Here is a 576,716-nt window from a genome sequence, read left to right on the forward strand (position 1 = left end):
AAAGATTGCAATAATTTGTGGATAAAAGGAAAAGAGAATAAAACCAATGATTACTAGGTGCATTGATAAATAGCCAGATAAGGGGCAGTCCCCTTTGCCATAAGAGTATACATACAAAAGAAATGCATTCAAACCCCACACCCAAAGTTCATTCTTGATCTTTCTCGTGCAGCTTATGGTCTGTGGAGGCATCTTCATGGTGTCTTCTCCTAACAGTTCAGTTTCTGGATTCGGTGAGGTAGCATGTTCTTTAACCTAAAATTACTCTCAAAAGGAATTTACACGTTGTAATTTAAAATGATAACAAATTTTACATTTTTACATAATCCCCCCCCCAAGAGGGTGATTGAAAAACACAGGGATCATTTAGGGATGCATGACTAAGTTATGAGGTATATGAATCAATTGGCAAGAGAAATAAAAAACATTTAAAAAATCCAAATAAAAAAAGATAATTTCTGGATGAAATATAGACTATCAAAGTCTTATGTGTAAAAATTCTAAGTAAAGGAAAAGTAAATATATTACAGGTCCTTGAATCAGGGTTCAATTAAAATGATATAAGTAATTAAGCATTTACCCAGTCAGTAGCCAGGATTACAGAAAGTTGCCACACTGTGAAAGACAGAAAAGGGACTAGATTTGTAAATCTTGAAATTTCTCAGACTTGTAAATGTTAAAAATTGCCACATTGAGGAAACCTCCATTGGAACAAATTCCCTACTGGGAAACATTCCCCATTTTGATGTGAGAACTCCCCAGGATCAGAAATGGGAGGACCTCTACTCCACCTGTACTTAAGACTGCTTTAGGGGAGAAAACTCCTTGCTAAACAATGAAAGTACTTGGACCCATGCTTATAATAAGGCAGGGAGTTCTTTGAGCCATGCCTGTTTTTAGAATTGATACAATGGGATGCTAGGTACCTATAAAGGTCGGGCAAGTTTTCTCTTGATGGGATTAGTCGACTCAGCTGTGTTTTCTCTGGTTCAGACGTACTGAGGGGATTAGTCGACTTAGCAGGAATTCAGATGGGCAGTCCTTTGGAAAACGCCTACAGTGATTGGTAGATTGGTAGGGGAGGTGACATAGGAGAAAATCCCCTATATAAGAAAAAGCAGAATCTATTGAGAAGAAAATCCTTTTGGAGGATCTCTGATGAGGATCGCTTGGGAAGAATCTCTTGAGAGAGGCTCTGGAGAAGGGAAGCTCTTGGAGGACAATCTCTAAGGAGGTCTTGCTGGAGCTCCTCTGAGGGGACTCTGTCCCTCTGGAGGATCTGGAGAGAGGCCCTTTTGAACAGTCTCTGGCTGGAAGGCTCTTTAAGGAGGACTCTGGCTGGAACTCTCTCTGGTGAAATCAGCTGAGATGGAGCTGGCCTGGTGTCACTAGAATCCTTGCTTAGACAGACCTTGTGGTGAGTGTTAAAAGACTGACTGACTGATCTCTCTCTCTCTTAAGACTCAGGTCTAGGCCATGTTGGTTTAAGGCCCTTCATACTTATTTCCTTTTTCTCTCTCTCTCTTTTCTTTAATTCCACATTTGTATTAATTAAAATCTCTATAAAACCCAGTTGACTTGGGTATTTGAATAATTGGGAATATTTCCCTGGTGACCACCTTATATTTGATTTAAAAACCAAGACACTGTAGTGAAACATATTTTCTGCGGTCAAATTTACTCACCCTCTCTTATATCTATCACAACTTATATCTTCCACCATTTTAACTCACTACAGTTTACAACATCACTCTTTTAACTGTTACAGTTTAAGGCCTTCAACCATTTTAAATCTAACAGATTATAGGAGCCAGGTAGGAGCCAAATTTGAGATACTTGTCTCTAAGTATTTTCACAAAGAGTGTGGATAAAAGGAAGGCATACGTCTTAACATATGTTAAGTGTTGGAACCTCGAGTCCACATTAATATTGTAAAAATGGAGATTTGAACCCCAGATGTCAATCCCCAGAAGTTCTTGCTCTAGTTTCCAGGATGCCCTCTAATCTCACTGAGATTTCCACCTGAGCAAGATTAAAAATGTCTATTTAACTGGCTGTAAAAGCCTACTGAACTCTCTTCCTACTTCCACTTCCAAGCAGATGCATCTCTCATGATGTAAGTGAAATTGAATGGGCCTTTCGGCCCTTCTAGGCATGTGCTTTCTTATTTTTGTATTTTATTTAATTCTTAATCTTAAATAAATCTCTAAAATATTTACTACTTCTAGCAGAGAAACTAATTTTTTACTTCCACAGTTTGGCATAACCACTTCAGGAAAACGAAATACCCTCAATCTTCTGATCTTTTAAGTTTGGCCTTTAATAGCTAGTGCCTAGTTTGTTTGTTTTTTAAGCCACATTTATCCAAGTTCCTTTTTTAGAAAATCATCTTGATCAGCTCTGGCCTGCAGCCATCTGCTTTGGACTTTCTTAAGCCCTTCCCTCTGGCCCAGCTCGCTTCTGCCTTTTTCTGCCTACCTGCAATCTGGACCTGTTTAACCCAGATCCTGCTCACCTGGTCACTACCTCTAGCCTTGGAGCAGACCGCTCATCGCCCCAGGCCCAGCCCTGACCTGCCTGCCCTGCTGCCTGCAATCCTGACCCGGATGAACCGCCCAGCCCAGTAATTCTGACTCATTACCCTAGGCCCAGGACTCATTTCTATCAGCTAGTAAAAAACGGGGGTAATTTTCTCTTGGGCTATGATTAGCTTCCACGTAGACTGGGGGCAGGGGATCACAGGAGGGGAGAAAGAAAGGGAAAGAAGAAAGAGACTTTTCCAAACAGGAACTTAAAGCATGGCTACTTTAAAAGGATATCTTTTAACTATATTGATAATTTCATTTACTTCACATGAGTTTCAGGGAAAAAATTCAGCTCTCTGCAACTCTTCAGCTAACTTTGGGGAAGCAGCTGGGTATCTCAATTAATTGAGACTCAGGCCTAAAGACAGGAGGTCCTGGGTTGGAATCTGCCTTAGACACTTGCTGGTAGTATGGCTCTGAGCAGGTCGATTAAACCCCATTGCCTAGCCCATACCAATCTCCTGCCTTCTGACAATAGGCATCTAAATGGATAAAAACCCAAGGAACTTTAAAGAGACTGGAGGTTATATTTTTTTATTTTTTTTTTATATTTTATATATTATATATTATATATATATATAATATATATATATATTATAAAAATATTTTATATTTTTAAGGTATTTCAGACTCCAATGTTTTATAAAAATCTCTGTTTTCTATTGCATTTGGTTATTGTTTTGTTTAAGATTTAACTTTGTGATTTTAGTTCATTACTACATTCAATATTATTCTGTTAATATGAATCATTTTAATGTACTGAGTTTTAACTACTGTTATATTCTGTTGCTTTCCCCCTATAACCATACTGAATGAACAAACATTGAGTAAGCCCATATGAAAAAAAAGCTTTTCTATTTTTGACTTTGTAAATTGTCACATAGAGGATAGATGGACTCCATCAAAAGTGCTATAACACCTTTGGAAAATCTAATGTGCTAAATATCTCAAATTGATTTTAAGGGTTCTTTAGACATGATTTTTAGAATTTGTCTTAACAATCTCTGGTCATTTTTGCCTGCCCCTAACAGGAGGTGTAAGGCCCATTCTAGTAGCTGAAGTGAAATACCATTATAACCCCCAATCTTCCCACATTTCTAAAAATGTGAATGGAAGTTGGGCAGTTAATCCCAGGGCATGTACCCCTAGAAGCCTCCCAAAAGAAAAAAAAAGGGAGCATCTCTCATTTATACTCTTCAGCTCATTTTACTTCCACCAGAATGATATCTAGATTTCTTGATGATGTTCTAACCTCAAAATGAGTTTTACTTTGTTTAAAAATATGTTTATTACCAAGATTGAAAGATTTGCTACATTTGTAAAAGTTGTGACAAATATATGTGACAAAATTTAGCTGTTAAAATTAGTTTCTCTGCTAGAAGTATTATATTTTATGAGGCTTATTAAAGATTAAGAATTTAAGAAAGTACAAGTAACAAAGCATGTGCCTAGGAGGGCTGAAAGGCCCATTCAATTTCACTTGCATCATGAGAGATGCATCTGCTTGGAAGAGGAAATAGGAAGAGAGTTCAGTAGGCTTTTACAGCCAGTTAAATAGACATTTTTAATCCCGCTCAGGTGGAAATCTCAGTGAGATTAGAGGGCATCCTGGGAACTAGAGCAAGGACTTCTGGGGATTGAAGTCCGGGGTTCAAATCTCCATTTTTATATACCTACACTTGATCCTTGTTGGGAAAAAATGTTTTCCCCCAAAGGATCATGAAAACATAATCAATTTAAAGATTACAATAATTTGAGGATAAGAGGGAAAAACAAACAAACAAAACCAATAATTGCTGGACACATTGACAAAAAGCCAGTTAGGGGGCAGTCCTCTTTGGCATGAAAGTATACATACACATAAATGTTCAATCAACCACACTCAAAATTCAATTTTGATCTTCTTGTGCAGCTTCCAAACAGTTCAGTTTCTGGATTCAGAGTGGTATCATCTTTCTTTACCTAAAATTCTTCTTAAAAGGAATTTAAACTTTGCAATTTAAACTAATAATATTTTTACAATATATCCTGTGTGCTCTTTTTGGCACTAATCAGGTTTAGCTTTGTGCTTCTTTGGCCCTGTGCAATGGCTCATTTTGTATTATCTTGTCCTGGAATCAGACAGAATCATTAAGCAAAGTCCCATAATTTTTAAAAATAATTAGTGGCATCATTTTTATAGTCTCAAGCTTTTGGGGCATGCATTGATATTATAGCAAATGTATTTTAAACTTATATTACTGCAAAAGCAAAAAAGTTAAAGAAAATCTTAATACTGGTGACGTGCTTCAAATATAAAAAGGAGAGAAAAAATAAAAAACTGAAATAGTATATTGCACATACAAGAAAAATATAATAATAAAAGAGTTTTTAAATTAAAAAATATAGCTTATAATCATTGACACACTGTGTCAGCTAAGAAAATATAGAATACAAGGCTTTCTCACCAAAAATGAGATCCATTTCCTCTTCATATCTGGCCATGATCCACTGTGAGTACAAGCAAATGAATTTCACAAAGTAACAGTTGTTGGTTTTTTTTTTAAGAACAGTAGTACAAATATGTAGGATATCAAATATCCCCCAAATTCTCAATAGCCCAATTAATTACAATAGCAAACACACCCACTAGCATTTTTTACATGTCTGCTGTATGACCTTTGAAGAAAATGGATACTTGTCACAACTTTTTCAGGTATAGCAATGTTTAGCCTTGGCAAACATATTTTTAAACAAAGTAAAACTTATTTCGGTCTAGAACATCATCAAGAAATCTAGAGATCATTACTAAAATGTGGTAGAGGAGTCTAGGAAAAACCCAAACCCCTGTACCGCTGATGTTGGGTAAAGTGAGCTGAAGAGTTATAAATGAGAGATGCTCTTCTTTTGGAAGTTCTCCAGGGATACCATGCCCTAGGATTAACTTCCCAGCTCCTTCGTATGAGACTGTGATATCCCATCCATTCACATTTTTATAAATGTGGGAGGTGGGGATTATAATTGTATTTCACTTCAGCTACTAAAATGGACCTTATCTCATGTTAGAAACAGGTAAAAATGACCAGAGTTGTTGGGGAAAAATATAAAAATCATGTCTAAAGACCCCTTAAAATCAATTTGAGATATTTAACTCATTAAATTTCCAAAGGTTGTTATACAATTGTAACCAGTCTTTTAATGAAGTCTATCCATCCTTTAGGTGGCAATTTACAAATTCAAAAATAGAGAAGCTGTTTTTATATGGGCTTATGTAACAGTTAAAATTTAGGGGAGATGGGGAGACTGAGGCAGGTAGAAATTAGTTTCTCTCTACAAGAAGTGTTATATTTTTTTAGAGGTTTATTAAAAGTTAAAGATTAAAGAATATACAAGTAAGAAACATGTGCCTAGGCCAGAGGCCTAGACAAAATAACCTCACATCACGCAAGAGACGCGCCTGCTCCAAAAAGGAAGTCCAAAAGAGCCAAGAGCCCCTCCAAAGCCTTTGAATCAGCTTAAAATACCTTCTCGATCTCGGCCCAGGTGAGATTACAAGGCATTCTGTGGAAGAGGAGCAAAGGCTCATGGGGATTGTAGTCCTGTATTCGAGTCTATTTTTTTACATTTATTCAATAATATTTGTTCAGTATAGTTATAGGGGGGAAAGCAACAGAATATAACAGTAGTTAAAACCCAGTACATTAAAACTATTCAGTGTAACAGAATAGTATTGAATGTATTAATGTATGAACTTAAAACCAACAAAATTAAATCTTAAACAAAACAGTCAGTAAAATGGAATAGAATACAGAGATTTTTATAAGACATTGGAGTCTGAAATGCCTTAAAAATATAACCTCCAGTCTCTTTAAAGTTCATTGGGTTTTTTTTTTAATCCACTTAGATCCCTATTGTCAGAAGGCAGAAGATTGGTAAGGGGTAGGCAAAGTGGGTAAAGTGACTTGCTCAGGGTCATACAGCCAGGAAGTGTCTGAGACCAGATTAGAACCCAGGACATAATGTCTCTAGGCCTGGCTCTCAATCCACTGAGCCCCTGAGCTGCCTTCCCATAGTGAGGGTGGGTTTTAGGAATCTCAAATTGGGCCAAAGAGGGAGATGAATTTCTCCCCTGAATCTCAGGTGAAATAAATGAAAGGACCAGTGCACTCAAAAGATACCCTTTGAAATAAGCCATGCTTGTAACTTCCTATTTGGAAAAGTCTTTTCCTTCTCCTCATTTTCTCCCTCTGTGGTCCCTTGCCCCCTGCTACGTGGAGGCTAATTGTAGCCTAAGGAAAGAACACCCCCATTTTTACCAGCTGGTTTTTGATCCTGAAGAAATTGGGGTTGCTACCAGCAGCCTGGGGTGATCTTCAATCTGTCTCGGAGGCCAGAGTTGCTGGGGCCGGGTCTGGAGCCAGGAGGGTCAGGACCAGGAGAGGGTCCAGATTGCAGGAGCACAGAAGCAGGCAGCAGGAGCTGGGCCGGGTGGGGCTGGGACCAGATGAACGGCAAGCAGGCTGGAGCGAGCTGAGTCAAGAGCTTTGCTAAAAAGCCTTGGAGAAACATGGCTTAAAAATCATTATTTAGGCTATCTTTTTTAAAAAAATTTTTTGAGATGTTCTCATCCAATCTAGTGGTTGCCATTAATGTAACAGTTAAATTAGTCTCTAGTAAATAAAAGTATTATATTTTTATGAGGTTTATTAAGATTATTAGCAATCAAGGATACAAAATAATAAAACATGTGCCTAGGGCACATTAGCCCATTCACATCTTACTCACTATATCTTGCCATCTCTGAGTACAGGAGGAGAGTTCTTGGGAGGCAGAGAGCCCATTAAATACTAATTGTGAATCTCACCCAGGTGGAGACTCAGGTGAGATTATAGGGAATTCTGGGAAGTACCAAGGACTTCTGGGGATTGAGGTCTGGGGTTCAAATCTCCATTTTTACATTAGAAACAGTTACCCAATTACAAGGCTGATTGTTTAGTTGATTTCAAAAAGCCTATATTAGTTTTTAGAATATTGACTTAGTCAAGGCAAATGACTATTACCTCTCTCTCATCTGATCTGGGGGGAGATAGGACTATTTCCAAACAGGAAAAGGGGCGTGATATTTGTGCCATATTGAGACATGAGATTCTGATAGTCAGCATCTTATGATAAAGGGAAGTACAAACTTAGGGAGGGGTTAGATATCCCTTTTGAAGCAGTTTTTATGCTTTAGTTAGAAATCCTTGTAAAAATCATGAATTCTACTGATGGTATTAAGATTATAATGGAATTTATACTAATCACTTTAAAATCACAATGCTGATGATCTTAAACCTATCACTATCACTAAAATCTAATAAAATATAATGGGTTAGGGTCTTTTTTCCAACAAAAGGTTGGAAGATTTAATCCTAGAAATACCTACTCTTGGGTCACTGTGAGCCACAACTAGACAGACCCACATGGGCAGACTGAATTTCAGTGAGTTGTAAGCTTAATATAACTCAATAATGTGACATGGTAGCAAAACAAAGTAATTTAAATATTGGGCTACATTAATAGAAATATAGTGTCCAGAAGAGGGAGATATAATCCTATTATCTTCTGCTTTGGTCAGAACACATTTGGATTATTGTGTTCAGTCCCATGTTCCATATTTTAGGAAGAGCATTGATAAACAGGAGCATATCCAAATAAGAGTGACATGGATGACTGATGATAATCAGTTAAAATCAACAAGTTAAATCAATAAATATTTACTACTCTGGTCCAGTACTATACTGGGGTTACAAAGAAAAGGGGGAAAATCAATTAAGACCACAAAAAAATTAGGTTATCTGATTCCTAACTGGATAAAAGATTTGGGACTTTCCAAGTTGGGAGGGGAAGACTGAAGGTGCTGTTTCCTAAATTTAGAAAAAGAGGATTCTCATTCCTCCCAAATATCTGTAAATAACCAAAGAAACTTGAAAACAATAGATTATTTATCACTATGGGGGCCAGTTTTCAGATAAGATATACTGGTTGTTTGAGAAACTCCTATCAATCATAGAATCTAACTGTGTTTCTGGTCAACATTATATGGGTCCTTAGTTAAGGGTCTTTAAATAGTAGGTATGGGTGGTATAGTTTCTTAGCCATGTTAGGGCTAGGTTCAAAAAATACAATAAGATTTTCTTCCAATTCCCACAATTTAACAAACTTTTACAATAAAACAGAATTGGACAAGACCCAAAATTGAATAGAAAAGGGACTGAACTAGCTTTACAATTGAGTCCCAAGATGGAGTCAGTGTGGTTCAATCAATTCTCACACTTAACTGTTTGCTGTCCCAATCCCCTCAATTTTCTCATAGTAGCACAGAATGAACAGCCATGGATAGGTTGAAGCTGAAAGAAATTAACTGGAAATATTTAGCCTGGAGAAGACTTGGAGGAGACATGGTAGCAACTGTCTAAATATTTCAAGATCATGCTGAAAAGTGATTACATTTATCTTGTTTTGTCCCAGAGAGAAGAATTAGAAACAATACATGAATTTAAGAGATACAGAATTCAATTCAATTCAATTAAAAACAAACTTGTTGGTAATTATTAACAAATAATATCCTGTGATGGAATGAGTGGCCTCTGGAAGGGGTAAATTCCTCATCCCTGGAGGATCAATGACTACTTTTAGCAAAAGTTCTGGTTCTGGCATAAGACCAGAAAATATCTCTGAGGTCATAATTGTAGTATTAGAGCTGAAATGGACCTTCCATTCTAGTGATCTCCATGGTTCAGACTACAGTCTGATCCCAAGTAAGCTGTGGTATGACCCCAAGAACTGTGTGATCAGTGAATAAAAGGGTGGGAAGATGGGCTGAATTCTGCCCCCTCCCTCATTTCATAATATGGTGTGCTTGTCTCCAACAAAATTATGGCATTCCTATAATCTATTATGGCTTAATACTGTCCTACCCTACATACCTCCCCTTTTGTCCTTCTGGGGCTCTGCAGACATTGCCCTCTCTGGACATTTATTACTTAAACTGGATACAGGCAGCTAGATGGAATAGTAGATAGAGTGCTAAACCTGTAATCAGGAAGAACTGAGTTGAAATCTGGTCTCAGAAATTTAATAGTTGTGTGACTGGAGAAATCACTTAACCTATTTGACCCAATTTCCTCATCTATAAAATGGAAATAATAATAGCATCTACCTCTCAGGATGGTTGTGAAAGTCAAATGAGAAAAATTTATTAAGTGCTTAGTATAACGTCTGACACAAAGTAGGCATTGCATAAATGTTAGTTGTTATTATTATTATCATTAGGTAAGCACCAGGTACCAAAAGGAAGTGTACAGATGAAATTTGCTCCACTCTCCCTTCCTTTCCCCCAATTCAGTGTCTCCATGCCCTGTTTCCTGATTGCCTTGTACAGCTATATAGGTGCCCTTCAATATCAGGTTCTGCATTCTAGAGACCCTCACTTTTTAATTTTTGAGTGGGAAAGATTGAATAGTACAGAATAAGTAGCCATAAATGAATTGCACTATGTAATATGTAATGAGGATGTCATTACATTATCTTTCTTCTCAGTATGAGAATAATGTTGATACCTCTATCCAATTTAATCAGTATTTGCTAAATTCATTTTGATTTAGTGAGTATCAGTAATTGTATTAGTGAGTTGTGTTTTATCTAGTTCATATTATTAGAATAGAAGTTATGTGGGCTACAATTAATCAACTCATCCTGTGTTAATGATTATGTATTGATGACTATTTTACTTCTATTTAATATACAGAATAGATTTATACTTTATTAGTTAAGTCTAATTCTAAGGACTTGTGTTAACTTGCATTAGATATTTGCTGTATTAACTCTATCCTTCCTTCTATGAGTGAACTATGATTGAAAAACCAGTTACCTTGTCATAAGTCATTGTGTACTATAGCCCTAGAATATGGCTATTAAAGGGGAAAACCCTGCCGTAGGCAAGGTCCAGTCTCACTCTAGACTCCAGGGGGTCCTGACAGATGGCGAACAATCAGTCAAGAAACTAACAAACGGAAGACAACTATAGATTTACGGCCATGGGCATGCTTTGCATCTGATAGCTGCTCCGCCATCCCCAGGCTTAATGTTTATTTTTATACCCATTTTCTTGACACAGATACATTGCCTAACACACATGTCTAAATAGAGATAATTGAAAAAGTGATACATTAACTTTTAACAAATCACTTGATTAACATTCTATAGTCTTGTATTGTGATTACAGATTCTTGACAGAATAAAGGTTTCACGCAAGATAAATGATTTTGTCAAAGGTGGCTTAATTTTCTCATTACCCTGTGAGAAGTTTTGAGCTTACAAAAAATCAAGGAAAATTACTTATTGCTTTTAATAAAAGGAAATAATCAATCAAAAGTTCTTAAAGACAATTCAACAATCATATCATTGAGGGTGAGGGGTACTGGGAACACAATTCAGATTTAATATTAGACTGATCATTTTTCAGGGTTTACTAGGGAGTTTATTAAGGGGAAGAATCAAGTCACTGAGGCATGATGAAGCTGGGTGTACCTGTATGTTTTGAATGGACCTTTATGATTAATTTGTATGTTGGCTTCATGAGAATAAGTTTATGTGAGTGGGAAAGTTCTGGGCTTGCCTTGTAGCTACAATTTTACTGGAAATTATGTACCTAAGTAAAAGTTAACCCATGATAATCTTATAGTATTTTGGGGTTGGATTTGAGGGTCTTATCTTTTGGTTATGTTTGGGGGAATTAGGGTATAGGTATTTTGCTCTTTGCATTATTCCTTCTGAGACTAGGGGGAATAGTAATCATGTCAATCCTTAGGTAAGGGATGTTAATGAGAGAGGTTATGAAGGGGATTGAGTGGGCAATCACATCTTGCCAAGGGTCACTCTGGGCCTCCTTACCTACCACATATGACTTTGTCAAGGCATTGTGGCCTGATGGCTCCCAGCAAAGCCCCAAAAATACTTCTGAAAAGACACTAGTGATTGATGGCCTGTGGAAAGCCTGTTGACAAAGTATAAGTGCTTGATGCTTCCCTTAGTCAGGCATAGGGTTTCCCTTACTTCTGAAACTGACCCACCATGAATTGTAATGTTTCATTCTAGTTTTAGTATTCTCTGAAGATCAATAAAAGCAGCAGAGTCCAAGCAGAAGGATTGACCATACTTGACCATGAGGAAGATCTTGGATCCAACTGTTTAGGGACTTTTGGTTTCCTCAATAAATTAGTATGTGCTTGGAGCTGTCTCAGATGCCTTTTTTTTTGTTTAAACATTATTTTATTTGGTCATTTTCAAACATTATTTATTAGAAACAAAGATCACCTTTTTCCCCTTCCCTCCCTCTCCCCATCCCTCCCATTGGCAATGTGTGATTCCTCTGGGTATCACATGCATCCTCAACCGGAGCCCATTTCCGTGCTAATGGTTACCGTACTAGGGTATTCATTCAGAGTCTCTCCTCGATCATATCTCCTCTACCCCTGTAGTCAAGCTGTTGTCCTTCCTTGGTGTTTTTACTCCCACCCTTTGTCCTCTGCTTGTGGGTAATGTTTTTTTTTTCCTTGATCCCTGCAGGTTGTTCAGGGAAATTGCATTGAGATTAATGGAGAAGTCCATTACTTTCTATTGTACCACAGTGTTCCAGTCTCTGTGTACAATGTTTTCCTGGCTCTACTCCTCTCACTCTGCATCACTTCCTGAAATTCCTCCACTTTATTATTCCTTTTAGCACAATAGTATTCCATCACCAACATATACCATAATTTGTTCAGCCATTCCCCAATTGAAGGGCATCCCCTCATTTTCCAGTTTTTTGTCACCTCAGAGAGTGTAGCTATGAATATTCTTGTACAAGTCTTTTTACTTATTGTCTCTTTGGGGTACAAACCCAGTAGTGCTGATGTACAAACCCAGTATGGCTGGATCAAAGGGCAGACAGTCTTTTATCACCCTTTGGGCATAGTTCCAAATTGCCTTCCAGAATGGTTGGATCAATTCACAACTCCACCAGCAATGAATTAATGTCCTCACTTTGCCACATCCCCTCCAACATTCATTACTTTCCTTCACTGTCATGTTAGCCAATCTGCTAGGTGTGAGTTGATACCTCAGAGTTGTTTTGATTTGCATCTCTCTGATTATCAGAGATTTAGAACACTTTTTCATGTGCTTGTTAATAGTTTTGATTTCTTTAACTGAGAACTGCCTATTCATGTCCCTTGCCCATTTATCAATTGGAGAATGGCTTGATTTTTTTGTACAATTGGTTTAGTTCTTTATAAATTTGAGTAATTAGACCTTTGTCAGAGGTTTTTGTTATGAAGATTGTTTCCCAATTTGTTGCTTCCCTTCTAATTTTGGTTACATTGGTTTTGTTTGTACAAACCCTTTTTAATTCGATGTAATCAAAATTATTTATTTTACATTTTGTGACTCTTTCTATGTCTTACTTGGTTTTAAAGTCTTTCCCTTCCCAAAGGTCTGACATGTATAATATTCTGTGTTCACCTAATTTACTTATAGTTTCCTTCTTTATGTTCAAGTCATTCACCCATTCTGTGTTTATCTTGGTGTAGGGTGTGAGGTGTTGATCCAGAACCTAATCTCTCCCACACTGTCTTCTAGTTTTCCCAGCAGTTTTTATCAAATAGTGGGTTTTGGTCCCCAAAACTGGGATCTTTGAGCTTATCATAGACTGTCTTGCTGAGGTCACTTACCCCAAGTCTATTCCACTTATCTTCCTTTTTGTCTCTTAGCCAGTACCAAATTGTTTTGATGACCACTCACTGCTTTGTAATATAGTTTGAGATCTGGGACTGCAAGGCCACCTTCCTTTGTATTTTTTTTTCATTATTTCCCTGGATATCCTTGATCCTTTGTCCTTCCAAATGAACTTTGTTATGGTTTTTTTTAATTCAGTAAAAAAAATTTGGGAAGTTCAATGGGTATGGCACTAAATAGATAGATAAGTTTGGGTAGGGTGTTCATTTTTATTATATTGGCTCATCGTACCTCAGATGCTTTTTGTTGCAGATTGGATTGATTTTTTTTTTTTGCAGTTTACATGAGACATAATTGTCAAATCTAATGGCCCTTCTGAATCTTCATTCTTGATCTCTGCAACATTTCACATGGTTGATCATTTTTTCCTTGTGGATACTAATTCTTTCTTCTCTAGGGTACTGAAAATAACATGTCATCTGTGTTCTTTTTAATTAATTTTGTATTTACATATTAAAAAAATTTAGAAACAGAATTTTCTAACCTGTTTAAAAGTCTTTCAAATGAAGAATTTTAGTGGGTTTTGAAGCTGTTGAAAATATAAAAATGCAACACCTTCCATTTAATCTTAATTGACTGAGGAGGGATGATGGAAGTTTACTAACTAAATTTCAATAAGGAACTTTGCATAACTGGTAGATAGAATTCAAGAAAAATGAGTATCATAATTTTGTAAGCACAGCCAATAATGCACTTATTCCATTAGGATCCCTTTATCTTTTTGAAAGACATCTTTTTCAACTATGACAGCCATTAAAACCAAATAAACTGAAGTTGGAATTAAACCTTCAAATTTGTTAGCATTAAGCCATGATTCAAAAAAAATTTTTAATCATATTGTTCTCATGAAAATCATTACTGCCATTTAAAAATTAGTGAAAGCAAAAAGGTTTTTTGTACTAGTAATAAAATGTTTTTAAAATATTCTATTTTTTCCCATCCTTTAAATATATTTATTTGTATGTATTTTATAATGTGGCTAATTATCAGCACAGTTGTACTTTTATATATAATTTAAAAATAAATGAAAACATGTTTAATGTCTTTTTATTGATAAAAGCTTAGCATTTGGAGACCATTGCTCTCGAAGTAGGCTTCTTATACAACTCTAAATTTAGGTAATCCCAGTCATCATGTGGATGTAAGATCAGAAGTGATATGAAGTGAAGAATGCTGGATGTGGAATTAAAAGACCAGGTTTCAAATCCTGGCTTTGCTACTCACTGTGTGACCTTGGTGAAGTCTATTCCTCCTCTCTGAGCCTCAGTTTTCACATTTCTGAAATGAATATGTTAGATTAGGTGACCTCTAAGGCTTCTTCCACTCAAAAATCTATGAACCTATAATGACTCTCTGACCCATAACAACTTAAAAAAACTTTCAAAACCCCTTACCTTCCACCTTAGAATCAATGCTAAATATTGGTTCCACAGCAGAAGAGAAGTAAGGGCTAGGAGACTGGGATTAAGTGACTTGCCTAGTATCATACAGGTAGGAAGTGTCTGAGGCCAGATTTGAAGCCAAGATCTCCCATCTCCAGGCTTAATGTTCAATCTACCAAGACACCTAGTAGCCCCTTCCTTAACAACTTCTAAGGAGAACCCTAATCCTAAAGAATATTCATTTTTCCCTCTGAACCATTCTACCTGCTGGGATTCCTTAATGACCAGTTTCTCTATGTGTTTCCCCATAGTAACTCTTCCATGTCAAAAAATGAATGGTTCTGAAATTACTCTGATGTCTACTTAATTAGGGACTTCCAGGAGAGTCCTCTAAGACAGTGATGGTGAACCTTTTAAAGATGGGCTGCTGGGGCCTTCCCCCTTCCCCCTACCAGACAGGGGAGGGAGGAAGCACCACCACTGCCTCCTCCTTTTCCTCCACCACTACCACCCACAAAGGGGGCTCTGGGTGCCCTTTTTGGCATGCATGCCATAGGTTTGCCATCATTGCTCTAAGGTCTCTGATGCGATCAAGGGCTCTTCAGATGATCTTATGGAAGCAACTGCTAGTGACAACCATCAAATCAGAGACCTTGCACATCACACATCTTTGTTTTAAAACCTTAAACTGCTCACTCTCACCCACCAAATGCAGGATAAGAGCCTATGTATGTTATAAAAAGCCCTCCATTATTTAAATCCAATCTACTCTTTAAACCAGTGGAGCATAGGTTAAAAAAAAAATGAAGCTTCCCTGAACCTTGGGACTGGGGAAAAAAAATAGAATTGGAAAGAGTGAAAGCCTGTCATTTATCTGAAATAATACTCTCCCATTAAAGTCCTATTTTAATGTATCATTATAATACAAAGGTTCTTTAAAGCTTTTCTAGTCTGGAAAGATTGGTGGGGATTGACATGGGAACATAGTTAATAATGCTCTTTAAGTTTGTATAGTATCTGAGGGGAAGAATGGTGATTTGGGTTTGAATCCTGGTTGCCATTGGCTGTGTGACCAACCCTGAGAAGTCTTTTTAGCCTTTGTTTTATCTCCTCATCTGTAAAATAAAGCTGTTGGCCTACATGGCCTATAGGGCCCTTCTAGCTCTAGATCTGTGATCCTGTGGGGAATTATCAAGTGAAAAAAAAAAGGATAATCATTATCATTAATAATAATAATAATTAACATTTCTATATAGTTCCTTTATAGTGGTGGCTTTTAAATCTTGTGTGATCTTGACTATGCCTCCTTGGTACTTATTTTTCTTTCTGGCTGTTTGCAGTATACTTTCTTTGATACAAGAGCTATGACTGTGGCTATAATATTCCTGGGAGTTTTCAGTGGGTGATTTCTTTCAGAAGTAACCACTGCCTATTTCCAATATCTATTTTACTTCCTGTTCTAAGATATAGAGTAGTTTTCTTTAAGATTTTTTGAAAACTGTCTAGGCTCTTTTTTTTTTGTTATTCATTGTATTTAGGTAGCTCAATGACTTTCAAATTATTTTTTATTTTCTTTTATTTATAATGTCATGCAAAACAAACTTTCATATTGCTCATTGTTGTAAGAGCAAAGTCATAATAACCAAAACCCCCAAATAAAACCATAAATACACTGATGTAAAAAATGACTGCAACTATTGTTTCTCTGGAGGTGTATAACATTCCCCCTCATGTCTTTTCAGAACTGTCCCAGATCATTGCATCAAATTATTTTTTCTCAATATACTTCCAGGCCAGTTGATTTTTCCCTACAAGATACTTATATATATATTTTTCTATTTTTTTAGTCTTTGACTCTATTTTATTATTTCTTGACGTCTCATGGAATAATTAACTTCCATTTGGCCAATTTTAATTTTCAAAGAGATTCTGCCATAAGGTATTAAACCTCTTTTTCTAAGTGATAATTCTCTTTTCATCTTTTTTTTTTAGCTTTTGCCTCCTTTTTCTATTTCTTGCTTTACTGCTCTCAACTGCTATTTTTTCCCAATTGATTAAAAAAAAACAAAACCCTTACCTTTTGTCTTGGAATCAATACTGTATATTGGTTCCAAGGTAGAAGAGTGGTAAGAGCCAGCCAATGGAGGTTAAGTGTCTTGCCCAGGGTCACACAGTCAGGAAGTGTCTGAGGCCAGATTTGAACCAAGTGATGAAGGCTGGCAGTGGGCAGTTAGGGGCAATAATAGGAATGGGACCCTCATACTCTGAAATATTATTTTTCTCAGCAGTCAGTACTAGTTAAACAAAAACTGAAAATTGGTAGTTTTGGCATTAGTCAAGCTTTGCAGGATCTGTTCTAAGGTTCTAAGGTAGAAGAGTGGTAAGGGCTTGACCCATGATAGTGAACCTATGACATGTGTGTCAGCACTGATACATGTAGCCATTTTAGATGACATGCAGCTGTATGCAGGCTCAGTGTGCTTCGGGGCCCAGGGGTGGAGGGGGACAGCTGCTTCATGAGCTGGCTGTAGAGATGGGGGGGGGTGAGCAGCGCTCTCCTGGAAGGTGGGGTACAAGGGGCTCTTGTGGTGGAAAGGAGAAGGAGCACAAGGGGAGGAAGAGTGCCCATGGAAGGAGCAGGCAGGCTGGTGGGCAGCTGCTGGGTCAGCAGGTTGGGGAGGGATGGGATGGGGCATGACCAGTCTTGGGGGGGTGGGGGAGAACTGGGTGGGGCTCCAGCCCACATAAAATGGAGGAGGACCTGGAAATGATTACCAGACACTTTTAGCACCCTGAAAAATATAGCAATAGCTTTACTCACAATTTTTCCCTCTATGTACTTTTGTGAGATCTTATTCTCAGCCTTAAATAATATCAAAATCAACAACAAAAAAACAGACTGACAGATAAAGTTAGTAGCGTTTGCTTGGGCTTAAAGTATACAAAATACCAACCTTCAATTGAAGATTTAGCCAATGAAATTCAGCAACAAAAAAGGCACTAATAGGCAGGTTAGTTAAAGAATTCTCCCTCCCCCTCACTAAGTTCATAGCATCCCACACAAGTTAAACAATATCAAAACTAATAAAAGAAACTGACTGACAGATGAACAAAGAAGTCACTAAGCAGGTAAGTTAAATATTTAGTTAATTAAATAGTTATATATTACAATTATACATTTTTGTTATTTAATCTATAAATGTCACAAAAGTATGGTTTTTTTCTCAAAGTGACACACTACCTGAGTTATGTTAGATTTTTTGGTGAATTTTGACACACCAAGCTCAAAAGGTTTCCCATCACTGGGCTAAGCAGTAGGGATTAAGTGACTTGCCCAGGATCACACAGCTAGGAAATGTCTGAGGCTAAATTTGACCTCCCATCTCTAGGCCTGACTCTCAATCCACTGAGCTACCTAGCTGCACCTCCTGCAATCTGATGAGTTACCTATTCAGTATCATTAATCACCTGTACTGGATCTATAACCCTCTACACTGAGCATCAGCTTTGTGCTTAATCTATTTTATTAATTACTCATATTGTTCTTTAGTTACTTTAGTTCTGAACTGTTAGACATATTTAATTGCCTATAGCAGTCATCTTCTGGGCTATATCCTCTCCACCCAAATGTTCTCATTTCAGAAGGGTAATGAGACCTCTCCCACATTAACAAATGATGACAAAGTGGACAATGGGGAGAACATCAGACATGTATACTAAAGGCTCTGGAATTCCAGAAGGATTTCCCCAAATTAGTGCATGTTCCTTATTTCCTATGACATAAATATCAAACCCCAAAACACACTTCCAACTGAATTTGGCAATGCCCATTTTCCAAGGTTTTTGAGAAAGGTGAAGATCTCTCTGAAATGGGAGATGACAAGCCCCTAGACCCTAATAAATATGCAAACCCTGATCCACAGGGCTCCAGCTTGCTACTCTAGACTTGAAGGTGCTATTCCTCTTTTGGGGCTGCTACTCTATACCTGGAGAGCTCCAGAGAGGCTCATCCATCAGCACTAGGGCTATCTAGGATACCATCTTAAACCTCTTCTTCTTCATATAAAATTCTTTCATTTTTGGATTGAATGGAATTTGAGTCTCCCATTCTTGGGGTGAGATCATGCTACAAATTTGGGTGTGTTTTCCCCACAACACAAGGACTTTCCATCTCCGGACCTAACTCTCAATCCACTGAATCACCTAGCTGCCCTCTTTTTTTTTTTCTTTGTAAAAAGATTTTTATTCACTAACAGACCTGTGCCCCTCAAGAGGGACTGGGGGGAAGCATTCTGTGGCCAAACTTCCACCAATATATCTTCCAGATCCTGAATTCAAAACACAATTAAGAGAGGCTGAAGACAATTGGGAAAAGAATTTAAAAACTAAGATAAGTCATCTGGAAACAAAAAAAATAGTGTCTTGAAAGTCAAAATCAACCAGCTAGAAAATAAGGCAAAGGAGATGAAAGATGAGGCAAAGAAGATGAAAGATGAGACAAAGGAGATGAGATATGAGGTAAAGAGAATGAAAGATGACCTCTAAAGAAAATCAGACCAGAAGGAGAAGGATGACCAAAAAGCCAGGGATGAAATACAGTCTTTAAGAACCAGAATACAACAACTAGAACTAAGTGACCTCACAAGGCAGCAGGACACTATAAAACAAAACAAAAGGAATGAAAAAATTGAGGAAAATATGAAGCATCTCATTCACAAAACAGAGGATTTAGAAAATCGTTTGAGGAGAGACAATTTAAGAATCATTGGTCTACCAGAAAATCATGACAAAAGAAAAAGCCTGGACATAATACTACAGGAAATTATTCAAGAAAACTGTCCTGATATTCTAGAACAAGAGGGGAAAGTGGAGATTGAAAGAATCCACAGATCTGTGACAAGGAAATCACTTTAAAAGACTGATATATATTAATTTAAGGTCGCCAAGGAATTCAGCTAAGTAATTCCTAAATGAAAACTCAAGTCAGCAGTCAATCTTTTATGGAGTTTAATTACAATAGGAGGAAGAAAGGAATTAGAGATAGAAAGAGAGAAAAAGGGAGAGAAGGGAATAGGGCTTAAATACCCCTTCTGTTTAGGCTGGGCCAAAAGGCCCAAGCCCTTAGATAGCTGGGGCAAAGAAAAGAGATCAGTCCCTATTACTCACGTGACCAAAATGGAGAAACAGTCTCAGAGGCCCCCACTTTCAGCTTCCTTCAGAGCAAGCTTCTCAGAGCACACACCAACCACACCGACCAACTTCTCAACCCCCACCTCGAGTCTTCAGACCCCCCCTATCCTTAAGGAAACCATCCAAGTTCCCTCCGCTCAGTCCTCACATCTACCAATCACCTGTCCATCAATTTCCCTGTGCCAATGGTGGCTCTAGCTTAACCCAGGACCGCCCAGAGGTCTTCTGGCTTTGCACATGTCTGTTGAAGGTCATATTTTCAAATAATTAAATCTTTGATCCTTTGCTACAGCCCTTTCTAAATCCTGTTAACCTGAGTAGGGTAGAGATTGAAATAATTAAATTTTGATCTAGACTGCAGCCCTTACTCAATCCTGTTAGGACTGAATAGGGTGGAGATTGATTCCAAGTATCTCCATTGTATCAATTCTAAAATCAATCATGACTCAAAGAAATTCCTGTTCTATGCTTAAGCATAGGTCAAAGTCCTTTCCATTGTTCAGCAAAGGGTTTCTGTCCTAAAGTAATCTTAAGAAGGGAAGGAGAAGGAACCTCCCATGCCAATGGGATTCACATTCCAATAGTCAAGCCCCACTATCAATAGGAAATTTTTCAAGTATGAAATTTCCCAATGGTGAAATTTCCAACATTTATAAGTCTAAGAAATTTTGAGGTTTACAGATCACCTCTTGCCCTTAATCCCCAACTGACAACACTCAGGAATGTTATAGCCAAATCCAAGAACTATCAGACCAAAGAAAAGATATTACAAGCTGTCAAGAAGAAGTCATTCAGATACCACGGAACCACAGTGAGGATAATGCAGGATCTGGCTACATCCACCCTGAAGGACTGAAAGGCATGGAATACGATATTCCAGAAAGCAAGGGAACTAGGTCTACAACCAAGAATCAACTACCAACAAAACTGACTATATTCTTATAGGGGAAAGTATGGCCATTCAACCATTTGTAAAGAAAAGACCAGACCCAAACAGAAAATTTGATGCCCAAGCAGAGAACTCAAGAGAATCATTAAAAGGTAATTTAAAAAAGGGGGGAGGAGAGAAAAAACAAAACAAAACAACTTTTTTTAAAGAGACTCAATAAGTTAAAATGATATGTATCCTTATAAGAAAAGAGGTCATTGGTAACTTAAAAATTGTTATTTTCAACTGGGCAGCTAGAAAAATTATACTTGGAGGGAACAGTGACAAACTGTATAGGATGAAATGATGAAATAAATAGGTATATAGATATATGTATGCATAAATACATATACATGTATATGTATATATATGTATATATATATAAACAACTAGAGCTAAAAAAGAGGTTAATATGAAAAAGAAATGGGAAAAGAAACAAAAAGGGGTAAATTTATATGTCACAAAGAAGCTCATGGCGGGAGGGGGGAGAACGTCAATACACTAGAAGGGTAAAGATGTTGGAGATAGGAAATACTCAACTCTTACATACATTGAAATTGACCCAAGGAGAGAAGAACAATCCATTGGGGAAGATAATAGATTTGTGCTTTATAGGGGAATAGAAGGGTAACAAAAGGACTGGTGGGGAGGGAAGCAATACAAGGGAGGGAGAAGGTGGGGGGGATTTAAAAAAAACTACAGGGGAAAATAAGGGAGGGAATAAGAAGGGAGGGGGTAGAAAGGGAAGTAAAATAAAGGTGGGTACTAGGGGGATTGACTAAAAACAAACATTGGTATAGAAGGAAATAGTGAAAGAAGAAAAAGCAAGACCAGGAGTAGAAATCAAAATGCTGGGAAATACACAGCTGGTAATCATAACTCTGAATGTGAATGGAATGAACTCACTCATAAAATGCAAGCAAATACCAGAATGTATTAAAATCCAAAACCCTACCATATGCTGTCTACAAGAAACGCACATGAGGAAGGTAGATATACATAGGGTGAAAGTAAGAGGATGGAGCCAAATCCACTGACAAAAAGAAGGCAGGAGTCACAATCGTGATATCTGACAAAGCCAAAGTAAAAATAAATCTAGTGAAAAGAGATAGGGAAGGTAATTACATCCTGATAAAAGGCAGTATAGACAATGAGGAAAAATCAGTACTCAACATGTATGCACCAAATGGTATAGCATCCAAATTTCTCAAGAATGAAATAGATAGAAAAACTATAATAGTGGGAGACCTGAACCTTCCTCTATCTGAACTAGATAAATCAAACCAAAAAATAAATAATAAAGAGGTAAGAGAAGTAAATGAAATTTTAGAAAAATTAGAGTTAGTAGATATGTGGAGAAAAATAAACAGGGACAATCATTGGTGGGGTTTGAGCTTCCCTGTCCTCTGGAGGCTTTTGATTGGATTAAAGTCCAGCAGTCAGTGAGGGAGGGGTGTTGGAACTTGGGCTTCCCTGAGCCCTGAAGACTTTTGATGGGATTAAGTTCAGCTGGGTTGGGCTGGATGTGCCCTGAGGCAAAAACCTCCTGGAAGGCTAGAGCAATATCAGTCATCTTGTCCAGGCTGCCAGCTCTTCGCTCCCTCCGCCAGACTTCCACACAAGAGTACCCTTTCTGTTCCTGAGAATAGTAGGAGAGCCACATGACTAACTTTTGCTTTGGGAAATTGTTCTTTATTCAGTACACAGCTAGTGTCCTGGCTTGTAACCACTCCTTTCCACCCTGGATCCATGACCTGGAATCAAATAGTGGGTGACTGAGAGATATACCACACTTTGAACCAGTTCAATGGATCTCCTGGGATCTTTTTTTTTTTTTTTAATTGTTGATCAGTTTCTGCCATCTTTCATCAGAATTTGGTTTGGTGCATTTTCTAGATCATTGAGCTAGACTGTTCTGTCTCCTCTTACTCTATTATATTGACTATACCCTTTCCATGTTCCCTTATGCTGACTATTAGTTTTGCAAATCTTCTTGAGTCTATACTAATAGTCTCCCTCCTCACCTCTGGAAATCCCAAACTTTTCAAGGTTCAACCTAAATGCTATCTCTTACATAAGAGTCTCAACTCTAAATTGCTAGCCTCTTTCGTTGAAATTAATCTGTATTTGTTTTGTATATATTTGATATTTTTCTGCACACATGTTGTTTCTAGTAGAATATAAGTTCCTTGAAGACAAGTACTATTTTCAGTCCCAGTTCCTACTGCAATTCCTGACTTAACTATAAGTAGGTACTTAAAAAATACTAGTTGGAATGAAAAAATTTTCAAGAAGAGTGATCATTACATGGAGGAAATAAACCTTTCGGGAAGGGATCTTCCAGATTTCAGAATACTGTATCAAAGCCACATTTTTCCTGAACTAGTGATATCTCTGATTTGAACCAAGCCTTGAAATGTTTGGAGGAAATGCACAGGAGCTAGAGAAGAATTGAAAGAACAACATAAGCAAAATAGGTTACTGCTTGTTTAAAAGCGCTTGAAGATTCATATCAATATATTCTTGGTTCTTCCAATTTTGGCAACTGTTTTCTGAATAAGTATGCCATTTTGCATTATTAATTTTAGTTTTAATTTTATGATATAAATCACTTGCATATAAAAATGGAGTTACACTAGGTACATATTAGGAAAAAGGGGAATCTAAAGGGGAAATGAAGCGTTAATTTTTAAAATGAAAAAGTGTTAATTTATGAGAAACATTCTTCTCAAACAAGTATTAAAGGTTTATATTAAAATCTAACCCTTGTTTGTAATAAAATTGTGAATTTTACATTTTATAAATCTGAATAACATTGTAATACATGGAAAATGCCAGTAGAGGGAACTCTAATCCAGATTTTTGGAAATTTTAGCACATTTTCTGATAATTGAGGATCTTCTATGGCCTAGAACTTGGCAATTTTTTCCTCTCCATTAAGTATTACAATCCTGATATAGTTGTCTTGCTTGTGAAATCTAATGCTCCTACAAAAGATATTTTTCTCCCAGAAAAACACCCTGGAATAAAAAAATTTAGTTTCCCAAATTCTTCTCTTCTCCTGGCTTTGTTCCTGACTTTCTGGAATTATCTTCCATTACCCAACAACCTCCCTGTCTTGGCAGATCCCTCTCCCCTTGAGTAAGTTCCTTCTGGAATATCCATTTTGAGGAAGTACTCAGATCAATCAAGCTTACTTAACTCTCATTCCATTCACTGATTTCACTCCTGACTTATTTTCTTCCCTTCCTCCATCCTTTCCCCATACCATTGTTTTGTAAATACCTTTATATATGTTCTTATTTGCCACTATAATGTAAGTTCGAGTGCAGGGACTTTATTTATTTTTGTTTATATTCTTGGCTTTGTATTCTTGGCTTAGCACTCTGCCCAGTATATAGTGAACTTTTAGTAAATGTTTATTGAATTGACTTGACTTGAGTTTGATCACTATAGGAAAAGCTGAATTTGAGACCACACATCTAATTTGTGTTTCCTAAGAGTTACAGAAATCCAGTATAGATTTATAGCTCTCTCTGGACTATTTGTTCATTCCCCATTTGTGAGGGACATTCATTTATAGCAAATACTTGCTTGGAATGAAATAAAATTCAGTTCTTCTTTAAATGGGGCAAAAGCTATTATAAAAGTACATACAGAAAATAAACAAGATTTATAGATATACTTTTCCAGGTAATGGTAAGGTAGAAGAAAGGACAAAAGAAAAAAAAAGGGAAAAATTCACTGAGTCCTAGTATCCAGTAAATTCCTTCCAGGAAGATCACCCCTAAGTCAGGTCAGTAATCTAGGCAAGGCTCCAACTGCTGATGATTGCATTCAATTTGAAGTACTATTGCCCTTCCCTTGCAATCAGCAAGTCACTGGCTGCTTCATTCACAGTACCCTGGGGATCCAAAGTTCCCAAGAGTAATTCTTTTCTCCTCCCTTGCTCCTCAGTCTTTCCTGGCATTTGACTTCCATGATCATTCAGGCCCTCTATGCTGCTGGAAAATCCTACCATTTCCCATTAGACTCTTTGATGAAAAGGAGCTATATTGGGGGAAAAGTTGAAGTCCCTCCACGTCTACCCCTGAATTTTGTCAATAAATGCCATAATGCAATTTTCCATAGATATAAAAACAGGGATTTAGTTTTTATTTTCAGGTTTAATTCCTACCATCATTTACATTGTGCTAACATTTTGAATGTGAAAAATATTAGAATTATAGAATTTAGAGCAGGAAAGGACCTTAAAGATTACTTAGTCCATTATCCTCATTTTTACTAAAGGAGAAATAGAGGCCTAGAGGCAAAATGACTTATTTAGGGTCATATTGCCAGTTGGTGGCAGAATCAGGACTATAAGTTAGGTTTCCTAAATCTCAGACCAAGTTTTTTCTACCATATGTTGCGAATTTTCAGTTGTCCTTAATTTTTATAGTTGTTTAATAATTGTGCTGAATTTTGAATATAGTCAATAATAGAGAACATATACCATTCTAGTTCTTTTTTACACCATTTCTTTTTAAAGGGTGTGGTGAAAATAGAAGAAATTCTTAACTTTTTGGGTAAATTAATACTCTTTGGAACTTAGCTTAAAGAGTCTGAGTTTTAAAAATTAATTTTTGTATTTTACTACATTGGTGTATTATAGCAGAAAAAGTATTGACCTTGTAGTCACAATATCTGGGTTTTCTTCCTGGTTGTATCAGTTAATAGTTTTTTGACCTTGGGCAAGTCACTTCATTTCTTTGGGCTTGTTTATTTTTCTCCAAAAAACAAACGCTGGATTAGTTTATTTCAAATGACCCTTTCAGCTATATCTTTCTATGCAGTATGGTTGTTTTAGTGGAATTGGTTTTAGGAGAACTGTTTTGCCTTGAGATTACATTTGTAAAATCACTTTTCTAAGTCTAACATCACTTTCTAAGACTTCTAAATTAAATAAAATTAATGTTTAAACTATGCAAATTTATTCTTATTAAGTTCTCCTGTGGTGAAAGTGAATCACAATATAGCTCTCCCCTTTTTTCCTCCTAAATTTTTCATATGAGATCTAGTGTTTTCTTAAAAGTGGTATTAATTAAAGCCTAGAGAGTCATCATTTCATGCCAAATTACACTTAGATTGTTACTATATAAATTTAACTTTCCTGATTGTGAAAATGAAAATACTTAACTCTCCCCTGATTATAACAATGAAAATACTTAATTCTCCCCTGATTGTGAAGATAAAATTGTAAGATCTGCATAATTTTTTATTTAATCCCCATAAGAGTAAACAAAGAATAAAGTTAAGTATGAAGATCTGCCCATTTTTAGATCTAATCACCAAAAGTGCAAACATCCCACTTAATCATGAAGTGAGAGATCTGTGACCCACGTGGGTGATAGTAGGTGACAAATCAGAATCAACTGCCTCCTGGGTACTCCTAGAGCAGGACTTCAACTGTGATTGTAGATGTGGAATTAGGGGAAGGCACAGGAAGTGACGGAAGAGAAAATGCCTTTAAAAGGAGCTGTTACCTCCTGTGAGAGAGGAATTCTTCATTCTTTGATTTCTTGACTGGACCTGAGACCTTGTTCCTGACTGTACTGACACGTGGTGAGTGAAAAGCTGACTCTTAACTGCTGGTTTTTCTCTGAAAAGACTGGCCTCAGGAAAGACATCTTCTTGAGAGAGGTTCCCTTTAAACCCAAGGCCTTGGCTTCAAGGGCAAAGGCTCCTCTAGCTAAGAATTAACTCTCCCTGCCTGGGCTGTGAGAAGGGCTGGAGATAAATATCTTACTTTATCCTCTCTCTGATTTCTTGCTTCACTCTTTCTACATTTTGTAAATAAAATCTCTTTGGAATGAATTAAATTCCTGGTGACCACACTCATAAATTGTAAGTTCAACTCTTTTAAAAATTAATCCCCTTTCCCCCTTACAAACTCCAGAGATTGATTATTTTCCTCAAGGTATTTTTTCTGCAGTTAGAATAAACTTTTACCAAGGGAAACAACCTAGTTAGATAATCAAAGCAACAGGGTCTGTATTTTGATCTGAAATTTGATTTTTAGCTGTGAATTTTTCTCTCCCTATATATTTACTGGAAACTATGTTAGAGCACCTGAACATATTAGCCTTGATAAGCATTATTAAACTTTATTTTTAAAAATGATATATAATTTGACAAATATTCAAATCAACCTAACTATCCATACAGGAGACAAAAAGGGTGAAAAATGCCTTTTTTCTACACCATAACAGGCAGTTGAATGGGCAGCCCATTGAGTTAGTTCATCTCACTCTCTCTCTAATAGGTATTGTGTATTGCCATTATGGGTCAATATTGATTATAAGGGCAAGAGAGGTCTGGATTGAAATTCTGAAATGGTCTGGAATTTCTGACAATCTGAAATTGTTTCTTGATATAAAACCTCATATTTTTAAGAACAATATTTTCCTAATGGAGCTATATGTTTGCAAATCATGAAATGATAATAAAATATGTTGCCTATCTTCACAGATTTAGGATGCAAAATGAGACACATATTTTTTGAATACAGTCAATTAGTAAAATGATTTTACTTTACTATGCATATTTGTTACAAGGAATTTGATTGTTTTCTTTAATGCAATGGAGGGTTGTAGGTAGAAGAAATCGATTTTTATAAAGTTAAAAAACACTTAAAATGGCTACTTATAAGTTCTTTCATATGATGGTTAAGAATTCCAACATTTCAATGAACATAATTTTATATTTCATTAATGTATTTTTATATCATAATCATTTTTATAAACTCCTCATATTAACTACCTTTATGAAAAAAATAAAAAAGGCTAAATAAAATTGACCTATATAGCAATTAAAGTAGTATGTGACATTCTACACTTATAACCTAAACATGATTGAACATCTTTAAGAATTAGTCAAGTATAAGTCAACTGTTGCTAAATATCTGAAGTGTTAAATGTCAATATTTTTATAACAAAATTATTTTAAAATATTGATTTTGGGACTCTATAAAATGACCTCTTATTCATGCCTAAATAAAGCATAGAACTTTGCATTCATGAGCAAAGCAACTAAATTTCCAAATAAAAGTTAGATATTCATAAAAGGTATTCCCAGATAAAAAGGGAAAATACTTTTGTACTCTTTGTTTTTCTCCTCCAAAGACCTCAAAATCCTTCATTCATATTCAAGTATTCTCAGAATAAAAACTTCATATGAACCCAGGGTATTATCATTTCTATTTGCAGATACATACTACCAGAAGCAATAGTTAATGATTTGCTTAGAAATGTATAAGACCATGGTGGAACAAAAATGAGAAATGAAGAATTTTTTTTTCTTCTGTCCTGTGGGATATCATTAAGATACTATTCCTTTCATCAGAGAACGTTTGCATAACCCTATAACAGTGATGGGCAACCTTTTGAGCTTGGTGTGTCAAAATTCGCCAAAAAAACAAGCACAACTCGGGTAGTATGTCACTTTGAGAAAAAAAAAAAAACATAATTTCATGATATTTATAGTTTAAATAACAAAAATGTACAATTGTAATATATAACTGTATTTAATAAACCAAAAACAAATTATTTAACTTACCTGCTTAATGACTTCTTTATTCATCTCTCAGTCAGTTTCTTTTATTAGTTTTGATATTGTTTAACTTGTGTGGGGTGCCATGAACTAAGATAAGTAGGGGGAGGGGGAGTTCTTTAACTAACCTGCCTATTAGTGACTTTTTTGTTGCTGAATTTCATTGGCTAAATCTTCAATTGAAGGTTGGTATTTTGTACACTTTAAGCCCAAGCAAGCACTACTAACTTTATCTGTCAATCTGCTTTTTTTGTTGTTGATTTTGATATTATTTAGTGCTGAGAATAAGATCTCACAAAAGTACACAGATGGAAAAATTGTGAGTAAAGCTATTGCTATATTTTTCAGGGTGCTGTGTCTGGTAATCATTTCCAGGTCCTCCATTGTATGTGGGCTGGAGCCCCACCCAGTTCTTCCCTCCCCACCCCCACCCCGGGGGCTGGAGCCCCATATGCCTTATCTGCCAGGAGACCACTGCTCACCCCCCACCCCCGCAGCCAGTGCATAGAGTAGCCCTCTCTCCTGGGCTGGGCATGGCCAGGGCTGCAGGCATGAGGCTCCCTGAGCAGCTCCCTAAGGCACGCTGAGCCCACATGTGGTCCCATGTCATAAAAAATGGCTACGTGTATCAGTGCTGACACACGTGTCATAGGTTCACCATCACAGCCTGTGGGGAGCCAACAGATCCCCATTGGTTGACAAGGTCACAGTTTGGGAGATGGGAACTGTAAGCCACCTCTCCCCCCCCCATTGACCACCTTCTGTGACTTCTCTCTCTCCAACTTTCCTAACTAAAGGACTTGTCATGATTATTATTCTCTCCCCAATACAGGAGAAATAATATGAGAGCAAATACTTATAGGATCAATGCATATATATATCCCATTATAATCCTCCTAAGTTATTACCTCAAAAGATTGCATTTACAGAATTAAAGCCCAAAGATCACTACCCATTCCCCCTCCCCCATACCTTTCCTTCTCCACAGAGCTACATTCACTCCCATTACAAGCCAGGCAAGCCAAGCACATCAATCACCTTCAAGATATACTCCATTGAATTCTGTTTATGGACAGAAACCAGGCAACATTGCCAAGTGCTTTAAAGTAACATTAGAAAAATAGAACTTGTAAATTTCGGAAAACCCCAAATCTGGCCTGTCATTAAACTGCCCTCTAACCTTGTACCTAGCTACGAAATGTTTTGTTATTCATCTCCTAAGTAATTGTGATTGATTGTGAAAGCTGACCAAAAGTAACAATTGATTTTCCTAGGTCAGGGAGAACTAACCTCTAGATCACCCTGTTTATGTCATTCATCTATAGAAACAATGTTTCATTAACTATCTCCTTAGACTACATATCTTGTTGTTAAGTTCCATGGAAATATATGTAGAAAATTAACTGTGTGCCAAAGAAGTATGTAATCACTAGCCTATAATTATAAATGAACCTCTGTGTTATGGCAGAACACTGTGTATCACCTATGCATGTGGGCCTGAGCATAGAGTGTCTCTCACCTTCATTACTTGACTGGATTGTCACATCTAGATGGAGCAAGCTCTCACCCTCAGGGAGACTGCTGGATGGCTCCCAAAGACAGTCCTATAACCTTCCATAGAAATTCGTTCATTCAACATATTGAATAAACTCTTAAGGGACTATGCTAGGTATTGTGGGAAATACAAAGATAGTGTCTGATTCCCAGCAGGTACACATATTAGTCTTAATAAGCATTATTAAACTGTATATTTTTAAAAAATGATATATAAAGCACATTTGCAACTACAGAAGAGATCAACCTAAACTATTCATATAGGAAAAAAATAGGTGAAAAATATCTGTTTTCTACATTTTAAAAGGCAGTTGAATGGGCAACCCATTGAGCAAGTCCATCTATATGAATATCTATAAAGCACCTGTTATGTATCTATATCTATTTATTTTGAATAGGTACTATATATGGACATTGTGGACCAAACTTAATTAAAAGGGCAAGAGAGGTCTGGATTGTATTTGGGAAATGATCTTGTACTTCTGACAATGCAAAACTATTTCCTGTTATAAAACCTCTTGTTTCAAATAATATTCTCCTAATGATGCTATATGGTTGCAAATCATAGGATGATAATAAAACACATTATTGTCAATAAAGAGACTATACACTTTCAGTATGTTGGGAATAAGATGGTTATCAGTTAATCAATACTCATTTACTAAATATCTATTCTATGCCAGGTGCTGTATAAGGTCTTGGGAGTAAAAAACAAAAAAATGAAACAATCTTTTTCCTCAAGGTTTTTACATTTTATTAGGGATATAACATGTATGCACACTTGTGTTTATATATATGAACACATTTGTGTTCCGGATATTCACAAATAAATACAGACACACTGAGAAAATAAATGCAAGGCCATTTCAGAATCAGAGAAAGTATTTCCCTGGAATCCCCCTAGGAGGATGCAGAGAAACCTTATGTAGGAACTGGCACTTGAGTCAAGCTTTGAAGAGGGCTGGGAATTCTAGGAGGCAGGGATGAGGATGGAACGTATTAAAGGTGTGGAGGAAATATAGGAGGTGACATACAAGAGATATAATGCTCTGAGAGAAAGCAAGTAGGTTAGACTATGTAAATGGAAATGTCAGGTCTGATGGTATTTAGCTAGAGGGAGGGGAATAGGATGAAGATCACCAGTCATTCTTCTTTGCCAGTTCTCTATGATTTGCCTGCTCTTGATCATCACTGTTATCAATGGGAATGGAAAGAAGATGAGATTTTCTCACTTTAAATAAAACAAAGTTTAAACTATGATTCTATTATATGCCCCTATCTTTACTCCTCAACTCCCAGTCCCAGCTCCAGGAGAAAAGTTCAAAAGACAAATAATCTAAACTGAAGATTGTTTTTTGTTTTTTTTTAATTGGTTGGCTGGCTCAATATAGTTGCAGTAGTCTCTGGGACTATGATTTTTTTTTTCACATATATGAATAAATATATTTATATGTGATATATATGTAAATATATATATATATATATATATATATATATAATGAAATAGATTGCATGACTTTTTTTCTTGGTTCTACAACTTTGTTCAACTCTCCCTCCATTCCTTCAGAAATCCAATTTGTTGCCTAGTCCTGTTGATTTTGTAACACCTCTCAAATATAGTTTCTTCTCTCCTTTGACACTGCAACTACCATGGTGGTAATCAGTTCACACTTAGACTATTGAAATAACCTGCTAGTTGTTCTCCTTGGTTTAAGTCTCTTTTCACTTCAGTTTGCACTCCTGTCAGCCATCACAATGATCTAGTTCAAGATTAACCACATCACTACAGCAATCCCACTCAAACTCCAGTGGCTCCCCTAATAGCTTCAGGATCAAATATAAAATTATCTTTTTAGCTATCAAAACCATTTAGGACCTAAATTTTCCTATCTTTACAATATTATATTTTATTCTTGATATATTTTCTGATTCAGCGATGCTGATCTCCTTGAAGTTCCTCAAACAATACACTCTATCTCTTGACTGTGAGTTTTACCTGCCTGAACCTCCCCCCCCCCCCAGAATGCTTTCCATCCTACAAGTTTCCCTCCTGGTTTCCCTGGTTGCTTTCAAGACTCAGCCAATGTCTCACTTTCTGTAAGAAGTTTTCCTAAGTTCCCCTTAATTCTTGCCTTTCCTCTGAGATCAGATCCAATTTACTCTCTCTATATATATCTTGTTAAATTAAATATAATTTAAATATAATATAAATCTTGTTAAATTTTCTCTTCCCACTTTCCTTCTATTAGATTATAAACTCCTTGAGAACAGGAACTATCTTTGCATTGTTTTTTAAAAATTTGTATCCCATTTTTAGCACAGTATATTAGGTACCTAAATGCTTGCTGACTGATATAGGGAAGACTTGGTGAAGAACCTGTGTCTATCAGTGCAGACTGGTGATGATCCCATAATTGTAGTCTTATAGAATTTTCTAGGTACATTGAGAGATTAAGTGACTTATTCAGAAGAAGTCAGCCAGTATGTGTCAGACAGGTCTAGAACCCAAGTATTTCTTCTTCCTTTTTAAGAGAAGAGCCCAGACTAGCAACATATTCAGACCTCTCAAGATCCTTTTATGACTATGAAGACTTTCCCAGCAGCCTCCTTGCCCTTGAAGGTTACTTCATACCTGGCTTCTTCACTCTGAAAGTATAATCCATCCCTGAAGTCTCTTCCTCATTTTTCATTTTAAAGAAAGTGTCCAGGACAGCCACATCTTTATTCCTTTCTAGGGTCCTTCTTTGACTCTCCTTAAGCAATTGGGGTTAAGTGACTTGTCCAGGGTCACACAGCTATGAAGTGTCTGAGGTTATACTTGAACCAATGTCTTCTAAACTCCAGGCCAGGCACTCTATCCACTGTGCCACTTAGCTGCCCCTCTTCTTTGACTCTCCTGAATTTCTCTACTATGACTCCTCATGAGTATCTCTAGCATCCCCCTTTTCTTTCAGGTCCCTTTCATATTGTCCATCCTCCATTAGAAAATAAGCTCCTTTAAAAGAATGCTTGCCCTTTGATCCAGTCATATCACTACTGGGTTTGTATCCCAATAAGACAATAAGGAAAAAGAATTGTTCAAAAATATTTATAGCCACACTCTTTGTGGTAGCAGAAAATTGGAAAATGAGGATAGGTCCATCAATTGGGGAATGGCTGAACAAACTGTAGTATCTGATGGTGATGGAATACTACTGTCCTGAGAGGAATAATGAACTGGAGGAATTCCCTGTGAACTGGACTGACCTCCAGGAATTGATGCAGACTGAAAGGAGCAGAACCTGGAGAACATTGTATGCAGAGATGGATATATGGTAGCACATTTGAATGTAATAGATTTTTCCACCAACAGCAATGCAATGATCCAGGACAATTCTGAGGGACTAATGAGAAAGAACAGGATCCACATCCAGAGAAAGAACTCTTATTATTCTTCTGCCCTGGAACCAATGCACAGTCTTCATTCCAAAGTAACACAAGTAATATATAGCAGAGCTTGAGATTTGAACACAGGACTTCTTCCAAATTCAGCATTCTTTCCAGCACATCACATCTTATCACTGGTGACATGTAATATCCTTCATTAGAATGCAGGTTCCTTCGTGAAAAGGCTGTTATTTATTTTTGTCTCCAGGACCTTGTGCATATTAAGAGATAAATTTGAATCTGGTGATAGATGAAAGTCCAGAGAGTTGAGAACTTCAGGGTGACCGATCTGAAGGAAAGCTGTCTGCGGGCGTCCTCCCTGTTCAAGCTCCTAACACCAACTCCTGGGACTATGATTAAAGAAGCGGATCCCTCTTCCTGTGAGGAAAGGGTTGTGTACAGCTGCTGTAATTTAGCATAAGATCAAATAATGGTAGAAGAGGCAAAGTAGCCACATAGCAGTTGAAGACCAGCAAATGCCAGCAGAGAACAGCAGCAGCACCAGAAACAGTGTTCTACTCAGAACAATAAGGTTAGACACCAAGCAGAGAGCAGCATAGCAAAGGAACAAAGCAGCAAAGGATCCAAGCTCAGTTTAAAAAACAACAAAAAACAAACCAACTCTAACCTTATGACATCACCTGGGCAATTTTGTGGGGGAAACAACCAAGGGCCTTGGGAATGTAAAATTTTCCCAGCCATGTGTATTCTCTGGTCATGTATGTTCTCTGTGCTTCTGCATATGTGTTTCCTAGCTACTTGTGTTCCCTAGCTAAATATATTTCCTATATCAGTATTGGCAAAGTATTAGCATGTGTGCCCAGATGGCACTCGGGGAGCTTCTCCATTTCCCCTCTTCCCAACACCTGAGGACAATTTTTGTATGCCCCACCTCTCTGTCCAGCCACCTAAAGCAAGCACTTTCTTCTTCCACTCTCTAAGGTTATTGGGGTGGTGTTGGTGGTTCATAGTGTAGCATTCCAAGCATATTCACATCTATGAAATATAAATGATTGTATGGTTACTGTGTCTTCAGACACAAGGTTATACCCCTGATATTTGTGGGTGGTCTCTTGACCCGGACATGTGGCCATTGCCCAAGACAAACTCATTAACATTTAGCTCTGGGAAATCTCAGGTTGAAATCTACACGCCCAAAGGGTGTCACCTTTACCTTGCCATCCAATCTGAATTATCTATGCTTTGTTAGTGGTCATTGATCCTGGCAATCCCCAATAAAGCCTGGGGTAAAGGCGTGATTCCCTCTCTCTCTTGTTCCAGCAATCTTAAAGCTTCACTACTGTCTTTTTACTAAGGCCTCTCTGGGCCACATGCTTTCTATCTTGGAATCTTTACTTCCACATGTCTGCAAGCTTCTCACATTCTTCTACCTAGGAGAATGTCATAGGGATCACACTTGCCCTATCAATTACTTTGACTTGTCTGTGTCTCTCATTCTTCACTCATATTCTCAGACTCCTCACTCCCAACCCACAAAGGAAAAACCCCTTTTTGTAACCACTACTAGCAGGCTACACATAGCTTGAATTTGCCCTCTGGGCACTCAAACTTGAAAATGTTCACTGTTTCCATATATGAATCTCTTCCTCATTGTTATTGATGTAAAGATGGATTGATGTAAAGAGAAATCTTTCTAGTCATTTGTATTGCTATGCTGTTTGATTAAATGTTTTTTGCTTTGAACAAATATCTCATCTAACTGGTAAAAGAAACACACTGAAAGGGGTTTTTGAGTCATGATTTTGAGTGGATGGAACTACAAAGTGCCTTGAAGATGGAGAAGCTAAAAACAAAGAACTAAGAAGCAAGTGGTCATAGCATGGTTCTATACTGGGTTATATTACTAACTTAAAAAAAAAAATTAGATGCCCTTTCAGAAAATAGGTTGCCTATGGCATAGTGTGGTACAATGTTTGGTTTTATACCTAAGAGAACACCCAGGACTCTGATGTTCATTTATATACCAATCCATATTAAACAATGACAATTTGGGTAAGGGTTTGTGGGAACAATAACTTCACAAAAAGTAGGTGTCGACCTTCTTTGACAAATTTTCTTCAATATGACACTTGTATAGCTTCCCTTTTCCATATTCTGGTGCATCTTCTCTTTCTCCTGATGCTCCATACTACAGTGCCACAACACAGGACAGTTTCTTGTACACTCAGGTGGCTTCTTCCAGCAAATCCTTCTAAGCCTTTTGCAGAGATGGTATTGGAGGGCAGAGTTAAACACTGGAGGTAGGAGTTTAAGGGATTACTTATAACCTGGAAGAAATTTTGATTGGGAATTAAAATTATTCTCATATGGTAAACCAAGATGATATTCTATAAAGCCCTGATGGCAAACCCATGGCATTCAGGCCAAACATGGCACACAGAGACCTCTCTATGGGCATGTGCCCTTTACCTGCCAGAGTTAGTTACTAGAAAGATGGAGAGGCTCCATTCCTCTGTTCCCCACCCCCACCCCCACCCCCACCCCCCAGCAGCCTAATGGAAGCTTTACTCCCTCTCTGGAGCTGACTGATGGGGCTATTCCCCTCCCCCTTTCCACAAGTGCCTCTCCTTCCCCTGAGAGGGGGGCATGGCATGTGATCTCTAAAAGATTTGCCATCATTGCTATAAAGGATAGAGTAAAAATAGGAGTGGGAAGCCCTAATAACAATCTTAGAAATTAAAAAAAAAATTATTGACCAGATTTGTAAAAATAAACACTTGTACTGTCATTTAAAAAATTCTAGACTCATCATATGGCTTCTAAAGCCTTAACACAAATGTGGATCAAGAAATTTTAGTTTTGCTATTTTGTTGCTAGGCTATTTATTAGATTCAGGCCAGCAAAAGCTTCCCAATGAAATAATATATGTGAATTAATGGCACTTTGCATGATTGAACTTTTTTGCATTTGACTTCCTCGTTTTTTGTCACTTAAGTATTTTCTTCTTCTAGTAGAGGGAAGGAAATCGCTATTTGTTGGAAATGTTTGAGATTCCAGATGGCATTCTAGAGAACAGTATATTACTGTAGATTTTTTATAAAAGTTCCTGGCTAATACTACTCTTTTTACTTTTTTCCCACTTTTTGTGTATAGTCTGTATTGCATATCTGGAGCATTTTGGACTACTTATGACATGCTTTCATAATTAACATTTTGACAGTGTACTTTTACCTTTTCCACAGAGCACCAGGAAAGGAGGAATGCACTTGCACAAATCAAGAGAAACTCTAGGAATTAGGTTGGCAACTATTTTAAGAAACTGATGCAGAAGACCAATCTCTTGAATATTACCCATGTGTCCTGAAATGCCCTCTTGCAGCTCATAAAAGGAAAAAAAAAACTTCACCAACAATCTAACAGTAATAGAGCAAGCTGTTATATTGAAGCTGTTAAACTATCTCAATTAGCTCATAATCAGTGAGGTCTATGTACACATTTTTAGATTTGGGTGAGCATCCATAGCAGTGCCAATTCAAGCTGTGAATCTTGTCACATATCAAAGACAGGGAAGAGTCTAAACTGGCATGAGAAAACTATGGAGAAAATGCTTTTCCTACTGGCAATTAATGTATCTTATAATTTTGTAAAGTTTTTAGAGAATCATGCTACATGAACACTGAAGCTGTTAAGACTGATCATACATGTGTAGAGTTTAGTAATTTAAAAACATTTTCAATATTGGGATTTGGGCTTGGGATTGATATCACCTATTTAGGGAGCTCCTTCAAACAAAATAGATCATGATTTTCTTTGTAAATTACAGTCTCAGAGAGTTGACTAGGGGAACTAAAGGGGTAAGGCAACATATCCAGGGTAGCCAGTATTTATTAGAGACAGGACTTGAATCAAAACTTATTAGTTAATAAAAGATTTAATTTTATGTATGTTATTTTGTTGTATAGTATGTATACTATATATATGATAAATAGTTCATGTAAGGTCCTAATTAATGCAAATAATGAATATCCCAATGTGGTAACATTTATTTGAATTTGCATTATTTGAAGCTATGAGTATGTAAAGCATGGTAATTTGTATGTAAATATATGATTACATAACATTTGTAATATGGTTAATGGAAATATGTAGTATGAATATGAATAATGCAATTGAATTACAAGATTCAGAATTCACATTAATCAAGACCTCACATCAGTCTTCTTATGTTTTGGGTTTTCCTTCTAATTTTTTAGGTCTCCAACATTTATAAGCAGCATAAGGGCTGACAATTTTCCATAGTACATTTGTCATTTAAACACTGTTATCATTAGCCATTGCACATTGAACCTAGAATGGTAGAATCTTGGATCCAGACATGTTAGGGAAATGTATGGGACACAAGTCCTGCTTGTAATGAATTTATACTATTGAAGGGGAGAATTCTTCAATTTGGAAAAGCTTTCAATCCTCTTCCTCATTAAACAAGGAAATGCACAAACATGGTAAGTTCTGGAAACAGTGGCTATGGCCATAAATGAAAATATTTTCTGCCCTTGTACTTGTAGAAAGACCTGTGGATTATGTAAAAAAAAAAACTTAAAAAAAGCTATATGCAAAGTCATTGGTCTTTACAGTCAGCAATATTTCTTTAACATGGTGATATATATTTAATATTGTGAAACATGGTGAAAACTGTGCGAAGGCCATATAAGGCTTTTACTACCCTGACATTTGGGTCACTAAACCATTTGTAACCCTCAAGCTACTGCTGTAATTTCTCTCCTAAATTACTTACATTTTTATATATTCCCTAATTATTTCTTTAACCTCACAAGTACAAATTCTTAGGTATTGTCTTGGGAGAATATACAATGCCCTGATCCTACTATCTGCCAGTCCTGAGAATATGAACATCATTTAATAAGGGAATTGTTGGGCAATTTCTCAACTCAGAAATCCTAAAATCCCTGAATTTTGCCTGGAGGTCAATAAATCAAGAGGAAAGGCAAGGAGGTAAAAGAGTTTACCTAGTATTATATCAGCTGATGGGCAGTTGCCAGGCAGAAAGGTTGGCAGGGAACAAAGTGAGATACATATAGTTTTACCAAGCCAGGAAGGCAACATTACAGGTGGCAAAAGGAGCCTATCAGATGAGGCTGCTCATTTTTCTTATTTGGGAGGTTGAATAATGAGAATATGTCAGGTGATTTTTGGGAGAATGTGTTAACCTTAGCATTAGAACATGTTGTTGACTTTGGGGTTTTAGTTGCCAAAATTCATGTCTATTCCTTTGGGGATGTTTTCTCTTTAGTTAAACTCATCAGAATACCATGGTGGGCCAGGAAATCTGACAGTGGAGGGCTCCTTCTAGACAGAACCGGTGGGCTTATGCTGGTGTTGATTTAAATATAGACTCCGGATCTGTCTCTACACAACACTCTAGCTCTGTCTCTTTGACCTTTAAAGTTACTTTTTCTCTGGAAAGATGATTTCCCAAACTCATATTTTACTTCTTTTCTAGAGCAAAGGCAGTGAATTTCTCCTTAAAAGCTAAGTGAAAATTCACTATGCATTTCCTTTCCCAAGTTCTGTCTGTACCTTACCCCCTACATAATAGTATTGTTTCCAAGATCACCATGAGGTGTCTCACTGTTTTCATGCATCTGGCTATAAGGTGCTAGGTCAGGGATTTATATCTAGTGACTTCTAATTTAAAAAAAATTATATAATACATTTCCATCATTTAACTGAGGTTTCAAAAGTTTACATAATTAGCGTGATAACAATCTGACAAAGCAGAAAAGACTTGGATTCACATTTTCACTTTGAAATTTGAGTTTCACAGGTGTGTCATTTAAGCCACTGTAAAAAGTATAAGTTTGCTTGGAGGAAGCAGAGTGCTAAACACATTTATTCCTTTGATCCTGATATCAACCTTGGGGGGCAGGTGCTATTTGTAAAATCTGAATTTTACAATGTTGTTAACTGAAGTAACACAGCTAGTATTTGGGACAGAATTTGAACTTAGGCCAAAGGTGATTCCACTCTACTACTTAGCAGAATAGTTTATATTGTATTTTTTAAGTTTTACAAAGTGCTTTCCTCACTACCCTTTGGGGGTAGGCAGTCGAAACTGTTTACTAATAGCGCACTGCAAAGTTTGAAATTTTTTCAAATAAAAAATTAAAATTTTTTAGTTTTTTTAAAGTGTTTGATTCCAGTAACTAGATGTGGGCAGTGTCATCACAGGGTGTCTGGGCTGTGGGAAAACACTGAGCTCGTCAAATCGGGCAAGTGGGATGAGAGAAAAAGCCGCGGGCATTAGTGGGACCTTTCCGGAATTTGTCGGCCAGGGCTGCCCTACCCTTCATTAGGACGCGCCTCCGTGTGGCCTCGGAGGGAGGGCAGCCCAGACTCACAGCGCTTCGAGGGTTCCGGATGTGTAGATGTGTCCGCCGGGGAGCGGGGGGTGCGTGGAAAGGCCAGCGCGAGGCACCAGGGGAGAGGGTGCGGGGAAGAGGGAAAGAGAGGGAAGAGGGGTTGAGGCAGGAGGGCTGAAGAGAGCAGAGCGCAAGCCGCTGGAGAAGGCGGGGGAAAGAGGGAAGAGGGAAGAGGAAGAGGACGGGCCCCAGCCACAGTCTGGGAATGCTGCCGGCGAGTCCCGTCTGGTCGGGCCCCGGAGCCAGAGTTGGAACGGAGAAGGGAGGAGGTTCGGGGTGGCGCCAGCTAAATGTGCTAGGTCATGTGATGGATCACGTGGCATAGCAGTCAGGGCCCAGCGACGGAGGGAGGCGGAGACTCAGACAGAGACACTGGGAGGGAGGAGGAGGTGGAGGTGGAGGAGGAGGAGGAGGAGGAGGAGGAGGAGGAGGTGGTGGTGGTGGTGGTGGTGGTGGTGGTGGTGAAGGAGGAGGAGGAGGAGGAGGAGGCGGCGGAGGAGGCGGCGGTGGTGGTGCCGCTGGCTGCCGCCGACGCCGACCGAGGAGAAGAGAGGAGACGAGACGAGACGAGACACAGAGTAGCCGCCGGCGCCGCCGCCGCCCCCGGGGGAGGTGAGGCGAGGCGAAGATAGGCGAGGCGGGTGGAAAGGATGCGATGGGGGGCAGCTGTCACGGCCACGGCTGGGATGCTGTTGCTGGGGTGGGGGGAGGTGATGATGGGGAATTCCCACTGTCCTCCCCCCGCAAACTCCCTTCTGCCCCCTAGTCTCTTCCAAACCCCAGGCATCCCTGTATTCCTCTGGGGCTGGCTACTTTCTCGTTCTCGGCTTCATCTCCTCCGCCTGGAGAGCGGGGTGGGGAGGGGGCACCCCGGCCTCAGCCCCAGCTGGGGCGGGGGGGAGCGGAGGGAGGCTTTGCCCGCCCCGCGGGAGGAGGGCCCGGGCTTTGGTCAGCAGACGAGGAGCGGCTACGGCCGCCAGGGGAGGGAGACAGACAGACTGACAGACTGACAGACCCACACACCCAGCGGGAGTCGGAGGTCGGGGGTGCTTGTGGTCTTATGGGGGGGGGCGGGCGCTGGGAGGTAAGCTCCTCCATCGTGGTAGTGGGGGGAGGTGTTAAGCTTTTTTTTTTTTTAATGGGGGGTGGGATACGGGTGTCTGACCCTGGCAGTTTGGGCGGCGGTTGCTACCGTCCTTCCCCCCCCCCCCCTTTTGGCCTTTTGTTTCCACGCTGGAGAAAAGCGGGGCTACTGAGAAATCTGTTTTACCCGGGAGTGTGGAGGAGAGAAGGTGGTGGTGATGATCTGGAGGCGTTTGGCTTGGAGCCATTTTATTTCATTGTGGTGGTAGAAAATCCCTCAAAAACGATTACCCCCTCCCCGCCCTGGAAGACGGGTTTGCACTCTTCCTTTTCCTCCAGTTGAGGAGGGTTTCCCCACTCTTGTTTTAGCCTCCTCCTCTTCTCCAACCTCCCTCATCCCGTCTCGTTTGCCTTTTCCCTCCCTACCCCACCTTCAGCAAGACCCGGGGAGGCCGTCGGGAGCGGGGTGTCTGCAAAGCAGCGCCCAGTCACCTGTCGTGCCAGCTGCATGGAAATCCTGGCACTTCTGTTGTCTGGAGTCTGTGCTGTTTCCTCTGACAAATCACACAGACTCCGCTCATATTATCAGCCCTTTATCCCCTAAAAAAAAAAAAAAGTACTGTGTCTATCCCAAAGTTTGACCCTTTTTGAGGTAATTAGTCCTGGGAATGTCTCACTTCTTCCCGATAGACCTCTCAAACATTGGCTGTAGAGTTTTTTTGTGGTAGGATTTTGAGGGTGTTTTGATATAAACGAGTGGCTATTTCAGTTTTGCTTGCTTGACTTACTAAGGGGAACTGGCTTTCTTATCTTTGGGTTTAAGACCTATTTACTGGGAATGGGGTATTTTCTGGGGAAATGTATTCTCTCTTCCCATATTTATTAGTTTATTTCCTATACGGTTCAAACAAGCCCTTTTATGGAAGGAATGCTTTCTTCTCATCTAGTCAAGATGAAGTTTAAACAAACAGAGATTATTAAAGTACTAAGATCTAAAGGTAGAAACCTGTTTTTAAAGAAAATGTAACATTCTCTGCTGCCTTTCTTTTATGTGCCCATGCCTTTATGGTTGTATTTTATTTATCATGTGTAGGCAAATCTATTTTGTTATGCCATTTCTTGCTCTTAAGGCATCCATCAGTCATCAGGTATTGTGACTTCAAGTTTAAGGGTGTAAGGAATGTAAAATAGCAGAATGATAATAATTTTTAAAAGCCCAACAATAAAAAAACAACAACTTGCAGCTCAGAGAATGACTTTAAATGTTGGCCTTAGAAGCAAATTTCAAAAGTTTGTGTATAATTACATATGCAGAACAGAGTGAGATTTTTCTGCTATATCTAGTCTGATAGTTTACTGTTTTGGAGATGATTATATGAATAAAGCATGAACATCCAAATGAAGTATTCAGCTTCTTAATTTAAATGTTAGTTAATTTGTATAAAAGTTATTAATGAAAGTAAACACTCCTTAAGAATTCTAATAGCTTTGTTTCAGCAAGCATTGTGAAAGTTTCAGTAAATCATATGTTCATTTGTACATCTGAGGGAAATTCTAGAAGCCATCTAGTAATCTCCCTCCATAGAGGATTTGAGAGATTAAATGACTTGTCCATTTTTACCTACTTAGTGAGTAATAACTTCGATTTGACCCAGGTCCTCCTATCAGTTTTAGATTTAATGGTCTTTGTAACACATTGATGAGTTAGAAACAATTTTTTTGTTTCTGCATTGAGCCACAAAGTTGGAAGTACCATTGAAGTTGGATGGCCATTGAAGTTTGTAGCTTTTGTATTGAGATGCTAGTCTTGTGGCTCATTCCTACTTTTTTTGCAAAATGCTGAACAATTTTTAAATTTAAAAATTCAAATTGTCTCAAAAGTCTTAGTTCAGTTTTAAACTTGCAAGCAGCCTTGTTAGGCAGCCTTGATTCTCTTATTTGTTTTTCTAAAGATTCATTCAATAACAAAGACCAAAATGATAATATTATGGAAGATTATGGAAATTAATTTTTCATTTGTAAATCTGAATTTATGCCATTTTTTATTATTACATGCATTGGCATGTTATGATGCTTTGTGAACCATTCAAAGTATCATAAAACTCAGCTGTAATTTGCTTTATGAAGTCTGTAACCTATCCACACACTCTGATCTTATGTGATTCTTGTCTATGTCCTCATAAAAATCCACTAGAGTGTTTACTTGGTGTGCTATAGTACTCAGCCTTTTAACATTGTATAGATACCAGGCTGCTCCTCAATCCACCAATCAACAAGCATTTATTGAGGCATACTACATGCCCCACCATGGGTACAATTAAAATGAATTAAATAACCCTTATTAGTAAGGTACTTATATTCCAATGGGGAAGGCAAGTCTCTCTGTTAGCCCTTGAAATAAACCACCTAATTTAGTTTTATTATAAATTTACTTTGACTGGCCTATCTCATTTTCCCATTGTATATTTCAGGGAGTAATGCTACTTACAAGTCATCATCTATATTTATTATAGCCTGCTTGTGCCTCTTTGCTGCTCTTTTTATTATGAGAAATTTTGATTTTTCAAAAATTGTTGTAGTCTATGGTTTGAGCAGGAGGATCCTTTAGCAGGCACCGATTTAAGTGCCTTTCTTGATGCCAGGCCTTTGGAATACAAAGACAAAAGTGAAAAAGTCCTATCTTGGGAGTAGTTTCCAATCTTATTGGTAGAAGATGCCTCTGTGTGCATGTGTGTATGCAAGATAATTTTAAAGGGCAGGTACTAGCAACTGGGGAAGATCAGGAAAATTTTCATTTAGAAGGTGATATTTGAACTAAGGTTTCAAAGGATTCTAAAAGGCAGAGGTGAAGGGGGAGTGTATTCCAGAACTAGTGCAAAGTTCTAGAGATGGGAGATGAAGGGCTTTGATGAGGAACTGTAAGAAGACCAATTTGGCCTGGTTATAGTGTATTTGAAGCTGAGTAATACATAATAAGCTTGGAAAGGTAGGTTGGGGACAGGTTGTAAAGATTTTTAAATGCTAACAAAGGAACTTATATTTGATTGGTGGAACTACTAGAGTTTGAGTAGCATCATGGGAAGATTATTGGTGTAAAAAAAGATTGTTTTTATTTTTTTGTGGCTTAGGAACTCTGAAAACATCATGAAATTTCTCAAATGCAGTTCAGCCCTCTTTAGTCCTCCTCTTCAATTCTAGACTTAGCTTATTGCCCCATGTGGAGTGGCAGTCCAAGAAAATGGCTAATGAACTAACTCATTGCTCTGTTTGTTTATAAGTGATGGAATTGGGACAATAGACATTGTTCATACATTTAGTTCTTTCTGTTTGTCTAAGCCATAAAACAATGTCATGGGTGGGGAAAAAAAGAGTAAACCAGTTTGGCTGGAGCTTGGTGTTGGTAGAAGGATGACAGAGAGAAGAAATATGGGAGTCAAGGTAGGAAAATTAGAATGATACCAGATTATTGAGAGCTTTGAATGCCAGACATAGGAATTTTTATCTTTAATCAACAAGTAAAAATTGAAAAATTTTGAACTAAGAAGTAATATTACCATATTTGTACATATGGATAATTATTCTGGCAATGGTATGAAGAATAGGAATAGAGGATAGAGATGACTTAGGTGATCTGTTTGGAAGAGGTTATTACAGTAGCTTATGCAGTTCTTGAGGACATTTTTTTGTGGTTATTGTAGTGAGAATGGAGAGAATCTGAAAAGGCACAATTTATAAGATTTGGTAAGTGAATAAGAGATTAGATCATGGAAAGAGTAAAGGATAATCCTGGAGTTTTAAATAGGGGAGATTGGATGACTTACTTTGCTACAGATGGAAACAGTGAAGTCAAAAAGAGGAGCAAATTTTGAGGAAAAGATTGTATTGCTTTTAACATGCTTGAGTGTAATAGGATATATAGGATGTCATCTAAGCAGTTGGAATTGTGGGCTTAAAGCTCAAAAGAGAGGCTAGGGCAAGAGAGGTATGTGCTGAAGCAAATTTGAGCAACCAAGCCTGTTAAATTTTCTCTGGGAGCATTTACACCTCAGAAATCTGCAAACTCTGCAAATCAGATCTTGACTTACTGCTTTGTTAATTGATTAGACCTAACAAAGTGATAGAGAAAAAATTAATGGCATAAACTTGAAAGTGTCATGCATATATTCCCACCCACCCTGTCAACTCCCATCACACTACCATCATACCTCTGTAGTAGAGGGTGGTTGAAATCTTGTGAATGAATCATATTGCTAAAGGAGAAGATGTAGAGAAAAAGGGGAAGTAGGCCTTGGATACACCTTTGCAGGGAAGGTACACATTAATGGATCAGAAGAGAAGGAGTCAATGAAGGAGACAGATAGTAGGATGGTTAGTGAGAGAGGAGAATGAAGAGGACATTGTTTATTAGAATTTAAAAAGGAGGATGTATCTAGTTGGAGGGAGTGGAGGCAATAGTTATAAAAGTTTCAAAAAGGTCAAGAGGGAATGAAGACTTAAAAAAGACTATTGATTTAGTAAATGGGATGTCACTGGGGACCTCTTTTGAAAGAGCAGATTCAGTAGATTCAAGAAGATTCAACAGAAGCCAGATGGCAATAGATTGAGGAATCTCAAGATCTTAGGTATAGACAGGTTATTCAAGAATTTAATATTTTTAGTTGTCATTGAATAGAAACTACCTTTACCCTAGATTGATGAATTGGTGGTGTTAACATGAAGAAGAGATTTATAGTTAAGTGGATTATAAAACAAATTACTTGAAATTGAATTTAGCAAGTGGGACAAGTTGGCACCAAATAGTAGGAATATAATGTGGTATATATAGTGATCCCATACCTATCAAGGGATTTATGTTCCAGAGGACCCTTCCCCCCACGACAGGGGAAAATCTGTGAAGTAGCAGCCTTATATTTATTTCATTATATATATATATGTATATATATATATATATATATATATATATGACAGTTTATAAACCTTTTCCACTATCCAATAAACCTTTTCCACAGTCTTATTAACCTATGGTCACTGAGCCAATCAGAGCCCAGGATACAGAACACAGCCCCGTGGTTGGACACCTTTCATTCCATTAGCCAATAGTGTGCTGTAAAATGCCGTGATACAGCTCCGCAATACAGAATTAGATTTTTTTTTTTTAAACTGTGATATAGTGAAGCCATGATATAATGAAGGATAACTGTAGTGTAAAAAAAAAAATTTGGACTAGGAATGAGAAAACTGGGATTCTTATCCTCCTTCTGATACTTACTACCTGTGTGATTATCATGCAACTTATATGATTATCAAGTCATTAACTTCCAAACTCCTATGTCTCTGAATGAAGGGTAATAGCTGGTTGGCTTACTTCATTGTTTTGGGAAGTTCAAAAGTAGTTGCTTTGTGAAATGCTGTGCACATTTAAGGTATTAATCCTATATTATAAAAAAAGAACAACTTTAAGCCTCCGTTTGTCCAGTAGTCCTTATATTTCCCTTTAGTTTGGGTTGGGCATGCTATAGTTATAAAATCATGGACTCAGAAAACATGAGCTTGAGTCCTGGTTTCTTTTGAACTTTGGCAAATTTACCTTTGAATTTTAAATTCATCATCAGTTAAAGGGTTATAATCATGGTCTATCTGACTTCATTGTTTGTTAGAAAGTTGTTTTGAAAACTTCAAAACATTATTTATGTGCATTGTTATCTATTAATGAATTATTTTTTTAAAAAGAAGACTCCACCTTTACTTTCAAGTTTCATTTATTCATTCATCTAGTTGGAAGACTTCATTCATTCTACTTGTATGTGCTTCTTAAGAACTATTGCTTAATACCTGAAAATTCCTCTTGATATTTATAGGTGAACATTACCGAGTTCAGAATTACTTCATCCTACTAAATATCTCTTAATAATTTATTGACTGTATCATGATTAAAAGTAGATTAAATTTATCCTTGAAGGCTTTACTCTTTTTTTTTTTAAACCCTTACCTTCTGTTTTAGAATCAATATTGTGTATTGGTTCTGAGGCAGATAAGCCATAATGGGGGTTGAGTGACTTGCCCAGGGTCACAGCTAGGAAGTGTCTAAGGTTTGAATCTAGGACCTCCCATCTCTGGGCCAGGCTTTCAATCCACTGAGCCACCTAGCTGTCCTAAGCCTTTACTCTTTTGATGTATAATATTTTGTGTAGTTTTCCTTTCATAGGATCATAGATTTAGAAGAGGCTTTAGAGGCTAGTGAGACCAACTTCCTCATTTTACAGATGGGGAAACTGAGACCCAGCGCAATAAAGAGACTTACCTAGGGTCAACCACATAGCTAATAAAGGTGACAGACTGGATTTTAGTGGCAATTCTCTTAATTCAAGGTCCTGGACTCTTATCTACTACTCCAGTGGTGTAAAATTAAAGAAAAAATCCCTGACAGCAAATTGATTTAGAAAAACCACAAATTAACATTATCTCTGTTGTATTGTTTGTTATTCTTGTTCAGTGGTTTCAGTCCTGTCAGACTCTTCTGGGGTTTTCTTGGCAAAGATACTAAAGTTGTTCGCTCATTTCTTTTCCAGCTCATTTTACAGATGAGGACCTGAGGCAAACCTGGTTAAAAGACTTGTGCAAGGTCATATAGCTTGGAAGTGTCTGAGGCCAGATTTGACTTTAGCTTCAGCTGCCCCCTGTTGTAATTTTATTTATGTTGTAAGCAATTCCTAATTACTGGTTTGGGCAGAACTCAGAAGAGTTTGACATCTTTGTGATACCTCTTGTACAAGGCCTACCCAGGCCCAATTCTTACTGCTTAGCTCCTGAAATAAGCTTCCAAGATCAAAAGAAAACGGGCACTTTCAAGTTAGTATCAAGTAGACAAAATGCTTTGTAATTCTCCAGTCAGGTATCAGACAGATATGCTTTAAAAGGTCTGCAATAATCCTTTTGACACAGTATTATGTTTATAATTTTGTTCACTTTCCATATTCTATTATTTCTTCATCACTAATTATTAAAATTATGTATTTTCCCCCTGGAAAAAACTTCTAGTAGATCTTTGCTATTACTACTAGCTTTGGTAAAACAATAATAATATTGGAATTCAAATGAAACACTTAGAGTTTTTAGTGATGAAACATAATTATAGCTCTAGAAAGTTGATCCACACTGCTATTACTATTGACAGAACTAAGAATTTATAGGTAACATTATTAAGCTATCAATTTTCAGAGAAACACTTCTACTAGCATATAGGGTCAACATTTAATAGATGCTTATTGATTGAATGATCTCCCTTAAAAGTTGAAATACAATGCCAGGTGCCACAGAATGAAGGATACATCCAGTATCAGCAATTGGAATAGCAAGAACTGCATTTGATAAGAAGCTGTGACTTGCCGTTAAACAATTTAGCCAAACTTTTGTCTTACAAGTTGTCACAATAGTTTCTGAGAATTAGAAAGTATTTAAGAAAATGTAAAACCATTCAGCATTTGCCATTACTAAATTTGAAATTACTTACATATCTTTATATATATAAATGCCAGCAAGGGAGGTGTAAGCAACTTTCTGTATTAGAAAGTGTAGTGTAGGAGGGTTATCAGAAAAAAACATTGAATTTCTTTCCAATTTCTAATTCTCACAAATGATTTGAACCACTTTTCTCTTGTCCCCTCCTTGCTTCTTTCATGCTTTTGCTAAAATTTATAATGAAATGAGAAACATAGAAGCGATTGTTCATAAGAATTTTTTCTTTATTTACTTATAAGTGATGAACAAGATAAATTTGGAAATACTTATGAATTAAATATACCACTTACATCAAAGGGAAGAGAAATGTAATTTGTATGTATTGCCCATTAAAATTTTTTTAATACTGAGACCTAAGTAAGATTAAAAGTGATGAAAATGTTGTTTTCAGTTCTTACTCAAATTTGATTCTAAGATGCAGGAGAAAAAATAAAGTAGTCTTGGCGTGCTGCCCAGAATCCACCAATAATAATTTACCAGATCAGTGATTTCCAACCTTTTTAGAGTTTTGATGTCTTTGTTGGATTTCATAGCAGTTCTCTTTCCTCTCTGCCCCTTCCCCAAATGCTTTATGGCTAGCCTGCATGAGTGGGCTCTTATTCTCTCTCATGTTCTATTTTTCTGTCTCTCTTTCTCTTTCTCCCTCTATTCTCTTTCTCATAGCATACATTTGTAAAAAATTCAAGTGAATTAAACCTTTAAAAAGTTATTTAAATATTTTTAATTACATGTTAAAAACAATGTTTAAAATATTTAAAAATTTTTTGATATGCAGTATCTCTCCCTTCTCTTCCTTCCTTATGCCTTGAAAAGGCAAGGAGTTTAATATAGGTTTATATATGTGCAGTCATGTAAAATATATTTCCATATTAGTCACGTTGTGAAAGAACCCCCCCCCCAAAAAAAAAATACCCCAAGAAAAATAAAGGAAAAAAGTGAGCTTTGATCTGCATTCAGATTCCATTAGTTCTTTCTCTGTAGGTAGATAGCATTTTTCATCATAAGTCCTTGGTTGTGTTGCTGAGAATAGCTGTTATTCATAGTCGATCATCATACAGTATTGCTGTGCTTGTGTACAATGTTCTCATTTCACTTTGTAACAGTTCATGTAAGTCCAGGTTTTTCTGAAAGTATCCTGTTCATTTCTCATAGCACAATAGTGTTCTATCACAATCATTTATTTAGCTATTCCCTAATTGATGTGCATTCCCTCAATTTCTAATGCTTTGTAACCACAAAAAGAGGTGCTACAAATATTTTTGTACATATAGGGCCTTCTTTTTTTTTTTCCTTTGGGATACATACCTAGTAATGGTATTGCAGAGTCAAAGGGAATGATTCTGGGTTTTATAGTCCTTTGGACATAGTTCCAAAGTGCTCTCTAGAATGGTTGGATCACAGCTACTAGTAGTGCATTAGCATCCCAATTTTCACACATTCCCTCCAACATTTGTAATTTTTCTTTTCTTTCATATTAATCCTTCTGCTAGTTATGCAAAATTGTTTTATTTTGCATCTTTTTAGTCAATAGTGATTTTGAGCATTTTTTTCTTTCAACTCTAGAGAACTTTGATTTCTTCATCTGAAAACTGCATATTCATATTCTTGATTTACTTATCAACTGGGGAATGACTTGTAGTCTAATAATTTGACTCAGTTATCTATGTAAGAAATGAGGCCTTTACCAATTCCCTCCATCCTATTTCCCCTTTGCTTATCCTTTCCTTTCACCCTGCCCCTTTTCAAAGATATTTTGCTTCTGACCACTGTCCCCCCTCTACCCTCCTTTCTATCAGCTTCCTTTCTCTTAACCACTTTCCTTCCTACTTCTTTCTCTATAGGATAAGATAGATTTCTATATCTCTGTGTGTATGCTATTCCCTCTTTGAGCCAGTAAAGATAAGAAGTTAAGACCTAAGTGTTATCCATCTATTCTCCCTCTTATCTTTCCCTCTACTGTAAAAATTCTTTTGTTCCTCTTTTATGTGAGTTGTTCTATAGCTTTCATTCCTTATTGCAGCCTTCTTTTTTACCCTTTAATTTTATTTTTTTAGATATCCCATCATAGTAAACTCAACCATTCCCTCTGTCTTATATAAAGTTCTTAGGAGTTACAAGTATTATCTTTCCATACAGAAATGTAAACAGTTTGTGCAGTTTTGCTTTTTATGCAGTTTTTTTCAATGGATTTTTTTTTGCCTTTTGAAAAAACAATTGGCTTAGTTCTTTTTTTAAGTTATTTTCTTCAGAAAAATTTTTGTGCCTCTTTTATCAAGCTGACTCTTTTTTCATTATTTTTTTACATCATTCTCATTTCTTTTTTCCAAATTTTCCTCTACTTTTCCTAACTTGATTATTAAGATTCTTTTTAAGCTCTTCTGGGAATTCTTGGGGGTCAGGAGGGTGCTGAGACTAATTTATATGTTTCTTTGAGGCCTTGGAGATAGCAGATTTGACTTTTTTGTCCTTTTTAGAGTTTGTGTTTTGATCTTCCTTGTAACCATAATAACTGTATGTGGTCTGGTTTCTTTCTTTCTCTTTTTTTTGTTTGCCTATTTTCCTAGCCTATTTCTTAACTTGTAACTTTCTGTTAAAGATGGGTTTTGTGTCCAGGGTGAAGGGGGCTACTTTCCCAAGTTTCAGGTTTTTTGTGCTGCTGTTTTCAGGTCTAGTTCTGAGGGTCTGAAAATTTTTAGTTCTTGTAGGGTAGTATGATTTAAAGAGAGATGTGGTCCCTATTCTCCTGGCCTGTGCTGTGCTGTGTGTAATCATAAGCACTCTTTTTACACCCTGGAACTGTGACCAGGGTCCCCACTCCCCTATGGGTGTATACTCTAGTGTGTTCTATTGCTTCTCTTTGCTCTGAGACTGTGAACTAGAACTGCATTTGGGCAATGTAACATTCTTGTAGAGGTGCCAGTAGAGGGTCTCTGGTAATCTTTTTCTGACTAGTTGTCTGACCTCCTGGCTATCTGTGGACTGAGAGCTCCTGTAGCTCCAAAGCTACTGATTCAATCATATCTCAACCCCCTACTCCAGCCCTCCTTCCCCCCCAAGGCCTGCTGCTGGCTTGTACTAGACTTCATTCTACTCCCACCTCAATGAGACAGACCAGTCCTGCTAATCTTCTAAGTTGTTTCATCCCACTCCTTTGTTGGTTCTACTGCTCCAAAATTCCTTTTGAGGTGTTATTTTGAAGTTGTTTGGAAAGGAATATGGATGAACCCAAGTGAGCCCCCTCCTTTTACTCTGCCATCTTGGCTCCAAATTGAAATTTTATGGAGAAATTTTTCTTCATCCAATATAGGTGAAGCAGAATGGAAATCATTATGTTATGACCAGTTTATTATTGTGAATCAGACATGCATCTTGACTCACTTATGTCTCTGAAATATGACAGAGAAATATGAACAAATGTTATAGGTTCCCCATGGACTAAATGCATCATACTATTCCTCATAGAAGATTTTGATGAGAATATTTATGAAGTTCTTGGGAATCAGCTTTTTGAAAACATGAGGTAGTTAAGGTTAAAATAATTGTTTCAATGAAATCCTAAGGCATAAAAGGAGTATTGGGTACAATTTAGGGATGAGAGTAGTATACTCATTCTCTGCATCTTCAGTGTATTGGGGTATTATATGGCTTCTTTCATGCTTTGCCTTTTTTGTATATGATCTCCTTGGCATCAGTATATTGATAGTAATGTTATACAACTAGGTACCTTAGACCAATAATAGTGAATCTTTTAGAACTTTTTAGAGATGCCATGCCATGCCCTACCCACCCATAGACTGTGTGCAGTGCCTCTCCCAGAGATCAAGTTCGTCCCCCTCCCCCCCATTCAGGGGTGGGGGCCAGGCTCCTACCTAGCCCTCTTGTGTTCGAGGTGGGGGGAGCTGCCATCTACTGCCTTGGGGACACAGAGCAAGTAGGCTGGGGGGAAGGTGACTCAGATTGAGTGCTCCACCCCTAGTGTTGGAGGGCTGGGGCCAGGCTCCCAGCCTGTTGGGTTGAGATGCCTCCTGCTGCCCGGGGGCCTGCCCCTGAATCCAGCCTGCCTATTGAGCTTATGTAGGGGTGGGAGGAGGGGGCAGAGAGAGTGCTGCCTCCCCATCCCCCACTGGAGGCTTGTGGGGGAAGGATGGGGAGATCTTTTAGAGGGTGGATCCTGGCCGATAAAGGAGGAGACACCCTCCTCCCTCCCTGCAGCCTGTAGCCTCAGAGGGGAGAGATAAAGGGAGGAGAGTAGCCCTGAGTGCTCTGCTCTGGGGAGGGAGTAAGCGCAGAGGGGCAGGGAGGCCCAGTGGAGATAGGGAAGGGAGCAACTCTGGCTGGGACAGTAGGCCCTCATGCCCACAGAGAGGTCCTTGGGTGCTATCTTTGGCATGTCTGCCCTAGGTTCACTATCATGACCTTAGACTTTTTTGTTTCTATACCAGGAAGTTGGAATTTTTCCTCAAGTATATAAATAGTATTAATTACTTGTGTTTGCATTTGAGGAATGTCCCTAGTAGTCTTCTTATATGATCCAGACTACTTTGTATTATCAGTGAAGAGCAAAGAGAGAATTGACATATGAAATATAGTTGAAATACCCAAACCTCAAATTTTTCTTTAATTTTAATCTTACTGATTTTTTTTTTACTACAACTACTCCTTCATAATAAAGAGAAATAGGTAAGACTCATTGATAACAGCAGCTATGTCTGATAGCAAATGGAATATTTTCCATCAATAGTTCATTACTTTTTTACCAAGTAGAGGAAAATGTTTCATCATTGTTCCTTTTGACTAGTTGTCTCAGGCTCCTGTTTCTGACCTGGGTTTCTTCTCTACTCCTTCTGTTCTACTTAGTAATCACATTAACTCCTGGGGTTGTAATTATTGGCTCTATGCCAATGATTCTTAAATTTACCTATCCTGCACTAACCTCTGTGACCTCCAGTCTCATGTTCAGCTGCTTTTTAGACATTTTAGACTGGATGCCCAGTTGGTATTTTAGGCGCAATATATCCAAAGCTGAACTTGTTTCTTTCTCCCTATATCTTTCCCCCTTCCAAACATCTCTATTATTGTCAAGGGCTCCAAGTCCTCTCAGCCTCTCAAGGCTCAAGTGACCTAGGTATATTGTTCCTTAATTCCTAACTATCTCTTATCCCCATATACAATCTGTTCCTAAGGCTTTATTACCTTTGTAACATCTCTTGAATATCCCCACTTCTGTTCTGAGATTGCTACCACTGTGGTTTAGGCCCTCTTCACCTCACACTTAGATTATTGCGGTAGCTTGTTGGTGGGTCTGACTGCTTCATACTTTGCCTTAATCCAGTACAATCTCCATTCACCCACCGAACTGATTTCCTAAAGCATAGGTGTCAATATTCTACACACAAAAACTTCATTGGATCTCTCTCACCTCCCAGATCAAATACAGGATTCTCTGGCATTCAAATCCCTTCATAATCAATTCTCCTTTCCCCACCCACCTTTCTAGGCTTCTTATAAGTTACTCTCCTATTAGTGACTCTGGCCTCTTTTCTGTTCCTGGAAGAACATACTCTATCTTTTGGTTCTGGCCATTTTCTCTGGATATTTCCCATGCCTGATTTCTTTTAAATTCCAACTCAGACCCCACCTTTTATAAGAAGCCTTTCAATACCTCTTAATTCCAATACCTTCCCTTTTATTTATTTCCTTTTTATTGCTTATATAGATTTTTTGGTATTTATTTGCTTGTTGTCTTCTTTCATTAGATTGTAATAGAAGCTCCTTAAGGTCAAGGATTCTCTTTTGCCAACTTTTGTAATCACCAGCACTTCGTATAGTGCCTGACACATAATAGTTGCTTAATAAATGCTTTTGACTGAGTTTTGGTCAATTTTAGCCTTTAAGTTTAGCCAATTTACTATAAGCATTTAAAAAAAATTATTCTCTAAAGCTGCAGAATTAACTGACTTGTGCCTTAATTTTTTCCCACCAGTTTCATCTTATAGTAGTAGAAATGATAACAAGCAGTGAAATATTTGAATCTAAATAGATAGATAGAAAGATAGTAGTCAAAGTGATTTCACTGAATGGTGGGGATTAAGAATAATTTTACAAATTAAATAATCACTTCCTCAATGGTGAGAGATGACTTGGGCCCAATTTTTGTTTACTCTGTCTAACTGAACTTGGTAGGTAACATAGATTACCTCTTGGAACATGGTACTCTGAGAAGTATGCCATTTTATAGAACATGAAATTTCAGACAATAAAGGTCAGTGAACTTTCAGCTGGGGTGGTTTCCTTTATTAACACCTGTATTTTGTTTGTATTTTACATAAGCGTGGCATAAAAGTTAAGCCCCCCTGCTTCTTGATATTTTAGGAGTTTCCAAACCTCATTTATGGTGATCATATATATGTAAAAACATCTTAAAATAAGATTTTCTGAATCTCTGCTTTACCTTTTGTTTTTAGGTTTCATTTTTCATATTTATCTAGAAAGGAATTGACCTGGGTTGGATTGAATTTTAGAGCACAGGAGGTAAATGTAAGTGATTGAACAAAAAGCAAAGTGGATCCACAAATTGAGATTATGATGGTTATATAATTGCATCAAAAACGTTTCCCCTAGCCTAATTTTGTAGGACTAAACATATGTGAAGGATAGATAATAAAAGAATGCACCATAAGATGAAGTAGTTCCCTTTTTCATATAGGATGAACAGAAAAATAATTTTATTGTATTGACCTCTGACTCCTTGTTACTTCTCTAAGTAGCTGTCCCAAAGCACCTCCCTCGTCACTACCATTTGTCTAAGCAGAGAATTTCACCTTTTACTTCCCAGGAAAGATCAAGGCAATTTGTGAGCTTCTTAAACTCTTTTCTTCTCCTTTTCTAATCTTTTGATATCTTTTTAGAAAAATTTCTTTTAAACTCTTACCTTCCCATCTTGGAATTAATACTGTGTATTGGTTCCAAGGCAGAAGAGTGGTAAGGGCTAGGCAATGGGAGTTAAGTAACTTGCCCAAGGTCACATAGCTGGGAAGTGTCTGAGGCCAGATTTGAACCTAGGATCTGCCATCTCTAGGCCTGGCTCTCAATCCACTGAGCTACCCAGCTTCCCCCTCTAATCCTTTTATATCTTAATGTATCATTCTTTCTCTTCGTCATGTCTCAGAAGAGACACTCTTTCTTGTCTCTGCAAGCCCTTCATACTGTTATCTTCTCTTTCTTCCCCTTCATTTCTCAGCTTCTAGGAAGAATAGTTAATATTTCCTTGTAACTAACTCATTTTTTAACCCATTGTAGTTGGCTTTTGTCTCCATTACTCAATTGCAACCACCCTTCCCATAGTCACTAAATCCAATGATCTTTTCTTAGTTTTCAGCCTGTTAGAATTTTTTCCTGCTTTTGAGATTGTTTGATTTTTTTCTTGATTATTCTATGTCCCATAGCCCTATTCTGGTTTTCCTAGCTCTCTGATGAATATTTTTAATGCTTACTTACTGATTGCTCTTTATATATCAAAAGCTTTGACATTTTCTAAGACCCTCTTCTCCTCTGTTCAATATCTACATTTTCCCTTGGTGATCTTATCCACTTTAATAATTTTATTTATCGCCTATATACATTTGAGTTTCAAATCTATCTATATCTATAGTCTCAAAATCTTAATTCCATTATTAATTGCTTGCTATGAATATTTCTATTTAGATTCCTTGTTGAGACCTTAGTGATGAGACCCAAAGTGAACTCATTATTTCATTAAGTGATTTATCATTATCATCTCAGCAAGGCATCCTGAAGGAGAGTCAGGAGATGGCAAGTGCCAGGCAAATCAAAGGAGATAACCTAGGACTTTGAGCCTAACAACCTTGGGAATAGCAGAAAACTCTAAACAACCTCACCTTTTTTCAGACCAGCCCCCATAACTATTATTGAGAGGAGAAATCATTGTAGAAAGGGGGTCCACTTTTCTTATCACCATCAGTGATAACCGCTGACTAAATGCCATGATACAATCAGGAATATTAACTAATGAGAGTGGCAGCATCTCCCAGAGCCCTGATTTCACTTCTGTATAATTAGAATCTGCTCCCCAGGACTCCAAATCCTAGCATCCCACTTTTGTTCTCATGTTATATGCTTATATTTTGGAGATAAAGTATTGTGTAGCTCCACCCCTCTCTCTTTTCCTGTGAACAAAGCTGGGAAAACTTCTTTACTCAGGCTTTTACTTTTTTCTTTCTTCTACTTCAAGTAATTAATACATCTTATAAAATATAATACTTGGAGTTATTGGATATTAATTTAAATCTTACACTTCTGATCCAGTCTCACAGCTATTATCCAGGGAAGCAATTCCTGTGAAGAAGGGTCCAGCTAGCCTAGCTGAAGGAGGCACATTTTAATAATAAGCAGCATGTGTAGGTTAAGTTGTATACCACCAAGTTGACCACCATTTATTTCTCAGATTCTGATGGAAACAGCTCAGGACACTGTGAACTTTAGATTACTTCATCCTACTTAGTCTAACAAAAATCAGGAATGTCTACACCCATACTTAAGGATTAAATATTTTAGAGGATGGCCTGTGACAGACATGTGCTAGCAAATGACAAATCAGAAACAACTGACAGACCCCCTGGGCTGGCCTAAGTCAAGCCTAAGATATCATTGGGACATGTGAGATGCAGGAAAGTGATGTAAAAACTGTCTATATATTTTGCGTCACTTCCTCTCTCCAGGCTGTTGGATGGCAGATAGGTGGCTGGCAGCAGCTGGCTGAGTGTGTCAGCATCTTGGTGTGGCGGCTGCTATTGTCTGGTTTTTAGTGGTGAGTTTTCCTTGATACCATACTGGTGGAAGCCTAGTAACCTAGTTCCGTGAGGCATCTTCTCTAAGATCTCTTAGAGTTTTAGGTTGATTCTTTCTCTTTTACCTTCCAAACACTATCCACTTAGAAGACTCTAATCTTCTTCAGAAACCTTGTGGCAGAGGATTTTGAACTCCTCCTGGCACAGGCCAGGCAGGAGAAATCCTATACCCTCTCCCTCTCTCTTCTTGATTTCTTCCCTATATATTGATTAAACCACCATATATTTCCAAACTGACTTGGGTATTTTCATTTGGGATATCCCCTGGTGACCAAAAATTAAATTTAGATTAGGTCACGACCCTAAATTATCCTTACAGCACTGAATCCAAGACCTTCAGGAATAGGAATATTTCTAGCCCATGTCTAGCTATTATACAGGAAAGCAGCCTTTATGGAGAGGAGCCTGGCAATTTTCTTCTGTATGTGTTATAGGCACCTACTGAAGATGCAGGAAGGAAAGTTCTTGCCACCATCATATAATTCAGCATCAGAAATTGATTCAGTGGAGATGTTATTAAAAGAAGTGGCATTATTATCTACTTTGCGGCAGTATTCTAAGGACCATAGGAACTTGGCTTCTGACTTGAAACTAAAACCTTCCATATGTGCTGAATATGAGTTCCCCAAGAGCAAGGGGATTATCTTTTCTGTTTCTATACCTAGCACTTATGCTACTTAGTGGGTAAAAAGTGCTTAATAAATGCTCATTCATTCATTCATTCCCTCTTTGTACCTCTAAATTTGCCCTTTCTCTTAACTTCTGTATTATTGTTGGTTATACGTTTGATAAATAGGCTTAAATTCCCTGAGCATCTCCTTTTTTTTTTCTAGGCAACTATTTCTAGTCATGCTATATTGACCTCCATAGTATCTATTCATCTATGCCCTCCTTTCCATTTCTACTACCACTGCCTTAATTCAGGTGCTCCATACTTTTCCTGTGGAAAATATTTTCTAGGCCTTACGTCTTTGTGTAGATGCATGCTTTATACTACTTTCAAAGTAATCGGGCTTAATATGCAGATTTAATGTCACGACTTTGCTCAAATTTATTCAGTGATTCCCAGTTGCCTATGGGATACAATATAAATTACTTATCCTGATAGCCAGTGTGTTGCAGTCTGACTAGTCAGTCACTTCTCATTTCCCAATCCCTTTTTAAGTTCTTCTTCATTTGTGCACATCTTCCCTACTTCTTGAAAAACCTCTTGAAAAACCTACTCTTTCTTTCCATATCAGGTGCTGCATGCCTTTTCTAGAGCCCAATGAGAAGTGATCATTCTCTTCTAATATATTATCTTTCTCTATTTGACTTTTCTTATGTACTTATTACATTCTATCTTATAATTATGTATATGCTGTAACTCTACATAGATTTAAAAACCTTGAGGTGGAGGACTACATAATTTTTTATCTTTATGTCCCCAATATACTCCTTGTTCTTTAGTTGGTTCAGTTTTGTGACATCATTTGGAGTTTTCTTGGCAAAGATACTTGAGCAATTTGCCATTTCTTCCTCCAGTTCATTTTACAGATGAAGAAGCTGAGGCAAATAGAGTTAAATGACTTGCCCAGGATAACTTAGCTATTAAGTATCTGAGGCCAGATTTGAACTCAGGTCTTCCTGACTCTAGACCTAGTATTCTATCCACTGCACCGCCACGATTCCCTAATGTGCTTAATAAGTGCTTATTGAATTGAAAAATATTTTAAGAGCTTAATTTCACTTAAATTCAGTTACATAAACATTAATCATCTACTAGGTAAGCACACTAAGTGCTGGTGATACAAATAAGAAAAAAAGACATTTCTTTCCCTCCAGGAATTTGCAATCTGATTGGGCAAGACAACATGAAAAAGGAAGCTAAAAAGGTATATGGAGGGCACCTGATATGAGAGCATGGTGTTACCCAAAGTTGAAGTCAAGCAGAGTTGCTGATGGAAATTGGAATTAATTGTAGATGGACTTAACTGGAGAATGTACTTAGACATTATGCCATTGGTGTGAGATGTGGAGAAACAAAGTTGCATAACCTAGCATGTAAAAATTAGAAATGAGTTTACTTTTTTTGGAGATGCTAGGTAGACTTTGAAATGGAGGTAGAGCCACTAATAGCAACAGGTCTTATAAAGGCTAATTTAGTCATTGGTCTTTTTTTTTAAACCCTTATCTTCTGTCTTAGAATCAATACTGTATATTGGAGAAGAGTGGTAAGGGCTAGGCAATGGGAGTTAAGTGACTTGTGTAGGGTCCCACAGCTATGACATGTCTGATTCCCCATTTGATACCAGGATGTCCTGGCTCTCAATCCACTGAGCCACCCAGCTGCCTCCTTAAGTCATTGCTCTTATAAACATGACACATACAGATAGCAACTCATACCAAGGCATCATTTTAAAACTTGAAGTACATTATGTATATGCAAAAAATACTATTCTAATCTTCCAAGCTGTCAGTTTCTTTTCCATTATACATGGATTTTCATTCTGTAAGGTGTCTTTCTTGTCAGACCTCTATTGCATTTTCCTTCTTCCCCAGACAAGAGTTGAAAGTTTGTCAGATTGTTGCCACTGTTTTTAATCCAGAGAAAGAGACAGACATACTTATATGGTGATTTTTGCTGTAAAGAATCCTTTTGTGTTCCACAATGACATAGAGCTAATATGTAAACTTAGAAAGTCTCTTCCCTTATCCTTTGTAACTTTGGGTTTAAGGAAGACCAGCACCCAGATCATATTCCTTAGAAGTGTGTTGTATATTTCTTAAAAAAAAATCAATGCTTATTTTTCCATTCATGTGAATTTGAAAGTTTTATCTCTGTTAACTTCCTTGCATAGTTCTTTCCTAACACAAAGTGGAGACCAATGAGGGAAATTAGGTGATAAGGGTAGGAAGGAAAATGAATATAACCAAACTGTTAGTTCAGTTTCTACCTTGATTGATTGTAGTTACAGGGATAGAAGACATATAGTAGATTGGTATAGCATTAATAGTAAGCCACAGGGCTTCTTTGAATTGCTTAGTTATAAGATTCTCAAACCATACTCATTCACCATTTTGGTTTTGACTTATTATTAGTCATAGGTTGCATTTTTTGGGAGTCATCTGTTAATATTGACTCTGAAGTCAGTGTTATTGCCCAAATTTGTGCCTCTGCCCTCTTTTTTGTTACATTTTCATAATTGTCAGGATTTTTTTTTTTACTTCCCAGTTTCCCAAGATAGTATTTTGGGTGTATGCCCTTAGGAGATTTACTGTTAAGCATTAATTCATTTAAGCTTTTAGAAATTGTATGTAACATTCTATATATGAATAGAAGCTTTTAAGCAAGAAGAAAACATTTTTCAAATATTACTTTGCTCTGATTAGTCAAAACAACATTGTTATTATGAAATAGAAGTATAATGAAGGTAATCTATTTCTGCTGTTTTCTAAAATTCAACTATCATCAGAATAGTGTTGATATTTAATTTTATAAAACATGCTTTCATTTTTATCTGTCAGATTTTTTAGTAACATGGATACTTTATATGTTTTTTATTTTTGCAGAGGCAGTTAAGTCTAGTAGGATATTGGACTGGGTATACTAGACTGCCCCACTGCCATTCACTTCATTTATCTGTATCCCTTTCTGAGTGTTGAGGAATGGTAAGTATATTCAAAATCAATAAATATTTATACTAGGTTCCATACTAGGTACTATTTCTTGCACCATAGCAATTGTTTTTGTTAGAATGAATTGTGGAAAGAGATAGAAGGACTGAATTTGAGCATCATTCATATATAGATATTGTACTTTAAAGTGAAATCAGATGATGAAATTCAGCATGCTCCCTTATTCTTTGTAAAGATAGGGGAAAAATTGTTAAGATCAAAGGGAAAATTACTAAGAGCCCAAACAGTAGTAAGGTACTTGGGGATCAAGTTAAATATTTAGAGAAGAGAGCTGTGGCTAGTGCAATAGGAGGGTTTGGACAAAAAAAAAAAGAATGTTGGCCTTGATTTTCTGGCTGTTTTACAAAACCTATTAGAGAGCAGTTTTTGTGAAATGGTTATCTAGGAACCATTTTTACCACTGTAGAGAATGAGAAGACTTTACTGAAACTTTTCTTCCTGGGAGCTATTTGTAAATAAACATAAACTTTTAAATGTGTTGGCAGATGTCCACTGACAGAAATAGTTTGTGGCATTTTTCAGTTTAGGTAAATAAAAGCCCTAGGGTTTTTTTTTTGTTGTTGTTATTCTCAAAAATCTCTTTTCTTTTCACCATCATTGTAATAAACCACTTCATTCACATGGAAATCAATAAACTTCAGGTTTTCTCTTGGTGGTCAAAAGGCAACATTGGTGACTAGAATGTGTTTATCTGAGCTTATTACTTTCAATTTGTAATTTTTCTTTTCTTTTTTTTAAACTCACATCTTCTGTCTTAGAATAACTACTGTGCATTGGTTCCACGAAGAGCAGTAAGGGCTAGGCAATAGGAGTTAAGTGACTTGCCTTGGGTCACACAACTAGAAAGTGTCTGAAGTCAGATTTGGATCCAGGCCCTCTAGTTTCCAGGCTTGGCTATAGACTAGCTGCTCCTAGCCTGCTCTTTCTTAATGTAAATTTAGGCTTAATCATCATCATTATAAACTGAATTACCAAGGCAGAGAGATGTCAGGTAAACAATGATCAGGAAAAGGGACTTTCTAAAGTCCAAAGGAGCTTTTTGTCTATAAACCTGATAAATTGAGTAAGTCACAGTTTCCTTGCTTTCTTCTTCAATCTGCACATAAAGTTTGCTGTGTTCTGATTTAGATATAGTTTTATGTCATATTCTTAGTCTTTGATTATTTAAGAAGAAAATTCAGAGAATGTATGTGTATATGTGTGTAAAACCGTGAATAAATATTTCAGATTTTTAAATAACTTGCTCTTAATGTTTTAATGTCTCTGAAATTAAACTTCCAACATTACTAAGTTCCTTCAGGATGAGTATAATCAGATATTCTCTGATTCATATGAATATATTAGCAAAACTATATCACATCCCAGTGTAATCATGCAGAAAACATGGCATAGAGTAGTGTTGTGATAAAAACTATACTTTCCTCATGATTACATTAGTTAGTGATTTGGTACCTGCCTGTTCTAATTAGTAGAGTTATAATGAAATTCATTTTTACTTTAAGGAATTTAATTATTAATAATTTAAGGAATGAGAACCAGGAGTTGTGTAGAATTCTACATGCAATTGGAAGCTTTTTGAGTAAAAGTGGGAGGTTTTGGTGTTTCAGGTAGCAGCAGGTGAGCCTACTGCTAAAGTTGCCATAATTGGAACAAGACTCTTCTGAGTTGCCATCTGTTCAAGTGCTGTTCAGAAATCAACAGTGTCTTTGGAGTAACATAGAATTATTTTGTTTATGCTGAAATATTTAAGAATTAGTAACAGCAGGACAGAGCTGGTCAGGCATTAGTAGAATGGGGAAATTAGTAGTATGGTGGAAGGGGAAATTACTAATTTTTTACAAATGTCCATTTTAACAGTTTGTCAGACAGAATCAAAACCACACCTTCTCTCTCTTCCTGGACACCCAGATGGTTACCCAGTTAGCTACAATTCTGTATTTGTCAGGCTCAGCAACTGAACATTATTTGTGACTGTTATATATGATATTGTATAGAAGATAGGCAGAATAGTGTAGTGGACTGAATATTGAACTTTATCAAGAAGGATCCATTTTAAAGTCTTGCCTCAGACACTTATTAGCTATGCCACCTTGGGCAAATCATTTAACCTAGATGAACCTCAGCTTCCTTATCTATAAGTGGGAATGATAATAGCATTCACTTCAAAGGATTGTGAAGATCAAATGAGATTATGTAAAACACCATATAAACCTTAAAGTGATAGCTGTTATAATTATTACAAATGCTAACTATTTCATTATATAATAAATATGTAGATACATATAATCATTAGACTGTTAGATTGTTCATACCTTTTTTGATGGGGTTTAGATAGAGTATGAGGTTGCTATCCAAGCTGTTATTCCTATATGTTTACTTTTATGAGAAACATTGTGTAGTTGCATAACATGACTCCTTTTTTTAAAAAAATAAGAGTATTGTGACATATCCATTTTTCTAGACTCATGTTCATGACAACTTGAGTAAATGACAGGAAATATGTAATTTGTCCCATTTGATTTTTTTTTAACCCTTACCTTCTGTCTTAGAATCAATAGTATATATTGGTTCCAAGGCAGAAGAGCACTAAGGGCTAGACAATGGGTGTCAAGTGACTTGTCCAGGGTCACACAGGTAGACCTGAGGCCATATTTGAACCCAGCACCTCCCATCTCTAGACCTGGTTCTCAATCCACTGAGCCACCCAGCTGCCCCCTCCCATTTGATTTTAATTCTTCTTGGTCTCTGTATTTAGAAAGTTTTTCATTCGATAGTTTTTGGAGATTGAGAATTTGGAATAGGGATATCTGTTACAGAAGCTCATTTTTATGGTTCATAGTTTTGTCAGAGTAGTTTGAGGCTACAGTTCTGTCTATAATGATACTCTACTGCCAATACAATTTATTTGCTGGATTCTCAAGGGCATTTTGGGTTTTTTGTTTGTAGTATGGGAATTTGTTGTCTCCTCTTTTATAAAAGGAGAGTGAGTTACTGATGTATAATTCTAGCTAGAATTGTTTATGTCTGTTAAGTACGTAGTATGTTAAATTTTTATTGTTTACAGTTATATATTCCAGTCTCTACCACTTTGATGCTGATCTCCATCAGCCAATAAGTTTAGGCTTTTAAGGATAACCTTTGTGTCATTTCTGACTCTAATAACCTAATCCTCAAAAGCTATTATCAATGCTTACGTTTCCCATAATCAAATCTACCTTACTCAGCTATTTCTTTGTTGGTTGAGTTTATGTGAATGTTTCCATTGGAGGGCTTTTTGATTACACTTTAGCTTTTGAATGGATTTTTTAATACATTAAATAATTTTTATCATGAACTTGTATAATGAAACTGAATTTTCATAAGCATGGAAAACTTTTAAACATGCAAATAGCTTATCTAGCAAACATGTCTAATGTTATATGGAAAGCAGTGTAGTAGGCCCTGGGGATCCAAGGAAAATATGAAAAAAATTTGACCTCATAATGAATTTATTTTCTACTGGAGGATTATAGCTTATAAAATGATAAATATATACATTTTTATTTGAGAAGGAGGATTTGAGCTCTTAAAAATTAAGGATATAAAAGATGTTTTCCATTAGTAAGTGGAACATGAACTATGACTTAACGGAATCTGGGGAGTTAAGAAGTGGAGGTCAGGAAGAGTGTATTCTTGATATGGGGGAAGATTTGTGCAAAGGCATTGAAGCAAATATGGAGAGTTGTGCCTGGGAAATCACAAGTAGAACAGTAGGGCTAGAATATGGAGTTTATGAAGGGCAGTAATGAGCCTGGAGAGGCAGGCTTGAGATGGTTGTGAAAGGCTTCAAACTCTCCAGATAACTTAAATATAAAAAAACAGTTTAATAGCTATTCCCTATCAGCTCCTCTGATTTTGTCATATGAACACAGGTATATATAGAGCTGGGTTCATATATACACATGTGTCCACATTTCCTATGATTGTTGTATGCATTTTCAGCATGGCTTCTGGGTTTAATTTTGAGTAATGCTTTTTATCTGCCTTTCTTCTATTATATTATTAAATGCTTTTGCTAAGATCTATTAATGTTTACTGGTACTCTTTCTTACACACACACATAAGCACAACTCCCTAACCCTATGTGTGTGTATGTCCTTACATGTTTCAGTACCATAGTCATAGTCAATATGCATACTATTCTTTTTAAGTTTTAAGAACAATTTAAGTCATTTTTTGTATCTATATTTCTTTGTATTCTTCATAATTCTCATTCTGGGTGATCTATTTCATTATTTTTATATTCCAGTTTTCTCAGCTATTCCCTGTTTAGCTATTTAGATTTTTCCCAGTAGTATTATTGGTGAAAATAGTCAGAAGTGATTTCCAGTAAGAGAGTTAGTACTTTTAGATTGGAATCAACTTTAATGTTTTTTGTTTTTTTTTTAATATTTTGGGTACCTGAACTATTATAACTCATTTAGGACATTATTTTTCTAGGACTGCAAAAGGGTTGGTCTTTGATACCCCACCAACTAATTGCAGAAAAGAGACTCATAATGAGATATCAAAGTAACTGTAAAAGTGGAGCTATTATTAGAATTTCTATAAAGCACAAACAAGTACTTTGATTCACAAAGGGATGATGTTTTTGGCTAAACAATGATTGGGCATGGCCGTAGGTGACACTTAAAAGACATAGTCCAGTCAGAATCAGTTGAGGCAGGAGCCAGAAGTTGGGGAAGCATTCAGTGTTTCACCTCTTGGCAGGAGAAGGGATTTTCCTTTTCTTCTTTCCTCCATCACTCATGGTCTCAGGAGAACTACTTACCTAGAAACACTCCATTTATCAGTTGTACTGCCAGGTTTGGAGTGTTTGAGGCACAGCTGAGGGAGCAGAGATACACTATACAGATATAGATGCAGAGAATCAGTCACTTGAGAGTGAAAGCAGCTTTTAAGAAAATGACTTCTGGAAAAGAAGAGAGGCAGCTATGGAATGAAGTGGGAACTAATCCTTGATATCTAGAGTTGAGTAGTAGAGAGGACTGTATACAAAAAGACAAATGACATTGAGACCCTTGTAGTTCCAGATTTGTGAGTTGCCTTGGCCTTATGTATTACATCATTGTGTTAACATTGTACACTAACTTTGTGCCTATACTACCCATGTATTTGTGGAAGATATAGGGGAGGAATAGGATTTCTTTTTTGCTGCTGTTTTTTAATATGCTTTCTTAGTAAATTCTTTTGCCAAGATCTAATTATGTCTGCAGGGTAAGCTTTAGTGGGAAGAGTACTGGATGGGGCCTGGAGCCACAGAACATCGTGAAACCTGTTGAGATAACTGCCTTCTAGGGTCCTAACCCTTGAGTATTAGAGCCAAGTTGGGATAGCCACTAGATTGGTTGCTTCAGGATCACCATTTAATCTTAAGAATTGGAAGAAATAGTCCATGCATGAATACTGCACTTGTATAACGTTACTTATGAGAAATTATCTAGTGATTTAATACTTCATGTGTGTTTAACTAATAGAACATCTCATATCATGTTCAGAAGGAGGATGTGTTTAGCAGAGAAGATCTTACAACATTAAGTTTGTTAATTTCTTCTGCCTTATTCTTTCAACAATCAGTACAAGTAGTCAACATAAAAGGAATATGTTGGTTGAAAAGTTTAGACCAGAGGTGTCAAAAGACACTGACCTTGAATGTAACCAGACCTAGATTAAAATGTAATTGGAAAACATTTAACAAAATAAGAAAGAATGCAAGACAATATAGATAATACTAAAATTTAAAACTATGGCAATGTGTAGCTTGTAGAGTGACCCCTGTTTCAATTTGCGTTTGACACCAGTGATTTAGACAATTGATGTGACCTAGGAAAAAAGATTTCTATATTGTAGAAATTGTAGTAGTAATGGTGACATGTAGGAACTTAAGAACCAACAATCTTTAAGATCCGAAGATGTGAATATGAAATCATTGCAAAGATTATAGGATTACTTTTTTCTCCCCATTTGAATTTCTTGTTTAGTAATATACTGTTTCTTCATTGAACTCAGAAATTGTCCCAGTTTTCTAATTAATACAGATATCCCTTAATAACTACCTTTTAAAATTATATGTGTTTTAATGAATATAGATGCAAATGGCATTTGGAAAGACACTTAATGGTTCTGTGACCCATAGGCAAGTCATTTGACTTCTTTGTCCCTCATTTTTTTCATTGATGAACTGAAAATATTAATACTTCCTTCATAGAATTGTTCTTAATAAATAATAATATAGGCAAAATACTTTGTAAATATTAAAGTAATATATACATGTTAGCTACTCCCAACTAAGCAGTAGATTTTTTGAAATGAATTTTGTGTGGGTTAAAATTTTACAAATTAAATAACTGGAAATCTACCAGAAAACATTTGAAGTATTTTCTTTAAAAAGAAATCTTACTGTGAATCTTTTTCATAGTGTTAATAAACCATTTCATCATTTATCTTGTGTAAAGAGTTTTCATATCAAACTTTATTTAAATCAAGGCCTATTATTTTATTTTTTTATGATGGTGGCAGTGATGAGTATACTTCAGGGGATCAGAACTCTATTTTCCAATGCTTCCTATTGACCACCAAGGTTATAAGTTATAACATCATTCAGTTGGTTCTAATACAGTGATAGGGAACCTTTTAGAGATGGAGTGCTAGGCCCCACCCTTGCCCCCCCAAGTACTATGCTCATGCCCCCCCCTTTTGTGCCCCTCTCCCCACTGAGTGCTTTGTCCCACCCTTTGCTACACCCAGGGAGGGAGGAAGCACTCCCACTGGATTGTAGGCATAGGGGCAGGTGATATAGTCAGAACAGGGAGAGGTGGGGTGCAAGCACTGCTCCCCTCTAGTTATGTGAGCCATGATCCCCATAAACCTAGAAACCTCCCCCCTTATGTAAACCCCCTTATTTATAGAAAAATATAATCCTCCATTAAATGACATCATCCTGACACATTCGCCCTTTCAGGAAGTGGGTATCCTCCAAATTAACCTTTTTAGCAAATAGTCTGGGGTTAAAGTCAGGTTTTAATCTGAATGCAGGGCTGATTGCTACCTCAAGCCACTATTATGTTTTTCAGAGCTTCTACCCACCTGTTCTCCCTCAGGCTGGCATCCTTTTGAATGCAAATTGAACTGGTTAGTAAGAAGTTAGGAGACTAAGAATGCAAATTAAGTCCCAAGTTTGCTTGTGAAAGAAACTGGGGAAGGGAGCTATAGAACAGAGAAGAGGCTATTTCCCCATTGGGTTCTTCTGGGTTTGCCTTTTGTATTATCTCTTGATTTATAGTATTTCCATATCATTAAGTGTTAACTTTGTTGTCCTCATATCTCTAGCCTCATCCTGGTTTTGCTTTCTGTTCCTGTGGTTCCTGACACTATCTTCTAACTGGCTTGTTGTGTTGATATTTAGATGCTTGTTGGCAAGTTACAGGTTTCCTTGGACCTTTTGTGATCAGATGATTGCTCCCTTCTTTCCCATTAAAAAAAAAAAATTATTGCTTTTTATTTCATGTAGTGTCCTAAATGATCTTTACTGTAATGTAACTTTAAGCTGGGCTCTTTTATGGCCTATATGTCACCTTTTTAAGTGAAAGGTCTAGGATTCTTTCTTTTTTTTTTTTTAAACCCTTACCTTCCACCTTTGAGTCTATGCTATGTATTGGTTCCAAGGCAGAAGAGTGGTAAGGGTTAGGCAATGGAGGTTAAGTGACTTGCCTAGGGTCACACTGCTAGGAAGTCTCTGAGTCCAGTTTTAAACCTAGGACCTCCTGTCTCTAGGCCTAGCTCTCAATTCACTGGGCTAACTAGTTGCCCCTGCCTAGGATATTTTCAATGACAATTTATGCTCAAAAAAGTAGATTACGGGATATTAGAGAAAAACATGATGGGGAAAAGTGGTTTTTTACTTAATGATTTGGACAGCTAGAGAACTGCACTTTTCTTCACTGTGTTAAAAAGATCTAGAGGAAGGCCCTTCAGTATGTTGGGGAGACCCTTTTGTAACCTCCATTAGAGAATCTGTACAAAAATTGTCCGGGGTGAGATGTAGATGGCTTTGGTGTGTTAAAAACTGTATTGTACCTACATTCATGAAATCACAGATCTTCTTAGAATGAATGATTCTGATTTGTGTGTAATTTTTCTTTTAAAGTTTTACCTTCATAAGCTTGGATCAAAATCACTTTTTTAAATAGAGTGAGTAGTTTACAAAAACTTTATATTTGGAAATGGTGCATGTGTAGAGAAAGGTTGATCAGAATGATTCTCTTATAAATCTATGATTTTGCTCTTTCTTCCAACCTACTTGACTCAATTTTAGGGTTGGGCTCTATCACAATTCTGGAGGGAAAGTCTGAGCTGGTCCTATGTCTGCTTTCTTGGGATAGTAAGTGTTTTTATTCCAGAATCTTGGGGTCTTGCTAGGAAACTGTCAACTTTCAGTGCTCAGAGTGATCTGATTCATGGTAAAGACTGATTGCTTCCCTTCTAGTCTGAGTTCTACAAGTTCCTGACCTGAGTTGGGTCTGAGCAAGAGTATAGATTGCTATTAGACTCTGCTCCTGTCAATCAACAAGAGTGGAAGAATCATAGGCTCCTTATCTGGGATTCCACTACAGGCTGGAATAGCTACTGAGAATAAGACTATTCTTTTTCTGGCTTTTTAAAAAATTTATTTTTAAACTCTTAGCTTCTGTCAGAATTGATACTAAGTATGTATGTGTGTGTATATATATATATATATATATATATCTTTATATATATAGCTATGTAATAGTTTAAATATTTGCCTTTTTAAATTTATCTAGCTTATCTGTATGATTAAGAATGATCCATTTTTGTGAAAGTTTGTGTATATTTTTAAAAAAGGAATATTTTTTGTTGATTAAGTTCTCTTCATATATCTATATATAAGTATCAATTCTTAGGCAGAATTGTAGCAAGGGCTAGGCAATTGGAGTTAAATGACTTACTGGGGGTCATACAGGTAGGAAGTGTCTGAGACCAGATTTGAATTCAGGAAAATGAGTCTTCCTGCCTCTAGGCTGTGATAATTAAAATGTTTGGGAGCAAGGGAAATATATATATCAATTATGACCGCTGAAATATGTTTTCTACTGTTTCTTGGTTTTATATAAATATAAGATGGTCGCCAGGGAATATATTCCCAATTTATGAATATATCCAAGCCAACTGGGTTTTATAGAGAAATTTAATTTATAATACACTGATTAATCAATAGAAAAAGAGAGAAAGTAAGAAAGGAATAAGAATGAATAAATCGGTCAGTTGGTTTTATCACTCACCCAAGATCTCTCTTGGTAAGGCTTCTCATGCCAACCTCAGGCTCCACCTTCAAGAGAGCCTCCTTTCAAGAAATGTTTCCAGAGAATTCTCCTCCTTCAGAGCCAGCCTGCTCTCCTGGTCCTCCCCCAGAGCAACCTCCTCAATCCTCCTTCAGAGCCACCTCACTCCGAGCAAAACCTCCTCCTCCCTCTCCTCAGACCCCGCTATCTTTAAGGAAACCATCTAAGTTCCCTCCCCTCAGTTCTCACATCTACCAATTACTGTCGATGTCTCTCCTGTGCCAATGGTGGCTCTAGTTTAACCCAGGACCGCCCAGAGGTCTGTGGCTTTGTACATGTCTGTTGAAGGTCATATTCTCAAATAATTAAATCTTGATCCTTTCTGCAGCCCTTCCTAAATCCTTTTACTCTGAGTAGGGTGGAGATTGTAGTTTCAAGACCTGGTTCTGTCATTCCAAGTATCTCTATTGTATCAATTCTAAAATCAATCATGACTCAAAGAACTTCCTGTTCTATGCTTAAGCATAGGTCAAAGCCCTTTCCATTGTTTAGCAAAAGGTTTCTGTCCTAAAGTAGTCTTAGGTAGGGAGGAGAAGGATCCTCCCATGCCAAGGGGTTTCACATTCCAATAGAGTTCTTACTATCAATAGGAAATTTTTTTCCAGTATGAGATTTCCCAATGGGGAATTTTCCAACATTCATAAGTCTAAGAAATTTTAAGGTTTACAAGGCCTAGTACCCTATTTATTGTCCCACCTAACTGCTTCTGTAGAGGGCTTTTGAATTCACTCCTTTCTAAGTCTAGAGCCTGCTTATTCAGGAAGCCTACTCCTTTGGTTAGGACCTCTTCTCATTCTGCCTTGGATCTGTGACAGGATGGCAAAGCTGCCAGTTTGTACCTCTCCCCATTGTAGTCCCCTGTTATGGGTCTTGGGATGCCCAGGTATGAGTCTAAGACAGTGATGATGAACCTTTTAGAGACAAAGTGCCCAAATTGCAACCATCATATTTCATGTGAGTCCCCTTCTCCCCCATCTTACCCCAGACAGGGGAGGGAGGGAGTGTTCCCATAGGGCTACTGGGCAGATGGGTTGAATGAGGCAGGCCATAAAATTTTGCATCATGGCATAGAGGTTACTTTTGGACCTAGAAGACTATGCCAGCATATCATAGGGCCCTGGAAGGTACCAGTATGCTGGAATGGTTTTGATTACAGTTTCTGTAACAGGCTTTATTTAATTTCCTAAGGCCATCCTAGCTAAAATAAGGGGAGCCTTATCACTAGTAATATGGGCACTTGTCGATGGATTTTTTGGCTACTGAAACACATGAAGCAAAGCAAAATATGAAGTGGTGCTTTTTTTGGTACAAAGGCATTATTGTCCGTCCAGTCTTCCCAGGATTATAACAATAGTATTCTCTTTAATTGCTCATTCTATCCACTTAGTTGGAATATATTGCCATTTCCCTCTTCACAACATCCTTTACTTGTTTCTCTTTCTCTATTCACAAGACTACTGCCTTAGTTCAGACCTTTATCACTTCCCTATAGGCTCCCTAATAGGCCTCCTGATTGTTCTCCTTGCCTTAAGCTCCTTGCCACTACTGACTATCTTTTCTACACAGTTGCCAAAGTAATTTCCCTAAAAATACATCTAATCTTGTCATTTCTATACTCAGTATTTTTATTCCTGTTGTTCTTAGATAAAATCTAGATTCTTATATTTAGTAGGTTTTTTTAAAACCCTTACCTTCAGTTCCAAGGCAGAAGAGTGATGAGGGTTAGGCATGGGGGGTTCAGTGACAGCTAGGAAGTGTCTGAGGCCAAATTTGAACCACGGACCTCCCATCACTAGGCCTAGCTCTCAATCCACTGAGCTACCTAGGTACACCTTTTTTTTTTTTTTTTAATTTGATCATTTCCAAACATTATTCATTGGAGACAAAGATCATTTTCTTCCCCCTCCCCCCTCACATCTCCCATAGCTGACGTGCGATTCCACTGGGTATCACATGTGTTCTTGATTCGAACTCAGTATTTGCATTAGAGTGTTCATTTAGAGTCTCTCCTCAGACATGTCCCGTCAACCCCTGTAGTCAAGAAGTTGCTTTTCCTCGGTGTTTTTACTCCCACAGTTTGTCCTCTGCTTGTGGATAGTGTTTTTCTCCTAGATCCCTGCAGATTGTTCAGGGACATTGCATTGCCACTAATGGAGAAGTCCATTACATTTGATTGTACCACAGTGTATCAGTCTCTGTGTACAATGTTCTCCTAGTTCTGCTCCTCTCACTCTGCATCACTTCCTGGAGGTTGTTCCAGTCTCCATGGAATTCTTTCCACTTTATTATTCCTTTTAGCACAATAGTATTCCATCACCAACATATACCACAATTTGTTCAGCCATTCCCCAATTGATGGGCATCCCCTCATTTTCCAATTTTTGGCCACCACAAAGAGCACTGCTATGACTATTCTTGTACAAGTCTTTTTCCTTATTATCTCATTGGGGTACAAACCCAGCAGTGCTATGGCTGGATCAAAGGGCAGACAGTCTTTTATCACCCTTTGGGCATAGTTCCAAATTGCCCTCCAGAATGGTTGGATCAATTCACAACTCCACCAGCAATTAATTAATGTCCCTACTTTGCCACATGCCCTCCAGCATTCACTACTTTCCTTTGCTGTCATGTTAGCCAATCTGCTAGGTGTGAGGTGATACCTCAGAGTTGTTTTGATTTGCATCTCTCTGATTATAAGAGATTTAGAACACTTTTTCATGTGCTTATTAATAGTTTTGATTTCTTTATCTGAAAACTGCCTATTCATGTCCCTTGCCCATTTGTCATTTGGAGAATGGCTTGATTTTTTGAACAATTGATTTAGCTCTTTGTAAATTTGAGTAATTAAACTTTTGTCAGAGGGTTTTATGAAGATTGTTTCCCAGTTTGTTTCTTCCATTCTGATTTTAGTTACATTGGTTTTGTTTGTACAAAATCTTTTTAATTTGATGTAGTAAAAATTATTTATTTTACATTTTGTGACTCTTTCTATGTCTTGCTTGGTCTTAAAGTTGTTCCTTTCCCAAAGGTCTGACATGTATACTATTCTGTGTTTGCCTAATTTTCTTATAGTTTCCTTCTTTATGTTCAAGTCATTCAGCCATTTTGAATTTATCTTGGTGTAGGGTATGAGGTGTTGATCTAAACCTAATCTCTCCCACACTGTCTTCCAATTTTCCTAGCAGTTTTTATTGAATAGTGGATTTTTGTCCCTAAAGCTGGGATCTTTGGGATTATCATATACTGTCTTGCTGAGGTCACTTGCCCTAGGTCTGTTCCACTGATCCTCCTTTCTGTCTCCTAGCCAGTACCAAATTGTTTTTATGACTGCTACTTTGTAATATAGTTTGAGATCTGGGACTGCAAGGCCCCCTTCCTTTGTATTTTTTTCCATTATTTCCCTGGATATCCTTGATCTTTTGTTCTTCCAAATGAACTTTGTTATGGTTTTTTCTAAATCAGTAAAGAAATTTTTTGGAAGTTCAATGGGCATGGCACTAAATAGATAAATAAGTTTGGGTAGGATGTTCATTTTTATTATATTGGCTCGTCCTACCCATGAGCAGTTAATGTTTTTCCAATTGCTCAGGTCTAGTTTTAGTTGTGTGGAGAGTATTTTGTAGTTGTGTTCATATAGTTCCTGTGTTTGTCTTGGGAGATAGATTCCTAAGTATTTTATTTTGTCTAAGGTGATTTTGAATGGGATTTCTCTTTCTAGTTCTTGCTGCTGAGCTGTGTTGGAAATATAGAAATGCTGATGACTTATGCGGGTTTATTTTGTATCCTGCAACTTTGCTAAAGTTGTTGATTATTTCAATTAGCTTTTTGGTTGAATCTCTAGGATTCTTTAAGTAGACCATCATGTCATCCGCAAAGAATGATAACTTGGTCTCCTCCTTGCCCATTTTGATGCCTTCAATTCCTTTATCTTTTCTAATTATTACTGCTAGTGTTTCTAGTACAATGTCAAATAATAGAGGTGATAATGGGTATCCTTGTTTCACTCCTGATCTTATTGGGAATGCATCTAGTTTATCCCCATTGCAGATGATATTAGCTGATGGTTTTAGATATATATACTGTTTATTATTTTTAGGAATGACCCTTCTATTCCTATGCTTTCTAGTGTTTTTAATAGGAATGGGTGTTGTATTTTATCAAAGGCTTTTTCTGCATCTATTGAAATAATCATGTGATTTTTGTTGGTTTGCTTGTTGATATGGTCAATTATGTGGATGGTTTTCCTCATATTGAACCATCCCTGCATCCCTGGTATATAAATCCTACTTGATCATGGTGGATGACCCTTCTGATCACTTGCTGGAGTCTTTCTGCTAGTATCCTATTTAAGATTTTTGCATCTATATTTATTAGGGAGATTGGTCTATAATTTTCTTTCTCTGTTTTTGACGTGCCTGGTTTTGGAATCAGTACCATGTTTGTGTCATAAAAGGAGTTTGATAGAACTCCCTCTTTGCTTATTATGTCAAATAGTTTGTATAGTATTGGGATTAACTGTTCTCTGAATGTTTGATAGAATTCACTTGTGAATCCATCTGGCTCTGGGGATTTTTTCTTAGGGAGTTCTTTGATGGCCTGTTGGATTTCATTTTCTGATATGGGATTATTTAAGAATTCTATTTCTTCTTCTGTTAGTTTAGGCAGTTTGTATTTTTGTATATATTCGTCCACATCGCCTAGATTGGTATATTTATTGCCATATAATTGGGCAAAGTAATTTTTAATGATTGCCTTAATTTCCTCCTCATTGGAGGTGATGTCCCTCTGTTTAGCTTTTTAAAGACCTTTTATATTCTGCCCTTCCTCTCTTCCAGTATAGGCATCGCTTCCCTTGCCAAGCTGTCCAATCCATCTAAATTGTTTTTTTCTAATAACTGTGCTTCTTCCATTCATTCTTCTATCTTTGGCCTTATCCCTGACCATTCCCTGTGTCTGAAATGTATTTCTTCCTGTGTGATATAAAAATGATGACTCACTCAAATAAACAAACCTGGAGTCAGAAGGTAGGAATTTAAAAAGGGAATTTATTCCCTTCGTGAAAAGGGACACTTCAGTGATGGACTAAGACATGCCCATTGACTAGGCAGCAAGCTGGCATTATATATACATGGCTTCTCCTACCACACCTTCACTCACAATCTAAAACACCTATGATTGGCCTGTAGATCTTTCAACCCAGTTCAGTTGAGATAAGGGGAGCAACTGAGCTGTTCATTGCCCTTTCTGTCTTTAATCAGGCTCCCTCCTTAATTTGTCCCAGAGTCCTCAATCAACAAAAGGTAACAGATTAGCCTTTTTTGTGAGCTGAATGCTCATCCTGAGAATAACACAGTCATGTCTCACTCATTCCTTACTTCCTTGAGTAAGGGACATTGAGTGTCTCTCCTTTAAGATGTAGCTCAAATAACACATTCTATATGAATGCTTTTCTGATTCCCCAGATGCTAATGTTTTCTCTTCCAAACTGCTTTATAACAGCTTTATGTTAATTTTATATTTACATGTATATACATACACATTACATATATGTATATAGTTTTATATGTATACACACATGAATTTATACATAGGTACACATTTGCACACACACACATAGACACTTGTTTTCTCTGTCTTGTAGTAAACTTCTCTTGATTGTTTCAGTCTTTGAATTTGTGCCTTTAACATGTCCCTAATAGACTGGCTGGCACATAGTAGAAGTAGATGCTTAAAAAATGCTTGTTGTGAGATTATTAAGGCTCTGAGGATCCAAAGATAAAAAATAAAATGGTCCATGTAGGGATTATATATTTTTTTTAATTAAAATTTATTTAAATTATTTTTCCATTGTTACATGATTTATGTTCTCTCCTTCCCCTCTTCCCTCCCTTCTTCCAGAGCTGACAAACAGTTCTACTGAGTTATACATGTATCATTGTTCCAAACCTATTTCCATATTATTCATATTTGCAATAAAGTGATCTTTTAACACCAAAACCCCAATCACATTCCCATTGAACCACGTGATCAATCATGTGTTTTTCTTCTGTGTTTCTACTCCCACAGTTCTTTCTCTGGATGAGGATAGTGTTCTTTCTCATAAGGTCCTCTGGATTGTCCTGGGTCATTGCATTGCTGCTAGTAGAAAAGTCTTATTATATTCTATCGTGTATCAGTCTCTGTGTACAGTGTTCTCCCATGTCTGCTCCTAGTTCCTCTGCTCTGCGTGTATCAGTCTCTGTGTACAGTGTTCTACCATGTCTGCTCCTAGTTCCTCTGCTCTGCATCAGTTCCTGGAGGTCATTCCAGTTCACGTGAAATTCCTCCAGTTCATAATTTCTTTCAGCACAATAGTATTCCATCAGCATCAGATACCATAATTTGTTTAGCCATTCCCCAGTTGATGGGCACCCCCTCATTTTCCAATTTTTTTTGCCACTTCAAAGAGTGTGGCTATGAATCTTTTTGTACAAGTATTTTCCCCTATTATCTCTTTCTGGAACAAACCCAGCAGTGGTATGGTTAGATCAAAGGGCAGGCTTTCTTTTAAAGCCCTTTGAGCATAATTACAAATTACCCTCCAGAATGGTTGAATCAATTCACAACTCTACCAGCAGTGTATTAGTGTTCCAATTTTGCCACATCCCCTTCAACATTTATTAATTTCCTTTGCTGCCATATTGGCCAGTCTGCTAAGTGTGAGGTGGTATCTCAGAGTTAGTTGTTTTTATTTGTGTTTCTCTAATCAAGAGAGATTTAGAACACTTTTTCATGTGATTATTGATAGTTTTGATTTCTTTATTGTGGAAGAGGCATGAAGAAAGAGAGAATTTCATGCTTGCAAAACAAAGGTGGGGACCTGATCTGTCAATCAAGGTGAAGATTCCAAAACAGAATGTTCCCAGGAAAGGCAGTTGGAATCTGGCCAGGGGGGATGAAGTGAGACTTTTTCTCTGGGGGTTACTGACCAAGGGAGAGACTTCTTCTCTGGGGTGTCTGATCAAGAGAGACTGATTTCATATGTCCTAGGTTGAAGGACCTTTGGGGTTGCTTCTGGAATTAATCTGAGAAAAAATTAACTTTTGTTGGTGGTTTTGTGTAATTGGAAGAAGAAGACCTAACAGTTGTCCTCCATCTCTCTGACTGTCCCTAAGTCACAGTTGTGACAAGACTGACATTTCCCAAAACCTTCATAACCCTTCCTTGTAGATTAGGGACAAACCTCATCCCTCTCACCTCAATCCCCATCCTTTTGTTCCCAATAAATCCCTTTAGTTGAGAAAAGAAGAGTAAAGAATATTTCTCTGAAATCTCATAGTTTCCCCTGAGTTATTTAGAAGGTGGCTGATTAAGACTGGGGGAGGGAAAAGGGAGGCAGAAGGGCATGGGTGGAAACTGGGAGGTGATAGGAGTATATTCATTATAACTAGATACCCTCAGGTTTCCCTAGTATCTCTCTAGTCACTGCCAGAGTATCCAGTTATTACAACTAGAAGTAGTTCCCCAGATTATTTATTACATTATCTGAAAACTGAAAACTATTCATCTTAGGGCTTGCATTCTAAAGGGAGAGTCATCATACCTACATATACTTGTTTACAAAATAAATACAAAGTAATTTTTGGGAGGGGGCTCTGGAGCTGAGGAAAATGGGAAGAGCTTCCTGGATTAGACTGTATTCGATTGGAGCTTTGAAGGAACCTAGGGGCTCTTAGAGGCAGAGGTAAAGAGATAATGTGAATTTCAGGCCCGTGGGTCAGCCTGTGAAAAGGTATGGAGATAGGTGATAGAGTGTCATATTCGAAGGAATAGGAAGAAGGCTTGTTTAGTCAGAATGTAGAATGTGTTAAGTCGAATAATATGTAATGATGTTGGAAAGGCCAAATTGTAAAATACTTTAAATGCCAAATAGAGGAACTCATATGTGATCCTAAAGGTAATAGGAAATTGTGATAATACTGTTTAACAATCTGGTTTCTTCATTTGTTCAATTTTGAGTTTTGGAAAAGTAATATATAAGGTACCATCTTACTCTGACATTTTGTTCTTTGTAATTTATTTGAACTTCTTCATATTACAGATTAAAAAAAGCTGACCCCAAGAGAAGCCAAATGATAACTTACTGGTTCTCTCCTTTAGTATTATAGACCCTGATATTTGAAAAACCCTCATTTGTTTTGACCATCAAATGTTAGCAGTTTCCTATTTATCTCTACCCTTTTGTGGCTAAGCTCTTTGAGAAAACTGTCTATATTCATTGCTCTCTCACTCTGCAGCCTGGGTTCTGATTTCTTCTTTCAGCTGAACCTGACCTTTTCAAAATGACCAAAGCTCTCACTCATTTGTCAAATCTTAACGACTTTTTTTCCTTAAGTCTTATCCTTTTTCATTTTTTCACCCTTTGATATTGTCAGTCACTTTCTGGATATTCCTTCCTCTTTAGGTTTTTGTAAGCTGCTTTCTTTTTGTTCTCTCAAGACCCTTCACACAGGCTGATCTTATGCCTGGAATGTTCTATCCTTTCACATTTGTCTTTTAGTGTGCTATTTCCTTCTACCTTATGAAGGAGATATTTTTTGGTCTTACTAGATAATGCTTTCCCCTTCAGATTTATTTTTATTTACTGTGAATGTATCTTGTATGTACCAAGTTTATTTGCATTTTGTAGAATGTGTATTTTTTTAGACAAACCAGTTTTTAGAGTTGTATTTTTCTTTTTCTTTTGTATCTCTAGTGCTTATGATAAACCTTTGCACAGTAAATATTCAGTGCTTAATAAATGATTATTTTTTGATTTTTATAAATTTCCACATAAGTTTTCTGAAGTTATTTGATCCATGTTGTCTCCTCCCTTTTTTCTCCCTACTCCTATAGCTGAGAAGCTACATTAAATATGTAGGTTATCCATATTTAATAAATGTTTATTGATGATTAATCTTTCTTTTAAACTCAAATTGCCTTTTTGAAATTAGAATTTTTATTCCTCCCCCAACTCTTCCCTAATTCTCTTTGAACTGATTTCTATACCCATAAATACATTCTTAGGTTAATACAGGCTTTTCTTTGAACAACAGCCTTTTAATCACTTTTATTGTTTTTTTACTGGATTTTTTAAATTGTCTGATGGGTACATTTGTAAAGTCTTTTGTATTCGGCTTCAGGAATCTTAACCCTTTTTATATCATTTCAACCATCTTTTATTCATTTCCATATGCCCAAAGGCTTTCAAAAATCTAAAAAATACCAATTTTGAAAATATACTTAATAAAAGTATTTAAAAAATCTCAAATATTAATATGAAGTGAACACAGCCATTATTTTTGTAAATTTCAGTCTGTGCTACTCTTATACATTGATTGTACGGACAATTTTAATAGCACACTGCTTTTCCCAAGGAACATTTCTCAGATGTGTGTCTCCTGAATATCTATAGATTTGATATAGACCTTAGTTATTTTTGCTTGGATTTTTTAAACATTTTTCAGAATTATAGACAAAAACAAAATCAATCAAAATCAACAAAAACAATCAGACATAAAGATGAGCTAAGTTAAAACCCTTAGGATTTCACAAATTATAACCAAAAGAATGCTTGATTTATTATTATAAAGCCCTCTCCTATAGACTCATTACTCAATTCAAGTTAGTAGTCATTTATTAGGTACCAACTCTGGGCCAAGCACAAATTTAAAAGAAAAAAATGAAAACAGACTTTACTTTCAAGGAACTGACATTCTCCTAGGGGTAAGAACAAGTGATTTCAGTGGAGGGTGAGGTTAAGCTCTAGTAACTGAGAGGATTAGGAAAAGCTGTGTTTATAAGATGGTAATTAAGCCAAACCTAGAAAGGAAAAAAAGGATTCTTAGAATAACAAGAACATTTTTGGCATGAGAGAATAGCTTTTGCAAAAAAAAAAATGGAATCAGTAGTAGAATGTTGTGTATGGAGGCATAGAAGGCAGTCCAATTTCTTTAGATGAAATGGAGTGTGGATGAAGGGGTGGGTAATGTGAAATTAGTCTGGAAATATATAAGTTGTAGCCAGATTGTGAAGGGTTTAAAATGCCATATAGGCAGTTTGTGGCTTACCTGAGAACAGAACTCTTAACTTAAGGTCTATGAACTTGCTTAAAAATTTTTTTTTGATAGTTGTATTTCATTATAGTTCATTTCCTTTGTGCTCTTTATTTTATATATTTAAAAATATTATTTTGAGAAGGGATCTACAAACTTCATCAAACTATTGAAAGACTTTTAACTCAAAAAATGTTAAGACTCTTGTTTTAGAGGCAGTAGGTAGCATAGAAGCTTCTTTGAGCAGGAGTGACATGTTCAAACCTGTCTTTTAGAAACAGCAATTTGTCAACTATATGCTGTGGTTAGAGAAATAGCCATGGAGTTAGGGAGAATTAGTTTCAAGTCATAACTGTGACATATATTGACCTCGTGACTAGTTAATTTATTCTCTTGTTTGGTGCTGTAGGCAGCTCTAAAAGACTCTAAGTTGCATGTTAGATGCCAACCTTCATTGGTGGAGTAAATTCTTCTCCAGCATCTCCCTTTTCTAAGAAAAACACATGTTTAAGTGCCAGTTCTAGTGATGGATGGTTTGTAGAGGCAAGAGAGAAGACGAAGGTAGACCACTAGTATTAGTCTATGCAAGGGGGCCTGAACTATTGTCGTGACCATATGAGCAAAGAGAAAGGGGATTGATAGGAGAATTTATAAAAGACTTGAAAACTGACGATGTTAATGTTTAAAGAGAAGAGGGAAGAACTAAGGGTGATTCCTAGGTACTTTTCCTCTCTTGTTGATTCTTAATTCTATCTCCAAAGTTAGTTCCTTTCTCTTATCACTCCCTCCATTTTCATGACATCTTTTTTTTAAAAACCCTTACCTTACATATTAGAATCAACATTATATATTTGTTTGAAGGCAGAAGAGTGATAAGGCCAGGAAGTGTCTGAGGCTACATTTGAACCAAGGATTTCCTTTCTCTAGGCATGGTTCTCAATCCACTGAGCCACCCAGCTGTCCCCTTCATAATATCTTTTTAAAGATTCCACAGAACACCCATGGGCTTTTTAATTTGTCAAGGCTCTTCATTGATAACACTCTTCAGTTCATTTCATTATTTAGACTCTAAACACTTTGACATACTAAATTTTTATTATTAATTTATAGCTTTCCCTAAACTCACACATCTTCCTTCCCATAAAATAGTTCTGGAATATTGCATCTTTTATATTACTCCCTTACCCTGCCATTGGAAAAGAATCCTCTTCCCATATTGGAAGTCAGTATGCAACTTCCAACATTCTTCAATTCAAATTCCCAAGACATATACTACTTATCTTTTTGCTAGACATCTGATGAATGTTTCTTATATTCTAAATTTATAAATGCTTATCTACCTGTCTGTGTTCTTTTGTCTTGGCATTAGTGTGGTCACTGACAAAGACATTTAAAACTGTATTTGATAGGAAATTTTTAAGTGCAACTTCTCAATGTTGTTTTATGACTTTGTATTTGAGGAAGTTTTTTTTTATCAAATGATTAGATTTTTCATTTCTGCCTATTGGGAATTTTAAAGAGTGGGTAGGGGTAACTGAATATCTTAAGTGTAAGGGTTAAAAATAAAAGATTGGACTAAATTTATGAGAATTGTGGTTACTGAAATTAATTACTCGTCAGAATGTCTTTTTATGGTAGTTTATAAAATGAGAGAGAGAGTAAAAGTAAAGGAAATGTGAAAGAGGATAGAGTAAGATACCTCACTTAACACACTAAGTATTTTGCTCTGACTGCTGGCTCAACCCAGGCAGGGCTAATTAGTCGTCAGCCAGAGGGGCCAATGATGAATAAAGTAAGGACTTCAGCCATGAAGCCTCTTCCAAGATGGGTACCTCTCTGGAGACTAGTTCCTCCAGAAAGCCAGGAAAGGAGTCAGTCTTTTCACTCACCCACGTGGTAGTACTAAAGGAAGGTCTAAGAGCTGCCTCACCAATGTCAGGGTCTTAGGTACATGAAGCAAATCTTTCACCAGCCTCTAAGTCGAACTCTGAACTTCAAAAAACTCCCCCTCACAGAAAGTTACAACTGCTTTTAAAGATGCTTCTTTGCATCACTTCCTGTGCCTTCTTGCACTTTATGTGGAACAGTCAATGTCTTAGAATTTTCTTAGAACTGCCCAGGGGGCAGTTAGTCATTTTTGATTTGTCACCCACTTTTAGCACATGTGGGTTATAGACCTCCCCTCACTCAAGCATAAAGTGGGGTGTATATGCTTCTGGTGATTAAATCTAAAAGTGGAAAAGAGAGAGTTAATCCCATGTTCACAATCTCCTCCTGTGAGTCCCCTCCTGGAGACTAGTCTCCAAAATGGATCATTTGACATAATCATCTTCTACCCCTAAAAATCCTATAACTATAGGTACATACAAGATTGCACCTTTCAAGGGGAAACTACAACAGTTAGAGATAAGAGGTCAATAGAAGAAAGAGTGAGCAAAAACCAGTGTTTGCTAGGTGCATTGACAAAAAGCCAATTAAGAGGCAGTCCCCTTTGGCATAAGACTTTACATTCAAAATAAATGTGTTCAGTCCCCTTCAGTTCAATCAATTGCATCCCAAAGTTCATTTTGGATTTTCTGATGCAGTGTAGATTTCTGCAGGCATCTTTCTCCAAATAGTTCATTTTCTGGATTTAAGGAGTTGGCAAGCTTCTTTCCCTGAAATTTTTTTTAAACAAAATTTTAAATTGTGGATTTTATAAAATATACAATCCCCTCTGAGGAGAGTGTTGACCAACACCTGGATCAACTCAGGATACATGGTTGAGTTATGGGGTATGTGAGTCAATTATCAAAAGAAAAGCCAAAAAACATAAAAAAGAAAAACAAATAGAACAAAAAATAAAACTTTGGGAGAAAGAAAAAATTTAAAATCAGAATCAAAATATCACAAATCTATATATAAAAATTTCTGAGTAAACAAGAATAAATTCATAATAGGCCCTTGTATTAGGATCCAATTAAAGTAAATTCTGTCCCACAAGTCTGTAGGACAAAATGCAGTAATATTGCACTTACCCATTGGTAGTCAGGACTATAGGAAGTTGCCATGCTATTAGAGAGAAAAAAGGACTAGATTTTCTATGTAAAATGGAAGTGTGTTTCCCTGGTCTGATTTTACCTTCCCTCTTAGGGATAGGGGAGCCAAGATGATAGTCAAACTTTGGTACTTGTCCAAATGTGGCATGGGGAAGACCTGCATCTGACATACGTCAAACAACTGCAACCTCAAACAAGACATTTGTCTTGTTGCAGATTCTCATCAATCCTACTGGGATAGGTTGGTCTTCTTGACCTTGTGATTCTCATCAATCCCATTGTTATTGATTGGTCTCCTTGACCTTGTGCTTCTTGGCACTGTATAATCGCTCTTTTGTTCCCTTCTCCTGGAATCATACACAATCATTAATCACAATCCCATAACATTTATCAATAAATGACATGTTTCCATAGTCTAAAGGTTTTGAGTATGCATTAATATTAGAACAAATATATTGTAAACTTATATTACTGCAAAATAAAAAAAAGATTAATATTGATTATATGTACTTTAGGTATAAGAAATAAGAAAAAGGGAAGACAAAATAAAACTTTTTATTAGTATAAAAAGAAAAGCAATAATAAAATAAAATTTTAGAAATTCATTGTGCAGCTAAAATAGTGTCCACTTATTTATGGACTTTTATCTCTAATGTATGTGACAGGATATAGTCAATCACTTTCAATAGAAGGTACTCTCTTTATGTGTGAGCAATGAATCCAAGAGTCCTTTTCTCTAATTTTTATAGCTGTTGGAGTGGTTAGCAGTATTTGAAATAGACCTTCCTGGGAAGGCTGAACTGCTCTAGTGAGATGGAAATTCTTTATGTATACCTTTGTTCTCTTTCCTTTTTATCCCCAAATTATTGCAAAATTATGTTTACATGATCTATTGGAAAGACTAGTCTCCCAAAGTATCCTAAGGGGAATGGTGTAATTAGAATCTGTTACCCTAAAAAAACTACAATTCCCAGTACCCCACTCTCTTCCTGTCATTATGTGCTGACATACACAGGATATAAATTCTGTGAAGTTTCATCTCTTGCTCACTTGTCTTCCTGTCATAGCTTTGGTGGAGCGGGCTTTTTGAGCAGGTAGAAAATCAGTCATGTGGTTCTATTTTGTTAGATAATAAACTTTATAAAATATGATATTTGAAGTAATAGACATTAATTTAAATCCTACATTTAGATATATAAATTATTTGTGCCCAGAAATGTCTTAGAAAGTTCAATTGGATTTTAAAAGAGTGACACTGAAAAGTTTGTTAAGCAAATTACTTAAAAATAATTCTTTGCAGTAGCTAAAATTTTCGAGATAAACTTGGAGTTTCATAGGAAATAAAAATGAATCTTAATATTTTTGTAGTCTCTATCAGCACCCTTTGTCCTTGAGAGTCAGTATATTAATCATTCATTCTCTTTTTATGCTGAGAACTTTAGAATCTTGGGGCCAATGAAAAGAGATTCAGAGAGTAAAGGGACCAGTAAATAGAATTTGCATCTTAAAGGAAGTCAAGATTAGTACATAATGCTCCAGGAGTGAATCATCTGGAGATCTATCTGTTACATGAATACTGTGGTGCCCAATTCATTGTAAAAACACTTTTTACACACCTACTTTGTACATAATGTTGATCTAGGAACTTATAGCCTACACCCTTACTTTTTTCTTATTTACCTCATCAGTGGAGAGGAATGATTGTGTTCCTTGATTTCCAAGTTAGAAAAGAAATACATTTTCCCATCTGTTAGTAAACATTAATTAAGCAGTTACTATATGCCAGGTACTGTACTAAGTACTGGGGATGCAATGAAAGGTAAAAAATAGTCCCTGTTCTCCAGGAACTCACTCTAATAGAGTAGACAACATGCAAACAACTTTGTACAGACAAATTATGTACCGTAGAAATTAGAAATAACCAGAAGAGGTAAAGCACTAGAATTAGGGCAACCAGAAAAGACTTCCTGTAGAAAGAAGGATTTCAACTGGTAGAAAGACAGTAGTCAGAGATGGGGAGAGTGTAAGAATTGAAATAATATTTCTATCCAGATATACATTTTATAAAGTTTATTAGAAAGGGTAGACGCTTATTCCTCTAAGTAACATGACCACATGGTACCTGGCCTGCAAGTCCCTTCCTCCTTCCCTTTACCTACTTGATCTGTTCCCTACTTCTTCCTTCTTTGTTCTCTTCTGGCTTCTCCCTCCCCTTAAGCCCAAAGCCATGACTTTTATTGATGCAATAAGATGCAACAGGGACACAAATCTGGCGCAACTGTGTTAGTCAGGAATGTTTGATGGACAGGTCAAGCTACTCAGGAGGGGGAGGGAATGAACTTCCTTGACACAAGAGCCAATTGAAAATACTTAAAATTTGAAGATGGAGTGTTTTGTTAGAGAAACAATCAGGCAACCAGTGTCATTCGATCTCAGAATGGGTGGGAGTGGGAGGGTGTAAGAAGATTGGAAAGATGAGAGGGGCCAGATTATGAAGGGCTTTGTACCCTAGTAGAAGATTTTATATTTGATCTTGGAGCTGATATGGAACCATTAGAATTTATTGAGTAGTGGAGTGTTATGACCAGACCTATGTTCAGAAAGATTACTTTGCCGGCTAAGTGGAAGATGAACTGGAGTGGAGAGAAACTTGTGACAGGGAGATTCACCAGTGTGGTGGCTGTGTCAGAAAAGAGAAGGGGACATAGCAGAGAGATGTTTGGAAGGTAAAACCTACAGGTTGACAATAGACCTGATAGGATGGCAATTTGTCAGAGATCTCATTATATCTTATGATTTCAACTGTCGCCTCTATTCACACTACAACCATCAGTCTTCTGGATTATTGCAATAGCCTCTTTTTCATCCTAAATTCAGTCTCACCTCTCTCTAATACAATCAAATTGATTAGTCTTAAAGCATATGTCTGAGTAGATTACTCTGCTGCTCAAGAAGTTTCCAGTAGTTCTTCATTACCTTTACTATAGCAAATTTATCGATTTGTCATTTAGAGCTCTTCATTTTGATTTTAGTTTTAGAGTTAATTTATTTCTTCTCTTGAGCTGTTTCCAGTTGAATTGGACTTCTTTTTTAATCTGCATACATTACATTACATTAAATTACATTATATCTTCTTACCTCTGTCTCTTTGAATAATTAACTTTCTTCAAAGTTCATCTTGTGTTACTAAGAACCATTCCTTTTTTAATTTCCCAAGTTCCTCAGTACCTTCTTCTTTCCCTCAAGGATAAATAGATGCTTTTTGGGTATATATATATTATATTTCCTTACCTGTAAATACATATTTCTATAGAAGGAACTAATTGAGGATCATCTCACTTTAAAATTTTTGTCCTCAGCTCCTAACCCAGTAACCTGGCCCTCATAATTGACCATTATTGAGTTTTTCTTGTTGACTGACTGATAGATAAAGTGCTGTTGGACTTAAGATCAGGAAGACATATTCAAATTTGGTTTTTGACACTGACTAATGGGAAGTCACTTAGACTGAAGTCATTTTGCCTCCTGAAACTTTAGTTTACTCATCTAAAAAATTGGAATGTTAACAATGTTTATAGTATTGACCTAAAAGGATAATTGTGAGGTTCAAATGAACTAATATATTAAAAATGCTTTATAAATGACAGTATTCATTAGATTATTATTCCTTTTAGTGGATGATAGTGATTTTCAAGAATCTGTATACTTTAGTTACAATAATGTAGAATTATTTTATTCCATATTCTTTGTTATTAACTATTTTCATCATTTTTCTTCTTTCCCCCTAAAGAACTATCCCTGTTTTTCTTTTTTTTTAAATTTTACTTATTTGTTTACTTTTTTTAATGTGCAATAATAACTCACATCATCCAAACACATTCATAGGTGTCTACTTTGGGCATTGCAATATATTTCATGTAACTAAAAGCGACTAGGGTGACATATACAGTTCTTCATTTTCAATTATCTACATCAAGTATCCACATGAATTCAACCCTGCTCTGGGAACTGTTTAGCAATCAATACTATAATACAAGAACTAAGCAGCATAGTGATGATCATTCTCACAATAAAGCCAAAGTGGTCCAACAGAAAACTGATATTTTACAGTTAAAGACCTGAATTTCTCATATGTATACCAACTTTTTTTAGAAATCTCAAGTTCCCAAATGTTGAGATTCATTGGAACTATTTAAGATTTACAGAAAGTTTGTTTCAAAAAAGCAGATAATGCTAACACCTAGAAAAACTCTTCCACTGATGTTGGAAACATTCTTGTGAACAAATAGTATTTCAAAATGAAAATTCTTACATCATAATATAGAGTGGCCATTTTTGTATCAAATATCTCTTTTTTTTTTCCCCTGGCCTTGTTTTATTTATTTTTTTTAAATGGGCTTTCCTATCCACAGGGCCATATTATTTCCCTTTTTAAAAAAGTTTTATTTAATTGGTCAATTTGGAACATTATTCCCTGGCTACAAGAATCTTATTCTTTCCCTCCCCTCCTCCCACCCCTTCCCATGACTGATTCCAAATTCCACTGAGTTTTACATGTGTTCCACTGGGTTCTACATGTGTTAAATGGCTCTTTTTATTGCTCCCATGTTCTCTCAATCTCTTCTGCTACTTGAACAGATTACTTAGAGATACAGGCTAAGGCAAGTAGATGAATCAGAAGAAGGGAGAGAAGAAACTTGCTGGTCAGTCCCATAGTAATGTGTTGGTGTTGCAACTGTATAAAATGGAAAAAATAATCAGAATTGAACCCAGGCACCTACGAATGTTTTGGTTGATGGGATGAAGTCTCTTTGGGAGGGGTTTTTCCCTCCCCCTTTCAGCCCTCCTATCAGAAGGAGAAAAGAAAATGAGAGGTATCAAAGCTCATGCAATTTCTGTCATGATGAGTTTCTTGGTTATGAACTTTGTTGGGAGTTAGGGGTGGCGGACAGTAAGTAGGGGCTGACATTGAGTACCGGTGCAGCTGGGGAGAAAAATTAACCATTCTCCCATAGATGGATTCTCTCTTAGTTTCTGTTTTTTTTTTTTTTTTGCTATAAGATAAAGAACTCATTCAGAAATTTATATTCATAAGAGCCTTTTTTTTCCTCCTCTTTCTTTACTCTCTTTGGGGGTATAATCATAGTAGCTGTATCATTGGGTTAGAAGGTCCCAAGACTTGACTATAGTTTCATCAACAGTCTTGCATAATGTCTCTTTTCCCACAGCCTTGTCGACAATAAATTCAGATATTTAAAGAAGGCATCTTTTGGATTGAAGTGGGGGTGTGTTGTACATATTGTTCAGTTATTTCATTGGGATGGTTTCAGGATTTGAGTTACTTTTTAAAGTAGCTCTCTGAGATTTCTAGGTCAAATCACTATTTGGTATGTAATGTAACTAGTCCTATGATTTCATTGATAGAAGGAAGTGTCATTGAGGAAATTACCTTTATCAGCTCAGGGTGACTTCCTCTGAAATACATAGTCTTAGAGATTCGCCTAGAATATCTAAAGGTTAAGTAAATGACTGGTCTAAGGTTATTTAGGTAATGTGTCTGAGATACGATTTGATCCCAGATCTCTCTGATTCAACATCCAACTCCATATACTATATATCATATTGCCTGTCATTTAAGTATGTAGTATCATTAGACCTCAGTCACTGTAAAAGTCAAGCAAACATTTGTGCTAGCAAGATATGCAAATTGCTACTTATTAATAGTGTCAGGTAAAGTTTTATTATATTTGGTGTGAGATTCTCAGGTCATAAAAGGTGTTTCAAAGGGAACCAGGAACTATCTTTTAAGCAGTAATTGGAGCTATTTCGTAACTACCAGGTGGAACTACCTGGAATCTGTGGTTACTTGTGAATTGTCAAAAATGTATTTGAAAGAGATTACACTTTAATTAGTTGTAAGGTTATTGTAGTTATTTTTGGCTAAAAGAAATATGTAGGTCATAATATGTTTATATTTGTGAATATATGATGAATTGTCATCAAGAGAAACATGTCCCAGTATTTGTTGTAATAATTATCTCTTTTACTTATATTTGATATTATTAATTCAGTGCTGTTCCTCCTTGAGTAAAATGCAATGTAGATTTTAATTTAAATTCCTAGCCAGGAAAATTCAATTAAAAAAATTTTTTTTTTCTGCACTCAGAAACTTTTATCTGAAGGCTTCTAGATTAGAAATGGAGTTAGGCCAGAATGTAGTGGTGAGCATCTTTTGTTCTCAATGTAAAATGACATTGAATATGAATGAATGATCAGATAGCTTCTAAAAAATTATGAAAAAGAGTTTGCTACTCTCAATCTGTTTTTGTTTTCTCTTGAGGAGAGACAGTATGGCAGAGTGCATATAGAGCTGGTCTGAGAGTTGGACATGAGTTTAAGTCCTGCTACTGACCCACATTGGTTTTGTGAAACTGAGCAAGTTCCTTAATCTCTCAGTGGTTTAGGTAGTTCTCTAAGACTGAATATATAGAGCAGGTTCTAATCTGTCTTGTTTGGTTTATCTGTAGTTCCCTGTCTCAATGCAATCACAGGACTAGACCAAAAATATATTTTTTTCCTTCTCTGAATGAGCCTACCTCTGGAGCAGCTGCTTTTTGATATTAAAAAATATTTCATAAGTATTTAGTTGTATGTATTTTTCATTTCAAAGAGAAAAGGACTGTGCTAAGTACTTCACAAATATCTCATTTAATGAGGAAAATGAGGTATAAAGAGTAGAAGTGAATTGATCTGCCACACATAATGACTCAGGGCATTTGTGGAAGTTTTGCCATCAGAACTTTTTTTAGTTAGACCAGCTTGTTTACTTTAACTATGTACTAGTATCATTTTTTAGTGTTATAGAACATGATCCTATTGTACCAATTTGTTATTTGCATGAAATGTCAATGTTTTCTATGAAACACACAAGATCAATTCCTAGTTATTGAAATTTAAATTGAAGGGTTGTACAAAATCTCTCTGTCTCTGTCTCTCCCATCCTCCTTCCTTTCTCTCCCATTCCTTCTCCCTCCTTACTCCTTGGAATACGGATTGAAAACTTTATGCTTTAACTATGGTTCTACTTTGTATTATATGTATGATTGGATGATAGCTATTAAATGAGGATTAGCTCATTTTGAGAAATATATTTCTAACTTCTCTTTACATAATTAAAATACCTCTTATCTTCTGTTTTATTATCAGTTCTCAGACAGAAGAGAGGCAAGGACATGTTTTCTGAAATTTTAAGATTCAAATTGTCTCCTTCTTTCTCTTCCCTCCCCTCTCTCAGAGATGGTAAGCTTTTTGAGTTATGTATGTATTATTTTGCAAAATACATTCTATGTTGGTCATTGTTGTAAGAGAATATTCTTATAAAGCCAAACCCCCCAAATAAAAATATAAATAAATTTATGTGAAAAATAGTATGGTTTGATCTGCATCTGACTTCAACAGTTCTTTCTCTGGAGATGGATATCATTTTTTTTTTATCATCAGTCCTTCAGAATTGTCCTGGATCACTGTATTACTGTGAATATTTAATTTTCCTTTTTATAAACCCTTACCTTCCGTCTTGGAGTCAATACTGTGTATTGGCTCCAAGGCAGAAGAGTGGTAAGGGCTAGGCAATGGGGGTCAAGTGACTTACTCAGGGTCACATAGCTGGGAACTGTCTGAGGCCAGATTTGAACCTAGGACTTCCCATCTCCAGGCCTGGCTCTCAATCCACTGAGTTACCCAGCTGCCTTGAATATTTAAGTTTTTAACAGTTGATCATTGTACGATAGTGTTGTTCCCGGGTACAATGTTTTCCTGGTTCTGTTCATTTAAGTCTGTATCAGTTCATGTAGGTCTTTCTAGCTCTTTCTCAAATCATCCTGTTCATCATTCCTTATAGAATAATAGTATTCCATCACATATACCACAATTTGTTCAGCCATTCCCTAGTTAAGGGACATCCCTTTAGTTTCCAATTCTTTGCCTCCACAAAAAAGAGCAACTATAAAGATTCTTGTACAAACAAATTCTTTCCGATTTTTTTTTTTAAATCTCTGGGATACAAACCTAATAGTGGTATTAGTGTATCAAAGGGTATGCATTGTTTTATAGGTTCTTTGGGCATAATTCAGATTTCCTTTCCAGAATGGTTAGATCAATTTACAATTCCACCAACAATGCATTAGTGTCCTAATTTTGCCATATCCTCTGACATTTATCACATTCCTTTACTGTTTTATTGGTCAATCTGATAGGGGTGAGGTTGTACCTCAAAGTTGTTTTAATGTACATTTCTGTAATCAAGAATGATTTAGAACATTTTAAAATATGATTCATAGCCTTGATTTTTTCATCTAAAATATGCATGTTTATATATTTTGATTATTTGTCAATTGGGAAATCACTTGTATTCTTATACATTTGACTTAGTTCCCTATAAATTTGATGAATTAGACTTTTATCAGAGAAATTTGCTATAAAATATTTTTCCAGTTTTTTCATGTTCTAATTTTGGTTACATTGGTTTTGTTTGTACAAAACTTTTATAATATAAAATCAAAATTGTTCATTTTACATCTTATAATGCTTTTCTTCTCATTTCATTATAAATTCTTCTATTCTTCATAGATCTGCCAGATAAACTTTTCTAATGTTCCTCTAATTTATTTATAGTATCATTCTTTGTATCTAAATTATCAATTTTTTGATCATATCTTGGTTTTTGCTATACTGTTTTCCAGCTTTCCCAGCAGTTTTTTTTTTGGTCAAATAGTGACTTCTTATACCCCAAACTGAGGTTTTTGGATTTATCAAACACTAGATTGCTACAATCATATATCCCTGTTTATTATGTATCTATTTATTCTATTTTTTTATAACTTTATTTTATTTGGTCATTTCCGAGCATTATTCATTGGAGACAAAGATCATTTTCTCCCTCTTCCCTCCCCTCCCATCCCATAGTCGACGTGCGATTCCGCTGGGTATCACAAGTGGTCTTGATTCGAACCCATTTCCATGTTGTTGGTATTTGCATGAGAGTGTTCATTTGGAGTCTCTTCTCAGTCATATCCCCTCAACCCCTGTAGTCAAGCAGTTGCTTTTCCTTGGTGTTTTTACTCCCACAGTTTGTCCTCTGCTTGTGGATAGTGTTTTTTCTCCTAGATCCCTGCAGATTGTTCAGGGACATTGCATTGCCACTAATGGAGAAGTCCATTAACATTCGATTGTACCACAGTGTATCAGTCTCTGTGTACAATGTTTTCCTGATTCTGCTCCTTTCGCTCTTCATCACTTCCTGGAGGTTGTTCCAATCCCCATGGAATTCCTCCACTTTATTATTCCTTTTAGCACAATAGTATTCCATCACCAACATATACCACAATTTGTTCAGCCATTCCCCAATTGAAGGGCATCCCCTCATTTTCCAATTTTTGGCCACCAGAAAGAGCGCTGCTATAAATATTCTTGTACAAGTCTTTTTCCTTATTATCTCATTGGGGCACAAACCCAGCAGTGCTATGGCTGGATCGAAGGGCAGACAGTCTTTTATCGCCCTTTGGGCATAGTTCCAAATTGCCCTCCGGAATGGTTGGATCAGTTCACAACCCCACCAGCAGTGAATTAGTGTCCCTACTTTGCCACATCCCCTTCAGCATTCTTTACTTTCCTTTGCTGTCATGTTAGGCAATCTGCTAGGTGTGAGGCGAAACCTCAGAGTTGCTTTGATTTGCATCTCTCTGATTATAAGAGATTTAGAACACTGTTTCATGTGCTTATTAATAGTTTTGATTTCTTTATCTGAAAACTGCCTATTAATGTCCCTTGCCCGTTTATCAATTGGAGAATGGCTTGATTTTTTTGTACAATTGGTTTAGCTCTTTATAAATTTGAGTAATTAAACCTTTGTCAGAGGTTTTTATGAGGATTGTTTCACAATTTGTTGCCTCCCTTCTGATTTTGGTTACATTGGTTTTGTTTGTATAAACACTTTTTAATTTGATGTAATCCAAATGATTTATTTTGCATTTTGTGACTCTTTCTAAGTCTTGCTTGGTTTTAAAATCTTTCCCTTCCCGAAGGTCTGACATGTATACTATTCTGTGTTTGCCTAATTTTCTTATAGTTTCCTTCTTTATGTTCAAGTCATTCAGCCATTTTGAATTTATCTTGGTGTAGGGTATGAGGTGTTGATCTAAACCTATTCTTTCCCACACTGTCTTCCAGTTTTCCCAGCAGTTTTTATGAAATAGTGGATTTTTGTCCCAAAAGCTGGGATCTTTGGGTTTGTCATATACTGTCTTGCTGAGGTCACTTACCCCAGGTCTATTCCACTGATCCTTCTTTCTGTCTCTTAGCCAGTATCAAATTGTTTTGATGACCGCTGCTTTATAATATAGTCTGAGATCTGGGACTGCAAGGCCCTTTTCCTTTGTATTTTTTTTTCATTATTTCCCTGGTTATCCTTGATCCTTTGTTCTTCCAAATGAACTTTGTTATGGTTTTTTCTAAATCAGTGAAGAAGTATTTTGGTAGTTCAATGGGTATGGCAGTAAATAGATAAATAAGTTTGGGTAGGATGTTCATTTTTATTACATTGGCTCGTCCTACCCATGAGCAGTTAATGTTTTTCCAATTGTTCAAGTCTAGTTTTACTTGTGTGGAGAGTGTTTTGTAGTTGTGTTCATATAGTTCCTGTGTTTGTCTCGGGAGATAGATTCCTAAGTATTTTATTTTGTCTAAGGTGATTTTGAATGGGATTTCTCTTTCTAGTTCTTGCTGCTGAGCTGTGTTGGAAATATATAGAAATGCTGATGACTTATGCGGATTTATTTTGTATCCTGCAACTTTGCTAAAGTTGTTGATTATTTCGATTAGCTTTTTGGTTGAATCTCTAGGATTCTTTAAGTAGACCATCATGCCATCCGCAAAGAGCGATAACTTGGTCTCCTCCTTGCCTATTTTAATGCCTTCAATTTCTTTTTCTTCTCTAATTGTTACTGCTAGTGTTTCTAGTACAATGTCAAATAATAGAGGTGATAATGGGTATCCTTGTTTCACTCCTGATCTTATTGGGAATGCATCTAGTTTATCCGCATTGCACATGATATTAGCTGATGGTTTTAGATATATACTGTTTATTATTTTTAGGAATGACCCTTCTATTCCTATGCTTTCTAGTGTTTTTAATAGGAATGGGTGTTGTATTTTATCAAAGGCTTTTTCTGCATCTATTGAAATAATCATGTGATTTTTGTTGGTTTGCTTGTTGATATGGTTAATCGTGTGGATGGTTTTCCTAATATCGAACCATCCCTGCATCCCTGGTATAAATCCTACTTGATCTTGGTGAATGATTCTTCTGATCACTTGCTGGAGTCTTTCTGCTAGTATCCTATTTAAGATTTTTGCATCTATATTCATTAGGGAGATTGGTCTATAATTTTCTTTCTCTGTTTTTGTCCTGCCTGGCTTTGGAATCAGTACCATGTTTGTGTCATAAAAGGAGTTTGGTAGAACTCCCTCTTTGCTTATTATGTCAAATAGTTTGTATAGTATTGGGATTAACTGTTCTTTGAATGTTTGATAGAATTCACTGGTGAATCCATCAGGTCCTGGGGATGTTTTCTTAGGAAGTTCTTTGATGACCTGTTGGATTTCTTTTTCTGATATGGGATTATTTAAGAAATCTATTTCTTCTTCTGATAGTCTAGGCAATTTATAGTTTTATAAATATTCATCCATATCACCTAGGTTGGTATATTTATTCCCATATAGCAGAGTAGTTTTTAATGATTGCCTTAATTTCCTCTTCATTGGAGGTGAGATCCCCTTTTCATCTTTGATACTGTTAATTTGCCTTATTTCTTTTTTTTTAAATTAGATTGACCAGTACTTTGTGTTTTGTCTGTTTTTTCAAAGTACCAGCTTCTAGCCTTGTTTATTAGTTTAATAGGTCTATCACTTTTGATTTTATTAATTTCTCCCTTAATTTTTAGCATCTCTAGTTTGGTTTTCTTCTGGGGGTTTTTAATTTGTTCGCTTTCAAGTTTTTTGATTTTCATTTCCAATTCATTAATCTCTACCCTCCCTAATTTGTTAATGTATGCACTCAAGGATATGAATTTTCCTCTGAGTACTGCTTTGGCTGCATCCCATAAAGTTTGAAAGGATGTCTTGCCATTGTCATTTTCCTCAATGAAATTATTGATTGTTTCTATGATTTCTTCTCTAACCAATTTTGGATTATCATATTATTTGATTTCCAATTAATTTTTTATTTGTCTCTCCATGTACTCTTACTGATCAATATTTTTATTGCCTTATGTGACAAGGAAATCATTTTAAAAGACTGATATATATTAATTTAAGGTCGCCAAGGAATTCAGCTATGTAATTCCTAAATGAAAACTCAAGTCAGCCGTCAACCTTTTATAGAGTTTAATTACAGACAGGAGGAAGAAAGGAATTAGAGAGAGAGAGGGAGAGAGAAAGGGGAGAGAAGGGAATAGGGCTTAAATTCCCCTTCTGTTTAGGCTCAGCCAAAAGGCCCAAGCCCTTAGATAGCTGGGGCAAAGAAAAGAGATCAGTCCCTATTACTCACGTGACCAAAATGGAGAAACAGTCTCAGAGGCCCCCACCTTCAGCTTCCTTCAGAGCAAGCTTCTCAGAGCACCTTTCCAACCACTCAGAGCCAAAACTCTCCAACCACCCCCCAGTCCTCAGACCCCTTTCTCTTTAAGGAAACCATCCAAGTTCCCTCCCCTCAGTTCTCACATCTACCAATCACTGTCCATCGTTTTCCCTGTGCCAATGGTGGCTCTAGCTTAACCCAGGACCACCCAGAGGTCTGTGGCTTTGCACATGTCTGTTGGAGGTCATATTCTCAAACAATTAAATTTTGATCTATGCTGCAGCCCTTCCTAAATCCTGTTAGGACTGAGTGGGGTGGAAATTGTATTTCCAAGATCTGATTCTGTCATTCCAAGTATCTCTATTGTATCAATTCTAAAATCAATCATGACTCAAAGAAATTCCTGTTCTGTGCTTAAGCATAGGTTAAAGCCCTTTCCATTGTTCAGCAAAAGGTTTCTGTCCTAAAGTAATCTTAAGAAGGGAGGAGAAGGAACCTCCCATGCCAATGGGGTTCACATTCCAATACACTATCAGTAAGAAATTTTCCAAGTATGAAATTTCCCAATGGTGAAATTTCCAACATTTATAAGTCTAAGAAATTTTAAGGTTTACACTTATGATCTGAAAAGGTTGCATTTATTATTTCTGCTTTTCTGCATTTGAATGCCATGTTTCTGTGACCTAATGTATGATCTATTTTTGTGAATGTGCCATGTGGTGCTGAGAAGAAGGCGTATTCTTTTTTATCCTATTTATTTTTCTCCATATGTCTATTAACTCTAATTTTTCTAAGATTTCATTCACCTCTTTTACCTCTTTCTTATTTATTTTTTGGTTTGATTTATCTAAATTTGATAGTGGTTGGTTCAAGTCTCCCACTAATATGGTTTTACTGTCTATTTCCTCCTTCAATTCTCCTAGTTTCTCCATTAGAAATTTGGATGCTGTACCATTTGGTGCATACATATTGATTAGTGATAATTCCTCATTGTCTATACTCCCTTTTAACAGAATATATTTACCTTCCCTATCCCTTTTCATCAGGACTAATTTTGCTTTGGCTTTGTTAGATATCATGATTGCAACTCCTGCCTTCTTTCTATCAGTTGATGCTCAAAAGGTCTTACTCCATCCTTTAATTCTAACCTTGTGAGTATCAACCCACCTCATATGTGTTTCTTGAAGACAACATATGGTAGGGTTTTGGGTTCTAATCCAATCTGCTATTTGTCTACGTTTTATGGGTGAGTTCATGCCATTCACGTTCAAAGTTATGATTGTCACTTGTGGATTCACTGGCATTTTGATATCTTCCCCTAATTCTGACCTTTCTTCTCTAGATATAACCTTTTGAACTAGTGATTTACTTTAGGTCAGTCCCTCTAGTCCCCTCCCTTGACATGCTTCTCTTTCTGGCCCCTCCCTTTTTATGTTTCCTTCCCCTCCCCCCTCTCCTTCCCTCCCTTTTTATGCACCCCCCCCCTTAATTTTCCTTTCTCTCCTAACCTGTTGGATAAGATAGAATTCAGGATCCCAATGGATCTAGATGTTCTTCCCTCTCAGAGTTGATTTCACTGAGAGTAAGATTTAAGTAGTACCACTTCGCGCTCTCTTCCTCTCCTTTTCATATGAGAGTTCTTCCCCTCCCCTTCCCATTTGTATCTTTGTGTGGGAAAGATTATTCTATTTAGTTCCCCCCCCTATTTCTTGAAGTAAATTTTAGTATCATCAACGATTCCCCCCCTCCCTTTTTCTTTCTTTGCCCCCCCCTCACCAAATCTTCTTACTGCCCCAATCTTTCCCTTTGCATGATTCTTCTAACTACTCTTATGATGCATACAATTTTTGAGAGTTACACAATACATTTTTCCCACATATTAATATATATAATTTTATATAAATGTAGTCCTTATAGAAGAGAGTTTGACTTAAAGAAAAAGATAAGATTTTTCTCCTTTTCCCTTTCTTTCATATTTACCTTTTCATGTTTCTCTTGCTTTCTGTGATTGGATATCAAATTTTCCACTAAGTTCTGGTCTTTTCTTAGGAAATACTTGGAAATCTTCTATTTTGTTGAATGCCCATACTTTCCCCTGGATGTATATAGTCAGTTTTGATGGGTAGTTCATTCTTGGTTGGAGACCCAGCTCTCTTGCCTTTCTAAATATTGTGTTCCATGATTTGTGGTCTCTTCCTTGTATTCTATTGATTCACTGTCTTATTTCTTATCCCATACCAGACTGTTTTAATGATTAATGATTTATAGTACATTTTGAGGTCTGGTACTGCTAGGTCATCTTCCTTCCCATTTTTTCATTAATTCCCTTGATATTCTTGACTTTTGTTCTTCCAGATGAATTTCATTATTATTTTTTCTAGTTACATAAGATAAATTTTTGGCAGTTTGGTATGGCACAGAATAAATAAATTAATTTAGGTAGAATTGTCATTTTTATTATATTAGCTCAGCCTACCCATGAGCAATTAATATTTTTCCAGTTGTTTAGATTCCAATTTTACTTGTGTGAAAATGATTTTGTAATTGTATTCATACAATTCCTAGGTTTGTCTTGGCAAGTAGATTCTCAAGTATTTTTATTTTCTAGAGTTATTTTATTTTATTTATTTATTTAAAAAACCCTTACCTTCTGTCTTGGAGCCAATACTGTGTATTGGCTCCAAGGCAGAAGAGTGGTAAGGGCTAGGCAATGGGGGTTAAGTGACTTGCCCAGGGTCACACAGCTGGGAAGTGTCTGAGGCCAGATTTGTACCTAGGACCTCCGGTTTCTAGGCCTGGCTCTCAATCCACTGAGCTACCTAGCTGCTCCCATTTTATTTTATTTTTTGACAATTTCTAATGAACTTTTTATTCCCTTTTGGATTAAAAAGGTCTCATAGCTAATTGAGCATGTCACAGAACATAACAACTGTTGTCATACTACATTATTTTATACTCTTAATAAAAGTTTATTTATGTGTTTTGTTTTTTACATCAGCCATGACTGGAAGTATTCCCTTCCCTGCGCTCTCAGCATCCTAAATGGAACCTCATTTCTTCAACAAAATATAGCAAATTTAGCCATATAGCATATACATTTTGCATCAGTCCCCTCACGTCTCTTCAGAGAATAGTTGTTTTGTTATCCACGGTTTATAATGGCTTTGCCAATAATTCAGTTCAGCTTTGTTTCATCAATATTTTCATTTATATTCATATTTTCCTTCGTATTTTTACTTTGTGTTAGTTTATAAATATATTACTAATTTTCCCTGAATTACTTATATTTATTTATTAGGCCACAATGTTTCATTACTTTTATATGCCAGTTATTTTTAGCCATCACCTACTTGATCAATGTCCACTTTGTTTCAGTTCTTTGTTTTCAGTGTGTGATATGAACATTTTGGTACCTATTAGAAATTTCTCTTTGACCTTTTTGTAACATATGTCCACTAATGGGGACATCAGTGAATCATGAAATTTGAAAAGTTTAATAATTTTTCCTTACATTGTAATACAAAATGACACTTGGAATTTGGACTAATTCACAGTTGTATTAAGTGTGCATTTCTTTCTACTATCTAATCAAAATCAACTAAAATATTTTTGTGTGCAGTTAAGTGAAATCAGTGTTTTAAGTTGCATTTCTCTTTTGAGTGAAGGGGCATTCTTTCATACCGTCATTAGTTTGCTATTCTTTTGAAAATAGTTTTGCCACTTATTAGTCAAGGAATGGCACAATTGATCAGATATTAATGTTAACTCTCAATATATCTTGGCTATTAGACTTTGATAAACTTAACTTTCAACATCACATCAGCTTTCTAGTTGGGGTATTATTTACTGTTTACAACTTCTTATTTAATAGGCAATGAAATGATGTGGATTGTTTTATATTGGCTGTCATCATGATCTTACTGTAAGTATTATGACAATTAACCTAGAATGTAAATGAAACACCAGATTTATGGTTTAAAAATTATCCCCCAAGGATATGATTAGGGGGTATAGACTCTAAATTGCTGTGGGGGAGGGCCAGCCTCCCATAGGGGGCGGGGTCTTGGAGGTGGAATGGTGTCAGTGAAATGATGGACGGGGCACAGCTTTTGCATTCATCCCACAGCACAGATTTCACAGGATAAACTGTTCTGCCTTGGCTGAGGCCTGGCTTTATTTTATACACTCATGATTACACATCTACTTGGCACAGTTTCATTCTCAACATACATGTTTCCATGGAACCTAACAATAGACAGGAAGCCTAGGGAGATAGTCAAGGAAACATTGTTGCTAAGTGCAGGATCAGAGGGTAGAATCAACATGACCCAGATATAGGTTAGGGAATTCAGAGCAGAGATTTGCCAGAATTTTTCATGCCTAGACAAGAGGGTCCTATCTAAGTGGGTATATAAGAATCCTTAGGTTTAATTTTGTTAGTGGGCTCTCCTGTTAATATCCTAGGGGGACAGAGTGGGATATCTGTATTAACCCTACAAGCATCTTGCTCTCATCTATTTTTCTTGGGGCTAAGAAAGAATAATAATCCTAGCAATTCCAATAATAAGGGGATGTTAATAATGAAAGTCACTTGGGGGGTTTCAGTGGGTGTTTCCATCCTTCCTGGGAGCTGCTTTGCAGTCCCTGGTTTCCAAGTGAACCATGTCAAACAACGTGGTCTTGATGGCTTCCAGCACTAAATGATCACTCTAATGGAAATATTAATAATATGGAAATAGGTCTTGATCAATGATACAGGTAAACCCAGTTAAATTGCTTGTTGGCTATGGAGGGTGAGGGGAGGGAAAGAAAATGAATTATGTAATCATGGAAAAATATTCTAAGTTAATAAATTAAATAAAATCATCCCCCAAAACATACTGATTCCATTTCCTGATACAAGACTAAGAATGGGAAGGTGGGAGAAATGAGGGTTCCTTCCTCCCCCAATAATGAAGTAAGCACCATTGTATAAAAGGGAAATCACTGACTGGGCTGGTCCTCAAAATGTGGACTCTGCTATTATTTTGTTGTGTTGTGATAATTTGATAATCAATCAAATTCTCTGGACCTTTTGCTCAGATAGTTCAATCCAATCCTAACCATTCAGCAAGAATTTTGTCAACTTCATGATAAGACATTGGGAAAATAAAATTTAAAAAAAAATCTGTAGTTTAAAGGACCTTATTTTGCATAGAGGCAAATTTATAAACATAAAAGTACATTCAAGGTAAATCAAGGCCTCTTATATATAGGAGTTGGTGCTTGAGTTGAACTTTTACAGAAGTTAGAGGATTCCAAGAGTGATGTGTTAGAGTAAATGCATTTCAGGGATGGTGAAAACCTGCCAGACAAGGAGGAACCAGTCAAGAAAGACTTTTGCACTAAAGCAAAAGTGCCAGACTGAAGAGTGTGTGAAATTGATCACCTTGGCCTGGGAGGGGCCCCACGGGATTGGAATCTTGAGGAGGAGAAGACTCTGGCTGGGAGAGGAGTTGCTCTCATTCTTGAGGAGCTGAAGACAAAAGGTGTGAAAAGATTTTCTCCTTTGGGTTACCCAGTTTTTCTGCTGGTGACTGGAAATCTTTCCCCTCAACACTTCTCAATTGAAGGGTTCCAGAGAAGAGAAAACCTGAGGAAGACATTTCGAATCTCTGTCAGACTTTATTTCAGCTCCTGTTGCCCTTAGTCCAAATTGTGGCTAAGGGGCCAAACCCAGGATTAGTCAACCTGATTTTCTCTCTGGGGGCTCAGGCTGTCAAGGCCTGAGTCCTCCCCAAACTCGAGGAGGGAGGTGTATTAGGGGATTATTTTAATTGGGAGATGTTAATTTCAAGATCAGATCTGCCAAACACCTCCCTCCTTCCTCTTTCTTCCCTTCAGCCTCTCTGTCCTACCTTCCTCTTCCTCCCTCCCCCTTATTAGATTCTTCTTGTTGGTAGCACTGAAGTCAGCTCAAAGTGAGTATCTTGGTATATAAAACAAAGCACTCTCTCTTTTTCTAAGTTTAAGTAAGGGAGTTTATTTGGGAGAAGGGAAAAGGTAAAAGAGTTGAAGGGAGAGAAGGTTTGGGGTTTCCCTAATATTAAAACAATTCCTAAGTTGGAGGATGTTGGAATAGAGTTCAGATTTGGGAAAATGGCCAACATATTTGAAGATTCAATCACTAGTATAGTAGGGAGAAACCAGAGAGCAGGACTTTCTGTCCTTCCTCCTTTCTGTCCCAAGGGCAAGAGACCAAGTTTTTTCAGTTTGCCTCTTCCTTTTTAATGGTCCTTTCTGGTCACCATTCCAATTAGAATGTTCTCCTTGATTGACAGGTTCTATAGTCCTGGCTTCTCAAGCTATGTTGCAGACTTTTCCCATTTTCTCTCCTCCACAACATTACATGCCCCCAATTTGTCTTTGTACAGGATGCATCCTGTTTTGACGTTACTTACCTTTTAAATATCTTATCAAATTTCTAACTATTCTTAGCCCTATACTATGTTAAATATTCCTTTACCCTCCCAAAACAATAAATCCTGATCCATTTTGACTATTCTGTCTACCTAACTCTATGCTAAGTTTGGGTATAGAAAAATGGGTTAGGTAAATAGGAATTTTACATTAATAAAGTTTTTTAGGGAGAATCGGTTTACCCCCTTGAACAATCCAGACGCCTTTGATTAATTTAGCACCTAGCTGCTCCTTCCATGACTGTATTTCTTCTCTGTTTTAAGCTTTGGTGAGATTGTGCTTTTCAATCAGAGAGAAATTCAGCACATGGTGGGGGTCTGAAAGTTGCAGCGTTTTTTGAGGTTATGTCTGCTCTGTCATTCCCTAGGGATAGTCTGTCTTTTCCATGAGTGTGTGCCTTGCAATGGATTATGGCCACCTCTTTTGGAAGTTCTACAGCTTTTATAAGATGGTCTATTAATTTGCCATATGCAATTGGTTTCCCAGCTCAAGTTTTATACCCTCTGTTTTTCCATATGTATGCAGACGACTGCAAGGTGAAGAAAGCATAATGTGAGTCCACGTAAATGTTAACCCTTTTTCCTTTAGCTAACTCCAGGGCAAAGAGCAGAGCCTTCAGCTCGGCTCCTTGGGTGCCAACATGATTTGGCAATGATGTATGCCAAAGTGTTTTGTCATTGTCAACTATAGCTGCCCCTGTGACTCTCTGTCCTCCATGAATATATGAGGAACCATCTGTGTATAACTCTATTTCTGGATTGATAAGAGGTGTATCTTTAAGTTGTTCATTGGGTTTTGCATAATTTCTACTATTTGATTACAATCATGCAATTGTTTTCCACCTAGTGGCAAATCTGGAATCAGAGTCGCTGGGTTCACTGGTGCACATCTATGAATTGTGATGTTGTCATTGCCTAACAAAATTATTTCATACTGGGATATTCTCGCATCAGTGAATGAATGCATATTCTGTGATTGTGGCAGTTTTTCTATTTGGTGTGCAGGATATACATTCAATTTACATCCCAGTACTTTTTCATAAGTTTTCTTGACTATAAGAGCTGTTGCCACTATGCTCCTGAGGCAATGCACCATTCCTTGTGTGCCAGAATCAAGGATAGAATTATAAAAAGCTATGGCTCTTAAATTCAGCCCAAAATACTGTGCTAACATTCCAGAAGTGATGCCTTTAGATTCATGGACATATAAGTGGAATTCCTTCTTATAATCTGATATTCTCAAAGCTGGAGCTGATAGGATGACTCCTTTCAACTATGACAAAGAATGCATGTGTCCTTTGTTTAATTTCAATGGTTCTTTAACCTCTTTCTTTGTCAAATCAGTTAAACATTTGGAAATATGGGAATATCCTATTATGTATTGTCTTGAGAAACCAAAAACCCCTAGAAATGCCTTAGGTTCTTTCTTGGTCCTAGGGATGCCTAGCTTCTGTATGTTTGCTGTTCTTTTATTAGAGATTTTCCTGGTGCCCCCTCCAGGACAAATCCCAGATATTTGACTGCTGGGAGAGCCCACTGAATTTTCTCTTTTGAAACTTTATGCCCTCTCTTATGAAGTTCTATCAATAACGTCTTTGAATCTTCCAGACATATTTTTGGGTCAGGTGATGCTAGCAGTAAGTCATCTGCTACATTTGAAAGTTATGGTAGCTAGGTCTCTCTGTAGAAGTTGACAAAATATTGAAGCCGACTCACAACATCCTTGCACTAATCTGGTATAGCACAGCTGAGTTTGTGCCCATTGGAAGGCAAAAATATTTTGAGAGTCAGGGTGCAATGGTATAGTAAAGTATGCATTACTCAAGTCTAACACTGTGTACCATTGTGCTTTGGAAGGTATTTGTGTTATTATATCATTTGGAGAAGGTGTGACAGTGTGGGTTTTTCTTATGAAGTTATTTACTGCCCTAAGATCCATCACAAATCTCCAACATGGTTTTCCATCTTCATTAAGCTTGTTCTTTTTAAAAGTTAGAATTGGACTATTGAATTCAGACACTGTAGGTCTTAAAATGCTTTGTTCTAATAAGCTATTTATGATTGGTGTTATTCCTTCTTTTACTTCTTTACTTAATTTGTACTGTCTTAGGTGGTATTCCATTCCTGACTTCAATTGTGACTGGTTTCACAGACTTAATCCTACCCACGTCATTTTGATGTTTACCAAATATGCCTTGTGGAATATTTTTAGGTATTTCAGATATAGATGTTAAAATTTGGATTTTCTAAGGTTCTTCTAATTGTTCCAGGTGTAACAATGTGTAGTGTTTTAGTCTTTCACATTGCAAAGTCACTTGAATCTTACACAAAAAATTTCATCCTAAAAGGTTATCTGGACATGAGGGAATCAATAGGAAAGTATGATCTATGGTGAGAGGACCCAATTTGACCATTGTGCTTTTGAGTTCAGGGACCTGTTGTATTTGTCCCATAGCTCCAGCTACAGAAACATTCCTACTAGGTTGGTATCCCCTGGACATGTCTTTAGGACAGATTTTGAAGCACCAGTATCTATGAGGCCTTTGTAGTTTTTCTTTCCCACTTTAATCCATACATATGGTTCTGGCTTTTGTGTAGATATGGAATTTATTGTTAGTGAATCACTCTGCACTGCTCTGGTATCTACTGCCATTTGCATGGTTGAACTAGTTAAATCTTCTTGACTTAAATCATTTCCTATGTGATCTTCATCTAAGTTTGATTGTATATCTTCTACTTCATTGGAAAATGAATTTAAATCATAGCTATGGTTAATCTGATATATTCCTTTATCATCTGACCTCCCCCAACCATTTAGAATGTTAGTTTCATGGCTGTCATTTGAATCCTTGACTGTGTTATCAGTTGCTAAGTTTTGCATTCTATTCATCTTTTCAAATTTAACTGCTGATTCTATTTCCATTACTTTGAATATGATTATTATTTTCAAATGTAACTTCAGTTTCATTTTCATTAAATTTTGTAATTTCTAAAATAGTCACTGTAGGATAAAAACTTTCAGCTTCTGGATTCAAACTAGATGTTTTTTTCTAAGGAAGTCTGTGCCCATATAGCTACTTGAAGAGTTAACTTGTTCATGCGGGTTTATAATTTTATCTGAGTGGTTTTAAATCTTTTACAGCTCCATTAACCTCATTTGTAATAGTAACCATGTGCTTCCCTAATACTAAAACAATTTCTAAGTTGGAGGATGGTAGAATAGAGTTCAGATTTGGAAAAATGGCCAACATATTTGAAGATTCAGTCACTGTATTATAGTAGGGAGAAACCAGAGAGTAGGACTTTCTGTCCTTCCTCCTTTCTGTCCCAAGGGCAAGACACCAAGGTTTTTCAGTTTACCTCTTCCTTTTTAATGGTCCTTTCTGGTCACCATTCCAGTTAGAATGTTCTCCTTGATTGACAGGTTCTATAGTCCTGGCTTCTCAAGCTCTGTTGCAGACTTTCCCCATTTTCTCTCCTCCACAACATTACAGAGGGGAAAGGGTTTAGATAGAGACAGGGACCCCCTTTCCCCACTTTCCTTTCCCATTCTTTCCATGCTAGTTATTCCTTTGTATTACCCTGATTGAGTTGTCATTAAAATAGTTATCTTTTCCATAAGTTGAGTGTGAATGAACAGATCAAGGGGAGATCCTTTGGTCTTGAGTAGTGGAGAGGGGACAAGAGGGACAAGAACAAATCTGGGAGAGCAGCCTTAGCTAAGGAGGGAAGGCAGATGGGGGAAAATCTTCAAACCCCCTCTCCCTCTGAGCCAAACTTAAACATCAACTGTGTCCCCTGAACCCTGCTTTGTAAAGGGGGTGTTCTCCTCTCTTCTCCCTCTCTATATTGAAAGTCTTAACCCCTGGGGTTACAACTTTCCTCTCCTCTCGAATACACCATCACCACTGTTTAGGTCTCACAAGGACCATGGCAGCAACCGTAGCCATCACCACTTCTCTTTCTTCCTCTGCACCTCTATAGAGTTATTTTATTTTATTTTATTTTATTTTATTTTATTTTATTTTATTTTATTTTTTGACATTATTTTTTTATTTGGTCTATTTCAAGCATTATTCCTTGGTTAAAAAATCATTTTCTATTCCTCACTCCCCTCCTCCCACCCCTTCCATAGCTGACACGCAATTCCACTGAGTATTGCATATGTCCTTGATTAGAACCCATTTCCATGTTGTTGGTATTTGCACTAGGATGTTCATTTAGAGTCTATATGAACCCAATCATATCCCCTTCGACACATGTATTCTAGCAGTTGTTTTTCTTTGGTGTTTTTACTCCCACAGTTTTTCCTCTGAATGTGGATAGTGTTTTTTCTCCTATATCCCTCCGGGTTTTTCAGGATCAATGCATTACCACTAATGGAAGAGTCCATTACATTCGATTGTACCACAGTGTATCAATCTCTGTGTACAATGTTTTCCTGGTTCTGCTCCTTTCACTCTGCATCACCTCCTGGAGGTTGTTCCAATTCACATGGAATTCCTCCACTTTATTATTTCTTTGAGCACAGTAGTATTCCATCATCAACACATACCACAATTTGTTCAGTCATTCCCCAATTGAAGGGCATCCCCTCACTTTCCATTTTTTTGCTACCACCAAGAGCGCAGCTATGAATATTTTTGTACATGTCTTTTTCCTTATTAACTCTTTGGGGTACAAACTCTGCAGTGCTATGGCTGGGTCAAAAGGCAGACAGTCTTTTAGTGCCCTTTGGGCATAGTGTAGAGTTATTTTAAATAGAATTTCCCTTCCTATCTCTTACTGCTAAACTTTGTTGGTCATATATAGAAATGCTGATGATTTATGTGGTTTCATTTTGTATCCTGTGACTTTGCTAAAGTTATTAATTATTTCAACTAGTTTTTTTAGTTGATTCTCTAGGATTCTCTTCATCTGCAAGGAGTGATAGTTTAATTTCCTCATTGTCTACTTAAATTTCTTTTTTTTCCCTTTGCTAAAGCTAGCACTTCTGGTACAATATTAAATAATTGTAGTGATAATGGGCATCTTTGTTTCAACCTTGATCTCATTGATATTGAGATGATACTTGCAGATGGTTTTAGGTAGATAATACTTATAATTTTAAGGAATGTCTCATTTATTCCTATGAATGGGTGTTGTGTTTTGTTGAAAGCTTTTTTGCTCTATTGAGATGATCATGTGTTTTCTGATATGGTCAATTATGCAGATAGTTTTTCTAATATTAAAACAGCCCTGCATATCTGGTATGAATTCCACCTGATCATAGTCAGTGGTCCTTATGATATATTGTTGCAGTCTCTTTGCTAGCATTTTATAAAAATTTTTTTCATCTATATTCATTAATGAAATTGACCTATGATTTCTTTTCTCTGTTTTTGCACATACTGGCTTAGGTATCAGCATCATGTTTGTGTTATAAAAAGAATTTGGTAGGATTCCTTCTTTACCTATTTTCTGAAATAGTTAATATAATTTTGGGATTAATTGTTCTTTAAATGTTTGATAGAATTCACTTGTGAATCCATTTGGCCCTGGTGATTTTTTCTTGGGAGATCACCAATGGCTTGTTCATTTTCTATGTCTGAGATTGGATTAAGTATATTCTATTGTAGGAATATAGTTAGGGATGGTTTGGTTTTCTAGGGTTAGTTGCAAGAAGGGAATTTTGAGATAAGTCTTGGGAGAGGATTCTGGGTAAGGAAGGACTTATGGGAGCCTAAAACTGAAAATAACTGAACTTCACTTCCTTCTTGGATTTCATGTGAGCTGAAAGAAGGTCTTGTCTCTCTGCCTACATTTCCATTAAGCTGAAGGAGGGGTTTTTGCTTTAAGAGATTCTCCCTGGATTGTCAAGATTTCATGGAGAAATCTTTGGCATGTAGGTAGAGGATTTATTTGGACAAAACCAATTTTCCCTGAGTCCAAGATCATCTGCCAGTGTTCCAGCTGCCAGAATTCCTTTTGGCTAATGTAATACAAAGCTTTCCATCTATAATTTTGGGTTACTTAGTACAGCAGCCAAACCCAGGATTTTTTCCTTTCTTAATTAATTACTGGTGGGAAGATTAGAATAAGTCAGATAGTTGGGAAAGGGTTTTAGAAAGGACAGGTAGCTGTAGGCAGGGCCCAGAGAAGAAACAGAAGGCTCCCTTTAAGCAGGGGAATTAGGAGTTGGGTAGAGGTAGTTTGAAGAGTGGTAGGGTCATCATACCTACCAGTTTCCGTTACTCCTTTTATTAAAATAAACTTTGTTTCCATGAGCCAAGGGTTTGGTGCTTAACTGGCTTTGAGGAGTTCATAGGTGGGTTGTAACATCAAACATCCCTCTAGAACAGTTCCTCATGACACTCTTTCCTCTTTTGTTAATCTAGATTATTTATATTTTAAAAAATATTCATCCTTTTTACGTAGATTATCAGATTTATTGGCATATAATTGGTCAAAAGAGTTCCTAATGATTGCTTGGATGTGAATTCACTTTTTTTCATTTTTGATACTGGTTATTTGATTTTCTTCTTTTCTTTCTTAAATTAATCAGTGCTCTATATTTTGATTTTTTATAAAATGAACTTCAGATCTTTTTTATTAGTTCAATAGTTCTCTTATGTTCAGTTTTATTCTTTAATTTTTAGGATTTCTAATTTAGTCTTTAATTTGGGGTTTTATAATTTGTTCTTTTTCTAGTTTTTTTTGGTTACATTCTCAATTCACTGACCCCCCTTTTACCCACTCTATTGATGTGTTTAGAAATATAAGTTTTCCTATATCTATAACTTTGGCTGTATACGACACATTTTGATATGTTGTCTCCTCATTGCTATTCTTCTAAATGAAATTATTAAATGTTTCTGTAATTTGTTCTTTGACTCTACCCCCTTTTAAGAATGAGATTATTTAGTTTCCAATTAGTTTTTAATTTGTCTTCCCATAGAACACTATTGATTATAATTTTTACTGTGTTAGGACCTGAAAAGAATACTGCAAAAGTTACATGTGAGAAAACCAAGCAGTTTAACAGATAAATCTATAATAAAAAGTTTATAATAATGTAATGACAGCTGTATGTGTGAATATATTTGTTATTCTTTTTTGCATTTGCTTGTGAAGTCTTTATGCTCTAATACATGGCCAGTTTTTGTCTGAGTGCCAGAGATCTATTAAATCTAACTTTTCTAAAAATTTCATTCATTTCTTTCTTGCTTATTTTTTAGTTTGATTTATCTAGATTTAAGAGAAGGAATATGAAATTCCCCACCAGTATGGTTTTATTGTCTATTTCCTCCCCAAACTCATTTAATTTCTCCTTTAAAAATTTGGACACCATACCACTTTGTGCATATATGTTTAGCATCAATATTATTTCATTGTCCATCCTACCTTTTATTAAGATGTAATTTCCTTCCTTTTCTCTTTTAATTAAATCATTTTTTTTCTTTAGCTTTGCCTGAGATCATGATTGCTGCTCTTGCTTTTTTTCACTTTAGTTGAAACACAGTAAATTCTGTTCCAGTTCCATACATTTAATTATGTGTGCTTCCCTGCATCAAATGTGCTTCTTATAAACAGTGTATTGTAGGATTATGGTTTTTAATACATTCTGATATCTGCTTACATTTTATGGGTGAGTTCATTCCATTCACTGTTATGATTACCAACTGTGTATTTCCTTCCATCTTATTTCCTCCTTTTGATTTGTCATCCTTCACAATGTTTTGCTTTTAATCATCACCTGCTACCTCCCCTCCCTTCTGTCATCCTCCCTCCTACTTCTCTATAGGGTAAGGTAGAATTCTATACCAGAATGAATATTGTTGTTATTCTTTCTCTGAGCTAATGAAAGTAAGGTTTAAGCATTGTCTTCACCACCTTTATCCTCTTCATTGTAATATTTTTGTGTGTCTCTTTAGGTGAGATAACTCTCAGTTCTACCTCTCAGTTCAATACTTTTTTTTTACCCTTTGATTTTTGTTTTTTGCATATGATGGCTTCATGATAATTAGCTTATTCCAATACCCTTTGCCTCTGTATGGCCCTCCTAACATTGATAAAACTTTTAAGTGTTATAAATATAATCTTTCCATGTCAGAATATAAGCAGTTTTTATTGAATCCTTTAATTTTTTTTTACTTACCTTTTATGCTTCTTTTGAATCTTTGTATTTGAACCTCAAACTTTGTTTAGAACTGGTCTTTTTATTAGGAATGCTTGCAAGCCTTCTATTTTAATAAGTGGCCATTTTTAACCCTAAAAAATATACTCAGTTTTGGTAGGTGATTATTGGTTGTAAAACTAGTTCTTTTGCTTCCTGGAATATCATATTCCAAATCTTACTATCCTTTAATGTGGAAGTTGCTAAGTCCTGTGTAATTCTGATTGCAGCTCCAGAGTATTTTAATTTCTTCTTTCTGGATGCTTCAAGTATTTTCTCCTTCACCTGAGAGCTGTTGAGTTTGGCTACAAGATTCTTAGGAGTTGTAATTTGGGGATTTATTTTAGGAGGTGATCTGTAGATTCTTTAAATTTCTATTTTACCTTCTTGTTCAAGAATGTGAGGACAATTTTCTTTGATAATTTCTTGTAATATGCTATCTAGGTTTTTTTTTTTAATTATAAATTTCAGGTAGTCCAATAATTCTTAAATTGTTTCTCCTCAATCTATTTTTCAGGTCATTTGTTTTTCCAATGAGATATTTCATTTTTTCCTTCTGTTTTTTTTCCATCCTTTTGATTTCGTTTTATTGTTTCTTGATGTTCCATGATGTAATTAGCTTACCTGATTCTCATTTTTAAGGAATTATTTTATTTCATGAAATTTTTTATCTTTTCCCATTTGGTCAATTTTGCTTTGTATTTCTTTCATTTCTCTAACTAATTTTTCCTCTGTCTTTCTTAGTTGGTCTTTGAAATTCTTTTTGAGCTCTTTCTGAGCCTGAGACCAATTTATGTTTTACTTTGAAGTTTTGCATGTAGCTGCTTTGTTCTTTTTGTCCTTTCTGAGTCTATGCCTTTCTCTTCTTTGTCTCCATTATGCTTTCCTAAGGTTTTTTAAAAAAAAGTTTGCTCATTTCCCCAGACTTTTTCTTGAGTTTTACTTATATTTTCAAGGTTAGCACTGTTATCAGGGTATAGAGGGCATTCTCTTAAATGTTAGTTTTCCCTTGCTGCTACTTTACCCTATTTCTGGGTTTCTGAACATTTCAGTTCTTTCAAGGTGGTATGGTGGTGTCTGGCTGTGAAATCTGGATGCTGTAAACCTCAAAATTTCTCAGACTTATGAATGTTGGAAATTTCCCCATTGGGGAATCTTCTACTTAAAAAAATTCCCTAGCAGATAGTGAGAATTCTACTTGAATGTGAGGGCTCCTTGCCTTGAGACTATCCCTACTCCACCCTACTTAGGACTGCTTTAGGACAGAGAGCTCCTTGAGAACAATGAAAAGTACTTAAACCCATACTTTTCTTAAGCTAAGTACCTATAAAGGTCATATGAATGTGAATTTACAAGGAACAAAGAACTGGAAAACTTACTCAGAGCTTTCCTGGTGTGAATTACTCAAAAATCCACACCTTCTTAGGTGTGGACTAAGAATGGGTGGTCCTTTAGAAACATCTACAGTGATTGGTAGATGTATGGACTTAGGGGAGGTGACAGAGGAGATTTTGCCCCTAAAAATAAGAGCTCAGGGAAGAGCAAAAGAGTCATTCTGAAACATTCAGATTGGAGAGACTCATTCTGAGGATACTGATTCTGAAACATTCAGATGGAGGAGGGAGCTGGTAAAAGCAGCTGAGATGCTGCTGGCCTGGTGTCATTAGAAATCCTTACTTAGACAGATCTTATGGTGAATTATAAAAAACTGACTGATTTCTCTTTTAAGACTAAGTCTAGGTCATATTGGCTTTGAGGCCCTTCATACTTATTCCTTTTTTACTCTCTCTCTCTTTCTTTGATTACTCATTGTATTGTTAATTAAAATCTCTATAAAACCCAATTGACTTGGGTATTTGAATAATTGGGAATATTTCCCTGGTGACCACCTTATATTTGATTTTAAACCCAAGACACTGTAGTGAAACATATTTCTGCGGTCAAACTTACTCACCCTCTCTTATATCTATCACAATTTATATCTTCCACTATTTTAACCACTACAGTTTAAGACCTCAACCATTTTAAATCTCACAATGCTGCCTCTCACTGCTGATTGAATCTCCCTTTGGGACTGCTGATGGATTGTAGAACTCAGAGCACTTTGTGGTTCTTTGTGTTGAGACTCAGGGTCTAGCCTTAGTCTTAGGCAGGGACTTTGGGTCTTACCCTGGGTTTGCACAAGCCTTGCTCAAGGGCTTGAGTCTTCATCTTAGGCTTGTGTAGGGCTTATAGGCCTTGCTTTAGGCTTACATGGAACAGGTTTAGCATGGACTTTGTTATGGTGTTCATGTCCTTACTGCAGGCTTGGGCAAGAGCTCTGAACCTCCCCTTTGGCTTGTACCAGAGAGGTGCCCAATGACTTGGGGTCTCAGTTTGGCCTTGGGCGGGGGCTTACAGCCTCACTCTGGGCCTTCAGCAATGAGGCACAGCACAGACTACCCTGTGCTAGGGCTTTGGGGCCTCAGTGCATGTCTTGTGCTTGGGTCTTGGAACTTTAAGAGGGTTGTTCATGGGGTTGTACTGCTGTTGGTTTTGGCAGGATCTCAGGGTCTTAATGGATTGGTTCCAGGTACAGAATTTGGAACAGTAAATGTGTAGTAGGGGTGTGGGTGGGGTTGCTGTTGGGTTGTTCCAGAACTCCTTGGGGCAGCCTTGCTGTGGACTGTTTTTCCCTCTCACCCCAGTATGAACTGGACCTTTTTTGCCTAGCTTTCAATTTGTTTTTTTTGCAGGAAAGTTACTTTACTCAATCCCCTTATTGATTCTTTTACTCCAATGGTTTTTTTTTTAAGTGTTATTTTAAGGTTGATTCGAAACAATTGAGTGGTTCTAACCTTCCCTGATTCTACTCTGCCATTTTGCCACCCCTGTACATGCTTTTTTTTTCTTCTTCCTTTTCTAAAAACCCTTACCTTCTGTTTTGGAATCAATACTGTGTATTGACAGAAGAGTGGTAAGGACTAGGCAATGGGGGTTAAGTGACTTGCCCAGGGTCACACAGTTAGGAAGTGTCTGAGACCAGATTTGAACCAAGGACCTCCCGTCTCTAGCCTTGGTTCTCAATCCACTGAGGTACCCAGTCTCCCAACCCCCCCCTCACCCCCGTACATACTTTTAAAGAGGATTTTATTTACTGTTTTGATATGTAGATACTTTCAAAATTTTTTTAATCCAAAAAACCAATGTAAATCACCTTAGAAAAATTATTTGCAAACATTCTTTCCTAGAATAGTGATTTAAATTTCTGAATAAACAGTATAGATTTGTATTGTGATCCAATTGCTATTAGATTCTATAGTGGTTTTTGGTACCATTTGGGAACCTGAACCTGTTATTTTATCAATGGCATAATAGGCTAAAAGTTCTTGGAATTCAGTGACCATATGTCATTTGCATTCCTAGTAGTGCTTCACATGTAGATATCCTGTAAATACTTATTAATGAGTGAAAGAATAAATGAATTTTGCAGAAACAGACAATTTGGGAAATTTACAAAGTTTTCCTTTAGACCAAATCATGAGAGTGTATATAAGAGAAAAGCCTATATTTAAGTCTTAGAACCATACATGTCCATTGAAAGTAGACTTCCAGAGATAGGAGCGCTTATTTAGAATTTAAAATCAAGAAAAATATAATTAAGAAATAATTTGCTTCAGATCTGGCCAGTTACTGGCAAATTTTGATGAAGACAGATCTTTTGCTCCTACTATAAAGTGTCCAATCTTTATTCTATTCTTCTTCTTTTAAATTATTTGCCCATTAAAATATTAACTATATAATTTGCTATAAGCCTGGGACTCATTTTGTTATTCTTAATATATAGTTATAGTTTCTCTTTTTCAATATTTTAAGAAATTAACTTTTTGTCTGAATTTTCTTTTTACAGATTTGGGAGGCACCTGGACCTGAAAGATGCAGTTACTAGTATGGATCCTTCAATGACTTAATCCTTCATGGCAACTGACTGGAAAAGCAGATGCAACTTCAAGTGGCAGGCTGAGGAAGTGTGTGTGTCTGTGTTTGTGTGCGCGTATGTATATTTAATACTGTGTACAGCTAGACATATATATACATAAGGACATATACATACGCACACATTTACAGTAACGTATGCACTCACTTTGGCCCCCTCTCAAAAGTCTTACAACTGATGAACATAAATTTAAGAATCAGATGGGGCATCTTGGCAACACTGGGCTCAGGAGTCCAGGGAGAAAAATACATTACTAAAAGTCATCTTTCCATATGGTCTTCACAAGTGAAGGAAGTTTGCAAAAAGAGGAAAAAAAATACTGCACAGATCAAGTCCCAAAAATACCTCTACTTTTAAAAGAATGAGCTAAATGAGAAGGTGACAGGGTTGAGGGAGGGGAATCTGTCTTTTAGTATCATGTGTATGATCATGTGCTGTCCTTGGCACTTTGTTTTTTCAATGAGTTCAATGAATTGAACTCTTTTTATTTTCTGGACTGGCTATTGACCATTACTCTGTGGTTATGACTGGAAGAAAGTAAATTCAGGAGTGATGGAACAAGTTTGGACATTGAACTGATTTGTTTGCTTTTTTTTTCTTTTTGTTGAGAGTATTTGTGAAAATATAATTTATTTCCCCTTTCTCTTCCTACATCTATAGGATAAATATCTTAAAATTGTAATCTAAACCAATAATTAAAAAGCAGAGATGAAGAGAAACCAAACAGTAAGTTTCCTTTTTTCTGGACTACAAGTGTGGCATTTGGAGTATCCTCTTTGAATTTGAGCTGAAAATTCATCAGACAAGCTATGAGACATCATCAGGGCAACAGTGGAAAAAAAGGAAATCTGATTTTTGTGTGTGTGCTTTTGTTTTAAGTAATTATTTTCCTCTCTTGAATCCTAGAAGACTTGCAGATGAGTGGGAGATTACTTATGTGCTTAATTCTGGGACTTGTTTTTACATCGGTATGGAAAAATACGTGATCTTTGTAGCAGAATAGGGGAAAAATAACTGGGGGAGTTCAAAGTGGGGGTGGAAGTGGGGGAAGAATCAAAACTGAAGTGTAGCCCTGTTTAAAAAGAGAGGACTTATGATTCACCCAAGGCAAATGCTTTTTACTGTATTAAAAGCTTTAGAGCATTTCTGATTCTGCTAAATGAAAGAGGGATTTTCTTTTTTGTGCCTCTATGGCAGCAAGAAGTGAGGAAGCAGGCGAGAGAACGTGATAAACAGTTCAGGGTATGTTAAGTTCCAGATTGGAAGCAAAGACCTGCCATGAATGCGGGACTGGCTTTGAATTACAAAAGCCATAGAATCCAGTGGGTTTCCTGGTTCTGAAGGGAAGAGAAAACACCCTTTCTTTCCCAAATTTGGACTGGTGTGCACCCTGCACAAGCTCTGGTCTGTTTTGCACGGTTTGTGTGCCTTTTTTTCCCTTTATGCAATCTTTTTCAGCTTTAGCAGCAGAAATTTGTCTAGTTCAGAAAACATGCCAGAGGGGGGCTCAGAAAAAAAGATGATTATGTATATTCAATTTCTGCGTTTGAACTCCTGAAGAGAAAATCCAACTAGAGGAATTCTTAAAGCCTTAAGTTACTTGAAATCTACACATTTGCAACCCTTTGTCTCTGGAATCGTATTACCCTAAACTGGAATCTCAGGCTGTATAAAGATAAACAAGTTGAGCAAAAAGAAGACGCACCTGTTTCTTGATCACCACTTCTTTATCATGCTGTTTCTCCAAAGGAAAAGTGAACCCTCAGTCTAAGGACTAGAAAATAAAAATGAATCTGAAGTTTTTTTTAAGTGTTACTTTTTCTTAGCAGACTGCCATCATCTTTTATAGAGGAATTTTTCACTATGCATTTGGTGGATATTTATAAAACACTGACCTTATGATGTGTTCCAGGTCAGTATTTATGATTTAAAGGAGCAAAAACAAAAGCAAATCAAACCAACAAAAAAGAAATTGATTTAAATTTTCTGCACTAAACATTAATTTTTTTGTAAAAATATTAATTAAAAAGCATGTATGCAGCAGTGGAACATGGGCCTGTCCTTTGCAGCGATTCAAATATTCTATGCCTCTCCTGGAAGGGTAGAGTTCCTAAGAGTGAGAAAGAGAAGCCAGTGTGCAGGAGGCGGTATTATGAAGAAGGATGGCTGGCTACTGGCAATGGTCGAGGAGTTGTAGGGGTGACATTCACTTCAAGCCACTGTAGGAGGGATAGAAACACTCCTCAGAGAATAAACTTCAACTTAAGAGGCCATAACAGTGAGGTGAGTAAATTGTTTTACTTTTTCATTTTTCAAAACATTTAGAAATTTTACATGTGGTAGAAGTGAGATTCCTTCAATTTTTGAAACTGATTTCTTTGATTCAAAGAATTTTGTGTCTTTACTAAATCTATTGAAGTAGTTTTCCAGCACTAAGGTTTCTCTAGATTAAAAGTGTAAAAATTTTAGGGAGCTTCAGTATTATTATCTATAATAGTCTCATATAATGGGTTTACTCTACCACCATCCTTTTCTATTACTCCCTAAAAATGATTCAGCACTGATTCATTGGAAGTATTAAAACAGTCTAGATCTATCAGGGGTGTTATAGTGGATATTGTTGCTTTGAGTAAATAGTCAGAATACATGACAAGTCTCAATTCTTAAGATTCTTTGATTCTTCACTTTTTGCTCTTTACCTTTTCATCATTGCAGGGACTTTTTGTCTCATAATAAGGTAGAGAATTACTTAACAAAAAATGGCATTTTCCTTGGTTGAAGAACATAATAATTTTCTATAGAGATTGTTTATGTATCTGTTTGTAATTTCTTAGATTTGGATAGAATTAAATAATTTACCATGGAAGACAAAAGTACTGAGTTCATAAAAGTTTAACTATTTAGGTTTGTAAAACTTAAAACAATAAAAATGGTCAATCATGAGTTTGAGAAACCATTATGCAAGTGAGAATCTAGGTGAGTTAGTGGTATCATTGACGAAAGGTTTGTTCCAAATCAAAAATAAATAATAATTAGGTAAATAAGCTCTTTATTTAAAGAAAATTATAGAAAAGTCATCAACTACAAACATTTCCTTTTACAACGAAGGCAATGAGTGGAGATTGTATATGGAATTTTAAATTTATTATATGCAACCTGATCCTTTAAAATAATATATTTTAAATTTAATCTAGTAGTACCAACATTCCTTTGCTTGTCCTTGTACCCCTTTGAATCTCCCTCTGATCTCCTATTATTATTTTCTTTTTTTCCTCAATAATATTTTGTGGTATTTTTCACTGTTACACGTAGAAACAATTTTTAATATTTGTTTTCTGATATTTGGTGATCCAAATTCTTTACCTTTCTGAGAAGGCAAATAAATTGATATAGGTTATACATGTGCGATCATATTTCTGTATTCTTCATGTTGTAAAAGAAAACATACTGCACATACAAGAAAAAACTCATGAAGGAAATAAAGTGAAAAATAGTATGCTACTATCTGTACTTGTATACTTTGTGGCAATGAATAGCATTTTTCATTTATGAGTCTGTTAAGAGTTGTATTGGATTCCTGTTTTGCTAGTAATAGTTAAGTAATTCCCAGTTGATCAGAATACAGTATTGCTGTTACTATGTAAAATGTACTCCTCTATTTCTGCTCACTTCACCTTGTATCAGTTCATATAAGTCTTTCCAGGTTTTTCTGAAATTGTCCTCTGTCATTTCTTATGACACAATAGTATTCCATTACAATCATATAGCAGAATTTGTTCAGCCATTCCCCAATTGATTGATATCCTCTCAATTTCCAATTCTTTGCCACCATAAATAAGCCATAAATTTTTTTGTACAGGTAGGTTTAATATATAGATCCCGTACTGGTATTATAGGATCAAAGGATATGCACAGTTTTGTAGCCCTTTGGGCATAGTTCCAAATTGCTCTTCAGAATGGTAGTGTTAGCTCACAATTCCAACAGTACCATAATAATCTGTATTTTTTTCACATCTCCTCTAGCGTCATTTTCCTTTTTGGTCATGTTAGCCAATCCGATGGATATGAAGTAGTACCTAAAGAATTTTAATTTGCATTTCTCTAATCATAGTGATTTAGAGCACTTTCTCCCTATGATTATTATAACTTTGATTTCTTATTATGAAAATATGTCTTTATATCTTTTGACTATTTGTAAATTGGAGACTAACTTATTTTTATAAAGTTGGTTCAGTTGCTTAAATATTTGAAAAATGTGACCTTTAATAGAGAAACTTGCTATAAATTCTTTTTATCAGTTTCCTGCTTTCATTTTCAATTTAGCTATGTTTAGTTTTCTTTGTGCAAAATCTTTTAATCAAAATCAAAATGATAAATTTTACTTTCTGTGATCCTTTCTATTATTCATTTTTGATTATGAACTTCCTTAATCCATAGAAATAAAACAGGTAATTTTTTTCCATTGTCCCCTAATTTGCCAATGCTATCATCTCTTATGTCTAAATCATGTGCCCATTTTGACTCTATCTTGATATATGGTATGAGACTTTGTTCTATGCCCCTTTTCTGCTAAACTACCGTCCAGTTTTCCAAGGAATTTTTCTAGAATATTCGCTTCTTGGATTTTTGTGTTTATCAAAAGCTAGATTACTGTGGTTGGTTTAGTTCTGTATATTATGGATTAATCTATTTTACTGATCAACTACCCTGTTTCTTTTTTAGTGTGAGTTTTTTTTTTTAATCCTTTCTGTGAGTACTTTATTTCTGTGTGTACTCTTCCAATTTTTTGACTAGTTAAGTATAAGGGTGAAGATAGTGTCACACCTCCCAACCTCTCAACCAAGATTCTCATTATGTGCCATAAGAGCTCTGGGAGCACATATCTTGTTCCCCTATTAGAATATAAATATATTATCCTTTTTCAGTCCCTTTTTTCTCTTGACTCCTATGTTTGTATTTCAAAATTTTTACTTAACTCTGGTTTTTTTCTTCAGTAATGCTTGGAAATTCTCCTTTTCATTAAAGATCCATTTTACCCCCTGTAGTATTATGCTCATATTTTTGTGAATTGAGTTTTTTCTTTGCCTTTTGGAATATTGTATTCCATACTTCCCAAGCATTTCATGTGGTAGTTCTTTTTTTTTTTTAGTTTTTAAAACATTATTTTATTTGGTCATTTTCATACATTATTCATTGGAAACAGAGATCATTTTCTTTTCCTCCCCCCCACTACCCTCCCCGCTACCCCTTCCCTAGCCGACGCGCGATTCCTCTGGGTATCACATGTGTCCTTGCTCTGAACCCATTTCCTTGTTGTTGGTATTTGCATTAGGGTGCTCATTTAGCATCTCTCCTCAATCATGTCCCCTCAACCTCTGTAGTCAAGCAGATGCTTTTCCTTGGTGTTTTTACTCCCTCAGTTTGTCCTCTGCTTTAGGATAGTTTTTTTTTTTCTCATAGATCCCTGCAGATTGTTCAGGGACATTGTAAAGCCATTAATGGAGAAGTCCATTACCTTTGATTGTACCACAGTGTATCAGTCTCTGTGTACAATGTTCTCCTGGTTCTGCTCCTCTGACTCTGCATCACTTCCTGGAGGTAGTTCCAGTCTCCATGGAATTCCTCCACTTTATTATTCTTTTTAGCACAATAGTATTCCATCACCAACATATACCACAATTTATTCAGCCATTCCCCAATTGAAGGGCATCCCCTCACTTTCCATTTTTTTGCCACCACAAAGAGCACAGCTATGAATATTCTTGTACAGGTCTTTTTCCTTATTATCTCTTTGGGGTACAAACCCAGCAGTGTTATGGCTGGATCAAAGGGCAGACAGTCTTTTATCGCCCTTTGGGCATAATTCCAAATTGCCCTCCAGAATGGTTGGATTAATTCACAACTCCACCAGCAATGAATTAATGTCCCTACTTTGCCACATCCCCTCCAGCATTCATTACTTTCTGTTGCTGTCATGTTGGCCCATATGCTAGGTGTGAGAGGTGATACTTCAGAGTTGTTTTGATTTGCATTTCTCTGATTATAAGAGATTTAGAACACTTTTTCATGTGCTTATTAATAGTTTTGATATCTTTAACTGAAAACTGCCTATTCATGTCCCTTGCCCGTTTTTCAATTGGAGAATGCCTTGATTTTTTGTACAACTGGTTTAGCACTTTATAAATTTGAGTAATTAGACCTTTGTCAGAGGTTTTTGTTATGAAGATTATTTCCCAGTTTGTTGCTTCCCTTCTAATTTTAGTTACATTGATTTTGTTTGTACAAAAACTTTTTAATTTGATGTAGTCAAAATTATTTATTTTACATTTTGTGATTCTTTCTATTTCTTGCTTGGTTTTATAATCTTTCTCTTCCCAAATGTCTGACATGTATACTATTCTGTGTTCACCCAATTTACTTAGTTTCTTTCTTTATATTCAAGTCATTTTCAACCTTTATATTTACCCATTCTGAGTTTATCTTGGTGTAGGGTGTGAGGTGTTGATCCAAATCTAATCTTTCCCACTCTGTCTTCCAATTTTCCCAGCATTTTTTTTTTATCAAATAGTGGATTTTTGTCCCAAAAGCTGGGGTCTTTGGGTTTGTCATAGACTGTCTTGTTGAGGTCATTTACCCCAAGTCTATTCCACTGATCCTCCTTTCTGTCTCTTAGCCAGTACCAAATTGTTTTGATGACCACTGCTTTGTAATATAGTTTGAGATCCGGGACTGCAAGGCCACCCTCCTTTGTATTTTTTTTTTCATTATTTCCCTGGATATCCTTGATCCTTTGTTCTTCCAAATGAACTTTGTTACATTTTTTTTCTAAATCAGTAAAAAAGATTTTTGGTAGTTCAATGGTAGTTCAAATAGATAGATAAATTTGGGTAGGATGGTCATTTTTATTATGTTAGCTCATCCCACTCATGAGCAAGCAATGTTTTTTCCAATTGTTTAGATCTAGTTTTAATTGTGTGGAGAGTGTTTTGTAGTTGTGTTCATATAGTTCCTGTGTTTGTCTCGGCAGATAGATTCTTAAGTATTTTATATTGTCTCGGATGACTTTAAATGGAATTTCTCTTTCTAATTCTTGCTGCTGAAATGGGTTGGAGATATATAGAAATGCTGATGACTTATGCAGGTTTATTTTGTATCCTGCAACTTTGCTAAAGTTCTTGATTATTTCGATTAGCTTTTTGGTTGATTCCCTAGGATTCTTTAAGTAAATCATTATATCATCCGCAAAGAGTGACAGCTTGGTCTCCTCATTGCCAATTTTAATACCTTAAATTTCTTTTTCTTCTGTAATTGCTACTGCTAGTGTTTTTAGTACAATATTAAATAATAAAGGTGATAACGGTCATTTGAGTTGTTTGACTCCTGATCTTATTGGGAAGACTTCGAGTTTATCCCCATTGCAGATGATGTTTCCTGATGGTTTTAGATATATACTGTTTATTATTTTTAGGAATGACCCTTCTATTCCTATACTTTCTAGTGTTTTCAATAGGAATGGGTGTTATATTTTGTCAAAGGCTTTTTCTGCATCTATTGAGATAATCATGTGATTTTTGTCGGTTTCCTTGTTTATATGGTCAATTATGTGGATGGTTTTCCTAATATTGAACCATCCTTGCATTCCTGGTATGAATCCGACCTGATCATAGTGGATAACCCTTGTGATGACTTGCTGGAGTCTTTTTGCTAGTATCCTATTTAAGATTTTTGCATCTATATTCATTAGGGAGATTGACTTATAGTTTTCTTTCTGTTTTTGACCTGTCTGGCTTTGGGATCAATACCATGTTTGTGTCATAAAAAGAATTTGGTAGAATTCCTTCTTTGCTTATTCTGACAAATAGTTTGTATAATATTGGGATTAGCTGTTCTTTGAATGTTTGATAGAATTCATTTGTGAATCTGTCTGGACCTGAGGATTTTTTCTTAGGGAGTTTGATGGCTTGTTCAATTTCTTTTTCTGATATGGGGTTGTTTAGGTAATTTATTTTTTCTTCTTTTAGTCTAGGCAATTTATATTTTTGTAAGTATTCTTCCATATCACTTAGATTGCCATATTTGTTGCCATGTAATTGGGCATAGTAGTTTTTAACGATTGTCTTGATTTCCTCTTCATTAGAGGTGAGGTCTCCCTTTTCATCTTGGATACTGTTAATTTGGTTTTTTTCTTTCCTTTCTTTAATTATACTGACAAGTACTTTGTCTATTTTGTTTGTTTTTTCAAAGTACCAGCTTCTAGTCTTATTTATTAAATCAATAGTTCTTTGACTTTCAATTTTATTAATTTCTCCTTTGATTTTCAGGATTTCTAATTTAGTCTTCATCTGAGGATTTTTAATTTGTTCAGTTTCTAGTTTTTTAAATTTGCATGCCCAATTCATTGACCTCTGCCCTTCTTAATTTTTTTATATATGTACTCAAGGATATAAATTTCCCCCTGAGTACTGCTTTGGATGCATCCCATAGGTTTTGAAAGGATGTCTCACCATTGTCATTTTCTTCAATGAAGTTATTAATTGTTTCTATGATTTGTTCTTTAATTAGCCGGTTTTAGAGAATCATATTGTTTAATTTCCAATTAATTTTTTATTTATCTCTCCATGTACCCTTACTAATTATTATTTTTATTGCATTGTGGTCTCAGAAGGTTGCATTTATTATTTCTGCCCTTTTGCAGTTGTTTACAATGATTTTGTGCGCTAATACATGGTCAATTTTTGTGAATGTACCATGTGCTGCTGAAAAGAAGGTGTATTCCTTTTTGTCCCTATTTATTTTTCTCCATATGTCTACTAACTCTAATTTTTCTAAGATTTCATTTATTTCTCTCACCTCTTTCTTATTTATTTTTTGGTTTGATTTATCTAGTTCGGATAGAGGAAGGTTCAGATATCCCACTAATATAGTTTTTCTACCTATTTCATCCTTGAGCTCCTCTAGTTTCTCCTTTAGAAATTTGGATGCTCTGCCATTTAGTGCATACATGTTGAGTACAGATATTTCCTCACTGTCTATACTGCCTTTTATCAGGATGTAATTAGCTTCCCTATCTCTTTTAACTAGATTTATTTTTACTTTGGCTTTTTGTCAAATATCATGATTGCTACTCCTGCCTTCTTTTTATCAGTTGATGCCCAATAGATTTGGCTCTATCTTCTTACTTTCACCCTATGCGTATCTACCTTCCTCATGTGTGTTTCTTGCAGACAGCATATGGTAGGGTTCCACTCTGCTATTCGTTTGCATTTTATGGGTGAGTTCATTCCATTCACATTCAGAGTTATGATTACTAGCTATGTATTTCCCAGGATTTTGATTTCTACTACTGGTCCTGCCTTTTCTTCTTTTGCTATTTCCTTCTACACCGATGTTTGTTTATAGTCAGTCCCCCTAGTCCCCCCCCCCCTTATTTTATTTCCATTTCTACCCTTGTCCCTTCTTATTCCCTCCCTTATTTTCCCTTGTAGTCTTTTTAAAATCCCCTCCCCACCCTCTCCCTCTCTTGTACTGCTTCCCTCCCCACCAGTCCATCTTTTACCCTTCTACCCCCCTATAGGGTGCAAATCTATTCTCTTTCCCAATGGATTGGATTGTTCTTCCCTCTTTGGGTCAGTTTCAAAGCACGTAAGAGTTGAGTATTTCTTATCTCCAACCTCTTTACCCTTCCAGTGTATTGATGTTCTCCCCCCTCCCGCCATGAGCTTCTTTGTGACATATAAATTTACCTCCATTTGTTTCTTTTCCCATTTCTTTTAGTATTAACCTCTTTTTTTAGCTCTGGTTGTATATATATGTATATATATATATATATATATACACATACACATACGTATATGTATTTATGCATGCATATTTCTATATACCTATTTATGTCTTGTCCTTTCATCCTATACAGTTTGTCACTGTTCCCTCTAAGTGTAATTCTTCTAGCTGCCCATGTGATAGCAACAGTTTTTAAGAGTTACCAATGACTTATTTTCTTATGGGGATACATATCATTTTAACTTTTTGAATCTCTTAAAAAATTTTTGTTGTTGTTTTTTTCTCCCCCCCCTCTTTTTTTTAATTACCTTTTGATGATTCTCTTTAGTTCTGTGCTTGGACATCAAATTTTCTGTTCAGGTCTGATCTTTTCTTTACGAATGCTTGGAATTCTTCTATTGTGTTGAATGACCATACTTTCCCCTGTAAGTATATAGTCAGTTTTGATGGGTATTTTATTCTCGGTTGTAGACCTAGTTCCCTTGCTTTACGGAATATCATATTCCATGCCTTTCGGTCCTTCAGTGTGGATGCAGCCAGATCCTGTGTTATTCTCACCGTGTTTCCGTGGTATCTGAATGGCTTCTTCTTGGCAGCTTGTAATATCTTTTCTTTGGTCTGATAGGTTTTGAATTTGGCTATAACATTTCTTGGTGTTGTCAGTTGGGGATTAAATACAGGGGGTGATTTGTGTATTCTTTTGATCTCCACTTTCCCCTTTTCTTCTAGGATATTGGGACAGTTTTTCTGGATAATTTCCTCTAGTATTATGTCCAGGATTTTTCTTTTGTCGTGGTCTTCTGGTAGTCCAATGATTCTTAAATTGTCTCTTCTTGAACCATTATCTAAATCGTCTGTTTTGTGAATGAGATGCTTCACATTTTCCTCAATTTTTTCATTCTTTTTGTTTTGTTTTATAGTGTCCTGCTGCCTTGTGAGCTCACTTAATTCCAGTTGTTGTATTCTGGTTCTTAAAGATTGGGTTTCAGCTCTGGCTTTTTGGTCATCCTTTTCCTTCTGGTCTGATTTTCTTTGAAGATCATCTTTCATCCTATTTACCTCTTCTTCCATCTCCTTTGCCTCATCTTTCGTCTCCTTTGCCTCATTTTCTAGCTGGTTGATTTTGGCTTTCAAGATACTATTTTCTCGTTTTAGTTCAACTGCCTCTGTTTCCAGATGACTTATCTTAATTTTTAAGTTCTTTTCTCAATTTTTTTCAGCGTCTCTTAGTTGTGTTTTGAGTTCTTCCACAGCCTGTGTCCAATTAGCTGGGATTTCTGATTTATCGTTTGCTGATCTCTCCCTTTCTGTTCCATTTGCTGAGTAGAGGCTATCTATTGTAGTTTCTTATTTCTTTTTCTGTTGTTTGCTCAAATTCACCCCTTCTTTACTCCCCGTATTTGTCTGTGCTCTTGTTCCTCTCATTTTTTTTTGTTTTTTTGGGGGACTTCTATCAGTCTCCCCTCTTGGAGCTTTAACAGAAGATCTCTCGGTGTAGTCTCTGGGGGAGGATTGTTGGGGGTTTGAGCTTCCCTGTCCTCTGGAGGGTTTTGATTGGCTTAAAGTCCACCAGTCAATGAGGATGGGTGGGGAGCCTGGGCTTCCCTGAGTTCTGGAGACTTTTGATGGGATTAAGTTCAGCTTATTTGGGCTGGGTGTGCTCTGAGTCCTAAACTTCCTGGAAGGCTGGAGCAAATATGTAGGATCTCCAAAGCTCTGACCAGGCTGCCAGGTCTATGTTACCTCTCTAGCTCCTTCCCCAACGTCTGTGTTGGATGCTCTGAACTTCGCCAGCCTTGCTCTCAAGCTTTGCCCTTCAGATCAGCACCTTTGCTTGCCCAGAAGTTCCTGCTGCTTCTGGAATCTCAGCGCTCTGGGTGGGAGGGGTGATGGGTCCTGGGACCTTCCTTCTGTCTTCCCCTTAAACATGACTGTTTTCGGATTCCAGCTTTTCGGGGGGGTGGGGAGTACCTTTTGAATTAAGTCCAGCAGGAGGGTTCCTTGGTTCTGTCTTATTGTTAAGTTTGGTTTTTAGTCCCCTAGGAGCATTCAGTTTGTGATCGGTAAGGAAGGGTTTTCAGAGCTCTGAATTTCTGCTCCTTCTAGGCCGCCATCTTGACTCCGTCTCTCTCTCTCTTTTTTTTTTTTAAATCCATACCTTCCGTCTTGGAGTCAATAATGTGTATTGGCTCCAAGGTAGAAGAGTGGTAAGGGCTAGGCAATGGGGGTCAAATGACTTGCCCAGGGTCACACAGCTGGGAAGTGTCTGAGGCCAGATTTGAACCTAGGACCTCCCCTCTCTAGGCCTGACTCTAAATCCACTGAGCTACCCAGCTACCCCCTGTGATAGTTCTTAAGTCATATGCAATCCTGATTGTGATTCCTTAGGGCATGGTTTTTGTGTCATTTTAGTATATAAGGAATATTCCAGGTCAGGTACCTGCATATTTCCAGTGCTCCTAAAGTTGTGTGATCTGGGAAAAATCTGTCTTCTATTCTCCTGGTCTGAAATCTGTAAGTTTCTGACCTTGGTTTGGAGTCTGAACAACATGCTGATGGATACATCCATTTTGGAAGCCTCAATAGACTGCAGCTATATTCAGTGACTTTAAGCCACCTAGAAAATTTTGAAGGTTCAGATTGACAGAATTTAAGGCTCCCCTTTGGTCCATGATTCCTGATCTGATTTTTCTACTGTTCTTCCTCTTGACACATGTGCTCTCTTCAAATGTTAGTATATAGGAGACCTTCAACTTGATAGTTTTTTTTAGAGCTGCTATTTGACACCTGTTCCTGTACTCTGCAAAAAATTTGAGTCTTCTGTTCTTCCCTGGGTCCTGAGTACTCATGCCCATGTAGATGGCTTTGATCCTTTTTTAGGTCTTGGTGCCTGCATCCTTGGGCTTGACTGTTCCTGGTGTATAGGATGTATCTTTATACTAACTTAAGTTGGGAAAATGACTTAGTGGTTTGTTTGTTTTTCCTAAGTTTTCAGTCTAATGTGTTTTCTAGATTGTTGTTACTCCTAGATTCTTGTATGATCATATACTTAGAAATAATAGAACTATGAAATTTATTTTCTGACACATATCTAAGTGGACTTTAATTGAACTTTTTATTCAGCTTTTTAACTATAAGGTTTTTGTTTATAAAGATAATGGAAATGTTAGTAAATTTTATAAACAAAACAATCCTTTCATCATCATCATAATAACTTACACATATTGGACTTTAATGTTTATAGAGTACATTACCTATATTAATTTTCTCCTTTGATCCTCACACCAATTTTTTGTAGTTATTGTAGCCATTATTATCTCTATTTTTCAAATAAACTGAGATTCAGGGATGCTAAATGTCTTCAACCATTGTGGAGTAGCTAGTAATGATCATAATTGCAATCTGAACCAAGGTTTTAACATTTTTAAGTAAAACCTTAATCTCTAGATTTCTGTTTCTCTTATTGCAAAGATGAACATTTAAAATAAATTTTTGGTTTGTTTTTATGTTATCTTCCTTCTGAAAATATCTCCTTCAATCTGAGCCATTTCTTGTAACAAAAATGAAAGAAAAAAATTTGAGTTAGGCTAATATAGCATCTTTATTCCATTCACAGTCTAGTCCCTGACATCTGCTAAGAAGAGTGGAAGATTATTGGAACCTGAATATTTTTAATCAGAGAAGTGAAATGGTCAGACTTTTTCTTTAGGAATTTGTCAGCTGTATAGAGGATGACTTTGAAAGAAGAAAATTGAATGAGGAAATCAGTGAGGAGTTTCCCATGGCTTTATGAATGGAAAGAAGTGACTAGATGCTAGAAATGATGTGAAAGTACAACTGGCAAAACTTGGCAATTTATTGGCAATGGGGAATAAAGGGGAAGGAGGAGGTGAGGTGGTTGATACCCACGTTTCAAACTTCGGTGACTAGAATTGCGGTGGAGCACTACCAAAAAAGCAGTCATATTTTTAATGTTTGCATCCCCCCAAACTTATTTCTCTAGTAGTTCATTCTTCAAGAAAAGTTTGTTAAAAAGGAAAATAATATCAACCAAAATATTACAGTATGAATCAAGAAACTAAATAACCACTTCGTCAAATCTATAGATAAACTTTTTCACCTCAGTTCTTTATATTTCTGCAGTAACAGGATTAAAATAGTAGAAAGTAACCTTTTATATGATGATGGTTTAAAAAATTTTTTTTTTGCAAAAATACCATTCTAATGATGAACTTAAGAGAATATATACAAAATGTCTCAAAAATTTTGATGCAATTTTGAACTTTTAAAGCTAAAGATTTTGCAACCCATTATATCTATACATTTATAATGCATATCTATATCTCTATATAAATACATTTTCTTTAATAATGGAAATCCTGTGTGTTGTTTTCTTCATTTTGATTTTAACAATAGAATCGATATTAATACTATGTCCTTCATGTACCAATTTTTGTATCTTGCTTCAGTTATTTTGCCATGTGTTCAAAAACAGAGAAGTATATTTTGAATTATGTTTCATTGATATAAATATTATATTTAAGAAATTACAGTGCTATTGTTGGTGTGTTCAGAAAGGATGAAATGATGAGAATCTAGCTTTCATGAAGAAATTTTTCTGCTTTTAAGGGTACCAAAGCAACTTACTCCTTTTCTCAAGAGTACTTATCTCAGTTAAAAATGTGTCCAGACAGGGGGCAGCTGGGTAGCTCAGGGGATTGAGAGCTAAGCCTAAAGATGGAAGGTCCTAGGTACAAATCTGGCCTCAGACACTTCCCAGCTGTGTCACTCTGGGCAAGTCACTTAACTCCCATTGCCTAGCTCTTACCACTCTTCTGCCTTGGAACGAATACACAGTATTTATTCCAAGATGGAAGGAAATGGTTTTAAAAAAAATGTGCCTAGGGGGCAGCTGGGGTGGCTCAGTGGATTGAGAGTCAGACCTAGAGATGGGAGGTCCTAGGTTCGAATCTGGCCTCAGACACTTCCCAGCTGTGTGACCTTGGGCAAGGCACTTAACCCCCATTGCCTAGCCCTTATCTTCTGCCTTGGAGCCAATACCCAGTATTGACTCCAAGAAGGAAGGTAAGGGTTTAAAAAAAAATGTGTCCAGATAGTTATCAGAGAATAGATGGTGATATGATGACAAGTACCTTTCAATTTTTGCCTATCCTAAAACAAAATGACTTTATTTGACATGTACTGATTTTCTGATTTCTTTTCAATTATTCTTTGAAATATTTACAGTATTTAATGGGTTATCTTTAAGTTAGGCAATCTGTGGTTTGATTCATGTAAATGGCAAATGGTTTAAATAAAATATTGTCCTAATTAATTGTGATTCTGAAGCATGGTTTAAGTATTTTCATACATAATATATTCTGTCTGAGGTTATAGTTGATGAAAGATTCACAGAATAATGTGCTTGTGATCTTTCCTAAAGAAGTAAAATCAATATTCAATGATTATAAAAAATCATCTGGGAGTAAACTGCTCAAGTAACTATTAGTTTATTTGATTTTAACCTAATACTATAATAATATGTAGTGTTGCAGTTTTTACACCCCCTATTCCTTTCTGTCTTTTATCCATCATTCCTTCCTTTCTCAGAAATAATTGGTTATCTTCCAAGTTCTATATTAAAATTATATTTATATTTACATCATTAATGTAGAATTAACATTTAAGGAAATTTAAACTCTGTTATACTGATATCTGTGGTAGACAGTGTAATAAAGAAGATAATCTGTGTTGAATATATTTCTAGTTAAAGAGATAATCTACAGCCATTTGTAATAAAGTGATAATCTGTGGAACTATTTCTTGTTGTAAATGGATACTCTGGCAGACTAGAGAGACATTAGGGGAACCTTCAGGAAACTAATTATAAATGGAGATTCTACTACCAGGGGAAACCTCAAGGTGCCTAGTTGTAAATGGAGATAGATAGAGAGATGCAGAGAGAGAGGGGTGCTCTGGTGTTGCCTATTGATTAACTACTGATGGCTAATAGATCAAACTGTTTCCTACCCTCCACTCTTCCTTCACCTCCCTTAACCACCCTCGTCCTGAAGCCTTTTGGCTTCCTCCCTCCTCCATGAGTGGACTATAAGATTTATGAAGAAAAATTTCTCTTCTTTCCTCAATAAACCCCTTTATTGGGAACAACAGGACGAGGATTGAGGTAAGAGGGATAGGGGTGACCCTAATCTATAAGGAGAATTAGGATGATTATGGAAATTGTTAGTCCTGTCACAACTGTGAGTCAGGGACAGTCAGAGAGATGGACAACTGTTAAATCTTTCTTCTTCCTATTACACAAAACCACCAACAAAAGTTAATTTCTTCTCAGATTAATTCCAGAAGCCCCCAAAGGTCTCTGCCTAGATCAGAAAAAGCCAGTCTCCCTTCGTCAGTAACTCCAGAGAAGAAATCTCTCCCTTGGTCAGTAATCCCAGAGAGAAAATTTTCTCAGTTCATCTCCCCTGGCCAGCTCCAACTGCCTTTCCTGGGAACATTCCGTTTGGAATCTTCACCTTGATTGACCGATCAGGTCCTTTACTTTGGTTTGCATGCTTGTCTTGCTTGAAAATCCTCTCTTTCTTCATGCCTCTTCCACAAAAGATAGAAGTCCTTCATTAGGAGCTAAACTATAGGGTCTTAAAAAGAATAATTGTTGACTTAAGGTTGTAGTTGAATTGTTGGCTGCTTTTTAGCAGGCAGTATACAGTATACAGACAAATATTGAGAAGATGTGCTAGACTTGTTTTTAAGGTAACATTTTGTATTAGTGAAGGTGAAGCAAATAAAGGAGAATTTTATTTAAAGTCTGTAAATCAATAATAATTTAAGCCAAAAAAATCCCTATTAGGTTTCTTTATATATATATATATATATATATATATATATATATATATATATATATATATATATACCCTTACCTTCCATCTTAGAATGGATACTAAGTATCAGTTCAAAGATTGAAGAGTGTTAAAGGCTAGGCAATTGCCTGTTGTGTGTTGCCCAACATCAGCTATTGTTGGGAAATGTCTGAAGTAAGATTTGAATTCAGTACCTCCTGTCTCTAGGACTGGTCTCAGAAAGAATGCTAGAGGTATTCTAGTTGTACTCCCTTGTTAGGATTATAATCACTGAGATGAAATGATTTGCCTAAGACCATCTAGTGAGAGGCCAGAGTTGGAGTTAGAAATAAACTCTTAATATAGGTGATCTGATTAAAATAAATTATAATTTTTACTTTTATATATTTATAATAAAATCTATACTTTTAATTTATAGCATTGAATTACATTAAAAAGCAGCTAATCTAATGTTATACAATTTATTGCTCTGAATAGTGTTAGAATACAGAAAAATAATTATACAAAACATGGTGCCTTCCTTTTCTTAGTTGCCTTCAATTTATTTTATACATACACGTGGATCTAAGCATGAACTAACATTGAAAGTATTATATGCTCATGTACCAAACTTCATGATAGATTACTTAAGCCTTGTAACAAAGCTTATGGTATGTTGACCATTCCTTAAACCTGAAGGCCAAATGTCAATTGAACCTCTAGGTGGGGATACTGAGTCCTAACTTATCTTAGCTTCCTCCTCTTTGATCTTGTGGTTGTGAACTGAGCCAGTATTAAATTCTCTGCCATATCACATATTCATTAACTACTTCCCATCACCCATTCCTTGATTCTCCAATAAAAGATTGGGGACACATGTAGCTCTTTCTCTTTCTACCATTGGAGGAGCAGGCACTCTGGAGCCCATGTTGTTGAACTCTTTGTCTCTGAGTCTTTCTTCCTTTATTTGTGTTCACTCTCTCTCTCAAACCCCTCTACCCATTTTCCCTCAGTCTTTAGCTTCCCTTCTATGGTGTCCATCCATGAATATTAATTTGTGGCTGCTGGCAGTTACATACATATCTTGGTTGTACATAGTTGTTTGTATGTTGTTTCCATCATTAAACTATGAAGGCTTTGAGTGCAGGGACTATTTTTATGCCTTTGTATTCCCAGTACTTTATACGATCCCCTGGCATAGAGTGGGCATCTAATAATCTTTACTTACTGACTGACACTTGCCTTCAAGAAATTTGCAACTTACTCAGGGTGATGAAGTTAATATTAAAAAAGGGGTCATACAAGACACACTATAATTAGTTACTAGATATATGTTATACATTGTAAATGCTATTTAAGTTAAGAGGGCAACGTCTTGGAGGCAGAAGGAATTGAATTGGTTTTTGAGGGAGTGGAAGAATTTGCATAGACCCAGAGAAGGGAGGAACACATTTTTGACTAGAGGGAACAACATGAGCAAATTCATAGAGACAGCAATGAACTTTTAGTATTTATAGAATAATGAAGAACCTGTAATTGAAGCAGAGGGGAGAAGAAATTTTATAAGATAGTGAAAAATTAAGGTGGATATATATCTAGTTAGTGATCAAAATGCATAGTTTTTCGATCATTAGGGCTTTATTAAGAGTCTAACATGGGCCATGCTAGTAACTGGAGATACAAAGACAAAAATAAGACAGTTCCTGTAATAGAAAAGTTTACATTCTATCAGTGTAAACAATATTTACATATATGAAGAAATTAAAAAAATTTTAAAAATCATAATGATTCCAGAGATAGATGATAGTCTGTGGAAAGGCAAAAAGTTGAGAGAAGGAATGTTGGCTGTGAAGAGTAAGAAGTAAGACAATTTGATTGGAGGGGTGAATGTTTTGTAATATGCTAGGAAATGTGGTCAGAAGCCAGATTTTGAAGAACTTTAAATGTTGAATAGAAGAATTTCCTTTTTTTTTCTTAAGAGGTGAGAGAGAACTCCTAAAACTTTCTGATCAAGGGAAGTGATGTGGTCAGACCTGACCTTTTAGGCATTTTACTTTGGTGGTTGTGTGAAAAGATGGCTTGGAGAAGAGAATGGAGCCAGGGAAGCTAAAATGGGACGATCATAGTAAAAGAACAGGGAAGAAGCAGTGGACTAGAAATGTAGACAAGGAACTTGTCAAAAATTTTAGAATGGCAGAAGCAGCAAGAGCTAGTAGCTAATTGAATATAGAGAATAAGTAGTAGTAAAGTGTTAAGAATGACACTGAGATTGTAATCGTGGGTAACTAGAAGAATGATGATGTCCTTGATAGACTAAGGGATAACAGAAGGAGAATGTTTTGGGGGCAAAAGAATGTATTTCGATTTTGGAAATAATGAGTTTGAGTTCCTGTGAGTAAGTATGTAGCTCAAGTAGGAAGTGTTTATGTGGGAGTCATCGGTATATAAGTAATCAACTTGTGGGAAATATTGATCATTAAGAAGATACAAGCTAGTAATAGCTAATATTTTAATATAATTTTAATGTTAATGAAATATTTCACATTTCTGATTCTGTTTGACTAAGAAAGAAGAGAATACATGATAGAGTGTTGGGGGCATTTCCACAATTAGGTGATAAGACTTCGATGATGACTTAATAATAGATGCTGAAGAAAGGCCAAATAGTGAGAAGAGTATTATGGGCTAGGTCTCACACAGACTTTTCTAGTGGTTCACGTTTGTTATTTCAATAAAATGGGACATTTATAGACTACCTGACAGTTAAAAAGGAAGTTTACTTAGCCATAGCATGAAAAGTATGTTCAGACAAGGATACAGTGCTGGTTCAGGTAAACAGTCAGCCTTGTTTCCATATGGAAATATGCATTTATAGAAGGGGTATGTGTTGATTCTAGGCTAAAGTGTTCTGACTTCTCTTATGCTGGCCTTAGAAAGGCATGTCAGCTCAAGCTGCAGTTCTCTGGACTAATAAAATCTAGCTGACAAACTTTCTTGACTATTGGGGAAAAACTAAATTAACCAAGGAGGCAAGGTCTTAACACAGATGTGTACTGAGAAAGAACAATGTTACACATACTATTAGTGAGTATTATATGCTGCAGAGAGGTCAAGAAGGATAAGGAGCAAAAAGGCCATTAACTTGGCTATTAAAGAGATTATAATTATCGAATCCTAGATGTAGGGTTGTAAGGGATGTCAGAAATCATCTATTCCAGGTTTCTCATTTGAAATGGAGACTAGAGAAATTAAATTACTTGCCCAACTCACTTAGATGATTATACATCAAAAGTGAGATTTGAACTCTTGACTCCAGAGTTGGAGGTGGGACAGATTATTAATAATTTGTGATTTCTTCATTTATTAGAGGTTTTCTATTTAGAGACAGCCAAATGGCAGAGTGAATAGAACACTCAGCCTGGGGTCAGTAAGACCTGAGTTCCTGTCCTGCTTTAGAAACTTAATTGCTGTTTGACCCTGGGTCCCTTAACCTCTTATGGTTGTTGTAAGGGTCACATAAGATAATATTTGTAGAAAGCACTTAGCAAAGAGTCTGTCATATGGTAGGCCCAGTAGAAAGGCTTACTACCTTCTCTCTCATTATAATTATCATAGCATATAGTGTAATAGATGATATTTGAGGGTGTATATTGATGGATACTAGATAACTAATGGATCAGGCAGTTATCTTCTTTTTGCCTAACCTCCTCCCTTTTCCTCCCTCTTCAAAAGCCTTTCAGCCTCCCCTACCCCCTTCTTCAGTCTCCTTCAAGTCACTCAGTGTGAGCTGTGAGGTTTCAATGAAATAGTTCTTAATCTTCTTTGTCAAACAAGGGGCTTATTTGGGGAAGACAGGACAAGCGTGGAGGATAAGGTAAGAGGGGTAGAATATCCCTATTCTCTACAGTGAGTGTCACTAGCATGAAACAGAACCAGTCAGAGAGAGATATAAGGACTATGGTCCCTCTCCTTTTCTGTCTTCAAGTCAGCCAGGCCACCTCCAACTTGATTATTCCAAGTCCCAGAGATAAATAACCAGCTTCTTCTTTCACCTCAGCCAGCAAGTCAAAAGCCTTCAGCTTCAGTCCAGCAGTTGGCTCTTGCCTCTGTTTCCCAGTCACATTCCAAGTGGAATGTTTATTTGACTGAGAGATGATCAATTTCAAGCTTCTGTCCTTTGCATGCATGCCTCTACCACAATACTTTACAGTGAGCATTTTTTAAGGTTGTGAGTTCTAAGATATATAAACTTAGTTACATTTCAGATGCAAATACAAAAATGTATTCTAAAACAAGTATTTTGCATTAACTTGCCTTTGTTTCTTTTCATTGGTGCTATAATTGATTGAATCTGGGCAACATTGTTTTTTGGTTAATTTATTGTAGGACAATTTGCTTTAACAAGCCAATTTCCAAACATTAGAGAATTGAGATGTGGTTGACTACCTTTGCTAGAATAATGTAGCCAAACTGGGAGGATGAAGGTTATTGAAAAATAGTTATTTTTGCATTTCTTTTTATAGCACAAACCAGTAGTTTACAGTAAAATAAAAGATCTTTGAAGATAGGAGCTTTTCATTTAGTATACTCATATCCATTATAGCACCTTTTTCATAATAGGCCTTTAAATGCTTGTTGTAATGGAACCATTTCTTGATGATTTGTAGCATACTGTATACATGCCTAATTCCAAAAAAAAAGAATTCTTCTAGTGATAAAAGTTCAACTTTAACAATAAATTTCTAGAGTTTATATACTTTTTAAAAATGTTTACAAAGCACTTTGCAGATATCTCATTTGATACTCAAAGCAATCTGAAGTGGTAAAGAGGGTAGGTCCTGTTATCCCCTTTTACAAATGAAGAAACTGAGGCAGAAAGAGGTTAAATGACTTGTCTAGAGTCACACAGCTAATAAGTATCTTAGGCTAGATTTGAGCTCAGGGCTTGCTGACTTCAGATTTAGTGCCCTAACTACTGAATTGTTTTTGAACCTCACAACTTAGTAATATATGTCTAAAAATGTAGGTTCAAATATTTTTAAAAGGTCCTTGAAAATAAATAGTAATTGATTTTCAAAAATCTTCCCTTAAAATAGAAGCTTATTGTAAAAATAGAATTAATAATAAATTGTAGTTTTATTATCTAGTGCTTTTTCAAACAGTTTTTTTTCTCATTCTGTTAATTAAAATAAAAAGTAAAAGCAACAAAGACTAGTCTTTTTTCAATATTCTTTTTTTGACCTGTTCATAATGTTTCAGGAAAGTTGTCTTTTTTTTCTTCTTCAGATTAAAGCAAAGAATGAAAGATTATAGTATCGTTGTGTGTACTGACTTTAATTATTTATGATTTTCATTCATAATTATTACTTTTACCAATTATATAACTTACATGACTATATAATTATATTCCACTGTCATTCCTGGGATTTCCCTTATTTTGTATCTCTAATGTCTGCCTAGCCTAGTCCCTTATATCTAATAGGAACAGTTGTTCAGAAACCACTGTCCCTGATGGGAAATGGCCATTCTGATTGTTGATTGTCATGAGAATGGAATCTAAGGCATGAAATGGGTGGAAATATAGGGTTAGAATGGTAATTGGTATGTATCTGAATAAAGATGAGAGGGAGAATAAAGGTATTTGAGTATTCTGGAATAGTCTTTTGGCATGCCATGGGTATTGAGTTGTAGAACATTGTTAGTTACCCATATTCAGATAACTACCATATCTATATGCCATTTTAATATAGGTTTCCTGCACAACCTACTTTACACCATTTACTTTTTTTTTTAAGCCCTTACCTTCTGTCTTAGAATTAATACCGTGTATTGGTTCTAAGGAAGAAAAGTGGTAAGGGCATGGTAATGGGGGTAAAGTGAGTTACCCAGGGTCACCCAGCTAGGAAGCATCTGAGTCCATATTTGAACCCAGGACCTCCTGTCTGTGGGCTTGGCTCTCAATCCACTGAGCTAACCAGTTGCCCTCTCACTATTTACTTTTAACTGAGTAAGTTAAATTTTGACAAAAATCTACACAATGTATATGTTGCTTTACATATAGAGCTCTGATTCACTAAGTTGTATCCATAGTGAATTGAGTGGCACACTTCTTATAGCAGAATTGTGTTGAGTAACTGATTAAAATAATTTTAGCAGATTATTAGAGAAGTTGATGTTGGAGAGTGGTGAGAGAACAGAGAAATTGAAAGCCACCCTGCACCAAGCAGCAACAGTTCTATATTTCTAATTGGATCCACCTACTTATTTGGCTCTGAGATTGTAAAACAAACATGCCTAGGACTTTCACTGAGCATCATGCTGCTGTGTGTTCTTATTGTACCTTCTGGCATGCTATATTGGTTTCCTTTCCTCATTGTTGCTGTTTTATGGAATTCTGAAAGAATTTTGTTAAGCTATTTAGATTTTGCCAAGTTGAATGCAGAAGCTATGTTCTACTGGACCAATTTTTTTTTTTCATTAAATGTTTGGGGCTAATTTCAGTACATAGCCCACAGTAAGTATGAATTGAGTCTTCCTTTTCTCAACTTTTGCCCCCGAATGTTTTATCTTCAAATATATATCATTAGTCTCAATTTTTAATGGGAAAAGTGCTTTGAATTCTTAATTCTCTGCCTCGGCTGATTTTTTCTGTTGTTTTTAAATTTTTGAGAAATATAAGAATGTTTAGAATTGGAGGGAGATCATAGTGATTTACTAAAGCATAATTATGAGAGGCAGCTATCAGTGTTTAGAGAGCTGGACTTGAATTAGGAAAACCAGAGTTCAAATTCAGTCTCAGATTCTCACTAGCTATGTAACTGTGGGTAAGTCACTTTTGCCTTAATCTATTGGAGAAGGAGATGTCAAATCATTCTTATATCTTTGCCAAGTAAACCCCAAATAGAATCATGAAGAGTTAGATATGCCTAAATGACTGCACAACAGTAAAATATTATTTATCATGCTACTTTAAAAAAAAGCCCTCAAAACGTAAAAGCATAATGGTATTTGGAGTCAGGAACACCTGAGTTCCAATCCTACATTGTACACTTATTAGGTGTTTAACTCTGGGCAAGTAACTTAATCTTTCTGTGCCCCAGTTTCTTCATCTATATAACAGATATAATGATAGTATCTATCCTACAGGGTTGTAAAGAGATCAAATGAATTAATATGTGAAATGTTTCACAAATGTCAAAATACTATACAAATGCTAGCTATTATTAATTTTGTTAATGAAAATATAAAGTCTAAATAGCATCTGATAATGGGTTTCTGTATTTGATTTTTCTTTGTGAGTTTAGATTTCCTCCCTTTCTTCAGGAAATTTATTGTAAATTTGTGGCTAATTAGGAAAATATATGATGGATATGGACAGTGTTAATTGTTCTAGTCTCAAAGGACTTTGAAGAAAAAAAATTCCACTTTTCTTATACACATATTATAAAATATTTACAAAAACCTAATTATAGAACTTAGTTCCAATGTTGAAACCTGTAGAATAACCATGAAATGTATAATTTCTATCTTCTTTTCCAGTTGTGATGAAATATTTCTCTAAGAGATCAAATTAGTAAATTCCTAATTAGGGAAAAGCATTTATAGTAAATAAAATTTTTTGGAGGAAGGGGGTGTGTGGTATAATTTTACATTTTCCTCCAGTTAGGTTGCCTTAGATAAAGACATGTCTTATAACTGTTATGGAAAGAATTTAAAAGAGTACAGTGAAGAAAAAAAGCAACATAATGCTATTTTATATCTGCTTAGCCCTTTAAAAAAAATCTTTAAAAACTTGATGAATACTAATTAGTCATTATTAGGCTTATCAGTCAGTTTTTCCCATTATATAAAGAAGAGTGGAATTATTTCAAGCTTTCTGTTTTTCCATCTGGTTTCCTATCTTTTATCTCTTTTAACCTTTTCATCTCAAAAATCTTTGTCATCATCTCCACCCCACCTTTCCTCTTTTACCCCAAACTCTGATAATGAGGAATTTTTTTCCCTTTCTGAAGATAACTCTTCTACAAGAACTCTAGATTCCATCTCTTTTTCATAAGCATTTTGTTTTTTTCAGATGTTGCCTTCTTTTTATAAACTTTAATCTCTTACTATCTACTAGGTATTACCTTGCTAACCTTAAACATACTCATCTCCTTCATCTTTTAAAAAACCTTCACTACCCAGGCATAATGGTATGTGTCTGTGATTTCTGCTACCAGGTAGGCAAATGCTGGTGAATGACTTGAGTTCACAAATTTTGTTTTAGAGTGGGCATAGCAGAATGAATGTATCAAATCCAGCATCAGTATGATGAGCCCTCAGGAGCTGCCTATGGATGGATGAACTGTCCCAACTCAGAATAGCAAAAGTCAAAATTCTCCTGCTGATGATAGTGGGATTTGGTACATGGGTTTCACTTCCAGTCTTGATGAGATTCAAAGACTGTCTCAAAACAAACAAAACTCCTCCCTTCATGCTGTTATCTATTCTGTATCTGTTTTCCCTTTTCAGTCATAGAAGAAGCAAAACCTAACTTCATATACTGATCCTGACCCCCTCCCATTGTCTCCAAATGGCAGAAATTTGCTGAGACCTGGAGAGAACTATGGTGTGGCTTTGTGAAGCTCATCCAGAGAATTGAGGAACAGAGAGAATGGGGAGCAGGATACCTGTGAATGTGATAGTATGGCATTTGCCACATGGCGCGTGACTTATAGTAGTCCCTGTGTCTTGGAGGTGAGGGGATCCAAAGGTATGAGTGGGAAACAGCGCACGGATCAGGGACCTGTCTCAGAATGAAAGAAGAAGGGGAAGCACGAATTGACAGGAGAGTTCTCGGCTACTCTCTGTGAGGAAACGGTGAAAACGCAGGTGGCTGAGGCCTGGAGCCGGAGGACCAGGTTCAGTCATGAGGCCATAATTATGGACCCAGATCCTTTCCAATACTGTGTGATCCCAAACTTCATCCAGTGCCAGACTTTCTTGGAGGGACTTCAGAAGGAACTTTTGGATCTGGATTTCCATGAGAAATGCAATGACTTGTACAAATTCAAACAACTGGATGATCTGAAGAATAGAGACGAACTTCATATCTCTGTTTAAAGGAAAGTTCTGTTTGAATATTTTCGGAGATGACTTTCAGACATTGTTTTGATTGACTTGGAATCTACTGTTGATATCTCCTATGCTAAGTATTAGTATACAGATATCCCGTTATTCCATGATGATGAATTGGAAGGAAGAAGAATTGCTTTTATTCTATATCTTGTTCTTCCTTGGGACAAGAGCCTTGGTGGTACCTTGGACTTGTACAGTACAGATGAACATTTCCAGTCGGAACAGACTGTTAAGTCTCTTGTCCCATCTTGGAACACCTTGGTTTTCTTTGAAGTGTCTCAAGTGTCCTAACATCAGGTTTCATAAGTTCTGTTTGAAGGAAAATGTCAGCTATCTATAAGTGGCTGGTTTCGTGGTCCTTCTCAGACAAGGTCCTCAAGCTATTTTGAGCCCCTCCTACCTTGTAGCCCTCACATTTTACGAGATAATGAAATTTTATATGAATGGATTAACCCAATCTATATGGACATTGATTCCCAGGCTCAAATTCAAGAGGATTTTGAAGAGTGCTCTGAAATTCTGTTGAAGGAATTTTTCAAGTATGAAAAATATGAAAAAATATGTGAGGCTTTGGAGAAAGAAGATCTAGAATGGAGCAAACGAGGTCCCCCCAATAAAAGGTTTTATGAAACAGCTAAGGAAGAGAAGCTTCCAGATATCTTAAGGGAATGCATGGAGTTATTTTGCTCTGAGGTCCTGTTCTTGCTGCTGTCCAACTTCACAGGCCTGAAGCTTCATTTCCTGGTCTCTTCAGATGAGGATGATGAGGACCAGACAGACAATGATGAAGAAGAAAGTGAAGAAATTAGCCATGGTCCTTCTAAACAAGAAAACTACCAGGAGGCCAGTGGCCACACAAGCCAACAAAGCAAGATAGAAACAGCTCTAGAATCAGAGAATGAAGAGGCAAAGAATAAATCAGCTGTCCCCACATGCACTGGAGAGCTGAGATATTGGAAGAATGGTCACTACACTTTAGTGCATGACACTAAAAATACTGAATTTGCCTTGGACCTGCTTTTCTACTGTGGCTGTAAAGGATGGAAAACAGAATATGGTGGCTTTACTTCCTACACTGCCAAAGGTGAAGATGAAGAGCTCCTAATAGTGACTCCAGAAGAGAATTCACTGGCATTGGTTTACAGAGATTGAGAAACTCTAAAATTCATCAAGCATATCAACCACCAACACTTAGAGCAAAAGAAAACTGGCCAGAACAGAACAGGTTTTTGGGACTTTTCCTTTGTCTACTATGAATGACTGGATTGTGCTAAAGTGTCTACCTTGGTGATTCTAGGCCTCAGTAGAACTGCTGAAATTGGATGCGGCTGGTACTCAATTTTGTTGTCCCTTCTGGACCACATCGATGTGCATTACTACAGATACTGGTACCCTGTTTTTGCCACAAATCGTATCAGCAAGCACTTGAGCAAACATTTATTAAATACCTAATATACACTATCATGCACTGTATCAGGTTCAGAGACTAGCTCTAGTCTTCAGGGAGCTCATGCATAGGTGAATAAAAGAGGGACAGAGGGATGGAGTGCTTTTCTGCTTTGAGTTGGGTTTCTGGCATGATTTAAATCCCTTTGTGCTGCAGGTAAGACTGGTCAACATTGGGTTAAAGCAGATGGTAGTCCTGGCTTAAGGACATCAATTTCATCATTATTATTATGGTGAAGAGATCCTGAAAATTTTTCATTCTACAATTCTTTTCTTCTTTTCCCCAATCTGGAGTTTAAAAAAGATTTCCTACTCTGGGAATGATTAACACCACATCTTTTATCACGAGCCTCAGCTGGCCTCATTTTAGAGAGATTATGGGATATACCCAGCATATTCATTTTTAGAATTTATCCAAAGGTTTCTGTTTTTAGTGGCTTTTATATAACTGGTATTGTTATAAACGAGCTCTGAATGAAGATTGTGTTTGGCCATAGTTGTTATCCTTAATACTCTTGTATAAGTAAACAAAAGCTCTAGACTCAAATATTCTAATAGTTATTATGCCATAATAAAAAAATTATAGATACTTAAAAAAAAAAGAAAATTATTCAATCCCTTCCTGAGGAGAGTGTTGACCAACACCTGGGTCAACTCAGGATACATGTTTGAGTTATGGGGTATATAAGTCATGTCAAAATAAAATCAAAATCATAAAAAAAGAAGCAAACAAATAGAAAAAAATTAAACTTTGGGAAGAAAAGAAAAATTCCAAATCAGAATCAAAATATCAAAATCTACGTGTATAAAAATTCCTGAGTAAACAAGAATAAATCCATAACAGGTTCTTAAGTCAGGGTTCAAATAAACTAATTTATGCCCCACAAGTCTGTAGTACAAATGCAGTAGTATTGCACTTACTCATTGGCAACCAGGACTACAGGAAGTTGCCATAGTATAAGAAAAAAATGGACTAGATTTTTGTGTAAAAGAGAAGTATGTTTTCCTGGCACTTTTGTGATCCCTTTTGGAATCAGACACAAACATTATTCAAAGTCCCATAATATTTAACAATCAATGGCAGGTTTCCATAATCTAAAGCTTTTGGGTATGCCGTAATATTAGGGCTAATGGATATTGAAAACTTACAATAGTACAAAATCAAAAAACTATTAATACTGGTAACATGCTTCAAGTACAAAAAATGAGAAAAAAAAGAAAATCATACTTTTATTTCACATACAAAGAAAAGCAATAATAAAATTTAAAAAATCAAATATATATAGTTCATAATCAGTGTCATACTGTGTTTGCCCAATGAGAGGTTGAATACAAAGGTTTCTCACCCCCAAATGAGATCTATTTCCTTCTTACCTTAGCTATGATTCACAGTGTGAGTGCAAATGATTTTTACCAAGTAATAACTTTTCAAAACACTAGTATAACAGCTAATTCACATTCAAGAAGTACCAAAATCCTCAAGATCATCACAAGAGCACATTTAATGACAATAGCAAACAAATCTGCAATCATTAAGATTCACATGAGTCTCTATAGCCACTGAAGCTTATGTTTACCTGTCACAAGTTCTCCAGATCTAGCCAATCTTTCAACGTTGGCTGAGATATTTTTAACAAAGTCTATTACTGCCATTATTCCAAAATTTGTCAGAGGAGCCCAGAAAAACCACCAACCTCTGTACTCCTGATGAAAACCTTTTGGGTCCACAATGTCACCAAGAATCTAGATCATTCTAGTGGAAGGGTAGAGTAAGCTGAGGAATTACAAATATAAAAAACCATTCAGAAGCTACTAGGCTTTGTAATAGTTTTTGTAATAGAGGGTAAAATGGGGGTGATAAAAGGAATTTATATCCCCCCCCAGGCTGCCTTCAGCTTTTAACTGCTGGGTTCTATGCAAGGATCTTATTGAAGAGGCTTATGGTAGTAAGTTCTCTTCTCTTTGGGGAGAGAAAGTCACCTCTCTCCCCCTTATTCTCAAGTTTCCCTCTAGTAATATTTGAGTCAGTTCTTGAGTCTTTCTTTAACTAAATGTATTAGAGGGAAACAGAAAAGAGTACAGGGCAGATGGAGGATAAAGATTTAGTGTTCAAGAAGGAAGGAGGGAGAAGGGATCCTTAACTAGCTAATAACCTTCCCCCAAAGTCAAGGCAGATCAGGTTATTTCACCTGACCCCTTGGGGTCAAAATAACGAGGACTCTGGTTCTTGGCTGCACAATAAGTGTCCCGAGCAGATTTAAGGAGGTAGATGGAAAATTTTCTTTGTTGGACAGCTAATTTTTCAAAGTCCTGAACAATTAGCGTGTGTTCTGTTGGGATCTGGGTCAGGAATCACAGAGAGAAGATCACTGGATCAGGGAGCCATTTGGAGCTACCCATCTGGTCTATGATACCAGACAGAAATCTCTGTTCCCCAACTGCTGGATCAGTTCGGCTCTCCTCTCTCTCCAATGTTCTGAGTTCCTTTTTCTGCCCATCCCCCACTGCTGTAGAATTCGGCAGCTTTTTCCTTTTTATTTCTCTCTAAGATATCAAACCTTCTCTTACAGATTCAAGAGAAATGCTCCCTCTCATGGGCCATTCAGGGGTACCATGTCCCCTAGAAAAAACTTTATCAACTCTGGATGAACCTCCCTCCTCTAGTATGAGATTGTAACAGGTGAAAAAGGCATGACATCATATGTCCCATCCATTGCAATGTGGAGGCAAAGGCTACAATAGTAAAAATCACTTCAGACATCTCATCCGTTATATTTTTATAAATGTGGAGGTGGGAAATATAATAGTGCTACAGGACTTCACTTCAGCTACTAAATAGAACCTTTACATCTTGTTACAAACAACTCAAAAGTAGATAAATGATTGGTCAGAGGCAGTGTTGCTACTGGATATCTAAAAATAATTTCTAAAGTCCCCTTCAAATCAATTAAATTTTTTAGGTCATTAAATTTTCTAATGGTTGTATATAGGTTGTAACCTGTTTGATGGAGTTGATCCATCATCATCGATGTGACAATTATCAAAGACAAAAAGGTACACAAGGCCATTTAGGCAACATGTGATCTTGATCAATCTGATGACAAACCAGCATCCATAAGGACCTATGATTTTTGCCATGGAAATGGGTTTGCACAAGTTGTTTATGAACTTTTATAATGGTATTTTTTTCCAGTCCAGTCATACGAGGAGGTACAAATAAAGGTAGTAGGACAGTGCAAATAACAACAGTGTAACAACATATAGCTAATAGCCAAAACACAGTAATTTAAAGTGACATAGAATAACAGAATATATTAACAGAATATAACAAAATAGATTAGATAAATATGTGAACTTAAACAAAATTAAATCTTAAAAGAAATAATCAGTAAATACAATATATGTGACAGGATACAGGCACTGAATTCAATAGTCCTTTTTTTTTTTCCAATTCCAATGGCTGCATTACAGAAAATTCTTCACTATTTGGAGAACAAAACTGAAAGAGTTAAAGATAGAGTCTGAAAAGGCTTACAAATTCACTTCGAGACTCTTTAAGGTTCCTTCCCCTCCTCAGTATCATCATCCATCTAGCTTCCTTTGGTCACACCTCTTGGGTTCCCTATACCCACACTGAGCATAGTGTGGATGAATCCCACATTGGATGTGTTGCAGAGACTGGGCAGGCCAAAATGTCATGGAGTTGTAGGGAGATGAATCTTCCCCCCAGAATCTCAGGATTACTCAAGCTAATTGCCAGGAATAGTAGTAAGAGAAGGTACCCCAAAATTTTGAGCTGTGCGAACTCTATAATGCTCTTCTGGCATGGGAGTTGTTTGAGATAAGCAGGAAACTGTGCAATGCTTGTGATTCTCCTTATTAAATTAGTTGCAAATCTACTTCCTGTTAGGAAGAGTACCCTTCCTTTCCCTCCACCCTAGGGAAAAATGCTAGGGGCCATGTGACACCTCAGTCCCCACTCTATAGTCAGAAACATGGGTTAACCCGCTGGGTTAGTTTTAAATTGACCTGGTAAGTAAATGGGGGTAGGCAGTTCCTAGGCTAGAAAGCCTATCAGTTCCAAGCTACCACAGGCTTGAGACCCATGTGGGCAGGGGACTTAAGAGAGGGTAGAAGCTTTTTCTCAGGTAAAAATCTTTAAGAGGCTGATTGTTGCCTTCAAAAAATACTCAGGCTTCCAAATTACTCAGCTATTTGAAATGTAAGAGGAACACAGGGGTTTATTCTTTACCAGCCACAAGGAAAGTGGCTTGCAAGAACCTCTAGTGCAGCAGCAGCAGCGGCATTGGTGGCAGAAGCTTCAGGCTTCAAGGACCATCCAGGCAATTAGGGAGGGAGGCAGAAGCAGCAGCATTTGGAGTTCCCCAGAAGAGGAGGGCAAGAAGGCCGTGGCAGGAGAAACATGATTTTTTAATTAAGGGTTCCTAACCCCACTTCTGGTCACCATAAATGTAGGATTTAAATTAATACCCAATATTCCAAGTGTTATATTTTATAAAGTTTATTAATAATCCCTTGAAATAGAAGGAATAAAAAGGAAATAGAAGATAAAAACCTAATTATTTAACAAAATTAAGACCTCGTTACTAAGTTCTCGTTGCCTGTTCTACCAAAGCCCCGACAGGAAGACAAGAGAGGAAAAGGCCGGACTACAGCAAATTTATGTTCTCCATATGTCAGGGCATAATGTGAGGAGAATTGGGTTCTTGGATTTGTAGTTTTTTTAGGGTAACATTCTGATTACACACTATATAGGTATAGGTATAGATTTATAAAACAAAAGCCATCCTCCAGTAGATAAGTGGCAAAACAAACAATTTTCATCAGTATTATTAAGTATTAGCAACCATATTAAATAATTTTCCAGAATATAATAATATAAATAAATAATAATAATAATAATAAAGAAATGAAATTCAAAAGAATTCTATTTTCATCTCATACTCAGCAAATTAGCAAAGTTGACAACAGGTTGAACTTTCTATGTAAGAGAGGCTTATGGTTATGATGCTGTACATTGTAGGGTTTTTTTTTTTTTAAACCCTTACCTTCCATCTTGGAGTCAGTACTGAGTATTGACTCCAAGGCAGAAGAGTGGTAATGGCTAGGCAAAGGGGGTCAAATGACTTGCCCAGGGTCACACAGCTGGGAAGTGTCTGAGGCCAGATTTGAACCTAGGACCTCCCCTCTCTACGCCTGACTCTCAATCCACTGAGCTACCCAGCTGCCCCCCATTGTAAGTTTTGATGTGAATTGGTACAACGATTTTGTAAATAATTTGAGGTTATCAGTAAAGTGACCAAACTATTTGTATACTTTCCCTGAGAGATTGTTCCTTTACTGGGCTACTCCAAGAAGGCCATTGATGAGAAGAAAATTACCATATATTCCAAAATTTATAGTAATGGTGATATCAAAGATTTGGAAACAAAGGTAATACCCATTGTGATTTTATTAATATAATGGAATATTACTGTGATGGAAGATATTATGAAAGTGATCAATACAGAGAATCATGAAAAGGTTTTAATGAACTCATGCAGTGAAGTAAGCAGAGCCATAAATACAATATACACAGTGATTACAATAATGTAAACAGGAGAACGACATATACAAAAAATCAAAAGTGAATGTTGCAGAAACATAAGAACTAAGTATGTCTCAAAAAAGGAAGTGAAGTCATTTTCAACTTGCCTCTTTGTGTTGATGGGAGGTACTTAAGTGTTGCACATTACATATATTTTCAGAGTTTTTGATGCTTTGATCAATTGTGTTGATTCTCCCTTCCCTCTTGTTCTTTCACATACTCTCTATTAGGTAAAAATAAATTAGGCACGAATATATTTTACATAGCTTTCTTTTAAAAAAAAGTATATCCTAATTTACACATCTTACTTTCAAAGTTGTCTTTATCTTCTTAATTTCCTATAATTTATTCTGAGTTAAAAAAAATTCAGTAGCCATCTTTTTTTTCCCTTATTTAGGCCACCATTTTCTTAACTCTTTTCTCTTTCTTTCAGATTCTCCCCTTCCCTACCACTTCCTTTTCATTTATTTATTCATTCATTCATTCATTTATTTATTCATTCATTCATTCATTTAGATTTTTTATTTTAAATTTTATTTGGTCAATTTCAAACATTATTCCTTTGTTACAAAAATCATATTCCTCCCTCCCTTCCCCATGCCCTTTCCTTAGCCGATGCGCAATTCCACTGGGTATTATATGTGACCTTGATCAGAACCTATTTCCATGTTGTTGGTGTTTGTACTAGGATGTTCATTTAGGGTATATATCCCCAATCATATCCCCCTTGACCCATGTAATCGAGCAGTTGTTTTTTTTCGGTGTTTTTACTCCAACGGTTTTCCCTCTGAATGTGGATAGTGTTTTTTCTCATAGATTCCTCCAAGTTGTTTGGATCACTGCATTGCCACTAATGGAGAAATCCATTACATTCGATTGTACCACAGTGTATCAGTCACTGTGTACAATGTTCTCCTGGTTCTGCTCCTTTCACTCTGCTTCAATTCCTGGAGGTTGTTCCAGTTCACATGGAATTCCTCCACTTTATTATTCCTTTCAGCATAATAGTATTCCATCACCAACATATACCAAAATTTGTTCAGCCATTCCCCAATCGAAGGGTATCCCCTTGTTTTCCAATTTTCCAATATTTTTGCCACCACAAAGAGTGCAGCTATGAATATTCTTGTACAAGTCTTTTTCCTTATTATCTCTTTGGGGTACAAATCCAGCAGTGCTATGGCTGGATCAAAGGACAGACAGTCTTTTATCACCCTTTGGGCATAATTCCAAATTGCCCTCCAGAATGGTTGGATCAATTCACAACTGCACCAGCAGTGAATTAATGTCCCGACTTTACCACATCCCCTCCAGCATTCATTACTTTCTGTTGCTGTGATGTTAGGCAATCTGCTAGGTGTGAGGTGATACCTCAGAGTTTTTTTGATTTTGTATTTCTGATTATAAGAGATTTAGAGCCCTTTTTCATGTGCTTATTAATACTTTTGATTTCTTTGACTGAAAATTGCCTATTCATGTCCCTTGCCCATTTATCAATTGGAGAATGGCTTGATTTTTTTGTACAATTGAATTAGCTCTTTGTAAACTTCAGTAATTAGACCTTTGTCAGAGGTTTTTGTTCTGAAGATTGTTTCCCAATTTGGTACTTCCCTTTTAATTTTGGTTACATTGGTTTTGTTTTCTCAAAAATGTTTTAATTTGAGATAATCAAAATTATTTCTTTTATATTTCATGGCTTTTTCTTTTTTTTTATTTGATCATTTCCAAACATTATTCATTGGAGACAAAGATAATTTTCTTTTCCTCCCCCCCAACCCCCACTGGGTATCACATGTGTTCTTAATTTGAACCCATTTCCATGTTGTCGGTATTTGCATTAGAGTGTTCATTTAGAGTCTATCCTCTGTCATGTCCCCTCAACCCCTGTAGTCAAGCAGTTGCTTTTCCTTGGTGTTTTTACTCCCACAGTTTGTCCTCTGCTTGTGGATAGTATTTTTCTCCTAGATCCCTGCAGATTTTTCAGGGACATTGCATTGGTACTAATGGAGAAGTCCATTACATTTGATTGTACTACAGTGTATCAGTCTCTGTGTACAATGTTCTCCTGGTTCTGTTCCTCTAGCTCTGCATCACTTCCTGGAGGTTGTTCCAGTCTCCATGGAATTCCTCCACTTTATTATTCCTTTTAGCACAATAGTATTCCATCACCAACATATACCACAATTTGTTCAGCCATTCTCCAACTGAAGGGCATCCTCTCATTTTCCAATTTTTTGCAAAAACAAAGAGCGCTGCTATGAATATTCTTGTACAAGTCTTTTTCCTTATTATCTCTTTGGGGCACAACCCCAGCAGTGCTATGGCTGGATCAAAGGGCAGACAGTCTTTTATTGCTCTTTGGGCATAGTTCCAAATTGCCCTCCAGAATGGTTGGATCAGTTCACAACCCCACCAGCAGTGAATTAGTGTCCCTACTTTGCCACATCCCCTCCAGCATTCTTTACTTTGCTGTCATGTTAGGCAATCTGCTAGGTGTGAGGTGATACCTCAGAGTTGTTTTGATTTGCATCTCTCTGATTATAAGAGATTTAGAACACTTCTTCATGTGCTTATTAATAGTTTTGATTTCTTTGGCTGAGAACTGCCTATTAATGTCACTTGCCCATTTATCAATTGGAGAATGGCTTGATTTTTTGTACAATCGATTTAGCACTTTGTAAATTTGAGTAATTAAACCTTTGTCAGAGGTTTTTATGAATGTTTCCCAATTTGTTGCTTCCCTTCTGATTTTAGTTACATCGGTTTTGTTTGTACAAAAACTTTTTAATTTGATGTAGTCAAAATTATTTTACATTTTGTGATTCTTTCTATGTCTTCCTTGATTTTAAAGTCTTTCCCTTCTCAAAGGTCTGACATGTATACTATTCTGTGTTTGTCTAATTTACTTATAGTTTCCTTCTTTATGTTTAAGTCATTCACCCATTTTGAATTTATCTTGGTGTAGGGTGTGAAGTGTTGATCCAAACCTAATCTCTCCCACACTGTCTTCCAATTTTCCCAGCAGTTTTTATCGAATAGTGGATTTTTGTCCCAAAAGCTGGGATCTTTGGTTTTGTCATATACTGTCTTTCTGAGGTCCCTTGACCCAAGTCTATTCCACTGATCTTCCTTTCTGTCTCTTAGCCAGTACCAAATTGTTTTGATTACTGCTGCTTTGTAATATAGTCTAAGGTCTGGGACTGCAAGACCCCCATCATATGTGTTTTTTTTTCATTATTTCCCTGGATATCCTTGATTTTTGTTCTTCCAAATGAACTTTGTTATGGTTTTTTCTAAATCAGTAAAGGAATTTTTTGGAAGTTCAATGGGTATGGCACTAAATAGATAAATAAGTTTGGGAAGGATGTTCATTTTTATTAGATTGGCTTGTCCTACTCATGAGCAGTTAATGTTTTTCCAATTGTTCAAGTCTAGTTTTAGTTGTGTGGAGAGTGTTTTGTAGTTGTGTTCATATAGTTCCTGTGTTTGTCTCGGGAGATAGATTCCTAGGTATTTTATTTTGTCTAAGGTGATTTTGAATGGGATTTCTCTTTCTAGTTTTTGCTGCTGAGCTGTGTTGGGGAGATATATAGAAATGCTGATGACTTATGCCGGTTTATTTTGTATCCTGCAACTTTGCTAAAGTTGTTGATTATTTCGATTAGCTTTTTGGTTGAATCTCTAGGATTCTTTAAGTAGACCATCATGTCATCCACAATGAGCAATAACTTGGTCTCCTCCTTGCCTATTTTAATGCCTTCAATTCCTTTTTCTTCTCTAATTGTTACTGCTAGTGTTTCTAGTACAATGCCAAATAATCGAGAGGTGATAATGGGTATCCTTGTTTTACTCCTGATATTATTGGGAATGTATCTAATTTATCCCCATTGCAGATGATATTAGCTGATGGCTTTAGATATATACTGTTTATTATTTTTAGGAATGACCCTTCAATTCCTATGCTTTCTAGTGTTTTTAATAGGAATGGGTGTTGTATTTTATCAAAGGCTTTTTCTGCATCTATTGAAATTATCATGTGATTTTTATTGGTTTGCTTGTTGATGTGGTCAATTATGTGGATGGTTTTCCTAATATTGAACCATCCCTGCATCCCTGGTATAAATCCTACTTGATCATGGTGGATGACCCTTCTGATCACTTGCTGGATTCTATTTGTTAGTATCCTATTTAAGATTTTTGCATCTATATTCATTAGGGAGATTGGTCTATAATTTTCTTTCTCTGTTTTTGACGTGCCTTGTTTTGGAATCAGTACCATGTTTGTGTCATCAAAGGAGTTTGGTAGAACTCCCTCTTTGCTTATTATGTCAAATAGTTTGTATAGTATTGGGATTAACTGTTCTTTGAATGTCTGATAGAATTCACTTGTGAATCCATCTGGCCCTGGGGATTTTTTCTTAGGGAGTTCTTTGATGGCCTGTTGGATTTCATTTTCTGATATGGGATTATTTAAGAATTCTATTTCTTCTGTTAACCTAGTTAATTTATATTTTTATTAATATTCATCCATATCACCTAGGTTGGCATATTTATTGCCATATAATTGGACAACATCGTTTTTAATGATTGCCTTAATTTCCTCTTCATTGGAGGTGAGGTCTCCCTTTTCATTTATGATACTGTTGATTTGGTTTTCTTCTTTCTTTTTTTTTATTAGATTGACCAGTACTTTGTATATTTTGGTTTTTTTTTTTCAACATACCCTCTTCTAGTCATATTTGTTAATTCAATAGCTCTTTCACTTTTGATTTTATTAATTTCTCCCTTAATTTTTAAGATCTCTAATTTAGTTTTCGTCTGGGGATTTTTAATTTCTTCATTTTCACGTTTTTTGATGTGCATGTTCACCTTCCACTCCTTTTTAAAAAACCTTTGTCACAAAACATTATAGTCACCTAAAAGAAGCCTTTAAAGTGACCATATCTGAAACAGAATGTCACATTCTGCTCTTTGTTCTGTCACCATTCTGTGATATCTCAGTTCAAGTGAGTAATATGCTTTTCCATAAGACCTCCTTAATCAATAGGGGAGATCCAAATTCAAATGTGGCCTCAGATACTTCCTAGTCATGTTACCCTGGGCAAGTCACTTAACCCCCTTTGCTTAGCCGTTATTGCTCTTCTGCTTTGGAACCAATAAGCCAGAAAGTAAGAGTTAAAAAAATTGTTTTTTGCTCATATATAATTTGTTCCTATTTTTGCTCACATTACCTCATATTAGTGCATACACATCTTTTTTACATTCTCTGAATCCATTCTCTTGTAATTTGTTAGAATGTAATTCCATTACATCCTTACACTATAATTTGCTCACCTACTTTTTAATTGTTTCACAACCACTTTGTTTTGCTACAACAAAAGTGCTGCTATAAATACCTTTGTATATGTGAATCTTTTCCTACTTTAAGCATAAACCAATATGTTATATCACTATGTAAAAAGGTTTGCACAGTTTAGTGACTTTTGGAATATAGATACGAATTGATTTCCAGTTTCATCATTTCATAGTCATATGAATAGTACAGTTATGTACTTGGCTCTTCCATATCCCCTGAAACAATTGTCATTATTTGTTTTTCCTTATCTTTGCTGATCTGATGAGTATTAAGAGAATCTGATTGTTTTTTTAATTTTCATTTTTCTTATAATGAATGATTTGTATATAACTCTTGAGATCTTAGATTTCATTTTTTCAGAAGTTAATTTTCATTTACTTAAAACAATTATTGGGAATGACCTTTTATTATTTATTTTAATCACTTTTTTCTCAGTGTTGAATTATTAAATCGTTATCAAATATACCAACTATAAAGATATTTTTCCAGTTACTTTTTCCTCTTAGCACCCTGTCACTTCTCTAAAATATAGAAAGTGGTGAGAAAAACACTATTGGTTGTACAATTGAAGATCTGCTTTAATTCCACTGTTCTTTTCTTCCCTGATCATCAGTTCTGACCTTGTTCCCCACTCCTTGTACCTAATCTATTCTTCAGGTGGTTCTTGTGAGGGGGAAGTTTGTGTTGCTTTTTATTAAGATTTTCTGGGTCAAATTCTCTTTATCAACTCTTTTTTCCTTCCTTAAAGATTGTTTCCTGTTGAAGTTTATATGTTTTTATGCATGTGTGTATTGTGTGTTTATGATTCATCTGATTCTAAGCTCCCCTATTTTTCTTGTGCTATTGTTTTTTTTTCTTGTGCTATTGTTAATGGAACATTCTTCTTGTGCACTGCAAGTATGAAAAATCATTTTATTCCCTTCTTTTTACTTTCTTTAATTTTTTTACCCTGTTATATTCTTTGAAAAAAACTAATCCTCCCCCAGGTCTTCAATTTGTCTTAACTCACTATGTGCTCATTTGAACAAATTAAGATTCTAAAGATATTTCTTTTCTCATGTTAGGATGCTGACATTTCATCATTATATAGCCCTTTCCAGTTGCTCAAATAAATTTACCTCTATAGGTTTTCCTAGTTTTTTTATATTTGTACTTCAAAGTTTGAGGTGAGTCGGGACTTTGAAGTACCAAGTCACCTCAGGTCTTTTCATCAGTGGTGATCCAAAGCCCTCTGTTTTATTAAAGATTGATTTTTTTCCTCTATAGGATTATACTTAATTTTTTTTGATAAATTATTTTTGTTTATAAGTCTTGCCTTTTAGCTAATTTTATTTGGAAAGCTCTTGTTTATAGAAGATTATTTCAAGTCTTCTGTTCTGAAAGTAGTTCCTTATGTGGAAGCATATTAAAAAACAATATTTTAATTCAACTGAAAATTTGAGGAAATAATATTTCCCTTAGCCCTAAGCGTATTTGAGACTTTTCCCTTTAGCAATGTAGACAGAACAAAAGCTAAGGCCTTTCTTAGGGAAGTAGGTGATAGCCAAACTTCACTTTTATCTTGAAAAAAAATCATTGTTTTTCTAGTGTCTTACTTTTCTGTCTAGTTTGCAGGTCATGGAAAGGGATAAGAGAAATGAGGTTGGGATTAGGAATATCACAGACAGATTTACAGACAGACTCAAGGTCTCTTGCTGATCAGTGAGAAAGTTTAATGATTTCAGCTACATTCTTATAGAAAATGTGATGTAGACTAAGGGATTAGGTAAGCTTTTTACAGGGACAATGGTTAGTAATGAGTTATAATCTTAGATAATAAATCACAGGTAAATATGTAACCATCTAACCAAGTTTCTTACAGAATTCCTACATCAGTAATTTCTTAGATGAATATACAGTTTTTACAAAGTACATCTGTAAGGGGTCAGAAAGGAGGGGTTTTTGGGCCTCATGTGATGCCTAAGCTATGTGTCTGGCAGTTTCTAAGTATAAAATCTAAAATTATATCTGTAATAAAAATTATTTTATGAGGTTTATTAAATATCATTAGAAATAAAAGAATAAAGTGGGTACAAAATAAAAAACATTTGCCCATGGCTGATTAGCCCATTTAAAATCCCTGCACTTAGCTCACCATCATATTTGATGCATCATGGAAGAAGAGAGTGAGTCGGAGCCATTACTGCCAGTTGAAAAACTAATAACATCATCTCACTAACATGGAGACGCAGGAGAGATGATAGGAAATTCTGAGAAATACCAAGGACTTTTGGGGAATGATGTCTACGGTTCAAAATCTCCATTTATACAACGTTATGGTTGTTATTTTAATGGGACCTACTCTCACTACTGGGGGGCTATACTTTTCTAGGTTAAGATTTTGATCAAAGAGAGGAAACCCTTTTCAATCCTTGAGGCCTATGGTCATGGAAGAAAATCATATGATGACTTATTTAATTATTTTAGAATGTTAACTCCAAACTACATTTTAGTGTATTGTCATTTTCTTTGTTCAGAATTCCCATAAATATTACCTCAACTAATCTTGGGATAGTGTTATATGAGTGTACATCTATGGTTTGGATATCTCTGTCTCCCCTACCTTCTCCTTTAGTTTTAAAACTGGGCTTTGTGCCAATGCTAGGTTTGGCTCACTGTTGTACTTAGTCTTAATCTTGGTTACTTTGTTTCCTTCTTTGAATACTGGAGGAAATGAGAGGCTGGTAGGTTTTAAACCATGTTCTTCTTCCTCCTTTGAAATTCAGAACACTGAATATTCATGTTTCTTTTTGGCATATAGGAGACCTTGTCCTGTAGTATTTTCATCTGAAAGCTGTGCCCAGATTGATGGGTTTCAGGTGCAGAATTTTGTATTTTAATATTTACCAAAGTAGACATGTAAGCTAAGTTTAAGAGTGCTTTTTTAAATTGGCATTGACTCCATTATCATTTAACTTTTTAAGACTGGTGTTCATTTATTTCATTCTTTACTTCAGATTTAAGCCTCATAAAGGGAAAAACTTCAGTCTTACTACTTATAACTGCCCTGTGATGTAAGTTAGCAAATTGTTATGCTTGATACACTTAATTCAAATAACAACTGAGAAATCAAAACCTAAACATTTTAAAGTACTACAGAAGACAGGGTTCTGAAACTCTTTAAATTAAGCTTTAAAAACCAGAAAATGCCTAGCTTGTGCAGAGGGTGAAAAATGCAATATTCAGAACTTATAGAAATTCAATTAGACAAAATATTTATTTGGTATTTTTAATGCTCTGCCACTTAAAAGAGATGGTACTTTTTTAAAAAATAAAATGGGTGTTATTTTTATTTACATTTTTTGTAAAGTGAATTTCAGTCTTCTGTTTGAAGTTCCAGGGTGATCCTATTTCTGCACACGTATACAATATATATTTCACTCTGCTGATTTATCTGCTTTAAGCTTGGTTGGGGTTGTACACTTTAAGGATCAGTTCATATGTATGCATTGCCTGTAACAATGATAATAAAAAATTATTTTTCTTAAAAAAAAAAAACAAAAAGCTTCTACCTAGTTTGCTTCCATTGGCATTGGCTTTTTTGGCAGGCCTACTTTTCTGTTGTCCGTAAGCTTTGGCTACCTTCTTGTTACTTGATTGTCATTTGGTCCGGTTCTCTTTTTAGGTTTCTGCTTCAGTAAATGTGTAGGAACCTGCATCTGTTCAAGCAGGCATCTGAACTGGAAGTATGATGACATTTTTTTTTAGACCTGTTCCAGGTTTTTCTGTTCATTCTGTCTTAGCTGCTTTTGTGACTGTCTTTTATACATTTCTTTTTAATATCTAAATCAATGGGTAAATTTCTGATGTATCCATGTCAGTTTCTTCAGACATTTCCTGATTTTTTCCTTCTCGTTTTTATTGCTTTTCTTTTAGTCTTCAGAATTTCATTTTCCATCCCTTCATATCATCTTACTTAGACTTCTGTGAAATCTTTGGAATTTGTTTTCTTCAGATCTAGGGTACATTCAGACTCTGTCTAGTTTGCCTCCTTCCCTTTTCTTTAAAAATTCAGAAATTTAGAGGACAACTGGGTGGCTCAGTGAGTTAAGAATCAGGCCTAGAGATGGAGGTCCTGGGTTCAAATCTGGTTTCAGACCTTCCTAGCTGTGTGACCCTGGGCAAGTCACTTGACCCGTTGCCTAGCTCTTACCACTCTTCTGCCTTGGAGCCAATATGCTCCAAGACAGAAGGTAAGGGTTTAAAAAAATCAGAAATTTAAAGATGATTCATTTCTTCCCATTCCTACCGTAAAGAAAATGAGTCGTTACTTCCCCTCCCCCAAGGTTCCACTGCCATTTGTGTGTGTGTGTGTGTGTGTGTGTGTGTGTGTGTGTGTGTGTGAGAGAGAGAGAGAGAGAGACAGAGAGAGAGACAGAGAGAGAGACACACACACACACACAGAGACCGAGAGATAGAGAGAGAAACACACACAGAAAGAGAGAGAGAGAGAGAGAGGTAGAGAGAGAGAGAGGGAAAAGGGATAAGGGGAGAGAGATGAGTTGAGTTACTGTATTTTATTTCATGAATATACTTTCTTAATATAGATTTAATCCTAATTTCCCTTCTACCTTTTGCCTATCCTGTTTCTTTTGAATTATGTATATCCATCCATACACATTTTCTCATGATGAGCTTCATCTCATCCAGTCTTGGTGATACTTATGAGGTCAGTATTTTCTCCTTTCTTTAGGTATTGTAGTTCATCATGCTCATTGCCTTAACTTATATCTTTGAGTAGAGGCATTTGAAGGCTTGGATTTTACTAGTCTTCCTTCTTGAATTTTTCTTGCAGGGCTGGGATTTGACCCCATGTCCTCTGACTCAGGATCCAGTGCACATTCCACTACAATGTGAGTTTTTAAGGTGGATTTTTTTTCATCTGAGAATATAACATATAAATAGAATCTAACATTAGAACATAATATGAACACTAAATAAAATATTCTAAAGAGAGCATTATATATAGTGACAGAAATATTATTTGAAGAAAGACTTGTGCATGTTTACCTCCAGAGAAATTACTGAAAAACAGAAATAAGTAAGACCTAGTTTTATCTATACATATGTCTTTTTATTAAATGATGCCTTCTCTAATAGGGAGGGGGGAAGAGAGTTAACTGTGTATTTAAAAAAATTATTTAGTCAATTTCAAACATTATTCCTTGGTTACAAGAATCATATCCTTTCTCTCCCTCCCCTCCTTCCACCCTTCCTGTAGCCGATGCATAATTCCACTGGGTATTACATGTGTCCTTGATCAGAACCTATTTTCATGCTGTTGATGTTTGCACTGGGATGTTCATTTAGAGTCTACATTCCCAATCATATCCCCCTTGACCAATGTAATCTAGCAGTTGTTTTTCTTCGGAGTTTCTACTCCCACAGTTTTCCCTCTGACAGTGGATAATGTTCTTTTTCCTAGATCCTTCCGAATTGTTCAGGATCACTGCATTGCTACTAATGGAGAAGTCCATTACATTCGATTGTACCACAGTGTGTTAGTCTCTGTGTATAATGTTCTCCTGGTTCTGCTCCTCTCACTCTGCATCAATTCCTGGCAGTTGTTCCAGTTCACATGGAATTCCTCTTAACAGGGTATTTTAGTGTAACAAATAATTTAATTTAAATTAAAAAAAGAAAAAGTATATAAAAAAGAAAAGTATATATGTAAACATTAATGTAGTAAATACAGAACTACAGAGTTTATTTTTTTTTCCAGAGGAAAGAGGAATTATTTTTTAGAGGAAAGAATTGGAATGAGAGAAGTTTTAAAATTATTATTTTATTGACCAAACATATTTTCATTATGGTCACAAAATTGGATGCCTTCTCTGATTATTATTCTCTGACAGTAACATTTGCTGGCTGGCCTCTTCTACTTTTATGTTAAGTTTGTATTTTTCTAGTTTCACATTTTTTTCCCTGTTATTTCTTCTTTTTTTAATTCATTCCTTCCATTTTGTAAGTTCTGGAAGACTAATACCATTTCTTCTAATTAGTCATTAAAATTTTACATAGCCATACGAATATAAAATTATAGTTGATAAATGCATACTGTTTGAGCCACTGAAACAGTAAACACACACTCATATTTTAAGGCTTTTCAAAATATGTAAAATTGTGAGCCTATATCATAATTTAAGATATGTTGGAGTAGTTTAAAGATGTATATTATTCTTTGTTTTTGTTTGTTCTTTTTGACATTAGAAAAGACTGTGTTTTAGAACATATAAAGGCCAAGATTTGCTCACTATTTCATATTTAATTTGTAAAAATAATTTGTGTAGTTAATAGTTATAAATCTTCTAATCATTTTATTTTATTTTATTTTTTGGTTTCCTTAGTCATTTTCTCTTTCACCTGCCATATGGCAAGGGCATTAGATTGAAAATTTTGTGACCTGGATTCAACAATTTTATTATAAAGCCCAAAAATTTATATATTTTCTACAAACGTTTCTCAGTTGTGTTCAGAGGCTCAGCCTAGGAGTATATCCATTTCTAAAGATGAAGAAAATTGAGGCTGAAGGAAGACAATGACTTGCTCTAAAGTTGTATAGCTAGTCATTGTCAGAGTTAGGTAAATACCCTAGACCTGGTCATAAGATTATAAATCTAAAACTAAATGCTATCCAAGAGGTTATCTAGTTTAGTATTTTTCTTTCCCTATACTTCCTTCTTTCCGTCATTCATATATATATTTGTAAAAATTTTAAAGTATATACTTAGTAACTATCATTACCAACTAAAAATATTTAAAGAAATGCATGATTATGTGCAAGATCACAAACTCAACATTATTTATAATTTATTTAAAGATACATAAATTAGAATTTATTTCAAACCATGTTTAATTTTAATTATAAAATAGAACCTTATATTACTAAAATTTTAAGCTGTTCAGCATCTTTGAGTTTGTTTGTTTTTTTTAAACCCTTACCTTCCATCTTGGAGTCAATACTGTGTATTGGCTCCAAGGCAGAAGAGTGGTAAGGGCTAGGCAAACGGGGTGAAGTGACTTGCCCAGGGTCACACAGCTAGGAAGTGTCTGGGGCCAGATTTGAACCTAGGACCTCCCATCTCTAGGCCTGACTCTCAATCCACTGAGCTACCCAGCTGCCCCCATCATCTTTGAGTTTTTGTTAGTTTATAAGAAGCAAGAAAAAACTTATTAAAAGAACAAACCATTAGTATGAAAGTAAAGATTGTCTTCTGATATTATTGTATATTGTGTTATTAACAAGTTGATACAAAAAAGATCTCATTTTTAAAAAAGAAACTGAAGAATAAAAATGGAAGCTGATTCCTCCAGGCACTAAAAAAGATCCTACTTAAATATAATGAATTATTATCTACAATTTTATTTATTCAGTTTCAATTTTCTGACCTCTTGTTAGGCTATTTTTTGACCATTTTAGATCCTTCAGGTTTACTGATGTTCATAGACTCATGAGCAGTGAATTTACCAGAACCAGAAGAACATTATTCATAGTCACTGCAATACTGTGGAATTATCAAATGTGATAGACTTTGCTACTAAGAGTAATATAAGAAATACAGGTGGAAACCTGTGATTTATTACTTGTTTATTTGGGTATATATTTTGGGGTTTTGAAAGCCCCATTCTAACATAAATCCCAGGGGTTATTACCATTTATTTTGTAAATCAGTCAAAAGCTTTAAAATGATATTATGACTTTATTTTTCCTTTTTTAAAAAAATATATTTTTCCTTAATTTTACTTCCAGGATCAGAGAGTTTTGCTACTGTTAAAACTTGATGAATACTAACATTGTCCTTTTTCATTTTTGATACTGGTAATTTTTTTTTTGTTTTTAAAAAAATCAAATTATCCAGTAGTTTATTTTTTATTATTTATTCATTACAAAATCATTTCCTAGTTTTATTTATTAGTTCAGTAGATTTTTTACTTTAGATTTCTTTATTCTCTCATGATTTTTAGGATTTTCAACTTGGTGCTTAATTAGGCATTTTTAAGTTTTTCTTTTTGTAGTTTTTAAGTTTCATGCCCAATTTGTCTAATCTCCCAACTTTCTCTATTTTTTTAATATAAGTATTTAGACAGATACATTTCCCCCTAAATGCTGTTTTGAGTATATCCTATAAATTTTGGTATGTGGTCTCATTAAAATTTTTTCTTTAATAAAATTATTTATTATTTCTGTGATTTGTTCTTTGACTCACTCATTCTTTAGGATAGATTACTTCCAGAACCAATTTGGAACTTTCTTGGCAGAGATATTACAGTGTTTTGCCATTTACTTTTCTAGATTATTTTTAGTTGAAGAAATTAACAAAGAGAATTAAATGACTTGAATATAATTTTTATTACATTATGTTTTCAAAAGGATGCCTTTATTATTTTTTCCCTGGATTGTGACAATTTTATGCCCATGTCATATATGGTAAATTTTTGTGTAGGTGGCATGTATTGCTGAGAAAAAAAGTATATTTCTTTCTGTTCCCATCAGTTTTCTCTGGAAGTTTATCATATCTAACTTTTCCTAAAATTCTTTTCATTTCCTTAACTTCTTGTTTACCTTTTGGTTTTATATTTAGAGGGGAAAAGTTGAGGTATCCCTCTTGTATAGTTTTGTGCCTATTTCCTCTTAAAACTCATTTAACTTTTCTTTTATACACTATTCCATTTGATGCATATGTGCATAGCATTAATATTCACTGAATAGGGTAGCATTGAACAAAACTATAGTTTTCCTGTTTATCTCATTTAATTAGATCAGTTTTTGCTTTTGCTTTGTTTGAGATCATAATTGCTATGTCTGATTTTTTTTTCTTTAGCCAAAGCATAAAAGCATATAAGCTTGAAATGCTTACCTTACTCTTTGAGTCTCTTTCTGTTCCAAATGTGTCTTGTTAAAAAAATATATTGTTAAATTCTAATTTTTAATCAACTCTGCTGTCTGCTTCTGTTTTATGGGTGAGTTTCCATTCCCACTAAAGCGTATGATTTACTGTGAATTTCTCTCCATTCTACTTTTTCTCTTATTTATCCTTCTCTCTCCTTTCCTTTTGTTTTTTTTTAATATTTTATTTGATCATTTCCAAGCATTATTCATTAAAGACATAGATCATTTTCTTTCCCTCCCCCCAGCCCCCCCATAGCTGATGCGTAAATCCACTGGGCATTACATGTTTTCTTGATTTGAACTCATTGCTATGTTGATAATATTTGCATTAGAGTGTTCATTTAGAGTCTATCCTCTGTCATGTCCCCTCAACTGCTGTATTCAGGCAGTTGCTTTTCCTCCGTGTTTCTACTCCCACAGTTTATCCTCTGCTTATGAATGGTGTTTTTTTCCTCCTAGATCCCTGCAAATTGTTCCGGGACATTACACCACCACTCATGGAGAAGTCCATTACGTTCGATTATACCACAGTGTATTAGTCTCTGTGTACAATGTTCTCCTGGTTCTGCTCCTCTCGCTTTGCATCACTTCCTGGAGGTTGTTCCAGTCTCCATGGAATTCCTCCACTTTATTATTCCTTTTAGCACAATAGTATTCCATCACCAACATATACCACAATTTGCTCAGCCATTCCCCAATTGAAGGGCATCCCCTCGTTTTCCAGTTTTTGGCCACCACAAAGAGCGCAGCTATGAATATTTTTGTACAAGTCTTTCGTCCATTATCTCTTTGGGGTACAGACCCAGCAGTGCTATGGCTGGGTCAAAGGGTAGATATTCTTTTGTCGCCCTTTGGGCATAGTTCCAAATTACCCTCCAGAATGGTTGGATCAGTTCACAACTCCACCAGCAATGAATTAATGTCCCTACTTTGCCACATCCCCTCCAGCATTCATTACTTTCCATAGCTGTCATGTTAGGCAATCTGCTAGGTGTGAGGTGATGCCTCAGAGTTGTTTTGATTTGCATCTCTCTGATTATAAGAGATTTAGAGCACTTCTTCATGTGCTTATTAATAGTTTTGATTTCTTTATCTGAGAACTGCCTATCCATGTCCCTTGCCCATTTATCAATTGGAGAATGGCTTGGATTTTTGTACAATAGATTTAGCTCTTTATAAATTTGAGAAATTAAACCTTTGTCAGAGGTTTCTATGAAGATTTTTTCCCAGTTTGTTGTTTCCCTTATGATTTTAGTTACATTGGTTTTGTTTGTGCAAACGCTTTTTAATTTGATGTAGTCAAAATTATTTATTTTACATTTTGTGATTCTTTCTATGTCTTGCTTGGTTTTAAAGTCTTTCCCCTACCAAAGGTCTGACATATATACTACTCTGTGTTTACCCAATTTACTTATGGTTTCCTTCTTTATGTTTAAGTCACTCACCCATTTTGAATTTATCTTGGTGTAGGGTGTGAAGTGTTGATCCAAACCTAATCTCTCCCACACTGTCTTCCAATTTTCCCAGCAGTTTTTATCAAATAGTGGATTTTTGTCCCAAAAGCTGGGATCTTTGGGTTTATCGTATACTGTCTTGCTGAGGTCGCTTTCCCCCAGTCTGTTCCACTGATGTTCCTTTCTGTTTCTGGGCCAGTACCAAATTGTTTTGATGACTGCTGCTTTGTAATATAGTTTAAGGTCAGGGACTGCAAGGCCCCCATCATATGTGTTTTTTTTTCATTATTTCCCTGGATATCCTTGATCTTTTGTTGTTCCAAATGAATTTTGTTATGTTTTTTTCTAAACCAGTGAAGAAGTATTTTGGTAGTTCAGTGGGTATGGCAGTAAATAGATAAATAAGTTTGGGTAGGATGGTCATTTTTATTATATTGGCTCTTCCTATCCATGAGCAGTTAATGCTTTTCCAATTCCTCAAGTCTAGTTTTAGTTGTGTGGAGAGTGTTTTGTAGTTGTGTTCATATAGTTCCTGTGTTTGTCTCAGGAGATAGATTCCTAGGTATTTTATTTTGTCTAAGATGATTTTGAATGGGATTTCTCTTTCTAGTTTTTGCTGCTGAGCTGTGTTGGAGATATATAGAAAAGCTGATGACTTATGTGGGCTTATTTTGTATCCTGCAACTTTGCTAAAGTTGTTGATTATTTCAATTAGTTTTTTGGTTGAATCTCTAGGATTCTTTAAGTAGACCATCATGTCATCCGCAAAGAGTGATAACTTGGTCTCCTCCTTGCCTATTTTGATGCCTTCAATTTCTTTTTCTTCTCTAATTGCTACTGCTAGTGTTTTTAGTACAATGTCAAATAATAGAGGTGATAATGGGCATCCTTGTTTCACTCCTGATCTTATTGGGAATGCATCTAGTTTATCCCCATTGCAGATGATATTAGCTGATAGTTTTAGATATATACTGTTTATTATTTTTAGGAATGACCCTTCTATTCCTATGCTTTCTAGTGTTTTTAATAGGAATGGGTATTGTATTTTATCAAAGGCTTTTTCTGCATCTATTGAGATAATCATGTGGTTCTTGTTGGTTTGCTTGTTGATGTGGTCAATTATGTGGATGGTTTTCCTAATATTGAACCTGCCCTGCATCCCTGGTATAAATCCTACTTGATCATGGTGGATGACCCTTCTGATCACTTGCTAGAGTCTTTTTGCTAGTATCCTATTTAAGATTTTTGCATCTATATTCATTAGGGATATTGGCCTATAGTATTCTTTCTCTGTTTTTGACCTGCCTGGTTTTGGAATCAGTACCATGTTTGTGTCATCAAAGGAGTTTGGTAGAACTCCCTCTTTGCTTATTATGTCAAATAGTTTGTATAGTATTGGGATTAACTGTTCTCTTGAATGTTTAATAGAATTCACTGGTGAATCCATCAGGCCCTGGGGATTTTTTCTTAGGAAGTTCTTTGATAGCTTGTTGGATTTCATTTTCTGATATGGGATTATTTAAGAATTCTATTTCTTCTTCTGTTAGTCTAGGCAGTTTGTAGTTTTGTATATATTCATCCATATCACCTAAATTGGTGTATTTATTGCCATATAATTGGGCAAAGTAATTTCTAATGATTGCCTTAATTTCCTCTTCATAGGAGGTGATGTCCCCCTTTTCATCTTTGATGCTGTTAATTTGCTTTTCTTCTTTCCTTTTTTTAATTAGATTGACCAGTACTTTGTCTATTTTGTTTGTTTTTTTAAAGTACCAGCTTCTTATCTTATTTATTAAATCAAAATTAAATCAAATAAAATCAAAATTAAATAAAAATTAAATAAAAAATTCTATCACTTTCGATTTTATTAATTTCTCCCTTAATTTTTAGGATTTCTAGTTTGGTTTTCTGCTGGGGGGTTTTAATTTGATTGCTTTCGAGTTTTTTCATTTGCATTTCCAATTGATTGATCTCTGCTCTCCCTAGTTTGTTAATATATGCACTTAGGGATGCTTTGGCTGCATCCTAAATGGTTTGAAAGGATGTCTGGCCATTGTCATTTTCCTCGATGAAATTATTAATTGTTTCTATGATTTCTTCTCTAAACGATTTTGGAGTATCATATTGTTTAATTTCAAATTAGTTTTTGATTTGGTTTTCCATGTACCATTACTGATCATTATTTTTATTGCCTTGTGATCTGAGAAGGCTGCATTCATTATTTCTGCTTTTCTGCATTTGTGTGCTATGTTTCTGTGACCTAATGTATGGTCAATTTTTGTGAATGTGCCATGTGGTGCTGAGAAGAAGGTGTATTCCTTTTTATCCCTATTTATTTTTCTCCATATGTCTATTAATTCTATTTTTTCTAAGATTTCATTCACTTCTTTCACCTCTTTCTTATTTATTTTTTGGTTTGATTTATCTAAACTTGATAATGGTTGGTTTAAGTCTCCCACTAATATGGTTTTACTGTCTATTTCTTCCTTCAATTGTCCTAGTTTCTCCATTAGCAATTTGGGTGCTATATTATTTGGTGCATACATGTTGATTAGTGATATTTCCTCATTATCTAAAGTCCCTTTTAACAAAATATAATTACCTTCCCTATCCCTTTTGATCAGGTCTATTTTTGCTTTGGCTTTATCAGATATCATGATTACCACTCCTGCCTTCTTTCTGTCAGTTGAGGCCCAGAAGGTCTTACTCCATCCTTTAATTATGACCTTGTGGATGTCAACCTGCCTCATGTGTGTTTCTTGAAGACAACATATGGTAGGGTTTTGGATTCTAATCCATTCTGCTGTTCGTCTACGTTTTATGGGTGAGTTCATCCCATTCACGTTCAAAGTTATGACTGTCATTTGTGGACTCCCTGGCATTTTGATATCCTTCCCTAATTCTAACCTTTTCTTCTTCAGCTCTACCTTTTAGTCCAGTGATTTACTTTAAATTGGTTCCCCTTGTCCTCTCCCTTGATGTTTCCCTTTTTAGTCCCTCCCTTTTTGTTCCCTCCCCTTCCCCCCCTCTCTTTCCCTCCCTTTTTGTTTTTCCTCTCCCCGTCCCCTCCTTGGTTTTCCTTCTCCCTACCCTTGTTGGGTAAGATAGAATTCAAGATCCCAATGGATCTAGATGTTTTTCCTTCTCAGAGTTGATTTCCCTGAGATTAAGGTTTAAGTAAAAAACCCTGTCTTCCTCTCCTTCTTATAGGAGTTTTCTTCCCCTCCCCTTCCCATGTGAATCTTTGTGTGAGAAAGATTATTCTATTTGGTCTTTCTTTACCCCCTATTTATACATTACATTTTCCTGACATGTTAGTATACATAGATTGATAGAAATGTAGTCCTTATAGATGTAATGGGGAAATTTAAGGCTTCTGGGAGAAGGTTATAATATAGTAATGGTTACAAATGTGGCTACAAGATTTATATAATATTTAACAATGGCCGCCAAGGAATTTACTTATGAAATTCCTAAAATGAAACACTCAAGTCAGAATGAGGTTTATGGAGGTTTAATCAATCACACTGGGAGTAGGGAAAAGGTTAGGGAGAGAAGGAGAGAAGAGAAAAGGGAAAGAGGCTACTCAACCTCTGACCAAGGCAGGGGGAGTTTTAGGCCCAAAGGCCCAGGTGGAAAGAATCAGTCCTTAACTCACGTGACCGATCTGAAGGAAAGCTGTCTGCGGGCGTCCTCCCTCTCCAAGCTCCTAACACCAACTCCCCCTAGCTCCCTCCACAGGAAGTTCTGCGAATCTCAGAGCCTGTTCCCTACCTCACTTCCTGTGTCTCACAAATCCAATGGTTGGCTCTAGCTTGGCTTAGGACAGCCCAGGTGGGCAGTTAGTTATTTCTGATTAGTCATTGACTAGCGCATGCCCGTGTAGGTGGGTGTGCACAATTTTTGGGTGCTAGACCAAAATGGAGACTTTTAAAATTCACAATCCCCCCTGATGATGATTGGGAGACTAGTCTCCCCAATTGATCACTAAACATAAGCATACTGCACCCCAAAAATTTCTAACTATAAGTGTATACAAAAATTTTTTTTACCCACTAAGAGGAAAATTATAATAGTTGTAAATATGGGGAAATAGAGGAGAGAGAAGGACAGCAAACCAATGTTTTGCTGGGCGCATTGACAAAAGCCAATTAGGGGGCAGTCCCCTTTGGCATTAGAGTGTACATTCAAAAAATGTTCTTGATCAGATGGTTTTCTAAAGAGCATCTCGGAGAACCTTGGCTTTAAAAAAAAATTCTCTAGGCTAAAAATTTTTTGAGAAGTTCTCATCCCTTCGTGGTCGCCAACAACTGTAACAGTTAAAATTTAGGGGAGAGGGGAGACTGAGGCAGGTATAAATTAGTTTCTCTCTGCAAGGAATATATATTTTTTAGAGGTTTATTAAAGGTTAAAGATTAAGAATATACAAGTAAGAAACATGTGCCTAGGCCAGAGGCCTAGACAAAATAACCTCACATCATGGAAGAGACGCCTCTGCTCCAAAAACGGAAGTCCAAAAGGCTGAGCCCTTCAAAAGCCTTTGCTTAAATATCTTCTCGATCTCGGCCCACGTGAGATTACAAGGCATTCTGGGGAAGTGGAGCAAAGGCTCATGGGGATTGTAGTCCTGTATTCGAGTCTATTTTTTACATAGAAGAGAGTTTGAGTAAAAGAAGAAGATAACATTTTTCTCCTTTCCCCTTTCCTTAATATTTACCTTTTCATGTATTCCTTGCTCTTTGTTTTTCGGTATCAAACTTTCCACAGAGCTCTGGTCTTTTCTTTGCAAAAACTTGGAAATCTTCTATTTTGTTGAATGCCCATACTTTCCTTTGGAAGTATATAGTCAGTTTTGCTGGGTAGCTGATTCTTGGTTGAAGACCCAACTCTCTTCCCTTTCTGAAGATCATGTTCCATGCCTTACGATCATTCAGAATAGAACTTGCAAGGTCTTGTGTGACCCTGATTGGCATTCTTTTATATCTAAATTGTCTTTTTCTGGCTTCCTGTAGGATTTTTTTTTTTGTTTGAGAGTTTTGGAATTTGGCAATTACATTCCTGGGAGTTGTCTTTTGGGGGTTTAGTGTAGAGGGTGTTCTGTGAGCTCTGTCAGTGGCTGTATTACTCCCTTGTTCTAGAATCTCTGGGTTATTTTCTTTGATTATATCTTGTATCACGATGTCGAGTTTGGTGTTTATTTCTGGCTTTTCTGGAAGTCCAATTATTCTTAAATTATCTCTTCTCCCTCCATTTTCCAGATCTGTCACCTTGTCGGTGAGATATTTTATGTTCTCTTCTAATTTCTTGATATTTTGGCTTTGCTTTATTAATTCTTGCTCTTTTACAGGATCGTTGTCTTCCAGTTGCCTGATTCTGGCCTTTAAAGCCTGGTTTTCCTTTTCAGTTTGGTCACACCGGTTTTGTAGACGCGTGAATTTCTTTTGCATTATTTCCCACTTTTCCTCCCAGAAGGCTTCCATCTTTTTGGTCATTTCTGATTCAAATTCTTCATGGGTTTGTGGAGAGTTTCCATTTCCTTTGGAAGGTTTCAGAGCATTTTCTTGTGTATTGTCTTCTATCTCCTCTGTATTTTGTATTTTGGCTCCATAGAATGTGTCCAAAGTCGCCCCTTTCTTCTTATTTTTCTTGGGATTTAGGGACTTCTGTGCTTCTGTGGAGTTTGCCATCTCTGAATGGGGAGGATTAGCTTTTCTTATCTCTGTCTGGTGTTCAGAGGCTTTAGTCCTGGGCAGATTGCCTGTTCTATGAGCTTTCCATGAGTTGAACTGAGTATGCCTTAAGGCAGTGACTTTCACTGGAACTGGAATGGAAGGATAGGGCCAGGGGTTTACATTCGCCCTGGGCTCTCTCTGTTTCCCTTTTGTTTGGGTGCCCCCTCCACTGGGTCGGGTTGCTTTCCGGAAGTTGCCTTCAGAATAGCTGGCCCTGAGGCTGTCTTGCCGCCCGGAGGGTTACTGTTGTTTCAGACGACCCTGCTCCCTGAGGGGGGAGGGGCCGCGGCTTCCCAGAGCTCCGAGGGCAGTGACTTTCACTGAGACTCTGATGGAAGGATCCGGCCTGTGAGGCTGTCTTGCCAGCCCTGAGGGTTGCTGTTGTTTCAGAAGACCCTGCTCTCTGAGGGTGGAGGGGCCGCGGCTTCCTGGAGCTCTGAGGGCAGTGACTTTCACTGAGACTTGGATAGAAGGCCCTGAGGTTTACTGTTGTTTCAGACGACCCTGCTCTCTGAGTGGGGAGGGGCCGCAGCTTCCCGGAGCCTTGGAGTCTGCGCTCCTACCCCTTAGGTTCGAGTGTTCTCGGGTTCTGGCTTTTGAGGGGGGCAGTTCCTTTTGATCCAGGTCCAGGTCCAGGAGGAGGATTCCCAGAGTCTATGCTGTTGATTGTTTTGAATTTTGGCACCCTAGGAGCCTATAGTTTGAGATCGGTCGGGAAGGGTTTCCGGAGATCTGATCTTTAGCTTTCTCTAAGCCGCCATCTTGACCGGAAGTCCTCTCCTTTCCCTTTGTAAGAAATAAAAATTAAACTTGTAGACTTTATATTAAATTTATAAGTATCAGTAAAGAGAAAGAAAAAGAGAAGTAAGGTTGTCAGCCGAACTACCCATAATCTCCAGTCATGGTTACAAGTCCTAGTTCCTGGACTCTTAGCCCAGCATGGTCCCTCAGTCCTGCCCTGGCCCCTGCTTACCACTTGCCAGATATTACTTTCATACGTAAGTGCTAGGGTACTGCTTGCCAGGAAAAGAGCTTCCAGAAGTCAGAGAATGGCAGAGAGATCTAGTTCCCTCTTGTCCTGTATCTTATAACTTGCCCATGATGTTACACTGACTTGGCTTTTGATTGAACAGTCTGGATAATGTGGTCCAAGCATGTAATCCAACCATGGGGCCAGGTCAGAGGCCATACATAGGGACTTCTGCCCACCCATTCCAAAAGTCAAAAACTGCATTCTGCGTCCTACCTTAATGTGTATATCCCAACCAGGAGTTATCTTTTTATGCTAACTTCACACATCTCCTCCAAAGTATTTTGCTCCTGACCACTGCTTCCCTTAATCTGCCCTCCCTTATATCAAACCTCAACGTCCCACCCCAGTCTGTTTTCCCTCCAGTTTTCCTGTAGAATAAGATGGATGTCTATACCCAACTGAATGTATGCTATTCCTTTTTTGAGGAAATTCCGATGCAAACAAAGTTCAAGCATTGCTTATCCCCCTGCATCTTCACCTTCAATGATAGAACTCTTTCATGTGACATTATTTACACCATTCTGCCTCTCCATTCTACCTTGTCCCTCTTAATTTTTTTACATAATTCCATCAGTCAACTCATCCCCATGCACTTTATCTATGTATATTTTTTAAAACTGTGCTAATAATGATATACTTCTTAGGAGTTACAAGTATCATCTTCCCATGTTGGAATGAAAAGTTTAACTTTATTGAATCCCTTATGATTTTTGTTTTCTGTTTACCTTTTTATGCTTCTCTTTAGTCTTGTATTTGAAAGTTGGATTTTCTATTCATCTCTGGTCTTTTCATCAGGAATTTGAATATTCTCAATTTTATTTCTTGCCCTTTTCCTTGTGGCATTTAAAAGAGTTGGAGCCATAAACTGTAATAATTAAAATGGTTGAGGTCTTAAACTGAAGTGAGTTAAAATAGTTGAAGACATAAATTGTGATAGATATAAAAGTGGGTGTGTAAATTATGACTGCAGAAAATGTTTTCACTACAGTGTCTTGTTTTTAAATCAATATAAGGTGGTCGCCAGGGAAATATTCCCAATTATGAATATACCCAAGTCAACTGGGTTTTATAGAGAATTTAATTAATACAATGAGGAATTAAAGAAAGACAGAGAGAGAGAAAAAGGAATAAAATGAGAAAAGAATAGTCCGGCCCAGGCAGCCCTGGCCAACCCAGGCCTAAACCCTAAAAGAAAGATCAGTCAGTCCTTATATCTTAATCACTCCCCACAAGATCTGTCCAAGCAAGGATTCTAGTGACACCAAGCCAGCATCATCTCAGCTGCTTTCACCAGCTCAATCCTCAATCTGAATGTTTCAGACTGTGTCCCTTGAGCTCCTATCTGAGCTCCTATTTAAAGGGCAATTTCTCTTTTGTCACCTCCCCTAAGTCCTTACATCTACCAATCACAGTAGACGTTTTCCAAAGGACAGCCCATTCTGAATTCACACCTGAGTAGACTAATCCTTTCAGTAATCCACAGCTGAGTAGGTTAGAATCTCTGAGTAAGTTTCTCACCTCTTTGTCCCATGTAAGTTTGCCTGACCTTTATAGGTACTTAGCACCCCTTTGTATTAATTCTAAAAATAGGCATGGCTTAAGTATGGTTGTAAGTATTTTTCATTGTTCAGCAAGGAGTTTTCTCCCCTAAAGCAGTCTTAAGTATGGGTGGAGTAGAGGTCTTCCCATTTCTGATCTAAGTAGAGTTCTCACATTTTAGATCTAAGTAGCTTCACTGTTTAAAATGGGGAATAGTCCCAATAGGGAATTGTCCCAATGAAAAATTCCCCAATGGGGAATTTTTTAACATTCACAAGTCTGAGAAATTTCAAGATTCACATCCTTCACTCCCATTTCTGGGTTGTTTATTCTTGGTTGTAATTCCAACTTCTTTGCCATTTAAGAATATCATATTCAAGACCACTGATTCTTTAAAATAGAAGCAGCTAAATCTTGTGCTATCCTTAGTGTGGTTTCATGATATTTGAATTGTTATTTTCTATCTGCATGAAATATTTTCTCCTTGTCTTTGTGAACTCTGGAATTTCGTTATACTATTCCTTGGAGTTTTTCATTTTGAGATCTCTTTCAAGAGATGATTGGAACATTAAATTTCTATTTTATCTATCAGATATCAGAACATTTTTTGCCAAAACTGATTCATCTAGTTAACACCTTTAATAGTTAACATTGCATGCTAAATAATAGAATTAAAAGGCTAGAGGTCAGCTGGTTGGTTCAGTAGATTGAGATCCAGGTCTAGAAATGGGGAGGTCCTAGGTTCAAATCTGGCCTCAGATACTTCCTACTTATGTGACCCTGGGCAAATCACTTAACCCTCATTGCCCAGCCCTTACCACACTTCTGTCTTGGAACCAATATACAGTATTGATTCTATGACAGAAAGTAAGGATTTTTTAAAAAAGATAATTAAAAGCTAAGGAAATTTGGTTGTATGTTTACATATACTGTAAATTAGTATGAATTGAAGGGGGCTAAGGATATTAAAAGTTTTCCTTGATGATTTCTTGAAATATGATATCCATGGGTTTTTTTGATCATTGTTTTTATAATTCATTTATTTCTCCTACATCTATTTTACTGGTCAATTTTTTACCCAAAGACAAATTTCACATTTTCTTCTATTTTTTTTTCATTATTTTGATTTTGTTTCACTGTTTCTTGATGTCTTATGGAATCATTAACTTCCATGTGCCTAATTGTACTTTTTAAGGGTTTTCTTCATTTTGTTTTTGTATCTTTTCCATTTGGCCAATTTTACCCCACCCCCCAGTCTTTATTTTTCTGTTGTGAATAGTTGATTTTTCTAGTATTTTAAAGGAAAAAAATATCACGATTAACAAAGTATGATTGTCCATATTAGTAAAATAAAATGAATATTATACATGTTTTTACAGAAAATAATCATATAAATGAAAAATGTCACAGACATACCAAAATCCTGTGATTATGATGTCTCCAATTTGATATTTCTAGCTACAAGAATCAGTAATTAGTAATTAAAAATAAATCTTAGTGTTTAGAAATTTCAATACATAGAATTTCTTTGCTTTTATCAGTGGCCTGTGACTCATCTCATTATGGGGAAACAGCATCTCAAAATAGTAGGTTCTCCAAAATCAGTATCACACATTGTCATGATTGTTATTTAAAATTCATGAAGGCTGGCATGTTTTTTCCACCCTCCTTCAATTCATATTATTTTATGGAACATATAAACACAACCAAATTTCCTTAGCCTTTTAATTCTTTTGTTTAGTATTCAGTGTTGTCTATTAAATGTGTTAATAACTAAGTGGATCAGACCTTGAAAATTCTGAAGACTCTCCTGTTTTTGTAACTGGTGCTAAGGAAGTCTAGCACAACTGCATTAAATACTTTATTTCAGAGGTTTTTCTATCTGTCTATATTTTTGTCTATATGTCTGTCTATCTATCTAATCTATCTCCTTTTGGGAAAACCCAGAGGGCATGGGGATTTGAAGGCTAACCATTTTTTGGTTTTATTTAAATTTATTTTCATGATTTAATTTCTTGTCAGGCTTGGGCCTTCTAGAGTTTGTCCTACTTTTGTTGATTTTCATATTTTCTGCGTCTACTGGCAGAACATTGGTTGACAGATGTCTGTCAAGGATTAAAAATAGGTAATATCTAATACTTTACTTTTTTTTTCTTATTTAGTTGTCCAGATGATAACTGGGAACAATATTCTGAGTTCAATTCTGTTAAATGAGGAGTAGTGTTCCATCTTTATCTTTGTACCACTTTTTCACCACAATACTTCATCTGTAGAATATATTTAATAAGTTTATATAAAAGTTGAAGATTACCTCTTGTCAGAGGTCAAATTTAAAATCCGTTTTTTATTTCCCTCATTAAAAAGTAAAGGCTGGTCTTTTATTTCCTTTATTATGAGATAGTATCCTGTTTATCAGAGCAGTTAGATGGCACAGTGGAACTACTAGTCCTGGAATCTGTTAGGCTCATCTTTGCAAGCTTAAATCTGGTCTCAGGCACTTAATGGTTGTGTAGCCCTGTGTTAATCACTTAACCCTGTTTGCTCCAGTTTCCTCATTTGTCAAATGTGCTGGAGAAAGCAATGGTAAACAACTTCAGTATGTCTGCCAAGAAGAATCCCAAATAGGGTCACAAAGAGTCTGATATGAGTGAAAAACAACTGAACAACAACAAAATGTTATTTATCATTCTAATTAAGGACCTTTGTATCATAGTCTTGGGAATCATTTGGTAGTATCTATATACAACTTTGATGCTTGTTTTCCTTAAACACAGAAAAAGGTTCTAATACTACCAGCTCATCATCCTCTTCTCCCCTTCTTCTTGACAGTTATTCCACTCCTTCCTTATCCATATAAGATTGCCATTCCACCCTACTTCCTCATCTATTGTCCTACCATTTTGGCTCATTCCATTGCATTCATCTTGACTTCACATTTTCAATTCATACATTCTCCTTCAAAATTTGAGGCAATGATGCCATAGATGACATTTTGCCATAATAATTTGACCTTTTGAGTGCTTATGATTAATCTTTTATTACCTTTGTATATTTCTGAAAGAATAGATTTTCTATTGAGTTCTGACTTTTTCTCCAGGAATAGTTGGAACTCCTTTAGTTTTTGAATGTCCATTTTTTACCTTTTATATTTATGTTCATCTTTGCTAGATATGTTATTTGTCATTGTAAGCTATAAGGATGATATTAAAATTAAGTCTTGTTACATTAATTTAGTGGTTTGAGGCTTAGTTGGCTGGCCTTTGTTGTTTTTATAGCTTGGAGACGGTTGAGAGCTATATATTTCTGATAAGGATAATAGTGTTAGTTTACTGTAGAATAGGGAAAATTTGGGTTGTCAGATCAAGTAGGATCACTGTAGCCTGTGGAAACAGAAGAAGCAGTTCCTTGCAGAAACCAGAGTTTTGTTTGGGTGGAGTTAGAATCCCTTAGAGTTAGAAGTCCTTTTATATTTTTTAATATCCTTATATTCTCAATAAATAGTTTATTTTTGTATAACAAGTGTCTCCTTAGAATCCTTGCACCTGGCTTTTCTGCCAAAGCTCTTTTTCTCTCTTATCCTAGATTACATACAAAATTCACTTGCCTATGACTTTCTAATGCCATTACTCTCATTGACACTCCTGGAACTATTCTCTTATATCCTTGTGCTAATATTAGTTCTCTTGCGATTTTACATGATGGTCAAATCTTTGACAATCATTTTTAAATATTTAAAAGCAAACATCAAGTAAACTGCTGCAAAGAATGACCTGACATTAAAAGTGAACTATCGAGTATAAACTAGTTAGAATGGAAACACAGTATGAAGAATTACCGAAAGCTAAAGAGACAATGGCAGAAAGTAAAGAACATGAAGCAACTAAATTAGAGGTTGCAACTAAATCAGATAAACCAACTAAATTAGAACTGGAAACTGTAGAATTAGAAAGCATACCAGATCATGTTTACTTTAAGGGATGTATCCATAGCATCCCCAGAGCGTGGTATACTGAATCTCATATGCCACAAAAGGTTTACATAAGCTGATATAGACACTAGATTATCTACTTTTTGCATCACCATCTGAAAAAGTGTGCCAGCATGCTAGTTAACATCTTTTGTGAGATCTCTGCAAGATGGGACACAAAACATCAAAAGCTATTTTGTCTTCCTTGCATAGAGTATTTAGGGTTTTTGCTCTCTTGAGAGGTCCAGAAGCATTTCCCAAAATAGAGTAGGAGACATACAAAAGCTGACTTCCCCTAAGACCAAACAACAACTCAGAGGTTCAGAAGTGGAAGCAAAATTTTGAAGCTAGAAAAGAAAATGTGGTTTGGATAGCTTCTGTGGGAAAACCAATTCTTCTGAAAGCATTTTCCTCTTACATCTGTCAAGGAATAGACACAAAGGGTCTTTTGGGGACACAATAATTGATACTGTCAATAGAACTTGGATCACTCTGGGAATTAGTACTGTGGCAAATAAGATCTGCTCAGCTTGCTCTGTATATGTACAATTCAGTCAAAGCATATTTAGGCAAAAAGCTTTTTTGGTTGTCCACTAGCTTACACACTGTTTGAGCATTTGCAAATAGATTATATCAACATGCCTAAATCAGGAAAATTTAAATTTTATCTAGTGATAGTAAAAACACATCAAGCTTTGCAGCCAAAATCTTTGGTATCCCTCTGAGAGTAAATTTTGACAAAGGGGGCCATTTTACAGATTTAGTTTTAAAACAAGTTTATGATAATATGGGTATCACAACAAAATTTTATGTCCCACATCACCCACAAACTTCTGGTCAGGTGGAGAGACTAAACAGAGAAATCAAAAGTATGTTTGGGAAATTATACACAGAAACTCATTTGAAATGGCCAGAGATTTGCGTCTAGTGCGGTTCTATCTGTGCACTAGACCAGGAGGAGATATGCATATCTCAACATGTGTAATGTTATTTTAGACATTTATCATTGCAGGCAAAAAATTTTAAGACAGGTTATATGTCTATGCTTGGAGGAGATTTTGCACTTGCTGAGTACATCACAGAGTTACAAAACAGGGCTAGAGAATTACATGAAATGGGAATTTTTACTCAAGGTGATCTGTTAGATTATGAGCCCCATATGATAAAACCTAAGGATTTAGTTTACACGAAAAATTTTAATAGAACTAGCGCAACACAACCATCATGGGTAAGGACTTTCCATGTTATTTTAACAACACCTTCAGCTATTCATGTATTAGAGAATTGTGGTTGCATTGCGTGCGTGTGAGATAAACAACCTTAGCAGAAGAGATTACATTAGACAACAAGCTGTAGTCAAAACAGATCTGTATATTTATATAGATGTGTGTATATAGTTAAATTGTTACAAAGTTTTGATTTTATTAATATATAACAAGTTGATTTTGAGTTTTAATGTAGTTAGTTTTGTTTTTCTGTATTAGCGATAGGATAAGGTCTTAGCATAGAAAAAAAATTTTATTTGAATTCTTCATTTAGGATTTGTAAAATGCAGTTTGCATGAGTTTTGCATAACTATTATTTTATATAACCTTTACTCTTTTGTAAAACATAAGTTAAAGGGGTTTTTGTTGCTGTATTTTATTGTTTCAAAAGATTTCATTTTGTATTTCACATTTTGAAATTCTTTAATTGTATATTTTACACTTGCATTTGTGCAAGTATGTTTTCATTGATTATTTGTTTTCATTGAAATTTTTTTTTTTTGATTTATATCCCTAGTGCAGGTTAGCCTAGATAAGATGTAGCAATAATAGGTTAAGATAGTTGTAAGATTAAGACTATTTTTTAAAAATATAATAATAATAATAATAATAATAATAATAATAATAGTAAGTTTAGGTATAACTTTAGAATTACATAGAATAGAGAGTATACAGGAGAGTTTTTTTTTTTTTACTCTCCATATGTTTGAAGGGGGAAAATTATAAGTATGATAGTAGAAAGTAAATCTCGTTATATTAGTTTAGAGATAAGAAGTAGAGAAGCTGGTTTGGGAAAGAGTTGATGTTTCAAACATATCTGAGACAGAGTGTCAATTTCAAATGTTGACAGTGTATGTGGGAGGGTGATGGTTTTTCTGTGGCAGTTAGACTCTGGGAGTTGCAGTTGCTCTCTCTCTGAGTACTAGGAGTAGGTGCCATCTTCTTTTCTCTCACTACTCACTGTAGAAGGAAAGGAATGAAAAACCTGAAGGAGCTAAGTGATTTCCTTTTCCAACTTGGGAAACACTAGTGACTGCCTATTGCTGTTTCATAAATTGTTTTATCTCTTTGGAGACCAAAGAATGACCTAGTCTTTGGTTTGGACTCTGAATCTGCTAAGGTCAGAGTCCTAACTTGGTTCTTGCTGAGGCTCAGCCAGCTGTCATTTGTTATTTTTTATCTTGGAGACAGAGTTAAGAATCATATACTTCTTATAAGGATAATAGTGTTAGTTTACTGTAGAATAGGGTAAATTTGTGTTAATCAGATCAGGAAGTCTGTGGAAACAGGATTAATGGTTCCTTGTGGAACCAGGGAGTTTTATTTGGGTGGAGTTAGAATCCCTTAGAGTTAGAAATCCTTTTATATCCTTATATTCTCAATAAATAGTTTATTTTTGTATAACAAGAGTCTCCTTAATTTCCTTGAGCCTGGCCCTGAGAAAAGTTCACTTATAAGCTTGACTTCACTTATATAAACTGAGGATACTTTGTAACAACAGCAAGCAGAGTATCTAATCAGTTTATATCTATTGATTTATTATTTTTACAAGCCCAGTTCTTTTGTTTTACTAAATGCTGTGTTCCATGTTCTGCATTTTTTAAATATTGTGGCTGCTATTTCTTATTGCTTGTAGTAATTTTCTCTTTACCTGAGAGACATTAGCAGTGAGGTTCCTGTGCATTTTTATCTTTGTGTATGAGGTGGTGATTGATGGTTTCTTTCAAGTTCTACTTTATCCTCTGATTCTACAACTTTTGGTCATTTTTCTTTGATGATATTTTGGAGTTTGAGGTCTATAAACTTTTTTTTTAAAATAAATTTCTGGGAGTCCAATTATTATTATATTGTCTCTTTTTGATATATTGTCAAGATCAATTGTTTTTGTGATGTTTCATATTCTCTTATTTTATTCTTTTGATTTTGCTTTATTATTTATTTTTGTCTTGGGAAGTAATTTCTTGCCCCTTGTCCAATTCTTGTTCTTAATAAATTATTTTCTTATGTTAATTTCTGGATCTTTTTTTTCAATTTGGATGATCTTTCATAATTTTCTTGATTTTCTTGCATTGCTCTTTATTTTCTCTAATTTTTTTTCCTTAGGCTCTATATTCTGGGGTTTTTTTTTTGTCTTTAGAAAACTCTTTCAAAAGTACCTTTTGAACTAATGGTCATTTATTGTTTTTCTTTGCTGTTTTAAAAGTAGGTGGTTATACTTCACTGTCCTCCAAGTTTGATCCTGGGTCTTCTCTTTTGCTGTAATGCCTATCAGTAGGTGGGTTCTTTCTCCTTTGATTGTTCATTATTTATTTAATTTTAAAATTTTAGTGTTCAGGCCAATATATTTAATTATTGGCTGTTTTACTTGTACTCCCAGGGTTCTTATCTTGGTTTCAGATTTTTTTGTGTGTTTATTTTTACTTAGGTTCTATTTAGTTATTCCAGTTTTTATAGTCCAGGGTCTCATGTAACCACAGTTCCCTTGCTGAAGCCCCAGTCTGTGATTGATCTCAGATGTTCCAAACCCAGCCTTACGGCTGTTTTGGCACTCCTAATGCAAATAGTCTGTAGCTACTTCCCACTATGGCAGGAACCAGACACCCTTCTGAGAGTGACTACAGATTATGTTGCCCTAGTCACTCCTTCAGCAACCACACTCACCTGTGAATTCTCCTTCATTATTCCTTTTCTCCTACTGTCATAGGCCGGGAAGGAGCAGGTGTATGGTCCATGTTCCTTAGACCTTCAAAGTCTCGTTTCCTAGAAGTCAGTCATGAACTCCTGCCCTCAGTGCCTGGCACCCTCAGACTCTAACGTGTCCATTTATTCAGTCCCCAGCTGAAGGCCAGCAGAGGCCTCCAGAGCCAAGGCAGCAGAAGATACAGCTGTTACCAGTGCCCTTTGCTTGAGGATTCCAATGGTATCCCTTGGGGATGTAGGCCTTTTGCCTTAGCAAACAAGGTGAGGTTGCTTGTCTTCACCTAGGGTTGTTTTCTTATTTATTGTGTGCTTCCCACCCCTCTTCCTCCATCAGTGGGATTGAGGCCAGGGAAGTAAAAAACCCTTCTCCCTAGTTTTCCTAGGCATTCCAGCTTCACTGAGACTTCTATCAGTTTTTGCCTATTTTAGCTTTAATTCTGTGGAATTATTTTTTAGGTATTAAGGTATTAATTAAGGTATTAAGAGGGCAAGAAAGCTTCATGCCATACTCTATCTTTCCACAAAGAATCTTTTCATTCTTTTAAGATGGTGCTATTTCATGATTTGTTATATAGTATAAATGTTCTTTAAATGATGTTTTTTGGGGGGAGGGTATGTTAGGGTTAAAAAAGGTTGTACTAAATGTATAAAAATGTGGTAGCTGAAAATCTATTACTCAAGTCAGGATGACTTTTTATGGTAGTTTATTTACAAAAGGAGAAAGAGTGAAAGTAAGGAAATGAAAGAGAGTAGATAATTACTCTAGTCTGGTCCAAACCAGGCAGGACTTCACAGGCCCCAGCAAATAGGAGCTCAGAGGTAAATTAAGCAAGTGTTCTAGCCATGAAGCCTCCTCCAAGACGAGGGGCCTCTCCAGCGACTAGTATCTCCAGAAAAGCCAGGAAAAGGAGTCAGCTTTTTGACTCACCCATGTGTTAGTCCTATAGGAAAATCTAAGAGCAGTCTGATGTCACTTGCCAGAGCTCCTTCAAAGCCAAGTTTGAAGGCAAAAGACCCCTTACAGGAAGTTTTTCCTGCTTTTAAAGACCATTCCTTTCGTCACTTCCTGTGTCTTCCTTCCACTTTACAAGGACCAGTTGCAGCTTTAGCTTTGCTTAGAACTGCCTAGGGGGTAGCCAGTGGGTTTTGGTTTGTCACATAATATTAGCACAGGTGGTTCACAGACCTCCTCATACTTAAGGATAAGTGGGGTGTATATGCTTTTGGTGATTAAATCTAAAAGTGGGCAAGGGGAGGTTTAATCCCATCTTCACAGGGGTCAGTGAATAACTTGAGTTAAATATAAACATTGTTTGATTTTTCAAATATAATACAATCTGATTTTCTACTCCTGTTTAATTTTTGGAACAGCTCATTTCCCAGTTCCAAAATTTGTTTAACACACAGATTTGGTGGGCTATCTTTCTAGCTGTTTGTCCTTGTCTTAATAATATGTATTTTTAATCTTTTGTTGTTTTTTTGTGAATGATTAGATAATTCTTTTTGATAGTAATTTCATTGAGGATCTTTTGTACAGTATTTTAGGATTCATTTCAATTAGTAAAATACCTTATCTTAATAAATGTTTTAGAATATCTTTCCCATTGATGGGAATAAATTGCCAAACACAAAGAATTTAACTTATATTGAAAACTTTTGATTTCATGGAACTGATAATGTGAAAACCTTTGCTCCTCTTAGAATAAATGATCAAATGAGATAATACTTGCCAAGTGCCTTATAGCCTTATATGGTATCTGGCCTTAAATAGATGGTTAATAAATGTTTTGTTTTCCCCTCCTGTCCCTCTACCCTTCTTGGTAGACAAAATAAGTTATGAGTACAGAATGTGGTATATGCTTTTTGATGCCTTTCAGTTAGATGCTTTTGCTTAACTTTTTTTCTCTTTTATTTATAAAGAAGATCAGTATGTTGATGTAGGATTGTTGGGAAATAACTACCACGTTAAAAAAAGAAAGTAATTCATGTGAAAAATACTAATAATGTTAGGCTAGGCTTGATAGATGATTTTATAATGTAAAGTAGAACATATGATCACTAGTAGCCTGATCCTTGTGAAATTATGAGATGACTTGGAAAGAAAAATAATAATACTTCATGTATATTTATTTAAATTTTGCTTGCTTTTTTCATTTTAATTAGCATGAAGGTTCTTAAGTTTTAGTCGCTCCAAATATCTGTTTTCACAAACTGAGGAGACTCCATGTTTATAACTGTTATCAGATTTACATTATTATTATTGTATTATTATCAGTACATTATTGATCACTTTTTTTGGTGAAAGCTTTTATTATTATATATACTTTTATGTACTTAAATGGTAGTAGCAATCTGCTTTATATTGTAAAGACCTTTGCTTTACTAGGTTTCTTCCCCATCTAAGTCAGATGAATCATGGATTTAAAAAGAGACCTTATCAGTCACCTAGTCTACTGATTCCCAACTTCTTCCTCCAACCCCTTTCAGTTTAAAAAAAGCATTGTGAACCTTCAGAACAGTCTAATAACTACATAATATTTTTTTAAGTTCTTACAATGACCACAAAGAAAACCTTTGCCCCCTCAGAGTTCTAAATTAAAATTTACATCATAGTTATCAAATAGAAAATTTTATTGCGCCTATAATTATGAAAACTCAATCTCATAAAAATTTTATTCATAAAATAACTTTTATTCAGCACATACTATAAGAATTAAAAATATCTCAAGCTTATTATCTATAAAAATTCTAAATAAATTTCTATTTATATTTCATTGAATGTAAATAAAATTGTTAATGTATAAGTTATAATTTGAAAGATAAATAAGATAATGTAATAAGTATATGCACTTAATTTTGATGTTGAACTTATTATTTCAACATAGGTTTGCAATATTTCATTTAATAACAAACCAAATTTTAAATCTGGTCCTGCATTAAGCTTATTTTTGTATTTTGATTTAAAATGGCAATATATAAAATGTTCACTCAACAGAAATATGGTAGAAAATAGAGAAGAGTTTATTTTTTGGAGTTTTTTTGGAGAGATGAAAATTTATCAATATTTTAGCTACCTTACCAATTAAGAAAAATGAATAGATAATTTTCATGGAATATAGTTACTTTTTTACTGGTTAATAACAGATAATGTATTAAATAATACTTTTATCTTAAAGTGATTTTATATATTTCTTCATTTAAAAATATTCACATGTAAACTAACCTTTGTATGAAAGAATCTTTTCATTTCAATAAATCAAGCATCATTTCATTTCAATTTAGATATGACTTTCTTTTCTTGCATTGGCACTCTGGCTCCCTCTTACAGAAACTACCAAATCCTGACTGGTATTTCCAACCAGTTCATTTGAAAATCTGCATTTTCAGTAGTAACATTGAATATAATGTTCAGTAGTAACATCATGATGGTTTCTAGATTGTTTTTAATGTTAATGCTCAGCAATCATAGTTTCCAAGAGACTGACACTGCAGTCTAAGAATGCAAATGTACATAATATCTTGATTACATGATTACAGTGCTGATGAGTTAGTATATTATAGAGTAGTAGAGGGGAATGAAGGACTACTCTGGTGCGGTATACAAAATGAGAATATGTGTATCTGTATGACTTTCTGTTGGAAATTAGTTTGCCCTTGAATGTGGGCTTGTGCTCAGATGTTGAACTCTTGTGACTGTTTGGGAATGCTTTGATGACTTGATTGAGAAACTGCAACAAGACATTGCACTTAGTGAATAGTTGTCTGAGATTGATAGAGTTATTGCATGAATAGTAAAATTGGTGTTTACATGTTCATGATAGCTTTGATTGTTACAGAAACAAACCTATAATGCTTCAAACATTTATATGCTTAGCAGAGAGGAAAAATATGTTTGGAATATAATTGAGAAACTATACTGCTTCGGGCTCCATTAAAGAATTTTTGGCTTGACACTTTAGCCCAGGGGTCCCCTATGGCCCGTGGGTCACATGTTGCACCCTGAGGCCATTTATCTGGCCCCCATCGCACTTCTGGAAGGAGCACCTCTTTGGTGATCAGTGAGAAGAGCATTGTATGTGGCGGTGCCACAAATCGTGGTGTCGCTCATGTACAATACTACTTCCGGTGACATAATCCTTTGTGTGGCACTTTGTTCTGAGAGTAACTGAACAAGAACACGGTGTCGCACAGAGGATTATGTGGCTACACAATGGAAGGCGTCAGCATGGTGAGTGGTGATCTGAGGGAGGGGATTCCACACTGTGTATACTTCCGCCTTGTATAGTGGTGGTGGTGATTGGCCTGTGCAAGGTATGACAGGCCCAAAACAGCCAGCGCTACAGCCTCTGCTAACCCAGACAGAGGTATTCAGATTTGTTCATAGTTTTTTTATAGTCTGGCCCTCCAATGGTCTGAGGGACAGTGAACTGGCCCCCGTGTAAAAAGTTTGGGGACCCCTGCTTTAGACCATCATCACAATTTCCCAAAGGATTCAAACAATTAAATGGGCACTTATGATCTACCCTAACACCCTAATTTTATAATTAAAAAAATTGGACCAAGGAGATTATGATTTCCCTAGGATTGAATAGATAGTAAATATCCAATAGGATCCAATCCACACCTCCCATTCTAGAATTGATGCCCTTTCCACTCTCTCACATGCTAAATAAATATTCTTTCAATGTGGCTTTCATTCCTTGAAATACACCAGAAGTTTTCCCCAGTTCATACTGTTATTTCTTTCCAATTGTTTTAAGATGTAGTGTTCTAAAGTCATAAAGATTTAGTGTTTTAAAATAGCTTTCCATATTGCATCTCCCATTGCTGTACAATGCCTGACTCCTGACTATACCTTTTTACCATTTTGCTTATGATGGTTCCTTATATTTGTTATTATGTTTTGATTTGTTGTTTTTGGACTAGGTTTTTTTTCATTGTTATAGTCCGCTCCCAGTTAAAAGTCAGGGCACATCCATAGCTCAGCAACTTTTATTCTCATATAAAGTTGCCTGGGCCACAAAGAGATTGTTACAGTTAATAAATGTTGGTGTGAGATTTTTGCAGAGATCAGTTTTATACATCACTGACAAGTATTTATTCACAGGAGAGGTTAGGATATGAAATAAGAGGTAGGAAATAGTATATCTCTTAATCCTTATACTATGTCTAAAATATAAATCCTATACTAAGATCTCTAAAAATGTTATATCTAAGACTTTCTTGCCTGACAAAGCAGGCCTCACTTATCTACTCTAACTAATATTAACTTTACTGTCTTATCTAACTAATCGATGAACATTAAATCAATAACAAATTCCTTAATTGTCAGTTATAAAATGCCTGTCACACAGACACAGAAAAATCCCTCCCTCAGTGTTCTGAGTGGAAAAGCCTCAATAACCAATCTCTCAAATTGATATCTATATCCCAAACTCTCAAAAGTAACTGTCAGGTCTTGACTGAGAGAACATCGAAATTACCAGAAACCCTGTTCCCCAGGAAGACAGAGAAAAGAGTCCAGCTTAACTGAAATCTCTCCTTATAAAAACTGCTCTTAACGAGACAGTGTGATATTAAGAACACTTTTGCTCTTAAAGAGACAGAGTGAAATTAAGTAATTTCTGCTCTTATATAGAAACTCGGCTCTTAATGAGACAGAGTGAAATTAAATAAAACTGTTAATAACAATATCAAGTGACTTTCCCAGCCTGTTTTATGTTTGAGGTTAGGACCTTAAATGCAGGTTTTCCTAATGGCAGTGTTGTTCACTAATCTATGTTACTTCTCTTTTTGTTCTGTCTTAGAATATTCTTTTTAGAGATTGTAAACTTGAAGATTTCCCCTAATAACCAAATCCCACAATCAAATCCTTTAACTAAGAGGTCTTTTATTCTTTTGGGTAGAGGAGGTAGGGAGAGGGAAGGGGTGAGAGGAAAATAGGTCTCCCTAAATTTTCTAAGTAAATAGGTCTCCCTAAATTTTCTAAGTTATCATGTTGATTGAAGATTTCAAGATATATTCAAATTCAGGAAACAAAGTTATCTTTCCCTAAGAGGAGATACTGACAGCAATGCTGACAGGTTTCTTCTGGGCTAAAAACCCCAAAGTCTTTTCAGCACACAGTCTTATAGATAAGACAGATGCTAGAGAGAGAGTTTATCTTCTACCTTCTGGTTCAACAGCTAGAGAAGGAATCCCTTTCAGCCAGCTCAAGCTGCTTAACTGCTTTTTCCCAAGGTTTCATGGAATTTTCTCCACATCTCCGTTGATAGGCGTTTCACCAAGTTCTGAGCTCCTTTTCTTTTTGCAAATGCATTTGTCACTTCTCAAAATCTTCATTTACAGTTCTTATACCATATCAAATGATATTTTGGGGGTGTTCCATTAGAAAAAACAGTGATTCAGGAAAAATATATCCTAAAAATTCAAAAGGCAAAAACTAAAAATTACAGCATTTTAAATCCCAAACAAAATATATTGGCCCATATCTTTCAATGAATTTCCCAAATATGAATATTTATAGCCTTTTGTATAATGAGGAAGAGTTTGAAGAATTACAATGTGTTTTAAAAGATTATTTTCTTGTAAGGAAGAGAAACTCTTGAACTTTGTTTAGTGGGTGAATAGCTACTACTACTTTGGGATTCATGGCCCACATTTTGTTGTGCCCTTTATGCCTAGTAAATGCCTCTTATATTTAAGGGTTAATTTATTGAAAGATGAATCATGTCCATATTCTAACACCTTACCCTATTGTGAAAACATTTTTTAGGTAGTGTTTGCCTATTTTGCCTAAGAAAATTTCCTAAGCTTTTGTTTTGGATATTTCTCTAGCTGCAAAACTAGTTTCAGGTTACTTTTACTAGATTTCTATAAACAATACTCTGCATCATTGTCATCAAAATAGTTGTATTATGCAATGGAACCAAAGTGCCTAAAAATAGATAGTTGTTTGATACCACTTTTTACTCAGGGATATGTCCCACGCCCTGTCAGTTATTTTGGCTGTAAGTGAGTGTATGGCCAGCATCTCAGCTTCTCAGAATGATGTGTGAAAAATGATAAACTCTTGCTTCAATGCTACATTACCTTTCTTCTGTTAATGACAAACTAACAGAGACAAGGATTGGTACTTGCCTAGATCTGACTCAGCATCTTCTAATGAGGAATTTTCATAATAATGTTGATCCTTTTCTTAAATCCTTGTTGACTAAATTTGAGAATTCCTTTATTTCTGCGGCAAACACACACACACACACACACACAGAAAGAAAAATACCTTTACATTTACACCCAAGTTTTTGTGTTGGGTTCAGGGAATCATTTCCTTCTATAGCCAGTTGTTAAATTTCATTAGTCTTTTTGATGTCTGTATCATTATATGAAAAATCTTCAACCTGATCACTATGTGTATAGTGTTAATTTTACAAACTAAAATACTAAATTCTTTATATATACTATTTTATTTGATCTCCATAAAAACCCTGTGAGGTAGGTGCTATTATTATTTACATTTTGCAGGCAAGAAAACTGTGGCTGTTGAACAAATTTCCTTAGTTACTCAGCTAGTTACATTTCTGAGGCAGGATGGACTAAAGATATTCCTGATTTTGTATAAATTTCTATTCATCAGATAAAAAGGGAGCCATCTAGCTGCTTCAGAACTGTAAATCTCATCTTGTAAGCAATTGTTCAAATTCACTAATCTACAGCTAGTTAAATGTTCTGTGGTCCAGACATGTCCAGCAGCAGATTATATGAGTTAGACAGTATAACCAAATATCTGAGTTAGACAGTATTGTGTAATTTGGATCTATTACCCTAAAAACTATGATCCCCAACAAAACTACTATCCCCAGCAAAACTACGATTCCCAGCACCCTACTGTCGTACATGCTAATGTAGATAGAATGTAAATTGGGTGTGGTTCCATGGCTAGCCCTCTTTTTCTTTCCTGTGGTGGCTTTGGTGGAGCAGGCTTTTTTGAGCAGGTAGAAAACTTAAGCATGTAGTTTTATTTTGTCAGATAATAAACTTTATAAAAATAATACTTGAAGTATTGGGTATTAATTAGCTCTTATAGTATATACAACTTAGAAACTTGTCTCATGTAGTCTCAAAAAGTTTTCTTAGTTGGGTTCATTTTTAACTTCACCAACAATGTATTCATATTCCTGTTTTTTGGTAGCCCTTCAGAATGAATTATTTCCATCTTTTTCCATCTTTGCCAGTTTGCTGAGTGTGAGGCAAAATTCAAGATGTTTTAATCCTTTGACTATTTATCTTTTGAGGAATGACTGTCCTATTTATACTAATTGTTCACATATATTTGTAAGGATATATATTTCCCCCTGCATCTTAGAAATTTTGGTATATTGTTTCATCATTATTTTATTTTACTATAGCTATTAATTATTTCTATTGATTTGTCTTTTGTCATTTAGTTTCAATTTGGGTCTGCATCTTTTTTTTTTTGCCCCAGAACCAGTTTTGATTTCTAATTACATTATGGTCTATAAAGGATGTATTAACTATTTCTGTAATCAAAAGCTTTCAAGTTATTTACTCTAGGCTTTCCTTCTAGGCAGTTTTTGCGACACCTTTGTAGTGCTTGCTCTTTGGATTCCCATTTTCCATTGTGCCTCACTCCCAGAACAATGCTAATTTCTGCAGGTTTTAGAGAGGACATGGTTGACGAGGGGCTATATGATAGGACCTCTCCTCAGCCATGTCCTTAATTTTGCAGTTTGCTATTGAACCATACCTTCCTCTGTTTACTTTTTATCCCCTCATTTCTCTCAATAATCTTTTCCTTCTGTCCTTCTCCCACTCTCCCAAGTGCCAATTGCCCTCAGGAGTTCAACTCCACTCCTATTCCCATCCCCATCCCCATCCCCATCCCCAAGGTAGGATAAATAGACTTCAAGCACTAAATCTCCTAGGCCACACTTGGTGCAAGGTTCCCATCACTCTTCATCCATAGGAACATTCCTCAGTGGAACATGTTCCCATTATCAAAGCAAGACTGCCCCCCCCAAACCTACCCCACCTCATGCCTCTTTTCTATTCATCTCCCCTCCTATCTTACTCATCTTTATATTCTGTCTGAGACTACAGAACTTGCCTTATACCCGCTTTGTCCACCCCCATCATTGCTACCCCTTGATTTGACTATGGCATATCAAATATTTCTCTCTATCTACCCTGTTCCTTCCTCCTTGCTTTATATGCCCTTCTATGTTGTAATGCCCTCCAAAAAACATACATTGATTCACTTTGTAGGCAGGATGTTGCCAGGATGCATAATGCTATCTGCCTGCCTCTTCATTGTTAACTTCTATCAGATTTCTACTTTCATTCCTACATACAGGTAGAAAGATGTCTCTTATTGGTGTCTCTTTTATCACTTTGTTAATGTTGTCTTTGGCTGCTGCATTTATGCATCCCTTCTATGTTTCTGTTCTTTAAGGATTTTGAGACACAATCTCTTTGGTTTTGTTTTTTTCCCCCTAAAAATGTTTATATTCTTTCTTTATTATTTTATGACCATCTTTTTTTCAAACATAGTTAAGTTTCATTTTACAGGGATAAGTCCTCAACCCCATTGCTCTTTGGAACATAATATTTTTGTCCCTTTTTTATTTTCCTAGTTTGTGCAAAATTATACGGCATTATTTAAATATCCTTTTCATTTGAAAATTGTTTTTTTTCTGATTGCTTATAAAACTTGTTTCTGAATTGTTAAAATGTTTAATTTAACCACTTACATTTCTTGGAGTTTGCAGCCTTGTTTTTTTTTTTCTGGAATCAATTTGAATTCTTTAAATGAGATTTAATTTTCTAATTTCAGAAGTTTTGAGCAATTCTTTTATTTTACTTATTAATTTGTTAAGTTTTTTTTCTTTTGGTGTTCTGTAGTATTTTTAGGGAAGACCAGGGATCCTTAGATTGTCTCTGTGTGCCTTGTCTTTGATATCAGTATGTTTTCCTTGCAAACTAAGCATATTTTCTTTTAGAATTATTATATTATTATTATTATTATTTTGCTTCTCTTCTTCAAGATTGACCCTTACTTCTTTGTATTTGCATTCCTAACTCTTTATTCTCCCCTGTATTTCTTTGGTAAGGCTTGTCATTACAGATTTCAGATCTTTCTGTTTTTCCCATTATTCTTAATGTGCAGGTCAATAATTCTGCTCTCATACCTCTTGATCCACTCAGAAAGTATGTTGGGGTCCCATGTTCTTTTTAAATTCCCCAGGTTCCTATGTCTTCTCAAATGTTGCATTATTTTTCTTTGTTTTACAATATTTATTCATAGATGGCTGATTTACTCTATTTGGAGGGCCTATTTCCTACTGTTGGTATTGCTTTGTTGATTTAAGTTTGGGATCTTCTTCCTGAAATGTTTGGTAATTTCAGTCCTTTTCTTCCCCTCACTCTCAGCCCCCCCTTTATTTTCTTAATTGCTTCCTTCTTGACTCTCTCTATTATGATTGTCATTTATATTATAAAATGTGGAAACCTACAATTAATGAAAATGGAAAATGATACCTTTAACTACTAGAACTGGAGGAAGTCTTTTTAAACAAAGGAGAGATAGGCACTCTTAAGAGAAACATAATGTCTAACTATATGAAATTAAAATATTTTTATGTTAATAAAACCAATGTATACAAGATAAGAGAAAGCGTTAAGTGAGAAAAATGTTTAAATCAAATATTTGTGTCTAATATTCATGATAGGTATTGGATTACTGTGTAGACAATCCCCCGGTTTAATAAACTTCTGAGGTAGAACTCTGGGTCACATGGCCAACATGGTGAAGAATAAGCAATTGTCTCTGATCCTGACAATTCCGCAAACTTCTCTAAAACAGCACGTATTATAAAAGATAAAGCATGTTTGGGCATAAAATACCCAGAATCCCAAAAAACAAAAACAAAAAGAACCCTTAAATCTATCTCACTCAGAACCCATTCACTACCTTCAATACTATTGACATTAAGAATACTAGGTGGCCAAATGGCAGCAAAGGAAAGTAATAAATGTTGGAAGGGGTGTGGCGAAACTGGGACATTAATAAACTGCTGGTGGAGTTGTGAACTGCTCCAACTATTCTGGAGGGCAATTTGGAATTATGCTATGTAATTAGGATTTACTCTGAGGGATTTTCTTCTGTCTTCCTGTGTTATCCATTGTACTGGCCTACAACCAAGGCCCACTACTGTTATCTTGGCCCTTATATCTAGGGTATCTGATTAACAACAACAATCAGATACTGAGTTTAGATATTAATGGTTTTGAACAATTATAAAGAAGAGGGAGTATGGAGGGCAATTGGAGTGTGGGTGTACACCTGTGTTGTGTGTCTTTGGGTCAGCTAGTATTCTTTTTTTTTTTAATTCATTTATTTGGAATATTTGTCCATGGTTATAGGATTCATTTTTCTCTCCTTCCCCTCCCAGAACTGACAGGCAGTTCCATTTGGTTATACACATATCATTCTTCAAAACCTATTTCCATGTTGTTCATATTTGCAATAGAGTGATATTTTAACACCAAAACCCTAATCATATTTCCATCAAACCACATGATTGATCATGTTTTTCTTCTGTGTTTCTTCTCCCACAGCTCTTTCTCTGGATCTGTATAGCATTCTTTCTCCTAAGTTCCTCTGTCCTGGGTCATTGCATTGCTTCTAGTAGAGAAATCCATTACCTTTGATTGTGCCACGGTATATAAGTCTCTGTGTACAATGTTCTCCTTTTGCTCTGCATCAGTTCCTGGAATTCTTTCTAGTTCACATAGAATTACTCCAATTCATCATTCCTTTCAATACAATAGTATTCCATCACCATCAGATACCACAGTTTGTTCAGCTATTCCCCAATCAATGGACACCCCCTAATTTTCCAATTTTTTTGCCACCATAAAGAGCATGGATATAAATATTTTTGTACAAGTCTTTGTCCTTATTAACTCTTTGGGGTACAAACCCAATAGTAGTATGGCTGGATCAAAGGGTAGGCAGTCTTTTAAAGCCCCTTGGGTATTTTAAGATAAAAATTGATATCCAATAACTCCAAGTATTATATTTTATAAGTTTTATTAATAATCACTTGAAGTAAAAGAAGTAAAAAGACAAAAGTAAAAGCCTGAGTAAAGAAAACTTTCCCAATCACATTTGTGGGAAAAGAGAGTGGTGGAGATATACAAGACTTATATCCTCCCTACTTTAGCGTGTAACGTGAGAAGGAACATGGGAAGCTCAGATTTAGAATCCTGGGGATCAAATCCTAATTACATAGCATAATTCCAAATTGCCCTCCAGAATAGTTGGAGCAGTTCACAACTCCACCAGCAGTTTATTAATGTCCCAGTTTCGCCACACCCCTTCCAACATTTATTACTTTCCTTTGCTGCCATTTGTCCAGCTAGTATTCTTTTTTTATAGATTTTATTTTATTTTTAAATTTTATTTGATCAGTTTTAAACATTATTCCTTGGTTACAAAAACCATATTCTATTAATTTCTCCCCTACCCCCACCTTTCCTGTAACTGACGCATAATTCCACTGGGTGTTGCATGTGCCCTTGATCAGAACCTATTTCCATGATGTTGATGCTTGCACTAGGATGTTCATTTAGGGTCTATATCCCCAACCATATCCCTTCAATCCATGTAATCAAGCAGTTGTTTTTCTTTGGTGTTTTTACTCCCACAGTTTTTCCTTTGAATGTGGAGAGTGTTTTTTCTCATACATCCCTCTGGGTTTTTCATGATCACTGCATTGCCACTAATTGAGAAGTTCATTACATTTGATTGTACTACAGTGTATCAGTCTCTGTGTACAATGTTCTCCTGGTTCTGCTCCTTTCGCTCTGCATCACTTCCTGGAGGTTGTTCCAGTTCCCATGGAATTCTTCCACTTTATTATTCCTTTTAGCACAATAGTATTCCATCACAACATATGCCACAATTTGTTTAGCCATTTTCCAATTGAAGGGCATCCCCTCATTTTTCAATTTTTTGCCACCACAAAGAGTGCAGCTATGAATATTCTTGTACAAATCTTTTTCCTTATTATCTCTTTGAGGTACAAACCCAGCAGTGGTATGGCTGGATCAAAGGGCAGACAGTCTTTTAGCACCCTTTGGACATAGTTCCAAATTGCCCTCCAGAATGGTCAGATCAATTCACAACTCCACCAGCAGTCTCCTCATTGCCAATTTTAATACCTTCAGTTTCTTTTTCTTCTCTAATCACTCCTGCTAGTGTTTCCAGTACAATGTTAAATAATAGAGGTGATAATTGGCATCCTTGTTTCACTCCTGATCTTATTGGGAATGCATCTAGCTTATCCCCATTGCAGATGATGTTGGCTGATGGTTTGATATAGAACCCCCCCCCCCCATGGAAGTCCTATATTAATTATCTGTGGGTAATAACCTGAAGTGGAGAGAGGGGGCTAAGGAAATGGGAGAATAATAATGACTTAAAGGCAAAAGTAGAAACACATGGGGAGTAATGTGAACTCCGAGGAAATAAGAGGAATAAGAGAATAGGTGGGGAGTACCAACCCCTTGATACTCCTGTAGACAAGAGAGTCTGAACATTAATAGGAAGCTTCTGGAGCGACAGCATCAGTATGAAAGCTCAACTCCTTGGTGCCTCCTATAGACAATAGAGTCTAAGACTTAGTAGGAGGCACTGGGGGCGTCCGCGTCGCTAGGAAAGAGATACAGTGAAGCAAGAGAGGTAAGAGGAGAGGAGGGAACAGAGGGAGGGAGGAAGTGAAGGGCAAGAGAGTTAGTTAGAGAGCTAGTCAGAGACAGCTAGTAAAGGGCTAGTAAGAGAGCTTGTAAGAGTAACAGCAAGACTGAGAGAGTCGAGGAGGATCAGAGGCAGAGTGGAAGTGAAGGGGGAGAGAGCTAGTTAGAAAGCTATTCAGAGAGAGCTGTAAGAGAGTGTTTTGCACTAATCCCTAGTATTTATTGAAGGTTTTTAGGAATGTGGATCAACGAATACGTAACATGACATAAGTTTTTGTTGGTTGAATTGACAATGATGAGAGCAAAGAGGTGGAGATTAATCCAACCTGCGCTTTGCAAATGAAAGTACTCTGCACCAAGGACTCTAATCTAACTGCGTTATGCGCATCCAAGGCCCAGCCAATGAATTTGCCCGTCCTTTGCTAGTGCTTTAGCCTATCCCTTTCCATACAAAGAGGTCTGGCCATGTGTCTGGTAATACAATATCAATACATCAATCATACTTCCCAGATGCCAACATGCCTGGTATGCTACATTTTAGATAAATACTGTTTATTATTTTTAGGAAAGACCTTTCTATTCCTATGTTTTCTAGTGTTTTCAATACAAATGAGTGTTGTATTTTGTCAAAGATTTTTTCTGCATCTATTGAGATAATCGTGTGATTTTTGTTGGTTTGCTTTTTGATATAGTTAATTACATGGATGGTTTTCCTGATATTGAACCATCCTTGCATTCGTGGCATAAATCCCACCTGATCATAGTGAATAACCCTCGTGATGACTTGTTGGAGTCTTTTTGATAGTAGCCTATTTAAGATTTTTGCATCTATGTTCATTAAGAAGATTGGTCTATAGTTTTCTTTCTCTGTTTTTGACCTGCCTGGCTTTGGAATAAGTACCATAATGATGTCATAAAAGGAATTTGGTAGAACTCCCTCTTTGCTTATTCTTTCAAATAGTTTATATAGTATTGGGATTAGCTGTTATTTGAATATTTGATAGAATTCACTTGTGAATCCATCAGGCCCTGGGGATTTTTTCTTAGGGAGTTCTTTGATGGCTTGTTCAATTTCTTTTTTCTGATCGGATTATTTAAGAATTCTATTTCTTCTTCTGTTAATCTAGGTAATTTATATTTTTGTAAATATTCATCCATATCACCTAGGTTGGCATATTTATTGCCATATAATTGGACAAAATCGTTTTTAATGATTGCCCTAATTTCCTCTTCATTGGAGGTGAGGTCTCTCTTTTCATCTGTGATACTGTTAATTTGGTTTTCTTCTTTCTTTCTTTCTTTCTTTCTTTCTTTCTTTCTTTCTTTCTTTCTTTCTTTCTTTCTTTCTTTCTTTCTTTCTTTCTTTCTTTCTTTCTTTCTTTGTCTCTCTCTCTCTCTCTCTCTCTCTCTCTCTCTCTCTCTCTCTCTCTCTCCCTCCCTCCCTCCCTCCCTCCCTCCCTCCCTCCCTCCCTCCCTCCCTCCCTCCCTCCCTCCCTCCCTCCCTTCCTTCCTTCCTTCCTTCCTTCCTTCCTTCCTTCCTTCCTTCCTTCCTTCCTTCCTTCCTTCCTTCCTTCCTTCCTTCCTTCCTTCCTTCCTTCCTTCCTTCCTTCCTTCCTTCCTTCCTTCCTTCCTTCCTTCCTTCCTTCCTTTCTTCTTTTTTTTATTAAATTGACCAGTATTTTGTCTATTTTGTTTTTTCAAAATACCAGCTTCTAGTCTTATTTATTAAATCAATAGTTCTTTGACTTGTTCCAACTTCCTAATTTATCTTGGGCTGGAAAATATCTCATTCCAAACTTTTGTTGGCTCTGTAACTATAGAATTCAATTTGAGGCATTATTTTAAAATTGCTTGTAGAGGAATGTTGTGAGAGCTCATCTGTAGTGCTTCCTCTACTCAAATATTTTGCCTCCCAAGAAACTATTTTGATTATTAAATGAGTAGTGTACACTTTTTAATGGCGAAATGATTTGGACCAATAAGTCTGATCTATTTACTGTTTAGAGTAGAGAAAAGAGAAAAAAGCTAGAAATTATTTTTATTATCTTGGTCTTTTCTTTTAGGGCATTTTGTCCCAGAAATGGAATATTTTGTTCTAAGAAATTGTATTCTAAGGTTAGATGTGACCTCTTGCTCTGGTTTCTGGTTTGGGGAAATGGAATAGGTATAAATTAGGAGTATGATTTATTTTAATTAAGTATTGCCAACATGGAGTACAAGTATCCTGTGGGGGGATGGGTGTCTGTCTTGAAAGTAAGAAAAATATATGCTAAGTAATTTAATTTACCTTTTAAAATATTCCAGTAGCACAAGTGTTATTGGAATGAAATTATGGATTAAAGAGACAGTGGTGGGGGCAGCTGGGTAGCTCAGTGGATTGAGAGCCAGGCCTAGAGAAGGGAGGTCCTAGGTTCAAATCTGGTCTCAGATACTCCCCAGCTGTGTGACCCTGGGCAAAGTCACTTGACCCCCGTTGCCTAGCCCTTAACACTCTTCTGCCTTGGAACAAATGCATAGTATTGATACCAAGACAGAAGGTAAGGTTTTAAAAAAAGTGACAATGGTGAAGAAGAATGGGTGTAGTGCGAAATAAAAGGCAGCTTTTTAATAACATGCTTGTAAAAAAATTGAGAGTTAAATCAAATAACTGAAGTTTGGATATTAAAACCCTTTCATATTGAGGTAGAGACAAATATTATTGATAACAGTGAAAAATGTGCTAATTCATCTTTATAATAACCAGAAACTCTGAATTGATCAATATTCATTGGGGGTACATAATTTTTGCTGTACCCTTGGGAAACATTTCATTCTACTAAAAATGCCCATAAGGCATTAATTCCATTTATAACAATGTATTTTAGTGAATCAGGATTCTCAGTGGTATTTATAAATCAAATCAAATAGAAAGAAACAAATTGAAGTCTGTACATGATACACAGTTATCTCTTTCAAAACTATATCCAGAGGGGGCATGTGGGTGGCTCAGTGGATTGAGAACCAGGCCCAGAGATGGGAGGTCCTGGGTTCAAATGTTGTCTCAGACACTTCCTAGCTGTATGACCCTGGGAAGTCACTTAACCTCCATAGCCTAACCCTTACCACTCTTCTTCCTTGGAACCAATACACAGTATTGATTCTAAGACGAAAGGTAAGGGTTTATACAAAAGAAAGAATCCTAGACCTTTCACTTAAAAAGGTCTAAATTAAAAAAAAAAGAATCAACAGTGATCGAGGTTCCAAAAGAGTTAAACAGCTAAGAAGGGTCTGTGGCCAGATTTGAACCCTCTTCCTCTCAACTCTATGTCTGCACTCATCTAATGAGACACCTGACTCCTTCTAGAGCAGGTGTTGTTCTTGACTTAGGATCTGTGTGTTTTGTAATAGTTAAAGGAATTGTAGGGATTGAAGAGGTACAGGGAATAAGGAAGGTTTTGTAAGAGGGAATGGAGGAGTTGAAGTGACAGAATATGTCCCTTCAGAATAAGGAATATGGCTGCTAGTGAGGTAAAAGGAGAGAGATGCCCACTGCTGAGAGGCTATCTTTCAAAAATGGGGTTCCCAGAAATGGGCCAACTGTAATAGCATTAGGGGCTGTTTTCTCGATTGATGTTGAAGATAACCCAGAACAGGTAAGCTTCGACCCTCCTGAGGGACAAGTCTTCCCCCAGACCAAGGTCACCTGGCAGGGGTCTGATAAGGACCGTTCATGGTTGAATGGCTGTCCTTGGGTTAGTCCTCTTATCTGACTGTAGGTTATTTAAATAAAGATGAATTTTAATTACAAGTTTGGATTGGGAAGGTCTCAGGGCAGAGGGAATAAGGATCAAGGTATACTTTTTCCCAGATGGAGTTTGAGTGTCTCTCAGCTTTTGAGCTGAGGCCAGGCCTCGCAGTCTGGTGGAGGGTTTCTTTTATTCCAGACTATGCTAATCTGTGCTAGTTTTCTTAAATTCAGTCTTTAGCAGTAGACAGCAAGAAGAAGAAAAGGTTCTGACTTTCAGAGCTGGTTGGGCCTGTCTCTTCGAACTGATGCCACTAAAGCCTGGCCTTACAATTCAAATCACTCCCCTTAAAATTACTTGGTTTGATGATACAATCATAGGAGTCCAGGTAGAGCACACAGTTGGGAAAGATCCAGGAATAGAGGTACTTCTATCCAGCGACAGGGAGAGAGTGCTCCTTCCAGTCTGAGGGCCAGGAAAGATAGTTCTTCCAGACCAACTGTCACTCTCCAAATCCCCCCCCCCCCCCCCCAGCAATTGTCATTCTTGTCAACATCTTCTCGCTATCATTCCAACTGCTGTTTGTTCCACCTGGGTGGCAGAAAGTCCAAAACTTGCTTCAGTTTTCCTTTCCACAGTTTGATGATATAATTTGTTTTCTCTGCAATCCTTGGTATTTTATTTTATTTATTTAAAAATATTATTTTGAGAAGAAGGTTTTACATATTTCCATTGACTACCATCCCCTTGATGTAGAGTATTACTTCTGGAATGTAAGAAACTTAGTATGTAGGTCAAAGTGCATCTCAAAAGCTGCCGAAGATGAGGAAGTATAGTTAACGTGTATCTTTGTACGGTGCAACATGACTTGATGGATAGGACTGTTGTTGGTCAGTTCAGTTGTATCGTACCCTTTGTCATTTCATGTGATTTTTTTTTTTGGCAAAGATATTTAAATTGTTTCCTTTTTTCTTTTCCAACTTTACTGAGTGTCTGAGGACAGATTTGAACTTAGGAAGATAAATTTTCCTGACTTACATGACTAACACTCTATCCACTTTACCACCTAACTGCTCTAATAGATAGGACTAGAAATCAGAAAACTTAAGTTTTAGTCCTATCTCTTAATTCTTAGTAACTATACAACTAAAGGAAGCCACTTAATCTTTCTACCTAAAGATTCTGTCTGTAAAAATGGAATTTAAAAAAATATATGGAATATCAAGTGGTAAAAGCAAAGCAAGGTATTGCATTTTTATGATAATCAGAAAAGATGCCAAAACAGTGGCAAGAAATTTCAAACAGTCAGAAATGTTTATGCATATGTGTACATATGTATGTATGTATACTCACTTATATTTTGGTTAGGATGTGTGATTTTATTGGTGTGGGGAACTTCTGGTATGGAAACTCCTACAAAGATATAAATTGGCAGCTTTTCACTTAGAATGTTTTAGATCTATTTGGGGGAATTGTGAAGTTAAATGAATTAGTTAAATAACTAATACATATTAAATGCAGGGTGTGAATCTAGCTTTTCCTGACTCCAATACTGACTTCTTATCTTTTATGCCATAATACATCCCTTAAAAGAATTAAAAGAAAATAATGAAAAATGGAAACTATGTGAGAATTGCAAGCTCTTAAAGAAGAAATAAAAATGACAAGGATAGACAGTTTAGTACTTTTGATGGATAGTTTTTCTAAAGAGAACAGACTCTGAAGAGAAAATGGCAGATTGGGAAATGAAATCAGACATAACAAAATTAATTGAATGTAAGTTCCTGGAGAATGAACACTATTTCAATATCTTTGCATCCCTCATAGATAGCATAGTATCTTGCTGTGAATAAATGCTTATTGAATTACATTGAATTGGGCAATATGGCATTGCACAGTACTGAGCTTGGATTAGGTCAATGTTACAATTAGAATTATTACACAAGACTGATATTAGGTAAGACTATCATTTAATTGATTAGGCCAGCATTGTAACCAATGAAATGACAAGATGTTGACCCTCTTGACAATCAGAGACCTTAAAGGTCCTGGGTCAGGTACCTATATACACTTTTGGGAGTGCATTATTCAGTTTGAACATCTTTGAACTTGAACATCTCAAGACATTTCTGATTGGTAAACCTAATTTGGAGGTGATCCATCAAACTCAGCCCCAAACTCAGTCAAATATACAGGAAAAGAATCATTGTAAAGCATTCCTGTTGCCAGACTTTGTAAAAGGAACATATTCCTAAGGACAAAGAAAATGGTTCCTGAAATCCAAGACATTAAGCTAATTAATTCTCTAATTATACGGATTAGGGCCTTTCTATTTCAAGGCCCTGATATTAGAAATATGGCCTTAGATGCTTAATAGCAGTGTGACCTTGGATAAGTCCCTTAATCTCTTTGTTTCCTACTCTGTAAAATGGGGGATAATAATAGCACCTTCCTTATAGGGTTTATTGTGAAGATTGAATAAGATAATAACAGGATCTGGCTATTATTAGCCATATCATTAGCTAGTTATTAATAGCAGTATTAGAAGAACACATGAGAAGATTATGGGAAAATGGTGGAGTAGGGTATGAATGTTTCTAACCCTCCCAGTACCTCCCACAGACAATCAAAAATAATCCTACTCATGCTAAAAGTGTCAGAAACAGGTCGGAGTCAAGAGTGAAGCTGAACAGCCAAGCACAACTAGAGTAAAGTCTCAGTCCAACCACATAGCATAATTCACAATGCAGAATCAGTAAGTCCCAGGCTCTGAGGGCAGGACCAGAGCAAACAATGGGGAATAAATAGCCAGCAAGCCATGCCTTTAGGACCAGAAGTCTCACCTTGCCTATAGAACTCTAGAGCTTGTAATCCTAGTAGAGTTAAAGTCTACAGGCAGAGGACTCTAGGAGTATAGCTGTTGGCTCCGGAGGTTTCCTTTAACCAACAGCTGAAGTTGACATAGCAAACACCACAGAGTCAACAAGTGCCCAACCCTTAGGGTAAAACCTGACACTGACACTGTATCTGTTTGCTGGAGACCTGGGAGCTTACATTCCAGTGATGGATACTAGTGGAGTCAATAGCAGCTTTGCAGTGACTGTGCCAGCTGAAGTTTAGCTTGATGACTAGGGAAAGAATTAAAGGGGCTCAGGAACATGGACCAGACACCTGCTCTGTCTCAGGCGGTGTGGCACCAGGAGAGGAAGAGTGAGAAAGGTGAGGAAGGAACCACTGGTGAATGTGGTTGCTGAGGGATGAGGTGTTACTCTAGGAGAATAGAGCCCCTGGATGCTGCTATAGGGTAGAGGTGCTTGTAGTGGCAGAACTACCACGGTTAGAAATTGGAGGAACTAAAAAGAAATAAAAAAATAAAAAAAATTCTGAAACCTGAGTCATCATCTTCCAGCACCCTAAAAACCCTGGGACGCTAGCATAAAAACAAATAATTAAGCCTTCTGATGTGACTACTACAGTTAAAAAAAGCAAAAAACAAAACAAAAAACGAGTAAGCAGAAGAGAAAGAACCCAGCTATTGATAGTTATTATGGGGACAGAGAGGAGCTATACTCAAATTCAGAGGATAGTGAAGTATAACCACCTACTTTTAAAACAACAAAGAAAAACAATCGTTACAAGCTCAAAAAGAGCTTTTTGGAAGAGCTTAAAAAGACCTCAAAAACTTAATGATAGATGTTGTGGGGAAATTAGGGTTAAAAAATAAGAGCAATGCAAGAAAATTAAAAATAAATTATGAAAGATCTCCCAGATAGATGTATAAAAAGATCCAGAAACTCAGAAGAAAATAATTCATTAAGAACTAGAATCACACAGGTTGAAGCTAATAACTACCTAGGGCAACAAGAAATAATAAAGCAAAATCAAAACAATGAAATAATAAAAGAGAAATTTATGAAACATCACAAAAAGCTATCCTGGAAAATAGATCAAGGAGAGACAACATAAGAATTGTTGGACTCTTAGAAAGTTATGATCTTGAAAATAATTTAGATAACATTCTCTTAGAAATCAAAGAAAAACTGCCCAGAAATTCTCAGAGGGTAAAATAGAAATTTAAAGAATTCACAACCAAGGAGAAAAAAAAGCATATTTAATGAACTAAAGGAATTTCAGCTTGGGGGGGGGGGGACAGAACTCAGTAGAAATTTTAGTCTTTAAGAAACATTAAGAAGGTAAATATGAAAGTTAAATTATAAATTTGACCAAAAATTCAAGTTGTTTAATTCTTACATGGGAAAATGTCATTCATAACTTTTTTTTAAATTTTATAATATTTTATTTGATCGTTTCCAAGCATTATTCATTAAAGATAAAGATCATTTCCCCCCCCCCCCAACCCCTAGTAGCCGACGCGTGATTCCACTGGGTATCACATATGTCTTGATTTGAACCCATTGCCATGTTGTTAGTATTTGCATTAGAGTGTTCATTTAGAGTCTCTCCTCTGTCATGTCCACTCAACCTCACTCGGTGTTTCTACTCCCACAGTTTATCCTCTGCTTATGAATAGTGTTTTTTCTCCTAGATCCCTGCAGCTTGTTCAGGGACATTACACCGCCCCTAATGGAGAAGTCCATTACATTCGATTATACCACAGTGTATTAGTCTCTGTGTACAATGTTCTCCTGGTTCTGCTCCTTTCCCTCTGCATCACTTCGTGGAGGTTGTTCCAGTCTCCATGGAATTCCTCCACTTTATTATTCTTTTTAGCACAATAGTATTCCATCAACAACATATACCACAATTTGCTTATCCATTCCCCAATTGATGGGTATCCCCTCGTTTTCCAATTTTTGGCCAAAAAAAAGAGCGCAGCTATGAATATTTTTGTACACGTCTTTTTGTCCATTATCTCTTTGGGGTACAGACCCAGCAGTGCTATGGCTGGATCAAATGGTAGATATTCTTTTGTCACTCTTTGGGCATAGTTCCAAATTGCCCTCCAGAATGGTTGGATCAGTTCACAACTCCACCAGCAATGAATTAATGTCCCTACTTTGCCACATCCCATCCAGCATTCATTACTTTCCTTTGCTATCATGTTAGGCAATCTGCTAGGTGTGAGGTGATACCTCAGAGTTGTTTTGATTTGCATCTCTCTGATTATCAGAGATTTAGAACACTTCTTCATGTGCTTATTAGTAGTTTTGATTTCTTTGGCTGAGAACTGCCTATTCATGTCCCTTGCTCATTTATCAATTGGAGAATGGCTTGATTTTTTGTACAATTGATTTAGCTCTTTATAAATTTGAGTAATTAAACCTTTGTCAGAAGTTTCTATGAAGATTTTTTCCCAATTTGTTGTTTCCCTTCTGATTTTAGTTACATTGGTTTTGTTTGTACTAAAGCTTTTTAATTTGATGTAGTCAAAATTATTTATTTTACATTTTGTGATTCTTTCTATGTCTTACTTGGTTTTAAAGTCTTTGCCCTCCCAAAGGTCTGACATGTATACTATTCTGTGTTTACCCAATTTACTTATGGTTTCCTTCTTTATGTTTAAGCCATTCACCCATTTTGAATTTATCTTGGTGTAGGGTATGAGGTGTTGATCCAAACCTAATCTCTCCCACACTGTCTTCCAATTTTCCCAGCAGTTTTTATCGAATAGTGGATTTTTGTCCCAAAAGCTGGGATCTTTGGGTTTATCGTATACTGTCTTGCTGAGGTCGCTTTCCCCCAGTCTATTCCACTGATCTTCCTTTTTGTTTCTTGGCCAGTACCAAATTGTTTTGATGACTGCTGCTTTGTAATATAGTCTAAGGTCTGGGACTGCAAGGCCCCCATCATATGTGAATTTTTTCATTATTTCCCTGGATATCCTTGATCTTTTGTTATTCCAGATGAATTTTGTTATGGTTTTTTTCTAAATCAGTAAAGAAATATTTTGGGAGTTCAATGGGTATGGCAGTAAATAGATAAATAAGTTTGGGTAGGATGGTCATTTTTATTATATTGGCTCGTCCTATCCATGAGCAGTTAATGTTTTTCCAATTGTTCAAGTCTAGTTTTAGTTGTGTGGAGAGTGTTTTGTAGTTGTGTTCATATAGTTCCTGTGTTTGTCTCGGGAGATAGATTCCTAGGTATTTTATTTTGCCTAAGGTGATTTTGAATGGGATTTCTCTTTCTAGTTTTTGCTGCTAAGCTGTGTTGGAGATATATAGAAAAGCTGATGACTTATGTGGGCTTATTTTGTATCCTGCAACTTTGCTAAAGTTGTTGATTATTTCAATTAGTTTTTTGGTTGAATCTCTAGGATTCTTTAAGTAGACCATCATGTCATCTGGAAAGAGTGATAACTTGGTCTCCTCCTTGCCTATTTTGATGCCTTCAATTTCTTTTTCTTCTCTAATTGCTACTGCTAGTGTTTCTAGTACAATGTCAAATAATAGAGGTGATAATGGGCATCCTTGTTTCACTCCTGATCTTATTGGGAATGCATCTAGTTTATCCCCATTGCAGATGATATTAGCTGATGGTTTTAGATATATACTGTTTATTATTTTTAGGAACGACCCTTCTATTCCTATGCTTTCTAGTGTTTTTAATAGGAATGGGTGTTGTATTTTATCAAAGGCTTTTTCTGCGTCTATTGAGATAATCATGTGGTTCTTGTTGGTTTGCTTGTTGATGTGGTCAATTATGTGGATGGTTTTCCTAATATTGAACCTGCCCTGCATCCCTGGTATAAATCCTACTTGATCATGGTGGATGACCCTTCTGATCACTTGCTGGAGTCTTTTTGCTAGTATCCTATTTAAGATTTTTGCATCTATATTCATTAGGGATATTGGTCTATAGTATTCTTTCTCTGTTTTTGACCTGCCTGGTTTTGGAATCAGTACCATGTTTGTGTCATCAAAGGAGTTTGGTAGAACTCCCTCTTTGCTTATTATGTCAAATAGTTTGTATAGTATTTGGATTAACTGTTCTCTGAATGTTTGATAGAATTCACTGGTGAATCCATCAGGCCCTGGGGATTTTTTCTTAGGAAGTTCTTTGATAGCTTGTTGGATTTCATTTTCTGATATGGGATTATTTAAGAATTCTATTTCTTCTTCTGTTAGTCTAGGCAGTTTGTATTTTTGTATATATTCATCCATATCACCTAAATTGGTGTATTATTGCCATATAATTGGGCAAACTATTTTTAATGATTGCCTTAACTTCCCCTTCATCGGAGGTGATGTCCCCCTTTTCATCTTTGATGCTGTTAATTTGCTTTTCTTCCTTCCTTTTTAAAATTAGATTGACCAGTACTTTGTCTATTTTGTTTGTTTTTTCAAAGTACCAGCTTCTAGTCTTATTTATTAAATTAATAGTTCTATCACTTTCGATTTTATTAATTTCTCCCTTAATTTTTAGTATTTTAAGTTTGGTTTTCTGCTGGGGGTTTTTAATTTGATCGTTTTTGAGTTTTTTCATTTGCATTTCCAATTGATTGATCTCTGCTCTCCCTAGTTTGTTAATATATGCACTTAGGGATGCTTTGGCTGCATCCCAAAAGGTTTGAAATAATGTCTCGCCATTGTCATTTTCCTCGATGAAATTATTGTTTCTATGATTTCTTCTCTAACTAAACAATTTTGGAGTATCATATTGTTTAATTTCAAATTAGTTTTTGATTTGGTTTTCCATGTACCTTTACTGATCATTATTTTTATTGCCTTGTGATCTGAGAAGGCTGCATTCATTATTTCTGCTTTTCTGCATTTGTGTGCTATGTTTCTGTGACCTAATGTATGGTCAATTTTTGTGAATGTGCCATGTGGTGCTGAGAAGAAGGTGTATTCCTTTTTATCCCTATTTATTTTTCTCCATATGTCTATTAATTCTAATTTTTCTAAGATTTCATTCACTTCTTTCACCTCTTTCTTATTTATTTTTTGGTTTGATTTATCTAAACTTGATAATGGTTGGTTTAAGTCTTCCACTAATATGGTTTTGCTGTCTATTTCTTCCTTCAATTCTCCTAGTTTCTCCATTAGCAATTTGGGTGCTATATTATTTGGTGCATACATGTTGATTAGTGATATTTCCTCATTATCTAAAGTCCCTTTTAACAAAATATAATTACCTTCCATATCCCTTTTGATCAGGTCTATTTTTGCTTTGGCTTTATCAGATATCATGATTACCACTCCTGCCTTCTTTCTGTCAGTTGAGGCCCAGAAGGTCTTACTCCATCCTTTAATTATGACCTTGTGGATGTCAACCCGCCTCATGTGTGTTTCTTGAAGACAACATATGGTAGGGTTTTGGATTCTAATCCATTCTGCTGTTCGTCTACGTTTTATGGGTGAGTTCATCCCATTTACGTTCAAAGTTATGACTGTCATTTGTTGACTCCCTGGCATTTTGATATCCTTCCCTAATTCTAACCTTTTCTTCTTCGGCTCTACCTTTTAGTCCAGTGATTTACTTTAAATTGGTCCCCCTTGTCCTCTCCCTTGATGTTTCCCTTTTTAGTCCCTCCCTTTTTGTTCCCTCCCCTTCCCCCCCTCTCTTTCCCTCCCCTTTTGTTTTCCCTCTCCCCCTCCCTCCCTTGGTTTTCCCTTCTCCCTACCCTTGTTGGGTAAGATAGAATTCAAGATCCCAATGGATCTGGATGTTTTTCCCTCTCAGAGTCGATTTCCCTGAGAATAAGGTTTAAGTAAAAATTCTCTTCGTCTCCTTCTCATAGGAGTTTTCTTCCCCTCCCCTTCCCATGTGAATCTTTGTGTGAGAAAGATTATTCTATTTGGTCTTTCTTTTCCCCCTATTTACACATTACATTTTCCCCACATGTTAGTATACATAGATTGATATAAATGTAGTCCTTATAGAAGAGAGTTTGAGTAAAAGGAGAAGATAACATTTTTCTCCTTTTCCCTTTCCTTCATATTTACCTTTTCAGGTATTCCATGCTCTTTGATTTTCGATATCGAACTTTCCACAGAGCTCTGGTCTTTTCTTTGCAAAAACTTGGAAATCTTCTATTTTGTTGAATGCCCATACTTTCTCTTGGAAGTATATAGTCAGTTTTGCTGGATAGCTGATTCTTGTTTGAAGACCCAACTCTCTTGCCTTTCTGAAGATCATGTTCCATGCCTTACGATCATTCAGAGTAGAACTTGCAAGGTCTTGTGTGACCCTGATTGGCATTCCTTTATATCTAAATTGTCTTTTTCTGGCTTCCTGTAGGATTTTTTCTTTTGTTTGAGAGTTTTGGAATTTGGCAATTACATTCCTGGGAGTTGTCTTTTGGGGGTTTAGTGTAGAGGGTGTTCTGTGAGCTCTGTCAGTGGCTGTATTGCCCCCTTGTTCTAGAATCTCTGGGCAATTTTCTTTGATTATCTCTTGTATTACAATGTCGAGTTTGGTGTTTACTTCTGGCTTTTCTGGAAGTCCAATTATTCTTAAATTATCTCTTCTCCCTCTATTTTCCAAATCTGTCACCTTGTCAGTGAGATATTTTATGTTCTCTTCTAATTTCTTGGCCTTTTGGTTTTGCTTTATTAGTTCTTGTTTTAAGGCCTGGTTTTCCTTTTCAGTTTGGTCATACTGGTTTTGTAGATGCGTGAATTTCTTTTGCATTATTTCCCACTTTTCCTCCCAGAAGGCTTCCATCTTTTTGATCATTTCTGATTCAAATTCTTCATGGGTTTCCATTTCCTTTGGAAGGTTTTGGAGCATTTGCTTGTGTTTCCTCTTCTATCTCCTCTTTGTTTTGTATTTTTGCTCCATAAAATATGTCCAAAGTTGCCTCCTTCTTCTTGTTTCTTTTGGAATTTGGGGGCTTTTGTGCTTCAGTGTAGTTTGCCATCTCTATCTGAGTGGGGAGGATTAGCTTTTCTTATCTCTGTCTGGTGTTCAGATGTTTTAGCCCCAGGCAGATTGTGCTGTCTATGAAGTTGTTGTTCTGTCTTCCTGGGGAAGCCAGGAATTGCTGGTGTGTCCCTGGATTGAATTGAGTGTGCCCTGAGGCAGGGACCTGAGACTGGGATGGAGGGATCCAGCTAGGGGGTTACAAGCTCCCCCGTCTCTCTTTGTTTCCCTGCTGTCTGGGTGCTCCCTCGACTGGATCAGGTTGTTTTCAGGGTGAGGCCTTCAGAATAGCCTGCCCTGGGGTCCTTTTGCCAGCCCTGAGGGTTACCGTTGTTTCCAAAGACCCTGCTCTCTGAGGGGGAGGGGCCGCGGCTTCCCGCAGCTCTGGGCAAGGGCTCCTGAGAAGAACATTAGCTTTCCCTGGGTTGAATTGAGATTCGGATGGAAGGATCCAGCCAGGGGGTTATGATCTCCTCCTTCCCTCTCTCTTTCCCTGCTGTCTGGGTGCCCCCTCGACTGGGTCAGGTTGTTTTCAGGATGTGGCCTTCAGAATAACCAGCTCGTGAGGCCCTTTTGCCAGCCCTGAGGGTTGCTGTTGTTCCAGACGACCCTGCTCTCTGAGGGGGAGGGGCTGCGGCTTCCCGGAGCTCCGATGGCTCCTCCCAGAGGGTTACGAGCTCCCCCGTCTCTCTGTTTCCCCGCTGTCTGGGTGCCCCCTCGACTGGGTTAGGTTGTTTTCAGGATGTGGCCTTCAGAATAGCAGGCCGTGGGGCTCTGAGGTTGCCTCTGCTGCCTCGGACTCAGCACTCTGGGTTGGGGGGTATGGGTCCTAGGACCTTCCTTCTGCCTGCCCTTTAGGTCCGAGTGGTCTCCAGTTGTAGCTTTTGGGGGGTGGGGCGTACCTTTTGATCCAGGTCCAGGTCCAGGAGGAGGACTCCCAGGGTCTATGCTGTTGATAGTTTTGAGTTTCGGTGTCCTAGGAGCATTTGGTTTCAGATCATTAAGGAAGGGTTTCAGGAGATCTGAACTTTAGCTTTCTCTAAGCCGCCATCTTTACCGGTCATTCATAACTCTTAAGAATAACATCATTTACATGTATAATTCAGTGGATTTGCTTGTCAGCTCAGGGTTGGGGGAGGAAAGAGAGGTGGGGAAAAATCATGAATCATTTAATCATGGAAAAATATTTTAAATAAATAAATTTTAAAAAAAGAATGATATTATTACCTCTGGGTACTTTGTGAGATTATATATAATGGAATAAACTAAAGTAATAATAAAATGGAGCAAGAAGAGGTAAAATGAAATATTTATCTTATATAAAAATGGAATGAGTAACTGTTGCAGTGAAAGGGAGGTAAAGGACTGGGAGTACTAGAACTGTTCTCTCATTAGATCTGTAATAAAGAGAGAACAATGCATACAACTAGAAAGACTAAAGTCTTTTTAAAATTTTCTTTATTTTTAAATTTTTATTTAATTGATTAAATAATAAATAATAAAAAATAAATAATAAATAATAAACTTAGAGCATTTTCCTAGGATTACAAAAATCATGTTCTTTCCCTCCACTCCCCTCAACTCCCTCCCATATCCGACAGCCAATTCCACTGGGTTTTATATGTGTCCTAAAGTCTTAACGTACAGAGAAACAGGAGGACTAGGGTATAGGATAAGGGAGCAACTAAGAGTACCCTTATGGGACTAAAAGAAGAAAGGGTAGATTAGCAGAGAGAAATAAGAGGGCTAAGGTATAGGATAAGGGAGGCACTATGAGCTCTCTCATGGACAAAGAGACTAATAGAAGAAGGGGTAGATTAGCAAAGAAAAGAGTTCAGGGAGATAAGAAAATGCAGAGATATGTAGTAGGGAGTACATATGAAGAAGTAGTGGGGCAAGGTGAGGGGATAAGAGAAGAATTTCAAGACAAGGGAGGGATTTTTAGAATCAAACTCATTAAGAAATAGAAGAGCATGATTAGGGGATAAGAGAGGGACTTTTTAAAAGGTAGATAGAATAGGAACTAAAAGTTAAGGGGGAAGGGAAGAAAGAGGGTCTTTTAGAGAGATGGATCAATTTAGAACTAGGAGGGCAAAGGGATAGGATAAGAGAAGGTTTCTAAGAAGGCATAGGAATTGGAGACATAAGAGAAGAAATTGAACGATTGAGAAAGGAAACAGCAGAAAAAGGAAGAGAAGGACAAATGGTAAGGAAAAATAGAATGGAGGGAAATATACAACTAGTCATTATGACTTTGAGTATGAATGAGATGAATTCACTTATACAGCATACATGGATAGCAGAATGTATCAAAAACTTAACCTAACAGTATGTTGTTTATAAGAAACACTTGAAAACGAGATATACAAAATAAAAGTAAAGGAGTTGGAGCAGATATATGCTATACCTTAGCTAATAGAAAGTTATCAGGGGATAGCAATCATGATCTCTGACAAAATTAAATTTAAAATAAATATAATGAAAAGAGATAAAAAGGGAAACCATATAATGTTAAAAGATACCATAGATAAAAAAGCATCATCAGTATTAAACTTATATGTACCAAATGTTATAGCATCCAGATTTTTTAAGGAAAAACTAAATGAGTTATAAATGGAAATAGGTAACAAAATAATCATAGTGGGGAAAGTTAATTTTCCCTTCTCAGAACTAGACCCATGTCACTAAAAAAGAAAAGAAATCAAGGAGATGAATAGAATCTTAGATAAAATAAATATGGTAGATATCTGGAGAGAACTGAATATGAACATGAAAGAGTATACTTTCTGAGTGCTTTGAGGTACATTTACAAAAATTGATCCTATATTGTGGTACAAAAAATTATACTTAAATGTAGAAAACATTTTTTCAGACCATGATATAACAAAAATTGCACATAATAAGGGACTATGGAGACAAAAAGCAAAAACTAATTACAGACTTAACTTAATCTCATTTTTTTTTAAACTCTTACCTTCCATCTTGGAATCAATACTGTGTATTGGTCCCAATGGCTATGCAATAGGGGTCAAGTGACTTGCCCAGGGTCACACAGCTGGGAAGTGTCTGAGGCCAGATTTGAACTCAGAACCTCCCTTCTCTAGGTTTGGCTCTCAATCCACTGAGCTACCCAGTGACCCCCTAAGTAACTTAATCTTAGAGAATAAGTGGGTTAAAGAACCCATAGAAGCAATAAATAATTTCATTAAAGAGACTAATGATGATTAGAGAACATAAAATTTATAAGATATAGGAATAGCATTAATTAGAGGAAAATATATATCTGAATTAATTATTGAAAGAAATGATCAATTGAATAAAAAACTAGGGGAAAAACAAATTTTAAAAAATCTACAAGTAAGCACTAAATTAGAAATCCTAGAAATTAAAGGCAAGATATATAAAACTGAACATAAGAAAAGAATTAATAAATAAATCTAGGAGTTGGTTTTATGAAAACATCAACAAAATAGATAAATCTTTGGTTAATATGCTAAAAAAAGAGAGAAGAAAACCAAATCACTAGCATTATAGATGAGAAGGGTTGAATATACCACCAATAAAGATGAAAAGAAAACAATTATTAGGAGTTATTTTGTTCAACTATGTACAGCAAAGAAATGGAAGAAAAAATTGAAGAACACTTATAAACTGTGTAGACTCACAGAGGAGGAACTGGAATATCTGAATAAACCTCTTTTAGAAAAGGAAATTAAATAGGCCATAAATGAACTTCCTAAGAAAAAAGCATCAGGACCAGACAGATTTATACTACCAAACACTTAAAGATCATCTGATTGCAATATTAAATAAATTGTTTAATAAGTGGTTTAAAAGAAGGGTTCAAAACTAACTAACTAACTAACTAACTAACTAACTAACTAACTAACTAACTATATATATATATATATATATTTATATATATATATATATAATAACAGGTTTATTTAGCTAAAGAGTAAAGTGAAAAAGGGAATTAGGGAATAACAACCCAAACAGAGATTAAAACCCTTATACCTTCCATAATTATTCTAAACTAAATTCTTAAATTAGTAATTAAGGTTAAGGGGATTTGGTAGGAACAAGGATTAGGTCCAAGGAATTTCACAACATAGGAGTCCTCTTTGATTCAAACATAAGTCCCGGTAACAGCTCTGTTGAAATCCACTTGAGATCAGCAGTTACAGCAGGCAGAATATCAAGAAAGCCAAAGAAGAGGGAATCACTATCTCTCTGGGTCCACCCCAGAAATGCCAAACAGAAACCCCCTTGGCTCTCCTGAATGCTAGGGGAAAAAGCAGCAGCCTCACTATTCCAGAGTTCATCAACTGCTCTCAGTAACTGCCACTGTCTTCAATTCCCCAGCTTCTGAGAATTCTGTGTGGAATGTTGGTTTGCAGGATCTCTTGCATCTTGCTTTTGCAAAAAGCTAATCCTTACAAGAGAACTAACAGGTAAAGAAGGAGTTTTACAAAACTATTTATGAAATAAATATTATGCAGTTAACCCAAAACAGGAAAAGTAAAAATAGGGAAATGAAAAATTTAGACCAATTTCATTAATCAATATGGATGCAAAAATCCTACATAAAATATACATTGTGACCAAATAGAATTTATGCCAGGAATGATTTAATATGAGGGAAACTATTAACATAATTGATTATATTAATAATAAAAGTGATTAAAAACACCATAAGATTATATCAATAGATGCAGAAAAAACCTTTGATCAAATGCAACTTGTTCCTTAATAACTGAAAACACTTGCAAGCAGATATTGTAAGATTTAAATTAATATCCAATAACTCCAAGCATTATATTCATGAGATTTATTAACATTCACTTGGAAAAAGAGGGAAATGTAATAGAAGTAAAACCTGAGTAAAATTCTCCTGTCTCTCACCTTATCCCACTTCCACAAATCGCAATCGGGGGAAAAAGAAAGAAGGAGGGGCAGGTTCACACACAAACTTTATCTCCAAAATGTAAGGACATAACGTGAGAACGAAAGGAGGATGCTGGGATTTAGAGTCCTGAGGAGCAGATTCTAATACCTGCATCCCTACTGTGATTCCATTGGGAAATAAGCATGTAGAAATCTCCCAAATTTACATGGAATCAGTACACATAACCAACTTATATCTCTAATGATCTTGAACTAAAGATATATACAAAATTGTACTTTCTAAGGGGAAATTCCAATAATTTGGGGATAAGAGGGAAATAAAAAAGAACAAAATTGATCATTGGTGGGTGTATTGACAAAAAACAATTGTGGGGCAGTCCCCTTTGGCATAAAACTTTACATTCAAATTAAATGCATTCAACTCCCCATAATTCAATGTCACTACATCTCAAAATTCATTCTGGATCTTTTGGTGCAGTGTGTGGTTTCTGCAAGCTTCTTTATGGTGCCTTCTCCAAATAGTTTGCTTTCTTGATTTGGGGAGGTAGCAGATTTCTTATCCTAAAATTACTCTCAAACAAGAAAATTTTTTATAAATCTACAATTCTATGATAATTATAAAATCTCCCCTGAAGTAGATTTTAATGAATGATGTTATATGTGGAATATCCTAGAGATTCAACTAAAGAGTTAATTGAAACTATCAATAAATTTAGCAAAGTAGCAGTATATAAGAGAAACCCATATAAATCATGAGCATTTTTATATGTTTCTAACAAAGGCTTACAAGAAGACAGAGAAAGGAATACTCCATTAAAATAACCACAGCTAGAATAAAATACCAGGGGCTATACCAGCCAAAACAAAACCAAAAACTACACGAACATACTTATTAAATACTTTTTTATACAAATAGATCTAAATAATTGGAGAAATATTAATTGTTCATGGATATAATAAAATAACAATCCTACTTGAACCAATCTACTTATTCAATGCCATCCCAAGTAAATGACCTAAATGTTTTATTATTATTTTTAAACCTTTACCTTCCATCTTGGAATTAATATTGTGTATTTGTTTTAAGGAAGAAGAGTGGTAAGGTTTAGGCAGTGGGATTAAGTGAGTTGCCCAGGGTCACACAGCTAGGAAGTGTCTGAGGCCAGATTTGAACCTAGGACCTCTTAGCTCTCAATCCACTGAGCCACCTCGCTGCCCACTAAAAATTATTTTATTAAGTCTAGTAACAAATTTTATTTGGAAGAACAAAAGATCAATATCAAAAGAATTAATGGCAAAAATTGTAAAGAAAAGAAATCTAGCAGTACCATATTTTTAAGTTGTGTTATAAAACAGTAATTATCAACACTAGTACTGGCTAAGAAATAGAAAGACAGATCAATGAAACAGGACAGACATAACAAACAGCAGTAAAAGAGCATAATAACCTTGTATTTGCCAAAAGCAGGTTTTTAGAATACAAAATCAGAATTTGGTAAAAATTGTTGGGACAACTGGAAAGTAGTTTGGTAGAAACTAGGTGTAGATCAAGATCTTACTTGACAAACTAAGACAAGATCAAAATAGATACATGGTTTAGACATAAAAAAAGATAAGTAAGTTAGAAGAACAAGGAAAATATTACCAACAGATTTATCAATAGTAGAGGAATTTATAAATAAGTGAGATAGCAATATGAGATATAAAATAGATAATTTTGACTATATTATGTTGGAAAGTTTTTGAACAAATAAAACATGCTGGCAAAATTAGATAGTAAGCAAAAATTTTTGCGTAAATGTTTATGGGCAGCTTGTATAGAGATCACATATTGAGATTAAGTAAAGAACTTTGTAAATTTATAAGAATAAGCACCATCCTCCAATTGATAAATGGGTAAAATATATGAAGATAATTTTAGATGAAAAAATCAAAGCCATATATATGTTTATGTAAGAATACTCTAATGCAAATCAAAACAATTCTGAGTTATCACCTCTTATACATCAGATTGGTTATACATCAAAAGGGTAGTATGACAGATGTTGGAGGGGATATGGAAAAATGGGGACACTAATATACTGTTGGTAGAGTTGTGAACTGATTCATCCATTTTGGAGAGCCATTTGAAATTATATTCAGAGATAGTATACATGTCAGACCTTTGGGAGGGGAAAGACTTTAAAACCAAGTAAGACATAGAAAGAATCACAAAATGTAAAATAAATAATTTTGACTACATCAAATTGAAAGGCTTTTGTACAAACAAAACCAATGTAACTAAAATCAGAAGGAAAACAACAAATTGGGAAAAAATCTTCATAAAAACCTCTGACAAAGGTTTAATTACTCAAATTTATAAAGAGCTAAATCAACTGTACAAAAAATCAAGCCATTCCCCAATTGATAAATGGGCAAGGGACATGGATAGGCAGTTTTCAGATGAAATCAAAACTATTAATAAACACATGAAGAAGTGTTCTAAATCTCTTATAATCAGAGAGATGCAAATCAAAACAACTCTGAGGTATCACCTCACACCTAGCAGATTGGCTAACATAACAGCAAAGGAAAGTAATGAATGCTGGAGGGGATGTGGCAAAGTAGGGACATTAATTCATTGCTGGTGGAGTTGTGAACTGATCCAACCATTCTGGAGGGCAATTTGGAACTATGCCCAAAGGACAACAAAAGAATGTCTACCCTTTGATCCAGCCATAGCACTGCTGGGTCTGTACCCCAAAGAGATAATGGACAAAAAGACTTGTATAAAAATATTCATAGCTGCGCTCTTTGTGGTGGCCAAAAACTGGAAAACGAGGGGATGCCCATCAATTGGGGAATGGCTGAACAAATTGTGGTATATGTTGGTGATGGAATACTATTGTGCTAAAAGGAATAATAAAGTGGAGGAATTCCATGGAGACTGGAACAACCTCCAGGAAGTGATGCAGAGTGAGAGGAGCAGAACCAGGAGAACATTGTACACAGAGACAAACACACTGTGGTATAATCAAACGTAATGGACTTCTCCATTAGTGGCGGTGTAATGTCCCTGAACAATCTGCAGGGATCTAGGAGAAAAAACACTATCCATAAGCAGAGGACAAACTGAGGGAGTAGAAACACCGAGGAAAAGCAACTACCTGACTACAGCGGTTGAGGGGACATGACAGAGGAGAGACTCTAAACGAACACTCTAATGCAAATACTAATAACATGGCAATGGGTTCGAATCAAGAACACATGTGATACCCAGTGGAATCACGCGTCGGCTATGGGGGGTGGGAGGGAGGAAAAGAAAATGATCTTTGTCTTTAATGAATAATGCATGGAAATGATCAAATAAAATACTGTAAAATTAAAAAAAAAGAAAGAAAAGAAATTATATTCAGAGAGTTATACATACTCTTACCCCTAGCAATACTAGTGCTAGGTCTGTTTCCCAAAGAGATCAGGGGAAAAGTAATAGAACCATTATGTCCCAAATAGCTTTCTCTGTGTTGGCAAAGAATTGAAAATTGAGAGAGTGCACATTAATTGGAGAGTACAAATTTGGTATATGATTGTGATGAAACACAACTGTACCATAAGAAATGATAAGTAGGCTAATTTTTAGAACTATATGGAATAACAAACAGTGAAATGAGTGAAACCAAGAGAATATTATGTACAGCAACAGATTTAAATCTGGAAATGAGTGAAGAGCTAGGACACTTATGGATAAATTTTATTAATTAAAAGAAAAAATGAATCCTTTCTCCCCAATTGAATTAGTAAGTTATTCTGGATGAAGCAGTCATTGTATCCACGTCATTTGTGTTCTGAATGTGTCCCTAAAAACAAAACAAAAACTAAACAAGCAACATGAATTTGGTATAAGTGGAGCTGCCTTGCCTTGAGGATAGAACATTGAAAATTAATCTAAGGACAAAAGTGTTCCCAAAAAATTCAGTGATGTAATAGGGGTGAGTATCCGTACTTGGTAAATAAAAGAACATAACCCAGAAGTATTGAATAAAGGAAGGAAAGTACAACTTGATAGAATCTGAAGATATACCATGTAATAAAATCTCCAACTGTAACTCTCTAAGAAAAGTATTCATAAGGCTTCCAGACTTACATAACAAATACTTTAGGCAGGGAAGGGAATCTTTCATATCAAAGAAAATTGATTAGAATTGCTCAAGACTAGTCTTTATTTATGAGAAATCAAGAATAAATTGGAATATAACATTTCAAAAGTGATTGTTTTGTAAGCAAACGTAGCATATGCTGCAAATCTGAATCTAATTATATATGAAAAAATATGGAACTCTAAACAAAAGGGTAGAATTTGAATAATTTCATCTTAGTAAAAGTGGCAAGCAGAATATTTAATATATTATTTCATACATAAGAGATACAAGAAAGCTAACTACAGTTAATAAGAAAAAAGCAGCAAAAAATTTTTTCAATGCTTTTATACTTCTTGGATATTATAAAACTACTAGAAAAAACATTAAAAGGACCACTGACATTTCCTGAGATCGAACAAGAAGAAAAGAGGGAATTAAAAGAGAGAGGAAGATGGAATGAAGCAAAATATATATTTGTTGGAATAAAACCTACATTCCCTTAAGTGAATCAATATTTTCTTGTGAGTGAAGAAAATAGAGAAAAGTCACTTGGGTCAAAGGGCATTCATGATTTTTAGATAGTATACTTCATTGCCTCTTGTGTAAACGAATATTTTGGAGAATGTCTCCTTAAAGCAAGGACAACCAAAAACAAGAAAAATAGAAAAACCAATTTGATAGAGAAGGATGATTTGTTAGGTTCACAGTTACACTGATAAAGGTCTGAGTCCAGCCTTTAAGGGAGTATTTCTTGTCTCTAGGCCTGGCTTTCAATTCACTGAACCACTTATCTTCCCTCTCTAATGACTTTTCCCTCAGTCATTATCCTTTGACACGATCAGTTGTTGTCATTTAATAATTTTTCATAGGTTTCTGTCTCTTTGTGATCTCATTTGGGGTTTTCTTGGTAAAGATACTAGAATGGTTTGCCATTTTCTTCTGCAGCTCTTTTAACAGATGAGGAAAGTGGGGCAAATAGGCCCAGGTTCTCAGTTAGTTTATGCTTGAGATCTGATAAATTTGAACTCAGGATGTTATTGAATATTTTTGTACTCCAGATTTGTCCCTCAATTCACTTGTATCACCTAGGTGCCCCCCATTGAATCTTCTCCTTCACATTCTATTCTCTGGGTGTTTAGGATTATCACTCTCTTGATTCTTTCTGTTATCTGTCTACTCGTTTTACATCTCTTTTACTGGATCCTCTTTTAATAGAGTTCAAATATGGCCTCAGACACTTATTAGCTGTGTGACCTTGGCAAACAAGAAATGTCTCTTGGCCCTCTGTTTGGGGCCTTTCTCAGCTCCCATGGAATCCAAATATAGTTTCTATGTAGATGATTTTCACATCCGTTTATCCATTTCTAAGTTCTCTCTGGACCTATGCTCTCAGACTATAAACATGAGATAAACATAGGAAAAGAAAAATTTTAATTAACAAAATTTAAGAAATGATAATGTAAAAAAAATATTTTTTAAAAAGACAAATGAAACTGATGAATTCTTTGCCAACTTAATTGAGTTACCAAAAGAGAAAATGAACATTGTGAATTCACATATTGTAGAAGAAATGAAGAGAACAATGAGAAACAAACCTTGTTTGTGCTGTATTATTGCCAGGACTCTTTTCAGGTTTATTGCATCTTATTCCCTGCATGCCCTCAACATTCCATCTGAATTGACTTAGAGTATTTTGATTTGTGATAATTCTCAGTTCTCTTTATCTAGTCCTAATCTCTCTTTTGACCTCCATTCTCATACCTCCAACTGCCAATTATTGGACATCTCAAACTGGATGTCCATGCATACCTTAAATTCAGCAGGTTGAATTTGGAATTCACATATCTTCTTCTGAATGTTCTCATTACTATTCTCTCTCTATTATCACCCGTCTCCCTACTGTAGTCCCCCCTCCCCCCACCATATTTGATATGTGTCCATTCTTCACATTTTTTGGATCTATATTTTTCTCTCCTCTGACTTTGATACCACTAATTCTCCTCACTTCTCCCCAGGGCTATTAGTTATTTGCTGGTGGATCTCCATGCCTCAGGTCTCTTTTTATTCTTCTTTGCCCCCTCAGCTATCCAACCATGCCATTCTTTAGAAAATCAACTTCAGTGACTCCCTGCTGCTTCTCTCCCCATTAGATTTTGAAATTGGAAGTAGGAACTTTTTTTGCCCTTCTTTTCATCTTCAGGGTTTTGCAATTTTTTGGTACACAATAGGTGCTTAATAATGCATGTTTACTTTGCTTGGCTTGAACTTTTTCATACACAAAATTCAATCTCATATCACCATGCCTTTGTATCTGATTTGTTTCCTGTGTAGAGTTCCTAGCTTTCATCCAGGTTCAGCTCTGATACCATTTCCTTCATGACATTTCAGATTTGTCCCATTTGTTGGTACCCCCCTTCCTTTTTTCTGATTACTGTTGGCTTATTTGGACACATATATATTATATGTGTGAAGATGGGATTAACTCTCCCCTGCCCATATTTAGATTTAGTCACCAGAAGTGTATACACCCCACTTACACTTGAGTGGGGGAGGTCTGTGACCCAATGTGGGAAAGTGGGTGATGAATCAGAAACTACTGATTACCCCCTGGGCAGTCCTAAGCAAAACTAGAGACTATAATTTGTCTGTGTAAAAGTAGAGGAAGGCACAGGGAGTGGTGCAAAGAAGCATCTTTAAAATGAGTTACAACTTCCTGTGAGCGAGTTCCTCGTTCTTTGGAGTTCTGAGTTTGAGTTGGAGGCTGGTGAAGAATCTGCTTATTAGACCTGAGAACTTGGACTTGGTGAGACTGTTCTTAAATCTCTCCCTTTTGAATTACCACTTGGTTGAGTGAAAAAGGCTGATTCCTTCCCTGACTTTTGTGAAGGTACTAGCCTATGGAGGGACCCCTCATCTGGGAGGAGGCCTCTTGGTTAAAACCTTTGTTAGATGACCCTTAGGCCTTCTGGTTGGGGCTTCTGGAGCCCTGCTGGAGTAAAGCCAGGGCTTGAGCAATAGTCTAGTTCATTAAGCTAGATTTCTTACTCTGCCATCTTTCTTATTTCTCTAATTTCACACTTTCCCTCTATTTTATAAATAAATTACTGAAAAATCATTTGGAATTGATTAATTTCCTGGCAACCATACTCTTAAATAAAATAGTCCAACCTCTTACATCTCTACCCTTTACATGTGCAGGAGAATATCATTAGTATAAGAAAAAGGAATTTTCATTTTTGCACACACAATTGGGGCAGGCCTGATCTCAGCTGGGACTTTATTGTTATGGTTAGAACAAAATGAGGCATTTATGTGTAATATGACAGTTAAGCAAAGTAATATAATATTACCATAATATAGAAAGGATATTCAATAAGAATACTTAAGCACTTAGCTTGTGTAGATTTGGTCCTTTTCTTTTCCATAAGGAATCTTATCCTTTGAACAACCGGGCAGGATCCTCCATGTTGGGAGATACACCAAGGTTGAGGGACCTTAATTTTATGTGGGAGGGCTTTTTTAGATTATGAGAAAACAAACCTCTGTGAAAATTTTCAGAGACTACTGGGAAATTTGATTCCTAATTCACTTGGGCTAATTATATCTCAAGCTCATTTTTGTTGCTCCTAAAGGGGGAAAACCTTCCTTTTTACTTAAGCTTATGTGGCAAGGGGATTCCTGATAGATAATAATTTTATGATTATTACATCCCAACTCTAGGAAGGAAGATATTCTACAGGGATTTCCACCATATAAATCTTTTAAGGCTTTTACTAGATAATTTCATGGTTTAGGTGGTATTGAATGTGCTCAGCCAGTTTCCTTTTAGTTTTATGCTAGTATTCTTAAAAACAATCGGGGAATGCTGGACCTCGTTCTTTTTACAGCCTTTTCTACCACCTGCTGACTTTATTTCAGTAATAACTAGCCTTCTGTTCCAATGAGAAAAATCTTCAAACAAAACAGAAGGGTCCATGTATAATGGGGATAAAATACATATCCCGGACATTGCTATACCACCCTATATTTTTGCATCTCCCTTTCCTCAACTTTAGCCATGTTGTGAGCCACTAACCCATCTTTTTCCAGTTACTGACTATGCTAAATCATAGGGGTTGGAGTAATTCAATCTGAGACCCTATTGGTTTGGTTTTGGTGTTAGAATGAAACAGTTGACAAAATGAAGTTTACTAGCCACAGCAGCATAGACAAAATATTCAACAAGGACGTTCTAGTGCTACTTAGCTTGAGTAGAAAAAAGCACAAGTCCCTTCTTTCTATCACCATATGTAATGTGTGGTAGAAAAAAGCAAATGAGTCCCAATCTCCCTTCCTATCTCTACTAGCATCTGGTTAGCAGGGCACGGTGTGATTGTCTTAGACTATTCATTCAATTTTGAAGGGCCTTGACTCTTTGTGGATGGACATTTTTATTACCTTAGGCAATGAAGATACCACCATCCTGGGTTAGCTAGGTGGCACTATGGATAGAATGCCTGACCAGTCATGAAGTTAGGAAGACCTGAATTCAAATGGGGCCTCAGACACTTATTAGCTGTGTTACCTTGGGCAGATCAGTTAACCTCTGTCTCTATTTCTTCATCTTTAAAATGGGGATGATGATAATAACACCTTCCTCCCTAGGTTGTTATGAGGATCAGATAAGATAATAATTGTAAAGCCCTTAGCAGAGTACCTAGAACATACCAAGTATATATAATATTAGCTATTACTATTACTGCTATCTGTCTCACCAGAGGTCACCAGGAAATTATTTCAAGGGATGCTTCTTGGATCATAGACATCTAGACCAGTAAGTTCTAGCTTTTCCCCCTTTAAATGAAAAACAAGTTATCTCACTCTTATCTAACTCATTGGGAATCCACGTAGATAGTGATTCTATTACCCTCATAATAAGTACAGAGCTTATATGTTTTTGAACACAAGGGATGAGATTGTTATGGCTTTTTTTCCTTCTTAATTTTTTTTGTTTAAAAAAGAAACAAACCCTTCTCTTCTGCCTTGGAATCAGTACACACAGTATTGGGTATTGATTCCAAGTAATATGTATTGATTCCAAGGCAGAAGAGTGTTAAAGGCTAGGTGATGGGGGTTAAATGACTTGTCCATGGTCACACAGGAAGGAAGTGTCTGAAGTCAAATTTGAACCCAGAACCTCCAGTCTCTAGGCCTGACTCTCATTCCACCGAGCTACCCATCTATCCCCTGGCTTTCTTTTCCAATTAAGGTCAGTATCTACTCTGGAACTTAAAGTTTTAGAGCATCTCATTGTAGCATTGAGAATTTCCATAAGGAAGAAGAGAGCAAAAGCCGAATTTAAAAAAAAAAGGCAAGCTCAATTAAAGGATTTTTTTTTTAAATTTTTAATATGGAAGGTCATGTTCTTTTGTGAAGATGATTTTGTTAAAGTGTTTAGAATGAGTATGAGGGCAATAAATTTAGTTGGGAATTCAGGTAATCTAGCCAAATAGTGATGAAGGTTCTTGACCAGATTCATAATTGTGGGAATTTAGAGGAAAGGATAAACAATATTTAGCAACATTGGATTTAGGATATGAATGAAAAGGAGCAATGCAAGCTTAGTCACATGACTGGTTGAATGATTTTTCTTAGATAGAATTGGATAATTTTTGTAAATGGGAATAAGTTTGGCAAAGACCTGAAAACTTGTCATCATTTAAAAGCTATCCACATTCAGAGGAAGAACTGTGGGAGTAGAAACACAGAAGAAAAATACATGATTGATCACATGGCTTGATGGGGATATGATTGGGGATATAGACTATAAATGATCATCTTAGTGCATATATCAGTAATACGGAAATAGGTCTCAATGACACATGTAAAACCCAATGGAATTGCTCATTGGCTCTGGGAGGGGGTTTGGGGAAGGGGAGGAAAAGAACATGAGTCTTGCAACCATGGAAAAATATTACAAATTAATTAAATAAAAATTTCCAAAATTTGAAAAAAATAAAAATAAAACCTTTTCACTAGGCATCCAAGCCCTCAATTAACTAAGGTTTGACAGTTCAAACTATCATTTGAAAAGCAAGTCCAGAAGTATAATAAATCTGCTATACAGACTTGTGTTGCTGTCCGCTACCCCTTTGCTATAAGATAGAATTAATAAATATTTCTTGGCGTCTAATTGGCCGTTTCTATATTTAGCAGGCAGGCCTACTGGAAATAACTTCCTCATTTCTACCTTGTAATATCTTTGGAACAAAATGAAATACTACATAACAATGTACTTGACCCTAAAAGGTTTTGTGTGTAGTAAAAAAATATCAAAACTAAATTTAAAAAGCTAAAATAGAACGAGCAATTCATATTTTAAAAAATGAAAGGATAAGTAGGATTTTTGGATCCCCTACTAACAACACTTAATCTGGATGTTTTTTTGTTTCATTTACAATTTTGAACCTGTTTTTTTTCCTCTGAATTTTTTTAGGCTTATTCAGCATTGAGTGTGGAATTCATTTTACATATAAATGAATCGTTTCAAATTGTAGTTAGTGAATTTCTAATTTCACACTTAATGTATCTCAAGTCATTTCAATTGAAGATACTCCTGGCCTTTATTTTCTGTTTTATATAAAGCTGCAGTTATTTCTTCCCTCAGTGCTAGCCACTTGAAGCTTTAATTCCCTGAAAAATTAAGTGTATTCTACTATACCACAATATCTTTCTATGCATGAAAATGAAATTATTTAATTTAGGATGCATTATTCCTACTTAAATCATATTTCTTTTTCTTTCCCTCCTTTTTAAAACTTTTACATTAATATAATTTAATAAAGGGAAACCAAGGTACAGAATTTCTGGGCTTTATTAACAGGAAGTAACCTGTTAAAGTGGGTCAAATGAATAACTCAGGGCAATAACCCAGGGGAACAGGTGCAGCTTCTTTTTTTAGAAGTATATAGAACAAAGAACAGAACTTTTGTGTAGATGAGGAAAAGAAAAACTGGTTACAGAATTGGCAGCATCACAAGGGTGAGGATAAAATGATTGTAAATTGAAAATGAGGGGTGAGCAAAACTCCTCTCCATCCCTCTTGTAACTAAGAAATGTTTGTTTGAGTCTTCCTACAAAGTTAGATATAGTTAACCAGACTTTTAGATAATAAATTGAACCTCCTTGAAGGATAGCTTGGTGATATACATACCAGACTAGACTCCCTGGCATCTACCTTCATCCCTCAAGGATAACAGATCGTCTTGAGGCAAAAATAGGACAATGATTAGCAGGAGAATCAAACTTCTAAATTTAGCTTATAGGCAAACAGACAGATTATTACTTGGGCAATCATACAAAATGGAACCGAAATATAGAATAGGATTAATTACAGAATAGAATCAATTATAAAAATGATGCAGAATCAATTTCTTAATTTTGAACCAGAATAAAGAGCATTTCTATGCACAAAAGTAGAATAGAAAAAAAGGATATAATGTGATGCTATTCATCCCATGTCATACTGCTCATTTTCTACATACTCTATAAAATCTTCAACATTGTCCTGCTTGTCTGTGCTTTTATCTGAATTTCCTTCTGTTCTTTGCTTTTTAAAAGTCTTACAATGGTCCTCTTTTTATTTGTTTCTAACAGTCACATTTGGTAACTTCATTTCCTCTACACTGTTTTCCTTCAATTAAAAATGGAAGGAACAGAGAAAAAAACTTAAAAATTAAGCATTAGCAAAATAAAACAGTGGTCATGTCTACAAATATAAATCTCTTTTCTATATATTGTGACCATTTCCTTTCTCTCAAGAGGGTTGGCTAACATGCTTTACCATGTTAATCTGGAAATGTAATCATCGAATCAATTATACTTAAGTATTTCAAAGCTATTTTTCTTCACTGTCTTGTATTTTTATTAATTCTAGTTCTGCTGACTTAATACTTTTTATCTTATTCAAAATTCTCTGAAATGGTCTCTACTTATTTATTGGATTTTTTCCAATCATATGTACAAACAATTTTTGACAATTGTTATCTCGAACATTTTGTGATTCAGATTCTCTGTCTCCCTCCCCTCTGTCCTGAGGCAGTAAATAGTAGGAAAGAAGTTATACCAGTGCTTTCATGTAATACATATATATTTCCATATACCCCATGTCACAACAATAAAAAATTTATGAAGGAAATAAAGTGAAGCATGTTATGCTTTGAACTGCACTTAGATTCCAATAGTTCCTTCTTTGGCTGTGGATAGTGTTTGTTTTATCATAAATCCATTGGATTGGATTTCCAATTGAAACCTTATTTTGTTGATATTAGTTTAGTCCTTCATGTTCATAGTAAAATATTTCTGTTTCTATGAATACTGTTCACTTGGTTCTGCTTACTCACTTTGTATCAGTTCATAAAAGTATTTATAGTTTTTTTTTTAACTTATCCTGGTCACCATTTCTTATGGTATAGTAGTTTTCTATTGCAACCTTATACAACAGCTTGTTCAGCCATTCCACAATTAATGAACACTCCCTCAGTTTCCAATTCTTTGTCACTACATAAAGTTGTCTAAAATATTTTTGTACAAGCAGGTCTTTTTCCCTTTTCTCTGATCTTTTTAGCATATATACCTAATAGTAGTATTGCTGGGTCAGAGTTTACAGAATTTTATGGCTCTGTGAGCATAGTTCAATAATTTTTTAAAGTGTTCTCATATTCCATTATGGTCATATGCAACAAATTATTCAGCTATTCTTAAATTATCAGAGATATTTAGGAAATCTTTTTACAGTCCCCTTCTCTACCTTCTGCTTTTCTTCTTTCATTCTTCCTGTTTCTTTTCCTTCCTACTATTACCTTCCCTCTTAGACAAACCTTCTCCCTAATCTCACATGTTTTTGTATTGAGTTTGATGCATTTCTGTAACAAACTATGAATATTGTGTGCTCCTGTTTCATTTCTTTCTATTAGAATGTTTATAGTGAATTATCATTCAGATCCTTCCAGTTCCACAAATAAATTTGTCTTTCTAGTTTTCTCATGACTCTTATCTTTATATTTCCAAGTTTTTATTAATCACATGCATTTTAATTAATTTTATTATTATAATTATTACATAATTACTAAAATAAATGAATTTTAATTAAAGTTGATATAAATATACATATACACACATTTATATGCATACACATATATTTAAGTCTTCTGCCATTAAAGATTAAGTTTCCCTCTTTATATGTTGCTTTACAGGCTAAAATAATTTTGATTGCAAGCCTTCTTTTTTTTTAAGTATTTTGGAATATTATGTTCCAAGATCTTTCCTCATTGATGTTAGAAGTTGCCATATTGTGTGTGATCCTAACCATAATTCTTTGACATCTGAAGTACCTCTTTCTAGATATTTGCTTTTTTTTTCCTGTTAATATGAGGGAACTTTGGATTTTGGCTGACATTCTTTAGACTTCTCCTTTTGGTATTTCTTTCAGGAGTTGATCATTACATTCTATGTTGTCTTTGCCTTTTCCTTACAATAGATACAGTAAATGAACATTTCTTTTAAAAAATTTCCCAATTATATTTTTCTATATTTGTATATTATTTTTAACATTTGCTTTCTGATTTTTTGAAATTAATATTTTCACTCTTTTACTGCTCTTTTCCCCAAGAAGTCAGGTAATTGTATTAGGTAATTGATTTAAGGGTTATAGTGATTGAGAGATCAGATTTGTCACCCTCTTCCCTTTTCTTTCCCCTCCCTTTCCTCCTCCCTTCTCCTTCCCTCCCCTTATCCGTTGGTTTCTTCAGTTGGTGACACTGGCAGACAACTCTGACTGGGTTTTCTGATAAATCTAATAGATAACTCTCTCTTTGAATAGTTTAAACAAGTGAGTTTATTTAGGAAAAGGGGAAGGACAGGGAAGTTTGATGGGAGAGAGGGTTTAGGGATTCCCTAATCTTAAAATACTTCTAAATTGAAGAATAGTAGAATAGAGTCTTGAATTGAGGGATATGGCTAACAGGTTGAGGAATTTTAGTCACTTTTGTCCAGTAGGGAGAAATCAGTAAGAGAAGGATCTTCTCAGTCCTTACTCTTTCTTGTCTCAAGAGCAAGAGACTATTTGGCACAGTTTGGCTGTTCCTTTCAACAGTCTTCCCACAGTCATCATTCCATTCCAGAATGCTTTTTAATTGACAGCTTTTTCAAACCTTACTCCTTTGGCTCTGTTGCAGGTTTTCTCCAACTTTCTCATTTACAGTAATATGATATAGGTTGTGTGTGTATGGGTAGATAGATAATATTATATAATACATATTTCCCTGTTCATCATAATTGTCCTCCAAAATTTGGGTTTAAAAACTTTTTTCATTACATCACCTTGATCTGTTTCCAGGTGGGTTGTTTTTTGCTATAAAATATCTTATGTTTTCTTCTGTTTTCAATATTTTAATATTTTTCTACTACTTTTTGTCATTAAAGGGAATGAGAGCCTTTTCTCTGGTCTTTTCCAGTTTTTAATGTGTCACTGGATAATTCTAAATTTGTTACCTATAATGATTAATTCATTATTCTACTCTATAGAAGTATAGCTACAAAATTTTATGTGTGGGCAATTAGTAATGATATCTAAACTGTCTTCTGCCAACACATCCTATATGAGTTTTATTAGTCACTTTATATGTATGAATAGTACTTTAACATCTTTCCCTTCCTGAACATTAATGTTATATTTAATTAGATAAAAAATTTCTTCAAGTTTAAAGTGCCCAGTTACAAATGACTTAATTGAATTAATTGTCCTCATTTAGTTAAGCAGGTTGATCATTTGGCTATACCTCTAAATATTTTCTTTACCCTTTCCTGAAAAATTTAGAGGAATTGTTGCTTTAATGATTTGATGTGTTAACTCCCCTAGAAACAAGTTTATTCATGCAGCTCTTTTATTTAAATGTCTTTAGAATCCTTCCCAAAGTTCACAGAAATTAAAGCAGTGAAATCACATCCTTTCTGTTTCTTTTTTGTACTCTAGCTAATTATCTTCCTCTGGGAGACAGAGACAACAAAAGAATGTGGAGTTCTCTATTGAGCTGTATGAAAGATTCTGCAGTTTTAATTTTTCATCAACAACTGGGTAGTAAAAAAATTCCAAAGCAACAACAAAAGCACTCCCCCCAAAAAAACCCAACACTAAATATTCTCTTAGAAGACAAGATACTTCTTAGAGTTTGCCATTTGGAAGATTCCTTCTATATTAGCACCTAGATTAAGGCATTACCCAGTTATCTGGGGACCACAAGAGGATTAATGACTTCAGAAGTGGGTGTAACTTCAGTAATGATAATTCTGATAATAATCTATTCTTTTGAATAAATGAATGAAACAGCATTTGAAACCTTCCTCCCTCCCTTCCTCCCTTCTTCCCTCCCTTGCTCTCTCCTCACTCTTTCTCTCTCTTCCTCCCTTCCAGCTACAGAACTTCAAGGGAGTTACATTCTTGTAGGAGAGGTCATATGGAAGATTTAAGCTTCAAATCAGAGGAAAGGTCTCTTTTTTAAAGCATAGTTGCAGAACAGATAGTGATGTCTTCTCAATGTCATTTCCATACTATTTTTCTGTTCCATTTCTGCAACCATTTCACATGGTGTTTTAAGAGGGAGGATCATATTTTCCTGGGCTAGGTTAGGAAACCTTAGAGCTAAAATCTTCTTAGAAACTTACCTAGCCTTCTCCCAAGCTTTAAAAAAGGAGCAAATGTAGACCCACATAATTGAAAAAGCTTAAGAACTGAAAAAAAACTAGTTAAGGGATCAGCGTATGTTGCTGATAGTGAACTAAAGAAAAGGGGAGCAGAATCCAGTTAGGACCAAGGCTGTTTCCACAGAAAATATTTCAAATAGGGTCTAAGGCCAGTGAAAAGTAAATTCTCCAATTTGGGAAGAAGCCTGAAACAGTTTTGAGGTCCAGTCCTGGCCCAGGGGTGTACTTATAATCAAAGAGGAAGGAATCAAAATGTGAGCAACAGGAGAATAAAAGGGGAAACAAAACAGACTAAACCCAACAAATATCTCAGGAGGAAGAATATAAGTTAAAAACCCTTTGGGGGTAAATAAAAAGAAACAACAGAAGAAATGTGTATTTTCTTGTAAAGCACATAAGACAATAAAGATAAAGACTGAATTGAAAATATCCAAGAAATGGGAGTATAAGAGCAAGCCTAAAAATTAAGTCACAACATTTGTTATATGTGCCAGCAACTGTGTAGAGTACTGGGGATACAAAGAAAGGCAAAAAACAGAGCCTGATCTCAAGAAGCTCACCCAGTACAAAAAGACAAAAACAGGATGAATTAGAGATTTTTTTCTTTAAACCCTTGCCTTCCATCATAGAATCAATACTATGTATTGGTTCCAAGGTGGAAGAGCAATAAGGGCTAGTTAATGGGGGTTAAGTGACTTACATAGGGTCACACAGCTAAGAAATGTTTGAGGTCAAATTTGAACCCAGGACCTCTTGGTCCTGGCTCTCAATTGACTTAGCCACCTAGCTGCTCCCCAATTGGAGATATTTTTAAAGGGAAGATACTAACTAGTACTAACACTAGGAAGGAATGTAAAAAGTTTTGCATAAAGTAGAAATGGAATCTTTCAGTCTGGAACCTGAAGGAACTGAAGGGGTAGCCAGGGGTCAAAGATTAGTGAGAGAATTCCATGCAAGTTGAGAACCAGTGAAAATACACAGAATTCAGACGTGGAATATTATGTGCTAGGAACAAAGGGTCCATATCTCAGAATCATAGCAGTCAGTAAGATGTAAGAAGACTTCAAAGGTAGGTAGGGGCTACATCAGACAAACTGTAAAAATGAAGCAGAAGAGTTTATATTTGATTCTCAAGCTAATAGGGACAAACGAAATTTTTTAAATAGGGGTTGACATGGGCAAACATGTCAGCTGATTTGAAGGTAGACCAAATTGGAGAAATACTTCAACCAGGGAGACTAGCCAGAAGTATAATAGTAAAAGATGTGAAGTGGAAGGCCTATACAAGAGGAGATTAAACCTAACACCTCACCCTATGGATGGTCCTATAAATGTACTTTATAGGACTATATTACAGAATACGAGAGAGAATAAAGAGGAGAAAAAAGATAGAGTACCAAGAGAAATTTGTGATGAACCAGCTTTCATAAGTAATTTTATGTTTGAGAGTTTATTTAACACAGGGTTATTGAGTTCTTTTATTTCTTAGTATAGCTTTTCTAAACTATTGATCTCTTTTTAAACCAGTAACAAATGGTTTGATACCTATTGTTTTACAAAATGGTTTAAGGTTTGGGAAATGATATCCTTTTATTCTTATGTCTATTTTCATCATTTCCCTTGATATTCTATATCTTTTGTTCATCCAAATGAGTTTTATTATTTTGTCAAATTCTGACAAGTATTTCTTTGTTAGTTTGGTTAGTATATTATTAAAGCTGTAAATTAACTTTGGTTGTTTTGTCAATTTTATTATATTGTCAACACTGAAACATAGGCACTGAATATTCTTTTAGTTATTTAAAATTTTCTTTATTTTTTTTTAAGGAATATTTCTTCTATTGATCTCATCAGCTCCCTTGGACTAAATCATCATCTCTGTGCTGATGATTCTCAAAATGTTTATTTAGCTCTAATCTTTCTGTTAACTTCCAGTCTCTCATTTAATATCCTTTAAACATTTTCAGCCAGACATACATTTCTATGGTTAGTAGTCAGTAAACATTTGTTAAGTGCATACTTTGTGCCAGGTGATGTGTTAAAAATTGGAGATATAGACTTCTGGTCAAGATGGCGGCTTAGAGAAAGCCAAATTCCAGATCACCTGAAACCCTTCCTTGCCGATCTGAAACCGAATGCTCCTAGGGCACCGAAATTCAAAACGATCAACAGCATAGACCCCGGGAGTCCTCCTCCTGGACCTGGATCAAAAGGTACGCCCCCCCCCCCCCAAAAGCCAGAACCAGAGACTACTCGGACCTAAGGGTTAGGCAGAAGGAAGGTCCTAGGACCCATCCCCCCCAACCCAGAGCACAGAGTCCGAGTCCGAGGCAGCAGAGGCAACCTCAGAGCTCCATGGCCTGCTATTCTGAAGGCCTCTTCCTGAAAACAACCTGACCCAGTCGAGGGGGCACTCAGACCACAGGGAAACAGAGAGAGACGGGGGAACTCGTAACCACCTGGGAGGAGCCCTCGGAGCTCTGGGAAGCCGCGGCCCCTCCCCCGCAGAGAGCAGGGTCATCTGGAACAACAGCAACCCTCAGGGCTGGCAAAAGGGCCTCGGGAGCCAGCGATTCTGAAGGCCACATCCTGAAAACAACCTGACCCAGTCGAGGGGGCAGCCAGATAGCAGGGAAAAAGGGGGGGGGCTTGTAACCCCCTGGCTGGATCCTTCCATCAGAGTCTCACGAAAAAAAGTCCCTGCCTCAAGGCATACTAAATTCAACCCAGGGAAAGCTAATCTCATTAGGAGCCCTCTGAGCTCCAGGAAGCCGCGGCCCCTCCCTACGCAGACTGCTGAAGCTGGCTGGCTAAGGCACAGGAACAAGGGCCCAGCCAGGCTTAGAGCGTGGAAGTAAGGCAACGGAGAAGCATCAGGAGGGTGCCTAGGAGAGGAGGGCAGTAACAGGGACACACCAGCAATTCCTGGCTTCCCGGGAAGACAGAACAACAACTGCATAGAAAGCACAATCTGCCTGGGGCTAAAACCTCTGAACACCAGACAGAGATAAGAAAAGCTAATCCTCCCCACTCAGATAGAGATGGCAAACTACACTGCAGCACAAAAGCCCCCAAATTCCAAAAGAAACAAGAAGAAGGGGGCAACTTTGGACATACTTTATGGAGCAAAAATACAAAACACAGAGGAGATAGAAGAGGAAACACAAGCAAATGCTCCGAAACCTTCCAAAGGAAATGGAAACTTTCCACAAACCCATGAAGAATTTGAATCAGAAATGATCAAAAAGATGGAAGCCTTCTGGGAGGAAAAATGGGAAATAATGCAAAAGAAATTCACGCATCTATAAAACCAGTTTGACCAAAGTGAAAAGGAAAACCAGGCTTTAAAGCAAGAACTAATAAAGCAAAGCCAAAAGACCAAGAAATTAGAAGAGAACATAAAATATCTCACTGACAAGGTGACAGATTTAGAAAATAGAGGGAGAAGAGATAATTTAAGAATAATTGGACTTCCAGAAAAGCCAGAAGTAAACACCAAACTCGACATCGTGATACAAGAGATAATCAAAGAAAATTGCCCAGAGATTCTAGAACAAGGGGGCAATACAGCCACTGACAGAGCTCACAGAACACCCTCTACACTAAACCCCCAAAAGACAACTCCCAGGAATGTAATTGCCAAATTCCAAAACTCTCAAACAAAAGAAAAAATCCTACAGGAAGCCAGAAAAAGACAATTTAGATATAAAGGAATGCCAATCAGGGTCACACAAGACCTTGCAAGTTCTACTCTGAATGATCATAAGGCATGGAACATGATCTTCAGAAAGGCAAGAGAGTTGGGTCTTCAAACAAGAATCAGCTATTCAGCAAAACTGACTATGTACTTCCAAGAGAAAGTATGGGCATTCAACAAAATAGAAGATTTCCAAATTTTTGCAAAGAAAAGACCAGAGCTCTGTGGAAAGTTTGATAACGAAAATCAAAGAGCATGGAATACCTGAAAAGGTAAATATGAAGGAAAGGGAAAAGGAGAAAAATGCTATCTTCTTCTTTTACTCAAACTCTCTTCTATAAGGACTACATTTATATCAATCTATGTATACTAACATGTGGGGAAAATGTAATGTGTAAATAGGGGGAAAAGAAAGACCAAATAGAATAATCTTTCTCATACAAAGATTCACATGGGAAGGGGAGGGGAAGAAAACTCCTATGAGAAGGAGAGGAAGAGAATTTTTACTTAAACCTTACTCTCAGGGAAATCGACTCTGAGAGGGAAAAACATCCAGATCCATTGGGATCTTGAATTCTATCTTACCCAACAAGGGTAGGGAGAAGGGAAAACCAAGGGAGGGAGGGGGAGAGGGAAAACAAAAGGGGAGGGAAAGAGAGGAGGGGAAGGGGAGGGAACAAAAAGGGAGGGACTAAAAAGGGAAACATCAAGGGAGAGGACAAGGGGGACCAATTTAAAGTAAATCACTGGACTAAAAGGTAGAGCCGAAGAAGAAAAGGTTAGAATTAGGGAAGGATATCAAAATGCCAGGGAGTCAACAAATGACAGTCATAACTTTGAACGTAAATGGGATGAACTCACCCATAAAACGTAGCCGAACAGCAGAATGGATTAGAATCCAAAACCCTACCATATGTTGTCTCCAAGAAACACACATGAGGCGGGTTGACATCCACAAGGTCATAATTAAAGGATGGAGTAAGACCTTCTGGGCCTCAACTGACAGAAAGAAGGCAGGAGTGGTAATCATGATATCTGATAAAGCCAAAGCAAAAATAGACCTGATCAAAAGGGATATGGAAGGTAATTATATTTTGTTAAAAGGGACTTTAGATAATGAGGAAATATCACTAATCAACATGTATGCACCAAATAATATAGCACCCAAATTGCTAATGGAGAAACTAGGACAATTGAAGGAAGAAATAGACAGTAAAACCATATTAGTGGGAGACAAACCAACCATTATCAAGTTTAGATAAATCAAACCAAAAAATAAATAAGAAAGAGGTGAAAGAAGTGAATGAAATCTTAGAAAAATTAGAATTAATAGACATATGGAGAAAAATAAATAGGGATAAAAAGGAATACACCTTCTTCTCAGCACCACATGGCACATTCACAAAAATTGACCATACATTAGGTCACAGAAACATAGCACACAAATGCAGAAAAGCAGAAATAATGAATGCAGCCTTCTCAGATCACAAGGCAATAAAAATAATGATCAGTAAAGGTACATGGAAAACCAAATCAAAAACTAATTTGAAATTAAACAATATGATACTCCAAAATCGTTTAGAGAAGAAATCATAGAAACAATTAATAATTTTATCGAGGAAAATGACAATGGCGAGACATCCTTTCAAACCTTTTGGGATGCAGCCAAAGAGGTAATCAGAGGCAAATTCATATCCCTGAATGCTTATATTAACAAACTAGGGAGAGCAGAGATCAATCAATTGGAAATGCAAATGAAAAAACTCAAAAGCAATCAAATTAAAACCCCCCAGCAGAAAACCAAACTAGAAATCCTAAAAATTAAGGGAGAAATTAATAAAATCGAAAGTGATAGAACTATTGATTTAATAAATAAGACAAGAAGCTGGTACTTTGAAAAAATAAACAAAATAGAGAAAGTACTGGTCAATCTAATTTTAAAAAGGAAGGAAGAAAAGCAAATTAACAGCATCAAAGATGAAAAGGGGGACAGCACCTCTGATGAAGAGGAAATTAAGGCAATCATTAGAAATTAGTTTGCCCAATTATATGGCAATAATACACCAATTTAGGTGATATGGATGAATATATACAAAAATACAAACTGCCTAGACTAACAGAAGAGGAAATAGAATTCTTAAATAATCCCATATCAGAAAATGAAATCCAACAAGCTATCAAAGAACTTCCTAAGAAAAAATCCCCAGGGCCTGATGGATTCACCAGTGAATTCTATCAAACATTCAGAGAACAGTTAATCCAAATACTATACAAACTATTTGACATAATAAGCAAAGAGGGAGTTCTACCAAACTCCTTTGATGACACAAACATGGTACTGATTCCAAAACCAGGCAGGTCAAAAACAGAGAAAGAAAACTATAGACCAATATCCCTAATGAATATAGATGCAAAAATCTTAAATAGGATACTAGCAAAAAGACTCCAGCAAGTGATCAGAAGGGTCATCCACCATGATCAAGTAGGATTTATACCAGGGATGCAGGGCAGGTTCAATATTAGGAAAACCATCCACATAATTGACCACATCAACAAACAAACCAACAAGAATCACATGATTATCTCAATAGATGCAGAAAAAGCCTTTGATAAAATACAATACCCATTCTTATTAAAAACACTAGAAAGCATAGGAATAGAAGGGTCGTTCCTAAAAATAATAAACAGTATTTATCTAAAACCATCAGCTAATATCATCTGCAATGGGGATAAACTAGATGCATTCCCAATAAGATCAGGAATGAAACAAGGATGCCCATTATCACCTCTACTATTTGACATTGTACTAGAGACACTAGCAGTAGCAATTAGAGAAGAAAAAGAAATTGAAGGCATCAAAATAGGCAAGGAGGAGACCAAGTTATCACTCTTTGCAGATGACTTGATGGTCTACTTAAAGAATCCTAGAGATTCAACCAAAAAGCTAATTGAAATAATCAACAACTTTAGCAAAGTTGCAGGATACAAAATAAGCCCACATAAGTCATCAGCTTTTCTATATATCTCCAACAGAGCTCAGCAGCAAAAACTAGAAAGAGAAATCCCATTCAAAATCACCTTAGGCAAAATAAAATACCTAGGAATCTACCTCCCGAGACAAACACAGGAACTATATGAACACAACTACAAAACACTCTCCACACAACTAAAACTAGACTTGAACAATTGGAAAAACATTAACTGCTTATGGATAGGAAGAGCCAATATAATAAAAATGACCATCCTACCCAAACTTATTTATCTATTTAGTGCCATACCCAGTGAACTCCCAAAATATTTCTTTACTGATTGAGAAAAAACCATAACAAAATTCATCTGGAATAACAAAAGATCAAGGATATCCAGGGAAATAATGAAAAAAAAACACATATGATGGGGGCCTTGCAGTCCCCGACCTTAAACTATATTACAAAGCAGCAGTCATCAAAACAATTTGGTACTGGCCCAGAAACAGAAAGGAAGTTCAGTGGAATAGACTGGGGGAAAGCGACCTCAGCAAGACAGTATACGATAAACCCAAAGATCCCAGCTTTTGGGACAAAAATCCACTATTCGATAAAAACTGCTGGGAAAATTGGAAGACAGTGTGGGAGAGATTAGGTTTGGATCAACACCTCACACCCTACACCAAGATAAATTCAAAATGGGTTAATGACTTAAACATAAAGAAGGAAACCATAAGTAAATTGGGTAAACACAGAATAGTATACATGTCAGACCTTTGGGAGGGCAAAGACTTTAAAACCAAGTAAGACATAGAAAGAATCACAAAATGTAAAATAAATAATTTTGACTACATCAAATTAAAAAGCTTTAGTACAAACAAAACCAATGTAACTAAAATCAGAAGGGAAACAACAAATTGGGAAAAAAATCTTCATAGAAACTTCTGACAAAGGTTTAATTACTCAAATTTATAAAGAGCTAAATCAGTTGTACAAAAAATCAAGCCATTCTCCAATTGATAAATGGGCAAGGGACATGGATAGGCAGTTCTAAGATAAAGAAATCAAAACTATTAATAAGCACATGAAGAAGTGTTCTAAATCTCTTATAATCAGAGAGATGCAAATCAAAACAACTCTGAGGTATCACCTCACACCAAGCAGCCTGGCTAGCATGATTGCAAAGGAAAATAATGAATGCTGGAGGGGATGTGGCAAAGTAGGGACATTAATTCATTGCTGGTGGAGTTGTGAACTGATCCAACCATTCTGGAGGGCAATTTGGAACTAGGCACAAAGGGCGATAAAAGAATGTCTACCCTTTGATGCAGCCATAGCACTGCTGGGTCTGTACCCCAAAGAGATAATGGACAAAAAGACTTTTTTTCATATTCATATATTCATAGCTGCGCTCTTTGTGGTGGCCAAAAATTGGAAAATGAGGGGATGCCCATCAATTGGGGAATGGCTAAGCAAATTGTGGTATATGTTGGTGATGGAATACTATTGTGCTAAAAGGAATAATAAAGTGGAGGAATTCCATGGAGACTGGAACAACCTCCAGGAAGTGATGCAGAGCTAGAGGAACAGAACCAGGAGAACAATGTACACAGAGACTGATACACTATAGTACAATCGAATGTTGTAATGGACTTCTCCATTGGTGGTGGTGTAATGTCCCTGAACAATCTGCAGGGATCTAGGAGAAAAAACACTATCCATAAGCAGAGGACAAACTGAGGGAGTAGAAACACCGAGGAAAAGCAACTGCCTGACTACAGCCATTGAGGGGACATGACAGAAGAGAGACTCTAAATGAAACTCTAATGCAAATATTGACAACATAGAAATGGGTTAGAATCAAGAACACGTGACACCCAGTGGAATCATGCGTCGGCTATGGGGGGTGGGGGGGGAAGAAAAGAAAATGATCCTTGTCTTTAATGAATAATGCTTGGAAATGATCAGATAAAATATTATTTAAAAAAAATAGGAGATATAAATATGAATAAAAAAGACAATCTATTTCTTCAAGGAACTTACAAGCTAATGACAACTTACAATATAAAGACTACATACAAGCTAAAAAGACTCAAGGAACATTGTGAAGAAGTTAAAAAAGTCCAAAGTGAATACAGCCAGGTGAGGAAATGAGATTTCTCTGTTGTGTTTCTTCCTTATATGGAGGTTGAGAGGGTTAATGGCTCTACCCTCTGATCAGGAGATGATCCTGAGTTGAGTAACGAGGCTGATTGGATTTCCTGTGGTTGAGATTGTTGGGGGCTTTGTGGAAAAGTCACAGAAGCATGGTCTTGGAAATAACAATGCTTCTTATCCCAGTGTCCATTGCAGTCATCTCAAGGAGATGAGATGTATCTCCTTCAGGTGGTAAAGCCAAATCCTTTAAAGACTGACCCAGAGAAGAAATTTCTTCTTACCAATGTCCTTGTCCCTGTCAAAGATTCAACATTAGAAACTAATAAAATTTTTGTCAGGGAAAATGATATAAAACAAAATATATGTCTACCTGCTTTGTTTCTGAAACTTTAAGGAGTAATGAAACCTTTCCATGTTGCTTGCTGCTAAAACCTTCCTCATGTAAGTTTCCCCATTTGAATGTGACTCTTAAGAGATCTTATTTTTTGATTTGTATCCCCTGTACTTATCATAGTGTTTTGCAGTATTTTTTGCACATTTAATAAATATGGGCTGGCACCATATCATAGAGAGCCTTCAATGTGAATTTAAGGAGTTAGTGTTTTTTCCTAGAGACAATGTGAAACCACTGACTGCAGGGTAGTTTTAGGTCAGATTTTGCCTTTAGAAATCTGTCTTAGTATTCCTCTGATGAAAGAGTTGGGATGGGGAACAGTTCTTGAATAAGGAGTAATAACTCTAGTTAGGAGTTTATTATAACTGTTTAGGTGGGGTATTTTAATACCCAAATTAGAGTGGGAACTGTGAGTGGTAAAAGGGTAGGGGATAAAAGCTAGAAATGTTCTATGGAAAATAAAAATCATTCAGCAGGTAATTTAGTTGGGTATGGGATATTAGGTCTTTTTAAAGATTCTGGATGATATCAAGTTTGCAAATTTGGGAAAATATTAGCATCCACAATGGAATAATGGTGGTGGTAGTGATATATATGGCGTTTATATAATGTGTTATAATTTACAATATTCTTCATATACACGTACATATAGCATTTAAAATTTCTGATTCTTACATTAATCTTATCTGGCAGGTTCTATTATTTTATCCTCATAGATTATTAATCTGGTAGATACAAAGGTTAAATGATTGGCTCAGGGTGATACAGCTATAAATTATTTGAAACATTATTTGACCTCTGGTCTTCCTGACTCAAGTGCTCTATACATTTTGCCATCTTGGAGGAGGTATAGATTTAATGAGGTCATGGGGTGTGTTTATTTTAGAATTACTGAGTTGAAATACTGGTGAGACTTCCACTTGAAAATTTTGAAAAGGTGGCTAGTAATGCTAGAAATTAAAGGCAATCTGGACATCTGGCTTTTGGAATGATCATTGTAGATACTAAAGCCACAGGAGCTGATGAGATTTCCAAGGGAGAAATAGGAGATGGCCTAGAACAGACCTGTGGGGAATAACAAGTATTGCACTGATACAAAACATTCTGTATTAATGGAAACATAAAAAAGATGTGTTGTGTTAAAAGATGTCCTTCATTTGATAGTCAAAATGCCTAAGGGACCGATTTCTATTTAACAGCTTTTTAAATAGTTCCAATTAAAACAGTTAAAAGTGGTCCCAGGGACATTTTTCCCTCTTTTATCTTCATGTGGTGTGTGTGTGTGTGTGTGTGTGTGTGTGTGTGTGTGTGTGTGTGTGTGTGTGTGTGTACACATATATATTTGATTCTCTCTTAACAGAATTTCAGAGTCTGTGAGAAATTGTCTAAGCCTGCTTTAATTCTATGGTCTAATCACAGAATACAGATGGAGGTAGTATGACTACAGGCTGTATTATTTTGTTTTATATAAAATGTGGAATGTAGGCAGTAGATCACTGTTGGTTTTAATAGATAAAATTTTGAAGCATTAAGATGTTTTTGCTCAGCAGGAGATGACTTTAACTGATAAGATGAATTTTACGTGAAAACTGACCATAAAATTGAGAGTCACTTCCTATTAAGTCCTATGGGGTATATCACTTCACTAGAAAGTTTCTGAGGCCAGATTTGAACTCAAGAAAATGAATTTTCCTGACTTCTAGGCCCCGTGTTCTCTCCAGTTTGCCATATAGATTTCCCCCAAAAAGAACCTATTTTTTTTTCAAGAAATTCTGCTAGCCACTATGCCATTGAAGGACTAATTGGGAATAGAATGGGGAAAGTAGGAAGAAACTGATGCCTACTTATTTCAACCTTCTCTGGGGCAATAATAGTATAAGCCCTTCCTTATTTCCTCTTCAGAAGTACTCCAGAAATAAAATTTATCCTGTTTACTGAATAAGAGATGGTGCCTGGTTAATTTGGTAGGTACACAGTAGATCTCAATCACTGGTAAGTAGTAAAGAAGCAAAAGTCCCAAATGCTCAAAGAATGTAATCAACTCTAGGTTGAAATTTAAAATAGTTACTCCTAGGAGAGATGCTGCAGGTTAGTCTTTAGAGCAATAGTATGGGAAAAAATTAAGGTCAACTTTGACCTTGCCAGAGTTTCTAGGTTTATATTTAAATGAAATCTCCTTTTTGTCATGTAGTATGTTATAGCAAGTAGTTAGATACGAAAATTTGAAAACCTCTTGTCTACCTGTATATCAATTTTCTTTCTATAGAATTATACATATATGGTATTTTTTAATTATTTATTTTTAAGTATTTTATATGATTCATGTTCTCTCCATTCCCTCTTCCCTTCTCCCTAATTGCTAACAAGCAATTGCTAATTGCTAACAAGCAATTCCATTGGATTATACATCATATATGGTATTTTTATAGTTTGGAACTATTCTTTTTATAATTATCTTTTGTTATTTGCTTTTCTTTCTATTCTTTCTTGTCTTTTTCTCTAAGGGACAGCTATTTTCTTCCCCACAAAATATACTTAAAACACAAAAGCATGCTGAGCATGCATTGACTTTTAAACCATAAAACAGTTAACAGTTACGCCTATTATATTGTACTGAAAGGTTGATTTGTTTTAAGACAAAATATGCAATAACTTTGTAAGACTGTTGAACAAATATTTTCATTTTCACCTCTAACCTGACTCGTCTGAATCCCTCAGAAGTTTGATTAGGCTATGCCTCAACTTAGGTTTTCTTAGATCCTTTATCTGCTGTGTCTTCTGTGTAGTGATAAGCTTTCTATCTGAGAAGTTGTTGTTGAGAACCTCTTGTTCTGGGCAACCAGCACCCAAAGCCAGGAGCTGTTGATCTTTTGAACTTTTATGTTTGCCACCAAAGCTAGAAACACTCATTTAAGGATCAATATTCTATTACCAGTGTTCAGGGGAAGAAACGCAAAGCAATAACAAACATCCAGGTAATTGAAATCTACTCTCAGGCCCAATTAGACTAACATTTGCTTGCTCCAATATGTATATGCAGTCACCATTGCTAAGATGGTGGAAGAGAGTGAAAAAGAGAGATCCTTTTCTTCTTTTTGTTGGAAGTCTGATGAAAATCTCAAAGAATTCCAACCTACTAGGGAAGAGTTCTGTTTGTCTTTTAAAAGTCTAAGATTATTGAAAAGAGACCAATATGATCTATTTTAACAGCTCCCAATTTTCATTCTTATTATAATTTTCTTTCTAAAGATTACCATGGCATAAGGAGGACTGAAGAAAAAAAAGAGAGATGGAGGGAATCAGCTAGGTAGCACAGTGGATTGAAAGTCAGGCCTTGAGATGGAAGTTCCTGGGTTCAAATGTAACTTCTGATACTTCCTAACTGTGTGACTCTAAGCAAGTCACTTAACCTTAATTGCCTAAACCTTGTCATTCTTCTGCCTTTGAACTTATACTTAGTATTGATTCTACGATGGAAGATAAAAGTTTTTAAAAAAGGTATTTAAGAGGCTATTTTATGGAAGAGAGGGTTGTTCTAATACTTGTTCTGCTTGATCTAATCAGGCCAAAATATGAACAATGAGTAAAAGTTACAAAGAGAGTTAGACCAATAGGGAAAATTTCCTAATTAGTGTTATCTAAAAATGAAATAAGATAGCTCTGAAGATAGTAGGCTTTTCCTTAATAGAGATATTCATAGGAAGATTGAGTGTTTCCTGGTTCACCATTAATTAGGGATATTATAGGGAAGGAAATTTGTACAGGTATAGGTTGGATGAGATAGTCTCATATTCTTGTATTCTATATATACAAATATTCACTATAGAAAGTATCCTACCCAGCCTGGGCCAACTTCTATAGAATTTTAAGTGATATATTCTTTTTCTGAAACCTTTGAAATTTATTAATAAAAAATGTGGGGTTATTAAGACCTTAATTTTGTGTCCTTTATCATAACCATTCTTGCCAAAATTCTTATTGATTTTTTGGCCAAACTTCTTGATCAAATTAAATCCATAGAGGGCAATGGATTGAGAGCCAGGCCTAGAGATGCTCTGGTTCTTGACTCCTCTGACTTAGAACCAACATATAGTATTGGTTCTAAGACAGAAGGTAAGGAAGGGTTTTAAAATTAAATCCATAAAACCAATTAGTCTCACTTTACCTGTGACATACATAAGATCTGTGTGTGGGTAGATGGGGTATCCTTTATATATTCTGTCTGCTGGAAATCTTACTTCTTCCTCTCATCTCCCAAATTCCTTGTAATTTTTTTTTCTTTTTGGTTCAAGTTTGTAATTTAATCAATGAGGGGAGTTCTCCAAATGTGGAAATAGCTTCTGTAATTTAGGGTCTTAAGAAAGTTGCTTGTAGGACTGAATTTAAGTGATGAGATTGTCTAATTTCCAACGTCACCATTAGAAGAAACTCTTCTCTTCCAAGTTACCAATGAGCACTTATTTGCTTAATGAAAATCCTTTTTTAATCCTCATGCGTCTGGATAATGTCTTTCTATTTTTTATGATACTATTCTTTCATGTTTCTTCTGCCTGTCTGATTGTTCCTTCTCAGTCTCTTTTGCAGGATTTTCTTCTAGGTCATGCCCACTAACTCTTTTCTTATCTCTCTATTCCCTTTTGCTTATTTATAACATCAGCTCCCAGGTATTCAGTTTCTTATCTATACAAACGATTCTCAGATATACTTATCTAGCCCTAATCTCCCTCCTGATATCTACTCTGATATCACCACCTTCCTATTGCGTATCTCATTTCCAATATCTGAGATATCTCAAACTCAAAATAACAACATAAACACTAATACATAAACAAGGTTAGGTTACATTGATTCACTATTTGAATGAGTGAAACATGGTATAATTAGCTATAAATTAGTTAGTTGCTAACAAAAACTAGTTAGATAAAGAACATAGTTTGACAGGAAACTTTTGAATTTAAGGATTTAATCAGATAGGATTAGAGTTAAAATAGATAAATAAGGTAAACTAAATTGCATTACAAAATACATAACATACATTACATAACACAAATGATACATAACATCACATATCAAACAAAATTGTAAATACATATGTAAATATATGTAAATAGTGTATAATAGGATTGTAAAATTAATTGTCTTATAGTGTATGTTGTAAAAATAAATTTGACAAGTTACAAAAATAAAATATTTAGATGGAAAAACAATATAGGTTCAAAACTGTGTTCCAAAACTGTTTAAAATTGTTCAGTTATTTTTGATAGATGTAATGAAAAGTATCTTCAGTGATGAAGTGAAGCTCAAATGTGAACTTCCGTTTAGGGCCAGGCGCAAGGATGCTAAATAGACTCTTATAAATATAAAATACTTATTGAAATATATAAGGATAAATAAAGGATTTCTAATTCTAAGGGATTCTAAATTCACCCAGATAAACTCCCAGGTTCTGCAAGGAACCACTTCTCCTGTGTTTCATAGGCTACACTAATTGTCCCTGATCTGACTAACCCAAATTTATACTATTTAAATAAAAATTAATGCTACTATCCATATACATCTTAACTTAGCCTTCAAATGATAAAATAGCAAAGGCTATCTGTTTGAATCTCAACAAGAATCCGAACCAAAGACCAGATTTTTCTTTGATCTTCTCAGAGTTAAACAATCTACAAAAACCGCAATAGATATTCAGTAGTGTTTCCCAATTTGGGAAAGGAAAACACTAAATTCCTTCAGATCTTTCCCTTAGACAGAGAGAGAGGCAAAGATGTTACCTCCTCCAGCCCTTGAGAGAGAGTCTCTGAGTGTGTCTCTGCCAACTGCCAGAGAACAACTCCCAACTGCCATAGTGTAATTGACATAGAAAAACAGTTATAACTGTCAGTAGTTGAAATTAACATGATCTTTCAGCTCTGCTTCAAACTCCAATTCTTTTCACAAGCCAGACACTTTACTTCATATCTCTAAACTAATAAAACACTTATTTTCTAATATCCTTACAATGTATATGTGTATATGTAACATATGTATAACTATGAAGTGTAGACATATATGTACATAGCATACATGTTTGTATTGTGTGTATGGATTGTATGCATGTATGTAAATTTATGTACATGGGTCACTTATGTTTAAGATAATGTATTGTTACATATATTTCGCATAAGTGAGTTTAATGTTTTGGTTTAATTTCTTTGTAAAACTTATAAAATGTCGTGTTTATTGTAATTTTCAAAAAAAATCTTCCAAGTTTGCTGTTATGCATTACAATAGTAATAGAATGTTCTGTATTAGTTAATGAGAATAGTATTCATGAATTTAATGTTTGTATGAAAGTTGTGTTTATCTCTTGCTTTTGATGTTATTTTCTTGTTATGCTTTTGCATATGTTTAATCTCTGAAATTTGTACTGAACACATTATTTAATTCCATTTTTTCCTTTCCTTGATAAAATCCCTAAAATAGGATAGTATTAGATAGGTTAAGATATTTTGGGTAGATATTTTAGTTTAGGCAATTTGTAAGTAAGTTAGTTAGTGCACAAATGCCAAAATAGTGTTTTCAACAAGATTTAGGCTTTGCGCAAAGGGGGAAAGACTGTAGCAAGGGAAGGCAAAAGTAGCAAGAGAATGATTGACAGGTCTTGAGACATAGAATCTTTCCTGAGTTGGTTGAGTCGGAATTCCAAAGAGCCATTTGAAATTGACCCTCTGGAGCTGAAAGGTGAAGGAGAAAGGTATGTAGCTGAGACATCCTGATAATCCATCTATCAAGCAACTGGCCTTTGAGGATCAACTGGCTGTGTGTGAGGAAATCTCCAATCTTCTGGTGGACAGTTACTGAAGAGCAGACTTCTACTTTGATGAGACCATCTGAGAACTCCTCAACTTAGATTCTTGATATCTGACCAGCCATTGACTGTGTGTGTGTGAAATTCTGGTTTTGCTGGGGAATTTAGTATTGATAGTCTTTAGTTAGTCACAGTAAGTTTAATTATATATAGTGGGTTAAGTAAGATGCTAAACCCCTTTCCCTATTCCATTCCCAAAACCTTTCTGTTACCTGTTGATAAATTCAATTTTATTCATGTGTGATTCTTCCCTTATGTATACCTTTCCTTTCCCCCTTTCCTAAAAATCATAATAACAATAGCTGGGAAGTGTCTGAGGCCAGATTTGAACCTAGTACTAAATTTTATTACTTTGATGAATTACCTAACTACACTTTTCAGACTCAGTTGAGTTTTATCTCGGGTCTCAGGTTGTTGTCAGGTGAAACAAGTAACAAAGTATGTGATGCTTTTAATTCAGGAGTTCAGAACTTGTGTCTGTAAATCATTGGTTTTTTTAATTGATATCTATCTGTATTTCAATAAAATTATTTTTCTCATATAAACCTGTGTATTTTATACATCTAAAAACATTATTCCCCAAAGGGGTCTATAGACTTGACCAGACTACCAAAGGGTCTAAAATACAAGAAAGATTGATAACCCTTGCATTAGTTGAATAGTTTTCAAAACCTCATATTTGTGTAAAGTGGGCAAAGAAAGTCACGAGTACTGACAATTTCCATATTAAAAGAAAGGAGACATATGGGAAAATGATGATAGTTTATTATTGAATTCCAATTAGAGCATATTTATAAAATTAAGGCTGTTGTGCCTATGACTGTATGAATTGGATGCTATATGGCATTCATAGAAGATAGTTCTTGTTCTCCAGGAGACTGAACAAAGCCATGATCTGAACTGAATTAAGTCTCATGAGTTGATGCAGTTACTTAGCATAAAGAGTTGCTCTGTGTTTTTGAGTCAAAATGTGCTCAGGGACATCAGCAAAATCTTATCTAGTGAGTGTACAAAGATGGCAAAAAGTGTAAGTTTCTATTAGGTAGAGTTAAACAAATGAAAATTTGTTCAAAGCAGGGATTGCTTAATAGCACTTCTAAAGTAGCTATCTTTCTGATAAATGTATAGTTGATCTGTTAGAGAAAGAAAATATTGGCTAAGATTATGGGACACATTCTTTCTCTCCTTCAGTCTTCCATTCCTCCCTTTTTGGTAAAAGCAAATGCTTCCATGATGCTTTTAAAAAACCTAACTGACAATAGCAACTCCTTTACTTCTGTAACAAAAAGTGTAGTTCAGCCTTTTATCCATTCTGCCACCTAGCTTCCCCAAAAAGTAAAAGTAAAATTTCATTGGATATTTCTGACCATGATCACTTGTGTGTCTCAACATAGGGTACCAGGTGTAAAAAGTAAATTGGGAGGCCCCTGAAAGATGGATGTAATGGGTGGTCAATTTTTAACATGACTTAACCTAACATGATTCCTTCCCTCAAGACAGAAATCAAAATGGATGTCTCTCACTGCTCTTCTTTGGGGGGAGTTAAAAGGTGAACTAAGAAGCCCTGCAGGATGTAACTGGTGACCAAGAATGCTTTTCTATGACTTAGTCTGGCAGGGTAGCTCTTTCTGGGCCCTCCCCCCTAGCTGGATCAGCTTAGTTTGTGTGTTAAGGGGTTACACAGCAACTGTGCCAGAGAGAAACAACACCTCAAGGAGAGAAGAATGACGTTTTGCTAGGAATTTGGCTTCACCTAGCTTCCTGAGGTGAAGTTTCTCTGACACAGACTTGCTTGGGGGAGAGAGAATGGCAGATGATTGAGACTTGGCTTAATCAAATGTAGGCCCTCTCTCCCCAGAACCCTTCCAACTTGTCCCTTCTTATATCCCAAAAGTTAGATCTGACTGTTTCTCTTGAGTTTCAAGATTTATTTAAATGAGTAACAAGGGTAGGTCAGGGGAAAGGGTGTAGGAGCCCTGACTAATACCCCATGAAGAGTAACAAAGTTCAGGCTTCAGCCTCAGTGGAGGCAACTGTGGAAAATCTTTTCTGATCTAAATATTCCCTGTCAATAGCTAACCCTAGGCTAAATCAATAGATCAGTAGTCTCTTGACTGTTAGCAGATCAGGGAATGGGAACTCTTCCTACCTCTGTTTAGTCTCCCTTATGGGCAAGCCCTTCATTGGTCCCCTTTCATGAATTCCCGACCTTCCCAGGGTCAGTGTTCGTGAACCTTATTACTTACCTTCAATATACTTTTACTCTATTAACTAATTCCCAAAATAAAAAAAAACAACAACTCCTTCTTCTCTATGCTATCTTATTTCTATATAACTATTCCTAGTCTAGGGTATTCCCCAGGAAACATATGGGTTAAGGATTTAGGGTTTACAAAATTATTCATTTAAATTAATTAAAAAAATTTTTAACTTAAAATAAAAGTTTTGGGAATCTACAATGTCCAGAGCTATCTTCTTGCTCTCTAGTTAGATACAGTCTGATATATTTTAAAAAATAATTTGATAGACATAGAGCCTATCTTGAAATACAATAATCTGAAGATAGAGCTTGTATTATGACTCCAAACTCAGCAAAATTTGGCTTATCAAGTCCTTGAGAAAAAGAATTATAGAAATAATGTTGTTTTATTGATCAGTTGCCTGTGGCCATAGAATTAGTTTGAAGCAAACCAGAATTAAAACATAGGTCTTCTAACTTCTTGTCAACTGCTCTTTACACAAAGGCTATGTTCTAGAAGATTTGGGGTTATTACTTAGGGAGAGCTTTTTGGAATGGTGTATAATTGACCTAAACATCTCACAGGATAATTTGGAGGGGAAAAATTGCACTTTGTATGTGTGTTATATTAGCTGCTAAAATTGATGGGACCAGCAAAATCTAAGTCAGATACCAGTGAATTTGTTTTTCTAGTATATTGATCACTGTATTTCAATAGAATTGGTTTCCTTTAAATCTTTTTAATTTTATTTTATGCATTTAAAAATATTCTCAAGCCAGCTGGCTATCTCAGTAGATATCTCAGTCCTAGAGATGGGAGATCCTGGGTTTAAATCTGGCCTCAGACAGTTTCTAGCTGTGTGACCCTCAGCAAGTTATTTAACCCCAATTGCCTACCCCTTACTGCCCTTTTGCCTTGGAACCAATATTTAATATTGATTCTAAGACTGTAGGTAATGGTTAAAAAAGAACCCCCCCCCCAAAAAAAAACATTCTGAGTAAGAGGTCCATTGGCTTCCCCAAACTTCCATTTCCATAAACAGACACAAAAGTTTAAGAATGCCTTATTTAAGGCCCAAATCAGATTCAAATTTTGATCACATTTTATATCCTACTCTATTTTCAATGAGTGTAAGAGAGTATAGTTTTGAAAAATAACAAGAACTTTTCATATCTACAGGTTGTGATTATTCTGATTTCATCTTGGAAAAAGCTAAATGGTTTTTAATATTTTAAATTCCAAATTGTATTGATTCATTTCAGCTGCATATTGATGTTGCTTAAATAGTAATGCTTAGGCATTTTAAACCTTTGTGGGGAAGACATATTTAGTGAAGTTATAGAATGATTTTAAATTCCAGGATAAGACATGTTCTTTAGAGAAAAAAGGAAATCTCCCTTTTGTTCATAGCTGATCACATAATGCTTAGGTTAAAATCTGTAAGAAATTTTACACTGGTTCTGAAACAAAAATTTGAGGGACTTTAGTACCTTTCCTAGGTGCCAAAGTGCACTTTCTTAATTTTTATAGCAATAGGATGTATTTTTGGCATGTTTTTATTCTTTATATAGTTGTAGTTTATTAGTCAGAAAACCTTTAAAATTCTGCCATAGTTCAGTAGATATATTGAAAATCATTCATTCTATTAAAAAGATGCATTATCTGCTCCATAGTTCTCTCTCCCATTTCTCCCACATTTCTTCAAATTAATATTTTATTTTTGTTCATAGGACCTCATTTTATCTTGAATTGTGATTATTAGTATATTTGGCCCCTGTACAAAAATAATATATTTGTCTTTGTTGGTTATTTTATAGGTTGTGCTGGTAAGATGGAATGAACCATTCCAGAAATTGGCCACTTGTGATTCAGATGGAGGAATATTTGTATGGATTCAGTATGAAGGCAGGTGGTCGGTGGAGCTGGTGAATGACCGAGGGGCACAGGTGAATAAAAAAATCTCATTGATAAAAAAAGTTGAAAAAAATATAGTTGAAATATTTTTGAGGACATTTATTCGTATTTTGCTTTCCAATTGTTTGCATATTTATGTCTATAAATGGTAGAAAAATCAGTTTATTTCCAGCTATATTAGTGTCATGAGGAATCTCCAAGTTTTTATAGTTACTTAAAAGTAAAATCATTTATTTGAGTTGTTATTATTTGTTAAATTCCGATTTTCTGAGCACTTTTGGTAGCACAGCACTTTTGGGGTCTCTTTATTTTTATATTTTAATTTTAATTGTTTTTGATTTTTTAATTCATTTTTAATTTTTTAAAATTTGTTGGTTACAGTAAAATTCCCAGTTATCTCCCTCCATCCCGCCTTCCCCTCCCTTCCATACACTAGAGAAGGCAATCATTTGACAAAAAAGTTATTTGTATATATAAAACTATGTATTGCTTTTTTGCATTTATCAGTACTTTCTCTGGAGGTGGACATATACAAATTGAATCCTTTTTAAAGGATATCTTCCTTTTGTGGCATCCTTCATATTAATACTGTGAGCTTTATGCTCTTTTTCTTTCTCTATTCTTTGATCAAAACTTTATAATATGCTTTTCAATAAGCATTATAATACATTTGGATACTTTTGGTGATTTTTCAGTTTTTCTTTTTTAGTTGTATAGTCTGTATTGCTATAACTTGACATATGCATTCCTCAAAATCACTGCTCTATAAAATGCACAATAAAACCACAGGGCTCATGGAGTTGAAGCACAATACTAAAAAACTTCATTAGTGATGCATTAAAAAAAATAAATGAATGAACCTAATAAAAATGGAAGCACAGTTTTATATATGTTGGGTGGTGATTAAGAAATATATAATACTACAATAAATAGTGCTAAGTATCTATTGCCTCAGGCTGCTGCTCAGCCTACATTGGCAAAAAGCAAGTCACTGTGAACAAGTATCTTTTTCCTCAATTCTGAGGGGTAAGAGGGGAATGCGTAAGGTAGGGGATGGGTAGAACAACCCTCCCTGAACCACAATTCCTATTAAACTAGAAGATATACAATAAATATGGTACTTTACCTTGAAAAAGAGTTGTAGCTTGTTGAGTTTATTGTGAAGTGGTCCAGTTTCTTATATTCTCTTGATGTTTCTTAGCAATGAAATCACACATAAACAAACACAAAATTCACACTATACTCTAATCATTTCCTAATATGTAAGTTGTGTTGGAACCTATGTGCAGTTTCAGAACAAGCATTATAGAGAACTGAGTGTATTTCTCTCCACATGTATAGAGGATACTCTATAAGGACACACTGAATGATGCTGCTTGGAGATTCTTCTTATTTACCATGATATATCTTCCTTTAATATGACTGTCATAGTAGTATTCATCTTACATGTGCTAAACCACAGACAGCCCATGGGGCAGTTTCCATTCCTTAGCCAAGAGCATGACATGGAATTTAATATCTTATATTGAAAGTTTTTAGTGAGAAATGTCCTTTTTTATATCAGTATACATTGATTAATTCCTGAAGCCCCTCTTTTCTTTAACTTTTTTTAACCATGTGGGGTTTTCCTTAATGGACTTCCCTGACCAGCAGGGTCCCACAAGGGAAGGGGCTCACCTTTGTGATGGGACCCGAGGAGAGGTAGGAACCGAGAACCAGGGTGGAAATGAAAGACAGGGACAAATCAGTGATTGGATAGGGCAGGCAATCCCTATGATTTTCCTTAAGGCGGAAAATGAGGATAATGGAATACAAGGTGTTTGAGGAGATTAAGATAGAGAATGCAGGCCGAGATGGTTCCAGCCTCGGGGAAGGAGAAGGTCAGGAAGAGAGAGACATAGTCATTGAGGAGCCCAGTGGAGCTCCATGGAAGGGAGAAAGGCCAAGAGGAAGTTCATGGGATTGCCTCTGAATTTATTCATGTCCTGCTTGGGCGGTACTCCCAAGGACGTAGTAACCACATCACAAAGTATAGACAATTAAGATTGGGTGGCAAGGTAGAGGGAACACCTTTTGGGCGTGTAGGACATAACCACGCTTTCCCGGGCAAGTCTCCGAACATGTTAATGGACTTGTGTTGGGCAATAGGTCTCGTGATCAGGTCAAGGTTACCTTCACAAAGCTTATCGGTAAAGCCTCATGCTTGGAGACACAGTAGTAATACAGTCATCTATATTTCATAGATGTGAATATGCTTGGGATGCTACAAACCATTAAAAATTTTATATATATAAAAATACTATAATACATGATTGATTATAATATGTAACAAATCATAGTAAATATGCTTATCCAAGAGAAAGAAATTCTTATATTAGTTATCTCTAAAAATCTTTCTCACTCTTTTTGTTCCCCCTTCCCTCCTCCCTTCCTCATTTAGACTATAAATATGATATAGGTTGTCTTAACTTCCAGTGTAGTGATGTACAAAGTAAATATTCCATAGCCCAAGGGGTTTTTGGCATGTCCTAATTTCATATTTATAATTATAAAGGATCTTCTAAAGGTAGAGAGATATATCAAAATTGTAGGTCTTGTTTGTGACAAAAGTAAACAATATCTTTTATATATTTATTTTACTTAAAACTCTTACCTCTGTCTTAAAATTGATACTCGGTATCAGTTCCAAGACAAAAGAGCTCTATGGGCTAGGTAATTGGAATTAAGTGACTTTCCCAAGGTCACACTATTAGGAAGTATCTGAGCCCAATTTAAACCCAGGAACTCCCATCTCCAGACCTGGCTCTCTTCTCTGAGCTACCTAGCTGCCCCTCCTTACTCCCCTTTTAACAACATACTTTACTCATTATCACCCAACATTCCTTCCTTCATACCTTCCAGTGCTTGTACAAGGTCTGAACATCTCTTTTGTGCCAGGAGTTGATCTTTCTAAATGATTGTAACTCATCTGAGACCTGGGCATCTGCACTTAGCACCTATTATTTTTCAGTTTTCCATTTGTAAAATATCCCCATCCTATTCTTACCCATACCCTCTACCCCAGATTTCTTTGTGGTTACAAATCTTGTGAATTGTGGAGTATGTTAAGATTGAAAAGATAGGAAAAGCCAAGTTGTGATCTTTGAAACACTGTTAAATAGCTTTGATCATTTACTATATGATTGTGCTCAAGACTGAAGAATCATTAAGGAAAACCTATTGTAGTAACATTTTAGTAACTCTTCAACAAGTATTAACTGAGTATTACTGTTACTAATTTTGAATAACTTTTCAAACAAAATTTGACATTAGGCATTTTTAATTGACTGTAGCGTAAAAGACAGATTTGAGCATACTTAAATTTTTAGAAAAATATTTCCCATTCATAGAACTGCTTGTAAACTTTTTTTTTAATGTGTGTCTTAAGGTGAGTGATTTCACATGGAGCCATGATGGAACTCAAGCTCTTATCTCATATCGAGATGGATTTGTGTTGGTTGGTTCTGTTAGTGGACAAAGACATTGGTCATCAGAAATTAATTTGGAAAGTCAAATCACATGTGGCATATGGACTCCAGATGACCAGCAGGTAAATTTTTTTTCAAGATGTGTGTGTATTTATATAAAATTTTAAATATGCATAAAAGACCATTCATGCAACATAAAAACTTGTTTGCTATGTGCAGTGGAATAGAATAGTAAACAGAAAACTTTGTTAAACAGAGATGTAAGTAATTTTACAAAGGGTAAATAAAGACTGATGTAATTTTCTTGTATTTGGCAACCACTTTATGATTTATTAGAAAATTTTTATCAGATCATTCTTTAGCAGTGCAATTCAAATTCTTCTGGAAGTATTTATAGAGTAAGTTGGAAGGATAAGAAATAGCTGAAAAATAGACTAGATGGCAAAAGAGTACTACCACACTGGGACTTGAGATATTTTTGTACCTAGTTAGTTATATAACAAATTGGAAAAAACGCTTAATGAAATAAAAGTCATGAATATCAGCTGGACAGAATTAAATAGCAAAATAAGTTCATGCTAATTTTGAAAGAATAGAGATCTGTTTATCTGAAATGGGAAGATGTTAAATGACTAGGAAAAACAACCAGTGTTATTACACAAAAAGGTGATCAAGAGAACCTCAATAACTACCAATTTATACCTATTTTCTCATCTTTATTAAATCTTTAGGCAAATAACAAACACATATTAAGGATATCTGTTCTTTAAATTTTTTTTTTAATATGAGAATGGAACCAATAGGCTTTCATTTTCCTACAACAGACCAAATCTTTATAGTTGAATATCAGTGCTCATTGCTCAATTGGATCTATGTGAATTGTTCCTTACAATGATGAGGATTACATCACTTGCACTGCTATGCATTCTGTTTGAGTCTGGTTGATATCTTTGCATAATAACTTAATATTAGGTACTCTTCTAACTTTATCCTTTCCTTGCCTTTTTTTTCATGACATCAAAAGGATCCTTTAGATTCTGTCCTACCTTACCCTTTACCTATCTTCTTAGCAGGCATTTCCCTCATGAACTTTTTTAAAACTCATATTTTTCTTTGACTTTCTTCTTCAATTATATGTTACAGCTAGCATATACCTTCTTCTTCCCTCTTTATATTTATTTTAAGTTAATTAGACACTAAAAATGTTTTATAGCCTAGAGGAATACCTGTCAACTCTTGGTATTAAAATAATTTCTTTTGTTTCTGAAGAAAACATGAAATCTTCAAGATTGCAATTTCTTGATTGCCCTTTTGATTTTCAATTCTGAGCCCTATTTATTGTCTAACTGCTTTGTCTGGACCATATTTACATATTTCTGTATCAGCTGTATTGGTTATACATTTTCTTGGGTATTATAATCTGTGCAATAGGCATTCTTTGTTCATTTTGTCTCTCATTCACATAATCACACCAAACTTTGTTGAATGGATAATGAGGCCCTGCAGTGTTCCTAAGCTAGATTCCACTAATAGTATTAGATATAAACTAAAACATTTAGTGGGCCAAATCATTTAGATGGACTTTCTCTCCAACCTATGTACAAGGGAATCTCCACATCTTTTTTTATTATAAAGAAATTTTATTTAACTAATTACATGTAATAAATTTCCACAGGAGTTTTCCAAAATTAGATGATTCAAATTGTCTCCCTTCCTTGCTTCCCTCCCTGTTACCAGAATCTGTGAACAATTTGTTCTGGATTACACATGTATTATCATGCAGAACATTTTTCCATGTTATTCTTTTTTTGTAAAACTAAATAAACTAAAGTGAAAAAATCCCATTCCTTGATCTGTATTTTGACTCCAACAGTTCTTTCTCTGGGGGTGGTTAACATTCTTTGTCATAAATCCCTCAGAACTGTCCTGGTAATTATATTGCTGAGAGTAGTTAAGTCTATCACATTTTATTATTCCACAGTATTTCTGTAACTGTATATAATGTTTTCCTGGTTGTACTTATTTCACTCTGCATCAGTTCATTTAAATCTTTTCAGCTCTTTTTTGAAGTCATCCATTTCATAATGTCTTATAGCAGAATAGTATTATGTCACCATAATATATCACAATTTGTTCAGCCATTCCCCAGTTGATGGACTTCCCTTCAATTTCTAATTCTTTGCCATCAGAAAAAGAGCAGTTAAAAGTATTTTGTACAAAAAGGTTATTCCCCCCTTTGTTGGTATTTGTGATACAGACCTAGTAGTAGTATTAAAATTATTCATTTTATATCTTGTAATGTTCTTTATCTATTGTTTTATTATAAATTCTTCCCTTCTTCAAAGATCCCTAATTTACTTATATTACCCTTTTTGTCTAAATCATTATGCCTAAATAATATATCCATTATGACCTTATCTTGGTATAGGACGTGAGATATTTGTCTATATCTAATTTTTGCCCTACTGTTTTTCAGGTTTCCCAGAAGGTTTTTTTTTTTTTTATTAAATAGTGAGTTCTTAATCCAAAACTTGGGAACTTTGTGTTTATTAAAAACTAGATTCCTAAGGTCATTTCTCCTAATCTATTCTATTGATCTACCAATCTAGTTTTTAGTCAGTACTAGATTGTTTTGATGATTACTGCTTTATAGACCCTCCAACATCCTTCACATTTTTTATTAATCCCCTCGATATTCTTTTTTTTTACATTATTTTGTTTGGTCATTTCTGAGCATTGTTCATTGGAGACAAAGAACATTTTCTCCCCCTCCCACCCACCTATCCCATAGCCGATGCACGATTCCACTGGGTCCTCGATATTCTTAATCTTTTGTTCTTCCTAATAAATTTTTATACTATTTTTTCTAGTTTTATAAAATAGATTTTGGTAGTTTAATTGGTATGGCACTTAATAAGTAGATTAATTTAGGTAGATTTCTCATCTTTATATTAGCTCAGCCTACCCATGAGCAATTAATGTTTTACCAGTTGTTTAGATCTAATTTTATTTGTGTGAAAAGTGTTTTGTAATTGTGTTTATAATTCCTGTGTTTGTCTTGGAAAATAGATTCTTAAATATCTTATATTGTCTAGCGTTATTTTTAATGGAATTTCTCTTTTTAACTCTTGCTGCTGGGCTTTGTTGGAAATATATATATGTACATATATATAATATCATGCTGGTGATTTATGTGGGTTTATTTTGTGTCATAGAACTTTGCTAGTTATTAATTATTTTACCTCGTTTTTTAATTGATTCTCTAGGCTTCTCTAAGAATACCATCATATTATCTGCACAGTAATAGTTTTGTTTTCTTATTGCCTACTTTTAATTCCTTCAATTTTTTTCATTTTTACTATTAAAGTTAACATTTCTAGTACAGTATTAAATAATAGTGGTGATAATAGGCATCTTTGCTTTACTTATCTTATTGGGAAGGCTTCTAACATTCCCATTATAGATCATACTTAATGTTGGTTTTAGATATATATATATATATATATATATATATATATATACTACTTATTATTTTATGGAAAGGCCCATTTATTGCTATGTTTTCTTGTGTTTTTAATAAGAATGGGAGTGTATTTTGTGGAAGGCTTTTTCTGTATCTATTGAGATAATCATGTGATTTCCTTTAGTTGGGTTATTGTTGTGGTCAATTGTGTGGATTGTTTTCCTAATATTAAATCAGCCTTGAATTTCTGGTATAAATCCCACCTGGTCATAGTGAATTATCCTTGTGATACATTGCTGTATTCTCTTTGCTAGTATTTTATTAAGATTTTTGCATCAATATTCATTAAGGCATGGTCTGTAATTTCTCTTCTGTTTTTGCACTTCCTGGTTTCGGTATTGGCACCATATTTGTGTCATAAAAAGAATTTTGTTGGATCCCTTCTTTGCTTATTATTTTGCCAAATAATTTATATAATATTGGGATTAATTGCTCTTTAAATATTTGATAGAATTCACTTGTGAATCCATCTAGTGCTGTAATAATAAGATTTTGTTAGGGGAAAGAAAAAGAAGGAAACATAAAAATCAGGTTCATTTTAGGAAAGGGAAGAGGTTAAATGGTAAGGAAAATTATTACAATTAATCTTAAACCCTAATTTCTATAAACCTATCTTAGCCTAACTTATCTAAGCTAAAAACAGTAAGTTTCCCCAACATAAAATCTTACAAGTGGAGTCCAATCAACGGGCCAGAATCTTCAAATGAAAACTGTGTCCAAAGCAGGTCCAGTGGAGAAGTGAGTCTTTAGTCCTCTGTTCTAACTGAGAGCAGACAGTCCAAACAGGATTCTTCTCTCTTCAACTGGTATCACCAAAAGGCCAGAAACCTGATGTCAAACCTGCAATCTCTAAGGTCCTTCAGGAGAGAAGTGAAGTTTCTGTTGGGACGCTAGAATCTTTACCTAGATCTTGACCATTAGGGTCCCATGTGACTCTCTGTCACATGCTCCTGTCAATCACTTGAAGTTTGCATTGCAAAGGCTTTTTGCAAACATCCTCTTCCTATTACATTCCCCACTTTGGCACAAAATAAAAATCATGTTGGAAACACTATTTTTGTATTTGTGCACAATCTAAAATACTTACCAATTACCTAAACTAAGAAATTTACTCAAAATAACAAACAACCTACATTTAACTATCTTACTCTAACTAATACTAACCTATTCTAGGGAATTTAACAAGGAAAAAGGAAAAGGAAAAGAAATTACATAAAGAATAAGTACAAATGTCAAACAGCAGCAAAAGCAACGCAGCAAATAACATCAAACAAAAGATGAACATAACTTCCATGCAGACATCAAACTCAAAATATTCTTTATCAGTTAATACAGAAAATTGTACTACTTTAGTAGTACATTAATTTAAACTTAGAGAAAAAATAATTTTTAATTACCATAAATACAACATTGCATAAGTTTTACACTGAAAATCAAACCAAACATTTAAGTCACTTATGCAAATACATGTAACAATAAATATAAGTGAGCTATGTACATAATTTACATATATACATATAGTACATACATGCACTATATATACATACATGTACACATGCACACATTTATGTACACTTCATGTTTACACATTTTACATTTACACATACACTATAATACAATTAATTTACAATCCTATTTACATATTCATTTACAATTGTTTGATATGTGATGTCATATGTTGTTTGTGTTGTGTAATGTATGATATAATGCAAGCCAGTATCTAATTTTCTTATCTTATTTTCCTTAATCTTACCTAACTAATCCCTATTTTTAAAATTCTTCTAACTAGATTTCTATACTTAAACTAAATCTTAAGTATCCAAGTACATTTTGTTAGTAACTAACTTATCTATAGCTAATTATAACACTGTTAGTACCCTAATTATACATTGTTTCGCTCATTTAAGTAGTGATTCAATGTAACCTAACCATGTTTATGTTTTGTGTTTGTTTTGTTATGATGTTACTTTTGCTCTGTCACATTGTTTTGCTATTTTAATATCAGTGTTACTGTTATGTGAGTTTTATGTTACTGTTGTATGCAACATACTTAACCCCACTTTAGATCTTTCCTTCTCTTGTCTCCTTGAATAATTATTCTTCTGCAATTCCATAGTAGTAAATATATTTGTATGTGAATAAGTGCTAATTTGTACTATAATACATTATCCCAAAGTATTAATTCATTAGTCCATTTATCCTATAATCTACTTCACTGCAAATTTCTCAGTCTTTTAAGTTTATACATTTTCAGTCGTTATCACTATCTGAATTCTTCTATTCATCTGCATTGTCCTCTTCTATCCTCTTCCTCAGGAATAGTCCTCTCCTTACTGATCTTTTTGATTGCAGATTCAATTTGACCGATGACTCTAACTTTCTGCAATCTCTCCTTCATTTTCTTCTTCTTTGATGATTTATACATTTTCATTATTAATACCATGTGCTAATTTTATATGTGAACAATGATACCATGTATCTCTACCCAAAACTTTTACTGAAGATGGAGAGACTAACACAATAGTGTAAGGACCTAACCAAGTTTCTTGTGTGGCTGATGTTTTAGCAAAATTTTTTACATATACCATATCTCCTAGCATGCAGTTGTGGAGAGAATAATCCAAAGGACCAGTTTGAATTAAATGAATTAATGCTCCCATATCATGTAATTCTTTTAGTTTTCGTTGTAAAGCACTTAAGTAAGAAGCAAGTTGACAATCTCCTCCTAAGAGACATATGTAATAATTAAATTATATCTCTAATAATAACAATATTATATTTTATGAGGCTTATTAAGGAACATTAGAAATCAAAGAATACAGAGGATACAAATAAAAACCACATGCCCATTGCTGGTTAGCCATTTCAGCCATCATACCACCATACTTGCTGCATCATTGCAAAGGAAGAGTGCACGTGGGAGGCATTACTGCCAGTGAAATACCAATAATGTGATCTTGCCAACGTGGATGTGCAGGAGATATAGAGAATTCTGAGAAATACCAAGGAATTCTGGGGAACGAAGTCTAAGGTTCAAAATCTCGATTTATACATTCCCCCTGAGACCTACAGAAGACTAGTCTCTCCAGTGGGTCTTGTAAACATACCAGCTATGAATTTACAATAATTTGAGGATAAGAGGAAAAGAGAACAAAACCAATAATTGCCAGGTGTATTGACAAAAAGCCAGTTAGGAGACAGTCCCCTTTGGCATAAGAGTATACATACAAAACAAATGCATTTAAACCCCACAGTTCAAATCACCACCTCCCAAAGTTCATTTTGGATCTTCTGGTGCAGCTTGTGGTCTATGGAGGCATTTTCATGATGTCTTCTCCAAAAAGATCACTTTCTGGATTCAGAGAGGTACCATATTTCTTAACGTAAAATTACTCTCAAAAGGAATTCAAATTTTGCAATTTAGAATAATAATAATTTTATATACCCTCCCCTGAAGAGGGTGATTGAAAAACACAGGGATCACTTAGGGATGCATGGCTGAGTTATGAAGTATATGAATCAGTTGACGAGAAATTAAAAAAATGTTTTTTTAAATCCAAATAAAAAAATTAATTTCTGGATGAAATATAGACTATCAAAGTCTTATGTGTAAAAATTCTAAGTAAAGGAAAATCTAATCTATAGCAGGTCCTTGAATCAGGGCCCAGTTAAAATGATTTAAGCAATTATGCATTTACCCAATTAGTAGCCAGGACTATAGAAAGTTTGCCACACCATGAAAGGCAGAAAAGGGACTAGATTATAGGAGCAAGGTAGGAGCCAAATTTGAGATACTTGGTAGAATGTGGGACAAGGAAGACCTGCCTTTAACACATGTTAAAGAGCTACAACCTTGAACTCCAAACAAGTTCAAGTCCTCTCATCTTGGCTCAAAATTTTCATCCATCTCATCAGGATTTGTTGATCTCTTTGACCTTGTGCTCAATTGGCACTTTGCAGTTTAGTTTTGTGCTTCTTTGGCACTGTACAATGGCTCTTTTTGTATTCTCTTGTCCTAGAATCAAACAGAATCATTAAGCAAAGTCCCATAATTTTTTTAAACAATCAGTGGCATCATTTTTATAGTCTCAAGCTTTTTGGGTATGCATTGACATTATCGCAAATATATTTTAAACTTATATTACTGCAAAATCAAAAACGTTAAAGAATTTCTCAATACTAGCGACATGTGCTGCAAAAACAATAATAAAATAGTTTTAAAAATCAAAAATATATAGCTTACAGTTATTGACACTCTGTGTCATCTAAAGAAAGGTAGAATACAAATGTTTTTCACTGAAAAAAAATGAAATCCATTTCCTCTTCAAACCTGGCCATGATCCACAGTGAGTTCAAGGAAATGATTTTCACAAAGTAAAAAAAAATTTTATAAAGAACAGTAGTACAGCATGTAATGCACATTTAAAAAGTATCAAAATCCCCAGTGTTATAATAGCCCATTTAATGACAATAGTAAACAAACCCACTATCATATTTTACATGAGTCTGCTATATGACATTTAAAGAAAATGGATACTTGTCACAAGTTTTTCAGGTGTAGCAATGTTTCAACCTTGGTTGAGATTTTTTTTTTTAAATCTATTACTACCATCATTACAAAAATGTGGCAGAGGAGTCTAGAAGAGACCAAACCTCTGACTGTTGATGTTGCATCTAAAAAATGTCACCAAGAATCTAAAGATCATTCTAGTGGAAGGGTATATTAAGCTGAGGAGTTATAAATGAGAGATGTTCCTCTTTTGGGAGCCATCCAGGGGTACCATGCCCTGGGAACAACTTCCCAGCTCCTTTGGTATGAGAATGTAATGTCCCATTGGGAGGTGGGGATTATAATTGTACTTCACTTCAGCTACTAAAAATGGATCTTACCTCCTGTTAGAGGCAGGCAAAATAATCAGAGTTGTTGAAAAAAACTAAAAAATCATATCTAAAGACCCCATTAAATCAATCTGAGATACTTAGTTCATTAAATTTTCCAAAGATTGTTATACAATTGTAACCAGTTTTTGATGAAGTCCATCCATCCTCTGTGACAATTTACAAAGCCAAAATAGAGGAAAAAAGGCTTATTCAATAATATTTTTTCAGTATAATCATAGGGAAAAAGCAACAGAATATAACAGTAGTTAAAACCCAGTACATTAAAATGATTCAGTATAACAGAATAGTATTGAATACATTAATATATGATCTTAAAACCAACAAAATTAAAACTTAAACAAAACAATCAGCAAAATACAAAAAAATACAGAGACTTTTATAAAACATTAGAGTCTGAAAAGTCTTAAAAATTTCATTTCGAGTATCTTTAAAGTTGAGTTTTTTATCCATTGAGATTCCTTTTGTCAGTACTGTGGAATATCCCATAGCAAGGGAGAACATGGGTTTTAGACATCTCAAACTGGGCAAGCCCAAATAGCAAAGAGTTTCAGGGAGATGAATTTCTTTCCTGAATCTCAGGTAAGGTAAGTAAAAGGATCAGTGCACTCATGAAAAAACATCCTAAAGCTGGAAGATGTTTGAAATAGACAATGCACTACTCTTTCAAAGAATATGCCATACTTGTAATCAATTTCCTGTTTGGAGGAGTCTCTTCCTTCTCCTCGTTCCCACCCCTGAGTTCTCACACTATGTGTCGGCTAAATGTTGCATTAGAAAAGAACACCCCAGTTTTTACTAGTAGGTTTGTGATTCTGAAGACAGTGACAGCTTCCAGCAGCCTGGGGTCCTGGGGCTGTGTGATCGATCTGAATGGAAAAGGTCAGGAGGAAGCAGTATCAGCAACACCAGAGTCAGAAGCAAGGAAGGAGGAACGAGGAATGAAGGACTCAAGCAGTTGGGTGAGAGAAACTGTTTATCTTCTTCATCAAGAGTCCCTCAGCTGAAAGTAGCCCAACCAGTAGGGAGAGCAAGCAACCGGGTAAGAAGTAGGAAAAGAAAAATGTAGCAGCCCCAAAGAGAGTTAAGAGTTTTTGAGGGTGGGTAAGGTGGGCAAAAAGCCTTGGCAGGAAAAATGTGACTTTAAAAAAAACTCATTTAGGCTATCGTAAAAAAAAAAAAAGGTTGAGAAGTTCTTGTCCAACTTGTGGTTGCCAAAACTGTAAAAATTAAATTATATCTCTAATAATAAAAATATTGTTTTCACGAGGTTTATTAAGGATCATTAGAAATCAAGGAAAAAGGAAGATACAAATAAAAACCACATACCCATGGCTGGTTCGACATTTCAGCCATCCTCACCTTACCACCATACTTGCTGCATCATTTCAAAGGAAGAGCACATGTGGGGGGTGTTACTGCCAGTTAAATACCAATAACATAATCTTGCCAACATGGAGATGCAGGAGGGATTATAGGGAATTCTGGGAAATACGAAGGACTTCTGGGGAATGAAGTTTAAGGTTCAAAATCTCCATTTATACAGATGTATAGACTGTCTTACAAGTTTTTGCCTCTAGTGGAGCATGTCCAAAGAGTATTTCATAGGATGATATATGTAAATCTGCTCTTGGTCACATACGAAGGTAAAACAAAGCTATGGGAAGAATCTCTGGCTTTTTGAGATGAGTGTCAGCACAGAGCTTCCCCACCAAATTCCTTATTTATGCGCTCCACTTGCCTTGAACTTTGTGCATGATAAGGAACATGGTATTTTGGTATTATTCCTAGATTCTCATAGACTCTTTTCAGGATGTCATGATTAAAATACAATCCCTTAACAGAGTCTATGGTTAGTGGTACTCCAAATCTAGGTATAATATCCTTAATAAACACTTTTACCACAAAGCTAGCTGTATTTGTATTTTATGGAAAAGCTTCAAGCGATTTGGTTAATTTGTCAACAATTACCAAGCAAAACTTGTATCTTCCAGCTTTTGGTATGCTGATGTAATCAATCTGCAGACTCTCATATGGACAATATGCTAAAGGTCTACCACCTAAACTTTTCTGTCTGAAAGCCCCTTGATTGAATTTTTGGCAAATAGAACAGCTTGAGCAGAGCTTATTTGTTATAGTACTTATTCCATTGTCTCTTTATGGTGTCATTTATAGCTTGAGTACCAAAATGACCTTTTGTGTGAATGGCTTGACACAAATAAGCATACCTGTCTTTTGGTAACAGCGGCTTTCCAGTATCTGCTAACCATATACTATGTTCTTTTCTTGCTCCAAACTTCTTCCATTTTTATATTTCTGAGTCTACATAAGCTTTTTCTAGACCATCAGATTCTATAGATGATAAGTTCATTACATACACTGCAGCATTTCTGACTGCAAATTTTATAGTTATACCAGCTCTATGATTTCCTTTAGCAACTGAGTCTCTGCTATAAGTATGACTCTTACAATGGATTATCGCTAGCTGTTTTGGCTTCTGGATAGCATCCCACAACTCAGTTATTATTTCTGCATGAGTAATGGGTTCTTACGATACAGTAATAAAACTTTGTTGTTTCCAGATCTTTCCTGTAGCATTACACACTGAAAAAGTATTACGGGAGTCTGTATACATATTTACACTTTTACCATCAGCCAGAAGACATACTTGCTTTAAAGCAACCAACTCTGCACATTGAGCACTAATGTTACTAGGTAATGATCCATACCACAGTGTCTCAATTCTGTGACAATGCAGCACCATATCGAATTCCATTACACAAATATGAAGAACCATTTGTGAATAAAACCAAATCTGGATTTTTGATAGGAGTGTCTTTTAACCATTCTCAGCATATCCACTAGATCTACTTCTACACATTAATGTAATGCTTTACCATTCTTTGGAAAATCAGGAAGAAGTGTAGCCGGATTTAATATGCTACATCTTTTCAACTCGATGTTTTCACAGCCTAGGAGTATAATCTCATATTTAGATATTCGTTGGTCTGAAATGTCCTCATTGGTGCTTCTATTTGAGGTGAACAAAATACTGTCAATGGACTTCCCAAAATAATCAACTAACTCAACTAACTCAATCAAAAACTCAACTAACATAGCTGCACCAGCTACAATCCTTAAACAAGGAACTGTACCTGCAGCAATTGGATCTAGCTGACTATAGTATCCAATTGGACAATAACTTTGTCCTAAAATCTGTGTCAGTACACCAGATGCAATTCCTTTAGTCTCATTCACAAATAGTTGAAAAGTTTTACAATAGTCAGGGATTCCAATAGCTGGTGCAGATAAAACCACTTCCTTAAACTTACTTAAGGCTTGTAGATGTTTAGGTTTGAGTTTCAGAGTTTCTGGTTCTGTATTCATGGTTAGATCTGTTAAACATTTTATAATTTCACTATACCCAGATATCCATTGCTTACAGAAATCAGTTGTTCCAAGAACATCTCTAAGTTGCTTCTTTGTCTTAGGTGCACTCAGTTTCTGGATATTAGCTATTCTTTTTTGAGTGATACTTCTGGAACCCTCTGACAACACAAAGCCAAGATATTCAACATGAGGCAATACCCACTGAAGTTTTGCCTCAGAAATTTTATGTCCACATTTATATAATTCAATCAAAAGAATCTTGCTATCTCTTAAACACACTTTAGCAGATGGAGATGGTAAGAGGATATCATCAACAAAATGTACTATTTTACTCTCCTTGAATGTTATCGTTTTAAGGTCTTTGTTCAAAATTTGTGAGAATTGATTCAGACTATCACAGTACCCTTGTGGAAGATGAGTCCAGATCCAATGTGTTTTCTCCCAAGTGAAAGCAAAGGTCTTTTGAAAATCCTCATGAATTGGAATTGAGAAAAACACTGAACATAAATCTACCATAGTGAAATATCTTGCTTGAATTGGGATGGTTGAGATTTTAGCAGCTGGGCTTGGTACTATAATAAGTGTCTTTATTACATGATCATTTACAGCTCCCAAATCCTGGATGAATCTGTAGATGATTCTGCCATCTTGATCTAGCTTTTTCTTTTTTATTACAAGTATGGGCGTATTTTATTCTGAGAAGCATGGTATTATGATCCCTTATTGAATTGGGGACTCAGTGATATGTCTCATCCCACCTATAGCTTCTTTACTCAAAGGGTATTGAGGAACACAAGGAACTGGTCCTTCTTTGGTTCTCACTGCTATTGGAGTAGCTGATTTAATAGGCCTACAACTGTGGGAGACTTTGACCATATGTCTTCTGTGATAACGTCAGGAATGGGATAGATCAAATCCAACTTATTCTCTGCACTAACTGAATCTAAGAACAGCAATGGAAAAGCTTTCAGAGATTCTTCTGGGAGTTGTAATGATATATCCGAATCATTGCTTATAATTTACAAAGCAATCCCTTCTGAGAAGGTTCATTGTATATTCTGGCATACAAAAAATGCATGTTCCACAGATAAAGGATTTAAAGTTATTTTAGATTGTAATTTTGCAACTCTCTCTGGTTTTTCAGTAGCTGCAATCACTTCTACAGTACCAACAGCTTTACAATCTTTAGGAAAACTTTGCAAAACTCCCTTATTGCCTCCAATATCCACCAAAAGATCATATATCTGATCCCCAATAGTTATAGAAACATAGGATTCCGTGCTATTTGGAGGTTGGAAGGCTTCAAGAATTGGTGCAAGCACAGTAGTATCAGCACACAGCTCAGTCATTTCCTGCCCATCCAAGTCTACATCTGCTTGAATTACATGACTTTCTCAAGATTTTGTATCTTCAGCTTTTATATTACTCTCATTGGTCCATAAATTCTCCATCTTAGTATCATTGTTCTCATTGATAATTTCATTATTATTATTTAGTTTATATTCTTCATTAGTTTCTCTTATTTAATATTCATTAGGATTTTCTGTTAAATTCATATTACAATGTTCTTTCTCTGTACAATTATTTACACTAATCATATCCTCCTTTGATTCAATTAATTCATTTGTATCACCATCTATTTTATTTTTATTACTCCCAATTTCATTTATCCTCAATTCATTTTCATTTATACCACACTCATTTCTTGATTCATTTTCATATATCCTTAGGGGAAACCTTCATAAGGCACTTGCACCCTTGTTCTGATCACCTTTTACTACTTGGCTGTACTTTGCATAGTATCTAGATTTGGTGCTTTTTGGCCCTAGCAACAGGCATTTTGGCCTTGATTAATATATCTATTTTGATTATTATTATTATTATTATTCCATCTGTTATTATAATTATAATTATTATTTCAATTATTGTATTTTCTGTTAAAACCATTATTCCTATTAATTTGCATTCTGACTTGATTAGAATCTGCAGTCTCTGTACAGATGTCTGACCCAATCACAAAGGAAACAGTGCCTAGGACCTGATCTCCTTTCACTAGGCCTATAGGTATTATTATATTTTGGCTACACAGATCTCAAAGCAGCTCCTGCCTTTACTTCCTTAATTTCACTTTCCTTTTCTTTCAATTCAGCTTCCCTTAATTTTCTTTTCAAATCTTCAACAATGGAATCTATCATCAGCTTTTTCTTTTGGATCATTTGTTAAATAAGTAGCCTTTCTCGTTAATTCCTCCAGATCAAGCTCTTCCCAATCTGGGTAATTTGACTTAAAGAATTGTCTAACCCTTGGAACTGCATTTTTCACAAATATACCCTTGATGTGGGCAATGGTGCCTTCTTCAAGTGCATCCATTCCCAATAGAGTTTCAGCAGCCTCGGTTATCCTTTCCAGGAAAACCGCAGGTGCTTCATATACTTTTTGCTTTATGGCCTCAAACTTGGACCAAGCATTGGATCTCTTTGTATATCTCCCCACAACTTCTAGTATTGTGGACCTTGCTTCAATAAGCATATCATATACTCTCGTCATCTGCAGTATCCAGCTTCAAATTCTCTATGATTGTAACAGAGTATCTGATCTTGTCTCCTCTATAAACTTATTTCTCTCTTTCTTAGTTAGGACCTCTTTCATTAGGAAAACAAAATCATTAAAATCAGGGTCATATAATTCAATTGCCCTATGCATCTCCTTAATAACTTTATTGGGCATGTCACTAAAATTTGGGGTTCTCCTTTTAATGGATTCAAGGTACTCTGGGGAAAAGCTTTTGTGAGTTCTAACCTTATGCACCTCATTCTTTGTAACCACTGGCAAGTCTCTAAAGGGATGTGGATCACTATTCCTGCTGCTTCTTCCTACTCCAACCTATTTAACCTATTCCCATTATTGCTTATATTCCTGTTATCATTTCCACATCCTGGGATTATACTAATGTTATTCATAAGGTGTTACATTGTATCGAGTTGTTTCATGTGAATGACCATAATTGTCAAGTCAGAAACCAAGCAACTAGATCATTTATCCGATTTCCACAAACACACAAAGAAGCACGAGGCTTGTACAAGACACACCCACAGATAACAGTTAGGGGAACATAGGCCATTATATCACATAACTGAATGTCCATTACAGTTTTCATACAATCCATTTGAAATGCAGAATGACAAAAATTAGGGAAAGTTACAAATATAGCATAAGGAAGACACATTATATAATCGCAGAACAAAATTAACATATTGCTTGCCATGCCTGATGACATATTAGAATCCACTGATACAGTAGAATTTTAAACAATATTATTACAGTGTTCTTTATACAGATAATAAATAAGATGTTATAATTTTTCAAATTAAAAAAAATAGTTTTTCTAAGATGGACACATCAAGATGGCTGCCGGGAGTATGAGATGCAGTCAAAATAACCCCCCTAGGAAGCCAAGCCCTCAGAATTCTATTTGGCTTTCCCCCTGAGCTGCTACCAGCTCAGAGGTGGTTTGGAATGTTGACTTAAACTGAACTCCCTTTGGCTATGTTACTATAGTTAATAAATATTATAAGCGTACAATGAACATATAATGAACCTGTTTGGCTCTGCCAAAATTGTAATAATGAGATTTTGTTAGGGGAAAAAACAAGAAGGAAACATAAAAATCAGGTTTATTTTTCAGAAAGGGAATAAAGGAGTAAGGAAAATTATTATAATTAATCTTAAACCCTAATTTCTATAAACCTATTTTAACCTAATTTATCTAAGCTGAAAACATTAAGATTCCCCAACACAAAGTCTCACAAGTGGAGTCCAATCAATGGGCCAGAATCTTCAGATGAAAACTGTCCAAAGCAGGTCCAGAGGAGAAGTGAGTCTTTAGTCCTCTGTTCTAACTGAGAGCAGACAGTCCAAACAGGATTCTTCTCTCTTCAACTGGTATCACCAAAAGCCCAGAAACCTGATGTCAAACCCACAGTCTCTAAGGTCCTTCAGGAGAGAAGTGAGGTTTCTGTTGGGACCCTAGAATCTTTTCCCAGATCTTGACCGTTAGGGTTCCATGTGACTCTCTGTCACATGCTCCTGTCAATCACTTGAAGTTTGCATTGTAAAGTCTTTTTGCAAATGTCCTCTTCCTATTACAGTACCAGAGATTTTTTCTTTGAAAGTTTATTGTTGATTTGTTCAATTTTCTGAGATGGGATTATTTAAGTATTTTATTTCTTCTTTTAATCTGGACAATTCATATTTTTGTAAATATTCATCCTTTTCACTTAGATTGTCAGATTTATTGTCATATAATGGACAAAATATTCTTCATAGAGGGGTGAATTCAACCTTTTTCATTTTTGATACTGGTAATTTGATTTTCTTTGTTCTTTTTAAAAATCAAATTAGTTAATACTTTATTATTTTATTTTTCCACAAAACTCCTAGTTTTATTTATTAGTTCAATAGTTCTCTTTCAATTTTAATTTCTCCTTTGATTTTTGGAATTTCCAATTTAGCCTTTAATTAGGGATTTTTAATTTGTTCTTTTTTTAGTTGCATTTGCTTGCCCAATTCATTGATCTGCTTTTTCTCTATTTCATTGATTTAAACACTTAGGAATATAAAATTTCCCCTAACTATTGCTTTTGCTATAACCCATAAGTTTTGGATATGTTGTATCCTGAGTTTGTCAATAACAAAAAAAAATTGTCATTCTCTTTAATGAACTCAGTGTTTGTTTCTATAATTTATTTTTTGACCCACTGCTTTTGAAGTGTTATATTATTTTATTTCCAATTATTTTTAATTTTTATTTTAATGACCTGTATTGATTATAATTTTTATTGCATTATGATCTGAAAAGGATGCATTTATTATATCTGCTTTTTTGCACTTGGTTGTAGAGTTTTTATGCCCTAGTAGTACTTGCTCAATTTTTGTGTATGTACTATGCTACTGAAAAGTAGGTATAGTCCTAATTTTCTCCAGATATCTATTAAATCTAAATTTTCGAAATTTCATTCACATTACTTCTTTCAAGTTTACTTTTTAATTAGATTTATCTAGTTCTGAAAGGAGAATGTTGGAGTCCCTCATTAATCTCGTTTTGCTGTTTCTTTCCTCCTTCAACTCATTTAGTTTCTCCTTTAAAAATCTTGAGGTTATACCATCTGGTGCTTTTGTAGTGTTTATAGTATGTTTTATCAAAATCTAATTATGTTATTTCTTTTAATTAGATCTATTTTTTTCTTTGTCTGATATCATTATTGCTACTCCTGATATTTTTATGTCAATCGAAGCCCAATAGATTCTGATCCATCCTCTTACCTTTACTTTGTCAATGTGCCTTAACCACTCTGCTATCTACTTCCATTTATAGATGAGTTCATCCTATTTATATCTTGATTACCAGCTGTGTATTCTCTTCCATCTTGTTTTACCCTTTTTTATCCTCTACTATCTCCTTTTACTTTGTCCTCCCACACACGTTTTGCTTTTTATCATCTCCCCCTTTCTTATGTAACTCCCCTCCCTACCACCTACCTTTTTCTCCATAAGGCAAGATAGGATAATATGCCCCAGTGAATCAAATTGTTATTGCCTCTCTCAGCCAATTCCAGTGAAAGTAGGGTTTAAACATTTCATCTCCCACTCCACTCTAATTTTTCCCCCCTATGCTTCTCTAGGTGATATAATTAATCCCATTTTACCTCTCTTTTCCCCTTTCTCTCAACACAATCCTCCTTTTTTATCTCTTGAATTTTGTTAATGTCACACTAAACAACTTACTTCCAAACTGTTTGTCTATGTGTACTACTTCTAACTACTGTGATAATGATGAAAATTTTAAGAGTTATAAATATCATCTTTCCATGTAGGAATATAAACAAGTTCAAACTTATTTGGTCCCTTAAATTTTCTCTTTCTTACTTACCTTTCATACTTCTCTTCATTCTTGTATTTCGATATCAGATTTTATGTTTAGGTTTGGTCTTTCCATCAGGCATGATTGAAAACCTTCTATTTTATTAAATAACCATTTTTCTCCCTAAAAGAATATAGTCAGTTTTGATGGGTTGGCGATTATTGATTGGAAACATTGTTTCTTGACCTTCCTGAATATCATATTCCAAGATTTCTGATCCTTTCATATAGAAGTTGGTATTTCTGACTATGGCTGCATGATATATGAATTGTTTCTTTCTGACTGCTTCAGTATTTTCTCCTTTGAATCTTGAATTGAAATATATTATTCCTGGGAGTTGTCATTTGGGGATTTATTTCAGGAAGTGATTTGTGAATTCTTTCATTTACTATTTTATCTTCTTGTTGTATAGATTAAAATTTAGGGGAGACTGAGGCAGGTAGAAATTAGTTTCTCTCTGCAAGGAGTATTATATTTTTTAGAGGTTTATTGAAGATTACGGATTAAAGAAAGTACAGGATAAGAAACATGTGCCTAGGCCAGAGAAGCCTAGACAAGATAATCTCACCTCATGGAAGAGACTCACCTCTGCTCCAAAACGGAAGTCCAAAAAGAGACCACAAAAGCCATTGCAATTAGGTTAAATCCCTAAATCTCACCCACCTCAGAATTCTGTGAGATTACAAAGCATTTTGGGGAAGTGGAGCAAGGGCTTGTGGGGATTGAAGTCCAGATTTCAAATCTATTTTTACATTGTTCATGAATATCAGGGCAGTATTCTGTGATAATTTCTTGTAATGGCTATTTTTTTTATCATGACTTTTATGTAGTCTAACAATTCCTGGATTCTCTCTCCTGAATCTGTTTTCCAGGACAGTTATTTTTTCAATGAGATATTTAATATTTTCTTATATTTTTTCATTCTTATAATTTTTTTTGTTTCTTGATGTCTCATGAAGTCATTAGCTTCTAGTTATCCTGTTCTAATTAAAAAAAAAAATTTTTTTTTAAATTTAAAACTCTTTCATGACTTTTTGATCCTCCTTTTCCATTTGGTCAATTCTACTATTCTTTATTGGATTTTTGTGGTTTTAAAAGTTATTTTCTTTTTTTCATTACTTTCATTTCTTTTCCCCATTTTTCTTCTGCTTCTTTGTCATTTGATTTTTGAATTCTTTTTTTGAGTTCTTCTAGAACCTGTGAAGAGTTTCCCTTTTTCTTTGAAATTTTGCATGTGCCTTCTTTGTTCTCTGTCCTCTACTGAATCTGTGCTTTGCTCAGTTTTGTTTTCCTAATAATTTTCTCTAGTTAGGTTTTTCTTTTCCTTATTGCTCATTTCCCCAGCTTCCTCCTCTATATTTTCAAGGTAGAAGATGCACTCTCTCAAAGTTAAGTTTTTCCTTGCTACTACCCTCAGCTTTAGTTTTGATTTTTTTGCAACTTTCAGTTCTTCCAAGGTTGTATGATGGCCTTTGCTAATATACTCTCCTCTGGGGACTTCTCATTACTTGCAGCATCCAGAGCACTGTGAGTTATTTTGCCCTGGGGTTTGGGGACTCACTCTAGCCTTTTATAGGGCTTGGGACTTCAGTGTGTAAACATGCAGTACTATGTTGTTGATTTAGGCGGTGTCCTAGGGTCTCAAAGTTGGTTTGTGCCTACATTCAGAATCTAGTGCATTGGAGAGTGGGGTACGCATCTTGTATTCCTCTGTGTGCAGTTTTACTTCAGGTTCTCCTCTTATCCCATGAAATAGATCCTCTCTGTCTACCTTTCCAATTATTTTATGCGGGAGAGTTACTTCACTCCATCCTCTTGTTGTTTCCATGACTGGAGTATTCATTTTGAATTGCTATTTTAAGGTTGGTTTAGGAGAATTTTCTGGATAGTTCCAGATTTTTGTATTGTTACATTTCTGTCTTGCCTCTGCCCCATCTCTACATCTTTTCAATGAATTGTAAAGTTAAAGAAGATTTTTTAAAGTGAGTTAAACTTGTCTAAAAAGAATTACTATAACTAACACCATTTTGTTCTGTATTTGTCATTTTTTCATTTTCTACTTGAATATCTAAAAGTAAAATGTCTCCTTTAGTATCTCTTTTCCTCTTAAGAATTTTACAAAATAAAATTTGAAGGACTTTGATAGTTTAGGAATTTGTTCTCTTTTTTTCTTGTTGTTTTTTTTAAATCCTTACCTTAGAATCAATATTAAATAATTGTTTCAAAGCAGAAGAGTGGTATGGGTAGACAACTTGGGTTAAGTGATAAACCCAGGGTCACATTGCTAAGAAGTGTTCAAGGTCAGACTGTTTGAACCCAGGACCTCCAACCTCCAGGTCTAACTCTGTATCCACTGAGCCTCCTAGCTGCCCATATTGTAAGTTTTTTACAAATGAATTTATTTTCTAAACAAGTCTTCTCTCTTTACTTGTCAACTAAATCAAGCATTTCCTAAGTAAATTTTAGATTTTCATCTCTTACTCTATATTCCTTTATATAACCTTATTCATTCTCCTCATGGCTTCAAACACATGATTTTAAATTTCTTTTTCCCTTTACTAGCCACTCTCTCCTCCCTATCTTCATTCCTTGCTAAACAATTTGAACTCTAAACTATTCTAATTTCTTAAATCCCTAATCCCCTTACATTGACAATTTATACCAGGCAAACCTCAGCCTTTGGTCATTCCCAGCTTTTGTCTCCTTTTCAATAACCTTGTACTGCTAAATGAAAGAAGAGATAATCACACAACCTTTCTGACTAGGTACAAATTCATGTTATGTAATCTTTGAGGGAACCAAGGGGGCCTAGTAATAGTGATAGTTTGGAATCTCGCTCAAAAAAAAGAAAAAAGAGGATAATTACAATATTTTTAAATGCATAGAATAAAAGAAAGTTCAGAACAGATGAAATTTTTTTAAAGATGTTAAATTTATTATATACTTTATAAAAGCAAGCTATACATAATGGCAGTTTGCGTTTTCACATACACTCATCTTTTTCTGTTCTGCTTTTCAAATGAAGATATTCTCCTTTTTTTGCTATTTTTTTGAAAATTTAATTTAGTCAATTTAGAGCATTATTGCTTGTTACAAGAATCATATTCTTACCCTCCTTCCCTTCCATGTAGGCCACACATAATTCCACTGGGTTTTACATGTGTCTTTGATCAGAACCTACTTCCATGATGTTGATGTTAGCACTAGGTTGATCATTTAGAGGCTTCAACCCATGTTATCAAGTAGTTGGGGGTTTTTTTTCGGTGTTTCTGCTTCTACAGTTTTTCCTCTTAATATGGATAGTGTTCTTTCTTGTAAATCCCTTCAAGTTTTTCAGGATCACAGCATTGCCACTAATGTAGAAGTCCATTACATTCGATTGTACCACAGTGTATCAGTCTGTGTATAGTGTCTCCTGGTTCTGCTCCTCTCACTCTGCATCAATTCTTGGAGGTCATTCCAGTTCACATGGATTTCCTCCAGTTCATTATTCCTTTGAGCATAATAGTATTCCATCACCAAAATATACCACAATTTCTTCAGCCATTCCCCAATTGAAGGGCATCCCTTCATTTTCCAATTTTTTTGCCACTACAAAGAGCGCAGCTATGAATATTCTTGTACAAGTCTTTTTTCCTTATTATCTCTTTGGGGTACAAACCCAGCAGTGCTATGCCTGGATCAAAGGGCAGACAGTCTTTTATTGCCCTTTGGGCATCGTTCCAAATTGCCCTCCAGAATGGTTGGATCAATTCAGAACTCTATCAGCAGTGCATTACTGTCCCAATTTTATCACATCCCCTCCATCATTCATTACTTTCCTTTGCCATATTAGCCAAAATGCTAGGTGTGAGGTGATGCCTCTGAGTTGTTTTGATTTGCATCTCTGATTATAAGAGATTTAGAACACATTTTCATGTTGTGGGGAAAAATGACCGCTACCCCCTTATTCTTGATTGGATTTTAGTGATAGTGATAGGTTTAAGATAATCAGTATTGTGATTCTAAAGTGATTAGTATAAATTCCATTATAATCTTAATACAATCACTAAAATTCATAATTTTTACAAGGATTTCTAATGAAAACATAAAAACTGCATCTAACGGGATATCTAACCCTTCCCTAAGTTTGTACTTCCCTTTATCATAAGATGCTAACTATCCAAACCTTATATCCCAATATGGCACAGACATTACGCCCTCTTTCCTGTTTGGAAATAGTCATCTCTTCCCCCAGATTAGATAAGAAAATGGTAACAGTCATTTGACTTGACTTATTCATTAATCTAAAGACTAATATGGGCTTTCCGAAATTAATTAATCAGCTTTGTAATTGGGTAACTGTATCTACCTAAGGTCTATATGATGTTATGTCTCGTGATCTTGTACGAAAGTATTCATTTTGTTATATAAACCAGGTCTCAGCCTCTGGGCATTGTCTCTTGTCGGGGTCCAACAATGTAATACATGCAAGAGAAAGCTTTTATTGGAGGACTTGGCCCTCTTCCAATAAAATCTAACCTTGAGTTGGATAAATTTGGCTTTTTGACTTTGTTTACCTAAATTGTCTGTATGGAGACTGTGGTTTTCTATTTCACAACAGTTGCTGACTCTGGTGATCACTATTGTGCATGAGAAATTGTGAATACAATAAGAAGGGGCTGGATAGCATCTGGAATCACATTGGTAGCTTCTCTGAATCACTGTGGGTTGTCCTGAGTGTTTGGCTTTTAATCAATATGCTTCTAGAAAGGTTGCATATGGTGATCACCCTCCAGCCTGTCTCCCATTTGAAGCTTTACAAATTGATTTTATAAATATGTCCAAAGTTGCTTGATGGAAATATTGCTTGTTTATTATTGATCATTTGACTCATTGGGTAGAAATTCTTCCTGCCTCAAGGGCAGGTGTTGCTTTTGTTACCGAATGTCATGTTTCTCCTTATGAAATGTTACTTGGTCATCTGCCTCTAAAGGCCAAGCCCTTTGTTACTGTATATACTTCTATGCCTTGGGGTGACATGTATGTACTTCTATATACTGTATACATCTATATACTGCATATATATTCTATATACTATATACTGTATATACTTCTATGCTTTGGGGTGACATGGCAATTGCCAAGTATCTTAGGGAATTGCAACACAGGTTAAAGGAATTGCAACAAATTGGAACTATTGTTCAATTAGGCCTTACTGCTTTTGAACTACATCATGTTCAACCTGGTGACTTTGTCTATATAAAATAAAATTTTTTTTCCAGTGGAATGTATAACATACAGTCATATGGCAATTAGCTATTCATTTAAGGCTCAGGCCTATTCTGCTTCCCAATGAAATGGTATAGATCTGTTTGTCAAAGTACATCTTATGTCAGGTTGAGGTAGACTTTGCCTCCATATAGTTTTTTGGAGCCTGACTTTTTCAACATTCTAGTTATTCCTCCAAGATATGGTTCACTAGTCTTACAAGGAGGTATAATAATAATAGTAGTAGTAGTAACAATAATATAATAATAGATAAGAAATTACAAATAGAAACAAAATTGAAAATCCAAATTTCAGCAACAACAGCAATAGCAAACATCTCATTCAAACTGAATTCTACTCTCAATATGCACATGGGGATTTGGTTAAAACCTGCTAAAGTCCTTTCTGTCCTTCATACTCCAGTGTTTAAGGAGTGCAATACATCCTGCACAGTACACTACTTTCAAGAAGTACAGACTATTGTAGATAAAGAACCAACCACTACACATCCTGCCTTGAGGAGAGCCTATAGCATTTGTGATTTAACTATTATGTTGAGCTTACTACTGTTGCCTTTAGTTTTGGGAAATGATCATTTGAAACTCCCTGATTATATTTGTTATCCTAAATGTGAGCATGGAGTATGCTATCCTGGTTTATTTTGCAAGTCCTGAGGAATATTTAATGTTCTATTTGAATTCTAATCTAATATTTTTGGAAATAATATGGACCATAGAAATCCTGGTTTTAAATACCTTGGAATGGGTACATGGTGACCCCTGAGACACTATGGGAATGGAATCAACTGGCCTTGTACCTCCTGATAAAAATGGCTCCTTATGCACCATCTGCTTTGCAAATGTTTCAACATAGATTATCTAATAGTTCTGTAGTTTCAACAATCACATGTCTGTACAGGTGTTGTATATGTAATGGGTTTAGGAAAAGGAAGAATGTACCATAGTGTGCAGCTTGTTATTTGTTCTGTAGAAGAAGTGTCATAGCTGTCAGGAGAGGGACTGTACTGATGAGAACTTGTACAGATGATCAAGGACACCATTTCTTTCAGACTCTCCTTGATTGCCATTATTGTCATTTCTTAAAAAATGCTTTTGCTGGAATCCAGATTAATGCTGGAACCTTAGAACATCAAAGAGGATTTTTTTTTGGTCTTCCCTATATGCAATATTGTTTTCCTTCTTTCTTTGGAACTTTGCAACAGTCCTTTTGTGCTTTTTGTCAATATGGTAATATTGTTTGATTTGTGATATTGTCTGTCACTGTCTCATGGCCCTTTGTCTCTCAAAATATGTAGATATATCATTTAATGTTTATTGTTACTTTTATGAATATTAACAGGTTATATTCCCAAAGGCATCTCCAGTACCTACTGATGTCCCTCCTCTTGTGGCTGATTTTGTGAACTACAAACTTAAACAGAAAGTTTATGATAACCTATTGGATCCAGAAGAGGACTTTGTTGCAGGTGTACTCTTATTAGATCCTCTACATTCAGCCATGCACTCTGCTGGAGATCAATAAGAGTTCTTCTGTAACAACTTAACTCAAAGAAATATTTTAATCATGCCACAGATGAGATTTTTGAACAAGGGACCACCTGGGATTGTATAGTGGGACTTTTTCTATTTCAATGCTGCATTTGGTCCCTGCTGTATTGGTTCTACAAGTTTACAGATTCAGCTAGTTAAGAACTGGATGGTGACTTACATAGAGACTAAGTGAATGAATTGGATCCACCAAAGTGGTGGATAGGGCAGATTTATCAACTAGGAAGAAGGAAGACATCTGAAAGAATTAATGCTGCAAGATCATGTTGACTGTGGGACTACATACTGTTAATGAAACTTATTAATGTATAGTCAGTCTCCTATGTATTAAGATAAGTGTGCCTGTTGACATTATCATGTTAAATGTTGCATCATTTTTAGATTGTAAATGATCCAGCAGATAACTGGTAGCAGTTTTCTTTGGATCAGAGGAGGGATAATGTGGGGAAAAAAGACCCTTACCCCCTTATACTTGATTGGATTTTAGTGATAGTGATAGGTTTAAGATAATCAGTATTGTGATTCTAAAGTAATTAGTAATTCCATTATAATCTTAATACAATCTCTAAAATTCATAATTTTACAAGGATTTCTAATGAAAGGATAAAAACTGCTTCTAATGGGATATCTAACCCTTCCCTAAGTTTGTATTTTCCTTTATCATAAGATGCTGACTATCCGAATCTCATCCCAATGTGGCACAGACATCACGCCCCCTTTTTTGTTTGGAAATAGTTATCTATTCCCCTATATCAGATGAGAGAGTGGTAACAGTCTTTTGACTTGACTTAGTCATCAGTCTAGAGATTAATATGGGCTTTCCAAAATGAACTAACTAATCAGCTTTGTAATTGGGTAACTATTTCTAAATAAGGTCTATATGGTGTTGTATCTTGTGATCTTGTACAGAAGTATTCATTTTGTTATATATACCAGGTCTCAGCCTCTGGATGTTGTCTCTTGCTGGGGTCCAACAATTTAATATATGAAAGAGAACGCTTTTATTGAAGGACTTGGCCCTCTTCCAATAAAATCTAACTTTCTACCTTGACTTGGAGAAATTTGGCTTTTTGACTTTTTATCTAAATTGTCTATATGGAGTCTTTGGGTTTCTATTTCACAACAATGTCCTTATTAATAGTTTTGAATTGTTTATCTGAAAATTGCCAATTCATGTCCTTTGCCCATTTGCCAATTGGAAAATGGCTTGATTTTTTTTGTACAATTGATTTAGCTCTTCATAAATTTGAGTAATTAGACCTTTGTCAGAGTTTTTCATTATAGAGATTTTTTCCCCTAATTTGTTGCTTCCCTTCTAATTTTGGTTGCATTGGTTTTGTTGCCACAAACCTTTTTAATTTAATAGAGTCAAAATTATTTATTTTACATTTTGTGATTTTTTTCTAACTCTTGCTTGGTCTTCTGTTTTCACCTAATTTGCTTATAGTTTTCTTCTTTATATTCAAGTCATTCACCCATTTTGAGTTTATCTTAGTGTAGAGTATGAGATGTTGATCCAAACCTAATCTCTCCCATGCTGTCTTCCAATTTTCCCAGTAGTTTTTATCAAATAGTGGATTTTGGTTCCAAAAGATGGGATCTTTGGGGTTGTCATAGACTATTTCTTGCTGAGGTCACTTACGCCAAGTCTATTCCACTGATCCTCCTTCTGTTTCTCACCCAGTACCATATTGTTTTGATGACCACTGGTTTATTGTATAGTTTGAGACCTGGAACTGCAAGGCCACCTTCCTCCACATTTTTTTCATTATTTCCTTTTATACCCTCAATCTTTTGTTCTTCCAAATGAACTGTTATGGTTTTTTCTAATTCAGTAAAAAAGTTTTTTGGTAGTTCAATGGGTATGGCACTAAGTAAATTGATTTGGGTAGGATTGTTGTTTTTATTATGTTAGGTCATCCTTCCCATGAGCAATTGATGTTTTTTTCAATTGTTTAGATCTAGTTTTAATTGTGTGGAGTGTTTTGTAGTTGTTTTCATATAATTCCTGTGTTTGTCTCGGCAGATAAATTCCTAAATATTTTTATATTGTCTAAGGTGATTTGAAATGGAATTTCTCTTTCTAATTTGTGCTGCTGAGATATGTTGACTGATGACTTCTGTAGGTTTATTTTATATCCAGCAACTTTGGTAAAGTTGGTGATCATTTCTACTAGCTTTTTAGTTGATTCTTTAGGATTCTTTAAATAGACCATCATATCATCTGCAAAGAGTGATGGCTTGGTATCCTCCTTGTGTATTTTAATAACTTCAATTTCTTTTTCTTCTCTAATTACTACTGCTAGTGTTTCTAGTACAATGTTAAATAGTAGACGTGATAATGGGCATGATTGTTTCACTCCTGATTTCATTGGGAAGGCTTCTAATTTATCCCCATTGCAGATGATGTTTGCTGATGGTTTTAGATATATACTGTTCATTATTTTTAGGAAAGGCCCTTCTATTCCTAGTTGTTCTTTGAATGCGTGACAGAATTTATTTATGAATATATCTCATTCTGGGGATTTTTTTTAGGGAGTTCTTTGATGGCTTGTTTAATTTCTTTTTCTGATATGGAGTTGTTTAGGTATTCTATTTCTTCCTCTGTTAATCTAAACAATTTATATTTTTGTAAATAATCATCTATATCATGTAGATTGCCATATTTATTGCCATATAATTGGGTACAATAGTTTTTAATGATTGCCTTAATTTCCTTTTTATTAGAGGTGAGGCCTCCTTTTTCATATTGGATACTGTTAATTTGGTTTTCTTCTTTCCTTTTTTTAATTAGATTGAACAGTACTTTGCCTTTTTTATTTGTTTTTTTCAAAGCACCAGTTTCTAGTCTTATTTATTAAATCAATAGTTCTTTGACTTTCAATTTTATTAATTTCTCCTTTGATTTTTGGGATCTCTAATTTAGTTTTCATCTAAGGATTTTTAATTTGTTCACTTTCTAGTTTAATTTGCAAGCCCAATTCAGTGTCTTCTGCCCTCCCATATTTGTTAATACATGAATTCAAGGATATAAATATCCCCCTGAGTACTACTTTGGCTTCATCCCATAGATTTTGAAAGGATGTCTCATCATTGTCATTTTCTTCAATGAAATTATTAATTGTTTCTATGATTTGTTCTTTAACTGATTTTGGAGAATTCTATTTTTTAATTTCCAATTAATTTTTCATTTGCCTCTCCATATACCCTTACTTATTATTATTTTCATTGCATTGTCATTTGAGATGGTTGCATTCATTATTTCTGGTCTTTTGCTCTTGTTTGTAGTCTTTTTATGCCCTAGTACATGGTCAATCTTTGTGAATGTACAATGTACTCCTGAAAAGAAGGTGTATTCCTTTTTGTTCCTATTTATTTTTATCCACATATCTAGTAACTCTAATTTTTTAAAGATTTCATTCACTTCTCTTACCTCTTTCTCATTTATTTTTTAGTTTGCTTCATCTAGTTCTGATAGAGGAAGGTTCAGACCTCCCACTAGTATATTTTTTCTATCTATTGGACCATTGAGCTCCACTAGTTTCTACTTTAGAAATTGGATGCTATGCCATTTGGTGCATACATGTTGAGTACAGATATTTCCTCGTTGTCTATACTTCCTTTTATCAGGATGTAATTGCCTTCCCTATCTCTTTTCACTAGATTTATTTTTACTTTGGCTTTGTCAGATAACTTGATTGCAACTCTTGCCTTTTTTTCATCAGTTGAGGCCCAATAAATTTGACCAATAGACTCTACCCAGAGTCCAGTGCCAAAACCTTCACTGGGCCTACACCCTGAGGACTCTGGGAGGGTCACCACACTAGCTCATCCTCCAAGGAACAATGGAACTTATGGAACTTTTATACCTTTTCGGACGTTTAGGATAGGGAATTGATTGATTGGCATTGCCATGTTTACAATGAAATGAGAATCTCAAACTATACTGACAGGACACCAACAGGCTCTTGTCTCTAGGCCTGGCTCTCAATCTACTGAGCCATGTAGCTGCCTCCCATTTCTAGACATTTATAACTAAAAAATTAAACAAGAAAGAAATTAAGGATGTTCTTAGGGGGGGAAAGGTTTAATTTTAAAAGGGTTTGACTTTGTTACAGTTAAAAGTGGTTGCCATAAACTGTTACAGACAAAAGAGTGGTTGCCATAAACTGTGACCGTGAAAATGTGGGTTCAAGACTGTGAATTGCCAAAAGCATAAAGATAATTTTTAGTGTCTTGATTTAAATCAACATTAAGTGGTCATCATGAGAAAAAATCCCAAATATGAATTACCCAAATCAACTGGGTTTTATGGAGATTTTAATTAATACAAATGAAGGAATTAAAAAGAGAGAGAGAGACAGAGTAAGACGAAATAATAGGAAGGCTAGGGTAGGCCTTTCTTTTAAGAGAGAAAACTAAGTCAGTCTTTAATCACTCACCACAAGATTGTCCCAAGCAAAACTCTAGTGCTCAGAGAGACCCTCCAGTTTAGCTCCTGAGCTCAACTGATCCGAACTCTCCCCTGAACTGGTTCAGACAGATCCTTTTAAAGAGAAATTTCTCTTGTGTCACCTCCCCAAAATTTAAACATCTAGCAATCACAGTAGATGTTTTCCAAAGGACTGACCATTCTTAATTCACATCTTGTTTCACCTTCTTAATTCACATCTTGTTATCAACTTCTCTGAGTAGACTAAAACTTCTGAGTATTTCACATCTCTTTGCTAAGCTTGTCCCTTGCAAGTTGCCTGACCTTTTAGTGAATAATTTGACCTTCATAGGTACTTAGCACCCTTTTGTATTAGATGTAAAAACAGACCTAGCTTAAGGGCTTTTGCCTCACTATAAGTATGAGTTAAGTACCTTTTCATTGTTCAGTAAGGAGTTTTACAACTTTATCTTCCCCTACAGTATGCCTAAGTATGGGTGGAGTAATGTAAAGTTCTCACATACATTCCTGACTAAGTATCTTCATTGTTTAAAATGGGGAATAGCCTTAACCAAATGTTCCAAGGTAGAGTGAGAAATTTTAAGATTCACAACTTTATATTTTCATAATGAGTGTGTTCACCAGGAATTTAATTAATGCCAAAAAGGTTTTATTTACAATTTCATTGCAAAATGTAGAAAGAGTTAATCAAGAAATCAGATAGAATGAGGTAAGATATCTAGCCTCAGCACTAAATAATTTATCTTCATGTCCCCCTCCCCATTCCCCCAGCAGGGAGATTTAGTTTCAGCTGGCCTCAGCAAAGCCTAGGACCTGGGGAAGCCTCTCTCAAGAGTAGATCTTTCCTGAGACCAATCTCTTAACAGAAAAACCAGCAGTTAAGAGTCAGTCTTTCACTTACCATGTGTCAGTCCAGTTAGTAGATTCTTTATCAGCCTCACCAGGAATTAAGGTCTCAGGTCCACTACAGTACTTTAAGATGTGTACATAGCATGCATACTTTGCAGAAGGTAGTACAGTCCATCTTAAAGCACTACAAGGAATGAAGAATTTTTTTTTCTCACAGGAAGTAACTGCTCCTTTTAAAGATGCTTCCTTTGTGACACTTCCCTAATTTTTACATCTACCAGACACAGTTGATGCTCTGCTCTAGGACTTCCCAGAAGGCAGTTAGTCAATTCTGATTCGTCACCCACTGTCTGACACATGGGTTACAGACCTCCCCCACTCAAGTGTGAATTGGTATGTTTTCACCTTTGGTGATTAAATCTAAAATGGGCAGATCTTCATACTCAACTTTTAAGTAGGATGTTTATACTTTTGGGGATTAAATCTAAAAATAGGCAGATCTCCTATTCAACGTTAAGTAATCTGTTCTAAAAATAGGCAAGGGTTACAATTTAATCTTCATAATCAGGGGAGAGTTAAGTATTTTCATTGTTATAATCAGGGGAGAGTTAATTTTAATCTTCACACCTGAAAAGAATTTTGTAAATGTTAGATATGATAGCTCTTTGTTGATTAATGAATAGGAATAACAAAAAGTATATAGCACTTTTGCAGTAATTGACTAAGTATTAGTGTGTAAAAATGCATAAAAGCAAATACAGAAATATTAAACATATGCTTTACTTAACACAGTGCAAAAAAACTATTTTAAATGAAGAGCCCAATGAATTAAAGATTAGAAATTATAGATTAATAACAGTTAATAATTATTGGGTTATAGAAACAATAAATTCATTAAAGGAAATGGCAACTATGAGACAACACATCTTTCCACATACAGTATGATCTTCTGGCCCTTCTTTATTTCTAGAATGTTATTCTTCCTTTTCTTCGTCTTTTGGCTTTCCCTTTTTAAAAAAAATACTACCTTCTGCAAAGTATGCTATGTACACATCTTAAAGTTTGCATGTCCAAAACAGATCTCCTCTTCCTTCACATGGTGCTGTCTTCCACACCCCTAAACTTGCCTCTCTTACTGAATTCCCCTTTTTATTGAGTGTATCACTTTCTTTATAGGCACCTAGATTCACAATCTCTGGTTTATGTCTCTCTAATCTTTACCCTTCATATCTAATCAGTTGTTAAACATTGTTGATTTTTATTTCCATGATTTTTCCCTTCTATACTTTTTCTCTACTTCACACAGTCATCAGGTTGATTCAGTCCCATTTCATTTGTACTTTTATTTTTCTTAAAAAATTTTATTTAATTACTCAATTTAGAAGATTATTCCTTGATTACAAGAATCATATTCTTTACCTCCCCTCCCCCACTCCTTCCCATAGCCAACTTGCAATTCCACTGGGTTTTACATGTGTCCTTGATCAAAACCTATTTCCATATTGTTGATGTTTGTAATAGGATGATCATTTAGAGTTACATCCCTAATCATATCTCCCTCAAACCATGTAATCAAGCAATTATTTTTCTTCTGTGTTTCTACTCCCACAGTTTTTCCTCTGAATGTGAATAGTGTTCTTTCTCGTAAATCCCTCCGGGTTGTTCAGGATCACTGTATTGCCACTAATGGAGAAGTCCATTACATTTGATTGTACCACAGTGTATCGATGTCTCTGTGTATAATGTTCTCCTGGTGCTGCTCCTCTCATTCTGCATCAATTCCTGGAGGTCATTCCAATTCACATGGAATTCTTCCAGTTCATCATTCCTTTGAACATAATAGTATTCCATCACCAACATATACCACAGTTTGTTCAGCCATTCCCCAATTGAAGGGTATCCCCTCATTTTCCAATTTTTTGCCACCACTAAGAGCGCAGCTATGAATATTCTTGTACAAATCTTTTTCCTTATTATCTCTTTAGGGTATAAACCTAGCAGTGCTATGGTTGGATCAAAGGGCAGGCAGTCTTTTAGTATCCTTTGGGCATAGTTCCATATTGCCCTCCAGAATGGTTGGATCAATTCACAACTCCACCAACAATGAATTAATGTCCTAATTTTATCAAATCCCCTCCATCATTCATTACCTTCCTTTGCTGTCATGTTAGCCAATCTGCTAGGTGTGAGGTGATAACTCAAGAGTTGTTTTGATTTGCATCTCTCTGATTATAAGAGATTTAGAACACTTTTTTAGGTGCTGATAGTTTTGATTTCTTTATCTGAAAATTGCCTATTCATGTCCCTTGCCCATTTACCAATTGAAAAATGACTTGATTTTTTTGTACAATTGATTTAGCTCTTAATAAATTTGAGTAATTAGACTTTTGTCAGAGGTTTTTGTTATGAAGATTTTCCCCACTTTGTTGCTTCCCCTCTAATTTTGGTTGCATTAGTTTTGTTTGTACAAAAACTTTTTAATTTAATGTAATCAAAATTATTTATTTTACATTTTGTGATTTTCTTAGTCTTGCTTTGTCTTAAAATCTTTCCTTTCCCAAAGTTCTGACATGTATACTATTCTGTGTTCACCTAATTTACTTATAGATTCCTTCTTTATATTCAAGTCATTCACCCTTTCTAAGTTCATCTTGGTGTAGGGTGTGAGATGTTGATCCAAATCCAATCTCTCCCACACTGTCTTCCAATTTTCCCAGTAGTTTTTATCAAATAGTGAATTTTGGTCCCAAAAGCCAGGATCTTTGTGTTTATCATAGACTATCTTGCTGAGGTCACTTACGCCAAGTCTATTCCACTGATCCTCCATTCTTTTTCTTAGCCAATACCATATTCTTTTGATGACCACTGCTTTATAGTATAGTTTGAGATCTGATACTGCTTGGCCCCCTTCCTTTGCATTTTTTTTCATTATTTCCCTTGATATCCTTGATCTTTTGTTCTTCCAAATGAACTTTCTTATGGGTTTTTTTTTTCTAATTCAGTAAAAAAAGTTTTTTTGATAGTTTGATGGGTATGGCACTAAAATAAGTATATATGTTTGGGTCAGATGGTCATTTTTATTATGTTAGCTCGTTTTACCCATGAACAGTTAATGTTTTTCCAGTTGTTTAGATCTAGTTTTAATTGTGTTGAAAGTGTTTTGTAGTTGTGTTCATATAGTTCCTATGTTTTTCTTGGCAGATAGATTCCTAAGTATTTTATATTGTCTAGGGTGATTTCCTAGGTACTTCCTAAAAATAATAAACAATATATGTCTAAAACCATCAGCAAACATCATCTGCATTGGGGATAAACTAGATGTATTCCCAATAAAATCAGGAGTGAAACAAGAATGCCCATTATCACCTCTATTATTTAACATTGTACTAGAAACTCTAGCAGTAGCAGTTAGAGGGGAAAAAAGAAACTGAAGGTATTAAAATTGGCAGTGAGGAGACCAAGTTATCACTCTTTGCAGATGACATGATGGTCTACTTAAAGAATCTTAGGGAATCAACTAAAAAGCTAGTGGAAATAATCAACAACTTTAGCAAAGTTGCAGGATACAAAATAAACCCACATAAGTCATTAGCATTTCTATATATCTCCAACACATCTCAGAAGCAAGAATTAGAAAGAGAAATTCCATTTGTACTTTTAAATTGCTTATTTGGTTTCCATTCAGCTTTCAGCTGCCAGTTTAATATTTCTAAAACTTTTTTCTAACTGTGTCACTTTCCTTTTTTTTTCTCAAAGCTACCTTTTATCTCTGACATTAATTACAAACTCATTTCTTTGGCATTTAAAGCCCATTTAAAACCTGATAATAATCTACCTTTCTAGTTTTGTGACATATTATTACTCTCCTTACTTTACATTCCAACCAAACTGCCTTTTTTTGGCTACTGCCTGTACATGATGTTCCATCACCCTCCACTAGTCTTTTGCACAGGCTGTTCCCATGGAATGACTTCCCATTCAGTTACTTTGATTCTATAGTCTTTATATCTCCTGAGGGCAAAGCTTAAGTACTACATCTTATTTGAAATTTAACCTGTAATATTCCTTTGTTGATACTCTTCCTTCTGGAAGTTATTTTATTTTCTTCATTAAAAAATTTGTATTTATTTATTCATATGTTTTCTCCCATAATAGAATGTTAGCTTCAGTGACTGCTGAGTGGCCCAATGGATAGAGAGGCATGCCTAGAGACAGGAGATCTTGGGTTCAAATATGGCTGTACAGCCTTCCTAATTATGTGTGACCCTGGACAAATAATTTGACATCAGTTGCCTGGCTTATACTACTCTCCTGCCTTGGAATAGATACTGAGGCTTTTTAAAAAAATAGATTGTCACAATGACACATGTAAAACCTAGTGGAAATGAGCGTTGGCTATGGGAGGGGGGGTCTGAGGAGGGAAGGGAAAGAAGAGAAATCATGTAGCCATGGAAAAGTTTTCTTAATCAACTAAATAAAATTTAAAAAATAAAACTAGATTGTCAACTTCTTGAGTGCAGGAACTATTTCATTTTCATCTTTTTTATACCAAAATTTCTGGCTCAGTCTCTAGCACATAACAGATAATAAATACTAGTTGAATACATGCTGAGGGAACTAATTCTGAGGTAACTAATTCCATTTTTTTGGTTGTACCTAATCATTAACATAGTTGGGTTGTTTTTTTAGCATATTAAGCCTAATTCTACCTGTGAAACTTTTACCTTTTCCTAGCTCTCTCAAGTCAAACAGTAAAAAGTCTTGTTCTTTAGCTTTTGATAGCCCTTCTAATACTTTAAGCCAGCCTAGCATTCCTGTCTTCTACCCATCCCAAAGTTAAATATTATCTTTTACTTTCATTGCATCTCATCTGATATGATATCAAATTCTATCATCAATCTCAAATCCTTTCCTTGATTACATGTCTTTCTCTAACAATGGAAACTAGAAGGTCTGTATAGGGCAAAATATAATGATACTATCACTTAACTCATTCTTGACACTTAATGCATTCAAAAATTGCATTCACTTTTGAGGAGGATACCATCATACATTATTGTCTTTTCATGCTTCCTCATCTTATATTTGTGAAATTGAATTTTTAAATATAAATGCAAGGCAGGTCAGTTGACTGTGTTTATAGTTAGAGTTGTAAAAAGCTTCCTTTTCATATGTAGTTACGAAAAGCTAATGTCAGATTAAAGCAAACAAGTTATTTTTTTAAAAATTCATATGAACTGTAGGGAAATATATTTAGAATCTACTTCTTATTCTTTACATTTATAGTGTCATCTTGAAATTTTTATTTTTGAAGTATTTCATATTAATTAGTTTGCTGCTGTTTTCTGTCTTATAGTTGAATGAAAAGGCATTTATTAAGTGGTTTCTATGTACCCGAAACACTGAAGAACTGGGGATATAAATACAACAACTAGACAGCTCTCTCCTTATGGAGCTCACATTCTGATATGATAGGACAATACATATAAGGAGTATTGGCCAAAGAAGAAAATTCTGGTCTCAGTAGACAAAGGGATAGGACAATTTATGCTTCCTTTTCAGAGGTAATGGCAGTGTCAATTTTACTACAGTTTTCTATAGTTACTATGGAGATATTAACAACTTTGAAAGTTTTAAAAACTGTTAGGCTTAAAATAGCAAGAAGGAACTCATATGATAGGGTTCTTTTGTAAACAGAAAAAAAATGTAATGTTTCACTGATTCATTAATCTTGACCAGAAACAGTTAAAATTTGTTTAAAAGAACAATATTAATTCAAATGACTACTAAATAGCTCCATTTTTAAAATAAATTTTTTTAGAGTTAACATAATTGTAAGCCTGTGTTACCTAGTCTAATCTTCCTCCTGAGTACAAATCCCTTCCATGACTTTCTCAACAAGCATAGTCCCCTTAAGGGATAAGTAATTAATTATCTAGAAAGGGAGCCAATTCCTTTTTTGAATCACTTATTATTATGATGGTTTCCCTTATATTTATCTGAAATAAGCTAATTCACAACCATCTTCTCATCCCACTCTTTTCCTGTGATAGAACCATTTTTAAGAAACCTTTCCTCTGAGATTATCTTACTTTATTATGGTTGTATCTTGTTTGTTCATAGTTGTTTGCACTGTTGTCTCCCCCCTTTAGATTGTGAGCTCTTTGAGAGTAGTTACTGGTTTTAGCTTTCTTTATATCCTCAGTTAGTTGAGTGCCTGGAACTTAATAAATGCTTGTTAGCTTGATAGAATTTCCTTTAACTCCTAGTTCTCTCATGGAGCCAAGAGGAGTAAAGCTAGTGAGCCTCTTACACTTGACAATATTTCCCCTATTTAGATAGCTATTTTATCGCTTCTAACTTATCTAGGCAAAATTCTATTTGTCAAGGGAAAAGTTGGAATGGACACTGAAAATCATGGGATATATGGTAGACAAAAATTTTCCTACCCTGCTTATTATCAGACAAATTTTGAAGTTATTGTTCATTTTTTGTGTTTTGTTTTTAAGTATGTATTCTAATTCTTTTATTGTAGAATTATTCCTCATGGGAGGGAACAGAATTTCATTGACACAAGTGTAAACAATGATTATTTCATTTTCTTTTCTCAGTAAGCAACTTTCTCTTTTCTCTCCTTTCCACTTTTACCTACACACACAGGCAGGCACACATATAGAATGTAAAGTGGAAATGAACATCAAAAATCCGAGTTTTCTTTGGTTTGGCTGAAAATATAAGGCATAACAGGGACCATATTATCTACAGATCCTCATCTTGAAATTGTAAACTTATAAATTATAGGCTATTAAGGAAAATAAATGCAAAAATATCTTATATCTTCTCTTTCTTAAACTTGATATTCTCATTTCTATGTTCTCTTAATTACACTAATTTTAGAAAAGAAAATTTACGAAGTTATTTCTCATGCACATGGTTTGCTATCAGTTGTATTTTAGATTATATATTTCTAGGTGTTCTATTTTTTAATCCAAATACATTGATATTACATTTAGCCTTCACTCATCCAAAATAGATTCATCTTGATTAATATGACAATATTGTGGCAAAGGTTCTAACACATTGAATGCTAGTATTTGGCCAGATGGCTTAATTATATATAAAGAGAGCTTCACAGCTTCTCATGCAGTTTTCTGGAATTTTACACTGCTATTCTGACAGGATAACTGCACTCAACATTTAATATCCTAGGTTAGGAGAAAGTGAAATGTATACTATCTTATCCATTCGTGTTCTTGCCAAAGTAAATATAATAGTACCCTTCATGTTATTACTACATCTTGATAATCTTATTGACATTTAGAAGAGTTCTAATTACTGGCATGTTTATTTTCTAACTGTTGTGGAAGAAGTTTTGCAAATAAAGATTTTGGCATTTTCTTATTTAGAATCATAAAATCTTAGATCTGGATGGAATTTTGGAAATGCTCTAGTTCTACTCTTTCACTTTATTAGTGAGCAAATTCAGTTCCAGAAATATTAAGTGAAAGTTTCACAGCATGCTAGTAGCCTGGTCAAGACTAGAGCCCAGTGCTTTTGGCTTCCAGTCCGGTGTTTTATCAAGAAAAAAATGCCTGTTCAATAGAGTTGAACTATCAACACTAAGTAGAATGTACAAATTTCATGAGGCAAAGTTCCTAAGTAGGAAAATCAATGCTACTCCTTTTTCTTCATAGGAACGTGAAGTATCTATTTCACCCACCTCATCATAAAATCTATTAGGTAAATCCCTAGTATATTTCAGTATTGCTTTAGATTGCCATAGTGAGGGATTTTTACCCTGATCATGCTTTTTTCTTCTTCTATTTATGATATTTAAATTCATCTTTGAATTCTTGTGTTTGGTTTTGCTACCCTAAAGTTTTTCAGTAAGTGAAAGTTTGGACTGAAATAACTAAGAAGGCTGATTTAATAATAGTGTTTAAGTATATGAAAGGCTTTTGGACAAGGTAAACAAAACATCAGCTATTCTTGATCTTCTCTGAGAAAATAAGTGAAAATGAACTTTCAGAGGAGCCTAAAATGTTCAAAGAATTTTCAAGCACCCAAAGTTGTTTAATATTGAATTTAATTACTGAAGTAGGTATAAAATCTCCTTCTTTGAAGAACTCTTAAAAATTGGATACATTACCATATTATTAAGTTAGTTTTAAGTACAGTCCTTCTCATAAGTGAAAGATCATCTCAAAATATCACTTTGCACTGATTCAATCATTCTACTTTTGATGTAACTTTATTATAGGCATTTGGAGTCAAATATCTTACCTATTTTAATCATCAAACATTATTAAACCCCTTTCAAACACTGTTCTAGGTTTTGAGGATACCAAAATTAATATGAAACAGTTCTTCCCTTCAAAGGGTTTACATTCTACCTATGGAGGCAACATGTATATAAATATATTTAAAATATTAATTGAGGGTAGGGCACTAGTTATTGGATCAAGAAAGGCTTTGTGTGTAAGATACTGCTTTAGTAGAGTTTTGAAAGGAACAAGGAATTTTTTTAAAAATCCAAACATTTCTTTTATTATCTTGTATAGAAAAACTTCTTTTCATAAAACAATAACACAAATCATTAGAATCAATACTATATATTTATATTGTTTCTATGTCAAAAGAGTGGTAATGGGTAGGCAATGGGGGTTAGGTGACTCACTCATGGTCATACAACTGGGGAGTGTCTGAGGCCAAATTTGAACTCAGTATCTCCTCTCTCCAGGCCTGCTTCTCTCTACTGTGCCACCTAGCTGCCCCCAGCATGCACATTAAAAAAAAAAAAAAAGACTTTTTTTTATCACACAGTTCTCAGATGTTCTGTGTAAATATAGTTAAGGAGATACTTCAATGCATAAATGCTATGGTATAGAATTTTAACTTAGGGTCTTATGCTCAAACTCAAAACAATTCTGATGATATTTATTTATTTTTATGTAATTTAAAAGTGAATAATAATGTTTAAAGTAATTAAAAACATGTCATTTATTTGTGTAATAGGTTTGGTATCAAGATTTGATGGGTATATTTTGCATTGTAAAGCACAGAGCCACCAAGAAACATATTTTTTAAAAAGCAAACCTGTTTTACAACTACATGTCAATTTTCCTGATATGTCAAGAAAAGATAGATAAAATTAGATTAATTTTATTCTGGTAAATTCTCCTTAAGTCTTTTTAAAAGTACTTTGAAAATTCATGCAATTAGGGAGTGTTAGAATTTATTTCATTGTAATCTCAGAGAAAGGAAGTTGATTTCCAAAGAGGTCTACCATGCTGTACTTTGTTCACTTTTGGGCAAACATCAGTAAATTCAGAAGCATAAGTGTCGATTGCCAAAATGATCTAGAAGCAATTTGACTATGCCTTATTTTGTTTTATGTTTCAAGAAAGCTTGTGAAGATATTACAACTTGTTCACCAATTAGCAATAACACCCATAATTAAATTATATTATAGCTAGAATAAACATTTGCAGAAATATCTATTTGGATAATGGGAATTTCCCCCTACAACAGTTTTTCAAATGCTTATATGAATGAACCCAAAAATGAACCAGAAATGGAAGTTTTAATATATTTTGAGATTTTATGATTCTTTTTTGTCCTTAATTGTATTTGCACTAGTTTAAAAATTATAGTACCTAAAATATTATTAGCAAATACTATAAAATATTGATTTGGAGAATATTGATTCCTGAAAACTATAACTGATCTTGAATTATATTGAGCATTGATAGTGGCATAAAATAAATTTGAAGTTACAAAACTCAGCTCATGTTTAATACTTCCAAATGGTAAGTATTATATTAAATTATTTTTATCCATATTGAAGCATAAACACAATTCTTATCCCTCCTGAAGATAAAAGGTGAGATGGAATTAAAAAGTGTTTAAAATAAATTTACAAAACCAATAGGTGCAAAAGTTAATAAAAATCAAGATTTTGCTAGAGAGTTTGAGAGTTGATTATGTTAATGGGGCAGGATTACTTGTAGAGAATGGTCACAAATTAGATTTATAAAAGTGGAATTACAAAATGAAAGGAAACAAGTTATTACTATGTACAGTATGTAGAAAAATCTGAGCCAAAGGATAGTGGGTTTGAAAATGGGGATGGGTTGCATTTGATGAATAGTAATGCTGATGAACATTAGAAAAAGAGATAAAATAGTGATGGCGAATCTGCTATTGGTGAAGAATACAACTTTAGAAGAATGAGAGGAAAGTTAGTGTAAGAAGTTGATGATTGAGACTTCCGGTCAAGATGGCGGTGTAGAAGCAGCGAAAGTTAAGACCTTGGAAACCCTTCCCTACTGATCGCAAACAAAGTGCTCCTAGGCCACCGAAATTCAAGCTGAGCAACAGGATAGACCTGGGGAAACCTCCTCCTGGACCTGGATCAAAAGGTACCACACCCCAAAAGCCAGAACCCTGGATCACTCGGATCTAAGGGGTAGACAGAAAGAAGGTCCCAGGACCCATCCCCCCCCAACCCAGAGTGCTGAGCCCTAGGCAGCAGCAGGAACCTCAGGGCTCTGAGGACTCACCTTGAAAGCAACCCGAGCCAGTCTCCAGAGTGCCCAACACAGACGGCAGGGAAGCATAGAGAGAAGGGGGAAGCCCGTGGCCCCCTGGCTGGGTTCTTCCATCTGGGTCTCGGGGGAGGTCCCAGCTTTGGGGCACCAGCTGAGCCCAATCCCATCGGGAGCCCTCAGAGCTACTGAAAGGACAGAGGTCTCAGGGCTGGCAAAGGGGTGGCTCTGAAGAGCCTACCTTGAAAGTAACCCGGGCCAGTTTCCAGGCATTCAACACAGACTGAGGAAGAGGAGGTTACTGCTTTTCTTTTTCTTCCTTTTTTTGGCTCCGGGATCATTCGGCCCACACCACCTGAACCTAATCCCATCAGGAGCCATCAGAGTCCAGGCAAGCCACTACCCCTCCCCCCTTAGAGAGCAGGATCTTCTGAAAGAACCAGCTGAACCTAATCCCATCAGGAGCCCTTAGAGCTGCTGAGAAGACTGAGAACTCAGGGCTGGCAAGGGGGTTGCTCCGGGGAGCTTGCCTTGAAAGTAACCCGGGCCAGTTTCCAGGCATTCAACACAGACTGTGGAAGAGGAGGTTGCTGCTTTTCTCTTTCTTCTTTTTTTTGGCTCCAGGATCATTTGGCCCACACTACCTGAACCTAATCCCATCAGGAGCCCTCAGAGTCCAGGCAAGCCACGACCCCTCCCCCCTTAGAGAGCAGGGTCTTCTGAAAGAACCAGCTGAATCTAATCCCATCAGGAGCCCTCAGAGCTATTGAAAGGACAGAAAACTCAGGGCTGGCAAAGGGGTTGCTCCAAAGAGCTTTCCTTGAAAGTAACCCGGGCCAGTTTCTGGGCCCTCAACACAGACTGTGGAAGAGGAGGTGGCTGCTTTTTTTTTTCTTCCTTTTATTGGCTCCAGGATCTTTCGGCCCACACCACCTGAACCTAATCTCATCAGGAGCCCTCAGAGTCCAGGCAAGCCACAACCCCTCCCCCCTTAGAGAGCTGGGTCTTCTGAAAAAACAGAAACCTAGAGGCGAAGTCAAGATGGCAGCCTAGAAGGAGCATAGACCTGGCAGCCTGGCCAGAGCTTTAGAGATCCTCCATATCTGCTCTAGCCGTCCAGGAAGTTTAAAACTCAGAATAAACCCAGCCCAACTAAGCTGAACTCAATCCCATCAAAAGTCTCCAGAACACAGGGAAGCCCAGGCTCCCCATCCATCCTCACTGACTGCTGGACTTTAAGCCAATCAAAAGCCTCCAGAGGACAGGGAAGCTCAAACCCCCAACAACCCTCCCTCAGAGATTACACCAAGAGATCCTCTGTTAAAGCTCCAAGAGGGGAGACTGATAGAAGTCCCTAAAAAACAAAGAAATGAGAGGAACAAGAGCACAGACAAATACAGGGAGGAAAGAAGGGGTGAATTTGAACAAACAACAGAAACAGAAGAAAGAAACTACAATAGACAGCTTCTACTCAGCAAATGGAACAGAGGGGGAGAGATCAGCAAACGATAAACCAGAAATCCCAGCGAATTGGATACAGGCTGTGGAAGAACTCAAAACACAACTAAGAGAGGCTGAAGACAATTGGGAAAAGAACTTAAAAATTAAGATAAGTCATCTGGAAACAGAGGCACTTGAACAAAAACAAGAAAATAGTGTCCTGAAAGCCAAAATCATCCAGCTGGAAAATGAGGCAAAGGAGATGAAAGATGAGGCAAAGGAGATGAAAGACGAGATAAAGAGGATGAAAGACAATCTTCAAAGAAACTCAGACCAGAAGGAAAAAGACGACCAAAAAGCCAAAGATGAAATCCAATCTTTAAGAACCAGAGTAAAACAATAGAATCAAGTGACCTCACAAGGCAGCAGGACACTATAAAACAAAACAAAAAGAATGAAAAAATTGAGGAAAATGTGAAGCATCTCATTCACAAAACAGACGATTTAGAAAATCGTTCAAGAAGAGACAATTTAAGAATAATTGGACTACCAGAAGACCACGACAAAAGAAAAATCCTGGACATAATACTAGAGGAAATTATCCAGAAAAACTGTCCCGATATCCTAGAAGAAAAGGGGAAAGTGGAGATCAAAAGAATACACAAATCACCCCCTGTATTTAATCCCCAACTGACAACACCAAGAAATGTTATAGCCAAATTCAAAAACAATCAGATAAAAGAACAGGTATTACAAGCTGCCAAGAAGAAACCATTCAGATACCATGGAAACATGGTGAGGATAACACAGGATCTGTCTGCATCCACACTGAAGGACCGAAAGGCAAGGAATATGATATTCCGGAAAGCAAGGGAACTAGGCCTACAGCCAAGAATAAAATACCCATCAAAACTGACTATATTCTTACAGGGGAAAGTATGGTCATTTAACACAACAGAGGAATTCCAAGCATTCATAAATAAAAGACCAGACCTGAACAGAAAATTCGAAGTCCAACCACAGAACTCAAGAGAATCATCAAAAGGTAATTAAAAAAGAGGGGAAAAACAACAACAACAACAAAGGTTTTTTTTTAAGAGACTCAATAAGTTAAAATGATATGTATCCCTATAAGAAAAGAGGTCATTGGCAACTCTTAAAAACTGTTGCTATCACCTAAGCAGCTAGAAAAACTACACTCAGAGGGAACAGTGACAAACTGTATAGGATGAAAGGACAAGACATAAATAGGTATATAGAGATATGCATGCATAAATACATATACATGTGTATGTGTATATATATATATATATATATATATATAGATACATGACTAAAGCTAAAAAAGAAAAGAGGTTATGACTAAAAGAAATGGGAAAAGAAACAAATGGGGGTAAATTTATATGTCACAAAGTAGCTCATGGCGGGAGGGGGGAGAACATCGATACACTGGAAGGGTAAAGAGGTTGGAGATAGGAAATATTCAACTCTTACGTACTTTGAAACTGACCCAAAGAGGGAAGAACAATCCAATCCATTGGGGAAGAGAATAGATTTGCGCCCTATAGGGGAGTAGAAGGGTAAAAAAACAGACTGGTGGGGAGGGAAGCAGTACAAGGGAGGGGGGGGGGGAATTTTTAAAAAGACTACAGGGGAAAATAAGGGAGGGAATAAGAAGGGGGGGGGTAGAAAGGGAAATACAAGGGGGGCTAATTTAAAGTAAATCATTGGACTAAAAGGTAGAGCTAAAGAAGAAAGGTTAGAATTAGGGAAGGATATCAAAATGCCAGGGAGTCCACAAGTGACAGTCATAACATTGAATGTGAATGGAATGAACTGACCCATAAAACGTAGACGAATAGAAGAATGGATTAGAATCCAAAACCCTACCATATGTTGTCTCCAAGAAACACACATGAGGCGGGTTGACACCCACAAGGTCAGAATTAAAGGATGGAGTAAGACCTTCTGGGCCTCAACTGACAGAAAGAAGGCAGGAGTGGCAATCATGATATCTGATAAAGCCAAAGCAAAAATAGACCTGATCAAAAGGGATAGGGAAGGTAATTATATTTTGTTAAAAGGGACTTTAGACAATGAGGAAATATCATTAATCAACATGTATGCACCAAATAATATAGCACCCAAATTTCTAATGGAAAACTAGGAGAATTGAAGGAAGAAATAGACAGTAAAACCATATTAGTGGGAGACCTGAACCAACCATTATCAAATTTAGATAAATCAAATAAAAAAATAAATAAGAAAGAGGTAAAAGAAGTGAACGAAATCTTAGAAAAATTAGAATTAATAGACATATGGAGAAAAATAAATAGGGATAAAAAGGAATACACCTTCTTCTCAGCACCACATGGCACATTCACAAAGATTGACCATACATTAGGTCACAGAAACATGGCACACAAATGCAGAAAAGCAGAAATAATAAATGCAGCCTTTTCAGACCACAAGGCAATAAAAATAACAATCAGTAATGGTACATGGAAAACCAAATCAAAAACTAATTGGAAACTAAACAATATGATACTCCAAAATCGTTTAGTTAGAGAAGAAATCATAGAAACAATTAATAATTTCATCGAGGAAAATGACAATGGTGAGACATCCTTTCAAACCTTTTGGGATGCAGCCAAAGCGTTAATCAGAGGTAAATTCATATCCCTGAGTGCATATATTAACAAACTAGGGAGAGCAGAGATCAATCAATTGGAAATGCAAATAAAAAAACTCGAAAGTGACCAAATTAAAAACCCCCAGCAGAAAACCAAATTAGAAATCCTAAAAATTAAGGGAGAAATTAATAAAATCAAAAGTGATAGAACTATTGATTTAATAAATAAGACAAGAAGCTGGTACTTTGAAAAAACAAACAAAATAGACAAAGTACTGGTCAGTCTAATTAAAAAAAGGAAGGAAGAAAAGCAAATTAACAGCATCAAAGATGAAAAGGGGGACATCACCTCTGAGGAAGAGGAAATTAAGGCAATCATTAAAAATTACGTTGTCCAATTATATGGCAATAAATATACCAATTTAAGTGATATGGATGAATATATACAAAAATACAAACTGCCTAGACTAACAGAAGAGGAAATAGAATTCTTAAATAATCCCATATCAGAAAATGAAATCCAACAGGCCATCAAAGAACTTCCTAAGAAAAAATCCCCAGGGCCTGATGGATTCACCAGTGAATTCTATCAAACATTCAGAGAACAGTTAATCCCAATACTATACAAACTATTTGACATAATAAGCAAAGAGGGAGTTCTACCAAACTCCTTTTACGACACAAACATGGTACTGATTCCAAAACCAGGCAGGTCAAAAACAGAGAAAGAAAACTATAGACCAATCTCCCTAATGAATATAGATGCAAAAATCTTAAATAGGATACTAGCAAAAAGACTTCAGCAAGTGATCAGAAGGGTCATCCACCATGATCAAGTAGGATTTATGCCAGGGATGCAGGGCTGGTTCAATATTAGGAAAACCATCCACATAATTGACCACATCAACAAGCAAACCAACAAGAACCACATGATTATCTCAATAGACGCAGAAAAAGCCTTTGATAAAATACAACACCCATTCCTATTAAAAACACTAGAAAGCATAGGAATAGAAGGGTCATTCCTAAAAATAATAAACAGTATATATCTAAAACCAACAGCTAATATCATTTGCAATGGGGATAAACTAGATGCATTCCCAATAAGATCAGGAGTGAAACAAGGATACCCATTATCACCTCTATTATTTGACATTGTACTAGAAACACTAGCAGTAGCAATTAGAGAAGAAAAAGAAATTGAAGGCATCAAAATAGGCAAGGAGGAGACCAAGTTATCACTCTTTGCAGATGACATGATGGTCTACTTAAAGAATCCTAGAGATTCAACCAAAAAGCTAATTGAAATAATCAACAACTTTAGCAAAGTTGCAGGATACAAAATAAACCCACATAAGTCATCAGCTTTTCTATATATCTCCAACACAGCTCAGCAGCAAGAACTAGAAAGAGAAATCCCATTCAAAATCACCTTAGACAAAATAAAATACCTAGGAATCTACCTCCCAAGACAAACACAGGAACTATATGAACACAACTACAAAACACTCGCCACACAACTAAAACTAGACTTGAGCAATTGGAAAAATATTAACTGCTCATGGGTAGGACGAGCCAATATAATAAAAATGACCATCCTACCCAAACTTATTTATCTATTTAGTGCCATACCCATGGAACTCCCAAAAAATTTCTTTACTGATTTGTAAAAAACCATAACAAAGTTCATTTGGAATAACAAAAGATCAAGGATATCCAGGGAAATAATGAAAAAAAAAACACATATGATGGGGGCCTAGCAGTCCCAGACCTCAAACTATATTACAAAGTAGCAGTCATAAAAACAATTTGGTACTGGCTAAGAGACAGAAAGGAGGATCAGTGGAATAGACTGGGGGCAAGTGACCTCAGCCAGATAGTATATGATAAACCTAAAGATCCCAGGTCTTGGGACAAAAATCCACTATTCGATAAGAACTGCTGGGAAAATTGGAAGACAGTGTGGGAGAGATTAGGAATTGATCAACACCTCACACCCTACACCAAGATAAATTCAAAATGGGTGAAAGACTTAAACATAAAGAAGGAAACCATAAGTAAATTGGGTAAACACAGAATAGTATACATGTCAGACCTTTGGGAAGGGAAAGACTTTAAAACCAAGCAAGACATAGAAAGAATCACAAAATGTAAAATAAGTAATTTTGACTACATCAAATTAAAAGGCTTTTGTACAAACAAAACCAATGTAACTAAAATCAGAAGGAAAACAACAAATTGGGAAAAAAATCTTCATAAAAACCTCTGACAAAGGTTTAATTACTCAAATTTATAAAGAGCTAAATCAATTGTACAAAAAATCAAGCCATTCTCCAATTGATAAATGGGCAAGGGACATGGATAGGCAGTTTTCAGATAAAGAAATCAAAACTATTAATAAGCACATGAAGAAGTGTTCTAAATCTCTTATAATCGGAGAGATGCAAATCAAAACAACTCTGAGGTATCACCTCACACCTAGCAGATTGGCTAACATGACAGTTATGGAAAGTAATGAATGCTGGAGGGGATGTGGCAAAGTAGGGACATTAATTCATTGCTGGTGGAGTTGTGAACTGATCCAGCCATTCTGGAGGGCAATTTGGAACTATGCCCAAAGGGCGATAAAAGAATGTCTACCCTTTGATCCAGCCATAGCACTGCTGGGTCTGTACCCCAAAAAGATAATGGACAAAAAGACTTGTACAAAAATAGTCATAGCTGCGCTCTTTGTGGTGGCCAAAAATTAGAAAATGAGGGGATGCCCATCAATTGGGGAATGGCTGAGCAAATTGTGGTATATGTTGGTGATGGAATATTATTGTGCAAAAAGGAATAATAAAGTGGAGGAGTTCCATGGAGACTGGAAAGACCTCCAGGAAGTGATGCAGAGTGAGAGGAGCAGAACCAGGAGAACATTGTACACAGAGACTAATACACTGTGGTATAATCGAACGTAATGGACTTCTCCATTAGTGGCGGTGTAATGTCCCTGAACAATCTGCAGGGATCTAGGAGAAAAAAACACTATCCATAAGCAGAGGACAAACTGAGGGAGTAGAAACATGAGGAAAAGCAACTGCCTGACTACAATGGCTGAGGGGACATGACAGAGGAAAGACTCTGAGCGAACACTCTGATTCAAATACTAACAACATGGCAATGGGTTCAAGTCAAGAACACATATGATACCAATGGAATCACACGTCGGCCACGGGGGGTGGGAGGGAGGAAAAGAAAATGATCTTTGTCTTTAATGAAAAATGCATGGAAATGATCAAATAAAATACTATAAAATAAAAAAAAAGAAGTTGATGATTAATGAATATTAGTTGAGCAAGAACCATAGAATATCAGAGTTGGAAGGGACCTTAGACTCCTTGTCCAATGTCTGCCTTAATAAAGATCTTCTTCAACATCAGCATTTGATTGAGGATCTTGAGTCTCCATAGGTAATCCATTCAACTTTTTGACAGCTCTTAATTGTTAGGTCATATTTATGTACACAAACTCTTAGTTTCATAGTATACAGGCAGAATAAGCCCAGTTCCTTTCCTATTTAGCAGTCTTTCAAATACTTGAGTATTTGAGATATTATGTCTTCCCCAAATCTTTTTTTTCTCCAAGCTGACCATCTCCAGTGCTTTCTACTATGTAATTAGCACTATGCCAGTTACTTTCAGTATGTAACAGAAAAATAAGTTAGTTACTGCCCTGAAGGAACATACTAAACTTTAGTTAGGAGAAGCAAGATTAATGTATAGCAAATAGCTATAGAATATAGGATAGAAATAGAATATGGTATATAATTGAGTACTTAAAAAGTCCTGGAAGTAGACAGTTTCTACTTTTCAGTCAGTGAACAGTATATTAAGTGCCTCTTGGAACCCAGGTACTGTGCTAAGTAAGCATTGGTGATACAAAAAGAGGCAAAAGACAATCTCTGTGTTTGAGGAGGTCACAATCTAATGGAGAAGAGAACATGCAAACAAATATGAATAAACAAAATAGCTACAGGATAAATAGGAAGGCATTAGAGTTTAAGAGGGGTTGTGAAAGTCTTCCCCTAGTAGATAGAATGGGTAACTTTCCATCATTAGTACTCTCAGTCAGTCAATAAATAAGAATTTATTACTAAAACATGTAAAAACACGTTATTTACAGGATAAATAGGAAATAATTAAGGGAAAGAAAGCACTCGAGTTATAAGGGATTGGGAAAGATTTCATGCTTTTCTTCTTGAAAAGCATCCTAGTTATGTTTGGAGTGGCTCACAGTTTGGCTGTACACTTGGTGATGAATTATTTGACTGTAGCAGTTCCTAAAAAAGAAAATTGCAAAGAGCCTTTAATCTGATGGGACTCCCCTTCTCCACACACACTTTTGCAGTGACAGAATAAGAGTAGTGAACACTAAATTATTGGTGCTAATTATGATAGAGAGAATTGCTTTAATAGAAAACCAGAAGAGCCTAAAAAACTGACTGTTTGCAAGTACTTAATTTACTTGCCAAGTGAGGAAAGGTAGTAACTATAGGTAGTAGAATATTAAAATATAAAGTTGTTTATAAAATCTTATGCAAAAGGATAATGGGAGATTTTGAGCAGGAACTACTAGTTTAAAGAAGTCTTAATGAGAGACCCCATTAAGCATTCATTCCAAGGGGTATTTAGGATAAAACAGAAGGAAGAGGAGGAGGAAGAGAAATAAGCTACAAAAATTAATCATCCATATGCAAGGATTAGCATTGAAAAAAGCAAATGGTCTTTGCCCATGTGTACATAAGAGGAAGCTTATCCTTGAGGGATACATTTTAAGGGTGTTGAAACATCTGAAACAGAAATGATGGGAAAGAAATCCTAAACCAATAAGCCTACTTCCCTATCTTTATAATATCGTTTAAAGGAATAATTTAAGCATGCATTGAGGGTAAGCTTTTGAGGGAATATTTGACGATTCACAGAGTATTCTGTAAAAGATTACTCTTTTCCATCATGCATTTCACTAAAGGATATTTAAAAAAACACAAACTGTATTTTGATCTGTATAATTTTTTAAAAGATATTTTATTTTCCCAATTACATGCAATAACAATTTTGCACACACATTTTTTGAAGTTTTAAGACCCATATTGTCTCTTTCCCTATATCCTTTTTTCCAGAAATGGCAAGCAAATTGTTCTGGATTATATATGTATTGTCATGCAAAATGTATTTCCATATTATTCATTATTGGTAAAAGAATATAAAACCAAAACCATGTGTTGTTTTTTTTTAAACTTGAACTGGTAGAGCAAAATACCATCTTAAATAGGCTTCCAATATGTCTTTTCAGTATGTCAGAAGGATATAACAATAGGAAATTTTGTTTGATGTTGTTCTGACCATTAATCTTTTTTTTTAAACTTTCTCTTCCGTCTTATAATCAATACTGGGTATTGGTTATAAGGTGGAAGAGTGGTAAGGTCTAGGCAATGGGAGTTAAGTGACTTGCCCAGGTTCACACAGCTAGGAAGTGTCTGAGACAACATTTGAACCCAGGATCTCACATATCTAGGCCTGGCTCTCAATCCACTGAGCCACCCAGCTTTCCCCTGACTTGACCATTAGTCTTAGGAGAGGTTTAAAATAGCGAACATGGATTCTCCCCCATATTAAATACTCATATGGAGGAAAGATTTTTCTATAGATGATGAAATTGTCCAAGTGCTCTTGTTTGCAGATGATATTGTAATGATTACATGAAATCTCAGGAACATTGCAGTACCTTCTCATATATTAGTAATCCCTTTGGACAGTGTACTTTGATTTTCTTCATTAGAAAAGCAAAATGAATAAAGAATATCTGTTGTCTAGATTTTAATATGTAGTTGGTCAAATAACCTAAAAAGTTCATCTCTATACACACATGCCTACATATACACACAGTGTTCACCCAATTGTTATGTATGTGTGTTTGTGTTTGTATGGTGTAGATTCAGTTTAGTCTAGCATTGAATATGAAATGAACAAATTCATTCGACTTGAGGTGATGCTAAAATCTCCAAAGAAAATTGAGGTTAAAGATTACCCAAATGATGGTGCAAAAGCTTACAAGCTAGCTGCAACTTATTAAAAAACATGGAACCATGAAAGGGAAATGGTGTTGAAGATAATTTGAAAAAAAGTTTTTGATCAAAAAGGAAGCAGATCAGTCAGAAATTTACTAGCTATGTGACTGGGCAAATATCATAATTCTGCTTGTACCACACTTTCATCTATAAAATGAGCTGGAGAAGGAAATGGCAAACTACTCCAGTATCCTTGTCAAAAAGACCTTCAGAAGACTGATGAGTTGGACATGATATAAAATGACTAAACAAGAATAGTATAATCAAATTATGTTATTAAAATACCAACCCCTCCCCCCAGTAACTCTTACCATATTTGCAGAGTTTTTATAACTTCTAAAGTTGTACTCTATCTTTTATTGCTTCTATCCTTAATTTTGACATTTGGATATGTTAAGCTAAGCTAATTTCAAATATATAATCCATAGATTCCTTCAACATATAGCCCAAAAGCAAGCAATATTTTTCCATCACCCTGTTTTTAGGACCCTTATATTGCTTTGCATTTATTTAATATGTTTTGTACTTACTTACCTGTGCATACATTTTTCTTTTCAGAAGGGCATTTTTGTTTTTGTCTATGTATTTCCAGAGCCTGGTACATAGGAGAATGCTTAATACATGTATAATAAAGATTTGAAAACTGACTGGCATTTTGACATTTTTAGTTCATAGGGATAAGCACTCTTTTGCAGCCCTAAGAACAGTTTTATTCATCAAGATCTTTGAATCAGAAGGGGAACATGATGTATTCCTGAGAGTTTTTAAAAAGAGACACATAGCCTCAGATAGAGGAAACAGAAAAGGGACTAAAGAGATGGTATCCTTGGCTTTAACTCAAACTTAATGTGCTGAGCTGGAAAAAATGAAATGACAACCTGAAAGGATAGCTGATCTATGACAGAGAATGAAGAAGTTGAAGTAGGCTGTCTCAGAACAGAGAACTAAGACTTAAGATATTAGTACTACTCAGCTCATTAAGGCCTGAAGGGAATTTGCAAAAGATTTACTCTTTGCTTAGTATAACTTAAATTTTCATTTGTTACAAGCCAAGTCTTATAGAATGGGAGTTATCTACAAATATTTGTGGTATGGGATTTATTTTTTAGAATTCATCACAAATTCATTTTATTTCAACAATAAAAAGGACCAACTTTGAGCTCTGTAGAAAGTGCAATCTTGTCAGCATGAGATTTTTAATTACATACAAAATACCTGCTTTAGAATGGAAATATCCACTGATTCAGCTAATTGTGGTTAACCATGAGAAAAACAGATTTTAAATGAGGCAAGGTTGCACTAAGTCTTTAGGCTCACTCTCTTTTTCAGTCATTCAAGTATAGTGAGCAAGGCAGGATGACTAGCCATGCCCCTGGATAAAGTGGATGACCTTGGGATCTTTGATGTCTAGTTAAACTGTAAGCACCCTACAGTTCCTACTTCAGTCACCTTTATGGCTAATGGAACAAATTGGTCTCATTCACCCATTCCACCAGAGAAAATCTCCATATACTTGGAGCAGAAACTCCCCAATTCAATGATGAGTTTATGACTCATCAATTACCATCAAACTGGTTTAGTCCATCTCCCAAGATGTTTTATACTTGCACGTTGTGACAGAGGTTGGCACTAGAGAAAAAGTGCCAGGCTGAAGAATATGTGAAATTCATCACCTCATTGGGGGGAGGGGCCCCAGGAGTGAAATCCATAGGAGGAGGCGTAGACTCTGGCTGGGAGAGCAGTTAGGGTCTCTCAGTCTTGAGAAGCCAAAGAGAGAAGATGGGAAAAAGAACTGTATTAAAAAAAAAGATAAAAAGAGGAAAGTTTGTACCCCGAAGGAAGCTTGGACTTTCAGTATGGATAGAGGGAAAGAGAGGAGAACCCCTTCCTCAAAGTGGGGTTCAGGGGAGACAGCAGATGTAATGGTTTGGCTCAGAGAGAGGAGAGGGGATTTGAAGATTTTCCCCCTTCTGCCTTCCCTCCTTAGCTAACACTTCTCTCCCCAATTTGATCTTGTCCCTCTTGTCCCCCCTCCACTACTCAAGACCAAAAGGTCTCCCCTTGATCCATTTACTCACACTCAGCTTGGGGAACAGATAACTTCTCATGTTAACTCAATCAGGTAATACAAAAGGAAATAAAGGGCAGGGAAGAATGGGAAAAGGAAAGTGGGGAAAAGAGGTCCCTGTCTCTAAACCCTTTCCCTCCCTCCTCTAGTTTGGGGGGGAACTCGGGCCTTGGCAGCCTGAGCCCCCTGAGAGAAAGTCAGGTTGACTCACAACAGCAACAGGAGCTGAGGTAAAAAATGCTTAAGTTTCTCTTCAGAAAGTCTCTTCAATTGGGAAGTGTTGGGGGGAGAGATTTCCAGTCACCAGCAGGGAAAGAGGGTAACCCTCAAGAGAAAGTGTTTTTCCCAACTTCTCTCTTCAGCTTCTCAAGACCGAGAGACCCTAACTGCTCTCCCAGCCAGAGTCTACTCCTCCTCCAGATTTCACTTCTGGGGCCCCTCCCCCATTGAGGTAATCAATTTCACGTACTCTTCAGCCTGGCACTTTTTCTTTAGTGCCAGCCTCTGTCACAAATCCTCCATTTCCTGTTGTTTGCATGGTGCCACCCTGGCCCACGCCATCAAAATGACTGGCCTCTCTTTCCCCCTCTCCATACTGAAAGTCCAAGCTTTCCTTGGGGTACAAACTTTCCTCTTTTTATCTTTTTCTTAATACAACATGCTACAGCTTCTTGGAGTCACAGGTGAGTTGAGTGCTTAAGATACTAGTCATCCTTTAACACCCAAACACCCAGAGAGAATATAATACTGTATAATAATGTACAATGTTCTTTATTATTACTGTATTTAATTATGATAGTGTTTTATTGTGTGTTTAATTTATCATTCAAACTTTATTCTATGTAATATAAGGATAATATTAGAAAATAAGTACTTTTTTATTAGTTTAGAGATAAGAAATAAAGTGGCTGGTTTGAGAAAAGAATTAGAGTTTGAAGCAGTGCTGAGAAAGCATGTTAATTTCGACTGCTGACAGTTATAACTGTTTTTCTATGTCAGTTACACTCTCTGGCAGTTGGGAGTTGGTCTCTGGCAGTTGGCAGAGACACATTATCAGAGACTCTCCCAGGGCTAGAGGAGGCAACATCTTTGCCTCTCTCTCTGTCTGAGGGAAAGATCTGAAGGAACTTAGTGTTTTCTTTCCCAACTTGGGAAATACTATTGAATCTATTGTTGTCTTTATAGATTGTTTAACTCTGAGAAGACCAAAGAAAAACCTGGTCTTTGGTTTAGACTCTGAGTCTGTTAAGACTCAGAGTCTTAACTTGATTCTTGTTGAGACTCAACCAGCTAGATTTTTATAATTTGAGGGTGAAGTTAAGATTTGTAAGGATAATAGCAATAGTTTTTATTTAGATAATATAAATTTGGGTTAGTCAGATCAGGGAGGAATGGTGTAGCCTGTGAAACACAGGAGAAGTGGTTCCTTTTGGAAGCTGGGAGTTTATTTGGGTGGATTTAGAATTCCTTAGAATTAGAAATACTTCTTTATCCTTATATATTTCAATAAATATTTTATTTTATAATAAGAGTCTCTTTAGCATCCTTGCTCCTGTTCCTGAAGAGAAGTTCACCTTTGAGCTTTGCTTCATCAATGAAAATACTTTTGATTAACTCTATCAGAAGTATCCAGACAGTTTTGAACAGTTTGAACCTGATTGGCTAGTTAAATATCTTGAACCTATATTAAACAGTTTTTCTATTTTGTTTAGCTTGCCATTATATATATTTTTTATTTTTATAGTAAGAACAAGACAATTATGTTATATATTGTGAAGGGTTAAATTTTGGGGGTAGGAGTTTGAAAAAAAAAAGCCAGGAGATCAGTTTCTTAAATATAGACACTTAGTTTATTATTTGGAAAATACAGATAGGAAATAGGAGGAAAGTGAGAGTAATCTTATAATAGCTTATAAATATTCCTAAGATCCCAATCCTAAATAAAATTTCTAAAAAAAAAAACCTAAATCTATCTACCTTCATGGGCAGTACCTTCTGCCAGAGCCAGACTCCAGCCTAACTTTTCTACTCTATCTAATAATTTATCCATTATCTATCTATTTATCTACCCAAAATAATAATTTATAAGGCAGTTAAGGCCTTAAATCCATTTCTCAGTCTCCTCACAGTCTCAGAGAGAATAAGCTACACACTCCTCTCCCAGGGAACCCAAAAACAAAAAGCCTTTTTCCAACTGCCAGCTGTAACTGACTGTCACCAACTGACAGTTTGCATAGCAGGGAAACTCTTAGAAATCTTTTTGCTCCCTTTCCTCTTAAACAGAAAAAGGAAGAAATTAAGAAAAACTCTCTTAACAATATGTAGGCAGCAGCCATCTGGGGGCTCTACTATGTAAATGTACATACACACGCACACACACAAAATGTGTGAGGTAACATAATTTTTAAGACACTCAGGGCTCTATTTTTTAAATTTTTTATTTATTTTATCAGGAAGCATGAATTTGCGTTCCCCTTCTCTAGGAGAAAAAAAATAATACTGAAGGGTTTCATTTATAACGAATCAGGAAGATATTAAAGATGTATTCAAAAGCTGACTCTAATGAGTAAAGTGTTCATGGACCAGACTTATGGATATATTTCTAATATTTCACATGATTGATTTCTGAATCCTTAAATTAGGTGGGACTTAAACTTTGTAAACTTAGTCTGGAAGGCTAGCAAGAAATTTTTATAGCTTCTTTGTTATGTCAAAGATATACATTTAGCATCTGGATAGCTTGGTGCCAGTGTTCTGGAGGAAGGTTTGATAAGTGAGCTTCTTTCCGGGGTACCCTGCTCTTGCTATCCATTACTTTATTTTGCAATTGGTTGTCAATATTATAATACTGTTATTTCACTTGTTTGATTTACAACATGCAAAACCCCCATCCTTGAAACCTATAATAAACCATGCGGCTTGCTCAGCCAGCTCTCTGACGCCCAAGTGCTGACTTGCCGACACCACACTAAAGTTTTGTCCCTGTGTTTCTTGTCTCTCTGCTCCTTCTATGGCTCACTCTCTCCAGTTCTTAATCTTCCACCCATTACTTTCCAGTCTTCAGCTTCCCCCCAGAGTGGATTCTGACCCACACAAGAATTCTATGTATAGCTGGACTCTACAAATACCACTGGAGAAAAATACAGAGTCGAGCAAAACAAATTCCAAAATTGTTATTATCAAAAAAATCAATGTCTCATTCCGCATAGTGAACCTTATCACCTCTAATGAGAAGGATGCCTTATTATCAGTTCTCTGGAATGCTCTGATCAAGTTCTTAAGCCTCTAAAAGCTATTTGTTGTTACAATGTTGTTGTTGTTATATAAAAATATTCTCCTGTCTGTATATAACACTTCATTCTACACCAGTTCGCACAAGTATTACCAAGTCTCTGAAATGGCTCCTTTTGTCATTTCTTATGATTTAGTAATATTCCATTACATTCAAATACCATAATTTGTTCAGCCATTACCCAAATGATGAGTAGCTTCTTGGTTTCCAATTCTTTGTCAATACAAAGAACTGCTAAGTATTTTTGTTACATGAGTCCTATTGCTTTCCTCTTTAGGGGCATAGGCCTACTAGTAGTGTAACTAAGTCAACTGCAGGGTTCATTTTTTGTGATATTCCTTTCTTGTCGATTTGCCAATTAAGAATTATATGCAAAAAGTTACTAAATAGCTCATGCCTTTTGATATAGCATGCCACTGTTCTACCAATACCCCAAAAGAGATTCAGGGAAAGTAGAAAAGGGCCTTTATGCATACAAATATTTATATTAGCTCTTTTTGTGGTGACAAAAGACTGGAAACAAAAGAGATGCCCATCAGTTGGGGATTGGCTGAATAAAGCAATGATATGTAAGTGATGGGTAGCTTGGTGGCATAATGGATAGTGTCAGGTGTGGAGTCAGGAAGACTCAGCTTTGTGAGTTCAAATCGAGCCTCAGGCTTTTACTACTGTGGGACTCTAGGCAAGTCATTTAAAACTATTTGCCTCAGTTTCCTCATCTGTAAAATGAGCTGGAGAAGGAAATGTCAAACCACTCTAGCTCAGCTGAAGAAAACTCAAATGGGGAATCAAAGCATCAGATATAACTAAAGCAACTAAACAAATGCAAATGTGATGAAATATTATGCTGTATTTTTCTTCAGTGTTATCTCTCACTTTACTTTCTTTGTAACATGGCAAAAAATCAGCTAATAAATAGTTACTGAATGAAATGAATGAATTTGAAAAGCAATGGCAGCGAGGTTTAATGACTAGGTTTATTCACATCATCTCATGAGGCTCCCTGTACAACTCCCCAGAATAGCACCTAGCTCTCAGAGTTGTTGTGAGGATCAAATGAGATAACAACTGTAAAGCACTTATTATTTGCCCAGTGCCTGGTATATAATTAGTACTCTATAAATGTTCGTTTTTATTAGTTATTATTTTAACATACCACAATTTAGTCTCCAGTTAATACTATTAGAATTCATGTGCTACATTTAATTAAAAATACTGATTACAACATATTTTTATATACTTGCCATTATAACCTCATTTAGAGGCATTTATTTTCATATGTAAATTACCAGCAAATACTAGCTTTTTATTTTATATAGGGGGAAAAACCTAACACTGCTGCCATTCTAAAAAATATGCTTTGCTGTGTTCTGTAGAAACATACACCTTTAAAAAGGTTAGGCTAATGTACCCTTAATATGTTGCTGCTAGGTCTAACACTAGGATAAATTCCTTCATGAGTTTCTTATCTTTTAAAAAATATAGATTTTACTTGAAATATTTCATGAACTTATTATGTCACATTAAATAATGCTATCTAGAGATTGCATGGCAAAGTGAATAGAGTGCTGGATTTACAGTGAGGATTACCTAGGTTCAAATCTCAACAAATAAGTCACTTAAACTCTCTTGAGTCTCAGATTCCTATTGGGACAATACTATTTATACTTCTCAGTGTAGTTATAAGGATATAATGATATTTGTATATATAATATATATGAAACTATATTATCCACCCCCCCCCAAAGAGGTTAATTGATTTGCCTAGGGTCACTCAGAGACAATTCTGAGATTCAAATCAGTCTTCTGACACTGTACTCAGTCCTAAAACCATTCTCTACACCATATTTCTCTAAAATTCTGATGCTCTGCCAAATGAGCTATACTCATTTATGCTTGAGTTGAGACATATTTGCTAGAAATAGAAGTTCTCTTCCTCCACCTCCTCCAGTAACTATTTTAGTACTTTGTTTTCAGGTACTGTTTGGCACTGCTGATGGGCAAGTGATTGTTATGGATTGCCATGGCAGGATGTTGGCACATGTTCTTCTTCATGAGTCAGATGGAATCCTGAGCATGTCCTGGAATTATCCCAGTTTCCTGGTAGAAGATAGCAGTGAAAGTGACACAGATTCTGATGACTATTCCCCACCTCAAGGTAGAAGCTGGCTTCTTTCAATTTCTTTGATACTTTTAAAAGGAAATACACACCTACAGTTGATCACAACTTTAAGAGTATTTCATTGGAGATATATATAGGGTTTAACTCACCTGAAAAAACTTCTAGAACTAAATTCTTCAAAAAGTAGTGTCTAGTATTTTTGTCTTTAATTTCCCATTTCTGTCTCTGACTCTGGCCTAGTTGACTAGTCTCCTTTGGTATAAATTACCCTGGCTATTGTAGTAAGGAAATTAGGATATTAAGTCTTGATTAAAATAAGGTATTTGATAAAAAAAAAATCCCTGAGGGTGGAGGCAAGGCGGAGTGTTGAGCGTAAGACCAGACCTTAGAAAGAGGAGCCTAGGAAAAAGGTTCTGACAATTGGTGAGGTACACTCTCTGACTGATGTAGTTTCTCTCTGGCTCCTGGTGGAGGCACACATCTGAGACCTTGCTCTGTGCTGATGAGAGGGAAGAGAGAACTCTGAAAGCCATCTGAATAGGGTTTTCTACTTTCCTGACTCAAAGAAGTCATCTTTAAGAAGAAGCTGATAGATCTGTTTTGCTGGAGAACAGTTTTGGAGAATGAGAAAGATGGAAGGCTGTTTGCCTGGGTTCTGGGCCATACCAGGGTTACCTTATTGTCAGTTAACAGCTGCCATCTTGGTTGACTGAATATATATGTACTTGGAGATATCTTCATCAAATTAAGTTAATTGAATATGGATTTTAGTTGGGTAATAGATAGCATTTGGGTTTTTTTTAGTAAGTGCTAGGCACTTTTAGTGTAGCTGGAAGAACCAAAGACACTGTCGTGAGACAGATGTAGAAGGTAGGTGAAAAGTTAGTTCCCCTTTTAGTGGTAAGGTTTCCTTGTTATTAATTCTTATACTTATATATTTTAATTATAAATAAATAGATTTTTATGAATTTATAGTTTAGAAGTAAAGTTTAGCACATTAGCATGCTGAAGGGAAGTCACTCCTGGCTTTCCTTTGGAGGGGAGAATTGAAAGATACATTTATGAACAACAACAAAATATCTTACCACAGCCTCCCTTTCACAACAACACAGATAATCTCAATACTTCACTATTCAATGAGGATTATGAAATTATATCTCATTAATATTGTACAGAATAGCTGGTTAATTGATGTAAAAAATTTGATGAAAAAATTCTATATAAGTGTAAGGAACAATGATACATTAAAATTCGTATTGGTTCTAAAATTAGTAAATTAAATCAGAAAATGAGATGGGTACATCCTATATGTGTCCTGTCATCTTATTATTATAGGCAAGAGCTATAAGATCTATCATTTAGAGAAAGCAATCTAAAAGGCAGCTAGGTTGCTCAGTAGATTGAGAGCCAGGCCCAAAGATGGGAGGTTTTAGGTTTAAATCTGGCCTCAGACACTTCCTAGCTATGTGCCCCTGGCCAAGTCACTTAACCCCTAGTACCTAGCCCTTACAACTCTTCTGCCTCTCCTCAAAAATATTGGAGTATCTTAAAAGAAATTAAATAAGTAATTATGTTTTGATATTATGGCATAATGAGTTTGGATATAGCATAACAAAAACATCTTTAAGTGCTACAAAGAAGAACAGAAATTGATACTTTTATGGAATGCTGAATCATCTCTGAGTGGGTGAATTCCATGGGGACCTCCTTCATGACTAGTTCACAATAAGTAGTCTGAACAATTAAACTTTATAAATGCATCAGAAACTGTTAATGATCATATCCCCGACTTGTATAGCCATGTAGGAAGACTTTAATGATTTTGTTAACTATATAAACAGTATTTGTTTTGTTTTTTAAAACCATTTAAATATCCTAGTATTAAATTTTTCTTCAAATAGATTTAAATCTCCCTGTGAGTATTTTTTAAACCATTTTACTCCTTCTCAGAGCCTGTACATGAAGCATCATGACTTGTACAAGGCACCAATGGCTAGAACCCAATTGCAACACTATAAACTGTATGCTATATTAAAAGGCATCAAAGAAAAAAATGCTGCTACTGCTTTTATAGATTACTATCTAGTAAATTAATGATTATGTGAAAGTTGGGTAACAACGTTTCCAACACAGTAGTTTTTGCTCTTGCCATTCTTGTATTAAAGTACTGAAGCATTCACTTTTCCATATCATTGGAAAAATATGTTTCATAGATAAAGTAACCTATTTAGGTTCTATACAGAAGTATGTATTTCAGAAGATCTGTGTTATCTTGAGAATATAACCTTTTTGAAACTCCCAGAACCTTCTGATGCCTAAGAATTCTCTTTCTTAGAAGTCAAAATATGTTAAAAAAAAATGAAAGTGAGAAATTCCAAACCAATGAGGGCACTATATTTCACCTGGTATGGAGAAGGCTATAGTTCTTTTGTGGTCATGGGCATATTTCACCTGGTATGGGGAAGGTCATTGCTCTTTTGTGGTCATGGAATTAAAACAGCCTTAGGAAGCATTTCAGTTGGAGTCTCCTGTATAATGGTTAGCTTGTTTCTGCTGTTAGTACTCTTACAGTGCCATCCTGATTCCCAGCTTTTTTTCCTTTAGGGGTTGGGGGGGGGGGGGGTCTGTTCCTAGCAGCTGTAAAAAAAAAAATTCTCTTCAGTGGGAAAAACTATGCATCATAGAACTGTTGCTTATTTATTAGAGGTTCTTGAATTTTCAGAATGTTTAACACCCTTTTATGAATTCTTTGGGTTTTGTTTACCAAAGGGAAATGTCATTTTGATATTCTTCATGGGCTTCTGACAGTCTTCTACATTTCATACAGAAAGACTTAGATTGCTAGGGTGCCCCAAAACCTAGAGTAGTTTGGGATATTACAAGATCTCTCCAAGAGTTTGGAGTTTGGATATGGATATGTTTGGATATGGACTGGGAGATACCCAGTTTCAGGCTTTATGACTAGAAAAGCTTCTGAGTTTGGTTGGTTTGGGGGCCATCAGAGAAAGCAGCTTCTCTCTCCCTATGCAATCCTAACACATATCACAGTATATTACTTTCTTTCCCCCAAAAGTTGAGTTTACCTCAGTAGGCCCTGAGGAATATTATAATATATTGAGCCTCTTGCCTTATATCAAAATATCCCAAACCGGAGCTCATTCTAAATTTCCAATTTCTTTTTATGAATATATATATACTAAATTATCACATTGTAAACCTAGATTTGTGTCAGGTAAAGTACCTTTACTTACTCTGCATTCTTTTTCTTGCAGATGGTCCAGCAGCATATCCCATACCAGTGCAGAACATCAAACCACTGCTTACTGTCAGCTTCACTTCTGGAGACATTAGCTTAATGAACAACTATGATGATTTGTCTCCTACTGTCATCCGCTCAGGGTTGAAAGGTACAAAAGAGTGAATTTGCCTGCAATATTCTATTTTTCTCTGACTTCTATACCCCACAAATCACATTCATGCTTATCCTCCTAAATGTGTCTCATATCCAGTATTTATTGATTCCTGTCATCTGATGTGGCTTGTCATGTTCTTATATAGTGTTTTTTAAATAAAGATCATATCCCACTTAGATTTCTTATTGATGAATTAATAGCTGATTTCATCTTCAAGAAATATTTCTGATAGTTAAATATTAGCTTAACTCACTCTTCCTCTCAACTCTTAAAAGAACATTAAAATATTCATCTCCTGGGTATATATAACTGTTGTATCTGGTTTACATTGCATTTGTATCATAAATTGACTCTTGACTTCTGTCATTGCTTGTAGATGCAGACATTAAAGAACATATCATTTTAAATGAGTTATCTTATAAATTTAAGATTCTATTTGATGTTTTAAAGGAAAAAATCATGATATAATAAAGTAGTCTTGAAATGCTATGGAAATTTTATTTTGTTCATCTTTTGTCAGACTGTGATGTGAATATTTTACTTAAAAGTGGTAGAGCCCTCACGAATAAAATTGTGAAATATTACTGTTTAAAGAATAAATCAGTCATGAAAAATGTTTCAATTAAAATGTTTTTCATCTTGAGGTTTGTGTACTACTGGCAATGATATTTGGAAGAGAATTCCAGGTGATGCTACATAGTGCCAAGAGGGTTTAGTTGAAGGATTGTTAAAAATACTGCATACTTGATTTTCCTTCCGGCCTCAACCTTAAGGTTTCTGGGAAATTGAGATTCAGATAAATAAAATTCAGATAGGACTGAGGCTGAAATGGAAAATTGGTACTTTTTAGCTCTTAAAATTGACCGTTGCTATTAGATTAGATGGTTTGAGTTATCATATGGTCATATTCTCTTGACTCCCTATACTGATTAGTAATATGATACTGTGTCAGAGTTAGCTCTTAAACTAAACCTTCATGGATTTGAGCCAGCTTTGTCTAGTACTACACTCTGCCTCTTCAGATTCAGAAATATTTTTTAATCCTTTTCATTCTGGAAAGGTGCAAATGCATGGGTTCATACTTACCTAACTTACAAACTCATAGAAAATAAGACAAAAAACATAATTTTATAAAGACTGCTTTATATATTTCAGCTACTTTTAACATAAATTCAGCTGAGTCACTATATAGAAATATAATGGAGTTCCTTCACTGTGCTGCTCCTGGAAGATAAGGACTTGCAGTGACTTATGCTAGATGTGTTACATCAGATTTTTGCTCTTTTTTAGGGTTTTTTTTCCCAGAAGGTAAGATTTAACCCGTGAGATCTCCAACTTGATTTAAAGATATGTTTTGCACAGGATTGTAATGTAGTAAAAATTATCTAGAGTGCATACTTTTGATGATGAAGACCCAAAAAAAGGGGGAACCATAATCCATCTTTCCTTCCTTCCATCTCTCTTTCCTTTCTTCCTTCCTTCCTTTTTTTCTTCCTTCCTCCCTTCCTTCCCTTTTTTCCTCTTTCCCTCCCTCCCTCCCTCTCTCTCTCTCTCACTTCCCTTCACTTTTCCTCCATGGATGATCAATTTTTAAAAATAACTTTAAAAGCTTGGGAATTTTAAAATACAAGTTCAGGGTAAATTAATTTCCTGTTCTTGATTAGCCTCTGTCTTTATGATTTCAGAGGTGGTCGTCCAGTGGTGCACACAGGGAGATTTGCTTGCAGTAGCTGGTATGGAGAAACAGAACCAACTAGTTGAAATTGCCAATGGTACCTTTCTGAAGAGTGCCCTGGTCAAATTCTATAACGTTCGTGGAGAACACATCTTCACACTGGATACACCTGTGCAAGTAAGAAAATGTATAATAACAGGATGCCATTGTCATTTCAGTGTCTTCCAATTTGTTTATGTTAAAAAAATAAGCCCACTATATAACCCACAATGATATAATATTTTATGATTTACAATGAACTGGACTCTACAAAAATCAATTGATACATTATCTACATTGTGATATTTGTTATATAAATTTCTTGATTTCATTAGAAAAATTCTAAAAAGATCACTCTGTTCTTTCATTTTTTTTTCATTCATTCATTCTTCAACCTGTCACATTCCGGTTTCCATTTCACCATTGTACAGAAATTCTTCTTCCCAAGCATCTTAATGGTCTTCTTGTCACAAAATTGAAAATCTCTTTTAGCTCTTATTTATACTTCTTGTCTTCTCTGCAGCATTTGACCCTGTTGGGTCAAATCTTTCATCTTTAAACTTTATCCTTCCTGGATTCTGTGACTATATATGGCCATTGTTCTTTTCTAGGCTTCCTGGCAGTTTCTTTGTCTTATTTGCTGACACTTCATTTTTCTTATACCATTTAAATTTGTGTTTCATTCATTTTACTTAGTTCTCTAATCTCCCTATGCTTTCTACCTTTCTGGGTAAATTAATCACTTTTTCTAGTTTCATTTATCACATCTAAATAAATGACTCCCAAGTTTTTTTTTTTCTCTACACTCCTTATTTTTCTTTAGCATGCTTGTCCCATGGCTCCAGATGTCTGGTGGATATCATAATCTGGATGTCCAATTGCACTTGAGAATCAGTCTTTCCAAAGTAAAGTTGCCCTCTTCCAAACATTTTTCCGTCTGTGCCACTACCTTCTTACAAATTAATATGACAAAAGTGATATCTCAGAGCCATCTTTGATCTTTTCATTCTTCCTCTGTATCCCATATCAGTTGCCAATTATTATTGATTCTAATTCTGTGATATCTTTCTCATCATTTCTTTCCTTTTCATACTAGATCCGTCATAGTTAAGATTCTTTTTATATCTTGCCTAGTTTATTATAATGACCCTCTTAGCCATTCTTACAGTTTTTAGTCTCTCTCTTCTTTCATCATAAGAATTTATTATGTATTTATTATACCAGATGTTAGGGGTTACTCTCATATTCAAATGAATCTGCAGTCTTGTCAGTGTGACTATTCCCTTCAGTGAGCAGACCCACTGTCAACCTACCCTTATATGTGTTTGTGTTCTCTTATAATTTTGCCACTGGAGGCCTTAATCTTTTGACAGTGTGAGGATATCATTTAGACACACTTTCCATTCAAATTTATTTTTTACTCTTGACATATGACCATATTATCTGTCTTTCTGATCATTTATTTCCATGATGATATCCTTACTAAAGTTATTCTTCACAGTTCCTATGGTATATGTTGCAGACTGCTCCCAGGTATCTCTTTTGCCCTCTGATTAATGTTCAGTTTTATTCTTCAGAGATCGTAGTTTTACACTACCCATAAACATACAACATTACCAAAAAAAAAATACTGGTTTTTAAAAATATGGGAAATAATAGGTAAAGAAGGAATTTTACCAAATTTTACCAAACTGGTAAATGGTGCTGATACCTAAACTACAAGAACAACAAAAACAGAAAGAAATTTAAAGACCAATTTTGTAAAGGAATATAGATGTAAAAATCCTAAGTAAAATATTAGCTGGGAGACTAAAACAATATATTACAGTGATTATACATAGTGACCAAATAAGATTCATACCAGGAATGTGGGGCAGGGGGTAGTTTTACATGAGAAAAACTATCAATGTAATTGATTATATTAATAACAAAAGTAATAAAACTATATGATTATATCAATAGAGGTAGAAAAAGTCTTTGACAAAATATAACAGTCCTTTAAGCCCCCTGGAAAACAGAGGTATAAATGGATGTTTTCTTTAAATGATAAATATCTACCTAAAACCATCAGCAAGTAATCTTTGTAATGAGAATAAGTTAGAAGGCTTTCTAATAAGGAGTGAATCAGGGAAACCAATTATCATCAATATTATTTAATATTGTAAAAATTAAAATTAATGTATAATTCTTAAAATTCTACATTAAAAAGATTTATTAATGATCATTAGAAATAAAGGAATGAAAAGGTAACAAAATTTTAAAAACCACCAGCAACCATACTGCCTAATATCCTCTGTCTACAGGAAGTACATAACAACAGGAAGTCAGTGGGCTCCTGGGAAATGTACTTTTTTGGGTAACAGATTTCTAATTATATATTCCCCCTGATGATCATTGGGAGACTAGTTTCCCCAAATGATCATTTAACATAATCATCTTTTAAGTTACAATAATTTGGGGATGAAAAGGAAAAAGAACAAAACCAATGATTGCTAGTTGTGTTGACAAAAATCCAGTTAGGGGACAGTTTTCTTTCGCATAAGAGTATACATACAAAAACAAATGCATTCAACCCCACACAGTTCAAATCATCACATCCCAAAGTTCACTCTGGATCTTCTGGTATAGCATGTGGTCTGTGCAGGCATCTTTATGACACCTTCTCCACAAACAGTTCACTTTCTGGATTCAGAGAGGTAGCATGTTTCTTATCCTGAAATTTCTCTCAAAAGAATTTAAACTTTGCATTTTAGAATAATAATATATTCCCCCTGAGGAGGATGTTGAAAAACAGAGGGATCACTTAGGGATGTATGGCTGAGTTATGAGGTACATGAATCAATTGACAAGAGAAATCAAAACCATCAAAAAATCCAAATAATGAGAAAAAATAACTTGTGGATGAATTATAGAATATCATAGTCTTATGTGTAAAAATTCTAAATAAAGGAAAATAAACCTATAACATGTTCTTGAATCAGGACCCAATTAAAGTAATTTATGTAATTACGCCCTTACTCAATCAGTAGCCAGGACTACAGAAAGTTTGCCATACTATGAAAGACAGAAAAGGGACTAAATTTTAGCAGCAAATGGGAGCCAGGATGGAGCCAGAATACTTGATATAGAATGTGTGGTACAAAGAAGCCCTACATTTAACACATGTTAAACAGCCACAACCTCAAGTCTCATACATGATCAAGTCCTTGCACTATTTGTGCAGAACATCATCAATTCACATAGGATTGGTTTGGTCTCTTTGACCTTGTGCTTGATTGACACTATGCAAGTTGCTTTCTGCTTCTTTGGCACTGTGCAATGCCTCTTTTTGCATTTCCTTCTCCTGGAAACAGACACAATCATTAAGAAAGGTCCCATAATTTTTAAACAATCAAAGCATCATTTTTATAGTCTAAAGAATTTTGGGTATGCATTGTACATTAGAGTAATTGTATTTTAAATTTATATTATTGCCAAATGAAAAAAGTTAAGGAAAATCTTCTCAATACTGATGACATGTGCTTTAAACATAAAAAGAAGAGAAGAAATAAAACTCAAATACTATATTGCATATGCAAGGAAAAACAATATTGATGAAATGTTTTTAAAATAAAAAAATGTAACTTACAATCAGTGACACACTGTGTCAACCAAAGAAAAATGGATCCATTTCCTTTTCAAATTTGACCATGAATCACTGTGTGAGTGCAAATGATTTTCACAAAGTACCAGTTTTTAAAAAGAGCATATGTAATGCACATTCAAAAAGTATGAAATTCCAGAAAATTCACAATGGCCCAGTTAATTATAATAGCAAACAAATCCACTATCATATTTCACATGAGTTGTTGTATGACATTTTTTAAATTAAAAAAATAACCTGTGAACTCTTGGATACTTGTAACAAGTTTTTCAGATGTAGCAAATCATTCAATCATGGCTGAACGTTTTTTGAAAAAATATATTACTGCCATCATTACAAAATGTGGCAGAGAAATCTAGAAAAAGACACAAACCTCTGTACTGTTGATGTTGGGTCTAAAAACATCACCAAGAATCTTGATCATTCTGGTGGAAGGGGAGAGTAAGCTGAAGAGTTACAAATGAGAGATGCTCCCTCTTGGGAGCCATCCAGAGGTATCATGCCCTAGGAACAACTTCCCAGCTCCTCTAGCGTGAGACTGTGATATGTCCCATCCATTTACATTTGTACAAGTGTGAAGGTGGAGATTATTATTGCACTTCACTTCAACTACTAAATTAACCCTTTACCTCTTGTTACAAATAACTCAAAGGCCACCAAGATGATCAGTCAGAATTATTGAAAAAAACAAACAAACTAAAAATCTTGTCTGAAGACCCCTTAAAATCAATTTGAAATATATAGCTCATAAAATTCTCCAAAGGCTGTATAAAATTGTAACTGGTTTTGATTAATCTATCCATCATCATCTATGTGACAATTAACAAAGGCAAAAATGGAAGAAAAGGCTGTTTATGGGTTTTTACAATATTTTACAATATTTTTTTCAGTAGTATTAGGGGAAAAGTAATAATATATCTAATAGCCAAAACACTGTAGATTTAAATGATTCAGTGTAACAGAATAGTATTGATCAGATTAATATATGAATTTATAACAATGAAATTAAATCATAAAGCAGACAGTCAGCAAAATACAGTAAGATACAGATACTTTCATAAAACAATGGAGTCTGAAAAGGCTTAAAAATTTCACTTCTAAACTCTTTAAAGTTCCTTTCTCTATCCGTTGAGGTTCCTTTTGTCATATTTCTGGGATCTTCCACAGTTAGGGAGAATTCCTCAATGAATATGGTGTGGAGGAATCCCAAATTGGATTTATCTTGGAAACTGGACAGGTCCAAACAGCTGGGGGTTTTAGGGAGATGGATTTCTCCCCTGAATCCCAGACAAGATAATCAAAAGGACCAGTGTACCCAGGAATGGTAGGAAGAAAAAACATCCTATAACTGGGAGCTGTTTGAGATAGGTAATGCACTGCTCTTTCATAGAGTGCACCATGCTTGCAATTTTACTTTTTGTTTTGAAGAGTAACCTTCCTTCTTCTTTCCCCCTTGGGGTAAAACACTAGGGAGCAGCTTGCTTCCCCTGTCACATGGACAGTAAGTTAGGAGGCTAATTATTGCCTAAGGAATATACACCCCAGTTTTTACCAGTTGCCCGGAGAGCGGCTCCAAGGACTCCTAGTTTGTGAGTTCCAAAGACAAGTTGGCAGCAACCAGCAGCACCAAAAGGAACCACAATATCAAACAGACCTGGGGCCAGAGCTGGAGTAGGAGCAAGAGCAAGAATAGGAGCAAGCGGGGTTGATAGCAGCAGTGAGGAACAGTGGCTCAAGCAGATGGGCGAGCGAAGTGGCTTATCTCTACTCTACCAAAAGTCCCCAGCTAAGTCCCTCAATCTAAAGCTGCCAGGCCAGTAGGGCGAGTGACCCACAAAAAGTTGGAAAGAAAAAAAAGTGGCAGAAATAGGGCAGCAGCACCAAAGAGAGTTCAGAGTTCTTTTGGAGTTTATGAGAGTGAGGGTTGGGGGGGGGGGGTGGAAAGCTGTGGCAAGAGAAAATGTGGCTTAAAAATTTTATCTAGGCTATCTTAAAAAATTGAGAATTTCTTCTCCAACCTCAAAGGTTGCCATCATAAAAATTTAGATTAATATATAATACTTAAACATTTATATTAAAAAGATTTATTAATGATCATTAGAAATAAAGGAATAAAAAGGTAACAAATTTTATTTTAAAATCATGTGCCCATGGCTAATTAGCCTATTCAAAATCCCCACTTACCACAATCGCCGATAGGAATCCAAAAGGCCAGGACCAGCAATCCCACTGCCTAATATTCTCTATATACAGGAAGTATGTAATGACAGGAGGTCAGTGGGCTCCTAGGAAATGTAGTTTTTAGGGTAACCGATTTCTAATTATACATATAATATTAGAAATGCTAGCAATAGCAGTAAGAGAAGAAAAAGAAAATTAATAAATCAGAATGGGCAAAGTGGTAATAAAACTATTTCTGTTTGCAGACAACACAGTAGTTTATTATCTGTGAATTAAACTGGAAAGTCTGTTGAAACTATTGATAATATTAATATCAAGATATAAAAGAAATGCACATAAATCATTAGTATTTTTATATATTACTAACAAAGTTCTACAAGAAGATAGAGATACTCTATTAAAATAACCACATCAAGAATAAAATACCTGGAAGTATATTTGTCAAAACAAGCCTAAGAACTGCATGAAAATAATTATAAAACACTTTTCATGCAAATGAAATCAAATCTAAATGATTGGAGAAATATTATTCATGAATTGGCAGAGCCAATATAATTAAAATGATAATTCTACCTAAATTAATCTACTTATTCAGTGCTATCCCAATTAAATTACCAAGAAATTATTTCATTGAGCTAAAAAAATAATAAAATTAATTTGGAAGAACAGATTGAGAATATCAAAAGAATTAATGAAAAAAGTAAAGAAAGGAGGTTTAGGTTTTAAATTGTATTATAAAGCAGTAATTATCAAAGCTATCTGGTACTGCTAAGAAATAAAAATGTAGATTAGTAGAACAGGACAGACGTAGAACAGTAGTAAAAGACTATAGAAACCTTGTATTTGTAAAAGCATAGATTCAGGTTTTGGGGATAAGAAATAATTATTTGATAAAAATGATTGAGACAACTGGAAAGTAGTTTGGTAGAAACTAGGTATAGACCAAGATCTTACACCATTCACTAAGATAAGATCAGAATAGACACATGATCTAGACATAGAAGAAAGTATAGATAAATTAGAAGGACACGGAACATGTTACCTATCAGATTTATGGTTAGAAGAATTTATGCATAAATGAGATGGAGAGCATTATCAGATATAAAATGAATAATTTTGAGTATATTAAATTGAAAAGATTTTGACAGTAAAACAAATGTTGCCAAGATTAGAAGGAAAGTAGAAAATTAGGAAAAATTATTATAGATAGCCTCTCATATTGAAATCTCTCATGTAGATCTCATATTGAAAATATATGAAGATTTTTATGAAGTTTATAAAAATAAGCATCATCCACAATTGATAACTAAGCAAAAACTATAAATAGACATTTTGTAGGTCAAGAAATAAAAGCCTTATATAAGTATGTGAAAAAAAGTGCTCTAAATCACTAATAATTAGAGAAATGCAAACCAAAACAATTATGAAATATCATCTCACACCCATAAGATTGGCTAAAATGACTGAAGGGCTGTATGACAAATGTTGGAGAGGATGTGGAAAAATAGAAGCACTACTACTACTACTTGTTGGTAGAGTTGTGAACTGATCCAATCATTTTGGAGAATAGTTTAGAATTCTATCCAGAGTTATAAAACTATGCCTTTAGAAACAGTAATGGTACTGTTTTCAAAGCCTTTCCCTATGGTCTGTTTTCCAAGGAAATTAGGGAAAAGGGGAAAAAAACCTATATATTTGTAGCATCAAGAACTGGAATTTGAGGTAATGAACATTGGTTGGAAAATAGCTAAACAAATTGATGGAATACTACTGTGCCATAAGAAATGATTAGCAGACTAAATTTAAATTTAAATTAATTTTTTAATAAACTTGAAAAGAACTAAACAGGATAATGAGCAGCGAAATGAATCAAGAGAACATCATATATATATAACTATAGATTTAATTCTTGAAGAATAAATTATGAATGTTGCCTCCAGCAAGTGAACTGAAAGGTGGGAATATGAAAGATACAGTTTGTTTTTGTATTAAATTATTATCTCCTGGATGATACTTTCTGTGATGTAGGAGGAAATAGGAAGAGGCTGGGACATTTGTGGATAAAATGTAAGGGGGGGGGAGATAGATTTAGGGACTATGAGTTTGAAACTGTGATAGAGACATGAAGAGAGAGAGGTTTTGCAGGACTTGTGGACCAAGATGCAAGAACTAGGATTCCAATGGAATGTTCTCAGAAGTGACAGTTGGGGGCTTTTGCTGGCTACATGGAGTAATGTGTTTTTTGGACTTGGTCTCTGACTGGAAGTCACACTCTCGCTCCCTGGAGGTTTGAACCTGGCTGAAAGACCTTTGTGAAGCTGATTTGGTTTTTTGGGTTTCTCTGGTTCTGAACAGTTGAAGTTGACACTGAAGAAGAGATTTTCTTGGTGAAGAAGAAAGAAGATTCAAACAGTTGTTCTCCATCTCCCTAACTGTCTTAGAGTCACAGCTTGTGACTGGAATACTTCCTCAAGCCTTTTTAAAATTATCCCGGTAGTCTAGGGAAATCCTCATCCCTCTTACCTCAGTTTCCCATCCTGTTATCCCAATAAACCCCCTGACTGAGAAAGCAACTGGAGTATAGAGTTCACTCAGGAAGGAGGGAAGAAGCAAAGGCTTCAAGAAGATTTGGGAGGTGAGGGAGGCAAAAGGGAGAGGTTGGTTAAGGGAGGGAGTCAAGGGAGGAAGGGGGTTAGTAAATAGATTGATCCATCATCAATCAGTAGGGATCAATAGGCAGAAACCCCAGAGCAAATCCCAGAGCAATCCCTTATAAGTAGTCCCCTGTGTACCATTTTCCCTGTGTGTGGCATCCCTCAGCATTTCTCTGTTCTACCTCCAATACAAATAAGCACAATACAAAGAGAGGGATAGGCAGCGCTCTCTAGTCACAACCAGCCAGAGAACCGTTTATCCTCTCTATTTCAAGAACTAATAGTTCCTTTCAGTTTACATCTTTTATTTCAATTGGCACCCCAGATAGAGAACACAGTCATTGCTGCAGAAACAGGTTCCCCTCAGTTTGCCATTCACTATTTCAAGAAGTAACAGTTTCCAGTCAGTTTACTTCTTTTATTTCAAAACACTGATTATAATATACTTTTGATATGTTGGTTCATTTTACTAAATTTTACCCTCTCTTTTATTCCTTGTTTGAAATATGGCTCTCGTGTCTTTGGGGGGGAGTAGGATTCATTGAGAAAATAGGTGATATTTTAAAAGATATTACTAGAGATTTATTTTTTTAAAAAGATGAGCTTTTGTTTTGGAGAGAAGTTTGAAAGCATCAACTGACCTCTCTAATCTTTGAAAGTTTGTCTAATCTCTTCTCTTCTTCCACCTATTTAATTATTGGTAAAGTTTGTAACCACTTGCAATTTCTGATCAAAGTATCCATTAGTGGTTGTCCATCTAGATGAAAGTTACTGTCTGGATAAGAAGGGTATATTCATTGGTTTGTCTGTTTGTTCTCCCCCCCCCCCCCAGTGGTTATGCTAAACTCTTTTAAATGGGTATGGATCTCATCCAGGATCCTTTTTATTGTCTTGGGCTTTGATACAACCAGCAAAATGTCTTTTGTAAAATAAAAGCATCTGATGAGTCTTACCATATGAAATCCCTTTTTAACTTAAACTCTGTACTGGATCTCTTCTGTGACAGGGGCAATCACCTTTGATGAGTATACATCTTCATATTTTATGCCTTACTTGATAATTTTGAAAACAGTAATTGAACAAGCTTATTTTTCAAGTCCTTCAAAAAATTTTGCATAATTTTGATGTATGCATGGGAGTCTTTAAAGCTGCATTTTAATCTAATGAATCAAAAGCTTTTTTATAGTAATCAAACAATAAAGACAGTGGCATCTTGCATGTTCTAAATATTTCAATCAGTTGTTTAATTGTTAAAAGATGTGGGCTCTTGTGGAATATCATTTGTAAAAATCTGCTGATTCTCTACTAATACCTTCATGAAGAGTGCCCTGGATGCAAGTATAAATTATCCTCCTATAAACATTTATTTATTTGGATGTATTTAGATGTTGTATTTAGATGTTGTAACAGTCTGAAGATTTGGAGCTGGAACAAAATGAGACACTTAGTAGGTCATTCTGTATTTTAACAAAAAGCTTACTTTCCCTACCACAAGAAGGATACCCAAGAAGGACACACTATCTGGGTAATCCAGCCCACAGCAGGGCATTCTTAAAGACCATTTTGTTAATAACCAAGTGACAAAGTGGGCATATAGGGTAGGAGCATTTGTTGTTCTGTTCATTGCTTTTCTCCCTTCACCTTCCCCCTCACCTTTCCAAATTACTTGACCTCTCAGTGCTCTCAACAACTTTTTTTTAATCCTTACTTTCTGCCCTACCAACAACTGAGACAGAATGACATGGGCTACACAAATGGGGTTAAGTGACTTGCCCAAAGCCACACTGCTAGAAGTCTGAGGCCAATTTTTAACCCAGGTCCTTCTGTCTCCAGGCCTAGCTCTTTATCTACTGTACCAACTAGTTGCTCCCTCTAGACAACTCTTAAGATTATAAGTTATAAAATCTACTCACTAAAAATAAATTATGAGACAGTTAGTAGCTTTATTCCATCAAAGTATAGATAGTAAGGAGAGGTAAATGTAGGAAAGAGGTAGAGAGTTGCCTAGCCTACCACCCTATGTGCCATTCTGATGGAATCCAGCTCACCACAGACAGGGTTACAGTCACTAGCCAGAAGTCCAGGAGAGTCTCTTCAGCAAGAGTCACCAGAGCAATAATGTCTCCTCGGTCAGGGTCACCAGTGCCAGAGTCCGAATCAAAGTCAGAGAGTCCCTTCAGCAAGAGCCACCAGTGCCAGAGTCAGAGAGAGAATGTCTTCCAGCCTCTCAGTCTAGCCTTTATAAGCAGTTTTCTCCACCCACTAGCTCTCTCACATCATGTCTCAGGAACAAATCATAGTTCCTTAATTTTCCTGACACTGCCTAGGGTGGGGGCACAGTACTTGTGGGATCAATTTCCTGTCTCATTGGTTTCAACTTCCTTTCACTGTGGGTATGTGTTTCCCTGCATATCTCAATGGTAAAGGACTTCCAGGTCCCTGCTTAATTAAATTAAAACAACGGGAAATGAATTCCCTTATCACATAAACAAGGTACAAGCATGAATTTCCTCACAGAGGAGTTCTCTAGGCCATTGAAATCACAGGTCCAGTCTTTAGCTCCTATTCCCTTACAAGGTGTGGATTTTTCCATGCCTCTGGCATACTGCCATCCTTCACACACACCCTTAGAGTGCCTTACAATTGTGAGCTGTTTAGCATAGATTATCTCCATGTATACTTGTTCTAACCCAGCTGCTTTTCCAATCTTTGTTCCCTTTCGTGCCATTTCTACCTTCTATAAGCACACTTGAGGTTATGATATTAGAGTCCAAGTTTAGAGGATCCACTTTCCATGATAGTGAAAAAGAGTTTGTTACAAAAATCTTTTTCCATCCTAAGCCTCTTTGTTATCTTCCTTGAGTTCCTTCCTTAATAATATTCCTTTGTTGGTTCTTTCACTAAACCTTCTTAAACTGTTCTTTCTTGCCCCTGCTTTTTTTTATTTTGTGACAGAGTTCTACTTATAATTACACACACACAAACACACCTGTATATATTGTGTATATATACAAATATACATACACATATATGTATGGGGGGGTGGAGGTAGTGGGCACTTGAAGGTTCACAAAGTGCTTAGATAACATCTCATTTAATCCTCACAACAACTCTGGAAGTTAGATGCTATTGTTGTCCCTGCTTAACAGAGAAGGAAACAAGAAGATTTGCCTAGGATTACATAACTAGTATAGAAGTCTTTGGCAAGATTTGAACTCAAATCTTCCTGACTCCAGGCCAAGTGTTTTATCCATTGTAACACTTAGCTGTGTTTCATAAGGATTTACAAATTAAATTTATATTCTAAACTGATGTTTCAGTTGTTTGCTTGATCTTTCTGCCTGGCAAATAAGTTTAGTGTTTGCCAAGCTTATTTTTAAGGCTCTTTTGATCCTTGCATTATGGCATTTGCTTTACATGATTTACTTTTGATCTGGCTTACAACTTATGTATGAAATTATTATAAGTAATGTCTCATTTCTTTTTGGACAGCTAGGTAGCATACTAGGTAGAGTGCTAGACCTAGAGTCAGGAAGACTTGAATTCAAATCCAGCCCCAGACACTTTCTAGTTATTTGGCCTTAGACAAATCATATAATGTCTTTTTGCCTCAGATAAATTATCTCTAAAATGGGGATAATAATAGTGCCTACCTCCCTGAATTGTTATTAGGATCAAATGACATAATAACTGCACAGTGCTAAGCATAGTACCTGACACATAGTAAGTGGTTTATAAATGTTAGCTATTATTTATTATTATTGTAATTATTTTGAACATGTCTTCTTTTTCATCATCTTTGTGTCAATAGGTTATGTTGGTCAGTAATTTGTTCATTGTAAAAGAGATTCTTCAGTTCTTTTAAGTTCAGCAAACATTAAATGCTTTAGGTCAACAGGTCATTCTGCTAAGCCACTAGGAATACAAAAATCCTCTTCCAAATTGCACTGAATCCATTAATGGCACCACTATCCTAGTCACTTAGTCATACAACCTTGGAGGAATCCTTATCTTTCCTTTTGTTTAACTTCCATATGTAAGTGATTTCTAAATTTTACTGATCATACATGCAAAAGCTTTCCTCTTTCCTTTATTTTCACTAAGTCATTCTGTTTGTTATAGCTCACATCCCATGTGGACTATTTCAGTAACCTCCTAATTGACTCATCTGTTCAATTCTCTCTCCAATCTGTAAACCTTAAAATTTCTTAGACTTATGAATGTTGGAAATTTCCCCATTTCCAACATTAGGTAGGGAGGGTCCTTCTCCTCCCTACCTAAGACTACTTTAGGACAGAAACCTTTTGCTAAACAATGGAAAGGGCTTTGACCTATGCTTAAGCATAGAACAGGAAGTTTTTTGAGTCATGATTGATTTTAGAATTGATACAATAGAGATACTTGGAATGACAGAACCAGGTCTTGGAAACTACAATCTCCACCCTACTCAGAGTAACAGGATTTAGGAAGGGCTGCAGCAAAGATCAAAATGTAATTATTCCAATCTCTACCCTACTCAGTGTAACAGGATTTAGGAAGGGCTGTAGCAAAGGATCAAGATTTACTTATTTGAGAATATGACCTTCAACAGACATGTGCAAAGCCACAGACCTCTGGGCGGTCCTGGGTTAAGGTAGAGCCACCATTGGCACAGGGAAGACATGGACAGTGATTGGTAGATGTGAGAACTGAGGGGAGGGAACTTGGATGGTTTCCTTAAAGATAGCGGGGTCTGAGGACTGAAGGGGGTTGGAGAGGTTTTGCTCTGAGAGGTGGTGCTCTGAGAAGGCTTGCTCTGAAGGAGGCTGGAGGTGGAGGCCCCTGAGACTGTTTCTCCATTTTGGTCAGGTGAGTGATAGGGACTGATCTCTTTCTTTGCCTCAGCTATCTAAGGGCTTGGGCCTTTTGGCCCAGCCTAAACAGAGGGGGTATTTAAGCCCTATTCCCTTCTCCCCCCCCCTCTCTCTCTCTCTCAATACCTTTCTTCCTCCTGTTTGTAATTAAACTCCATGAAAGGTTGACTGCTGACTTGAGTTTTCATTTAGGAATTACATAGCTGAATTCCTTGGCGACCTTAAATTAATATATATCAGTGTTTTAAAGTGATTTCCTTGTCACAAATCCAACCCCCAAAAACCTGCCAAAAATTGATCTTTCTAAAACATAGGCCTGACTATCACTCCAGTACTGCAAAATCTTTTTAAAAGACGGCCAATTATGTCGAAATAGTTATCAAAAAATATATTTATATATATATATATATATATATATACACATACATATTTAATTTACAAACCTTAGTTAAAAAAACCCTAGCCAGAAGAATAAGATACACAATTCCAAGCTTATTTGTAAGAAAGCTATCTGCAGTTGACTTCCTAGCCTAAGTTCATTTTGCTCCCCTTCATAATCAGTGTGAAAATCAAACTAACCGACCTGCCATTCCCCTCCTCTGTGCCTTTGAATATATGATTCCCAGCCTCTGGAATATATCCCTTATCACCACCTAATATTACCTCTAGTTTCTTTCAGAACAAAGCCAAGATACCAAATTCCTATGTGAAGTCTTTCCTCATTATACCATTTCCTCACCCCTTTCCAGTTATTAGCATGCTCACACTCTTTAAGTTATATTGAATTACATTTCATATACTTTGTATTTACTTCTGTACATGGATCTCCCCTATAGAATACTACCTATTGAGAGTAGAAACTCTTTAATTTCGTCTTTTTATCTCCAAAGACTTGTATATCTTGCATATATAGTAGGCACAATCTTAATGTTCAGTTCATTTGAACAAAGTATTATTTGAAATTTGAGTAGGTGTTGGTGCCACCTTTGTGGTTTCTTTTTTATTAATAAAGTCTAGAACTATCCAGTAATAGCATGTCATATATGTGGAAGAGAGCCTTTTTCATGGCAGGAAGAAAGGTAATTTATTAGACTGATTACAAATAATTCATTGCAATTGAGATATTATTTATTCCAAAGTTAATTATATTATAGATTGTTGAATACAGATTGAAGGCTAGCACAGACTTGAGGCAGTATATGCTTCAACAATGATTCTTTTGATTTATTCATAACATTGACACCCATGGCTGAAGCTGACTTTAATGATTAGGCAATAATTTGTCCCTATCCCCATCCCTCTTGTGATGTAATTTGGCTTTCTGTATTATATCTGGTTGAGATACTAAATTTTAGAGTTAATACATTTAAGAGAAATGTAACATGTATCTTCACTCTGGATTTTTATACCATAGAACAGTGATGGTGAACCTTTTAGAGGCCGAATGCCCAAACTGCAACCCTCACACTGTATATGAGCCCCCCCCTCCCCCAACAGGGGAGGGAGGAAACACTCCCATTGCTCTTCTGGGAAGAAGTGAGAAATGTCCTCAGAAGCGAGTGGAGAGGGGAAGAGAGTGGCCCCCTCCAACATGTGGGCCTTAAGTTTGCCAACATGGCCCTAGTAGGTTGGGTCTTATTGGCTACATTGTTTCTCATGGTTCTAGGTACCACATAGCCATTGGATCAAAGTCATTTCCTTATTTCTAGTACAAGATATCTTTGCTGCCAGATTGGTTTACTGCTGGAATGAGTCATGTATGTTACTTCTCAGGACTGGCTCTTCACCAGATGATTATTGTGACCTTCAGTTGTGATATATTTGATATCTCCTTCTACTTTTTGAAGCTTACAGGTTCATGAGCAAGCTTCTCTTCTGTGTCTAATAACCCATTCACCTAAGATCAGGAAAGAACAAACAAAAAAGTTGGAAACAGTAAGGCATAACGCCCTCTCATTTGAAACTCTCCTCTCCCTCCTGGTGCAGAGAGCTTTTGTCTACTTGTATTTTTATAAACAAAGACAGCTCTGGTTCAAATGTTAATTAAATTTTTCAGACAGCATGTTTTATTCTCACTGGAAATAGTCAAAGGGATATCTGCACATATTCTTATCAGTGACTTCCATTATGCATCACTTCCAATAACAGGCTCATCAAGTCCCCACTTAGCTTGCTAGAAAATCGATTATATTATTTACTATTAATGCTCTAAGATCTAGGACCCCTTACTTTAGGGGTTTTTTTTGTGTTTTTCTTTAAGGCTTATGGGCACTTTTATTGAGTTGAGATAATGATTGCTTTATAATAATACTCAGTTATATGATCATATTCAGTTGATGATATTTGGCTACTCTGCCCTTCCCCCTACATGGATGAATGAAAGAAGAGAGAAAGGGGAAGCCTTGTGAACTAGTAACAGATGTTTTTATATGTGACCAGATTCATATTTCTTAAAGGAGAAACTTTTAGGGAGAATAATATTGCCCCCTTTTGTTGCAAATTAATTTAATTAACCTACTCTTATGAAATTCTCTTCTTGGCAGTTATAATCTCATGAAGCATTTTTTCTTTGTGTTTACTGAGAATAAATTGAATAGTACTCATGCTACTTAAATGTTATTTTCTCCTAGTATGTATATATGTGTGTGTGTGTGTGTGTGTGTTTCTTGTGTAAATATATACATGCTCTTGGACAAGTCTTCCAGTTTTAATAAGACTACAGTGGAGGTTTTAATGCCTCTTTGGGATTAAAGAGACTCCTTTTGTATTGTCTTCCTTTGTGTGAGATGGATATTGAAAAGAAAGGGCTTCCATTATCTTAGCTCCAGATTTGGAAACTACTTGTTTCACTGCTTTTATCCAAGAGGAGGAATAACATCTATATAAACTTTAAAAGGACAGCAAGGAGAAACCATTCCTAAAAAATGTTTACAGGGTTTTATATTAGTGTGTGTGTGTGTGTGTGTGTTTTAATAATATATGGTTCCTTTCTGCCTTTTACAACTGTATGCAACAGCTGTGCTCACTCTTCCCAAACATTTTCCCATGGTATCTTCCACCCCTTCACATTCAGAATATAAAGCGAGGCATTTGTATTTCTTTCGTATGTAATTAAGTGGCTTTTCTAAATGATTGAATACAAACTTCTTAATAAATGTCACTTGATCACTTCATGTAAAAATGTATTACTTATATTCATAAAGGGCTATGGATATCAGCACAAGTGACAATATGATCTACACCAATGCCTTCATGGTAGAGTTATTTTATTGGTGGCTTTTAGACTCAATTCAATTCAGATTTATATACATATAATGTTATTGTAATATTTTGTCCTTGATAAAATTGCAATGTGGAACCTTTCAAAAAAATGTGTGTGTGTGTGTGTGTGTGTGTGTGTGTGTGTGTGTGTGTGTATGCACACACAGCATGTATGTATATACTGTATTAAATTTTGGCAAACTGGATTTGTTATACCCGTAAGTTTAACCAGTAAATAATATATGGCCATATTTCCCCAAATAATATCATTTATCTATTAGTAAAAGATGGGTCCATCATAGTTGTTTCATATAAAAGATGCTCTGTAAACCCTTACCCTCTCTTTTTTTTTTTTTAATATATTTTATTTGATCATTTCCAAGCATTATTCGTTAAAGATATAGATCATTTTCTTTTCCTCCCCCCAGCCCCCCCATAGCCGACGCATAACTCCACTGGGCATTAGATGTTTTCTTGATTTGAACCCATTGCTTTGTTGATAGTATTTGCATTAGAGTGTTCATTTAGAGTCTCTCCTCTGTCATGTCCCCTCAACCGCTGTATTCAGGCAGTTGCTTTTCCTCCGTGTTTCCACTCCCATAGTTTATCCTTTGCTTATGAATGGTGTTTTTTTCTCCTGGATCACTGCAAATTGTTCAGGGACATTACACCGCCACTAATGGAGAAGTCCATTACGTTCGATTATACCACAGTGTATTAGTCTCTGTGTACAATGTTCTCCTGGTTCTGCTCCTCTCGCTCTGCATCACTTCCTGGAGGTTGTTCCAGTCTCCATGGAACTCCTCCACTTTATTATTCCTTTTAGCACAATAGTATTCCATCACCAACATATACCACAGTTTGATCAGCCATTCCCCAATTGATAGGCATCCCCTCGTTTTCCAGTTATTGGCCACCACAAAGAGCGCAGCTATGAATATTTTTGTACAAGTCTTTGTGTCCATTATCTCTTTGGGGTACAGACCCAGCAATGCTATGGCTGGGTCAAAGGGTAGATATTCTTTTGTCGCCCTTTGGGCATAGTTCCAAATTGCCCTCCAGAATGGTTGGATCAGTTCACAACTCCACCAGCAATGAATTAATGTCCCTACTTTGCCACATCCCCTCCAGCATTCTTTACTTTCCTTTGCTGTTATGTTAGACAATCTGCTAGGTGTGAGGTGATACCTCAGAGTTGTTTTTATTTGCATCTCTCTGATTATAAGAGATTTAGAACACTTCTTCATGTGCTTGTTAATAGTTTTGATTTCTTTATCTTATCCATGTCCCTTGCCCGTTTATCAATTGGAGAATGGCTTGATTTTTTGTACAATTGATTTAGCTCTTTATAAATATGAGTAATTAAACCTTTGTCAGAGGTTTCTATGAAGATTTTTTCCCAATTTGTTGTTTCCCTTCTGATTTTAGTTACATTGGTTTTGTTTGTACAAAAGCTTTTTAGTTTGATGTAGTCAAAATTATTTATTTTACATTTTGTGATTCTTTCTATAAATTGCTTGGTTTTAAAGCCTTTCCCCTCCCAAAGGTCTGACATGTATACTATTCTGTGTTTACCCAATTTACTTATGGTTTCCTTCTTTATGTTTAAGTCACTCACCCATTTTGAATTTATCTTGGTGTAGGGTGTGAGGTGTTGATCTATTCCTAGTCTCTCCCACACTGTCTTCCAATTTTCCCAACAGTTTTTATCGAATAGTGGATTTTTGTCCCAAAAGCTGGGATCTTTGGGTTTATCGTATACTGTCTTACTGAGGTCACTTTCCCCCAGTCTATTCCACTGATCTTCCTTTCTGTTTCTTAGCCAGTACCAAATTGTTTTGATGACTGCTGCTTTGTAATATAGTTTGAGGTCTGGGACTGCAAGGCCCCCATCATATGTGTTTTTTTTCATTATTTCCCTGGATATCCTTGATCTTTTGTTCTTCCAAATGAACTTTGTTATGGTTTTTTCTAAATCAGTGAAGAAGTATTTTGGTAGTTCAATGCGTATGGCACTAAATAGATAAATAAGTTTGGGTAGGATGGTCATTTTTATTATATTGGCTCGTCCTATCCATGAGCAGTTAATGTTTTTCCATTTGCTCAAGTCTAGTTTTAGTTGTGTGGCGAGTGTTTTGTAGTTGTGTTCATATAGTTCCTGTGTTTGTCTTGGGAGATAGATTCCTAGGTATTTTATTTTGTCTAAGGTGATTTTGAATGGGATTTCTCTTTCTAGTTCTTGCTGCTGAGCTGTGTTGGAGATATATAGAAAAGCTGATGATTTATGTGGGTTTATTTTGTATCCTGAAACTTTGCTAAAGTTGTTGATTATTTCAATTAGCTTTTTGGTTGAATCTCTAGGATTCTTTAAGTAGACCATCATGTCATCCGCAAAGAGTGATAACTTGGTCTCCTCCTTGCCTATTTTGATGCCTTCAATTCCTTTATCTTCTCTAATTGCTACTGCTAGTGTTTCTAGTACAATGTCAAATAGTAGAGGTGATAATGGGCATCCTTGTTTCACTCCTGATCTTATTGGGAATGCATCTAGTTTATCCCCATTGCAGATGATATTAGCTGATGGTTTTAGATATATACTGTTTATTATTTTTAGGAATGACCCTTCTATTCCTATGCTTTCTAGTGTTTTTAATAGGAATGGGTGTTGTATTTTATCAAAGGCTTTTTCTGCATCTATTGAGATGATCATGTGGTTCTTGCTAGTTTGCTTGTTGATGTGGTCAATTATGTGGATGGTTTTCCTAATGTTGTACCAGCCCTGCATCCCTGGTATGAATCCTACTTGATCATGGTGAATGATCCTTCTGATCACTTGCTGGAGTCTTTTTGCTAGTATCCTATTTAAGATTTTTGCATCTATATTCATTAGGGAGATTGGCCTATAGTTTTCTTTCTCTGTTTTTGACCTGCCTGGTTTTGGAATCAGTACCATGTTTGTGTCGTAAAAGGAGTTTGGTAGAACTCCCTCTTTGCTTATTATGTCAAATAGTTTGTATAGTATTGGGATTAACTGTTCTCTGAATGTTTGATAGAATTCACTGGTGAATCCATCAGGCCCTGGGTATTTTTTCTTAGGAAGTTCTTTGATGGCTTGTTGGATTTCATTTTCTGATATGGGATTATTTAAGAATTCTATTTCCTCTTCTGTTAGTCTAGGCAGTTTGTGTTTTTGTATATATTCATCCATTTCTCCTAAATTGGTGTATTTATTGCCATATAATTGGGCAAAGTAATTTCTAATGATTGCCTTAATTTCCTCTTCATCGGAGGTGCTGTCCCCCTTTTCATCTTTAATGCTGTTAATTTGCTTTTCTTCCTTCCTTTTTTTAATTAGATTGACCAGTACTTTGTCTATTTTGTTTGTTTTTTCAAAGTACCAGCTTCTTGTCTTATTTATTAAATCAATAGTTCTATCACTTTCGATTTTATTAATTTCTCCCTTAATTTTTAGGATTTCTAGTTTGGTTTTCTGCTGGGGGGTTTTAATTTGATCGCTTTTGAGTTTTTTCATTTGCATTTCCAATTGATTGATCTCTGCTCTCCCTTGTTTGTTAATATAAGCATTCAGGGATATGAATTTACCTCTGATTAACGCTTTGGCTGCATCCCAAAAGGTTTGAAAGGATGTTTCGCCATTGTCATTTTCCTCGATGAAATTATTAATTGTTTCTATGATTTCTTCTTTAACTAAACGGTTTTGGAGTATCATATTGTTTAATTTCCAATTGGTTTTAGATTTGGTTTTCCATATACCATTACTAATCATTATTTTTATTGCCTTGTGATCTGAGAAGGCTGCATTCATTATTTCTGCTTTTCTGCATTTGTGTGCTATGTTTCTGTGACCTAATGTATGGTCAATTTTTGTGAATGTGCCATGTGGTGCTGAGAAGAAGGTGTATTCCTTTTTATCCCTATTTATTTTTCTCCATATGTCTATTAATTCTAATTTTTCTAAGATTTCATTCACTTCTTTTACCTCTTTCTTATTTATTTTTTGATTTGATTTATCTAAATTTGATAATGGTTGGTTTAAGTCTCCCACTAGTATGGTTTTATTGTCTATTTCTTCCTTCAATTCTCCTAGTTTCTCCATTAGAAATTTGGGTGCTATATTATTTGGTGCATACATGCTGATTAATGATATTTCCTCATTGTCTAGAGTCCCTTTTAACAAAATATAATTACCTTCCCTATCCCTTTTGATCAGGTCTATTTTTTGCTTTGACTTTATCAGATATCATGATTACCACTCCTGCCTTCTTTCTATCAGTTGAGGCCCAGAAGGTCTTACTCCATCCTTTAATTCTGACCTTCTGGGTGTCAACCCACCTCATGTGTGTTTCTTGAAGACAACATATGGTAGGGTTTTGGATTCTAATCCATTCTGCTATTCGTCTACGTTTTATGGATGAGTTCATCCCATTCACGTTCAAAGTTATGATTGTCATTTGTGGACTCCCTGGCATTTTGATAGCCTTCCCTAATTCTAACCTTTTCTTCTTCGGCTCTACCTTTTAGTCCAGTGATTTACTTTGAATCAGTCCCCCTTGTCCCCTCCCTTGATGTTTCCCTTTTTAGTCCCTCCCTTTTTGTTCCCTCCCCCTCCCCCCTCTCTTTCCCTCCCTTTTTGTTCTCCCTCTCCCCCTCCCCCCCTTGGTTTTCCCTTCTCCCTACCCTTGTTGGGTAAGATAGAATTCAAGATCCCAATGGATCTGGATGTTTTTCCCTCTCAGAGTTGATTTCCCTGAGATTGAGGTTTAAGTAAACCCCCCCCCTTCTCTTCCTCTCCTTCTTATAGGAGTTTTCTTCCCCTCCCCTTCCCATGTGAATCTTTGTGTGAGAAAGATTATTCTATTTGGTCTTTCTTTACCCCCTATTTATACATTACATTTTCCCCACATATTAGTATACATAGATTGATATAAATGTAGTCCTTATAGAAGAGAGTTTGAGTAAAAGAAGAAGATAACATTTTTCCCCTTTCCTTAATATTTACCTTTTCAGGTATTCCTTGCTCTTTGATTTTCGTTATCAAACTTTCCACAGAGCTCTGGTCTTTTCTTTGCAAAAAGTTGGAAGTCTTCTATTTTGTTGAATGCCCATACTTTCCTTTGGAAGTATATAGTCAGTTTTGCTGGGTAGCTGATTCTTGGTTGGAGACCCAGCTCTCTTGCCTTTCTGAAGATCATGTTCCATGCCTTACGATCATTCAGAGTAGAACTTGCAAGGTCTTGTGTGACCCTGATTGGCATTCCTTTATATCTAAATTATCTTTTTCTGGCTTCCTGTAGGATTTTTTCTTTTGTTTGATAGCTTTGGAATTTGGCAATTACATTCCTGGGAGTTGTCTTTTGGGGGTTTAGTGTAGAAGGTGTTCTGTGAGCTCTGTCAGTGACTGTATTGCCCCCTTGTTCTAGAATCTCTGGGCAATTTTCTTTGATTATATCTTGTATCACCATGTCCAGTTTGGTGTTTATTTCTGGCTTTTCTGGGAGTCCAATTATTCTTAAATTATCTCTTCTCCCTCTATTTTTCAGATCTGTCATCTTGTCGGTGAGATATTTTATGTTCTCTTCTAATTTCTTGGTGTTTTGGCTTTGCTTTATTAATTCTTCCTCTTTTACACGATCGTTGTCTTCCAGCTGCCTGATTCTGGCCTTTAAAGCCTGGTTTTCCTTTTCAGTTTCATCACACCGGTTTTGTAGATGCGTGAATTTCTTTTGCATTATTTCCAACTTTTCCTCCCAGAAGGCTTCCATCTTTTTGGTCATTTCTGATTCAAATTCTTCATGGGTTTGTGGAGAGTTTCCATTTCCTTTGGAAGGTTTTGGAGCATTTTCTTGTATATCATCTTCTATCTGCTCTTTATTTTGTATTTTGGCTCCATAGAATGTGTCCAAAGTCGCCCCTTTCTTCTTATTTTTCTTGGTATTTTGGGGCTTCTGTGCTTCTGTGGAGTTTGCCATCTCTGAATGTGGAGGATTAGTTTTTCTTATCTCTGTCTGTTGTTCAGAGGCTTTAGTCCTGGGCAGATTGTCGGTTCTATGAGCTTTCCCTGGGTTAAATTGAGTATGCCTCACTGGAACTGGAATGGAAGGGTCGGACCAGGAGGCCACACTCTCCCCCGGCTTTCTGGGTCGGGTTGCTTTCCGGAAGTTGCCTTCAGAATAGCTGGCCATGAGGCTGTTTCATTGGCCTGCGGGTGGATTGGCTGCGGCTTCCTGTAGCTCCGAGGGCAGGGACTTTCACTGAGACTTGGATAGCAGGATCCAGCCCGTGAGGCTGTCTTGCCCGCCTTGAGGGTTGCTGTTGTTTCGACCTTGCTCTCTGCCGGGGGAGCTCCGAGGGCAGTGACTTTCACTGGGACTCGGATAGAAGGCCCTGAGGGTTGTTGTTGTTTCAGACAAGCCTGCTCTCTGCGGGGGGGGGGGGGGGGGGGGATCTCCGAGGGCCGTGACTTTCACTGGGACTCGGATAGAAGTCCCTGAGGGTTGTTGTTCCGACGACCCTGCTCTCTGAGCGGGGCGGTGCTGCGGCTTCCCGGAGCCTTGGACTCTGCACTCCTACCCCTTAGGTCCGAGTGATCTCGGGTTCTGGCTTTTGAGTGGGGCCGTACCTTTTGATCCAGGTCCAGGTCCAGGAGGAGGGTTCCCAGGGTCTATGTTGTTGATCATCTTGAATTTCGGCGCCTTAGGAGCTTATAGTTTGAGGTCGGTCGGGAAGGGTTTTCCGGAGATCTGAACTTTAGCTTTCTCTAAGCCGCCATATTGACCGGAAGTCGTCCCTGACCCTCTCTTTTATAGGGAAGTGTATGCTCTTTCTGATTGGTCTAATAGTTTGTCCTTTGGACTTCCTCTAGCAGCCCTAATTGGTGGCTATTTTGAGAGAGGAGGTGGACTTAGAGATTTCAACTCTTTCCCCATTACTTCATCAGAGAGAGAGGAGGACAGGCTACTCATCTGGTTGGTGAAAGTACACCAAGCACCCATTCTCCTTTCAAACACCTTAGGGAGGATGTTCTTTTTTATAGATAAAGAAAAAGCTGGTCTCTACCCTTCCAGCTTTCCACCCTGCCTCTAAAAAAAGACAAAAGAATCTAGTCTAGTTAGATGCCGGTAGGCTTGGGAGTAAATTCTTTAGTTTTTGAAAGTGGACTTGTTTCATCTTGACCTAGAGAAGCCAAGGGACTTGGGAAAATGCATGATTTCACATAGAAATGTTATTAATAAGTAATACAACTCAACATTAATTTCTTCAGATTCTAAGCCTAGTTTAAACTATATCTGCTACAGTATAATTTTTTAAATCTTTAAAAATAACTTTAACATTACTTTTACCAAATTTAAGTTGATTAGAAAATGGTTTTTTCCAGCTTTATAGTCTTAATTTTATTAAAGACAAATTTGTTTTAGGCTTTTTTTGTTGTATAAAAAAATTATCAAAGAAAATGTTTTTATTCTAAATAGTATTTAATTATTAAGCATCTCTCCTTCAGTACCACCTTTCTAGTACCAGTGTCCCAAACAGTTTTCCTGAGGACTACTTGTGAAAATTTAGAGTGAGATAGGGAAGGACTAAAGCAACAAAATACAAGTCATTCATCATAGAAGATTAGAATGCTAAATAAGAAATCAAAAGCAAGTTTGGCCTTGTAAGACAGAAGGAAGTAGAGCAGAGATTCTAGTAGTAGACAATAAAGTATTGTCATGATAACTCATTGGTCATAGCAAACACTTTCAATGAGCCAAAAGGTGACATCAGATTAAGTATGTACTTTGCAGGCAAAAGTGGAGAAGCTCTATACAGTCAGTTAAAACAAGATCTGAATAATTGAAAAGCTCTTCCATTCAGATCTGCCAGCATCCTGAAGAACTTTTAATAGAGATAAGCCAAGGTAGTTGGAAGGCAAAGTGTAACACAACTCTAGTACACATCCAGAGCAACCACAGAATACACAGAAGAAAGATCTTAAAGGTAGTATCCAACTCAGGGAGGTCTCAGAGTCCCCTTCAAGAAAAAAAAAAGGGCTCATATAGCATTCAGGTATCCTATCATTGATCTAGGGAGCCTAGAACAACACGAGATAATAAGAACAAGAGGAACTAATATTTGCTGCCAAAATTGGGACCAAGCAGGTCCTATAGAAACAATTTTTGAAGATGAGACCTGAGTTTGACCAAAATATAGGGACCTAATAAAAAGAAATGAGGCAGGAAATATCAGGAAGCAGAAGAACATGCCAGAGGCAATGAGGAATACCCTGGAAAGAGAGAAACCTAAAAATCAAATCCAGAAGAGAGAAACTGTACCACAAATACAAATAGAGCTGGAAAGAAAAAAAAACCTTGTTCTGGCCAGAAGGATTGAAAAAGTACCTGGAAGAAATTAAGGAGAGATAAATGTCTAGGGAGAGAAAAGAATGGCAAGGAGAATCACCTTCTTAAAAAAAGATGGAAAATTTACTCATAATCTGAATGCCCTGAAAATAGGAATGACAAAACAGAAAATAATGACTTGGATCACAAAAAAAGTCAAAAGATTGAACAAAAAAAAGACAACATAAGGATTTTATTATGAAAAGCAACAGACTATGAAAAAAGATTGAAGGAAAATAATCTAAGAATTAAGACTACTTGAAATTGACCAAAAAAAAAACTCTAAACAGATGTACTTGAATAGAGTATTGTAAGAAATCATAAATGAAAACAGCCCAGATTTCTAGAGCCACAGGATCACTACCTGAAAGTAATCTCACAAAGAAAATTCTCATGACTTTCATAGTTCAAATCCAGAGATTCCAGGTTGAATGTGGAGCAAGGGAATAGAGTAAGGGAGGGATACTAACAGCAAATCCCTACTTTCTATTCATACCCTTCAAAAAAAAGAATTCAAGTTAGGAACCATAGTCAGGATCACTCCAGAATTAGCAACTACAACAAAGGAGAGTAGAATTGCAATATGAAATTCTAAAATGCAAAATAGAAAACTTAATAAAAATAATCCATCCAGCACTAATAAGTATAATCCTACAAGGGGGGAAATGTTTCAATGAAAAAGAGAATTTACAAACATCATTGATTAAAAGACCAGAATTTAGTAAATGCTATGAAATAGAAACTCTAGCCAAGAGAAATATAGAAATGTACTAATATCAGTTGAAAGGCAGAATGAATGGATAATGTTTTTACATGTCAGTATGAGAAAAAGAAGTGTCTCCATAGTACTCCAATATCTTCAGGTGTCATAGAGTAAGGTTAAAAAAGACAGATACCATGGGAGTGTTTTTGCTCTGTTTTGATAGTCTCAAGGAGAAAATGAAATGGTATATATAAGGTTCTGTAATGGAAAGGAAAGGAGAAAGGGAAGTAAAATCACTGTCTCACATTGTAGGGATGCATGGGATAATAAGTATTCAAATGTGGAGGTGGTGGTCCATGACTAAGTATCTCATAAACTTCGCTTTTATCTGAACTGCACAAAGAAAAATTGAGCAAATATACATATAATGCACACTAGATGCACAGGGGTTATGGTATAGAAATACTTTAAATTAAATAGGGAGATTGGGAAAGGGTAAATCAGGGGAAAGAGGAAGGGCAAGAAAAATAGGTAATGGAATAGCCATAAGCAAAACAAACTCCAACTTTAGTGTGTGAAATGTGAGGACTGGTTTGAAAGCAAAGTAAATGATAGTAAAAACCCATGATCAAGGTAAGAAAAAAAGGACAATGGAGATGAATGAAACAGATATTAATTTATAGAATACAGGGGTTAGGCAAATTCATATTCTTTTATCTTCTTATTTGTAAAGGGGGAATTGAGGCGGGAGGGAAAGAGCGTAAAAAGTTAAAAGAATAGGACTGAGAGAAATGCACAATGAATAATAACTGTTGATATGAATGAGATGAGTTCACTATTTTATTAAAATAACTCTTACCTTCTCTTATACGGAAAAGTTAAGTAGGAAAGTGTGTAAGTTTGCAAAGGAGAGTGGCATGAGACCAGCAAGAAAGATTCTTGAATTTTGAAGGAAGGGTTAGTCTGGAACTTAGGGGGTTAGCAGTCTCTCTAGAGATATCTGGACAGTGTGGCTGCTTTTCCTTAGTGACTGATCCTATCCTGATTCCTGTCCTGCTTGCTGTCTTGTGTGCTGTATTTCATAGGAGCAGATCCTGGTGTTCCTGACCATCTGCAGTGATTATGAGACCAGGTCTAGGTCCTTTTGGGATCCAGGACCTTCCCTGGGCCCTATCATGCTTACACAGACCAGTACATTAATGCCATCTAAGTGGGGTTTTAGTTGTAGCTTAGCAAGAAACCTGGAGATTTTCTGGGAAGTGAGGAGAGGATTAGTGTAGAACTCTGTGAAGAGACATTAGATCCCTGGGATTTTTAGTTACAGGGGTTTAGCATTAGGGTTATCCCAAACCCTTTTACCCTATTTTCTTTAATTAAACCTACTTTCCCATTTTACTGAGTGATCTGTGTATGATCTCAGACCAGGCTCTGCCTGGCCATAGTGTCTGTTAGCCTTTCAACCCACAGTCAACCTACTGACACAGGCCCAATACAATCCATCCTTTCACATCCCCCAAATCCCCTCCTTTTAACAATACTAAGTATCAATACAAAGTATTGATTCTAAAACAGAAGATCAGTTTGGGCAAGATAAAAGGTGTTAAGTGTTTTGCCCTGGGTCAGACTAGTAGAAATGTCTGAGGCCATATTTAAACTTCTAATGCAGGCCTGGTGCTCTATCCACTGTGCTTTCTCCCTGGTCTTGATAAACTCACTCCAAAAATGAAAGAAGATTACAGAATAGATTTAAAGGCAAAATCCAATAATGTGTTGTTTACAAGAAACACGTTTGTAAATGCCAAAACTGTAAGGATAATTTTAGTGTTTTGACTTAAATTCTAAATAAGTGATCTCCATGGGAAATTCCCAAATATGAAAATACCCAAGTCAGCTGGGATTTATGGAGATTTTAATTAATAAAGAGAGAAGGAATTAATGGAGAGAGAGAGAGAAAATTAATTTAAACTGCTCTTGCTCAGACTGAGCCAAGCAATAGTTAAAGGCCTAGGCCAAAGTGGCCTCCCTGAGCCTAAGGGAGAGCAAGTCAGTCTTTATCACTCACCACAAGACCTTCACCAAGCTGGGTTCTTCCACTCCAAACTGAATTCCTGAACTCAGTTCAGAATCTAACTCAATTCCAAACTGAACTCAATTGAACTCAAACTGAATTCAATTGTCCCTGAACTGTTTCTTCGCCTCCTTTTAAAGAGATTTTTCTCTTAAGTTACCTCCTCTAAATTTTCACATCTACCAATCACAGTAGATACTTTTTTCCAGGACTGACCATTCTTAGTTTTCACCGTCTTTGGTTTTCACCTTCTCTGGTTAGATTAAATCTTCTGAGTACTTCACACCTCTTTGTTAAGGTTGCATTTTGTAAGTTACTTGACCTTTTTAGGTACTAATTTAACCTTTACATGTACTTAACACCTTTTTGTATTAGATCTAAAAATAGACCTAGCTTAAGGTTTTTTATCTTTACTCTTAAGGTATGAGTTGGGGACTTTCATTGTTCAATCAGGAGTTTACAATTTTAACTTCCCCTAAGGCAGTCTCTGAGTAGGGTGGAGTAATTTTAAAAGTTCACAATCCCCCCCCCCCCATGATCATTGGGAGACTAGTCTCCCCATTGATCATTTAACATAATCATCTTGTAGTCCTAAACACTTCTAACTACAGATGTATACAATATTCAATTTTCTAAGAAGAAATTACAGTAATTAGGAGGGAATAGAAAAGAAAAAAACAAAACCAATGTTTTTCTAGGCACATTGACAGAAAGCCAAATTAGGGGCAAGTCCCCTTTGGCATAAAAGTGTACATTTACAAATAAATGTTCAATCAAACTTCATTTCAATCAACCACACCCAAAGTTTGTTCTGGATCTTCTTGATGTAGTGTAGGTTTTCTGGCATCTTTCTGTAACAGTTTATTCTCTGGATTTAGGAGTTCGCAAGCTTCTTTCCTTGCAGATCTTTCTTGAACAAAAAATCAAAATCTTGGATTTTTATTAAAATACAACCCCCCCCCCCGAAGTGGTGTTTAAAAAAAAAAAACATCCAGTTTTCGAATATCAAAAGAAGAGGAAAACAACCAAAACATAAGGAAAGGAAAAAAATTCAAAATAAGCCCTTATTTGGGTTTAATAAATTTCTAACAGGCCCTTGTAAAGGTCCAATTTAAAGTAGTTTCTATCCCACAAGTTTGTAGGACAGAATGCAGAAATATTTCCCTTACCCATTTGCAGCCACGACTACAGGGAGTTGCCATAATATAAGAAAGGAAGAAAAAAACCTAGAATTTTATTTTTGATAGGGAAGTGTCATTCCCTGGTCTGATGTTTTTGTCATTCTCAGGGATATGGGGAGCCAGGATGATAGTCAAATTTTGTACTTGTATGAGTACTTCACAAAAAGTGTAGATACAAGGAAGTCCTATGACTTAACATATGTCAAGTGTCACACCCTCGAGTCCACATTATTTTTTTCCGTGTGCTCTTTTTGCATTATTCAGGTTAGGTCTGTGCTCCTTGTTTTTATCTCTTTTTCTGGAATCGGACACAAACATTAATCACAGTCCCATAACATTTTATCAATAAATGGCAGTTTCCCACAGTTTAAATCTTTTGGGTATGCATTGATATTATAGCAAGTATATAAATAAATATATATATACATATATATATTAAACTTATATTACTACAGAAAAATAATATTAATTATATATACCTTTAGTACAAGAAATGAGAAAAAAATGGGAAAAAATCAAAATAAAAGGAAAGCAATAATAAAAATAAGGGGGAAAGAAAAAAAATCATGAATTCACTGTGCTCTTGAAAAACAGCATTCATTTGTAAATCGATTATTATCTCCAATGCATGTGATAGGATACAGTCAATCAGTCTCAATGCTCTCTTTACATGTGAGCAATAAATCCAAGAGTCCTTCTCTCCAACCTTTATATATGTTGGAGTAGTTAACAATATTTTAAATGATCCTTCCCAGGAAGGCTGAGTTGCTCCAGTATGCTTGAAATTCTTAATATACACTTTATCTCCTGGGTTCAAGTCATGAAGAGAAAAGTCTAGTGGTCCGGCATGTACTGCAGCTCCGGATTCATGAAGTTCACGTAGTTTGTGCTGAAATTCCTGTATATAGGAAGCAATAGTAGTATCTCCCCCTAATAATGACTTATATGCAGACAAGAAAGGTTTAGCTTATATAGGTGGATGTCCAAAAAGCTTCTCAAATGGTGAGATGTATAGATCTCCTCTAAGCCTACTTCTAAGATGAAATAGGGCCGGAGGGAGAATTTCAGGCCGTTTGAAATGAGTCTCAGTGCATAATTTTCCAATCATAGTTTTAAGTTCTTTGTTCGTCCTTTCCACTTGGCCTGAGCTTTGGGGATGATATGGAACATGGAATTTGGAAGTTATCCCCAAGCAAGAATATATCTGATTTAGTACAGAATCAGTAAAATGACTTCCTCTATCTGAATCAATACGTGCTAGCAGACCAAAGTGAGGGATAATTTCTTTTAAAAGTACCTTAGCAACAAAATCCCCTGCGGCTTGGGTCGCAGGAAATGCTTCCAGCCATCTGGTTAGTTGATCTACTGTGAATAGACAAAATGTATAATGTCCAGCCTTTGGCATTGTTATGAAATCTATCTGTAAATGCTCAAAAGGTGTGTAAGCCAGAGGAATGCCCACCAAAGGCTTTGCCAAGAAAGGCATGTTGAGTATATGCTTGGCAGGTAGAGCAGGCTGAACACACTTTAGAGTTATACCAGGGGCTAGTCATACTCTCTTAACAGAGTCCACGATGCCCTGAGTACCAAAGTGACCATTTTTATGAATATACTGGCAAATTTGTAGATAGAAACTTCTAGGGAGCAGGGGTTTTCCTTCAGTTGACACCCACACTCCATTAATCTGTTTTGCTTTGAATTTTTGTTTCTATTTTTCCACTTCCTTTTCATTATAAGAAAGTGATACATTTAAATCATCAGTGATTGTTAATGTTAAAATTAATTCAGGCCCTTCTATGGCTGCTAGCTTTGCAGCGACATCTGCTTAATCATTTCCCCTAGAGACAATGTGGTCAATGCCACCTGTATGGGTAGAGAAATGAACTATAGCTATGGCTTCAGGCAGCTAGAGAGCAAAAAGAATTTCATTAATAATTTGTGCATTTGCTATAGATTTTCCAGCTGAGGTTAAAAATCCTCTCTGAAACCATAGCATCCTTACTTAGTGACTAATGCCAAAAGCATATCTAGAATCCGTATAAATTGTTGCCTTTTTATCCTTGGCAATTATACAAGCATGCTTCAGAGCTATGAGTTCTGCTCCTTGAGCTCTAATGTTAGAGGTTAGTGAAGCTGACTACTCAGTGGCAAATTCTGAGACAACAGCAGCTTCAGTGTAGTGTATGCCATCTCTCATAAAAGAGGAACCATCAGTAAATAAGATCAGATCTGGATTGTCTAAAGGAGTGTCTAAGAGATTATCTCAAGGCTTTTCTGCCATGGACACTAGTGTTTCACAATTGTGTAATGGTTCTCCTGAAGTTGATAAATCTGGAAGCAAGGTGGCAGGGTTAAGGGTTGTACAGCATTTCAAGGTAGTGTTTTCACTATTTAACAAGGTTATTTCATACCTTTTAATTCGCTGATCCGAGAATGCCTGTGTTCTATGCCTTAGAAACAATGTTTCTACCTCATGTGGGCACATAATTGTTAATGGGCATCCCAATACTAGATCAACAGTTTTTGTCACTAGTAAGGCTACTCCTCTACGACATGATGGTGATCCTGATGCTACTCGGTACAGTTGGGCAGAATAATAAGCAATTGGGCGCTGAGAAGACCCCCAAGTCTGAGCCTGAAGCTACCCCTCTTCGCTCATGTACATACAAAGTAAATGGCTTGTTGTAATCTGGGAAGCCTAGAGCAGGGGCAGACAGGATAGCCTATTTTAGATCTGATAGAGCTGACAAGTGTTCAGACTCTTAATTTGAGGGGTTCAGAGACCAAATCCCTTGTTAGTGCTATAAGGGGTTTAGTAATTTCCCCATAGCAAGGAATCCATTGTCTGCAAAACCCTGTTGCTCCTAAAATTGCTCACAACTGTTTCTTAGTGGTAGGAGCCCTTAAATTTTGAATATTCTCAATTCATTTTGGAGAAATATAGCGAGCACCCGCAGTCAGGATGAACCCCAAATATTCTACTTTAGGGTGACAACACTGAACTTTATCTTTCGAGATTTTGTGTCCTCTTTTGTGCAATTCCAAAAGAAGGTGTTTATTATCTTCTTGACATGTTTCTGTGTCTGTTGAAGCCAAGAGTAGATCATCTACATATTTGATTAATTTGCCATTTTTAAATGTTATATTGTCTGTGTCATGGCTCAAAATTTGTGCAAATAAACTCGGGCTTTCCACATAACCCTGTGGCATATGACTCCATGTATATGAGAGCCCTTCCAGGTGAAAGCAAAAATATGCCTGGAGTTCTCATGTATGGTAATGGAAAAGAAAGCTGAGCACAAGTCTACTACTGTAAAGTATGTAGCTGTGCTAGGAATAGAGGAAATAATAGTATTTATATTAGAAACTATGGAGTGTCTCTTTATAACGTGATTGTTCACAGCCCTCAGATCCTGTACGAATCTATAGAGGTGCTTGCCATTGGGCCCCCTTTTTGGTTTTTTAATGAGCAGAATGGGCGTGTTATATTCAGATTTACAAGGGAATATTATTTCCTGTGCAATTAATGAGTTAATAACTGGTGTAATTCCCTCAATTGCCTCTTTTTTAGAGGGGATACTGAGGAATGGAAGGAGGTGGTCTAGATTTAGTTTTAATCTGCACTGGAACAGCCAACTTAAGTAAGCCTACATCAGAAGAAGATGTGGCCCAGAGAGGCTCCGGTATATTCGTAGGTATTAAAAAGGTGGAAGGCTCTTTTGCCTCCTAGCACTCTGAGAGAAGTACAGGGAGTAAATTTAAAGATTCCTCTGGTACTTCCAATGATAAGGAACCATCTGGGGAACAATTTATTGCGGCTCTGAGTTTGCATAGTAAATCCCTCCCCAGCAAATTTAAAGGGGAGTCAGGCATCAAAAGGAAGGAAGGTTGTACCTCTAGGGGTCCTACAGACACAATCATAATAGGTGTTACCCACCTTTAATGTAACATGGGGTTTATTAGTATGGGGAGGGCAGTGGATAGGGACAGTGGGTAGTAGGACATCAGGGTCAGGAAAATCAAAGGTTGTATCCTCTGATTCCTGTGCCCTAACCCCCAGTCCCCCCGGACACCATCATCGTATTTGGGACATTCCTTGGGCACCCCTCTGAGGGGCATTAGCACCTCGAGTATTTTTTGGATGAGCGCCATTTTTATATATTGTTGTTGGGCATTGTGTTGGGTATTATTATTTTCTTCATTTGGAGCACTGTCATTATTTTCCCAATTTCTATTTCTATAATTTTGATTTCTAAAAATTTTTATTTCTATAGTCATTATAGTTATTTCTATAATTTCTAAAATTGTAGTTTTTATGATCATTATCATAGTCATTTCTATTGTTATTATTTCTAAAGCTGTAGTTTCCATTATCATTATTATAGTTATTTCTATAATTATCACTTCTGTAGTTGTTATTAAACTACATATTCCTTCAGATAATCTTAAGAAAAGTTCTACACTCTATCATTTTGTGGCCCTTCTTCTCACAGAAGTGGCAGATTATTGATTTATCTGTAGATTCTTGCAAAGGGGCTATGGTCTCTCCCTTATTTTTCAATTGAATCTTTCAACATTTCAGTTTCTTTAAGTCTTTCACTAACATATTGTGTTCCTCAGGTCTTTTTATACAACCCTTATAAACATAGGTTGCTACTCTCCTCAATTCTTCGAGGCCCAGAGTTCCAATTAGGACAACTAGTTTTAAAGTAGTCTTTTACCACTGAACAACAATTCTCAAGGAATTGCCTACGTATTTGCCTAATGTCCCTTTCTCTGGACAAATCAAGGTCCATATATGTATTTCCTATGTCAATAAGTATGTCCATAAACCGGGAAAGGGTCTCATCATTTTCTTGTTGGGTTCTTTCAAATTTTGACCATTTTTTAGGTCTATCCGAGCATGCTCTCAAGGTTGTCAATAATGCTTCTCTGGCCTGGTTTAGTTTTGTGTAATCTGGTTCAACATTGGGGTTCCAATGTGGATCTTCAGTTGGCCAATAATGTCCTTTCCTACCTCGCTTCTGATTAGCCAGAGAGATGATATTTTTTTTTCTCTTTGTCAGAAATTTTTCTAATAAATTTTCAACATCTATCCAAGTGGGGTCAAAAGTTCTGAATATGTTCTCCAATCTTTTTATAATTAATATTGGTTCTTCCTCAAATGATGGAAGATCTTCCTTGAATTTATTTAAATCTTCAGGATTAAAAGGTGTATGATATTTTACAGATACCGAGTTTCCATTTTTATTAAAAGTTGGAACTTCCCTTAAAGGAAATAATCTGAATTATTTAGTACTCCTGTTTCTAGGCATCTTGATCCATTCTCAATGGGGTAGTTTTGAGAAAGGAAGGGTTGGGCACACTGAGGGGGAGAGTTTGTTGTTGTCCCATAGTGCCAGAAGGATCAGAGGTAGGAAGGGTATGGGAATTTCATTGGGCAGGGTTTGAATAAGGGTCATTAGCTCGGGGAAAGGATGCAGAGGGGTTAGGGTTGGAGGAATGAGTAGGGTGTGAACTTAAGGTGGAGGGGGTGAGATAGGAAGCATGGGCAGGGTGTGAACTTAAGTCAGTATGGGTGGGGGGAAGAATGGGTTGGGTGGGGGTGTGGGAGTTTGTCAACTAGGAGCCATATTGTCCAGAGCAGGATGGGCCAGAGATTTTGATAATGAGGAAGCATGGAGAGATAAGACACTCCTATCCTCGGGTGTTATTGAATCCCTTTTAATGCTTTTTATAGTAGCTATGATCTCCCCCAAACTTTTCTCTATAAGCTCAAACCGAGTATTTAGTTCTACATTTTGTTGACTATTAGAAGGAGCAATCAGTTGGTTTCACTGAGAAATGAGTTTTTTTAAGGAAATACAATATTACCGCTACAACAATCAAAATCACAAGGAGGAGGAGTATATTGATTAGACTTTGCCATAAGTTCCATGGGATGAGCCATTTCAGAGAGACAAAGAATACTATATTTACAAGTTTGGTCATGGAGCTGATGAGACAGTTGTTAAGTAAGTTGTGAACTGACTGTAACCTCATATTTCTAAAGTAAACACTTGGGGAGCAGGACATGGCCAAAAGCTTTCTCCAGGTTTCCCTTAATCCTAATCTAGGCAGTTGTTCCCTAAAGGAAAGAATATTTAGAAACAGCTCTCCTAGCCAGCACTTTAAGGCCCTGTTGCTAAGATTCAAAATAGCTGTGTTCTATTTAATTTAAGGAGAAATTAAATTTTTTTTTTTACTCATCCGCTCTTGCAGCTGTGTTTTTGAAGATGAGTTAGCTTGTTTAAAAAGACTGATTGATTTGAGCAAGTAATAAAGAGAGAAAAGAAAGAGATTTCACAGAAATTTGAGGGTTTTTATCACAACCGACGTGGTCAGCCAAAACTGTAAGGATAATTTTAGTGTTTTGACTTAAATTCTAAATAAGTTGTTGCCATGGGAAATTCCCAAATATGAAAATACCCAAGTCAGCTGGGATTTATGGAGATTTTAATTAATAAAGAGAGAAGGAATTAATGGAGAGAGAGAGAGAAAATTAATTTAAACTGCTCTTGCTCAGACTGAGCCAAGCAATAGTTAAAGGCCTAGGCCAAAGTGGCCTCCCTGAGCCTAAGGGAGAGCAAGTCAGTCTTTATCACTCACCACAAGACCTTCGCCAAGCTGGGTTCTTCCACTCCAAACTGAATTCCTGAACTCAGTTCAGAATCTAACTCAATTCCAAACTGAACTCAATTGAACTCAAACTGAATTCAATTGTCCCTGAACTGTTTCTTCGCCTCCTTTTAAAGAGATTTTTCTCTTATGTTACCTCCCCTAAATTTTCACATCTACCAATCACAGTAGATGCTTTTTTGAAGGACTGACCATTCTTAGTTTTCACCATCTTTGGTTTTCACCTTCTCTGGTTAGATTAAATCTTCTGAGTACTTCACACCTCTTTGTTAAGGTTGCCTTTTGTAAGTTACTTGACCTTTTTAGGTACTAATTTAACCTTTACATGTACTTAACACCTTTTTGTATTAAATCTAAAAATAGACCTAGCTTAAGGTTTTAGCTTTACTCTAAGGTATGAGTTGGGGACTTTCATTGTTCAATCAGGAGTTTACAATTTTATCTTCCCCTAAGGCAGTGTCTGAGTAGGTTGGAGTAATTTTAAAAGTTCACACATTTAAGGTATAAAAATTCTCATAGCCTTAAAATAAGGGACTAGAGTAGAATCTGTCATGCTTCATTAAACTAAAAACAATTAGAATCAACTATAATTTCATATAAGACTATGGTAATTGTAGGCATAAAAAAGATAAAAAGAAAAATTAATCTTACTAGTAGATTGAGAATTTCAGGAAGTCATTGAGTTTGGATTAAGCTTAACAATGAGCTAGTAGCAGTTGACTAGTACTCTTAATAGCTGATTCAGGGTGACTAAGTAACAGGAGGCAGTAAAATGTGAAAATGAGGCTTTGTTTTAGGCTTTTGGGTATTGTCTTCTGTCTTGATGTGACAAAGTAATGTCAACTCATGTCATTATTTAAACCTAGAAACACAGCATAGTGAAAACTCTTACCAAACTGTGTGTTTCATATTTTGTTAAACAAAATTAATGCAGGGTAATTCAAGATAGCAAATACATAGCCAAAGAAAACTGTAACCAACAATAAGATGTAAGTAAAATAAAAATTGAATTTTCTATTATATATGGAATTTCAGTATGGAATCATAAGATTAAAAGAGATCCTGTATGATCCTCTTTTCTAATGTTTTCACTAAGGTAGGGGATAGTGAATAAATTGCATACTATGTAATTACAGTGCTATATAGTTATTCCTTTAATCTGATGCTTACTAGCCATTTGACATCAGGTAAGCCACTTCTACTTTGAGCCTCAAGTTTCTTCATCTGTAAACTGAAGATGATAAATTATCTGTTCTTTAAGGGTGCTAATAATTCTAAATCTGTGATCTCTTTGCCTTAAACAATAATAATTTATCAGTGTTGAATTTTCAAAAGCTTCTAGAGGTGAAATTCTCAATTGTAAAGAATTATAAAATTATAAAAAATAAAATTAAAAAATGTTCTATATTCACCATTTCTTTTGTTAGCTTGCCTTTTTCTAGAGAGATTCACTCCCAAGAAAAACAAATTAAATTATCATTTGTTTTCCTTGTTGTGGTATACATCCTTATATAAATGGGCAATTAAGGGTACCCAGAATTATACCCAGAATATAAAGTCTTTGATGATGTACTTTAGTGGGGCATGGTATGGTGAAAATAGCACTAACTGGAGTCAAAAAAGCATAGACTAAAATTTCTCTTCTCTGATGCTTAAAAATTGTGTGATCTTGTGCAAATCATTTAATTTCCTTTCTTAACTCCCAAATTAAAGATTTAGACTGGATGTGATAGAGATTTGATTAGGGATATAGACTCTAAATGATCACCCTCGTACATATATCAATAATATGGAAATAGGGGGGTTGGGAGGAGGGAAGGGAAAGAATATTAATCATGTAACCATGGAAAATTTTTTCTAAATTAATCAATTAAATAAAATTTTTAAAAATATTTGGGCTGGATTGGTTCTAAGTGTACAGTTGGAGGAAAACTGGTAATTAACATTTTAATCTTCCACATTTTATTATGTGCATTATGACACTATTATGAGAAACATTTGATAGGTTTCACCATACTTCCCAAAAAGTTCATGACAGAAAACAGACAAAAAACAAAGGTTAAGAATCTCTGTGCTATGGAGGCAACTGGGTGACTCAGTGGATTGAGAGCCAGGCCTAGAGACAGGAGGTGCTGGGTTCAAAGTTGGCCTCAGACACTTCCTAGCTGTGTGACCCTGGGCAAGTCACTTGACCCCCATTGCCTAGCCCTTACCACTCTTCTGCCTTGGAACCAATACACAGTATTGATTCCAAGAGAGAAGGTAAGGGTTAAAAAAAAAAAGGATCTCTGTCCTATATAGTTATTCCTTTAAAACTATTATTAAATGTTCTTGCAGTCTTCTTCAGGCTAAATTCAAAAATTCAACTAAATTCAACAAGTACTTATTAAGCAAGTTACATACAAAGCACACGGGGCCCTATGAAGAGATAAAATTAAATAAGCCTTCCTAAGGAAAGTTTTCTATATTTACAAATGTAAGTAAATATAAGATAATCCAACTCCCTCTCACCTCTGTGGTGCTAAGGATTTTAAGGGGAACTGAGGAGGGAATGAATTCCAGGAATGTGAATCAGTCTTTACAAAAACATGAAGAAATAAAATGGAACACAAAGTTTTGGGAACAGATCAGTATGACCAGAACAGAATATATTTGAAAGGGAATATTGATGGAAAATAGATCTAGAAAAGTAGGTTGGAAATAGACCATGACAGATCTTAAAATTAAAGTTGAAAAATTGGTTTGATTAGCAAGACACTGAAGATTCTTGAGCCAATGAGGGCATGGTCAGTCCCTCACTTGAGATTATTTTGGCAGGTGTGTGAAATATAGAGGTCAGTTATTTAACTGTTACAATGGTCCATGCAAAAGTTAAAGAGGTCCTGCATGGAAACATAGGAGATGTATAGAGGAGATGTTCCAGAGGTAGAACTGACAAGACTCATCAGTTGATTGGATATTGGGTTTAAGGATAGTGGTGTGTCAAGAATGATTCTGGTTATGAACTTGTGTTACTGGAAGGATGATGTTGCCCTCAACTAGAAAATGGAAGTTTGAATGACAGTAAATTTGGAAAACATAATGTTTCATTTTGGATGTGATGAGTTAAAGTTGTTACTGGGAATTTTGTAGGTGGGTAGCATGTTTCCTCAGTCCTTCAGTATCATGGTTGGTCATTACACTAGTCAGAGTTCCTAATTCTTTCAGAGTTGTTTGTCTTTACCTTAAGTTTCTGTTGTAAAAATTGTTCTCCTGGTTCTTTTTGCTTTACTCTAAATCCATTCTTATGTTTTTCAGGTTTCTCTGGAAATCATCCTTTAAATCATTTCTTATAACACAATTGCATTCTGTTACATTTATGATTTAATCAAGCCATTCCCAAATTTATGGTCATTCCTATCTTATTCCTATTCTTGTCACCTTGGAAAATGCTGGAAACATTTTTATGCCTCTTTATTTAGAATTTATTTTGGTAGAATTAATTTCTCCCTTCATCTACATTTGCTCTACTTCCCTTTTTTTTTTTTAAACCCTTACCTTCTGTCTTGGAGTCAATATTGTGTATTGGCTCCAAGGCAGAAGAGTGGTAAGGGCTAGGCAATGGGGGTCAAGTGACTTGCCCAGGGTCACACAGCTAGGAATCTACTTCCATTTTTCTATTTTTTGTATCCTATTGAATGAAATGTGTTTCTGTATCTACCTCAGGGGGGTGTGGGTGTGGGTGTGTCTGTCTGTCTGTCTTAACTCTTTTGGCCAGTTCTGATAAGAGTGAAGGTCAAATGTCAGATTTGACATTTTTACAAATCAACTTTCTCCTCCTTGTTTGTAGGAGGGACTTCTACTTGAGTACCCAGATTATGAGATATTTTTCCCTTGCCTTCCTTTCCCTTCTAATATTTTTCTCTTCCCTGTCTTTCCATTCTTAAGATCATCTAGTCCTAACAGAACCACTGCAGGCCTTTTGTCTAATTAGACTCCCTCTATAGCTCTTCATGAAACTAAGTAACCTTATAAGGAGGTTTGGCATGCATGGGGGTTGGGGGGCAAGTAGTTAAGAAATTAGCAAGCTTTATAAGTAAGGTTGAAGACAAACATCATATTTTACATTTTATTCTATAGCAAATTTCTCTGTCAAAGTTTCCATTTTGGAAACTTCACAGTTTGATGCTTTACATTTATGAATTAGGTAGCCCAGAGCCTTAGTAGTGATTATCTAGTAAAGGACAAAGATACTGTTTTCTTCCACTTCATATTTTGTTTGCAAATTACAAGCAGAATTAGTTGACACAAAGAAGTTTTGAGGAACAACAAATGTTCAACAGTACACTTTTATCTTGTTATTTTAGATATAAATGTTATGTAGCATACAGTTCTTATCCATTATTCATATGAACCTCATGCTTTCATCATTCATTGCCAGTTTTTGATGACAAACTAGGGCCAAAGAGCATGACTGGCATATTACCTTACCTCAGTGCTCTTGTAGTAACCCTAAGACATTCTAGAGTATTTAATTAGTACTGTAACTAATGAGTCCCCAACCAGTGTATTTCTTCTCTTTGATTATCAATTGATATCAATTAGTCAGTCAAACTTAACTATAGTTTAGAAAGAAAGTATTTACTCAAAAAGTCAGCAAGAACAGTTGTCACAAAATATCAACCCTGCCCCAAATATATCTGACATACTATACCAGAAGTAATTAGAAAATTTAGGGGAAAACAGACCCAAACTTAGAGAACCCATACCACAAAGAGTTAACCAATAGCTTGTTTCACATCAGTCCTTTTCTTCCCTTTGCAGAGCTACTCAAAGTTTCTTTTAGCATAGTGTATCTTTTGTGTTGCGATTTTTTTAACATCTTCAGAACTACCTTATTTTAGTGTGTCTAGTTTTCCTTTGACTCTCAATATAGACATTGGACCCTATTGCAGAGATTCTGTTTAATACTCAGATGCTGATGGGAAGTCCAAAATCTCAGGCTTTCTAAAGTTCTGGTCAAAGGTGATGAGAAGAGAAGGGAAGAAGATCATCAAGGCCAGGATTCTCTCTCCCTCATTCTCGGTCATTCTCCCAGAAGTTTGTCAAGGGGCTTCCTATATACCTGCAGAAACTTAATCCCCTGGGTTTTGAAGTGCATTATTATTTTATTTATATTCATTTTCATATTATTATTTTATAAAAGATGCACAGGATGTGACTAAGTTGTCTTAACCAATTTGAACAAAGTTTCTCTGTGATTTCATTTCACTTCATCTAATGGCTATGAAGGACTTTAAATTTTTTCCAAGGATTTTTCAAGCTTAGTTGGAAACATATAATTGATATCTAATTCTTATTTACAGCAAGGTCATACCTCTGCTCACTTACTCTTAACTAAGACATCAAAGTATAGCATCTTGTCACTTATTTTAGGAGAGGTGAAATAATTTATGGACCCTATCCTTTTACATATAAAATATACGGTGTATATTCAGTCATTCTACCATCAGGATGGAGAATTTAACATTTTCTTTGATCTTCATGACCTCTCAGACTTTTCTATGGTAGAAATTATGTAGAGGCAATGAAACTGTCAGCTGTCTCAATGATCTAGAACACCAAATTAGTTCACTGGGTTTTTTAATCATTTGGCTAACAGGATAAAAGGGTAATCCCTACAAATGTATTCACTAAACAATTTCTTCCCCACTTGCCAACAAATAAGGAGGCAAGGCTTCACAAGCCAGCCATGGCTTTCAACTGAACACAGTGCTTACCCCTTCCTTTTCTCAGTGCTAGGAAAAACCAAAAGGCAGAAGCTCATTTGTCCTGTGGCAGTACCAAAGTAGCATTCTTTTTTTCCCTATAAGATCTTATGTTTTTCTCCAATTATATGTAGAAACAATTTTTAACATTTGTTTTCTGACAATTTTCCATCCAAATTCCCTCCCCTATCTCCTCCCCACCCCCCACTTAAGATAACAATAATATGATATAGGTCATATATGTAATGTGTCATTCTTTTAAGAAAAAGTTTTTCACTAATTACATATTAAAAAATGCTTTCCGGTATTTTATTTTGCTTAAACCCAATACTTTGTATTGATTCCTAGGCAGAAGAGTGGTAAGGGCTAGGCAATGAGAGTTAAGTGACTTGACCAGGGTCACATAACTAGGAAGTGTCTGAGACCAGATTTGAACCTAGGACCTCCCGTCTCTAGGCCTGGTTCTCGATTCACTAAGTTATCCAGCTGCCCCTAGTTTCCAACATTTTAAAAAGAATTTTGAATCTCAAATTTTCTCCCCCATCTCTTAGCCTCACTGAGATGATAAAAATCTCATATAGATATTACATGATTGTGAAACATTGTTCTATATTAATCCTTTTTTAGAAGAACACTCAAACAAAAAAATTTTAAAGTGAAAAAATTTTACTTTGATCTGTATTCAGGCACCTTCAATTTTTTTCCTTAGGAAGCAGATGGAATTTTTTATTGTAAGTCCTTTGAGATTGTTTGGGATCATTGTATTGCTGAGAATAGCTAAGTTCATAGTTTTTCATTATTCAGTATTCCTGTCAATTTATAGAATGTTCTCCTGGTTCTGTAAAACAGCATTCCTTTTTTTTTTAAAGAGTATTTTATTTTATTTTATTGTCAAACCTTTACCTTCCATCTTAGAATCAATGCTCTGTATTGGTTCCAAGGCAGAAGAGCGGTAAGGGCTAGGCAGTGGAGGTTAAGTGACTTGTCCAGAGTAACACAACTAGGAAGTGTCTGAGGCCACATTTGAGCTTTGCCCTGGCTCTCAAACTACTGAGCTACCCAGCTGCCCCCTAAAGCAACATTCTTAATGAAACAGTGCTTGGTCAGAGAACTAAGAAACAATGGGAACTGGAGCAGGGCAGTTGGACCATGTGGGCACTACACTAAACCTAATGGAAAGAACCCAACATTCATAACGAGGCCAGTTCTGTTCCTATAAAAGACACTTGGGGCAAAGACTGAATCTGATCAAATGTGAGTTGCCCAACTTGGAAGGAGGCTTTGATTTCCAGTACCCACAGGGGAAGTGCCATCAATAGGTAAGGAATCAAAATGTGAGCAGTGGGGTACAATAAGGAAAAAAGACAAAAATTGTCAAAGACCTCAGGAAGAAGAAAACTCAATTAAAGACTTTGATCATAGACAGATTAACAGGGAGAGTATTAAAACAGAAGGAAATATGACTTCAATAAACTTAAAGAGTACAGAAATGAATAAATATTAAAAGAGAAATGAAAATTAATCAACACATGATGAGGCAGAGGATCAAATAAATCCCCAAGCTATCGTGGAACTATAGCAAGATGTTCCTGAATGGTTTAAAAGAGAAAATAAGAATTCTGAAAGCAGAATTTATGGTTTTCACAGCAGAAATAATTAATAGATTAGAAAAACTTGAATTTATAGTAGCAAGTCTCTCTAAAGAAACAGAGTAAATAAATGATTGAGAATGCAAATACATAGATGTGAAAGATAATCTAGAAGAAGAACAAGCAAAAATCAATGAAGTTAAAAGAAAACATGATATCCTAGAAGAAGAAACTACTGATCTTGAAAATAGAATACATAGGGACAACTTAAGAAGTATAGATCTCCAATGACACATGTAAAACTCAGTGAGGGTGGCTTGTTGGCTATGGGAGGGGAATGGAAGGAGGAGAGGGAAAGAACATGAATTATGTAACCATGGAAAAATATCTAAATTAATTAATTAAATAATTTCAAATTAAAAAAGAATTATAGATCTTCCATAAGAGCACAAGTTGAAAAGACCTGAATATTATAATACAATAAAATTACCCAAAACTTTTGAACACAACAGACATAATACCAATCAGTCAAATGAGAATATTTGTAAAGTTCTTGGCAAATTGCCTGGCAGATAGTAGATACATAATAAGTGCTTCCCACCAAACCCATACCAATTAAAAGAATCTACAGATCTCCTCTAGAAAAATAAAATATCTGCCTTGTAAACTCCAAGATAAGTAAATGGTTAAATGTAAGAATTTCACTGACAAACAACAAATTAGCTAAGCAACAAGAAGAAAGAATTTCAAATTTAATAACGAAGTTATGAAGAATTACAAATATAAAGGAAATATATAGGAATACAAAGGAAAGGTAATGCAAGTAACAAGATTATTTTTTAACCTTTGGAAATTACAAAAAGAAGGGAATTGAATACAGTGGCACCTTGACACACAAGTTTAATTTGTTCCATGGCTTGTCATTCATTTTGTTCGTATGTCAAATCAAATTTCCCCATTTAAATGAATGGAAATGCAATTAATCCATTCTGGCCCCAAAATAACACAAAAATTTTTTGTTTCATGTGCTTTTAAATATGAAAATGTACTTTATAAATAACAAATAATTAATAGATAATAAGAAAAATGTAAAGAAATAAACTTGATTATGAAATGTTATTTACCTTCAAGATCAGGCAAAGATGCTGGTGGAGGTTTTCATTTCATGTGCTGTCGCTTAATATACCTTACTTTCTACAAATTTAATGCTATATTTAAATGCAAAATTGACCTTACACTTTACTTATGATATGTAACTTTATTATTAAACTTAATTGCTATTTTTTTTACTTTACCTAGCTATCATTTTACTCATTGATTTTTGACTGTTTTGCCACACTTTTCCTCGATTTCACTTAGAGACTGTTTCAACAAAAACCTTTCCATGGAAGTTTGTTTCTTCTTCCATTTTGAAAATGTGTGAAACAAGTGTCTTTACATAGCTCCAATACTTGACCCATTGCAACTTTTTCTGTGTGTCTTTTCAATAAACTATTTAATTTTCCCCCAGATCCTCAACATTTTCTCAATCTCACTTGTACTGATTACCTCATCCACCTTGGGTTCCTCTCCACTAATTTCCTGCAAATCCTACATATGCTGCTGCTGCTTTAACTCCTTCAATTCCCTCATCATCAGGACCTATGGTTAAAAGTTAAGAAATTTGCCAAAAAAAAAAAAACCTGATAATAAAGACAAAAATAAAGAAGAAAGCAAAAAGAGTTGAGTTCAATACAGATGCTAGCATGGCCAGATAAACACTAAATCAAATGAGATAGCCTCAGGTAACTTGTGAAACCAAAAGTTCCCCAGGCTATCTAGTATAGGATGGCAGAAGCTCACAATTCAAATATCTGCTCATGACTTAAAGCAAAAAATCCCAATCATGACTGCTGTAAAGGGGGAAAAGGGGTCTATTTATAAAAAGGTTGGACTAGATTATATTTAAATATACTGTCGCCAGGAATTTAATTTATTCCAAAGATTTTTATTTATAAAATATAGAAAGAATGAAGTGTGAAATCAGAGAGAGAATAGGGTAAGATAGCTAGCCTAAGCACTAAGAAATTTACTCCTGGCCTCTGGCTCAACCCAGACAGAGGGAATTAGGACCTCGAGCAAAGCCGAGGACCTGGGGAAGTCTCTCTCAAAAGGTAGGTCTCTCCTGAGGCTAGTTTTTTTTTTCTTCAGTAAATCCAGGAAAGGAGTCAGCCTTTTCACTCACCATGTATCAATCCAAAGGAAGAGATTTAAGGACACAAGGAACAGGGTCTCAGGTCCAGTTGGCATATTCTTCTTTCGCCTCCACTCCAAGTAGAACTGACTTGGGAAGTTGTAACTCCCTTTTAAAAACACTTTCTTTTGTGTCACTTCCTGTGCCTTCCCCTAATTTTACATCTACCAATCACAGCTGAAGTTTTCTTTAGGGCTGCCCTGGGGCAGTCAGTTTAATTCAGATTAAATCACTATTACACACATGGGTCACAGACCTCCCCCACCACTGAGTTGGGTGTTTATACTTTTGGTGATTAAATTTAAAAAATGGACAGATCTCCCCACAACTTTAAGTAGGGTGTTTACACTTTTGGTGATTAAATCTAAAAATGGGCAGGGGTTACAATTTAATCTTCATAATCAGGGGAGAATTAATTTCATTTTCACAATCAGGGGAGAGTTAAATTTAATCTTCACACTGCTTATATATATTTTGATTGCTCGTGGCTTGAAGTGCTTGTGTATCAAAGTGCCACTATATGCTCTCAAGAGCAAAGAAACTCAAGAGACAGTCCAACATAACCTAGCCTGCTAATTTGAGCCTAAGCATTTAAAAAAGAATTTTTAATAAAAAGAACTATTCAGAATATTTGTAAGATAAAACAAATCTAAATAAATAATTTATTTCTCAAAATGCCCCAGACCACAGAAGTATAAGAAAGGTAAGAAAATATAGTCGCCAAACATAACAAAAATAAAATAGAAGACTTTTAAGAGATTGTTTTTCTAAAAGTACAAAAAATGACTAGGATAAAAGTAAAGGCAAATCAAAGAGCTGATTGCCAAACAGCCCTGAAATATTATGGAGTAAACTTCACAATACCCCACCTATAGGCAAAATATTTTTCTATGGGTTTAAACCATAGAAGGGTAGGGACACATACAAGAGGAGAGGGGAAGATATGATATATCCTAATCAATTCAAAGCCTAACAGCAAAGGAAAACAGGGAAATAATTCCTATAGTTTTTCAGGAAGAAAAGAACTTTTAGAAGAATGAATGGAGGGGCAAAAGAAAGGATTAGAACAAGGCAAAAAGTAGATATTTTGTTTCAATGGTGAGAGAATACCTCTGATCAGTAGTCTCATAGAGAGATGATCTATAGAGATGGGAACCTTACAATGGATATAATTTTCAGGAACCTGGTGCTTAGAGAGCCTATTTTTTCTGCCTTTAGAGAAGGAGAATTAGATGTCCTGAGAGTAGCTGATACCAAGAAGAGTGAGAGGGCATAGACCCGTATGATTAAACAAGGAAGGGGGAGATTACATGACAAATTGGGTTGGATGATTATGGAGAGGACAAAGATGAAGAGAAAACCCAGAATAGCTACCTTGGAAACATTAATTCGATGAGAAATACTGAGAATTAAAGGATAATAACTGTGAGTCAAAGACTAAAATTCTGTAATAGACAGGAAGCAATAAAACATACTGAACAAAATGAATGAAAGGTTCTTTTTAGGAAAAATTGCAGAAAATGAAACTAAAAGCTAAAATAGTTTAAAGAGCAGGAGTAAAAGGATTTTACCTAAGGGGGAGGTGGAGGGGGGGGTAGAAGAAGATTAAATAACTAGATAAAAGCAAGAAAATGAATAAAGTAATCAAAATTGCATAATTGGAGAAAGAGGTATAAATTGGAGAGGAGAGATGTTAGGGGTGAGGAGAAAAAGATAATGGTAATGAAGTTGCTTTAAAGTAAATTATGCCTAAACAACTATTGAGGAAAGGTATTATGTTTGTAGAGAAAGTGGGGAAAATATCATAACTTGGAGATACACAAAATGTTTTCCCTTCTTTTCTCTATGTTTGTATGCATGCATATATATAGATATACATATATATACATGTATGACAAAATATATACCTTGTTCTTATAACTCAAATGTGAAGTTGATCAAATCAATAAAAATGAAAAAGAGGGACAAGTTGCATATAAAAACAAAACTCCACTGTTGTTTATAAGACACATACCTAAAGGTAATGATGTTATGCACAAAATAAAAATTAAGGGCCAGAATAAAAAGTTTACCATGTATCAGGTTTGGCTAAAAAGCAGTAGTTAAAAATCAAGTTATCAAAATAAAAATGAACATTCACAATATAAAAATGTATAAACAAGGAAACTGCAATATGCTTAAAGGAACTGTAGACAACAAACCAATACCAATATTAAACTTATTTAAAGTCAGTATGTAATTTCATTAAAAATAAAAGCTAACGGAACTCATAAGAAGACATAGGTGACAGAGAGGTGGCCCAATGGATAGAGAGCCAGGCCTGGAGATGAGAGGTTTTGTGTTCAGATTTGGCCTCAGACACTTCCTAGCAGTGTGACCCCGGGAAAGCCACTTAACCCCCATTGTCTAGCTCTTACCACTCCTCTGCCTTGGAACAATATGTTGTATTGATTTTAAGATGAAAGGTAAGCTTTAAATTTTTTTTTGGTATAACTGAGCTAAAAGGCTTAAGACATCTAAAGAGAACTACTAAAGAAAACACAATCTCGGCATTGTAAATTTTATAAAAATTAGCCATACAGTAGGGCACCAAGATATTAGAAGCAAATGTAAAAAAGACAGAAATAGTAAATACATCCTTTATCTGCTATAATGCTAAAAACATCATCTATTCAGGGTATACAAACAAATGACAGACTTAAATAGAAGCTTAACAATTAAATGCTAATCAGTGAGTGAAGGCAAAGAGTATATCAAAGAAACAATAATTGTATGTAAGAAAATTATAATGATAAAAGTATACAGAAATGGGAAAAAATACCCTATTTGTGAGTCAAATATATTCTTTATAGATAAAGCACAAAAGGAGAATATGATATATGTTATATATAATATGTTGATATATATATTAAATTTTAAGTAAAATGCTGCCAGACTACAGTGATTTCATCAAAGAAATCTTTCATCATGACCAAGCTGATTTATACCAGGTATAATTGAATGGTTAAACATTAGAAAAACAATCAATGTAATCCTATTAAAAAATTCTCCCAAAATCTAACATCCAAGAAGCAAACAAATATATGCAATGAGAATATACTAGAACATTTCCCTATAAATAAATAGGGAAGCAGGGGTGCTTACCCTCCCCACTATTATTTGATACAGTAAAATGCAATAAGACAGGAAAAGGAAACTAAAGACAAAGAAATTTTAAAAAGAGATGGGACTAACCCTTTTGGCTGATATTTATTTGCTTAAGAAAATCCTAGGGAATCAATAAAGATACTGATTGAGACAATTTTTCATTTTAGCAAAATAAATCCTTAAAAATGAGTATCACTTCTATTTAATAATGGCATTACAGAGGCAATAATTGAAAAGGGAAGACCATTCCAAATAACTTTAAAATACTTAAAAGTATCTGGGGAATCAATCTACCAAAGCACACAAAAGACTTCAGTAGGCTCGAGTACAAATTGCTCCTTTAAAAAATAATGAACAGTGGTCTGCTCTCCCCACCTGAGCCCTTGAACACATGCCATTCATTGCTCTTTCTTCTTGTATTTATTTCTTCCTGCTTCAGAATGAATGAGTATTAAAAGGGAAATTGGGCAAAAAAACAATAATAATAATGAAAACTTAAATAGCTAGAAGAATATTCAGCTTTCTCAAAGAATAAAAATGACAATTCTGCCAAAGTTGATTTATTGTATTAATGCTGTGCCAATGAAACTATCAAAAGTATATAAATAACAAAAATTATTTTGAAAAATAAGAAACTTAGAATATCAAGAAAAATTCTGAAAATCTGGAGGAAAGGGGACTAGCACTTTAAGACTTAAAAACATTTTATGAAGTAGAATTTAGCAAAACCATCTAATATGGATTAAAAAACAGAGACATCAGAATTAGTCAAACATTTATTAAGTGTTTATTAATTTCAGGCATCATGCTTGGAAAGAAAGGAGTTAGATATTCCCTGGCCTTAAGAAACTCACATTTTTAATGAGGAAGTATATTTAAAAAGAAGCTATAAAGGGATATGGGGAGGTTATCCAAGTTTGGGAGCTTGAAATCCATTATCTACATGGCAAATGACCTGAGAAGGTGAGAGTTCCAGAATTTGTTTTATATTAAATAATAAATTTCTGGAGATTTTGAAGTGCAAGAAGTAGACATGGAAAATAATGAGATGAATTCCGTGAGAACCCACTTTAAATAACAGAAGACGAGAGAAGAGATCTCCAGTGTCTGTATTCTACTCTCTCCAGTCAGAGGAAGTGATAGCAACCAGGCTCAGGAAGTGCTGAGGAAGTATAAATTTCAGAATTGATTTTATTTTGCATAATGATGAGTTTCTGGATATCTATGACAATAACTAGGTGGAAAAGTATAAAAGATCATTGAAACAGACTAGATAAAAATCACCATTGGAACTCAGTTTTCCAATGTCCAATAAAATGGAGAATTTAAATTACTTAGGAAAGAATTCTCTTTTATTTAAAAACTGCTGGAAAACCTGAAGGAAATCTGGTAGAAATTAGGTTTGAACTAATACCTTAATACCCTTTTCCAGTGTTACATGTTGGGAGCTAAGATGACAGAGTAAAGGACACTCTGCTTCCTGCTTCCCCAATCTTTACACACACACACAGGAACCACTCAAAATAGAGGAAAGCAGGACAAACACATCTATCTGGGGTAAAAAGAAAGAATAGCTCAGGTAGTACAACATCTGTGAGAACCTTTAGAACTTGGACTAACCCAACATGCTGTGACTAAGCCAGAGGCAATGAAGATTTGGAACAGGAACAATCCCAGCCCAAGCTACTTCGCAAAGGTACAAAAGGCAGAGAGGGCAGGAAACCTACACACTTTCATATGGCAGCAGAATGCCTGAAGCATCAAGGGAGCAAAGTGGAGTATATGCAAACTGTAGGAACCAACTCCTATGTAGCAACAGCATGTCTGAGGCAGCAAGGGATCTACTCACTCCCATGTGGCAGCATAATGCCTGAGGTATCAGAGCCCAGAGCAATGGACCTGCCCAGTCCAAGCCACTTGTGTAAAAATAAATTTTACTTCTTATCCCTAAACTAATAAATCGATACTTATATTCTAATATCATCCTCACACTTGGCAAAGGTAAGGAAGCAGGCAGCAGCACAACCCATAAAACAACAGAATAACTAGTACCATGGGCTGCTGAATCTAGATAGACAAAATTGCTTTTGTCTCCCCAGAGCAAGCCAACTGGGCCACCTCCTTGATAGACATACTGTGGGAGCAAAGATAAGCAAGGCCTACCACAAGTACCAGAGAAGAATATTCTGGAATCTTGGAGCACTGCTCCCTCTACCCCAAGAACAGAGAAAAACCTCAGCAATTAGATAATATAATGTGGGGCGGGGAACAGGGGACAGAAAAATGAGCAAAAGAAAACAGGGGGAAAATAGGAGGGAAAACTGACTGACCATAGAAAGTTATTTTAATGACAGTGAAAACCAAAATTTGAACTCTGAAGAGGACAATACCAAAAAGGAGACATAGGCCACTTGAACCCTCAAACAAAAGTGTGAAAGGATGTCAGGTCCCAAAAGAATTCCTGGAAGAAATTCAAAAGAAGCTTAAAAACCAAATAATAAAGGAATTGACAGAAAAACTCAACAGCTGAGGGGAAAATTCACTGGAGAAATCAACTCCCTAAAAACTAGAATTGGCCAAAAGGAAAGAGAGGCACAAAATCACATAGGAGAAAAAAACTTTAACAACAGAATGGACCAAGTGGAAATGGATGCAAAAGGAAAGAAGAAAGAGAAACAAAACCCTGAAGAAAAAATACTTTAAAAAGTAGGATTGGTCAAATGGAAAAGGAAAGAAAAACTGAAGAAAGAAAATAACTTTCTAAGTTAGGATTGGGCAAATAAAAGCTAATGAAAACATAAGACATCAGTAAACAATAAGAAAAAATTAAAAATAAATAAGAATATAGATGAAAATCTACAATACTGTGAAGGGCTAAATTTTAGGGAGCAGGAGTTTGATCAAAAGCCAGTGTGCAGTTTATTAAACGCAAAACACTAGTTTATTATTAGGAAATATGGATAGGAAATAGGAAGGAGGAAAGTGAAAGTAATCTTACAATAGCTTGTAACTATAACCCAGATCCCAATCCTAACTAAATTTCTCTAAAAAACCCTACATCTATCTGCCTCAGAAGGTAATATCTTCTGTTAAGCCAAAGCCCTCACCTAATCTCCTGTTCTCACTATATACCTGTCTATCCAAGTTATCAATGACCAATAAGGCTATTAAGGCCTCATTCTGTTTCTTTGTCTCCAATCAGAGAGAGTGCTAGCAACACCCCCCTCTCCCTAGGAAAGCCAGAGACTCCAAAGCCCTTTTCAGTTATCTCCAACTGACTAACTCCACCCCCCTGCCTATACCCTTCTAATTGTTACTAACTGACAAGCTTTACAGCAGGGGGTCTCTTACCAAAAAAAAATCTTATTACTCCTTTTCCACTTAAATATAAAAAGTAGAAATTAATAAAAAACTATCTTAACATATCCTCCCTGAATCATTGGGAGACCAGTCTCCCCAGGGGATCTTTCAAATAAAACTATCCTATAACTTTATATTATAAACCGAGAGAAGTAAAAAGAGAAAGTAAAAAAGCAAACCAATTCTTGCAACATGCAAGTCTCAATATACAATTCCAAATATTTACAATTATAGAAATCATAATCACAAAATTCATACTCTATATAAATAAAACCTATTCCTATGCTTTACAGAAATAAGAACCTAAAGATATTAATTCAAATACACCCTACAATTACTATACACACAAAAATTATACAAGAACCTTCTATACACATTATATACCTCTAAAAATAAACAAGAACCTTATCTATACATTATTTACATCTAATATTTACCATATATATGCAATTAATACATCTAAGATATATATATATATATATATATATATATACATCTAACATTATACATCTAATATATTCCCCCTAGGAGGTTCTAATCTCAATATATACATTTATACATCTAATATATTAAATATTTAATATATCCCCCCAAGGAGGATCTTGATCAACAGTTATAACACTTTACCATTTACTTATCAGTTAGTTACTTTAACCTTTTCCTATAACAGTATATTTATAACTTTTTTATAATCCTATAAAAGTATTTTTATAATTATTTATACATAAAACTAATCAATCCTATAACAAAATATATAACAAATAACATAATAAAATAACATAACATAAATGATACACTTACTCATTACATTCCATTTTAAACCATTATGTATGAGAAACTTTATTTACCCACAAAGTTCAATATCCTTAAAATAATGTCCATTTGTAGTAGTCCTTGTAGTAATCCAATGTTCTTATAAATATTATCCATTTGTAGTCTTCTTCTTGAATTTCAATGCCCTTAAAAACAGTGCCCAGTTGTATCTGTAGTCTTGTCCTCAATATAAGCCGCTAATCATTTTTGATGGCAGATGTCTGGAATGGACCTTCCTAGGCAGTCTTGAGTTGCTTCTGTTCACTGAAAGGTTTTTACATAAACTGTAAAACCTGTAAGAGTCTTTACATTTTACCTATAGTTCCTAGACCATAAAATAAAACTCTGGAAATTGGTGTTAAATACAAACATTAATAACGTTAACATTTTTGACATCATTTGGAGCAAAGAATCATGTTACAATGTGCTTCATAAGCTATATAGGGAAGAATGTACTGGGATAACTGTTGAAATTATATTTGGGTCTGGAAAATCAAATATTTTACTATTTGATTCAAGAGTCCTTTCTTCCCCTGGCAAACCTTCATAATGGACCATGTGCACCTCTCTGATATTTCTCCTTGAGGAGGATTTACATTTTGGCTATTATGAAGACATGCCCCATTGAGGATATATTGTAACAAGTCATTTGCCTCAGTTTGGTTACTGTTTCTTTTATTCCCATAATTTCCAAAATTGTTACTTTGGAAATTATTTCTGTTGTTATTATTTCTAGAATTGTTATTGTTTCTAGAATAATTATTCCCAAAGTTTCACCATTTTTTCTAAAATTGCTCTCTTACTAAAAAAAATTACTCCTTTTCCTCTTAAATATAAAAAGTAGAAATTAATAAAAAACTATCTTAATAATGCTTTACTGGAAAAACAGACTGACCTAGAAATTAGATCTAGCAGAGATAGTCTAAGAATCACTAGAATACCTGAAACCCAAAATTAAAAAAGAACTTGGACACCATTTTTCAAAAAATCATCAGGGAAAATTGCTTTGATATCTTTGAAGAAGAGGGGAAAATAGACATTGAGATAATTCACCAATCACCTCCTAACACCCCAAAATAAAATACAATAATTCCAGAATTCCATGGCCAAGGAAAATGTACTACAAGCATCTAGAAGGAAACAATTCATATATCTTGGAGCCACAGTAAGAATTACAGAGGACCTAGAAATTCCTACGTTACAGGACCAGAAGGCATGGAATATGATATTCAGAAAGGCAAAGGGCTACAACCAACAATTAACTACCCAGCAAAATTGAGCATAATCCTCCAGGGGGAAAAATTGATCTTTAATGAAATAGAGGAACTTCAGGGTTTCTTGACCTCTTGACAAAAAAGCCAGTGCTAAAAAGAAAATTTAATTAGCAAATTCAGCACTCAAGAGAAGCATAAAAAGGCAAATTGAAAACTTAAGAGTTTTGTTAATGTTGAATTGAATGCATTCATACCTGGGAATGTGATGATTGAAATAATTAAGATATCTATGAAAGAAGGAAGGAAATTAAATAAGATGGGCTGATATATCCCCCCTCCCCCAGTTCCAGAAGTACTATTTGTGAAGGACTAAACCATTATCAGTAAAGCAAGTCTACAGGATAACAACAAGGGACTCGTGATGAAAATGCTATCCACAGCCTAAGAAGGAACTGTTGGAATCTGAGTCAGATCAAAGCATTTCATCTTCCACTTTATTTCCTTCATTGTATGTGCCATATGTCTCCTACTGTGACATGAACAATATGGAAATAGTCATTGCATGAAGTACTGCTATAAAATATATCAAACTATTTACTGCCTAGAAAGGGGGGGGGGGGGTAAGGTAAGGGAGGTAGGGGGAAATCCACATCCTAAAATGTCAGAAAACAATTGTCAAGAATTGCTTTTACATGTAACAGAATAAATCAATAAATGTTTTTTAAAATACAGTATTCCATACTACATTCTAAGTAGATATGTGACTTTAATGTTAAAGATCATATTATTAAGAATTAGAAGAGAATCAGATTGTATACATCTCTCACAGCTATGGGTATGTGAAATATATACAATTTTAACATTTTGTTTTCTTTCTACATGTGTCATACAGTATTTGATTTTTTTTTCTTTTCTCATATTTTGCCTTTGAAGCACACGTCACTAGTATTAAAAAGATTTTAACTGTTTTACTTTTTGCAATAGCATAATCTAAGATGTCTGTTTACCTAACATATAAGAGCATACCCAAAAGGCTTTGGACTATGGCAACCTGCCACTAGTTATTTAAATATCATTAGATTTTTGCTCAATGACTATGTTTAATCCAAGGACAAATGGACCACAAAGGAGCATAGAATTTGACCTGCAAAGTGCCAAACGAGCACAAAAAGGCAAAAGAAACCAAGCCAATCCTACAGCACAAAAAGCACAATGACTTGATCATGTGTGAGACTCAAGATTGCAGCTGTTTAACATGTGTTAAATACAGGACTTCCTCATACCACACTCCATATCAAGAGCATATAACATTGATTGTTCTGGCTCCATTATCCTGAAAAAGCGAAGAAAAGGATTGAACCAGGGAATTCTAATTCCCAATTTTCTTGATATCTAGTCTCTTTTTTCTATTTTTTTCTCATGATGTGACAACTTACTGTAATCTGGGATGCTAAATTGAGTTACTGAGTGAGTGTTGTTGCCCACTTATGGAACATGGATTGCTACAAGAACCTGTGGTGATTTGTGGAATTTTTTTTCTTTTTTCCTTCTTCCCAGAATTTTTTTCTCTCAAGTTTTCTTTTTATATTTTATATTTCTCTCAGAGGTTTTTTTTTTTAATTTCTTTGACTTCTTTGATGTTTTTGATACTTGATTCATATTCCTTATGACTCGGCCATATATTCCTGTATAATTCCTATGTGTATCCCTGTATCCTTGGTGGGGGGAGCATTATTATTTTCTTCAGGCAAGGGACTATGTTATTGTTGTGAACTTTGACTTGAATTTGAGCCTAATTTAGAACAAGAAACTACCTCCCAGAATCTAGAAGGCGTCATCAAGATGCCTGTAGAGAATACACCAGAAGATTCAGAGTGAACTTTGAAATATGGCAAATTTGAACTTTGAGGGGGTTGAAATGCTTTTGTTTTTAATGTACACTCTTATGCCAAAGGGGACTGGCCCTTAATTGGCTTTTTATTTTTGGTTTTGTTCTTTTTCTCTTGTATTTATTTCTTATCCCCAACTTATTGTAATTTCCCTTTACAAACTGTAATATTTGTATATACCTCTAGTTCAAGTTACAAGTTAGTTATGTTTTCATGATCCATTGGGGAGACTGGTCTCTCAAAGGATAACATGGGGAATGTATTATTTAGAATGTATACTCCAAACTACATTTCCCACAATCCCCTTTTCCTTTTTCTGTACATGTGTCATTGGTTAATTTGGTATTCAGTTTCTATTTCCTCCACACTGGTCTCTCCCCCAGAATCTCTCTTGGGCTTGGACTGGTATAGAGGAAGGAAGCAGCTTTTCTTTCTCTGGCATTACTTTCCCTTTACTCTAAATTGATTTTAAGAAATAGTATTAAAATAATACTTGGAGGATCATATTAATTTTAATCTTTACAGGTAGAAGATATATACTTAACCAAACAAAGGGACAGAGCCAATTATAGGAGATAAAGTAGATAACTTTTTATTATATGTAAGTGAAAAGCTTTTATACAAACAAAATTAATATGCCTAGGATAAAAAAGGAATTGGTTAAATAGTTACAGTTTTAAAAGTTTTGGTATCAAATTCCTCTGGTATTTGATATCCAGCATATGTTAATATAGCCGTATGTAAAACCAAAACCTGAATTGATTAGAAGTCAAAGGATATGAATAAACAGTTCTCATAAGAAGAGTTGCAAACTATTAATAATCATATAAAAGAATGTTCCATGCCACAAGTAATAAAAGAAATAAAAATACAAACAATCCTGAGATTTTACTTTACCTTCTTCAAACTAGAAAAATGACAAATGACAATGATCAACAATGGAGAGGTTAGTTAAAATAGTCACACTAGTGTATTCTTGCTTTATGAGTCAGTAAAACCATTTTGGAATGCAATTTGAAATTACCCAAATACATTGTACCTACTTGTAACTTTAACCTATCCTTTTGCATAAAAGTTGTTCATTATAGACGTTTAAGGCTTTTTTGATATATTTTTCAAATATGCTGATTTTTCTCTTTTTATCTTTAAAAATTCTCTTTTGTGGGATGGATAAGAAGAGGAATAGGGAAATATAATAGAGAAAATTATAGTGATTTTAAAAATCAAGACATCAATAAAAAATTATTTAAAAAGATAAACTACATAGTGCCTAGTTTCTGACCTTTGAAACCCCTCAAGGCTTTAATGAAGTTAGAACTCCATATGCTCAGAAAAGTAATTGAGAATTAATAAATTATCCTATATTCCCATTATACTTCTCTCTGGAATAATCTTATCAATATCAACTTCAAGTTTTGAATTTTCTCAGGAAAAGCTGTCTTGATTTATATAGGAATCAATGATTTCCCTTTTCCTGCCCCTATGAATCTTCCCTTGTCTATACTCTATCTATGGCCACATTTTTAGTAGCATTAAGAAAAAGGAAATAAACACTAGGGGAGTAAAGCATTAGGAATTGCTTCTAACTCTTCTTCCTTCCCTTCTCCAAGCTTTCTTTCCCCTTGACCTTTTCCAACTATAAAAATCGATTACAGAAAACAGAAAGAAAATTGTATTATTTCTCACTACCTCAACTTGCCTTGCTCTCCCTAAGCAATTGAAACGAGTACTGGCATGCTATGGTGACTCTGCTTTTGCTGTTAGGACTATATAATTTATATATGAATATACATACACACACATATATGTAACTGCTATACTCTAGTCACAGTAGTTTAAAAATCTCATCATTCATTCTCTCAAAGAGCATGCTTTCTCCTGGGTGTTATTGTCAAAGAGTAGATATTCTTGGGAACCAAATTAAAAATTCTAAGTATACTGTGCTGTAACAAGGTTTGGAATCATTTTTGCTTAAATAGTTTGGGGTTTGTTTGTTTGTTTGTTTGTTTTTTCAAAAAGGTCTAGGAAGTTGACTTCACCACTTAATGAAAATAGTGAACTTTTACAATATCATCTTTCTACAGCGTCCCATAATCTCCATTTGTTGGGGCCACCGCGATTCACGCCTGCTTATGGCATCTGGACCTGCCCTGTATGTGGTTCGTGTAGAACACCGGGTCTCTAGTCTTCAACTCTTATGCCAGCAGGCTATTGCCAGCTCCATTAGGGATGACAAGGACATCAGCAAGTTAACCCTGCCACCAAGGCTGTGCTCATACCTCACCACTGCCTTCATTCCAACAATTAAGGTAAGAAAAACTTAACGCTTCACTTCTCTTGACATATATATACTTTGCTGACCCCCAAATAGGAGGACTAATAATAATAGGCAGGAACAGCTGAATGAATGAAGAAAGCAAATCACCTGTTCATGCTGGCTAAAGAGCAAATTAAAGTAGTAAACAGGGAGCAGAGTTGTAATAACAAAATCTTATTGTATTTATCTGCTTACTACATTTAACAGGAGTAGTAATTTTTATTTCTCATGAAGCAGCTATGTGGCACAGTGAATAAATTGCTGGCCTTGGAATTAAGAAAATCTGTGTTCAAATATCGCTTCATACATGCACTTACTGTCTGTGCTCCTGAGAAAGTTATTTAACTCTCTGTGCCTTAAATTCCTCATCTTTAAAATGAAGATAATAAGAGCACCTTCCATTCAGGGTTATTGAAGATTGAATGGTGAAGTAGAAAGTATAATTGGTATCCTTATAGAGGAGGAAACTGAAAACCTAAGTAAGGACCTAACATGAAAGGACTGAACTAGAAAGTATAAGAACTAAAACTCTTAAAATTGCAAGGACAAACCCCAATTCCAGAAGAACTATGATGAAACACTCTCCTCATCCCCTTTCAGAGGGAAATACACTTAAAATAAAGACAGACAGACATAGCCAATGTGGAAATTTGTTTTGTTTAACTATGCATGATTTGTTACAAGAATTTTATTTTTCCTTTTTTTTTATTTTTATTTTTTAATTGGGTTTTTTATGAGTGTGAGGAAAAAAGAAAGGATTTAAACTCCTGATTAAAAGTCTAGTGCCCTTTCTTCCTTTATCATGTTGTTTCTTTTAGGTCATTTGTCCAAGTTAATATTTATAACTTAGCTGCCATATACTTGTTATATACCATCCATTTTTCTCAAAGAAATTAAAGTGAATACTGAATGTGTTAAGTCATGTTGCAGAATAATACTCTATAAAGACTTTCAAATCTAGTTTTTATCTTTTCCAACTCAGCACACTTGATGCTTATCTCCTAGTCAGTACATAAGCCTTAGCATCAGTATTTTTTTTGTCAAAAATGAAGGAATGACAGTCAATATTGTTTGTCAACAATGAAAAAAGGAATATCCATTTAAAAAGAAACTGTTTTGATTTTAATTTTATTTCTGTTATCTCTTTAAATAATACCTGTTCTTATTTATGTTTACTCTTAGCCCCCTATCCCAGACCCCAACAACATGAGAGACTTTGTCAGCTACCCAACTGCCGGTAATGAAAGACTCCACTGCACGATGAAACGTACAGAAGATGATCCCGAAGTGGGGGGCCCTTGTTATACTCTCTACTTAGAATATCTTGGTGGATTAGTACCCATACTGAAAGGACGTCGTATTAGCAAGCTTCGACCAGAATTTGTCATCATGGATCCAAAAACAGATGGCAAAACAGGTGAGACACTTTTTATTTACAGAAAATGCTATTCTAGTATAGAGCCATAGGAGATTACTTTGTTCAGAACCATATTAAAAATAAAAGTATTTATGAAAATGAAGCTTTTGTTGTATAAAGACAAAAAAATAATCCCAAAGCATGTTCCTTTCCCAAGAATTTCTTTGGATATGCTTTCAGAAAATTTTGACTTCTTTTCTGAAAAATGTTTGGGGCCTTAAGTAAATTTTCACATCCCATAAGATGAAGTTCAGCCAGCTCATTAATCTCTTAACTAGGAGAAATAGCCCTTCACCTCCTTCTCCCACAATAAAAATTAATAAAAGGAAATAAAAATTTCTCATAACACATCTTCTCTTGCCCTGAGTCTTTATCCTTCTCCTTTAGCTGAAGACCTTCTCTTTATCACTTTGTTCCTTCTCTTCCTTTTCATGTGCTTCTACTATAGTATTTCTCCTTTTCCCTTCCCTAATCTTCTTCATTTCTCATCCTTCTCTATTTTCTTCTAACCTTTTCATTCAGTTGGAGTCCTTCATTTCATTTTTCTTCAGTTTCTGCACAAATACTTCCAGATTTCCCCTCCTCATATTCCATCTCTGACTTTAAATTCTGAAGTCTTCCTAAAGGCTTTCACAGTTCCTTTCTCTTCTTCAGTCACTTCCCTTTTCTTCTTGTTCCTTCTCCCATGGAAGTTGGAGTGTGTATGTAAGACTCCAAAAAAAATCATAAATTATGTTTTTGCATCTTGTCTGCTAAAACTATTCAAAACTTAAACTAGTTAGTTTCATACCTCATGGGTTCTTATTCAATGATGAATTAGATGTGAGCAGTAAAATAATTTTCAAAAGTGGGATAACAAATTGTTGACACTTGTTTTGACTTTTAGGGAGAAGTAAAGCTGGGCTAAACAGGGGTTACTTCAAAGGTCCTTGATCTCAGATACTACCTTCCCTCTACCTTTTATCAATTCTTTTGAGCTAAGGAGAGAGGCTTAAAATTCAGATGTTCCAATAACCCTATCAATAATTTGCATCTTAGTATGAATTACTTTAATACTATTTTTGTTTTGTTTTCCATTAAAAGCTGATCTGAGATAATGGCAATCTTGTTGCTGGGTGACAAACTATGGGGGTGACAAACCTGAGAGAGCTGCAAAAAATGAAGTGGATATCTTTAGACCAAATTAGAGATGTGACATAGGATGTAGAAAAAGGTTCAAAAGACAACCTAAAAACTATGTAATTTTGCTTTGGGCTCCTTCCATTGAAAATCATCTTGCCCACCAGCATTGCCTCATTAGTGTTTTACTTGGACCAAAGATATGCCAAGATGATTTGGAATTGTCCTAGATACAGTAACCTTAAAGGAACTGAACCTTCTGCCACACAGGTATATTCAAGCATTCCAAATAAATATCTCCTTATAATTAGAACAGTTTCGAATCATAAAGGTTGGTCCTACTGCCATCCTGGCTTCATTCTCAGCAAGTAGTTTCATTGTATTTTTCATAATTAACTATGTTATGAATATGTTCATCCTCACCTCTTTGAGAATTCCTGAATTTTATCTTTTTTTCTTAGCATCTCTAACATGCTTGGGACCTACTTATAAACCTTCACAATATTTAACAAAAGAGCTCTGGGATAAGCCCTGAAGGTTCCATTGGTCCTAGAATTAGCCTAAATTCCAGGGAAATATCTGACCACTTGATGTGAATTCAGCTGGATATCTGCTAGACTCTTGAGACACAATAGACAGTTTATCCATTTTGTTTCCAATAATTAACAAAATAAAAACTGCCATAATATTGTGTGCGTTCTATGAGGTATTAAATGGAAATCATCATCCTCAATCCCCAAAGAATATGCTTTTCTCTCTATACACCTTAGTAAGTGGAAAGATGTAGCTTATGAAAGAGGATCATCCACTGGCTTTTAATAAATGGTTATTGAATGGTGTGGGATCATAACATTACCATAATATTACTTAAGTTTGGCGGGGTGTTCTATCTTCCCAGATGAAATCTATGGAAACAGTTTGATTTCTACCATGATTGACAGCTGTAACTGTTCAGACTCCAGTGATATTGAGCTGAGTGATGATTGGGCTGCCAAGAAATCTCCCAAAATCTCTAGGGCTAGCAAATCACCTAAACTCCCCAGGTAATCTCAGCTTTTTGTAAGATTTTATGTCCTTGTAGAAATGTTTATGTCTGTACATTCATATATATTCAAACATTGTTATTTGTATTTGTCTCAACATTTACAGCAAAGAGTTGGGCAAAGCCTGGGGTGGGAAAAAATATTATAAGATCTTTCATCAGAAAGATTCTACCTAGAAAAATTAGAGCTTTGACTTCCCCTCCCCCTTCTTGAATAGAAAAGACACTCAGGAAAACCTATCTAGCCCTTGAAATTCTTCTCTATGGGTTCTTCGTGATAATTTCAGTATAGAAATGCTCTTCTGACTCATTTTTTTCTATCTCAAACTGGAAACAAAGATAGGGCATAATTTGTCTAGTGGTTTGGAGAATTTTTGGATGAAATGCTTATAACCCTCTAATTGAAAGAAATATGTTAAAAAGAAAAACTTTTGGTGTCTGCTGGCTCCCTAAGGAGTTGTCTTTAAGACTGGCAAAGCTTTGTAGTAATGAATACAATTAGTGGAAAGACCAGCAGAGTGGGAGTCAAGAGACCTAGGTTTTAGTTCGAACTCTGCTATTAACTAGCTGTAGGACTGTGAATAGCAAGTTTTTTACTTTCACTGGCTCTTAGTTTTCTCATTTGTTCAGAGAGGGTTTGAAGTAGGTGTTCATAAAAATCCCTTGCTATTCTAAAATGCTCTGACAAGACTTTGTACTTCTGAAAGCCCAGAGGGCATAATAAGGAAGGAACACTCTGAACTCACCCAAATTCACTTCCAAATAATTTTTAAAAATGCCTCAAAATGAATTCACATAAGGAAGCATGAAAGAGTTAATACAGTGGAAGGGAAAATTGGGGTGGCAATGGCAGGCAATATTTGAACTTTATTTTCATTGGAATTAGCTCAAAGAGTATGGACACTCAGTTGGGTATAGAACTCTTTCTTACAGTGAAGTAGGAAGAGAGAGGGAAATAGAGGAGGGGGTAGTGATAGAAGTAAAAGCCAGTTGAGGGAGGCAGTGGTCAGAAGCAAAACATTTGTGAGCAGGGAAAGACGGAAAGGAGAGGGGATAAATAGCAGAAAAATTAGATGGAGGGAAATACACAGTAATCATAACTGTGAATGTCAATGGGATGAACTCACTCATAAAACATAAGTGGGTAGCAGAGCGGATTAAAAACCAAAATCCTACAATATGTTGTTTACAGAAAACACATCTGAAGAAGAGAAACACATAAAGATTAAAGGGCAAGGGGCTGGAACAGAATCTATTATGCTTCCGCTGAAATTTTAAAAAGCAGTAGTAGCAATCATGATCTCAGACAAAACAAAAGTAAAAATAGATATAATTAAAAGAGATAAGGAAGGAGATTATATCTTAATAAAAGCTACTATAGATAAGAACATAATATTAATCCTAAATATATTTTCACCAAATGGCATAGCATCCAGATTCTTAAAGGAGAAGTTAAATAAGTTACAGGAGGAAATAACAAAACTCTACTAGTGGGGAACCTCAACTTTCCCCTCTTGAGAACTAGATAAATCTAGACAAAAAATAAACAAAAAAGAAGTTAAGGAGATGAATAGGATTTTAGAAAGTTAGCTATGATAGATCTCTAGAGAAAATTGAATGGAAATAGAAAGAAATATACCTTTTTCTCAATGATATATGGCATATATATAAATATTGACCATGTATTAGAGCATATAGCTTCACAACTAAATGCAGAAAAGTAGCAATGGTAAATTTATCCTTAATACAATATAAAAATTACATTCAATAAAGAGGCTCAGAAATATAGATTAAAATTAATTGGAATCTAAGTAATCTAATACTAAAGAATATGGTCAAAGAACAAATCATAGAAATAATTAATGGCTTCATTAAAAAGAATAACAACATTAAGACAACATCCCAGAATTTATGGTATTCAGCCAAAGTAATACTAGAGGAAAATTAATGTCTTAAATGTATATATCATCAAACTAGAGAAAGAATAGATCAATGAACTAGATGTGCATGTAAAAACTATATGGAGAACAAATTTTAAAACCAACTATAAACACCATATTGAAAATCCTGAAAATCAAAGATTTAAAAAATTGAAAGTTTAAAAAACCATTGAAATTAATAAGACAAAAAGCTGATTTTATTAAAAAAAAACAATAAGATTGTTAAACCATTGGTTAATTTGATTTTTAGACAAAGAAAAAAGAAAACCAAATTTATAGTATCAAAAATAAGGTTAAACAATGATACATATAAAACCCAGTGGAAGAACTATTCATTGGTTCTGGGAGGAGGAGAGAGGAGAGGAGCAGAGGGAAAGAACACGAATTATGTAACCATGGGAAAATATTCTAAATTAATTCAATAAAAAGTGAAAAAAATTAAAAGGGTAAATTCACCACCAATGAAGAAGAAATTAAAATGTGCATATATGTATTGTGTAAAAAATAAAAACTTGCAATATACATGCATATTTGTTTTTATATATGTATATATAAATTCTGAAATAGCTATATGACTATAAGTGAAAACTATTGTTCTTCTCTAATATTCATCAGCAACTATTATGTGCCCAGGCTGATATATTCCTGTGTAAACTGATGGGATGATGATGATGATGATGATGATGATGATGATGATGATGATGATGATGATGATAGCAGCTAAAATTTCTATATCACTTAATATGTGCCGGATACTGTGTTTTACAATTGCTATCTCATTTGATCTTCACAACTACCATGGGGAATAGGTGTTATTATTATCCCCATTTTACAGATGAGGAAACTGAGGCAAACAAAGGTTAAGTGGCATGTCCAGGGTCACACAACTAGTAGGTATCTGAGGCCAGATTTGAATTCAGATCTTTCCAGGACCAATGCTATATCCACTTTTCCACCTGGTAGCAATACATCTTGGAAATAATTATAGATATTATCTATTTGTACAAAATTCAGTCATTTTTCTTTTCCTCCTCACAAAGCAAAGAAAGTAAGATACTGTGCCACTGATACATTTTGTTAAATTAAGAGCTTTAAATTTAAGCTTAGCTATTAGAACTCTCCATAAATGAGTTAAACAAGGAATAGGAATTGGGTATTCAAAGACACAATTTGAAGATTTGAGATAATTATTTGATAAATGATATGTGTAGTTTTACTATTTCTACCTGTGAGTGCTTAATCATATTTAATCCTGATTTCTGGCAGAATCAACATTGAAGCCCGCAAATCTCCAAAGTTATCCCGAGCTGCTCAAGAGATATCCAGGTCCCCAAGGTTACCAATTAGGAAACCTTCAATTGGCTCACCAAGCCTAACTCGGAGAGAGTTTCCATTAGAAGATATCACTCAGGTAGTATATGCCTTCCAAGTTCACATTGTCTTTTTTGTATCCACAACACCTGTTTGATTTTGATAAGCTTGCCATGATTCTTTTAGTTTGCTTTTTAACTTGATGACTGCTGGTGGGGCAGAGAGAAGTAATTTGTGGCATTACAGTTATCAGTAAGCCTCAAAAGTAATCAAAGATAAAATATTCTCAGAGAGTGAGATGCTCCCTTTTCTCTAGTCCTTCAATTTCCAGATTGCAAATGAAAGTTTGGTGCACAAGGAAAGTAGTGATATTACATATTCCTTAAGTAGAAGATATGACACAAATCTAACAGATATTGACCTGCAGTTACAAAGTGTGAAGTAAGAATATTAACAATATGGTGTTATATATTAAGGTATTTTATAGCAATGTAGACACCTATATAAAGATTTATTATATAATAGAAACTCTAAACAGTTTTCTGTAGGGCAATCAGCTCCAGAGTCATAATCCATCTTTTGGCTGTTTTTTGTTTTGTTTTGTTTTTTTCAGATAGTTATGTTGGCTAGCTACGAGAAAAGTAAAAAAGGCAATACAATAAAATTAAAGACAAGTTCCCAAATAAGATATTTTTTTCTTTACTCCAGATGTAGAGGAGATTCTCCTGTGTTACTTAACACACTAGAGACCTAAAAAAGGAGAGACTTATAAGAAAACATATTAGAGAGTTGGTATCTGTTCTGAGAAATAATATGCTCTTAAAATTGACTGTAATACTAATTCAGCATTCCTGGCAAATAGCAAAATTATAAATCAGTTTGTGGTTTTTCTTTTCTTTTTTTTCACAGCACAACTATCTTGCTCAGGTTACATCGAATATCTGGGGAACCAAATTTAAGATTGTAGGTTTGGCTACTTTCCTGCCAACTAACCTTGGTGCAGGTAATAATTTATTCATCGTTCTCTGTTTGTTAATCTACACAACTGGATTTGAAAGAGAGAATGGACTACTGTGCTACTGTTACTCTGCAGGTTTATTTTGTCTTCAGTCTTGAGCAGGTGGCACAATAGATAGAAAACTAGAACTGGGCTCAAGAAGAACTGAGTTCAAATCTAGCCTCAGACACTTATTGTCTCTGTAAACCTGGGCAAGTCACCTAACTGTTTCCTCAACTGTAAAATGGTAGTAATAGTAGCAGCTACCTCAGAGGGTTATTGGTGAGGTTAAAATGAGGTTTTATTTATATAGTGCTTAGTAGAGTTTTTGGAACAGAGTAGGCATTACATAAATGCTTATTCTTTTGAGATAATATAGTTTCTTTATAAATAGAATAACATCAGTGTAGGAAAACTGTTCTAGACCTTTGCAATTAGATTGAAATAAAATAAGAGTAGCTATTGGTCTACCTATAATTTGAAATGATTCTATAAATGCTAGCTATAGCAATAAGGCAAGAAAAAGAAGTGGAAAGAATAAGAACAAAAGGAGAAGAAATAAAATTACACTTTTTTGTAGATGATGTGATTTACTTAGAGAACTCTAGACATTCAATTAAAAATGATCAAAAATAATTTTAGTAAATTTGGAGGACATAAAGTAATCCTAAAAAACTCATCAGCCTTCCCTATATTATCAACAAATTGTAAAAACAAAAAATAGAAAGAGACATTTTATTCAGAGTAACTAGAAAATGAATGAAATATTTGGTAATTTACTTACCAAGACATATACTGCAATTATATGAATACAACTATAAAACACTCTTTACAGAAATAAATATTTAAGTAATTGGATAAAAAGTAATTGTCCATGGTTGTACCATACTCATGTAATAAAAATGGCATTACTACCTAAATTAATTTACAGAGTCAATGCCATTCCCATCATCTACTTAGTGATTTCTTTATAGAACAAGAGAAAATTGTAACAGAATTCATCTGGAAGTGCCAAAAGGAAAAGAATCTCATGAGAAACAATTTTTTTTAAGTGGGAAGAAAGGGTACCTAGAAATTTTAGATCTCAATAATAGTGCAGCTGAAAAGTTGATACTCATTCAAAATTTTTATTTAATTAAAAAATTTTATTTAATAAACCTAAGAAAACCAACTACTGGAATAAGGACTTGCTATTTGACAAAAATTACTTGGGAAACTAAAAAACTGTCTCAGAAAACTTAGACCCAGAGCAACATCTCACAACATATATTATAAAAAGCTTCAAATGGATGCATGACCTAATTATAAAAAGGTCATGTTATAAATGAGAGGATCAGGCATTAGGCATATCTTCCACACTGAGTTAAAGGGAAATTTCTTAAGCAAACAAGGTGGTTAGCAAAGCACATAGGAGATAAAATGAAAACTTTTGATTATGTAACATTGAAAAGTTTTGCACAAACTGAATCAGTGTATTAAAATTAGAAGAGAAAGGGAAAGTATTTATAGCAAATTTCTGAAATCATATATATTCATATATGTGTACACACACAAATATAGAAGGAAGGAAGGAAGGAAGGAAGGAAGGAAGGAAGGAAGGAAGGAAGGAAGGAAGGAAGGAAGGAAGGAAGGAAGGAAGGAAGGAAGGGAAGGACAAAAAGTCTAATGTAAATAGATAAAATAAGATAAATTCTCCAGGATATAAGTGGTCAAAAGGATTTGAATAGTCAGGTGTAAAAGAAAAAATGCTAGGTTCCTCCTCGTCCCTTTCAAATTGGCAAACCTGAGAGAGATTCTCTCATGATGACATTAAAATCTGTCCTGACAGGTCTGGATCTCAAAAATACAGACTGATCTTGCATATTTTTCTGAAATGCCTTATTTACTTTAATCTTAGAATCTGCATAGAATTTGTTTCAAATTGACAGTTCATGGAACATGAATTCTTACAATTCAAGAAGTATAAATAATCAGTCCTAGTGTCATCTAGGTAGAAATTATCTTTACAAAGAAAGTCAATAGATCTTCAGAAAAATCTTGCTACCACCTTTGTGTCACTCCTCTAGTCCTTCCTGTGGCTGTTAGAACTCATTCATTATTGGGATGTGTCACTGAGAACCATTATTGTGGCTTCACAATATTATTGTTAATAAAGCATGTCACAAAGAATTTCTAGTATCTTCTAATTTAAACAGTCTACCTATCAGAATTGTTTAACACAGTGTTCAAAGCTCCAAGATCAAATAGTATCTCATAATGTAAAAAGCACCTATAATACAAGTAGTTCCTCTCTATACTGTAATTCTCATGGTTTCCAGTCTTTGTTAAACATTAAAATGCATAATTATACTGCTGATTAGTTATTTTATTCTCTTACATCATTTTCAAATTTCCAGTTGATTCTATACTATTAAAGTTTTAAGTAGTTTTCTTAAATTGTGTATCTTACAAATATATTTTTTAAGCATGCCAAACTTGTGATTTCATTGTAAGACTACTAACTAAATGATGACTTGAACCAGAATTTGTATTTTGAATTCAGAGGTCTATATTTAGTGGTAAGGTTAGGTCCCATCATAGTCTAATACTAGAGCCAAGATTAGAAATTTCTAACTTACAAATCCGTGGCATAGGCTGGCTTGAAATTTTATTTCTCCTCTTATTCCTATGAATTGCCTGATGCTTACAATCTGCTTTTATGAAATGTCTTTCTTAATCACTGTATTCTTTCTTCCCTTTAGTAATCTATAAAACCAGCCTGCTGCATCTTCAGCCTAGACAGATGACCATTTATCTTCCAGAAGTACGCAAGATTTCCATGGATTATATTAATTTACCTGTCTTCAACCCTAACGTTTTCAGTGAAGATGAAGACGATTTGCCAGGTATGCTGAAATAAAGTAGCTTCTGTGCAGTTGTAAGTCTTGCATGTATTTGTAATTGTTTTTACCCTATTTCCTCAATTTTTTAAACCCTTACATTCCATTTTAGAATCAATACTGTGTATTGATTCCAAGACAGAAGAGTGGTAAGAGACAACGGGGATTAAATGACTAGTCCAAGATCACAGAGCTAGGAAGTATCTGGGGCCACATTTGAACCCAGGACCTCCCATCTTTAGACCTGACTCTCAATTCACTGAGCTACCCCATTCCTCAATTTCTGAAGATACATTTTCTTCTTAATGACAAAATACCAAATGGAAACCTTACTTGTTAATTTTTTTTAACCTTTACCTTTTGTCTTAAGATCAATATTAAGTATTGGTTCCAAGGCAGTCAAGTGGTAATGGCTGGGCAGGGGCCTTAAGTGACTTGCCCAGAGTCACACAATTAGGAAGCATATGAGGCCAGGAAGATGAGTCTATATGACTCAGCTGCCCCTCTCGGCTTTTAAAAGGGGGAAAGTAATATAATTCAATGTAAGTTGCAACATATACTAGTGTTCGTGCTCTATTTATAGTCTTGTAGAAAGCCATAAGAGGCTCCCCCAGCTGCAGTAGGGGTACAGGCCATTTAGGTATGCAGTAGGTGTCACACAATGACTTGTCTGAAATAAAGAAGAAAAGTTGGTAGAAAATGAAAGTGAATGGAGGTGTTGATCCTCATACCTAATGTTGAATAGGGCTCTCCCCCAATAATAATAATGATGATAGCTTATATTTATGTAATGTTATAGTTGATGAAGTGCCTTCCTCATAGCTACCTTTTGTGGTAAATATTGGAAGCATTATTATTCTCCACTTTACACAGGAGAAAACAAACTCAGAGGTTATTTGTTCAGTCCCATAACAGATAAGGGATAGATATGGGCCTTGGGCTTGGGCCTTCCAGCTGCCAAGTCCACTTCCCCTTCTTTCTGAGTTCTCTCACATTGCCACCCAAAGCACTCTCATATCTAACCCTATTAATATGAATAGATTTTTCAAAAGAAAAAAATACACAGTTCCCTACTGAATAATAATTATACCCAATAGACATTTTTGTTATAGGACCTATGATTCCATTAGTGTAGGGAAGTCCTAGAGAGAAAACTCCCTTCATTCAGTGTAGTTTAATGTTTGCTCTTCAACATAGACTCTTCAGAGCTGCCCAAAGCATGGAGAAGTTCTGTGACTTCCCCTGAAACTCTCAGACTGTCTTTTCTCTTCATTTATGTAATTTTTATTGTTGTTCTCTTATTAAAGACTAAAATCATCCCTGGCTTTGTTCTCAGAAAACAACAAATAGCTATAGCCATTCTTCATCATACCCCATGTGACTTCTTTTAAGTGCAGTTACACCCTTTTTCAGTGTCTCAGACCACTCAAGGCAGGTCTGAGCAGCTTTAATATACCACCTGCCAGCCAGACTACTGTCCTATCCTTCCCTCCAGCTATATTTCCTCACTTGTGTCACAAGTTAAATTTAACCAAAAAAGGTAAACTGAGGCATGCTTCTCTGAGCAAGATATGATTTATTAACAAGGGCATACTACCTGCCAATAAGAGAGTTAGTGACTGCCTCAGTTTCTAGCCAAAGAACCAGAAATGAAAATGCAACTTATTTTGATAAGTATAAAGCAAAGAACAGTACAAAAACCATATAATTGGCTGATATCATGGGAGTGAGGAATGATTGGTTACATTTAGAAAAGTGGGCACATATGCATGTTTGGGATCAGGGCCACTCTCTTTGTCATAAAGAAATATTTTATGAATTTATGGAAACCAGCTGCATCCCTAAATGATCAATAGTGGATTGGGAGTAACAAGTTGACTGTCTCCTGTGAATTGGATAAGACCACTTTTAATTTGCAAGAAAGAGCCTGAAGATGAGACAAGGTCAGCTAGTCCACTTCTCAAGGATAATACACAGACATTTTTCAGAAACTGAAGTTATATAGGAAAAGTATCCCTTGGCAAAAGGGATTTGCAGGTGCTGCTAAAATAACAATTCCCATAGAATTAGACCATTTTATATGAGAATTCTACTTCTAAAAAGTAGCTCAGAGTTTCTCCTTAATTTATTGATTGTGAAAAGCTTAAACCTTTGGCATCTAATTCTGAGAATGATTCAACTTTTGAATTCATGAGCTATCTCCCTTAGAGGCAGAGAAGAGCCTGAAGTTTGTTATATTGGGCTACATAATAAAATCATTTACAGAGTAAAATCAAGAACAAAATACAAGATTAATAGTTAAAATTAACCTGTTTGTTGGCTCTCACACATGCCAGGAGATTTCAACTTTCCCTTCGCTTTTATGGCAAGGAGAAAGAAAGGCAAATTCTTTTGGACCTGTCATAATCCCTGTAAATCTTTGGATTAGGTTACCTTTAAGATTTCTGCCTTTCCCTATAAGCATCCTTCTCAGCTACCCTCCAGTGCCTTGGGTGAAATGGTGCTATATGCTAGCTTGAGGGGAGAAAACTAGTCTGAATTACTGAAAGTTCTTATGAAGACATTTTTAAAAAGAGATCATTTTATTGCTTTTAAATATGTGTAATCATTAGAATTAGCTAAATTGTATTGACTAGTGTAGGGATTCATAAAAGATCTGCCTATAGTCAGTCGAACATTAAGTTTAAGGGTTTCAAAGACAAAACAGTTCCTGTCCTCAAGGAGCTTCTATTCTATCAAAATTATATATATACATATGTATATATATATGTATATATAAAATACAAAATAAATGCAATATAATTATATTATTAGTTGTAAATTATTATTTGAACAACTAGGTGGCACTCTGAATAGAGCTCTGGACTAAACTTAGAAAGACGAGTTCAAATTATGCCTTCAATGCTTCCTAGTTGTCTGAACCTGGCCAAGTTGCTTAACTTCTGTCTATATAAGTTTCCTTGTCTGTAAAGTGGAGATAATAATTTCCCAGGGTTGTTGTGAAGGTAAAATGAAATAATAAAGGATTTTGCAAACCTTAAAGTTCTATAAAAACACTGGCTACTGCTATTATTGTTATTTGTGTTGTTATTATAATCATTATTATTATTATTAGAGAGAGAGGAACTATTTAATGAATGGATGAAACTCATTTCCAATTGATCTGTTAGTTTGTTTGCATGTAAATCTAAGTTGCTTAAAGGTCCCAGAAAAATAGTATTATTGAATAAAAGAAAATCTATAAACATTTATGAATGCATTCTAGGCAGCATGCTAAATGTTGGGGATAATGAAGTAAAGTTAAAACCAGCCTATGCCCTTGCCCTTGAATTGTGTAGTTCTTTTTTTTTTTCAACAAGCCCTCTCTTTCATGAGTAGTGCAAAGGGAAACAAGTCTAGACATGAAATTATTACTCTTTTTGTATCAGTTGACTCTCAATCAGTGGGAGGGTTTTTTGCATGCAGGCACATGATTTCTCATTTCGAATTCTTAAAAAAATAGTTGCCAGGGACATATTTTTATATTCCTGTATACCAGAGAGCCTGAGGTTGGCTGGTGGATCATTGTAAGCTGCAGGGGGCTATGACAATTGGATGTTTACATTAACTTTGGCTTTAGTAACTTGAGCCCCAGTTCTTCCAGTATGGGTGAGATAGAGCCCAGTCTTTAGAAAAAAAAATTAATGAATGTTGGTGCAGTTTATCTAAAAAATGAAAAACCAAATGCAACTTTGTGTGCTTTCTTAGATTTAGAAGTTTTTGGATATTTCTTTTTTCAGTCCCAAATAAATTTTGGCTATTAAGATTATATTATTTTCATTATCATCTTCCTTTCCTATTGCTATTCATTGTTATCCGTTATGCCTCCACTAAAGTTCTGTTTGGATGCCCTGTCTTAATCAAGAGGTGACCCTGGGTTCTTAAAGCAGTATCTGTGAAGCACAGGCTCTGGACGTGCTTCAGGTATTACCCCCTTGATATATGTGTTTCTTGTCCAAGGATCGACCTAGCCAAATGAAGCTCTAGAGCCTCATCCCAAGGTTAGCCTCAGGCTGATAAATTTTTTTGATCACAGAAAGACTGTTTATAGATTCTTAAGAGGTTGTGTTCTGTGTCAGGTGAAGAGACACCCAGTATAACAGAGTATATCCATGAGGTATTACAGTTGTTAATGCAAAGAGAAAGTAGCATATTGCCTCATATCTAATGATGGTGAAAAGATAAAATACACATTCCTTTAGCAGAAAACCACCTCTAAATTATTTATATATATATAAATTAAATTAAATTATATATAAATTAGAATAAATTAAAAAATACATATATATATAAATTAAACCACCTAAAAATTACACAAAATGAAGAACTTCAGATGTCTCTGACAGGAAAAATTAGGAAAGGAGAAGAGAGATTAATTTTTCCCAAGAATAAAAACATTGTACTTTGCCCAGAAAACAATATCCCAAAATTAAAAGATTAGTATGAATTTTGTTAAATGTATTTACATTAATTTATCTGTTTTGTCCATCTGGTCTATTGGTGCATCATTCTGGAGGCATTCTTGGAGTGAGGACCCCTGACACTAACAATCATTCAGTCGATGGATGTTTATTGAGTATCTTCTAAGCTCCTCACACTGGGCTGGCACATCATCAAATGTAAACCACTTTATAGCAGGGACTTCTGTTTTATCTTTGTTCCCTCAGCACCTAGTACAGTGAGTGTATCATTGCTCTGAGATATAGTAGATGTTTCTTTTGTTAAACTGAATTGCAACACGGGGAAGTACGGTGGAGACAGGAAATCTGAAATCTAGGCTGTCAGCTTGTTGTGAGATTTTGAGAAAATACTTTTTTGGATTTCATTTTCCTGATTTATAAAATGAAAGATCAGAAAGTTTCTAAGGTCCCTTCCAGCTCTAATATTTTATGGTTTTTATATAATTGACTCCATTTAAGTAGCTTGATAAATTTAAATGTGCCAAATTAACAGAAGAATATTCATTGAAAGATTCTTAAAGTCTGAAATAATAGTGGTGTTTTTTGTTTTTACTGAAGATATGCATTCTATGTATTCACTTACAGGGGACTTTATTAATTTTAAATTTTAGCTAAACATGGATAGAGGAAAGATATAACTTTCTCTCGAAGAAGTACTTGTCCCTAATGATTTAAAGATTTAATCAAGAATTCCCTTCCAGTTACACAAGTGTACCTCACTTGAGCAACATTAATCACTGTAAATCCAGATTTATAAATAGCCAAAAAAGATAATTATTTGCTTTGCGAAATGATTCAGCATATGATTCCTTTAAGTAACAACTTCCCAAATACATTTTAAACAGCTACATACATAAATATAATTTATTCTGTGTTTCCAGACATGTATCACATTCTATTGTACTAAGCACTTGGTTCAGCACTAGGCAAGCAAATACGAGCAAAAAGAAAAACACTGTCTAAGGAGCTTACATTCTGATGGGAGAAGGCAGTGCACAAAGTGGAACTAAAAAATGGAATAAAGGGAGAGAAGTATCTACATGGGGTCATGGGGTCAAACTCAGAAGTAGAAAGGAAAGGGGATTGAGGTTGGCCAGCCTAAAACCTCCCACAAAATGGAGGTCACTGGAGGAACTCACAGATGAAAGAAAGGGGCTATAATTAGCCTGATGAAGGATGTTCCAGGGTAAGAAGGCTACATGAAAAGTTGTATGTACCAAGGTGAGAAACTCCCAGGGACTAAAGGGAGTTCCCACAAAATAAACTTTACCTGTAATTTAGTTGGTCTTCAAAGATATAGTCCTTAGGAATTCACATACAGCAGAATTACATTGTACAGGATAAACCAGTTAACTTTTTACTGTAGGTACAGACATCATACTGGCTGTTGAGCCAAAGCAATTCTCATGCAAAGTTTAGTCCTGTAAATTTTATCTATAATAATTAACAGATCATTTGGTTGAACTGCATAGATGTTGGTTTTACATTGGTTTTTTATTGCATTTCCATATTGTTGCTATTCCATTTCTTCTGGAATGCACCATAACACATTTTGTGTATACACACAAAATACATTATACATATGTGTGTGTATACTCTCAGGTGGTCCCTTAACACAGACGTATTCTGAGAAAACTAAAGGCCAGAAGGGAAAATGGCATGTATAGTCACAAGTTAAACACCCAGCACAGCTCCAGATATACAATGACTACTATTTCAAGATCATTCTCCGCTAATAAAATTGGGGCTAGTTTGATAGAATAATAATCATCACATTCTATATGACATAACTCAAGTCTATAATTTTCCCCTATCTTCTTTTCTTTCCATTTGGGTAAGTTGTGGGGATCTATTCTATTATAATGCATCAGATACTATTTCCTAATGTCATCAGAAAAGTTCAAGTATTAACTTCACTTTGTTAATGGAAATATCATTGTTCTTGTTGAATCATAGAATAAAAGACAGTTATTAGAATGTGCTTAGCTATGCAAAATGCTATTCTGAGCCTTTTAGAATTTTTCATAAGCTTTATCTTAAAGTGAACATTTTTTCATTTGAGTTTTAACAGGGAGCAGGGATGAAGTAGTAACAACTCCTTATGTAGGTTTGTGTATAGAATTATTTAAAATCTAAAATGACAGTAGCATGTATAAAAACAAATATTTTCTCCAGAGGAAAGTATCTATCAAAGTCCTTTTGTCCTATATGAAAAACAGAAGGGATAGGGGAATATGTAACATAAACATCATCCTTTACCTGAAACACATTTAACTCAAAAATCCAAACTTGTTTCACCTAAAATTAGACAGAATTGAAGTAGTGCTTTTCTCTGTGCTGGGCACCCATTGCTTTCCTACCTTGAAACAAGATTGCCTTCATGTTCCAGGCTTTCATTTGTGTAGCTAACATCAGACTTTCAGATGTAAGGAGCTTGTGGCTCATAGAAATAGGCTCTATCTTATGGTACTTGGAGCTGTACAGTACTTTTCATATCAATCAGGAAACATTTAGTAAAATCCTCCTGTGTACCAGTCTTGATGATAAGTGAGAATCCATATATAAAAACAAAATAATCTCTGCTCTTCTATGGGGAAGACAAAATAGATATTATTATTTGCTCTTCTCAAAAATTATTTGAGGTGGTTGGCAGAATTTGATCCCTTGTCCACAGTTCAGGAAATAACATTGGAGAGAATATGTAACCCATCCCACCAGGTCTGGAACATAGGGCTTTCCCCCCAAAACCAAGAATCTTTCTGCTATGCATCAATATTTCTTAATTCTCACTGTACTAAATGCCTGTTAATATATAAAGCAACATTATCAATGCAGAAATGGAATTCATACCTATAGAGTGCTTTGTGGTTTATAAAGAGTTTTATGAATGTTTTATCTGAACCTCACAACAGCCCTGGGAGCTAAGTATTATTATTGTTCTCATTTTACAAATAAAAAAAATATAGGCACAGGAAAGTTGAGTGACATGTTCATAGTCATACAACTTCTAAGTGTCTAAGGTAGGATTTGACCCTAGGTCTTCCTGACTCCAAGTTCAATATTCTGTGCCCCATACTAGCTAGTTGTCAATATGCAGAGGGCAACATATTTTATACCTGTTCTATAGGAAAATGGCTTTTCTGTGTGCTCAAAGGCAGAAGGAGGCCTATATCTAAAGATTATACCATGCCATAATTTTGAAGTGATTCCAAAGGAGTAATGGACATTTGTTTATTTAATTTAACCTCCATCATCTCCAACAGAGTATACCTTCTGGTCATCTTCTTTGAGGCAGCTCTTGACACAATACATATAGAATACTAGGCCTGGAATCAAGAACTGGCCTCAGACACTTAGTAGCTATGTGACCATGGGTGATTACTCACTTAATCTTGGTTTGCCTCAGTTTTTGGAGTATAAAATGGGTATAATATTAGTGCCTACTTCCTGTGTTTGTTATGAGGATATGTATGTATGAGATTCATGTAATGAGATAAATGTAAAACACTTAGCACATAGTAAGCCCTATATGAAAGCATTGTTTTCCCCCTTTTCACCTAGTATACTTCCTGTGACATATCTCCTACTACTACTGGCCCCAGTCCTTTTTTTCCTGAAACAGGAAAAGTTTTTAAACTAACAAGACCAACTTGCTTGCTACTTTTTTTTCAGAGGAGGCATAGAGTAACAAGGTGCATCCTCAAAGTTCATCTGAACTACCTGGATAGAGCTTACTCACAGCACTCCCTTACTAAGTTGTCTTAGGTCTGTCCCTCAGAGCCTCCCAGGAATGGGAAATTAGGCATCTGGGAGTGTGGCAGAAGTCAATAGCATCACATACTAAGAAGACATTGTGTCCAAAGCAACTCAGAAAAATCAGACTGCCAGCTACAGAGAGTTCATCTTGCATTAAGATCACAAGTATCAAGTAATGATGATTTTCTGTAACTTGAAGAAAAGATCTTTAGCTCTAGCTTTAGGCATGTAATTCTTATTCTGACCCAATTTCATTTCACTATTTTTTAAGCACTTTTTTTTCCTCCCTTTTCTTGTAGTGACCGGAGCATCTGGAGTACCTGAGAACAATCCTCCTTGCACCGTGAACATCCCCATTGCTCCTATTCACAGCTCAGCACAAGCTATGTCCCCCACACAGAGCATAGGGTTGGTGCAGTCCTTGCTTGCCAATCAGAATGTCCAGTTGGATGTCTTAACTAATCAGACAACATCTGTGGGAGCAGCTGACCATGCTAGTGATAGTACCATCCAGTATCCAGTCTCCAGTAGGTATTCCAATCCAGGACAGGTGATTTTTGGAGGAGTAGAAATGGGACGAATGATCCAGGCACCTCCTCAACTCTCCCTCCCACCCCAAGGGGCAATCCAGCTGTCTATGGGGGATCACGGTGACAGAGAACACGAGCACCTACAGAAGGCAACAAAGGCCCTGAGGCCAGTGCAGCAGCTGGCAGCAGAAGGGGATGCTGTAGTCTTCACTACTACTCAAGAGATCCAGATGAATAAATTGAACCCACCACCCCCTTACCCAGGGACCATCCCAGCTGCTCCCACCACTGCGGCACCTCCCCCTCCACTGCCCCCACCTCAGCCCCCTGTGGATGTTTGTCTGAAAAAGGGAGACTTCTCTCTTTTCCCCTCTTCAGGACATTACCAGACCCCTCTTGGCTATGAGAGGATCACCACCTTTGATAGCAGCGGTAATGTGGAGGAAGTGTGTCGGCCTCGGACTCGGATGTTGTGTGCCCAGAACACTTATACCCTTCCGGGTCCTGGAAGCTCAGCCACCTTGAGGATCACGGCCACTCAGAAGAAGACCCCACAGCCCTGTTCCAGCGCCACCCTCAACCGGCTAACTGTCCCTCGCTACTCCATCCCCACGGGGGACCCACCCCCTTATCCAGAAATTGCTAGCCAGCTGGCACAAGGGCGGGGAGCTGCCCAGAGAATAGACAGCAGCCTCATCCACGCGACGCTGAGGAGAAACAACCGAGAAGTGGCTCAGAAGATGGCTCAACTGGCAGATAATCAGCGGGCTACCCTACAGCATCCACCGAAACCTAAGAGTAGTGTGGTGACTGCCCAGTACCAGCCCAGGCCCCCAGCTGCTCTGTACACCTGTAGCCAGTGCAGTGGCAGTGGAGGTGGCACAAGCAGCAGTGGAGGAAGTGTGGGGGGTGCCAGTACCAGCAGTGGTACATCTGGCCTCAGCGGTGGCATGCGGCCTGATCTGAGCTCAGTGGGCAGCTCCCAACACAGCTCAGTCATAGCGCACTCGGTTAGCACTTCACCCTTGGCCTCCCAGTCTTCATACAATCTGCTGAGCCCACCTGACAACTCTCGTGATCGGACAGATTACGTCAACTCTGCCTTCACTGAGGATGAGGCCCTGTCCCAGCACTGTCAGGTGGAGAAGTCTGTAAGGCATGCAGCACTAGCTGAGGCAACTCTGGGAGTGAAACGGCCACCTCCTTACCAATGGGACCCTATGTTGGGAGAGGAAATTTGGGTTCCCCAGGAAAGGACAGCACAGAGTTCAGTGCCCAACCCTCTGAAACCACCACCTCTGATGATTGGTCAGACCCAGCACCTTGATGTGTCCCGAGTGCCCTTTGTTTCCCCCAAGTCTCCAACCAGCCCTACTGCCACTTTCCAAACAGGCTATGGGATGGGAGTACCTTTTCCAGGAAGCTATAATAATCCCCCTTTGCAGGGAATGCAGACTCCCTGCTCCCCTAAAGAAGCCCTGTCCCCAACACAATTTGCACAACAGGAGCCCACTGTAGTACTTCAGCCAGGGTACTCATCCAGCCTTTCCTATTGCCCCTTGCCACCCATGTACCCAGGAAGCAGCACATGTTCTAGTTTACAGCTGCCACCCATTGCCTTGCATCCTTGGAATTCTTACAGTGCGTGCCCACCTGTGCAGAACTCCCAGGGCACTCTTCCTCCCAAATCACACTTGGTTGTAGAAAAGCCCATTGTGTCCCCACCTCCAGCTGAGCACCAAGGCCACCTAGGTACAGAAGTGATGGTGGAGACTACAGACAATTTCCAGGAAGTCCTCTCCTTGACAGAAAGTCCTATCCCACAGAGGACAGATAAATTTGGGAAGAAGAACCGTAAGCACCTGGACAGCCGTGCTGAAGAAGGGAACGTCCAGGCTATCACAGAAGGCAAAGGAAAGAAGGAGGCAAGGACTCTGAGTGACTTCAACTCCCTCATCTCCAGCCCCCGACTTGGGAGAGAGAAAAAGAAAGTGAAGAGCCAGAAGGACCAGCTGAAGTCAAAGAAGCTCAATAAGACAAACGAATTTCAGGATAGCTCTGAGAGTGAGCCAGAACTGTTTATCAGTGGGGATGAGCTAATGAACCAGAGCCAAGGCAGCAAAAAGGGTTGGAAAACCAAAAGGAATCTGAGAACAGCCAGTGAGCTGGAGGAATTCAAGTGCCGTAAAGCAAATGAAAAGGAGGATGGGAGGTTAGGGAGTCAGGGATTTGTATATGTAATGGCTAATAAGCAGCCTTTGTGGAATGAGGCAACACAGGTGTACCAGCTGGACTTTGGAGGGCGGGTGACCCAGGAATCTGCAAAAAACTTCCAGATTGAGTTGGAAGGGAGACAGGTAAGACTACTATTTTGAAAAACCACATCTCAGAAACCCTATTTCACCCCCTTGGCCCCACTTCCTTTTTTTTTTTTTAATTTAAAAAAAAACTTGTTTTTTTCTCCCTTCCCCCATATCTATTAGGGGAAAAGAAAAGAAAAAAAAAAGAAGAAGGAATTCTTGTAACCAATAAGTATACTTAACCAAAACAAATTCTCATATTATCCATGCCAAAAAAATGCCTCATTCTGTACCCTAAGTCTATCACTTCTCTATCAAGAAATTTGTCCTTCCCTCCTTCTCTCTCCCTTTGTCCCTTCTCTTCTGCCTTTCTTCCCACTTTCCTTCCCTATCTCATTTAGACTAGAAATGCAGCAGCCATTCATAGGCCTATTCCACTGTTGATTAGCACAGAATCTTTAACCTACTTCATTTTTGACCTAAGCCAATTCTCCCCTCCTTAGGCAACTCAGTGGCCCCCTACTTCTGGGCACCCGCTATAATAGTGTTAGACTCAATGTGGATAATTATTCATCTTTAGCCCTTCTGCGGCCCAGTGCTCCGAAGCTCAAGTGATCCATCAACCTCAGCCTACCCAGTAGCAGAGATTACAGGCATATGCTGCCACATTGGCTTGGACTCACTTTTAAAACAGAAATATTTTTGTTACTTAAAAAAAAATTTCTTTATGCACAGTGATCCTCAAGAAAGGACATTATTGGTCAGACCCAACACCTAGTAGTATTACAAACCAAATTATTCAAAAAAAGTATAGGCATGAGAGAATCCAAACTACATATTTTTATACTTTTCCCATCATAGCAATGAAAAGATTTCAGTGTATTCATTATCTTTAGTAACACTAACTGCTCCTGAAACTTTCTACAAAAGCAAACCCCAAGAATTTTGTTTCAAATGCCAGTAGCTGAACAATTAATTAAATAGGACCTAAAGGAGGCTGTCAACATAAGCAGTTTGATAGCTCTCTGAATAATTATCTTTGGTCTGGCAGAGTTCCTTTGTTGTTCTATTGTTCAGTCATGTCCAACTCTTTGTGACCCCATTTGGAGTTTTCTTGGCAAAGATATTAGATTGGTTTACCATTTCTTTCTCCTGCTCATTTTACAGATGAGGAACTGAGGCAAACAGGGTTAAATAGGCTTAGAATCCCATAGCTACTCAGTGTCTGAGGCTGAATTAGAACTCATGAACATGAATCTTCCTGACTCTGGGCCCAACACTATCCACTGTGCCACCTAGGTCCCTCAAAATTCCTTTACATGCTGACTGACTGAATGTGGCCAAACTTGGACAGGCTGTGAATTCTATTAAAGGTAGTGAGATGTTACTCCAAGTGAGATCCATGAATCTTTATGTCGATTCTTGAGTTATAAAATGTTTTTCTACCTTGCTACAGCCTTTTTCTTCAATCAAATTTTCTATACTTATTAGATTAAAGAGCCAACTCAGCTTTTGATTTCGTTGCTTCTAGGAAATTCTATAAAGAATACTAGCAGAACTGATAGAATTACTGCTTCTTTGAACATTGTGTGATTCAGAGTAGAAAATTTTTCAAGGGTAGACCAATAAGCAAAAATGAAAGCCTGTCATACTATCATCAGAAATAAATGTATTTTAAGCTTCTCAAAATCTTAGCTGCCTTTGTTTTTCCCATTCGGCTTTCATTTATGCCCTGCTTTGCACTTTTGAGTTTGAAGAGGGAATAGAAATGCCAATTTATTAGAAATGAGCTACTTCTATCAAAATCTGGCATGTTTTTAGCTTGACTTTGTAGGTCAGAGGAATGGGGTGATTTCTATTAAAAGCACCTTCGTGATAGTCCATTTCAAGGTTCTGAAGCCTTTTCAATTCCTTGAGGATTAATTACAAATCCTTCTCTTGTTCTTGCCATTAAGCATCATGTTCAAGATTGAATAAGACAAAAACTACCTTGTATTTCAACAGGGCTTTTAAAAATTGAGTTGAAAGGATATTGGGCTTCAAAGAACAATTTTTCACAAAGGGTATCCCATGATATTTGCACAGCAACTAATTGGTGACCTGGAGTCATCTTTTCAGAGAGAAGAAAATTATGAAATGGTCTCTAATATTAGAGATAAAGCAAAATGGGAATATGGTTAGTAAGCGCCAATGAAATCAGAGGCTTAGGGTTCAGATCGCAGCCAACTCAGCTGTGGCCTTGTGAGTAGAAAAATTACCTTACTTCTCTGAACCTCTGTTTCCTGATCTCTAAAATTCTCTTACCTAAGTGTTTACTAAATTTCCTTCCTCTCGGTCCTTTAATTCCATATGCTGACTTACTTGACTTGCAGTTTCTCAGTACCATGAAATTCTCACAGGTAGGCAGAGTAGGAGGGAGAGAGAGCGAGAGAAGGAGACCCTTTTCCCATGTAATTGGATCCTCTTATTGTTTTCTATTCAAACAAAAAAAAAAGCTATTGCTTCTACTTAGCATGAGTTGGTACTTAATAATTGCTTAATTAAATTTTTCAATAATTTTTATCTCATTTCAGTTAAATTCACTTCAAACTTCAACTTAATTCATTTCTTCCCGAGTCATCATTTTATGCGTAGTTTTTATAGAGTTGCAATAAAAATGTCCTTGGTGGAAGATAAGATCACATTGGAATTGAGCAATCTATAATCATTATGAGCTAGTAAGATTTTCTAGTTATCATATACATGATCATGAGTGAGTCATTTAAGCTTCATGAGTCACATTTTCCTCATCTGTAAAATGAGGGAGTTGGACTAGGTCATTCAGCTAGTAAATACTTATTAAATGCCTAAAATGTGCCGGGCACTATGATAAGCCCTTTTTATATAAAAAGAGGGGGAAAAGTTTCCTACCCACAAGGAGCTCATAGTCTAACGTGAGAGACAACAAACAAACTATATATAGGATAAAAGTAAAATTATTATCAGAGGGGGGGAGACATTAGAAGAATTAAGCTCCCTTAATTCTATTTATTTCTGATTTTAATAGGGAAAAGCTTCCTTTAGAACTGTGATGGTGAGCCTTTTAGAGATGGAGTGCCAGGCCCCACCCCTAGGACCAAATGCCACGCCCACCCCCCACCCAGGCCAAATGTCCCACCTCACCCCCAGAGATTGAATGCTGTGCCCCACTAACACTCCACCTATCCCCCACCAGCACCTTACCTCAGACTGGGGAGGGAGGAAGCACTCCCCTTGGGCTGCTGGGCAGAGGGGAGGTTGAAGTGAGGACATTCCTCAGGCACATGGAGAGAGCATGGGGAACAGCTCAACCCCAAGTCTCTCTGGGTTTCTATTAATGAATTCTGGTGAGCACCTTCAGGCATGCCCACAGAGAGGGCTCTGCATGCCCTTTTTGGCACATATTCCATAGGTTTGCCATCACTGCTGTAACAATTAAATTAATTTTTTTTTTTACTTTCTTGTGTGCTCTTTTGGCACAATTCAGGTTTAGCTTTGTGCTTCTTTGGCCCTGTGCAATGGCTCTTTTTGTATTATCTTGTTCTGGAATCAGACAGAATCATTAAGCAAAGTCCCATACTTTTTTAAAATAATTAGTGGCATCATTTTTATAGTCTCAAGCTTTTGGGACATGTATTGAAATCATAGCAAATATATTTTAAACTGATATTACTGCAAAATCAAAGTTTAGGAAAATCTTAATACTGGTGATGTGCTTCAAATATAAAAAAGGAGAGAAAAATAAAAAACTGAAATAGTATATTGCACATGCAAGAAAAATATAATAATAAAATTTTTTAAATTCAAAAATATAGCTTATAATCATTGACACACTGTGTCAGCTAAGAAGAATACAAGGCTTTCTCACCAAAAATGAGATCCATTTCCTCTTCATACCTGGCCATGATCCACTGTGAGTACAAGTAAATGAATTTCACAAAGTAACAGTGTTTTTTTTTTAATAAAAAACAGTAGTATAAATATGTAGGTATCAATATCCCCAAAATTCACAATAGCCCAATTAATTACAATAGCAAACAAACCCACTATCATATTTCACATAAGTTGCTGTATGGCATTTTTAAAAGCCTATGAACTGATGGATATTTGTCACAATTTTTACAAATGTAGCAAATCTTTCAACCTTGGCAAACATATTTTTAAACAAAGCAAAACTTATTTGGGTCTAGAATATCATCAAGAAATCTAGATATCATTAAAAAATGTGGCAGAGGAATCTAGGAAAAACTCAAACATCTGTACTGTTGATGTTGGGTAAAGTGAGCTGAAGAGTTATAAATGAGAGGTGCTCCTCTTTTTGGAGTCATCCAGAGGGTTACAATGCCCTTGGGATTAACTTCCCAGCTCCTTTGGTATGAGACTGTGATGAACCATCCATTCACATTTTTATGAATGTGGCAGGTGGGGTTATAATTGTATTTCACTTCAGCTACTAACATGGACCTTACCTCCTGTTAGGGGCAGGCAAAATGATCAGTGTTGTTAAAATTTTTTCTAAAAATAATGTCTAAAGGACCCCTAAAAATCAGTTTGAGATAGTTAGCTCATTAAATTTTCCAAAGGTCGTTACACAATTTTAACTAGTTTTTATGAAGCCTATCCATCCTTTAGGTGACAATCTACAAATTCAGAACAGAAAAAGCTGTTTAAGGCTTATTCAGTAATATTTGTTCAGTATAGTGATAGGGGGGAAAGCAACAGAATATAACAGTAGTTAAAACCCAGTACATTAAAACAATTCAGTGTAACAGAATAGTATTGAAAACATTAATATATGAACTTAAAACCAACAAAATTAAATCTTAAAACAATCAGTAAAATGCAATAAAATACAGAGGTTTTTATAAACCATTGAAGTCTGAAATGCCTTAAAAATATAGCCTCCAGTCTCTTTAAAGTTCATTTTTTTTTATCCATTTAGATGCCTATTGTCAGAAGGCAGGAGATTGGTAAGGGGTAGGCAATGGGGTTCAAGTGATTTGCCCAGGGTCACACAGCCAGGAAGTGTCCGAGGCCAGATTAGGACCCATGATCTCCTGTCTCTTGAGCCACTGAGCGCACCACCCCCATAGTGAGGGTGGGTTTTAGGAATCTGAAATTGGGCTAAAGAGTTGCAGGGAGATGAATTTCTCCCCTAAATCTCAGGTACAGAATCAGTGCACTCAAAAGATATCCTGTGAAATACTCCATGCTTGTAACTTCCTGTTTGGAAAAGTCTCTTCCTTCTCCTCATTCCCCCCCCCCTACCGTGGTCCCTGTAGCCTAAGGAAGAACACCCCCATTTTTACCAGCTGGTTTGTGATTCCTGAAGACACAGCAGCCTGGGTCCTGGGGCCATCTGGCTCGGAGGCCAGAGTTGCTGGGGCTGGGGCTGGGGCTGGGGCTGGAGCAGGAGCCGGGTGGGCAGGACATGGACTAGGTGAGTGATCTTGGTCAAGAAAGTCAGGAGGAGCTCAAGAATCAAATTTGCTGAAAAGCCTTGGCAGGAGGAACATGGCTTAAAAGAATTATCTAGGCTATCTCATTTAAAAAAAAAATTTGAGACGTTCTCATCCAATCTAGTGGTTGCCATTATCATTATTAGTGATATCTCTATAATTATCACTTCTATAGTTCTTATTAAACTGCGTATTCCCTCTGATAATCTTGAGTAAAGTTCTATACTCTTATCATTTTGTGGCCCTTCTCATAGAATTGGCAGGTAATGGATCAATAATTAGATTTCTGGAGAGGGGCAAGTGCCACTGGTTGAGTATCATGCCCTCTTTCTAGTTTTTCAATCTTATCTGTTAAATATGTCAATTGTTTCTCTATTTTTTTCTATGATATCATTATTCTCTTCCTCCTTTTCTTTGTTTCCCTTTGAAACATATAAAACTTTTTTTTGCAATTCTTCGAGGTCCATCTCTGACCATCTTGGGCAATGTGTTCTAAAATGATCTCTAATCACTTTGAAAGAGTTAGTGATAAAGTGCTTTCTAATTATTCTTAAGCTATTTACTTTAGATAGGTCAAAATCCAGGTATCTACCCCCAAACTCGATTATTCGGTCCATGAATCTGGAGAGTGTCTCTTCCTCATTTTGCTTAATTTTTTCAAAATCCGTCCACTTATCTGTACTGTCTGCACATTCCTTCATTGCTGTTAGGATGGCCTCTCTACAACGGTATAGTTGTAAAAGATCCTCAGAGTCATCATAGTCCCATTCAAGATCCTGAGATGGCCAATGTGCTGCATTACACCCCTGGGTTTTGTTGACATGAGCAATTATTTTATTTTTCTCACGTTCAGTTAAAAAAGCCTGTAGCAAGTTTTCAATATCTTTGTAAGATGGATTATATTGAAAAAAATATGTCTGTCATCTTTTTCGTTACCAGAAAGGGATCTTGTTCAAATGTGGGAACATTTCATGTAAATTCATTTATTTCTTGGGGAGTAAATAGTATATGCCTTAAAGTCGCCGCATCCCTGTTCCATCCTATTTCAGGTACTTCTCTTAGAGGAAACAAGCCTCTAGTTGAATTTGGTACCTGTGGGTCAGTTCGACTAAGACAAGTTCCTCTAAAAGGATGAGATCTCCCTTTGGACTGGAATTTGGTTTTGTGTAGAAAGAACATGAGAGACTCGGATTGCAAGGAAAGGGTTTGGGGGATTAAATTCAGCCAAGAGTTGCTGACCATGAGAGAGCCAGTCTGTTAGCTGAGCTGTAGGGAAGGTGTTTTCCATCTCTATTTCGGGGAAGGAAATTTCCTCATTCAAAGGTTCAGAAACAGGTCTGTTTCTGGTAGGGTGGATGTTTGCCAATTGATCCTGTAAAAAACATTTTAAATTTTCTAATTGGGTTTGCATGTTCTCTTGCATTTTATCCTCAAGCTTTTTGGTGTTTTTCTGAATTTCAGCTTCAAATAATTTTTTTTTATGTTAGCATCTCTAAACATAGAACTGAGGAGTACAAAAATGATATTATCTAATAATATAAAAAATTGGAGGTATACTGTATTCTTCAGTGTCCCTAATTCTTCAACCACCATATAAATGTCAAAAAATGTAATAGTCATTCATATATATATATATATATGTATATATATAAATATTTATAATTATATATAAATATATAGTTATTTTTCGAGCAGGCTTCACAAAACATGTGGGGAGCAGGATAAAGCCAAAACTTTCTACAGGTTCCCTCCACTCTCAATCTAGGCAGTTGTTCCCTAAGAGAAAGGAGATTTAGAAACAGCTCTCCCAGCCAGGACCTTAGGGCCCTGTTACTAAGATTTAAAACAGCTGTGTTCTATCTAATTTAAGGAGAGAGGGAGAAAAGAAAAAAAATAAATCCAAATTTATTTACCTTTACAGCTGATCAAAATAAGCTATAAAAAGGGATAGTCACAGTAGAAAAAATGGTTTAGGAAAGTTAAGAAGATTGAGGGTATTTCGTCACAACCGGCATGGTCGGCCAAAACTGTAAAGGTTAAAATTATGGTTGAGACTGAATGCAATAATTATATGTTGTCACCAAGGATTTTATTTATAAAATCCTAATGAAACACCCAAACTCAGCTGGAAATTTTATGGTGATTTAATTGGTATAGTGGAGGAGATTAAGAAGAAGGAAGAAGGAAGGGGCTAGTACCGGGCGGGGAGATTAGGAGATCTAGAAAGTAAGGTTTTGAGTGGGAAGGAGGAAAGAATCAGCTTGACCTCCAAAGTGGCTCAGCTAAGATACCCCAACCTGAATTAGCTCAAGGGCAAAATTCACCACCAACACTCCAAGATGTCGAAACACCTCACACACTCTTGGTCAGAGTCACCTCTCCAGGGAAAGAGCAAGAGAGAGGAAGTGATGGATGGTTTTACATCACTTTCCTGTGTCTCATCTGTACCAATGATCTCTTAGCTTGACTTAGGACAGCCCATGGGTCTGTCTGTTTTTCTGCACATGTCTGTTGAAGGCCATTTCCTCCGATAATTAAATCTTCAGTTTGATGCAGACCTTCCTAATCTTGTTAAACTAAGAAGGGTGGAGAAATGTAGTTTCCAAGACCTGATTCTGTTATTCCAAGTATCTCCATTGTTGCTGATCAGGAAATAGCTAAATCAGATCTTCTAAAGTATAGTCTGATTAGGGTGGAAGAGTTTTTAAATTCATACTGCTCTAGAAAGTAGAATTTTAGTTGGACCTCAAAAAGAAGCCAAAGAATCGCTTAAGAAAAGATGAGAAGGGAAAATAGTCCAGATGTTAGGGATAGTCAGGGAAAGTGAGTGGAGCAGAGATGTAGTATTTCATTCATGATAAAGAAGCTAGTGTCATCAGATCAAAGAGTATGTTGGGGAGGGGGAGTGAGGTAGAGGACTAGAAAAATAGGAGGGAGGGAGGTTATGAAGGGCTTTGAATGCCAGAGGATTTTGTTGCCAGTAGAATTTGACAAAAGGTGGACTGAGCCAATTCTCCAAGCAAGATTATTGTTATTATATTATTGTCTTTATTATTAGCTGAGTCGTGCTGCCTAGTAGCCAAGAAGTTGTATTGACTAGCCTCTGTCTGTGCAAAAAAGACCTGTACCTGGGTTTATAATGTCTTTTATACAGAAGTGTATCTTTCTTCTGACTGGCCTGACATTTGGCCCTTCCCTGGCAAAGGCCAGCCTATCTCCATTGATAAACATTTTAATGGGGAGGTGGACTATGAGTTCTCAACTCCTCCCCTTTTCCTCATCCTTCTGGGGGAGTAGGAAGAGGCAGCTAGGGAAAGTGGGGTCAAGAGATCCAGCAGCCTCTAGAAATCTTTGCTTTTAAAAAATTACCCAAATCAGGGTCTCCCCTTTATAGACCTAGTGTTCACCCCAACTTTGATGAGGGGGAAAAGCAAGGACAAAGAGATACATCCTGAGGGAGAGCCTAGCTCTGGCTGGCTTCTATTTACAGGGTAAGGGTCAAGGTCCCATTTAGGTAGCACCCAGTCCATTAGGTTTAAAAAGCAGATGGGGAAGAGGAGTGATTATAGACACACACTCACAGCCTTTCTGGAGTGGGATTTTGATGAAAATGAAGAAAAGGAACGGGACACAAATTACTATTTCCTCCATTTTGTGTCTAATCCTTGAGGCAATAGGGAACCACTGGCATTTATTTTCAGGGGAGGGGCAGGGTGCTAGGCTACTATAGCAATCCGGATGTGAGGTTTCATGGGCCTGCACCAAAGCAGTGGCCATGTCTGAGGACAGATGGGACATGTTCAAGAGATGTTGCAAAGGGGAAATTGACAGGCCTTGGCAACAGGTCAGATCTGGGAGGAATGGGAGAACTAGTGACAAATCCAGGGTGACCCATAGGCTGGGAGGTTGAGGGACTGAGAGGTTGGGGTTGCCTACTACACGCTAATAGGGAAGATGGGGTGAGGAGGGCTTAATGGGGGAAAATGAGTTCTGTTTTGGACACATTGGGTTTAAAGTGTCTAGTGGACATCTAGTTCAAGATTTCTGAAAAGCAATGAAAGTTTAAGATATGAAGGTCAGCAGAGATTGGGGCAGGATAAATAGGTAATTCTAAAGGTCCCTTCCAGCTCTAAATTCGTGATTCTTTCTTTAACCTTTGGGAATAGCCCCTTATTCCAAAATAAGAATAATCTGTTCTTCATAGTTTATCAGTCCTTTAGTTCACAAGAAAAAAAAATAATTATTTTCTAAATGGTTATATTCATTCACTGTGAACTCAGCAAATATTGTAGTAGCATGAAACAGAGAACCTAATCCAGCTAGGTCAATTTTAATCTCCAATCTCCCACTAGGACAAACCACTGAATATGTCAGACTTCAGAATGTTTTGGTGGTAGGAACAACTGGAGAGACACTCTTAAGACTAGGATTCAATTTTTTTTTCATGACATAATTAGTGCCCATTAGGTTTGTTTTATTTTATTTTTTAATCCCTTTGTGCTGAAATTTTAACTGTTTTTTAAAACATTTTCTTTCTTCTCCTCTATTGCCCTATAGGTAATGCAGTTTGGAAGGATTGATGGCAATGCTTACATTTTGGACTTTCAATACCCTTTCTCTGCCGTCCAGGCATTTGCAGTTGCTCTGGCTAATGTGACTCAGCGCCTCAAATGAAAAAAATGACTCAAAGGAAAAACACAAAGAAACCTTTTCAAAGAAGTCCAATCCAGAAAATGCTGGCGGACCTATGTTGGGTGTAACAGAGGTGCCTGTGAGGACCAGAAGACAACAGCAAACTGGAAACGTCTATTAGGCCCCCCCAGAGAGGCCACTGAACTGTAATCGTTATTGTTTATTTGGATTTTAATATCCTTTATCTTTTTTTTAACAAAAGCAAAATATAGTGCTGGTGTTTGAAAGCAAAGGGCTGGAACCATTCAGTGTTATGTTGGAGAGTGTAGCTTTGGCTTGTGGTAATGGTTCTACTGTGTTTGCTGATGTAAAGCTAGTGGGGGAAGGGAGGGAGGGCTGGGAAGAGGGGGGGGATAGGACAACTGTCCTTTTGGATGGACTGCCTTATATCATGCTATTCTTTTAAAAGCAAGGAACATACATGTTATTTTTCATTGCCTCATTGTACTCACCTTTTTTTAAACTACCCCAACATTGACACTGGTATAAAAAAAACAAAAGCAGAAATAATTTCAAACTCCCTCAGAAAAACACTTGAAAATTCAGGTTCTGTCCAATGGTAGCTGAATATTGCAAGCACCTTTTTTAGGGTGGATGGAACAAACTGTGATTTCTAAATTCTATGCTGTTATTAGAAGAGAAAATAATTAAATACCAATAGGCATTTTGGCAACACTACGTGAGAGAAATCTGCTTCTGAAAGGTGATGTCATTAGCTGGGGTAAACACATTTTGCTCTGTAATGAAACATGAGGGGAATATGGACTGCAATTTTCCAATATTGTCAACAGTATTTTGTGTATATGTAGGTAAGAGGCCTATTGTGTCACCACACTCCTCTTGCAGTGTAATGTATAAGAGTACTTTCAGCAGTTGCCTAATATGTGAGAGTTCCTTTCCTAAAAGCCATGACAATTGTTTGACTGAAAGGAGGTGAAGAGGCTGTAATCAGATCTAGTCAGATGACCACTTGCTGAGTTTGTTATACTGAGAATAATTTCAGAAGGATGGTTTGGATTATATGGCCCCTGAAATCCCTTCCAACTCTATAATTCTGTGATTCGGTAGTGGAAAGAGGATGATTTTTCTCCAACCAGTGGTATGTAACTCCTGCTGAGAACCAACTCCAGTCTCATCTAAGTTAGAATAGGTCTAGGTAGAGATGTTATTATATGGTTTCTCTTTTATCTTCCAGATATGCCTCTTCACTGTTCTCTTTCCTAAAGAGAAAGATTTTCCTAAATGTTTTTTCTTTGAAAATATGCTTTAGTATTCTGTGCTACATATAAATTCTAATATTCTTGAAGTCATCTTCCATCAGGATGGAAGTTGTAGCTCATACATTTATAAGGGTATGTTAAGCAAGATAATGAAAGATATTCCTTTCAGCAAGTTTTGAAAGTTGTCTTTTTGTTCCCCATGAATAAAGTTACTTATTAAATAGTGCAGAGGAATAAGAGCTTTTACAAAAATTGGAAATGGTCAGAGAGCCTTAGGAATTACTGTCAACAGCTTGCTTAAATTTTTTCAATGGATTTCTATTTCACTGGTGTGCTGCTGTCAAGATAGTCCGCCCGCCTGGGGTTTATTTGTACATTCACTTGAATGAAAGCATCTTAAATGGAAGGAGGACAAAATGGTGGCTGTGCATTACAAAATAGGTCCATCCCAAATGCTTTTTAAAAATATGATTCTGAATGTTTTGGCATTCCATTGAATGCCTTTGAACCATTGGTATGAATTTCATTTCTACACATTCACCAGGACCTCTCCTCCTTTAACTCAAAATCAAGATGGCTCTCCATAGCAGAGTGCTCCCTTTTTGTATCACCCTTCATCCTCTACCTAAGAAACATTTCAGTGTTTGGGCTCTGAAACCAAGAAAAAATCTTAACTGATTTTTCTGAATACACAAGTTTAATATTGTATTGCTAAACAGTGTTCCTAGGAACATGTAAATTTTTAGCTTCAAATTGTCTACTAGTTTAGGGGCCTGTGTTTGGGTTTTCTTTGAAAACAGGCAAGTGGGAAATGTATAAAAAGTTAAAATAAAATTTTCATGATTTAAGCATTTATTTTTAAGTTTCTTATTTGGTTTTATGAGCATAACATCTAGGCATAAGAATTAGAAACAAAAAACTGGCTCATTCATTACTCAAAGCAGGATAGCCATTCTCTTCAGGCCCCCTCCCCCCCCAAAAAAAATTGATATGATTTTAAAACATTATGAAAGTTACTGTTTGCCAGCCAAAACTGAGTTTAACATTTTATATTTAAACATTACAAACCAGTTTTTTGGTAGTTAAGTTCTTCTAGGAAGAATTTAGCAATGTGTTCAGAATTATCTAATTCTTTTATACATTAGTTTTCTGTAGCCTGATAATGGCTTTTCAGTGCTTATTTTTAGTTGTGCAATAATTGTTACAGCCTAGTTTTTTAAATAATTTAAATGCAAATTCTCTTACTGTCCAAGAGACAAATTATTTATCTTGCTTAATGTAATTAGTGTTTTTAGGAATTATTTTATTACTATGTACTGGTGAGTTATATCCACTTTCTTATTTATATAAAAATAAGCATCCTTGTAACTAATTATTTGGTATCAGTACATTTTGCTGCAAGAACTGCAGAATATGTATAGAAAGATTTTGTTTTTGCTGGACAATTTGCAACTTTTTATAATTTAAGGAAAGAAATCTTATTAATCAGGCAGTTTTAAAAAACTACTTTTGAGTATCTTTCATTAAGACAATGGTTTCCTTGTGATGATGAAACTTACCTAGATGTTTTCTTTTTTGTGTTGAACTTTCTTGATAAAGATAGTATATTTTGGGTGAGGGAAAATGAGAGAATGGGAATAGCAATGGGGAGGGAATTTTAAGTAATCTGCTTTAGACTTTTTTAAGCCCTGTTTGAATTTCCTGAAGTAGGACATAAAAGGATAAAATACAGAATATGCAATAAAAGCCTTTCCAAATGAAGGTCAATGTACAAGAGAATTCTTTGGAATTACCATTGGAAATCTTTATGTCAGATGAGTACAGAAATTATGTAACAGATAATTAGCCTTTTAACAAATTCTCAACTTTTTCCCCAAAAGACAAACATTTTTTCCATACTTCTTCCCCAAATAATTTTGTGCGCTATTTAGTGCTTCAGCCTCATTTGGGACCTCTGCTGTTCAGTGTCTAGCTACAAGGAGCATGCAGCTACTTACTACTTGTCATCTACTCTAGGAAAGCATAGAGGACAGAATATCCTGGTACCAAAATAAACGGGAAATGTATGTCTATTGTAGTTCTATCTAGAGTGGGTTTTGGGGGTTAAGAATGATATTTTTTCTTATAAATGAATTTTATTTCTCAGAGACCTAATAACTTTATATTGTAATGAAGTTACATGTATATGCAAATATACATGTAAATTTGTATTTGGAGCTCTAAATTAAAAAAAAATGTATTAGTCCTATAAGAATCGGCCTCATGAAGAATATTTTCTTTTCACGGAAGAAGGTGCATATATTTAACTTAGAAAGCAGTTTAAAGTTTTTTACTCTAACTTCATCAAAGAAAAATAAGATTTTTTTTTTGCAAACGTATATATAGAAAGGTCACCATCATATTAAGACAAAGAAGGTTGAAATTTCCTTAGTTTTGATTGTACTATAAACCAAGATGTTTCCCATGTTAATTCTATTTTTTACTTAAACTATGATTAACTGTGATTAACTATGATAAACTATGATTAACATCCCTCCAAACCACAAAAACTTGTTATTATATTGTGTTATAATACAAAGAACACTAAACTGTGAGTCAAATTCTAATAGTTTCTAATGCTAGCTAGCATTACCACTTTTCTCACTCTGTGACTTTGGGTAAGTCATTTGACTTCTCTGGAGCTTACTTTTCTCATCTGTAAAAATAAGAGGATAGGTCCTTTCCAACTCTTAACAGAGTCTGATGTTTCAAGTGGGATATAGTTTTAAGGTTCCACTTAGCCAATTCAAATACAGATTTAACAAAGAGAAATGTCTTTCTCCAGCACTGTTACTGATCTACATATGAAATAAAATTATTTCATTTTTAGTAATCCTTTTAAATGATTTGTCACTGGGAAAGAATTGATTTGAAATTTTGTTTACTTTCTAAAAATTCTCCAGAAACTTTGAACCAAAGAGGATGACACAGGAGTTTTCTTCTGATTGTCTCCTGTGTAGTCAGTTTTCCTGCCTAAAAGGCCATTAAAAGAAACCACCACTCTTTATTTGCACCATTTCCACTGAGAAATTATAGTGTGTCATAGGATGGAATTAAAAAAAAAATATATATATATATACACACATATAGATATGTATATATGTATATGTCCAAGAAGACCTAGAATTCCTAGAATGTTCTCTCCATTGTTACACTGGCTTACAAAAGGATTCTTTTCTCACACAACCTTGAAGAATGAACCATCGGATATCTGTAAGACATTTTTCTTTTGGCCATGTAAATTGTTTTTAAAAGGCTGGTCAAGATAATGTTAATTTTTTTTATTCTAAAGAAAAATGTTTTCACATAACTAGTAATATTTAAGTTCCTAGAATTTCATAATAGCACACAGTTCATAATTTGTCACCATTATATGTTTTATGTCTCCGTTCTATAAAACTTTGGAAGTTTTCTTTTTTCATATAGAAATACATATATCTGTGGGTTTGTTTTCAATTATATTTTCCTGGTTTTTTCCTTGTAATTCTTTCTGTTTGGGGTGGGGTGGGGCTTTAAGATCTTGTTGTTTGTTGTAGATAAAATATATATATATAGTATTGTGGAATAGCATGGGTATGCATTTGACTGAAAAAGGCACTACTATTGTTTACCAAAAGGGATATTCTTTGCATTTTTTTATAAATGCATTACTTTGGTACTGTAACTTTGTACATTATTTCTGAGTTTATTACAACTTTTTGTCTTTTCTTCCTTTTTTTTCCTTTCAAATTAAGTGTGCAGTTATGAAGGTGCATAAGTCCCAGACTAAACAAGACCAGCATGCTATTGTCAGTCCCTTGGAAACAGAGTACACTACTGTGCTGTGTGCTCTTCCATAATTATATAGCATTCTATTTCAATTGACTGCCTTGCTTTCTTTTACTTACTGAACCAGACATGTTCAGACCCTGGATTACATTGTAATAAGACTCACCCTAATCTGCCTCTCCTTATGTATTTTGTGTATTAGATTGTGAAGGAGGTATTCTAGAAAGTATTAATGGTTTCCATTTTAAAAGATGTGGTTTGTCTAAATTCTTTACTGTCTTTATTACTGAGATGGATCAATTGCCCTATTTTTTTTCCTTGATGATTTGGAGTTGTAAGAGTTGTCCAGCTGTTGCTTAATAAAATTTTGCAGAATAGAAAAATAAGTAACTGTAGAATTGAGATACTTTTTTAAATGTCTTGAGTCCTTTAAAAACAGATCACCAGCTTCACTGAAATGTCTTGACTATCCCATAACTAACTTCCTGGTATCCAGTGGATTTTTGAATATTGCTTAAGCCATTTGGAATCATAGCTGCCATCATTCATGTGAGACTTTAAAAGCTTTGCCATTAAGCTATAAATTCTTAGAGGAAAAGAACTGTGTTTTGTGGGGATTTGAGTGGGAGGCTTGATGGGAGGATGAAGGTAAGGTTCTGTGGTCTGAAGAATATTTAACACTAGCATTCTCAGCTTTTATCATGTCATGGACTCCTTTGGCAATCTTCATCTAATGAAACATATGGACCCTTCTCAAAACAACATTTTTAAAGGAGAAAACTACCACATACGATTATAAAAGAAACCCATTTTATTAAAATACAGTTAGGAGAAAATTAGAAAAATAAGTTTATGGGCCCCAGGTTGAGTCCTTAGTCAGACCTAAGTCATACATACTTAAAATTAATAAATTAAAAAAAATTTTATGATATCATAGTAATTCATATTCCTATTTCTGACTCACAAGCAATTATTTAAATGTTTTCTCCTACAATTCTATTAAATTATAAAATTTGGGGGGCAGGTGGGTAGCCCAGTGGATTGAGAGCCAAGCCTAGAGACAGGAGGTCCTAGGTTCAAATCTAGCCTCAGACACTTCCCAGCTGTGTGACCCTGGGCAAGTCACTTGACCCCCACTGCCTAGCCTTTACCACTCTTCTGCCTTGGAGCCAATACACAGTATCGATTCCAAGATGGAAGGTAAAGGTGTTTTGTTTTGTTTTTAATAAAATTAATTAATTATAAAATTTGATAAAATATTGGTTAGGGCTGAAATGTTTTGTACATTTTCCAGTATCTCTATATGTTTTAGAAATAGTTCTATTTTGATTTTAAAAGGGAAAGATTATCATTATTCTAAGAAACAGAAAGCATACAACTTATTTTATTCTCATCATGGTACAGATATTTTTTTCATGAGGTTAATGCATGCTACTGATGTAAACTGGGTTCTTTGATCAAGCAATTGTTTGCACTACAAAAACCTGTAAGAGTAATTTCTAGTATCCTATTATAAGATTTTTCATGCATTCATATTGCACTTGCAAACTAAAAATAATCATGGGGTTTATAATTCTGTTCTTCAATAATAGTAGTTATAGAAGGCAGTTTCTGCTTTTAGAGGTTGACAAAGTAATTTGTCTTATAATTCACTCAGCAACAGGAATCAGAGGAAATTTTGTAACCATAAGGCAGAGGTCTAAATTTGCTCATCTAAATTATGTAGTAAGAGTTGTTGTCATCTAGCCATTTAGCCCTGTCTGATGCTATACCTGTGGTGGCAAGCCTATGGCATGTGTGCCACAGGAGGCACTCGGAGCCCTCTCTGTGGGCATATACACCATCACCCCAGCACAGAGTTCACCAGAGTTTGTTACTAGAAATCCAGAGGGATGCAGGGCTGGGCTGCTCCCCTCCCCCTCTCCACATGCCCATGGACATTTCTCACATCGCCCACCCACCATCACTACTCTATATGGTCCATGAAGTTTTCTTGGCAAATACACTTGGTTTTGCCATTTCCTCCTCCAGTACATCAAGGCAAAGGGAGGTTAAATGACTTGCCTTCAGACATGCAGCTACTAAGTAGCAAGGGAGGGTAGTTTAAAAAACCTGGTAAGTATAAGCTCTCAAGAACCAAATGAAGAGGCTAAACCCATTGTTGAACCCCATGGTCTTGTCATTTAACTATCAATCTACTCAATGGAATTTCTGAACTTAGATTTTGTCTTCTGATAGGATTTTTTAAAATTCCCTTTTCGTTTGTAATATCTTTAAAATCTGAGAACTATAGAGAAGAAATTTAACTCCTCAAAAGTTCAAATCAAAAGAAAAATTATTTATTACATTAGGTTGTAGGCTACTTGTGAATAGAGATCGTATCATTATATACTTGTATCCCAAGTGCCTACTACAATAATAGAAACTCAGCAAATGCTTATTGATTTATTGATGGGGGAGCATCTTTTCAATTAAGCTATAAGTTTACAATCCCAATCATAGGTGACAGTTACTTTCCTTTTCAGAAGAAAATCAAAGGTCTAAAAAATGGAAATAACTTTTCATTAAGTAAAATTAGAATTAGGTTTTAGAATTTCTGAGTCCTGAGGATGTATCATAAATTTCCCTTCCTATTTCTTCATTATAGTATTTGTTAATGATATATGCACTATAAATTTTTCCTAATTGTATTTCCCCCACTCCAAGTATAAACACTCCTATACTAACTACAGTGAGAGATAAAATAGGGGTTGGGGTTCTTGGCAAAATTCTACATCAGTGAATAATCAGTTTATTATCTGAAAGTTCCATTATATAGTCTTGAGATAATGAGATTTGAGTAAATTATTTTTGAATTAAGGATCACCTTATTTGCTACCAAATTGATTTCATATAGGAATAAGCCAGTGATTTGTTGATTCACATTTTCCAAATCTCTAAAGTTATTCCTTGAACAAATGGAAAACACAAAAATTTCAGTGAAGGGGGCATAGTACTATTTCTTATTTTACATAATGATTAGACTAGAATAATGTCAATTTAAGCAATACAAAGTATAGAAGTTTAGGAATATGATACTAATAAGAAACTGAATAGGGGGAAAGTACCCTTATTGCTTACATCCAGACCAGTAACAGACACTTCTCCTGGGACTGTATTTTTCATAGCATTTCACTTTTTAGGGGGTCTCTTAAAGATGAGGTAGTGCTCTACTGTCACATCAAAGTAAAAGAAAAATGAAGCAGAGTAGGGGAGGATTTTTTTTAATGGAAAAAATTAAGTGACTAAACAAATGAGCTAAGACTGATGAAAATGTAATCAAACGCACGCACACACACACACACACACACACACACACACACACACACACACACACACACACACACAAGAAGGAAATGTATAGAAAACAGAAACACTCTTACAATAGCTAAAAATCTTCCCAGATTAGATTGTATAAGAAATACTGGAGTGGATATCAGAATAGCAGGAAGAACAGTGATTTCTTTACCAAAAAAATACTTCTCCAAACATCTAGAAAATGCACCAGACCAAATTCTGATCGGGAAATTTGAGGGGAAAAAATTATAATTATTTTTTCAGCCTATTTTGACAGAGAGAGATAAAAGTCCTAGGGAAAGGAGGGATATAGAAGGAGGAAGGATCTGGTCAAGAACATGTCTCATGGTAGCTCAGAAAAAGTTTGTGCCCCATGTCAAGAAACAGTTTAAGACCTTGCCAATTTATGCAGCAACTAGCAGCTTTGTCACCCACTATCCTGTTCTGTGTCACAGATCCAGGGCAGACTGGGGAGAACCCAGAAATGGCAATATGGGGTAAGGAACAATTAGGAACCCTATGTAATATACTGAGAGAGGAGCAAGTTCAAAAAACAAGCAGCTATGTGGTTCATACTTCAAGAGAAGAGCTGAATGTCATCTCCAGCTTCTAGCCCAATCTGAAGACTCCAGAGTATTAATCAGGGTAGCAATCCTAGACCTGAAGGGATCCTGAAGCTTTGTCACTCTGAACTAGCAGAGCTTTCCAGCTAAATGAGGGTGACTGAGTCTAGCATCAGTCTATTGTACCTCAAGCCTAAATCCAGCTCAGGAATGTGTAGAATTCAAATGACAGTGGAGGTAGAGTGGTGTATGTTGTTAAATCATTTTAAATGTGAGCATTTTCACTTCAGAAATAGACAAACACTACAGATAAGGTTTTGATTTATTGTGTTGATTATTTAGTCTTAAGAAAGTGACAGGGAAATATTATTAAAATGCAGAATAAACTAAAAAAATGCATAGTTTAAAAGAGGGGAAAGAACCTATTTATACAAAAATATAGCAACTCTTTTGTGGTATCAATTGGAAATTGAGATGTTCATCAGTTGGAGAATGGCTGAACAACTTGTGGTATATAATTTTAATGAAGTACTTTTGTGCTATAAGAAATGACAAGCCAGATGATTTCAAAAAAATCTGGAAAGACTTTCATGAACTGATGCAAAGTGAAGTGAGCAGAACCAGGGGAATATTGTACATAGTAACAGTAATATTTATTAACAATTGTGAATAACTTAGATATTCTCAGCAATAGTGATCCAAGACAATCTCCAAGGACTTGTGCTGAAAAATATCTACCTCCAAAGAAAACTGCTTGAATCTGAATGCAGACCAAAACACACTATGTTTCACTTTCTTCGTTTTGGGGGGGAGGGGAGGGTTGAATTCTCTTCCACAAAAAGTTTGATCTGAAAAAATGTTTTACATGAATGCATATGTAAAATGTATATCAGATTGCTTGCCATCTCAGGAAGAGAGGAGGGTAGGAAGGGAGGGAGAGAGTTTAGAACAACAAAAAAATTTAATGAATGTTAAAAAAATGTTTTTGCATATAACTAGGGGAAAAATTATTTTTAAAGTACATCATGTGTACATTTTAGGGAGGAGAGCTGGTATTTAAATATTTACCAGCATACTTGCCTGTATATATCACTTTGGAAGTCCTGATAGCCTGGAATAATACAGCACTCGGGACAAGGAACAGACAAACAAAAAATTCCACCATAAAAAAAATCATGGTGACAGGGATGTTCAAAACACAAACTCAGAAGAGAATTACTGACACCTCTACAAGCTAAGACTGAAAGAGAGAATACAATCTGAGTTCAAATTCAACTAGAATTACTAGTGTAAAAATTAAATTTATATCTCTAATAATAAAATTATTATGTTTTATGAGATTTATTAAAGATCATTAGAAAACAAGGAATAAAGAGGATACAAAATAAAAACCATGTACCCATGGTTGATTAGCCATTTTTAGCCATCCCCACTCAGCACCATAACTGCTGATTCTACATTCTGCAAGAAGAGAGAGCATGGGAGGCATTACTGCCAGTTAAATAGCAATAATGTGATCTCACCAATGTGGAGGCACAGGAGAGATTGTAGGGAATTCTGGGAAATACCAAGGACTTCTGGGCAATGAAGTGTAAGGTTCAAAATCTCCATTTATACACTGAGAAAGAGAAATCCTTTTTTAAGTTTTTAGAAATTAAATGGGAGTACTAGAGGAACAATTGGAAAAGAAATGAGAGCTACAAAAGAAAGAATTGTAAGGGAAATTAACAACTTGTACAAAATTTATCAAGCAACAAGTTCCTTGAAAATTAAAATGGGTCAAATAGAAGCCAATGACTTCACGAGACAACAAGGTATGCTAAAGTCAAAAGATTAGAAAAGTATAAGAAAATACATTTCATAGCAAAATAGGTGACCTGAAAAACACTGAGGAGGAAAAAATTTTAAGAGTCATCAAACTATTTGAACACCATGACAAAAATAAAAAAAAAAGAAAAAACCTAGTCATCGTTTAAGATTTTTTTTAATGCCTAGCTAGCTCTCTTAGACCCAGAAGGCAAATATTGGAGCTCCCAAGTCAAAGTTACTGTGAGCAATCATAAAGAATCCAAGTACTGAGGAACCACAGTCAGACTCACCCATGACTTAGCAATCACATCCCTTTAAGAACAGAAAGCTTGGAATACCATATTTCAGAAGGCAAAGGATAATTTACAACAGCAAAACAGACTAATCCTATTGGGGGTAGAGGGCAGATAGGATGGTAGAAAATGTATTTTTAAGTAAATAGAGGCATCCTTGATGAAAAGACTAGATCTGGGTAGAAACCTTTTTTTAAAGTTCAAACACAGGAGTTAAGAAAAACATGAAGAGACAAACACAAATGATGATAAAGAGCTAAACAAAGATAAACACTGATTTTGGGGACAACTAGATGGTCACTTCCTGGCCATGTGATCTGGACAAGCCACAACCCCCATTGCCTAGCCCTTACCATTCTTCTGCCTTGGATCCAGTACACAGTATTGAGCCTAAACTGGAAGGTTAAGAGGGGTTTTTTTTGTTTGTTTATTTGTTTTTTTATTGATGAGAGTTCACTGCTTTGCCCCATACCTCCATTTTTTCAACCTACTACATTTTTAACTTCAGTGTGATGAAAAGGTGGCATTAAAAAGTAATTTCATTTATATCCCAAGATCATGTCATAACCAAATCTGTGATTGCAAAAACAAAATTAGAAAGAAAAATACCAAAAGAATAATCACCCCACAATTCCAAAAGGCCCATTTAATAAACATACTTATTTTACAAGTGACATATAATAAATTGTCACCTAAGTTTTCAAAATTTACATGATTCAAATTGTCTCTCTCCCTCCTTTCCCTTCCCCTTCCCAGAGTTGGCAAGCAATTCAATCTGGGTCATACATGTACATTCATGCAAAACATATTTCCATATTGTTCATTTTTGTAAAAAAAAAATAATCATACTGTTACTGTGTACAGTGAGAGATATTTTAAAGAGGGGTGGGTTTGTTCAGTTTGGGACATGTTGAGTTTGAGATGTCCTTGAGACATCTAGTTTGAAATGTCCCATGATGCTATAGGATTGTTGCTCAGGAGAAAGGCAATTGACATGAAAATAATGATGCCTTCCCTTTCCATACTCTTAATTCCTTAATATAAATATGAGCTCATTAGTGTGTCTACTTCCTTTATCAAGACCAATTCTCACCAAACTCATCTATTCCTTCTTATTTTGTGCAATTCTCATCCATCTTCTTTCCTAGATCCTCCTCCAAGGATTTTCCCAAAGGGCTGGAGACCTTCTTCAAGATCTCTTTATATTATGCGGATACCAGTGTAGCCCTCAGACTGCCTCTCTGTTTTCCATCATAATCAGCCCATCTCCTATTCTGACCATACATACAGGGTGCAGAGTACTATACGTGACAGCAGGAAGAGATATACAGTTAGATAAAAGTCTTTGCCATTGACTTAAGAGAGGTAAGACACAAACTTATAGAAATATAATGTCCAAGTAGTTCAATGTTGGCTGCACATAAAAAAAGAGAAGCCAAATGGAATAAATGTGCTTAAATTATAGTGGTAGGAGTAGAAGTGGATCCATATACATAGAGATGCCCACATGTTTAAAGAGGATGTCATCCTTGTGTATCTCAAAAGGAAACAGAATAAACATCTCTATCCTCTTCTCCCCTCCCCAACCTTTCTCCAAGGGAGGCTTTCATTCCTTTCAGTAGGTGAAATAGGAAATTGGGGTCAGAGCCCTCTTCTCTGTTCTCATCAGAAAGAGGGGAATACTGAGCTGGAATTATATATAGTTTGCTCTCTTAAATATTATTAGTCTAGGGATGATGATTGGGTTCCATATCACTTTTGATTGCTTTCTCATTTGGGGGAAAGGAGGACCTCAAGCTCTATACCCAAGGCTTGACCTCTTCCCCACCTAATACTAGTTCCACAATGAACACACTAAGATAATAACAGAGTTCATTTACCCAAATCATAGCAAAATATAAATCAAAGAAAGTTTACACAGGAGAATATATACCAGGCAATTGGGTGATGGAGCTTTTCTGTTAGGAGCAAGGTAGTTCAACTCAACCACAAGAGAGTATCCTTGATTTCACTCAAAGGGAATTCCCTGAAGTCTCAAGTGTAGTAAATTGAGAATAGGAATTCGATGGAAACTGTTCATTCTTTTTGTGTCTTCCATGTCCTTTTCTTCTCTCTCAAAGCTGGAAGCCAAGTCTATACTTTATTATTTGGAGAGTCCTGAAGAGAAACTTTTGCTTAAAGAGTCCCCAGAGGATAACTGGCAAAAGGTAGGGCTTTTTTACTTCTTGACAACCCCACTTTGCCCTTTACCCTGATATAGGGAAGGGCTTTCACCTCCACCAATAAAGAGTTTCAAAAGAGTATTTTAAATTTTTTTCTTTTTTTATTCTGGGGAGTTTTGTTTGTTTTTGCTCCATGTTTTCTTTTGCAACATGCCTAATATGGAAATATTTTGCATCATTACACATGTATAATCTATATTAAATGGCTTGCATTCTCAAGGGAGAATGCATAACAAAAAAAATTTTTTTAATGTTACAAATTTTTGTTTATGTGTAATTGAAAAAAACAAAAATAAAATGTAAAAAAAACAAACAATGGAATTAAAAGAACAGTTTGTCATTTTGGATAACTAAAAAAAAACTTCAAAACAAAGAATAAGGTAAGGCTCAAGAAGGATGTTTATTGACATGGTATCAGAAAAGGCTTCACAAAAGAAGTGGAATTTGAATTTGGCATTAAATGGGACGTAGAGCTTCAGCAAATGAAAAGGGGAAAAGAAGTATTCCAGACATAGGTAACAGTAAGAGTCAAATTACTGAGACTAAAAAATGTTGGGTGCGACAGAGAGGGAAATCTAATTTGACTAACATGCAAGGATTAATATTAGACTGGAAATACAGAGTGACTCTAGATTATGGAGGGCCCACCAACAAAGGAGCTTGAATTTTATCAGTTGGGCAATAGGCAAAAACTAAAGATTTTTAAGCAGAGCAGTACATGTCTAAATCTAAAATTATTCTGGCTGCGGTATTAAGGATGGATCTGGAGTAGAAAGAGAATAGAGTAAGGAAGACCTCTTATATTATTGTAATAATTGTGAAGAGTGAGTGAATGATAAGGCTTGACAGTTAGGAATGGAGAGGAGAGATGAAAGAGATAATAGGGAGGTGGAATACAAAGAATTTGGTAACACATTGGACACAAGATGTGAAGGAGAGGAAAAATTCAGAGACAAGTCCAAGATCACAAATATGGGCACCTAGGAGAATGGGCACTTTATACTTTTGGTTTCTGCGATCAAAAAGAATTATCCTAATCCCTCTTCTACAAGACCTTCAAACAATTGAAGACAGTTATCATGTCTCTACCCAAGTCTTCTCTTCACTGAAGTAAACATCTTCAGTTTCTTCAATGGATTCTTATAGGACATAACCTCAAGGCTCTTCATCATCTTAGTTACCCTCCTCTAGACACTTCAGCTTGTCGATGACCTTTCTAAAAAATGTTACCTGTAAAAGAACTCCAGGCATTTTCTAACTAGGGCCAAATATAGCAGGACCACCCCTTCCCTAATCCTCCAAAACTATGCCTACCGCTCCTACCTATCTTGGTAAAGTTTCTAATTTCATTAACTCTTTTTGGCTGCCATTTCTTAATGTTTGCTTATTTTGAGCTCATAAGCATCAAATACTCCCAATTCTTTTTCACAGGAGCTTTTATCTAGTCACTACCTCCCAACTTGTACTTGTGAGGTTGATTCTTTAAACTAAAGTATAGATATTTACACATAACAATAGAATCAAATCTCATGTAGTTCTGGGAGCCTTCAGGCCATGACACCTTGACAGAGTCACATGTGATAGCTAAGGAGGCCACAGAGTGGCCCTTGGCAAGATGTGACTGCCCATTCTATGCCCTTTGCATGATCTCTCTCATCAATATCCCTTGCCTATGGAATTGACATGATTTTTATTCCCCCTAGTCTCAGAGGGAATGAAGCAAGAGCAAAACACCTGTACCCTAATCCCCCAAAAACATCACTAAAATATCATACCCTCAAATCCAACACCAAAAGACTATCATGGGTTAACTTTTACTTAGGTACATAGTGGTAGTCTCTCGGTAACTGAGGATGACGATTGTCTTTGTTTGTTTTCATCTATGGAGGATAGATGAGTGTGCACAAAGACACTTGTGCATGAAGGAGATTTAAGTGGAAAAGTCGATGCACAGAGACAGTCCCACTCTCTTGGCGTTGGAAGCCTGGGTCCAATGGCACGAAAAGTTGTTACACCTGGAGACTTCCTCAGCTGCATTGGATGGCCATGTTGTCCTTTGTGCTCCAACATGCCCTAAGCACTCCACAGTGCTTTGCTGAGTCGCCATCTCAGCCGTTGAACCTTCTTATTGGTTTCTTCCGTCTGTTCAGCCGAAGCAGTCTTCACATGCTGGGTGAGCAAAACCTTGGTTCACCAGGGGTCTACGACCCAATGGCTACCCTCACAAGGTTTAGCCAGCCTGTTGATTTTTTCTTGTTGATGGAGGAATTGCTCAATAAAAGAGAGAAATGAATTTATTGAGGAGACCAGGAATAATCCACCTTTGACCCCATGGCCAGAAAATTATGAGGAAATGGAAATGAATTCTGTTCCTGATTATAGACTCATGAAGCAGGCCAGAAGATCAATAACTGAGGTCATGAAAAAGCACTCTAGGTGTCCCAATGCATGGTCTAAATTAGAAAATATAAAACAAAAACTAGATGAAACACCAACTAGTTTCCTGGTGTAAAGGGTGAAATTATGTCTGAGACTGAATGTAAAATTAGTTTAGGTCTCCAAGGGTTTTATTTATAAAAATCCTAATGAAAAACCCAAATAATAAAATACCCAAGTCAGCTGCCAAATTTCATGGTGATTTAATTGATATAGTAGAGAAGATTAAGAAGAAGGAGTAGGTTTTTTCTCTCCCTCTCTGCCCCACCCCCACCCCCCGCCTGATTACTATCAGGTAGGGAGATCAGGAAATAAGGGAGTAAGGGTTTGGAGTATGAAGGAGGAAGGAATCAGCCTGACCTCCTAAGAGGCTCAGCTAAGATGCCCGAACTTGAAATTAGCTCCAGGGCAAAACTCACCACCCAACACTCCAAGATGTCAGAACGCTTAGCACACTGCCAGCCAGAGTCGTCTCTCCAGGGAAAGAAAAAGAGGAAGGAACTGACGTGCCTTATATGGATGTTTTTACATCACTTTTCTGCATCTCATCTGTACCAATGAGGACTTCGCTTGACTTAGGATAGCCCAGAGGTCTGTCCTTATTTTTGCACATGTCTGTTGAAGGCCATCTCCTCAGATAATTAAATCTTGCGTTTGATGCAGACCTTAAAAATCTTGTTAAACTGAGTAGGGTGGAGAATGTAGAGTTTCCAAGGCCTGATTCTATTATTCCAAGTGTCTCCATTGTTATTAATTAGGAAATAGCTAAATGAGATCTTCTAAAGAATGGTCTGATTAAGGTGGAATTGTTTTAAAATTCACACTGGACAGACTTACAGAAGCTGCAGAATTACATTTAGGACTTGATGTGATGTCAGAAGACACCACTGCCCACATCAAAAGATTGTTAAGAATGCCTGTCAGATGATAAAGCATTTTTTAAGAACAGTTTTCCAGACTGGGAAGAGCTAGTTTGGTGGAGTTAAAACAAAAAGCAATATATCTATGCTTAGAAGATAGACCTTTTGATGACAAAGATACAGTGATTGAAAATAAAAGAAAAAAATTAAGGGATGCTGAGAATAAAGCCAGGGGTAGTGAGATCAAAGAAATAAAAGTGGTAGCAGCACTTAGATCTGTGCAACCAAATAATTAATACATACCAAGAGAAAGGAGATCAGGAGTTCCAATGTGTTTTTTATGTAATTCTGTAGGTCATTTTATAAGAGAGTGCAGATACAGAGGACAATTTCCTAGACAAATCAATAGGAATAATGGGTACAATAGGCAATATAATAATGATGGGTGGAGAAATAGTAATTGGAATAACAATAATTATTATTAAAGAAGGAATAATGGTAATAATTGTCCAAATGCTTACTATCTAGGGAGCTCAAGCACCTGATTTGAACACAATGCTAGAGTGGATAAAATCTGGAGTGAGATCTAAGTACAGCCAAGTGGTTAGTGGATATAAAGGCAATCAGAACAAAGGGATATGTTCATTATGAAGGTGTACCCAGAGTTCTCAAGTATTTGAAGAATCAAAGGAAAATGGATTGGAAATAAATGGAATTGAATATAATGGAGATAAGGTTAATGAATTTATAAATAATGTGATTGAAACTAATAATTATGAGGAAAAAGATAATTATAATGTAAAATCAGTTGAAAATTCTAATGATTGTGGAATAATGGAAAATCATGAAGAATGTAAATTGGATAAAGATAATATGACTGTAAATGAGAACAATAATACCAAGGTAGAGGTTATAAAGACCAATGAGAGCAGTGAAAAAATCTGATGAAGATGTTAAAGATGTGAAATCCTGGGAATATCATGCAATTCAAGCAGATGTAAATTTGGATTGATAGGAAATAACTGAGCTTTGTACTTCTGTTACTGTGTTAACTCCACTGTTGAAAACATTTCAACCACCAAATAGTACAGAACCACATGTGTCTGTAACTATTGTTGACCAGATTTGTGACCTTGTGGTTGATACTGGAGCCAGTAAATCAGTTTTGCAAAGTTTTCCTGAGAATTGTAGAGCTGTCAGTACAATGGAAGCAATAGGTGCTACTGGTAAAATGCAAATAGTAGCATAATTACAATCTAAAATGATTACTTTAGGTCCACTATCTGTAGAGCATGCATTTCTTTGTATTCCAGAATGCCCAATGAATCTTTTAGGTAAAGATTTATTATATAATTTGAGGGTGACAATTCACTGTACTGAAACTGGTAATATCTCATTATACCTACAAGAAGAATCTCTGAAGCTTTTCCATTACTGTTCTTAGATTCAGTCAGTACAGAGGATGGCTTAGGTTCAATCTATTTAATACTTAAGGATATCCCTAAGGATCTTTGGTCAAAGTCCTCCACAGATGTAGGTTTATTGAAATCGGCTACTCCAGAAGGAGGGACCAGTTCCTTGTGTACCTCACTACCCCTTGACTAAAGAAGCAATTGAGGGTATAAGACCAATCATTGAATCCCTAATCCAACAGGGGATCATAATACCTTGCTTCTCAGAATTTAATATGCCTATTCTTCCAATTAAAAAGCCAAATTTAGATATCAAACCTATATATCATTTTATCCAAGATTTAAGAGCACTCAATGATTATGTAATCAAAACTGATCCTGTTGTACCAAGTCCAGCTACTATAAGTTCTTCCATTCCAAGTCAGGCAGATATTTCACTGTGGTAGATTTGTGCTCAGCCTTTTTCTCAATTCCAATTCATGATCTTTGCTTTTACCTGGGAAAAAACACAATGGACTTGGACTCCTTTACCTCAAGGTTTTATGGACTCACCTAGCCAATTTTCACAAATTCTGAATAGAGATCTGAAAAATATATAATTCAAAGAAAGAAAATTGGTGCATTTTGTGGATGATATTCTTCTTGCATCCCCAAATGCAAAGGTGTGTCTGAGAGATAGCAAGATTCTTTTGTTAGAATTAGGCAAAATTACAATGGGTTTTGCCAAGAGTATAATATCTAGGTTTTGTGTTATTAGAGGGTTCAAGAAGTATCATACAGAAAAGAATAGCTGATACCTAAAAACTAAGTGATCCTAAGACTATAAAGCAACTCATAACTGTTCTTGGAACAACTGGATTCTATAGACAATGGATACCTGGATATAGTGAACTAACAAAATGTCTATCATATTTAACCAGGAATACAGAACCTGAACCTTGGAAACTAAAGCCTGAACATTTGTAAGCCTTAAGTAAGCTAAAAAAATCCATTTTATCTGCTCCTGCTTCGGGTATCCTGGACTATACAAAACCATTTCAACTATTTGTTAAATGAGACTAAAGGTATTGCTTCTGGGGTACTGACAAAGACTTTAGGAAAAAGTTATCATCCAATTGGTTATTATAGTTGTCAGCTTGATCCAATAGCTGCAGGTACAGTTCCTTGTCTAAGAGGTATAGCAGCTGCAGATGTTTTAGTCCAGAAGTCAATGGATTTAGTTTTGGGATGTCCATTAATTGTATATTGTTCACATCAAATAGAAGCTCTAATGTGGAAATTTTGTACTCAAGCTTATTAAGATCAATGAATTTCTAAGTATGAAATTATTATCCTGGGTAGTGAGAACATCCAGTTGAGGAAGCATAGTATATTCAATCCAGCTATGCTTCTTCCTGATTTTTCAAAGAACAGTGAATCATTACATGTATAGAAGTAGTAGATCTACTGGATATGCCTAGGATAGATTTGAAAGACACTTCTATTGAAAACCCAGACTTGGTATTATTCACAGATGGTTCTTCATATTTTTGTGATGGAATTTGATGTACTGGTGCTGCCATGGTCACAGACTCATTACATAGTAACCTTAGTGCTCAAGGAGCAGAGTTGGTAGCATTGACTCAAGCCTGTCTTCTAGATGATGGTAAAAGTGCTAATATTTTTACAGACTCTTGGTATGCTTTTTCAGTATGTCATGCAGCAGGAAAGATCTGGAAGCAACAAGGTTTTATTACTGCATCAGGAAAGCCAATTGCACATGCAGAAATAATAACTGAGTTGTTGGATACTATCCAAAAACTTAAACAAATAGTGGTGATCCATGTAGAAGTCATACTTGTAGTAGAGATTCAGTTTCTAGAGGAAATCATAAAGCTGATATAACTGCTAAGTATGCAGCCTGGAATGCTCCAGTGTATGTAATGAATTTGTCAACTATTGAGTCTGATGATTTAGAAAGAGCTTATGTAGAAGCAGAAATTCAGAAGTAGAAGGAGAAATTAGGAGCAAGGAAAGAACATGGAATATGGGTTATAAACACTGGAAAACTGCTGTTACCAAAAGATTTATATACCTATTTGCGTCAAGCCATTCACACAAAAGGTCATTTTTGGTACTCAAGCTGTAGTGGACTCTGTAAAAAGCAATGGGTAGAACTGGGAATAAGTACTGTTCCAAATAAGATCTGTACTATTTGTTCTGTTTGCCAAAAATTCAAAGGTGCATTCAGAAAGAAAGGTTTGGGTGGTAGACAGCATATTGTCCATTCAAGAGTTTGCAAATAGATTAACAAAGTGTCCTAAAGCTTTTCCATCTAATACTAATAGAACTAGTTTTGTGGTGAAAGTGTTACTTAAAGAAATTGTTCCTAGTTTTGGAGTACCAATTACCATAGATTCTGATAAAGGATCTCATTTTACACAAGATATTCTGAAAAGAATCTATGAAAATCTAGGAATAACACCAAAGTATCATGTTCCTAATCATCCACAAAGTTCATGTCAAGTAGAGCATGTGAATAGGGAACTCAAGACTATCGTAGGGAAAATTTGTGCTGAAACTCATCTAAAATGGCCAGATATTCTTCTCATAGCTTTGTTTTGCCTATGTTCAAGACCAAGAGCAGACTACATATATCATCTTATGAAATGCTCTTCGGACATGCTCCATTGCAGACAAAAACTTGTAAGGCTGTTTATACATCTCTCCTAGGAGGAGATTGTCAATTTGCTTCATATTTAAATGCATTACAACAATGGCTTAGAGAACTGCATGATATGGGAGTATTGATCCAATCTAGTCCATTGGATTATTCTCTTCATAATTTTCAAACAGGTGACATGGTGTATGTAAAAAAATTTTGCAAAAGCATAAACAACACAAGAGTTGGGTAGGACCTTATACAATTGTGTTAGTTTCACCATCTTCAGTGAAAGTATTAGGAAGAAGTTCATGGTATCATTGATCATATATTAAATTAACTCATGGAATTGATAATGAAAATGTAGAAATTGTTGAAGAAGAAAATGAAGAGGAGTTTGTGGAAAGCTGAAATTCATCAGTTAAATAGAGTCTGCAGTCAAAAAAAAACAGTAAGAAGAGGATCATTCCAGAGGAAGAGGGCATTCGGATGGAAGAGGACATTGAAGTTGAAGAGGAGGATTCAGAAAATTGATGGACATTGTACAAAGACTGAAAGACTTATTAATATTAAGCAGATAAAGAAAGACTGTAGGGAATTTTCAATGAAGAGAATCAAGTGATTTATGGACTAATAGTTCTAAGGAAATTTGGGTAATGTAATATAACATAACATATATTCATAAGCATTCATCAATACATATTACTACTATGGATTTTAGAGAGGAAGAATTCTTCAAACAAGATGAGAAGAAAAATCTGAAGTTTTGGTAAGTATATTGCATGCAACAGTAATGCAACAGTAACACTGATATAACACAACAACATAACATAGCATGATTAACAACATAACAAACACATATACACAAAAACATAAACATGGGTAGGATACATAGATTCACTAGATGAATGAGTGAAACAATGTATTAATAATGTTATAATTAGTTATAAAGTAGTTAGTTACTAACAAAGAATAGTTAGCTACTTAGTATAGGATTTAGGGGTGTATGGGGTGCTCAGGGAGGGGTAGTATCTCTGGTATGGAGGGCTTGTCATGCCCTTCTAGGGCAGCTCTCCAGCCTCTGACCCCCACCTGACACCCAGCTCTCACTTGTGGCTCCTAGTAGCTGCTAGCATGTGGCAGCGGCCACACCCCGGACAACAGCTTCGACAGGCCAGCTAAACCTTGTGAGAGTAGCCATCGGGTTGTCGATCCCTGGTGAACCAGGGCTTTGCTTACCCAGCTTATGAAGACTGCTTTGGCCGAACAGATGGAAGAAACCAATGAGAAGTTTCAACGGCTGAGATGGCAACACAGCGAAGCACTGTGGAGTGCTTAGGGCGTGATGGAGCACAAAAGACAACACAGCCATCCAATGCAGCTGAGGAAGTCTCCAGGCGTAACGACTTTTCGTGCCACTGAACCCAGGCTTCCAATGCCGAGAGAGTGGGACTGTCTCTGTGCATCGACTTTTCCACTTAAATCTCCTTCATGCACAAGTGTCTTTGTGCACACTCATCTATCCTCCATAGATGAAAACGCACAAAGACAATCGTCATCCTCGGTTACTGAGAGACTACTACTACTACTACTATAGGATTTAGTTAATTTAGAATCATAATAGTATAGGTAGATAGGAGATTTTATTAAGATAGGACTATAGATTGATAGATTGGAGTTTAAGATGGATAAGATATGGTAAGATACTGAAATATAATACTGAATATATATGAAATATAATACTGAAATAAAATAAAATACATTGCAACATACATTACATAACACATATGACATATAACAGATCACATATCACACAAATTGTATATACATATGTAAATAGTGTGTATTATAGTTCGGATTATAGAATTATATGATCATGTGTGTATATGTATGTGTGTAACATGTATATAGATGTGTATTATATAACATAAACATATTGTATGCATATATTATATGTATATGTGTAAACTTGTATAAATAATTAATACTTGATAAGTTCTTAACACAGAAGAATGTTATGTTTAATTTTCATCTATTGTTAAATGTATTTTGCATAAGTAAGTTTGATGGTTTGGTTTAATTTTTTTTTACTTATTCAATGTTATGTTCATTGTATTTTTTCAAAATTTTTGCTTAAGTTTGCTGTTTATCCATTGCAATAGTAATACAATTTTCTGTATTAGTTGATGAGTTATATTTTATTATTTTAATGTTGTACATGATTTTGATGTTATTTGCTTATTTTCCTTTTGCATATGTTTGATCTGTGTTTGGAACTTTAATTGTTTATTGTATAATTTCCCTTTTCCTTCCCTTGATTAAATCCCTAGAGTAAGGTAATATTAAATAGGATAAGATAGATGAATGTTGGTTGTTTATTTGGGGTAGAAATTTTAGTTTAAGAAAAATATAAGTTTGTTAGTGCACAAATACTAAAATAGTGTTTTCAACACAATTTTGACTTTGTGCAAAGGGGGGAACTGTTATAAGGATATAGGGATTAGCTCTCTGATACACAGCAGGAGCAGGAAATGCTTCAAAGCAGGAAGGTTCCAGAATGTTGGGGAGTAACAGGCTGTGGCTTTTCCTAACAGTCAGGGAAGCAGGAGGTTGAGGATTTTCTACCCTTATAGGGTGGCCCTAGTGGGATAGTTATACTCTCTCCTGTGGCTTTCCTTTGATCCAACCTGGTCCTGTGAAACCTTTGTATACTGAGATATTCCTGCAAAGCTGCTGAAGCCATCTGTCAGTGAGATCTCCCTTTTGAACCCTGTTTCTGATTACCTTCCTATCCTGCTACTTCCACCGCCATCCAAGGGGGGAATTTAGATTAGAGAAGTATAGTATATTGTAGGAACTGGGATCCTTAGGTAGAGAATAACTGACAGTGTAGATACCATCTCTCTGGAATTTTCAGTTTGTTTTGGGGAGTTCTATTTTGTTCTTAAGCTTAGATATCCCAAACCCTTTTCACCTATCTCTTAGATATTAAACCTAACTGTCCTGTTTGTATACAGTGTCTGTGCTTATTAACTCAGAGTCTGACCCTGCCTGCCCTGGATTGGTATACCCTTCACCAATCAGATTACTGGCCCCATAATACCACCCTTGAACTTATAATTATACATAGTTATACTAGTCAGATTTAGTTACTTATTTCACTCTCTTCCCCTGCCCTCTCTCTCCCCTCTCCTTCTCTCTCTACATCTCTCTCTACTCTCCCACCTCAAAGTCAAATTTGTAGAAGCTAAATAGGCTTATGATAATACTACATTATATTACTATTATTATTATTCTTACTATATTCAGCCCAACGTTCTAAGTTGTTGAGATTTGAATCCTATTAACTAGTATTTTAGCTATCCCTCCTAGATTTGTGTCAACTGGAAATTCATCAAACTTATATTAAAGATTCCATCTGTGCCTTTAAATAAGTCACTGAGAAAAAAAATGTTAAACAGTGCAGATCCTTGGGTTACTCTTTTGGAGACCTACAATTGAATTTGTTTTTCCATTAATGGTTGTTCTTTGGGTCTAATATTTAATCAGGTCTTAAACCACTTAATGGTATTAATGTCCAGACCACAGTTCTCCATTTTACCCACTTTAGAAAACAAGACTGGTTCTTTAAAATATTAAGTTTATCTGTTTCTCTGTTACTAAATATTTATGTTTGAACAAACAAACAGAGGCAATTGGGTATACTGGATAGAGACCAAACTTCAAATTCAGGAAGGCCTAGATTCAAGTCCCATCTTGGACACATATTGACTTTTAGATTATGGGTAATTCACTTGCCTCTCAGTATCCCCAAGCAATTCTCTAAGACTCTAAATTGCAGACAAATTGCCAGTCTGCTCTGGGAAAGGAAGTTCATTAATAGGGAGCTCCCTAAGTAATGAAATTACAGGCATGCTCTGCCTCCCCCAAAATCTACATATATCATTGAAAAGGCAAAGATATTGGTGCATTTGACATATTCTCATTACAATATATAATTTAGAGGCAATTTAAAACCAACTTTTACAAACGCATTTAAAAGTCCCTCAGTTAAAGTTGCTATCTACCAATTTTTTCACTATAACTTATTACAATGACCTATTTTTACTGTTTGCCTGACTCAGGAAATTCTCCCACTAACTTTCCTAGGCATTGTCTTCAAAGCACCAATTATGATTACTACATTAATCATATTTCTTCCTTTCATCACCAATGAGGGAGATTTATTATGCTACTGCCCAACTCCTAGAGTTAGGATTATTGGTGATGTTTATATGTAGAGTGTGAAAACTGCTCTTGTTTTATTCAGACACATGCTTGCTTCAGTGCCCACTGGAGTTCCATGTATGGCTTTTGAATTCTCCCTCCAAATGATTTTCAAAAATCATTAATCTCCCAACACTATTTCTTCTGCAAAATTTGCATTTTCTTCCTCACCATTCACCAAGATCTTCCTATCTCTTCTAATTTATTCTCATTTGTCTCTGAGTTAGTTAAGAAACAAAACCATCTGCCTCTAGCAAATATGAGTAATATTTCAAGTAGAGAATCCTAATAAAATCAGATGATGTAGAAATATAAATACAAGTCAGATGACATCAAAACTTTCTCTCCTTTTAATCTCTTCAGGCCTATTGTCTGATTTCTATCAGGTGCTCTCTGATTTATTTTAGTCTCATTTTTTTTGTGACTGGATCACTATACCACTCAAAGCAAATAAGTTATAATATTCAGTCTATCAATGGATGAATGCTTTTTGGTACTTTGCATTGTGCCCATTATTAGCCATTAGAAGAATTATGAGCTATAGTTCCTACAATGGTCAACCTTATAGGTAGGCAAGATGAGACACCTGGTGTGATTTAAAAAGCAGTGCTAAGCTGCTGGGTTTATAACCCAAAAGAGATAATAAGGAAAAAGACTTGTACAAAAATTTTATAGTCACACTCTTTGTGGTGGCAAAAAATTGGAAAATGAGGGGATGCCCTTCATTTGGGGAATGGCTAAACAAATTGTGGTATCTGTTGGTGATGGAATACTATTGTGTTAAAAGAAATAATAAGCTGGAGGAATTCCATGTGAACTAGAAAGACCTCCAGGAATTGATGCAGAATGAAAAGAGCAGAACCAGGAGAACACTGTACACAGACACTGATACACTGTGGCACAATTGAATTTAATGGACTTCTCTATTAGCAGCAATGCAATAATCCAGTACAATTCTGAGGGGCTTATGAGAAAGAATGGTATTCACATCCAGACAAAGTACTGTGGAAGTGGAAACACAAAAGAAAAATAACTGCTTGATCACATGGGTTGATGGGAATATGTAGACTCTAAGTGATCACCCTAATACAAATATTAATAATATGGAAATAAGTCTTGATCAGTGACACAATGTAAAAACCAATGGAGTTGATCTTTGACTATGGGACGGGGGAGGGAGGAGGTGAGGGAAAGAACATGAATCATGTAACCATGGGAAAATATTCTAAATTAATTAAACAAAAATTTTCAAATTAAATAAAAACAGTGCTTAGAAGGCCCCTACTAAGCAAAATATTGTCCATGAATTCATACCACAAAAGCACACACAAATACACCCTTAGCTGTCTTCTGAAATCTCACTATTAGAGATTAATTTTTTAGATTAAAAAAGCATCCTTTTTAAAAGTGAAAATATCTCATGAAAAATAAACCCATTGTGCTATCAGTCATTCACAATGTAATGGGACTGAATTAAATATATAGTTTCTTATCAACATCTAGCTGAGATTATATCTAAAGAGTGAGGATTCTGATGGGTGAAGAAGAGAAGAAAGCTTTAGTGCATGGGACTGCTTGGAGAGAACAAGTCTGAGTGGGATTCAAGAGTGGTGAGATTCCACACAGACAGAAAGAAGTGGGTGCTAGAAGAATACTAAGACAAACTTTCTGCTCAGTGCTTTTTTTTCTAGTGAATCATTTGTCTGTGCTTTCAAGATGCTCATAAATCAGTTGAAAAATGATACAAATGTAACAGAAAGTTATAATGCAAAACAGCACATAATTAATGCATCTTAAATTCAACAAATAATATAATTAAGCCCCTACTATGCTAAAGGTTGTGAAGATACCAATAATAAAAAAAAGGTAACACAAAACTTGCCCTTGAGGAGCTTACATTCTAGTGTGGGATAGGTGGGAATAGGATATGCATGTTATATACACATATGTATTACATCCTGATATACACACAAACATATAGATACACACCTATATACATACACACAGAGACAGATATATGAGAATAATGCAAAATCATATGAAAGATATCCAGAGTTATCTAGGAAATTTGGGGGGGGGGGAATAAAGAGTATACATTCAACTGCTTAATTGTGCTATCTCTAAAGAAGTATTGAATTTAAGAGATGGATACTTGGAGATCATCTAGTCCAAAATCTTGATGAAAAGGAAAATAATGATCAGAGAAATGAGACAATTTGATCCTGATCATCCATCTAGGTAGTGGATGAATTCAGTAAAAACCCCATTTCTCCTGATTATTGGTTGAGAATGTTTCCTACCAAACCATCATTACTATAGGATTGCAAAGAAGGGAGAGATTAATATAGACCAGTGATGGTTAACCTTTTAGAGGGGTAGATAATATCCTCAAGTGCACATGGAGAGGGGGAGGGGAGCAGTCCAGACCCTTGTGCCTCTGGCTTTCTAGTAACAAACTCTAGTGAACTCTATGCTGAGGTAATGGCAGTCGTATCCTCAAAGAGGGCTCTGAGTGCCCCTTTTGGCATGCATGCCATAGGTTTGCCACCTCTGGTATAGGCTTAAGTAGTTAGGGAAGGTTGTAAAAAAGATTTTAAATATGCTATAGTATATTTCTGTAGTCGAATGAGAGGCTATAAAATGGACATCATTAGGGAACTAACTATATCAAAATCTGATACAATCTACACAACTCTTAACAGTATCTCAGAATGGAAGATAGATCTATATTTTTGGATTCAGAAAGCATCTCTTCTCTTATCACCTTTTGGTAATGTCAGCTCTAATCTCTATTATCAGTACTCCTGGAATGATGAAATTGAAATGTTTATGTTAATAATTCAAGAATAAAAGCTTATCTCAAGAAGATCAGAAATTATGGGGAAAATTGCAAAAAATGATATATGGGATCTCCTACAGTAGGAACTTGTTCCATATATGGTAGGAAGCAGGAAATAAAACACAAAGTCATCAGTGAGTAGGAAGGAGTAATGACATTGGGTGAAATTGGGTCAGAGATAGATAATAAAAGTCTTTAGATTACTGAGTCTTCATCTGTGCCTCTAAGTAGGAATCCATGAACAGTTTTGATTCAACTGTCTACTCACTCTTTTCTGGGAGGGAAAACAAAAACAAACTATTTCCAGATCTCTTTTTAATAATTCATCCCAATGAATATAAATCTGAAAGTGTTTTTTGTTTTTTTAATTTTTTTTTGTTTGTTTCAAGACAGAACTCTAATTCCACTCATTTTTTTAAACTCTTACTTTGTGTCTTAGAATCATTATTAAGTATTGGTTTGAAGGCTGAAGAGTGGTGAGGGTTAGGCAATTGTGGTTAAGTGACTTGCTCAGGGTCACACAGCTAGTATGTATCTGAGAGCAGATTTGAATCTAGGACCTCCCAACTCCAGACCCGGTGCTCTATCCACTTAGCCACCTAACTCCCTAATCCCTTCATTTTTAAAAGAGGAAATTAAGATACAAAGAGGCACCCTCAAAAGAGGAAGAAACTTGCCCATGATCACAAAACTAGTAAATATTCAGAGACAGAATTTGAAACCAGTGTTTCTGTTCTTTTCATTATGCTTTAGAATCAAAGATCTTGGGCTGCTAGAAACCTTAGTGGTCATCTTATCCAGTCTTGTTAGTTTACAGATGAGGAAACTAATGCCCAGAGAATTGAAGCAACTCATCCAAGGTCACAAGTAATAAGAGGCAGATCTGAGATTTGGACCCAGAATTCTGTCTTGAAATCCATCATCTTTCCATTACATCATGCTTCCTTTTACAAAATAGATCTATGAATAGAAGTATGTCTATCTGTCTTAATTACAACAATGTTTAAAGGTGTAAAAATCTAGGAATATGGTGCATCTTATGACCCTTTCCTCTGGGTTGCCCACCCACATCTGGGTTTGCAGGAAACATCTGGCATCTTCTATTAGGCTCACTTCTGGATATTGTAAGTTCATCTAAGTACAATACTGTATTTCATATTAAAATGATAACAAAAATTTAAAAATATTTTCCATATATGATGACTCTCTGGAAAGAAGGAAGAATATAGGGGAAATTAGACTATGTAAAAACAAAAACAAAATCAACAAACGTATTTATTTATTTTTAAACAATTACATGTAATAAATTTCCACACAAGTTTTTCTACGTTATATGATCGAACTCATCTCCTTCCCTCCCCTTTTCCCTCCTGGTGCTCAAACATTTATTTTAAATATTTATAATTATAAATTAGGGAGGATCGGAACAGAACCGCAAGTGAATGTAGAGGCTCCGTCCATGGTGCTGAAACCTATGGGCCATTCTTTTAAGTGCTCCTCCCATAAAAGACCTCTTTCCTCTTTACTCCTTTCTCTTTGCCCGGTTTCCCTAGTTTCTCCTTTTCTTTCAGTACAAGGAGTTTCGAAGACCATTATTATTTTGTAAATGAGCACCTGATAACGAAATCAGAGACCTGAATTGGCGCTGGACTGCTGCGGACCCCTCGGGCCCCCTCCTCTTCTCTGCAGATATGGCATCATGGGCTGGCACAGCCCCTCTCGCCTTCTCAGGCCGCCCCCTCGCAGGGACAGTCTTGCTTTTCCCGTGTTCTCCGCCCCCATCCTGAACAGGACTCCGGGTTTTTCCTAAGAGGCATAGTAGTGGAGCTGGGATTGGAGAAAAAGGGTGAGGGTCTTTTAAGTCCAGGCTCTCTCTTCCTCTTCCTTTTCTTTCTTCCCTTCCTCCAGCACCTGCCCCTCCTTTTTCTCCTCCCCTTCAAGTCTAACTGCTTAGCGGTACTCCAAAACCCGACGCAGGAAGAGAAGCAAGGGGGAAAGTCAGAACGAAGGAGGGCGCCCTAACCGCCTTGCATAGGCCAGAGGCGGAGAGAAAGGCTGGCCGCGTAGGGGAAGGATTGAGTAGGGGGACCAGGTGAGCAATTGTCAGGGTGGGTCTGGGCAGACTTAAAGTCCGGGAGTTCACAACAGAAGAGAAGGCGCCCAGCGAAAGAGCTGGAGGAGAATGGACGCGGATTATCCTGTCTTTGAGAAGCCTCTCTGGAGAGAGCTCAAGCACTTCTGCAAGAGGCTTGGGGAGGCGTACCAAGAGCTGAAGGAGGACCTCACCCCTTACAAAGACGATCGCTACTACAGGTAGAGAGAGCCTGGGCATCTAGTGACCCTCAGGGTGCCCTTCTCCGAAGCCCCACCCGGCCATAGCACAAGGGCAGCCCCTGCCTGGTCCGCTGCCACCATCAGGGAAACATGGAGATAGATTGGGGAGGGGAGGGAGAAAGACTGTTAGGCTGCTGCTGCTATTGTTTGCCAACGCGATGCTTAAAACGCTGGTAGACGCGTAAACGCGGTGGGCAGAGAGTTCAGTGGTTGCATGGGGGTTGATAGAAATCCCCATCTCCTTTCCTGGGACCAGCTGGGCTCAGAAAAAAGAAGAAGCCGTTTTCCCTGGCTGCTTAAGTTGTCAAGGCACGTCTGGGTATGGGAGCGGTTGCCCATTCTACTGTTAGGGCTCTGGGGTTGGACAGGTGAATCCTTCCCCATTGGGGTTTCTCAGAATATTTCTGAGGTTGAAAGAGTTGGTCTAGGAATCCTGTAGTCATTGATCCCAGGAACACTCTGGGATGGATCGTTCTTCATTCTTGGAAATGGGGAGGAGGCGGGGCTCCCTAGGGCGATCTCTGTGAAGGCTCCCTGGGCACTTTCCCACCATCTTTTTCCTCATGCTGTCTGCACCTGCTTGTTTTCTTTTGGGGCCCTCCTATCTTTTCCTCTCTCCTTGTTCCCTGCTTGTGTCTTAGGCCTGCTGGAACCAGCTATGCGCACTGTTTGGCCACCACAGGGTAGTCTTTGAAGAGTGATTCTTCTGATTGTCTTTGTGTTTTATGTTTTGTTTTTACTAGCTGACTTCTTAGTTTAATTAATGCTGCCATAGACTCAAAGCTCAGCACCAAGGTTTCTCAGGCTAGTCTTCCATCTTAGTTGTAACAAGGTCAGCTATGTGAATGTTTGAACATTTTTTAACACAGTAGGCTGGTGTAGTGGAGCAGCATTGTACTAGAGATGAGAATTCACTTTAAGTTCCAGAGCTCCTACTATATGACTGATCAAATGTTTTATTCTGTGATTCTGGGATCCTTTCCCAGAATCACAGATTTCAGAATTGGAAGGGACCTTAGGCTATCTAGTCCAACTTATACCTTAACAAGAATCTTGGATATCTAGCATTTGCTTGAAGACTTCTAGTGAGAAGAAACTCACTACCTCTCAAAGCAGCCTATGTCATTTTCAGAGACCTGTAGTTGGTTTTGTAGTAAGGTTTTCCTTACCCCAAGCCTAAATTTGTTTGTCAGCAACTTTAATCTATTGCCGTTGTTCTACCCCCCTGGGATAAGCAAAATAATGATATGCTCCTTCAAATATTTGAAGACTGCTATCCTGTTCCTCTTACATTTTCTTGTCCCACCAAGTTAAACATCCTTAATACTTCCAACTAATCTTAAAGCATGCACTATATTCTTTTCTGGACAGTCCCCTACTTGTCACTAGTTGAATTAGATGATACTTGTCGATGTTTTTTTTTTTAAATATAGTGTATAGAGGCAGTGAATATAGAAGAGGCAGGCCTGGAGACTGGAGATCCTGGGTTCAAATCTATCCTCAGACACTGCCTAGTTATGTGACCCTGGAAAAGTCACTCAACTCCAATTGCCTAGTCCATATTGTTCTTCTGCTTTGGAACCAATACTTAGTATCAATTCTAAGATGCAAAGTAAGGTTTTTTTTTAATTACATAAGATATAGTGCAGAAAATTAAACACAGTATTCCAAATATTTTCTGATTAGGGCAAAGTACAGTGGGGCTATCACCTCCCAAGACCTGGACATTATGCCTCTTTTGATGTCCCCAATGTTCCATTAGCCTCATGACATTGTTGATTTATTTGATTATTCAATCTATTATTATCCATTATAATATACCCTATGTCTTTTTCAGATGATCTAGTCATACCTCCCTCATCTTGTATTTACGTAGTTGATTTTTTTCAACCCAAGTATAAGACTTAATCTTTTTTCCTCTTAAATTTATATAAATGTTTTTGTCTATTTAAAAAAATCAGTTTTTGGATCCTGATTCTCTTTTCTGGTGTGTTAGCTGTCACTCTCGGTTTTATGTCATCTTGATGGAGTTAATACTGATTGGGTCTCATCTAAAGAACTGATTGACTCAGACTGACTCCATTCCAACGAAACAAGCTTTATTATAAGAGAATATACTAATTGAGTAGCTAGTGTAGTAAATAATTAAGGGAAGGGAAGGAGCTGTGGTAATATGTAAAGGTAGAGGGTGAAAGAGAAAAAGGGAAGAGTAAGAGTGAATAGGTATTTTCAGGAAAGCTTTTAATCTTGACTAGTTACTAAGGAAGGGGTCATTCATTGGGGCAGTTGTTACTCCCTGTCTCCAGGGAACTGATGTCACTTCATCCATGGTCCACTTTGGTCTGCATGGATCTATCCATGGTTCACTCTTTTGCCCACTAGGATAGGGGAGAAAACCACTAGATGCTAATGATATGTTAAATACTCTGGGCAACTTTAGACCACTTTTGCCTGATTCTGTGCCTACTCCAAAGGAGGGCAGGGATTGTGGGAAATGAGTCTTGTTTGAACCTAGTCCCTTGTAACTGGGAAACAGAATCGCCTGTACTTGTGCAGAGGCCCTAACCAAGGTCCTAAGTTATGTCTGAAGATAGATATAAGGACTTTCCTCATAATTGTGAATCTAAGCAATTCAGTCTTATTTGAAAAGTGGCCTCATATTAATCAAGTAGTTACTGGTTCTATGTTCTTTTGATTGTGTAGAGCTACTTGGCAGGGTTTGTGGGACATTTCAGTCCACATCAATCTGTCCCCTATCTCATAAAGTTGTTATGAAAATCAAATATGATCATTCAAGTAATGTTTTACAAACCTTAAAATGCCAGATGTTACCTATTATTTTGATATTATCTCTGATAAATATACCATTTATGTCTTTCTTCACCTATAAAACATTTGAATTAAATAATTTCTAAGATCTCTTCCAGGTCTATAATTCTAATTCTAATAGTTTAATTTATTTTTAAATTTTATTTAATAAATTTTAATTATTTAATTCTAAGTTTAATAAAATGCAATGCTAATTTTTATCTCTTTCAAGGATTTAAGGATGACTTGACTGTCAGGTTTCTAGGAAATATATATCAACTTGGGAAATATATTCTCTCTAGCTAGTTTTTATATACATACCCAGAGAATATTTGGAGTCAGAGGACTTGAGTTCAAATTTTGGTGCTCATGTGTATCATGTTAAACAAGTTTCTCAGGGCTTCGGTTTCCCTACTCATAAAATGATAGGTTTGGAATAAGTGGCTTCTAAGATCCCTTTTCTTTCTAAAGATAGGATTTTATGGTCATCTTTTGGTTCTTTTATTTCTTTTCTTTATCCAAAAATAAACCCTCCACTTCCTTGTAGATGTAACTTTTAGCTAATTATAATGCTTTGGGTTCACATAGATTGGGTTCAGTCTTGGAAGTATCTCACACATGTTTCTTTGGCCAGTCTTCTTCCTCTACTCCATAACCAGACAATTTGGCTTATTTTGCCACTCAGGATTTCTTGGACTCATATATAATGAATCCAGAGATAGAAAAGGCCATAGAGATTATCCAGTCCAGTTCCCTTTTTTTCTAGATGAGGAAACTGAGATGCATACAAATGTAGTAATTTGCATAAGACCACCCAAGTGGTAGTTTTGAAGCTAAGTTTTCTGACTCCAAATCCAGTTGTCTTTCCCCTGAGAACATTTTTTTACATTTATATCTTTTCAATAAAAGGAAACTCCCACCCAAATATTCTGTCTAACAAGACACCCCCCCCAAAAAAGAAAAAGAAAATAATACTAGATTTGGAATTAGAAGATCTCAGTTTGATTCTGTCACCTCTGAACTTTGTGATAGTAGGAAAGTCAGTTAATCTCTGTGCTTCAGTTTCCTTATCTATAAAAGGACCTTCTTCAAAGAATTGTGGTGAAACCATAGAATCATGGAGTTGGAAGGGACTCCAGAGATTATATAGTCCACACTATCTAATACATGTTCAAAAAGTATCTGACCTCCACTTCAACAATTCCGGTGTTAAGGAGTGCACTAGTCTTCAGAGATAGTCCATTTTGTTTGCCAGTAGTTCTAATCATAGGACTTTGAAGTCACACAATGGAAATCCCTTTTCCACAAGGCAGTCATTTAAGTACTTGAAGACTAACTGGTCTTCTGTTCCCAAGTATTTTCATCTCTAAACTAAAAATTTCCATTTGCAACAAGCAACCTATCATCTGGCTTCAGATTTCCTTGGCATCTTGGATCTTTTCAGTTAAAATGTATCAGTTAATCAGTTAAAACAGATTATATTCCTCTAGGGAATGGAGGCTAATCATTGAAAAGCTCATTCCTTTGAATAATAATTCATTTACTCATCACCTTGAACCCAATTTTAGATAAAAGCAACAAACCCTTAGTAATATGTGAGCTTCTGAACTTGCTCAGTCTTAGACACTGCGGCCAATACTACTAGTTATCTCAGATGATATAACTACTTTTATGCTATTGAAAATTGTCTATAATGAGTATCAACTACTAACTTCTGTTCATGTTCATTCATAGAAAAAAAACAAACAGGTTTGTAGAAGAAAAAATATATACTAGAATTATGAAATAAGCCATCATTTTTATACACAGCATGAATCCGAAGAGAAGCAGATACTGTGAACTGCCAGCTTTAAAAAAGTGCTAAATCAAATGTAAACAATTATTGTATGTATTATTAATATTGTTGGGTTTCTATTTGGAGAGTGTGAAGTCTGGCTACAAAGTGAGAGACTGTTGTTTCTATTCTTCAAATATACAATGATAAATCTGGAAAGAAATTTAAAAGTCATCTCATCCAATCTCCTTTTACTGACCAAGACCCTGAGGCCAGAGAGGTGAGGTGATTTCTCCTAGGGCACACAATCAATTACTTGCAGAGTTATGACTAGAACCTGAGTTCTAGAATCTCCTTTTATGCTGATTCTAGAGTCTCTTGCACCTCAGGACTTCCAGAAAACGTTGTGATCAGACATCATGCTGCCTGTAATGTCTCTGATTCATATTTTTTCCCTTCAGGGAGATCTCGAGACTTTCAGAAAAGGCTAGACATTTTCTTAGCAACTAGGAGAGAGAAAAGACAATAATACTGTTAAGGCAGTCTTTCCAAAAGTCTACAGATTAGTTAACTTTAGAACTAGTTGCATGTATGTTGTGTAATTTTGTATCTTTGAAAAATGACTTTATCTAAGGATTTACTGACAGTCTTATGAAAAGAACATGAACTTTTACTCTGTTCACATACATGAGTGCTTTGTGAAATTTAGTTAGCAGGCTTTTCCCCATGACTCTCCGTTCTTGGGAAATTTGAAGACAGCAGTTGTTACTAATTTACCACTTCAATTTTCAGATATGATCATTTTATCTCCAACTTTCTCCCCTCAACTCAAGTATCTTATATACTCCTAGTAGCTGTCCCTTTCAGTGCCTCTGAAATTTGAAGTTCTCTACTCTTTCTGTCACCTCAAAGACAGGAAAATTATTCTTTAGGTTGAAATGTATGAAAATGTAAAGATTACATATGTAAACCAGACCCGGTGAGAAAACTAGCTTTCTTTTTCTCTTGGTTTTGTCCAACAGAAGTTTCAGGTCCTGGGAAGGTTGAACATTGGGTATGGGGATCCTAGATTTAGAGGTAGAAAGGACCTTCAAATTTATCTAGTCCAACTCTTTCTTTCTACAAATGAGAAAGCTGATGCTTATGGACGTTAAATGATTTGCCCTAAGTCACACAGGGCAAAACTTCAGAGATGAGATTTGAACCCAGACCCTCTGATTCCAAAGTCTTTGCTTTTTCCTTTGCACTGTGAGGCTTCAGTGTTAGTAGAAAAAAAGGCCAAGTGTTAATAATTTGGCCAAGGAATCATGGAGTTTTTTTGTTTCAACAGCTTTGTTTATTCTTTAGGTAAATGGACCTGGCTCAAAAATACACATAGCATAACCTTAGTTCACCTTTATAAAGTGATATAAGCAACATCCCAGTGATGTGATAATCTTGTTCTACTCTGTCCTGTTTGAACCACATCTGGAGTATTGTGGGGATTTCTGGGCATTGCATTTGAAGGGACCAGAGAGCCTCATATTGATTAATTGAAGGATGTGGAGAGTCTTATCCTGGAAGAGAGTTTTAGGGACAATAAAATAACTCTCTTCTAGTACCTGGAAGATGAATTAGCCATGTTCTGCTTTACCCCATGGGCAGAAGCAATGGGCAGAAGTTGTTGGCTTGATTCAGAGATACTAACAATTTGAGATATCCCAAAGTGGAATACAGGCTGCCTCGGTAGGTAGACATTTTCCCTTTACTTGAGGTCTTCAGACAAAGTCTAGATGATCAATAGTTGAGTATGATATAAAGATGATTCTTATTTCAGTATAGGCTGGATCTTATGACTTTTGAGGTTGCTTACAATTCTGATGTCCATGAGTATATCAAAGTAAAAAGTGAAAGGATTATAATCCTACTTTTACAGGCGAGAAAACTGGAGCTCCAAGAGATTAAGAGACTTGCCCATTGTCACACAACTACTTAAGTGGCCATCCAATCTGACTTTTTGGCTACCAAGTCCTGCAGCCTTTTTATTCTACCATACTGCTCCCTCATGGCCATTAGGAAAAAACATGCTGAAAAGTTGTTTTTTGCAGCTAAAGTCTTTTCCTCTTTCTTATAACTTCAGTGCACAAAACCAGGAAAGGTTATAACTCAGTAGCCATATTCTATACATCTGAATAGACATGAGAAAAATATTGGCAGTGATTAGGACCTTGGAGACTTCCAAATCAATCAATCAAAAAGCATTTACTAAGTGTCTACTCTATCCCTGCCCCTAGGTTAGATGTTGGAGTCACGAAGACAAAAGATTAAAGTCTCAATCTTCAAAGATTTTACATTTTTGGAGTTGCTAGGTGGATCAGTAGACTGAGACCCAGGCCCAGAGATGGAAGGTCCTGGGTTCAAATTTGACCTCAGACATTTCCTAGCTGTGAGACCCTGGGAAAGTCACTTAACCCTCATTGCCTAGCCCTTACCACTCTTCTTCCTGACAACCAATACCCAGTATTGATTCTAAGACAGAAGGTAAGGGTTTAAAAAAAGATTTTACATTTTATTGGGGAGACAACATACACACACACGTTGTTGCTTTTCAGTCATTTCAATGTCTGACTCTTCATGACCCCATTTGGTTTTTTCTGTCAAAGATTCTGAAGTGGTTTGCCATTTCCTTCTCCAGCTCATTTTATAGATGAGGACTTGAGATAAACAGGGTTAAATGACTTACCCAGGGGCACAGAGCTAGTATCTGAGACTGAATTTGAAATCAGGTCCTGGTACTACTCTATCCATCTAACTGCATATATATATATAGATAGATATAGATGTAGACTATATCTATCTATCTATCTATCTATCTATCTATCTATGTATCTATATTTATATATATATGTATGTATGCACAATATGTACAAAGTTGTATATATTTACACATATTTAAATTTGATTTTATATATAATATGTACAAATATACAAAATATATGCAAATAGGAATAGAGAAAGGTAATGGACCTGTGATTTTGATGGCAAAGAAAATACCAAAATGGAAGAGGAAATTCTCTCTACCCCAGTTAGCACCTTTTCTGCAATTTATAGCCAGAAGGAGTTTCCAGAGCAATGAGATTAAATGATTTTCTAAGATCATGAAGTCAGTATATATCAAAGAAAGGACTTGAGTCCAGCTGCCTCTGAGGCCAGTTGTCTATCAAATATCCTGTACAAAATAAAATCAAGGAAATTTTAGAGAAAAGGCACTAACCATTTAGAGAATCAGAAAAAAACAGAAACAAAAAAAAACTGTGTTTGAGCTGTACTTTGAAGGAAATTTGAATCCAAGAAGCAGGAGTGAGAAACGGTACATTCTAGACACTGGTCACAGAGAATGCAAAGTAATAGAGATGGGAACTGGATTGTCATGTGTGGAACAAGCAGTCCTTCTGATGCAAGGCTCCCAATGCTTATGAACCCAAAGTGGTAGATTCTTACTATTGTGTGGACATTTTTTGGTGTACTTTTTAGCAGTGCCCTCATATTAACACTTGTTCTGGGTTAGTCAATAGATTCTTCTATATATCTAAATTTCTACTCTTGGTTCTTGGACAAGATAAATATCTTGCTACAATAATTAATGTTCTTTAAGTCTAGGAGCAATGTAATGGCTCTTAAAGTCCACTTAGTTCCCTTTTCTTCAGCTTTAGGGAATTTATTTTAGACCAAAAGTTATGAGTTCAATTAAAGTCATTTTGAGGTCTTATTTAAGATTATTCTTCACATTTAGAGAGAAGTTAAACTCCCTGTCTAAATTTACATTTATATTATTCTATGGCCTCTGTGGGTAAGATTATTGGAAATACTGTTTAAAAAATAGTAGATTACATTATACTATATGTAGCTAGATAGGCACTAGGGGTAGAATTTAGGGGGAGGTAGACTTTTTCTTGGAATTTCCCTTTGTTCTTGACGATAAAAGAACTTTTTTAACATCAACCTGTGACTTCAGCTCCAAGGTCCTCATAGAATCAATGATACTACTTGACCTTTCCCTTTTCTGGCATAGTTTAGTTTTATGTCCTCTTTCTTCTTTCTCTGATTGCCAAAGGGATTCTGGTTCTTCACTTGGCTCTGGATGAACCAGTTTTTTGCTCTTTTTCTCTATGGTTCCAGACTCTTGGAATCTTTATAGATCACTCTGAGAATGTCTTTCTTTTAATATAAATTCCTTAGAATTTATATTAAAAGTCTTTCATTGAAAGACTTTGGCTTTGACTGATTTAAGGATGTGTTCAGATCCTCTTCACATTCTGTTCCAAATGATTGATCCAATCTAGAAGTATTCTTACATAAATTACTTTTGGGGGCAGCTAGGTGGCTTAATGGATAGAGAGCCAGACCTAGAAATAGGTCCTGAGCTCAAATGTTAAAGCCTCCCGCCAGCGAAAAGCTTTATGGTAGGAAAATAGAAAAGGGATAGAAGTTTTGGATCCGGCGAAGGGCGTAAGCTTTTGAGATGTGAATAAGGAGTTAGTAATCAACTATTATTAATATTTGGGAGCCGCGGCCACGCTCCGATCAATGGATGTTGCTGAAAGGCTATATTCCGCCCAGAGATCCCATTTAACACTGCACTGGTCAGAGGATACTATAGCTCAGCTGGGAGAATGAATAGAGACTAAAGAATTAGAGAATGCTAGGTATTAGCATTGGAAAAGAAAGAGAGAGAGAGAGACTTGGCCGAAAGCCAGGCCTCAGGTGAAGATAGAGAGGAGAGAGAAAGGTGGAGATAGCAAACCTGCAGCTCAGAAGGAGGAGTTGGCCACGGCTTCACAATTTGTTCTCTTTGATACACAAATGAACTCAACACATATTGATAAGTTACATGATGCCTCAATACCTATTGATGAGTTACATAGTGTATTGCCATTGGATAATTGCAAATTATGACAAGGTAAAGGTGGGGTTATTATCCTCAGGTGAGTGAGACAAAGGGAAGCCCTAACTTCAGCCACGCTGGGAACAGAGTTCATTGCCATGCGCAAAATGGCCATGTGCCCATTCACAAACCTTGTCTCTTTATAATACCTATGGGCTGGACTGCTACAAATGTGACCTCAGGCACCCTCTAGTTTTGTGACTCTGGACAAGTCATTTAACCCCCATTGCCTAACCCTTACCACTCTTCTGCCTTGGAGCCAATCCATAGTACTAATTCTGAGATGAAATGGAAAGGTTTTAAAAAAATAATTACTTTAAAGTGAGGTGAGATAACCAATGGATTATCCCATCCTTATAACAATTGGGTACCAATTAAAAATCAGTGATATTTGTGAATATCTTGCAATTGGATATGTAGAGAAATTTTAGACTAAAACCCTGTATGTTCCACTGACTCATGGTATAATAAGGGCCAAGTCACTTCATCTCTGAATTTAAAAAAAATTGATTACCACAAAGAGGGAGTATTGTTGCATCTAAAACTACTTTCAGATTTTGTTTTCCTTATAGGAAAATTATGTGAAGTTGATTTTCCTGTGTGGGAAGCATCCAAAGCTCTTTGGGAGAGCCCTGATGTTCTGCCAAAGCTCAGCAGGGACTGTTACTTCTGCCAGTGAGAGAGAGCCAACATTAGCAAGGAATGTTGTGTGTGAAATCTGAAGAGTTAGCAGGGTCTCCCTGTGCTCTAACTGTGATCTGACAGTTTGTTGGTGGTCTAATTGGGTGTGTACTTCCCATTTATTTCAGGCCTAGTTTTCTGTATTTAGCACGGTGGGCAATTTCTCTTGTCCATGTCCTTAGATGTGCTAAACACTCATAGGCATGCATGGTGACTTATGGGATTCCTAGAAAATAGAATTTCAACTTAGTTAGGACTAACTTCTACCAGGAAGGCGTGATAACCAATAAATAGCAAATGTAATAACTGCAAAAAAAAAACCAACCCTTTTCTAAAAAGGCAGGATTTATTTTGGGGTATGAGCATTGCTATTTATATTCTCTGCCCATAAAATAATGTGAGAATTAATTTTATATATAATGTATATATATATATATATATATATATATATATATATATATATATATATATATATATATATATATATATATATATGAATGTTGTGTGTGAAATCTGAAGGGTTACGTATTCCTATTTAATGGTCCTGGATCAGAGAGATTCCTATGTCAGGGTTCTGTACTAGAAAGGTCCAAACAGGTCTCCTGACTTTTGTATTTGTATTTAGTAACTCCTAGTAATGTATCTCCCCCACCCCTGTTCACCATAAAACCTAGTTAATAGATAAACACTCTTCCTGCCTACATGACTCCATTACCTATGGGGGTAGAGAGGAGTTGGGAGTCTTAAGGAACAACCTCTTCATTGACTGTTTATTAATCAGAGATGTCTTGGAATGTCCTAGGGAGGGGCTGAATAATGAGCTCCTAAATTGAATTTATAGATCTGCCTAAAGAACCTTTGGGGTCTTTGGTTGTGGGGGGGGGGCACTGTCCTATCAATCTATTGTCTATATGCTAGTCTAATCAGTAAATTGATATTCTTAATCCAAAAACCAGTCTCTTGTATATTTTAATCATTACAATAATAGACTTTTTGAAAAAAAAAAACCCCAATTTCCTATCTTCTGTCTTAGAATTAATGCTGTGTATTGGCTCAAAGGCAGAAGAACCACGAGGACTAGGCAATAGGGATTAAATAACTTGCCCAGAGTTGAAACAGCTAGGAAATATCTGAGGTCAAATTTGAACACGTGACCTCTAGCTCTCAATCCCTTGAGTCGCTTAGCAGCCCCCAATAATAAACTCTTGAAGCTCAATTCAATTTAGTGAACATTTACTAAGCATCACCTATGTACTAGGCATCAAATGAGACATGTTAATTTTATGGTTGGATAAGATGGAAGTCCCTGCCCTCATAGAGTTTACAATTTAATTTGAAGATATATAACTGAATTAGCAAGGACCTCAAATACAACTTTCCTTGCAACGAAGTATCATCTTTATTATATCCTTGAGCAGGTAGTCATTGATCGTTTACTTGAACACAGTGATAAAGAGCTCACTATTTTTCAAGGTATCCTTGGCTCTTGCCAACTCTATTTAGTATTTTCTCTGTTACGTCAAAGTGTGTCTCCTTCTGGCTCATTGCTTCTAGATCCTTTCTTGCATAACAAAAATCAAGTCTATTCTCTCTTCCACATGAAAATCCTTTAGATTTTTGAAAAAGGCTATCCTTTCCCCTTTAAATCTTTCCTTCTCCAGGTAACATTCCCTGTTCAGCCAAGACCCATAGCATAATTTTTTAGATTTCCCACCTTCCTGACACCCTCATCAGAATGTTCTCCAGTTTCTTACCCTTTTAAATGGTACAATACAGAACCAGACATAATATCCAGACATGTGGTCTAGACACAGTATTATTTTCTTTAAAATATAACATTTTACTTCTTTTAATACTAATTTTTCATTAACTTTCTTTTCTTTTTTGCAGTTAAAACATGCTGTTGATGCATCGATCAATCAATAAGAATTTATTAAGCACCTACGCTGTGCCAAGCACTGTTTAAAGCATTAGGGATGCAAATATAAAAAATGAAGTACAGTAATCCCTCCTCTCCATTGTTATCAGTGAGCTTTTAAAAGCCAGAAATTGGGGAATTTTTTTTCACTCTTACCTTCTGTCCTAAATTCAATACCAAGTACACAAATGTTACTAAATATACTAAGAATCAATTCTAAAGCAGAAGAGTGGTGAGTGCCTTGCCCAGGTTCACACAGCTAAGAAGTAACTGATGCCAGATTTAAACCCAGAACCTTGCAACTCCAGCCCTGACTCTCTTACCACTGTACTACTTAGTTGACCCTAAATGGCCTTTTCTTGATCTTTATTCTTGTTGATCTCTGCAGATCCAACTTATTTCTGACAATACCTCCACCAACTGACAACTCCATCAGCAGTGAACTAGGGTGTTTGGCTTCTTTGAAAATTCTCATGTGCCCTTTTTGCCATCTTTACAAATTTGATGGAGATGAGCTGAAACCTCAGAACTGCTTTCATTAGCTTTTCTCTCTTAGTGATTTTATAAGGAACTGATTCAAATGTATCAGAATAAGAGTCATTTTCCAATTGATAAATGGTCAAAAGATATGGAAAGGTATTTTTCAAGGGAAGAAATACAAACTACAAAAGTTATCTAAAAGGATTCCAAACCTTGATAATCAGAGAAATGAAAATTAAAACTACTCTGATGTTCCACTTCATAGCCTTCAGATTGGCAAAGTCAGCAAAAAAGAGAAATGACAAGTGCTGAAGGGGCTAGAGATAAATGGGCACATTGATACATTATTGTCAGAGCTGTGAATTGCCACTCTGAAAAGCTATTTGGAACGGTGCCCCCAAAGTTACTAAATTACATTGACTCAGCAATGCCACAGTTATGTCTATACACCCAAATGATCAAATAAAGAGGAAAGAGATAGATGTATATGGATAAAGATATTTATAGAGGGAGGACATAGGGAAGAAAGAAAGAGTACCATGATGTGTTTTAAGTGATAGAGATAAAAAAACAAACAAAGAAGCAATAAGGCAGTTCCTACTCTCAGAGATTTGATAATATGTGTATAATAGGGAAAGAGAAATCATGAAGAGGAGCTGGAGAATGGGGGAAGAGGGTTCCATAAGCTAGTGAAATACTTTGGGAAATGAGCTGGAAGTAAAGATCTATGTGGCTGGGGTTCCTCCAGATATTGTGATCCTAATGGGGATTCACCTTGACTAAGCCTAAAAGCTGGTGGGAAGGTAGAGTGGACTGGAAAGTGAAATGGTAAGAAGGGGAGGAATAAGGGAACAAATATTTATTAACTGCTTACTCTGTACCAGACACCATGCTTAAGCATTTTATAAATATTATTTCATTTGATCCCTACTACAACCCTGTGGTGAGTTAGATTAATAGTTTATCCCAATTTTACAGGTCAGGAAGATGAGGCAGGCAGAGATTAAGTGACTTGCCCAGGGTTAACCAGGAAATGTCTAAGGATGGATTTGAACTCATTTCTTCCTGACTATAGATCCCATGCTCTATCCACTGCATCACCTAGCAACTTTTATTGGAGAAACTTGTTGCAAAGAAACCTCTGCCCATGTCCTATCCTGCCAGTAAACTTGTTTCCCATCTAATTTCAATTGAATTGGTTTTGTTCGTGCAAAACCTTTTAAATTTTAACTCATCAAAATTGACTATTTTATCACCTATGGCTCTCTCTAACTTTGTTTGTTCATGAACTCTTCCCCTATCAATAGTTGCAAAAGGTATTTTCTTCCTTCTTTCTCTTACTTGTTTATTGTGGTCTATGACATAAGAGCCTGATATCTAACTTATGCCAATATCCCCAGCAGTTTTTGTTTAATAATGTGCCCTTATTCCAATAGTTTCACTACGTGTTTGAACATTATGCTACCACATTCATTTGCTTCTTTATGCGACATACCTAATTTTCCACTGATTAACGTCTACATTTTTTGGTAATTTCAGATCATTTTGATGATTCATATTTATAGGACAATTTGAGATTTTACTACTAAATTGTCTTCATTCCCACTTTTCAAAAATTTCTTTTTTGTTAATATTTTTCCCAGTTCTTTAAAGTAATCCTTTGGTGTTTTGGTATAGCATTAAACAAGTAAATTAATTTAAGTACTATGATCTTTTTTATTATATTGACATGTTTCAACCGTGAGTAATTTTGTTGTTGTTCAGTCATATCTGACTCATCATGACCCTATATATCAGACTGTCTATGGGGTTTTCTGGAGTGGTCTATTTCCTTTTCAAGTGGATTAATACAAATAGAAGTTAAATGATGTGCCCAGGATCACACAGTCAGTAAGTATTTAAGGCTAGACTTAAACTCAGGACTTTCTGATTCCAGGCACAGCTGCCTATTCACTGTTATCTAGCTGCTTCTAACAATGAGTAATCACTATCTCTCATCTTACTTACATCTATATTTTAATACATAGTCCTTTATAATTATATTTATGTAGTTCCTGTGTCATGGGAAATATATTCCTGAAATAGTCTATATATTATGTAAGTTATTCTAAAAGGAATTTCTTTCTCTCTCCTGCTCAATTTCGGGGTTTTTGTTTTTGAATTTATTTTTTTTTTGCATCATATAGAAAGGTCAATGATTTGTGTAGTTAATTACATATCTGGCTAAGTTACTGGCGCTACAAATTGTTTACATTATCCTTTTAGTTGACTGTCTAGGGTTCTCCTTATAGATATAGAAAAACTATAGTTGTTATTTTCTCTTTGTCTATCCTTATTTTCTCAGCTTCTTTTTCTTATTGCTATAGCTAGCATTCTCTGCACTGTATTAAATAATAATGGTGATATCAAACACCCTGGCTTTATCATTAAGCTTATTAGAAAGGCTTCTAATATTTTTCTATTATATACAGGATTGGTTCTTGGTTTTAGGTAGATACTGTTTTACCATATCAAAGGAAGGTCTACTCATTCCCATTTTTTTCAGTATTTTAGGCAGAAATGGACTGTATTTTGTCAAAGCATTTTTCTATGTCTCTTGATAAAATTGTGATTTTTTTATATGAACTCTTATGTTTATAGTTTTCCTAATATTAGACCAATCTTGCATTCCTATTATAAATATCATTCTGGCTATAGCATATAATTTTAATGTATTGTTGTACCCTCGTTATGATTATTTTATTTAACATATTTGCATTGATTAGAGATATTCATCTATATTTCTCTCACTCATTTATCTCTTCCTCATTTAAGTATCAAGACCATATTTTATAAGAGAAACAATTTAGCAGGAGCCCTTTCTCCCCTCTGCCTCTTCCTCCCACCCATTTTTGCCAGCAGTTTACATAGTATTGAAATTAATTTAGCATGTTTGATAAAATTCACTTGGAATTCTATCTGGATCTGAGTTTTTTGTTTGTTTTGGCTTGGAGATTTCATTTTATGGCTTGTTCAAGTTATTTTTCTGAGATTTGATTAAATTTCCTAATTCTTGCTCCATTACTTTGAATGTTACATTTCTTTTTCTTCTTTCTTTCTTTCTTGGTTTCTTTCTTTCTTCCTTTTTTCCAAAGATATTCATCCACTTCATAGAAACTGTTGATTTTGTTGGCATCAGTTAGGAAAAATAATTCCAGATGATTTCCTTTATTTCTTAGACATTTGTTGTGTTTTGACCTTTTTTGTTTTTGATAAAAACAATTTGGTTTTTCACTTTTTTTAGTTAGACTATCTAAAAGTTTACCTATTTTGTTTTTTAAAAACATCTATTTTAATAATTAATTTAATGGCTTTTTTCATTCAGTGGTATGAATTTCTTCTTTGATTTTTGAAAATGTCTATTTTAATGCCTACTTGGAGTTTTTAATTTGTTGATCCTCTAGTATTTTTTTAAGTTGCCAAAAACTAAGGTGTTCTTTTACTTCTTTTTTGTCAAACTCATCACATAGAGAATTTTCCTTCTTGGGATGGCATGGGCTAAGTCCCAAGAGTTTGGATATGTTGTCACACTTTTGTAATTTTCGTGATAAAATTTTTTTCCCCTATGATTTCTTCTTTGTGTCATGATTCTTTGGTCTCCCATTAATTTTATCCACTCTTCAAAGGCTATTTATTTAACAATATTTCCCCCCCTGTATTACAGTCAATAAAGTATGTTTAGTATTTCTGCTTTTCTGAATTTATATGTATTTTCTAATTTAAATTCATTTTGAGATCTATCATATCTATATCATAACTATTCTAAGATTCTGTATTTTGTTATATAATTTCTCTTTCAGGTTATCTTGTTTGAGAACTGCTGTGATCATACATGTTGCTGTCACTACTCCCAGTGGTTTCCAAAGTACCTGCTGTGAATATTTGAACACATTGGAGATTTCCTAGAGAAATCCTCCTCTCATTGCCTTGAGATACAAAGATTTGTAGGCTACAAATATCTATGGCAAATCTTTTGTTACATTGGGAGGCTTCTCATTAGCCTATAGATCCTCTTTCTGGTTACCCACAGGCTTCTGGAAGACTTTTTGTGTGGAAGAAGTTACTTACCAATAGTTCCTCTTTGGATTAGGTGACCTGGTGTGACCTCTAGGCTTTGACTATTGGAGGGATGTTTAAGTAGTCACTTTGGCCACAAATTCTCTTCCTCCTTTCTTGACCTCTTGCATTCTGGCTTCAAGTCTTATCACTCGACAAAGACTGCTCTTTCCAAAGCCACTCAATCTCTCTCTCTCTCTCTCTCTCTCTCTCTCTCTCTCTCTCTCTCTCTCTCTCTCTCTCTCTCTCTCTCTCTCTCTCTGTCTCATACCAATTACATGTAATAACAAATTTCCACATAAGTATTTCAAAGTTATCTGATCGAATTTGTCTCCCTCCCTTCTTTCCATTCCTCCTCTCAGAGCTGGCCAGCAATTAACTCTGGGTTATACATGTATTATCATGCAAAACACATTTCCATGTTGTTCATTTTTTAATAACTCAATCTCTTAATTGGCAAATCCTGTGTCCTTTCCTTACTCCTCATTCTTCTTGACCTCTGCAACATGCTCCTCTCTTGATTTTCCTTCTACATGTTTGGCTAATGTTTCTCAGTTTTCCTTGATGGATTATCATTCATGTCCTTCCCCTAACGTGCAACAATATCCCAAGGTTATGACTCATATCTCCTTCCCTTCTCTCTCTTTATCCTCTATTTCAATTATATCATCTTCTCTCATGGATTTGGTTATTTCTTTGGCGAGGAAACACAGCTTTCTCTAAAAAGCTCTAGTCTTGCTCCTCAGCTCATCAACTGCCTTTTGGACAGTTCCAACTGGATGTGCTATAGATATATCAGACTAGCCAAAAAATAGAACTTAATTTTTCCCCTAAACCCATCCATCTTGCTTGTTTTTCAAGTTTTTTGGATGAAATTTTTTGAAAGATAAGTCAATGATTTCTCAGATGTTCCATTTTTAGTAGAATGAAACTTCTAGTATATGTCCAGATGATTGACATCCTCTATTACTATGAAACCTTATTTCTGTGCTTTTTTGACTTTCTGTATCTAGAAAATATTGTCTAGATCTTTTGTCTGTCTCAATAGTATACATTTTGTTGTTGTTTTTGCTGTTCAGTCATTTCAGTCATATCCAATTCTTCATGATGCAATTTGAGGTTTTCTTGGCAACGATCCTGTCATTTCTTTCAGCTCATTTTACAGATGAAGAAACTGAAGTAAACAGGGTTAAGTAACTTGTTCAGAGTCACACAACTAGTAAGTGTCTGAGGCCAGATTTGAACTCAGAAAGATGAGTCTTCCCGATTCTAGACCCGGCACTCTATCCACTGCACCATCTCACTACCCATACATTGTACACCCACAATATCATTTGCTTCTCTTTTTAAAAACTTTACAACCTACATGAACTGATACAGAGTAAAATAAGTAGTACCAGCAAAACACTGTACACAGTAACTGCAATATTATGGGATGATCCACTGTGATAGACTTAGCTATTATCAGTAATACAATGATCCAGAATAGTTCTGAGGGTCTTAGGACAAAGAATCCACCTCCAGAAAAAGATCTGTTGGAATAAGAATGCAGATGAAAACACATGATTTTTCAGTTGTTTATGTTTTGGGGTCTTGGTCTTGGTTTTATAAAATTATTCACTTTTTAAAATGAACAAAATAGAAATATGTTATCCATTGATAATACATGTAAAACTCAAATCAAATCACCTGCCAGAACTGGGAAGGGAAAGGAAAGGGAGGGAGGGAGATAAATTTGATCATATAATTTAGGAAAACTTGTGTGGAAACTTGTTATAACATATAATTAGTAATAAATTAATTCATTTTAAAAAAGAAAAACTTTTAAGTCAGAAAATTCAACAAACACTTATAAAGTACCTACTTTGTGCAAGGCACTATTTTATTTTATTTTTTAATTAAAAAAAAACCTTACCTTCTGTCTTAGAATCAAAACTGAATATTGCTTCTAAAGCAGAAGAGTGGTAAGGGCTAGGCAATGGGGATAAAGTGACTTGCCCAGGGTCACACAGCTAGGAAGTGTCTGAGGTCACATTTGAACCCAGGACCTCCCAACTCTGGGCCTGACTCTCAATCTACTGAGCCACCCAGCTGCCCCCAAGGCACTATTTTAGACTCTGGGTGGACACCAAACCAAAAACAAAACTGTCTCCGCTTTCAAGGAAACTGTGTTCTATTAAAGGAGCTTCTTTATATTCTACTTATATTCTGACTTCACCCAAATACTCCCATTCTTAGGCTTAGGTATTTCCACAAAAACAGATATTCAAACCACTCAATCAATATTTATTAAGTTCCCACGATAATCAAAGCACTAGGGGATTTATGTGTGCTAGGAACTGAACCCAGGCCTTCTGCATTGAAAGGAAGAATATTAGCACTGAGTCACCCATATGGTATCCTAGGAGAATCATGATGTTACTTTAGCATAGTATTACTCTTTTGCTTCTTTGAAATCTACATTGCCTTTTTACTCAATATGAAGTAGTATATGAGTCTCAATCAGATGTTATAGGTTGCTTCTTCAGTTCCAAAAAGCCTGTGTGGGAGGTGTTTGCCCAGAGAACAGCTGTTCTTTTGTGGTATCCGTAATGAAACTGTGTTACTTTTAGCTTCAGTGGGGTTGTTTTTTGGGTACAGTTTCTACTTTAATAAAAATGTCTTGGTCTCTAACTTTGTTTATAAGCTACAAAAGTCACTGTCTTTTTAAATAGGGTTCAAACTGATCCCTACCTAGGCTGATTCTTTTAATATTTTATTTAATTTATTGATTGCTTGTTGTGCAATTGTCTCCATCTTTTTATATGTGAAGTAGGTACATCTAGACCTTTTCCTGAATCTTTACTGCCTCCTTTGAGGAAGACTTTGTTCTAGCTCTGATGACGTTTCCCTATACAAAGTACAAAAGTCCTCCTTTGTCCCACTGACGAGGACTTTGCTCTGGAACTGATCATATCTCCCTGTCCAAGGTATAAAATGCCGTATTGTTCCACAGATGAGATTTTTTTCTTTTATATTGATGATGTCTCCAGAATACGGTATAAATTCCTAGCCTTGTCCTAGGTTGTTCTGTTGACACCCCATTGAGGATAATTGATTGATTTATAATCAGTTCATACCCTTAAATTTGCCCTTGAATTTTTGTAAGCGTTAGCATAGGGAAGGGGAGAAAGAATGCATTCTCTGAGATTGGAAAGAGAAGTTATTTAAATACATGTGAGAACTTGATTCCCTGGAACAAAATTGTAAGGAATGCACATGGCCCCTTAGAAAACCATGTGCACCAGGGAACTATGTGTCAGATCAAGAGAGAACCAAGTAGAGTTTCTTAACCAAGCCTCCTAAACTCAGAGGAGTTTCTGAACCAAGCAGTTGGGATATAGTGGGAGAATTCTTGACTAAAGCAAGATCTGGAGTTCAAGCATGTACAGTCTGGCAAAGAACCGAAATGAGGAAGCACATACCTAGCGCTTGTCCTTTATTAGTGTTATGATTTATGTGGATGCTTTATGAATCTCAAATTCTTTCCTCATTTGGGTAGGGGAAGATTTAACCTCAAGGTAGTTCTATAAGTTTCATATGCCAGAAAGCTTAAATGTGAAGTGAGAGCCCTTTTCCCTTTTTGAGGGGTCCTTGATTTGAGCCAGATTCTGATGTTCTCAGGGAAAACCTAGGTGGAGGCATGAGCCATGAGAAATACTTAGGAGGAAACTCCAAAAAATTAAACTTGATCTTTAGCTTCAGCTCTGGGCCATGAGTTAAGTGGGGGTTTTTTTTGTTTTTGTTTTTTTTAGGTATTAATGTTCTTAGTTATAGGTTGTAAGTTCTCTTGGAGCACCTTCCATTTTGTGGAGGGACTTAAGCTGTCCTTCATTTTCATAGGGGCTCTCTTCCTGACCTCTAAACTTCAAAATCTTGGCCTTGCACTGCATATGATCACCCCTCCATCCTCTGTTAGTTTCTTGTTGTGTGTTGTCTTCCTGTTAGATTGTAAGTCCTTTGAAGGCAGGGACTATTTTTCTTTTTTTTTTTTGTTTTCAGTACCAAATTTTATTATTTTTATCTTAATAACAAATTTCCACATATGATCCAAATTGTCTCTTTCCCTTCTTTCCTCCCACCCCTCTTGGTGCTGGCAAGCAATTCAATCTGGGTTATACATGTATTATCATGTAAAACCTATTTCAATATTATTTATTTTTATAAGTGAATAATTTTATAAAACCAAAACCCCAAAACTTATACCCAAATAAACAAGTGATAAATCACATGCTTTCAATTGCATTCCTACTCCAACAGTTCTTTCTCTGGAGGTGAAGAGCATTTTTTCATGAATCCTTCAGAATTATTCTGGATAACTTTATTGTTTTTAGTAGCAAAGTCTATCACATTTGATTGTACCACAATATTGCTGTTACTGTGTACAATGCTTTCCTGGTTCTGCTTATTTCACTCTGCATCAGTTCACATAGGTCTTTCTAGTTCTTTCTGAAATCATCCTGTTCATCATACCTTATAGCACAATAGTATCCCATCACCATCATATACCACAATTTGTTCAGCCATTCCCAAACTGAGATATATCCCTTTAGTTTCCAATTCTTTGCCACTGCAAAAGTGCAGCTATAAATATTTTTGTACAATATTTTATCCCTCCCCATTTTTTTCAGCTCTTTGGGATTCAGACCTCGTAGCAGCATTCCTAGATCAAAGGGTAGGCATCACTATCTTTCATTTTGCTTGTTTTTGTCTCTGTAACACACTGTGCTTAGCACAGTGCCTGGAACATAGTAGGCACCTCACTAATTCTTATTTCATTTCTTCCTCCTTCCCTCCTTCCCTTGCCCCCTCCCTTGCTCCCTTCCTTTCCTCCCTCCTTCCTTCCTTTCTTCTTTCCTTCCTTTCCTCCCTTCTTCCTTCCTAGAGGGTAAGGATGATGTGTATCTAACTCTGCTAAAATGGCACAAAATTCGGCAGCAGCATCTCATGGGCACTGCAAAGTTTTTTCATGATGGTTAAATAGTTATCTGTATTTCTATTGCATTTGGAATACAAGAAATTAGAGTGCTACATATACCTCATCAATCTATTTTTCTGCACTTTACAAAGTTAAATTATTTTGTATTTACATTGGTGTCAGCAAATCCATTCTTTATACAGATGAGCTTTGTTTAAAAAGTCAAATCTCACTTTGATGGCTAACATTTGGAAAGGAGATTAATATCCTGAGTATCAGAGGAGCTAAAAGTATCACTGTTTCCTGGGGTTATCACATGATCACAAGATTGAATAACTTCCAATAGGAATAATATTATGGTTTCCATTAGGTTCCTAAATCCCCAAATGGAAATATTCATCAAAACTGAAGAAAAATACTTAAAAATGGACAAATATAGATCTTTTGAAACCTTGAAGTTGGATCTGTTTTTAAAACCACATTTAATAGGTTGAGAAAATTATTTTTGATGGTTAGTCATTTTTCAGCCCTGTTTAACTCAACTGAGGTTGATTAAGTATTGTCACAATTAAGGCTCTGTTTATTTATTGTTTCCTATAAACTGTGGTTAAATGTCAGCTTAGAAATCAGGAGATCTGGAAGCTACTCCCAACATTGTCAACAACTAGCTGCTTAGGTGAGTCCTTTAACCTTTTGGACTTCTGTTTCCTCAGTTGTTCAATTAAGGATAAGAAAAGAAATTTAGACTAGATTTCTGAGATTCTTGTTAGCTCTAACATTCTATAATTTGGTGAAAGTAAGAAATATAATCTAAATCAGAGAATCACAGAACTTCAGAGTTAGAAGGAATGCCAGCAGCCACATAATCCAACCCATAACCTCCAAAAGATTCTTACTACAATGTATCTGACAAGGAATAATCCTCCTATATCTTTTATATCCCAACAGTTTCATCTTCTAAAGTTAGTTGCTCCAAATAACAGCTGTTATTTCTATTTGGGAAGGAACTTAACTTATTATCCAACTCCTACAATCAATACTCATTTTCAATATCCGTCTACCAAAGAAAGAAAAGTGTAGCCCTTATATATGGGCTATAATTAGCTGTATGTCTCAACTACATGTATACAGTATACTACTGAACACTGTAAAATGTGCAGTTCTTTTCCTCCTTCACTTTCATAGACTCAGAAAAAATCATATTTACTTATACAATTACATTCTCATTGGAAATCTATTTCTATTAATGTAATATGTTTATCAAAATAATAATTGTTAATCAGTTGTCCTCTCACAGTAGCTCAATATAGACTTTAGAATTTAGTAACACAATATAGAATTTAGAAATTAAATTCTGTACATTACATGAAATTTGCAGGAAAGGGAACCATAGACAAAAGACTTTTAACATACTTGTGTCGTGGACCACTCCACCCTCTAGAAGAATGGTAAAACCTATGTATCCCTTCCCAGAATATTATTTTTTAAAGTATTAAATGAAATACATAGAACTGAAAAGGAAACCCATTAGATTGAAATAATTTTATATGAATATATATTTTAAAAGAAATTAAATTCTGTTCCTTCTGCTCTAACAAGTATATCTGCTCATGAAGGAGGAAAGAAAGAGAAAGAGGTAAATGGTGCATGTGATTAACCTTTTACATTTTCCACTGCTTCCCTCTACTTACAGAGGAGAGCTATCAGTGATACAGCTAAAACTGAAAGTTGTTTGGAATATTGGGAGCTGAAGATGTTTACTTGATACCACTAGTGGGTAGGGAAGCCAGCTGGGGAACATGTGAGAATAAAGGGGTTTTAGGGAAGAGTTCTTTCCCTTCAAGTTTACAACATTCTTTAATCTGTTAAATCTGATAGTCTTTTCATAGTCTTCATACTCCTTGAATTCTCTGCAGTTTTTGACATAGCTAACCACCTTCTCCTCCTAGACATTCTCAGATTTCTTGACTTCCAAGACACTGCTCCTTCCTGGTTTTCTTTGTATCTACTGACCAATATTTCTCAGTCATCTTTATAACACCATTGCCCATCTTCTGACCCATTTTAAAGATGAGCCTCAGAGTTCTATCTGTTGCTCTCTCCTCTTTTTTTCTTTCTTGGTGATCTTTTATACCATGATGTCAAGCACCATTTGTTTGCAGATGGCAAACAGTCCAAATTTCTCTTCTGAACTGTAATCCTTCATCATTAACTGCCTGCTGGACAACTCCTTTTGGATCACCTATAAGCAGCTCAAACACAATGGGTCCAAAAATGTATCTCGTTATCTTTGTATTTTGCCTTCTTCAGATGTTCATTGGGATCAACAAAACTGGGTGTTAGGTAAGAGTTATAAAATGAAGTCAGAGAAGAGATCTCCACACAGGTCCAGTGTCCCATTGAGTATGTCTGTAACAGTATGGAGGGAGCAGCATGTCAGTGATTAGCAAAATGATGGTTTTTCTCACAATATGACTTCCACTAAGATTTTTCTAGGAGTAGCAGGCTAGCCATGGTCCTTCTTGTCTCAATTGCATCTTTGATATTGAGGACATAGATGATAAACACATGGAAGAGAAATACAGTCTTATGTTTGCTTGAATTTCTAAATAGATCTAAATGATTCAACAGGGAAAAAATGTAGTTTGATTGGTTCAGAAAACCAGAAAAGTAGAGAATCTTTTGCCTACATATTTTAGATAATAGTAAGTATGAAGACCTAGTTTATGTATTAAGATTGGCATCATTTAAGAAAAGACTACAGTTCTTAGCGGGGACACCATATAGTTTTAGTTTTGTCATATAGAACTATATCCTTCGGTGAAAATAATGAGTCATCTCCTGAGTCATGAAGTCATAGAATGATAAATTTCCAGATACATCTCCAGATGTGAAAGATGCATACATTAATGACTTTTACTCCTGAATAGATGATACATACGGGAAGTGGGTGGGTAAACCCAGAGGAAGCATTGTTCTCTTCTATTCTGTCTCCTAGGAAATGTGTTAAACACAAATAACTTTTTAAAATGTCATGATCATTTCAAAGCTGTGCTATTTCAATTTTGTTAATAGCCTGACTCCCATGTGGATAGAAAAGGATATTTTGCTTGCTTTTGTTCATATAATGTGGTCAGACTGATGTTAAGAGTTGATGAGCTCTTGAAATACAGGATTGTTTTTACATATATACATAATTACTAGCCTCCTAATGTAATAGGTTGATAACATTAATTCATTGTCTCCTTCCATACTCTGATTTTGATTTGACATACTCTTTGGAAAGCTCAAACTTTGTGTTTAAGAGAAAGGAGACTTAAAAGTCTAGGGAGAAAAGAGTGATATTATCTATTGGGGACTGTGTTCCATAGAGAATCTAATGAGCCAGAACTCAAAAGTCTTCTAAGGGAAGCTCCATTGTTAGATAGATTTATAGGGTGAAGAACTACCCGATGTGTCCTATTTTTGGAGGAAATTTAACTCCTCCAAGTTATAAATGATAAATAACATAAAAAGAAAATTATAGTTAGGCTCTAGTAAAGTCTTATGTCAATTATGCCAATACCTTATGAAAGTATGGAGGTAACCCTGGGTTCTCAAAGGCTATGCCAATATAGTGCCAGCAAAGCAGGTCTGAATGAGCTTGAAAGAATATGGGAACAGGGATAAGCTGTGTTTGTCATTGGAGAAGAATCAATCTAGCTAAGTTTGGAAGGACTCATCATTAGAAGTCAGCCCACAGGAAATGAATGTTTATGGTATTATAACTCATGAACTAGTACAGAGGTATTAATACATTGAAGAAGGGAGCACTCAGTGAGGAAATCATGCATTTTTAAGGCATTGCTATTATCATTACTGATAGCAATCATAAGTAGTATGCTAATAGAAAAAGCACAAGGTCTAGAATTAGAAGACTTGGAATTTGAGTGCTGCCTGCAATTTAATAACCATGTGGCTTTGGGCAAGCTATTTCCTTCCTCCTTCTGCCTATTTGGCAGATACACTGATGTGAAAGACAACTCCAACAGTTCCGCATCATAAGTCCTTCAGGACTGTCCCAGATCATTGCCTTGCTGAGAGTAGCCAAGTTTTCATAGATAATTATCATCCAATATTGCTGTTATTGGGTACAATGTTCTTCCAGTTCTGCTTATTTCACTGTGCATCGGTTCCCACAGATCTTTCTGTCTTTTTCTGAAATCATCTTGCTTAAAATTTCTTATACCACAACAATATTCCATCACCAACATGTATCATGATTTGTTCAGCTAATCCCCAATTGATGGACATTCCTTCAATTTCCAATTCTTTGCCACCACAAAAAAATCTGCTCTAAATATTTTTGTGTAAGTAGATCTCAAGCCAAGTTCTTAAATCTTTTAAAGTTATTCATTTTAAAAATATCATTACTATATAAATTGTTCCCCTGGTTCTGCTCACTTCATTCTTTTTTTGATATAATTATGAACTTTTCCTCCCAACTATTCAGTTTCCTTCTACCACATACAACACTAGATGATACTGGTCAATGGAAAAACACGTTTATTGCCCCTTTGTTAAGACTTTCAGGATGATATGTATTTAGTTATTTTCTGCTCAATCTAAAGAATATGAATTCATTTAGTAGGGACCTTGTCTAACCACTCTCTGGTTAGGTATTCTGTAAGTGCTAAAGTTTTGCAACCTGCAATGATATATTGCTTACTCCAGACATTTTCTAACTTGTCATTGGTTCCACCCTCCCATGGAAACACTGTGGACTGTGCCCTAGAAGAACATTTAATCAAACAATAAATATTTAGTATATGCTTACTCTGTGCCAGGCACTGTGCTATGTACTGGGGCTACAAAAAGAGGCTGTTGTGAATGAAATTGAAGTAAATGGAAGCACAAAGGTCTGAGCTTTGTTTAATTTATTAGTAAAGCATGAATTTACCAATAAATAAGACCCCAACTTCCCCCAAAACACTAAGACCCTAAGGTAGGGAATGGAATGTCTAACCTTTTTTATAATTTTTTTAAATTTATAATTTTTTCCAAGGTTACATGAGTCATGATCCTCTCCCCCTGCCCTGCTCTTTCCTCCCCACTCCCAAATCCCACAAGCAGTTCCCCTGGGTTTTACATGTATCATTGTTCAAAATCTATTTCCATGATATTCATATCACCAGGAGCCCAATTCTTTCACATCAAAACCCCAATCATATCCCTATCACATTATGTGATCTATCACATATTTTTCTAATGCATTTCCATTTCCATAGTTCTTTCTCTGGATGTGGATAGCATTCTTTCTCATAAGTTCTTCTGAATTGCCTTGGGTCATTGCATTGCTGCTAGTAGAAAAGTCCATTACATTCAATTATGCCATAATGTATCAGTCTCTGAGTACAATGTTCTTCTGTTTCTGCTCCTTTCACTCTGCATCAATTCCTGGAGGTTGGTCCAGTTCACATGGAATTCCTCCAGTTCATTATTCCTTTCAGTACAATAGTATTCCATCACCAACAGATACCACAATTTGTTCAGCCATTCCCCAATTGAAGGGCATCTCCTCATTTTCCAATTTTTTGCTACCACAAAGAACATAACTATAAATATTTTTGTACAAGTTTTTTTTTCCTTATTATCTATTTGGGGTATAAACCCAGCAGTGGTATGTATGGCTGGTTTCTTTTAAAGCCTTTTGCACATAGTTCCAAATTGCCCTCCAGACTTGTTGGACTAATTCACAACTCCACCACCAATGTATTAGTGTCCCAATTTTATGACTAACCTTTTTATAATTTTTAAAGTACAGAAAAAAGAACAGGTTTGCAAAGGTGGGGAAACAAACTATGACTGGTTAGAAAGTGGGAATGAGGGGCTAGCAACAACCCCCTCCTTCTGTTTTGGGACTAAGAAATGTTCATTGTTTGAGTCTGCCTGCAAGGTTAGAGATAGTGATAACAAATCAGACTTCCTTTAAGGGTAAAAGATTTCTTTGACTTATTATAAGCATAGAACAATAATTAACAAGAAAACTGATTTCTAAATTTAAATCATTACAGGACAGTTGAATTTCTGAACTAGGTTCAAAGACAAAGATTCATGACAGGCAATAACAGGAAAAAAATAAATTAATTATAAATTAGAATAATTTGAAGAGGACACAGAATCAATCTGATTATTTCAAGGTAATGGCAGTCTCAACCCTTAAGGAGCTCACAGTCTAATAGAGGAGATAATATGCAAACAAATCTATGAATGTAAGCTATACATAGAATAAATAGGAAATAACTAACAGAAGAAATTGAGGAGTTAGGAAAGGTAGGGTTTTAGTTGGGACTTAAGGAAAGCCAAGGAGTTCAGCAGGTAATGATGAGAAGTTAGAGCATTCCTGGAATAGGAGACAAAAGAAAATATCCCAAATCAAGAAATGGAGTGTCTTGTTCTCAGAACTGCCAGGAACATAACAGTGCCACTGGATGGAAGAGTATGTGTTAAGGAATAAGGCATAAGAAAACCAGCAAGTTAGGAAGGAGCTAGATTATGAAGGGTCTTGAATACTAAAGAGAGCATTTTGTATTTGATTATGGAAGTGATAGGGAGCTATTGGAGTTTATTGAGTGGGTGTGGGTAGAGAGTAGAGAAGTGACAAGTCTGATCTCTACTTTAGGAAGATCATTTTGGTGGCTGAAAGGAGGATGGATTGGAATAGGGAGAAACCTGAGGCAGGACCCACCAGCAGACTATTGCAATAATGCAAACATGAGGTGATGGCCGTCTTTAACAGGGCAGTGGCAGAGGAGAGAAGGAGGCATACTGGAGAGATGCTGCAAAGATGAAATCCATAGTGAGCAGTCAAGGATGACACCTAGATTTTGAACCTAAAATTGTGGTGCCCTCTGCAATAACAGGGAAGTTTAGAAGTGGGGAAGGTTTAGGGGAAAAGATAATTAGTTCCTTTTAGCACATATTGAGTTTAAGACATCTATCTACTGGACATTCAATCTTAGATGTTTGCAGATGGAAATGGAAGACTGGAGCTTAAGGATAGATTGGGGCAGGATATGTAGATCTGAGGATTGTTTACATGGGGATGGTAATTAAATTTATGGATGCTAATGAAATCACAAAGTAAAATAGTATGGAGGGAGAAGAAAAGAGAGCCCAGGAACCCTGTGGGATATCTAGGATTAGAAGACATGAGCTGGATGAGGATCCAGTAAAAGAGGTTTAATGATAAATGTGAATGATCCAAAGATATGAATAGACAGTTTTTTGGATGAAGAAATCAAAGCTATATGTAGTCATATGAAAAAATGCTCTAAATAATTTTTGATTAAAGAAATGCAAATCAAAATAACAGATATCATCTCATACCCATCAGATTGGCTAAAATGATAAAAGGGCAAAATGACAAATGTTGGAGGGGATGTGGAAATATGATGACACTAATACACTGTTGGTGAAACTGTGAACTGATCCAACCATTTTGGAGAGCAATCTGGAATTATGCCCAAAGAGTTATAAAATTAATTGTATTTATCTTTTGACCCATCAATACCACTATTAAGTATGTTTCCTAAGTGATTAAGCAAAAAGGGAAAGAACCTATATGTTCTAAAATATTTATAGCAGCTCTCTTTGTAATGGTAAGACACTGGAAGTTATGCCCATCCATTGAGAAATGGCTAAACAAGTTGTAGTACATGATTGTGATGAAATAAGACTGTGCCATAAAAAATGGCAAGGAAGTTAATTTTTTTAAAAAACATGGAAAGACCTATATGAACTTATGAAGAGTAAAATAAGAAGAACCAAAAGAACAGCAACAGGAATGTTTTAAGAATAATTTGTATATGTCTCCCTCCAGAGAAAGAACTGATACATAGAAACAAGCAAGACATAGTTTATATATAAATATAGTAAATGTCTTCTTTACTATAAGGAGTCCCAGTGTAGGAACTTTAATGTAACAAACAAATGAATACATTTTTTTTTTAAAGGAGATAGAATAAACCAGAAGAGAATGGTGCCCTGAAAACCTAGAGATAACAGCTTCAAGGAGGAAAGACTGATCCAGCAGAGAGTCTTGGAAAATGAAGAATAAGAAAAGGCAGTTAGCTTTTTAGCTTCCTCTCTGGGGCTGAACTATTCTGATTGGTGAGAACTAACTCTGTCTAGCCCCAGACCTGGTCATTTTCTGATCTGTAACTGCTTCTCTCCCCTACCCTCATTCCTTACCACCCTGTGTGTGTCCTGAGAATTATAATCAAATTAATACTATCATTTTTTATGAAAATGGCTTATTCCACCAACCATTCCTGATTTCCCAGACCAAAACCCTTTTCCTTTCCTTTTGCTTCCCTCTAAATTGTCTTTTCCTGTTAAATGTAAACTCCTACCTGCAGTTTTATATGCAATCCTTACTTTCTGCTTTACTCTGGATATGAATATGTTCATTTTTTAAATGTTTAAGATCAGAATTTTTAAAAAATTAAGAATTAAAGAAATCCCTGAAGGCAGGGACTGTCTCATTTTATATCTGTATTCCCACCATTTAGCAAATAACACTAAATAACTATTTTTCATTCACTTTTAATTTAAATTGACAAATTCAGGCATTTTATAATTTAGATTAGTAACCAAGGCCTTGTGAGCTCACTTTTAAGAACATTTGTTCAGGCCAAGCTTCAGGACGTTTGTATTTAGACAATAACCAGACATCTTTGTATGAAAAATGTTCTCAATACATTTTTATTTGATTCCCAGAATCACCCTTTGAAGTAAATGCTGTATTACTCCTTTTTTTGTAGAGGAAGAAATTGAGTCTGAGAGAAGTTGTGACTTGCTCAAGGTCCTATAGTCATGTCACAGTCATGATTCAAATGTGGATCTTTCCTCATTTTAAGTCCTGTCATTCTTCTGTTATGAGTCCCCAACTCACACCTAGAAATTCTGTTCCTTTTTCAGGTTGTTAAAATCTTGTTTACAAAGTATGAAGCAAAAGGACTAATTTATGGATTTACTTCTATGTGATTTTTTTTTTGCTTGATTAAGCCCCTTTAGGAAAGTTCTACACTGTCTTCAGGACCACTCCTCAGATGATTTAGCTGACTTAACAGAATTCAGTGAGAAATCATTCCTGTGGGTGGCACAAATTTCAAAAATATTTGTTGATTGTAGCCTAGAAGTGGTGGTTGTCCCACTAAAACCCTGGTGACCTGGGACAAGACATTTAATCTTCTAGGATTTGAATTTTCTCACCTAAAGAAGAGAAAAAGATAGCTAAAAATTTCCCCTAGTGCTGTAAATCTATAATTCTAGGCTTGGCTACTTGATATCACAGAAAGTTAGAACTCTGGAAAGAACTCTAGAGAGAGCATGTAATCCAATCTCCATCATTTGAAAGATGAGAAACAGATACTAGAAGATGCCATTCAACCTGATAGTGAATGAAAGATCCAGGATCAGATCTCTTTTAATTCCAAATCAAAAGCTTCAACAACTAAATGCCTTGCTCAGTGTTTTTTTGTTTTTGCTTTTTGTGAGTATTTGGGGGATGGGGGATTGTTACTGTTTTAGGAAAACAGGTTGGTCCAGACATGAGCTTTTTATCCACCTATGAAGCTCCTCATTTGGAAACAGCTTCCACCAATGCAGCTCAGTAACTTCTTTACCTCCTCTTAAAGAGCTATCTGGAAGCACTAAGATGGAATGACTTAGCCTAGGGACAAACACAGAACATAGTAGGTCCTTTAATTTAAAAAAAAGTTGAATTCAATGACACTTGACTGTTATTGTTCATGAAAACCTTGTCATGGAATCTTTTGATAGTCTGGTAAAGCCTGTGGACTCCTCAAAAAAATGTTTGCCTTCAATTCATCAATCACTCAACATTTATTTGATGTTTTAAATAAGCCCTTACCTTCTGACTTGGAGTTAATATTGTGTATTGATTCTAAGGCAGAAGAGTGGTAAGGGCTAGGCAATGGGGGTTAAGTGACTTATCCAGAGTCACACAGCTAGGAAGTGTTTAAGGTCACATTTGAACTCAGGACCTTTCATCTCTGACCCTTGCTCTCAATCCATAGAGCCAACCACTTAGCTGTCCCATCAGTCAACATTTATTAGCTTATAATATAGAGGAGGAGATGACATACAAATATACACAAAGTATGCTATATTACATATAAAATTATTTTATATAGTGTTTGCTTTGTGTGTGTGTATATATGTGTATATATACATACACATAGGGGAGATAATTTTATTGTTAAATAATTCCTCATGAAGAAAGACTAAATTTCTGATAGAATTAAGGGAAAAATAAATATTTATTCACACATATTTAGTTTTTATAAATATATTGCTTTGTAAATAGGATATACCTATCTACATACATACATACATATATATCTACATATCTAATCTCCCATATGGGTGTATAGATGTAAAGGGGATATAGATGTGTGCATATATGTAAGAGTGTGTCTATATGATGTATATATTATTTTGTAAATGGGATACATATGAAATTATATATGTATTCCATATGGAAGATTACATCTATGGAAGATATATATGGAAACTAGATAGATCTGCCTAGATAATACACACATATCTAAACTCCCATGTGTATATATCAAGGTATCTATTCCTTTGATAATGGATGCATATGAAATTATATATGCATTATGTGGAAGATTGTATATATAGAAGATATATGTGGTAAACATGTTATCGATATAAACACATATGGAAGATGTGTGTAACATACATGGAAGGTACACCGAAGATGAAGATAACCGCACAAACACACAAAACACAAATGTAAGATACATTCGATAAACATACAGGAACACATCTATACACAGATGCTAGAAAGCTCCCTCTCTGTCTTCCGTTTGTGCAATTACGCCTCACTTAAATCCAATTCATGTACAGGAGGACTAGGCTGGTCTAGATGTCACCCGATGAGGTCATTGGTCCTCTTTGAAAATGAAGGTTTAACAACAGCAACATATATGCAGAGACAACTTGCTTTGTACATCTGCACATATGTGTGTGTCTATGTAATGCATATAAACGAGATAATTTTATTTTTTTATCTAAATTCCTCATGGAAAACCTGGCTGAATTTCAGTTGGGGGTAAGGAAATAAAGGTGTAGTTTTTTGCCCTCTCTGCGGGATTCGGGCTAAGAAGTCCACGTAGACCAGGAGCCCAAGCGGCCTGGGTCGACTGCCTCGCGGAAGGCTGGGTCCCGGGCCTCTCCTCCCGGAGCCACCCCCACCCGGAGTCGTCTCCGGGCCACGTGACCTCGTTACGCGGCGGCGGCTCCAGCAGCTGCGGACGGGCGTCGCGCCCTGATGAGTTTACGGAACCGGCTGCTTGGGTTCCTACAGCCATCGCCGCTGCTGCTGCTGCTGTCTCTACCTCGGTTCAGGCGGCGCCGCTCGGGGCCTGGGCCACGGGAGCCCCTCCGGGCGTGAGCCGCCACGGCCCGTGGCCATGGAACCGTGAGTGCCCGGCGCGGGGGAGGGGGTAGGAATGGGATCTGGGCGCTCCCTTGCCAAGTTTCTTTCCAGGCCCCATCATCCGTACCCCTCCGGGATGGATGAGTCCCTCCCTCCCTCCATACTGTGCTGAACTTCATCCGCTGGAGCATCGCCCCTGAGGGGTTCCTCTCCTGCGGGGCCTCCTCCCCTTCCCCGCTCGCGCAGCCGTGGTGCGTGTGGGCGGAGTGGCCTCCAGGTACACGTGGAGCCTTCGCCCCTCCTGTGACTAAAGGGTCGGGAAACGGGTGGAGATCAGGCAAATGCCCAGGTGATGAATCTTTGAAGTGATTGGGTTCAATTCAACAAATGTTCATTAAGGAACTAGTGGATGGAGGGAATAGGGCCTGGCGTCCAGCACGCCAGCTAGGAGATCGGGGCAAGCCCCCAGCCCTGTCAGTGTTCCGGTAAGACTCATAGTTAAAACGAGTTTGCTGCTCTGCATTGGTGTGGGGAGTTTCCACACCGGGAGGCCTCCCCATCAGGAGGCCTGATGCAGGTCATTGGTCTGGACGGAAAGTATTTTCGAGGCACCGGGAATTGGAAGAACCAGTTTTCTAAGTCTCTGCCTTAAAGTAGTTTTCAGTGTGGGGGGTGATTAAAAGACACCGGAGTTCAGAGCATTCCTTGGAGTGAAGAGGACCAGGGTTCGCCTTGGAATGGATGACTTTAGAATTCCCTTCCAGTTCAAAATCTGTGATTTCCTCCAAACCTCTGAACCCCCTTCCTTGTACCAGACTCATCTGGACTCATCACTGTTAGCCCCCTCCCCCCCCCATCCAGTCCGTTGCCAATACCTGGCCATTTCCCCTTTGCAGCACCCCTTATGACACGGCCCCTCCCTCTGCTGCCTCATCATCACCTCACAGCCGGACTAGTGCAGTCATGGGAGGGGGTCCTACACCTGACCTTGTCACCCCTATTGAGATCCAAATCAAAATACAACCTACCTTTCCAGTCTTCTTACAGTTTTCTCCCTCATCCTGATCCAGTGACTGGCCTCCTGGCTCACTCTTGGAACAAGATCCATCACTTGATTCTGGGCATTTCTCTTATCCTCCATGACTCCTGCCCTAACTGGCTTCCTTTAAGCCCCATCTAAAAATTCCACCTTCTACAGAATGTCTTCCTCAAGGCCTCTTCATTCCTGATGAGAATTATTTCCTATTTGTCCTGTAAACTCTTTGAAGGCAGGGACTGCGTTTTGCGCCCCCTCTCCCCTTTTGGAACTCTCACTTTTGCTCTTGGAATTAATACCAAGTTAGTTCCAAGGCAGAAGATTGGTAAGGGCCAGGCAATTTGGGTTAAGTGACTTGCTCGGAATTACAGGGCTAAAAAGTGTCTGAGGCCACATATAAATTCAGGAACTCCAGTCTCTGAGCCTGGCTCTCCATCCATTGAGCCACTTAGCTACCTCTTTTTGCCTTAGCACATAGGAATCACTTAATAATTGTTGATTGATTGACTATAAAGTATAATAGCTGAATATTGAGATGAGGAAATAGATCGTTTTGAGGAGGAAGTGGTTTGGAAGAGAGATTTGAAGGAGGATAGGGCATGGTTTTTGTGGGGATTAGGGGGTGTTCATACTTGATATTTCACAGTGTAAAATGATGCTATAACATATACTCTTTTAGGATATTTATTTCCACAGGATAGCCGAATATTCATAACCCAGAACAGATTAAGTAGTGAAAGGAGAGTACTTTTTAAGCTGATGGTTTTCTTTTTCCTTATTTGGGGTTTTGAACTCTGTTACCTCCAGGTAAAATAGGGTCCCATGACCTGAGGTTAAGGGAATGTGTTGAGAAGCCTGGAATTATCAAAGCTGATGTGTTTTTTTAAAATTAGTGATTGAAAAGGCTTGGGTGGATAGGAAGTGCTGCAGGTGCCCAATTACATGCAGACAAGCTTCTAAGAAGCCTTGACGAAACTTCCAAAGAACGCAAACTGGCAGCATGAAAAAATGTAGTTTATAATTTATGTACACCCATTTCCTTCATGCATCCTGCACTATTACAGCCTGCTTCCTGTGTCCCCTTTAACTCATTAATTATGTCATGTTATTTCTTCCTTCTTAGTGCTTGCACCCCTCCCTCCCACCTTTTGTGTTTCAAAGGTGATTTTTAGGCTTTCGCTTTAAGTGAGGGTAGATTCATAACACAATTAAGCTTTCAAATTGCCAGAATTTTCTTTCTGTAACTCTTTGTACATATATGATTGGCCTAGCATCAAATACAATTAGGTGCTTTGTAAATGCCTTTTTGTTGATGATGATCATCGGATGGATGACCTTAGCCAGCCTTATTGGAGGTAAATAAAACCCTGAGTTTTATTAGTTTTTCTATTAAAATACTGCTGACTTGGAGGCTTTCTTTGAGCTGCTTGCATCTGTGAATTTCATGGGCTTCATTGGCTGCCTCCTGGGGCCCTCAAGTGTCAGTTTCTAAAGCTTTTTTGGTCAGGAAGTGGAGTTGATTTTGAAGAGACCAATCACCTGGGTTTGTTCCCTCAGCTAACCTCCAGAAAGGAAGACAAGAGAATAAAGAGGTTCCTTGGTGAATAGAATTGTAAGAAATCACAAATAATGTGATAGATTGATTTTACACTTTTGTTTTATTGCAATAGCATTTGCACACCAAGGTTATGTGTGGCTCTGATTGATGCTGTCTTTCGAAATGAATTTTTGTCTCCACAATACTGATTTTGATGTCATTTCTGAGTGCAAACTTTGTCAGGGAAACAACATTCTTGGTTGAGGCAAGTAAATAAGCATTGAAATGCTTACTATGTGCCAGACATTGTGCTAAGTGATAGAATTCCAAACAAAAAAGAAAGAGTCCTACCCTAAAAGTGCTTATATTCTAATGTGGGAAAACTACACATAAAAGGGATCTCTCAAGCCTTTTTTTTTTTAACCTTAATCCAGATTACCAAAAAAAAAAAAGAGAGAGATTGGTTTTGTTTCTATTCAGTAACCCAGAAGTTCTGACTCTGAGGAATCATTTTTGTATGCTATAAACTTATTAGTATCATGCTAGTTACCAGGAGCTGTCCTAAATAGTTTTATAATTTTAATTTAAAGCTGAGTTCAGAGTATATGCAGCATTTAGTAAGACTGACTGAAAGATGAACAGGTGCAGTTGTTGGAACTGTAAAAAGTAGAGGCAGCTGTGTTGTAGAAAGAGCACTGAATATGAAGTATTGATCTCAGTTTTAATCATGGCTTTACTATTTTCTAGGAGTACAGTGCAAGGTAAGTCATTTTTATTTCTTGGAGTTTCCATTTTCTCATTGCTTACCTTACAGGGTTGTTGTGAGGATAAAATGAAATTCATGAATGTGTAACAGTTTTTAAAACCCTAAAGTGCTATATACATTGTGTAAATTCTTATTAAGTAAATACACATCTCTTAAAGAACACTAGGCATTTGAAAGTTTTAGGAGCAGGCTCCAGTAAAGTCTAATAGATCTAGGGCCAAACTGGCCCCATTCTCCCCAGCCCCAAAGGGCCTTCCAGTTACAGCATAATATTGTAACTGATTTTCTAAATACTGACCCCACAAAAAAAGGCTAAATTAAGTTTAATATGCTAGATATTTTGTGTGCAGTGAGCCCTATTTAAGAAGGCAGGGAGGGGCAGCTGGAAGCTTAGTGGATAGAGAGCCAGGCCTGGAAATGGGAGTTCTGGGAGTTCAAATGTGGTCTTGGACTCTTCCTAGCCATGTGGCCCTAGGCAAGTCAACCCCAATTGCCTAGCCCTTACTGTTTTTCTGCCTTGGAACTGATAGTATAGATTTCAGGACAGAAGGTAAGTGTTAAAAAAAGGGGGGGGCAAAGAAGTGTTTAACACATCTTTGAAAGATTATCATAAAGTAATTAAAATTTAAAAAAATATTTCAGCAACTTCCTGGACAGTAGAGTTATATTGAACAGTGGCTTCTCAAACAGTGCCCAGTAACTAGGCATTCTTTAATGATTACTCTTTAGGAGGAAAACAGCAAGGAAGGAGAAATAGGATGTTAGGGGAAGATGTTTGAAAGTTATTAATGCTTCTGCTTTATGTGGAATTTTTGTGGCTCATGTTCATGATTTGACATTTTCACATTCCTTTGCAGCTTTGGTATTAACATTTTGGCATAAAGTTAAAGAATTATTGCTTTTTGGATTTTATTGTTACAAATTAGTTTTTAACAGTTTGGATTAGGCAAGATGATGTACAAGGTCCCTTCCACTGATAACATTCTGTGTCCATGTTCAAATTGGCAAGTGTGTTGCTCAGCTAAAAGAAAACCTAGTAAATAGCAAAAAAAAAAAATCCACCAAAAACTTAATGGGAATTTTATAACTTATAACAGGTAACTTGCCATAGTCGATCAAAAGCCATCTTGCCTCTGAGTTAGGAAGACTTGGGCTTATGTCCTGCCTCTGAAGGGTACTGACTATTAGGCAAATCTTTATTCTCTCATTTTAAGTTGTGTAGCAATTTTCCTGCCTTGGTTCAATGATGTTTATCACTGGAAGTTTTTCCTGTCTATAAAATCACAGGTTTGGTTCCAAACCAGAAGTACTAGTCTTATACTCTTGACTTATGGGTTGTTGGTGGAATCAAATGATGCAATATAGGAAGCATTTCTAGGGTGTGTTAAAGTGCTTTACATATATATATATATATACATACACACACACACACACATATATATGGGTAAGCACTGGATCTCTGACTTTATTGCTAATAGGGAACTTTTTTTTAGCTTTTTTGCCAATTCAGGAAATTTTCTCATTTGAAAGGTCGGCTGCCACAACCCCTTCTCCCCTTATGAAATTAGCAACAGTTTGTAGCCTGGAAGCCTTGATACTTCTTAGCTCTTTGACTATGGGCATCACAACCATTAAGCCTCAAGTTTCCTCAACTGAAAAAATGGGGTTAATGCTTGTAGTATTTACCCCATGGAATTATTATAAAAGTTAGTCAGCAAGTTAGTTACTATAAGTGTCCCAAAACTAAGTGCCAAGCATTATACTAAGTTCCAGGGATATAAGAGAGGCAAAATGCAGTCTCTGTTCTCAAGGAGTTTACAAAACTAATGAGGGAGACAACTCTCAAACAACAGAGTATAAAAAAGATATGTGCAGGATAATTTGAGATAATCAACAGATTTATTAAGAGGATCAAGAAAGTTTTGTAGAAAATGGGGTTTTAGCTGAAACTTGAAGGAAACCAGAGAAGTCAATGATTAGGTGGAGGTGAGGAGGGAGAAAGTGTCAGGCATGGGGGGACAGCAAGTAGAAATATCCAGAAACAAGAGAGGGAGGAACATCAAGGAGGCCAGTGTCACTGGATTGAAGAATTCATGAGGGGAATGACATAGGGCAGTGATGGAGTACCAGGCCCCCCCCAGATCCTGTGCCGTGTCCCCTCTCCCACACTGAGTGTGGGTGTACCCTGCCCCCTCCTTTACCTCACACAGAGGAGGGAAAAAATACTCCCATTGGGCTGCTAGGCAGGTAATGTGAAAAAATATCATCAGGTGTGGTAGAGAAGGGGAAGGGAGCAACTCCACCCAAGTCCCAAACTGGGGGAGGGGAGCAGGAAGGGTGGCCGAATGCCTAGAGATTTCTCTATGTGCCCTATTTGGCATTTGTGCCATAGGTTTGCCATCACTAGCATAGGATATACAAAGAATGGAGAAGTAGGAAGAACTAGCTGGTGAATGGAGGACTTGAAAAGCCAAATAGGATTTCATATTTGATCCTAGAAATAATAGGGAGCACCTGGAATTGATTGAATAAGGGGGTAACCTGGTCGGACTTACATTTTAGGAAGACAGTGGAGGATGGGGCTGGAGAGTACAGAGACTTGACTCAGACCAAATAGCAGGCTATTGGAGTAGTCCAGGCATAAGATGATGACCACCTCCTGACTTCTCTGGCTTCCTTCAAGCCAAGGGGAAGAGAATACACAAGAGATGTCACAACGGTAAAACTGAGGAACATGGCAGCTGATTGGATATGATGATAGTGGCAGGGAGAAAGTGAAGGAGTCCAGGAATGGCACTTAGTTTTTGAGTCTGGGTAACTATAGGAAGATAATGGTATTTTTTTGGGAAAGATAATGAGTTCAGTTTTGGGTATGTTGAGTTTCAGATGTCTGCAAGTCATTTGGTTTGAAATGTCCAATAGCCAGTCAGAGATGCAAGACAGAGTCCAGAGAAAGGTTAGGACTAGACAAACAGACCTGAGAATCATCTACAAAGAAGTCATTGTTGAATCCTTGGGAGCTCATGAGATCACCAAGTGAATTAGTATTAGAGGAAGAAAACAAGAGGACTCCTAACAGTGCAAAGTGCTTAAAAACTTTGAATTGATAGTGTGTGTTTGTGTATATGAGGATTATACAGGTTAGTTATTAGTGGCAGAAAATTCAAATCTAGATATCCCAATTACCTTTCTACTGTGTTCTTCATACTTTTAAAAATGTATCACTGTTTGGGAGTAATTGGCTTAAACTCTCATTTAACAACAACAGTAATAATAATAATTGACAGGGACATTGTTGTCTAGTGGATAGAGAACATATGCCCAAACCTTTTTTATCTAACTCTACCTCTCTTCTAATCTCAATACTAATGTCCTGTTACCTAGTCTACTACTTCCTTGAAGAGCTGGAGACCATCTCCTAAACTCCTTTCCCCCCAACCTCTGAACTGCATCATCACTCATTCATTTTTCTCACTGTCTGCTTTTTTTTTTTTTAGTTTTTAAAAACATTATTTTATTTGGTTATTTTCATATATTGTTCATTGGAAACAGATCATTTTCTTTTCCTCTCCCTCAACCCCCCGCCACCCCTTCCCTAGCCAAGGGTATCACATGTGTCCTTGCTCTGAACCCATTTACTTGTTGTTGGTATTTGCATTAGGGTGCTCATTTAGGGTCTCTCCTCAATCATGTCCCCTCAACCTCTGTAGTCAAGCAGTTGCTTTTCATAGGTGTTTTTACTCCCATAGTTTGTCTTCTGCTTGACGATAGTTTTTTTTTTTAATTTTTTTTCTCTTGGATTGCTGCAGGTTGTTCAGGGACATTGTAAAGTCATTACTGGAGAAGTCCATTACATTCTCTTGTACCACAATGTGTCAGTCTCTGTGCACAATGTTCTCCTGATTCTGCTCCTCTCGCTCTGCATCAATTCCTGGAGGCTGTTCCAGTCTCCATGGAATTCCTCCACTTTATTATTCCTTTTAGCACAATAGTATTCCATCACCAACATATACCACAATTTGTTCAGCCATTCCCTAATTGAAGGGCATCCCCTCATTTTCCAATTTTTGGCCACCACAAAGAGCGCAGCTATGAATATTCTTGTACAGGTCTTTTTCCTTATTATCTCTTTGGGGTACAAACCCAGCAGTGCTATGGCTGGATCAAAGGGCAGACAGTCTTTTATCGCCCTTTGGGCATAGTTCCAAATTGCCCTCTAGAATGGTTGGATCAATTCACAATTCCACCAGCAATGCATTAATGTCCCTACTTTGCCACATCCCCTCCAGCATTCATTACTTTCCTTTGCTGTCATGTTGAACAATCTGCTAGGTGTGAGGTGATACCTCAAAGTTGTTTTGATTTGCATCTCTCTGATTATCAGAGATCTAGAACACTTTTTCATGTGCTTATTAATAGTCTTGATTTCTTTAACTGAAAATTGCCTATTCATGTCCCTAGCCCATTTATCAATTGGAGAATGGCTTGATTTTTTGTACAACTGGTTTAGCTCTTTATAGATTTGAGTAATTAGACCTTTGTCAGAGGTTTTTGTTATGAAGATTGTTTCCCAATTTGTTGCTTTTCTTCTAATTTTAGTTACATTGGTTTTGTTTGTACAAAAACTTTTTAATTTGATGTAGTCAAAATTATTTATTTTGCATTTTGTGACTCTTTCTAAGTCTTCCTTGGTTTTAAAATCTTTCCCTTCCCAAAGGTCTGACATGTATATACTATTCTGTATTCACCTAATTTACTTATAGTTTCCTTCTTTATGTTCAAGTCATTCGCCCATTCTGAGTTTATCTTGGTGTAGGGTGTGAGAAGTCTGCTTCTTTTAGACACTTTTGAGTTCTAGGGATAGGAATACTACAAACAAAAAAAAAGGAGAGTAGACTAAGTTGGAATGTTAGCTATGGGGAATGGGATAGGGACTCAAATAGAAATGATTCTAAAGATCTCTGATTGCACTAAAATCTCATGGTATCTAACCCTGCCTGGAGACTCACTTCAAGTTAGTCAGGAAGCATTTACTAAGTATCTACTATGTGCAAGATATAGACAAAGCATTAAAGGCAAAAAAAATAATTCCCTTTCAAGAAGCTCATAATAATTTCCTTTAGTAATTTCAGGCAATAGGAATAGAATAGGGCAGTAGAGTTTACCAAGGGTTGTGGATTGGGGAGGTGGATATGATGAAAGGAAAGAGAACATGGGTTTCTAGGATATTGGACATAATATTCTTATAATAACTGATTGTGGAATTTTAGTGCAGTTAGGAAAAGAGGTAAACTCAGAAGTTAACCAAAGGACTTGGAAAATAGAAAGTAATTTTTAGGCATCAGTGGATGTGAAGAACAGGTTTAACAAGGATCTCTACAGTTTACAGAGAGCTTTCCTTAGAAAAATCCTGAGAGAAAGTAGTTCAAATATTTCTGCTATTTTACAGATGAGGAAACCGAGGCCCAAAGAAGTTAAGTGACTTGTCTGTTATTTCATAGTAAGCCTGGAAACTGTAATTTCTTCTGAGATCTTGGAAGTAGAATAGTTCTCAGTGATGGGCAGGGACCAAGGTGTGGTTGAGTTTGTTCATGGTTGAACTAGGGTAAAGATGAAAGCTCACTGGTTGTTAAGGAGGTTGAAGAACTGTGAAGCCAGGGTTCTTGAAGAGATTTTGAAGGTGCTGAGGATAAAAGCAGGAGTTGAGTTGTCGTGGGAGAGACTGAACCAGGTGTGGAAATAATCACGAACTTCTAAGTTCATCAGACATTTATTCAGGACAGTGCAATGTATTGTCCTCAAGATTGGAGAGAGATGATAAGGATGGCTAGAGAGCAATATAAGTAGGAGGCAGAGACTTCAATGAGAAGAGATTGTTGAGAGGTAGTGATTTAAAGGATATACTTCAGTACAAAATCTTGTATTTGCAGATTGAAACTTGAGAACTCTTTGTCTTCTCCTTTGAGTTAAGTCCTTAACACTTCCAAGTGAGATTTTTTTAAGTGGTTTTCCTAGAGGACTCAGTTATTTATTAGCAGGTGTAACTTTATGCACAGAATGTGGTATTTAAAAAGTAGTTATGGCATAAAGAAAAAAATTTGACCAGGGAAAGGTTGTTTTTGTATTGGATTAGAAAATATGAAACTTGAATCATAAAGTGAGGCCTTTGGATTTTTGTCCCCTAAGATCACTTTTGAGTTATAAAGGTCTTAAGATGTTAGTTCTAAAGGGCATCTTGGGATCTGATCAGTGTCAGTAATCTGTAAAACCCCACTGTAATTCTCTTTTACTTTAGAGTGAATCTGGGAGAGAAAATAAGAAATTATAGTTTCTTTAAAAGACCACGGTAGGTGTTTTAAGGACTTTTATTTTTAAAATTGCATTTAATTTATTTTTGTCTTAAGGACTTTTAAACACAATCATTCTCATTTCTTTTGCCTTTTTTTAAAAGGAGAGGTATAGTTGGGTTGTCTAATATTTTCCTATTCCCTGGTTTTTCTCTGTCACTTAAGGATAAGATCTTGGGTTGCTTTAGCCTGCCCTTTTTACATTAAACACTATTTCCTTGGTATTATTTCTCTGCACTTCATTTTCTTTCATCCTTTCCCAAAATTTCAGGTTTGTAAGGGACCTCAGATGCCATCTAGCTAATTTAAACTACCAACATAAAAATATTTTCTCCAGCATACTCAATAAATGGTCATCCTGGCATTGCAAGAACTCTAGTGAGGGAGTACCTATTCCCTGGGCAGCCCATTCCACTTTGGAATAGTTCTAATTGTTAGGAAGTTTTTCCTAAGAAGCCAAAATCTGCCTTTTTGTAGCATTCACGTATTGCTTTTAGTTATACTCTGGGGCCCACCTGATTAAATCTAATCCTTTCCCATAACAGCTTTTCATTAGTACAAGATAGCTGTAACATCTTCCCTAAGATATATTTTTCCTAGCTGATTTCACCATCTTCAACCCATTTCTTGTGACATGATCTTAAGACCATTCCAGTCACTCTTCAATTAATTTCTCTCTTAAAATGTGATTCTTATATCTGAACATGGATCTTGGAGGGTTATTCTGATCTGAATGGATGGAGTATAGCAGGATTATTAAATACCTTCTAGTTCTGGAAATCATGCTTTTCTTCTCCCTAATTTGGCTTTTTGGCTGGCATTTGAATTGTACTGTGGATCCTTGTTGAGCTTTCAGTCAACTAATTCTCCCTCCCTCCCCCCACCTTAACTCTCATTGATAGGAACTGATATATGGTCTTACCTTCCCCATCTTGTACTTATCTAGTAGAGTTTTTGAATCCAAGGGTAAGACTGGTATTTATAACAATTGAGATTTCATCTCATTAGATTTAATCCAGCAGTTGAGCTTGTTGAGATTTTTTAAAAATCCTGACTCTGTTATCCAAAATGTTAACTCACCTTCCTAGCTTTGTTATATCTACAAATTTAATAAACATACCAGGATCTCATTAACAAAAATTTATGAAGTGCTTACTATGTGTGAAGCACTTTGCTATTTTCTAGGGATACAAAGACAAGAATGAAATACTTCATACCCCTAAGGAGCTTATATTCTACTGTGGAAATGGGGATATATTTATGCAATTACATATAAAAGTAATTTCAAGATGGAGAGTGTGATAATAACAAAAGAGGATGGAATCAGGAAAGATCTTGTTTAGGAAGTAATACCTGAACTGGACTTTGAAGATGTTAAAGATTCTACCAGGCAGAAGGAAGGGGTGTGGTGTACATTCTATACATGGGAGGCTAATTGTGCCAAGGCCTGGAGACAGGTGATGGGATACTGAATATGAAGAATAACCAGCTCAAAGACCAATTGGACTCTGATGGAGAGTGCTTGAAGGGAAGAATGAACTAAAACTTGAAATGTAGATGAGAAAAGATTATCAAAAGTTCTAAATGCCAAGTTGAGAAGCTTGTATTATCTTGAGAGTGTAGGGAGCTTTGAAGATTTTTGAATAGAAGGTGATATGAGTTGTTTTCTTTTAGAAAAATTAACTTGGCAGGTATGTGGAGGATGAATTCAAGAGGAATGAGGCTGCAGACAGATCAGTAAGGTGATTATTACCACAGCCCATGCAGTCAGTCCAGAGCCCAAATTAGGCTGTACAAATGGAGAGGAAATACTCATGAAAGATGCTATGGGTGTGCCATAATTTGGTAAATGGTATGAGAGCTGAGGGAAATAGTAGTCAAGAATGACTCTGAGATTGCTAACCTTGGTGACTGATAAAATGATGTTCCATCAATAGAAATGGGCATGTTTGAGGGAAAATACAAATAATGCTTTAGATATTTTGAGATTGAAATGTCTTAGAGAGGTTTCCAACAGACATTTGACAAAATGAGACTGGAATTCAAGAGGGATGTTAGTGTCTGTCTGGTACTAGATTTGAGAGTTGTTTCCAGAGAGGTGACTGGATCCATGGAAGCTGAGGAGACCAAAAGGAAGGGTGCAGGGAGAAGAGGACTCCAGATGGAGGTTTAGAAAATGCCCACTATGGGCAAGAGGGGCACAGTCCAGAAAAGGAGCCTGAAAAGTGGTTAGGCAAATAGAAGAATCATTTAGAGTAGTATCATAGAAGCCAAGGAGGGTGGTCAGGCAAACTTTATCCAAAGCTACAGAGACACCAGAAGTGACAAAGACTTAGAAAAGGCCATTGGATTTAGCAAGAAAGAGATCATTTGCCACCCTTGAGTTGAGTGCCTGATTACAAAAGAGTAACAAGAGAGCAGAAGTTAAGAAAAAAGAGGCAAGCCTATATAGTTCTCTGAGAATTTAGCTAGGAAAGGAAGAAGAGATATAGAATGATAGAGGAAATGACAGAGTCAAGTGAAGGTTTTTTTAAAAATGGGAGAGATCATGGTTTATCTATAGAAGGTAGAAAAGAAGCCAAGGGACAAAAATAAAATTGAAGATGAGAGAGAAGGGTTAAGCATCTGGAGGAGAGAGAAGAGAACACCAAGAGCACAGGGGTTTGGGCAGCTAGGGAGCACAATAGATAGAGCCTCCAGGGCTACAGTTGGGAGGACCTGAGTTCAAATTTGGCTGCTGACACTTAGTTTTGTGATGCTGTGCAAGTCACTTAACCCAGTTTGCCTAGCCCTTGCTTGTTCTTCTGTCTGAGAATTGTTACTAAGACAGAAAGGGCACAGGGGAGAAGTTGCCTTGCCAAAGAGAATGCCTTCTCTCCAAAGATTGGAACAAAGGAAGAAAGAATTGGGAATGAAAAGATGGGTTTTGTAGTATGGAGCTTACTCTCTGTGCATGGTCTCTTCTCAGAAAAGAGAAGGCAAGGCATCTTAAGAAGGATGAAGGATCAAGACCTATTTCCATATTATTAATATTTGTACCAGGGTGATCTTTTAGAGATAGGTCTTGGTCAGTGACATATGTTAAACCCAGTGGAATTGTGTGTCAGATATGGGAGGGGAATGGGGGGAAGAATGGGAAAGAACATGAGTGTTGTAACCATGGAAAAATATTCTAAATCATCTAATTAAATAAAAAAATTTTTAAAAGGATGAAGGAAGAAATGCAATAATTGCTGCCAGGCTATCAGGGAAGAATTAAAAGGATTGGTGTGCAGAAGTGAGAGTTCAAGTGAAATTGGATAAAGATAACAGATTTATAGTCAGGGAATCAGCACAATTATGTACCTTTCCTCAGGAAAATATCCTCCAGGAAAGTTCAGCAGAATCTAAAATAGGAACAGAAAAAGCAGTAGGAACAAGGTCTTGGCAAGTTGTGATAGGCAAATAATAAGGGATTTGAGAGGGTGGGCCAAGATTTTGTTTACAGTTCCTACTTATTTCAAACAGTCAGAGGAACAGTTAATGAAAATAAAAATAAGTATTGAGCACCCACTATGCTAGGCTCTGGAGAGAATACAGAAACCCATAAGGTAGGTCATTGGGCTTACAGTCTAGTTAGAGGGATAAGACTCCCATATGAAAAGATAAATGGAAGTTCTGGGAAGCAAATGAGTACTCAGGGAGTGAGTTCTAAGGATGGGAAAGGACTTCCTAGCAAGACTGGGCTGGAAAGGTTTTTTGGAAAGTCAAGAATTAAAGTTAACTTGCAAGATGCACTGGGTTTACCTAGGTGAAGAAGAGAGGGGAAAGGCATTCTGCATAAAGGAAGTAGTGGAAGAACTGGTAAGTTGTTTGGAAATGCACCTGTAATAATAAATTTGTTTATAGAACATTGTAAGGCTTACAAAGCACTTTTTCTTACAACTGTGATGTGGGATAATGTGTTACTCCTTTGTTTAAAAATATAGAAACAGATGAAATATTTTGTTTCTGGTTATTCAGGTAGTAGGAGTGAAACCCAGGGCTCAGATTCAGGTCTTTTGATTATAGAACCTAATATACTCTTTCCATTATATTTTGCTGTAAAATGGTTTATTGATTACATCTCTTAATCATGCTAATCCTTTTGTAACCATACTATTCCCATGGGTTAGGGGAAAAAAATTCCACTTACTTGAAATAGAAGATCTTTCCTTATTTGTAAGATGCCTTTTAGTGCTAAATACTGTAATCTTTGTGTGTAAAATGAGAGTTGGACCAGATAATCCCTAGAAAGATCCTCCTGCTCTAATGTTTCATGGATGATATGAGAGTAGTATGGCTTAAGTGTGTGGTCAGGAGTTCTTGCCTTCTAAATTGGTTTTACTTTATTTTCAGGGTATCCCAAAGGGAACAATTTCATCTATTGATTGCCCTCAATAAAATGAATAGGATAGAAAGTAAATAGGAGAAGAGTATTGTGATGTAAAAACTTGGGTATTAACATATAATAGTCCTTTCAGTTGTACAATAGCAATAAAAGTGGACTCTGGAACACTTACTGGTTTTAAATTAGTGCTGAGCTTAGAGGAGTATTTTAATAGGAGTCCAACACAGAGTCTCACTTGGATTATGAAGTATCCTGTTGTCCAAATGATTTGGTATGTTTCAATAGTTTCTCAATTTCCTATAAGTTGTTAGAATGAGTAAAGTCAGAGAGCCTAGGGCCTTCATCTTTTTTGTATTGTTAGGATGCTTAATTGATAGTGAGATGGGGATGGCTAGCCCATTTTAGAGGCAGAAAAATTGCAATATAGATAAGTAATTTTCTTAGGATTGGCTTGTTGAGAGGAAGATGCAGAGTATAGTGACTTTTTTTTTACTCTGACATCATTTGGAGTCTGAGATGTTTTAAGTAGTCCAGATAAAGAAGCTTACCTCATAAAGGTCCAAATTTTCCTTAAAAATGTTTTTTAACCATTTACAATCAAAATGCATCATGTGTGTTTCAGTTAGAACTCTTTCTAAAATGTATTATATAAGCCTTCTTATACCTCATACAATCACTGAATAAAATTTAACTTTTTCTTGATGATTGGTTATCATTGTGATCGTAAGTTATTTTACTGTGCTGAAATATAGTGCTGGTCTTTGAGGGCTGCGTGATGTAGAAGGTGGTTTGCTTTACTAAATGTTTCTCTATGGCTGTGCTTATTTTGAGTTGTATCTACTTTTTTTTAGTTTTTCTACCCCGACCTGTGTTTTTGCAGCCCATTATTTATTGTTCCTCATCTCCCTCTCCCACTTTTTATGTGTATAAAGCAAGAATAAAAAGGCTCTGAGGTAGTCTTTTTTGAGCAAAGTAGACAGGCATTAGTAAGAAAATGTAACCTTTTTTTCTGACCTCCATCCTGAGGTCTTTTATGCTTATTTCCTGGTTCTTGGCTATGTTTCAGGTAGTTGAGATTGCAGAAATAAGGGGGATAATAATAAATTATAACCATGAACTGGTCTGTGCTAAGCACTTTACAATTATTATCTCATTTGAGCCTCACTTCAATAAGAGCACTCTTCTTATTTTATGATGAGGAAACTGAGGCAAACTGAGTTTAAGTGACTTGCCCAGGATCACATAGCTAATGAGCCTGGGCATGTCACTTAACTTCAGTTTACTTTAGTCCACTGGGAAAGGAAATGGCAAACTGTTCCAGAATCTGCCAAGAAAACCCCATGGATAGTATATATAGTCCACTGGCTCATGAAGAGTTAGATGTGACTGAACAACAACACAAAGTAAGTGTATGAGGCCATATTTGAATGACAATCTTCCTAATTTCAAGCTCAGTGCTCTATCCATTATGCCACCTATACTTAGGTTTATTTCTGCCCTTCCTCGTTATGTAGCCCATTTGAGATCTTAGAGGACCCTCACATCCCCTTTAGCTTTCTTTCCTGGCTTTTTGGGAGATGCTATTAATTGCTTTTCTGGAAAATTTCTTTGGGATGCTTTGGTCCTCAGATGCTCATAGATGTGGCTTAAAGAGTAAGAAGGGATGTAGGCTGTTGGGGATGAAGTGGCAAACTTAAATATATTTGTTTTCACCATTGCCTGTCTATTCTCATATCTTGCTAAACAAGTACCAGTCTTGGGGTCAGGAGAATCTGTTTCAAATAAGGCCCCTTATTCTTATTATTTGTATGACCTCTGGGAAAGTCCTCATTACATCTTTCAACTTAGTTTTATCTTTTCTGAATTGAAGCTAATCATTCAACCCACTACACAGTGTATGAGGAAACACTTTGTAAACCTTAGAGCTCTTTTATAACTGTGAATTATTATTGTTAAGAGAAAGTACTCTTTATAAATAAAGTCTGGGTTATTGGGAATTGCTAATACTGGATTGAGAGCTAAGAAATTCAGTTTTCTGCTAGTGAATTGTTTTGACATCCCATGTAAATTATATTGCTGCATTCGATTCACCATCTACCATCTTTTCACAAGAATGCTGTAAATAACATCAGAAGTATTTTGAACTCCTCTAAAGAGCCATTGTGTAAATGTAATGTAAAAAAATGGTGATAATAATAATGATTATGATAGGAGGAAGAGAGTGTCTTTGGAATTGTTTTTCAGCTGTTCTCTTATGTGAAGTGATAGATTTCCTGACTTCTCTTTCTTAGTAAGAATTCCCTTGGAGAAGCTAAGGGTGTACAGGGGAGGGAAAATAGCATGTTTGGAATGATTTGAATTATGTTTCTAGTTTATTTTGTATGCCTTCCTATAAGTATGTTTTCAGTCTTTCTAAGAAAAGCTGATTACTAATGGGCTTAAGCATCCAAGAAATTTGGAATGATTTGGAAAAAAGCTTTCAGTAAAAGTATATTGTTCATCAGGGACTGTATTACAACTTTGCATTTGTTACTGTCTGGAGATAAGCTTTCTAGGGTAGGCTAAACCTTTCCAAATTTGGCAAAGGTTTTGAGAATGTGTTAATGACCTGATTTTTAAAAAGGAAGTTGGCTCTGTTTAAAAAAGAGAGAAAGATAACTATCAGCCAAGTGATATAATTAACATTGCCAACCAGGGCTGGCATTGGAAGGCCCTGAATTCATTTCTAGCCTCAGACTCCTTTCCTAGCTGTGTGACCCTAGGCAAGTCTTGTTTGCTTCAGTTTCCTTATCTGTAAAATGGGTATAATAATAGCATCTACGTCTCAAGGTGGTTGTGAGAATCAAATGAGATGATAATGGTAAAGTACTTATTATGGTGTTTGGCACATTAATAGTTGTATGTAATAAACATTGTATATTTCAATGGTTAGCTATTAGTATAAAGAGAGCTCCTCTAGTGCAATGGAATGTGGATTTGGAGTTGGAGTAAGAGGGTCTTGATGCAAATCCCAATGCTTCTACTTGTACTTGCTTTGCTTGTCTGGTCCCTAGTCTCCTCATCTGCAAAATGAGGGAATTAAACTAGATAACATTTTAATGTTCTTCCCAGCTCTAAATTATGATTCTGTGACATTACAAAGGGATTGATGTGAATTGGAGAAGGAAATGGCAATATCTTTGCCAAGAAAACCCCAAATGGGGTCATGAAGGTACACATGACTGGAACGACTGAACCAAGAGTAAATTAGATTACAGAAAGACCCTTTGAAGCCTGACTGAGGAGTTTAGACTTGAAGTAATAGAGGGGCATTCTCTGAAAGTTTTTGAGCAAGAAGAAAGTAATGTTTTGACAGGAAGAAAATGTTTGGGGAATTAATCTGGCAATATATTTATGCAAGATGGCTTTAAGGAGGAAGTGATTAGAGTTAGGAAAGCCATGCAGGAAACTACTGGAATAATCCAAGTGTCAGTTGTTAGAGGTTTAGGGTCACGTGGTGCATAGGAGTAATAGGAAGGAAGAGACAAATACAAGATTGTTCAGTGGAAGATTTGTTTGGCTGGACTTTGGCGGCTGACTAGATGGGAGAGTCGGTGTGTTCTACAAATTATAGCAGGAGAGAAGTTGAGGTGTGGTCATTGTCAGAACCTCAGATCCTTCAAGTAGGATGAATGCTGAGAAGAAGGTTCCTGGATCCAAGGCTTTTCCCTGGCAGGCTTTGCTCTCCTTTGCAGTTCAGCCTCATCTTTTAAAGCGTCATTACATACGGAGAAGAGCATGGTGTGTGTGAGTAGGTGGCCAGACATAATAACAGCCAGAAAATTGTACAACATAAGCAGTGTGAAGGATGTCCTCAGAGAGCTTTATGAGTGGAAAAGATGGTATGCTAGTCATGGAATGAGAGGGTGCTCTTTTGGTGTTCACTATCAAGAGGTTTATGAGGAAGGTCCTTAGCATAGTCTTGTGGAGAATTTATGGGAACACATGGCCAAGAATCTTAAAGGATGAGAAGGCAGGCACAGATGGAGGGTGTTTTGTGTGCTTGGAGGGAATACCTACTTTGAGATAAAAGTGGATTGGGTAATAAGGCTCTAAGGGCCTTAGGGTTGGGGTGGAGGGGATTTTTCAGTTTTTGTTGTATTCCCAGGGCTTGAAAGGTAGTTTTTAGAAAATGCTTGTTGAATGGATCTATTCAGGACATAGATGGAATTATGTTTTGCCTCCTTTGGAGAGAATATCTTCTATGAAATTAGAGATCCTTTATCATGTCAAAGCAGTGACATAAATAATGTTCTTCATTGTGTGGCAACTTGCCAGGCTTAGTGCAAAAGCTTTTTTGGTTATCAAGATATGCTTGGCATCTTGGATATAATTAGCTTGACTTGTAGAATCCCAAGAGAGTTTCAGTAGGGAAGAGAAATAGATGATGCATCCCAGATCAGTGCAGTATGTGAATTAGAAAAGGGCTCCTGGACTGTTACAGAAAACATGATTGGACATATTGGAGAAAACACAACTCTGGTTATTTTAGGGCAGATGCACACACCTCAGCAGTTAATGTTAGGACAGTGCTGATAAAAATGTGTGTCTGATTCTTCCTTCTCTTTCCCTTAATTTTTTGAGAGTTTAAATCAGTTTTCATGTTGTTACAGCAGTCTGTATTAGGGGGGCAGTTTTAGACATGTGACCTATGTAAAATAAGATGATGTTGAGTTTTTCAGACTTTTATCTTTGTAGCCCTTTCAGAGGAGGAGTATAGAACAGCGAGAACTGTAGAGGAGCAGGGAACACTGCCTGATAGGGTTATTACAGTCAGTCCCATGTCCTCCCTGCTAACAAACTAGAATTAGAGCTTCCATATGTTAACTGTGGGCAGCGCTGACTGTTGGGGTGAGTTAAAGGAGGGAGTGCTGAGGGCAAAAGTTGGCTTTTTCTTTCTTGGTCAGATTCTTTCAGCCAATTTAATGCTGGGGCCACCTTAATGTTCCAGGCTAGGTTGCTTATTTTGTTTTTCCTCATTTTTAAAACTTTTTTTTTGCTATTGCTATTTTTGGGCCCCAGCCTGAGATTTAATAGGGTCAGTGAACTCCCAATAAAGGAATTCCCTCCACCAATGCAGGGCAGCAACTGATCTTAGAAGATTTCTTAGAGATTACTGAGAGGTCAAAGGACTTTCTCTGGATCAGGAATCTACTCAGTGTCAGTGTCGGGACTTGAATGCAGGTCTCTCTGACAGAGCCCAGCACTCTCTGCTCATGCTGCCTCTCTTTTATCTCAGTGAAGTAAGGTACAGTCACCGAACCCAGGTATTTATTTATGATTTGTGGGGATTTGAAAGGAGACCAAAGATCAGCTTCCCTGAGACTAGTGTAGGCCTGCCTAGAAATGCTGAAGTATGATCCTGTGTCATTTTCTTTGCCCATTCCCTTTCTTTGAATATTTCTTCATTTTCTAGGTGTCAATGTTCTATTTCAAGCCTTAAACTTTACCTTAAAAATGATTGTTTCCATTTCATCTTCAGTTTTCTTCTTCCTCTAAGTAATATCTTCTTCCTATTGCTTTCAGCCTCTGCTTGGGGAACTCTTGGTGTTCCTCAGAATCTCGGTACAGTATCTGTTCCAGATCGGCAGGTTTTCCTGCGAATAGTGTGACGTGAGTGCACATAAAAGATACTTTGTGTGATTTTTCAGTACGAAAATACCCTGTGCTTCATGATTGTGATGAGAAGTTGCAAATTCTTCCCTTCCGTAGATTGTTAAAAAGAAGTGTTATACTCTTCAACCTGAGAAAGTAAACAATAGACCCAGTATTTGAGGAAGGTAAAAGGACACACAGAGATGGCTCTAAATGACTGAGTTGTACTAACCTTTTCTTTTCTCCTTGGAAATTATGCTATGTCAGGTCCTCTCATCTTGACATGCATTTACATCTGTGTATGGTTTAGTGGAATTGAGTGCTAGATTTTGAGTTTCTGGCTTCAAATTCTAGCTCTTTTTATTACCTATGATATCCTGGGTGATCATTTAAAATCTCTGGGCCTTAGTTTCCTCATCTGTAAAAGGAGGCGTTTGGACTAGATGACCTTTAAAAAGCCCTCTAAAGTTACATTTTATGATTCTATAAACTCACCTGAAAAGAGCGATTATATTTCTCAGCCTTTTTCTTGGGAAAAAAAAAAGTGACAGTATTTGGCAACAGTAGTTCTTCAGGTTATAGTCTCAGCTTTGTTACTCTTTGAACTTGGCCAAGTCACTTGAATACCCATTTCTTCATCTGTAAAATGAAGGAGCTGGACTCTAACATTTTGTGCTTCTACGAGGTTTTGCAACTTCTGTGTTTTATGACATTTAAAATTGAAGTCTTGGCAATGAGGTCAGTTAAATTGCTTTTGATCATCACCCAAACTAGTAACTTTTATGTTTTTTTCTTTTTTCTTATGTCAAAGTTTGAATCTCAGTCAATATTGAAACACATGAACTTTGAAAAAAAAATGGCATGGTAATGTAGCATATAGAGGATAGAGGAGTATATAGAGCTGGCAGAATTTGTCTGATTCGGTGGTCAAGTCCAGCTGAAGGACAAGTCATATTTACCTACAGACTTGGCTCAACTCAGGCTGCCTACTTCTCTGCAAAGGAGGGATATCATTAAAGTAAATAAACTTTCCCTCTGTTTTCAATCAAATCATATTGGTTTAGTGAGCAGGAGGACACAGATTTTTGTTACTTATCAGTTATGTGTAGGAGTTCTCTTAGCTTTCTCAATGATAGATGTTTTTTCTCACCATAGAAATCTGGGTATAAAACATAGAAGGCAGTGGTTTAAATCTAAATCCTGGGGCCTTGCTAAGGGAAAATGTCAGAAAAGGCACCCCAAGTCATTGTGAACCACAGAATAAACAAATCTGGTGAGACAATTTGCCTTAATTCCTCCTCCCCCTCAGTGAACAAATTTGTTTAGCATATGTGTATATATGTATGTTATATATATAAACACACAAATTTTACATACACGCATATATGATTGCCAGTGAGACCCTTAAAGCCACTGAGAAGCAATTGCATGTACCTGGAAATGTCAACAAAACCCTCTTCCAATTAAGAGAAAAACTGTACTTTAGCATCAGTGGGGCTAAAACAGAGGTTTTAAACTTTTTTTTAACCAAAAATAACCTCTTTTTTAGGCTAGTGAAGCCTATGGACCCCTAATGTATTCAATAAAATAAAATACATAAGATTACAAAGGAAACAGTGAAATGAAGCCATTCGAATTTTTTAAAATATTAAAATTAAATTTTTAAAAATTAAAAAATTTTTAAAAATAAAATAAATAAAATATTTTTTTAAAAGGTTCATAAACCCCTTAAACTCCAGTTAAGACTCATGCTTGAAATGATTCTTGTGCAAAAGTTGCCCTTTCAAGATACTTTGAGTTTGTCTTCTCTCAATTGTATCTAGGGCATAGTAAACATAGTAAACGTGACTGATTGTAGACTTTTCTGACAAAAACCAAAAACTTACTTCCAAATTATTTTTAGTAGCATTGTAGAAATAAATAGGAAGGAAGTTAAGGGGTATGTGGCTGGGCTTGCTCTTGATTAAAGTATCCTTTTCTTCAGTGAGTTATTTCCATTCACTCTCCTATTAAATTTCAACATCAGACTCATTTTAAAGCAAGTATAGGTTTTTCTATAAGAAGAGCTATGCTTAAAAATAAAAACACTTTGGAAGAAGCGAGATATTTGTTAGAATTTCTCCAGTCAATGTTAGCTATATAATCTTGATTGGTTTGGATTCCAGGATCACTGTAGTAGCTTCTCTCTTTGTTTAGACCCACTATCTTATTCCCCAAGGTAAGTTTTAGTGCCACTTTGCAGACTCAGGGAACTTGACTTTGTTTTAGATGAGTTTCTTGGATTTCATCTATTTGAAAGGTAGTGGTGGGTGTAATCCTGTGAGTAGATGTGGGACCTCAAAATCTTGGTGTGTCCAAGTTATTTCCCAACCAAATACAAATTATTTTAGTGCTGAAACATTCATAGGGAAGGAGGAGTTGAAAATTATGTAAAACTAATTTTTAATCTCCCACTCTAGTATATTCTTCCTATTTTCCTTTTCATATTTCTACTTTCTTCCTCTGTTATTAGTTTTTCTTTTTCTCTTTTTTTGTTGCACATCAAACTTGTGATTTGCCCCAAAATAGTTAGAGATAGCCCTAGACTATCAAATTCTTAGTTTCCCTGAGAGCAGATTTGGGAAAATTAATTCAGCAATATTAATTAATTAAATCATTAAATATTTGCTAGGCACTAGGATATAAGATATTTAAAAGACAAAAACCAACAGTTCCTGTCCCCAAGGAACTTATATTCTGAGGTGGAAGAGAGAAAAAAATTTTAGGAAGAAAACAATAAGTAGATGCAACCTATGTGTAAAGAATATATGCCAAGTCACAATTTTGGGAAATTAGAAATAGAAGGCAGTAGCAACTAGGGTGTAGAAAATAGAGATATAATTTGACTTCATGTAGGAAGTGGCCCATAATCTAAGTTTTGAAGGAAGCTAGAGATTCTGAAAAGCAGAAGGAAGAGGGATTTGTTAGACCAGAATTTTACAACCTATGCAAACCAGAGGTGGGAGATGGAATGCTTTGTATGGGGCAGTAGTAAATTAGCCCATTTGGCTGAACCATAGGAAGTGAACAAATAAATCGGAGTGTGATTGTGAAGGACTTCTTGGTTCCTAGCCTCATGCTCATTTTGCTAGAGTTCTTGCCAAGCATTAATTTTTGCTCTTAAAAACTATCCTTTTAAAAGATCCGCTCATCCACTGATATTTAAACTGGTTTATGCACAACAAGCTGTCCATTATTTAAACTTGACACACCCTTCAGAATTCCTCCAGTGAAGCATTTAGGCAATTGCCTTTTAAAGAGTTCAGCCCACCCCAGTCCCCTATCCCAAAGAGCATAAGACTTAATTTTCTCTCTATAGAGGATAGTTCCTAAAACTCCAGTGTCAATCCAGAGTGAGTAAATGGAAGAAAAATAATTCAATTGTGAATGACTTGACTAAATGCATTTAATTTGAAAATGAATTTTTAGAGGATAATAGCATAAAATTATGAACTAGTATGCCCATCAAAGTAGTAAAGCTATGAGCCCTTTCTCAAGTGGGAGTTAGTTGCATTTTCATGGAAGACTTATCTTGTGGTCCAGGATGGGGGTGGGATTGGGGGTGTTATGATAATAGTAGTTCACATTGATTTTTATAGCAACTTAAGGCTTACTAGGTGCTTGCTGCCCCATACCCTTATGAGGCAAGCAGTAAGGGAACCATAAGCTTTAGGAACACCCCAACCAACAACTTTTACCTCAAGATATGGTGTCTACTTGAGGGATGCTCTTTTGTTGCGTTCTCCTTCTCAGAGGTCATAAAGATATAATGTAATTTTTTCCCCCTTGGATGGAATGGATTTTCCTTCCTCAAAGAAACTTGAAAGTAGCAAAAGTTTTTGCATTGAGTATTTTATTTAGAGCTTAAAGAAATAACATTAACTTTACGTAGAAGGATCAATTTAATAGCAAGATGTTCCAAAAAACTTAGTGCAGTTTTAAGCTTCAGTGGTTCAAAACTGCCCTCTTTGGGGACACCTTGTATTCTTTTCTGCCAGAGAATATTATTATGTGAGCCTCCTTCACTGAGATTTCACTGTCTTACAGGCCTTTCTATTCTTGCTTCTTGCTAAAAACAAAATACTACTTGTGTTTGAGATGTGATTGACCTTTATTATTGTCTTTGTGTGCAGTTTCCTTATATGCACACCACTCATGATGACTCACTAACTTTTGCTTTCTGTAGGTTGGCACCTATGCGATTGTACACCCTTTCCAAGCGCCACTTCGTCCTGGTCTTTGTTGTGTTCTTCATTTGTTTTGGCTTGACTGTCTTCATTGGAATTGCAGGTAAGGTTCTGTTGGATTGACACTTGAACAAGGGATTAACTACTTTTGTTTGGTCCTAATGTGGAGAGTGAAGACCTGTGAGTTTAAGTTACAGAGAAGCATGTTTGGGCAAATAGAAGGATAAAAATTTCCTAGGATTTAGAGTTGCCCAGTGATGGAGTCGGCTGCCTTATTACATAGTAATTTCCCATGAAATTCTTAGAGTCTGAGAATGTTGTAGGTGAAGCTCAGGTTTAAGGTTTGATCTGTGACTCCTTCCACCTTGCAGATTCAGTGAGAAAGCCTTAACTTCCAACCCAATTCATTCTACTGTTAACTGGTATCCTTGCAGTATTATTAAGGCTGTTGTCTTGAGAGGCCTTGAGAATACACATAAAGTGAACTTTGTACATTGTGAGGTGTGGGAGATACTAGAAATATATCTGAGAGTACAAAAAATACTCTCTGGCCAAGTATCTTTATAATATCATTGTCTTTGTTGTCATAAAGAACTGGAAAAAACTGAAATGACCACATGTCCAGGGGAATATCTAAATAAATTGTACTGTATCAACATAATGGAATGCTATAAATATTAATGACTGTTGAGTTGATTAGCTAACAAGCATTTATTAAGCTTCTATTATATGACAGATACTCTGTTAGGTACTGGGGATAAAAATATAAAATTAAGATCGTCTTTGCTCTCAAAGAGCTTATAATTCTCTTAGGGGAAAGAATATAATATTTTCAAAAGTAAGAAAAATAGAGAATATATTAAAACATACAGAGAGACTAAATGGGACAGAGTGGTTGGGAATTGACAACTTGAAAGCTTCTTGAAGAAACTGAACCTTCAAGGAGTCACAGAATTTTAAGAAACAGTCAAAAGGGAGAGCATTTTAGATACAGTGTACATTGGGTAGGGCAATTTGACAAGCATAATGTATATGAAATGGAGTAATTTTAAAATCAGCCTGAAAAGAAAAGATGGGAGGCATATTGTGAGGGTTTTGGGGTGCCAAACACAGAAGCTTGAATTTTATTTTAGTGGTAGTGGAGAGCCACTGCAGCTTCTTGAATAGGAGCATGCCAGAATTAGACCTATACTTTAGCAGCTTTGGGGAGGATGAATTGGAGAGGAAAGAGATACAGGTAATGAGGGGCTGAATTAGGGTAGTTGCCATCCATGTGCAGAGAATGTGATGGTGATATTAAGAAGGAAGAATCAGTGAGATTGGCCATTCATTTTATTTGAGGAGTGAGAAAGTAAAGAATTTCAAGATAACCTCTGAGGTTGCAAACTAGGGTAACTAGAAGGATACTTTGAGAGTGGAGGATTGGGTAGAAAAGAAAATGAATTCTCTTTTTAATTTAATTATGTTGAGTTTGAGATGGAAATAGATATCAGAAGAGAGATGAGATCTGGATGTATAGACCAGTGAGTTATTTGCATAGAAATGATAATTATAAACTCATGCTGATGAAATTATGGAGATTATAGGGAGAGGAAAAAAGAAGACCTGAGACAAAATCCTGAGTCATGTCCATATATAAGGAAGAATCAGACAAAGCTGAAATTAAGATGAATTGGTCAGAGAGATAGAACGGAAACTACAACAGTGGTATCATCAAAATCCTGGGGAGAAAACTGAATGAGGACTATGAAGATCTGGAAAAATCCATGTGAAATAACATGAAGTGAAGAAAGCAACTGGAAGAACAAGATCTACATTGGCTACAAATATGTAAATGGAGAAATACTTATATGAATAGAGTGATCAATTTAAAGAAAGAAATAGATAAGTGCAAAATTTAAAATTAAATCTTAATAATAAAAAATACTATATTTCAGGAGATTTATTAAATATCATTAGAAATCAAGGAATACAGAGGATACAAAATAAAGACCATGTGCCCATGGCTGGTTAGCCATTTTCAAAATCCCCACTCACCACCAGTATCGCTGACTGCATGCCAAAAAGAGAGGCAGGTAGGACTGCCCACTGAATATTTATTCCCTGTCTACAGGAAGTATGTAATGTCAGGAAGTCAGTGGGCTCCTGGGAAATGTAGTTCTTTTTTTTTAGGGTAACAGATTTTCAATTATACATTCCCTCCTGAGACCCATGGAAGACTAGTCTTTCCAGTGGGTCTTGTAAACATACCAACTTTGAAATGACAATAATTTGAGAATAAGAGGAAAAGAGAACAAAACCAATGATTGCTAGACACATTGTCAAAAAGCCAGTTAGGGGAAAGGCCCCTTTGGCATAAGTGTATACATACAAAACAAAATGCATTCAACCCCACACAGTTCAAATCACCACATCCCAAAATTCACTCTGGATCTTCTGGTACAGGATGTTGTCTGTGGAGGCTTCTTCACGGTGCCTTCTCCAAAAAGTTCATTTTCTGGATTTGGAAAGGTAGCATGTTTCTTAACCTAAAATTACTCTCAAAAATAATTTAAACTTTGCAATTTAGAATAATAATAATTATACATACCCTCCAAAGAGAGTAATTGAAAAACATGGGGATCACTTAGGGATGCATGACTGAATTATGAGGTATGTGAATCAATTAGCAAGAGAAATAAAAAAATATTAAAAAATCCAAATAAAAGAGAAAAGATAATTTCTAGATAAAATATAGTCTTATAGTCAGTCTTATGTGTAAAAAAATTTATAACAGGTCCTTGAATCAGGGTCCAATTAAAAGTAATGTCTATCCCACACGTCTATAGGACAAAATGTAGTAATATTTCACTTACCCATTTTCAGGCAAGACTACTGGAAATTGCCATACTATAAGAGAGAAAAAGGACTAGATTTTTGTGTGATAGGGAAGTGTCATTCTCTTGGTCTGATTTTTCGCCATTCTCAGGGATAGGGGGAGCCAGGATGATAGCTAAACTTCAGTATTTGCCTGTGAGTATTTCACAAAGAGTGTGGATACAAAGCGTCCTGCATCTTAACACATGTCAAGCACCACAACCTTGAGTCTCACACTAGGTACAAGTCCTTTCATATTGGCTTAGAAGTTCATTAATCCTAACTGGATAGCTTTGGTTCTTGTTGACCTTGTGCTCCTTGGCACTGTATAGTGACTCTTTTGTCCCCTTCTCCTGGAATCAGACACAATCATTAATCACAATCCCATAATTTTTTAAACAATCAATGGCATTATTTTTATAGTCTAAAGCTTTTTGGGTTTGCATTGACATTAGGGCAAATGTATTTTAAATTTATATTACTGCAAAATCAAAAAAGTTAAAGAAAAATCTTCTCAATACTGGTGACGTGTTTCAAATACAAAAGGGAGAGAAAAAAATGGAAATAGTGTATATTGCACATGCAAGCAAAAACAATAAGAGTTTTAAAAATCAAAAATATGTAGCTTATAATCATTGACACTGTGTCAGCTAAGGAAAGGTAGAATACTGTAATAATTAAAATGGTTGATGTTGTAAACTGTAGTGAGTTAAAATGGTGGAAGATATAAATTGTGATAGATATAAGAGAGGGTGAGTAAGTTTGACCACAGAAAATATGTTTCACTACAGTGTCTTGGTTTTTAAATCAAATATAAGGTGGTTGCCAGGGAATATATTCCCAATTATGAATATACCCAAGTCAATTGGGTTTTATAGAGATTTTAATTAACAATACAATGATTAATCAAAGAAAGAGAGAAAAAGAGAAAAGGTATAAGTATGAAGGGCCTTAAGCCAACATGGCCTAGACCTGAGTCTTAAGAGAGAGAGAATCAGTCAGTTTTTTTTATCACTCACCACAAGATTTGTTTTAAGCAAGGATGTCTGGGGAACAGAGTCTCCCCAGAGGGAGTTCCAGCCAGAGTCGGCCTCCCAAGGGACTTCTTCTCAAGAGATCTTCAAAGGGCCTCTTCCAAGAGGATCTATCTCCAAGGAATCAAGGATCTCCAACGATCTCTTTGCTCAAGAGATTCCTTTTCTTATATAGGGTTTTTTTCCTATGTCACCTCCCCCAAGTTCTTCCATCTACCAATCACCGTAGATGTTTTCTAAAAGACAGCCCATCTGAATTCCAGCTAAGTCGACTAATCCCCTCAGTACCTCTGAACCAAAGAAAACACAGCTGAGTCGACTAATCCCATCAAGAGAAAATCTGCCCGACCTTTATAGGTACCTAGCATCCCATTGTATCAATTCTAAAAACAGGCATGGCTCAAAGAACTCCCTGCCTTATTATAAGCATGGGTCCAAGTACTTTCATTGTTTAGCAAGGAGTTTTCTCCCCTAAAGCAGTCTTAAGTACGGGTGGAGTAGAGGTCCTCCCATTTCTGATCCTGGCGAGTTCTCACATCAAAATGGGGAATGTTTCCAGTAGGGAATTTGTTCCAATGGAGGATTCCTCAATGTGGAAATTTTTAACATTCACAAGTCTGAGAAATTTCAAGATTTACAATACAAAGGTTTCTCACCAAAAATGAGATCTCTTTCCTCTTCAAACCTGGCCATGATCCATTGTGAGTGCAAGCAAATGATTTTCACAAAGTAACGTTTTTTTATAAAGAACATTAGTACAGAATGTAATGCACATTCAAAAAGTATCAAAATCCCCAAAGTTATAATAGCCTATTTAATGACAATAGCAAACAAACCCATTATCATATTTTACATGAGTCTGCTATATAACATTTAAAGAAAAAAAACCAACAACTTAGAAGCTAATGGATACTTGTCACAAGTGTTTCAGGTATAGCAATGTTTCAACCTTGGCTGAGATATTTAAAAAACCTATTACTGCCATCATTACAAAAATGTGGCAGAGGAGTCTAGAAAAACCAAACCTCTGTACTGTCACTGTTGAGTCTAAAAACATCACCAAGAATCTAGAGAACATTCTGGTGAAAGGGTAAAATGAGCTGAGGAGTTAAAAATGAGAGATGCTCCTCTTTTGGGAGCTATCCAGGGGTACCATGCCCTGGGATCAACTTCTCAGCTCCTTTGGTATGAGACAATTATGTCCTATCCATTCACATTTTTACAAATGTGGGAGGTGGGGATTATAATTTTACTTCACTTCAACTACTAAAATGAACCTTACCTCTTGTTACAAATAACTAATGGGCAGGCAAAATGATCAATCAGAGTTGAGAAAAAAATCTGAAAATTATGTCTAAAGATTCCTTAAAAGCAATTTGAGGTATTTATTAAATTGACCAAAGGTTGTTAACCAGGTTGACGGAGTCCATTCATCATCTGTGTGACAATTTACAAAGCCAAAATGGAAAAAAAAAAGTTGTTTTTATATATGGGCTTATTCAATAATATTTGTTCATTGTAGTTATAGGGAAACAGAATATAACAGTAAAAACACAGTAGATTAAACTGATTCCGTGTAACAGAATAGTATTGAATACATTAATACTTGAACTTAAAACAACAGAATAAAATCTTAAAACAATCATCAAAATACAATAAGATACAGACTTTATTTTAAAAAAATAGAGTTTGAAAAGGCTTAAAATTTCACCTCCAGACTCCTTAAAGTTCCTTACTTCTATCCATTCAGATCCCTTTTGTCAGTACTGTGGGATTTCCCATAGCGAGGGAAAACAGGTTTTAGGAATCTCAGACTGGGCAGGCCCAAATGGCAAATTGTTGCAGGGAGATAAATTTCTCCCCTCAATCTCTGGCAAGATGAGTAAAAGGATCAGTACACTCATGAATGGTAGAAACTTTTTGAAATAGGCAAGGTACTGCTCTTTCATAGAGTGTGCCATGCTTGTAATCAACTTCCTATTTGGAAGAGTAACTCCCTTCTCCCCATCCCCCCTAAGGTGAAATGCTAGTTTCCCCAGAGGGAGTTAGGAGGCCAATTGTTGCCTAAGGAAAAAGACACCCCAGTTGTTTTTTTTTACCATCTGCCCTGAGGAGCGGCTCCAAGGACTCCTAGATTCTTGGTGTCAGCAATCAGTAACAGAGGTTGGGGTTGGGATTCTGTGGGAGGCCAATTTAGGAGTGGAGCCAGAGATCAGGAGGAAGATTTCTGTGGGCCTGGGGCTGTGCTAGGGCCAGATCATGAGCAAGAAGCAGGCCGCTGGGATTTAGTAACTGGAGCTAGTGAAAGCAGGAGCAGTAGTAGGAACAGCAGCAAAGAGGAACTGAGGAACATGTACTCAGGCAGATGGGTGAGAGAAGTGACTTATCTCTTCTTCACCAAGAGTCTCCTGGCTAAAATAGCCTGGCCAGTAGGGAGAGTGGTCGGGGAAAAAAAGTAGGAAAAGAAAAAGGCAGTGGCTCCAAAGAGAGTTTGAGTTCTCTCGGAGTTTGTGAGGATGGGTGGGGTGGGCGAAAAACCTTGGCAGGAGAAACATAGCTTTAAAAAAATCTATCTTAAAAAAGAGAGAGGTTTTTCATTCCTTTGTGGTCATCAACTGTAAAATTTAAAATTAAATCTTAATAAAAATATTATATTTTAGGAGATTTATCAAATATCATTAGAAATCAAGGAATAAAAAGGATACAAAATAAAGACCATGTGCCCATGGCTGGCTAGCCGTTTTCAAAATCTTCACTCACCACCAATACCCCTGGCTGCATGCCAAAAACAGGCAGATAGGACTGCCCACTGAATATTTATTCCCTGTCTACAGGAAGTATGTAATGACAGGAAGTCAGTGGGCTCTTGGGAAATTTAGTTCTTTTTTTTAGGATAACGGATTTTCATTTATACATTAGTGAATAAAATGTGAGCCATGGAGTCAGGAAAACCAGGATTCAAATATTGGCCCTGATGCATACTCTCTGTGGCAATGGCAGATCTTTTAATTTCTCTGAGCCTTCATTTCAGCATTGGTGCCTACCTTGTAGGATTATAAGGAGGCTACGTAGACATCAATTGTTGTTTTGTATATTGAAATGTATATTCAGATAACTGTTTCTTTTCTGTACATTATCAATTCCCTATTCTTATTTTTTGACTTGATTAATTTAGTTTTTCTTTCTTGATCAAATTAGCCTTTGGTTTGTCAGTTTTATTATTTAGGTGTCAACCCCCCCACCCCCCATTAAAATTTAGCTCTTGTTTTAAATTTTGTTTAGTTTTCTTTGGCTTTCAAATTTTCTATTTTTGTATTTACTTTGGAATCATCTGTTTTGTTTTATAATTTTGAAAAAATGCTCATTTCAGTTGTCTTCTCTCTTCTGGCAGTATAAGTGTTCAGAGAGCTCTATTTTCCTTTAGGGACTTCTTTGACTTCATCCCAGAAATTTTGGTATGTTTTCTAATTGTCATAATTGTCATTGTTTCTATAATTTAATTTTTGCTCTCATTATTTAGATAGCATTATTTTGTTGCCAACTTTCTGTTCTTATTTTCTTTATTTTATAATATGATTTGTAAAATATGTATTTGATGTTTCTGGTCTGTCTTGCAATTATTCATTTTTTTATTTCAAACTTAAAAACCAAATAAAAAATCATTTATATATTCAAAGCATAAATTAAAAAGAGGCTTGTACAGAAAGCTCTAAATCTCTACCACAAATTTCTGGATTTATTTATAAGTTATTTATACCCTAGCACACAATAATTTTTTGTAAGAGGGTTATATAAGACTGACAAAATATGTATAATTTTTAAGATTTCACTTTGTTAATCTGTAAAAGTTAGTTATATCTCTTCAGATCCATTTACTTCTTGTTTATCTTTGTTAGATTTGCCAATTTTTATAGAAGTGAATTGAAGGCACAATTAGTGCCTTTTTTAAGTACAGGTTTTTATTGATATATTTTGTTTTTACATTCCCTAGATTTTTCCCTTCATCCTTCCAGAGAGCTATCTTATGCAACAAATATTCTTTAAAAGTAGAGGAAGAAAAAAATGAAAACTGATCAGCATGTCAGAACAAAAAATATGCCATTATTTGCAATGTTTGACACCTCTAGACTCCTCTCTTCAATTTAGGCAGAGGGGTAGGAGGAGATGTCTTCTTATATCGTTTCATCCCTGACTATTTTTTTTTAAGTCCTTACCTTCTGTCTTAGATTCAATACTAAATATTTGGTTCCAAGGCAGAAGAGTAATAAAAGTTAGGTAGTTGGGGGAAGTGACTTGCCCCAGAATCATGCAATCAGGAAATGTCTGAGGCCATATTTGAACCCAGGACCTCCTGTCTCCAGGGCTGACTCTATCTACTGAGCCACCTTGCTGCCCTTTTAAGCCTCAGCTAACTCCCACCTTCTTCATGGATCCTTTCCTTTTTCTTAGAAGTTTACTCTGAGATTATGTGTAATTTATCCTGTATGTATCTTATTTGTATTAGTCATGTTGTCTCTCCTTTTAAATTGTGACCTCCTTGGGAACAAAGATTAGTTTTTGCCTTTCTTTGTATTTCCAGTACTTAGGAGCACAGTGACTGGCACATAGTAGGTACTTACCATATATTTGTTGACTTTACTTCTTTGGCATCAAACTTTTCTTTTATAATTTCATAACATTCATTTTTTATTATTTTTCAATGGTGGTTCTTTCCATTTGTATTGTTGTAGTCATTTTGTCATTGCTTACTTCACTTTGTATCAGTTTTATAAGTCTTTCCAAACTTTTATATACTCATTTGTTGTTTCTTAAACAGCAAAGAAGCATGTCATTACATTCATGCACTATAATTTATTTAGCCATTCCCCAGGGAATGAATCTTTCCTTTGTTCCTAACTCTTTGCTGCTACAAAATGTCCTGCTTTATAAATATTATGGTCTTTGCAGAGCTTTTTTTTTTGTCAGTGACCTCATTGGAGTATATACCTAAGTAGGGAAATGAGTAGGGTTTAAAAGGTATGGAATTTTTGCCACTTTGTTTGCATGATTCAAAATTGTTTTCCAGAATTGTAATAATTCACAATTCTACCAACAATAAGTTAGTGTGCCATATCTTTTCGTAGCCTCTCTGATACAGACTCTCCATATCTTTTGTCATCTTGCCAATTTCTCAGTGTGAAGTGGAACCTCAGGGTTCTTTTGATTTTAATTTCTTGTTATTAGTGATTTGGAGAATTATTGACTTAGTATTTAAGTCTTTGCAGTTGAATATCCTTTCCCTTTAAGTAATTAGAGCTATGACATTCCTTACATATACATTTAGCCTTGACATTATTTTATTCCTCTTAAATGAAATATCAGTCACATTTCTATGCGCACACATATAATGAATAGCATAGTTCTGAAAATTTAGTCTAGTGAGAGGCTCCAAACATTAGATTAACCCCCTTTTGTAGGATTTATGGGGGAATATAATGAAACATGGAATGAGAAGGAGTAGATAGGTTATTGTTCTAGGCCAGGTAGACCAGCACTATTGTTCTAGACCAGCTCTTAGCTGGTCCTAAGTGCAGGGACAGGATTTTTTGAGACTGAGTCAGTGAGACAATAAAAACAAAATCCCTCTTCCTAGTTAAAAAGAAGGATAAAAATACTTAACAAGGATATGCATTGACAGGCACAGAAATCCACATTTCTCTGAAATCCTATCAGTGCTAGCTTATGGGATTCTCTGGTATCAAAAGTGAACCTTTGCATAGCTAATCATTTCAGGAATACTCCATTATGAAATAAATTAGGTGAACACAGAATAGTATACGTCAGACCTTTGGGAAGGGAAAGATTTTAAAACCAAGCAAGACTTAGAAAGAGTCACAAAATGCAAAATAAATAATTTTGACTACATCAAATTAAAAAGGTTTTGTACAAACAAAACCAATGTAACTAAAATCAGAAGGGAAGCAACAAATTGGGAAACAATCTTCATAACAAAAACCTCTGATAAAGGTTTAATTACTCAAATTTACAAAGAGCTAAATCAATTGTACAAAAAATCAAGCCATTCTCCAATTAATAAATGGGCTAGGGACATGAATAGGCAGTTTTCAGTTAAAGAAATCAAAACTATTAATAAGCACATGAAAAAGTGTTCTAAATCTCTGATAATCAGAGAGATGCAAATCAAAACAACTCTGAGGTATCTCCTCACACTTAGCAGATTGGCTAACATGACAGCAAAGGAAAGTAATGAAATGCTGGAGGGGATGTGGCAAAGTAGGGACATTAATTCATTGCTGCTGGAGTTGTGAATTGATCCAACCATTCTGGAGGGCAATTTGGAACTATGCCCAAAGGGCGATAAAAGACTGTCTGCCCTTTGATCCAGCTATAGCACTGCTGGGTTTGTACCCCAAAGAGATAATAAGGAAAAAAACCTGTACAAGAATATTCATAGCTGCGCTCTTTGTGGTGGCCAAAAATTGGAAAATGAGGGGATGCCCTTCAATTGGAGAATGGCTGAACAAATTGTGGTATATGTTGGTGATGGAATACTATTGTGCTAAAAGGAATAATAAAGTGGAGGAATTCCATGGAGACTGGAACAACCTCCAGGAAGTGATGCAGAGCCAAGGGAACAGAACCAGGAGAACATTGTACACAGAGACTGATACACTGTGGTACAATTGAATGTAATGGACTTCTCCATTAGTGTCAATGCAATGTCCTTGAACAACTTGCAGGGATCTATGAGAAAAAACACTATCCACAAGCAGAGGACAAATGGTGGGAGTAAAAACACCGAGGAAAGGCAACTGCTTGACTACAGGGGTGGAGGGGATATGGCTGAGGAGAGACTCTAAATGAACACCCTAATGCAAATACCAACAACATGGAAATGGGTTTGAATCAAGGACACATGTGATACCCAGTGGAATAGTGCATCGGCTATGGGGGAGGGGTGGCAGGGGGAGGGGGAGAAAATAAAATGATCTTTTTTTCCAATGAATAATGTTTGAAAATGACCAAATAAAATAATGTTTAAAAGGGAAAAAAAAAAGAGAATACTCCATTATGCAACTACCTATGCCTGGTACCTGGTCTTCATGACTAATGGCTATGTGTGGACTTTAAAGCCCTAAAGCCATGTGGCCTAATCAGTTTCTTAGGGCCCAAGGCCTAGGTAAAATCTGTGCTATTCAGCACAGTTATGATTTGCTTTGTTTACTTATGCCTTTAAGTATAATGTTTCTTTGTCACATAGCATAGGCCTTTTCTGAAATCACATGGCTACTTTTGATTTTTTAGTTTCAAGTGAAGGGTAATAAATTTTGCTCTAGTTTGTCATTTTAGGTATGATTCTTTGTGTATTAGTTATACTTGTTGTGTGCATAAATAATTGGATTATTTTTTCATCCATTTTGTAACTTGCTTTTTTAAATAGGAGAATTCTATCTGTTAACATTCAAAGTTAAAATTGTTTTTCCTTGCATCAAATTCTGTTAAATTACATCTTTAAAAAGAAAAGGAAGAAAGAAATTGGTAACTGTTGCTTGTTTTGCCTCAAACAATGCAATCTTCATCTCCTATTTCCTTTCTAACATGTTAACCTTTTTCTGTCAGTCCAGATCCTTGTTCATGCTTTAAAAAAAATCCAAACAAACCTGGAAGTCTGCTTCTTATTTTATGTAGACACTCCCTTTTCCCTTCCTCCTTTAGTCTACTTTAACTGTTACTTTTTTTACATTTTCTTTGCTCAGCCTAGATAAGAGTATGAGTCATGAGCCTTCTCTCCTCCTCCATATTCTTGTTATTTGAGTGACTTTCATCTATAAAACACAGATTTCTAGAAATACAAAGTCACTTCACTTCTGCTCTCCCTACTTCCTTCCCTTCCTCTAGAATACTCTCTGAACTTCAGAACCCATAGCTTTTCTCTTTTTGTTTCTTCAATTATTGATGGGACTTTTATGGGATGTTAGTCTTACTATCTTCTTTTAGAAATTCATTATTTGGTCTTTTCATGTTCTAAGGATTTATATTTTAAGTGTGTTTGGGGGGAGGTGTGTGTGGTTCCTTTGAGTTTGTATTCCTAAAACTGTTTAACTCTGTAGGGTTCCTTTTCTAGGATTTTTTTCCTTTTATACTCTTTTCCCCTATGCTTTTCTTTTAGTGTATTTGGTACATTTCTTGTTGTTTAAAGGTGATGAAATAGCTGCACTCTTTGTGGTGGCCAAAAATTGGAAAATGAGGGGATGCCCTTCAATTGGGGAATGGCTGAACAAATTGTGGTATATGTTGGTGATGGAATACTATTGTGCTCAAAGGAATAATAAAAAGTGGAGGAATTCCATGGAGACTAGAACAACCTCCAGGAAGTGATGCAGAGCAAAAGGAGCAGAACCAGGAAAACATTGTACACAGAGACTGATACATTGTGGTACAATCGAAGGTGATCGACTTCTCCATTAGTGGTAATGCAGTGTCCCTGAACAATCTGCAGGGATCTAAAAAACACTATCCACAAGCAGAAGATAAACTGTGGGCGTAAAAACATGAAAAGCAACTGCTTGACTACAGGGGTGGAGGGTATATGACTGAGGAGAGACTCTAAATGAATACTTTAATGCAAATACCAACAACATGGAAATGGGTTTGAATCAAGAACACATGTGATGCCCAGTGGAATTGCGTGTGGGCTATGGGAGAGGTGGTGGGAGGGGGGGAGGGAAGAAAAGAAAATGATCTTTGTTTCCAATGAATAATGTTTGGAAATGACCAAATAAAAATTAAAAATAAAAAAATAAAAAATAAAAACAAACTAACTCTTATCTTCCATCTCAGAACCAATACTAAGTATTGTTTCCCCTGCAGAAGAGCAGTAAGGGCTAGGCAATTGGGATTAAGTGACTTGACCAGGGTCACAAATCTAGGAAGTGTCTGAGGCCAGATTTGTCCTCCCTTCTTTAATGAAAAGATGTTAGATGTTAGATGAGACAGCATGATAGGGAAAAGCTATGCCATTCAATTTGTGTCATGGCTAGCCTGCCCAATGATGCTACAGAGATGCTAATTTAAGCAAAATTACAATGTGGTTTGTTTATAATGTATTAATACTGCTCTTGTGAAACACTTTTGGTTAGGACAACATTATATGGGTTTGCTTGTAAGGTATAAATAAATGTGTCATGTTACTAAGGCATGATGGAAATGAAAAATAAATAAAGGTGATGAAAGTAGTTATGCATAGACAATTTAGTCATCTTATATATTCAAATATTAGTAAAATGTCTAATTGGTTTTCTTATTATTTAAAATATTCATAAATTTTAAATTTAAGAGCACAAAAGAAGGAACCTTGGGTGGTTTCCACATTGTTTTCTAAACATTATGGAAATTTTTCTGTGAACTATAGTAATTATTGCCTTTTTTACTCACTCATTTCATAAGCTAACACAGTGGATAATAGGATTCAAAAAGATAATGAGAGGTTATACTACTATATCAAATCTAATAAGATGAAATTTAACCTTTTTTTTTCTCTCCATCAAAGACAGTATACCATTCTTGGATCCCAACATCACAGTCCCAGATATGCTTATAGGAATGATAGAAACTAAGATAAAACTGTCTCCCAAAAGACAAGAAAGATGGGGAAAACAGTTAGATTAAATGTATTCATAGAGGAGTTCCATGCTAGAGGCAATAGAATTATGAGAATGTTGAGAAGATCTTTTTATAAGATATATGAGGGGAAGATAGAAAAAACCCAGGGATAAAATCTCAGACATTATTAATGTTGCAAAAAGCCAACTCACAAAATATTGATAACTGCTCATTTATATATGCTTCTTTATATAATATCTTTGATGAGGGCATTAAGAGAGAACATCCAGACATTTATAAGAATTATTCCAAAGTAGACCATATTACACAACTGACAGAAAGATGTAGGAGAATATAATATCCTTCTGTGCTTATTGTTTGTCAACGATAAAAGAACAGTTTTTTATTCAATAGTAACAAAACACAGGTATCCTTTCCACATCACAATGGTTAGGGGTATGATGCTCCTGTAATCTGGAAGATCTTTGTAAAATATTTTGGCCCTCCATACCAGAGAAGTTTGAATTTTTTCTTTTTTTTTCTAATGACCTTTATATGCATTTATGAATTACTAAACTTTTAAAGCTATCTCTTTATGTCTAGCCTTTGTGTGTCATCTGCTGGTTTTTGCATCTTTTTTACAAAATTCAACCTTTTTACTTATTTTAATTTTTAATTATATATTTATATTAAAAGATAAAATATTGACATTACATAATATATATATATATAAATATTTTTAAATTACAACACTTTATTGCAGCATTGGCAAAGGTAAGATTTTTGAAGTTGGTGAAGATCGGGCAGCATTTCCATGTGAAATGTCACAATTTTACAAGTTTTGTTTCTTATTTAATTCTACATGCAGAAACTGAAACAGTGGTAAGGGGGGGTAGAAAATGTCTAGGGAAAAAAAGATTTAATTGAGTAGTAGCATACAGATGTAATCTTTAACTGAACTATGCCTACTAGAAAGCAAACAAAAGACACAACTGTCCTAATAATAATATTCTATATACTTTTATGTATTTCTGAGTTTCTAAACTTTTTTGTGTAGTCTGTTGGCTTTTGCATATTATCTGTGGCTTCTGCAAAACTTCCCTCAAATTCCCATTTAATTTCTTATGCTGACCTGCAATAATATTGAAATTGGGATGGGGGAAAATTGCAATATGGAAGGGATATCTATATTGTCTTAATGGTGGATTGTCCCACAAAGGCATCTTGTCATCCATGTTGAGTCATAGCAAGAATTTAAGAGTTTTCTTTAAAATAATGTCAAAAGTCTAGAGGGAAAAAAAAGAAGAAACTGTAAGATCTCATACAAAAAACAACTGACCTGGAAAACAGATCAAGTAGAGAGATGAAGAATCATTGTCACCTGAAAGTCAGCCAAAAAAAAATCCTAGATGTCATCTTTTTTCAGCAAATCATAAAAGAAAACTGTCTAGATCTTTTTTTTTTCTCAACTCCCAGAAAAAAAAAAAAAACCTCTCTTCTTTCTGAAGACTTAAATTTATGTTCTTCATTATGCCCCTTTCCATGTCCCTCCATTGGAGGGCTTCAATCTCACTCTGAGCAAGAGGCAAGTCTTCCAGAAGCCAGGGAGTCATGAGAGATTAGAGATAAATGTCTTCTGGACCCCAGGAGTCCTCTAGTGTGGCCTTTAAGATGTCAGCAGAGTATGCATGCTCAAACTATCTTTCCTTTATCCCACTATCTTAAGTAGTTTGTTGATAGATAAGCAACAGGAACTTTTGTTTTTAATTCATTCAAATGATAGGGTGAATTGCAATTTAATTCAATCCAGAGTGAGGTATTTCAAACTTAATATTAAAACTTTGGATTTTAAAATCCAAAAATTTAAAAGTTCAACTCAAGATACCAAGAATAGGGGTATGGGCTAGTATTAATTTTCCACAATTTCCCCCTCTGATTCGTTGGGATATATGTTTGTCTCTCCAGTGAATGTTCCATATAGAATATCTATACACTTCAGGATTGTCTCACCAGAGTACATAAGGGCCCAAAAGCTATTATGCATTTCATGGAGGGTCTATGTGTGTTTCTTAACATATTAAAACTGATTGGTGCATTGACCAGGAGCTATATGGGGGTATGCTCCCTTTTTTTGGCCAAAGGCTTTACAATCAAAATAAAACATACATGGCACTTGGGACAGAAGTGAATGGAGGACCCAAAACCTCCCCCACCCAAGTTCAGTTTGTTACATCTGTGAGTTTTAGATTTTCTCCACCCTGATTAGTCTTTAAAATCCTAGCAACCAGGAATGTACACACCCCTACTTAAGGATTAAGTGTTGAGGAGGATAGCCTATGACAGACAGGTGCTAGCAAGTGACAAACAACTGACAGACCCCCCCGGGGTTTTCCTAAGTCAAGCTTAAACTACCATTGGTACATGTGAGACACAGCAAGTGATGTAAAGAATGGTCTATATATTTTGCATCACTTCCTCTCCCTGGACTCTCTCATGGAGATGTGGCTCGCTCTCTGACTTGTGTGGCTAGTGGCAGCATGCTGGGTGTCTTGGTTTGGTGGTTTGCGGCTTGCCGGTGAGGTGACTGGAGAAGCTTTGTAGCATGGGTTATGTGAGGTGTCTTCCCTGAGTGACCTGGGTGAGTGGTTAGGCTGATTCTTCCTTTCCTTTACCTCCTAAAGCACTATCCTCTTAGGAGGCCCCTCATCTAAGAGTAGACCTCATGGCTGGAAGCCAAGCTAGTTTTAATCTTCTGAGGAGGCCTTGTGGCTGAGACCTCTGAACTTCCCTTGGTTTAGGCTAGGCCAGAGAAAACTTATTTTCTTTTCTCTCTTCTTCTTCTTAATTCCTTCCCTCTATTGTAATTAAACCACCATAAAAATCCCAAACTGACTTGAGCATTTTATTGGGATTGAATTAATCCCTGGCAACCACTAGTATAATATATTCAGTCAATAACCCCTAAATTTTACCCCTTACACATCCAAAGGCTCATTCAGAGTCTTATGATGTAGTGTCTGATTTCTGGAGCCATCTTCTATTGCTGTCATCTTTTTAATCTATCTGGAATCAGGATGCCCCTTAAAGTATTTTCTATGGAAGATCTACTTTTCTGTTCCAGGTCACTGGCAATATCTTTCCCTAAAATTGCTTTTAAAAAATCCTAATCTGTGCACCTTTATGATATCTCCACATAGCCAATAAGCTATCTATTTGCTCTACTATTATTCCCATGATATCAAGAAGTCTGGAGTAAGGTTCCAAGCATATGAAGTACAGGGTGGTGGGGAGGCTGTGGCAGATCTATGGGAGGAATGGACAAGCCTTGCCAAAATGGGCAGGCATATTTTGGCTGCTATCTACGTTACTGGGATTTGGTAAAGTTTTGTAAGGCAGTTTGCACACAGCATTTCATCTGAGTCCCAGAATAACACTATGGTAGGTAGTTGAAATATTGTTGTTCAACAGTAATATATTTTTTAATAGTCTTTCTTTGGGAAAATGCTATTTTGAGTGGCATGCAACTGGTTTCTAAAGAACTCTTGTTGCATATAACTTTTTTACATTGGGTACTGCCTGTATATTACAGTGCTTTGGATAGATATTACCTCTGAACCATATAGACACAGTATTGAACAGAGATGGCAAGTTCTGTTGTTTCCATTGTTTTTTTAAAGGATTGGCACAAATTGGTAGAATGATGTGCAAGACTAATTTAACATAAAAACACCAGGCTTTCCAAACCTCTACATTCCTTCCACTGTCTTATTCTACTTTAATTTGTATAGTAGCCACCTGTGAAAGTTAAATTATTAGTACAGTCATCTTTTCCCTTAAAAAAAAACCAATGATTCCTTATTTATCATCTTCTTGAGGCTAGGACTATGTATTCAGGCTTATGAACATGCTGGGTGTAGATGACATTGCCTCATTTTGGAAGTAGAAGACAGTTGGAGCCACTAGCACCTAATTCCACTTAGGAGAGAGGCAGTAAATAGTATGAAGATTCATTAGTGTCATTTTGTGTTTCCTTGTGGCAGCAGACATTTTGCATCATTAGACTCTTGTCCAAGACCTTTTTTTCTACCGATGGAGCTGCATATTGGCATATAGTTGACAGTGGTCTAACAAATAGGCCAGATGTTGGTTGATTATTTGGCTAACAAGGGACCTTGGTGTGGCCCATAACTATTTCTAGGGTCTTACTAATACTAACTCCTGCCTGCAGCCTAGGTCTCTGTTATCTCAAGCAGAATATAGTACAATGCTAGCATAGTATAGGCATCAGTAAATATTCATTGAATATTTTTATATTATTCCTGTCTGCTTTCTTACAGCATGAAATATAGGTGTTCTATGGAATTGACACTAGACAATTAATGCTTATCCACTAATATTGTGCTCAGTTCCTTGAGAAACCTTGCAAGAGAAAAAAGAAATGAAATTTCCTGCCTCAAAGCAAAAATCCAACAAATTTAACATAATACATTATGCCACATATCACAGTAGGCTTATCCAATGGATTGATATATATATATATAGTATACTTGGCTCTTTGGGGAAGTCCAAAAGCCAAATAGGATGGACTGCATGCCATCACTCTGCTGTATATTTTTTCCCCTTTCAACCATGATCTCTCACATAAAATAATGTGTTCAAATGAGTGGTTTTGAAGCAGGTCATTCCAGAGAGAAATGACTACTTCTTTCTCTCTGTCATCAAAAAGTCTGTCATGGAATTGAGAAATCAAATCCTTTTTCACCAACTTGCTTTTCTTTCTATTCTGACAAAATTTAGGTCCCCAGGCGATCCAGTCTACTTCAGAAGACCACCAAGTGAACAGTAGTAGCTTAAAGGTAAGGCTGCCTTACTGGTGATCAGTGGGGATCTGTAAACTGTCATGTTGAAGATAGGGCAGCTCTGAATCTGTAGCTTGATTTCCATTTTAATTCAGGCTTCTTGTCCCTTTGAGGAGAGTCAACATTTAGACCCTACATTATCCTTTGGTAAAATTATCTTTTCTTTGTCAGTGAGTCCATCTAGCTGATAGTGGAGAGCAGGTCATGGCTCAAAAGAGAAACTTGAGTTCTAGGGGATAATAGAGTTCAGTTATCCCAGTTGTACACTGAAGTACTTGATTCCTTATGAGCTTTGCTCCTAGAAGACTCAGGAGTTGGAACTTGTTCTAGTTTTTAACACAAGCAGTTCTTTGTGGTGATTTGTAGAAAGAGTTTTGTATTCCAATTCTACTTTTTTATCCTAACTGGCTCTGACACTGACACTCAACTTCAGTTTTCACATTTGTAAAATGATGGGAATTGCACTTCACACTGTTTACCTCTAGGTGTTGTGAAGATTGAGAGTTGTAAAACCACAAGCACTATATAAATATGAGTTATTAGCTGATGTTATTGAATAAATGCTATATAAATTAAACCTTTTTCTCTGTGTTAAAACAAAGTGATCTTTAAATTGAGCCATATGAATTTCCATGATCCCATAATATCTGTAGTTTAAATTTGAACATTTGACTCCAATTCCTTCTTTACCTCATGTGGTGCTATTTGTGATAAGTTGTAGAAGACATGAGTAGGGGGAAAGTGGGGCAAATATTGGGTCGGCAAGGATGGATACTTAATGAGCGGTACAACTGTGAAATATGTATGTGTAAAACATACTTTTCAGGAACAGCTATTTTAAAATAACTACATTTTTGAAATGCCATTTTATTTTCCTTCTCCCCCACAAAATATTACCCTGTGAGCACCTCATTTGAGTGTGGTGGTAATGTTGGATTCTTTTTTTCCCCTTACCTAATTGTACTGATGTCTAGTTTGTTTTTTCAGAAATTTTGGCAAATTTCCTTAACCTTTTCTGGAACAAATTACCTGGAATAGTTGTGATCTGTATGGTCATAATTGGAGGCAATCATAAGCTAAATGAGAACTTGAAAGTTCTGAGCTAAGCCCATGTCTACTCTCCATGAGAAGAAGACTGCCTCTCAGAACCAGAGATACTTTAGTATCTAAGTGGAGGCACTAGATTTCCAGTTCTTAAAGGGCTAGAGAATCTCAACTTCTGACTACCTTATCAATCTGGAAGGGCTTTGAATTCAGGCTCACTTCTGACCTAAGGAATAGCCTGGCTTAGCTAAGAAAGAGTTATCACTAGAAATTTGGCTAACTAGTGAGGGAAAACGGGGCTAATGCAATTTACTGCTATCATCTATTAAGGTGTGGAGAGATGGCCTTTTATATCAGTGGAAGGAGGACCTACAAGAGTGAAATTATAGATCTTGAAATATTGAAGTGTAAGATCAGATTTAAAGCTTTAAGAGGCCATAGAGGTCATCTTGTACAACCTCTTAATTTGCTGATGAGGGAACTGAGACTCAAGGAGATGATGTGACTCACCTTCACTAACACATCTAATAAATGTATGCTATAGGATTTGAAACCAGGTCTTTCTAACTCCAGGGCTAGTATGCTATCCAAGTGTTTTATTTGCTATCACCCAACCTTTCATATTTGTGGGAAGCACTACATATCCCTATAAAATTCAAATCCAAAGTCAATTACTCAGAAAAGGATTTAAGTGCTTTCTTTGTACTAGATCCTATGCCAAGTGCTAAGGGTACTAAGAAGGACCCTGTGGTCCCTGTCCTCAATGAGCTCACATTTTTTTAAACCCATGCCTTCTGTCTTAGAGTCAGTATTATGTATTGGTTCCAAGGGAGAAAAGTAGAAAGGGCTAGGCAATAAGGGTTAAGTGACTTGCCCAGGGCCACACAGCTAGGAAGTGAAGTGTCTGAGGCCAGATTTGAACCTAGGACCTCCCATCTCTAGGCCTGGCTTTCAACCCACTGAGATACTCAGCTGTCCCCAAGGAGCTCACATTCTAATGGAGAAAGACCACAGGTAAATAACTATGTGAATACAAGATATATATAGTGTAGATGGAAGGTAATTTCAAAAGGAAGGCACTAGTGAGAATGAGGATCATTAAAGATGTCTTTTAGAAACTAGGATTTGAGCTGAGATTTTAAGGAAAGTAGAGAATCTAGAAGATGGATGTGAGGAGTGAGAACTTTTCAGTATGGTATGCAGGAAGTATAAAAAGCATGATGCTTGGAGATAGAGTATCCTGTGAGAGAAACTATAGGGAGTCAGTGTGGCTGGATGGTAGAGGGCATTGAGGGCAGCAAAAAGCAAAAAAAAAGACAGTGAATTCTGTTTTAGACATAATGGGTTTAAGATGCCTATTGGATGTCTAATTTGAGATGTCCAAGAGGCAGTTGGAGATGTGTAGCTATAGCTCAGGAGAAAGACAAAGTAGTTACATAGATCTGGAAATCATCTGTGTAGAGATAAGTAGACTCGTGGGACCTGATGAACTCACAAGTAAAGATATAGAGGGAAAAGAGAAAGCCCTGAATTGAACCTTGATGACATGAAGGAAGAATCAGAAAGGGAGAACAAGAAGGAATATTTGAGTAGATGAGAGGAGAGCTGTGAGAGAGCTTTGTCACAAAAGCCTAGAAAATAGAGTGGCCAGGAGGAAAGGGTAAATAACAGTGCCAAAGACTATAGTTTAAAAAGCATGAGAATTGAGAAAAGGCCATTAGATCTAGCAATTCAGAGATCATTGGTAACTTTGGAGTTAGAAGCCAGATAGCAGAACATGTAGAATCTTGGGAGTTGAAGTAGAGGCATTGAGAGTAGGAGACTTTCTCAACTCTCAAGGAGTTTAGCCAGCAAGGGGAATATAGGGATATATGACATTAACTGGCAGGGATAGAAGGATTAGTTGAGGGTTTTTAGGATGGAGGAGACAGGAACATATTTGTAGGTGGCAGAGAAGAAACCAATAGCTAGGAAGAAGAGTCAGAAGATAAGAGAGAGAGTGGGGATGATAGTAGGAACAATTTGCTGGAGAGTCTGAGAGGGATGGGTTCAAGGGTACATGCATATAAATAGTAGACACTTAACAAATGGAATTGAGTTTACTCAGTGGAGTTTCCTTGGCAAGAAGAGCCATTTCTTCACCTCAGACCAGTATGATGGAGGAATATGTCTGAATGATGAGAGATGAAGAGGCAGAGAGAATGGAGTGCTTTAGGTAAATGGTCTCAATCTCTTCATTGAAATATGCTGTGAGGTTGTGAACTAAGAGGATGAGTGGACCGAGTACCATGGGAGGTTTGAAGAGAGATGAGAAGGTCTTGAACATCTACTGAGAAGAGTGGGACAGTGAATTGCATAGGGAGGAATAGAATGTTTTCCTTGCTGCAATAAAGGCCCATTTGGAATTAGATGATAAATTTGTAGTGAGTCCTCTCAGCTTGGTTTTGTGATTTCCTTTAGCTCCATTAACTGGCTTGTGCACAGGAGTAATTCAGGGGGAGCAATGCAGGACTGATGCTTAGAAAGGCCAAGAGGGCAAAGGTTTTGAACATAAGGCATAGTGTAGAGTTGATTTGGATCACCAAGGGGTCAAGAGAGGGAAGTAAGATAAGAAGTGGGGGAAAATGGAATTAGACAGATGTCCTTTTGAGAAAATTGCCTCTAAAACAGAAGCTTCTTAAATAAGAACCAAACCACCGAGAGATACTGGTTAGCCAAGCTATGACTACTACACAGTAGATATCTCTATCTCAAAAATCCTCTTATCAAAATAAGCCTTTTCTGTGAAGCAATGGATGAGGTTCATCAAGTTCCATTTAGTAAAAGATCTAGTTGTAAAATCTTGGTGCTAGTACAGTGGTTTTTGAAAACTCAGTATCCTTGATGATAATAATAACTCACATTTACATATACAATCAGTTCTACTCTAAAGTGACATGAGTTCATAAAAATCACTGAGCTATGAAATATCTTACAATAGAAACTATGAGTCTTAGGGGAAAATGGGATTAGGGGCCAAACACTCAAAAACTTTGTTAATGACACACAGGAAAAAATAGGAACCTACTAAAAATGGAAGTCTGGTTTTATACATATGAAATAGTTAAGAATTACATTCACGCTCCATTGGTTAGTGCTGGTGCCTACCCCCTCCGGCTGTGAAACGTAAAATGTAAATTCTCTATATCAGGGTTATTTGTTCAGTTGGATCAGGGAGTGAATGGTATGTGGCTGACTCTCAGCTCTTTTTTTTTCTCAGCTAAAGCCATTTCTTCTCAATTCTGGACCACTCAGTACATACAATCAGCAGTTATGGCTGACATGTGTTATTCAGCTGGATCAATCAGATGGTAAGAGGACTGACTGGGAGACAAGTTTTTCTTTTGGTATAATGTTATATTCTAGTGCTATGAAAACTTTTAAAACGACCCTCTTCTGAGCAGAACCAGGAGAACATTGTACACAGAGACCACCAATACACTGTGGTACAATCGAATGTAATAGACTTCTCCATTAGTGGCATGCAGTGATCCTGAACAACCTGGAGGGATCTATGAGAAAAACCACCATCCACATTCAGAGGAAAATCTGTGGGAGTAGAAACACAGAAGAAAAACAACTGCTTGATTACATGGGTTGAGGGGGATAGGGTTGGGGATGTAGACTCTGACCATCCTAGTGCAAACACCAACAACATGGAAATAGGTGTTGATCAAAGACACAAGTAATACTCAATGAAATTGTGTGTCAGCTATGGGGAGGGAGGGAAAGAATATGATTCTTGTAACCAAGGAATAATGTTCTAAATTGACTAAATAACTTACAATGAAGAAAAAATAAAATAAAAATAAAATAATAAAATGACCCTCTTCTTAAGGGGAAACATGACTAAGAGGGACAAAATGTAATGTCATTATTCATGAAATTTGCTTTTGAGTTTGTTGAAGTTGATATTCACAGGGGAGGGGAGTGTATCTAAGTGAAGCATTCTGGTGCCATTTGAGATGTACCCAGTGACCCCACCTTGCAATCACTAGGACCTCTTGCAGTCTGCCATGCCAGGGGCCATTACTGAGTCCACTAGCAAAGCTGTTAGGAAATTTGGTGCCTGTATTGGGGTCTGGCAGCTTATTAACAGACTCCTTCTCCCCTTCTGTTTCATTTTCCTTTTTGTAGATACTACAATCCAGACAAGCTTTTCCATGACTGTGAAAGTGGATGGTGTAACTCAAGGTGCAAGCAAGACATTTGTACATAACAAAGTTCACAATCGGACAAGGACCCTCCACTGTGCAGGGGTATGTGTTCGTGACCCTAAATGGGAATTGAATCCTTTAAATTCATCTATTCCTTGTATATGATGTTTCATCTCCTGCCTACATGTCTTTTTGCCCAAATGGTCCCTCATGGATGCAGTCTCTTCTTACCTCTACTTCATAGAATACTTTACTATTACCTTCTAAACAAGGATCTTTCATTTTCCTGAGTTTTTAGGCTGTCTACTATTTGAAACTACTGTGTATTTACTTGCTTGTGTGCATGTTAGATCCCTTTAGAACAGGGGTTTTTAACCTTCTTGATGTAGTGAACCCTTTGGCATTCTGGTAAAGCTCAATCACGTCTTCTCAGAATAATGCTTTTAAATGCATAAAATAAAATACATATGATTACACCAGAAACTAATTATTTTGAAATGCTCTTATCAGTGGGTTTATTTAAAAAAAAAAAAAGCAACCACAGATCCCAAGTAAAGAAACCTTTCTCTAGAAGAATTTCGTTTCTTGTGGGAATGTTCTGACTTTATCTCCAGGGCCAAGGACATCCTTTTCCCCTGAAAGGAAAATTGTTTATTGCCTTTACATTATTGATCATGAACCAAGCTATTACATATAATCCTTTAGATAAGTAACTACAATTATAATTTTTTACAGTTATTAAATTGTGTATGAGATATCAATTATAATAGGACAATATTGGCCATAGTATTATAAGGAATGTAGTTTGGTTTATTAGAATATTGTAGCAATTGACAATATTAAAGACTTCCGTTGGAGAATTAAAACTTCAGGTCTTTGTAGTTATCTAGGGAAGCTGAAACCCATGTAGTAGGATCTGGACTCATTGGGAATGGCGAGTATATAACTGGCTTGATGAGATCATAGGAAAACAACCTGGCACGTTTGTTCCTTTGAGGATTTGTGCCAACTACAGGCTCCTCAGAGTATTATGGCCAAGAAAGTACCTAAGTAGTATGATAGTTCTGGAGGAGTAAATATTCTTATCTTAATCTTCTACTGGAACTTATGACTGTATCAGATGTTCCAAATCCTTGTTACCAAATGCTATAGCATGTTTCTTAACATACTATGTGGCTTCTGCCTTGTAATGACTTATGCTAATTAACTGTCAAAAACCTACAAAACACCCTGCTGAATGTCTATAGGGATGGGGTCTGCAACAGGCTGGACATAGTGAGGCTTCCAGCTTTAATTTACCACAATTAAAATTTAGATTTTCAGCTCGGAGTTGTGGCCCAGAAATTTTTTAATTCTTATACTACATTTAAAAGTTCATATTCTAATCAACAGAGTTAACTGGCTAGGGACATAGGTAGACTCATTGTACTTGTCAGCATTTTTATTCATAACTTGTATGAAGATAAAGTTGATGTTCCTATAAATTTTCCAATGACATGAAGTTGGGAAGGATAGTTAGCTAGCACATTGAATGACTAACTGCAACATTTCTTTCAATTAATTAATTTTGGAACCCAACCCTGCTTCTTTTAAATTAGAGAAACATCTTTTTCCATAAACTTTTTCTTCTCTACCTTATTAATCTTTAGTCTCTTATAGTCTCAAATAAATATCAGTGTTCCTGGTTATAGAGTCTGTTAACAGCAAAACACTACAAAGACATATTTAAATAGTTCAACAATATATTAGCTGTGAGAAAGATCACAGCCAGAGTTCTCTCTAAACATCAAACTCATCTGTGCATTCCTCTGCGGACACTAGTGCCCATCATTAAGTTCTGTAAGGATGACATTTGATCTCCCAAATGTTTTCTTCAGTATAGACTTTCCCCAACTTGTTTTCTCCATAAGCTGAGCCAGACTGTTCTCTCAAAATGTAGCTTCTGTCTTAGGTGACAGTCCCTCACCGAAGAAGTTGTCTCATTCCTTTCCCTCCGGGCCTTCCAACACTCTCTCCAGCTTGTGGCAATTAGCTGTCTCCAAGTGACAGACATCTCACTCCTAAGTCCCATTTCCTCTCTAGAAGATTCAGTAACGATATCCAAAGCCTCTGTGAGAGTGTCTGTAAAAGCTGGGATCCCAGATCATCCTGTCTTTGTCCCAATCCACTCTTCATCCTCAGCCTGAAGCCTTCACTTGTCAAAGAACCCTCATTCCTGAGAGCTTGTTTTTCAACTGTTTCCTCGTCATTCTTATTTGCCTTCAGTCCAGACTTGAATCAGTAAGCATTTATTATTAGGTGGACTCTGAGCCAGGAATTTTGTTCAACTCTGTGTTATGTCATGTTTCTTCAAATTGTCTTTTAGTGTGTTTCTATACAAATATCATCCCACTTCAGTGAAGGTATTTGGGGATACTTTTATGTCCATTCTCTTCAGGTCTGTCCCAGCATTGGCTTCTCTCAAAGTTTAGCTGAGGTGTCACCTCCTCCAGGAAGTCTTTACAGATTCCCAACTTCCCCCAGCCATTATTAGGACCCTCTGCCTCTTGAAGATACTTTGAATATATTTTGTGATCTTAAGGTCACCAAACCAGTGTTGGGAATAAACTGGTAGGTAACAAAAGATACTGTATCTTTTTTTAGGCTCTTGATTTGTTGCTCTTAAACCACTTAGTTGTCATTTGGATTTGAGCTGAGACCCCGAGTAGCAGTTGGACCTAGAAAAATTGTACCAAGTAACACTCTTAGGAAACAGATTGTAAAAGCACAAAAATTTCTATTTAATAAGATTTAAGAGGATTAAAGATAGGTAACAAGGTTGAGGATAGGATCCCTAAATCTAAGGGGGTTCTAATTTTATCCCAATCCCAAACTAGGACTCCTGGAGTTTCTTCTGCCTGGGATCCAGGCCTACTCAGATCTCTACCACTAAAATCTGAAACTATACTAAGTCTATGCTAATTTGTTAATAACCTCATATGAGTCTTAAGTTATTACTGTCTCCTGGTAATTTCAGCTCACTCTTCAACTGTTAATTCTTTCTGGGCCCTGTAGGCATCTCGGCCTTGTCAGGTTTCTTAGCCTGGTAGGGCCTCAAAACCTCGCAGGCTTCTTGACCGAGCCACTCTGCAGTCACAGGGAAAAAACAGTCTTTTACTTTCTTCTTTTCAGTTCGTCTTCTTTTCTAGCTATTCTCAGCTCTCCAACTTTTCTCTTCTCCAAACTGCTACCCAGGTTCCCAAGTTTTCCCAGAGAGCCAAGTTTCCAGATTTCTTCAAGCCAGCTACACAGTCATGAGTGTCAGTTGACAGGTAGAATCCCACAACACCAACTCCTCAGAACTCCTGCAGGAACCTTTCTCCAAGATTCCAAGCTGGGCTTAAGGCAAAGTTCCTTCCAGCAGTTTTACCCTTTCCTTAGCTTGCTAAATCCAAATCTTATTTAATCCTAATACCAGCCATGCTAATTCTTGATCTTTCTGCAACTTTTAACACTTGTCTGCTCTCTCCCTGGATATTCTTTCCTCCCACAGGTTGAGACATCATATTTTCTTGATTGTTTTCCTGTGTCTTAACTGTTCCTCCTCTGTCTCCTTTCCCCAACATCATAAGGGAGAAGTTTCCCAGAATTCTGCCTTTTGTCCTCTTCTTTCTCTTTATTTTTTCTTCCTTGGCAAAAAGTCATAGCTTTGAGAGGAATGGTTCTGGCCTTTGTAGAGAGCTAAGGTTTTGATGTACAATGATAGGTAATAGAATATATTTAGGTACCTTTGAGAAGTTTTCTTTTATAGTTGTGGAACTATCTTACCTTAACCCCCTTCCCTATTCTATTGGATTTTTCAGTGGCCCAGGGGGACTAACTCATTAGATAAGTGGGGAATTATCATATTCCTCAGAATAGCCTGGAGTTCTGGGTTTGTGGATGAGTAAGCAATTAATTCTGCCAATATTCACATCCTGGGACAGCTGGGTGGCAAAGTGGGTAAGAGCACTGGACTTGGAATCAGGAAGATTTCTTCTTCCCTGATTCATATCTGACCTCAGACACTTACTAGGTATTTGACCCTGGGCAAGTCAACCCTATTTGCAGATATGGGGAGGGGTTTTAATACCACAAGATTTGAGCCTCAATTCAATTCAAGGATCCAGAAATCAGTCATGTGAAATATTAGAAATATGTCCATAAGTCTAGTACATAAGCACTTTGCTTTGCTCATTAGTTAGTTTTTAAATACATCTTTAATACTTTCATGATTCGTTCATACCTGGAACCCTTCACGACATAAAACTCCCCACCTTCACATTTATATTATTCCTAGAATCAGGAGATATAATAGAGATCATTTAGCTTAACCCCTTATTTTTTGTCTACTATTTAAAATTCATTTTATGTTTTATTAACAGAATTTATTTACAAGTGTCTCAGCCTTTCCTTCCCCTCCCAACATCATAAAAGACATCTGGGAAACATAAATTATGTTTTTCATGTTTCCACTTTTTAGTTTGTTCTCTGAAAGTATAAAATTCACAAATTATTCTTTAAGCATTAAATCTGTAGCTGTATATAATGTTCACATGGTTCTACTTATTTTGCTGTTCATTATCCTGAGTAGTTCCTTCCAAGTTTTTTTAAAAGTCTGCTTATTTTTTCTTGTGATATAGTAGTATTCCATCATAAACATATGCCACAATAGCCATTCCCCAGTTGATGGGTATACCCTCAATTTCTAGTTCTTTGCTACCATGAAGAGAGCCACTATAAATATTTAGGAACATATAGATTTTTTCCCTTTTTCCGTGATCTAGTGATGATATTGCTGAGTCTAAGGGTATACAATTTTATAACTCTTTTAGTATAATTCTCTTCCATAAGATATCTGAAAACTGCTCAGCCAGTCTCTTGAAACATTTCCCATGATGATTCTTAAATATGTGACTGTTCTATTATTCATAATTATTAGAGTTTGCATCTCAAGAAGCCATAAATATTGTCATTTATACTTTTTTTAAAAGTCACAATTTTGTTCTTTTTTCTTAAATCTAGATTTAAGGAGTTGTAATAGTCATACAGGATGGGAGGAGAAGGAGGGGAAGTGCATTTAAATGCTATCTTCTTTGTGCCAGACACTGTGCTAGTCCTTTACAAATATGTCATTTGATCCTCACAACAACTCTATGAGATAGGTGGTGATGTCACCACTTTGCAATTGAGGGAACTAAAGCAAATGAAAGTTAATTGACTTGCTCAAGGTCACACAACTACTAAGTATCTGCGGCTGGATTTGAATTTAGGTCTTTTTGACTGCTGCATTGCAACACTCTTATCTACTCCACCACCTTGCTGCCCTTCTGGCAGTTGGATGTCAGTCAATGGATTTCTTCTTTGCTGTTGTTACTACAGATCCAGTTCTCCTCTTCCTTCTCAATGAAATTTGACTCTTCATGAATCCCTTGCCTATAAAGTAGATCTTGGATGCGGTGGCTTACATTAGTTATGACTTCTTTTATTTGCAGAAATGTGCTGAAATTATTGTGGCTCATCTTGGGTATTTGAATTATACTCAGTATACTGTCATCGTGGGATTTGAGGACATGAAATCTCTGAAGATCCACATCAAAGATGTGAACTTCACAGTAAGTGTGCCAGTGTAGTACAAATTCCCAACTAGTTCCACCATCCTCTGTGGCATCTTTTGTAGTATTGAACAATTGACAGTGTCTGAATTGAATTTATCCCACCTGACCCCAAAATCAAGTAGTAAGGGCACTTTCCAGCATAACTATATAAACTATATAAGACACCAAATCAAATAGGATGCAAAAGAAGCTTTGGTTCCTTGACTTTTGAAGTGTAGTGTAAGAAGGGAGGTATTATAAGTTTCAGAGGAAAGAAACAAAGACATTAAGTGCTTATTATGTACTAAGCATTCTCCTAAATGTTGGGCATATGATTACAAAAAAAAAAAGAAAGATAAGACCACACACAAAGGGAGCTGAAAAAGGTATGTGTAATTGGGGTTGGGGTAGAGTGGTTGAGGGGGCATGGGATGGAAATGAAAGTATCCTGTGTACCCAGCATAAAAATATATTTATGAAGTCTAAAAGTCAAGAATGAGGCCAGGAGGGGAATGAAGGGCAGCTTGGGTTCCTCCACAAAATGGAGACATGAGTGGGCCTTACAGAATAATATTCCAAATTAAAAAGGCTCCTGGGATGGTTAGATATTACTGGGTGAGGAGGTCTTGGAAATTCCAGGATGAGACAGTGGCAGAGGCTCAGTTATAGAGTTCAGAAGCCAAGAAAAATATATTGTGCTTTTTCTATATATTCCTTTGAGATCTATTTACTTCCCCTTAAATTTTGGTGTTTCCCTGTTGAAATCTCTGAGTGAGGAAATTAGGAATTTGATCTGCAAGTAGCTCTGAGCTAATGTTGGCAGCTGCTCTAGAGGGAAGCTTAATTGACTCCCATGGTGGCCTCTGTGGCTTTCTTATTCAGGGCAGAATCTCTGATGGTTAGATAAAAGCATTTGAAGAGCTGTGCATAGCAATTAACTTATTTATTCCTTGAGGTAGGGTTTTCCACTCATTCTTCTTGGGGATTCCCACCTTTTATCCCCAGAAGGATACAATTAGACCAAAAAGATTTTTTGTTGGGGATAGTGATGGTGTAGAATGGCTTGAAATTTGAAATAAAATGCTGACTTCAAAAAGGTTTAATGGCTTTAATCAAATGAGCTGATTCTCTTCCCTCAAAGAGTAAAATGAAGCCTTTCCTCCAGCTTTCAAATGGTAAAGGGGTTTTGAAGCTGGCACTGGCAAGTTGACGGACACCTCTCAGGATTTAACACAAAATATCTGAAATCTCAGTATTCCATGGAAAAATATTCATTATTTCCAAAATAATCTTTGAAGTTCAAAAGTTTTTTAAAATCCATTTCCGGCACAGAAGGGACTATTTCTAATTTCTGGTCATGACTACAATTAATGAGTTGTGTGATCCAAAGCAAATTATATAACCTGTAAAACAAGTCTCTTCCATTTCCAAAATCCTTTGACTTTGGACAGCTGAGTGAGGACCTCATTTATATTCCATAAAGCTGTGATGATGCCCTCTGGTGCCCACAGCCCATGTGAGCACACATAACTAGTTATTCCCTATACATTCATCTTGTAGCCTCCCTGCTGAGAAAGGAGGACATGCTATTCCCAGGTCTTGGGACAAAAGTGAACATGCCACTGAGGTGTGGTGCTCAGGCACCCAAAGGAGCTCATTTAGACTGACTAATTATTCACATTACTAATGAAGCTGCTGTTATTGGGAAGTTAGATGGGATGAAAAACAATATTAAAGTTCAGAATGAAGGAAAAGAAATGGTAGTATCTAAAATGTGTAATAAGGGCAGTTCCCCAGGACAGCATCAACACCTCTCTTCCCAAATGGTTTTTCCTCCTGCCTTTCTCCTCCTTCCCCTTTTGCTGTCCCTTTTCTTTACTAGATCTCTTCATTAAGTGAGCCCAGCATTTTAGGGCCTGTCAGCTGTATTTTGGAAACCCAAAGTTTGCCCCTGTCACTCTGGAACTTGTGAAAGCAGGATGGACTTTAGACGGTTGCCTGTTCCTGAGACAGGAAGATTTTGACCTTATGTTTCCCGTATTTCTTTGAATGTGTGAATTTGATTCTCATAAGAAATGTGATACTAAGCACCTCTAGAAAAAGTTCATAGTAACTAATGGAAGCGTTTCTCTCATTTACTAAGTATTGGTGAGGTCTATCAAAGGTCTTATGGCTACAATAAGATAGTTCCTGCCCTTGGCTCAGAGGCATCTGGTATAGATAATATTGACCTCTGGTTGGGGAGAATAGAAGCATTTGGGTTCCAGAAGTCACAGATAGGAAGACCTGGAATAAAGTTCCAGCTCTGGCACACAGACCATAGGGCCTTTAATCTTTTAGTGCTCCAGGTCACTCGGTAAGATTAGATTAAATGACATTTTGTATTTTAACAACATATCTTCCTTTGAGAGTTCCCTACAGCAAAGAAATCATAGGTCTGGTCAGCTCCCCCTTAACCTACCCCCAAATCTGATGAAACAGAGGACTAGTAGCAGCCCTGCCCTTTTCACTGATTCCAATGCATCATATAGTAATATTCCAGTACTATAAGATGCCCATTTAACATAAATAAAACCACAATTGTTAAGAGAGCCAGGAATTTTTATGTTTAGCAAAGTCTTTACTTATATTAGCATCTCTGCTACAGCAAAGTGCTTCTGTTTTCCCCATAGTTTTCTGTGGTATTGCAACTAAATGGAGGCAGCTGCATCAGGAAGTTCTGTTCTATTATGCCAAGTGGCAGTATGCTGAAGCTTTTGGCTTGTACTACTGATTAATGGAAGAAATGGTTTATCTTCTTTAAAGTACGAGCAGAGTTCATTTTCCGGTGGCATACTTAAAGTGCAAATGCTTTTAGTATGTGGAAATTTAAATAATACCACATCCACACGAGAGGTGATTTGCCAAAGCCTGGGTAGTGCAGTAGAAAGAATGCTGAACTTGGAGTTAGAGGTCCTGAGTAGTAATACTAGTACTGCCACTTAAAGCTTTGTGATCTTAGACAAATTGCTTCTGGGCCTCCATTTTTCTCATCCATAAACTAAGGAAATTGGATTGGATGACCTATTTTTATTTTGCCTTTCATGTTCCAAGTCTATAATTCTAGGAAATACTATTTTTGATTTATTCTCAGCTACAGTGATTAAAGATTTCTTCTTTTTTTCTTTACAGTGGAGGACTTACAATCCATCCTTTTCACAAGTGGAAATTTGGTTCCGATTTGTCTTTGTGGTGTTTACCTTCATAGTCATTGTAAGTGCTATTTATCTCTCAGCCTGTATTTGAAAATTTTTCTAATGAGGATAGAATTAGTATAATTGGTGATTTCAAAAACATTTAATAGCTTAGAAAAGTATAACTGAATTATTTAGGATCTTTTACCAAATGGTATTGTTTAATATGTTTTTGAATGTCTGGTAGCAAACTGCAATTCATTAAGGAAAAGAGCACCCTTGCATAAGATACCTTTTAGTAAGGATTATGGTTTGATATGGCCATAGTTACTGTGAGAGGAGTGTGCCATAATGGATAGAGAACTAGCCGGAAAGATCTGGTATTAAGTCCTACATCTGATACATACTGGCAGTGTGACCCCAGGCAATTAATCTAACCTTTCTGGGTACTCAGTCAATTCTGTAAGATTATAAATTTCAGAGAAGGAATTGACCTGCATTGGTTGAGAATTTCCTTATTCAGGAATTCTTTGAAATGATAAAATCACAGGTACAAACCTTATCTTCTAACTCTCACCTGTAGGAGGACAGGTTCTTAACCTGGGCTCTGTTAACTTGTTTTTTAAATATAATTTTTTTCAATAGCATTAGTTTCCTTTTAATCCTATACATTTTATTTATGTATTTAAAACATTATTCTGAAAAAGAGTTCATAGACTTCATCAAACTGTCAAAGGTCTGTAACACTTTAAAAAATTTGGAAAGACCTACATGAAATAATGAAGAGTGAAATGAATAGATCCAAGAGAACTTTATATACAACTAAACAACTAATATTTGACGAATGACTTGTGAATGTCTACCTCCAGAGGAAGATGATAAACAGAAACATGAAACATATAATTTATAAATAGATGTATCTTTTTGTTGGGTAATGACTTCTGTGATGCAGGGAGGGGAAAGAGAGGTTGAAATACCTGGAAGCAAATTATATTTTTAAAATATACTTTTAGAAAGGGGGGTCCCATGACACAAAAAAGGTTAAGAACACTACCCTTTAATTATAAAATATGAGATTGGAGGGTGGGGAATAAGTTTGTTCTTATATTAAATAATGCATAATCTTACCTGTCACAAAAGGGAATGCAGTGTACTTAAAGTGAGCTGTCTTCAAATCTGTATCCAACATATCCCTGGCATTCTTTGGCAAACTTGGAAGAGTTCCCAAACCCTTTCCTTGGCTTTCCATGGCAAATGAGGCATTGAGTGGTGGTTTTAGAAGTAGTGCATTGCAGATTTCTTTACCAAATTTGTTTTCTCAGTTAGAAAATACATAGGAAACATAAGACATGTTTCTAGGGAAAGTGTTTGAACTTGGAAATAATAGATGAACATAATGACATATTCTTTGAAGAAGTTAAACACACTACAAATGGAAAGGGGTATATTCCTTCTAGTAGAATGATATTCCCTGACACAGTAACATTGCAAGAGGTTTTGATAGAGGACTTTTAGTCTTTATTTTGGATCATTCCCTAGATACATGCAGTGGTAGTGAATGTGCCTACCCCAGGTACCACTAAAGAGAGACTTGCTGTCTAATAGACATGGAAAATTCTTAAATTACTTGAAGAGTGTGCAAAAGGGAATCTGAAGACCTGGACTTCAAATCCTTTTCACTTCATTGCTCTGGTCTTATCCATGATGGGATTTTGGAGGGAGGCAGTGTTGTAGAATGGTTAGAGTGCTGGCCTGGGAGACAGGAAGTCTTCTGTTCATATCCTGCATGTAATACTTTTTAGTTGTGTGATTCTGAGTTAGTCACTTTTAAATTCTTGGTCTCTGTTTCCTTAAAATTAAGAGGATTGTATTCAGTAGCCTCTGAAGTCCCTTTCATTTTTAAATGTCCTGTGATTCTATAAACTCTGAGTTTCCTTCTCATTCTAATTCTGTGGTCACAAGATCATAGACTAGAGTTGGAAAGAGAGTGAGTATATGCTAGGACTCTCATGTTGGAGGGCCTGTTATCTTAGAATTCCTTTGGTGGCAGTTGTTTGGGAGTTGAGGGTATATGCAAGAGAGATGAAGCTTCTGATGAACTCCTCAGGTTTGAGTGCTTGAGGTAAGAGTAATTCTAGTGAACGCAGCAATGTCCTGATGCTTCCCTTTACAGAAATGATCGCTTCGGCCATTCATACTCATGATTAAGCAGTAAACCAAGGTCTGTGCAGATATGTTTCATTTGGCCACATTAGTAGACATTGTGTCCATTATGATTGAAGGCATCATTCATCCTTCTGCACTCTGACCTGATCAGACCACATGTGGAGTAATGGGTAGTACATTTTGAAGAGGACATTGGTGAACCAGAATCATAATGACATAAAGCACTTTTAAGATTTCAGAAGTGCCTTTAGCAGGGCTATGAGTCAGTTAGTACAGCTAATATCAACTCCATTTTGTAGATAAAGAAACTGAGTAATGAGAAAATAAGTGACTTTCTGTGATTTTACAGTTAGTAAGGATATGAGGCAGGACCCTACACCAAGATAAACTCAGAATGGGTGAATGACTTGAATATAAAGAAGGAAACTATAAGCAAATTAGGTGAACACAGAATAGTATACATCTCAGATCTTTAAGAAAGGAAAGATTTTTAAGACCAAGCAACAAGAGTTAGAAAAAAAAATCACAAAATGTAAAAGAAATGATTTTGATTACATTAAATTAAAAAGATTTTATACAAACAAAACCAATGCAACCAAAATTAGAAGGGAAGCAACAAATTGGGAAAAATCTTCATAACAAAAACCTCTGACAAAGGTCTATTTACTCAAATTTATAAAGAGCTAAACCAGTTGTACAAAAAAATCAAGCCATTCTCCAATTGATAAATGGGCTAGGGACATGAACAGGCAGTCCTCAGCCAAAGAAATCAAAACTATTAATAAGCACATGAAAAAGTGTCCTAAATCTCTTATAATCAGAGAAATGCAAATCAAAACAACTCTGAGGTATCACCTCACACCTAGCAGATTGGCTAACATGACAGCTACGGAAAGTAATGAATGCTGGAGGGGATGTGGCAAAGTTGGGATATTAATGCACTGCTGGTGGAGTTGTGAAATGATCCAACCATTCTGGAAGGCAATTTGGAACTATGCCCAAAGAGTGATAAAAGACTGTCTGCCCTTTGATCCAGCCATAGCACTGCTGGGTTTGTACCCCAAAGAGATAATAAGGAAAAAGACATGTACAAGAATATTCATAGCTGTGCCCTTTGTAGTGGCCAAAAACTGGAAAACGAGGGGATGCCCCTCAATTGGGGAATGGCTGAACAAATTGTGGTATATGTTGGTGATGGAATACTATTGTGTTCAAAGGAATAATAAAGTGGAGGAATTCCATGGAGACTGGAATGACCTCCAGGAAGTGATGCAGAGTGAGAGGAACAGAACCAGGAGAACATTGTACACAGAGACTGATACACTGTGGTACAATTGAATGTAATGGACTTCTCCATTAGTGGCAATGCAGTGATCCTGAACAACTTGCAGGGATCTATGAGAAAGAACACTATCCACATCCAGAGGAAAAGCTGTGAGAAACACAGAAGAAAAATGCTTAACTACATGGGTTGAGGGGATATGGTTGGGAATGTAGACTCGAAATGATCATCCTATTGCAAATATCAACAATATGGAAATAGGTTCTGATCAAGGACTCATGTAATACCTAGTGGAATTGTTTATCGACTAAGGGGAGGGGTGGGGGAAGGGGAAGGAGGGAAAGAATATGATTCTTGTAACCAAGGAACAATGTTCTAGATCAACTATTTAAAATTTTCAAAAGAAAAAAAAAGGATGTGAGGTGAGGCAAGCATCTGAGCCAGTTGCTGTTGGCTGAGCTCACTATCTCTTGCTATCCAAATAAGGCAGATCAAGATGATGAAAGGACTGGAAACCATACCACATTAGAAGGGGCTTCAAAAGTAGATAGTATGAATTAGGAATACTGTAGGAAATAAGAATACATTGAAAATTTTATTTTGTTTTGTTTTTGAATGATATTCCATCATTTCTTCTTATTGGCCCAGTGAAATTGGTGCCTAGTGGAAAAACTAAAGATTATTTTAAAAAGCAGGATAAAACTTTTTTTATAATCATAGTCTTTGGGTTTGGGGTTCCACAAAAATATAGAATTTTTATGCTATATTTCCAAGACAGGATTTTTGAATTTTCTTTAGACTATGAATTTCCTTACCTCTCATATGAGGAAAATGTACCAGATTTCTGATGTCCTTTCTAGTTCTAACATTGTATATATAAAGTTGTAGTTTTGGGACTGTCACTCCAGCCACAGATATGTACTTCTATTTATGAAGCCCAATGCTAAAGAATACATTAGCCTTTGGTGTTTTTTGATGTAAGTCAAATGGGTTCTACAGTTTAGCTAACTATAATTAAAAATTTAAAACTCTAATAAACACAAAGAATTCTTCATAATCAAAAGCTACTTTTTAAAAATGACAATCATTTTTATGTATTAACATAAAATTGCATTTTAAACACTTAGAAACTAATTTGATATAATATCCACCCTGTGTAGTACAGGGGGTTGGTCATTTGGAGCCCTTGCTCCCAGTATCAAGCTGTGCTTCTGAATTACTGTAGTACTTTAGGTAATCTGTTATTCTTTCTGGGGCTGCTTCTTCAGCTCTCAAATGAAGATGCTAGATTAGATGATTTTTGAGATCTCTTCCAGCTCAAACATAGGACAATGGTGGAAAGAGCACTACTGGTGTGGGAACTAGAGGTTTGGATCTGTGAGATCTTGAGCAACACTTAACTAGCCCCCTTGGCCTTCAGTTTCCTGTTTTAAAAAGAGATAATTGGACTAGATGAACTGAGTCCCCCTTTAGTGCTAAATATGTGATTCAAGTGATCCTTGATATAATCCAAGAAAAGAAAAGTGTTTGGGGACTATAAGACCTACCTAGCTATAGACAAAAAATATGCTTCTGTTAATGCCAGCCAAGAGTATATGACCTTTTTTGGGAGACTACTTTATTATATTGTTAACTATTATTGAGCTTGAAACTCACCAAAACCTTTTGGTCTTCTTCATTTTAATTTCTCTCTAGTTATATCTTTCCTCATCTTATATTCACAATTTTATCTTTTTGAACATATGTGTAGAACTTTTTATTTATTCTCATTGAATTGTCATGGAATTCGTCAAGCAAGCCATAAGCATTTATTAAGTGCATAACAAGCACTAGGTAGGTGTCTGGAACATAGACAAAAGTGAAATAGCTTCTATTTTCTAAGAATTTATATATAATCTAATCACAAGAGATAGCACTTAAACATTTAGGTGTATATTGTAAGGATAATTTTAGGGTTGTGAACTAATATAAATTAATTTGGTCGCCAGAGAAAAATCCCAAATAAAATACCCAAGTCAGTTTGGAAATTTATGGTGATTTAAATTAATATAGAGGGAAGGAATTAAGGAGATGAGAGAGAAAGAGGGTATAGGATTTCTCCCGCCTGGTCTGTGCCAGGGGGAGTTCAAAGACCTCCGCCATGAGAAGATTAGAGGCTTTTCTAAGAGGATAGTGTTTGGAAGGTAAAGGAGAAAAGAATCAGCCTAAACTCTGAGAGAGCTCAGTGAAGATGCCTCACCTGAACTAGGCTACTAAGCTTCTCCCAGTATAGTATCAAGGAAAACTCACCGCCAACCCCGGACAATAGCTGCCACCATGCCAAGATCCTGAAACACTCAGCAAGCTGCTGCCAGAGCCACCTCTCCGTGGAAAGAGATTAGAGAGAGGAAGTGACGCAAAATATATAGACGGTTTTTACATCACTTTCCTGTATCTCACATGTACCAATGGCAGCTTAAGCTTGACTTAGGACAACCCAGGGGTCTGTCAGTTGTTTCTGATTTGTCATTTGCTAGCACATGTCTGTCATAGGCCATCCTCCTAAATATTTAGTCCTTAAGTATGGGTGTAGACATTCCTGTTTTTGTTAGACTAAGTAGGGTGGAGTAATCTAAAGTTCACAATATAAAATAGAAACAAGGTAATTTGAATGGGAAGGCACAAATAGCTTTCAGAATTCATTGACAGTGACTGCCTAATCATATCCTTTAATTCCTTTAGGATTCCTAGGATACAGCTTATTCAGGCCTAGTGATTTGAAACTTATTGAGGACAGTGAGGTGCTCCCTTTCCATCTCCCCACTGTCCTTGGGCTTTAGTTTCCTTAAAAAAAATTTTATTTCATTCTTCCCAGTCTAAAGATCATTTTATTTAGTAAAGAAAACAGAAACAAAGTAAAAATTGAATTAATTCAGTTTTCATTCCATTATCACTGTCCTCTTTACCCTAATATGTGGGTTTATCACATTCTTTGTTCTTTTTCTTGTCTCTAATTTGGCTTAAAAATCCACTTTTAAAAGAGGGGGAAAATGTAATACCACAAGGCAAACAAAAGATCTCAGTTATTTAGTGCTTATTTTGCCAAACTGAGAGAAAGGGCTGTTAAAGGCATCACTGGGATGTCATTAAAAAAATTTTTTTTGATATCTCTTATAGAAGAAAAATAGATGATTATGAGGAATATCTTCTCATAAAGCAGAGAAAAGTCTTGGATAGTAATGCCAGTTTAAAGAAAGTTGGCAAGATTATCCCAAGGGAACTCAAGGATGAAAGTGGAAGGACTTTATACAGAAGTAAAAGATTTGCATAAGTCACTATAACAAAACTTTTCTCTATCAAAGACCATAGAACCACCACACTTGGATCCTAATATTGTAGCCCTTCATGTACTTTATAGAAGAGATGGAACTGGCACTGCAGAGAATGAAGATGAGAGAAGCAGCTAAACTGGACCAAATAGATGTAGATCAGTAGAATTGCTTGTCAGCTCCAGAAGGGGGTAGGAAGAGGGGAGGGAGAGAAAATGAATCATGTAACAATAGAAAAATATTTTTTAAAAAAACATTTTTTAAATAAAATTAAAAACAAAAGCATAAAAACAAATAGACTAGAGAAAATCCAGGCTGGAGGCAACAAAGTTGCAAGAGCATTGAAAGACTTGGAATGGAAAAAAAAACAAACCTTATTAATACAGGAAGAAAAAAAGGGTGACTAAAGAAGAGTAGAACTATCAACTGCTACACCTGTTTTTTACCTATACAAAATTCATGAGAATCATCTACACACCAATCAAGAGCATCTTCAATGAGGACATTTATATGGAATAACAAAGGTTTCATGAACACTATTTGACAATGGACCACATTGTTACCATTTTGCAATTAACTAAAAGATGGAAAGGATATAAGGTTCTGGTGTACTTGTTTGTTTTGATTTTAAAACTTTTGATTTAGGGAAATAAAATGACACTTTATAGGCTCTTTAGCAACAAGGTGTATTGCCGTGCATAGATGTTAGTCAAGATTTTTTAGAAGATATAATCACAGAAAGGATCCTATCTACATCACTCTGATGATAAATATCAGATAAGCAGGTAGATGCACACTTACCAAAGATATTCATCACTGTGATGAAGACACCCAATACAGAGTTCAAGTAGAAGAGAGTTTCCCCAGGGATGGTGAAGTCCTTCAGATGCACTTAATTGTGAATAATATTTTGCTGGGCCTTGATGCAATTAGTGTACTGCAGAGCTTCCTGGAAGAGTTCTGCAGTCAATCTTAGCTATACTATAAGCTCCTTGAGAAGAATTATTTCATTTTTGTCTTTGTATCAAAGAAGTTTGGCTTGTCCAGCCATTCAGGAAAGGCCAAATGGATGAAGAATGTTGCCCACATTTCAATATTTATTTGGATGACACACTGTGGAGCTTGCCTATCAGTAGACATGTATGAGACACAGATGGAGTTGGATGCAGAGTTGAAGAAAGGGAGGAGAATAGTCTGCAATGCCCCCCAGGGAATTGCAGAACTTCCTTACTAATTCCAAGCTTGCTGTAAAAGCAAAGACCACTTTTAAAAATACCAACATTTTCTTGGTATTATTCCAGAGCAGCTAGACATGGAATACAATTATCCTTGAAGAATTAAAAATGAACATTACATAAAGAGCAGTGGACAGGTGCATGGTGTGTGCGTGAGTAGGCTCCAAAGTACTCAATGAGGAACTCTGGAGAACAATACTAAAAGATATTTTTAGGAGTTATTGTAGGATAGAAAGAAAAGATGAATTAGTCATATGGCAGCAAGGAAAGACAGATAGAAACCAGAATGCTGCACAATACTCTCATTATCAAGAGAAAGTGAGAAAGGTTTCTTATTGTGGCAAACTTTTGAGCGACTGGTGACTTGATTTTCAGGTTACATCATAGGAGGGAGCTTCTGAATCAATGAAATTATAGCTCTATTTAAGTAGCATTGATTGCCTCTCCCAGACCATTCCAAACCTTAGTGCTTTTGTCACTATCTTTTCAAAGGGCCAATCTTGAATCCCTTATCCCAGCATCCATAATCTATACCTGATTTTTTAAATTCTTTTAGTTGATATTGATTTACATATTTTTAAAAATTAGATTTCACATTCTCTAGATTAGAATTATTTTTGTTTCTGAATGAAGAATTTCATTCTCGAGAACTTCCTATACTCTTGGATCAACTTCCCTGGAGAATTTTAGGCCATGGGATCCTTTCCTTTCTCTGAATGTTTTAAAATCTCTAACAAAATAATGGTTACGTATTAGATTATGTCTAGCTTTCTTTTCCTTCTCTATCACAAACCTTATGGCGATATAGTTACTTTCTTCCAAGATTCCTACCATTTCTACTTCAGTATGTAGTTTCTCCTTAATGGCCCTGCAGATGGCTCTCTTGAAAAGCAAAGTGTCTCAGTTAACTGAGCAACAGCATGTAATATTGGCTCTGCCATTTAGCTTCTGGGCTTTTCAACAATTAGGCCTTCTTCCTTTCTTTGCCTATTCTATCTCTGAGTTGGGAACAATGATATTTGCCTGCATCAGTGAGGAAGTGGTAAGGGAGGATTATTTTGTTCCAAGTGATTTATGTTCACTGTATTTTAGGTTCTGTCTATGTCCTTAAGATAATTATGATAACCTGTCATGTTAAGGGGCCTCACGAGCAATCATTTCACCGTTGTCAGTTGATTACTTCAAGGAATGATGGTGTTTCATTCATCCCAGGACCAAACTCAGCGAGATCTTGTTCTGACACTCAAACCATCGATTGATTCAGGAGACTAGAACAATAATAGGGGACTGAGCCTCTCAGAAAAGAATGATAGCACCATGACTGATAAGATGTGAGCAGAGATGTGTCTGTTTTCAGCAGTTAACTTGAGCTCTTGGTCTGGTTTGCAGTGTCTATTTGCACATTCCCTCCGGAAATTTTCCATGAGAGACTGGGGAATTGAACAAAAATGGATGTCTATATTGTTGCCCCTGCTGCTTCTCTATAATGGTGGGTGCCTTTTTTTTCTCCCCATTTCTATAACTCACTTCAACAAATATCATAAAACCAAGCATTCTAAAATATGGCATTAGAATAGCCCTTAGAGGTCATTTAATCTTATACCTTTTAATGCCTACTCATGGGCCCAGAAATAAGATGTTCATCATATGGTTATCCAGCCTGAATCCCTGATGTGTTGCCTCTTGGTGGTTCATGTTTAGCCCAACATGTAGCTAGTAGTTATTATCCTTAACAAATGAGTGACATTTTTGGTAGTTAAAATTTGGAAGAGCTACAGACACAGCAGTTCTAGGAATTTTTGCTGAAGGTAGCCAACTGCTACTGTCTGCTCTTCATTACCTGCTCCAAAATTTGTATGCTCCTGGTGCTGACAGCATTCTGGATTCTCATGCCTGCGGTGAGGATCCAATGGCGACAGCATACGGCACTCAGTAATTATTGCTAGAACAATCTGTTAATTTGTTGTCAAGGTTTTAAAACTAGAGCCCTTGGATCACACCTTTTTGGGGAGTAGTGGGTAGGTTGTGAATTTCCCCCACCCATCTGTTTTCTTCTTATTAATCAGAGAAAGCAGTTTAGTAGAAAGGGTTCTGAGCTTTGAGTCATGTTGCCTTGGGTAAATTACTCCTCCATGCCTCAGTTTCATCATCTGTAAAACAAGGATAATTGTTATTTTGACTGCTTTATATATGGGTTGTTATGGAGAGAGTGCTTTGTAATGCACATTATAAATGTGAGTTGTTACTGGCGCTTTTGAAATGATATATTTTAATATTGTCTTCCAGATCCATTCTTCCCCCTCTCCTTCCTGGTGAATAGTTGGTTTCCTGGTATGCTGGATGACCTCTTCCAGTCTGTGTTCCTTTGTGCATTGTTACTCTTCTGGCTTTGTGTATACCATGGGATCCGGGTGCAGGTGAGCAGACAACAGTCAATTATCCTGCAGGAAGCTGAAAAAGTCTGCCATCCATTCTTTTCCTATTGCTAAGGTTGCAAGATTGACCTTTTTTTTTACCCCCTCTGGGCTACCATGACTTTTCCAGGACAAGTGTGTCTAAAGGGATAGTTTTCAGTACTATGCTTATAAAAACTAGATGAATTTTTTAAAAAATCCTTACCCTTCCATTGTAGAATCAATACTGCATATTGGTTCCAAGGCAGAAGAAAGGTAAAGGCTGGGCAATTGGAGGTTAAGTGATTTGCTCAGGGTCACACAGCTAGGAAGTATCTGGGACCAGATTTGAAACCAAGAACTCTCGTTTCTACGCCTGGCTCCAAATCCTCTGTTGCCCTCCTAGTTGAATTCCCTAGTTGCCCCCAAAACTAGATAAATGCTATATTATTATCATCTAAAATTATTATCATCTAAAACACCGCTAAAAAAGCAGTGTTTTATTGTTTTAACTTAAAGACAAGTGTTTACTAGAGTTAATATTAATAAGAGTTTCTCTCTCTTCTTTTTGTCTCAATAGGGAGAAAGAAAATGTTTAACATTCTATTTTCCTAAATTCTTTATTGTTGGACTACTATGGTTGGCTTCTGTAACATTAGGAATATGGCAAACGTGAGTAATTTCATTATGCACTAAATGCAGTATCCAAATGCCCTTGAGAAAAGAAGACAGCTCTCATAAAGATCTCTGGTCTCTCCATATGTTGTTAGGTTCCTAAGAGGAACTTGCTTGAGCTGAGGAGAGCATTTTATACCTTTAGAACTAAAGGAATACATAAGGTGGTGAGAACCAGAGACAGAGAAGACCAGTTTCATTTTGGGTCTTTCCAATGTACAGGCAAAATGTTTTTTGTTTTTAGGGGGAAAAAAATGTAACTGGTTCCATGTCAGTTATTTACATATATAGCATTTTCTTGTTCATTGTTTCTTTAGCTCTTCTTTCACTCAGATAACTGTAGATGTTTCTTTATCGGTCATTATGTCTTTAAACATGAAATTCCTTTTTGAAACTTGGGCATTAGAAATACTCAGAGTAGTTGCTAGGTTGTAGAGCATGCTTTGGTCACTAGTTGTTTAATCATTTTTAGTCTCATCTGACTTTCTATGACTTCATTTGGAGTTTTCTTGGCAGAGATATTGGAGTAGTTTGCCATTTCCTTCTCCAGCTCTTTTTACAGATAAGGAAACTGAGATCGACAGGGTTAAATGACTTATTGAGGGTCACAGAACTAATAAGTGTCTGAGGCCAGATTTGAACTTTGAAAGTTGAATCTTCCTGACTCCAGGCTTGCATTCTATCCACTGTGCCACCTAGCTGCCCTCGACCAATTTAATATATCCAATAGTATATCCAATTTAATTGGTCAAATGTTATATCTAATTTAATGTCATAGCAAGTCATGGTACAAAATTCTAAGTTCATTTTCTCTGTTTATTCCCTTTTGGTTCTTATTTGTCTTTAAGATCCTTATTGTTAACCAGTTTTTCTAGACCTTTACTATATTTTGTCATTTTTCTTTATGGTCTTTTATTCTTCAGTACTGCTCTTTAGTTGTATATGTCTCTTGGGGAAAGAAGATACCAATCTGGTCAAAAGGTGTAGAATTATGCAGAAGAATCGTCAATTATAGGACTTGCATATGAAACAATTTTTAGATAAGAAACTTGAGAAAAAGCTACATTTCTCACTGAAAATCATATTCTATCATTGATTACAAGACTTCCATTTAATATTTGTCTGTGAACTTAAACTGAGTAAAATTACTTTTTTTCCCTCAATATGAGGCAAGCTGGAAAATTTGGGATTGCTTTTTTAAAAGTTTTTAATTTGTAGTTTTTTAAAATCAGCTAATTATTAAAAATTAATAATCAAGTATAAAGTTACATATTAATCTCTGACCTTTTGTTTATTTGTTTTTTAGAGTAAATGAATTACATGACCCAATGTACCAGTATAGAGTTGATACAGGCAATTTTCAGGTAAGTGTAGTTTGTGATATCAATATTTATAGTGTTAAGAATATTATTTTAAATCAATATTTTGGAATGGGGTCATTTAATATCTAGAAGGATTAAGGAAAGTTTGGAAATAGAAAAATTCCTGGAAAAAAAATGCAAGAAATGATCCTTTACCTGGACTTTTGATTTCCCAGAATTCTTGATAGGTCTTTCCTGATCTGCCAGGAAAGAGAAGAAAATTGTTTATATTCTTACCTGGTCTTAACCGGCATAAAGCCAGTTTTGTTTATTGTTCACTGAATCAGTTATTTAGTTGGGTAGAGAAGTGGATATCTGATTTGGTGCTTCTTTCTTCACATTATCCATTGCCAGCCAGATTTCTGACACTCATTTCTTTCCTTTGAGCCCATAAGCAGAACTAGACTGGCCCCCAGGGTGACCCTGACTCTCCCAATCCAATCCATTTTCCATTCCAATGCCAGTGATTGTCCTAAAGCACTGGTCTGACTTTGTCACTCACTTCCTTCCCTTCCCCAGGAAGCTCAAGTGGCTCTCTGTTAACTCTAGGAACTGCCTCCTTCCCCAATTCTCCAGGAGATACTTCACTCCCCTTCATACACTCCAGTCCAGTCCCCTTGGCCTATTGGCAGTTTCTTGCACAAACAGCTCTACTTCTCATCATCCCTTGTTTCTGTAATGTTTTTCTTCTGTCACTTCTACAGCTTCCCCGAGTTACTTCATGCCTCAGCCAAAATCCCACCTTCTCTAGCAGATCTTGCCCAATTCCTCCTGCTGCTAGCCCCTTCCCTTCCTACATGCCTCATATTACATAGTTATATATATTGTTTCCCCTTGGGGGCCTGGATTGTGTTTTTGCCCTTTGTATTCCTGGTACATAGTGTAATAGATGATATTTTGAGGGTATATTTGATGGTTACTAAATAACTAATGGAATAGGTAGTTATCTTCTTTTTGCCTAACCTCCTCCCTTTTGTACCTCCCTCTTCAGAAGCCTTTCAGCCTCCCCTCCCCACTTTTTCTGTCTCCTTCAAGTCATTCAGTATGAGCTGTGAGGTTTCAATGAAATAGTTCTTAATCTTCTTTGTCAAACAAGGGGTTTATTTGGGGAAGACAGGGCAAGCGTGGAGGATAAGGTAAGAGGGGTGGGAAATCACTATTATTTACAATAAGTGTTAGGTTGGAGGATATTGAGAGAAATGGCAATTCAGTCACTAGCATGAAACCGAGCCAGTCAGAGAGAGATATAAGGACTATGGTCCTTCTCCTTTTCTGTCTTCAAGTCAGCCAGGCGACCTCCAACTTGATTATCCCAAGTCCCAGAGATAAACCCAGCTTCTTCCTTCAGGTCAGCCAGAAAGCCCAAAAACCCAGAAAAAGTCCAGCAGTTGGCTTGACTCCAAACTGCTTTTCCTAGTCACATTCCAAAAGAAATCTTCATTTGACTGACAGCTGACCCATCTCCTGCTTCTATCCTTTGTATGCATGCCTCTACCACAATACTTAATACTTAATTAGTGCTTACTGAATGTTTGATCATCATTTTAAAGACAAGATTCAGGCCAGAGAAGAAATAAGTTAGGAGGCATAGCTAACACATGGAACTTTGATAGGCCCAAAGGTTAGGCCCACTAATAAGGTGAAATGTAATAGGAATGAGTATAAAAAAAGAATTCCCAAATACAAGATGGAAACATGAAATCAGGTCATCTGAAAAAGGGGCTTTAGTGAACTGTAAGCTTGGTAGAAGTCAATTTAGCCAAAAATTAATGTGCTCTTAGTACACATTAAGAAAAAGCAGAAGGGGGCTGGTTCAATATTAGGAAAACTATCCACATAATGACCACATCAACAAGCAAACCAACAAGAACCACATGATTATCTCAATAGATGCAGAAAAAGCCTTTGATAAAATACAACACCCATTCCTACTAAAAACACTAGAAAGCATAGGAATAGAAGGGTCGTTCCTAAAAATATCAAACAGTATATATCTAAAACCATCAACTAATATCATCTGCAATGGGGATAAATTAAATCCATTCCCATTAAGATCAAGAGTGAAACAAGGATGCCCATTATCACCTCTATTATTTGACATTGTATTAGAAACACTAGCAGTAGCAATTAGAGAAGAAAAAGAAATTGCAGGCATCAAAATAGGCAAGGAGGAGACCAAGTTATCACTCTTTGCGGATGACATGATGGTCTACTTAAAGAATCCTAGAGATTCAACCAAAAAGCTAATCGAAATAATCAACAACTTTAGCAAAGTTGCAGGATACAAAATAAACCCACATAAGTCATCAGCATTTCTATATAATTCCAACACAGCTCAGCAGCAAGAACTAGAAAGAGAAATCCCATTCAAAATTACCTTAGACAAAATAAAATACCTAGGAATCTATCTCCCGAGACAAACACAGGAACTATATGAACACAACTACAAAACACTTTCCACACAACTAAAACTAGACTTGAACAATTGGAAGAACATTAACTGCTCATGGGTAGGACGAGCCAATATAATAAAAATGACCATCCTACCCAAACTCATCTATCTATTTAGTGCCATACCCATGGAACTTCCAAAAAATTTTTTTACTGATTTAGAAAAAAACATAACAAAGTTCATTTGGAAGAACAAAAGATCAAGGATATCCAGGGAAATAATGAAAAAAAATACAAAGGAAGGGGGCCTTGCAGTTCCAGATCTCAGACTATATTACAAAGCAGCAGTCATCAAAACAATTTGGTACTGGCTAAGAGACAGAAAGAAGGATCAGTGGAATAGACTAGGGGCAAGCGACCTCAGCAAGACAGTATATGACAAACCCTGAGAACCCAGCTTTTGGGACAAAAATCCACTATTTCATAAAAACTGCTGGAAAAATTGGAGGACAGAATGAGAGAGATTAAGATTAGATCAACACCTCACACCCTACACCAAGATAAATTCAAAATGGGTGAATGACTTGAACATAAAGAAGGAAACTATAAGAAAATTAGGCAAACACAGAATAGTATTAATGTCAGACCTTTGGGAAGGGAAAGATTTTAAAACCAAGCAAGACCTAGATAGAGGCACAAAATGCAAAATAAATAATCTGGAATACATCAAATTAAAAAGTTTTTGTACAAACAAAACCAATGTAATCAAAATCAGAAGGGTAGCAACAAATTGGGAAACAATCTTCATAAAAACCTCTGACAAAGGTTTAATTACTCAAATTTACAAAGAACTAAATCAATTATACAAAAAATCAAGCCATTCCCCAATTGATAAATGGGCAAGGGACATGAACAGGCAGTTCTCAGCCAAAGAAATCAAAACTATTAATAAGCACATGAAAAAGTGGTCTACATCTCTTATAATCAGAGAGATGCAAATCAAAACAACTCTGAGGTATCACCTCACACCTAGCAGATTGGCTAACATGACAGCAGAGGAGAGTAATGAATGCTGGAGGGGATGTGGCAAAGTGGGGACACTAATTCATTGCTGGTGGAGTTGTGAACTGATCCAGCCATTCTCGAGGGAAATTTGGAACTATGCCCAAAGGGTGATAAAAGACTGTCTGCCCTTTGATCCAGCTATAGCACTGCTGGGTTTGTACCTCAAAAGAGATAATAAGGAAAAAGACTTGTACAAGAATTTTCATAGCTGCACTCTTTGTGGTGGCCAAAAATTGGAAAACGGGGGGATGCCCATCAATTGGGGAATGGCTGAACAAATTGTGGTATATGTTGGTGATGGAATACTATTGTGCTAAAAGGAATAATAAACTGGAGGAATTACATGTGAACTGGAACAACCTCCAGGAAGTGATGCAGAGCGAAAGGAGCAGAACCAGGAAAACATTGTACACAGAGACTGATACACTGTGGTACAATCGAAGGTGATGGATTTCTCCATTAGTGTCAATGCAATGTCCCTGAACAATCTGCAGGGATCTAAAAAAATACTATCCACAAGCAAAGGATAAACTGTGGGAGTAAAAACACCGATGAAAAGCAACTGCTTGACTACAGGGGTTGAGGGGATATGACTGAGGAGAGACTCTAAATGAACACTCTAATGCAAATACCAACAACAGGGAAATGGGTTCGAGTCAAGAACACATGTGATAACCAGTGGAATCGTGCGTTGGCTATGGGAGAGGGAAAGGTGGGGGGGGGGGGGGGGGGAGGAAAAGAAAATGATCTTTGTTTCCAGTGAATAATGTTTGGAAATGACCAAATAAAATAATGTTTAAAATTTAAAAAAAAAAAAGCAGAGGGCATCTGTGCTGGGAGAGAAGCAGAGGTCCTGGTCACAGCACTCCTAGATATGAACTCAGGGCTGCTTTATCCCAGGCCTACCACTTTATCTCTCTGACGCTCACTTTTTAAATCTGCAAAATGGGAATAATAACACCACCTTTCTCAAGGAGTCCATTCAGAAGAAAGCATTTTGTAACCTTTCAAGTATTCATCTGTGCTCCATTCCTGGAGGTCATTCCAGTTCACATGTAATTCCTCCAGTTTATTATTCCTTTTAGCACAATAGTATTCCATCACCAACATGTACCACAATTTGTTCAGCCATTCCCCAATTGATGGGCATCCCCTCATTTTCCAATTTTTTGCTACCACAAAGAGCGCAGCTATGAATATTCTTGTACATGTCTTTTTCCTTATTATCTCTTTTGAGGTACAAACCCAGCAGTGCTATGGCTGGATCAAAGGGCAGACAGACTTTTAGTGCCCTTTGGGCATAGTTCCAAATTTCCCTCGAGAATGGCTGGATCAATTCACAACTCCACCAGCAATGCATTAATGTCCCACTTTGCCACATCCCCTCCAGCATTCATTACTTTCCTTTCCTGTCATGTTAGCCAATCTGCTAGGTATCCCCATTGCAGATGATGTTTGTTGATGGTTTTAGATGTGCTGCTTACAACCTTATAGTTGTTTTGATTTGTATCTCTCTGATTATAAAAGATTTAGAACACTTTTTCATGTGCTTATTGATAGTTTTGATTTCTTTATCTGAAAACTGCCTATTCATGTCCCTTGCCCATTTATCAATTGGAGAATGGCTTGATTTTTTTGTATAATTGATTTAGCTCTTTATAAATTTGAGTAATTAGACCTTTGTCAGATGATTTGTTATAACGATTTTTTCCCCAATTTGTTGCTTCCCTTCTGATTTTGATTGCATTGGTTTTGTCTGTACAAAATCTTTTTAATTTAAAGTAATCAAAATTATTCATTTTATATTTTGTAATATTTTCTGTCTCTTGGTCTTAAAATCTTTCCCATAAATCTGACAGGTATATTATTCTATGTTCATCAAATTTACTTATAGTTTCCTTCTTTATATTTAAGCCATTCACCCATTCTGAGTTTATCTTGGTGTAGGGTGTGAGATGTTTATTCAAACCTAATCTCTCCCATAGTGTTTTCCAATTTTCCCAGCAATTTTTTTTTCAAATACTGGGGTTTGGTCCCAAAAGCTGGGTTCTTTAGGTCATTTACCCCAAGTCTATTCCTTTGATCCTTCCTTCTGTGTCTTAGCCAGTACCATATTGTTTTGATGACCACTCCTTTATAATACAGTTTAAGATCTGGTACTGCAAGGCCACCTTCCTTCACATTTTTAATTTCATTATTTCCTTTGATCTTTTGTCCTTCCAAATGAACTTTATTATCATTTTTTTCTAATTCAGTAAAAAAAGTTTCTTGGTAGTTTGATAGGTTTGGCACTGAATAAGTAAATTAGTTTGGGTAGGATTGTCATTTTTATTATGTTAGCTTGTCCTACCCATGAGCAATTAATGTTTTTCTAATTATTTGATCTAGTTTTAATTTTGTGGAAAGTGTTTTGTAGTTGTGTTCAAATAGTTCCTGTGTTTGTCACAGCGGAAAGATTCCTAAGTATTTTATATTGTCTGGGGTGGTTTTAAATAGAATTTCTCTTTCTAATTCTTGCTGCTGAGATGTGTTGGAGATATATAGAAATACTGATGACTTATGCGGGTTTATTTTGTATCCTGCCACTTTGCTAAAGTTGTTGATTATTTCCACTAGCTTTTTGGTTGATTCTCTTGGGTTCTTTAAGTATACCATCATATCATCTGCAAAGAGTGATAGCTTGGTCTCCTCATTGCCTATTTTAATACCTTCAATTTCATTTTCTTCTCTAATTGCTACATCTAGTGTTTCTAATACAGTGTCAAATAATAGAGGTGATAAGGGCATCCTTGTTTCACTCCTGATCTTAATAGGAATGGATTTAGTTTATCCCATTGCAGATGATGTTTGATGATGGTTTTAGATATATACTGCTTATTATTTTTAGGAAAGGCCCTTCTATTCCTATACTTTCTAATGTTTTCATTAGGAATGAGTGTTGTATTTTGTCAGAGGCTTTTCTTGCATCTATTGAGATAATCATGTGATTTCTGTTGGTTTGCTTGTTGATATGGTCAGTTATGTAGATGGTTTTTCCTAATATTGAACCATCCTTACATTCCTGGTATAAATCCCACCTGATCATAACAAATAACCCTCATGATCACTTGCTGGAGTCTTTTTGGTGTGTTCCATTTAAGATTTTTTCATCTTTGTTCATTAAGGAGATTGGTCTGTAGTTTTCTTTCTCTGTTTTTGATCTGCTTGGCTTTGGGATCAGTACCATATTTGTGTCATAAAATGAATTTGGTAGAACTCCTTCTTGGCTTTTTCTGTCAAATAGTTTGTATAATATTGGGATTAGTTGTTCTTTGAATGTTTGATAGAATTCACTTGTGAATCCATCAGGCCTGGGATTTTTTCTTAGGGAGTTCTTTGATGGCCTGTTCAATTTCTTTTTCTGGTATGGGATTTAGTATTTAAGCTTGTTTTCTCTCACAAGAGAGAGGGATGTGAGCAGTGCCTGCTTGGAGCCCTGAGATGCAGGCATTAGGGAGGGAGCCTGGGAGACAAGAGAGAAAACTTGGCTGCTTAGGCTTGGGAGTTTGAGGCTTTCGTCGGCTCTGCCTTTTACTCTTTCCCAATGCTGCTTTTCTTGTCATGTGGAAATGTGGGCAAACCAGGCAGTCAATCACAAGATTCTCAGGTTCTGGGATTCCTTCATCCAGTCATCTTTATGTCCAGACAACTTTGGCTTTGATGATCTGAGGCAATTGTTTCTCTTCCCTGGGAACCACCTCCCTCTCCTTCCTCTGCCTTTTTCTGAGGATTCTAGAGCTGTACAAAGTGATGGACATCTCATAGCACACCTTGTTTCAGAGGGAAGCATGACATCATTTGCCAAAGGCCAGGCAGAAAACTCTGCCTGCAACAGCCATAGAGGGTTTTTTTTTGGTTTGTTTATTTGTTTGTTTGTTGTTTGGTTTTTTGTTTTTTTGTTTTTTTTTTGCAATTTGCTCTTGGGTATTGTAATACCATTTTTATTGTCATGAACAGGAAGCCATGAGGTATGAGTTCTATTGTTCTATTCCTAGCTGTCCAGCTTAGAACTCAGTGACCTTAAACAGTCATTTACAGTCTCTGTGCATAGTAAAATAAAGCCCCCTTCTGAGATCATAAGATTGGGTCGTTGTGTGACCCTCCTGTGGCTAGAGGCAGTCTCGGGAGAATTGCCCCAACCTCCAACCGCGCACTTCTCTCTTGTTTGCTTCCAGGGCATGAAAGTTTTTTTCCTCGTGGTGGCTGGCATGTATATTTTATACCTTCTGTTCTTGATTGTGAGGGCCTGCTCAGAGCTTCGCCACATGCCTTATGTTGGTAAGTGACACTTTTTCTAAGCTCCCAAGATCGGTTCCCCCCTAAAATGAGTGCTTGGCTGAGTTAATGGTTGGCCACCTAGATGGAGGAATTTCATGGGATCTGGGTGAGGAGTCTTAACCTTCCTAGGAGGGCAACATGTGGGTCAGCCTGTCACAGCTCTAGGGAATCCTCAGCATTCTAGATGGTGTTTGCCTAGGAAACACAGGGGGAGTCCAGAAGAAGCCTTAAAAGTCCCCAGACAGGCATTTTGGGGCTGATGCTACTGAGTATAGTGCTGAGAAAATGTGGGGCTGTTTCTGAGTTTCTGCTGTTCTCAACCAGCCACATAAATCTTTGCCAAATCAAAAACCATTGTCTCATCTAAGAAGGCTCTTTGCAGACATAGCTGGTGTTTTAATCTTGGTAAACCTTAAAGTGCAGTGTAAATATGAGAAGCCCAAATAGGAGGGCTTCTCTTGAAAAAGATTATTGGAACGGGGGAGTGTTTACTGCTATTATTGCCTTAAGTTGTCATTTTTTTATTTGTCCTTTCCAGATCTCAGGTTAAAATTCTTGACTGCACTGACTTTCGTAGTACTTGTCATCAGGTAAGGAAATCTTTTATGCAGAAACAAACAATCCTTGTTTTTTTTTCTTTTTCTTTTCTCCTTTTGAATAATACATTTCAACATAAAAATCCCAGCTCAGTATTTTCTAAATGGTATCTTACCCTCATTCCATCTTCTGGATACAATGCCAGAGAAGGATTCCAATGGACAACTTCTAACTCCTTCATGTCAGGTGGGAGGAATGCCAAGGGCAGAGCAGGTGGGTGGTAGAGAGGAGAATCCGCCTTCTGCCATCCATCTGGCAACACCAAATACATTCAACTACCTGTTGTCCCAAACGCTTGTGGGATGGGGTGTTCTCATTCATTAACTACAATAGGGCCTCTGTATCCAAGGAGGATATATTCCAAGACCTACCATAGATGGCTGAAACCACAGATAAAATTATACCAGCTGACCCCAGGGAGATGTGCTCTCTCTCCACCCCTGCCCCTCAGCTTGGTGCTCTACAGTCTTCCAATTCTCCTTCCTTAAAAAAAAAAAAAGCAGAAGAGACGTGCAGAAGAGGCCCCCATCAGAGGTGGACCACTGTCCTGGCAGACCTCCTGCAGTGCTTTGTAGTTCACTCAGGATAACTGAAAGTGAGGACATCAGAACCACACAAGAATTACTTACTCTCCATACCATGAAGAGTCATGGTTTTTCAGAAGAATGCTCCTGGCTCTTCCAGGGCTTCATAGTATTTTTATTCTTTTATGTATCTAGCATTTACCATAGTGCTTGGTATGTAATAAGTACTTAATAATTGGTTTTTCATCCATCAATCCATTCATTTATTCATCTTGAACATTAGTTATTACTCTATGGTTCATTTGGGGGAGTAACGTAGAATTGGGCAGGGCAGAACTGTGATTTCATCAGCATAGAAATCTCTCAATAAGGAATTTCCCTCCTTCATTGCAGATAGACACTTGCTGTGCAATTTATCCTTTTAGAGAGTGGCCTTGGGTACTGAGAATTTGTGACTTGCCCAGATCACACAGCCAACATGTGTCCGAGGAGGCTTTATGCCCAACCCTGTCTCACTACGTCTATCATGCTGTCTTTCTAAAATATGATACTTTAGATGCAAAAGGACCCTGGCCCTAAAGATTACTTTGAAAAGTAAATGCCAGATATTGACTTGCTTTCTTGCCATTGGTTTCTTTCTCATCAAAGCAGAGTATAGGAAAGTAGAGTATGGTTTTCTGGTGGTTAGGATTTAAAGTAATGGTAGAAGTCATTGCATATAAAGACTACCATATGGGAAAATGGGGTCTGGTGTTTAGTGTACCCCTCTAAATAGAGTATGCTGTATGAAGTAGTTTTGACTAAACTAATATAGCAGTAGACTACTTGGGGGTTGAAATATGTTTATAGAAATTATAAATTCAATTCTGGGATGCTCCTCAGTCAAAGAAGGATTAAGGAAATTTTGAAATAAAATAGAGGAGAGTAGTACTGCCTTTTTTTTTAATCCTGAAAATTTTCCCGGATGGTATTTTTGATACATAATAACCTATATAACATTTGTCACAGTTTTTGCAAAGAACCTCTTTGCTTAGGGGTGAGACTGAAGCTAGATATCTATAAATTCATTTTCAAAGAAGTGATAAATGACACCATGGGAGTAGATAAAATCATCTAAGAAAAGAGTAGAGAGGAAAATGAGAAGAAAGCCAAGGAAAGATACCTAGAGAAAATATGCAAAAGATAGAGTAGTCAATGGTATATGGCAGTGAAATAAAACTGAGTAAGCACCATAGGATTTTTTAATTAAGAGACCACTGATGACATTTGAAAAGGTCATTTCAAATAGATTAGAATCAAAGGCCAGATTTTTTTTTTTTAAGCCATACCTTCCATCTTAGATTTAATACTGTGTATAGGCTCCAAGGCAGACGAATGGTAAGGAAATGACTTGCCCAGGCTCACACAACTAGGAAGTGTCTGAGGCCAGATTTGAACCCAGGACCTTCCATCTCGAGGCCTGGCTCTCAATTCACTTGAGTCACCTAGCTGCCCCCAGGAGCCAGATTTCAAGATGTTGAAGAATGAGAGGGTGGTGAAGAAATAGAGAAGGGATACATCTATGACTTTTTTAAAAAAATGATTTGGCAGTAATGGGGAAATGAGATATTAGAAGATAGCTTGACGGGAGAAGCAAGGTCGAGGAAAGGTTATTTATATTAGATCTGAGAGTGCTTATAGGTAGTAGGAAAGGAGCCAATAGAAAAAGAAATTGGAACATGTAAAAGTGAATAAAGGAAGGTCTTAAAAGAGTCCAAGTGGATAGAATCATGCGCACCAGTGAGAGATTTATGTTTGGCAATGAAGAAATCCACCCCATCTTCCAGTGGAGGATATAAAGGAGAAGGGCCTGGTCAAGACAAAGTTTTTGTAATATATTCCTGGGAGATGAACACTATTGGCCTCCATTCAAATAAAGTAGGAATCCAGGTCATCTTCTGAGAGAAGCAAGTAATATATATGCCAGATCCCCCACCTTTCCCCTTTCTTAGATAAAATGTTTCTCTTCCCTTTACATGGTTATTATGTTCATATATATGTGTGTGGGGGTACATATACACACATTTTCAATATATAAAATCATGCCCTTCTCACAGCCCTTCCCCCAAAATTTGTATCATTACTTGCTTCTCTGAGATGACCTTGATTCCTACTATATTTCTTTCTCTGTCTATATATCTATAATCATGTAAAAGGGAAAGAAAAAAAATTTCCATTTTAAAATATATTGATCAAAATGTCAACTAAAACTACACATATAAAAACGTATAATTCCAATTTTTTGCATATTTACTTGTGGTTTTCCTTCTTCATTTGCAGCATTGTCATACTTTATCTGAGGTTTGGATCCCAAGTGTTACAGGATAATTTTGTAGCTGAACTGTCAAATCACTACCAGAACTATATCCTTTTAATTTTAGTTCTCAAATGTTTACGATTATTGTAATGCTGCTTGCGTTTCTGGAAATAAGGGGGGGAAATGCTGTTAATTAAAATCTGTATTATCTGAGCTAATGGGGTACATGAATAGTATTGATACAAATTAATTTGAGTCCTTTTTCCTGATCCCTTTGCTGGATGGCATCTCTAGAGTTGCATATTCTTTTCCTTCATTATTCAGATGGAGGAATTTTTACAGTTGTGACCATTAGCAGTGTAAGTCCGGCCTATCCAGTGAAACAGGGTTGGGGATAGGAACCAAACTTATGATTTCATTGGCTTAAGCAACTCCTAACTGGCAAGAGAACTTCTACCAGTGCAGGTTAGTACCTTCCCTGCAACTTGGAGTCTTGGAAAGTTCCTCGAATATTGAAAGGTTCAGTGACTTACCCAAAGTCTTGCAGCCAGTCCATGTCAGAGGCAGGTCTTGACCTGAGGTTCCTGGTTCTCTCTGACCAGCACACTGTAGGACATCATACTACCCATCAAGGCTTAAGAATTAAATTCAAAGTTATATGACCCAAACTGTCTCCCTTCCTCCCCGCTCCTGGAGCTGGCAAGCAATTTGATCTAGGTTATACATGTTTTATCATGCAAAACATTTCCATAGTATTCATTTTTGTAAGTGAATAATCATGAAACCAATACCCCAAAACAAAAACCCAAATAAACAAGTGAAAATTGTAAAAGAAAAGAAATTTAAAGCTGTCTGAGAAGTTGATTCCAAGATAATGTTTGTCTCTCCCATAGTAATGTTTCTGATAGGTTGTATCTTTATTGTTTATTTTCACAGGAAACTATGCAGGGGCTGTTTGAGGCTATTGATCTCTAAGGGCTTATTTCCTAGAGATCATTATTGCATGTAAAGGGATGAATGAACTAGGATGTCCCTGAGTTGACCCTTACATGTGTGACTTTGCCATATCGGCCCCCTGTTCAGTTAAGGGTGGAGATAGCACTGCATTGTGTGTTGAGAGATCATGATAAGCTCTTATTTGGCATGACCCTCAATGGTTGCAGTGCTTTGACCACGTCCTTAAAAGATGAATTACTGAAATACTAGATCAGTGACTGGATTTTTAAGAACTGTTGATGCTACTGGTTGATGCTGAGTGAGTACTAAGAGTATCCAGAGCAAGCATCAGAGCATGGAACGAGAAAGCTCATATGGAAAGCCTGGAGCCGCCCTCGAATTGTGTACCAACCTTGACTGGTCTCACCAGCTGAATTCCTATCTTTCTGTGGCCTGCTGAACTTTTATCTGTACACCTTAGCTTTTGTGTATTCACCATCTAAGAATGCACTCTATGGTAAGTCAGCTCAGTTCCTAGATTCTTGGCCAGCTGGCTGCGCAGGAATCGGCATCAGCTGAGCTTGTCACACATTTCAGGATCTGGATATTTCATTAGGCCAGTTAAAAAGAAACTTTCTGGCTAAAAGGAAGTTTTTGTTCATTTTTTCCAGAGTCACAACTGAAAGATAATCCTGCCTTTTCCATGCTTAATGACTCTGATGATGATGTAATTTATGGGTAAGTTATTTTTCTCTAGTGAAGTAACAGCAGAGGGCATTACAATCCTGAGTTAGACATTTTTGCCTTTGCATTGTTTTTCAACCCCTCTCAAAACATTCTCCACACAGCAAGGCATTTGTGTAATGTAATTCTGTTGTTCTTCAAAATTTTCCATTTTTTAGGCTATAGATTTAAAAGTGGTAATTTTTTTTAAGAAACAAGGTGGGCATTCTGTTTCTATTCTCTGGGCACTGACTGGTACAAGCTCAGACAGTTGGTCGCTCTAAGGAGCCTTTATCTCAGGAATATGTGGAGTTGGGAGGTGAAGGGGGTGGGTTATATCAATGGGGGGGCGATAGAAACGGTCTCTTGAAATACACACTACATAGAAGAATGAATCATTTGGGAACTTAACTAAGTACGTACCTGTTGTTAGAAAGACATTGTTTTTAGAGATCTCTTTGTTAACAGGAGTGATTATGAAGAAATGCCCCTACAAAATGGCCAGGCTATTAGAGCCAAGTACAAAGAAGAGTCTGACAGCGATTGATGGAGAGCCTGCAGCAACCAGCGTGGCTGAGGATAGAGAAGGTCTTGGACAGTTTTCCTCAGTGCCCCAACTCTCCAGCCTTCCCTAGCCATTTGCTTAAAGCTGAACATTTCCTTACAAGAAAGGCAGTTTTCCCTTTTCCTCTTTGTTTACTGATTTCTAAAAGACCAACCCAGGACCAAAGGAAAAATGAAAATGTTGGGCAAAAGTATTTATTATCAGGGTAGGGAGATGTGAGAGGGAGAAAGGCAAATGAAGATTCACAAGCCTCTTAGAATAATGTTTGGGTAACAGTTTTTATGTTAGATCATTATTTCACTGGGGCTAAAGTGATTGTTCTTGAACTGAAGGTTTCCAAGTCCTGTAGTTTCCCAGAGTTCCTGATGCCCTTGTCACCCTCCTTTTTAGCCTAAAGAATTGTGCCCTAGTCTTTGGTAGCATGTTCTCTTTAAGTGATATAAAAGCACTAATGAGCCACTAAGTGGCCAGTGGAGAGTATTGGACTTGGAGTCAGGAAGACCCGATTTGGGTCTTGCTTCAGACACTTACTGTGTGACTCATGAGTTAGTCATCTACCCTCTTGCAGTTCCTCTGTCAAATGAGAATCATTTCCCCTACCTCACAAGGTGGTTGTAAGGCTCAAAGGAAGCCTAGGAAGACAAAGTCTCCCTTGCAATGAATACTCTATAGAATAGTGAGTCATTTTGGAAGATAACTAAATGCATACCTGTTGTTAGAAAATGCTTTCAAAGATCTCTATTAACAGGAATGATTATGAAGAAATACCTCTGCAAAAATGGCTAGGCTGTTAGGGCCAAATACAGAGAAGAGTCTGACAGTGGTTTGCAAGCCTTCCAGCACTTTATAAATGCTGGATACGATGGTAATGATGAGTCATGCAGCAAAGTGGCAACATTCTCCTTTTTTTTCTTCCTTCCCTTCCTCATGGACATTTCTTCTCTAACTCCAGTGGGAATTTACTGAACCTCCCTTGTGGGGGCAACATGCTGCTATTTGGTGGCAAACACTACATGCACCAGGTTTCTAAGTATCTTGACTTAAGTTCATCTCTGAGTTTAGAAACAAAGCATTAAGTGGAGCTCAGCTGCTGCTGTCTACTGAAGCACAGGGTGGGCAGAAACTAGTTTTTCTGAGGCCTCAAGCAGTGAAATATCAGTAGGAGTGCTGCTCTGTACCTCTAAGGACCCAGTGCAGCCTGATAGGCTGATTCCTTCTAACCCCTGAGATAAATAGGGATTGAAATCATTAACAGCTTCAGTGGCAAAGGTGCTTCTTCAATCTGTCCAGGACTTGATCCCTGCAGGCTCTTCCCCTTTGTCATGTTTGGATTGGGGTAGAGGAGGGAACCTGTGACAAGTCTAATAAAGCAGAGAGGTTATGTGGCTTCAGAGCTCTTACACAAATGAAACAGTTCCTGAAATGAGATGCTAAAAAGCTTTTTCAGATGTATATTGAAAAACCAATAAAATTAATAATTTTCATGTCATTTTGAAACAGTTTGTTCAGAAAACCAATTTTGAGGTTAGTCATCTCAAGAAAATCAACTGGAGCTTTGTATAAACAGAATGAGTCACTCTGTTTATGGGTCACAGTTTTGAAATTCCAGTGCTGTAGTAACACAGCATTGAAGGCACCTAAGAATTTTCAACTCCCCTTTTCCTGGCTGATTAATTTAAAAGCAGAGTACAGGTGTGCCTTTTACATTTATTTCTGCATCTTCTTTTCTGGCACTCATCTTTGAACTGGTGTGCACTGTGGAAACCCCCGTCTATGACATTCTGAGGAACAGACGTAGAGTACCAATATATGATGCATGCTTAGTAGCCCAATATCCTCCTCCTCCTCCTTATGTGTACCCACATTCAGATGTTTATTACGTGCAATTAGAATTATGCTCTTTCCTGCAGTGCTAGAACTTCAGATGTCCATGGGAATGTTTTTTATGGTGATACACTAAAATTAGCTTTCTTCATAAGTTAACCTTTAGTGCTGTGATGGTACCGTTAATTACCTCTGTTGCTTAATATGGACTTCCACTTAGATTTCTGTAGTTTTTAAAAGTCTTTGTTTAAAAAGAAAAATCAATGTTTGAATTAAAATTACTGTAAAATCACAAAGATGATTCAAAGTTTACATAGTTTTTACATCTGCAATGTTGTCAGTTACTTGGTATCTTATTCTGTACAGTCATTGATATTAAAAAAAAACCTTAAAAATAAAAGTTCAAGATATCTTCCATCAGGTCTACTTTTTAAATAATTTTAGGTAAAATAATGATGACTTTTGTGGGTTAGATTCCAGAATATATTTCACTAGTTTTGTTTGTCATCTGTGATTTGGAATGCTCTTGTTTCTTCATCCATGTAAATAATGGGAGAGAATTTTGATACCCATATTTAGAGGGCTGTTTTGAAAAGTTCATTTTCTACTTACAAGATGAAATTCAAGCTATCCATTCTCTGACATCTTTATAATTTTATTCTTTAGGCATAAAAACTATCAAGCTGAAAAATATTTGAGAGTAAATGTGTACTTTTAATTTTTTTTCTCTTCCAACTATTTATGAAAGACCCCTACTTAAGGGGAAAATGCTTTTATCAAACCAGGCACTTTCCATTTCTTTACTTGGAGCAACATGTTTATGTTCCAAAGTCTTCTGTTATTCCATCATGTAAAAATTGGCTATGTTATCCAGCATTTAACACACAGAATATTTACCACATAACAAGCTGGACATTGTATTTTGCTGTGAATTATGAGTAGGAAGAAAAGTCCTAATTTTTTCCTTAGAGTTAGGGGCATAAATCCAAACCTTGCAAATATGTACAAAAAGCCAAAGAACTGGCTCTCATTCTTCCTTAGTATTAGCCTGGATGGAAACATTTTTGGAAAGTTTGAGAGAATTTTGCACTTTGGGCCACTCTAAAGGCATATGCTAGAAGATGGCTATTGACATTTCAAATTTAGTTTTGATGAGAGGTAAAAGAAAATTTGAGCTTTCACTTAAGACCCAAGATATATTTATTTAACTATATAGCAATAAAGAACTTTTTCTTTCCTGGTTTAATCATCTTCCTTCCAAAAATAGTGGAATTGCTAGCATAATAAAATGTATTCAAGAAAGGCTGGAGTACTGCCATATTTGCATTTGTTATGTGAAATTTTAGCATTTTTGCCATTTGTAAAACACTGTAGGGACAATGTCATTGACCCCAAATGTTTGTGGAATTACAGTTATCAATTTGAAGAAACTGGGACTTCTCCCCTAACATCGTCTCTTCTCTATCCCTCCTAAGTTTGGCTTGTATGCAATTTATTTTTCAGTGCATACTTGTACATTTTCTACTCTAAAAAAAAAAATTGTTTAGTAGTTCACCCTAATATTTGAACTAACACTTTTCTGAAGTGTGCAAATCTTACCTAAAATATTGTCTAGGGAATTATTTTTTCCAACTCTTCTTAACCATGGAAGCCAATAAAAGCTCTCAATTTTGCTTATGTATAAATCTGTACTCTTTCTTAAAAAAAGAGGGGAAGATTCTTAAATTGTTGACATCTTAAGTTAGATGTTTTAAAGATGAGAATCTTACAATAATTCCTCTCTAGGTCAAAGGGAATTTCTTTTATTCAGTGCCATCTTTTTATCCTTGTTTGATCTTGATTCTTGATGTACAAAAATACAGAAAGGACTTGTAATACTATGAACTGACTTTTTAAATAAAATTGTAATATTTATAAAATAAAATTATATTTAAACTTGTATACCCAAAGGAAAGATTGTGTGAGTGCTATATTAATGAACTATATTATTCTATCTTTTGAGGAAGGTTCTCATATCTTTTTGCAAATCTCATTGATTTTGGGAATGCGTCCTAAGATCATACTTTCAATAAATACGTTCACAAATAAAATTTTATACATTCTGCCATCAAATTTGCATCTAGATTGTGTATTGTATTACTTTCCTTCTTTGTATATGAAATTAATTTGGCTTGTTCAAGATGAGGTATTTTAGGGTATTAGGGAAAAGAGCCAACAGCCTTGATCTCATTGGTTGTTACAAGTACTGACTTCAGGTTTTGTTTCAATAAAGTGTAGCTTATTCTAAGTCCTTATGAAGTAGGTTTGAGGTTAGGGTAGGCTGAGAGAAGGAACTAAGTTTTCCAGCTACCCAAGAGTATATCTGTTCCTGTCATTTTATAGTCACAACCTTTACAAATTCAGGGTAAGAAAAACTAGACACTGAGCAAACTCAGCTGCCTTAAAGATTTAGAATTGTACATTTTTTCTTGTTAGTGCTACATAAATATTTCTTCCTTCTCCTAATAGCAAAAAAACAAAACAAAACTGAATTAATCTTTATTTCAAATCTAGATGGTTTAATATACTTGGTATGGAAAGACACAATCCTACATTTCCTAATGTGTGGCAGTATGTATAATGGAAAGCCGACCTCAAAACCAAGACCATGTTTAAGTCTGACCTCTCATATAGTTGGAATGACCCTGAGCAGTGCTCTGGGCAGCTTCTATGTTACAGAACTGTTAAACTGCATCGGTAGGAGTTTCCTTACCTGGCAAGCCCCTATACTCTTGAAATCAGAGGCCCAATCTCTATCACTTAAAATGACAACTGTTATTTTGACTGGGAAGCCTTGGTATGTATAGTGGCTCTCAAGACAACAGCTGCCACAATGGCAGCCAGCCCATGCAAATTGTTTAACTGAGCTTCAGTAGCTCTCAGCCCAAAGCTACCATACCGCTTATGGCTTCCGAGAAATAAAATACAATGCTTCCTTACCCAAAGGTCCCCCATTCTAGACATTTCATCTCTTTCATTATAGTATAGTTACACTACCACAATTATTTTAAACTGGATGCTCAGGACTATGGAATCCTGACTTCCCAGAACCTGAAGGAAAAAAAAGGGGGACACAATTTATGGATTTTAATAATTTATTATACTACTAAGAAAAGTATAAAGTGAGAAGTTAGTGTGTGTTATAAATCATTTCAGAAATTAGAAAAGTGTCATGCTGCAGCAGATGTAATTTTTAGCACCTTTGAATACTTGGAAGTATTGAAGAGTTAAGACAAAGTACCAATACTGGATGTCAATTTAGGGTGAACAAAGTGAAGTATGCAACCCATGTAACAGTGTGGCCATTTTGGATTTTTTTCCCCTACATTTGAAAGTGTAAGATACTTTTAAAATGTTTTAAAAGTTTGTTGAATTCACAGTATGTAGATAAAACATGGAATGGAAAAGGTAGGGAAAAAAATAAAGGCTGTATAATTCCAAGAAAGTTAAATTGACAGTCCAAAGGCACTGACTATACAGTACATCGTCTTATTCTCCCATCTCACAGTGCAGCTTCCTGTGGAAACAACAACAAAACACATTTAGCATTTTAAATTAGGAAAGCTAATTCAGTGAATTATCTGCAATCCCATTTTGGTATTCTCTTTGACATAAAATAAGATTGGTCCCAGCTGTGTGACCCTGGGCAAGTCACTTGACCCCCATTGCCTAGCCCTTACCACTCTTCTGCCTTGGAGCCAATACACAGTATTGATTCTAAGACGGAAGGTAAAGGTTTTAAAAAAATAAATAAATAAGATCGGGATATATTTAAGCACCTTTAAAAATCTCAACTCCCTTTTCACTTCTTAGTGCCCTTCCTTCATACATCCTTTCTTTTGCTGCTATTTCCTTCTCCATCTTCTGGTTCCAAGAAATCACTCTCAATGTGTCTTTGATCTCTCCCATCTTGGCTGGTTGCCTCACATGTGCCTCTAAATAGGCCTGTCTCTTTAAACAAACACTAACATTGCTTTTACCTACTATCTAAACCTCACATCATTGGTGCCCCTTCTCTCTTCCATATCACCCCTCGATTTCTAGGGAGAGAAGTTTTTGCTTCTTGCTTCTACTTCCTCACCACCCACCTACTCAACTCCTTTACATCTGGTTTCTATCAAGGTTACTGAAATTGTTCTCTGCTGATGAGCTCTGGGTGCAAACTTTTTTTCACTTTATTCTTGATGGTTTTTGCATGTTTTCTTTTGCAACATGACTAATAAGGAAATGTATTTTGCAAGACTTCACATGTATAATTGATGTGCCTTCTCAAAGGCTGGAGAGGAGAAGAGGAAGGAGAGAATTTGCAATTTAAAAAAACAAATGTTAAAAATTCTTTTAAAATGTAATTGGAAGGGCAGCTAGTTAGTATAGTAGGTAGAGGGCCAGGCCTTGAGTCAGGAGAACCTGGATTCAAACCTGGTCTCAGACACTTCCTAGCTGTGTGACTCTGGGGAAGCCATTTAACCCTAGTTGCCTGGCCCTCAATACAGTTCTGCCTTGGGGGCAGCTGGGTAGCTCAGTGAATTGAGAGCCAGGCCTAGAGATGGGAAGTCCTAGGTTCAAATCTGGCCTCAGACACTTCCCAGCTATGTGATCCTGGGCAGGTCACTTGACCCCCATTGCCATGCCCATACCTCCAAGACAGAAGGTATAGGTTTAAAAAAAATACAGTTCTGCCTTAAATTGATTCTAAGATGGAAGGTAAGGGTTATTAAAATAGAAATCTCTAATTAGGAAATACTTGATGGAACAAAAAAAAAGTTTTTAAAAAGAAAGTTGCTCCAAGATTTCTAGCGACATTATTACTAAAGTTGATACTGTGGGTTTTTTTGTCTTTATCCTTGACCTTTATGCATCATCGTTTGATATTGTATGCTATCACCCCTTTCCTTCTCGATAAGGGCTCCTCTCTTGGCTATGATATTGGACTCTCATGATTTCCCTACTGCCCGGATTGCTATGTCCTTATCCTTTTAAAAAGAGAATATACCCAGAAGAAGCATGGCTCTGCTCAAAGTCATGAAGATCTGGGTTGAGGTCTCACTTCTGGCACACCCAGGCTATGTGATCCCACAGACAAGCCCTTTAACCTCTCAGGGCCCTCCTAGGCAACTCTCATAATACAGGCAAAGTGCTAAAACTAATCAGCATTGGAAGAGGAAGTTCTTCACAGAAGTTCCCTCTACCAGTGAAACTAAGGGTCTGGTTAAAAAATAAAAATAAAACACCCCCAGACTTTGTCCTCAGCCCCTCCTCTCCCTTCCTTTTAATGATCTTACTCACTCCACGTGGCTTCAGTTCTTTCCCTAAATTTAAATCTCGAATAAGCTTCCCAGAGCTCCAAGACTGTATTTCCAGCTCTCTGTTGAAGATCTCCACCTCAGTGTTCCACTAGCACCTCAATTCAACATGTCTCAAAGGGATTTAGATCCCCCACTCCCCAAAACCTTAGAACCTGGGAGTTCTATTTGACTTTATCCTTCTACCTGCATGCAAATAGCTATCAAGTTCTATTAATTCTAGCCATGACTTTTCTCCCATGCATCCTTTTCACTGTTATCACTCTCATTCAGGTCCTCATCTCTCACCTAGTCTTCTGTTAACAACTGCCTCCAATTAATTGGTCTTCTAGTTTCCAGTCTTACCTGCCTCTCCAATCCAGCCTTCACATTGCTGCCCTTGGACAGTATTTTCATGTATGACTTTGAAAATGATGTTTATCTAATAAAAAAAAATATTTCCCTAATGCCCAATGAATAAAGTATAAGCCTTCTAATTCTGGCACACAAGACCATCCACAGTCTTGAGTCAGCCTCAGAGTTAGAAGGAACTTCAGGGGGTCATAGTGTCCAATCTACTACCTACAGACAAATGGCCTTCTGTAAGATCTCCAACAAATGGTCATTCAGCCTCCCCTTAAAGATCTTACAGTGAAAGGGATAATAGGATTCCTGAGACAGGTCATTTCACCATTAGACAATTTTTGGTTTGCTAAGAAATTTTCCCTTATACTAAGCTGTCTTTGAGACAGAGGAGCAAAAGTCTAATTTCCCTGCAACATGAAAAGTCTTTCAAATATTTGAAAACAGCGATTGTGCTCCCTTAAGTTTCTTCTTTAAGCTAAAAACATAACAGTTCCATCAACTGATCTCCTTTGGCCTGGCCTCCATGACCCACACTCTGCTGGTTGCCCTTTTCTTATACAACACTACCTTTCACAGTTTTACTTTATTCTGCTCACAGAATGACAGGATGTTAAAATGGAAAGGGCCCTTAGAAATGATCAAGTATAAGCCTCCCTCTCCCTCCCCTGCTTTTTAAAAGTGTTACCTTCTGTCTTAGAATCAATACCAAGTATGAGTTCCAAGGCAGAAGAGCAGTAAGGCCTAGGCTAGGCAACTGGGGTTGAGTGACTTGCCCAGGGTGACAGTTAGAATGTGTCTAAGGTCACATTTGAACCAAGGACCTCCCATCTCCAGGCCTAACTCAGGCCCCTGAACCACTTAGCTGCCCCAAATCCCTTTCACACATTCTGCTTTCCAGTCAAAATGATTACTCTCTCTTATCTTCATACTTCTACTTCTAACACCATCCATATCTAAAATAGATTTTCTATCTCCTGAAAACTCTCATTTCAAGACATGAAGCTTTCTTTCAAACTCTCCATTCTCAGCTAGAAGTATTTTCCCCCTAAAATGTCTCATATTTCTTTGCCCAGACCGTGTCCCTTGTATATGTATTGCTCTTGTAATCATTAAAGCAAAATATAACTCTTGTATATCCTAAGTACCTAACACTGTGCTTCAAATGTAGTCGATTTTTTTTTCAATTGGGTATAAAAGAAATGAAAGTACATCTCTTTATTATTTCGTAGGACACAAGTTCCTTAAGGGTAGGGATGATTCTATATCCCTAGTGCCTTTTCAAAATAAGCACTTAATATGTGTTTCTTGAATTTTAAAACTTCATACAGGAAGCATGTAATTTCAAAAAATTCAAACATTATTTATTTGTAAAGAAATGTTTAGAACCATGACTGGAAATTTCTTATTAAAAAGCAATTTAGTTGCATCAAAAATGCTACTCACAACAATTCTCATAACCTAATAACAAAAAAAGGAAGTTTTAAACTTTGAAGCATGAAAATGAGAATTCTTATGATGAAAATTCTTACACAAGAAAATTAAAATCATTTCATACCATCACTGGTGTTATCCCAAAAGCAAGAGCTTGCAGTATGTAGCCCAGCTCCATTTTTCTGCATAATCACACAGGTCACTTAAGAAAAGAGAAACTTTAATTAGAGAAATCCATGTAATCCACGAAAACACATTGGTTTTCTGTGCATCTATTTTAAATATATTTTTTAAAAGTTCTTACCAATGTATTTGAATGGTTTCCCCAACTTGGTAAGCTGACTTAAAGTTTGCTCTACTACATTTGTGGTCCACTGATTCACTTTGCTGTGTTGATAAGCATTGCCGCCAATTGCACTTTCTATGGCCTGGGGAAGTATAGCATGGTATTAAAATAAGCACCCAAGGAACTTAGAATTGAAATCTGGCATCGACAAGTTTTAATAATACAAAATTTAATATTAGTAGTATTGATTTTTGAAGAATATTTTAAATGAACACACATGCTACTATTAAAAAAACATCAGTCTTAAGGGATTTCAAAGGCCACTTAGTTAAACCTCTACCTACACAAATGCCAACAAAATACCCTACCTAACTGAGCAGCTTTTGCTTGAAGACCCTCCTACCTTTCAAAGAAGCTCCTTTGATTTTTGGACAGCTCTTCTCATTAGGAAGATTTTCCTTATTCAAGTCTAGTTTTCTTGTTAAAACTTCCACTCACTACTCCTTGTTCTGCCTTCTAGGAAGTACATAACCATAAACGCTAAGATGTCATGATCACTTTACCCAAGTTTCTCCACCATTTCCTTTCAATGAATTTTTTTCTAATTGGTGAGAATCAAATTTAGAATAGAACCCATATTTTGAAGGATGGTATTATCAGTGAGGGAAGTCAATGTATTAGCTGCCCTACTTTGTATTGAGAACTCTAGCAGATGTCCAGATAGTTTAAGCTCCCATTACTATGATTATGCCCCTTTGCCAGGACTTAGTATCCCTCCCCCCCCTTCCTCACAGCATAAGATCATTTTTTTTTCCTGAAAGGGACACTGGGGACCATCTATTTCAAATCCTTTATTTTACAGATGAAGACACAAGGCCCAAAGATGTTAAATGATTTTTGTGAGGTCATATTAAGCATATAAAACTGCAGTCTAAGTCATTTAATACTGAATGTAACAAACAACAAATGACTAGAGCTACTATTGAAGATGTTATAGTTCAAGATTCTGGTTGTTTAATGTGCTACCTGTCACAAATACATCATTGTCAATCAACCCTTCTACGCTGATTTAGAAGAGAGGTATCAAACTTAGGAATCAGAGATTAAAATGTAATAGGAAAATGTTTAATGAATAAATTAAAAAGCAACAATGCAAACTAGATAATAATTTGTGATTTTCTATTTCAATATGTAGTCTCAGAGATGTTTCTATTTCAGTTTGACAACACTGATAAAGAACACATAAATCTTTTTTTTAAATTTTGCTTAGTGACCAAAAATCAATGCAATACAGTAGACAAGTTGGGGCATGCCTGACTTTAATAAAACTCATTCAACACAATTCCTGTTTACAGCACAACACCCATTTTTCAATGTCTCTATCATATTTCACTTTTGCAGTTCTTGGTACTACATTTATATAATTTTGTTAATGCCTTAATTTATACAACAATTATTTCTCAACATACTACCCCCACTCCATTGGAACTTCCATTATAAAAAACAAACCACAAAAAACCCTATCCAAAACCAACATGGTAACCATGTGGAATAACATATTCAACCTTCTATACCTGTAGCCTTCTCCTTCTCTAAATAGCTGAGAATGTGATGTTTTCTCCACAATTCAGCTGTCTTTTATTTTTGCTTTTATTTACATTATTGTTGTATTATGTAAATTGGACTTTTAGTCTAGATATATTAGAAAAATGAATACAAATTTTTATGGATTTTAAAGGCAACATGAAAATGTCTGATTTCCAGTGCATTTGATGAACTTAACTATTAAAGGAAAAAAACAAACAATTTACCTTTTCCAGGTGTATCTTATCATATTTCTTGTAGTTCTGATATGCCATCACTTTACACATTAGTTACATGCTAGCACTAATTTTAAGTCATCTTTGGTGATAAGAGGAACAAAAAGTAAATTCAAATAATTTGCAATTACTTTAACAAACCTCACATGAAATCTTACAAATAGGACTAATTTTAGTTTTCATGATCTTTTCTTCCTAACTTCACCATCTTTAAGTAAAAATACTAAAGATATTGGTTGTGGCAAAAGTTGAGAGGTTAAAAGCTACTGGTGAAACAAGGAAATTAACAGGCCTGAAACTAGAAAATCAGCCCCTGAACAATTAGGAGTTAAGGATGACAAGATAATCATGAAATTTATTGGACTTTATATTCATTAAATTTACCATTACCTTTTTACTCATATTTTATATTCAAATTAGGTACTATGAATGGCAAATTAGTTACATGAAGCTTTTAAAAAAATAAGCTTATTTACTATTAGTATATATGAAATTTCCCATATAAGTTAAACCTATAGGCAATAAAAACATCTTAACTATCATCTTTAAGAAATTTACATCCTATGTATGGTGTACTTAGAAATTCACTGTGTAAGAAAATTTTGGTTTGAAGGTGACAGCTAACATATAGCACCATTTAAAACAACTTCAAATAAGTTTGTGAAACATTCTTTCTTAATAATGTTAAACTGCAAAACTGCCATTTTACCAACTATAAATCAAATATTTAGAAACTTCTTGTTTATATCTTACCTCTTTTACAATGTTACTCACTTCATCAACCACAAAAGAAGTCTGCCAAGAAAAAAATGAGTGCAATTAAGCCTGTGTAAAAGATTTAATTCTACTTTCTGCAAGTTGTTCCACTTAAAACAAGATTAGATAATGATTAAGAATCTTAAAAAGATCTTGGAGAAATCTGAACCAACTTCTCCTTCTCTCCCATCCCCATTTTTCAGATGGAGGAAAAAAAGGTGAATTCCCCAAGTTTCCATTATTAGTTGCAGAATTAGAACACAAAACTTCTGGTTCAATCATTTTGCTTTTTTTTTAATTAAATTTATTTAGTTATTGATTTAGAATATTTTTCCATGGTTACATGATTCATAGTCTCTCCCTCCCCCTCCTGGAGCTGACAAGCAATTCCACTGGGTTATATGTGTATTGTTGCTCAAAACCTATTTCCATATTATTCATATTTGTCATAGAGTGATCATTTAAAAACAAAACCCCCAGTCTTTTTCTGGATGTGGATAGTGTTCTTTCTCACAAATCCCTTGGGATTGTCCTGGATCATTGCATTGCAGTTAGTAGAAAAGTCTGTTGCAGTCAATTATGCCATTAATATATCAGTGTCTGCGTACAATGTTCTCCTGGTTCTGCTCCTTTCGCTCTGCATCAATTCCTGGAGGTCTTTCCAGTTCATATGAAATTCCTCCAGTTCATCATTCCTTCCAGCAGAATAGTATTCCATAACCATCAGATACTACAATTTGTTCAGCTATTCCCCAATTGAAGGACACACCATTTTCTAATTTTTTTACCACCACAAAAAGCATGGCTATAAATATTTTTGTGCCACCCTTTTTTATTATCTCTTTGGGGTACAAACCTAGTAGGGGTATGGCTGGATCAAAGGGCAGGCATTCTTTTAAAGCCTTTTGTGCATAATTCCAAATTGCCTTCCAGAATGGTTGGATTAATTCACAACTCCACCAGCAATGTCTTAGTGCCCTAATTAATGTGGTAAAACATTGCCTCCAACATTTATCACTTTCCTTTACTGTCATAATCTTTTTGCTTTTATCCTTAATCATACAACAAAATTCAAAGCCTTTAACTGTAAACCAGACTACAGCCATCATTATACTATTTGATTATAATTATAAATGTTTTAAGTTACTTAGCCTAGCATTTTTTTAAACCTTTACCTTCAGTCTTGAATCAATACTATGTATTGATTGCATTTTAAAGGCAATTGTGGAGTGAATTTTGACATGCTAGCTTTAAACAAACTTTTTTTTCAAAAAGGAAAAAAGATTAGAAGTTTTTATTTAAGATGTGATTTTATTGGTATGGAAACCACTCAATGATGCTGAATTCAACCAACTGCTTTACATCTTAGTGGATAGTCTCTGAAAAGATGCTATGGTCAAAAAATTCATTTCCCTGCACCTGATCTGTTGAGTCTCTCCAAATTTAGCTAAGTCAAAAAAGATTATCATAAGGCTCATACTAAAAGTTTTTCCAGTTTGTTGGATCTGTCACAGCTAAAGGACTGCTATCTCTGTGATAGCAGTCTCTCTGAGAAACCAGGGTCACCTTTATGCCACAAAAAGATACTGGAACAGAACTTTAGTGGTTAATACTTTTCCACATGTCACATTCCTTAAGGCAAGCATAATAGCATTCTATCATCCTATCACAAATGAGGGCTGGAAGGGACCTTAAAGAACATCTAATTCAACACTCATTTTAAAGATGAGGAAACTGAGGCCCAGTGAGGTTAAATGACTCACCCAATATTACATAAATGAAAGAGCCAAAATATGAAACTAGATCTTCCAACTCTAAATTTAATAATCTTATAAAAAGAAAAAATCAATCCAAGAAGTCAGAAATCACCAGGTTGGATTTTTTTAGATGATTTCTAGTAATACTTTCTTGATACTGTTCATCCTTCATTTTTGAAGATGACCACAAAACAAAGTAACCACCCTCACTCTCGTCCAGATTCATCCAATAACCTGGTGGTCGGGGTGCCAAACCAAGCTCTAAAGGATCCACAGCACCTGATTCAGCTGCCTTCATGGCTATTGGAACAAGGCATTCTCACCTGCCCATCCCACCAACACTGGGGGGAATCTTCACATGCCTGGGATAGAACTTCCCACCCCCCACCCCCCAACTCACTGAGGGATTTGAGGTCTTTCAGGTACCCTCTGCCTGATTTAGCATAAGTGCTGAGGCAGTTTTACTGGAATGTGGCCACGTACATGATACTAGTTCCTTGGAGCCATAGGTGACAATTGGGTGAAAGTGGACAACAAAGGTGGATGAGAAGCAATCACATCAGAGATGCTAGTTCTCCTTGAAAAACCCATACACCTGACTTAGCTGATAAATTTCTGGGTCTGGAGGCAAGATCTGAGTTCAAATATGACTAGCTGTGTGACCCTGAGCAAATCCCTTAGCCTCTGTTTGCCTTAATCCATTAGAGAAGGAAATGGCAGACTACTCCAGGATCTTTTTTGCTAAGAAAACCCATATATGGGATTATGAAGTTAGGTGCATAAATGAACAGGAACTATACTGTTATTAGTGTAAATAAGCTCCCAAGTTTATTGTAAACTACCCATATCTCTTAAAGGCAGATCTTGGTTAGCAAGTACTAATTAATTTAAAATTTTACTCTGAACATAACAGAAAAACAATAAATAAAATTCATTATATAACACCATTAATGGAAAAATTGCAACAACTAGATAATAGCCAATTTCTTTGTGTATTCTTTAAGTAATAGTTGCTGTCTGTTACCCAATTTTCATTTAACCATTTTAGTCATGGTCCAGCATGTTCTCTGCCTCTCAAAAGTTACACTGGAAAGATATTATAAAAAAAGATATTTACCAATGCACTCTTTATTTGGCAGATAAGAATAATTACAAGTTTATCTAATTTAAAAGTATTTAGAGAAAAAAAAATTTTATAGAGAAAACCATCTATGGAAAGGACCATATAATTCTAAACATTTTTATTGATCCAAAAAGTCTAAATGATCCTTGAGGAATAGCTTTCATGAAATCTGAACCAAAAAAAGAAAAGTCACTAGTGAAAGGGACTTTAAAATTAACTTTTGGTAGAGTGGGGATGGGATATAAGATAGGATTCAACCTGTGATTTCACTGTTACAAAAAGTACTGAGAGGTCACAGCTACTTGAACCCAGCCCTTCTTTAAACTCAGTAATTTTTACTATAAAACATCATGGATAATATGAAAGTGAAATTATAAAAGATCATTGGGTGAATATCCAAGAGAAAAATGTTTTCAAAAATTACCCTCATTATTAATATTGTATCTTGCCATTGCCCAAGACAATGACTGCATATAAAAAGTTTCTTTGATTGGTTACATATTTTCAAAAATATTTAACTATAATTAACATATTAGTTTTAAGAAATATGTTGTATAGGCAGAAAATTAAGACTATCCATGGAAACTCTAGGAATATAATCTTAATTATAAACTAAGGCTCAGTAGACAGAAAACCAAGACTGAAGATAAAAGGTCTTGGGTTCAAACTGACCTCAGACATTCCTATAGGTTTGACCCCAGGCAAGTCATTTTAAACTCCCCTCCCCCATTGCCTAGCCTTAACCATATTTCTGCCTTGGATACTCTAAGACAGAAGGTAAGGATTTAAAAAAATACTTTCCCATTATCTCTTTTAAATTAAAAAAGATAAACACTTTTTAAAACTCACCTATAATGTTCACTAGGATATCCTTTTGTTTGAAATTTTAAGCAAGACAAAGCAATTTAATGTGAACATGAATAACTGTCAAACTGTTGTTATTACACCAAATTGTTATCATGCTTTGCAGCAAACCCAGTGCAAATAGTCCACCATTAAATACTACTATCCTTTTTTATGAATATTAATCTTTCTGCAGGGGGGTTGGGGGGAGCAATTAAAAAACCATGCTGTTTTCAAACTCAAAAACAATGAAATACAAAAATCGAACGGCCAATTCTAGATGTACCTCACAGATTTGGAAGACAAAAGAAGCCCTTCACATTAAGCATTTTTTGCACAGTACAGACAATATAGACAGCAAATTCACAGTTGTCTTAAAGAACTAGAAAAGCTGTTTTGGAGAAATAAGTAGTTGGTCTATTTTAAGACCAATACAGCTGATTGACAAACGTTTTGTGCTTCCACAGCTTTACAAATAAAAGTATTGGAAAGAAGGGGGTAGTGAGTAGTATTTAGCATTATTGAGTAAAGGTGGTTACCGCATATTAATACTTGCAGAGGTGGGCGAGTCCCCTGCATAAGCTACTTCTCCTTCTGCAGAATAGAAAGTGCACCCACAATCGTGAGGCAAGGTTTCCCGAAGGGTTCACCTTCTCTTTTTCAGTCCACAATAGAAAAAGGTCTGGGCTTGGCTTCTTTTAAATATGCAGCACATATTTGCATATACGGTCAAACCCTAAAGATGTTTGGATGGGTTTTGTTGATCCGCTCTTTAAATTTTATTTTGTTTTGTTTAAGAATCTTGGTTACAAGGATGGCTCGCCAGGGTAAGGGGATGTAAACGAAAAAAGGTAATTTTTTAGAAATTAAAAAAAAATACTATTACGATAGCCACTAGTAGTAAAGCGGATTAACGTTTTCCAACCAAGCCTCTCTCTACTAACTCCAGTCTGGGAGTGAAATCATACTCGAGGGTGGGGTGAAGAGAGGAAGGGGCATTCCCCGCTCTCCTCCTGACTCCCCAGGACAGAGACCCACCTAACGTCTCCAACACGATGAGAGTTCCCCAAGTGGCCGCCACAGTAAGGGGCCGGAGACCCTGGCCCCAGTTAGCGGAGGATCGCGGGTGTCCGTCGGATCAGTGACAAAGGCGAAGCAGGAGACCGCGCCCCGCCTCCCCAACCAAGACTTGCTGCTCCCCTCCCATTCCTATCCCATTCCCATTGCCGCCGCCTGTTCCCTCCTCTCTGAGGATACCGATCCACTCGGGACCCTGAATCCCTCACCTCCTCCGAAGCCTGCAAATCATCCATCTTCCCTCCTCAGTTGCAGCTGTCCAGGAGAGGACTACCTATTGCGCCTGCGCAGTGTCTTCTGGACGCAGCTTCCCTAGCTTCCCTAGGCCCCGCCCTGCCCCGTAGAACTCCCCCTCCTCGTCCCCCCTCCCCGCCCCGTGGGGCATTGTGGGGCGGCGGGCTGGCTAGGCTTCCAGCTTTGTGATGCGGAAGCCTTGAAACTTCACCTGTCTTTTTTCAGACTTGGCATGGGATGTTGGGTTTTAGGTAAAGACGTGGGCTTTCCAGTCGATGTTCCCGCCTTCCCTGAGTTCCCCGGGGTGGGTAGACTTGACTGAGGGGCAGGGAAAGTTGGTGGGTCCCAGTGTGAACGACTTCTGCGAGTTGCCTAGTTGCCGTGGTGTAGCTACAACAAAACACCCGGGCGAAGAGAGCAGAGCCATTTATCGTCCCGCTGCCCGGGAGAGATGACTGAGCCTCACCCAGGAATTCCTCTGGCAGGCCCTGAGTTTGTCAAGGCTTGGAGGAATGTGGTGGAGGCCCGGGATCAGGAGCTCGTTTTTCTTTGCTTAGCAAACATTGATTTAGTTACTAGGTGTTAGGGGTGTGTATAGGGTGATCAGGAAGAACTAGCCTCTTAGGCGGGAGGACATGCCGAGCCCTTTTCGGGGCGGCTCATCCACTTTTGGTGTCCACCTTCACCCAACTCTCACCTCTGGATCGAAGAAGCCATACCCCCCAAAAACTGTCTTAGCCCAGGGGCTAAACCAAGTGGAAGATAACCGCCAGCCAGTCAAACCTGTTGGTGAGCCAGGGGGACATCTACCCCAGCATGTTATTCACCCCCCCACCCCCAACCAATGACTACTCAATGGGCATGTAGGCAGCTGAAGCCATAGAAATAATAGTTGAATCTATGATGGGATCACTAAGTGAAATAGTAGTATTAAAATCAAATAGAAATGGATCCCTGTGTGGCACTGAAAAGGGCTGCAGAGAAGTCAAGGATAAGGAAGAAAGGGGGAAGTTAACAGTAAAGATCAATGCTTGGGGAACTAAACAAATCACTTACATTTTAAAAGACAAATAGTCCCCTACCCTAAAGATTAAAGAATGAGGGGAAAGACCTATATCTTCAAAAATATTTGTAATGACTCTTTTTTATATCAAGGAGCTGGAAACAAAGAGATTACCCATAACTTCATGAATGAAGTTTAAGTTGTGATTTACAGAATACTACTGCTCTTAAAGAAATAACAAGAGACAGGTTCAGGAAAACCTGACAAGATTTGTTTTGGAGTAAAGAGAGCAGAACCACAAGAATAAAATTTTATTTTAATATTTTAAACCCTTATCTTCCATCTTAGAATCAATACTGTGTATTGGTTCCAAGGCAGAAGAGTGGTAAGGCCTAGGCAAGGGGATTAAGTGACTTGCCCAGGGTCATACAGCATGGAAGTATCTGAGGCTAGATTTGAATTTAGGACCTCCCATCCCTAGGCCTGACTCTCAATCCACTGAGCCACCTAACTGCCCCCAAGAATGAAATTCTAAAATTTTTATTTTCAATTCTGAGTTTTCTTCCTTTACCTTTCCCCCACCCAGTAAGAAGGAAAGAAATATGAGACTTATTTTACATATGAAGTTATACAAAACATTCCCACACTAACAATGTTGGGAGTGGGGCAGCAAAAAAAAAAAAGTGAAAAAATATACTTCAGTTTAAACTCAGAGTTCAAAAGTCCTCTCTCTCTGGAAGTGGATAGCATTTTTTCATCATGATTTCTTTGGAACTGTGATAGTTCATTGTATTGATCACAGAGTAGCTAAAACTTTCACAGCTGATTATCATCATAATATTGCTGTTACTGTGTACAGTGTATAAGGAGAACAATTTATATAGTAACAACATTGTAAAGAAAAAGAACCTTTAAATACTTAAGAACTCTGATTAATACCATGAACAATGATGACTCTCCAGAGAATTGATGAGGAAGTATGTTACTCACCAGAAAGATAATGAACTCAAAGGCATAGAGTGAACATTTTTTTTTTAGATAGGAAAGGTATAATAGGAATAGAGAAAAGCAATGCTGATTTTCTAAAAAGAGAAGATAATAAGGTCTGAAAGCTATGGATTAGTGAGATTGACCTTAATTCTTGGTAAAAATCAGTGTGTATTTTCAAAGGGATGGTAAGTGAGCATCTAGAGAAAAGACAGCATGGCTTCTTCAAGAACAAGCAATTCTAGGCCAACTTCATGTCTGTTTTCTAGAGGGCTGAAGAATAATGAGTCTCAAGATCATGAATTATGAAGATTATTTGAAGAAATCAAAGATATTAAAGATGGAGAAGACTGGGGAAATGGAGAATGAATTGTGACTGATTATTTGAAGGACTATTATATGGAAGAGAGAAAGACTTGTTCTGATTGGTCCCAGATTACAGACCTAGGAACAATGAGTGGAATTTGCAAACAGGCAAATTTAGATTTGATGTAAGTAAATTATTTCCTAACAAATGGAGCTTTATACAAGTGAAATTAGCTTCCTTGAGAGGTAGTTGGTTCTCCCTTACTAGAGGTCTTCCTATGAGGACTCGAAGGCCATCTGTGTGTGCAGAAGGAATTCTTTTTCTACTTTGAACTGGATTAGATTGCCTCTAAGGTCCTTTTTGTCTCTAAGATGCTATGATTCTATGTTGTCTCCTTGGAAGAGGAGATTCTATAATTCTGTGCTATTTTCTTGCTCATAAGAAAAATGCACAGTAACAAAAAGATAAGCATCATTAGAGACCATCTAGTCCAACTAATACTTGAACAAGAATGTTCCATGAAACTGTTCCATGAAACTGTGAAACTGCAGATATAGGACCATCCAGCTTCTATTTGAAAATGGGCAGTAATAAGGAACTCACCACCTGCCAAGACATCCATCATTCCATATTTAGACAGCTGAACCTTTTAGAAAATTTTTCCTTTTTTTATGCCTAACCCTGCCTCCACAATTTTTTATCTATTAATTTAGTCCTGTTCTCAAACCAAAGAGAACTGATCTTATCCTTTTCCCACTTTAAAACCATTCCAAATATAACTATCATTTCCCCATCTTCTTTCCTAACCTTGTCAAATATATGTATGACCAGAAAGGAATAGAGCTGGCAATACAGAGAGGATAAGGTAAAACTTTTGGACTGTCATATGAGTGTGGCCCTTATGTCCACAAAAATAACAAAAAATTTAGCTGAAGATCTTACCATATTGGATGAATTTTCTATAAAAGATTCACTGCTAGGTGTAGATAAAAAAATACACAAGATGAGAAGCACAAGATTATCATTTGTACCAATGGAAAGAATGCCCACAATGATAAGATTATAGATCCGTGGGGAGAAGAAAGATGATATTGGCCAGTATTTACTTGTTTTTCACAAGTGTAGATGCCATGTTGGAAATGAGAATGAACTTTGTAAGGTCTCCTATTTTTGTATTTCCAGCACTTAGCACAGGCCTGGAACATAATAGTACTTACAATTTTTTGTTGACTGACTGAATGTTCTAATAATGTTCAGAATGGCAATTTTCTGTCTCTCTCCTAATTTTACATGTTCTCTGTCACTATTTTAGTAAACAGTATTGTGTGACACTTGTTCCCTCATATATATTTGTATAGTTGCAGATATAAGTGGATGACAGTATTATAGGTATAGCTATCAATTCACTTATTAACCAATGTTTTACTTTACTTTATAGATGCCATATCTGTTTCTTAGATTGTAACTCCATGAGGATGGAAAACATGTCTTATCTAAACTTTGTATATTCTCAAACATAAGAGTACAGTACAGTAGATATAATAGGTTAACACAAATGTTTTTTAAAGTTTGTTGTGGTAAAATGAATTCATTATACTCTTAAGGTCATGCAAATATATGCAAGATCTGTCAGTTTTTTTCAGTATTAGTCAATCAATTAAGAATTCATGAAGGGTGGCAACTAAGTGGCTCAGAGGAGACCCAGGCCTAGAAATGAGTGGAGGAGGGGCCCTGAGTTCAAATCTGATCTCAGATACTTCCTAGCTGTGTGACCCTGGGCAAGTCACTCAGCACCCATTATCTAACCCTTCTCTCTGTTGCCTTGAAATCAATACACAATATTGAATCCAAGACATGTTAAAGGTTTGAAGAAAAAAAAATAATTCATGGAGAATCTCCCAAGTTTCAGTCAATATGGTAGGCTCTGAGGATATAGGATACAAATATGAAAAAAAACAAACAATTCCTACTATCAAGAAGTTTACATTCTATTAAAGGAGATAACGGGCACCTATATAAGTAAATATAGAATAGCTATGCACAGATTAGATACAAAATAAATCCATGATAGTTAGGAAGGGAAGGTACTAGCTACTGGGGAGTGGGTGGGGGGATCAGGACAAGCTTCGTGTAGAAAATGGTACTAAAGCTACATCTTGAAAGAAGAAAGGTATTCTATGAAGTAGAGGTAAGGAGGGAGGGAATGGTAGGCCTGGGAAACAGTCAGCACAAAGACATAAAGATGGGAGATAGATTTCCTAGTTCCTCCCAGTTGAACATTCCATCGAAGATTTAGGTAAAACGTTAGGCACATCAAATTGAAATAAACTGACCCAAGATCACCCAACTACTGAATGTTTGAGATAGTGATACAGTGGATAGAATGCTAGACTTGGATTTGGGAAACACCTGCATTCAAGCATGGCCTTAGACAATTATTAGCTATGCAATCCTGGGCAAGTCATTTAATTTTGGTTTAACTTAGTTTCCTCATCCATAAAATGATTATAATGATAGCATCTACCTTCTAAAGTTGTTGTGAATATAAAAGGAGATAATATTTGTAAAATATTTTGTAAACCTTAGTGCTATGCATATAAAAACAGTAGGGAAAAAAATCCATAGCTTTCTGTCTCTAAACTTGGCACAGCATTAAATTTAATTCAATTATACAAACATTTATCAAATGCTTCCTATATGCAAGGCAATTTGTATACTATACCAGGGTACCTCTGTTCAATTAGTGTTATCAATATATTTTGATTTTTTGTTTTAATATATTTATCACTTCTTTTTAGTTCTCCGCACAAGATTTCTTTAAACTGATCCCTAAAACGGAGCATTTGAATTTTTCAGTCTTAAATGAGACTATCTTGGGCAGAAATGGGTCATGGTCATATGCTGCTTTGTCTTGTCCAATCAATGTGCAGTCTATATGGCAAAGCAATTTAAAATAATTATAGCCTTTGGCAGTGCACTCACCGCCATTTACAGCAAATAGTTGACCAGCTCACACAATTTTCCAAGGAAGAGTATCTTTGAGAAGCACCAGAGTGTAAAACACATTGACTCCATTGCAGCTAATAAATCACTGGTATTTCACTATATTTTAAAATAATGTTTAGTTTCTGTACTAAAAGTCAATGGAGTGAAGCTTAGGTTTATTTTTCAATTTTGGAGAAAGCTTTAGGTTGGCAGCTCCTGCATACCTTTCTTTCTCTACTGACTGATTGGGGCCTGGACCAAGTTTTCTGAATACATTTTCTTTGGAAGTAGATTTTGTATTAATGAATGACCCTTTTAGCCTCAGTTGAATTTCACATTCAGTAGGAGAATAAGATTGATGTGGAGTCAACCTTTTTTAATTAACACTTCTCTTTTTATTAAGACCACACTGTCTTATTTTGCATTCTATGTAGAGTAATAAAAGATTTACCAATCATCTTTTTAATTAAATCAAAGTTATATATATAATATATATAAGACATAGATGATCCTCCCTTCCTCTAGTTAAAAATCTTTCTTTCCTTGAATTTCATATAACTTTCTGTTCTACAACTTTGTTACACATCCAATGGGAACAGAGAATTTTTGGAGTAATGACAGGAATGTATATCAAAGGACATTATCTTTTCCTGCTTTCTCCTTCAGTGAAATAAAGTATTTCCTTGAACATTATTAAAATATCTGGAAAATTTACGTGGCCAGGGCCATGATGAGAATTGAAAGAGCAAGTGAAAAGTGTTGTGTATTCACTTGTCTGCAGCTAGAGAAAGACTCAAAAGCATATATAGATCATGTGGAGTTGGAACACATATTCACTCTGAGGAAAGGAAAGGAATTTCTTTTATTCAGGTTAGGAAGAGAGAATTTGGGACCTTTTTGAGAAGAGGCATTAGTAAGGAAGGGCATGAGAGCAACCAGAGAACCTCTTTGCTATGTCATCAAAGTGTGGTATAGATATTTCTAACAAAAGAATTGAGAATATGTTGATAATGACCTGACAGTCTCACAAAGGAGCAATAACACTCCTCTGGAAGAAGCACCAGCAAAGATATCTCTAGCAGATGGTAGTAGCAGCTAAGTGGAGAAGCTTCCAGTTGCTGCTTCAGAAGTAGACAGAAAAATCACTGCAGAGGTAAAATAGAACTTCAGGAGATTTGGAAGTACAGTAGAGTGGAAATAGCAAGATGATATCTGGGATCATACCCAGGGATCTAGAGGGGTCAAGATGAGAAGCTTTTAGGCACAGCTAGTTGCTTGCAGACAGAGAAGTGAGAACTGTTGTAACCTATGATGTGACCTTTCTTTAGTACTATAAATTCTCCACTGTGAGAGATTGTACCCTTTAATGTCTGAGTGACTGAGAATAATTTTATTACTTGCTTTTATTTATTTATAATTATTATTTTATCTTAATTAAATATCTTGTTATTTGATTTCTGTCACCTGCTTTACGTATTTGATATGGAGTACTTTAGATGGAGACTTCAACCACATTTGTGTAATTATGGTTACTCAAAATTATCCTCACATCCTGAATCTAGAGTACCAAGGAGTTTTAGAGTTAAGTAGAGCCCATATTAATAGTCTTCTTACTATTCTATAATTATTTGCTGCCACAGGCAAAGTCTACCCTTGCCCACGACTCCAGGATTTCCCAACTGGTGGGGAACAATCAGTCAACAAAAATAACAAACAGAAGGCAGTTTAATCATAACAGCCATGGGATTGCTTTGCATCTAACAGCTGCTCTGACATTCCCAGGCCTGGGATTTATTTTTATACCCATTTTCTTGGCATGCAGGTATACAAAATCAAAGAGAGATAATTGGAAAAGTGATACATTAACTTTAACAAATCACTTGATTAACATTCTATATTTTTGTATTGTGATTAAAGACAGAATAAAGGTTGCACACAAGATAAATGATTTTGTCACAGGTGGCTTAATTTTTTTCATTACCCTGTGAGAAGTTTTGAGCCTACAAACAATCAAGGAAAATTACGTATTGCTTTTAATAAAATGGAATAATTAATCAGCAGTTCTTAGAAGACATTTCAACAATCATACCATTGAGTCTGAGGGGTCTGGAAACACAATTCAAATTTATACTGGTCATTTCTCAGGGTTCTTACTAGGGAGTTTCCCACTAGCAAGTTACGGTTTGTGAAATTGAGTCTCTGAGGCATACTGAAGCTTGATGTACTTGTACTTATCAGTTGGGCCTCTATGATTGATTTATGTGCTAACTTCATGAGAATAGGCTTCTGTGAGTGGGAAGGTTCTTGGGCTTGGCCTGTAGTTGCGGTTTTGCTGGGAATTGTGTACCTAAGTAAAAGTTAACCCATGATAGTCTTTTTGGGATTGGATTTAAGGGTCTGATCTTTTGGTGATGTTTTAGAGAATTAGGGTACAGGTGTTTTGCTCTTGCATTATTTCTTTTGAGACTAGAGGGAATAATAATCATGTCAATTCATAGGTAAGGGGCATTGATGAAAGAGGTCATGTAAAAGGAATAGAGTGGGCAGTCACATCTCGCCAAGGACCACTCTGTGGTCTCCCTAGCTACCATGCATGACTCTGTCAAGGTGTCGTGGTCTGATGGCTCCCAGCAATTTGCATCTTGGAATACCTAATTTCTTGAAGGTCTAGCTCCAGTTTCATCTCTTTCAATCACTCTTTCCTAATTCCCCCAGTTATTAGTACCCCCATCAAATCTCTGGGTATTTATTTTGCTTTTATTTTATGTTTACTTATCTGTGAACATATTATATTCCCCTAGAAGAAGATAAGCTCAAAGTCAGAGATTATCTTCACATTTGAAATTTTATCCCCAGCACCAAGCATACAGTAGGTATCTAATAAATATCTGTTGCTTGATTGAATTAAATTCAGTAAAATGTATTAAGTTGCTACTATGTGTATAGATCATACTGAGTGCTGGAGATAAAAAAGATGAAATAAGACATAATATCTACCTCTAAGGAGGAGAAGATAAATATAATACAAGTTTTATAAATGCAACTGAAGAACTCTAAACAGAGAGGTGAGAGATATTAAAAAAATAGAGACTGTTTAAATCTGGGGTATTCATGGAAGGCTTAATAGAGGATATGGGATCTTAACTGGGCTTTGAAAGAAAAAAAAGAATTTTGACAGGCAATGAATGATATAAAGAACCTCATACTCACTGTGAAAAAAATTATCTATAATTATTTTATATTTATTTTTTGAGTTATTTGTGATTTGTAATGTAATTTCCCTGAAAGTAAGTATAGTCTTTATATCTTTGCCATTGGTTAGTAGAGTACTCTGTAGATGCTTAATAAATGTTTTTTGAATTGAACTGACCTTACTTAACTAATTCTTACTCAAATGGATATTTTAATGTATCTCAACATTAAGCACTTATTTTGGTCAAGGCACTGTGCTAGATGCTGAGATAAGAAAGACAAGATGACATCACCTCTGACTTCAAGATACATTATCTTAGAGGACAGTTGGATGGCTCAGTCGGATTGAGAGCCAGGTCTCAAATCTGACCTCAGATACTTCCTAGCTGTGTGACCCCAGGCAAGTCACTTGATCCCCATTGCATAGCCCATACCATTCTTTTGCCTTGGAACCAATACAGTGGTATTAAACAATACATAGTATTGGTTCCAAGATAGAAGGTAAGGCTTATTTAAAAAAAAAAAAGATACTTTATGTGGGGAAAAGGACAGGAATTTTAGGAAAAGTTACAGTAATTTGTTATCTAGTCTTGTCTGACTCTTTATAACCCTATATGTTGTTGGGTTTTTTTTTTTTTAACAAAGATATTGGAATAGTTTGCCTTTCCTTCTCCAGAGCATTTTTGTAGAGGAGGAAACTGAGGCAAATGGGGTTGAATGACTTGTCTATTATTACTTAACTAATAAATGTTGGAGACTATATTTGAACTCTGGAAGATGAATCTTTCTGACTTCAGGCCTGGTCCTCTATTCATTGTGCCACCTAGATGTTCTGGTAGTTCAAAGTAGCAAGTAAAAGAGCAAATAACATTCTCTAAGAAAATTTGGGCAGAGAAAGTACATGAGTAATTAGAGAGATCACAGCTCTATGGAAGAAGAGACACCAAAACTGAACCTAGAGGAAAGGCTGAGGTGAGAAAGAATATTCTAGGTAGATAGGAAATAAAATGTCAAATTTGATGAACAGCTAGTGGTCTTACTTAGCTGAAGTGCCAGTAAATAATGTGAATTAAGATCAGAAAAAAAAATGTTTGAACCAGATTATAGATGGCCTTAAATCTTAGGCAAAAGAGTTCATATTTTCTCCTGGCATTAACTACTTTTACCATACTATGGAACTACTGTTTAAACACATGAATGATATGGATCGATGCCTTATGAAGATTGTTTTAAGAGCTGATGAATGATAGTTTGGAGACACAGAGTGGAAGTAGGAAAAGCAATTAGGAGGCTATTAAAAAAAGGTCATGTGAGAGGTGGTGAGGACCTGAAACAGGGTGATGGTCATATGAGTGAAGAAAAATGCACAGATAAAAGAGATAAAAGTAAAAACAATATGATCTGACAAATGAATGATATGGGAGAGTGAGAAAAAGGGAGAGGTAGGCTGAATAGCTTCAAGCCTGAGTAACTGGAATAATGAGGCCATTCCTAACTTTTTTTTAATATTTTATTTTTTCCAATTACATGTAAAAACCATTTTTAACCTCCATCTTTTACAATGTTGAGTTCTCAATTCTCTCCCTCCTTCTTTCCCTCATTGAGAAAGCAAGTATTTCGATATAGGCTATATATGTGCAGTTATGCAAAGCATATTTCATATTAGTAATGTTGTGAAAGAAAACACTGAACAAAAATAAGAACCATGAAAAAAATGGTAAAAAACAGTATGCTTCAGTCTGTATTCAGACTCCATCAG

At 36.2% G+C, this 576,716-nt stretch overlaps 3 protein-coding genes and 1 pseudogene across 18 annotated transcripts; 3 read left to right on the plus strand and 1 right to left on the minus strand.

Moving 5' to 3' along the window:
* Nucleotides 1–40,215: 40,215 nt before the first annotated feature.
* TULP4 (TUB like protein 4) lies at nucleotides 40,216–409,787 on the plus strand. Of its 9 annotated transcripts, XM_056818999.1 has the most exons (18): nucleotides 40,300–40,462; nucleotides 54,916–54,988; nucleotides 60,871–60,969; nucleotides 90,712–90,804; nucleotides 114,642–117,011; nucleotides 247,733–247,861; nucleotides 251,257–251,418; nucleotides 309,214–309,394; nucleotides 312,631–312,765; nucleotides 314,457–314,623; nucleotides 372,183–372,407; nucleotides 373,598–373,832; nucleotides 375,850–375,994; nucleotides 379,200–379,344; nucleotides 380,154–380,247; nucleotides 382,983–383,126; nucleotides 391,675–394,262; nucleotides 404,240–409,787. In XM_056818999.1, exons 5-18 carry the CDS (start codon nucleotides 116,760–116,762, stop codon nucleotides 404,354–404,356), a joined length of 4,719 nt encoding a protein of 1,572 aa, XP_056674977.1. In that variant the 5' UTR covers nucleotides 40,300–40,462; nucleotides 54,916–54,988; nucleotides 60,871–60,969; nucleotides 90,712–90,804; nucleotides 114,642–116,759; the 3' UTR covers nucleotides 404,357–409,787. The 9 variants fall into 9 exon arrangements, with proteins under 9 accessions (XP_056674973.1, XP_056674976.1, XP_056674978.1 ...); XM_056818998.1 differs by lacking the exon at nucleotides 54,916–54,988 and having other exon boundaries at nucleotides 40,242–40,462; XM_056818997.1 differs by lacking the exon at nucleotides 90,712–90,804.
* Nucleotides 139,913–141,887, plus strand: LOC103100007 (prolyl 3-hydroxylase OGFOD1-like; annotated as a pseudogene).
* Nucleotides 409,788–434,077: 24,290 nt separating the features above from the next.
* TMEM181 (transmembrane protein 181) lies at nucleotides 434,078–553,423 on the plus strand. Of its 8 annotated transcripts, XM_007484829.2 has the most exons (18): nucleotides 467,417–467,558; nucleotides 487,137–487,223; nucleotides 491,431–491,534; nucleotides 509,722–509,780; nucleotides 514,087–514,177; nucleotides 515,004–515,125; nucleotides 520,537–520,656; nucleotides 523,810–523,890; nucleotides 533,192–533,291; nucleotides 534,089–534,219; nucleotides 534,776–534,867; nucleotides 536,177–536,234; nucleotides 543,902–544,004; nucleotides 544,543–544,594; nucleotides 547,445–547,527; nucleotides 548,785–548,874; nucleotides 549,029–549,095; nucleotides 549,549–553,423. In XM_007484829.2, the coding sequence occupies exons 1-18, from the start codon at nucleotides 467,551–467,553 to the stop codon at nucleotides 549,625–549,627; spliced, it is 1,527 nt and encodes a 508-aa protein (XP_007484891.1). In that variant the 5' UTR covers nucleotides 467,417–467,550; the 3' UTR covers nucleotides 549,628–553,423. The 8 variants fall into 8 exon arrangements, with proteins under 8 accessions (XP_001381390.1, XP_007484891.1, XP_007484892.1 ...); XM_001381353.4 differs by lacking the exons at nucleotides 467,417–467,558; nucleotides 487,137–487,223 and adding an exon at nucleotides 434,078–434,391; XM_007484830.2 differs by lacking the exon at nucleotides 487,137–487,223.
* Nucleotides 553,424–554,585: 1,162 nt separating this feature from the next.
* On the minus strand, nucleotides 554,586–566,722 carry DYNLT1 (dynein light chain Tctex-type 1). The gene is made up of 5 exons (XM_001371254.4): nucleotides 566,459–566,722; nucleotides 561,447–561,488; nucleotides 558,892–559,015; nucleotides 558,712–558,789; nucleotides 554,586–555,025 (listed from the first exon to the last, which is right to left on the minus strand). Exons 1-5 carry the CDS (start codon nucleotides 566,483–566,485, stop codon nucleotides 554,955–554,957), a joined length of 342 nt encoding a protein of 113 aa, XP_001371291.1. The 5' UTR covers nucleotides 566,486–566,722; the 3' UTR covers nucleotides 554,586–554,954.
* Between the last annotated feature and the right edge of the window lie 9,994 nt (nucleotides 566,723–576,716).

Source organism: Monodelphis domestica, chromosome 2, assembly GCF_027887165.1.
Source record: "Monodelphis domestica isolate mMonDom1 chromosome 2, mMonDom1.pri, whole genome shotgun sequence".
Classification (NCBI taxonomy): Eukaryota; Metazoa; Chordata; class Mammalia; order Didelphimorphia; family Didelphidae; genus Monodelphis; species Monodelphis domestica.

What these genes read in the sequence shown, in the direction of transcription:
- TULP4 (XM_056818995.1), top strand. Translation starts at nt 116,760, where the DNA reads ATGTATGCAGCAGTGGAACATGGGCCTGTCCTTTGCAGCGATTCAAAT. An exon ending in CATCCGCTCAGGGTTGAAAG is followed by an intron (nt 312,766 to 314,456) that starts GTACAAAAGAGT and finishes TTATGATTTCAG; the next exon opens with AGGTGGTCGTCCAGTGGTGC. An exon ending in AAAAACAGATGGCAAAACAG is followed by an intron (nt 373,833 to 375,849) that starts GTGAGACACTTT and finishes CTATCTTCCCAG; the next exon opens with ATGAAATCTATGGAAACAGT.
- TMEM181 (XM_001381353.4), top strand. Translation starts at nt 434,261, where the DNA reads ATGGACGCGGATTATCCTGTCTTTGAGAAGCCTCTCTGGAGAGAGCTC. An exon ending in ACATTAGGAATATGGCAAAC is followed by an intron (nt 534,868 to 536,176) that starts GTGAGTAATTTC and finishes TTTGTTTTTTAG; the next exon opens with AGTAAATGAATTACATGACC. An exon ending in TCGCCACATGCCTTATGTTG is followed by an intron (nt 544,005 to 544,542) that starts GTAAGTGACACT and finishes TGTCCTTTCCAG; the next exon opens with ATCTCAGGTTAAAATTCTTG.
- DYNLT1 (XM_001371254.4), bottom strand. Translation starts at nt 566,485, where the DNA reads ATGGATGATTTGCAGGCTTCGGAGGAG. An exon ending in ATTTGCAGGCTTCGGAGGAG is followed by an intron (nt 561,489 to 566,458) that starts GTGAGGGATTCA and finishes TTTTCTTGGCAG; the next exon opens with ACTTCTTTTGTGGTTGATGA. An exon ending in TGAGTAACATTGTAAAAGAG is followed by an intron (nt 559,016 to 561,446) that starts GTAAGATATAAA and finishes ATACTTCCCCAG; the next exon opens with GCCATAGAAAGTGCAATTGG.